Genomic DNA, 576,716 nt, shown 5'->3' with positions numbered 1-576,716 from the left:
TGAATATGCAGCATAATATTTAGAGAAATGGCTCAACAATGCATTTATGTGACGATATGCTGCAATCTTTAGACAGTATTGTGTTTTTAATAAGGGTTTCTTTTGGTGTATTTTTATGTATTTATTCATGTATGTACACATTTTGTTTTGAAGCAACTTACACTGGTTTTTTGTATGTCTTTTCTTCCACTTTATGATTTACAGCCCTGAAGAAGTTCCGCTTGACGGAACGAAACGCGTTGGTTGGTTTCTTAAATGGACTATTAAAAGAACCTTGAACTTTTTTGCAATTACGATTCAGCGTCTTCTCATTTGGGACAGTCTTTGACTACGCATTCTATCACCCACGTTCGGTGGAGATTTAAACTCTTAAGCGGTGCTTTTCAAGCTTGATAAAACTATCCAATACTTACCATATGTATGTATGTATGTATTGCGATCTTATATAGCGCGAGACTGTCACCCAAAGGGTATCCTGGCGCTTTGACAAAACATAGCTGGCACACACTTACAGGGATTACACTACGCTTGGGAATAGATAAGTTTTCAGATTTCTCTTAAAAGATGGAAATTTGCTTTGGCTCCTCAATGATAACGGAAGAGAATTCCAGAGCTTAGCCGCAGAAAAGCTGAAAGAGCGACCTCCCATCCTTGACCTCAGAAATCTGGGAACCGTTACCAGACATGCCGAGGAAGATCGCAAAATTAGGGGAGTAGCATACCAAGAAAAAAGATTCTGGAGCAAAACAGGTCCCTGTCCGTGCAAGGCTTTAAAAACTAAACACGATGCCTTGAAATGGTTTGCGTTGTAATGGTATGTGTAGTAAAGGTAGTATGCGTTTTAATGGAATGCGTTGTAAAGGTAGTTTTAAAAAATGTGTTGTAATGGCATGCATTGTAATGGAATGCGTTGTAATAGATGTTGAGTTATAAAAAATGCGTTGTAAAGGTATGTGTTGTAAAAGTATGCGTTGTAACGTCATACATTCGATGAGGAGAATGGCAACATGGTCAGTTTAGTATCTGCTGTAGGTGTCTAGCAGTGGACTTTAAGACTTTGATTGGATGAGGTTTAGTGTGATGCCTTTAGAATGGTTTGGATTATTGTAGAGTTGGTTTCTTTCCAGTGAGTTGAGAAGTGTGTAGGAGGCTTCCTCAGTGCCTTTTGTTTGGAGTTGCCAGGGAAGTTAAAGTCTCCAAAGAAGGTGGAGTGAGTGTATTGTATGGGGGCAGAAGTGATGAGATCTGAGATCAGACGACAGGAGCCTGTTTTGGAGGTTAAGAGAGGAAAGTAGCCGGAGATGAGCTCAAAAGACGTATGTGTGTTGCTAAGAGTGGAGTGTCAGGGTGTCCTGTGTTTGACTGCAACCCACCTTCTTGTTTTAAGCATGAGGTCTATGTGTTGAATGTTCTAACCATCAGGAATAAGTACATCCAAGATGTGTGTGTATGAGGGTGAGAACCAGATTTCAGTGATGAATAATTTGTGATGAGACATCAATGTCTGGATCATCTCTCCACTGGAGGATAGGATCTTAGATGAATACATGCCATAAAAGTCCATCTCAATGACTTATATGAAACTAATTAACAACATGATTGACCCCCTCCTCCGGCTCTGAGCCATCTGGGAACAAGATGTAGCAGAGATGAAGGAGGAAGAATGGTTAGAGGCACTAGCTTTCATCAGGGAGATTACTATCTCCTCCAGGTTGAGACTTGTGCAGCTCAAAATACTCCATAGAAATTACCATGTGGGCCCGTTGTTGGTAAAGATGGGCTATAGGACTGATTCAGGGCAGGGTGCATGAGACGATGAGGGCAAGAAGGCACCTTTGTGAATGTAATCTGGGAATGTACACATACCCAAAGCTAATGGCCTGGGATGACAAAGTGCTTGGAAGAAGTGGTGGGAAACAAAATAGAATATAGTATAAAGATGTGCCTCCTGAATATATGGGGTCCAACTGACTTAAACAGTAAGGAGAGAATGTGGGTAGAAATGGGACGGATCATTGCCAAGCTTTACATTGCAAATCTGTGGGGAGCCCAGGAGGCACCGACATTTACAGAATGGAAAAGACACATGGACTGGTGTATGGTGATGGTGATGGAAAAGACAATATATGAATCCAGAGGCTGTCCTAAAAAGTGGTCACAGATTTGGGAGAAATGGAATGAGTTCAGGGGAGGACTCTGTGAGCCTCGCAGTTGAGACTGGAGCGAGATCCGGGGTAGCTTAGGTATAAGTTGACCAAACATGGAATCGACAAGGCGCACAAATGAGCTATGGTAGTGATAAAGTGTATAGATAAAAATGCACCCTTGAGCGCTTATGTTTGCATAATTATTGCAATGTGGAAACTTGTCATCACTACAAAGAATTTCTCTTTTTCTTAAATGTCTGGATCATGTATAACTGCAGAGCGTGCAATGACTCTGTCATGTTATGAGAGGGGTGTGTGTTCTATTGATTGGAATGTGTATGAACTTGAAGACAGAGTGAGTTTGGTCTAGGTGTCGGAGTGGGAATGGTGTGAAATGTGATATTTGCGAGGTACACCAAAAAGCTAGTTTACCTGGAGCAGAGATTCTGACATTAAGTTCTTCTAGGACCGAACCTGTGAAGTCCATTTCTGTGTCGGTGCTGGGGATGCCCGGGCACTCAAATGCCCTAAACATTTGGATGGCGAAGGAGCAGAGGAAGGAAATGACATATGGACGCCATTGATGTAGAGGTGGATGATGTCTCTTCCTGTAGAGAAAGCTGATGGGGAATTTGGAGCTGGCTTCCTGTTGGGATGGATGCTGGGGACAAAAAGTCTGGTTGCCTAGCTCCTACTTGTTGATGGTTTTTGGTGGGTAAACAATGATGTCACTTCCTGCAGAGACAGATGCTGGGAAATGCAGTGATGTCATTATCTATAGAGATAGGTGTTTTTCTTCATATTCTCATTGCTCTTGCCCACCCCATTTCTTGTATAGCTCACCAAGATGCCAACTGCAGGTATTTAAACAGATGCCAACTGAGGTATTTGACCTCCGAAATAGTGTCCCAACTAACCAAACAGGGACCAACCCGAAGTTGACCCCAGACACTAATGCCTATTTTCTTGTCCCAGATTTGAGCAAAGTCAGGATAATAGTGAGTGCCCATTAGTTATCTCATATTAATCCATAATTCTAAACTATCTCTGAGCACTTTCAAATTAAGTTTCCTAAAACATTTCTGTACACCAAATATATATATATGGGACTTTCTCCTGCACCACATCCATTAACATTCCCTAGAATATTTTACCCCAACAGTATTTATCAGGCTTCATAAGCAGCAGTCTTCGATATTTGAATTAGAAAGTGTAGCAGTATGGTTGAAGATCAGAAAGATCTAATCTCCCCGCTCATTTGTCTAGTTTCCTCCTTTGTTTCTTCTAAGAAAGGATTATGCATTTAGATACCCTGATAAAACTGCCATATGCATGACTATTTACCTTTAAAAAATGTTATAAGGATGGCATTGAATAGAAAAGTTAAGTTGGGAGGGATCAACTTTTTATCAAGTTGACAATGCTATAAATTGATTCTTCCACTTAATCAATAACCCTTCTACTCTACTATCTCTTTGCCCATCTTAGCTTAGTTCCTCACTCGTATCTCTTCCAATTCAGGTGTTATAACAATGGCATGATATTTTAACCCCTTGAAGTTGGACATTTTCTCATTATTTATCTTCCATGTTATGGTCTCCATTTTGGATTCATTAGTTTGATATCCAGAAAGTTTACCAAATTCTTAAAGAATTTTTTCAACTTGTGTATACAACCTGAATAGATCCCCCTATACACAATGATGTTGTCTACATATAGTGCATTCTTTGCTGTCAGGCCCTAATGATCAAATTAAATAATATACTTATCACACCTAATTAACTGGGCAAGCTGCTCCATATAAACATAAAAATTAACAGGGATAGAGGACATCCTTGTTTTTCCCCCCTGGCAATATTACATTTCATAGTTAGTGACCATTTACCAGGATTCTGGCATTTGGTGAGTTAAATAATCTCCTTATTGTATGAATAATTTTTGATTTTAGCTCGAATATTATCTAAACTTCTCAGAGGAATAGCAATTAACCCTATTAAAGACCTTTGTGGTATCAAATATAGCTATTGCTAGAGTTTGCTGTTTACTATAGCCATATCTATTGATCAAATGTCACGATTCGCTCTCTATGTTCTTGTGTCTACCACCAGGGGCCTGAACTGTGGGACTCTCTAGTGTTCTAATATGCTTACCGACACTCCCCTGCATGCATATCTTGACTTCCAGCCATTTGGACACTATTTGGGAATTGACATCCATTCCCAATCCATGCCGGGTTTTGTGAAAGCCAGCCTGCTTAGACTTAAAGCCAGCCTACTCATGCCTGAAACTCCATTACCCAGAATTCCCTGCTCACTGCTTTGTCTCCACCCCTGCAGGCCAAGGATGGGTGGAGTAATTCAGCTCACATGTGGCTGGCTGCTGCTAGCCTGCTCACACCAGCTGCATGTGATTACTGTGAGCTCTTTTAAGCCCCAGCTCCTTTCAGGCAAAGGTTGGTCATTGTAGCTGATCACCAGTGAGACCAATCCTTGGTTCCAGAGTTCCCTGAGCTTTTGCTATTCTTGTTTCCAGTGTTTCCTGAGCTTTAATTATGCCTTGTTCCTGACCTGCTGCTGTTTTCCCTGTTCCTGAATTAGTACTGCCTGCAGTGCTACTTTGACCCCTGAGCCTTATTATTTCCTTGTTCCTGAACTGCAGCAGTTTCCCTTCTCTTGAATTAGCACTGCTTGCAGTGCTACCTTGTTTCCAGAGTTCCTGAGCTATAGCTATTCCCTGTACCTGAATTAGCACTGCCTGCAGTGCTCTTGTTTCCTGAGTTCCTGAGCTACAGTTATTCTTTGTTCTTGGGATTATCTATTTCTTGTTCCTGCCCCAGCACTGCCTTCTCTGCTTCTTTGTTTTCTTGATTCCCTAACCTGCACTATTCTAGTATACCCTTGTAGCCTCCCCTTCTGTATATCCGTTTACAGTCCCTGCCTTGCTTCCCATTTCCTTGGTTCCAGTTCTAGTCTGCTGCCTTTCTATTCTGCTGTCTTACTTCTGTTACCTTGAATGTTTGTTACCTGCTTTCTGCCGAGTGTGCACTGTCATTTCCTTCTTTCCTGTTAAGCACTCCTCTGTGCTAGCTCCTTGTCTATTGTGCTTATGTTTAGTTCTACCCCTTTGCTGTTACTGCTTTGCATGTTCCTGTTTGATCACCAGGATCCGTGGGCTCAGCTGACTACCTAGGTGGTGTTTCTTGTTCACTGTGAGTTTTGTCTTTGAGTTACATTTATAACATCACTATAGGTATAAGCTTCACAGACTCTGCCTTTGCATGACTATCCTACATGTGGGTATTTGCAGTCAGTATCTGTAACAGCAATTGCGGGTAAGAAACTTACTGAGCTTCAGTCTTACCATGTGGAACCCCTGAGTGCTTTACCCCACACCCCCTTTATTGTTAATGTTGTATTATATATATGTCTTGCACGTCCATCCTGGGTGTAGTTAGTCTGAATGCTAAATTGCCTTGTGAGTGCCCTTCCTTTCTGAGTCTTACCCATCTTGTTCACTTGTACAGGCTTCCCCTTTGGATCCCTCTTTCTCCTCTGACTCCCTGTATGATCCTGGGCAACACTGTACTCCTCCTTTCTGTGTATGTCTTCTACCCAGTTCCCAGTCCTTGTCCAAGTCCCTGACTGTGTTCCCCACATAGTCCCGGACAGTCCCTGACATCAAACTGCTAATACTGCCATAACTATTGATAAAACTGCTAAGTGCTTTAGCTCACCTAACTGATCCAGCGGGATAAAAGTGGAGATGATCGCAGAAAGTCTTTTCATAAGAATGCCAGTAAAAATCTGATAGTTACAATTTATCAGAAATATCGCCCTGTACAAGTCATTGTTTTGTGTGTCTTTATTTGGTTTCAAAAAATAACACAATCATGGCTTCATTGCAAGATTTTCTGTATGATGCTTGATCTAAACATGATTTTCCAAATCGTAACGATTAAATCTAACAAACTTTTAAAAGTCACCAGAAATTTGATCAGGCTCTGCTGCTTTCCCATTTCTCAGTCTTTTAATTTTACTATAATTTCTTATTGAGAGATTACACTTGCCAATGCTGAGTTTTGTTCTTGTGAGAGCACCTCTCTTCAGCCGTCAGTCTTTGTCTTCCATGCCGGAAGTAACCCACCTCTCGTCCCATACTGAAAATGTTGCAGCCTACATTTTGCCAACAATGTAGATTTTGTTTTCCAATAATGCTTTATGTTTAATCGGTGTCTTCTCCAATTCTTGTCTGTCTATTTATCGCTTTGTATAGTGCTTGCAACTCTTCCACTGTTTCTGACTGGATATCTTCTAAAGCATTCATCTTAAACTTCAGCCTCTTCTCTTCTTTTTTCTTCTTTGAGGCTCTTTGGCACTTGTTGTATGCTATTTTACTGATGGTCTACCTCATATAGGACTTGCATGCATCCCAAACTATATCCAGGTCAAACCAATCCTGAATAGTGTTGATTAACTTCTGCAACATGTCTGTGTCTAGTAACAATGTACATCAAGGGTCCATTTGTTTTTTAATCTTCTGGGATTTCTAAATGTAATACTATAACTGAGTAGTCTGAGTAATACGTTGGTTTGTGTTGTACATCTTTCACTCTGTTAACTAATAATTGGTACAGTAGGAAATAGTCTAACCTTGAATAATTGCCATATTTTTACTGTAAAAGGTGTAGCCCCTCAGTATACCCAGTCTTACATGCCATATATCACACAGTCCAAAGTCCCTCATTATGTTCGCTATCACAGCACAGACCTTTGGGGTGTTGATATGCTGTTTTTTTATTACTCTATCTCGTTTATTATTTACCAGGGCACTGAAGCCACCTCGGATCAGAATATATGAAGAAACTTCAAGTAAATGTGCTAACATGCTGTACGGGGGTGCAGGATCATCACAATGTGTACCATGCAATTCCAGTCTGAGCTCACAACAATCCACCAATGATCCGTCTTCCCATAGTGTCCATTATATAGTCTGTAACTCAAATCCCGCAGTGATTCCTTATAACTAGGGCTACACCTTTACAGATGTCTATCTGATCTGCACATACCACCTCTTGTATCCACTTGTATTTAATAAATAGGGTCAGTTTTAATTTGCAATTCCTTATATGTATATTCTTTGCAAAAAAAAAAAAAAAATTAAAGAGGGTAAGAGTGAAGAATACCCAATCAACCCAGGAGTTTCACTTGGTTTTTTCCTCAAAAATAGAGGACTTAAGAAAGTGTGTAGTTGGCAATCTGTTTTTTCATTACTTATAACTTATGGTCCAGCCGACTGCACGCCCTAGGACCTGGCTCCCCCATTTTCTCTTCTTTCCAATTACAGCAGCTGGGGGGGGGGGATAGGAGGGTACTTAATCTAGCTACCTCTTTGGATACTAAGTCAACTTTTACCATTAAGGGTTTAATCAAAAGTTCCATTTTGGTGGTCAACATATTAACAAGGAGCTCTATGTGGTCGCCATTTAAGGTGTTCATATCTGCCTCATTTTATAGTAGCATTAGTAAGCTCTTTAGTAAGCTCAGGTTGTTTAGGTGGAGAAATAACTTTCTTAGTTCTTCTATGCCCTCCCCGCTTGTTGATCAGCCTTCTGCATGCCCTCAGTGGTCTGTGGGCTGGTGATGGCACCGCTGTAGGAGTCAAGGGGATGTGAGATGTTGATGGCAGCGGGCTGTCCAATAAAGCCATATTGGCTGGGAGATTAGCAGAAATAGAAACAGTATCTGAGTCCATCTCCATCTCCACTGAAGGCGAGGCAACCTGAATAGCCCCAATGGTGTCATCAAGGTTATCTGAGGTAGAAGGTACGTTTGTAGGTGAGGCAGGGGGGCTGATCCTATTAAGTGAGTGGCGTCGGTCAGAGATGATCTTACTGACCACCTTGATCATATAGTTATCCATGGTGCGGGATATTGTTTTTACGGAGTGCGGTTTAGCCATTTCTGCTGTATAAACAGGCAATGTAAACACAGTATATTAAACACTCACAATGATGATCAGAGTCCTGGATCCCAACAGGAAGGATAAGGGTCCGTGGACCAGCCCAGCCGTTTCCAGCCCCGGATGGCCACAGATGGCCCGCCCTCTGCCCGGGCTCAGCCCGGCGCTGCCCGCGCGCGTCCCACGACGCGGTTGGTGCTCCGCGCTGTTAAGCGCTTGCGGGCCCTGCAGGAGCGTCACAGGAGCGTCGGGGTGCCAAGGCTGCTGGGGAGTGTAGTTCAGCTGTGGCCGTTCCCCTCACGGCAATGATATGCTGTATGCTGGCCGTTCCCCTCACGGCTGATGGTCCTGGGCGTCGGCCGTTCCCCTCACGGCAAGACAGGTAAAGCAGAGTGAGGTCCCATTAATGCGTTAGAGGTGACCCAGTGATAACATTCTGAAGAGGTAGGTCTACCATCCATATCCTGACCAATGGGTGAAGGTGTGTGCCAGAGTCAGAATTTGAAGGACAAAAGTATTGAGTAGCCAAAACACTAAGGTAAGAATATCTACAACCAGAATATGACATATATATTTATTTCTATTATATCTATATTTATATATCTATATCTACATCTATATATAGATATATAGATATTTTATTATTGGTTGGTTCGATTAAAGAGGGACTTTTACGTAGCCCATTAGATAAAATGCACGAACAATAAAACTTTAATTGAACCAGATAATGATTTCCCGAAAGTGCTGTTTACCATTTTTAGTGGATAGCGTACAAAAGTTAATCCTTAGTTTATTATCACTAGTCACTCGTGTTGGATTTCACCCAGCTGGACCCACACCACGGAAGCGAGGATGGCCCCAATCCTCTACCCCTATTCGGGCCGCCACACGCCCATATATATCACAGCGTTACAGCGGACCGAACAAAGGGAGAAGGTAGGAAAAACAAAAAAGAAAGAGAAAACGCCAAGGCTCTTTCTATGTCTCAGCTAGGCAGACTCAGTTATCATCGGTATAGGTCTTCTAACCTGCAGCATAATAGAAAAGAAACAAGAGAGAACACATACAGTCACTTCAATTCCCAGTGTCCTGTTACCTGAATCCTCCTATACCCTATAAAGCCCAACACATCCCAATTCCTCTCCTTACCTTATTGACATAGAAGAATCATTCCAAAGGGAGTCTTGTGGTTGGCTTGTCCACACAAAAGGGAATGCAACAGACTCCTTTAAGCCCAGCGTTATTTTGAAAGAGGGGAAAAATCATAATACTGATAAAAAAAACCCTTGAAAAGCTATTAACAGCGGAAACGCTGTATTTGCATAGCGTTTTATCCTGTTTGTGGCCACAACTAAAGCGCGTTCACTGACAACGCCAGAAGCAAATACTGCTTCAAAAAATAGTCCAAAACCATTCACATAACGATGTGACTTGGTACATCAAATCCCGGAAACCGGCTTTGCCGAGGGGCACCTATTAAGGAACCTATTCCCAAACACCACAACAGTAGAATTGTCCCAATCCCTACCAGGACGTCTTCATAAATAAGTCTTTCGAAGCAATCTCCGACGGAGACCGCTGGCAGGTAGGCGTCCGCCGAACTCCGACTCCTCAAGGCAGAACGAAGCCTCGTTCTGCTCGGCAGGCTTCAGAGCGTCAAGACACTGAACGCGAAGAAAGAACACCCAAGGGAGATAAACGCTAACTCCCCGTAACTCACTCTGGCCAGTAACACAAAAACCCAGCCAGGCTAGAAACCAAGCGTCTATCACTGGCGCTGGATCCCAGATAAGGAAGTCTGAGGAAAGGGGCGGAGACTACCAAAAGAAAAGAAACAGAAAGAGGACACCGGGAACACCATACACTCACAGGCACAGAAGGAAGAAACCTGTCTATTTCCTAACAACTCGGAGTAGTCCTCACACTTTGTAATTGATACACAAAGACTTCTATTAATTAACCCAGTCAGACATGAGGAGTACAAGCCCATAATTGTAAAATCAATTGAGTTGAAGATTGCATAGGAAGTCTTTTTTCCCTGTGAAGTAGGAAACAAGAAGAGCCTTTTACTTTTGTTGGTTGCACTTTGTCACTTTAAAAATGAAAGTCATTCTAAACTTGATAGTGTGAGCAAGTAGTGATGAGAGTGGATACGAGTTGATCCTGTAATTACCAATCAATAAAAACATCCTACTGACCTGTGGACCCCAAATTGTTCTTGTGGAGGTTTTGTAGATTATATATCCTCAAGGGATGTATGACGTTACAACGCATGCTTTTACAACGCATGCCCTTACAACGCATGCCTTTGCAACGCATAGTGCTTTGGGGCGCTGGATAGTGAATAGTTTAATTTACTATTCCAACTCCAGTCCCCGTGGATAGTAGGGAAGGTGTTGGATAGTACATTAAACCTATTCCCTATCCTAGAGCGCCCCCCAGCGCAATGCGTTGTAATGGTTTGCGTTGTAAAAGTTGCGTCATAATGGTAGTGCGTTGTAAAAGTTTCGTTGTAAAGGTTGTTTACCATCCTCAAGGGACATATATGTGAAGTGACGCATAGTAAACCTGTATTCGTCTATATTACCTTGTCCACATTGTGGCAGTCATCAGTTCTGACACAATATTTGTCTCTTCAATAATAAAAGCTCGATATTCAGGCAGGAACCCATGGATAAAGATCTGATGTAATGTCTAAAGTATTAAGAGAATGGCTGTTGTTGACAAAGAAGCATTGAACCGTGTGTGCAAAGAGTGAATGATAAACATACTGATTTTATAAGTAGGTTCAGTCCTACGTCATCAAAGAGTCAGACAGGGGACAGATGAACCATGTGGATCTGACCTGGTTATTGAAGGCGCGACAACAACAACTGCTTTGTGCTATCCAAGGAGAGGATACCACTCATCCTTTGTCACCAACAACCTGAGGCGCCCAGAGCTCATGTTGTTTAAGGATTGCAGGACGTTGCCATGAGGATACGTCCCTTCTCTTCTGGCTGCAGTGAAACCCATTTACAGCTGCAAACATGAATGTTCATATATTTCATAATACAATAGTTGCATTTTGTTTCTGGCTGCAAACTTCAAATGTTTTTCTGATGTTACAAAACAGCATTGACTGCTGCAACATAGTACACGTTACAACTCAACAAATCCATGTGCACAATTAAGCGCCAGCCATGCAGTTTATTAAGCACCAGCCGTGCAGTTTATTAAGCACCAGCCTTACAGTTTATTAAGCACCAGCCGTGCAGTTAATTTTATCAAGTACTGGACATACAGATTGAGTTTATTTGCCTTTTCAGTAAGAAGTGAGCTGAACTGATCACACAGTTGAAAGACAATATTTGATCTATTAAATGAATATTTCATCCGTCCAAGCCTCTTTGATTTCCCAGGCACTGTTTGAGCTTGGGCATTAAGTTCTGCAGCCGTACATTTGAGGTTCCGTGACAATTGTAAGTGGTGTTTTCGACTCGCACGAATATGGTCGAGTCTGGTATCTATGAACCGCAAATGACGAGTTTAGTGGGTGTACGCAGTTTCGCTGCGCTAACCTAAACCGTTCGTTTGTTACGTGGGTATTACTATCTGTACCCACGGGTTCCATCTTAGATACGGCATCCATTTTGTCTCTTGCCCTCAAGTAGCCAGCGAACGGACGATGTCCGCTTCGCGACCCTGGGACTCCCAAGATATTTGCGGAAGACACATGTTCTTTGTAAGTGTCTTTATGATGAGGGGGATGATACTGTAAGGCAGATGGCCCCGCTCGAGGCTCATCTCGCCGTGCCGGTTTATTGTCTCAGCCGTGCATCTCTTTAGGCACGTCCCTTTGATGCCTGTATCTCGTGTTTCTCGATACCTCCCCTTTTTACACCCTTTCCGATCTCCCCACTGTCTCCGTCTTCCCCTACACCTGTCCCTGTTCCTATTTTGATCTGTTTTATTGCCGATTGGAATGCACTAATGTTGGGAAGATGGGTTTTTACAGTTGGGAACCGCCAAATGTTTCCGCACTTATGTTCCGGGCCTTGTGTGTATTAAAGTGACCAAAGCGACCCCTCTGGGGGATAATTGTGGGAACCGGGTCATAAACTTTTGTGTTCAATGCAACTCTATGGGAAAATCATGTATAAAAGGAGCGATCCGCAGGACCAATTTGAAGCAGTCACTCTGAACTACACTGGTTGTACTTCCGTGGTTTCTGTGTTTCCCTGCAGCAAATAAACCTTGAATCTTTGACGCCGAAGGAAGTGTCCCATGTCTCTGTGATTCGTACGCCGAAGCAGGTTACCCACGAAGGTTTCAGGTGTTATGCCCTGGCACCGCTGGGTTCTAAATAACCCAGTCCTTCACATTGCATCTACTGGATCTGCAGTACGCTTTGCACTGAATAATAAAGACATGCGGATGAAACCTACCTCTCCTGTAGCATCATAGTAACTCATGGAGAATTTATGAAGGTCGAGGAATAGTGCCCTACTTAACCATACAGGTCTTACACGACAAGAAACTCTTCAAGAGTTGACATATTTATATATTTTGCTGAAATCATTCTAGGACAATTTATGGTCTATAATGTTTTAACATTTACTGAGCTCAGGAGCGAGTCAGTTAAAAAGAAGATTCTACAGGGGACCTATTTAGACCTTTGAGACAAGGAATATGGGAGAATGCAAACTTTGCAAACTACAGCCTACATTTGCTGTAGGCCTCTCACGGAAGTAGCTTATGTTAGACACAGTTTTATTAATATGCTGTAATAGAACATCAACTCTATTTTAATAAGTTGTTTATCACCCTAGAAATGATTCTCACTACAAAGTTTTACTGGCATAATTTTAAAAGCATATAGGTACATGCATCAATGTAGGCATTTGCGATTCCTTAATTGCGATTATTGAGGAATCGCAATTAAGGAATACCAAAAGCCTATGCATGTAGGAATGGCTATCAAATTTGCGATTACCAAACATTTCTTAATTGCGACTCGCAAATTGCGAGTCGCAATTAAGGAATGCTATTTAAAGGTTTTGTTGGGGGTGCGCGTAATAAGAGAGAGTCCAAAAAGAATGATATTTGTTTGCAAAAATTGTCTTCTTTATTCAAGTTTTTTTGCCAAAAAGTTCCGCATTTGTTAACATACATCAGCCAACGCGTTTCTCTCCCTCAAGGGGAGCTTCCTCAGGGCAATTACATTTGTAACGTTCCTTCAAAAGTGAGAATATTTAGAATATTTTGGAAATGTGACCAAGCGATTTGTCCTGTGCCCAGGATGAAGTGATGTTGGTTAGCCGCGGTCTTGGCTTAGAAATAAGGACCACGTAGAGATGTTTATTCAATCTCAGGTAGCGGTTCTGTGAGTTGCTGGCGGCATAAAAGATTTCGGAAAGTTGGTCCTTGGTATCAAAGGAGCCAACAAGATGCCGCCTCGTAGTTATTCCTTAAGTAAACGTGTGTTGTCCTGGCCCGGTCCCATGTATACGAACCGAGTTTCCAGGTCACGAATCGTCCGAACGGCAAAGCAACGTGTAGTAGCGTTTCGGTTCCGTATGTAACGCTACTACACTCTGTTGCACCCCCTGAAATTGATCAGTGCACACATGTTGCACACACACATGCTTCAAGGGCATGTGTGTGTGAAAACTACGACTTTGAAAAATGCACTTTAGTGCATTTTTTAAAGTTTTTCCAAATTACCATCAAGTTCAATTTGATGGGAATTTGCGCCCCCTAGTAGCGAAATCGCAATTTGCTATTCCATCATGCATTGCATTTAGGGAATCGCAATTTGCAATTCCTTAAATGCAATCGCAATTTAAGAAATCTTAATTTTAAATTGCGAGAGGCTGACACGTTGATGCATCGGGCGCAAACGGGCGATTTTGCGTGCGCAAATGGACGATTTTTGCAAATTGCAGTTTGCACTCGTAAATATGGTTGATTCATGTGCCTGATAGTTCTTCATAGGCAATATTCTCACATACAGACATACACAACTTCCATGATTGAGGCACAAGTGTCCAATGTAGTGACATAAAGACTCCAAGGTCCGAGTCGTCCCGCTCCATTTTAAGTAGGCTCCATCGCCATCTTTTAGATAATGGAGGTCGCCATCTTTAGACAATGGAGGTCGCTGTTTAGTATTTAAAAGTGTCTATTCTTCTTAGTACAGTGTGTGTCTGTGTGTGTTTAATGTTGTGAATAACAAAATAGGTTTGTTTCTGTTAACAAGGTGCCCCTGAGCCCCTTATGGGATTGTTAGTAACCGAAAAGCAATAACTATACTTCAACAATGTATTGGGTAGGGTTCTGCAGTGCTACAATAACCTGTCTGTCACATTCAGCACTGGTGCATTGAACTAAGTGAATTTGTGTCTTCTGGGGGTGGGAAAGCAAACCTTGTATAACTATGCCAAAGTCGTAGTTTAGGCAATAGTAGGTCCAAGAAGGTGAATCCCTGCTGAATTTTTAGTATACCCCCTAAATATACATAGAAATCATCTAAACAGAGCTCATCAAGTTTGGGGTGAGTCTTAAATATGGCAAAGATTAGGCCCTCCAGGCATATGTTGACTACCCTTTAAATGAATATATCTTACATTTGCCATTGAAATAGTGTTTAATTTTAGCCGGTGGCTGCAGGTGGCCTCCACTGACACTTATTTTTCCTCATCAGACTTTCACCCAGAACAAGAGAGAGAAAAGCACACAAAGGAGAAAGAAGGAGGAAGACAAAGCCAGAAAAACAGCGATAAAGGGGTAATCAGGGATAAAAAAAGAACCTGAAAGAGTGAGATGAAAAGTAAGGATGAAAGAGGTATGAGGTGGAATAAACTATGCACCTCGGTATTCAACACCCTGATATTCTTAACTCATGCCACAGGCTTCTGGGCATAACTGTGGGCACCAGAAATTATAATTTTCCTACTTAAGCACTGCATAGAATGCTTTATAACACAGAAGACATGGTTTAGTTACTGCAGCAATAAGTACATATGATCAATTTTGCTTCTGAAGTCAACAAAGAGCAATAATACATTAAAGAGAGTAGACCACAGGGTAGAAATTAAACATTTACGTGCAGGATCTAAAGAAAACATAACAAACAAAAAAGAATAAAAGTATACCATGGGTAAAAATGACGAAGGGGTCTAAATTTTCTCCAAGCGGCCTAAATCATATGAGTCTGTTAAGAGAAACAAGCAACAATAATTAAAAACAAACCATAATTGATATAAACAAAAGTCTGTCAATAACTCATAAATAGCCGCCCCAAGTTAACATGGTGAACTATTAGCCATGGTAACTGTACACATTTGCAAAATACTTTAATCATACCTTTACCAAAATAAATACCTTAAATTATTTACATTTCTAACTCATCTCATTCTACCTTGCGCTAACGCTGGACAAAGGGTGATACTGTGTTTGCAGTGGCAACATGGAACTGTGAGTACTTTTTAGGTTGAAGCCTACCAGAGAGCACAACTGTTTGGTTTGCTAAAGCAATCTTGATAACATTACAAAAGGATCCCTGGGAATGCATTTTGACTGTTGCTTACCACTGGCTTTGTATTTTGGAACTAAAATTTTCTGGCTTTCTATTTGCTGACTTTATTTGATTTAGGCTGTTCAGCTTGAGTACGTCCCTCCCAAGGAACAAAGCCTACATCTCCTTGAATTCTTCTGAGTGCTTCTTTCTGTACACAGGCTAGTAAATATGTATTCAAAGACAGTGGTCAAATGTCAGGCTTTTTCATCTGAGGGAGCTCTGTGTTTACTTTTCTTTCTCTGACTTCAAATTGAGAGGATTAATGTGATAATCTTGCTGAATACTAAGTGTCGGAAAGGTTTTTTTCTAGCACACAATAGCATTTAAGTGAACTGTGCAAGTATTTCAGAATATATCAAAATTAGGAAAGCACAAATGAAGCACATTTCTTGTTAATTCTACAGTGTGTTGGAAACAAATACTTTCATATGATCAAAACAAATCAATGCACTAGGTGATTCCATTTCCACATGTTATCGTTTGTGCACTGTATAGTTTCATTAGTGAAATTGTATGTATGTGCAGATGTAATGATCATATCAATTGAAAATGTGTTGTCTGTAATGGGAGAGTATACCACACCATGCATACGCCACTCAAGGCCACTCCATGCTACTCTGCACCACTCCATGCCACTGCACTCTACTCTGCACCACTCCACTTTTCACCACTCCATGTCACTGCACTCTGCGCAACTGCCCTCTACTCTTCTCTGCAACATACCACTCTTCGCCATTCCACTCTAGGCCGCTCTCCTCTCCTCTGCACCACTCTACTCTGTGCCAATGTACTCTACACCTCTCTAATGTACATCACTGCACACTTTTCCACTGCACTCTACACCACTCCGGTCTAGGCCACTCCACTCTACTCTCTTCTGCACTGCCAATGCACATGTGTGCCAATGCACTCTACTCTCTATCACCCCACTCTATGTCCCTTCACTCTACACCAATCCACTGTATCATACTTAAATCTACTCTACACCACTGCACTGTACACCACTTTACTCCACGTCATTTCCTTCAATGACACTCTCCTCTACCCTGTACCACTCCACTCTACGCCACTTCACTCTACTTTGAAACGATCTACTCTACGCCACTGCACTCTACTCCACTGCACTCTATGCTGCTGCACTCTATGCCACTTCAATCTAAACCACTGTATTCTACGCCACTGCACTCTACGTCAATACACTCTATGCCACTGCTCTCTATGCTACTCTATGCTGTGCCACTGCACTCTACTCAAATGCACTCTATGCCAACACACTCGATGGCACTCTACACCACTGTACTCTAGAACACTCTACTCTGCAACGCTACACTCTCAGGCACTAAACTCTATGCCACTCTACTCTGTACCACTGCACTCTACGCCACTATACTCTGCATCCCTGCACTCTATGCCACTGCACTCTGCTGCACTCCACTCTATGACACTGCACTCTACTCCACTCTACGCCACTATACTCAACTCTGCACCACTCTACACCACTGCACTGGATGTCACTCTCATCTGCACCACTCTACGCAACTGCATACTATACCACTTTAATCTACACCACTCCTCTACTCTGAACCACTTTACTGTGTACCACTACCACTATAATCAACGCCACTGCATTCCACAGCGCTGCATTGTTTGCCGATTAATTCTGTTTCGCTGTTCTCTACACCACCGTACTGTGAGCCACTATCCTCTGCAAAACTCTATGTCAATGCACTCTACACTTGTCCGCTCTACTCTAATCTATGCCACATTACTATATGCCATTCTACACCACTACACTCTACTATACTTTGCACCACTGCACTCTACACCACTTTACTCTACGCACTGTACGCTACGTCAATGCACTCTACGCCACTGCTCTATATGTCACTGCAGTCTATGCCACTGCAATCTACTCTGTGCCACTGTACTTAATGCCAATGCACTCTACGCCATTCTACTCTACACCACTCAACTCTATGCCACTGCACTGTGCTACAGCACACTCTATGCCACTCTATATTACTGAACTCTTGGACACACTACTCAGTAACACTGCCTTCTACGCCACTGAACTTGGCATCACTCTACTCTGCACTACTGCACTCTACGCCATTGCACTCTACGCCACTCTACTCGGCATCACCACACTCTATGCCACTGCACTCTGCTGCACTCCACTCTGTCACTGTACTCTACTCCACTTCACTCTGCACCACTGTACTCTACTCCACTCTGCTCCACTCCACTCTGTGCCACTGCACTCTACACCACTCTACTCTAAACCACTGTACTCTACTCCACTGCACTATACATCAATGCACTCTACTCCACTGCTCTCTATGCACTCTATGTTATGCCACCACTCTACTCTGCACTACTGCACTCTATGCCAATGAACTCTACGACACTCTACTCTGCATCACCACACTCTATGCCACTGCACACTGCTGCACTTCACTGTGTCACTGCACTGTATTCCACTCCACGCTATGCCACTATACTCTTCTCTGCACCACTCCGATCTGCAACACTGTACTCTACTATTTACCACTGCACTCTTATTATTATTATTATTATTATTATTTATTTTTATAAAGCGCATAGTCACCCGGAGGTATCCCAGCGCTAGAGAACCCTAAAAAAGTAAAACTGAGGACCGAGGCTGAGTTCACGGGGAGGGCAAAGGAACTAGGGAAAAAGATGTGTCTTTAACAATTTCCTGAAACGCAGATATTGAGGTTCAAGACGTAGGTCACGAGGAAGAGAGTTCCAAAGACGGGCCGCTTGTACCGAGAAACGTCTTCCTCCTGAACGGACTTTCCTAAATCTTGGGATGTTGATGAGATTTTCTGCGTTGGAACGGAGGGATCTAGTGGCTATGTAAGGGGTGATAAAATTGCGAAGGACTGGGGGGCCTTGGTTGTTCAAAGTTTTGTGCACAAGACACAAGGCTTTAAATTTGATTCTCTCCCTTATGGGGAGCCAATGAAGGAGTTTGAGAGCGGGTTTGGCCGATGATCTGGCCGGGGTGTTGGTAAGAATCCGGGCAGCAGTGTTTTGAATTCTCTGCAATTTATTCAGAGTCGCTCCCGGTGCGCCCAAATAAATCGCATTACTATAGTCCAGTCTTGATATAATAAGACCTTGGACTAGTAATTTTTGTGATTTAGGAGGAAGAAGGGGCAGGACTTTCCTCAAGGATTTTAGAAGACCAAAGCAGGTCCCTACGACCTTCTTTGCTTGCGGGGCGAATGAGAGTTCAGAATCTATCCATACACCCAGACTTTTCACCTCTGTCTTTGGGTCTGGGGGAGGACCTAGACAGGTTGGCCACATGTCCAGGGGAAGTGAGGTTCCTTTTGGGCCGAGTAAAAGGACCTCAGTTTTTGTCCCGTTTAGTTTTAGGGCTGATCTATTCATCCAGTGATGGACCTGCGTGAGGCAGTTGAAGAGATCAGCTTTCTGTTGTTTGGGATGGGACAGGGACACCACTAATTGTGTGTCGTCAGCATAGCTGATGACACTCACTCCGAAAGGGGTGATAACCTCCTCCAATGTGGACATATAGATATTAAATAATGTGGGGCTCAGGGAGGAGCCCTGAGGCACACCACATTGGAGGGGCATTTCGGAGGAGCGGGCGTTCTTCTCCCAGATCTGATAAGATCATTGTGCCAAGAAGGATGAAAGCCAGGATAAGGCTGTACCTTCCAGTCCCACTCTTGCCAGTCTTTCGATGAGGAGTTGGTGGTCAACGGTATCGAACGCTGCGCTAAGGTCGAGGAGGATCACTGCCACTGATCCTCCCCCGTCCAATAGCGTTCTGGCTTCCTCTACCGCCGCCAGGAGGGCGATGTCCGTGCCCTGTCCTGGTCGGAAGCCCGTCTGGGAATTTTTCAGTTTGTTATTGGCCTCTAGGAACTGCGAGAGTTTCCTGTTGACAAGTTTTTCCGCGATCTTACTAACTCCTGGGAGTAAGGAAATGGGCCTGTAGTTCGCCAGGTTCTCAGGGTCAAGAGTGGGTTTCTTCAGTAAGGCTTTTACCACCGCCTTCTTCCAGCTCGGGGGCACAACTCCCTGTTGGAGTGAAGTATTAATCAGATGGGTGAGGGAGGGGATGATAGAAGGGGCTACCTCTTTAAGGATCCGAAGAGGAGCAGGATCTCTGGGGGAACCGCTCTTCATGGAGTTGAGCGTCATCCGTACTTCGTCTGTCGTGACCTGGCCCCACGTGGACAGACTAGTAGAAGATGTCGAACATGGGAGAGCAATTTCTCCCCTCGGGCTCGAGGGAGGAATTGAATCTAGGATTAGTCGGATTTTGTCCTGGAAGAAGTTAGCCAATTGTTGGCATTTCTCCTGGTCGGCTTTGGGGTCGGAAGGAGATCCCAGTCCTTGTTCTGGAGGTTTTGAGAGCTCTTTAAGGATAGCGTATGCTTCCTTCCCGGAGCATCCCGCTTTCTCTATTCTCTCCTGAAAAAACACGCTTTTGGTTTTGCGGATAGCGGTTTTATAGGTTAGAAGAGAAATAGAGTAGATGTTTTTATTGGCTCCTGATTTATCGCGTCTCCATGAGCGTTCGGTTTTTTTACACTCTTGCCGTAGGGCTTTAAGCTCTGGAGTGTACCATGAAGCAGGGGATATCCTTTTAGGCTGTTTAAAGGTAGTGATTTTTGGAAGTATAGTGTCGAGAGACGACGTGATCCAATCACTGAATTGTTTGTCGGCCGTATTAGAATCAGAGGAAAGCTCGGGAGTGGAATCTGCAAGAGAAAGGGCCCATTTCTCAGATGACAGTTTGTGCCATTGCCGGTCGGTAACCTGGGTTTTAGGGGTTAGGTGACTAGGTATGGGAGTTTCCCAGGAAAAAGGGACCAGGAAATGGTCTGTCCATGGAAGGGTCACAGGAGGATTGGTGGTCATCGTTGCTATATTGGTAAAGATAGGGTCCAATAGATGGCCCTTCTCATGGGTAGGCTCGTTGTTCACTAGACATACCTTTAGAGATGTAAGGTCGTGTCTGATGTCCGAGGCTACTCGATCCATCGGGTCTAGGAAGTGGAGATTCAAATCACCTAATATAAGGAAGTTGGAGGTGGAAGAGGCTAGTTGGGAAATAGATTCGAATATGGAGTTGATAAAATTGCCTGGAGCCCCAGGGGGACGATAGGTCAGAAGCCCTGCCAAGGTGAGGGCTGGAGAGATTTGGATGGAGAACTGGCCGCACTCACAGTCCTCGATATTGTTAAAAAGGGTTCCAAAGACAACCGGTAACCAAAGACCCCTTTATGTTGCCCGGCGGTATCGCCTCTATGACCCACCAATATTAATCAATGAAGAAGCAGGCGCTGGAGACTGGAAGGCGGGAAACGAGGATTTTATTCTCTCGGGAGGAGAACACATCAATTCAGACAGCAAGTATCGTCACGAGGTGCTCTAACCACATCTCTGAGGCCTGGCCTCTTATACTGGAGTTTACGACCTTTATTACACATAACACATTCTCGCAATACTTTAGTACTAGAAAGAACATCCTCGGAATCTCCCCTTCAGACCCGTTCCCACATACATTTACAGTCGGATTCCCCACCCCGGTCACAACAGGTGATAGTTGTCACACAGCAGGGCATTCCGCCGATTCACGGAATGCATGGGGTTGATCGGATCTCATGGGGTGGGGGCTTTGATCGGTTCGGGGGTCTTTTGATGGGGAGGGGAGGCTTCCTACTGTACGGGGTAATAAACAGTATCCGCAGAGCCAGGTGGCGGCCTGGGAACAGGGAAGACAAACGGGGATACAGGAAAAGGGGGTTTGCATCAAAAGGGTTTGAGGCCATGAAAGGAATGAGGGGAGGTGTCGCGCTGGGAACAGGATGGGATTCAGTAGTGAAACTGCGCTGGAGAGGGGTTTATGACCCAAGACATGAGAGAGCGGGGGTTGTCAGTGTGCGGGGGAATGCTTGTGAGGTTAAGAGAGAGAGAGAGAGACGCGCTGGCTATCAGCGAGGGGCAGGGAGGCCATGGCATTCAAAATGGCTGCCGCTTACGCGCACGACTGGGCTCGAAAAGGGGGCAAGATGGCGCAGATAATGTTCACCAAGATTGTATTCATTTTTCACAGTCCTCCCTTTAACATTTCCAAGACATCTTGCTGGCCTATTTCCTATCTACACCTATATGCAGCAATCACAAGTAAGGGAGAGGGGACTTAGGCAAAGGAACTGCGCATATACATCATTTTATAAACATCACATTGAAAAATCTCATCATCTAGTAAGCGGGTTCATTGTTAAGTTGGTCGCAGGAAAAATCATCATAATGCAATATCAGACTAGAATTACACAGTGAGGGCGTCGGGTACAGATCATAGAATAAGAACTGGTGAGTTATCATATAAGTAAGTCCTTTGTATACGGCGGGTGCATAGTCAGTCCAATGGCGATTGGGAGAGAAAGGAGATACAGAAAAAAATGTCAGAGTTCTCGTTGTCCTTTGTCGTCTTCTGTCAGCACTGTTGAGCATCTGGATTACCTATCAACATAAATGTTCATGTGGATTGAGTCGTTGGAGGTCTGCGGGCAGGGGTACTTTTTGTTTTGTTTCGCCAGACCCCATAGGAGCAATGCGTTACGGTTTTGGAACAGGTGCACTTTCTTTTGTAGCGCAGAGCATTGATTTGCAATAAAAATGCGATTGTTCCAGAATTGTGAGATCTGTTCGTGTCTTGAGTCTCTGTGATGGGCATTTCCTGTTGCTTCCATCATCTTCAGGGTGTTTGGTAGCGGGCAGAACCACAGACTTTGTTTATCTTTTCTTCGGGGGCGACCCTTGGTGGAGTTCTAGGTCACCGTTCTGGGGTTTAACATAGTTCGTGGTCTATTTAGTCGGAGCTCCCTCCCTTCTGACGCAGGGAGTACTCTTCTCTGGGTAGCTCAGTAGGATTTGAAGGAACTTGGGAGTTCGGATGGAAAGGTGCGGGTGTAAACAGTCCTTATGGTAGGTCGGAGGAGGAGGGGATGGAGCAAGGCCAAGTCGGGAACAGATCAGGGGGAGGTGGAGAGTTTTCGACAGGCGAGTCCGTAACCATGTTCAGAGAGCGGGGGCTTTTGGCACACGTTGATCATATAGCAGGGGCTTCAGGTCAGCCCTTTCCTTAGCTTTGTCTGAAACCATGCCCCGTCCGGCGTCTCCTTACTGCTGTGGTCTCGCCTCGGCCTCCGTCGCTGATGTTCCACAATCCGCTGTCGGGCCGCGTGCTCCCACATCCGGTCTCTTTCTCCTCCGACAGTGATACCCTTAAATGAGTTTTGAAAAGACAGTCTTTAGAGATATTGCAGAAGAAGGTAATTACATAAGTCTAATTCTCTCCCAACACCAAGCAACTGGGGTAAGCACTCGCTACATTGGAGATTCTTGCGGCTAGCGTATAAGCAATTGATGATGGGTTTGCTGGATTCCTTACAACTTCCTTTTGTGGCTAATTCTTTGGCGCTTTGATGGTTATTACGTTCATTTGTAATAGGTACGAGGTCTGGTACTCATTTATTGCATAAGTCTATTATAGTTGATGTCAGTTCTTCTGGTAGAGACCTATTTCCCTAGTACGAGTCTTGCAAGGCTAGGCTGGTCTTCAGGGCTTTGTATTTTACGAAAAAGTGTAACGTGCTATTCACCATAGTCTGATAGGCATCCTTCTGAGGGGTGAACATAGGCTAAACAAGTCTGCATTACATAAAAACATTTTATTATCAACCAGGCTTACTGTAACAAGTTCTTTCGACTTTCAATTTAATTTTCAACTTTGCACACATCCTTCTAACTTTCTATATAAGTCCTCGCAACCTAGTTACTATAAATACTCGGGAGGGGTGGTTTGCAATAATTATTAAACTTATCCTCCGGGAAGGAGGGATCTTATGGAAAACGATGAGGAACACAGCGAATCGGAGCAAGGGGCATTCTTCAAGTCCTCGTTCAGGGTGGCTGATACCAAACTGGGGGCATTTTGGGTAGATGGGGGTGTCTCGGTCATTTCTTATAGCTTGGGGTACGGGGACAATTTGCAATGGGGATGGTTGCATTACTACAGACACATTTTATCATAGAAACCACTGACAAATAGGTCCCTGAGAGTGGGTCAAATTTAGAGAACCTTTGTCGTCTTACCTGTCCCTTTCCTATCGGCCAATTTAAATTTCATCCATATTTTAGTAGAAAAGGAGAGGTAGTAACGTGGTACCGATACAATTTTATTTAGGACAAATTTGTGCAAATACTTGTGGTATTTGGGGCCAATTAGGAGGTGCACCAGGTTCGCCAATTAGGTGCCAGTTGCTAGGAAGAGGGAAAGCGTGGAGGGGTGGAAGAGTGAGCGAGAGAGAGAGAGAGAGAGAGAGAGAGAGAGAGAGAGAGAGACAATAGGCCAAGCAGTACACGTGTGGCATGGGGAATGACCGTGTATTGTTTGGGCTATTTAGTGCGTTACCTAACGTTTTAGACGTTTCGGGTCTGAGTTAGGAGGTAGAAGGCATGCAGTTTTGGGACAGAAGAGAGTTAGGTCAGGTAAAAAGGCCGTGAAAGCGTCCTTGTTGCGCCATTTCGCAGCGCTAGTCCGTCTTCATGCATCGGGCGTGACGTGGTTCCAGGTCCCTTATGATACTCTGATCGGGATTCTAACATAATCTGCAGAGGGAAAAAGGGGGAAAAAAGGGAAGGTAGGGGGACAACATTCGAACACATCAAATGTATGGGCACGAAAGTCCTTTACTTACCACATACTCGTACTTATCTCTTCGGGATATAATCCCTTAGGGTTCTGGTTTCCTAAGGTCCTGGGGGCAGGCAATGTGATAGGTTGTTCATGGGAAGGTTCGAGGGTGGCATTAAGGATCGTGTGTAGGGAAACGTTTAAAAAAAGAATCAGAGGTGCCTAGCGTGAGGTACCCGGGTTTGTAGATGTATCCGGCCTTCGGGATCCCTAAATCATTCCCAAAGCTGTGATGTTCTAAGGCATATCAGTTCGTCGTTCAACCCTGTACCTTAGTACCTTCGATCACCATATCTTTGTAACAATTTATCAATCACCCCGCTTTACTTTACCCATTCTCAGAAGTCGAGGTCCTTCTTCATACGTTAGTTCCTGGGCTTAGTCGCATATTTTGGAGGCAACGTATCACACCTTTGAGTCGATCATTAATCCAGGGCCGAACAACCATTTCTTCAGATAACCTTAAAAAGAGGAGCAGAACGGTTGCGCACAGAAAAACCCTCCCACCGATACCCACATTTACAAAAGTATGCGATGCTTATTCATAGTTGTTAAAACCTTTATTTGCAGAATTATTCAGTACGTGAAATGTGAGAGCGCAATTCATATTTTGGCCTGATATGTCGTCGATGGGAGCACATACAGTAGGGGGTTATTTTGTAGCACAAGAACATGTAAAAAAACCTTAATTTAATTATTTGCAAGTAACCAAAAATCATTTCATTGCGTGACGAGGGAATCAGGGGCATTTCAGTTCATAAATGGAAACACAGTCGAGCTCATCGTAATCACATTTCCTAGATATATATACCGTGGGTATGTATCATAAGCGACGTTATGTATCAGTTACAACAAATATCAAAAATAGATTGTTCATTGAAATCAACATTTTACGGAACCCTTCTTAAATGTTCGCCAAGTGAACCCTCCTCCCTTTAACATCGAGTGCGCGATGGTTCGTACATATATATATATATATATATATCTTAGTACATCAAGTTTCATTAGCTAAGGAACACCACGAGGCATTCGTTAGTTTCCATTGATACCAGCGCCATTTTGGGCGAGGCCGGTTTAGTCCGGAAGTAGCATCAGGGGCAAAATATCCCCGACAATTGGCGGTTGGACCAGAGTCCCTTTCGGCAGTTCAAAAGAAAGCTGTGCTAACAGAGGGGCTGGTGGTGTGGACTGTCAATCAAGAGAGGGAGGGAGTAGAGTCTTTCTTACCGGGTCATGTTGATGTTCAGCCGGAACTTACTCAAGTTCGTTAGCCCATAATGTTCCTGGGTGGTTCAGACGGAAGCTGATGCAGACACGAGAGCACCGCCATCTTGTTGCTGTGCCGTGGTTATTTCATTTGAGATCAATGCAACTGTTCCTCACCGGAAGCCTGAAGGGGTCGAGGGCCCTTGGGACTTTGGTAGAATCTTCAAAGTCGAGGGGATGTTTGTCGATGGTGGGGGCTTACGCCCAGGTGGGCAAGTGCCCGAGTTGCAACTTTGGACAAAAGTTATTCCAGCGGCCTAGACCCGCCTTTTCGAGGGCCCAGACGCCATTTTGAGATCCTTGTGGCAGCCACCTTTGCCGTATCCGTCAGGAGTGGAAGAAACTTCTCGTGATGGCGAAGGACAGAGCATCATGCTGCTGGAGCTGGACATTTTGGTTCGGGGCGCCAGGGTGCAGCAGTGGAGCCTTCGTCTGGGGAGGTGAGAAAGGCTCGTCTGTGCCGCCTTCCTCTCCCGGCGCATCCTACGCCGTCCCTTGGAATCAGGGGCGCACATGATGACCACCCTACACCCCTGATTCCGACTCTTGGGGGACCACTGTACGTCCGGTGCTCCGTAAATATGCCCGTCGGACATTGTATGTCCTGTTCTGAGAAAGTATACCAGTCGGGCATTGTATGTCCTGTGCTGTGCAAGTATACCAGGCGGGCATTGTATGTCCTGTGTTACGGAAATATACCAGCCGGACATTATATTTCCTGTGCAGCGCAGGTATATGGCCGTCGCCCGGCTGGAGGACATCGGCGCCGGACCAGGGCAGGGAAGCCTCCTACCTGTGGAGGTGGAAGAGGCTCGTCCGCGTCGCCTCTTCCTCCCTGCCCACCCTGCATCCGTTCGGCGGAGGAATTCGTGATGGCCGGACCAGAAGATACGAGGGAGGGGGTCATTTGCAGCCGCCCCCTCCCTACCTGTGGCCCGGGGGACGCCATCCCTGGAAGGGCGGTATGGGAAGACCATTTCATTGCCTGCTTGGCGGAGCCTCCAGGACCTTCTCGCCAGCGATCTCCTTTTGGCTCATGGCTGCTGGCAGGCCCCGCCCCACACGTGCTATGTGTTTCGGATGGGCGGGACCATCGAACTGTTACATTGGAGGACTTCCGGAGTGAGCATAACACGTTTTGTATTTTTCCTATCAGTAAAGTTTGTTTTAGAGAGTTCTACTAGTTATTCTATTTACCGTTGGTTGTGTGTTTTCTTTACCGTAATTAAATCCTAAGTTTATATAATAGACGCTTGGCTTCCTTGAGTCTTTTCTTTAACGGGGGGTTGTTTACACTGACCTGCAGTTGTGTTTGTTTTTCAGAGCGGGGGAGCAACAGAGAGCAATCAGTCCCAGAACTCTAACATGTCGTTAAAATTGGCCTGACGAAATCTGTGCCACCGAGCATAATCAAACGGGGTGGTCCTGTCTGTTCTGTCTGCACTAGTCTGATTGGTTTTTATCTCACGTCTTTTTCCTTTCTGTCGGTCCGTCCTTTCTGTCAACCCTCCATTCTTACCTATGCTTTGCAGAGTCGGGCATTGGGCTTTCCAGTGTCCAAGACATTTACAGAAAGCACATTGGTTTTGTTTTAAATCCGTCCGTCCTGTGCGTAATGTCGGGGGATTACCTTCGGGTCGTTGTGTTCCGGGGTTGGCTTGTCGGCACATCCCTTTACACCGTTCGCTTTTCATGTCTACTCCTCGGGGCAGTGCCATCGCTGGCCCTTCCCTTTGCCTACTAGACGTTTGGAGGGTTATCCGTCGTGTCCCCTCACCTTTTCTGAGTTCGTCGCCTTCCCTTCGTTGCGTGGCTTCTTTGCGCCACATACCGAGGCTATCGAGCATAATAGGTGTTGTTTCATTCCTACGAAGGGCTATTTCTACTGTTTCTATTTTGTCGAGATCAAAGGATCCTCTCAGTGGCCACTGTCTTTCTCGATCCCTTTTTGTATAATTATGCCAGAGCTCACTATAGACTATAGCAATTAATCCATGCTTCATGAACATGTCCTTATTAGGGGTGCCTTCCAGCGGAGCCGGATGGTTCATCTCTAATAAGCGGTCCGGGTTAAACAGGCTACTAACCAGTGGGGAGAAGACAGGCATGACGGATCGCAATGGGATAATAGTCAGCACTACCTATCTTATCACTGCGCGCAAAGACTAGACAGAATATTTCTATTCTACGTTGTTTGCACGTAGTGAATACCTCATGAACCAATTCTGAGCAATCAATCAACGTTAGGTCAAAAATAAAAAATCAATATGGTCAATGGGGAGAATAAGTAGGCTCGCAAAGGTTCGCGTCACCTACCCTTTCACTATCTGTAAAGAGGGGACCTATTCTTCCCTGTTTTCAGACAGAGAATCTCCAGAAAACAATCTATAACAGTTAATCAATGGGGCGAAGGGGCAATTGTTCAGTGGGGGAGAAAAATAGGTCCGACGGGTGCGTACCTATCCTTCGCTGTTTATAAAGGGAGAGCCTGTTGTTTCTCCGTTTGTAGACAGTGAATCTCCAATAAATTAACAAAGAGTAATACTAGTATTTTCACAACAATTATCAATTTCTTTCAATTATCTATCACTTTCGCAATTCGTCGTGTTTACACGACCTTACCCGGACCGCATGGACAGTTTCTCGTCTTCCGAATCCAGCGCCCGATCGTCCTCTTCTCTCCGTACTTCTCGTGGCACTCCTGATGGTTCCCAGTCAGGACCGCAGATCACTCGAGAGAGGTCTGTTCGGAACCAGTGAAGTTCGGATGATCGGCTGTCAGACGAGGGTCTATCGGACAGGGTACCTTCCGATCGTTGCAGTCGTTCACTCTGTCGTCAGGACCTCTCCCACTGGATCCACGAGTCGCTGATGGGCCCCACGTTTGGGACGCCAATTGTTAAAAAGGGTTCCAAAGACAACCGGTAACCAAAGACCCCTTTATGTTGCCCGGCGGTATCGCCTCTATGACCCACCAATATTAATCAATGAAGAAGCAGGCGCTGGAGACTGGAAGGCGGGAAACGAGGATTTTATTCTCTCCGGAGGAGAACACATCAATTCAGACAGCAAGTATCGTCACGAGGTGCTCTAACCACATCTCTGAGGCCTGGCCTCTTATACTGGAGTTTACGACCTTTATTACACATAACACATTCTCGCAATACTTTAGTACTAGAAAGAACATCCTCGGAATCTCCCCTTCAGACCCGTTCCCACATACATTTACAGTCGGATTCCCCACCCCGGTCACAACAGGTGATAGTTGTCACACAGCAGGGCATTCCGCCGATTCACGGAATGCATGGGGTTGATCGGATCTCATGGGGTGGGGGCTTTGATCGGTTCGGGGGTCTTTTGATGGGGAGGGGAGGCTTCCTACTGTACGGGGTAATAAACAGTATCCGCAGAGCCAGGTGGCGGCCTGGGAACAGGGAAGACAAACGGGGATACAGGAAAAGGGGGTTTGCATCAAAAGGGTTTGAGGCCATGAAAGGAATGAGGGGAGGTGTCGCGCTGGGAACAGGATGGGATTCAGTAGTGAAACTGCGCTGGAGAGGGGTTTATGACCCAAGACATGAGAGAGCGGGGGTTGTCAGTGTGCGGGGGAATGCTTGTGAGGTTAAGAGAGAGAGAGAGAGACGCGCTGGCTATCAGCGAGGGGCAGGGAGGCCATGGCATTCAAAATGGCTGCCGCTTACGCGCACGACTGGGCTCGAAAAGGGGGCAAGATGGCGCAGATAATGTTCACCAAGATTGTATTCATTTTTCACAATATCAGCGTTAGTCATCCTACAGATGAATTGTTCTCTGTGAATTATGGCTACCCCGCCTCCTCTCCCTTTAGGTCTATTTAAAGCTTGACAGAGATAACCTGTGGGGAGGGCTGTGACGACGTCCGGGTCGGTGTAGTCAGATAGCCATGTCTCCGTTAAGAACAGCAGGTCAAGATCCTGATTCTGAATTAAGAGATTTACTTCGGTGGCGTGTTTAGGGAGGGAGCGGCAGTTGAGGAGTCCTGATTTTAAAGCAGGTATGGTAGATTTAGGGGGGGGAGTCGGATTGCAGTGTGGGCAAGTCGAGAAGGCCTTACCTGCAGTGACCGTGTGGTAGCAGGCCAGGATGGTTTTAGGACGTAGGGCGCATAATGTATCAGCTGTATACATCACTCGATCCTGAGGGTCATCAGGCAGAGTAACGGGGCCAAGGGCCGTCCGGGTCCGGACGGGCCCAGACGGGCTTGCCTTTGGCGCGCCTTCGGCGCGCTGACGGCGCGCCCGCTGCGCCCGTCCGCTGCGCGTCCGGTGATTGCACATTTTTATGGGGCTGAGGAGGGGCGGGTGGGCGTGGCCTCAGGTGGGCGTGGCCTTGCTTCCTCGCCGTAAATGGCGGCGGGAAATTGTTTCCGTGGGTTTGATCGTTGCAGCGAAGGGGTCGCTGTTTAAGCGTGACTCTAGCCCGCTCTGACTGCTTGCCGGGTGAGTGCGCTTTTTAAAAATTCAGTTTTTGGCGTAGTGACACAGAAATAAACAACAGTGACAAATTTTAAAAAATTCGGCAGTCTCCCGGCTTCCGCCTCAGGAGTTTTCAAGGTTCTACGCAACAGTACTCTATGCCACTGCCCTACTCTGTGCCACTCTACTCTGCACCACTGCACTCTATGCTACTGCACTCCATTGTGCACCACTATAACCTACGCCACTGCATTCTACGATGCTGCATTGTATGCCACTGAGGTCTGCAACACCCTACGCCAATGCACTATACACTGGTCCACTATACTCTGTAACAGTAAAGTGAACAGCTTCCCTTGGGTAAGTAACTGTATAGGGATGCCCAAATATTGGTCTTGGACACAAGGCTTCACTAAGCAAAAGCATAAACAATAAGAGTTTTGTATATAAAATATAGGAATTTTATTCAAACATACAATAAAAACATATTAAAAATCATTGTTCTTACATAAAAAAGACCCTTTGCATCAATTAAAAAAACAACTCATTCACAATTTATACACGTAAACAAATGTTTGTACTGAAATCTAACAGATGATAAAAAACCTTCTATGTATCAAAGAAAAAAATGAGAAGAGAGAGACACACTAAGACATCAACAGTTTGTCATTCGAAAATGCACATCATAGCCCTCATTTAAACTCAATCCAAGACTTGGCTTTTTCTCTTGTTCTTGGGGTGAGTTGGGTAGTTGGATTGTGCAACAGTAAGCGTCAACGCGTTTCGATGGCTTTTGTTTATTCGTGTACCATCTTTTTCAAGACTATTAGATTGTTTGTCTCTCCCATAGTGGCACTGGATGGTTGCCTCTACGAATGGATCCTGTAGGTAAATATATTCGTGTCAATATTTGGCATCACTCAACTATGCACTACTCTAATCCATACCAATGCATTCTATGATGCTGCATTGTATGCTGCTGCATTCTATGCCACTGTACTCTACGCCACTGCAGTCTAAGACACTGTACTCTACGCCACTGCAGTCTAAGACACTGCACTCTATGCCACTATACTCTGCAACACTCTCTGTCAATGCATTCTACACCAGTCCGCTCTACTCTACTCTACGTCACTCCACTGTACACCACTCCACAACACACCCCTGCATTCTACTCTGGACCACTTCACTTTATGCCACTTTATTCTACGCACTGCATTCTACGCCACTGCATTCTATGTCACTGTAGTCTAAGGCACTACATTCCACTCTGCTCCACTGTACTCCACACCCCTCTACTCTACACCACTGCACTGTATGCTAATGCACTCTATGCCACTCAACACCCCTGAACTCTATGACACCCTATCTGCAAAACTGCAGTGTATTACATTGAACTCTACAGCACTCTGTTCTGCACTACTGCTTTCCATGCCAACACGCTCTTCGCCACTCTACTCTGCATCTCTGCCCTCTAAACAACTGCACTGTCCAGACTCAATTCTATGCCACTGCACTCTTTGGCACTTTACTCTACTCTGCTCCACTCCACGCCACTCTCCTCTGCACCACTCTACACCACTGCACTGTACTCTATACCACTGTACTCTGCACCACTCTACTCTGCCACTATGCACTTTACACCCCTGCACTCTACAATGCAACACTCTAATTTACGCCACTGCATTCTACAACACAACATTGTATGCTGTTGAATTCTATATGGCAGAGCTCTAAACCACTGCTCTCTATGCTTACTATACTCTTTTACACTCCACACCAATGCACTCTACACCAGTCCGCTGTACTCTACGTGACTCCACTGTATGCCACTCTATGTGACTCCACTCTGTGCAACTCCAATACACGGCTCTCTATGCTACTTCATACTACCACACTCTACTCCATTCTTCGTCATTCCTCTGTACGGCACTCCATGCCTCTCTACTGCATGCTGATAACATTTAGCAGCCACGCTGGTGCAAAACATGGCTAAAACTTATTGGCAAAGTCAATAGCTCTTCCATAGACCAGACCTATTGGCTTTACAACTGCTTGTTCGATTAAAATGCGCCATTTAATGGTCATATCCTAATTTCGCACCTGCACGAAAATGAGCTGCAACAACACAGCTGCTCACAGGTGTCACATTAGAAAGTTGGCCAATTTTTATTGCCACCTTAAAGTTGCATCACTCTTATAATACAGTGATAGGACATGTGCATATCATGGTTCCAAACAAGCATACTGCAATAACGCAATAGATCAAACTTCATGCTGAAACGTAGGGTTCCACTGAGAGTCTGATGTGAAAACCAGGTGCAAAGAAAAGTCACAAATTACATTTGCATGTTCTAATCTGCGTGTTTTTACAGCTCAATTTACACTTCTCAGCGAATAAAGAAGAACAACTCGTGCAAGCAATATTTGGGCCTATTTATCCTCTTGATTTAGCTTTTCTTGCTAGCTTCAGCCTGATTATATGATTAGATCACCATGAAAAAGCTGTTGATTAATACAAACATGAAACCTCATCGAGTGTAAATTGTGCTCATTCATTAATCTTCGTAGTGCAAATATATCCCCTTTGCAGTTTGCACCCTTTTTGCACTAAATGAACCTATTAATGATATTGTATTGTATTTTGGATTTGTAGTATTTCTAAAGCGCATTAGAGCAAACGGTATCAGAGCGCTATATATGAGGAGGGACTGACAATACAGTGGATCACAACAACAGGCCAATCGCCTACACATAGGTGCATGGCACAAATGAAAGTCTAGTAAGTGGAAGACCCATTTGTCATCAATAGTCAGCTTTCTAAGAAACTCATTCAGACTAGAGTGGAGGTCAGCTAAGCTGCTATGCCGGCGGTGGCCATGTTCTGCAGACCCAGCAGTGGCTGGCCCACCATATCGCAACTTCCCAGCCTGTTCCGTGCAGGCAGTGGCCGCGCCTCTGCAGACCCAGCAAGGAACAGCCCACCATATCGCGACTTCCCAGCCTGTTCCATGCAGGCGTGGTCATGTCTCTGCAGACCCAGCAGGGGCTGGTCCACCATATCGCGACTCCCCTGCCTGTTCTGTGCAGGCAGTGGCCACGCCTCTGCAGACCCAGCAAGGAACAGCCCACCATATCGCAACTTCCCTGCCTGTTCCATGCTGGCAGTGGCCACGCCTCTGCAAACCCAGCAGGTGCAGGCCCACCGGATCGCGACTTCCCAGCCTGTTCCATGCCAGCAGTGGTCACGCCTCTGCAGACCCAGTAGGGGCCAGCCTCCATGTCGCGACTTCCCAGCCTGTTCCATGCCGGCAGTGGCCACGCTCTGCAAACCCAGCAGGGGCCGGCCCACCGGATCGCGACTTCCCAGCCTGTTCCATGGGTAATGTTTTCCAAAATTGCTGCTGCTGTCATGGTGGGCATTTTGCTTTAAAACATGTTAAATACATGTCCCCGATAAGCTGGGAGTTTCCCCCCATCTCATGGGGGACACTGATTGTTTTTTTCGTAGAGATAACCATGCTGAGAATGACAGCCGCAGGCAGGATAAAAGCATTGGTAAAGGCAACAGGTCTGGGTTGGCTTATGCATCCTGAGAAAAAAATATTTAAAAAGCTTAGGGCTGTGTAAGAACGAACAACAACTGTTTTCTTTGTACAATACATCTATGAAATGATACATTTAGTATGTGATAATTCTTCCCTTTAGCATGTAAAATAGTCCTAAATGCATTACAAATATGGGTGGAATGATTCACCATAAGAGACAATAGAATAGGGTGAGAGAGGGGGGGAGAGTACACTCGGTTGAGCGGAGCCCTGGCCCACTCTATGTGTATTTTAGACAATTGGTAACAAAAAGTCTTGAAGACAACTGTGCTCTCAAGCCAGACCGAAAAAGATGGCGGACATGACCTCAGAAGCCCTGGCCTATGTTGGGTGGCCCTTTTGATGTCTTATCACCCACCCAATGCCCGGGGCGCACTAAGGGCGGGTGCTTCCGACAGCTCATACAGCAGCTTCTCTGCTCTCTGAGACACAGCGGATTTCCTCACTCCCAAGGAGGAGGAGGCCGGGGCCAGGATTTGGGGGGAAGCAAAGTCTTCTGCTTTTAGCAGAATTGTTTCCATGCAGCTCTAAATGAGCCCTTATCTGTCTGTATTTTATGGCTTTTGCACACATATACTTCTGTATACGTCACGGCCGCTGACTGCATTTCTACCGATTTGTTCAATTGCACGTTGTTTTCTGCTGCTTTGTGTGCTATCTTGTTTTTTTTAATATTTAATGGCATGGTATATCACTCTTTTAATGGCATGGTATATCACTCTTTTAATGGCATGGTATATCACTCGTATTCTAATCCTAGATGATGGGCCAGCAGATGTCACGTCTCCATTCTGGCACTGACGTCCAGGAATCTGCACATAGCCCCATAAGCTGACGTCTGACTGATTGCAAAGGTTCAAAGGGGTTTTTCTTTCGAGACTCATGACAGTCAGTCCGTTCTGATTGCTCGCTCGTGCTCTGCAGCTGGTTCGCTGCCGTGGAATTCCACGGCTCCATCGCTAATGCTTCCAGGCACCGGCCTCCTCATTGGCTCTCTTTACCTTGTAAGGATGTCCTTGGCCACGGGTGCTGGAGCGTGATGTCTGCTTGTTTGGCAATGTGTCAGTCTTCTACCTAAATCTGCAATCCATCATCAGTGATGGGGAAGGCACGAGGATGTGTACCCAGTCAGTAATTGGGCACTAGTAGATTTCTCTTAAGCGCAGATGCACTAATGCATTTTTGGAGTCGCAAAGTGTCTGAATAACAAAATCGTACACTTTCAGCTAGATTCATCAAAGTCCCGATTTGCGAGTCCTTAATAGCAATTATTAAGGAATCGCTATTAAGGACTTGCAAATCAGGATTCACGTAGAAATCGCAAAAAAAATTGTGATTCCTACTGCCTCTTTATTTGCGATTAGCAATTTGCTAATCGCAAATAAGGAAGCGATTTCAAGGGTGCAGGGGTGTCCAAAGGACACCCTGTAGCACCCCCGAAATGTGAATTTACACTGATGTTGTGCACACACATTTCCAAAGAACATGTGTGTGTGTAACATGCAACTTAGAAAAATGCATTTAAAAGCATTTTTCTAAGTTTTCGCTATTTACCACGAGGTTTGACTTCGTGGTAAATAGCGCTCCTAAATTGCGAGTTCACAATTTTTAAATGTTTCATGAATAGCATTTAAGGAATCTCTAATAGAGATTCCTTAAATGCTAATCCTCGTAAATTTGCGAATTCTTTACTAGCGATTTTTGCATTTGGGATGATGAATCCCAAATGCAAAATTGCACTCGCAAAGGGCCAGATTCTCAGAATCTGGCCCTTTTGCGAGCGCATTTCGCTTGATGAATCTGGCTGTTTGTGACAACGAAATGGCTTTTTGGTATGTACAAAAATGTGAAACGGTAATATCTTATTGAATCGCAGTTTGGGTTTGCGGCTACATACCATATCGGTATTTGGAAGGGACATGTTTAGGGCATCCCATCCAAACTGTGATTCGGAATTGGATGTATTAATGTTTTGCGACCAATATCTGGTCACAAATTATCAATATTTTCCCAACTACACAAATGTAATGGTAGCCCATTAGCATGCTGGAAGGGGCCCCGAAGGGTCCCTTTTGTAAATATTGACAACTTTTTTTTTTTAAGTAGGCAGTGGTCCTACAAACTGTTGCCTAATCTTAAAAATGTTTGTTGAAAGTTGTTTTTTTTCTAAATGCATCCTGTTTTCCTTTAAGGAAAACAGCCTCTGTTTACATTTTTATAAAAATTGCTTTATTTAAAAGCAATCACAGACATGGTAATCTGCTAATCTTAGCAGGCCTCCAACCCTGTCATTTCAGCGAATCGTAATGGGTTGCATTGTGCAACCTACCTCATTAATATTCATGAGACAGGTCAAGTTGCGATCCACTTCGATTTAGTATTTTGCAAACCGAACTATTGTACATAGGTCTGTTTGTAAAATACTACACCGGTCGCAAAAAAACTGGTTGAAAATTACGACAGCAGAGTAATTCAGGGAGCTAAGCGGTACAAGGCTATAAATGGATATGATGTCAGTTGAAGGGATGTTTTTTAAACTTCTTCTGAAACTGAAGAAGAAGGATGGCCTGCCAGATTTCATCTACATGGGTTTCCAGAATCTTGCCGCGTAGCAGGACGAGACTGGCTGCCACAGGCGGACAGTGTAGTCCTCTGGGCATTTGAGTAATTCTGTCAAATTCGCAAAGCAATTTGATGGAAGGATGCTCTTCAGTGGGGCCAGGATTGCCTCTAGGATTACGCTGTCCAGATAGGACAGTACCAGAGATGGAACATCATCCCTGAAGTTGGTTCTTGGAAGGAAACACTTCACCTTGGGGAGCAGAGGCAGCCAGGGCCAGGCATTTTTTGTTTTGTGTGCAATGTGGATCTTAGATTTGAGGTTAAAGTCAATGTGGAAGACCAGAGAATTTACAGAGTAGACAACCACGGGGGAGAACTATTCAAATTCCTCCCAAAAGCCATGCATGTACTGTTTATTGTTGACTGTCATTGGTAATGAGAAGAAATGAAGTGCCGCATTTAGGGTTTGGCGGGTTGAAGTGAACACTGTACGCTGGGGGCCTCCCACTCTGCCAACCCTGAAGTTTCTGGTCAGCATTTAGAGTCAAGGGAAGATCTGGCTTACCGCTGGCAGAGCCTTCATTCGCCGTCTGCTATAGAACCACTGGGTCGCAGAGGCACTTGTCCTGCCACTGTGGCCGTGTAGCTGTGACTTGGTACTTTATGGGGTGTGGCACTGGAGGAAACAGGTGGCAGTAGTCATGTTGCACCTGCCCATCCTCTGGCCCTTGTGGCCAGAGTTCTTGTCGCTTGCTGTGATATCTTGCTGCCGCTAAGGTCGGCTAAAGTTGCCCCTATTTACAGGTAATAAGTGGGCCTCCGTGTGTCATGGTAAATATGTTAGGTGAATGTAAATGTGGCAATATGAGGCTGCCTTCTGGTCCCTGGTATTTCACAGATGTATTTAACTGTTGGCGGGGAGTGGTGGGGAACATTCCGCTACATTAAGCGGTCTGATGGCCAACCCAAACTAATGGGTTCCTTGGGTTGTCTATGGAAGCAGAGTCCCTGGTCACGATAGGATGCTTGGTAAGTTGGTACACCTTTTCATCGTACAAGCTGACGGAGCTCAAGGTACCTGCACCTAGAGGTGCTACCTACTAATATTACCAATATCATTTTGCATGAAATTGCCTGCATGCATGCAGGGATGTGTACGCAACTTCTACAGAGTTTTGCGGATCATAGTGGAAGGTCCTCCAGTGGCCTCCAGAAAGTTTTCAAACCTTCCACAAGGATTTCCTTGGAATATTTTCAGCCAATGGTGCATACGTTCGCGTTATATAAAACTTTATAAATAAATATATAAATAAAGTGGGCCAGTTAGGTTTTTACACCAATACTTGAGTCTATGTATTCTCTATTTGTTCCTGTTGGTGTTTCTCTCCTGTTTCTCTTCCTTCCATTCTCTTTAATTTATTTTCCTCTTCTCCACCCTCTCTGCCACTTTCTTCGTCACCCAGTCTACCTTCTACATATTGTATCTTCCTCTACTCCCTATTTATCTCATTCCCCCTTTCTCTGCTTCTTTTTCCCTCCATTTCAGTTTCCCGCATGTGCCTCCCTTGCCTCCTTCTTCATATCTCCACCTATCGCCCTGTCTTCCACTTCTTCACTGTGTCCAACTGTGTCTCTCTTCTTCACCGTTGTACTCCCTATCTGCCCTATACCCCTGATTCAATTTCCTTTTTCTACCTTTCCCATATGTCTACCTCTTTTTCCTCGTGCCCTCCTTCTCTATCCATACCTCATCTTCTGTCGCTCTGCTTTATTCCTTCATCCTTCCACTTTCCCATTCCCACTATTATTGTAAGTTCATCCCATCACCTCTCAAACATTTCCTTTCATGAAGTAAAAGATGCATTTCTATACATAGAAATTACACATGAACTGTTTCTGTGTTCACGTAACTTGAGGTAGAATTCTTTGGAGCGGTGCTTGTGCTTGTTTTTATAATCCAGCCTGGCAGAGGGTGCCAGGGAGCCATGTTGATGGTCTTTGCCAAGGTCAAGGTATTCAAGACCATCACAGAGGCCTGTTAGGAGACTTTTACATGATGACTCTGCTGTCTCTGTTGGAAGTGCTTTGGCAATCATTTTTCTCCTTGTTTAGCCCGATGTGCTTCTCTTTTTTTGCCCGCTATGAGTGACTCCGCTTGGTGTGTGCCCGGAGCGGAGTTGTGTGTGTAATTGTTGGTTTCAGCTTACCTTACACTTTTCCTCGCCTATATCCTGGCCTTTTTTATTGTACCCTCCCTTTGTTAGTGTTTGCTTTTCGCCTTAGCTGGGTGGTCCATTACTATTGCTACTACTATGAGTGGAGATGCACTGTGCTTTCTTTGCAAGCTCTAGATTCAGGGTGCCAAGATGTGTAGAGTGGTGGGCACCTACACAGATGCAGCTGCAGCGCAGCAGGGTAGTGACACAGATGTGTGCATCTGCACAGCAGATGCATGTAGGTGGAGCGCAGGAAATGGCGAAATTATCTTAATTATGGAGGTACCGTTTTTTTTTAATTTAGAGGTGTGTAGTGAAGTGGTGTTGTAGGGTAGGAAATAAAAAAGATTACATTTATGTAATAATGAATGTTTTTGATGAAAAATAATGTCTATTCAAAAAAGTTATTTGTAAATAATTTTTAATTTTTCCATCTTTTTAACATTAAAATATGTTTCTATCTTTTGTAAGTTTTTTATATTTTTAAATGTTTTTTTGTTTTGTTTTTTAAAATCTTTTGTGTTGTAGTTGATATTTCGTTTTTGATCTTGAACTGACTCCAATGGGAATATTTTTGACATCGATATTTATGACTCAATATTTGTGTATGGGGATATTTTGGGCATTGATATTCTATCAGTGAACTGTCCTGGTTCAGTCAATGCACTGGACGGAATGAAGATTGTATTTGTTCCTCAATGTAAGCTTTAAAAGAACCTCATAAGAGCCAGCTGCCCTCCTCCACCGTAGCCCCATGGAGTGATTCCAGCAGTGCAAGTCTTAACTTTACAAATTGAATTTAACTAAAATGATGCTATTCACTCCTCCACTCACTGCACCATTTCCACACAGCTGTCTGGTACTTACGTGTACATGTAAGGATGGATTGTGGCAATCTCCCTACGCGTGGGCCTCCAGGGTGCCTGACACAGAATGCACTGTTCTTTCCTTACATACATGGGATCAGGAGCCACCATAGTTTGCTAGTCTCCTCTCCAGGATATGTGGTTGGTAGTAGAGATCTCTACAGTGCCTGCATCTTTACACCAGATCAAGACGGACATTGACAGTCCTAACCAACACTCACGCTGACCGCACTGGTTGGCCCAGACATGTGTCGCCTTCAGTTAACACAGAGGAGACAGCATGCGGCTCTCTACAAAACAGCCCACTGATACGACAAAGTAACCATTGGCAACCACTTCTCTACCCGGGGACACCCTGCCGCAGGAGCATACGCAAAGTGGAAAGTGCTAATCCTAAACTGAGGACTATCAAATAACCTAATACAGCTGCACATGTCCAGAGACTGCTGGTGAGCTTTGAGGAGCTATGATTTGCGTTATTTAAGATTTTAGTGCTGGCAGATATATAATTGCATGACTCTCACCCGCAATGAGTGACACCTTTGCAGAGCTGCACTACACCTTCCCCTAAAGGCTGCTTGTGGTGACCTAGATCCACAGTTCTAATAAAGAACTAGAGCACTGACCTAGCTCACAGAACATATCTGTAGTGGGAGAAATGGTGTGGGAGAAGGCAACTGTAGAATAATTCACTTTCCTGTGCAGAAGGCTGAATGTGTACATGAAAATGGCTCTCCGCTTTGCTGGTATAAGCTCCTGAAATATAGAAGTCCTCAAAAATATTCATTTCAATGTCTTTGTATTTTATATTTTTTAATGTTCCCAGTCTGTGAAAATTGTGTAGTCTTTGACAGTTTCACTATCTTGAGAAATAGTTGCTTTGTTTTTCTGTCTATTTTACAATGTTACTCACTTTACAATATGCTTTAATAATTACCCTTGGGCGCACTCTATAATAAGGGAACATTTTCATAGAGAATAAATATATATTTGTAAACATACTTTATCATTTCCTTATATTTAACTCACAATTAAAATGATTCTGATTCAAGGACATGTTCATGGAGGGAGATGGAGCTACTGACTAAATAAAACAACTTATTGGGAGGATCTCTTTAGCAAAAGGAGCACAAATCTATTAACTTTAAATATTAGTTCTTCCTGCAGACAGCTTCCTCCACCTCTAAATTTAGCTTCAATCAAATAAACAATTAAGGCAGTATTATGCAATGGAGGATGGGTAATCTGAGAAGCAGACCTCGAAAGGGGATAGATCTTAATTTTGGATCTCTATTATTAGCTATATTTAGGCTTTTTCTTTAAAAATATATCATAGGACATGTCCAAGATGCAGCAGCGGTCTGTGCAGGTAACAGTGGTGGATACAAAAACAACAATTGATGGACAGAATGCAGAACTATGTCATACATGCACCCCAGTAAAGAGATCTGGGCCTAAATCCATAATTTGTTTGCTCTCCATGCCATTCAGTTTAAACCCAGCCATATGCAAATCAGTCTTGACCCTGCACCCAATGGGAACAGTCCAGCCCGAACTGCCAGGCCTGGTCCTCCCTGGACTGGAAGCAAGCATCTTAGGACCGGTTTTGGAGTTTTACCCCTCAACAACCAGGATAGCTTTACTCCAGTGGCATGGAGAACACGGGACCCATGTCTGCGCATACTCGTCCCACTCGGGGTGACAAATGCAAAAACAACAATTGATGGACAGAATGCAGAACAATGTCATACATTCACCCAAGTACAGAGATCTGGGCCTAAATCCATCGTTTTATGCTCTCCATGCCATTCCAGTTTGAACCCAGCCATTTGCAAATTATCTAACCTGGGGTGGCATGGTGGGAAAAAGAATGATGGATTCAACCCAGATCATTTGACTGGGGGTGAATGTTTTGATTTGTTTTGCATTCCGCCCATCAACTGTGTGTTTTTTGCTTTCTTGCCCTAAGTGCACTGAGTATGGCCAGACGTTAGTCCCGGGCTCACTGTACCACTGGATTTAAGCTATCCATGAAACGAGCCGCTGGAGCACCCAGGACACTCTCCTTGTGCAGAGGGGCACCCCTCACTGGGGAGGAAAGATGCACTGCCCTCTTCTATGCAAAACAGGCAGAGAGTGGCAAGGTTGGGGCAACTGGGAGCCCTTGAGTTCGAAGAGGGGAGTGCTGGGCCCCTAGCCAGACATGGCCCCCCACGGATCACAGCTCATAGGCTCATAATTACAGGGGAAATAAGTGTCTGACCCCCACCCATGCTGAGCTTCACACATTCCACCTAAGGTGGAGGCGGATCACCACAGGCAGTTAATTTTTAGTTTTTTTTAACCTTTATCCCCAGAGTCCCGGCACATTTCATGGGGGGGGGGGGGGGGCGTGTCCCACTCCCTGGGTCGATTTTGGCGCTGTGCACCCCATCCACCAAGGCCTGGTGCATTTTCTTTGGGGGAGGGTGTACATGGCCCCCCTTCCAGGCAGTTTTTGGCCCCAGGGAATCCATCCCCTGGGGCTCACCACTGTATATATGTGGAAAACATGAAGCCCCCTCCACGGGCCGACTTCGGCCCCGGGGACCCCATCCCGCGCCTTAAGGGAACAATACCTTGTGCACTCGCCATGCACTGCTTTATATGTTACATCACTAGTGAAATCTTCTATCACATCATTGACAATATCACTGCAACATTTGCAGTGAAATTATTGATGAGAAAACTGTGCATGGTGGAGGCACTAGTTATAGTTACCTTAGGGCAGTGGTTCCCAAACTTTTGACTCCTGAGGACCCCCATTGAGTCACCACTGGAAGCCGGGGACCCCCAAGCAATTTGTATGATTTACATTTCAAACATTAAAACAGTCATTCAAAAACAATAAACCCACATGTGCACACAAAACAAATACTCAAATTACTAAGGATGTTTTGTATTTTATATTGAAACAATTTGCAAAAAACAAGAAGGTTAGTGCTGCATCTCCATAACTAACTTTTAAATGGTTGGTTTTATTTCTCAGTATGAGGCTCCTGCCAGGACCAGACTGGAAACCCAGGCTGGCTAATGTTTTCAGATCAGTCCCCATACAGTGCACAACAAATGCAGTGAGGGAGCCTGACCACTGCAAAGGGTACTTTGGGAGGCTCTCCCCCCAAGAAAATGTAGGAAACAATGGTGCAATCTACAACAAATGTATCATTATATATTGAATTGTATCATCTTTTAAAGAATAGTTAATGATTACCTTACTATGCACCAGGAAACGACAATCTTTGTTGAGGTTCTTCAATGAGTCCCTTATTATCACCCTCCAATAGTGACTCTCATCTCTCCATAGCACCTCTGACACATGTATTTCATTTGTTTTATAGCATCTCTCATACCATTGAAGGATGTCAGAGCACCTTACATCACACACATAGAGGGGCAGATTTACAAGCCCCTTGCACCAGGGGTGCGTCACAAAAAGTGGCGCACCGGTGGCGTATTTTAGTGCCCCATATTTCCAAGGCAGGAAAAGCCACCCTGCGTGACTTTTCCTGGGCTTGTAAATATGGCCCATTTGCACACAGCACTTTGCTTGAAAGAGGCATTCCATGGGTGTTGCTGCGGGTGTTCCCACACAACACCCATGAAACCAGACACATTTCCAAATTTACTATAATTCGTAAATCTGGAAAGGTGTCTGAATACTATGCCTCCCCAGGGGAGGTGTAGGAAGGCGCAACGTGGTAAAATGTATTATTTCTTCTAGTTTTTTTTTCTTTCTATGCGTGTTGCATTCTGCAGCACACATAGAAAGAGGGGTATTAAGATAGAATATCAACGGGAAAATATCGACTAGCATTAATATCGTGGTAAGAATATCGAAAGAAAAAAATATCGTCTTAGTAAATATCGTTGTAAAAAATATCGTTTTGTTAGAATGACATAAATATCGTCAAACAAAAATATCGATGAATAGAATATCGTTGACTAAAAAATCGTTGTATATAATATCGACAAAAAAATAAAATCATTGTATATAATACAGAAAAAAATATATAATGTGTTTAAAAAAAAAAAAAAAAAAATTATGTTTTTAAAAAAACTTAGAAAAATAATTTTAGTAATAATTTAAAAAAAAAAATTTTTTTTTACAAAAGATTTGTTAAAATTTTAGTAGCGGGTTATTGGTATTATAGGGGATAAGGGTGGGTAGTAATTTAAAATTTAATATAAAAAATGATTAAAATAGGAATTTAATCAGAATTCGAAATTTAAAATTTCAAAATAGAATTTATCACGAAATTTTATTTGTAATCATTAATTAATAACTCAAAATTAAATTTTAGTAGTGGGTCATTGGTATTTTAGGGGCTAAGGGTGGGTAGTAATTAGAAAAAAAAATAAAATAAAAAGTTACATAATAAAATAATCGAAAATAATTCAGAAATATAAATTTAACAATAAAATTTAGAATTATTTACGATTTTTTTTTGTAATGATAGTGTAAAATTTCATAATAATATTTTAGTAGCGGGTTATTGGTATAATAGGGGATAAGGGTGGGTAGTAAATTAGACAATATGTATTAAAAAATATAGAAAATTAAGAACAATTTAGAAATTTAATCAGAATTCGAAATTTAGAAATCAAAATTTGAAATTGTCACGAAATTTTATTTGAAATATGTATATTGTTTACTATCCTGCACATTCCCTGATATAAGTTTGATTGGAGTTAGAATAGTAATTCTTTTTAATTTTAATGTCCAGCACATTCTCTGAGTTTAGTTATGTTTGGAGTTAGAATAGTAATTTATTATGGTTTACTATCCAGCACTTTCCCTGACTTATGTTGGATTGGAGTTAGAATAGTAAATTATTATGGTTTATTATCCAGCACTTTCCCTGACTTATGTTGGATTGGAGTTAGAATAGTAATTTATTATGGTTTACTATCCAGCACTTTCCCTGACTTATGTTGGATTGGAGTTAGAATAGTAAATTATTATGGTTTACTATCCAGCACATTCCCTGAGTTAAGTTATGTTTGGAGTTAGAATAGTAATTTATTATGGTTTACTATCCAGCACATTCCCTGAGTTAAGTTATGTTTGGAGTTAGAATAGTAATTTATTATGGTTGATTATCCAGCACTTTCCCTGACTTATGTTGGATTGGAGTTAGAATAGTAATTTATTATGGTTTACTATCCAGCATTTTCCCTGACTTATGTTGGATTGGAGTTAGAATAGTAATTTATTATGGTTTACTATCCAGCATTTTCCCAGACTTATGTTGGATTGGAGTTAGAATAGTAAATTATTATGGTTGATTATCCAGCACTTTCCCTGACTTATGTTGGATTGGAGTTAGAATAGTAATTTTTTATGGTTTACTATCCAGCACTTTCCCTGACTTATGTTGGATTGGAGTTAGAATAGTAAATTATTATGGTTTATTATCCAGCACTTTCCCTGACTTATGTTGGATTGGAGTTAGAATAGTAAATTATTATGGTTGATTATCCAGCACTTTCCCTGACTTATGTTGGATTGGAGTTACAATAGTAAATTATTATGGTTGATTATCCAGCACTTTCCCTGACTTATGTTGGATTGGAGTTAGAATAGTAAATTATTATGGTTTATTATCCAGCACTTTCCCTGAGTTATGTTGGATTGGAGTTAGAATAGTATTTTATTATGGTTTACTATCCAGCACATTCCCTGAGTTAAGTTATGTTTGGAGTTAGAATAGTAATTTATTATGGTTTACTATCCAGCACTTTCCTTGACTTATGTTGGATTGGAGTTAGAATAGTAAATTATTATGGTTTATTATCCAGCACTTTCCCTGAGTTATGTTGGATTGGAGTTAGAATAGTATTTTATTATGGTTTACTATCCAGCACAATTATTAATATTTTTTATTCAGCAGTATCTATTTATTATTTTTAATAAGAATAATATATGTTATGTAGTAATATTCATTTCATAAATATACATTAAAAACATTTTTATAACATTTTTACATTAATATGACGAGTCTAAATTAAGAAACACATTTTTAAAAAAATATTTTTATTGAGAGTTTAATTTGGTATTGTAAAGATATTACAATTTTTCAAAAAACATTTTACATAATTTTTGGTCACAAATTATATAGCATTTCTTAACATAAATACTGTTTGTATTATACATAAATTATTCTATTAAATTTTAATAATTATTATTAAAATTTAATATATTACATATTTATTATGGCATTGTTTTTATCAAGATATGTACATAACATAATTTTACATTTTGTAATATCTGAGAAAAATATTTAACAATGAAATACATTTTTGGAATAATAACCAATTAATACATAACTCTTTTAAACATATTAATGTTTCTTTTACAATATTCATATGTTTTGTAACAAGAAAAAAATATTTATTAATACATATTGCATATATTATGCTATTTAATACAATTTATTTTTTAGTTAAAGGCTATTTTGTCCTATTTTAGTTTTTATTATGCAGCCATTTTATTTTTGGAACTTCACTTTTTATTCTATCAACATCGTTGTTTGGGTCATTTTAGAAAACGGAAGCTCGCGGTTGGGAGCTGTTTCTTGTTGGTGAAGGTAAGTTTGTTTCACTTTACTTTTAAAGATATTTAACTTAAGTTTAGTGATAGTTGTAGTGTGTACGTGTCGATATGTGTAGTACTTTACATATTATGTGCGAATTACGTGTTATTTAGCGTCGTTATGGAGAACGTACTTTGTGAGGTAGTTTGAACAAAAGTAACGTTTACTGTTGTATCAATGGATGATTTAATATTGTTTTTATGTGTTATATGTTATGTGTAGGCTATGCGTATTTCCAATGTTTTGAGGTTTGTTTTTTTTTCGATAATTTACAGGTCTTCGTTTTGGTGAGCAGATGGACTGTGACGTTTTTTTTAAAGCAGGTACATATTTTTGAAAATGTCCTCCATTTTCGGGGTCTCTACTTTTTTTATTCGTGAAGATTTATCACCTTTTTCATGGTTTCAAATTCGAGAGGATTGCAACGGGAGTATTATCAAACAGTTGTATTTTTTGCATTTTGTTGGCATTTTTCGATATTGGATATGGATAGCTTTTGGTATTATTCCTGTGGAAATCATCACCATGGAACATTTTCTATAGCAGCAGAACCGTAAGTAAAAGTGATATTTACTTTTGGGTTGCATTGTGGTATAGTCTACTGTTTAGTTAAATGTTATATTATTATGTCTTGTAAAAATATATTATTGATCATTTTACATGACATAATATTACGACATTTAACTACATATCTTTAATTAAAATTTGCTCACTTTTTGGGAATGTATATTTAAAGAATTGATTTAGCTATTAGATCTAAGTATGCTAGACCTTCTATACTTGGGTACATTCTAGTTTTTTGCTGCAGATATTCGTACATGTTTAATGTTTGTTTACTTAGTTTAGGGCCAATTTTTGAAAGTGATTGCTCTATTCTGAGTTCTTGGTAGCTTTGCTCTTTTTTAATGCTTTGGATCAGTTTGTGAAGTGTTGGTTGACTTCTTCCTAAAGTGGCTTGGAAGGCATTATGCCATCCTTCAACTGCGTTATTAGTTTTAGCTTTCTGGGCTATTGTACTAGCATAGACATTCCACCATGGAATTTGAAATTTAGGTTGTCTACGGTGGCCTGAACGATGTAATCTTCCAACCCAGGTATCTTCAAAGTAGTCTAAGAAGGGAGTTAGCATTTTTTCATTGGTGCGGTAGAAAGGGCTGTCAATTAATAAATTGTAGTAGTTAGCTACTTCTGTTGTTGGTACATATGCTAATGCAATCAACTTCTTTATTTGATAAGCAAAGTTACTGTTTGTACAATATTCAATGCTTAAAGTTGATTTTTGTAAGTGCCTCCATATGCTTTGGTTGTAGTGATAATAACAACCTTGTATGGAGGTATGGGGATATATTTTAAGGATAGCTTGAATCATGGCCATTTCAAAGTCAATTACAATTCTTTGAGGATAGTAATTATCAGTTAATTCTTTGATCGTTGTTAAAATTTCAATGTAGGTAGTATTTGTTTTGTTTGGCAGCAGAGTATAAATTAGAGGGATATTAGTATCTTGGTATTCCCCATGAATGGTGTAAAGTTGATAGAAAGGTTTGGGACAAACTTTAAAAGTCCCGTCCATCATCCATGTTTCACATGATTTAAGCTTTTGCAAATTACTATTAGTAGCAAAAAGTAAAATTCTTTTGTCATGACTGTTGTTGTCATACATTAAGAATTTTTCCTCATTATGTGTAATGGTATATTCTGGATATATTTTTATATCCTGAAAACTTTCTGGTGTTGGTGGAGTTGGATCAGAAGCACGTTTAGTTTTAGCAATTAATCTCTTTAAGTTGGGAATAGAAGGTAGCTGTCCTGTTACATGTTCAGGCACTTTGCTTAAAACATTTTTCAAAATGCTAGTGCTTGTTTCTTGTGATCCTGTACTAGCATCTTTCAATGTTTCTAGTGCTTCTCTCACTTCCACTTCAGTTACATTTGGTGGGTGGTTATGCTCACGTACATTTACCACATTGTTATCAACAGTTGTTGCTCTACCATAGCATGCATTTGAGTAATATTTACTACATTTCCAATGGGTCTTATTAGCTTTCACTTTTTCTTGGGTGTAGGTGTAACCCATGTAGCTCAGCATTAGTTTTCCTTTTTGCGAAGTAATGAAAGTAGCTCCAGTTGCCATGTCTAAGGTAGATCTGTGGAAATATATATATGTCTTTTTTAGAACATTGAACACCATTTTAGAGGTGTGTATAAGACTAGGCAAAAGTGTGAACATATACTTACTATGTGGATTCACTGGTAAACCTTTTATTCTTATTTCTTTTTCAGAATTGTCTCCCTTTTAAGTTCTGTAGTAGTGTTAAAGAATAATAGAAAGAAATACTTTAGTGTAATAGGTGTATCATTTTACTTTCTGAATTGTTATACATATACTGACTATACTTACTTGATGTAGTAGAGGATGTTGGTAGTGTAGTTGTAGATAAGCAAATAATTTTGTAGAGTCTGTGGAAAAATTTATCATTGTGTTACTTGTAGTATTTGGATGATAATAGTTGGATACATATTATTTACATAGTACATTTACTTAGCAAGTTTAAAAATTTTTTATCAGCTATCTAAATAGACATGGATAAGGTAGTTTATAAATGTTTTTACATCTAACTGTATTGTCGTTGTTGATAAGTTCAACATGTTTAGTTTTCACTCTAAAGATCAACAGTTTTAAAAATAGGGACTTTATCTACTTATAGTAACTTCGAAGGAAAAATGGTATTTAACTTACTTGAAGTGTAGTGTGATGTATTGTAGTTGTAGTCGTTTGTTTGTATTCTCTTCTCTCAGCAAGGTAACCGTTTTTCTCCAAGGTTGGGCCAAAAATGGTAAATTACGTTAAGTGTGTCATTGTATTTATATTAGTGAGTTAATTAATGGTACTTTTTGATTGGTTCAATTAGTGAAAATTCAAATTTATTGGTTGAGAACTTTATTTGGCATGGGAAAACCGTTATTTTCGTAAGACTATGTTGTTTCACTGTTTGTTTGTAAAAGAATGTATTACAAAGTGTTATAAGTTACATTTTAGTGTAATATTTAAATCGTTTATATGTTGAAAATAAAGAAATGTTTATCATATTTAGGCCATCGGAGTGTAATATAGTATAAGTAAAAGTAAAAAAAGTTTCCCTATATAAATATTTTATGTTACAAATAAGTAATAGGAAAACAAAAAAAAAATATGTGTTCATAGTTTTGTGGAAAAAATAGCAAAAGAAAAGAGTAAAATCAAGAATAGTGTATTTCGAGTTCTAAACAAAAAGACGATATTTTTTGTATTTTTTTAGAGCACATAGGTCGTCGATGTTAGTGTAGTCGATATATATGTCAAAGGTAATGTTATTTAAAATAAAGTCGATAATGTAGTAGTCGATATTTAAGTAGTCGATATTACTGTGAACGATATTAGGGTTGTCGATAAAAAAATATCGATATTTGTGTGATTTCTAGTTTAAGTATAGGATGACGATATTTATGTAAGCGATGTTTTAGTGACGATATTTTTATCAGACGATATTTATGTTAACGATATTTGAACATGGAACCAGAAAGAGGATATCACCTCTGGTGATTGTTTATGTGCAGGAAGGTGTCCCTTCCTGCACATAAACAATCAGTAAAACAATTACGTTTTGCAAGTTCTATGTGTGCTAATGCAGCACACTTAGAAGTTGAAAGACGCCATTGCTGATTGTTTATGTGCAGGAAGGGAACCCCTCCTGTATATAAACCATCTCCTCACAATGCAGGCATCCTTGCACCAGGTTGCAAATGTGCCTGTGCAGGCTCATCGGGAGCAGTTTGTGCGCCAGCGCAGGGGGAAGTACAGAGATGCGACATATTGTTGTAAATATGTTGCATCCCTGTGCTTTGAAAGTGCCTCAGTGCGGCGCAGCCAAATGGCTTGCGGCACACACTGAGTCGCTTTCCTTGTAAATCTGCCCCCTAGAGACAATGATTCATACGTGTAAGTCAGTATATAGAAAATGTTACATAAGGCAAATGCGACTACAAGGTGTAGGATTCACATGTCATTCATACCGGTAGGCATTTTTAAAGACTGCTTGGTCTTGAGAAGCATAAAGTCAGGATTCAGAACATAACACAGTGGTTAGCATTGACCTTAACAATAAAAATGTATTTCCACCCAAATAAATCTTTTTAGCAGCAACTTGATAATGAAAGACTTGGAAAAAAACATATGTTTCTAACTTGTACCATGCAGTTTGCAAGCAGCTATTTGATGACAGTTTATATGTCACTGTGCTAGATTACGATTATCACTTATGAACTGCACAGTAACAAAAGCATCTCTGTGACAAAAGCAGTAACCCAGTAACCTATGCACATAAAAAACTGTTTTTAAAATGTATGGTACATGTTCTTTGCAGTAGGCATATTAACCCTCTGTGCTACATTAGATAAGTTAAAGCTGCCACTTGACAAAACTCTCATCTCTCTCCAGCAGGTACATTAATCACTGATGTTATCTTGACACTTTTATTGTTGCTGGAAAACTGCTAAATCTACAAGGAACTTTGTGCTTTTAAAATTACTGCCTGAGGACCCCCTGGGAATGTGTCACGGACCCCTGGGGGTCCGCGGACCACAGTTTGGGAAACACTGCCTTAGGGCATGAGGTATAGTTCCTTGAGATAACTATAACTGCTAGATTTTCTATCATTTTGTGTGTGTAAAATCCAAGCCTAAATATACGATCCCTGTAAACGTTGGGTTTTTTTCAGTTAATATTATATATGATCTATTTCGTCTTCTTTTTAAGGATGACCTTTGAGTGCTTATCTGTGATGTGATTGTTAAGGTAATTTGAGTTGCCCCCATTGATGCCAATTGTGGGGTTCTTGGTTGCTCGTTTTCTGGTTCAGGGAGGACCTGGCCTGGAGGTTCAGGTTGGACTGTTCCCATTGGAGCAGGGGCAGGACTGATTTGCATATGGCTGGGTCCAAACTGAGGTGGCGTGGTGTGCAAAATAACGATGGCCTAGGATGTGACCCAGAGTAAATACCAGTGGCTGAGATTAATTCACGCATTCCATCCATCACTTCTGTCTATACTTCTGTGTGATGCCTTAAGTCGGATGGAAATGCCCAGACAAGGGACCCATAGACACTGTGCCACTGGTAGCAAGCTATACCCATCTAAGCAGCCCTAGTATGAGCGAAACCAGTCCTGGGTTGCTTGTGTTCCGGTTCAGGAAAGACCTGGCCTGGCAGTTTGGGCTGGACTGTTCCCGATTCAAGACAGATTTTCATGGTATGCAAAATGATGATGGACAAAAGAATCAAAAATTTGCTAGCATTCGCGACAAGAATTTTCAATTCTATTAAGGACACGGAGGCGAGGATTATGCTTCTCAAACTTTACTGCATCAACACAGCAGCCAATGAAAATATAATATTTTCTCAAATAAACAATAAATTACTACATTTCCCATGAACACCATGGTTATAGGCACGCCCCCACAGTCCATAAGAACCCCTTGCGTGCACATCACTTCCTCTTTCTTTGAGGCGATAAGTCCATAACGTGAACTAAACAAATCCTCCAACGTGGAAGAAGAACTTCAGATAATCATCCTGACGTCCATCATCTTTCAGTCCGATTTTTTCTCAGCTCCTGAAATAAAGGAAATAACACCACCGTAACCACTGTCAAATGGGTGGGCAAGCGTATGATACACAATACATAAAGCCGGGTGGGATAATCCTCGCCTCCGTGTCCTTAATAGAATTGAAAATTCTTGTCGCGAATGCTAGCAAATTTTTGATTCTATTACAGGACCGGAGGCTTCAGATTATGCTTGGTTTAACGCTGAGTAAATACAACAGAAGTAATGTCACCCACCGGCTTATAATAAAAGGTTTTAAATGTCGATTCAGACGACCAATCTGCACAACGCATGATATCTTGAATACTAGAACCTAAACCATATGATTTAGACGCCATAGCGCCTCTCACAGAATGAGCACCAAATAGCTGTGTATCTACACCGGCTTCTTTCATCACATCACGAAGCCATCTCGCTATTGTGGCTGCTACCACAGGCTTAAAGGGCTTTTGAATAGCAATTAACAATTGATTACAACCCTGCGGCCGCAAGGCCTTAGTACACTCCTCGTAACATTTTAAGCATTGAACCACACATAATTTTTCATTTGCAGGAAAAGCATTGTATGAAATATTTCTCGATAAAGTTTTTGTGCGACCTGTAATATGAAAAGAAACCCCTTCCGGGGAAAACACTCTACCTGTAACGTCGAGTGCTCTCACATCAGAAGACCGTCTGCAAGATGATAAACACAGTAACATAGCCAATTTCGCCGACAATTGCTTCCTAGAAAGAAGAGCATTGACCGGCCACTTGTTGAACAAATCCAGAACCAAGGATACATCCCACAACCCGGTATACTTGGGTTTGGGAGGATTGGCAACTCTGATGCCCTTCAACAGTTTGCATACCATCGGATGCATACCTACCGGCTTCCCGTCAATCTGCCTATGCCCCGCCGAAATTGCCGAACGGAAATTATTCACTGACCTGTACGCTAGACCGCCGTCTGCCTTTTCTGTGAGAAAGTTCAAAATGTGGGACAACTCTGCCCCCACGGGATCCAGATGTCGTCCCATGCACCAATCCACCCAGCCCTTCCAGGCCGAGGAATAACGCTTCCTGGTGGAAGGCGCCCATGCCTGTCTGATGAATTCGGCAGCCTTTCCCGAAATTCCCGGCAACTGCCACTGTTCCCTGAAAGCCTCCATGCCATCAGCGATAGCCTGCCCTGTACCAGTAACGGATGTTGTCCCCGTTGAGGGCCCTGCAATAACCAACTCGAGTCCGGGAGCATCCTCGGACTGTCGCAGCTCCACTGCAGAAGCTTGGGAAACTAAGTTTGTGACGTCCACCACGGCGTCACCATGACTATTTCCGCCTTCTGCCTGATCACCTGTGTCATCACCCTGGGAATCAACAGGAAGGGGGGAAAGGCATATTGAGTCCTCTGGGACCAATCCTGAAGAAAGGCGTCCGTCGCCGTCGCCAACGGATCCGGTCTCCAGCTGAAGAACCGGTGAAGCTGAAACGTAAGCCTGGAGGCAAACAGGTCCGTCTGAAACGGTCCCCACGTCTCCTGAAGCCATTGAAAGACACGAGGGAGCAGCTTCCAATCGCTGTAGTCCCTCAAGTGTCTGGAATTCCAGTCCGCTACCCGATTGGCCTGGCCCGGAATGTATTCTGCCACCACTGAAATTTGATTCTGGAGGCAGTAGTGCCAAAGTCCTTGGCTATCTGAACAAGCATGGATGATCTCGTGCCGCCCAACTTGTTGATATACCTCACCGCCGACACATTGTCCAAGCGGAGGAGGATGCAACAAGATGTCTGCCTCGGGGATAACGTGCGAATCGCAAACGATCCCTCTAGCAGTTCCAAACAGTTTATGTGCATCTCGAGCTCTTGAGCTGACCATCTGCCGCCTGTAGAAACTTCTCCACAGCGCGCGCCCCAGCCCCACCTGCTGGCGTCTGACTCGATCACTACCTCTGGTTGGGATCCGAAGATCGCCCTGCCGTTCCAGGCGTCCACGTGACTGAGCCACCATTGTAGCTCTGTCCGCACCTCCTCTGATAGAGGAACCGAATCGGTATATGAAAGACCTCTTTGCAGGTGTTGGATCTTGAGGCATTGGAGTGCTCTGTAGTGCAACGGCCCCGGAAATATGGCCTGTATGGACGATGCCTGTATACCCACAACTCTGGCCAGCGTCCTGAGAGTCACCACTTGCCTGTCTAGCAATTTCCTTATTTCCTGTTTCAAGTCCCGCAACTTGGCCTGAGGCAGACGTAGTTGCGAGGTTTGGGAATCGATCATGAATCCCAAGAAGTCTATAGCTTGCGTGGGGGACATCACTGATTTTTTTAAATTGATTACAAACCCCAAACTTTGGAGCAAGGCTGTAGTCATGGTCAGATGTCGTAGAAGACTAACCTGGTCTTGTGCCATGATCAAGATGTCGTCTAGATATATAATCAGTCGTATCCCCCGTTCCCTGAGGAATGCCACCACCGGCTTCATCACCTTTGTGAAGCACCATGGAGCCGAGGAAAGACCGAAGGGAAGAGCCGAGTATTCGTAACACTGGCTGTCCCACATAAATTGTAGAAACCTGCGATGAGGAGGGAAAATTGGTATAGACAGATATGCATCCTTGAGGTCTAGGCGTACGAACCAATCTCCTTCTTGCAGCAAGTCTGCCAAGAGGTGAATACCCTCTATTTTGAAATGGTTGTACGTCAAGTATTGGTTGAACTCCCTGAGGTTTAGCACCAACCTGTTGCCGCCCCCTTTCTTCTGTGCCAAGGGCCCCACGACGTCCAACATCTTGTCTTGGCAGCCCGCCAAGCCCTGTCTAGTCCCCTTTTGGGGTCCTTAGAGAACTTCCTCAAGAAGGTAAGCATACTCGCGTCAATCTCGGGAGTGTCTGCCACTCCGTCCGGGAGCTCAGGGCGTGGACATTCTGACCGCAAGCGGTTACGAACTTCTCTACCAAAACCCTTCCGGAGGTTCTCGTGCAAATACTCAGAGACCGCCGGTGGCGGGATCCAATCCGAAGACCGGGGATGGACTATCTCTGAAGGGTCAAAGTTGAATGTCTTAATCCTATCCTCTGCCGGCTTAGGATCTACTCTGGCTTTCTTAGGGGGAGGAGGGAGCTCCTCCGAGGTATCCGTATCGGTCCCTGTGTCCGTATTAGTAGTGGTAGTGTCAGTGTCCACAGGGATAGGGCGTTTAGCCTTGGCCTTGCCACCCACATACTGGGAATCATATGACTCTTTCGGCGGCAGAGAGGCCAATGATTGAGCGTGCGGCCATTGAGTGTTGTCTGCTGAGCCTGCCGCGGAAGAAGTGGCTGCCTGCTTCTGCTTCTTCTTCCCTCCATAACCGTGACGTTTAGCAAAACCTTCCAGTTGCTTGCGAATGGGTCGTAGAGCCACCGCAAGTGCCTGCTGCACCGTCTGTGGGACTTTCGTCTCCATAGCCTTATTTACTGAAGCCTGGACCGAGGCATCCAATGCCTCTACAATATTGTCCTCAAGGGCAGCCTCCTGCTGTCCATCCATAATTTCCTCCCCATCATTGTATTCCTCATCTGGATATTTTACCCAACCTTCCATGTCGAAGGCACACACACTGCAGGGCAGTCTAGAATAACACTGGGTGTAATGGGGGTAATGGGGGGGGTCAGCCCAAGCACACAGATAAACAAATTGGAACGTTTCCCAAACCCCCTCAGCAATGCTGTAGTCAGAAGGATCAAAGACCCTGGCCCTTGTAATCCCTGGAGCGTGTGCACACTCTGGGCCAATGTTTTATACAGCCAGCCGATCTATTAGGCAGGCGCTCACACAGGGGGTCCTGCCGGAATGCTGAACGCGCGAAGAATGCGTTCTTAGAAAGCCGAGGAGTCGGAGCGAGGCGCGCCGCCCAAACGCTACCAAAAACCTACTAAAAGATAGCCCAAATTGGCAGCGTTTGGGGCGCGCGCGTCGACCGAGAGCCACCCGGCCTGAGCGTCAGGGCTGACAAGGGAAGCCTCTGCGCGCCTCTAGGCTGCCGGTACCGGGCTCTGTGAACAGCGCGGCGGCCCCCCTGCCGGTCAAGGACCGTAAGAAACAGCGCACCTGAAGCGCGAGGTCGAGCGGGCAGAACCCGATCGGTGGCAACAAAGGAACGTGGTTCACAACAACAACAAAGAGCTAAGTGCAATAGTGCTCGCTGGCTTCACCAACAGCGCGCAAGAGCAAATATCTAATCACTTAAGCAAACACATTAAATACAGCATAAAAACACATTAAATGGAGCGACTCGCCCCAAGCAATCAAACGCCCTTAAGCGGGACAATAAGCAATATTAACCCCACAGGGAAGAACCCAAACACAAGCAGAGTGAGGGGACCCAAGGGGAGGTGCACTTAACTCTGGCTTGAGCAGCAAAGAAAGAGGAAGTGATGTGCACGCAAGGGGTTCTTATGGACTGTGGGGGCGTGCCTATAACCATGGTGTTCATGGGAAATGTAGTAATTTATTGTTTATTTGAGAAAATAATATATTTTCATTGGCTGCTGTGTTGATGCAGTAAAGTTTGAGAAGCATAATCTGAAGCCTCCGGTCCTGTAATAGAATTATCAGTGGCTGCATTTAATTCAAGCATTCCACCTATCACTTTTTTGTATACTTATGTGCAAGGTCATGAGCAGTGCACGGAAGGGCATGTTTGTGCAACCAACTGTAAATCGGGCCCATAGGCCCCAACTTTAACTCAGTTGAAGTACCGGCCCACTTGAAGCCCTGCAGTTGGCATCAAATACCTGTTTCATCCAGGATGCCTGCCATGTAGTTTGCACATTTAGATTTGTTGAGATCTGCAGTGTTCTAAAGGTAAATGTAGCAAAGGGTTTAATTACAACAGCCATAAGGGACATTATTTGGACCGTTTTGATTCTTGTGCTTATTACTGTGGGGGTCGAAACAGCCTCGTGCCACTAGAAACGGAGAAGACCCCAGGTCTGTAGAGTGACCAGTGATGATCATGCGGATGGATACAGAGAGCAACGCATGTCCCCAAAGTGATCAGTATAATAATCAGGCGGATGGTTACAGAGAAGTAATCTAGTCCCGAAGGTTGACCAGTGATAATTATGCGGAAGGATACAGAGATGGAAACAGATCGCCATGGTGACTGGTGCTGAGCTAGTTTCAGCCCTGCACAGCTGGCAGGCCGTCGTTTCTTGTACCTGGAGGAAACCTGAACTCTTAATGACTTTTAGGCAAGGTGGAAATAATCACATAATTAGCCTAAGCAATCATTTCCTGAACAAGCTAAATTGCATAATTATTATATGTACAGTTGAATAATTTGTTGCAATTGTTATCTGTCAATTGCGAGATAGCACGCCAGTCCCAGCTCACATATCCCTGAAATAGCAAAGTGGTAACAGGCGGTAGAAGGTATCCTTCCGCAATTCAATAACTTGTACTTCAGTCGCTGGTGTTTGAACTTACACTGAATGTATGTTTGTATATGTGTTGGTGAGACTGGAGTTGAACCTGCAGGGCAGCTGGTGAATGAGCAATGCCTGCTCGAGTGCAGTCAGTGGAGAAAGGTACCACTACAGAAGCACGGTTAATAATAATTAACTAAATGCCCACCACAACATTGATTTCTTTCCACTGTAGCCCAACTTCGTTCTCCTCCAAGAAGTGACTGCAATGCACTAGGGCACCTTGAACGAAGTCCTGTGGAACAGCTCAAGGCGGCTGTTGGCCAAGGAGGTCCAACCAGACAGCGAATACAGGGGACAAGAAGGCAAACACACAGATATTGGGATTAAAATTGAGGCTCTGGGGATGGAAAGACCAACTGATGTCCCCTTGCCCTTTGCATGGCCACAAGAATCTGGAGCAGTATCAACATTCACACATAAAGCCCCTCATTATGAGATGACTAGATTTAGGAGATAATAGGACTATATTTAGGACATCTACACGTATCTCCAGGTCTGCAGCCCACCATTTTGGGGTTTTCTTCCAAGAATGGGGAATAACCAAGTGGTCCAGGCTATCCCAAGTCCTTTTCTGCAGAGTCCAGAAATGTGAGCAGATAGATTTGGGAGAGTGTGGAACGGGGTATGGCATGCTTCCGCCAGGGTATTGCAGGGGGTCAGGTGGGGGTTGTGCTTTGCCTCTTTCAGCAGAAGCTTTAAATGGTGCAAATCTGCACCTAATAAATCAGTGTCAGTGTTCCTGAACTTGACCCTCCTGGGTATGGGAACACCAAGACACTGATAGTGTGGCAGAGCAGTGTGCCAATGGGCACTGGTACGCTAGACTGATAATGGGAGACAAAGTAAATAATGTGTTTGTGCGGTTCTACTCTGACATTTCCTTCACCACGTGGGCTTTGGTCATCACACAAAACACCAACTTCTGCATCTAGAACATGGAGCAGATACCACAAGATCAGTGATAGAATGTAGGCTTGACTACCCTAACATAGTCTATGACAGCACCCCATAAAACAAATGACATGACAGAGGATCTCATACCACACACCAAAACTGTCTGACTAAGAAGAAATCTGACCACATCGCCCAGGTCTGAAAGAAATCACCATCTGTAAATATCCCAGAAAGACATGCAGGAGGGTTGGGACTGGGGTGGAGTGATGATGTGGCACCCTAGGATTGGCTATGGATGCCTGGCATCTGGGACTGTCCACCCCAACTTAAAAACCCTTGCAAGGAAGAGTCTCTTGAGAAGGCATTGCACATGGGGGTGATGACAGCAAAAATGCCCAGCTGGGAGGAGAAGCCACCTGATGCCACTGCAAGGATGGACTGATGGATTTTATCGTTAACTGGCCGCCAGCACTACACTGGGTCTCTCCAGGGCTAGTGGTCCTGGGCCCCTTGTGCCCGCTGAGGAATAGTTGGGGGAATTGACCTGCAGTGGGAGTCTGGATATTTCCACTGAGCCTTCTGCGGAGTGGCCCTTGGCTCCACTGATCCAGGTGCTCTTCAAGTAGCCAGGAGGCTATGGGACCTGTGGAGTGTAGCAGGGAGGGTGTTCTGCGTGCTGGCTGTCGAGGGGGCTGTAGAAGATGCCCCCCAAGCAGGAGAGAGCATCAGGTGCCCAGGAAGGGGACAGGTGTAGCAATGGAGCAGGGAAATCAGCCTCTCAAATGAAAATCACATTTAGAGGCCAAGAGGCCCAAAGAAATGCCCCTGGTAGCTGAAGCATGCCACCATGAGCAAAGTGACACAAAATAAAGGAAATCGGCCTGACAGGGTGAACAAAACAGCATCTAAAGTCTGGTCCACAAACGGGGCCGAGCTGGAAAATGAACACATAGCACTCTACCAGTTCTACCAGTTCTAAAACTTCCACTGGGTGGGGGGGCGGGCAAGCCCCCTGGGGCCGGCACAACCTCATTGGTATATTTTAACTAGGGAGGAAGCATGTGTGGGACCCTCTCTAGAGCCACCATTAGCCCCACAATCCCAACCTCTGAGGCCGATGCATGGAAATTGACCCAGCCCCCCCATGCCCCAGGACACAGCTGGTGGTGTGTTATCCCCACTCCCCGTGCCCGAGTTTGGGGGGAGCTGGGCATACATTGCCTACAGCGCCTACCCACACAGAGCAGGCAGGCAAGATGAGATGGTGGCTCCTTCATTGGCACCAGGAGCAGTATTGGCCAGGCGTGGGGCCTGTAAGACACCACAGGAGTGGGCCCCCCCTACTGCCTCAGGGAAAAGGCAGCCAGTGCCCCATAGACCCGGGCACCCGGTAATTAACAGAAAGGGACATATGGCGTGAGGTCGCATCACAAAACCATAAGAAAACTACATTTTCACTTGTGGTGCAAAGCCACTTACTTTGGATGTACGCTGCAGGGTGAGAGATAAGCATATAAACATCCAGGTGCTGACAATTTGTATATTCTTCTTCTCTGGCACCCCGGATAAGGGCAAGGGCACCACCAATAGTCATGTAGTGTGTTTGGGGGCACTGCCAGAAGTGCATTAGCCCTGCCCCAGGAAGTGTGCCCCTAAAATTGCTTTAAGTCTGCTAGAGAATCAGGAGGATGTTCCTAGGGGACTGTGCTTTTATACATGGGCTCTGGAGTTTGGGGACCCCTGTTGGTGCATTTGAAAGCTGCAGGAGCAGAAAGGTTATAGTGAAAGAAAGAATCTTGCGCCCATTGAATTGTTTTAAATATGCTTTAATGAAAATATTGCCACTGTAATCCCTATTTATTTCAGTGGTGCTGTGTTGGTTAATTATGCCATTTTCCTACTTGTGCCCATGTGGTCACACCCTGACAAAGCCGGTAGGCCTGCCTTTTTTACAATAACACTGACCTGTATAGTGTCTTGTATAGGCAGGGTATTGTGGTTATAGGTTCAAGACCCATTACTGGTTTACCACGTTGTGATAGTGTCAACAAATGAATTTACCTCTACCTGAAGGTACATATGTGTAAATTATTGCATAGATTTAGTTGTGTGAGTGCACTTAAATACTTTTTCTAATTAAGATATAAAAACTAACTGGACAATGATTTATTGAGTCTTTTTTTACCAGTGAGCTACCCAGCCCCTTACCACCACCCCCCTGGGAAGGTCTTGGACTACCTGTCAAAAGTGAAGAGCTACAATGGGGTGCTTTGTTATCAGAAAAGAGGAAGTTGCATAACCTATTACTTGTGAATGACTTTCATCCTTTAAAACTAATAACTCACTTTGTTACATTGGTTGCAAGTGCTGGGATCAATAGTATCAAGTTCTGCAATGCACTAATTACATTTGATGCATTCAGGTTTGGCATACATTACTTATAAATTAATGCACAAATCTCTGCGAGCGGCTCAAAGGTCTGATTGAGTAGACCCAATCAGTGGGAAAGGAAAGCCCCTGCACATCTATTCCGTGTGAAGACATTTGTTGGTGGATCTATTTAGTGTGTTGAATTACACAGGTTTTCATTTTGAAATGATGTAAAAGTGAATTGGGTTTTTTCAGAGTGTTTCCATTAAAGGGACCCAGGCCACAGTTTCCCTTGAAACCCAACATTACACACAGTGGACCTGAATAAGGAGGGTGCTTCTGTATACGTTCAGGGATTGGGAAACATTCCCACACCATAGCTTGGGAAGAAAGTTGGTAGGCCCTGTTTCTTTGATTGTAGAAGATGATTGAGGGCCTTGTGAAAATTAGCATAGCTGTCTTGGGCAATGCATATTTCACATGAAGAAGCACCCACTGAGTCATTCTTTTTGTAGAGATTTTCCCGCCATTGATGCAGACCAAAAAACTCTAGCAAGATGGGGTCGGGTAGTACCAGGAAGTAGTGGCACTGATCAGGCCAGGTTCCACACTCTGGATATACTTGTCTTAGGACATACCCATCATCACATCATGCGATCATCCCATCCAGCTAGACACCTCGTAGTAAGTAATTTTCCAGGCGGGTTCGATACTTACTGCCTCTGGCTCAATGACCTTGATTCCCAGGCCTTCTCCGGTGAGAAAGAACATCATCCCACATTATCAGCGCTACATGTTCAAATTATCCTCTCCTCCCTAAGCCGAACTCCTAAAATAAAGGCGTTATTCTAAAAAACAACGATTAATTTCTCCACCTGCAACAGAAATGTGAGAAAGAAAAGGTTCTGCAGACACATGAACCCCTACAAATTGAAGAGCACAATCACACTCTATCAGTCCCCTTATGGGTTCCCTCCTGCAGGGTGGAGTGCTCCCTGAGAAAAATTACCATGGTGCGGGAGTGAGAAAAAGATGTGGTTTTCAGGGTCTCAATGGGTTACTCTTGGAGGGAGGAGGTGTACAAGGGTGGCCCTTAGTGGAGGTGGCCCAGTAAGGGAGTGGTTCCCAAGGTAGGAGATGTAGTGGTAGACAAGGATATAGTTGATGGGTACTGAGTTTCCCAGTTTTCCCAGGTGGGCTAGTGATAGACCCTGAGGAGATCTGTGAGGGGTGGCGGACTACATAAATTCCTGGTATAGTTAATGGTGGACCCTGTTGTCATTGTAAGGTAGGTGACTGCCGAAGTACAGTGGGTGATGACATCATTGAGACTGTTTAGTGGAACCTGAGGTGGTGGCTGTGCCGATGCCCAGCTGGTGCCTACTTAGGTAGGTCCTGTGGGATCAGAGTCTATACACAAGGGGCAGAGGCCCTTTAAAAGGAGGATGTGTAGGAGGTGTGTGAGCCCACAGAGAAACAACAAGATGGCCGGTGTAGCCTGCTCCATCATGAGCGGATCCTGAGCATCAGTCTTGGTTGGTGTTAGACACTTCTGTTAGGGATTGTTGCTCTGAGGTATTGGAAGGACAGGCTTAGGTAGGCTCCGCCTTAACAGACTCCTGCCTTGTGCACGTACGTTGCACCACCTTTGGGCTACATAGCCCTAAGGCTCCCCAGGAAGTACAGGTTTTCCAGGTATGAGCTCAGCTGGTGGGCTGACCCTTCAGCTTAGTAAAATGGAAGGCAATAGATTTTGCCTCTAGGGTGACATGTCCAATTTCACTGATATTAGTGGTCCCTACTTGATCTCTAGCCTCACTGCTTGGAGGCCGGGGAGTTGCCCGAAGTAGGTGGGTGTCATGTGAGGCCGACCAAGGTTTTATGGGCACTCTAATTGACCCTATAGAGCTTGAGAATCATTGTGTTGGGAACATGGACCCTCTTCTTGTTTCCCACTGTGATCAGATTCTCAGTCTCTGGAGCAGTAATTTTGCCCCAAAAATTGGTGTGTTAAGTCCTCTATTCCTTGAAGAGTCCATCTGTCTGAGTGACAGCTATCTCAATTCCCATGAAAGACCATTTTACAGTCTTGAGGTTTTTTTTTTATTTCTCTGTGCCATGTTCCTCATAAGCCAGTTCTACACCATTTTGCACACCAGGAGTACAGCTCTATGGAAGGTGATCTTTCTATAACCCACTGCCAATATGTGTGCCCTATTAGGCTTAACCACTGGAAAAAAGAGTATTCTTATATGTCATGTTTGGTTTCTGGCTTTAAAGGGTATTACGCTTCAACTGTGATTCACTCCTGAGATGAAGTACACGCATGCACAGGTTCGCCTTCGTACCACCTAATTCTCTTTTTATATAATGCAATAGCTCGTTTAAGACCTTCTTCCTCTCTGTAGAGTGCATTCCTTGCAAAGGTTGGAGGCCTGTCATCTTCAGCAAAGATGCAATCATAGGTCTTAATTGGATACGACCAAAAAAATTACTTTTTACACTCTGCCTGCATCTATTTGGAACTCTGCTGTAAATTTTAACTCTGATGTATTTAAATGGCCGTCCAGGGTCTCACCTTGAATAAATTAATTAGTTGGTGTAATGGCCAAAAGTTCCTGGATATCTGGCACACTATTGTAGTGTCTTGAGACCCTCATGGTTGAGTAGTGCGCTTTACAAATCCCTGATTTATTGATTGATTGTGACTTAAGCATGCTATGGAGAAGCAGCACATCCCATGGTCCATTCAGCAGGAGCCCTGTCCTATCCTTCTCTGGGACAGGCTTCTGTTTATTGTGGCTACTTTCATTTCTTCAAGTGAGTCTTTTGGCCCCTCATCATGGCTGCCGTTTGTCAGATGTTTTGTGTCTGGAGCACTCTTCCCATCCCGTTCATCAGTTGGTTGCTCCTCCTCTCCTTGAAATATCTGACACAGTGCTGGCAATCTCCTGTTTCTTGTGGAAACTTGAACAGCGATCATCAGAAACAAGAATCCTATCTGGCGACTTCAGATTTCTGTGGTCCCTCAATTGACAGCCTGTCCCTGATCCCTGTTGATAGAAAGTCCGGAATTGATTATGTGCTAATCAATTTCAAGATTTTTCCAATTCTGATTTTTCTTGGGGTCATGATTCCATGGTCCTGGGGTTCCCTCCATCTTTGCATTTGGCTTGCGATACAGTTTTGGTGGCTGTGAACCCCCAATATCTCTGACCAATGAAGTATATATTTCCAATATGTTTTAGGCAACTCTAGTTCTCTCCACCTTTGATGTGTTTAAGGGCAACATTAGTCCATGTTCTTCCTATAGTTGATGTGCAACCTCAAGTAACAGTAACAGGGTAGTCCAAAATGTCGTAGTGTATATGTTAGCAATGTCGCTTCCCCATATTGTACACTCTTGGATAGTCAGCACCACACCTACAGGTAGGCACATGGCCAGTCTTCTATGCATCTCTTGTGGGGCATTATATGTTCATACCATGTCCACTTGAATGATCTCGTGAGCGATCTAGAACAGTATTTTAGCTCAGTTATATGGACATTGTCCCATCACTATGTTAATACTTTGTGGATTAATCATGGGCACCGGTGCACTCTGTGATACAGCCCTATTCATACTGTGTCAAAGGTCTGTAACATGTGCTTAAGGTGCATATATAGGGCTATTAATTTATTTAGCATCACTTTGACCTGTGCTGCAGTGAAGCTTTTGTGTTGTGAATGAAGAGTATATCACACTAACACTGACCAAGTCACCCCCATTATCATCAATAGTCTCTTTCTAACAGGTCCCCTTACATACTGCCAATCTACATTAAGACATTCAATATATTCTTGAAAGGTAATAATCATGTATTATTGCTTGCATGGTGTATGCCTCTATGGGGCTTTCATTGGCTCGACCTACTGCCTCGGATTCTACCCATGACTTACAGGTGAGTGTTATATTCAGAACTAGCAGACACCAATAACATACATTACATCATAACTTGAAGGGACCCTTCAGTGGGCCTCACATAATAGCCCTGAAGGGTGGCGGCCACTATTTGCAATGGATTCAGATGCAACTGATTAATCAGGAATACCTTTGATTGTAAACCTGAATGACCCACTTGGGGAAGTATCGGGCTCCTCTCCTATCACAGCAAGGCAACTTCACTGGGATTAAACAGTTGACTCAATATTGTTCCTGTGTGGTTATTTTGAAGGTTTGACCCTTAATGGCTATAAATTAAGTTCGCTTTTCGGACCCTACATTCAGTGGCCCCCAATGTCGGCCCCTGCGTTTTCTGCCCACGGCCGCAGGTAAGAGTGTGGGAATGGGGGCTGCCGCCCCTGAAAGTAATGCCCCCTTGCTACACCACTGCCTAAGTTGTACACCATTGATGCGTGCTGAAGATTTCAGTCACAACCAGCAAATTTCTCTTGGTCCAAGATTAGAAAATGTAATCCTATCAGTTGTACGGAGCAGAGAAAAGGGGCAGATGCCCCTTGTCCTCTCCCTCAATTACTACCTGAAGAAGGATCCCTACTTGGGATACACAATTACTCCTTTCAGGTACTCAGCTGGTCGTTGATGAGTTCCTGCTTTGTTCGAGCACAGACAAAAACATGAATTTATGTACTAAATTCTCTCATTATATGTCAGCCTCCAACATAATATACGCAGCAACATGGTAATGTAAGCCACAAACATATTGGCCATTTTAAACATGAAGAAAGTAAGCAGAATGGAGAAACTGAGTATCATATTCATTTGGCTATATTTCTTACACTAAATAGTCCTAATTGCAAGTAGGCGGAGAATCTGACATTAGGAGAGATGAGATGAGATACAGAGGGCTTGCATCTGAAACCAAGGATGAATATAGCCTGTGCTGACACAGCCCACACATCTTCTGAGCAGGCTGTGTATGGGGACATGCCATGTGTCTAATGATGTAGCTCCCTGGGAAGATTAGTCCTTTCTACCCAAAGACAGACAATCATCATTTGCTTGTAACAGCTGTCACAAGGATGAGTGAGAAGGTGGTCCTATGATCATGATTTGTGGTGAAGACAGTATAAGGAATAGTAGTAACGCTAGGAGTTTGACGGTGGACTACCGACATCGTCATGGGTTTACCAAGTACATTGGGGGTGCAGCGTAGCGCATTTTGTGAATGAGTAGCTGTGACTATACATTTTATATTTGTGTCACTGAAGTGGAGGCCTACTTGCCCACCTGTGTTAAGTTCGAAGTTATGAAACAAACCCTATCACTAACATGCCAAGTGTATGTTATGAGTAAGTTTGTATGTGTCCTGTTTGGTACATGCATTATGTCTATGAGAAAGCATGAGTGATGGAGGTCTGTGAATTCCATTTTGGAAGCCCCTTCCCCTCTTCTGGGCAAATGATGGTGGTGAGGTTGTTTTCCCACACAGTGGAAATGTGTTGCTGACATTCCTGAAGCTAGACAGAGGAGACCTAAACGCTGAAGTTGGGAAAGAGGAAATAAGGCTCCTTTAAAATTTCAATTAGGTACTCTTGGTTAGAGGGGCTGCTCAGTAGTCTTGAGGGATACTGTCATTTGGTAAATGGTGGGCGTAAAGCGTGGGTCTGTAGTCGCTGTTGTGTAGGGTGAGAATGGTCCTTTAGGTGAAATCTACCTTCCCTAATCACTGTTCAGTGTGGTTGTTGATAGTCCGGAGCAGAAAGCTCACAACTCTCTGTGCCTCTGATGTGGGTACTCCAGGCTGAAGACTATCCTGCAGTGAAAAACATTACGCAAAGGTTGTGTCTGGTGAACAGCCTGGAGAGGACACTTGAAAGAAGAACCACTCCAAACCAGTTCTGAAAGTGAAGACAGAGAATCCACATCCCATGCCTTCTTTCACTCTATAAAAATAGGAACCACTGATCTTCTTGTTGTTCCAGTTCCAAGTTCCCTATCACAAAGAAGGGAAGTGCTCCTCATAGCACTCGGAGGACTGCTGTGCAGAGCTTATGTCTGCCTGACAGCCGGCTTCTCAGACATGAGGAGACATCATCTGGAGACTTGCAAGAAAGAAAGAAGCCGTACTCTGACCCGAAGAGCCTAGAAGCCAACTTGCGTGCAGAGACAGGAAATAAGCCAGCCAGTTCTATGAGAGATATGACTGCCCAGGAAGACCCCCGAAGCAGCTTGACCTGATGGTGTGAGGGTCTGTCTGAGAAGGAAGGCTGAGGAGAGTGATCAGCGTGGTAAGGAGAATGTGAATGTAGTTTCTCAGGACTAACAGTTCCGGTCATGTTCCAAAGGCCTGTGCTACTGCATTAACACAGTGTGCTTGAGTGGACTGTGATGATGTATCAATTAGGGGTGTGCGGAGTTTGCGAAATTGACTTTCGCAAAGTATCGCGAAATTGCTCAAAATCTCCGAGAGCACGCAAAACTTTCACGAAAAACTCGTCGGCGAATGCAGGGACATGGTAAGTCGCTACTGCGCCCGCGAGAACGAAAATACTTCCATTTCACAGCAGATTGCAAAAGTTTTGACATTTTTGCGCAAAAATGTCAAAATATCGCAAATTCCACGAGCGGAACGGAATTTACCGCCCAGGCCTAGTATCAATGAAGTGTGCCCAAGCCGACTGTGCTGCATCATCAACAAAGGCGTGCCAAACAGACTGTGTCACTGGAACAACAAACTGTATCTGAGTAGACTGTGCCGCTGCCAAAATACACTTTTCATACAGCGTCATTTTTGTGACCCATCCACCAAAATCTAAATCCGGCCCTGAGTTTAGTAGCTTTCGAGAGCCTGCGCATTAGAGTGGTTTGCTCTCAAGGGTTAGTTGGTGCGAAAGCTCACTTTTTCCAACAAGTACACTGAAATGTTTCAGACTGGGAACTCAGGAGTTGTTTGTGTGCAAGTGTATATCTAACTTAGATTTCTCTTGTGAGTACGTGTTATGCCAGTTACTCATTAGCATTGTGTACACCAGTGCATACTTTCCTTAATTTTTTCTCACAAGTCAATCAACACAAATTACACTTCTATGCAAAATATTTGTGAACAAGATTTTCATTCTAAAGCTCAACTCACTTTGAACTTCATAACCTGTGTGTATTTTTCGTAGTTTTTAACGAGCATTGTCATTAGTTTACCAGAAAAAAACTTTGCAAACGTTGCACACCCCTATGCATAATCTCAATACACTCCAAAAGCTGAAACGAAAAAAAGCTTGTATTCATTTTTTCCATTTCACTGGCATTACCTTCACCCAAAATCCAGAACTGCCTTTCAAAGCATTGTTTTTTCACTAGTTTAATGTATTTATTTGCAAACATGAAACCCACAGGTTAGAGTCATAGTGTAAATCGCAGCTATCATGCTCTGAATGAAGGCGTCTGGGTGTCTGTCCTCAGCTGTAAGCCCCAGGGGTCTAGAGGAAGAGGAGCAGACATTAGCCGGGAGTTTTGTCTGGCATGTTTGTGCTGCAATTAATAATTGTCATTCTCCATGAAGCTCAGTGAGGCAACTCAACTCTTAAAACGCTGCTGGTGATGGGAATTCACTGCAGGCCAGGGACTTGGAAACGTCCCGCTGGGCCACGCAGGGTGCGCGCGCACGCCGCAGGATACGGAGCTGTTGTTCCCATGTCAAGAGGCGTCAGTCGGCTACAGTAAGTTTGTTGTGTGGATATATGATCAGTGGGAAGTGAAGGCCATTGTCAGACCGTTCATGCTCCAATGGAGACATGCCTTTGCTAATGTGTCTGGAGGCCATAAGATGACAGGCATGTGGGCTTGTGTATGAATAGAGAGGGCTGATGGGACTAGCAAAGATCTAAAGAACATGGCGGCAGATAAAGATCTCCCAGTCGCAGGCTACCCTCCTTTTCACTGATCTCTGCAATGCGCACAGTCCTCATGTAGGAATCACAGGAGCCTCGAGTAGGTTAAAGCATTTATTAAACTTCTGCACACGTCACCCCTCATACGCCCCCCAAACCGTTCTATCCCAACCGCCAGCCTCAACGTTCTAAAGATTGCGCATGGGGTTCCACATGCACAGGAAGTCAATGAAGGAGCAACGGGTAAGAGAAAGACTGATAAGGGGAGATGGCAAATCATCAGCATCAATTCTAATTTCATTTCTATAGCACTTGCTATCCCTGATGAGATGTCGGAGCACTTTAACGGTGAGTAGCAAGCTACTCTGGAACCCAAAAAGGATTAGTGGTGAATTAGTATAGGGAGATATGAAATTCATTTGAGCAGCGTGCGTCTGAATTTGTTTTTTTGGAATTGAAAAAGGTAGTGGAGGGATAGACGAGGGAAGAGGTTGCATTTTTTAGTGCTTGGTACCCCTGATGAAGTGTCGAAGCACTTTTCTGTGGGTAGCACGCTGATCCGGACCCAAACAGGATTAGTGCGGAATTAGTATAGGGAAATATGAAATTAATGTGAGTGTTGGACATGTTATTCTGTTAAATAGATTGAAAAGGATAGTGGAGGGATAGAAGAGGATAGGGTCTAGAAAGTGATTTTTGTTTGGAGCTTATAGCAGTCGGAGGAGGTTTGGGATGAGTAAAGGTTAGTCTGAGGGGGGAAGAGTCAGAGGTAACGGTTTAGAAAGGCTTGTTTGAGAGATATGAATAGTAAAAGAGGTATGAGATGATGCAAGGAGGGGTAGAGGAAGGAAGAGTCTAGAAAGGGGCATTTTGGGGATCACAGCAGTAGAATGGGGTTTAGGATGAGTCAGAGAGTGGAGGTAGAGGAAATATTGAGGGAGCAATGTTTATACAAAGCAAACACATATGTAGGTACACATTTGTAGTTCAAATGAATGCTACATACAGAAGGATGTAGTGTATATTTATGTTTGAGTACGATGGTTGTGTGGGGAAGAGCCAACTCTTGAGTATCTTCTGAAGGTAAGGTAGTTATCTGTGGATCTTGTCTTTGGGGGTAAAGAGTTCCATAGTTTGGCTGATTAAACAGAGAGGGATGTTCCACCGATGTTTTTTTATGGTGGGATTTTGAGGCGAGGTGCCAATCTAGAGCAGAGGTTCCTTTTTTGAAAGTATTTGGTGATTTTATTCCAAGAAAGGTGAAAAGATGAAAAGAGGTTCTGGTAACCGGTAACCAATGTAGGGCCTTCAAGCCAGGGGAAATGTGTGCTTGTTGCTTTATATGTAAAAGTAGTCTGGCAGCCGAGCTCTGAATCCATTGTAGTTTTTTCATAGTTGTTAAAGATGATCCATGGTGGAGGCTATTGGCATAATCGAGTTTAGACCAATCAAGAGAGATAGTAGCCTGGACCCTGTGTGGGAATCCAAGGTGGGGGAAGATACATCGCAGAGTTTTTATAGTACCGAACCTTGAATTTGCTACTTTGTCCACTTGGGCATTCATTGATAGCTTGGAGTTCACTGTAATTCAGATGTTTCTTACTTCCTTAGATACTTTAGGCGGTGTGCCCAGATCATCAGGCCAGGTGGTGAGTGGGTCATAATTTTTCCAATCGCCACATGTGAGTATTTCCATTTTGGAAGCATTCAATTTGAGATGGCTCCATGTCATCCACTAGATCCACGGCTTTGAGAAAGCGTTCATAGGCTCACCAAGTCTGGTTACTTCTATATATTTCGATATTATTTTCTTCAGGTTTAGGTTTATTGGGACTCATCACAAAGGCATTTTGGAGTGCATGGAGTAGTACTCTTGCAGTACTCTTAAATGTCTGAGGTTGTCCGCAAAACAAATAAAGAGAATATTCATATGCAATTGGTACAAATAGAATGGACTGTGTCCTCTGTACATCTTTTCTAATAGAGAGGTTGAGGTTTCGGGCCGAATCGCAAAGGAATGTAAGATCATGTGAAAGAGCATTATACATTACTACTTCCTGTATTCTTGCCTTTATGAATGTGCCCTGTTTTTAAATAATTTGAAATATTTCATAAAATCAATCATTTGCAGAAAAATCAATCAACTAAGTAAGACTGTCTTATTTTAGGGTTGTTATTAGTGACTAAGCACTATTAATTACTCACTTTGCATCCATGGGCAAAGGAACATAATCAAGGCATGGGCAATTAACAGCTATTAAAGTCTGACATCATGTGTGCAATCAATAATGCTATTACTGTGACACCCCCAACACAGACAAATAAACACTCTCACTGTCTGCCTGCTTCATGTCCCAGCCACTTATCCCAGAGTTCAGGAAAACAGCAGCAGTAAGTGTAAGCAATATAAACTTGGTTGCTTATATAGCAAATATCTTGCTACCAAGGCATATATTAGTTGTTAATGGCCCTCTAGATTACACCAAACATGATCTCCCAAATAACACTTTCTAGACTCCATCACTCATATTACCCTACAGTAATCTGCCACTAATTCTTTTTGGGGTCCAGAGTAGAATGCAACACGTCGAAAAATGCTTTGACGCCTTCTCATTGGGAGTAAGTGCTATATAAATGCAATTACAATTACAATATTTTTTTCCATTGAGCTGTACCTCCTCCATGTATGATTGTTGGAGCAATAGGATAGAGAGTGTGTGAGAACTTTGCGGGATGAGTTGATAGGGGGTTGTAAAAATGGAACAAGAGGACAATTGTATCTGCTTATTTCTCTTGCCAGTGTACAGATTTGGAGGTTTTTAGGATTTGGTTATCCGATCAACGTCAGGGGGACAAAGGGCCAGAAACAGAGAATTTGGCTATGAGTAGAGGGAGATAATGTGCCTAGAGCAAGGGCAAGGTTGCAGGTCTGTCTTCCCTGCACACTTCCCTGACCAGCTCTATGCCGTGGATTCCTGTGAAGTTGTTGACCTCCATGTGGCAATGGATGTAGTTAGGTGGAAGAGGAAGGAATTGGCTATTATTCAAGGGGACCGCAGACGTAGAAGAGAAGTGTTCACCATGGCCTATTACCTGATTGCACATGCCATTTGATGACAAAGAACATTGTACATGACAGAACTCAACATAAAATAAAATACTTCTAAACATAAAAAGAGTCAGAAATTTGAAGTCAACTTAAAAGGGTTTAGTTACATTAACTTACAGCTTCCCTAGTGTGAACAGTGAACCCATCATAGAAGGCTGGTGCAAGCAGTTGACTTGCCATGCATGCAGAAGTCATTAGCCTAGGCACACCTTCCAGAAAATGTTGATTTGGATAAATAGAATAAGAATGAATGGACATGTTCTCCCACCAGCAGACATTCTAGCACTATTATGATTTTTTTGTTCAGTAAATCTGTGAATTGTGACAGGGTAGGCTACATGTCAGAGAGGAGGGATGCCACTGAATAAGTTGGTGCAGTAATAATTTGGTCCATTCGGGTAGACTCTCACTTCTTGCAATTGGTTTTCCGATCCTGAAAGGTAATTCATTCTAAAAGCAAGGGTAAGAGCATTCCATGAGGTTAACTGAAGGTGATCCCCACTCCATTTCATGGGAGCCCAAGGTAATGTTTTCAACAGTGGCGATTTTTGACATGCGTGTTGGGCACATTGCATGTGCATTCTACTGCCCATGTGTTAACATGTTGCCGTACAGAAAGCTTTTTGAGCGTCGTTAGGTAACTTTGTGACCAAAGCTAAAGAGGAATTTCATCCTTTGCTAATTTATCTCTATTGGTTTGCCCCCTGAATATCAATTCAACAATATCTATGGGACATTTTCAAGGACAGAATATAGAAAAAAATATATATCAACCGTTAGCTAAATTTTGATTTTCTTTAATTACTCCACATATATATACCTACATGTGTGGAGTTTGGAATAGTAAGTCTATACTTCCCTATATGCACTTACCTTTCAATATTGTGGCCTTTGTTATCCTGTCCTTGCTCTTAGTGTGCCACAATATTGATATTGGTGATATTCAGTGGGACAATTTTCTCTCTTTGCCAAGAGGACCTGCCTTTCCTTCTCAATGTATGTGCTACAGCACCAATCAAGTGGGTGCCCACAGAGAAACTTTATTTACGCATATTATTTATGCATGCTACTGAGAACTATTTCCTCCTCACTTTGGCTCTGTAAAACCATTTTTTTGCCAGACACACTACAGGCAAGAAAGCGATTTTTGCTACTTTCCAGTCAATTCAAAATGCGTGACATGCCTCTGGTTCAGGTCTTTTCATTCACTACGTGTGTCTTCGATTTATCCTATGGAAATCTCCGCATGGATTAGGTTTTCCTCACATGAGGCTTTCATTGACAGTTCGGTTCAAAAACTTTATTTGGCAAGTTAAAACAGCCATAAAAGTACATTTGCTTAAAATAATCCCAAAAATTGACATCTCAATAAAATGAATCCATTTTATATCCATTAGATGAAAACCATGCAAAGAAAGTTTAAGATCAAGGGCTAGCTAATACAAAAGGCTTTTCCTTACATGAATAGCTTTCAGAATAAAAAGGGCCACACTGTAACACACAAAGGGTTCGCATAGTGCAATCACATTTTCATAGGTGCTTTATATGATTTGATATTACGTCTAACAAAAAATAGGTTCTATGTAAAAACTCCTAAAATACTTGTAAAATTTACAAAACAATAGAAAGTGCATCATGCTTTGCTGATTTCGTCCGTCACATGAACATAGGGTCTGATCAGAAGGACAAGACTTCATGGTTGGGAAAGCTTCTAGCTGGTGCACAATGCCACATCTCAGGCTTACCCAGACAAAATGGTGTTGAATACTTGTTACACAACTTAAGATAGTTGTACCTCCCTCCTCTATCTCATATGACATGTATAGAATGACTGACAGTTATTTGAATGCTATTTTCTCCTTCTTTGAAAACGACAGAACATGTTTTCTACACAGAATGCTATTTGGATGCTATTTGCTCCAATTGGCAGTGCTGTTGTTTAATGTCCAGTATCCCTTTAGTCATCAGATGCTCTGTCAAACTCTTTACCCTGATGATGACTTCCATCATTAGGGCAGTAAGTTTTGAAGCGTTGTCATAAAAGCAAGTGGATTTTTAGTGCATGTCTATTTCAGGTGTAGTGAAATGGCTCGCAAGCTGCCTGGGAGGTAAGACGCGCTGGGCGCGAATAGAGATAGATGTGCAGGCCCCCTGGTGGTCAGAAGCCTGCACTGCGCATAAAGAGCCTGTTGAGCAACCAAGAAGAAGTGGAATACATTCCTGCCTAGAACAATGCTGGGCCGATTTACCCGCTGAAAAGCGGCCCCCACCTAAAATCCCCGACTACATGTCATATAATACCAATAATAGTCATCACACATTAGAGTTTTAAGAGAGAAGAGATCATTCTTATCTCTAGGCTGTGGAGCAGGGCTACAGAGTGTCGACAGGAGCTGTTGAACGGTGGGAGTTGCACTGTTCGGTGGATTACTGTTTGTTGTTTTTCCCAAGGACTGATTGGAAATGAAGTTGTGTTACATAATCTTTGAATGGCTGCTGTTGAATAAAAGCAAGGAAAGAAAAGCCCAATCCTTGCCTCCGGTCCTGACTTGTTTGTCCCCACTTGTACATAGCATCTACTTGCATTCTCATTTTTCTTCAACTTTTGCACAAACATTTTTCTGAGCACTGTGCCATAAAACTCCATTGCTTTGAGGCATGATATGTAATATCAATTGACTGCAAACTATTTATTTCAATTATTATTGGTATTATTAATTTTATACTACACTACAAGACCTTCCTGCACATAAACAATCTTCCCCTCAACGCAGGCACAGAGCACCATGGTGCAAGGGTGCCTGCGTTTGCACTAGACTTCTAAATACAGCACCATATTGTTGTAAATATGATGCAGCCCTGCATTTCTAAAGTAAGGGAGTATGATGTTAAGCCAAGGAGGCTAACTCCACGTTCCGCCACTTTTTTAGTAAATATGCCCCAATGTTTCTCTGCAATATTCATAAGAGATATTAACTCAAACAATCAACACATTGTTATCAGTTGTCAACAGTAATCATAACATTGGAGCATAGACAATAGCCATATACCAAACGTATGTATTCCTTCCAACTACAGCAAGGCTTCCATTGTCTTCCTTGACCTTACAATAATGACTTTTGATAGTCCATACTCAAACTTTCCCGTATTTAGGAATTCCCTTTGACTGTACTGGACAGTGGGGCAGTGCAGTAAAAAACAGAAATTTACTATTTGCCAAGTCAATAATGGCCCTTAAACTGTTTAGTAAAAGGCTGGGGAATAAACCAATTAAGGCGCTCTTGTGTATATACATAGCTAGCTGTGTTGCAGTTGCAACCTACGGTGCGGGTATCTGGGGGGATGCTAACGTCACAACTCTACAGTTAACCAAAAATGGCTTTCTTAGATATCTTTTATCCATACCCGAGAGTATGTCCACATTCAACTGTCACACTGAACTGGGTTTACCCTACCTAGAAGATATCATCAAAGTACAACCGGTCCTTCTGTGGCATAGGGTGTGGCCCACCGAAGAATGTCATCTCAATCGCCTAATTTTGGGAGACGTCTTGAAATTGGATTGTGTCCATCGGGTGAAATGGCTTAGATACATTAAGTCATTTTTTGTTAACATTGATCATCCTGAGTATTTTGACGACCCTCTATCAATGTATCAGATCCCAAGAAAAGAGCTGAAAAAGTTATGCATAACTTATTTAGTGCAATGTAGGGAGAAAACGGAGCTTACAAAAAAATCTGTGATCTCTCACCAATTGATACTCACCTCGCAGGTTATTCAACCTTATTTAACCTTGCAGATGAGGGATCATGACAGGTTCCTAATTATCAGTTTTAGATTTGGTATCCTTTTTAGGCTCCTGAGTTTTCCTACTACGAACAACTGGACAAGTGGCATCTGTAAATGTCCTTGTGATGATCTGTCCACCCAATCTGATATTCACATTTTATTTTTTTGTAAATTTTATTTTGTACCAAGGAAAAGGTGGATTATGCCCAATTTAAGGTATCTAAATTTAAGGCAACGTCGGCCTGCCTTTCTAGCAATTCAAAAGTTAGATGACATATTCTCTGTGGCGTCTGTATCTCCCTTTCTTAAAAATGTTTTTTATTCATGTAAAACCATTATTATCTGATCTTATGATTATTTGAGCCATGGTATTTTAACGTATGTAATATTTACTATTAACTGTGTAATAATTGTTGTTATATTTGTTGTCATTTTATGAACTTTTATGGTTATCTATGACAATATAACCAAATAAAGTCTTTTTGATTTGATTTGATAGTCTCCTTGGCACAGCATTGTTCCCTAAACCGATGGAACACAAAAAGATTTAGTACTATTCCTAAACCCATCCTAAAGCACTCAGGGATAGACTCCCATATGGTAAAGTTCCTCTCTATTTGGAGGAATTGTAAATTGATTCAGGACTACTTCTGAGAGTCTGAAGCACTCAGTAACAACTCTTGGCCAGAGTTTACACAAAAAAATTACTCAGGAGAGCATAAAAAAGAGCCTGGTAGTCACAACGGAAATATTTGTTAATTCCCAGGAAAAAGAGAGAAACCAACAGAAATGTATTGTGTCACTACTTTTTGCTCACCTAGTAATACACTGGTTAGAATCAGTAAAAATGCTGGACACCAATTCAGTTGTCTGCTTTGATCAATAGTCTCCCTTTATTTTCATCCAAGAAAGGGAGAAATTTGAGGAACCACTTAGTTCATGCAAGTGTTTAGAAAAATAAAGCAAACAACTTAGATGGACTGTGGGGACACAATAAAATCTATCTATATATATATAAAAACGAAAGTATGTCTGTTTGTCCTTTATGCATTACTATACCATTCATCCGATTGCCATGAAACTTTGGGAAGTTGTTAAGTACACTCCCGCGAAGGTTTCTGGCAAAAAAAAACCCCCAAAAAACCATTTGTTAAAAGTTGTTGAGTACAATCCCGCGAAGGTTTCTGGCAAAAAAAAAAAGAAACATTTGTTAAATATCGCCCCCCCAGGGCCCTCATAATCTTTCCAATACTAAACATTTACAGTTTACGGTGCAACTCGCTTTTGCAATGACCCTCAACAAAGCACAAGGACAATCGCTGCAAGTGTGTGGACTAGATTTGGAGAATCCGTGCTTCTCACATGGACAACTGTATGTGGCCAGCTCATGCGTCGGAAAACTTTCGGATTTATTCGTGTACGCACCAGACGGAAAAACAAAAAATACCGTATATGTACAAGCACTCGAATAAATAAACAGAATTAAAACAACACTTTAAAATGTTTTCCATATTAAAATGAATATGTTTCAATAAAAATGACACAATGTAAATTGAATGTTATCATAACAAGTTTCCTTAAATTTCCTTTCTTCTGAGATCGCAGCAACGTGCGACGGGTAAGCTAGTACTTTATAAGTACCAATATAGTAACTGTTTAATGTTCAGATTCCCTGAGAATAGCAAGCAATTTACACACTGCACTATTAGACTTGCCCTCAAACATTTCTCTAATTGAAAATCTGGCAATGTTACTTATACCATGAGGTGTTATTTATACCATGACACTCGATCTTTATTGGTGAAACCACATCATCAGCATCATAATTAAACTTTATTTGATTTTTGATAAAATCATAAAAGTGTACGTCTCATTAAGTAACAACAGTGTATTTAAAAAGGCATACAATCTGTTAAAAATGCATTAAATAGAAATTTAGTAAAAAAACGTACATCCATACATAAACATGGATACTTAAAAATATACAAATACTAAAATTACCATCATTAAGAAGAATTAGGTCTTGGAATTCAATACTTAATAAGCTTACAGATAGAACGCTACAAAGAACATGTGATATTAAAAAAGCACAATTTAGGTATTGCTTTCAACTGTAAGAAGAGATATGCAGGTCTAATTTGTCTGAAATGTTCAGAAATAGGAAGGAGGGTGATGTACTTATGTCGAAGATTCGAAAATGTATGGCAAACAAGTAATACATGCATGGTGTCACATATCAAGATGTTATCACAGGCGCAGACAAGCAAATTGGATGGTTTATACCAGCCCCCCTTCAGAAACAAAAGCTAGTGAAAAATGTCCAACCTATGAAATGTCAGAAGGTGACATTGCCTGTTTAGCATGTTCAGAAGGAGGTAGGGCTCTATCCCATTGACAGATTTGACCAGGAAATACTTGCGCATGGTCTGCTTTATTAACCCTTTTGTTGCTGCCGTTGGCCAACGGCTGTCGCGAGCACTTTCTTGGTAGTGCTGCGCACGTCCATTGGCTGATGCGGCCCCGCCCAAATAGTTGAACGCCCGCACTGAGGAAAAATTATCACCGCGGTAAACGGGTTAAAGCAGAATTCTCCAGTTCAGAAGCCACCCTTTTGAAAAAAGCATGTTTAGCCTATGCAGGATCACTTTTCACTATGTCCCTGGGCTTGGTAGACAGACTTTGTCATCCTAGCTCATGAAAAGATTTTGTAACTTATTGTGGCCATAGGATTTAGTCTACATTATCTAAAAGCTAACAATCCTGGAGTATAAATCTATTAAAATGTAACTCCTCCTTATGCCAAACTGAATACCACAATAAAAGGGAACGAACACAGATAAAATCTGCAACAAAGTACATGCCCAATTCTTCGTGAATAATTTCAATGGGACTTCCTTGACCAAAGGCCAATAGGTTTCTCAAAAACTTGTTGTCTGTTACCTGGACGCATTCAATATTAGCATACTCCCAGATTTCAAAGCCATTGGAACTCATTTAGCCTTGTATATATCTAATAGGATTTTTGAGGGGCTCATACCTAATGTGTCAGGCAAAACCGGATAGCCCAAGATGGCTCTTTGTAAAATCCTTCCATTTTTTCTGAGTAGGGGTTTCCAGCTAAGACCCGAATTGAGTAACTCAGATAAGAAAAATGTTCCACTCTGGTTAAAACCTGGCCCTATGCTGAGAGATTAAATGATTTTGTGTTCTTGAGGCTTGCCACCATAAAATGTGATTTCTTAAAATTTGTGGATAAATCCAAGCTATTCATAAAATAGACATGTGTATCTAAAAGTCGTTGGAGGCTCATAGCTGTATGAGCAATTAAAACGGCATTGTCGGCATATAAAAGTACTGGAATAGCTCTTCCACTAACCTTTGGGACATCGGAACCAATACCAATGCGCACCTCTTCCAGCCGATTTATGTACATGATAAATTAAAAAGGGACCAGAATGCAGCCCTATCGAACACCTTGTTTAAGTTTAAAGGGCTGGGAGAATTTCCCCTCAGATCCACATCTAATAGCCCTGTTAGGCCACTATGTAGGTCTCTCATAAAAGAAACAAGTGCCTGGTACACCCCAAGAACCCTGGCTCAATCCAGTCCTCAGCTCAGTTAATACAGTCGAAGGCTGCCAAAACATTTCTCTAATTGCAAATCTGGCAATGTTATTTATGCCATGCGGTGTCTTCAACACTAGGGGGTCGATTCTGATTCTGGAAAAAACGCTCCGAATAGCCGTACGAATCGTACCCTGCAACGTCCCCCGACGGTACGACGAAGTACGAATCGTACCAGGAGCTGGACTCCGTACGAATCGTACAGAGACCGCACAAATCAAATCCCCGTATGAATCTCCCTCGGAACCCGCTGGACGGTTCGTGGCTGGTTTTTCCAACCCAGCAAGTACGATTCGTGTTGGGTACGCACCGTACGACCCTTTTTCTACGGGAGATGAAAACAGCCGTAAAAGCATAGTTCGCCCCGAAACAGGTACGGAACGCCCCCCCCCCCCGGGTACGGTGCATACACCTCATGATCGCAGGGGTACGGTGTGTACCCCTGCGATCATGGGTTGTACAGTCCGTACCCCATGTTCGCTGGGTGTACGGTGCATACACCCTGCGATCGCAGGGGTACGGTGCATAGACCCCCTGATCGCAGGGGTACGCACCGTACCCCGCGATCATGAGGTGTTTGGACCATGCAGTGTGTATGTGATTGTGTGCTTTTCCGTACGAATCGCCCTTACCTGACGTGGACCGTATGAATCGCGTCCTCATACCCCGGCCTGGATCATACTCGTCGGGTCGTACGGCATGTTTACGATTTGTACGGAGAGGGCTCCGGATACGAATCGTATGGGCGTTTTTTTTTTCAGGATCGGAATCGACCCCTAGATCTACACAGAAAATGAAGAGTAGGCAGTAACAGCATAAGAAAAGAATTACATGTTAAAGCATCACTGGCCCACTGGCTACCCGCTTTGTAGAACTGACTCACTCAGAGAATGATAATCATTTGCAAGTTATTGAACTTGTGGTTAAACCAGCCAGATGTGATGATTTACAATTGTTACTGAACAATGGTGAATGCAGATGGATTCTTAACTATGGCAGCATTACAAATGCAATAAATGAAGAGAAGAGTACAACGTTATTATGTTTTCCTTATTATTGTTGCTGACAGTATCCACAGTCTGTGTTTAGTATACCAGAACTCACAATCCATTCAGTGTCTCTGTGTCTACATTGTAAACATTGATATTATAAGGCATTCAAATTTATTATGTACACAGTTAGTTGCATTCTGAGTTATTCATGTGTATGACAGCTAGTTAGATAATGCAGCAGATTTCTGATACGTTATGAATTGCTTAATGCATTATTTTCATGCCTTGAACAGTAATTTTGCTCCTCACTTTTAGTTACTTTCCATATGATTTATACACATCACTGTTGGTTAAGTATTGGTAAAGCATAAGTGTGCATCTTGACTGTTACTTTTCTTTGGTCTTAACTCAATGTTCATGTGTTGGCATCTATACATTTATTTTAATTTCTGAGGTTGCCTCTGCTTCCTTTTTTTGGCTGCATGTTATAGGTAAAAGGAAGGTTGTGATTTTGGGTGCTGGAGTGGCCTCTAAAGTCTTCTTTTTCTTCCAATGGCTCTTTCATAGTTTGGGATCACTGTCATTTGGTCAGCTGTAGTGGCAGGCGGAGGGGGGCAGATGGGACACACACACACACACACACGCACACGTACACATAAATCTCAAAGCAATGTATTCAAACATGCACGCACACAAACACATCCACTCACAACACTCTTCACCAAACATTCATACATACCTACACACAAACACATCCATTCACAACACTCTTCACCAAACATTCATACATACATGCACACAAACACATCCATTCACAACACTCTTCACAAACATTCTACATACATGCACACACGCACCAAACAGTTTAAAAGAAAAACAAACACTTACCTGCAGCCAGCTCTGCCTCGGAGGTTCCAGGAGGTTTTTACGACTGCTGCCTTCCCTCATTGGCCGACCTAAGGTCAGCCAATGAGGGAAGGCAGCAGTTCCAATGTCATCACAGAGCGGTAGGGGGTCAGTGAGACTGCTGACCCCACCCCACTCTGTGATGAAGACGGACTGTGCACACACGTACACATACACACTCACAGCCATCCATTCACATGTGCACACACAAACACATTCATTCACAATACTTATTACCAAACACCCATACACGCATGCATGCACCAAACATTCATTTAAGAAAAAACACACAGACTTACTTGCAGCTCTTCCTCGGAGGTCCCAGGAGGCTTGGGACTGCTGCCTTCCGTCATAGGCTGATTGTGCTGCCTTCCCTCGTTCACTGACCATAGGTCAGCCAATGAGGGAAGGCAGCAGTCCCAACGTCATCACAGAGTGGAATGAGGTCAGTGAGACTGCTGTCCCCACCCCACTCTGTTATGAAGTGTCACTGATTGACACTCAACCCTGGGTGCTTCAGAGCTTAAAACGGAAGCACCCAGGTGTGAGGCAATCAGTAACGCCGCCCCTCGTCACTGAGGGGAGGGCCCCAGGGACCTTTGCTGAGCTGAGGACGTCACGCCCACAGGAGCTGGGACTTCCTCGCCCAGCAAAGTTCGGGTCAGGCAGCCAGGAGCCTGCGTTAAATGCGCATGTCTGGCTCCTGGCTGCCTCACCTGAAAGTGAACAGTGTCTGTCAGGCTGAACTTTGTTCAGCCTGACAGACATTGTTCATGTGGGGTGAAAGGTGGAGGGGCGTGGGCCCTCAGCCCCAATGGACCAGCTACTCCTGGCCAGCTAGCCCAAGGGATATTTTCGGGAAGCATGATTTGATCCAACTGTTCTAGGATGAACTGTCGAACTGAGGAGGCTTCTTTTAAGTATTGAATTGTGTTTTTTTTTCTATCTCTGTGATTGCGTGAGGATGGTCGTGCTCTCCTACATTTCCAATGTCTTCCATAATTGGGATGGCACTTCCATAGAAACTATTTGAATAATACTTATTGCACTACCAGTCTGTGTTTATGCTAAGTGTTCTCTTTTCAATAAATGGTATCCATATGGGTTAATAAAGTTTATATTTTGAGGTGTTGCATAACATGGTTTAGTTCACATTTTGGGATTCGTAAACAAAATACAATTAATATAAAATTATTTAGTGGAATGTTTGGATATTTTGTATATGGTATGTTTAATGTATTTCTATTATTTTGAATAACATTTACATTTCCGACTTGTAGGATCTTTATCGTTTGGATTTTTCTCATTTTAAAATTTCGATTAAATGTAGAAAAAAGTTGATGTATTTGTAGTGAAAAGATAATTAAAGGCATTTTTTAAGTTCTATATTCAGATATAAGTTGATTTAAGTGGTTCTTAGGATTTTGTATAATAAATGTATTGCTTAATGTTTACTAAATACATGCACACTTGTTTCAGTTAGGCTTATTCTTCCTTCTGTTATGCAGTGAAACATTCTGTCTTCTCTCCTGTGGCTGGCACCTCAACAACTTTGATTGTTTGGCCTCTCTTCTATTTGTATCCCTGAAAAATGAATTGTGGTTTTCCTTTTGTTAACTATTCTGCTTTTGCATGTGATTAGTTCAGCAATTATTTTGATTGTTTTGGGATAATGGGTTGTTATTTGTATAGTATGTTTTAAATAAAGGAAAGAATAAAAGCACCACTCAAATGTGAGCCTTTACTCATTCAGACTCCGAAGCCACTCATTGAAAAGGCTACATCCTTAACTTCATCATCAAAGGCAAAGGGACTGTACAAAGCCAAGACCATTTTCTCAGTAATGCCTGGTTCAACTGCCCATACCTCTCTTTTGTCTTTCAAAGAAGTCCTTTCACCTAGGAAATCACTAAAATCAGAAATAACCTAAATCACATACAAATATTGTCCCTACAGTTTTTAAGGCAATGTGGTCTTTTGAAATTCTACACTATATTCACATCCTGTCTCCTTTTTCCAAGAATTATGAACGTCAATGATTCTTCTTACACTCCCTTTGACTAAGTTAAAAGAGCAAAGAAAACTCCCCCATTGGTGCTCTAAACAAGTCAATATGTAAAGGCAAACTCTGAGACTCGCAGAGCAAAAATGAGGAAAGCAAGCCTTAACACCTTTAAATTCAGCTACCAAATGTTTCTGCATACAGCTAAGGAACATACCCTATAGACTTGATAATGTATGGAATTGACCTAAGAACCCTTTCAACATACCATAGTAGAACCCTATCAACTTGAATCCAGATGCAGTGAACAGGGGCGGCTCTAGGCTCATGGTGGCCCTGGGCAGGGAGCGTAGGTAGAGGGCCCCGGAAGAGGAGATCCGGGCGGGGCGGAGCGTGGAGGCCAGTGAAGAGGGGGTCAGGGTGTTTGGAAGTGGAACAGAGCCGGAGGCCGCCAAATCCCTGCCAGGGTCCGCCACGCAAATATGTATCCATCCTCAGAGGATTATTATATTAAGGATATATATTGGCGTGGTGGCCCCTGGGGTTTGGTGGCCCTGTGCAGGTGCACAGCTTGCACATGCCTAAGGCCACCCCTGCAGTGAATTTACAAGCTCTGCCTGCAACGAGATCACAACTCTCAAGAAACAAATCACCACAATGCCAATTACAGAAGGAAATCTCAAAACATTTACCATCAGGAACTTCTCACTAACTTGAGACACCTTTGATCCTATCCCCACTCAAATTTAAATACTGAAGAACAAGCAACTGCAGAAAAGTGCAAAGACAAGGGCACTAATGCTTCTAAAATGCGGCCCCTTGCCTTTGAAACAAACTACTCAGGCAAATGTTTTAAGCCTAATAAGTGATACAGTTCAAGGAAAAAGTCAAGACAATTTTTTCCGCACCGAATGAATCATCATCTCTCTGACCCCAATTTTCTGCCCACGCACATAAATTTGTAGAGTTAATTAAATTTGTAGATTTATATCGCGCTGCAAATCATTTGTGAGGGGTTCCAGGCACTGTCCGTGGGCATCGGGAGATTGAGTGACTTTCCCAGAATCACAGGATGTTGAGCCGAGACACGAACTCGGATCCCTGGCTCCCAAATCGGCAGCTCTGGCTGCCGCACCACATCCTGCCCGCACATGCTATTGAATGTAACATCAACCTCCCGACATGGCATCAGGCAGTCTCCTCAAAACTTTAACCATAACCTGAGCCTTCCTAACCTTCTATCTTTTCTGTCGAGTCAGCATAGTTGGACATGCTCAGCGTAACCTAAACCAACCATCCAGCCACTATTCAAATTACAAGCCAAGGATATGGATTATGTTATTCCACCCCTAGAAAGCATATGGGCTTTACCTTGTGCACATGCATACACAATACACATAACCATAAACAGGGATATGCAGATGAACAGACAATTTTGTAGATGCATGATAAAACAAAAGAGTAGTCAGAGTTAGGCAGGCTACAACCAAACATCTTTGAATGCTCTACCAGCAGCATAGCTTCCAAATAAGTTCTAGTGGAGCTGGGGCTATCACCAAGCACAAAAGAACCCGCCTGGCAGCTTCAAATGCTGAGAGGTTAATAATAATGAATATAAGTAAGAATTTTCCACCCAAGCTGCACTGTTGTGAAATAATGACACAGAATGAAGTAGAATACTGATTTTGAAACCATATAAATATGTATTATGTATGTTTGTGATATTTGTATAGTGCGAACAGAGCCAAAAGGCAGAGGAGCATTATACAAAGTCCAAAGCAAAGATAGAGGGGCACATGCATCAAGCTAGGCAATTGTGATTCCTTAATAGCGATGATTAAGGAATCGCTATTAATGAATCGCAATTGCCTATGTATGTAGGTTTCGCTAAAATAATCGCTTCTGATTCATTAGAAATGAATGGGATTGCATTTGCAATTTGCGAGTACAAAATAGGTATTTGCAACTTGCGCATGCTATTTCAAGGCTACAAGGGGGCCAAAATGCCATCTTAATGCACCCCAAAAACAGGTAAGTATGAACTTGTGGTGCACACACATGCCTTGAGAGTATGTGTGTGCACCAAAATGCACTTTGAAAAATGCATTTCTTTGCATTTTTCAAAGGAATTGCAAATTACCATCAACATGAAGTTGATGGTAATTTGTGATTCCAAATGCATTCGCATTTCAGGTAATCACAAGAAATTGTGATTACATATTTTGCAAATGCATTTTGTTTGATGTATCGCAAATTGCATTTTACCGGTTGTTCCCGGTCCAGGGAAGACATGGCTTGGCAGTTCGGGCTGGACTATTTCCATGAGGCACAGGATCAGTCTGATTTGCATATGGCCATGTCTGAACTGGGGTGGCGGAGTGAGCTAAAGAAAGATGATGGATTAAACCCAGATCAGTTGACTGGAGGTGAGTGCTTGCAATGTTCAACACTCCGTCCAACATTGGATGGCCATCCAGTTCCATCTGTCAGTCGAGTTCCCCCTTCCAAAAGTCCTCTTCTTCTCTTCTAGGTTATTCTTTCTCCTGAGTGGGACCAGAGATCCTCAGAAAAGAAAGAAGGTCAGGCAAGTTTCTCTTCTATATCTTTCCTCAAGTCTCCTATACTTCCATATCTTCCTGCTAGTTAGTAATACTATCTTTTACTTTCTTATTATCTGGATACTATTCCTGTCATTTCCTATTTCCTTCTCTAAATGAATGCATTTTACTCCATCCCTCTTTCTTCTCCTCTTCATACCCTCCCTGCCCCTTTATTTCACTCTTGCAGGTTCATTGTCACCCCTACCTTTGTCACTGTATTTATGTGTTTCTCTACCCCTGCTTTCCTTTTTTATGTTTTTCTCTCTCTAGGTCTGAGTCTGATGAGGTAAAGCAGGTGCAAAAAATGAGGGTCCCACCTGAATCCATCAGCTCAAATAAATCAGTGGCCAGTAATAAAGGTGAATGTGCTTGCCTGTTGAATGAGATGATTAGCTTTCTAATCCTATGGTGAACATGAGAGACTTTAAATGAAATATCGTTGGGTTGAGTTAAATACTAATTTATTGAAATTTCAGTATGAAAGAAGAGGTAAAGGTTCCTCAAGACAAAATCCTAATCTAAATACTTTTTGTACTGTTTATTGCACCACACATAGAACGGATTTTTTATCGTGGCAAACACCATTCACAAAAATCAAACCCAACTCGAAAGGATGTTACTTCAGTTAAAAGCCCCAAATCAATTAGGTAAAGTCTAGAATAATGGCCATGGAAAACAAACCATTCACCATATTTTGGGTCCACTTGAAGGAAAACATCCCATCATCAGAGAATCTTCAGCTCCACCATCTGGGCCACCAAGCGGTGGTGCAAACTCTGCTGATGAATACGCCAGATGAGCTGTCGAAATGGTGCCTAAATTGGCAGTTATATGCTGGAAAACACACTCTCCCCCACCATTTGTGGGGTAGAAGATCTGCCACCACTTTGCAGTGTCTAAATCAGGAAACAAAATTCCAGCATCCAACATCGTAGATCCCTCCAAACTCAAAACAGTAGCTCTTCAACAGCAAAAAATGCCACTCTAAGTGAGAAATCACCAATGATTTGACAGAAAACTCAAAATCTAGTATATTTTCTACCACCGTTGGGCAAAAGATGTAGAAATAACACAAGGGAGGACAGAAGTGCTGCAGCCAATGCTATGAATCAGCCCCATTTGCTGCTTCCCAGTCCACTGTTCATGACCTCACTTACATTGTCATTGATAACATCACAACATCATCCATAGCATCAGTGCTTAATTTGAGCAGGTGCTTGCAGGTGCTCAGCACCGGCACCTAATCCTCAGCACCGGTGCCTATAGCACCAGTTAAGGACACACTAATTTGGAAGGCAGCCTGATTTTCCACAGAATCACAGGATGTTGAGCCACGTTTAGACTCGAACCCGGTTCCCCAGCTCTGAAATCTGCAGCTCTAGCCATTAGACAAAGTCCTCTGCAGAATAATAGGTGCCTGGGCTCTAGTTCGGAGGCAGTTTACATCAGCACATTTCTCCTGTTAGCGCTGCCTCATGAGGAGAGCCCCAGCACTTTTTCTTTTACAAATTAACCACTGAGCATCACTGGTGATATCACACATCGTCACACCATTGACTACATTTGGGAAGTGAGGTGAGGTTTGCCTGATCAGGATGCAACTTATATTTTGGTCAATTTCCAGACGTCTTTGGTTTGTTTAGGAAAAATAACGTTTTATGAGTAGACTAAACCATAACTTACAATTAACATTGTTTCTACAGTGAATTTCTGTTTTATTTTTCTTATGGTATACCCCAATTTTGTATCCAACCTCAGCAGCACAGGGCTTTTGCTTGCAAATAAGATGACGCATGGCCTTTGACCAGGTCCTTTAACCATCTTCTAATGCACCCAACTCCTGATGCGCACAATCAAGGGTCTGCAAAGCAGGAACAGACAGAAGGGCCTGGCTGAGGTCTTACTCTCAGCATCCCAGTTACACAGCAGCCTACTGTATAAGGTCTTCAGGAGTCTTGGTTGTCTTTGACTGTGTAAAATTTATGTTGGCCACAGCACCTGCATTCGGGCAGCGGAAGTGACTGACTAGGTTGTCGGAGGGGAGTCGCCGGCTAGAAAAGTGCACGGCGTGAAGGTAACCCCTGCCATTTCCGCCCATGTCACGTGAAAATCGAGTAGAATTTGTACAAGGCCCCAGTAAATAACTGTGAGTGCCATCACGGTCAATATCCGTGAGTCATTTATTTATTTGCTTCTTTTTTCACACACATTTCCTCATGGTTGGGTACACCTTAGCGCGTGCACACCGCTGGTGGATATTATTCATGGTCCTGACGAATGCTGAGCGACTTTTGCTCAAAAAGCTGAAACACGTTGACCAATTTTGACCAAATTTACATAGGACTAAGGGTTTTCTAATAAAGCAACCCATTTATAAGTCCCACCACCACTCGTTTTTACTAATGCGGGTTGGACTATTAATAAAGTAGTTGGCAGTCACAACTACGCATTTTTTAAAGAATGTTTTGCACACACTTAGCACAATTGGGTTTTTTCACTATAACAACACACAAAAGTACCAGCTCCGCTGTAAACAGGGGCGGAAGCAGACTGGGAGGACATTCGGTCCTTCCAGTGGGAACCCAGTGATGAAGCTTTTCACCACTAGGCTGGTGAGTGAGGGTTCTTTTTATAATTAACTTTTGTGTTATCCTTTTTACCAGGTTCAACTTTTTCCTTTTTCCCTTCCCTGGAGAATTCCTCTTGAGGTGGTTGTTACCGATCACTCTTCTGTTGTTGATTAATGGTCTCAGCACCTAGCCAATGAATACCGCACTAGACGAAGGAAACAAATGTTCCTTTTCTGAGTGGGATTTGTCAATTTTTCAACCTAATTGTTCTCTGAGGATTTAAGGCTCCTGGCCCATGTGGGCTCAATTCTTTAAGCCTCTTCAGCTCAATCTCAGGATTGTTGTTATTCTGTTAAGCATTGTTTGCTGTATTAAAGAACCACATTTCACAATGTAGTTGCAATGGAAAAATAGGCATATTTTGAACCCCCTCGTTCATTCATCCTCCACCCTCTCCCAACCAATGGATCTACACAACAGCTGACGTCCCAAAACGTAGCAGTCAGCTACGATATTTGGTTGGAATGTTTTCTGCTGATTCATTAAACATGCCAAAGTAATAAGTTAACCAAAAACACATTTCCAATGGTAACCGAGACATAACAATAGAGGTGGTATCATTGACCGTCGAGTATAATTCAATATAGATTCATTTTCATGCTTTTATATAGATTATGAAGGATTTGAGGACTTGTCTGTCATTAAAGGGGAGTACCTATGTCCACTAGGATTTACTGCTCGTAACAGCTAATTTGCAGGGATGCGCCAGTAATTGTAATCTGCCCCTTAGTGTGCAAACCCAGCTGACATTGCCAAATAAATAATAAACATTCACATAGCCGTGATTTTATGAACATTCAGGCAGCACTTCCACACTAAATGGAACCTTAATGTAAAGTAGTCCTGTAGCTGGTGACATAGATCTACAGTTCGCAGTAAATATTGAACACCTTCTTGCAGTAATTTTCCACTGCTTGAGCAACAGAGAGTAATGCAACCATGGCCTGATTTCCCACTTGCTTATGTGAAAACAGCTTTGTCCTTACATTTGGACACAGTTAAGTAAGTTTAAAGATGGCTTTACGCATATCATATCTAAGTGCATCCAACTGAAGGCTCTATTTAAAGAAGTATTGAAAAAGCCAATAGATCTTGCTCATTTTTTAAACAAGCTTTTTGAAAGAGCGTAAATCAGAATTGTTAATAAAAAACAAGCCAGACTTATCAGCTTTGCCAGTGCTTATTCAATTTGCATGCTCAGTACAACAAATAGGTGATTTGAACTCTTCACCTATCAAAGGTACAAGATGTAAATAAACGGAAACTCAGAGAAGCACATTATCCAAATCTGGTATTCGCATGAGCTCAGAATTTTGAAAAGCAGCCAATGGCACTAATCCTGGTGCAGGCTGCAGTCTCTTTGGCTGCCAGTAGAGGGGCCTCCAATCAGAAACAAGTCTTTGCTGTAGCAGGCTGCAGTCTCTTTGGCTACCAGTAGAGGGGCCTCCAATCAGAAACAAGTCTTTGCTGTAGCTGGCTGCGGTCTCTTTGGCTGCCAGTAGAGGGGCCTCCAATCAGAAACAAGCCTTTGCTGTAGCAGGCTGCGGTCTCTTTGGCTGCCAGTAGAGGGGCCTCCAATCAGAAACAAGCCTTTGCTGTAGCAGGCTGCAGTCTCTTTGGCTGCCAGTAGAGGGGCCTCCAATCAGAAACAAGTCTTTGCTGTAGCAGGTTGCAGTACCTTAGGCTGTTACTAAAGGTCACTAGAGTCAGACACAAGTTCTAATTCAATCAGGCTGTAGTACCTTTAACTCCTTCCATTCTCATGACGAGCTGAGCTCGTCATGAGCCACGGCGCTCCGGTGCTCATGACAAGCTCAGCTCGTCATGAGCCGTGAAACGCTTGCATGCGGGGATAACTCCCCTGTTGTGCTGAGCGTTCCATGGGAACGGGTGTAGTCATGACGAGCTGAGCTCGTCATGAGCATGCGGGCGCCGTGCCTCATGACGAGCTGAGCTCGTCATGAGCATGCGGGCGCTGTGCGCGCCCCCCTCCCCCCAGCACAGCGGGAAAATAACCCCTGCAGTGAAGGGGTTAAGCAGTTAGTGAAGGTCCAGCAGACATCCACTGCCGCCCTCTAAATCGCTTTATACCAAAGAATTCCTCTATAAAGTAGGAGATTTTGCCCCTAAAATAAAAATGTATTGCCAGGCAGTGAAAAGAGAGGAGGGGTGAGAAAGTGAAGAAGCTCAAGAAGGAAGGGAATGGATGGAGTGGGGGGGGGAGTAAGAACTCCAAAGAAACATGGATGGGGGAGTGAGGGTTGGAGGTGGGAAAAACCTTCAGAGCCAATGGCTGAAAATGGGTGACCCAAAGCCCACTCTCTCCATTCCACTTCTTGCATGTAGTGTATGAGGTGTTTCAGACAGCCAAAGCTGTTTGTAGTGACACCTAAAAATGATGAGTAAGATTCAAAATTTGCTTACTGGAGTGTTCTCCCTACACTTGACAAAAATCATTTTTCAGCCTTTTGCAATGATTCGATACTACAACAAGGTGTCGCCTTTGCCTCGCTATATGGATATGTCAGCCTACTTCACAAGAGTGAAGGAAGTGAAATCAGAACTATTCTCCCCAAGATTTCCATCCATATTTTAAACACATTTCCCACATTTTAGGAATGCAAAAAGAATCCTAGGAGTTTTTCTGTGAATCCTTGACTACTGAGGCTCCCAACAGTGCTCACGTGATACGTACTCTTAAGAATGTAGCATTAGAATTACAAAGGTAGAGCAACAAAAAAGGAGAGACAGGAAATCCAAAAGTAAAATGCTGGACTACAAAAAGTAGAATACACAAAATAAAAAGCAGCTCTCAAAAATGCACGGAATATAATTGAGGAAAGCAATCGGGTAGGGAAAGCTACAGGGCTAGGTTTAGGTTATGTTTTGAGGTTAGGTTAAGGGTAGGATGTGCTAAGGTTTGTTTGAGGGATCTTGTTAGATAAGGCCTACAGGTTACACCTAGTGTACAGATAGGACCACAGTTAAGATTGGGTTAAATGATAGGGGTATATTGATGGATTGGGTTTAGGTTAGAGTAACTTTGTTGGCTGCTTAAAGTTTAGTACTAGAGCCAGTGAATGTGTAGGGGAAGGCAATATGGTTAGGTTGGACTTTAGACTTCATTTTAAGCTTGGTGAAAGGGTTAGGTTCAGGGTTAGGGATAGCCTGAAAAACAGCTTAACAGTTTGAGTTGGAGTTAAGGGTTTTGGTTTAAGTTGGATGTTGGATGATGTTAGTGATGGTGAAAGGAACAGTGTAAGATGAAATTGTGGAGAGGGCTGGCAAGGTAAAGCCTTCAGTGCGTATCCTCCTATACTGTCGGTGTATGTCTGTGTACTTTATTAACAAACATAGTGGTAAAAATGCATTTTCTAACTCTACATTTTTGTATTTTCAATAGGCATAAGTTACCCACAACTTATTTTCCTTCATTTTCTTTTCCTTCTCATTTTTTGAAAACCTACTTTCTTTTATTTATTTTAACTTTTTACATTGATTGTGACTGATGTAGATTTTTGCATGAAGGAAGACAGGTGGATTTAAAAGTAGTTGCACAGTTAGCATAACATTTTCTTTTTTCTCAATGGGGATAAAGGTGTTTCTGTGGTTAATACATGATGAACAGTCTTCAAGTTTCTCGGTGGGTCTCGAAATAAGTCACAATTTGCACTTTACCTGATGTTGTGCCAACTCCTGGTACAAATGGCGACATACTGGCAGACCCTGTGGGTGGATTTTGGGCTGGCTTTCTATGTAATTAGGCAGGCACAATTAGCACTTTTGAAAATGCTGGAAATTGCTGAAATAAACAATTCAGTGTTTAATTGTGCCCTCATCTGAATAAGGCCCACAACCTGATTCACAAATGTACATTAAAATGTTATTTTCTATGAACCTGTCTGTCCCATATAAGTGCAGTAGATTTGCTAAGCATATGTATTTTCCCTCTATTGTGACACGATGTATGTTCCCTGGAGAGAAGTCCTGGTAAATAAAGTGAATATTCATAACATTGATCTGGTGGTATTCACAAACATATTTGAGAGAGCGCAATTTGAATAAAAAGTATATCCGAACCATATTCACAAGCATATCGCATAAACGTGGAATCTATAACGTGAAGTTAACACTTGTAGTATAAAGTTAGCCGATGTAACATGAGCAATAGGAAATGTATCTATTCTATAAAGTATTAGAATTAGAGAGGCCCGTATACATAGTGGGCTAATATAGAAATGTATAGAAATGCTTACGAACAGCAGAACGTGCAAAACTGAATATACGTGTGTAATCATGAAACAGAGAAAGCGGCGAGAAAATGTAAAGCGAAGAAATGTGCAGAGCATATATATATATAACTGTGTAGCGAACGAGAACATAACTTTATATTCTATGTAGAATGTATTCACTTAAGCAAACGATTTACTAAATGCGATTATATATAAATGTGTGTTAAAGGTTATACTGTGTAGAAAGCTTTTTGTAGGAATGTTAGAAGGGTTTAGGTCATATGTGATTTTAACCTAACTGACCAAGAGTTCGCAGGAGTGTAGTCCGCTGTTGTAATTTAGTGGGCTCACAGGAGTCGTGAATAGCCTTGATCTGAATGTGCGAGACAAGAGTCAAAGGTCTTGCTAGATTTAAGGTGACAATGCTGGACGAAGTTTATGGCCTAAACGTGATAAGAGACGCTTGGAATTTGAGTCTTGTTTAGAAATGACCGTTCACAGGACCAACTAAGGTTACGAATACAGTCGTAAAGAGTAGAGTTCTGCTGAGGTGATAGACTTTTGCTCCGAAAGTGCCAAATGAAATGTCAAATGAAGTCACCAGTAAGAAGACGAAGATGGCGTCTAAGGAGAAGGGTCAACTTAACGGACGACGCGAAGAGATGAAGCCATGGAAAGAGCAAAGAATGACATCATGGGGAAAGTACGTGGTGGGCGTCGAAGGGGCGTTCCACCCATACTGTGATTGTGTATTTTAGGGACAGTATCCCGGGGAGAAGATATAGCGAGAACAGCGAAGAGCTCATAGAGCAGATGACTTGAGCAGATGTCCTGAGAAGTCAGAGAGAAAGAGCAGAGCGCAAGAGAGCAGTAGGCCGAGGACCTTTAGAGAGCGGATGGGTAGGCAGAGAGGGTACTGCTTCTCGATAGAAATTACCATTAGGGGTTAAGAGAGTTTGAACTTCTTTGGAAGTCAAACTGCTGACACCTTTTTTAGGTAAGGAACTTGCGAAGTAGGGATGTCACCTAGTACAGAGTAGGGACAGAATTAACTTGTTTATTCTTTTTGTAGATGACGCAACAGGACCACATTGTGTCGATGTTTTAATCTGCTGATTCTTGAATTGACTCTAATTGTATTCTTTTGTATACTTATTGAAACTTATCCTGAGAGGATTGTATATGCACTTAATTCTGATTTTATATAAAACTTTTAAAACTTCATCAGTTGTAAGTGGTCCTTCAGAGTTGCGTCAGTTTATGGGGTCAATTTAACCTATGCGGGGTTTGTCTTTTACTCAATGACAGAAAACAATCGATCCAAATTGATGAATGAGATTAGTATCTGAGTGATCAAAAAGGGTATCAAAATCTCATTCCCCGCAGTTGGTAGCAGAGAAAGATGGTTTTCTTCTTGAGGAAGACAACCTAGGTCAGGTCTAGATTACCCCAAGGTCCCTAGTCATCGACGACCAGAAGAAGAATCCCTGCCGAAGACGGTGCTGACGGTGCGTCGAGAGAAAAGCAGCAGAGTCGGTCGAGAGTGAGTATAAGGGTCATGCGTTGTAAGATTGCGGTATTTTATGTTGTACTTGTGTTGTAATGTCAAGCGGAGTTGAATGCCTGTAGTGTGATTGAGGGAAGGTTGTGAGCGCGCGCAACCGGATAAAATCTTAAGTTCAAGGAGAGCTTAAGTGGTTCGGGTGTATCGAACACCCAGAGTAATTTGTCTACCATTGAAAGGGGGTCATGAGGTACCATTGATCGCCCGACGGACCGATGATAGGGGGAGCGTAAGAGTGAGTGTATGAGTAACGGACGCTGGTCGTACGTTTACTGTGTGTAAGTAACCTATCAGTAAAGGCGATCGTCTGACCGCGAGAGGAAAGACGTTTCGTCAGTTTAGGTGACAATTACAGTTAGAGTGTGGCCGTACAGTCAGAGAAAAGTGATCGCTTGGACGGAAGTAGTCATTTTTCAGCGTATGAATGAAAACGCATGCAAGATCGTGAGACGAGTTGAGAAAGGAGGGGAACTGCTGCAGAGGGAAAGAGTGACGTCAGCGTAGAGCCGCGCTGAGATTGGTCGGTCAGCGTAGAGTCGCGCTGGGATAGGCTGGTCAGCGAGAGCCGCGTAGGGATTGGTTGGTTTGTCATCGGGACGTAAATAAGGAAGAGAATAGAGGAAAATCGTAGATTATCGAAAATGAAGTGTTTTAAACGTTTAAGGGCGATCTTTAAGAGAGATAGAAGAAACTTGTATGCCGGAGAAGAAGCTCCACCAGAAGGCACACCAGCTTATCATATGGCAGTGAATGTAGGCTTACACTCGATATTATGGATCTCCGAGTGGAATAAGCTAACGGAAGGGAATAAGGAACTGACGTTTCCGAGATACGGGACGTTTAAGTTGGAAGTATTGAACCAACTGAAAGCGGTAATGCTTGCGACAAGACCTCTACCGAGGCCAACACAGTTCGAAGCCCTTAGTGCATGGTTTAGAGCAGCACACGAAAAGAGCTTAAAGAGACGCCAGGAAAGAGTGAGGCGATCGGTAAAAGCAGTGCAGGATGCTAAATGGGACGATGAAGCTAAAAAGTGGAGGGTGCAAAAGATAGAAGCAGACAAACTGTTCACAATGTTAGAAACTACGGGAGAAAAGAAACCTCTAGAAGAAGATGAGGATAGCGAGCCAGATGAGGATCTGATAGAGAGACTATTAACAGATAGACCACCTCCGTACAACAGAGAAGCCGAAAGTCCTGTATTACAGCAAGGAGACGGAGCTAGATGGGGGGAATATAAATCGCTCCCAGTAACAGAGTGGGATGCCAAGAAAGGTGAGGAAGTACCTCAATCTAGTCCCGAACAGAGAGTTGTGGGAAGATTCGTGGTCCAGAAGGTGCCAGAAACACAGCATGCAAGGTCGTATCAAATGCCCGACGCTTTACAAGTACCTGTTACCATAGGCCCTATAGTGTCAATCTACAACCCAGAGGGGGTCCAGCAGGAGGAACAGGCAAGATGGGACAGAGAAAGGGCAGAGATAGAGGGAAGGAATAATACGATCAATTCCCAGAGGCAGTTGCTAGGACCAATGAGTCGGAGTACCCCACTAGATTCCGCAACGGGTCCCTGGATAGAACAGGGGGGTCAAAGAGGACAGATGGATCTGAGGGGACCGAAACCGAAATCCCATAAGGAATTAAGGGAGTATTTGAGAGAATGGGACGCTGCCGAAGAGACTCAGAATAAAAGATTAGAAACAGAAACAGAATGGAGAGATCAGGATAACAGGATCCTCTCTCACTGCGGAGCTGGCGAAAGCAGCCCTGAGTGGGAGGGAGGGAGTCAAGGAAGCAAGGGAGATACTTGCCATACCACCAGTGGCAATAGGCAAATGTGCGACGACAGGAATGCAGGGTGTGGGGGAGTGCCTCGCGTCATCTTTAGTGAGGGGGAACGAAAGACGCAGGAGTACCGAAATAGTTTCAAGTGCACTCACCATGCCCCGGACAAAAATGTGCGACATTGGAATCAGGGGAATATGGAGAGTCGCGAAACGTCGCCATGCATCCGGTGATCACGAACGAGATCGCGGGAACATGGAGGACCGTGGAGGACCCTTCATTCTATTGAGCGACACCAGACAGCAAGGGATTTGCAGTGATACAGAACAGCACGGAGGATCCTATATTGTATCTAGAGAAACCAAGCCGAAAAGACGGAATGTAGTGATGGGGAATGGATTAACGTTCCACCATACCCCAAGGGAAGATGGAAAAGCTTGGGATCTAGAGAGGTGGGAACAAAGAGATGGAAGAAGAACTCCTCATAACTCACCTGTGCTTAGACGTAGGGCGCATAGTGGAGGTGAGAGGGGTGTAAGTGAACAACCTAGGACTGATGTACTGAGAGCTGAACTAAAAGCAAGACGGCTTGATGTAATGAGTTTAAAATCAGACTTGGATGAGATAATTGACGGCACAGTGGCAATAGAAAGGTTAGAGCTGTACGAACCGGATGAAATACTGTTTTTATCTAAAGATGTTACTCGGAAAGCAAGGGCAGCTCATGAAAAATTATCTGAATTGGCAGACAAGTATATGATAGACATGTCACGGACTAAAGCTTTACAGGCCAACCATAGGCTAAATTGCACGGATCAGGATCTAGATGAGCGTAGGACGATTGGACTAAGAGTACACATAAGGGAATTAATCATGTGTATCAGAATATGGAGAGATCTGGATAGATGGGAGGAAAAATGGTCCAAGAGGGGGTCCGTCAGAAGGAGTACACTTGCGAAGTCCCAAGATGGAGAGCTAATGCGAATGGAAGCTTTCCCTTTGCGAGAAATCGCGAACGGAAACTACGTCCATGTGCCCTGGAGTAGGGGGGATTTAGCGGCATTTACTAATTCTTTCCCCAAGTTAAGAGAGAACCCCGTGGAGTGGTACAAGCAGGTAGAAAGGTTCGTAAAGATCTCTAAGGTGCTGTGGATCGATTTGAACACCTTGTTTGATATCGTAGTTCCCGGAGATTTGTGGACGGCATGCAAGCTTAGTATTGAATGGCCCGCTTGTGAGCCTCCGAGAGATGCCAGGACAAATGGTCCATCAGATAGAGTCATGGAAAAGTACGAGAGAGTAATAGCATGGTTAACGGAGAAAGTGCCAGTGCAAGACATAGACTGGGTTAAGATAGATCGAACAACTCAGGAGCCTAAAGAGACAGTTCACGAGTTCTACGAGAGATTGCTGAAAGCATTCAAACAGTATAGCGGGTTGGATGTCATGGATCCTAAAGACATAGGACAGTTTGTGTCGAAGTTTGTTCTAGGATTGAGACCAGACATAAGCCTAATGATTCAACAGCATTTGATTTGTTGGCAGAACAAACCTTTAGATGAGATTCTGAGGTATGCGAGGTACTGTAGCGACAAAATAGATTCGAAGGCAAAGAAACTTAAAGAAAAGCTGATGTTGGTGCAGATGCAATCAGCTGGAAAGGGTGGACAACGGCAACAGGGAACAGGAACCCCAGTAAAGAAACAGAATAATCAAAGCAGAGATGAGGAAGAAAGACCGAGACCGAGAATAGATATCGCGACACTGAAAAAGACAACGAGGTGCCATCAGTGTAACGAGGTGGGACATTGGAGACGCGAGTGTCCCTATAATGTCGTGACGGGGGAGTTAGAACAGGAGGAGGATGAGGTTCAACCCAACATGGTAAAGGGAACAACAGTCCCGAAGGGAAAGTTTATCAAAGGGGGGAATCAGACTCCTCGGGCGCCATTCCCACAACCGCCTCGCATTACAAATGGAGGAAAAACCTATAGACAAATGCCATTGTTCGTAGGAGGAGAAGAATGCTACTACGTTGATCCTCTTACAGGGCAACGAGTGAATAGGGAGGAAGACTGTACTCTAGGAGCAGCCCTGGAGGTAGATCAGAGAGGACCATACGTAGAGGCTGAAGTAGCTGGATGTCCTACGACCTTTTTGGTAGACACGGGGGCCACTCGATCCACTTTGAGATCAGCGGTAGTCCCAGGTTTGCCAATGTCGGGAGAGACGATTCAGGTAGTAGGAGTCGCAAACAGGAGAATGACAAATCCTCTAACTGAACCAGTGTCAGTGAAGATAGGGAATTACAGTGATGAACATCAGTTTGTAATCTGTGATTCTAGCCCTGTGTGTCTGTTAGGAAGAGATCTGTTGTGTAAACTGAATTGCACAATATATTGCACACCTGAAGGAGTAGAAGTGCAGACCAACGATGAGGATGCCGACTTTAAAGTTGTAAACTTGCAGGAATGCGTGGAACTATATCCTACCCTAACGGTGGAGGAGCTTCCACAGGATTTGAGGGAGAAAGTGTCAGCTGAGGTGTGGGATTTTACTGGAGAAGAAATAGGATTGATCGAAGGGGTAAAGCCAGTAAAGATCATGGTAAGACCCAACGCCGAGTATCCGAGAATACCACAATATAAGGTGACACCGGAGACGATTGCAGGAATAAAGCCCGTGATCGAATCCATGATTAAACAGGGAATACTGAAGGAGATCGTGGGAAGTCCATGTAACTCCCCGATTATGGGTTTGCAGAAGCCTAGTGGAAAATACAGAATTGTGCAGGATCTACGAAAGATTAATAATATCGTTGTTTCATGTTGTCCAGTGGTACCGAATCCATCAGTGATATTGTTTCAGATACCGTTCCAAGCTGAATGGTTCACCGTGATAGACTTATGCCAGGCTTTCTTTTCGATTCCTTTAAATGAGGAGAGCCAGTATTTGTTCGCTTTTAAGCTGGAAGGTCGCGTTTTAACATGGTGTCGTATCCCTCAGGGGTATACAGAAAGCCCATCGATTTTTAACGAGCTGCTGAAGAAAAATCTTGAAAGTCTAGTACTGCCCAAGAACTCGGTTCTAGTCCAGTACATAGACGACCTCCTAGTTGCGTCAGAAACTGAGGAAGCTTGCAAAGTAGACACCATCACCTTGTTAAATCACTTGGCCGAGAACGGACACAAGGTGTCTCCAAGTAAATTGCAGTATTGTCTGACCGAAGTGCAATACTTGGGCCACAGGATTGAAAAGGGAAAACGGAAGGTGTCTCCAGACAGAATAGAGGCGATCATGAAAATGAACGCGCCTAAAACACAACGAGAAGTCAGGATGTTTCTAGGCATGGTTGGTTATTGTCGGCAGTGGATAGCCAACTTCTCACTGAAGGAAAAACCGTTATTACAACTGACGCACAAAGGAGTAAGTGATCCGGTACCATGGGACAAAGATTGTTTGATGGCGTTTTTGCAGCTGAGGGAGGACTTATGTCGTGCCCCGGCTTTAGGAATGCCTGATTACACAAAACCATTCTTGCTTTACTGCTGCGAAAGAGAGGGATGCGCTTTAGCAGTTTTGGCCCAGATACACGGAGATGCGCGTAGGCCAGTTGCATATTTTTCGGCTACATTAGATCCAGTAGCCGCAGCGTTGCCCGGATGTCTCAAATCCGTAGCTGCAACGGGTGTCAGCATTGAACGATGTGAAAGTGTGGTAATGGGACATCAGTTAGTGGTGTACGTACCGCATTCTGTAGAATTGTTAATGACCAGGACTAAGACTCAGCATCTGATGAATAGCAGGCTCACACGCTACGAGCAAGTCATATTGGCTGCCGAGAATGTGACCCTAAAAAGATGCTCCGTCTTGAATCCTGCAACTTTGATGCTACTTCCAAATGATATTGATGATGAAATTTGTACAGATCATGACTGCCTTGATGTGACTGAACTATGCACCAAACCGAGACCAGATATCGTAGATGAGCCATTGACTGACCCCGATGAAATATTCTTTGTTGATGGTTCATGCGTAAGAGACGATATTGGTCAGCTGAGAGCAGCATATGCAGTTTGTACTATTACCAGAGTTGTGGAAGCCGCTTGCCTGGAAGGAGTACATTCCGCTCAGGTAGCTGAAATTATTGCTTTGACCCGTGCCTGTTTAGCAGGTAACAAGATTCGAGTCACCATATACACCGATAGCCAGTATGGTTTCGGGGTAGTTCACGACTATGGGCAGTTATGGTCTCAAAGAGGTTACATGACCTCCTCGGGTTCTCCAATTAGTAATGGAGAATTCGTGAGATTATTGTTAGAGGCATTGCAAGGTCCGTCAGCCATAGCGGTCGTCAAATGTGCCGCGCACACGAAGAACGTAGACTTTGTGTCGCAAGGCAACCGTTATGCTGATGAGGTAGCACGTTACTGTGCAGAACAAGGTTATTCTCACACCAATGTAGAAGTGGGAGGAATACAGGAAAGAACTGAATTGACAATGTTGTTAGACACTGTAGATACATGGGATGAGTTGAAATGTGTTCAGGAAAATGCACCAGATGATGAGAAAAAGGGCTGGGAGACAGCTGGATGTACAAAAAGTGAAATTAACTTTTGGATCTCTGCAGATGGGAGAGCAGTTTTACCAAACGAACTTGTTAGTCCAATGGCAAGGAAATTGCATGGATCAGCACACATAGGTAGAGATGCTATGGTGAGAGTATTCAGACAAACGTGGTTTAATCCGAAGTTTAGAGTAGCGGCAGAAGCAGTATGTCAGCGTTGTGCGATCTGTCAGCAACTAAACGTAGGAAAGAGAACACCAGTCACACTGAGTCATATTGGGAGGTCTGGGGGGCCTTTCAACAGAATGCAGCTTGACTTCATTGAAATGCCTCAATGCAATAGACTCAGATACGTGTTAGTTATTGTCTGTATATTTTCTAGATGGGTTGAGGCTTACCCGACACGTAGGTGCGATACACTCACAGTAGCGAAATTGTTGCTTAGAGAGTTGATACCGAGGTTCGGGGTGCCATCCTCTTTGGAATCGGACAGAGGAACTCATTTCAATAGCGAAGTAGTGAAGATGCTATGCTCAGCTTTGAGTATTGATCAGAAGCTCCATTGTAATTATCGACCAGAAGCTTCAGGGATTGTAGAACAAATCAACAGTACAATCAAGTCCAGACTTGCCAAAGTTTGTTCATCGACATCCCTGAATTGGCCTGATGCACTTCCATTGGTTCTTATGAGCATACGTAGCACACCAGATAGGAAAACAGGTCTGTCTCCACACGAGGTGCTAATGGGAAGAGCTATGAGATTGCCATCGGTTCCGACTGCAGCGCTATTGAACATCACAGACGATTTGATCTTGGATTACTGCAAGGGACTATCTGATGCCATTAATTCTGTGTCCCTCCAGGTCCAGGCTGCAGAGGTTCCATCAGCACAAGACTTGTGCCATGACCTGTGTCCGGGGGACTGGGTCCTGGTGAAGAAGCACGTCAGGAAGAACTGTCTAGACGTGCGCTGGCGAGGACCGTTCCAAGTCATACTTGTTACGAACACTGCAGTAAAGTGTGGAGGTTTGCCCAACTGGATACACGCTTCACACACCCGAAGGGTGCCAACACCTCTGGAAGAAACAGCTCCTCTCTCGGATGAGAATCCAGCGGAAAGCGGAGAAGCCACAGAGGGGGAAACCCAAGCTGTAGAGGTGATCGAAGAAGCTGAGCCGGTGTCGGAGCAGGCCGACGATGGTCAGGACACCAGTGGGACCGAAGTCGTCTCAGAAGAAGAGAGTACATGGGAGTTCGAATCAGATAACGAACAGGTTGTGAGCGATCAAGAGACAAGTCCAAGAACGAGGAGCAGGAGGGCAAGGAGTGACGAAGCTAGTTGGCCGGAGAGAAGGAGAAGGCCAAGCTTAAAAGCAAATCAAGAAAGAACCCTTGTCCCGATCTCTGAAGAGTCGGATCAAGAAGAAGAAACTACAGACTCAGGCTCTGAGAGTCCGAGAAGATCGAGAAGGGTACGTGTGCCCTGCAGAAGGTACGCCACCCCAGAGTGGACTTATCTAGCAGATGTCTTGGGGACAGAAATCTGGGAGAGTGAAAGAAGTGAAAGTGATCGATCTCGATCCATTTGTGGCAGTGGAGATATGGATGTTGACGCCTGGACTCGAGACTGAGGGGTTACTGACTTTCACACTTCCCATACCCCCATACCTAAGTCGGATCAAAGATCTAGTGCTAAATCGATTACAGTTTCCGACTTTTGGTCATCAAATACCAGAACAAGAAGAAAAAGTCAATCGTTTTGAATTATTGGAACATGTTATTAAAGCTGCAGGTACGAGAATAATTGTAGATGCATAAAGACTTTTTGTGTTTAAGCTATAAAGAAGAAGATAACCTAGCGCCTAGTGGAAAGAAGAATAAAATTAGGGATTACATTTAGAGAACGGAGAAGGGTTAGGGTTGTCTGTTGTTGAAGATAAAAAGACATTGTTGTGAAAAGAGACTTTTCTTGATTTAGAGTACTTTACAGACTGAGAAAGCAAATAAAGCAAATTAAAGACTTGAAAAGAAACTTTTCTTCGCAAAAGAAAGAGCTACGCTGTTTGATAACATGGAGAACGGCAACCCAAACCGAAAAGCCAAATGCATAATAGGTACATTAATAGCAGTAGTAATTTTTCTTATTATTACAGTAGTTACCACATCGTACATGGTAGGACATGCAAGTGAAAAGGAGACAACAGATGTAAAGCCTGTAACGACTTTGGAACCTGCTCTTGTTGGGAAGAAGGAGGAGAGCAATGTCATCCGTGAAAAGGCGTTACTGGCAAATGAAGCTCGTAGGTTACACGTAGACGAGTCACAGGGAAATTTTAGGTCAAATGCATATGCCAAGCTATTGTATGAGTATATCGATGCCATGGAGGCCAAAGAATGCTATGTATGTATGCAATTGCCGGCTTCCGTAGATGAAGGCATCCGATATCATCATCTCCCACTGACTTATGGGATAACATGTAGTTTACTGCTCAGTATATTTTATGGTAGAGAAGGATTTGAGTACTACTTTTCAAATTATGATTCGGTACTGCCTGAAGTCCCGAATTATAAACAAATGAATAAGTGGGACTATTATAAAAAGGAAGATCGATTAGCCAAATTCTTTCTTCCTTGGGATACACTAGATACTTCATATGCACGCAGAAATAATCTGACTTGCAAGGTGTCAGAAGTAGAGAAAAAGTTCATAGGACAAGTAGATGACAGATACAGAAGGCAGAAGATTCTGAAAATGTCAGGACAGTGGAAAACAGATTGGACCGAAGAAGAGAAGGCACACAAGAAGAAAGGTAGCAATGGTCCAATAGCTTTGGATAGAACGCAGAAAGGAAAGTTATGTTTAACTCGAAGCAAGACGTATTATGAGAGTGTATTTGTAGGTGAAGTAGATTGCGAACATGCTTTTAGGTTAGAGTACTATACGAAAGATTTTATGAAAGGGATGCAAGCGATTCCAAATGTATATTTTGTATGTGGAAGAAATGCCTATGTAAAACTGCCTGACAATTGGTATGGTTCGTGTTACTTGGCAATTGTCTTCCCCAAAATATATCATGCAAAAGATTTAGCGATCATAGAAGGAAAGGCTTCGACAAGAGCGAAATGGGAAGTAGGAGATGCAGAAGTAGTTGGAGACATATTTGGAGCGATGTTTCCTATGTTAGGTTTGATACTTAACGATGTTAAGATCAGGAGACTAGCTACAGTTGTAGATAGATTATCTGCAAGTACTGCAAGGTCATTAATGTTAGTAGAAGGAGAGATGCAGTCAATTAGGGCAATGGTTCTTCAGAACCGACTTGCTTTAGATGTACTGCTAGCAAAAGAGGGCGGAGTTTGCAAGGCTTTGAAGGTCCAAGAATGTTGTACTTACATTCCAGACAATTCAAAACCACTTGAGAAAGTCATACAAAACATTACACAGATACATAAAGAAATTGAAGATTTATCAAAAACAAATGTTTAGGAAAAAGTAGGTCATGGAGTAGGAAAGGTTGGAAGTTGGTTTGCCAACCTTGGTAAAAGCATTGTGTGGTATATATTAAAACCTGTATTGATAGTATTGATTTGCATAATCACATTATTAGGGTTAGTGAAATTGTACAAATGGTATAGGTCGAACCGGTTACAAAGATCCATGAGAGAGCAAGAAAGGAGATTAGCTGCTTTGCAAGATCAACAGTACAAAAGCTTAAGAGCTCTCGAAACGATAAAAAGAGGGAATATTGTAACTAGTTCTGTGTAAGGGTGTTATTCAAATTGCATTTAGTGATGACTCCTAGAAGTCATCAAAGGGGGGAACTGAGAGAGCGCAATTTGAATAAAAAGTATATCCGAACCATATTCACAAGCATATCGCATAAACGTGGAATCTATAACGTGAAGTTAACACTTGTAGTATAAAGTTAGCCGATGTAACATGAGCAATAGGAAATGTATCTATTCTATAAAGTATTAGAATTAGAGAGGCCCGTATACATAGTGGGCTAATATAGAAATGTATAGAAATGCTTACGAACAGCAGAACGTGCAAAACTGAATATACGTGTGAAATCATGAAACAGAGAAAGCGGCGAGAAAATGTAAAGCGAAGAAATGTGCAGAGCATATATATATATAACTGTGTAGCGAACGAGAACATAACTTTATATTCTATGTAGAATGTATTCACTTAAGCAAACGATTTACTAAATGCGATTATATATAAATGTGTGTTAAAGGTTATACTGTGTAGAAAGCTTTTTGTAGGAATGTTAGAAGGGTTTAGGTCATATGTGATTTTAACCTAACTGACCAAGAGTTCGCAGGAGTGTAGTCCGCTGTATGTAATTTAGTGGGCTCACAGGAGTCGTGAATAGCCTTGATCTGAATGTGCGAGACAAGAGTCAAAGGTCTTGCTAGATTTAAGGTGACAATGCTGGACGAAGTTTATGGCCTAAACGTGATAAGAGACGCTTGGAATTTGAGTCTTGTTTAGAAATGACCGTTCACAGGACCAACTAAGGTTACGAATACAGTCGTAAAGAGTAGAGTTCTGCTGAGGTGATAGACTTTTGCTCCGAAAGTGTCAAATGAAATGTCAAATGAAGTCACCAGTAAGAAGACGAAGATGGCGTCTAAGGAGAAGGGTCAACTTAACGGACGACGCGAAGAGATGAAGCCATGGAAAGAGCAAAGAATGACATCATGGGGAAAGTACGTGGTGGGCGTCGAAGGGGCGTTCCACCCATACTGTGATTGTGTATTTTAGGGACAGTATCCCGGGGAGAAGATATAGCGAGAACAGCGAAGAGCTCATAGAGCAGATGACTTGAGCAGATGTCCTGAGAAGTCAGAGAGAAAGAGCAGAGCGCAAGAGAGCAGTAGGCCGAGGACCTTTAGAGAGCGGATGGGTAGGCAGAGAGGGTACTGCTTCTCGATAGAAATTACCATTAGGGGTTAAGAGAGTTTGAACTTCTTTGGAAGTCAAACTGCTGACACCTTTTTTAGGTAAGGAACTTGCGAAGTAGGGATGTCACCTAGTACAGAGTAGGGACAGAATTAACTTGTTTATTCTTTTTGTAGATGACGCAACAGGACCACATTGTGTCGATGTTTTAATCTGCTGATTCTTGAATTGACTCTAATTGTATTCTTTTGTATACTTATTGAAACTTATCCTGAGAGGATTGTATATGCACTTAATTCTGATTTTATATAAAACTTTTAAAACTTCATCAGTTGTAAGTGGTCCTTCAGAGTTGCGTCAGTTTATGGGGTCAATTTAACCTATGCGGGGTTTGTCTTTTACTCAATGACAGAAAACAATCGATCCAAATTGATGAATGAGATTAGTATCTGAGTGATCAAAAAGGGTATCAAAATCTCATTCCCCGCATATTCAATGCCCTGGCCATTCTTCTCTACACTTCTGAACTTATGGCTGAATGAAGCTGGCATGACCGGTGCCGGAAGTGTGGAAAATTCATGGAAACCCCTTTTTATAACGTGGAATGTAGGGGAGTGGATGACTTTATGTTCACTTTCATAAATCATCAGTTGCAAGACACTTCTTGTATAAAATGCTGTAACTGAAAAGTCTGAACGCGCAAAGTAGCAAACCATATGTGACCAGCTGCATCTAATGTGGCTTTCTTAAGTGTGCATGTTTCTAGTATGTGTTTAGGTCTCTCAGCAAATTTTTCTCCAAAGCCATAAAACCTTTCAGTTGTGGCCCATTTGTGTATGAGTTGGGGATTTTCTTTTGATTCAGCCAAAGCTACAGGAAAGCACTTGGTTCTGCTTCCTTTCCTCTACTTGATACAATACAGCAACTGGAATAACTTTAGCAGTATCAATGTAAATAATGTATAGTAATTTACTTTTTTTAATATATGCATTTTCAATAATAGTTGACATTTTACAGTGCATCAGGAACCAAAAGACTTTCAAACTTAATAGCCTTCCAGATTTCTTACCACATTCCACTTTCTTGCTAGCAGGCTGCTAACATTTTGTCAAATCAGTCTGTGGTCTTCATAACTTGTGAATCCTAAAACAAGCCTGAGGTACCATAGACAGAATCCCAAGAAGTTGGAAGTGTCCTGGTCAACTCAGAATTGCTTCATGTTTAGAAAACTCAATTCCCGTGGTTTCTTCTGATAATATCTTGCTTATATATTCTACACCTTTGCGCAATAATTCACGCTTCCCCAAGAGCCTGAGATATTATGCTTTCAGTATATGTAGCACTTTCAGTAAGCTGTTGTTAATTTTAGGATTTCTACCACATACAATGAAATCTTTAGGATATCATTGCATGAGGTTATTTATATGGATAGAGTGAGTTTAATTCCTGACAAGGCAGTCTTGAACATCCATCTCTCCCTCTGAAGGTTAACCCATTGGAAATAGGATAATGATAACATGTGTTATCTTCGGTTCTTAGTGGGAGTAGTGCAAAATCTATCAATACAGTTAAGGTACTTCAGTAACTCCAAAAGCTGACATTCTTCTACATGGTTTTATTTCTGCCACCAGAGCCCTGCACATATGGGGGCACATGCATCATTGTAAATTGCATTCGCAAATGGTGCGAATCGCAAAATCCGTCTGTTTGCGAATCCAAATTCAATTTTTGGGATGCATCGCCATTTTCTGTCCTTTTTCGCAATTTAAGAAATCGCCAAATTGCGATTTCTTAAATTGCGATTGCATTTAAGGAATCTCAAATTGAGATTCCTTAATTGCAATGCATCAAACTTAAAAAATTTGCGAATTCGTAAATAAGGGGAGCAAATTACCATGAAGTTGACCTTCATGGTAATTTGCGAAAACTTTGAAAAATGCACTAAAGCACATTTTTCAAAGTTCCATTTTACACACACACATGCCCTTGGGGCATGTGTGTGTGTAAGATGTACTTATAGGCAGATTTCAGGGGTGCAACAGGGTGTCCTTTGGACACCCCTGCACCCTTGAAATTGCATTCTCAATATTCGATTCTCCAATGGAAAATCGCAAATTAAGAATGTCTTCACATTCATTCCTATGGGCCTCTTGGCCCATAGGAATGAATGGGGAGGTATTCCTTAATTGCGATTCTCAATTACAGAATCGCAATTCAGGAATTTTAAGAAATCGCTATTTTTTTAGCAATTTCTTGATGCATTGCAGTTTGCAATTCCTTAATTGCGATTCCTTATTTTTCACAATTAAGGAATCGCAAAAAGCAATATTGATGCATGTGCCCCATACTTCATTGTTGTCTCTGCTCATCAGCCACTCAGACCTCTAAAGCTAAACGTCCAAACTGCTGTATACCAAATGTTAAGATGTTAAGCATTTCTGTTAGCAATGCTATTTAATAAAAAAAAACAATAATACTTCAGAAGTTGCTCTAGTTTTTTTATAAATCTTTAATGGTAAACATAATTTAAATAATTAACATTGCTCCCATATGTCACAGGATTGTCTTGGCAATTCAGTTCCATTTATTGTGCAAGATATTGCTAATTTGAAAGGTAAAAGCTCAAATCCTTATTTAAATTCTGCTTTTTTATAATTTTAGCTAACCTCCCTTCAGACCAAACAAATCAACATGTGTTTTCGGAGAAAAATTCAAACCTTTATTAAGTGTATTTAATTGATTTTCATTCATTGAATATGAAATGTAATATATTCGGTTTTATGGTTTTCCATTCGGATCAGGTTTTCCCTCCTCCGTTCTTCTTTTGGACGTTTTTCAATACTCGTTTTTTTGTGATACTGTGTTCTTCATCCTCGTCTATAATTTTGTGTTTCCTTATTGTGTCTTTGTCTGACAATCTCATTCTCTTTACTTAATCAAAAAAAGAAAATCTGTTTATTAAATTATTAGTAATATAATTAGGTTCCTATTCAGAGAAAGGTCGCTAAGTGGTGAATTTAGAATGAAAACAGTTCACTGAAAACTGCCAAAGTTTTTTTCTGCTTATTATTTCAGCCTTTTATTGCAGAATCATACTTTCCAACCTAAGAATATAATCTAATAATTGTATAATCCTTCTCCTCTTTTAATGTCTTGCTTCTCTTTTTATTTATTAAATCCCCTTTTATAGAGAGAAACAATGTATTAGCTTTGATTCACAATATTTATTTTTGTGCCATGATAAGATCGCAAGACTCTGGTTCTAAGGTCAATAATTCAGCTATAAGTACTCAAGTTCTGCTCACAGCCCTTTTTTTAACCTGTTAAGTGCGTTTGTCGACCAATGGCCATCGCGAGCACTACCTCGGTAGTGCTGTGCATTTCCGTTGGCCGACGCGGCCCGCCTACTCAATGGAACGCTCCGCGGGGGAATTTGCGCTGCGGTAACATGATTAATATCCATTGAGGGCCCGATTCACAAAGGGCCTCGCACTCATGGCAGAAGCCTCGCAGTCATGGCAGGAGGGGCCCACACTTATGTCAGGGGTCCCGTTCTGGTGGCGGGACCTCTGTACTGCAGTTACCGATTGCAGAGATCCCACTGCAAGTGCGGGCCCCAGCCACGCCCATTGTGGACCAGCCCTGGTGTGTTTAACATCTCTTCCTCAAATAGAGAGTAACTCTATGTGTTGAGCCATGTGATCTAAAGGCTTCAGCTGCCGCTTTCTGTAACTAATGCATGAGAACCCAGATTACAGAAAACTTTCAGAAAAATTAGCACAGCACCCAAAGATGCTGCACTGCGTTGTGTAAGAGGGGGAGTGCAGGAAAGTCTTTCAACAAAGATATGGCTCTCTGCTCCTCTCTCCCTAGCACTGGCGCACAATTATGCTGCTGAGCGCCACATACACTCCTTTGCTGCGTAGTGCAAAGGTATCTGTGTCACATAGGTTTTGTGCTGGAAGGTACCTTTCTAGTACAAAATTATATGCCTAGACAAACTTTAAAACTTTTCCATCTTTGCATGTGTACTGTACAGCACACATGCAAAGTGGGAAAAGGTTGGAGAAATAAAAACATTCCCCTTTTTAATGCATGTTTTCAAATGATGCTTTTTGACACAAACCCTGTCTCTTATTGTTCATTGAAAAGGTTTTTCGTAAAAAAAACAGGAGGGGTTGCATGGGAATGCCAATGTTCCACCCATGGAATGCCCACTTGATGTAGAGCAACGCAAAGCAGCGCAAAGTTTCCAGCGCAAAACAAGTTTTGAGCTGGAATCTAAATCTGAAAAAAAGCATTTTGCACAGGTTTGCGTCACTTCCCTGACGCAAACACAAAGGGAAATGTTTGTTAATGCAGGTTTCAGGGTGTTATCTCTGGTACAGCAGATATCAAAATCATATTATTGAGGGACTTGGCTCACTCTGCAGTGGCGGTCGGTAAGATTAGGAGGGACAGGGCGGACTGTACACACACACACACACGTACACATACACACTCACAGCCATCCATTCACATGCGCGCACACAAAGACATTCATTCACAATACTTATTACCAAACATTCATACACGCATGAATGCACCAAACATTAATTTAAGAAAAAACAGACACACTTACTTGCAGCTCTTCCTCTGAGGTCCCAGGAGGCTTGGGACTGCTGCCTTCCCTTATAGGCTGATTGTGCTGCCTTCCCTCGTTCGCTGTCCATAGGTCAGCCAATGAGGGAAGGCAGCAGTCCCAACGTCATCACAGAGTGGAATGAGGTCAGTGAGACTACTGACCCCACCCCAGTCTGTGATGCAGTGTCACTGATTGACACTCGACTCTGGGCACTTCAGGGCAAACCTCCTTTTGCTCATAGATGCAGTTGCCATTAGCACTATTCGAGTCGTTCAATCAAATGTGCCAACACTCATACTAAAGACATGCAACACACATCAAGTGTGCGCTAGGCCATGCATTGTGGTTTTGTGCCGGCATGCATGCCTAGTATAGTTGGCGATTTAGTGGCATGCTCAATCTCATGTCAAAATTTTGTAATTTTATGCAAGAAGAAGGTAGCTAGGCCACTGTAGATTGTGAATGTGTTCTTTACAAAACGTGGCAGCTAGCGTGAATTGTTAATGCATAACAATAACTTGTTTTGATTGAATGACTCGGAGAGTGCTAATGGCAACTGCACCTATGAGCAAAAGGAGGTTGAATCAAAATAAGAGCAAGTTGCATCCACCTCTCCTTTGTATATGTTGTATGTCCTCTTTATTTCTCCTTCTTTTGTCTTACAGGTTTTAAAATAAACCAGTGGGTCCTTAAGTACGGTCACACCACTGCATGCACAGCACACCTTAGCGTGTGCACTGCAAAAAATACACCTGGCTTATTTTTGCCACCACTTCACTATTTCACACTGTTTGGTCCTGAAGAAAGCCTCCCCAATATTTTTCTGAGGCTGAAACATGTCGACCAATATGATAATGAAGACCAATTAATAGTCTTCTCTTTATCCCTCTTCTTTTTAACCACATCTTGGGCCCCTGGGAATAAAAAATTGGTCAGGAAGGAATCCCAGAGATATTTTTAATTTCACCACCTTTTGAGCACCACGTACACCAAAACAAAAAAAAACCCGCTCCACTGTAACTCAGGTGTTCAAAACATCTGGGTTGCATTCTGCTACCCATTTGGGAACCCAATGATGACGCATGCCACCAACTAAGTTGGTGGGTGAGGGTTCTTCTTACAAACCTAAGTGGTTCCTGGCACTCCAACATTTAGATTAGAGTCGTCTTCGCTTTCCGATCTACTAGTGGGTCCGTCCATGTTGGTTGTGAATATTAATCAGGGACAAGTCCTTGCTCTCTCCTTTGTTTCTTACGACTTTCATGCTACGTCAACCGAATCCTGTGGTGCATTTAGGTACTTTCGAGTGAGTGCACAAAACCTTAAAAGGGAATCACACCGAAGATGTATACTCCTTCTGTGCAAGAGTTTCCTGCTCACTTTGCAAGTGTGCCTCTCACCATGTGGCCATAGGATGACGCATGAAACCACGTGTCACCTGGCAGTGCCGTGTGAGCTGGCAGGCCAGATTGTGGCTTGTGAAAGCCGCATTGTGTTTCGCCCTACAGGAGCATTTCACACAGTGCCAAGAATTGGCCAGGTGGCATGGCAGGCGCTGTGCTGGCAATAACATATCTGGCCTCCTGTCCCTGTTCTTCGGCCTCTACTTGTATTTTCACTTTATAAACCAGCACACCTGGAGAGTGACGTCTACTCTCTAATGACTGTTTTGATACCGTCATTTTCTTTTATCACTTCACAGTACATACGTTTGTATTTCATACAAATGTTGAAACGATTTGGTAATTGTGCTTTCATCTCCCTCTATATCCTTAAATGGTGCAATCAAGTATTTGCCCGTAATGTGATGCAATTAGGTTAAGTGCGCGAAACTGAATTTAAAAGCTGGGAATTAGGGGGCTGACGTCTTCAACTTACGTTGTTTCTGGAGGAAAGCGCGAGTGAAAATGTGACTTTTTTGATGTGAGATTTGAAAAGGGCGACGGTAATGGACTGGAACCGATGAGGATTGAAAAGTAGATGTCTGTTAATGAGGAGAGTTTAGGAAAGAAACAAGAAACTGTGCCAAAAGTGGATCTGTGTGAAACTGGAGCTCAAACTTGTGTAACTGAAGGGCAGGCCTAGCTCGGCTTCGAATCTCATGTTGCTACGTTATGTTGTGTTATGTAATGTTGTACTGTGTTATGCTACGTTACGTTATGCTATCTAGCTGATCATAATAGTCCAAGGTTGGGCAACTGCTATCCGAACAGTGGAATTGGGTAACGTTCAGGGTTTTAGGGCTTCAAGAATTTATATAGTTTTGAACTTTTTCCTCTAATTCCTTATTTGGAAAAAAATTCTTAAGCAAACGGCAGATGTACAATTGTTGTTTTTGCATCATTTTAAGTGAAATGGTCTTTATTTTTATGCAAAAGAAGTGAGTTCACATTTAAAAGAAAGACTCATTGCACATCTTTCCATAGTGTATTAGAGTTACGCTTTTCAACCTTGCACCCCCACGTGTCCACATGGGCCACCTAAAAAGCACTGGCTGTAGGACACCAGACACCAGACACAAGTTAGTGACGGGCAATCACAGTACTATGCAGCATAGAACACCCAAACAAGAAGTGGAGAAGTGTGGCTCACTGGTTAGAGCAGGCAGACCCTGAAGCAGAGGTCAGACCTGGGACCAGGGTTCAATTCCCGGCTCGGCAGGGTCTTGAGCTCAAATGTCCATGGACTCGATAATTCTCGCTTCGGTGCCTGACCTAATAATGGGTTCACACTCTGCAACTCTGGGCATTAAGCTTGCTTAATCTCCACAACGGCCCCCCGCGGCGGGATGCCTGGCTTTCACCTTGGGGATGCCCTGTAGGGGCTATCTCACAGGGTTCCCAAGGCAAGCGTGGAGATACCCCTTCGGGGGTCGATTCAGGCGCTATATAAGAAACATAATATTAATAATAATAATAATAATAATAATGCCAGCAATTCATTGTCATACATCAGGCTTCAATGCATCTGAAATAGACATGGTGCCCTTACACCTGCTGGTGTCACCTTATTATCCATTGTGGCGCCTCACAGAGACTGTGCCAGACTGGGGAAGGGGTGAAGACCAGCAAGCAACCGAGCAGCACACAAGCTGCTCCTCACTTATGGGATAGCACAGTTTTTGAGTGTCTGGTCCCTCTAAAGGATACTGACCGTGACCTTGTGCAGGAAAGGCTAAGGACTGAACACAGCTGATGCTCTCAGTAGGCTGGTGCTGCCGTTCTGATGGCATCAACATAAATCAGCTTCATTTGACTTAATTTTCATTCCGGGTCAAAATCTTCCTGTAATACGGCCTGACATCAAAACCTACATATCCTTCGTCACTCAAGCAATACATAGGTGCAAAGTGGGTTCACTGCAAGCGAACTGTCCCCTCAGGGCTGATAGTAAAAGACCATCATTTTGTGAGTGTTTGAAGTATAAATAATTGTGCATTCAGCACGATTTCTCTACTTAAAGATTACAACATCAAGAAATTCGAGACTAGTGCTTCACTGCAGGGATTACTTTGCTCGTTAGTTTAGCACTAGCAGAAAAGCTGGTGATACCACTCCACCTTTAAATGTGGAAAACATGCAGAATAACCCCCTTTTAAAACTAAGGCCATATTTATCAAGATTAGTAATTGCAATTTCCAAATTGCAAATTTTAGCGAATCACAATTTGGAGATCGCAATTCCTAATCCTTGAATGTATCAATTTGCAGTTAGCAATTCCTAGTGGGTCACATTCAACCTACCTCATGACTATTAATGAGTCAGGTGCCAACTTGTAACCCACTAGGTGTCGGTGCCATCACAGGGATGGTGGCCTGCGTGGGTCAGAAAACCACCATGTCTGTGATAGTTTTTTCAATAAAGCAAACCTTTTTAAAAAATGCAGCACATTTCCCTTAAAGAAAACGAGACAGAGTTTACAAAGAAAACTTATTTTCTTTTTCTTGTGCTTGTTTAAGAAGATCTCGTGGTACTGTGGACCACTGCCTCCTCTTAAAGAAACCCCCTTCGTGTTTGCAAATGGGCGGCCACTACATGTTTGTAGTAAATAAATTATTGTTTTGTGACCGCAATTCAGTCGCAAAACATTCATAGATATGATTCCAGTTCGCTTTTTGGAAGGTACACCGTGGCCCCTTCCGAAGAGCGAATCAATATTTGGTCTCAAACCCTAATTGCGAATCAGTGACGTTACAGAATCGCAGATTGGGATTCATACATACATATTTTTTGTGGTCGTAAACAGGCTGATTCTATAAATCGGCCTGTTTGCAAACACAAAAAAAAGTAATACATCTGGCCCTATATACAGAGTGACAACACAGTAACATCATGATTATCAGGTGCCGTTAACACAATTACTGAAATTGCGATCTTACCAAAAATGGCGCTTACAGAATACAGAAATATCCTGGAGCATTGTCTAACCCATTGACTGCGGCGCAAATTACGCTGCCGTGCGGGCATTACAATCAGTGGGCGGGGTTTGGACGGCCCCCGGCCATCCCCTGCATATGCCCACCGTCACATGGGACGGTCCCTGGCCGTCCTCAGCATGGAATGGGTTAACGGAATATGTTGTTTTGGCTCCTCTGCTTGTGCAAATGAACGCTGGCTGTCTTGAGACTCTGGAGAGCCATCAGTTAAAAGACAACAGAAGGAGAGAGGCATAGAGAGAGAGAGCACGCGCGAGAGAGAGAGAGAGAGAGAGAGAAAGAGAGGAAGAGAGAGAGAGAGAGAGAGAGAGATAGAGAGAGAGAGAGAGAGAGAGAGAGAGAGTGAGAGAGAGAGAGAGCAAGAGAGAGACAGAGAAAGAGAGAGAGAGAGAGAGAGAGAGTGAGAAAGACAGAGAGCAAAAGAGAGAGAGAGAGAGAGAGAGTGAGAGAGAGAGAGAGAGAGAGAGAGCAAGAGAGAGAGAGCAGGAGCACATGATGGGTTGCTGGCAGCCAGCTTGAGTAAGCACCTCTCATCTCTCACGCAGATTACTGACTCACCTTACATTCCAGTCTCCATCGACAACCCTTCTTCTCCTTGAAGCATCTTTCTTTAAATACCGACATGTCAGACTCGAAGAGAAATGGCTCTGCCTGGCAGTGATCACCTGCCAATAGTGTTTGCAAAGGACAACGGATGACTAACTAAAGAGGCATCAAAAGGTCCTAAAGAAGACTGAGTGTCTGCCATGTTCAGTCCTACACCCTCTCACTGTGGTTTTAGAAAGCATGAATCCATTAATATTTGGGTTATAGCAAATATGAAAAGCAGATTTAAGCCTGGTTCTCCAAATTCTTCAATATTTAGAAAAATTGGTACATATTAATAATTCATTGAGCGCCAGGACACCGTACGGTAACAGTGCGCTTTACAAGTGTTAAAAATAAAATTAAGAATAAAATAAATTATGATTTCTCACACCTACTAAATATTTTTCTCAGACCCAGCTGTGGCAAAAATCTCCATTCTCATTAGCTACACTAATTAATCTCACTGGTGAAACCTATCGACTTGGTAAATATTTTTTTTCCGTAGTTGCAGCAGTTATCTGGGAAGAAAAAAAACACATTCACAGATAGGTGCAGTGTGCATGCATGGTTGCCATATGTGAATGAATTTGCATAACTCCACTGTCCGCCGCATTGGATGCATGTGCCTGCCCACTCTCATGCAGCAGCCCTGCAATGGTTAAAAACATTTTAACATGGCTGCCCTCTGAAACAGCAGTGGTAGACATTTATAGCGCAAAGGGTCTGCGGAAGCAAGTGGCGGCAGGGGTGTCTCATTTTAATAAAGAAATCGGAGCAGGAAAGGAGTGAGTAGAAATCTACTGTGAGAGGGGACAGATATTTCCTCATGCGCTGCAATGCAGGATATGACATCAGCAGTGGAAAAACACAAGTCATCCAATCAAAACATGATAAGACCAAAATACTCATTGGGTGAAACAAACATAAATCTAGTGAGGAAAGTCATTGAACTAGGATAAGGGAGCTGAGATAGACATGAAAACCCTTGAAGCAAAGGGTGGACATACAGCCCACTGCAATCTGTATAGGAAACAGATTTTTGTTTGCCAAAGCTGTTTGTAGGGACTGACTTTAACCTACTGACATTGAATCTCACTGAAAGCTGTCTTTACTCACTGGAATATGTCATATCATATCATTGGGCACATGTACCACCTTGTGAGACTGATTGCTGTCTCCAGGATGTATGTTTTACTGTAAAATGTCTGCTAATGGTTCATTCCTGTAGAATTTAGCCCATTCCTCTTAGGACAGTCCTAGCTAGACCACATTCAGGGGTCTGCAGAGCAGACGGGGAATACTGGTCCCCAACTATGGTGGGTGAGGTTGTTTGCCACTTGTGTCATAGATCCGTCCTACTAGGTTTCTGCAAACTGGGCCACACTTGATTGTCTTGGTACCAAGGTCAAGCAGTTACCCGCTTCTGAGGGAGGTAGTGAGGGGGCAAGAACTCATAACTCAACAACCAGCCAACAGAAACAATAACTTAATGTTCAACCCAATGCTTTTATTCACATAGCATAACTAAATACTACACAATGCAACTGGAATAGTGAATACAGGTGGCACCTCTGTTTACATGCCACTCGAGTACTTCCTCCCACCCAGGTGACCCGATCAATTATAGCCTCCAATAATGCGTGGAAGATGCATGAATTATGAAGAGGAGATTATACTACTGAACATTGAAACAAAGTATTGAAAGCATGGTGCATAAAGGGAAGCATAGATTTACTATTCATAACTCCACATCTATGTACCTGTAAGATATTGATAGAGCGCACAGGTCACCCGACTATAATTTTTCCATACTCACCTGGGCCCATAAATCAATAACTCAATAATTTAGTCAGGTAACCTTTTGCTCTACTACCAGTCTATTTTACCTACAAGGTCCTATACCATTGACTTTCCAATCCTTGTCGCTGGTACCTGTAACCTATTGGATCAGGGAGTTAGCATAATAGGAAAAATAACATTTGCACTCATATAATAACCACAGACTCGGGAAAGTTTTAAACTCTTTATCTAAATTTTCTTAAATGGTCATGATCCAAAGATTAAACACCACAAGACTCTCAATAATGAAAATCAAAACCAGAATGTAACTATGCAAAAGATGTATTAAACTGATTTCGACCATTTAGCAATAATGGAAGGTAAAGAAAAGGGAACACGCTATATAATCAAACGATTTGAGCATTTTATACTTTGGGAGGGTAAGAAAAGGAACACGCTAAGTAATCAAAACAATTTTAGCAATTTCCAAAGGGAAGGTAAGAAAGGGAACACGTTAATCAAGATGATTTGAGCATTTGTTCAAAGGGAGGGTAAGATAGGGAACATGCTATTCAAGATTTTACTAAATATTTTAACCATAGGGCGGGTAAGAAAAGGGAACATGTACATATATATGTGATCAAAACTTTCACGTATAGGAAGGGTAAAGAGAAGAAACAAAATATACTTTGACAAACCCACACAGATTTATATTTACCTAAAAAGGTGTGAAGACCAACTCTGGCCACGGGTCAGTTGAAAGACAGAAACCCCAAAAGTTGCAGTTACCAGTAGGCCAGCAGGTGCAGATCAGAATCAGGACAGGAAAACCAGATTTGGATCAGGACAGGACCACCAAAGGTTAAGACCAGCACCCGCAGTTCAGTTGCAATGCCTGCGCTACTCCCTCTCAGCAGCTAACAGCCTGAACCCCGATTGGGTTATCGAACTCACCAACAAAGTACTTCGCCAGCACCTCAGCTTCCTGGAACCCCGATTGGGTTATTTATTCTTCTGCCAGAGACCTCCGCAGCCCTCTGCTCTTAGTCACCTATTGAGTGCGTTGGGTCATGTGACAGGTCAGCTATTCGGACAAATCGGACAAATTAACTAACTAAGCCTACCCTAGTAATACTATTTTCCAGGTCAGTGTACCACCCTCAATGTTGCAAGTGTTAGGATCCCCAATTTTGATTGGTCAAAGAGTGAGGAGAGGTCATCACACTACACCAAATTCTGATACTTCAGTGTTGAATATTAATTTTACACTCCCGCCCATCAATTTATTTTCACATGACACTTTTATTCCACCTAACAATGAATGTTCTACTGGTAAATACATTGTATTAACATTGGTATCATTTGGTCTTCCTCTCGTGGGGTCATTAGTTGATCTTCCCAGGTGCATCTTGGCTGAGACTGTCCTTGGCTCAGATTCAATGACAAATGACTTCAGCTCCCTCTGGAGTTTTGACATGCGCAGATTGATTTTCAAGATGGAGTAATAACACCTCCCAGGCCCAAAGATTACGATACATGAAAAGTAGAAGAGAAACAATTTTAGAACACAGAATAAATGAATACACTGTATGCCATGCAGCTCTACTCTAAACCCATTATTTTATTTCTAACTATAGCATTAGGATTAGGCAAAACAAACAGCTTAGCAAAAGCAGCAACGCAAGCTTCTTGCATGTGAAAACACAGAGCAGCCATATTAATACTAGTGCGCAGAAGCGACAGATTCCCTCCAAAGCAAAGAATACATCATGTCACGTGAGTATGACAGACACATGCGCAGTAGAAACCCTCGCGTAGCAGCAGCCATCTTAGATGCAAGCAAATTACAGTTAGTAAAAGGCATAAGCAAGCTTCTCTCGGACACCCACAATTTTATGTAAAATGTGGTATTAGTAAAACAAACATGTTGATTAATTCATTAACGTTATTCGAAGTTCATGAATACAACCAAGTCGCTTCACGTGCGAATCCTTGCTCCATCAATATATGTCAGAGTATGTTCATAGATGTAGAGTTAGGCACAGCAAATCTAGACATTTGTTGATGTTTTAAAATATTTTGTCCTCAATATTGTGTCCCATCAATATTCTGGGGTCTCTGCCCAGGGTGCACAATGACACAGGTGCACATTACGTTAACCTCACTGTACAGATTCAGATGTGCAGTCAGCTCTCTTGTTATTACCCCTTTTATTGATCAGGACTTAAAATTCTCAAGTCCTGGTGCTCGAGTCTTGGGCAGAAGTTGCAGTCTCTCTCATCTGATGTCAGGTTGAGGCCTGCGTTTCCTGCTTCATGGTTCTGCAGCAGTCGTGAGGCGAAAAGAGGTGTAGCCTGTGTTTTTGGAATGTGCTGCTGCGTCCCTTTGGAATAGGTTTTGCCAGATGAATGGAACATGGCAGGCCTTTTCATAGCAGTAACTACCCCGTTGGCAGTTATGGACCTGCATTGACTGAAGGCAGGTTGGGTCCTACAGCAAGGCAGTTGCAGCCCCTAATTGACCGATTGGTCAGCGAGGAGGTGCCCCTGGCAGTCACAGCCTTCCCAGGCCAAGTGAAGCAATATGCAATCCTTAGCAATATGATGGTGTTGCTTCTAAGGCTGTTGGTGGTGGCAGCACCAATTGTGGCCTCAGCGGCTACCGAGCAGACCCAGTGCTTGTTGAATTTGTGCAGTTCTCAGCAGGAGCCATGGAGAGACACTAGAAGATCCACTCACAACACATATTACTCTTGGATTTGCTCACTCATGCAGTTCACTTTCTCTGACTGTTCCACGGGGTGGGAACACATTGGGCTTCTGTTCCTTGGCAGCCTCTCCACCTGCAGGGCCAGACAGACTCCTCCCCACCCTGTAAGCAGGATGACAGTCAGGCTTCTAGGCAGTAGACAGACTCTCAGCTTCTCCTGCAGACAGTTCAGACTTCAGGTGATGTCCCCTGATCTCCAGCAGACTGGATGTTACGCAGAAACCAGGTCAGACCACATAAAAGTCCATCAAGAATTTTGTGGAGCACTACCTTCATTTGTCATAAACAACTTAGAACTGGAACCAAGTAATGTGATCCGGATCTCACTGTATACACATTTTGCAGACAGGGAAAGGTGATCTTCTGATTCATGCATCAGAATTGGTTTAGTCTGAAAACCACCTCCTCCATTTATGTATTTAGTGGTGGAAGTGGCGAGAGAAAATATAACATACATATATATGTATATATATATATATATCCGTTCCAACTCCTACTTCTCGGCCAAGGTACCGAGTCCTCGATGTAGGTACAGACCACAACACTGCGATATAGATTCAATTCAAGGGTGGTTTATTGTTCTTCTGTCCCCAGCATATGCGTTTCGGCTGCAACAAGGCAGCCTTGATCACATGACTTGAAAGAACCAATAAGTGCACTTATATACCGTGAATGTCCCCAATGAGACTTAAGTACAACATAAACATGGAAGAAATACTACGTAAACGGAGCTAACATTTACAATCCCATTAATAATGTATAATGGTCCATGGGCAAAAGGCAAATTCATTTCATAATGATATGTTTCCATATATACACTTGAAAAGGCAAATTAATATATTTACATTTGAAAAGGCAAATTAATATATTTACACGCTATATACAAATAAATATATCATTTTATACTAATGCCTGTGGAATAAAGTGCAGTGCCCATCATATTCACGATTCTCTCCAAGTTACGTATATACATATTCCTAAGTTGCAGGAAGTCATAATTAGGGAACGTGCAAAATATGCTGTTTGGAAAGTGCAAAATAGTGATAAAGTGCAAAATTGTGCTAGTTAAAACCGAGTAATATACTCAAATGTCTATAGGGAGTGCATTGGAGGTGGCACGTTAATTAGATCTCTATTAATGAAGAGTTACATGCCACCCGCTAACAGTAGTAAATGTAATTAACAATCACAGTAACGCCAAAAAGCCATAATCAGACAACACATTTGACGTGGCACAACGGGAACATCATGGCATAGTGCCCAATGTCTGATGAAAAAGCTCGCCACGGAGGGTGCGGGGCCAAACGGGTATAAATATTTAGGTTACAGTGACTATTCTGGCATAGTGCCCTTTTCACTGTTCTGTGGACAGCTTGAAATAGTTGGGATGAAGATAGGGGTGCCCAAAGATAGTTAAACAGAATAGCAGTCCAGTTCCCTTGGTGTTGTGTATGGCAAAGTTCTTCTACCCCTGGCTCTGTCCAAACGGATACAAGTTCGTGGGTGCTATGACAGAGTTACTAACATAGCTCACTATGTTGTTACCACTAGAGGAAGCAATAAAGGTCCTCCCCCGTGTTTAATCCGTTTGGGATTCTGGTATCGAGTAATACGATGTACTTACTCTCAAGCTGCCTTAATACTTTCTCCCTGTTTCCCCCTCTGATGTTTCTCGGCACCGCATCAATGATAAAATATCTTAGTTCATTTAGGTTCTTATTATGGACCAGTTCAAAGTGCCGGGCTACCGGATAATTACCATCCGAATTGACCACAGCCCGTAGGTGCTGCAGAATGCGGTTAAAAGCCTGCAGTTTTGTGCTGCCGACGTACCTGAGGCCACAGGTACATTGGAGCACGTATACCGCAAAGTCCGTGCGGCAGGTGAAATGATCCCTGATCTTGATAGGAGTAGGGTCAAAAGCAGAGCAATACTCACTGGTATTTATACCAAATTTGCAGGCCCTGCAAGATATACATTTAAAAAAACCGCATTTGTTGGAGATTCGATGAGGTTTTATTATTACCTCCGGACTGGATTTAACCAACATATCCCTCATAGATGGAGCTCTTCTAAACACCACCCCTGGTTCAGATGGTATAAGGGGGGCTAGAGTGATATCTGTCTTCAAAAGGGGCCAATGCTTTTTCAAAATTCCTCTCACTTTCTTATGATCTTCATTAAAAGTGGTTATCAGACTGATGTTGTTAGTCTGGGTCTCAACCTCACTATCAACCGGACTAGGAGTAACATCCACATTAATGGATGCTAGATAATTGTCCCTGTCCAGTTGGTTGGCTCTGTCTTTAGCTTCCAATAAAAGGGCTACCTCATACCCTCTGGCACAGAATCTTTCCAACGCCTCATTCTGACATCTTTCCAAATCTGATGGGGTACTGCAGATTCTCCTCATCCTAAGAAACTCCCCATACGGGATGCTTCTGATCAAATGGTTGGGATGGGAGCTGCTTGCGTGCAGTATAGCGTTGCCTGCTGTAGCTTTCCTGTGCAGGCGAGTGTGTAATTTACCATTCTCAATGTAAATCTCCACATCAAGAAATTGGATGAGGTGTGTGCTGATCTGGGAGGTGAAACCTAAATTCAGGTCATTAACATTAATCATATTGACGAATTCATTAGCTGACTCCAACGACCCTCTCCAAATCATACATATATCGTCAATGAATCGCCAAAAATGTACCAAGCAATTAGGAAAACAATCAGCGAGGGTTTGCCTGAGGACATGCTCCTCCCACCACCCCACATGCAAACATGCGTAGGTGGGAGAGAAGCATGCCCCCATAGCCACCCCTCTCAGCTGCTGGTAAACCTCCCGATTATACAGAAAGTAATTATTGTTCAGACATAATTCAAGCATGCTCATTAACATATTACTATGTTGACTGTAAGATATGCTACGCTTGTTTAAATAGTATCTTACTGCATTTAAACCGTCCTTGTGTGAGATGCTAGTATATAGTGAATTAATGTCCAAAGCAATCAAAATAAAGTCATTTTCCCACTTGATGCCGTTAATTTTAGAAAGGAAATGGCCAGTGTCTTTTATGAAAGATGGTAAATTTTCCACATACTCGTGCAGGAATTGGTCGACATATCTTGAAAATAGACTCCAATAAACTCCCTTGGGCGGAGATAATAGGACGCCCTGGGACCGGTGATGTTTGTTTGTGAATTTTAGGAATTAAATAAAAGAAAGGAGTGATAGGGAAATCATTTTTCAAAAAGGCGTGCTCTTGCTTGCTCAATAAACCAAGATGCTTCCATTGGTTCAATTCTTTGTAGGTCTTCTCTTTCAAGCTCTTGATATCATTGAAGCTACCTTTTCTGTAGCAGGTGGTATCTTGTAAGTGTTTTTCAGCTTCCGCCATGTACAAGTCCCTTGGCCAGATGACAGTGTTGCCACCCTTGTCGGATTTATTGATTATTAGGTTTGAATCACTCCTTAACTTCTTCATTAGTCTTTGGTATTGTCTTTCCATGTATTTGATTCTTTTCTTTCTACGTGCAGTGCTCATTCCTAATCCTTTCAGATCCTCCACAACTATGTCGCAGAAAGCATCAATGTTGTCTTTCGGCATGATTGGACAGAAAGTGGACGGAGGCTTGAAGGATGTCACACATGGTTGATTCATTGAGATCCCAGCCCTGGATAAATTTTCCTGGGTGGAGCCAAGTTCAAACTCCACATTTAGTGCCAGTTCATTTGCCACTTTCAGAGCGTTCGCATCAGAGATCTGAAACACTTTTGAAGGTTGGATTAGGTTAGAGATGTTTGTGGCCCGAACCTGAGCATTGTTTAGTTTAAAATGTTTCCTCAGTTTTAATTTGCGGATGAATTTGAAAACATCTATGCGTGTCTGCACGTAGTTAAAAGAATTTTTTGGACAATAAGACAGGCCCAAAGAGAGGAGTTGCATCTCTGCTTTGGATAAGGTGGTATCGGACAGGTTGATGACAGTATTGTCCTGTGCTGCTGTTATGTTAGCGGTTATGTTTGGCATCTGATTATGGGTCTTTGTTAGGTCAACTAGGGTAGGGTTGGACACAGCCATTACCATTTCTTCCCTTGCCCTCTGCCTCTCTTTGCAAAGCCTCTGCCTTTTGAGTTTTCTCCTTGCGCTGCGCTTTTTGTTTGCTTTTCTTCGTTGAGTTTCCGCTGTTGGCGGGTTTGCGGTCGCAGCGTTTTGTGTCTGTCCTCCACGAGAAAACCCAATTCCTCAGATGGTGTATATTGAGTAGGAACCACCCCTCGATTAGTGCCTCCTGCTGCTCCTTCATCTGAATCATAACTGCTACTTCTAGAGCTCATTTCTGGTTCTGATGTCTCCAATCTTTGCTCCTTACCACCTGTTGCCTCAACATTTTTTGCTGCCAGTGCTTGTCTTTTTACGTTATTACGCGCAAACGTAAAGATCCTACCAGTTTCGTAGTCATTTTTATCTCGTGCAAACTTATATTGCTTGCGCTGACTAATTGTTTCCTGGTGTTTTACCAGCCTGGCGTCTATCTCCTCTCTTTGTTTTTTAATGAATTCCTTGTCGTCTTCCGTTTCCAACTCCTTATTTAATTCCTCTATTTGCTTAATAATTTCTATGCGGTCAATCTCTGCATATTTTATAAGCAAACAAACCATGTTCATTGAGGCGTCTAAATTCATCGTGGCCCACTCTTTCAACAGGAGGGGATTGGGGTTCTCAAAAGATGGCGCTGTGAGTATCCTCAATCCCCTGGGCACCCGCCCCACCATCTTTGTATTTTTGCAATGAACGATGCTCCCACCATTTGGTGGTTTCAGTTCTCAAAAGTTTCTCCAAGCGTTTCATTTTGCTTTTTAAATCCGTCGTTTTTTCATTTGCCTTAGCGTTGTCATTTTTGGCTTTCAGCGCCGGCAAATTGACAAACATTTCTTCTCCCGGTTCCTTAAAGCCTCTGCTGGTAAGGACATTCTACTTCGAGCAATAAACCAAATGCCTTATACCGGGGGGCGGAAATACGATCCCCGGCAGTCTCTCAGTTCTATATATATATATGTATATATATATATATATATATATATATATATATATATATATATATATATATATATATATATATATATATATATATATATATATATATATATATATATATATATATATATATATAGATATATTCACTGAAAAAACCATAGGTTTCACACCAGGTATAGTTAGGAATTAGCACTTAAAAAACCTATTAAATTCACAGCAGTTATAGTTAGCTGGACTCACTATAACTTGCGCGCCTGCAATGCACTGCTGATGACGTCACATATTACATCACTCATGACATGGTCAGTGACATCACTCATGACATCACTAATGACACCATCCAGTGAATGCGTGTCTTTCTGAAATATCAATATGTTTTATATATGTATTTGTAAAGGTCGATGGACGAATAAATGTTTAAATAAGTGTGTAAATGGATGTTTATTTTTAATAAAATATTGATTGGTTAACTGACTTATGAAGTGTATCTTAGTGAATACATATATTAGCGAGTAATTTTTAAATATTTTAAATATATGTATCGGTGTTTCACTTTGTGTATAAGTGACTGCATGGGTTGGTGACTGACCCACTGTTTGTATGTGTTTTGAAGACAGCATATGTGCAGGACTGTATGGGTGGACGAGTGTGTATATGTGTGTGTTAGTGAGTGAATGCCTGCCTCACTAGTGTCTTTATGAGTAACTACATATGTTTTAATCTAGTATATGTGAGTATTGATGTATATAAGTGAGTATTTGTGAGAGTGAGAGATTGAAAGAGTTCCTGTTTAAATAAGTATGTGTTTCTATAAGTGATTGTTTAAGAGAGTAAGTATGTGTACGTTTCCTTAAAAGTAATGTGCTAGTGTGTGTATAGTTGTATATGCAAATAAATGGATGCTCAATAGTTTATTTGCATGTGAGAGTATGTGTGTGAGTAACTTTTGGATGACTGTCGGTGTGTAACAGGATGTATATGTGTATCACTACATATGATGAGTGAGTATATGTATGAGTGACTATATAGAACTGTTGCTGAATGAGTGGATGTGTATATAGATGGTGGAATTACTGAATTGGTTGTTGTATCTGGTATGGGTATCTCCATTTTTTTGAAATTGTTAGTTTCTATTTTTGAATATGTGTTTCAAGGGTTACATTACACTGAAAGGAGGTCTGTCAGTCTGTCACAAGGATGGTGTCATCAGTGATGTCATGAGTGATGTCACTGACCATGTCATGAGTGATGTAATATGTGACGTCATCAGCAGTGCATTGCAGGCACGCAAGTTATAGTGAGTCCAACTAACTATAACGTGGGAATTTCAATGGTTTTATTTCAGTAAAATTTCCATATATATATATATATATCCACAACGCTTTCTTTACAGAAAGAAATGGGTCACACCTCAGCACTTTTGTTGCAAAAAGTCAAAGTAGTTTATTCCATCAGATTAACAAGGACAATCAAACACACCAACGCGGTTTGTTTTCCCCTGAGAACGGAGCAGACACAAATGCGTTTCTCTACAATTCAGTTTATTTACCTTTGGCCATAACTCGTTTCGGCAGCCTGGACTGCCTTGATCACATGACATGTTCCCATTGTGCTTTTCGTTTTACGTACAACATTTTCATGGACAGAGAAGCAAGGCTTTGGTTAATTATCACTGCCTCCGTTTTTTTAAATAAAGTACAATTCACATTTTTAGCTGCATACAATGCAAGAATTATATGTCACAATTTTTACACTTGCTATATCATTGCAGTTACCAAAAGCATTATATCTTCATTAGTTCCCAGGCCTATTGCCTCTAAAATTCTTGGCAATTCATTCATGTGTAAAAAGATATAAAATTGACAGATTTTTCCTACTGATAATTGGAAGGCAAGTGCCTACATTAGATTTCATGATTTTTACACCTATCATTACTATTACCATAATCACTGTATCTTCATAAATTCACAGGCGAGTGCCTTTATATGGATTTTGCTACTGAGTTAAGCATATTTTCACTCATATTGTGTAAAAACTAAGGTTAAGAAAAAGAAAACATTGAAAAAAAGATAAAAAGATTATATCAAGAGACAGAATCAAAGCCACGAGAAATCTACTCTCCTATTCTCATCATATGTTTATAGAGAGGAATGTAATTCCTCATCATAATTTAACCCTTTAGGTATTTTGCAATTCAATCCTATAATATACCTTGTTTCCAGCTCTTTTAGTGCTCTTGTGCGATGGCTGTCTCTGTTACTTGCGGGTACCACATCGATTACAAAATACATTATTTGTTCAGGGTCTTTCTTGTGGAATACTTCCCAGTCGTGGGCCACTGGGTAAATGCGATCACCATGTGTGGTTGCCCTCATGTGTTGCAGGACTGTCCTATGAGCTGGCAGTATGGTGCTACATACATATCTTAGATTGCACATGCAGGTTAGCACACACACAGCAAAATACATTTTACAGTTATAGGCTCCCTTGATTTTCACCTCCCTTTCGCTAAATTGTGTCTGGTATGTCGTGGTGTTTTGACCTATGCTGCACATGCCCTGCAACGTGAGCATTTCCTATATATATATATATGTGTGTGTGTGTGTGTGCGTGTTGTGTGTGTGTGTGTGTGTGCATGTGTGTGTATAGCCAACCAAACTCGACTCGCTAAATCCCAAGCCACTTCTTACGGTGAGCTGCGCGGCTGGGTAGCAAACCCCTAAACATCCAACCAATCCTGTTACCGATGCAGAAGTGTAATACACCCCGCTCAGTAAAAACAGTACCGCTGTTTAAAATGTGTTAAAGCGTGCTTTATTTAATTTCTTAACTGTTTTTTTTAAGTCTGTGTCCATTTTTAAAACCTCCCACAACTTCCTCAATCTCCCAAGCTTGATTATGATAGGAAGTTATGAACCTAATCGGCTGTTCCTCTTTATGTATGTCTGTTTTGGGGACTAATAACTCAAATTGTTTATATTTAGCAACCTTGATAACCGCCTCCTTGATGGTCTCTTAACTGTAACCTCTTTCAGAGAATCTTTTAATTGAGATATTCCTTTCTTGTACAAATCCCTCATCGGAACAACAATTACGCTTGGCTCTTAAAAGTTCTCTAAAAGAGATACTTTAGATTTTTCGGATGACAACTTCCTGCATGCAGTAAACTATTGCCTGCAGTTTCTTTTCGGAACAACTGTCTCGTGAGTTTGTTATCCCTGACCTATAATCTCAAGTCTAAAAAATCTATTGTTGTTTTGTGTATTTGGCATGTAAATGTCAGGTTAAGTGAATTATCATTGAGGATATTGATGAAATCGTGGGCCTGTTCCTGGTCTCCCTTCCATATGCAAAAAATATCATCACATGAGGTGATTTCTTTAAAAAGAAACAGAAGTGGTGAACAACCTAACCTGTGATCAAGTCAAGGAGCAGATGGCTCCAAAACGCGTTGGGTCCTCATTGCTGTTAGAAATGAAAAAGCACGATTTAACACGTTTGAACACATTTGAGCCTCGTTACTGTTTTTACTGAGCGGGAGTGATTTACGCTTTTGCATCAGTAACAGACTTAGTTGGAAATATGTGTGTATGTATATATAGATATGTGTGTGTGTGTATATTTGCATGTGTGTGTAAATATATAATCTAAATATCGCACAACGAGCTATCCTACAAGGAATTGAGCAGGAGAGGGATGAAAGTACATTCAAACCTACCTCTACTTTCGTGCCACAATCGCCATGGGACGCCGTGGATGTATTCACAGAGGCAATGAAGAATGACCTCTTAAAATACAGGAAAGCAGAACATCGCACCTCTAGGAACAATAACATCACTGAACGCCAGGGATCGGCGTTGATGGACCTGATGAATGATAAAACTCTGGTGATCAAGCCCTCCGACAAAGGGGGGAATGTGGTCATAATTGGCAGAGACCAATATAAAGAAGAAGCACTGAGGCAATTGGCAGCTGAAAAATTCTATATGAAATGTACAACTGCAATATACCAACAAAGTATCACACAATATAAGATACTGATACAAAAGTGGTACAGCCTTCAGATGCTGGGAAAAGATGAACATCTCTTCTTAAGGATCAACAATCCTATGACACCTACCTTCTACCACCTCCCCGAACTACATAAAAATATGGACTGTCCCCCTGGCCGCCCTATTATTTCATCCATCGTCAGTTTGACGGAGGACATGTCGCATTTTGTAGACAATGTACTGTTTCCTTTGGTGATGAAACTTAAATCTTATATACAGGACACCAAAGACTTTTTGATCAAAATCCAGGAGTTAACATGGAACCCTGGATATCTGCTGATGGTGCTGTACATTACCAGCTTATATACATGCATAGAACATGGGCAAGGCCTGGAGGCAGTCAGACAGTTACTTGAACAGCGCCAGATGAGATTTGCTAAACACAATGAAATGATCGTCGAATTCATAGAGTTTTGTCTGACTCACAATATTTTCCTTTTCGAGGACCAACTTTACATCCAAAAGTCCGGGTCAGCGATGGGCACCTGCTTCGCCCCCAGCTATGCAAACTTGTTCGTTGGCTGGTGGGAGGAGCGGGTGCCCAGGAGCTGCACAGTGGGGCAAGACACAAGGGAGGTTGTATGCTGGCATCGTTACATTGACGATTTATTTATCGTCTGGAACGGTGGAACCAACACAGCAGAAGAATTTATTAAGGTATTGAACGCCAGTGACCTTAATCTGCACTTCTCGGGTTCAGTTAGTCCGGTGGAAGCGGATTATTTGGACCTGAGAGTGTTTGTCGAGGGAAATCATCTGCATACCACTCTATATAGGAAAGAAACTGCTGGCAATTCGACACTCTATGCCAGCAGTAGTCATCCTCCCCAGCTCATAAATAGCATTCCCTATGGAGAACTCCTTAGGGTCCGAAGGAATTGCTCAAGGAATTCTGATTTTGAGGCAGCTGCCTCAGAATGTTTAGCGAGCTTTGCCATCAGGGGATATGAATCACTATTGAATAACACACTTAAGAAGGTTAGAAGGATACGAAGAGCCACACTCCTGACCACAGGTAAACAAGCTGGAGGCCGAGAGAAAAAAGCTGCGGCGAATGAAGGGAAGTTCAGATTAATTACCCCTTACTCATCAGGTGCCAATGATTTAAGAACAATGCTCAACAGGAACTGGCACATATTACAGACAGACAGCATACTTAAGGAAGACCTACCAGCCCATCCTCTACTAACGTTCAGTAGAGCTAGATCACTGGGTGACATGTTGGTCTCCAGTCATCTGGAGAAACCAACACTGAGAACGAATACCTTGAAACATATGAAGGGATTTTTTCCTTGTGGGCACTGCAAGGCCTGCGCCGGGAGCAGAAGAGTGCTATCGTACACCATACCCGACGCAGGAAAGGTGGTGCCCATCAAGAAATTCATAACCTGCAGTTTCCAGTTTGTAGTGTATTGCTTGCTCTGCCCATGTGGCCTCCGCTACATCGGCAGCACAATCAAAGAACTCAAACTGAGGATACTAGAACATCTGCGGGCAATCAAAAAGGTGGATACCGCATACCCGGTTGCCCGGCATTTTGCCGAAGAACATGGCAAAGATCGCAACAAACTCCAATTCTTTGAATTGGACATTGTCCCACCCAATGCTAGAGGAGGCGATCGGCTGAGAAGACTTGGCAGGCTAGAATCAAGGTATATCATAGACCTCTCTACTAAACACCCAAGAGGACTCAACAGTGGAGAGGAAATGTCATTCCACCTAGGAAAGTGATATAAGAACAACTATATAACTAGTAGGGTTTGGTCTTCTCTTCTAAACATAGGATAGGAAACCCCCCCCGTAATGCCACCAACATATACATTAATTGCATAACTTCCCATGTCCTGGGACAGGGACTTGTTGGGCGGCATAACATACATAGGACTATAGATCTGATATTTGGAGGGGACAGATAATACCGCCTGTCCTTTGAAATAAGGGAATAGGGTAATTCATGCTTCCCTTTGCTGTCTCATATGAATACTATGGTGTGTGAATATGTGAACTATGCATACCGTTTCTCTCTCTTTGCTTTGTCTGATTTTTTGCCCTGTATTCATTTATCATCTATGCAGTTATTACAGGGCCTATGAGATACTTTTGTACAGACAAAGCTATCTGAAGTTTTTTGAACTATATCTCAATCAGTGACACTTGTAAAGCGCGCTACATACCCGTAGGGTCTCAAGGCGCTGGGGGGGGTGGAGGGGGGGGTGCCGCTACTGCTCGAACAGCCAGGTCTTCAGCTTCTTCCTGAAGGAGAGGTGGTCTTGGGTCAGGCGCAGGTCGGTCGGGAGGGAGTTTCAGGTCTTGGCGGCCAGGTAGGAGAAGGACCTTCCTCCTGTAGTCGCTCTTCGGATGCGGGGGACGGCGGCGAGGGCGTGGTTGGCTGATCGGAGGTGGCGTTTGGGAGCGTAGAAGTTGACTCGGCTGTTGAGGTAGCTCGGGCCTTGGTCGTGTAGGGCTTTGTGTGCGTGGGTGAGGAGGCGGAAGGTGATTCTTTTGTTGACGGGGAGCCAGTGAAGGTCTCTCAGATGTCCGGAGATGTGGCTGGTTCGTGGGATGTCGAGGATGAGTCTGGCTGAGGCGTTCTGGATCCGCTGGAGTCTCTTCTGGAGCTTGGCGGTGGTACCGGCGTAGAGGGCGTTGCCGTAGTCCAGTCGGCTGGTGACGAGGGCCTGGGTGACGGTCTTCCTGGTCTCGGTGGGGATCCACCAGAAGATCTTCCGTAGCATGCGTAGGATGTTGAAGCACGCCGAGGAGACGTTGTTGACTTGCCTGGTCATGGAGAGGGAGGAGTCCAGGAGGAAGCCCAGGTTGCGTGCATGGTCTGTCGGTTTGGGTGCGGTGCCCAGGGTGGGAGGCCACCAGGAGTCGTCCCAGGCGGAGGGTGAGGAGCCCAGGATGAGGACCTCCGTCTTGTCCGAGTTCAGTTTCAGGCGGCTGGTCGTCATCCACTCGGCTACCTCTTTCATCCCTTCGTGCAGGTTGGATCTGGCGGCGGCGGGGTCGTTGGTCAGGGAGAGGATCAGTTGGGTGTCGTCGGCGTAGGAGATTATGCTGAGGTTGTGTTTGCGTACGATGGCCGCGAGGGGGCTCATGTAGACGTTGAAGAGGGTGGGGCTCAGAGATGATCCTTGAGGGACGCCGCAGGTGACTTCGGAGGCCTCTGACTTGTACGGTGGTAGGCGGACTCTCTGTGTTCTTCCGTCGAGGAAGGAGATGATCCAGTCCAGCGCCTTGTCCTGGATTCCGATGTTGCTGAGGCGCCGTACTAGGGTGCGGTGGCAGACCGTGTCGAATGCCGCAGAGAGGTCTAGGAGGATGAGGGCCGCTGTTTCTCCATTGTCCATCAGGGCTCGGATGTCATCGGTGGCGGCGATGAGGGCGGTCTCGGTGCTGTGATTGGCTCGGAAGCCGGACTGTGAGGGGTCGAGGGATCCGTTCGTCTCGAGGAAGGCGGCCATCTGCTTGTTGACGGTCTTCTCGATGACTTTGGCTGGAAACGGGAGGAGCGAGATGGGGCGGTAATTCTTGAGGTCGGTGGGGTCCGCTGTTGGTTTCTTGAGTAGAGCGCTGAGTTCGGCGTGTTTCCAGCTCTCAGGGAAGATGGTGGTGTCGAAGGATGTGTTGATGATGTCTCGCAGGTGGGGTGCGATGACAGCGTTGGCCTTGTTGAAGACGTGGTGAGGGCAGGGGTCGGTCGGTGATCCGGAGTGGATGGAGTTCATCGTGCGGATGGTGTCTTCGGTGCTGATCGGGGTCCAGGCGTGGAGGGTGGTGGTGGGGGGTGGTTGTTCGGTCATGGTGTGCGTTGGTTGGTTGTTGAAGCTGTTATGTATGTCCGCGATCTTGTTGTGGAAGTATGAGGCGAGGGAGTTGCAGAGGTCTTGCGATGGGGTGATGTCGTTGTTTCCTGCGCTGGGGTTGGAAAGCTCTTTCACGATGTTGAAGAGTTCCTTGCAGTTGTGTGCGTTGTTGTCCAACCGGTCCTTGAATGCTGTTTTCTTGGCGGCGCGGATCAGCTGGTGGTGTTTCCGGGTGGCAAGTTTGAAGGAGGTCCTGTTGTCCGGTGTCGGTTCCCTTCTCCAGACTTTCTCGAGGGCTCTGCAGTTCTTCTTGGAGCTCTTGAGTTCGTCGGTGAACCATGGGGCCTTCTTGCTGCCGGGTCTGCTAGGCGGGGTCCTCAGTGGGGCGAGTTCGTCCGCGCAGTTGCTGATCCACTTCGTGAGGTTGTCGGCGGCTTGGCTGGGGTTCGCTGAGCTGGCAGGAGGGTGCTGGTTCAGGGAGGTGGCGAGCTGGTCTGCTGTGATCTTGTTCCAGCTTCTGCGGGCTGCCTGTTGCTGGTGTTGGTGGGTCGTCGTTCTCTTGAAGGTGAAGTGGACGCAGCTGTGGTCCGTCCATTGAAGCTCTGTGGCGTGGCTGAAGTCTATGTCTGTGCTGGATGAGAAGACTGCGTCGAGTGTGTGTCCGGCGAGGTGGGTGGGGGTGGACACCAGTTGCTTGAGTCCCAGGTTGGCGAGGTTGTCGAGCAGGGTGCTGGTGTTGCGGTCGTTGTTGTTCTCCAGATGGAAGTTGAGGTCTCCCAGGAGGATGTAGTCGGCGAAGGGGAGGGCATGCGGGCTGACGAAGTCGGCGATGTCCTCGCTGAATTGTGTGCGTGGTCCAGGGGGTCGGTAGATCAGGGTGCCTCTGAGGGTGGTGTTCGGGTTGGTGTGGATCTGGAAATGCAGGTGTTCGGCGCTGGTCAGGGTGTTGTCGGTGCTGGTCGTGAGACGGATGGTGTTCCTGTGGATGATGGCGATGCCTCCTCCCATCTGGTTGGCGTTTCGGTCCCTCCGGACGATCTTGTAGCCCTCTGGGATAGCGATGGCGATGTCGGGAGCTGAAGAGGCGTTCATCCAGGTCTCTGTGAGGAAGGCGACGTCAGGGGCTGTGGCGTCTAGAAGGTTCCAGAGTTCGATGGCGTGTCTGTGGACGGAGCGGGTGTTGAGCAGGATGCATTTGAGGTGGGTGCTGCTGGTGTTCGACTTGGTGGGTGCTGGTGCGAGGCTGGTCCGGATGCAGGTGAACTTGCAGGCGTGGCAGCTGAAAGGTCCGTGGGTACGTCGTGGAGTGGCTTGATGGCATTCTGGGAGTCGGCTGGTGTTGAGAGCGGTGAGGGTGGCGGCGGAGTACGTCAGGCGGGTCGGTCGGGGTCTTCGGGGGCCAGGGGTCCTGGCGCTGGTCGCGATCCGGTCGCGGACGGGCGACCGGATCGCGACCGGATCGCGATATCTTAGGCAAAAAAGTTTTTTGAACTATATCTTAGGCAAAAAAGTTTTTGGAAACAGTTTTTTTAACTATATCTTTGGCACATAAGAGAATCACATATGTTTTAATTCACTTTTTGCACTAGAATAGATTGTAACTCATCAATTGAATCAATGCTAGCTGACCTAATAACATGTTTTGGACTTTTCAAATTTTGAACTGACCATAATTGAGTCTTCTGAATTTTGATGATTTATGTTGTGATATACTTTTTGATGAACTTTTTGATGAACTATGGTGTTATTCTCAGTAGATGTATAATACATGAATCACGATAAGACACTTTGTACATAGGACACTAGCCGATCCACGTCTTAACTTAATGTCATATTTTAGTGACAACATATAAAGAATATACCCTCTCAACGGTTATAACATCACTCCAAGATGGCGCCCACAGTGGTGCAGGAGGGTTGAGTCCTATGTTGATGTCTCTGAATGATTGATTGTAAAGAAGCTTTATTAACCTCCTGCTCTCATGATATGAATGACACATTGACGAAGGCTCACGCCGAAACGCGTCTGTGCTCTTTCTTTCCCCGCAATAAACCCCCGTGAAATCCTCAAACTCCTTGAGTGCTGCATCTTTTCTTACTGAGTTGAGAAAGTTCGAGCGCCATATATATATATATATATAGATATATATATATATAACAATATAACACACAAAAGTCCCAGCAGTGCGAGACCAACCTTCACAGCGGCGCTGAACCAGGAAACAGACTCCATAGGCAAGACTGAGTGATTAAGGGTGTTTAATTACAGCATCAGATGTCCAAATGACGCGTTTCCGCCGCCAGACATGTGGCCTTGATCACATAGCGCTGGCCTGTTGCCGGCCAGCACCCACGCACTCACCTCCACGGACTAAATCCTCCTCGGGGACCTGAATTTCCACCTCGAGAACAACAACGACGCCAACTCCGCCACTCTGATCGAAAACCTCGCCAACCTCGGCCTCAGACAACTCGTCACCGCACCCACCCACGCCGCAGGCCACACGCTGGATGCCGTCTTCTCCACAAACACCCACGTCGCCTTCCACCACACCTCCGAACCCCACTGGACCGACCACCGCTGCATCCATTTCACCTTCAAAAAACCAACCACGCACCATCGCATCCAACAGCCGCCGCGCCGCTGCTGGAACAAAGTCACCGAAGACCAGCTGACCACCACCCTCGCCAGAGCCCACCCATCGACCCCACCTGCCCTGATGCCACAGCCCGCAACCTCAAACAATGGATCGACGACTGCGCCAACACCCTCACCCCACTCAAGAGACCATCCAACAGCCACGCCAGCAGGAGAGCCACCTCGTTCACCGACAAGCTCCTGACCTCCAAACACGCCTGCCGTAAGCTGAAGAAGAAATGGCTCCACAAATGAACACCAGAAAACCATGCAGCCCACAAGGACGCCACCCGCAGACATCACCACCTCATCAAACTAGCCAAGAGATCCTCCTTCAAAGACCGCCTGGAGAACAACGCACACAACAGCAAAGAGCTCTTCCGCATCGTGAAAGAACTCTCCAATCTCAACGCCAGCGCCAACGACATCCCACCCTCACAGGAACGGTGCGACTCACTGGCCATATTCTTCCACAGCAAGATGGTTGACATCCACGACAGCTTCAACTCCACGACCGCACCAACGATGCACGATGCCACCACCCCGGGATCACCAACAGCGCCAACCACCTGACCTCCTGGACCAACTCTAACGACGACGAGACACGCATGATCATGAACTCCATCCACTCAGGATCTCTGTCAGACCCATGCCCACACCACGTATTCAACAAAGCAGACGCGGCCATCGCACCCCAACTACGGAAGATCATCAACATCTCATTCGAGAAAGCAACATTTCCGGAAAGCTGGAAGCACGCCGAAATCAACGCCCTACTCAAAAAACCCAAGGTGGACCCCAAGGACCTTAAGAACTTCTGACCCATCTCCCTGCTCCCGTTCCCGGCAAAGGTCATCGAGAAAATCGTTAACATTCAACTGACCCGCCACCTCGAGGACAACAACATCCTGGACCAGTCCCAATCCGGATTCCGACGTAACCACAGCACTGAGACAGCCCTCATTGCCGCCACAGACGACATCAGACGCCAACTGGACAACGGCAAAACATCAGCCCTCATCCTCCTGGGCCTGTCAGCCGCTTTCGACACGGTCTGCGACTGCACCCTAAAGACACGCCTCCAAGAAGCCTGAATCTGAGAGAAGGCCCTAAATTTGGACCACGTCCTTCCTCTCAGGCAGAACCCAGAGCGCCCGCCACCCACCTTTTCGGTCAGAAGCCACCAACATCATCTTCGGCATCCCCCAGGGCTCATCCCTCAGCCCGACACTGTTCAACATCTACATGGCCCACCTCGCACAAGTGGCCCGCCATCACAACCTCAACATCATCTCCTACGTCGACGACACCAAGCTCATTCTCTCCCTCACCAAGGAGCCCCACACCGCCAAAACCAACATCCACGAGGGCATGAAGGCCATCGCCGACTGGATGAGGAGCAGCCATCTGAAACTGAACTCGGACAAGACGGAGGTCCTCATCCTCGGATCCACCCCCTCAGCCTGGGACGACTCCTGGTGGCCTACCGCCCTAGGGACTGCACAGACACCAACCGACCACGCACGCCACCTAGGATTTATCCTCGACTCCTCCCTCTCCATGTCCAAACAAGTCAACGCCGTCTCCTCCTCCTGCTACAACACCCTATGCTTGCTTTGCCGGATCTACAAATGGATTCCGCCCGAAACAAGAACAGTGATACAGGCCCTCGTCAGCAGCAGACTGGACTACGGCAACGCACTCTACATAGGTATCCCAGCCAAACACCTACGACCAGTACAACGCATCCAAAACGCCTACGCCGACTAATTATCAACACCCCCTGCCCCAGCCACATCACCCCCTACCTGGGAGACCTACACGGGCTCCCCGTCAACAAGAGGATCACCTTCAAGCTCCTCACCCATGCACACAAAGCACTTCACAACCCCGGACCTGTGGAAAAAGGTAGGGCCGATGACCTTTTTCAGAGTTGCCCGGCGTGAACCGCCTCTTTCTACCATTCAAATTACCAAACAAAGAGGCAGGCGCTGGAGACTGGAAGGCAGGAAACAGAAGTTTTATTCCGACGGAGCAGAACACATCAAATCAGACAACAGGGTATCTTCTCGAGGTGCTCTAACCGCATCTCTGAGGCCTGGCCTCTTATACACAGGTTTATGATCTTTATTGCACGTGGCACATTCTTGCAAATGCTTTGAAGAATGGAAGGACATCCTCGGAATCCCCGCTTCAGGCCCGTTCCCACACACATTTACAGTTGAAGTCCCCACCCCGGTCACAACAGGTGATGATTATCGCGCAGCTGGACATTCCGACGATTCACGGAATGTATGTGGTTGATCGGATCTCATGGGGTGGGGGCTTTGATCAACTCGTGGATCCTTTGATGGGAGAAGCTTCCTACTGTATAGGGGGCAATAAACAGTATCCGCAGGGCCAGGTGGCGGCCTGGGAACGAGTAAGACAAACGGGCTCAGAGGAAAGGGGGTTTTATCAAAGGACCCGGGATCATGAAAGGAATGAAGGGAGGTGCCGCGCTGGGAACAGGATGGGGTTCCGAGGCAGAGTTGTGCTGAAGAGTGGTTTATGGCCCAAGGCATGTGAGAGCGGGGGCTGTCAGCGCGCGGGGGATGCCTGCGAGGTCAGGAAAGAGAGAGAGAGAGACGCGCTGGCTGTCGGCGATGGGCAGAGAGGCCATGGCATTTAAAATGGCTGCCGCTTACGCGCACAAATGGGCTCGAAATGGGGCAAGATGGCGCCGATAATGTTGACACTGCAGTCTAGGTTTTAACAGTCCTCCCTTTTCAACATATCTAGCCAGCTTGTCTACTCAATGTCAATCTGCATTAAATTCCTAACCTCGGCATCATATAGTGCCCCCTAATGCTTTCCTTTCCAAAGTCCACAGTCTTAGGGCAAATACAATTCGCACATAACGAACTCAGAGGCGGCAGGCATTGAATTCCTAAGCATAACCCACATATTACAACTACAGGAATCAGGATAATGGTAAACAGTCTCCAGCCCCAGTTCTTAACAGGACTCCAGAACCATCCACCAAGCGACCATTCTTCCTGCTCCTGGTGAACTTCTGAGGAGAGTCTGTGGAGGTGTTCGATGGCCTTGTACACTGAGGGTGAATTGTCCGGTATATATGTACAGCAGCTGGACCCAATAATGCGGCATGCTCCACCACGATCCGCTAGAACCAAATCTAGAACAAGGCGGTTCTGGAGAGCCACCAGGCGGACCGCTTGAAGCTCGGCTGTGTTGTTTGCAAGGATACCAGCTGTGATGTTCATTGTTGTCTCGACTGCCTGAGTCAGATGTCGGATGGCACGGCTGTTTGCCATCGGGCCCCAGAGTGGAACAAGTCCCTTCATTGCATCAAGGAACTGTGCTCCTGTAGAGTCGGCTTGTTCAATGTCCTTGGCTCGTTTTTGTCTATGATGATTCGCTGGAGCCACATAAGTCGGAGGGAGGATGAAGCAGATGAAACAAGTGCCCCCCCAGCCTTTGGGGAGCCAGGTGTAAGCCTTTTTGCCGCAAACAAAGTACATGTTTGGAGAGGATACGAAGGAAGGTGGATCGGTAGAGTCCAAAGTTCTGGTGAAGCGGCAAGCACTGCGGCCCACCAGCTGTGTCCCAAGCCCTTCTATGCACATATGGCCTGTGACGTTGATGACAGATAGAGCCACAGTTAGAGTGGCAGCTGTTCGCTTCCGTAGGTAGGAGAAGGTGGGTCTGGTTGGATTGTTGAACACCTGCATTTCAATTCGTTCTTTAGCAGGGATGTCCATGTGGATAGAGTCGTTGGAGGTCCGCGGGCAGAAATGTGTCTTTGTTTTGTTTCGCCAGACCTCATAAAAGAAATGCGTCATGGTTTTGCTGGAGGTGGCATTGTCCTTATAACTCTCTTGCAGGACGATCAGCCAAGCAAGGCAGGAGCCGTGAATTGAGAAGGGTGAAGGGATGAAAGGTATTGAATGTCCAGTGGTGTGGGGTAGCAACCCACAGATCCAGCAGTTGGTGGCATTGGTGGCAAGATTGTGCTGGTGCAGCAGCTGCACAAAGGAGTTGTTCCAAAACTCCTTTCGCCTTTCTCTGAGTTGGGGAGAGAGAGAGATCAAATAATGTTCCTTCAAGGTAGTAGGCTGCGCAGTGGTTAGGAATGTTTCATGAGCAGGTGCATTTTCTTCCACAATCCAGAGCGTGGTCATGAGGAGAAAGCAGAAAAGGATTGTGATGAAAAGTGCAATTGTCTTTGAACTATGGATTCTGTCTGTCTTTGGGTCCCTGTAGTGGATTTTCGGATGTCCGGTTGCTTCCATCACCTTCTTATCGGGCGCTTCCATCACCTTCTTATCGGACGCTTCCATCATCTTCAAGGGAGCTCGGTAGCAGGCAGAACCAAAGACCTCGTCTGGCTTTCTCTCCTGACAGCCCTTGTTGTGCTAGGCCGCCGATCTGAGAATTATGACTTAGTCAATGGTCTGCTTAGCCGAAACTCTCTCCTTTCGTCGCAGGTTATACCCTTCTTTGGATGGCACGGTAGGGTCAGGAATCTTTGCAAGTTCGAGTGTCTCTGTGTCTGGGTAGCAATTCAGCGATGGTCGGTCTTTGTTCAGGAGCTCTTCCTGGGTGGTCACGTCTTCGGTTGTCATCAGAGTCGGGGGAATCCTCTTACAATGGTGCACATGCACCCAGGTCCGCTTTCCTTCCACTCGAACAGCTGTTCGGGTGGTCAGTAGGACTTGCCAGGGGCCCGTCCACCGGGGTTCCAGACTCTTGGCACGCTGGAAGTTCTTGATTAAGACGTAATCCCCGGGTTGCAGGTTGTGTCCGGGACCCCTGGAAGCGTCAGGGATGGCATGCAGCACCTGTTGGTGAATGACAGAGAGAGTTTCAGTCAATTTATACAAGATATCAGACATTAGGACGTCTGGGACGTCATGAATGGAAGTCGGTTTTGGTGCAGACCAGACGCTCATGGGTCGGCCGAAAACGACCTCGTAAGGTGTCAAATGGTGTTTGGTAGGGGGGGAACGCATTGATAGCAATGCCAGTGGGAGAGCGTCTGGCCATTTCAGTCCTGTGGGAGCCACTATCTTGGCTAGCTTTAGTTTTAGTGTGGCATTGTGTCGCTCAACAAGTCCAGCAGACTGGGGGTGGAAGACTGCGTGGAACTTCTGCTTGATACCCAGCCCCTTTAAAATGAGCTGGATAACTTTGGCTACGAAGTGGGGGCCATTGTCGCTCCATAAAATTCGACAAAGGCCGTAGCGAGGGAAAAATTCCTTTAACAGTACCTTTGCAGTGGCCATAGCAGTGTTATCACGGGTTGGGTATGCCTCCACCCATTTGCTGAATGCACACACCACTACAAGTACAAATTTCAGGCCTTGGCATCTGTCTAGTTGGATGTAGTCCATCTGCAGGACTTCAAACGGGTGGTTGGGAACCCCAAACCCCCCCCGGGGTACCGCAGTTCCTTTCCCGGGGTTATGTTGTAGGCATATCAAGCATTGTTGGACCAGACGTTTGGCGGAGTCTGTGATTTTGTCGTTGTGCCAAACTCTGGAGACAAGTTCCATCATGGGGGCTGATCCTATGTGAGCGGGGGAGTGTGCCATAGTCAGTATGGGAATCAGGTATGAGTCAGGTAGCAACCATTTGTTCGTGTCTTTCGTCCGCCAGCAGCCTTCATCGTCCTTCAGTCCCACCCGTGCCCATTCAGTTAATTCGTGTTGTGTGCTAGCCATTTGAATGTCCCTAATAGTGTCCCTAGCGTCGGTCCATTTCTCTGCTTGTGACCTGGTCACGTACATGCGTGTCGTCGTCCTATTTTCAGCTGTGGTTCGAGCAGTGATATCGGCTAGTGCATTTCCCTGTCCAATAATGTCTGTCACTTTCTTGTGTGCCTGGCATTTGATGACCGCAAGTCTTTTGGGGAGAAGGACAGCTTCGATCAGGGCGGAAACTAGATCTCCATGTAAGATGGCAGTGCCGTGTGAGGTCAAGAATCCCCTTTCCTTCCAAAGGAGCCCAAAATGGTGAACCACCCCGAAGGCATACTGGCTGTCGGTGTAAATGTTCGCTGTGGTTCCTGCTGCTAGGATGCATGCTCGTGTCAGGGTGATCAGTTCCGCTGCCTGTGCAGATCGTTGCGTGATGCGGGCTGTCTCTACTATAGTTCGGGCCGTGGTGACTGCATAGGCAGCTGAAGTGGTGCTATTGGAGAGTTTGATGCAAGAGCCGTCCACCCACAGCTCTCCGTCAGGGTCAGGAAAAGCTGTGTCTCTGAGGTCAACCCTACTTCTAGTCTGTTCGTCCGTGAGGGTCACACAGTCATGTACAGGGGGCACGCTGGGATCGTTTTCCGGTAGGGGCAACAAAGTTGCTGGGTTCAGTGTGGTGCATCTTTTCAGGGTGATGTGGGGTGCGAGCAGAGTCAGTTCGTATCCAGTCAGTCGTGCACTCGTCAGGTGTTGCGTCTTGGTTTGGTTCAGGAGGGTGTCAACTGCATGGGGTACTAGTACCGTGAGGGAATTCGAGAGCACGATCCCCTCACTCTGTTGGATAGAGATAGCAGCGGCAGCTACAGCTCGAAGGCAGGCAGGCAAGGCTCTGGCTACGGGGTCAAGAGTGGAAGAGAAGTAAGCGCACGGTCGTTGCTTTGGGCCAATGGACTGGGTCAGGACAGATAAAGCACACCCCTCCCTTTCGTGTGTGTAGAGGGAGAAGGGCTTTGTGTAATCGGGGGTACCTAGGACAGGGGCTGAACAAAGGGCACCTCGTAGCTCTATGAAGGAGGATTGGCATTCAGGGGTCCAAGGGAGGGGGTAGGGGACATCTTTAGCTAGCAGAGAAAGCAGCGGTTTCACAATGAGGCTGAAGTTTGGCAACCACTGCCGACAGAAGGAGGTGAGGCCTAGTAGGAAGCGGACCTGTTTCTGGGTCTTAGGGACAGGAGTTTCAAGAATGGTTTGGATCCGGTCGGGAGTAAGTTTCCTTCTGTCTTTGGACAAAAGGTGACCTAAGTAAGTGACCTGGGGTTGGCAGAATTGCAAATTCTTCTTGGAGACCTTGTGGCCATTTTCCGCAAGGAAGTGCAGGAGTTGAATGGTGGCTGTGACTGCTAGTGGAGTGGTGTCGGCCGCCAAAAGGATGTCATCAACGTATTGTATTAACACCACTCCATCGGGTAACTGGACCTGATCCAGTTGTCTCTTGAGGGCCTGGCTGTAGATGCTGGGGCTTTCTGTGTAGCCGTGGGGTGCTCGACATAACCTATATGAGCGGGCTTTTAGGGTGAAGCCGAAGAGATATCGGCTGTCTGGGTGGATGGGGATAGAGAAAAATGCGTTTTTGAGGTCAATGACAGTGAAGGTGGTGGCAGTAGAAGGAATCAAAGTCAGGATAGTGGTGATGTCTGAGACCAAGGGGTACTGGGGTACAACCACTTTGTTGATCTCTCGAAGGTCAATGATGAAGCAGTATGCTTTCTCATCTCCCTCTCCTTGTTTCTTGATGATGGGCAAGATAGGGCTGTTGCAAACGTTGCTAACCACTTCCTCTACCACTCCTGCGTCTATCAGTGACTGAATAATCTTTACCAATGCCTTCTCGCCCTCGGGCGATATCCGATATTGTGGAAGTTTTGGGAGTATTGCGTCCGGTCGAACAGTGATGTGCACTGGGTCAATCATCATGTGTCCTACGTCCGAATCTGTCTTAGCCCACAGATACGGAGGCAGAGTGTCAAGTAGGGACGAGTCAGTGTCGGTGATGGAAAACATGCGTCGGGAAGGGCAATGTCTAAGCAGCATGGGGTTGTCGTACAGGAAGACTCGAACTCCGTCTTGGGAACATCTAATAGTCGCTCGGAAATGCTTCAGTAAGTCAAGTCCCATAATGGCGTCAGGAGTATTGGCAGAAAGCAAAAACGTCGTGTCAGTCGTGTTGTTCTCTAAGTCAAAGGAGATCGGTGTGGACAAAGGGTTAGTGGAGGGCGTTCCATCGAAGCCTATCGATGTCACAAGTGAGCCAGACAAGGGTGCCCTTGGAATCAGTCGTTTAGATAATGCACTACGTGTCGCGCCAGTGTCTTCCAGAAATGGAGACTTTGTACCCAGGACCTTAGCAGTGATATAAGGACCTTGCTGGTCAACATAGAGCTCGACTGGATCCCTCCCTTTCCCTTGGCAGTCCTATGCGAAGTCGCGGGCATTGTCGCAGTAAGACTGCTGGTACTGGTTCTGTCTGGGTTGGTCAAATGTACTTGTTCTGTTTGATCTATCGTTAGTCGTGTCATTTGCGGGCCCCCGTTGCTGTCCTCTATTTCTCGGTCCACCCGCTACGTCCTTGGGGTCCCTATTTCTGTTCATCTCCAAAAGAACCGGGCACTGGGATTTCCAATGGCCGAATCCTTTACAGAAGGCACACTGGTCCTCGCTAATGTCTGTACGTCCAATGTGGGGTGTCGAGGTGCGGTCTTTAGGAGGTACGTTCCTAGGGGCATTTGTCTGATAGTTTCCTTTGTATTGCTCTCGTCCTATAGTCACCCCTTGCAACTGTGCGATCATCACCCTCTCTTTTAAGTCTTTTTTCTTTTTCTCTGTTGCTCTATCGTTTTCATTTTTCTGGTGCTCGTAATATTGGGCCATCTGAAGGATAGCCGCAGGTTTGGAGGCCGCCCAACTACTCTCACTGGCCTGCAGTTTCTGAGAGACCTCCGGCGACAAACCCTTAACATAATTCTAGACAAACAGATGGTGTCCGGGTGCAGTGGTCATGTCCTGGCCGCTGTAATCAGAGAACACTGCTTCAAACCGGGAGAAGTATTCCGATATGTCTTCCTGGGGTTTCTGACGACAAGCCGTTACGATCGACCAGTCCACTTTCTTTTCTGGGATCAGTTTTTTCAGTTTCTGTACAATTTTGTCTGGGAGGTCTAAAATGGATTTCAAAGGCTTCTGTCCAGGTTCTCGTTGCCTATCTATGCCATCGAGTTGTGACCAGGTATGTCCGAACAGCTCAAGGTGGTCGACTTTCCGGATTTGCTTCCACACATCAGCTGGCAGACATAACCCGAAAAACAAGTCGATGTCAGCCAAGGTCATGATCGTTGAACCTAGGGCCGTACCTAATTCAGTATAGAAGGCAGTGGGGTTTTTACGTAAATCGGGCAGAGATTTCCGGAACGTCAGAATATCTTGCCGATCCCATGGCTGGTAGACCCAGTTATACACTACCCTCCCTCTTGCATCTTGGTGGTTGACGTCATCGTGTGTTCCTAGACCTCGTGGAGGAACCCAGTAGGGGGCAGCCTCTCTTATTGGCATCATGGTGCTAGCTCGCTCAGTTTGTGGTTCGGTTGCTGCGGGTGTCGTGGGTTTAGCTTCCGATTCCTGTTCAGTGAGGTGGCGGAAAACCTCAAGCGTACGCGTAAGGAGGTCCGTCACATCACACTCGCCCTCATCCCCGATATCGACCTTTCTATACAGAGTCGTTAGGCTCTCGGGACCTTTGTCTCGATATCGATCCTCATACGCATTCAGGACATGATAACACAGTCGAACGGCAAAATGTCGTCTGTGGCTCCCTGCATATGAGTTGAACATATCCATGATGTGTTCTTCACTTTCCTTTCTTTCTACGAGTGTCCTCACTATCTTGTCAATCCCTGCTCGCTCATCCTTGCCTAATCGGTTTGTTCTTGCGGAATCAGCCTTTCGGGTCTCTGGGTCATCTAACACTGTCGCTTGTGCTGTATCTAGTACAAGTGGTTCGGCCGGCGCGGAGGTCCAAGGGAACCGAAACTCTAGTACCATTCCCGTCTGTGCTTGGGGATAGCGGGTGTTGTGCTAAGGTTTGGGAAGGGGCATATGGAGGGGGCATGTAGATGATCGGAGGACCTAACAAAAGATCATCGTTGGCTCGCTGTTTCAAGGGCAATTCAGGATAGAGCGCAGAGGGCGTTCTAACCGGACACTGGCTTGATGTCTCTACCTCTAGTTTCTGTTTGGCTTCTTCTCTTTCCTTAATCTCTTCTTCTAATTTTTTTGCAGCTAGGTGGGCTGCCTTTCGCAGCTCTTTTCCCAACCTACTCTCAGTTCTCTTTTTACGCTGTTCGGCTTCTTTGCGCCACATGCCGAGACTATCAAGCATAGTGGGCGTCGTCTTGTGTTTCCCAAGGGCTGTTTCTAGCGCGCTTATTTTATCCTCATCGAAGGATCCTATCAGTGGCCACTGACTTTCCCGATCCTTCTTCGTATATTAATGCCACAGCTTGCTATAAGCTATAGCGATCAATCCATGCTTCATGAACATGTCCTTATTAGGGGTGCCCTCCAGTGGAGCCGGATGGATCATCTCTAATAAGCGGTCCGGGCTACACAGGCTACCAATCAGTGGGGAGAAGATAGGCATGACGGATTACAAATGTAAATGTAAATGTAAATGTATAGGCATTTATATAGAGCGCTACTTACCCGGAGGGTCCCAAGGCGCTTCGACCGCTGCGAAACCCTTCTTGGCTTCCCTGAGAGATGGTCCCTTAATGGGTATCTCCAGGGTGAGACCAGGCATCCCCGGCGGTCTGGTGGGGCCGTTAGTGAAGATGAGGCAAGCTAATGCCCAGAGTTGCCGAGTGTGATCGCTGATCAGAGTGGGCACCGAGGCGAGAGAATTATCGAGTCCGCTGACCCTGGTCCAGAAACCTGCCGCGCCGGGGATCGAACCCTGGTCCCGGGCCGTCCTCTGCTCTCGGGTATGCCGCCTCTAACCAGTGAGCCACACTACTTCACTGGGACAACGGGGACAAAGGTCTGTACTACCTATCTTATCACTGCGTGCAAAGACTAGACAGATTATTTCTATTCTTCGTTGTTTGCAGGCGGTGAATACCTCAAAAGAACCAATATCAAACAGTCAATGTTCGGTCAATCAAACAATCAATGGGGAGAATAAGTAGGCACGACGGGTTACAACGGGGACAAAAGTCTGCGTTACCTACCCTTTCACTACCTGCAAAGAGAGAACCTGTTCTTCCCTGTTTGCAGACAGAGAATCTCCAGAAAACAATCCGCGAACAACAGTTCGGGCCAAACAATCAATCAGTGGGGGAGGACGATAGGCACGACGGATTACAACGGGGACAAAAGTCTGCGTTACCTATCCTTCACTGCTTGCAAAGAGAGAGCCTGTTGTTTCTCCGTTTGCAGACAGTGAATCTCCAAACAAACCAACAAAAGAGTAATACTAGTATTTTCCAAACAATCAAACAATCATTTCGCAATTTGTCGTGTTTACACGACCTTACCCGGACCGCATGGACAGTTTCTTGTCTTCCGAATCCAGCGCCCGATCGTCCTCTATTCTTCGTGATCTTCGCGGCACTCCTGATGGTTCCCAGTCAGGACCGTAGATCACTCGAGAGAAGTCTGTTCGGAACCAGTGAAGTTCGGATGATCGGCTGTCAGACGAGGGTCTATCGGACAGGAGCTCTCCCGATCGTTGCAGTCGTTCACTCTGTCGTCAGGACCTCTCCCACTGGATCCACGAGTCGCTGATGGGCCCCACGTTTGGGACGCCAATTGTGGAAAAAGGTAGGGCCGATGACCTTTTTCAGAGTTGCCCGGCGTTAACCGCCTCTTTCTACCATTCAAATTACCAAACAAAGAGGCAGGCGCTGGAGACTGGAAGGCAGGAAACAGAAGTTTTATTCCGACGGAGCAGAACACATCAAATCAGACAACAGGGTATCTTCTCGAGGTGCTCTAACCGCATCTCTGAGGCCTGGCCTCTTATACACAGGTTTATGATCTTTATTGCACGTGGCACATTCTTGCAAATGCTTTGAAGTATGGAAGGACATCCTCGGAATCCCCGCTTCAGGCCCGTTCCCACACACATTTACAGTTGAAGTCCCCACCCCGGTCACAACAGGTGATGATTATCGCGCAGCTGGACATTCCGCCGATTCACGGAATGTATGTGGTTGATCGGATCTCATGGGGTGGGGGCTTTGATCAACTCGTGGATCCTTTGATGGGAGAAGCTTCCTACTGTATAGGGGCAATAAACAGTATCCGCAGGGCCAGGTGGCGGCCTGGGAACGAGTAAGATAAACGGGCACAGAGGAAAGGGGGTTTTATCAAAGGACCCGGGATCATGAAAGGAATGAAGGGAGGTGCCGCGCTGGGAACAGGATGGGGTTCCGAGGCAGAGTTGTGCTGAAGAGGGGTTTATGGCCCAAGGCATGTGATAGCGGGGGCTGTCAGCGCGCGGGGGATGCCTGCGAGGTCAGGAAAGCGAGAGAGAGAGACGCACTGGCTGTCGGCGATGGGCAGAGAGGCCATGGCATTTAAAATGGCTGCCGCTTACGTGCACAAATGGGCTCGAAATGGGGCAAGATGGCGCCGATAATGTTAACACTGCAGTCTAGGTTTTAACAGACCAGCCTACCTGAACAGCAGACTCAGCTTCTACACCCCCACCCGCCAGCTACACTCCGCCAGCCTCGCACTCGCAGATGTCCCCCGCATCCAACGCTCGACTGCCGGCGGCAGATCCTTCTCTTACCTCGCCGCCAAAACCTGGAACACCCTCCCGCCCACCTACGCCAGACCCAAGACCTACTCGCCTTCAGAAGACTCCTCAAGACCTGGCTCTTCGAGCAGTAGCGGCAACGCACCTCCCCTCAGCGCCTTGAGACCCTTACGGGTATGTAGCACGCTTTACAAGTACCTTGATTAATTGATTGATTCATTCATTGATGGGTAGTTATAGTTAGGAGACAGTTTACATAGGAAAAGTGTTTTTTGGTTTGCAAATAACTTTGGCTCCATTTGACAAATCTTCACAAAATGTTCACTACTAGTAAACACCTGAGTTCAGCAGTTTCGGGGTGATTCATCAAGCAGGGGTAGAGTAAAGGGGAAGTCCAAAAACATGTTTCCCCCATTCAATTTCCATTCAGGATTTTCGACACAACTGCAGCCCATACTACTGTACGCCAAATTTGGCTGAAAGCTAGCTCTTGGTCCAGAAAGAGTCCTTTGTATGATTTGTTGCAAATCCATTCAGTAGTTTTTTGAGATATTAATGGAAAAAGAAAAATAGATATCGAGTGACGAGGATGCTCTGAGAACCACTCGCGGTGCCCCGCTAATCCACATGCCAGCAGCAATGCTGTGTTTGGCGGGACGAAACCAGAGTAGAAAAGTTGTGCCTGCCATTTTAAATACCGGGACATGATCCCGGGATATGAAAATAGATGTACAAGGTATTAGAAGGGGTCAGGGTAGAGATACCCACTCAGACACACACTCACAGACCCACACAGACTCACACAGACATACTCGGTCACACACAGCCACTAATAGACCCACTCAGACATTTACACACCCACTTACAGACCTACTCAAACACTTGCACACCCACTCACAAACCCACACAGATACTCATACACCCACTCAGACACTCGTAGACCCATTCAGACAATTGCACACCCAGTCACAGACCCATTCAGACACCCCCACCCCATTCACAGACTCACACAGATGATTGCACTCCCACTCACAGACCCACTCAGACACTCTCACACCCACTCACAAATCCATCGACACCCACTCACCGATCGACACAGACACTTAAACACCCACTGATAGGTCCACTCACTCACAGACCCACTCAGACACTCAAACACCCACTCATAGACCCTCTAAGACACTCACAGATCCACACACCCACTCATAGTTCCACTCACACACTCACTCACAAATTCACTCAGATACTCACACACCCAGTCATGTATCAACTCTGATACTCAAACACCCACTCATAGACCAACTGAGACACTTGCACACCCACTCACCTACCCACAGATTCCCACACCCACTCACAGGCCTACTCAGACACTCGCACACCCAGTCACACCTAACTCAGACACATGCACACCCACTGAGAGCCCCACTGACTCACAGACCCATTGAGATAGTCATGCATCCACTCACAGACCCACTAACACTTACACACCCACTCACAGAAACACACAGACACTCCACACCCACTCACTGACCCACTTAGATACACACTCCCACTCACAGACCCACACAGACACTCCCACAGCCACTCACAGACTTACTCAGACACTCATACACCCAGTCATATCCCCACTCTGACACATACACACCCACTGTGAGATCCACTCAGAAACTCACGCACCAACTCACAGACCCAATGAGACACTCATGCACCCACTCACAGATCCACTCAGGCACTTAAACACCCATTCTCAGACCCATTCACTCACACACCCACTCACAGACACTCACACACCAGACACAGATCCACACAGACAATCACACATCCATTGACAGACTCACTCAAACACTCATACACCCACTGACGGATCTACTCATAAACTCTCACACCCACTCACAGACCCACTCAGACACTAACACACAGTGATAGATCTCATGCAGACCGGCAAATCAACCATGAAGTTACACAGTGGCTGAGCTGAGCGTCACAGGGGATTCACGGATCCATGGAAAAAAACTGCAAAATTTGGCTTCTTCGCAGGAAACATGGAAAGAGTTAAACAAGTACTGACCATTTAGAAGCGGTTTAACAAAATGAAAGATGAAAGGAATGCTGTGATTTGGTAACTAAAGCAGCATAAAAAAGAGCCCATGGTCAATGGTTGCCATTTTAGATGCTTTTCTACTGAGCGAGGAGGTGGTTTGCAGGAGGTCTGACTAGAGATTTGGAATGAAAACAAGTGTTACCAGCCATAGAAATAAAACTGAGAGAACAGCAAAGAGCCTTTACAATTATTTTAATTAGGTTGTAGTAGATAAAAGTCTATTTAGATTTTAAAAAATAATGAGCGTATGTAAGCTGAAATAAATGTGTCCATTCTAGACACTATACTAGGAAAGAAAATAGAAGGATTCTTAGATTAGATTAGCAACTAGAAATACACTGAGTAGGAAAGGAGACAGAGGAATTGGTATACTTAATGAATGTTAAATTGATTATGCCAGCATGAATGAATGTGTTTGGAATTTGATGTGGGTGCTTGCTTTTAGTATGTAATTTTATAGTATGTAATTTGCACATGCTCACACAGCCAGGCAAGCACCTACAGACCCAGTTACACTCCCACTTGCACCTATGTACCCATCACTCACATATCCAGACAGTGACTGCAACACCTAGTCACACACTCATAAAACCATTCACACATGCATGTATTCACCTGTACGTCCAAGTTTGAGTTCTAGTTCACCCTTAGAGCCTGGAAGGACATAAACAGAATGCAATCTGCACCACTGTAAGAATTTTAAGAGTACTTCAGCACTGTTGAGAAGGTAGAATCCTGATTGCAGTTGATCTTAGAATCAGCGCCCCTAAGTGTAGTGGCTCAGAGAGGGAGGGAAAGGAGCAGAGAAATAACTGTGCAAAGGCTCCAGAGGAGAGAGGCGATCCCCCACAGAGAGTTCCCTATTGGATTCAATACAGGAAGTAGTGTCAGATCCCAAACCCAGTCCCACGAGGAGAGCAAGAACAAACAGGCTGAGAAGGTCCTAAGGCTGCAGCTTGTCAGGTTGATGCTGAGAGAGTCTTGGAGGAGAAAAGGGTATTGTTAGTTTATGAAGTGACTTTCAAGAAGTTGGACATTGAAGGCTGAATAACTGTTATGGTCTAGAAAAAATGGTGGGAGAAAAACAACTGTGTCTAGTGCTGAAGTAAGAGGCCATATACCCAGAGACTTCTTGTGTGACTGTAAGGAGGTGAGTAATATAAACAGGTTGTTTCAGACTTATGAAGTAGCTCTAGAGGTACAGAGAATCTCTGAGCAGGATTTGGGAGGATTGGGGAGCTGGCCTTTAGAGTCATATTCCTGGTGATGGAAGGGGCGCCCTACTGTCCCTAGGGAAGGGGAAGAGGTTGAGCTATCAAATCATGGATGAGGCCCTTATTAGTAAGTATGAATTCACCCCAGAAGAGTGCACGTTGAAGTATAATTTCAAATCTGTGCTTAAAGTATCTGCAAACATTTGACAGATGTGTACAGAAGATTTCTCCTGGCATCTTGCATTTTATGTCTTTAGTGTTGCAGTTTTTTATGTGAAAAAGTCATGTAAGTTATCCTATATATATTCTACACAGCTCAGAGTTAGAAACTAAGTTTTGGGGGGTTTGGCACAATAGTTATGATTGTTTTCCCCCACTGTTCATTGATGATTCTTTCAAAAGTACATCACTTTTCGTGTATGAGTATAGAACCTGAGAACAGTAAAAACGGGAAAATGCACTCACAGAGGATATTTTTTATGGTGACAAGAATGTGGCATCCCGCTCAGTAAGTGGGCATCTCACCTATATTTTTTAAGGGAGGTGGGATTAAAATGACTGCAGCTGATGGTGGTTCTCCTAAGGCTGCTGTACAGGTGGACTATCCTGCTGCACCTAGTTTATCCCACATCATTTAGTTGTGGCCCCTTTCTGGAATTGTTTTTAAGTGCCTCCATATGGAAGTTGTCCCATGTAAATAAATATTTTTTGTAGTGCACCTTCAAGTATTGCAGTTCAGAAATGTATCTGTAACCCTTTCCCCTTGACTGTATTTTAAGTTCTTCAAAACATCACTTTGTGTTGTGCTTCCTGAAGTACTTGTGCACAAAAGTGTATTCGCAAAGTTAAATAATTTATGTTATGTTAATTTGTTAATTGTCTGGTTTAAATTATTGTGTAATGTTTCATTCAAATGTATTTGTAAAGTTATAAAATTGTATATTAGTAATTTAACATGTGGGTCAGAAGCACACCCATATAGGTACTCATACATGAACTCACACACCTACAGATTCATTTACACAGGTACCGACATACCCACTCATACACTCATACAGCCACTCAAAATCCCATACAGTTAGTCACACTGTCATTTACACGTTCAAACTGCTACATAGATGGACTCATACACCCGTACAGCATTCACACACCCACTCATACAGTCACTCACCCCACACAGCAATAGAGGGACTCATATGCCCAGTTATGCACTGATACACCCAAACACATACACCAATACATCTATTCTCATATCCAGTCATACACAGATAAAACCACACACAGACTGACACATCCATGCACAGACCAATGCAGCCACTGACATACCCGGCACCCACCCATACAGCCACTGAGAGACCCAGTATCACACTGATACAACCTCTGACACACCCAGAAACACACAGATATATCCACTGACATACCCAGACATGAGCTGATACAACTACTGATACACCAAGCCACATTCCAATTCAGAATCTGGCACATGCCTTTACAGCCAATGACACACCAGTCACATATTGATACAGTCACTTAGACAGTCAGCCAAACACTGATACAGCTTCTCAAACACCCTTACACATAAAGGTACAGCCAGTGACACACCCGACCACACCAAGGCATACACCGATGCATAGACTGACACACCCAGCCAAACACTAATGCAGCCAATAACACACCAAGGCATACACAGATGCATACACCGACACAACCAGGCATTCACTGGTGCACACACTGGCACACCCAAGCATACTCTAATAAAAGAGAGAGGGACCCAATACCAAAGGGATAGAGTACCAGCAACTGAGTTTATGTCAAAAAGAAATTCCCTTTGGGCACCTTAATGTAAGCACCAACTAATACAGACCAAATAAACATCAATTATTCAGACATAAAGCCCTATCACTCTGAGCAATGCAGTAGGTCACACAAATTCTGTAAGAACAAATACATTCAGTATGCACAGTTTATTTATGTATTTAAGAACAATTAAAAAACACATAAAAAGTATCTAAAACATGGGGAAAACAGACAATATACAGAGGAACAAATCATATATGTTAATTCATCCAATCCTTTTCCTAAAGCTAAGAAGGGAGGTACAAATAAGGTATATTCAGCAACAGTCAGAATACTCTTTGGTCAATGTGTATTGTACTTCTCCCTTAGTTTCTCAACGCGTTTCGACGAACAGTTAACATATAGCCGCCTTCATCAGGAAAATATTAGCTGTATTCCCAAAGTTTCTGAAATTAAAATAAAATATGCCTTAGATTTAATACACCCTATGACATACTCTAATAATATCCCTGTACATAAAGCTGAAATCAGCTGAAAAAACAGAATTAATGCCACACAGCTATTGCTCCAAAAAAGACATACATCACATAGTAATATACATTTCAAACAATGACATATAGCATTACATCAACATAATTCATACAGACAGTCTAAGAAATATATATGTAAAAAAACTTTTTGCCCAAGGTCCACAAGAATGGATCCTATTCACATTTGTCAATAGGGACCTACTCCTCATAGTTGTGTACACCTGCCACTAATAGTTATGCATAGCATGGTCACGTGATTATTACAATTTATATTCATAAAAACATTTTCATGTAATTTATAAAAAGATCAGATCAACCACCTCCATACACAGGTGTATTTCAATTTTAAATTTCTAACATTTCATTTATATTTACATTTCCTACAAGTCAAGCAGGCATATTAGACTATTGATCCGTATGATTCAAAATGGTTCATGCTGGCTAGTGAATACGGCCAAGAACAAACAAACAAACATCTTCTTGGAATCCCAATATAGAGGCCGGTAGTGCCCAATATATTAAGCTCCCAATAACCACTGTCAGTCACTAACCTTAAAAGAAAGCCTGCCTTCTAGGTGGGGGAGTAACGCCTCCTTCCTCCTGAACAAAATCGTATATTCTAAAGCTGACAGTGTCTATATGGACCACAGCTTGATCACTGTAATGCATAGTGAGAAAGGACAAAGATATATATTTTTATGCCAAATTCAGGAAGGATAAACAAGGCTATCCATGGCTATGCTTTCTTTAAATCTAGTCTTGAAATTATTTATTGTCTGCAAAGGCGGTGCTAGTATAAAATGGCCAGGCAGGACAGACCTTAATAGTAAACTTTTAATGTCACACATGCCGCCTAATTATCCTGTAATTATTTATTGTCAGCCCAAGTGGTACTATTATATAGTGGCCAGGCAGGACAAACTCTAATAGTATACTTTATTGTCACACATGCCGCTTTATTTGCAAATGCATAGATGTAATACTTACAACCCTTTTGTTTCTTGATATCATTCATACGGGTCAGATAGTTCTTTATGAGCAGTTTAAAAAAACGAACCCTGCAAGACAAATATATCTCTGTGTCTGTCTTTCGCCTAAATAGCCTGCATTATCTCATTATTCCAGCTGTATTAATATAGCTTTGGGTTATGTACTCACTTTAAAAATCCGTTATTTTTTAGTTCAAATTGCACGCGGTAAAAAAATGAGGACGCAGGCACATGTAAGAAATCCATACACTTTTCAATACTCGTAGCGCAGTAAGGGATTGAAAATAAATTAAAAGGTGTCCATTAGATTCGCTATTCTCAGAGCCAGAGGGCTCTGCATGTATCCCAATAGGGAAGCCATAGCTATACTTACAATTTCCTTTTTTATGTAGCGCACTAAGGACCTGAGAGCTATATCCAGTCTCTTCAGTCTCTTTGTATGTCCAGCCTCTGTGAAAAAAGGATTCACCGGCTTAGATTAAATGAATGGACAATATCTAGGTTCCTTACTGCCACTATCTGACAAGCGAACATACCTAAAGTTAAAGTGCAACGGGCGTCCCGTGTGCAGTTCCGGTCGTCTTAAATGAGAAACACGGTGTGGGGCAGCTACGTACTATATATACTCCAAATTACGCGCCATCTCTTTACCACAAAGTGGCGTGGCTTGTAGTAAACAGCAACGACGGGCGATATTGCTAAACATAGAAGTAGGACCGCAAGTCCTATACAACTAGGAAGGAATATGCTATCAATGGACATAGAAATGGTGCCACAAGTCCTTTACGTCTTGGAGGAACTACAATGTCAATGTACATAGAAATAATGCCACAAGTAAGCGGGGCACGTAGCCATTACCAGCCTAAGTGTACTCAAAGACAATCGGTATAATAAAACCGCCGATAATGTCTTGAATGGCATATAGTGTTTTAATAATAAAGGGCTCCACCCGCAAAACGATATGAGTGCTGCTAGCTAGCAAACAGGCCTATGAATCAACAGAAACCCATGCATTCTTAGACCCTCTGCAGAGCATATGTATTAATTTAAAAACTTCCTCTCCAACAATTATTCAGATCCATAGCCCAATAAAGAACTTAACATTGGATCCGGGCTCACTTTATTTGAGCAATGTTCAACACAACGGGTGTGTATAGACTGCAGCCCGTCAGATGATAGTAATGGTATTCTGAGGATAAGGACAGCAACCCGACATCAATATTACATCTGTTCGACTAGTAGTAACCTATACAGTATAAAGGAATAGGGGAATTCATGACTAGACCCCACAAGGGCTCTCAATTGGGTCTTATATCTCGTTGGAACATTATCTTAAACCCAATGTTCAATGTAATGAAAAATGTCCTTGCAGCCATAGATTCTACATGGCTGGATCACATGAGATTGGACAATGTTGCAGGGGATCCATACTGAGAAGAGATTTACTTTCCACCAATTATTCGTTCCCATTCTTCACAGGAATTGAGTCCATTTCGCACTCTAAAGAAGGGGTCGCACTCCGACTCCACCCACCAGCAGGTGTACCCCAGGAGCATCATGGTAGATGCAGTCTTTGATATCGTGTGCGCTAATTCGATGAAAAGTGTGTTATAGCAAGGTTGCAGCACCAACTCTGGACACCGGTGTTTCAGAATTGTTGTTCCTCGTCATCAAAGTGTAGGTTTTTCGGGGGTTAGCTGTGCAGGCTGCCAAGTGTTCTCAGGTTGATACCTCTCAAGGCGCGGGTACGGGATCCGAGCTCGTCAGAGTTGGTGCTGCAAAATTGCTTAAACACACAAACTTTTGAAATAACGCACTCGCTACAATACTGCATCTACTGTGATGCTACTGGGGTTCACCCGCTGGTGGGTGGAGTCGGAGTGCGACCCATGACTTTCAGTTAAATGGCTCCCTCGAGCTAGGAGCTGACGAGCTCGGATCCCGCACCCACGCGCCGTGAGAGGTATCAACCTGAGAACACTTGGCAGCCTGCACAGCAAACCCCTGACCGACCTACACTCTGCTGACGAGGAACAACAATTCCCAAACACCGGTGTCCAGAGTTGGTGCTGCAAAATTGCTTAAACACACAAACTTTTGAAATAACGCACTCGCTACAAAACTGCATCTACTGTGATGCTCCTGGGGTTCACCCACTGGTGGGTGGAGTCGGAGTGCGACCCATGACTTTCAGTTAAATGGCTCCCTCGAGCTAGGAGCAGACGAGCTCGGATCCCGCACCCACGCGCTGTGAGAGGTATCAACCTGAGAACACTTGGCAGCCTGCACAGCAAACCCCTGACCGACCTACACTCTGCTGACGAGGAACAACAATTCCGAAACACCGGTGTCCAGAGTTGGTGCTGCAAAATTGCTTAAACACATGAACTTTTGAAATAACGCACCCGCTACAAAACTGCATCTACTGTGATGCTCCTGGGGTTCACCCGCTGGTGGGTGGAGTCGGAGTGCGACCCATGACTTTCAGTTAAATGGCTCCCTCGAGCTAGGAGCTGACGAGCTCGGATCCCGCACCCACGCGCCGTGAGAGGTATCAACCTGAGAACACTTGGCAGCCTGCACAGCAAACCTATGACCGACCTACACTCTGCTGATGAGGAACAACAATTCCGAAACACCGGTGTCCAGAGTTGGTGCTGCAAAATTGCTTAAACACACGAACTTGTGAAATAACGCACCCACTACAAAACTGCATCTACTGTGATGCTCCTGGGGTTCACCCGCTGGTGGGTGGAGTCGGAGTGCGACCCATGACTTTCAGTTAAATGGCTCCCTCGAGCTAGGAGCTGACAAGCTCGGATCCCGCACCCAAGCGCCATGAGAGGTATCAACCTGAGAACACTTGGCAGCCTGCACAGCAAACCCTTGACCGACCTACACTCTGCTGACGAGGAACAACAATTCCGAAACACCGGTGTCCAGAGTTGGTGCTGCAAAATTGCTTAAACACACAAACTTTTGAAATAACGCACTCGCTACAAAACTGCATCTACTGTGATACTCCTGGGGTTCACCCGCTGGAGGGTGGAGTCGGAGTGCGACACATGACTTTCAGTTAAATGGCTCCCTCGAGCTAGGAGCTGACGAGCTCGGATCCCGCACCCACGCGCCGTGTTGGTATCAACCTGAGAACACTTGGCAGCCTGCACAGCAAACCCCTGACCGACCTACACTCTGCTGATGAGGAACAACAATTCCGAAACACCGGTGTCCAAGGTTGGTGCTGCAAAATTGCTTAAACACACAAACTTTTGAAATAACGCACTCCCTACAAAACTGCATCTACTGTGATGCTCCTGGGGTTCACCCGCTGGTGGGTGGAGTCGGAGTGCGACCCATGACTTTCAGTTAAATGGCTCCCTCGAGCTAGGAGCTGATGAGCTCGGATCCCGCACCCACGCGCCGTGAGAGATATCAACCTGAGAACACTTGGCAGCCTGCACAGCAAACCCCTGACCGACCTACACTCTGCTGACGAGGAACAACAGTTCCGAAACACCGGTGTCCAGAGTTGGTGCTGCAAAATTGCTTAAACACATGAACTTTTGAAATAACGCACTCGCTACAAAACTGCATCTACTGTGATGCTCCTGGGGTTCACCCGCTGGTAGGTGGAGTCGGAGTGCGACCCATGACTTTCAGTTAAATGGCTCCCTCGAGCTAGGAGCTGACGAGCTCGGATCCCGCACCCACGCGCCGTGAGAGATATGAACCTGAGAACACTTGGCAGCCTGCACAGCAAACCCCTGAACGACCTACACTCTGCTGACGAGGAACAACAATTCCGAAACACCGGTGTCCAGAGTTGGTGCTGCAAAATTGCTTAAACACACAAACTTTTGAAATAACGCACTCGCTACAAAACTGCATCTACTGTGATGCTCCTGGGGTTCACCTGCTGGTGGGTGGAGTCTGAGTGCAACCCATGACTTTCAGTTAAATGGCTCCCTCGAGCTAGGAGCTGACGAGCTCGGATCCCGCACCCACGCGCCGTGAGAGGTATCAACCTGAGAACACTTGGCAGCCTGCACAGCAAACCCCTGACCGACCTACACTCTGCTGACGAGGAACAACAATTCCGAAACACCGGTGTCCAGAGTTTGTGCTGCAAAATTGCTTAAAAAAACAAACTTTTGAAATAACGCACTCGCTACAAAACTGCATCTACTGTGATGCTCCTGGGGTTCACCCGCTGGTGGGTGGAGTCGGAGTGCGACCCATGACTTTCAGTTAAATGGCTCCCTCAAGCTAGGAGCTGACGAGCTCGGATCCCGCACCAATGCGCCGTGAGAGGTATCAACCTGAGAACACTTGGCAGCCTGCACAGCAAACCCCTGACCGACCTACACTCTGCTGACAAGGAACAACAATTCCGAAACACCGGTGTCCAGAGTTGGTGCTGCAAAATTGCTTAAACACACGAACTTTTGAAATAACGCACTCGCTACAAAACTGCATCTACTGTGATGCTCTTGGGGTTCTCCCGCTGGTGGGTGGAGTCGGAGTGCGACCCATGGCTTTCAGTTAAATGGCTCCCTCGAGCTAGGAGCTGACGAGCTCGGATCCCGCACCCACGCGCCGTGAGAGGTATCAACCTGAGAACACTTGGCAGCCTGCACAGCAAACCCTTGACCGACCTACACTCTGCTGACGAGGAACAACAATTCCGAAACACCGGTGTCCAGAGTTGGTGCTGCAAAATTGCTTAAACACACGAACTTTTGAAATAACGCACTCTCTACAAAACTGCATCTACTGTGATGCTCCTGGGGTTCACCCGCTGGTGGGTGGAGTCGGAGTGCGACTCATGACTTTCAGTTAAATGGCTCCCTCGAGCTAGGAGCTGACGAGCTCGGATCCCGCACCCACGCGCCGTGAGAGGTATCAACCTGAGAACACTTGGCAGCCTGCACAGCAAACCCCTGACCGACCTACACTCTGCTGACGAGGAACAACAATTCCGAAACACCGGTGTCCAGAGTTGGTGCTGCAAAATTGCTTAAACACACAAACTTTTGAAATAACGCACTCGCTACAAAACTGCATCTACTGTGATGCTCCTGGGGTTCACCCGCTGGTGGGTGGAGTCGGAGTGCGACCCATGACTTTCAGTTAAATGGCTCCCTCGAGCTAGGAGCTGACGAGCTCGGATACCGCACCCACGCGCCGTGAGAGATATGAGCCTGAGAACACTTGGCAGCCTGCACAGCAAACCCCTGACCGACCTACACTCTGCTGACGAGGAACAACAATTCCGAAACACCGGTGTCCAGAGTTGGTGCTGCAAAATTGCTTAAACACACGAACTTTTGAAATAACGCACTCGCTACAAAACTGCATCTACTGTGATGCTCCTGGGGTTCACCCTCTGGTGGGTGGAGTCTGAGTGCGACCCATGACTTTCAGTTAAATGGCTCCCTCAAGCTAGGAGCTGACGAGCTCGGATCCCGCACCCACGCGCCGTGAGAGGTATCAACCCGAGAACACTTGGCAGCCTGCACAGCAAACCCCTGACTGACCTACACTCTGCTGATGAGGAACAACAATTCCGAAACACCGGTGTCCAGAGTTTGTGCTGCAAAATTGCTTAAACACACGAACTTTTGAAATAACGCACTCGCTACAAAACTGCATCTACTGTGATGCTCCTGGGGTTCACCTGCTGGTGGGTGGAGTCGGAGTGCGACTCATGACTTTCAGTTAAATGGCTCCCTCAAGCTAGGAGCTGACGAGCTCGGATCCCGCACCCACACGCCGTGAGAGGTATCAACCTGAGAACACTTGGCAGCCTGCACAGCAAACCCCTGACCGACCTACACTCTGCTGACGAGGAACAACAATTCCGAAACACCGGTGTCCAGAGTTGGTGCTGCAAAATTGCTTAAACACACGAACTTTTGAAATAACGCACTCGCTACAAAACTGCATCTACTGTGATGCTCCTGGGGTTCACCCGCTGGTGGGTGGAGTCGGAGTGCGACCCATTACTTTCAGTTAAATGGCTCCCTCGAGCTAGGAGCTGACGAGCTCGGATCCCGCACCCACGCGCCGTGAGAGGTATCAACCTGAGAACACTTGGCAGCCTGCACAGCAAACCCCTGACCGACCTACAGTCTGCTGACGAGGAACAAAAATTCCGAAACACCGGTGTCCAGAGTTGGTGCTGCAAAATTGCTTAAACACACGAACTTTTAAAATAACGCGCTCGCTACAAAACTGCATCTACTGTGATGCTCCTGGGGTTCACCCGCTGGTGGGTGGAGTCGGAGTGCGACCCATGACTTTCAGTTAAATGGCTCCCTCGAGCTAGGAGCTGACGAGCTCGGATCCTGCACCCACGCGCCGTGAGAGGTATCAACCTGAGAACACTTGGCAGCCTGCACAGCAAACCCCTGACCGACCTACACTCTGCTGACGAGGAACAACAATTCCGAAACACCGGTGTCCAGAGTTGGTGCTGCAAAATTGCTTAAACACACGAACTTTTGAAATAACGCACTCGCTACAAAACTGCATCTACTGTGATGCTCCTGTGGTTCACCCGCTGGTGGGTGGAGTCGGAGTGCGACCCATGACTTTCAGTTAAATGGCTCCTTCGAGCTAGGAGCTGACGAGCTCGGATCCCGCACCCACGCGCCGTGAGGGGTATCAACCTGAGAACACTTGGCAGCCTGCACAGCAAACCCCTGACCGACCTACACTCTGCTGACGAGGAACAACAATTCCGAAACACCGGTGTCCAGAGTTGGTGCTGCAAAATTGCTTAAACACACGAACTTTTGAAATAACGCACTCGCTACAAAACTGCATCTACTGTGATGCTCCTGGGGTTCTCCCGCTGGTGGGTGGAGTCGGAGTGCGACCCATGGCTTTCAGTTAAATGGCTCCCTCGAGCTAGGAGCTGACGAGCTCGGATCCCGCACCCACGCGCCGTGAGAGGTATCAACCTGAGAACACTTGGCAGCCTGCACAGCAAACCCTTGACCGACCTACACTCTGCTGACGAGGAACAACAATTCCGAAACACCGGTGTCCAGAGTTGGTGCTGCAAAATTGCTTAAACACACAAACTTTTGAAATAACGCACTCTCTACAAAACTGCATCTACTGTGATGCTCCTGGGGTTCACCTGCTGGTGGGTGGAGTCGGAGTGCGACCCATGACTTTCAGTTAAATGGCTCCCTCGAGCTAGGAGCTGACGAGCTCGGATCCCGCACCCACGCGCCGTGAGAGGTATCAACCTGAGAACACTTGGCAGCCTGCACAGCAAACCCCTGACCGACCTACACTCTGCTGACGAGGAACAACAATTCCGAAACACCGGTGTCCAGAGTTGGTGCTGCAAAATTGCTTAAACACACGAACTTTTGAAATAACGCACTCGCTACAAAACTGCATCTACTGTGATGCTCCTGGGGTTCACCCTCTGGTGGGTGGAGTCTGAGTGCGACCCATGACTTTCAGTTAAATGGCTCCCTCAAGCTAGGAGCTGACGAGCTCGGATCCCGCACCCACGCGCCGTGAGAGGTATCAACCCGAGAACACTTGGCAGCCTGCACAGCAAACCCCTGACCGACCTACACTCTGCTGATGAGGAACAACAATTCCGAAACACCGGTGTCCAGAGTTGGTGCTGCAAAATTGCTTAAACACACGAACATTTGAAATAACGCACTCGCTACAAAACTGCATCTACTGTGATGCTCCTGGGGTTCACCCGCTGGTGGGTGGAGTCGGAGTGCGACCCATTACTTTCAGTTAAATGGCTCCCTCGAGCTAGGAGCTGACGAGCTCGGATCCCGCACCCACGCGCCGTTAGAGGTATCAACCTGAGAACACTTGGCAGCCTGCACAGCAAACCCCTGACCGACCTACAGTCTGCTGACGAGGAACAACAATTCCGAAACACCGGTGTCCAGAGTTGGTGCTGCAAAATTGCTTAAACACACGAACTTTTGAAATAACGCACTCGCTACAAAACTGCATCTACTGTGATGCTCCTGGGGTTCACCCGCTGGTGGGTGGAGTCGGAGTGCGACCCATTTCTTTCAGTTAAATGGCTCCCTCGAGCTAGGAGCTGACAAGCTCGGATCCCTCACCCACGTGCCGTGAGAGGTATCAACCTGAGAACACTTGGCAGCCTGCACAGCAAACCCCTGACCGACCTACAGTCTGCTGACGAGGAACAACAATTCCGAAACACCGGTGTCCAGAGTTGGTGCTGCAAAATTGCTTAAACACACAAACTTTTAAAATAACGCGCTCGCTACAAAACTGCATCTACTGTGATGCTCCTGGGGTTCACCCGCTGGTGGGTGGAGTCGGAGTGCGACCCATGACTTTCAGTTAAATGGCTCCCTCGAGCTAGGAGCTGACGAGCTCGGATCCTGCACCCACGCGCCGTGAGAGGTATCAACCTGAGAACACTTGGCAGCCTGCACAGCAAACCCCTGACCGACCTACACTCTGCTGACGAGGAACAACAATTCCGAAACACCGGTGTCCAGAGTTGGTGCTGCAAAATTGCTTAAACACACGAACTTTTGAAATAACGCACTCGCTACAAAACTGCATCTACTGTGATGCTCCTGTGGTTCACCCGCTGGTGGGTGGAGTCGGAGTGCGACCCATGACTTTCAGTTAAATGGCTCCTTCGAGCTAGGAGCTGACGAGCTCGGATCCCGCACCCACGCGCCGTGAGAGGTATCAACCTGAGAACACTTGGCAGCCTGCACAGCAAACCCCTGACCGACCTACACTCTGCTGACGAGGAACAACAAGTCCGAAACACCGGTGTCCAGAGTTGGTGCTGCAAAATTGCTTAAACACACGAACTTTTGAAATAAAGCACTCGCTACAAAACTGCATCTACTGTGATGCTACTGGGGTTCACCCGCTGGTGGGTGGAGTCGGAGTGCGACCCATGACTTCCATTTCGCACTGTGTTCAGATACGAAATGTACCACTGCTCTCATTGTTTACGAACACTAACAACATTCCAAGCATACACCAAAACAGACATTGCCAAACCCAGTAATACAACAATGCAGAGAATAATATTAATATTATTAATCCACACAGGACCTCATCCCCAGCCAACTAGATAATGGCAATCCTCTCTACATAGGATTCGCCTCACATCTACAGAGACTTCAGACCATAATGAACACGGCAGCTAGAATTGTCCTTGACCTCCCCCAACAAACACATATCACACCATACCTCAGGCAACTCCACTGGCTCAACTTACAGAGATGCTAATCCAAGCTGCTAACCCATGCACATATGACTCGACACAACCAAGGACCCACCTACATTAACCACCACCCGAACCTCCACCAACCATCAAGAGCACTACGCTATGCCTCCTTTTAACTTTCCCACACTCCCCACATCCTCCGAAGGAGAAGTCCAGGTCGCTCCTTTTCCTACATTGCAGCAGAGACCTGGAACAGCCTCCCCATACAGCTCAGGACTATCACCTCACTTCCACAATTGGAAAGGGCCCTCAAGACCTAGTTGTTCAAATGAGCCTTTTTAGAACCTCAAGCGCCTGGATACCCTAACCTGTGTATAGCAGCACTATATAAATCTTGATTGAATGATTTATTAATGACGCAAAATCCATACACAAGCACAGAGATGGCTATTATGACATACATTACAACTTCTAAGAGAAAAATTACGATCTAGATGGCCAGATAACTCCCTCACAAATGTGACGGATATCCCATCTGCAAAATTACAATTCCATTTTATCCTATGGAACCTGTAATATGGAGGACAGGATAGCCATCACGCATGAGACAGAGTATCTCATCCGCCAAGATCGTGATCAGGCCCTAGCTTAGTATAATGTATATTTCGTACCAATAAGTAAGCCATTCCCATATGTGCCATTCTAAAACCGCTCATTGATCGCACTGTGGCGGAAGATGTTCGCATCATGTATACTCCCAGGATATTTTGCTAGCACATTGATGAACATTCCTTGATGGTCCATTATGGCCTTGACATTGATGGAGTACATGTGCTTGCAGTCTCTCTACAGGTGGGATGTTGCAGCTGGGGGCACCAATTGCACATGTGTGCAATCAATTGCACCAAGAACATGAGGATATCCAGCTATGGAGTAGAATCCTTGCTTGATATCCAGCTGTTGTTGTGCAGTTTTGGGAAAGAGAAGGTACTGGGGTTTGAGTTTGATAATGGAATCCAAAACAGATGGGAAAAATGCAGAAAATGCTCCCTGTGAAATTCCTGCCAAGCTTGCTGTTGTGACTTGTGAGGAACATGATGCCAGCATGTGGAGGACAGCTACCAATTTGGCACATGGTGGGATGTTATTGGGCCTTGTAGTTGGTGGCTGGAGACTAGGTCCAATCGACTCCAGAATTTCCATGATGGACTTCCTTTGGAGTTTATGGAACTGTATGTCCTCCTCCTCCCTGAGGTGAATGAGGGATATGCGCTGCCAGAATACACGTTCCCTCCTTCTACACTGCCTATGTGGTGGTGGTCTCCCCGCTACTCCAAGTTGCCGTATGACGACCTCAGTGGTGCAGTTGAGCTTGCCAAAAGGTTTTGTGATGTTGATGTTTTCATACTACAGCCACCGCGTCATTTCCTTTGCTGTTTTGCCCAGATGAAGCATTTCTGGTGTATTTCTAGCTTTTACATTGTGCTACCGTACGATGCATGATGCGGTGCTACTCCCATAAGTACCCCTCCATTACAGTTGAGTCAGATTTTGTGGGGGAATGCCTACATTCCAAATATTAAATAATTTGTCACACAACTGCATTCAGCGCAACTCTTGACCAACGCATAACTTAAAAATGACTCATTTTTGGAGATGTGTTGTTTTTACAATATGACTTACTGTTTGCGCTGCCCTTGCGTCACAAAACATGATGCAAGGCCGACTCAAGACACTCATAGGTATGCAGCCTTGGCCTGCAACATAAGTTGTTTTGACCACCTCTTTAGTTGTTACAGTTCTCACCTACAGTTCCATTCCCACACCCTTGTTGTTTTTTCCCTTTGTCAGCTCCCTTCGTCTCTCTACTCCTGCTTCCTTGTACTGACCCCTGTATTTGTTTCAAGATAGATCTTGCTATTTTGACTCGGCTGCTGATTTTTTACCTTGCTCCAGTTATGCCTTGTGATTTGGGTTGGTCGACTAGGAGCCTTTATTTGACCTGGCTTCAGATTTTCCTTTTGGCTGCTAGGATTCAGCTTTCCAGTGGAATGGAGTGCTACTCCCCTTTAGTTGTCATGAATGTTTCCATGTTTGACCTCTCACTAGGTAAGCTGCCTTGAGTATTTCTGTAGTCCTTACTGTTATTTGTTACTCACTGTCTTTTATTTTCTCTATTGACAGTGAGTCGAATAGTGTCTCTGTGATGCTCTATCATATGCATCCCTGACAATCCAAACCAGGGGGCATATCACCAACAGTTAGCAATATTTATAGCTAACTGAGCTACGCCCAATATTATCGCTGAGATAACGTCCTATTACCAATGTTTATCTCAAAAGCGATAATATTGCAGGCGTTAGCGTGAATATCACTGGAAAACCAGCTGTGCTCACGCATTAGCGTGCACATGCTGTTAGCCACCATGTTATCCACCTCCCATTGGATAACATGGCTAAGAACTGGTATTTGCAGGCATTAGCATTTGGCGATATTCGCGTTTAGGCGAATATTTCCATTGCTTCGCCTTTCTTGGTAATAGGCGATAGCGATGTTAGCAACTGCTGTCAGTCGCTAACGGGTTGGGTACGCCCACTTTGCATGTCATTAGCGATAAATATCGATGACATGCAGAGCGGGCCCCAAACCGCTCGCTATCGCCTACAAGCTGTCGCTAACTGGTGTTAGCGACAGCTTGGTAATAGGGCGATGGAATTATTGTCGCTTAACGGCCGAAGCGGAGATAATTCAATATCGCCACCCTTGGTAATATGCCCCCAGGTCTTTTAACAATAATTCTGCTGGAGACAAGAGTTCTCTTTCTCACTAATCCCACATCCCCTCTCTCCATTTTTTAAAAATATGGTGTTTTCTGCTTTCCTTAATGCCGCTATAGGGAGTAGGAACACCTATAATGGAAAAGGGTAGGATTAACCTCACTCTCTTTCCGCCTGAGTTGCAAGGGTCATGAAACACGCTTTCAGAAAGTGTTTAATCACATCATCCATGCACAGCCACCAATATTGAGTCCCCGGATTACTCTTTTCATGTTATTTATTTATTTGAAATGTTTTATATAGCACTGGCTAGACCCGGAGGTATCAGAGCGCTTTACATGAGGAAGAACATTGTTTCAGAACATAGTTACACAGTTACATCAGTTGTGCCAGTCCCTGCAGTCCAGTCATTGCCACAGCCTCTCTTTGCTGGGTCCGGGGAGCAGTAGGGCAGTACTTCTTCTGTCTTCGTCCAGTAGTGATCAGAAGACTGTGGGTATGAGGTGCCATTTTTATGCCATCTTCTTGTTTAGATATGCTAACTATTGTTACTAACATCATGTATGCTGGTTCTTTGTATATAGAGACAGTCCTTTATCAGAGTGTTGAGGATTAACACCGTGTGATACTTGACGTAAGCCAAGAGAAAGTGGTGTCACTGAAGACCTTGGAACGTTATTCGTTTCTCTCTTGCTTAGCATCCCATTCCACTTTCCTGCTGGTTTTTGTTTTTGCTTTGGTTCAGTCAGTCCTACATTCTGGGGATTGGATGGATTGTCGTCACAACCTGTCGCATATCACCTACAAAGACACACAGCTTGTGTTTTACAGGGATGACATCTTCCTTAAGTTTAATGAGATATGTGGAACCTTTGAAATATCCAAATTCCTTTCTAAATAGTCATAAATGAATCTAAAGTTGTTAAAAGATTCTTCTCTTGGGTGGGAATAAAGATGCAGAAATTAAGCATATTAGTACCTAGCCTCAAGGTTATTCCAAGATTTCGTTGATACCTCCAAACAAGCAAGTGTTGTCCGTTATGTGCCATATATATGTCCACTGAAATCTGTCTATCCTTCAGATGAGAAAATTAAAAATTCAATCATATTTATGAGATTCCTTCTATATGAAAAAGGTTTGGCATCAGACTCCTCCATATTTGTATTATTTCAATTAGAATAGAAAAAACTAGTCAGTGGTCAGTAAACACAGTTCATGGAGTTTTGCACACTCTGCAATATGCACTTAGAGCACGGTGTTTCAGAAAACAGTAAGTTGGTGAGTGCGAGTGAGAAAATCGAGCACTAGACCGCCTCCTGGCGAAATTTCTCAATGTGTGCAGTCACGGCAGGTCGCTACCGCTCGTGTTGAGAAAGCTGCCGCTCACGTTGAGAAACCTGCCGCTCGAGTACAAAATCTACTCCAGCTGCAGAAAGAAGCAGCGCCCTCTGGCATACAAGATGGTGCTCTTTGCGCTGCTTTTATAGCAGCGGACAAACTCCGCACTAAGTGAAAGTTGTTCAATAACCACTATATAGTTGCTAAATAAATTATACCAAAGTTGCTAAATAAATTACACCACGCTTCCGATTTGTTAATAGTTTTACCAGGAATTTCAAAAAAATAATGGAGTTTGAATTTGCCTGCTTGAGGTGTTCTAGAAGAAATAGTAAGAATAGTATATAAATGTGAAGTATAAAGGCAAAGAAGTGAATACCCCAGAAGCAATGTAGATGGAGCTTGGATTTCAAAAAGAATCTAGAAGGTGTGAGAATAAGGACTTTCTCTGTAGGAGTTGCAGCGTGTACTGAGAGAAAACTGTTGCTGTGGCACAACTTCTTTTTTTTTTTTTTTTTATTGACTGCACAAGCAAACATTCATTACAGAAATAAAACATTTTCAAAGAATAAAAAATATAGTACATGTGTTTCCTTGAAGACTTAATCAAATAGCGAATAGGCAAAGGATTTACAGGATATCAAAGACAAGTACGTCAGTTTCGTTTTGAGGCGCATCATATAGGCTCGCAGCCAGCTTTTAAACCAAAAATTAATCAATTAAATAAGGATTCCCAAATGTTAATAGCCGGGTTCACTAAACACCATAGTCAGATCAGTGCTAACCAGTAGAGATCCTGCACAGAAGAGCGGTATATCCAGGTCCTTGAATAATAAAGTGAAGAAAATAGGAGCTATTCACAGATCTAATACAACAAAGTAGAAGTCCTTCATTCGAGAGTAGGGAACAAATACCCCATGTTTTATCCACTTTCTTCAAGGAACGTTTCCCTCGAATTTTTGCGGATGAAAATTCCATATCATATATCTCATTTATCAAAAGCCACCATTCGGTTACCAATGGAGGTTTCTCTGAGATCCAAGCCCTAGCAATTATCAATCTGGCACAGGAAGTTAAAATAAACATTAAATCCTTATAGATAGCAGTATTTGGTAGTATTCCCAAAAGTATCATCTCGGCAGAAAGTTTACCGAATATCATTTTATTCAGTTTCAGCCCTTTTTCTATTTCGTCCCAGAATGTTTTCAGAGCAGGGCATGAGAAAATTATATGTACTAAATCAGCTGCTAATAGGTCGCATTTTGGGCATTTTGTACGTTCGGGTAGTATATTGTTCCCTGACCACTTAGAAAAGGGAAGCGGCGTGTAGTATAGCTGCATACAGTCTTGTAAGATTGGAGTTTTAAGCTAGAAGAGTGAGTTAACCTCATGCGCGCTAGCGGAATTCCGCTCCTGCGCTGAGATTTTCAAAACTGCACTTTACGTGACGAGCTGGGCTCGTCATCAGCGTGCGAGGAGGCTACGCCATGACGAGCCCAGCTCGTCATCAGCGTGGAAGGGGTTAAAGAATTGTTGTTATGGAGAAAAGTGGAGATATTATGCGGGGAGATGGGCATTCCTAAATTAGTGGTCCATTTCTGTGCGAGTTTAATGCAATCATCAGGTTTAGATTGACAGAGACATTTGTACCCCAAGCTGATTATATCTTTGTTTGTTTCCCCGTAAATACAAGTCCATATTTCTGAGTCTAAAGTTTCCTTTAATTTAATTTTATTCACGAGGAAATCACGTATCTGTATGTACTTGAATAATGCATTTTCGGGTAGTTTAAAAAGTATTCTTAAGGTAATGTAGATGGAGCTTGGATTTCAAAAAGAATCTAGATGGTGTGAGAATAAGGACTTTCTCTGTAGGAGTTGGAGCTTGTACTGAGAGAAAACTGTTGCTGTGGCACAACTTTTTGAGGAGATTGCGTCAAGCATAGCATTCAGGGAGAGGATAACTATGCAGTCTATAATGGTGGGCATGTAGAACTTTATTTTCCTAAACTTGACACAACTAGGCCCAAACTAGGCCTTGTCTCCCTCTTGTCTCTTGCAACTATAATGTTTGTTTTCATTCCCCTGTTCACCACACAATCAAAATGTGCACTCATGATGCTTTGTATTGCCATGCTGTACTCAACGAAACAGGGACAAAGGCTTATGCTACTTTCAAGGCTCTGCCTGCTAGTAGCTATTCCCTTGAAGGCCTTCTATTGTTTTGTAGTTAGTTTGCATTGTCACATCCAAAGACATCAGGTTATAATAGGGCACATAAATATTCAAGTTATGGGCTAGTGTTAGAATTGCGGAATTAGATGACGTTGTATAATTCTGTATTGTGACTTGTCAATTCATTGATTTGGTTGCCCGATGCTGACTTTGCAATTTCCATTCACTTCTTTTGTAAATTTGCCTTTAAAGGTTGTTGTAATGTAGGGCAGAGAAGAGTCCTCGGACCACATCATTGGGGGGCGGAACCTTTGCCAGTTTACTTCATGATTTGGACTAAGAATATTTTTGCCTTTACTTAATGTTACTTACTGCTACACTTGACTAAGCTTTATGCTAATTCTCTACCCTGATTTCTTATGCAACCACTTTTCTCCTTCTGTATTGCACCTTCATGGATTTCATTTTATTTCTGACTCATGAGGGTTTATTTCCTTGAAATGTTACTTTATTGACCTTGTGTTGGCTGCTGCTTAGGGGGACACATTGCCTCATACATGCTTGAGATTTAACAGCATCAACAGGTTTGAGGCCTGCGATTTGCCTGAGTTTATTTCTAGGTCTGCAGAGAACGCAGTTCAGTGTGCCAGCATTCAATATTTTTGGAAGTCCTGCGGGCAGGGTGGGTTTGTTATCTTCCACAATAGAAGATCCAGTGTAATCTGCCAATGATCTGGCTGCAACAATTGCTGCAGCTGCCAATCTTCAGCTTCCTAAGGCTCAATAGACTGTGCTGGAGTTGTTCATTTCCATAGTATTTAATTGCTCATTTTCATTAATGCTGGGTCCAGTGCTGTTTCATTTAGTACTGATAAGCTCCATTTCACTTTAACAATAGTTTGCACCCCTCCCATTCTCACCACCAGTAAGTTCATAACCCGTGGTTACCGTACAACGACATCTCCAACAGTTAACCTACTATCAGGCACATGCATCAATGTAGGCTTTTGTGATTATTAAGGAATCACAATTAAGGAATTGCAAAAGCTTTTGCTTATAGGAATCGCTAGAAAATTAGCGATTCCCTAACATTCCTTAATTGCGAGTCGCAAATTGCGAGTCGCAATTAAGGAATGCCTTCCCACTCATTCCTATGGGCCTACAGGACCATGGGAATGAATGGGAGATTGTATGCGCAATTTGCGAGTGCCAATAGGTACTCGCAAATTGTACATGCAATTTCAAGGGTGCAAGGGTGTCAAACGGACACCCTGTTGCACCCCTGAAATTGATCTGTGCACACATGTTACACACACACATGCCTCAAGGGCTTGTGTGTGTGTAACCTACAACTTTGAAAAATGCACTTTAGTGCATATTTCAAAGTTTTTGCAAATTACCATCAAGTACAAATTAATGGTAATTTGCGCCCCCTATTAGCAAAATCGCAATTTGCAATTCCGTCATGCACTGCATTTAAGGAATCGCAATTTGCAGTTCCTTAAATGCACTTGCAATTTAAGAAATGTCAATAATTTGCGATGTATTAAATTGTGAGAGGCTGACAGGTTGATGCAATGCAGAAGCCCTTTTTGCAGGCGCAAACGGACGATTTTTGCGATTTGCACTGTTTGCGCTCGCAAAAATGGTTGATGCATGTGCCTGTAAATTCAGTAACTCCTCTTAGAACCTTCAGTCTGTCTGGGTCTTGTTGGACCATTTCACTTGTATCATTGATCATAAATACAACTGATATTAATTTCAAGGGACCTTCTGGTTCAAACATGTAAAGACATCATGTCAGTAACATCTGATAGGATTATATCCAATTGTGGGATAAAATTAAACAAATGTAATATGCATGATCTATCATGGAAAAGAGTAGTTCTGGCAATCTCAAATATATGTTTAATGCTTAATAATTAGGATATGACCCACCCATAGCTCGTCAATGATCAAAACGTCATCACTTTAGATGCTCTTGACTTTTCCCCCCAAACTAAATGTAGCATTATTGTTACTTTAACCAGTTCTTGCACTGTATGATCTCACTGCTTAAACACATAAATGTTACATTATTTAGAGGGTAACCGAGCACTTATTGCTTCCATGTGTCAAAAATGCATTTTTAGCAGACGAGAATGTTTTTACTGCAATGAACTTTGAAATTAAACATTTGATCATACTTTGTCCACCCTTATTCTTGTATCAGGGATGTGGAACTCTCATCAGCCAGCGCCCAGGACATATTGTTTGTGGTCCCAGGAAACATGCTGTCAGGTTTACTTTGTTTAATGGATAAGGTAGGCCCAACCCCCTGAAGCACAAACCCCTTCGGCTGACAGTGTACAGCTCAGATCTGTATAAGGATTGTCTGTCACTAAAGAAAGATGTTTATTTAGATGCATAAATGGTTCTAAATTGCATAAATGATTCAATAATGCAAAAGCTTTACATTCAGGGCCAGTACTAAAAGTGAATGTTTGAAAATGTAACGATTTGAGAATACTTTTAATGCTCTCTGATTATATGCAGAAGCCTGAACCGAAGATTGATATTTTTTGCTTTCAGTATAAAATCTACATGCAAAAAAAACTGCAATCTGAAAAAAGCACTTTGCTAAAAGCATTTCAAAACTTGTGAATTAAATGAGATACCAACTAATTAAAGGCCTATTGTGCAATTGCCTACCAAGCACTGATCTCTCTTTGGATTGCATGGCACACTTCTCTTTCCTCTGACTCTTGTTCAGCCAATAACTAATCCTCCAAAAGGAACAATAGATTCATGTGTATAGCTGTTTTTATTGGGAGATGTCTGGGAAGGCTGTATGGGGCAGCTCACCTATGTATAGGGCCTTCTCCTACACCAGAACATGCCAATTGTTTTTACCCCTCCCATGGGGCCGAGTGGGAGTTTACCCACTAGACATTGAAGAAAATACCCCCCAAAAAAACAGGTGGGAACAGCTTGCTCAGTCATCCAGCCCCACTCCTACCCCTAAGGGGCCCAATAGTATTTCTGCTCCCACCTGGAGCAGAAAGTCAACTGTACACCAGTTGTTTGACCATTTTTCACTAGCCTATATATATAAAAAACATAGTATGTCAGTTTGTCTTTTATGCATTACTATACATTCATCCGATTGGCATGAAACTTTGGGAGTTGTTGAGTACACTCCCGCGAAAGTTTCTGGCTAAAAAAAAAAGAAAAAAAATTGTTAAAAGTTGTTCAGTACACTCCCGCGAAGGTTTCTGGCAAAAAAAAAGAAAAATGTGTTAAATATCGGCCCCCTGGCCACCCAGGGCCCTCATAATCTTTCCAATACTGAAGATTTACACTTTCTGGTGCGACTCGCTTTTGCAATGGCCATCAACAAAGCACAAGGACAATCGCTGCAAGTGTGTGGACTAGATTTGGAGAATCCGTGCTTCTCATATGGGCAAATGTACGTGGCCACCTCACGTGTCGGAAAACCTTCTGATTTATTCGTCTATGCACCAGACGGAAAAACTAAAAATATTGTGTATCCACAAACACTCCAATAAAAAAACAGAATTAAAACAACACTTTGAAAGGTTTTCCATATTAAAATGAATATGTTTCAATAAACATAACACAATGTAAATTGAATATTATCATAACAAGTTTCCTTAAATTTCCTTTCTTCTGAGATCGCAGCAACGCTTCCTTGTACTGACCCCTGTATTTGTTTCAAGATAGATCTTGCTATTTTGACTCGGCTGCTGATTTTTTACCTTGCTCCAGTTATGCCTTGTGATTTGGGTTGGTCGACTAGGAGCCTTTATTTGACCTGGCTTCAGATTTTCCTTTTGGCTGCTAGGATTCAGCTTTCCAGTGGAATGGAGTGCTACTCCCCTTTAGTTGTCATGAATGTTTCCATGTTTGACCTCTCACTAGGTAAGCTGCCTTGAGTATTTCTGTAGTCCTTACTGTTATTTGTTACTCACTGTCTTTTATTTTCTCTATTGACAGTGAGTCGAATAGTGTCTCTGTGATGCTGTATCATATGCATCCCTGACAATCCAAACCAGGGGGCATATCACCAACAGTTAGCAATATTTATAGCTAACTGAGCTACGCCCAATATTATCGCTGAGATAACGTCCTATTACCAATGTTTATCTCAAAAGCGATAATATTGCAGGCGTTAGCGTGAATATCACTGGAAAACCAGCTGTGCTCACGCATTAGCGTGCACATGCTGTTAGCCACCATGTTATCCACCTCCCATTGGATAACATGGCTAAGAACTGGTATTTGCAGGCATTAGCATTTGGCGATATTCGCGTTTAGGCGAATATTTCCATTGCTTCGCCTTTCTTGGTAATAGGCGATAGCGATGTTAGCAACTGCTGTCAGTCGCTAACGGGTTGGGTACGCCCACTTTGCATGTCATTAGCGATAAATATCGATGACATGCAGAGCGGGCCCCAAACCGCTCGCTATCGCCTACAAGCTGTCGCTAACTGGTGTTAGCGACAGCTTGGTAATAGGGCGATGGAATTATTGTCGCTTAACGGCCGAAGCGGAGATAATTCAATATCGCCACCCTTGGTAATATGCCCCCAGGTCTTTTAACAATAATTCTGCTGGAGACAAGAGTTCTCTTTCTCACTAATCCCACATCCCCTCTCTCCATTTTTTAAAAATATGGTGTTTTCTGCTTTCCTTAATGCCGCTATAGGGAGTAGGAACACCTATAATGGAAAAGGGTAGGATTAACCTCACTCTCTTTCCGCCTGAGTTGCAAGGGTCATGAAACACGCTTTCAGAAAGTGTTTAATCACATCATCCATGCACAGCCACCAATATTGAGTCCCCGGATTACTCTTTTCATGTTATTTATTTATTTGAAATGTTTTATATAGCACTGGCTAGACCCGGAGGTATCAGAGCGCTTTACATGAGGAAGAACATTGTTTCAGAACATAGTTACACAGTTACATCAGTTGTGCCAGTCCCTGCAGTCCAGTCATTGCCACAGCCTCTCTTTGCTGGGTCCGGGGAGCAGTAGGGCAGTACTTCTTCTGTCTTCGTCCAGTAGTGATCAGAAGACTGTGGGTATGAGGTGCCATTTTTATGCCATCTTCTTGTTTAGATATGCTAACTATTGTTACTAACATCATGTATGCTGGTTCTTTGTATATAGAGACAGTCCTTTATCAGAGTGTTGAGGATTAACACCGTGTGATACTTGACGTAAGCCAAGAGAAAGTGGTGTCACTGAAGACCTTGGAACGTTATTCGTTTCTCTCTTGCTTAGCATCCCATTCCACTTTCCTGCTGGTTTTTGTTTTTGCTTTGGTTCAGTCAGTCCTACATTCTGGGGATTGGATGGATTGTCGTCACAACCTGTCACATATCACCTACAAAGACACACAGCTTGTGTTTTACAGGGATGACATCTTCCTTAAGTTTAATGAGATATGTGGAACCTTTGAAATATCCAAATTCCTTTCTAAATAGTCATAAATGAATCTAAAGTTGTTAAAAGATTCTTCTCTTGGGTGGGAATAAAGATGCAGAAATTAAGCATATTAGTACCTAGCCTCAAGGTTATTCCAAGATTTCGTTGATACCTCCAAACAAGCAAGTGTTGTCCGTTATGTGCCATATATATGTCCACTGAAATCTGTCTATCCTTCAGATGAGAAAATTAAAAATTCAATCATATTTATGAGATTCCTTCTATATGAAAAAGGTTTGGCATCAGACTCCTCCATATTTGTATTATTTCAATTAGAATAGAAAAAACTAGTCAGTGGTCAGTAAACACAGTTCATGGAGTTTTGCACACTCTGCAATCTGCACTTAGAGCACGGTGTTTCAGAAAACAGTAAGTTGGTGAGTGCGAGTGAGAAAATCGAGCACTAGACCGCCTCCTGGCGAAATTTCTCAATGTGTGCAGTCACGGCAGGTCGCTACCGCTCGTGTTGAGAAAGCTGCCGCTCACGTTGAGAAACCTGCAGCTCGAGTACAAAATCTACTCCAGCTGCAGAAAGAAGCAGCGCCCTCTGGCATACAAGATGGTGCTCTTTGCGCTGCTTTTATAGCAGCGGACAAACTCCGCACTAAGTGAAAGTTGTTCAATAACCACTATATAGTTGCTAAATAAATTATACCAAAGTTGCTAAATAAATTACACCACGCTTCCGATTTGTTAATAGTTTTACCAGGAATTTCAAAAAAATAATGGAGTTTGAATTTGCCTGCTTGAGGTGTTCTAGAAGAAATAGTAAGAATAGTATATAAATGTGAAGTATAAAGGCAAAGAAGTGAATACCCCAGAAGCAATGTAGATGGAGCTTGGATTTCAAAAAGAATCTAGAAGGTGTGAGAATAAGGACTTTCTCTGTAGGAGTTGCAGCGTGTACTGAGAGAAAACTGTTGCTGTGGCACAACTTCTTTTTTTTTTTTTTTTTTTATTGACTGCACAAGCAAACATTCATTACAGAAATAAAACATTTTCAAAGAATAAAAAATATAGTACATGTGTTTCCTTGAAGACTTAATCAAATAGCGAATAGGCAAAGGATTTACAGGATATCAAAGACAAGTACGTCAGTTTCGTTTTGAGGCGCATCATATAGGCTCGCAGCCAGCTTTTAAACCAAAAATTAATCAATTAAATAAGGATTCCCAAATGTTAATAGCCGGGTTCACTAAACACCATAGTCAGATCAGTGCTAACCAGTAGAGATCCTGCACAGAAGAGCGGTATTTCCAGGTCCTTGAATAATAAAGTGAAGAAAATAGGAGCTATTCACAGATCTAATACAACAAAGTAGAAGTCCTTCATTCGAGAGTAGGGAACAAATACCCCATGTTTTATCCACTTTCTTCAAGGAACGTTTCCCTCGAATTTTTGCGGATGAAAATTCCATATCATATATCTCATTTATCAAAAGCCACCATTCGGTTACCAATGGAGGTTTCTCTGAGATCCAAGCCCTAGCAATTATCAATCTGGCACAGGAAGTTAAAATAAACATTAAATCCTTATAGATAGCAGTATTTGGTAGTATTCCCAAAAGTATCATCTCGGCAGAAAGTTTACCGAATATCATTTTATTCAGTTTCAGCCCTTTTTCTATTTCGTCCCAGAATGTTTTCAGAGCAGGGCATGAGAAAATTATATGTACTAAATCAGCTGCTCATAGGTCGCATTTTGGGCATTTTGTACGTTCGGGTAGCATATTGTTCCCTGACCACTTAGAAAAGGGAAGCGGCGTGTAGTATAGCTGCATACAGTCTTGTAAGATTGGAGTTTTAAGCTAGAAGAGTGAGTTAACCTCATGCGCGCTAGCGGAATTCCGCTCCTGCGCTGAGATTTTCAAAACTGCACTTTACGTGACGAGCTGGGCTCGTCATCAGCGTGCGAGGAGGCTACGCCATGACGAGCCCAGCTCGTCATCAGCGTGGAAGGGGTTAAAGAATTGTTGTTATGGAGAAAAGTGGAGATATTATGCGGGGAGATGGGCATTCCTAAATTAGTGGTCCATTTCTGTGCGAGTTTAATGCAATCATCAGGTTTAGATTGACAGAGACATTTGTACCCCAAGCTGATTATATCTTTGTTTGTTTCCCCGTAAATACAAGTCCATATTTCTGAGTCTAAAGTTTCCTTTAATTTCATTTTATTCACGAGGAAATCACGTATCTGTATGTACTTGAATAATGCATTTTCGGGTAGTTTAAAAAGTATTCTTAAGGTAATGTAGATGGAGCTTGGATTTCAAAAAGAATCTAGATGGTGTGAGAATAAGGACTTTCTCTGTAGGAGTTGGAGCTTGTACTGAGAGAAAACTGTTGCTGTGGCACAACTTTTTGAGGAGATTGCGTCAAGCATAGCATTCAGGGAGAGGATAACTATGCAGTCTATAATGGTGGGCATGTAGAACTTTATTTTCCTAAACTTGACACAACTAGGCCCAAACTAGGCCTTGTCTCCCTCTTGTCTCTTGCAACTATAATGTTTGTTTTCATTCCCCTGTTCACCACACAATCAAAATGTGCACTCATGATGCTTTGTATTGCCATGCTGTACTCAACGAAACAGGGACAAAGGCTTATGCTACTTTCAAGGCTCTGCCTGCTAGTAGCTATTCCCTTGAAGGCCTTCTATTGTTTTGTAGTTAGTTTGCATTGTCACATCCAAAGACATCAGGTTAGAATAGGGCACATAAATATTCAAGTTATGGGCTAGTGTTAGAATTGCGGAATTAGATGACGTTGTATAATTCTGTATTGTGACTTGTCAATTCATTGATTTGGTTGCCCGATGCTGACTTTGCAATTTCCATTCACTTCTTTTGTAAATTTGCCTTTAAAGGTTGTTGTAATGTAGGGCAGAGAAGAGTCCTCGGACCACATCATTGGGGGGCGGAACCTTTGCCAGTTTACTTCATGATTTGGACTAAGAATATTTTTGCCTTTACTTAATGTTACTTACTGCTACACTTGACTAAGCTTTATGCTAATTCTCTACCCTGATTTCTTATGCAACCACTTTTCTCCTTCTGTATTGCACCTTCATGGATTTCATTTTATTTCTGACTCATGAGGGTTTATTTCCTTGAAATGTTACTTTATTGACCTTGTGTTGGCTGCTGCTTAGGGGGACACATTGCCTCATACATGCTTGAGATTTAACAGCATCAACAGGTTTGAGGCCTGCGATTTGCCTGAGTTTATTTCTAGGTCTGCAGAGAACGCAGTTCAGTGTGCCAGCATTCAATATTTTTGGAAGTCCTGCGGGCAGGGTGGGTTTGTTATCTTCCACAATAGAAGATCCAGTGTAATCTGCCAATGATCTGGCTGCAACAATTGCTGCAGCTGCCAATCTTCAGCTTCCTAAGGCTCAATAGACTGTGCTGGAGTTGTTCATTTCCATAGTATTTAATTGCTCATTTTCATTAATGCTGGGTCCAGTGCTGTTTCATTTAGTACTGATAAGCTCCATTTCACTTTAACAATAGTTTGCACCCCTCCCATTCTCACCACCAGTAAGTTCATAACCCGTGGTTACCGTACAACGACATCTCCAACAGTTAACCTACTATCAGGCACATGCATCAATGTAGGCTTTTGTGATTATTAAGGAATCACAATTAAGGAATTGCAAAAGCTTTTGCTTATAGGAATCGCTAGAAAATTAGCGATTCCCTAACATTCCTTAATTGCGAGTCGCAAATTGCGAGTCGCAATTAAGGAATGCCTTCCCACTCATTCCTATGGGCCTACAGGACCATGGGAATGAATGGGAGATTGTATGCGCAATTTGCGAGTGCCAATAGGTACTCGCAAATTGTACATGCAATTTCAAGGGTGCAAGGGTGTCAAACGGACACCCTGTTGCACCCCTGAAATTGATCTGTGCACACATGTTACACACACACATGCCTCAAGGGCTTGTGTGTGTGTAACCTACAACTTTGAAAAATGCACTTTAGTGCATATTTCAAAGTTTTTGCAAATTACCATCAAGTACAAATTAATGGTAATTTGCGCCCCCTATTAGCAAAATCGCAATTTGCAATTCCGTCATGCACTGCATTTAAGGAATCGCAATTTGCAGTTCCTTAAATGCACTTGCAATTTAAGAAATGTCAATAATTTGCGATGTATTAAATTGTGAGAGGCTGACAGGTTGATGCAATGCAGAAGCCCTTTTTGCAGGCGCAAACGGCCGATTTTTGCGATTTGCACTGTTTGCGCTCGCAAAAATGGTTGATGCATGTGCCTGTAAATTCAGTAACTCCTCTTAGAACCTTCAGTCTGTCTGGGTCTTGTTGGACCATTTCACTTGTATCATTGATCATAAATACAACTGATATTAATTTCAAGGGACCTTCTGGTTCAAACATGTAAAGACATCATGTCAGTAACATCTGATAGGATTATATCCAATTGTGGGATAAAATTAAACAAATGTAATATGCATGATCTATCATGGAAAAGAGTAGCTCTGGCAATCTCAAATATATGTTTAATGCTTAATAATTAGGATATGACCCACCCATAGCTCGTCAATGATCAAAACGTCATCACTTTAGATGCTCTTGACTTTTCCCCCCAAACTAAATGTAGCATTATTGTTACTTTAACCAGTTCTTGCACTGTATGATCTCACTGCTTAAACACATAAATGTTACATTATTTAGAGGGTAACCAAGCACTTATTGCTTCCATGTGTCAAAAATGCATTTTTAGCAGACGAGAATGTTTTTACTGCAATGAACTTTGAAATTAAACATTTGATCATACTTTGTCCACCCTTATTCTTGTATCAGGGATGTGGAACTCTCATCAGCCAGCGCCCAGGACATATTGTTTGTGGTCCCAGGAAACATGCTGTCAGGTTTACTTTGTTTAATGGATAAGGTAGGCCCAACCCCCTGAAGCACAAACCCCTTCGGCTGACAGTGTACAGCTCAGATCTGTATAAGGATTGTCTGTCACTAAAGAAAGATGTTTATTTAGATGCATAAATGGTTCTAAATTGCATAAATGATTCAATAATGCAAAAGCTTTACATTCAGGGCCAGTACTAAAAGTGAATGTTTGAAAATGTAACGATTTGAGAATACTTTTAATGCTCTCTGATTATATGCAGAAGCCTGAACCGAAGATTGATATTTTTTGCTTTCAGTATAAAATCTACATGCAAAAAAAACTGCAATCTGAAAAAAGCACTTTGCTAAAAGCATTTCAAAACTTGTGAATTAAATGAGATACCAACTAATTAAAGGCCTATTGTGCAATTGCCTACCAAGCACTGATCTCTCTTTGGATTGCATGGCACACTTCTCTTTCCTCTGACTCTTGTTCAGCCAATAACTAATCCTCCAAAAGGAACAATAGATTCATGTGTATAGCTGTTTTTATTGGGAGATGTCTGGGAAGGCTGTATGGGGCAGCTCACCTATGTATAGGGCCTTCTCCTACACCAGAACATGCCAATTGTTTTTACCCCTCCCATGGGGCCGAGTGGGAGTTTACCCACTAGACATTGAAGAAAATACCCCCCAAAAAAACAGGTGGGAACAGCTTGCTCAGTCATCCAGCCCCACTCCTACCCCTAAGGGGCCCAATAGTATTTCTGCTCCCACCTGGAGCAGAAAGTCAACTGTACACCAGTTGTTTGACCATTTTTCACTAGCCTATATATATAAAAAACATAGTATGTCAGTTTGTCTTTTATGCATTACTATACCATTCATCCGATTGGCATGAAACTTTGGGAGTTGTTGAGTACACTCCCGCGAAAGTTTCTGGCTAAAAAAAAAAGAAAAAAAATTGTTAAAAGTTGTTCAGTACACTCCCGCGAAGGTTTCTGGCAAAAAAAAAGAAAAATGTGTTAAATATCGGCCCCCTGGCCACCCAGGGCCCTCATAATCTTTCCAATACTGAAGATTTACACTTTCTGGTGCGACTCGCTTTTGCAATGGCCATCAACAAAGCACAAGGACAATCGCTGCAAGTGTGTGGACTAGATTTGGAGAATCCGTGCTTCTCATATGGGCAAATGTACGTGGCCACCTCACGTGTCGGAAAACCTTCTGATTTATTCGTCTATGCACCAGACGGAAAAACTAAAAATATTGTGTATCCACAAACACTCCAATAAAAAAACAGAATTAAAACAACACTTTGAAAGGTTTTCCATATTAAAATGAATATGTTTCAATAAACATAACACAATGTAAATTGAATATTATCATAACAAGTTTCCTTAAATTTCCTTTCTTCTGAGATCGCAGCAACGCGCGATGGGTAAGCTAGTGTGGTATAAATTAAATGTAGCTTCTTCAGCTGATGTCTTCTATCTGCTATGCTCCTGATTCTTGTCTCATGACGGCGATGAAGATTATATGCAGCGCTTTAGCTCTGCCCTCTTTGTACGTCCCTGTAAGGGCACAATTATGCAGATGTTATGATCCACAATGATGCATAACTCTATCTCCCCCAAATTTACCCTCTAAGCACTTTTCATATGAGGAATAGCTGTCAATTAGTGATGTAGAGCTTCCCTGCCCAGCTGGGCCACTCATTCCAGAAGTATCAGTAACCTTAAATTACAAAGTAAAAGTGGGTAGTAACTTTTCCAATGCGGCGTGAACTCTTTGAACATTAGCAACTGATTTACTGGGCTGTAAAGATATCATCTACTCCAAACATCAGATTGATTTTTAATATCTTAAAATGTATAATAAATTGCAATATGCTGTGTTCAGATCAACACGTATACACAACGTTATTCTACACAACCCATATACCAAATGTTGCTTTTAGCCATGGGGAATTTAATTAAACAACATCCAAGCTTGCCCACATGTTTGAGATTAACACATCTCTTGAACTTCTACACTTAACACTTTAGAGTTTATAATTTATAATTTCTGTATTTAACACCTTGGCTGCTAATGGTTTTCCCCTCCTGTGCTGAGAGGCTTTGAAAGTCCATTGATCATGACGAGCTCAGCTCGTCCTCAGCACAGCTCAACCGTGCCTCATGACGAGCTGAGCTCGTCATGAGCATGGAAGGGGTTAAAATATTTATTTTGGTAATTTTTAAAGATTAATATGCACGTTACCCCCTTTAATGTGTTGGATAAACCGTTTATGTGCCTTACATTATCTCAGCTGCACAGTAGAAGTGAATGGATCATCCACCACATTGCGGAAGAAAATCCTTCGGGTGTGAACACTATTATTTTTATCTTAAAAATAAGGCTGGGACCAAAGAGAAGAGCTTCTCTCACATTCTAGTATTATTTTCCTTTGATCTGTGTGATGTGCAGCGGATATTGACGTCACACTAGTTGAAAGTGAAACCACTTTGTGTTTGAGAGTCATATCTCAGACCCCCAAGCACTGATCCAAGCGGTAGGGGTACCAGTGGAAAGTGTTTCCAGCGGTACCTCCCTCAAAATAGATCCTTGTTTGTATACCACAATAGGACTGAAATTCTCAAGCAAGCAAGGATTGCAAGGCTCAAGCAAGGATCCACCCACTGTACTGCCCCCCAATCATCCCAGGTAGGAGGCAGCCCACTAGACATGAGAGATAACACTTTCTTTTAGAAAAACAGAAGTGGTGGTGTGGGCCACCCAAGCATCAGACATTGACTCCACCTTTTACTGGACGCAGAAGTTTTCTGCCACCCAAAATCTTCACCCCAGGATGCCTATTAGACACCACGTAAAATTTGTTGACAGGAATCCTCTAACAACTCCTTCCTCCTCCTCACTAACATTCTATAGTCAGCTCCACATGAGGATTCTACATTGGAGAACGGGACATTACAAGGGTAATAAACAATGGGGGGAATAAACGTGGAACAGAAAAGAAGTGGAAATACCATGTAGTTTACAACACATCTCCCTATGTCAGAAAAAAACTATTTATGAAGAAAACAGTTCTCTATATCAGAATTTTTTTTTTACAAAAAAAGCGCAATTAGGAGAAAGCACGATACATATTGAATTGGATAAAGGGTAATCCAAATTATAAGAGGAAAAAACTTAATACATGAAAAGTACAGTTCTGAAAATGCATCATCCATGCCGAATTGGAGAGAAGTTAACCCATTTTGTAATCTGACTGCCAACAAGGAGGACAACGGATCCTGGCTTCTTTGGGTCCAGTATTATCTGTGGAAGCTTCCCCTCCTCCAATGTCCTCCTCAGTTATGGGAATGAGGGCCTTAGGACACCCGGCTACATTGCTGTAATGGCTGGATTTTCTGTTCAGATGGGATCAGCCCCAGGGGCCCCTATGACCCAGCCGAAACGTACTCACCTTCCCTCCTCAGATCGTATTCACAATGGATAAATGTACAAATATATATACAGATCGCACCTAAGGATGGGGAATGACAATATACACATATGGATCTTCTATAATATCTTATTCACACCAGTGGGTCTCGCGGCCGCTCTGACCCAGACCGTTCTACCCTAGGGCAGATATGACACACAATCCGGTGCGTCTACACACGGGCCTGCAGAACCCAATGCTCCCTTTTCCAAACTGTTTGCAATCCTGCAAAACTACACGCTAGTTCGACCCCCTAGCGCTCTCACTTATTCAAGCCACAATCCTGTGGGTATCGGCACTGGTAATCCTCACCAGTGTTCTCACAAACGCTGCATATCAACGACGACCACATTCCTATGAACAGTTATCAGGATAATATTTCAGTTACCTACTCGGGATAAAACTATAATAATGACTTTGAACACGGTTCCAAATTATATGGTGTACTTTCTGCTCTTGGCATCAAAGGTCCACTCACTCCCTCTTTGTTCGATCACCATTTACCTGATCGGGATTTCACATCCGTTCACATAAACAACTTCGACTAGGAGATATGTTTACCATTATTGAACAGGAACACAAGGCACACGATAATTCCATAAGAATTAGGGTATTTATTAACAATAGACACGAATCACATTACTATGCAACATAACTTCTGCAAAGAAAAGGTAAAGATTAGAGTGCACGTTCTATTAGAGCTGGTCGGACGTCACCTGATTAATATGAAGTCTGGGCTCGGCAGTCATCTAGGTTCCCTTCTCGTCTCTGTGTCCTGGCTCGCCTTGCAGTCACACCTCAGCCATCACAAGTACACGTCTGCACCGCTAGGCTCAACCTCGTCTGCTTCCTTCCAGGGCACTGGAACCTTGCTGGTTATTAGCTACCGTATCTCTCACTCTCTGTATCAGTGCGCTCCGCGCTAATTCTCCTTCAGTCTTTCTCAGAGAGTTTCGGTCTTAAATCTTGCTAGGACTTCAAAGATGGCGACTGTCCGCCGTGAGATAATTAATAGCAGAGATGCTAACGGCTAGATGCCGCCTACGGACTAACTGACAAACTGACTAACACCTTCGCTAATATCAAAGCCCGTTCCTTCATGGAAATTCACGGCCAGTAACCTGCCGCCCACCAAATTCTTGTACCTCCCCGTACCAACGACACTTTCCCAGCCGGCCGGCCTGAAGTTGTGTCTTCGGAGTGGAGAAAAATACATTCCTTCGATAAGGGTCAGCCTGAACCGGTTCTCTCCAAGCGAACAACAGCTTGAAACTAAAACACTACATTTGACCTAGAAAGCCTTCTCGAGCTACCGGGCAGAAAGCAAAATGGAGTCTGTCTCGTTTAAGGCCTACGGAGCCCACAATATGCATAGCTCCAAGGAAAATATCCCAGCATGTTAGCAAATGAGCAAATCATGACTAATACTTATATATCTATCCCCTAACTTAAATTCATAAGCCCTACTTTAAGGAAAATGACACGAAAATGCCCTAATATATGTAAGACAGGGGCCCTGTCTATAGTCCTAATCCCTATGCTATGGGGGTGATAGGCTGGAGTCACTCTCCATCATTCTCCCTCTCCAAAAAGCCAGCAAAAGGGCAGCCATTACATTACACCCCTTGACTCCAGTCTATTAACCACAAACTAAATGGAGCTAACATCAGTAGAAGAATAATATGAAACAAAATTAACTGATCTACGACCCTTACTAAGTCAAAAAAATTGGAGCAAGGAAGGGATGCACTGAATAAAGCAACAAATAGCTATCAAGACACAAATAGCGACAATAACCCCCCCTAAAATCTGTCGTAAAGAATGCAAGTCAGGCAGCCAATTAAAAAGCCAGTCAAAGAAACCCTGCTCTATATGTTGTCTAATTTCTGCAGTCAAGTCGTGGAGTTTGTCAATATGGGATTGGATAGCTTTAGAATGGTCAGACAAATTAAAACAGCACAGACCTTCAAAATCAGAACATTCATGTCCATGTTTCAGCAGGAGATAATCAATGGCGGCCCTGTTTTGCAAAATAGCTCTACGTTCACCTTGGGCATCTAATAAGAGGTCAGATAAAACAGTGGATGTTTGGTTAATAGACTTAACCATCCAGCAGGCCATTTTGCCGATTGTTTTGGCATTATAAACGGCCAATGCAGGCACTCCAATAATAGAAAAAGCTAAACCAAGGTATTCTGATCTAGAATAGAGGTGAACAGAGGAATCACAATCTTCATGCAATGACATTGAATCACGTACAATACGGGAATGTGAAGTAGGATGTGAGGAAAACATTAGCAAACTCAATCTAGTGATGGCACATGGGCCACCAGAAATATTCGCAGGAATATAGGGCCAAGATGAATTCCCGCAGGAAAATAGCCATCCAGCTGGCAGTAACATTGAACGATAATGGCTAGTGGCTACTAATAATCGTTTACAAGTCATATTGTTTTTTACTGAAAGACATGAAGTCGGAAGTCTCTTTGAACATAGCAATCGTTGATGAGGTGAAAAAGAAGTAGCGCCCTGGAGCTTTAGCTTCAAGCACTCAGTAATAGCCTTAGGGTCACAAGTCATAATGAAACATAGGTCTCCAGGAGTAATATTAAAAGTAGTAATACGGGAATGAATAGCAACATCAAGGTCTGGAAGAGCAGTACATAAGGGGCAGAATTCATGAGCCGCAAAGTCGCCCAAGATAACATTAGGTCGGGCATTTGAAATATTAAAGATGTGTCGCAAAGTCTCGGTAGATGCAGGGACAGCAACCAAACAGGTCGCTAAAATGTCAGTGACAGATTTCATTGGGGTAAGACAAAAATGCGGAGAGTTCGTCACCCGCTTTGCGAGTGTAATCCAGAAGTTGGCAGACGAAGCCCACGCAGACCGCGGGGCTCGGATTATCCCATCAACCGGCGTCGGTGGATCCTCTCCTCTCCCGGCGTAGCAGGCCAAAAGGAGTCCAGCGCCGACACATCCTGCAGCAGCAGTCCAGAGAATGATCTGAAAGAATATAAACACAGACCTTAATCATTCTCGTAAGTAACATTTATCAGCTGGGACAGCTTCCCAGCCATCTTTCCCTGGCTTCATCACCAAAACGGTGTTGTCATGACCGGTCGCAATGATATCAGCCTGTTCAGGAGGATTTTTAGGCGATTGCACCCATATCTTAGCTCCAGGAAGATCAGACGATCCGAAGCCTTTTTGTCCTCGCACAGTTAGCAACGTTGGGGCAGAGCCTTTTTTGATCTCACCACTGAAGACAGGCATAATCAGTAACTGAGCAACGCGGTCAGACTTCTTTATAAACAGATCCGTCTCACTGCTATTAAGCAGGAGAACCTTAATCTCTCCCTGATAATCACTGTCAATTACTCCTCCGAGCACTTGTAAACCTTTCAGGGCCAGGCCAGATCTAGGGGCAATTAATCCAAAGCTACCGGCAGGTATACAGACACCAATGCCAGTTTCAACAATTATTCGATCCTTTCCTGGAAATTTAGCATCATTTAAAGCATGCAGGTCGAGGCCTGCGGAACCTGGGGTCGCTCTACATGGAGCCAAAGCACCGGGGGTAATTTCCCAATACATGACAGTGTTCGATACAGAATTAGGTTTCGCATCAACATTTGGAGGAAACAAACGCATTAAAGGAGATTCAGCATGTAACAAAGGGCGATTATTTAAAATCAATAAAGCTTGAAGTAAGACATCTCTCCACTGGCTGTAACGGTCATCAGTCAACTTGCGCAACTGTTCTTTCAACAAGCCATTCATCCTCTCAATCAGTCCTGAAGCCTAAGGGTAATATGGAATATGAAACACCCAATCAATATTATTTTCCGCACAGAATTCCTGCACCAATCTTCCACGAAAGTGGGATGCATTATCAGATTGAATTTGGTATGGGACACCATAGTACAAAGTAATCAGCTCCAGGGTCTTAATGGTATTCACTTGGGTAGCGTTCTTACAAGGGAAAGCGACCAAAAGGCCACTATAAGTGTCAACCACCGTACAAATATATTGACAATTTCTGCTCATAGGGAGCGGACCAATATAGTCAATCTGCCAAATTTGGGCGGGCAATTTACCTCGATGTAAGTGTCCTCGAACAATCTGAGGCACCTCTTTTTTCCTAGAATGCTGACAAATGGGACAATGTAGAATGACATCTTTTATTAAAGAAAAAGGAATATGAATTCCTCTATCGGCAGCCCACCTGCTAGTGGCTTTCTCTCCAAAATGTCCTGCTTTCTGATGGGCCCACTTCGCCAATCCCGCCAAATCAGAATCCTGCATGTCCACCACTGCCTCAGCAATTTTAGACTTTTCATCTGCAATGTTATGGAAAAATTTGTCAAGGGAGTCAATTGGAGTGTGAGCATCCACGTGAAAGATTGTTACAGTACTCTGCGGGAGCAACTCCCAAATTTCTTGCCACAATTCTTTACCCCACAATTCCTTGGAATGCAATTCCCAATTATGAGAATGCCATGTTGGTAACCATACCGCCAGTCCATTCGCAGTGGACCAGGAATCAGTGAAAATATGACATGTGCCAGGTAGTTCCTGTTTCAAAACTTGGTAAACTGCATAGAGTTCAGCATATTGGCTACTCTTACCATCTCCAGTTGTGCTCAACAATTTCTGCGTGATCGGGTTGAATGAAACAGCTTTCCAATGTCTCTTGTCACCAATGAACTTCGCTGAACCATCCGTAAACCACACATGTTTTCTATCCTCCACGGACAGATCATCAAATGATTTACCCCACTTCACGGGAGACTCCTGCACCACGGGAACCGAACACTCACTTTCCGTCTCATTGGAGGGCGCCTGCGCCACTCGCTCATGTAAAACCGCCACACCTTTCGGACCCACACGTGCCCTGTCCTGAATGTACCATTTCCATTTAATCACACTAGCCTCCTGAGCATGTCCAATTCGATGGGACTTCGGTGAACTCAAAACCCATTGCATAATGGGAATTTCAGGCCTTAAAATCACAGCATGGCCTAGGGTCAATTGCTCGGTATCCAACAGAGCCCAATAACAAGCAAGCAACTGTTTTTCAAAAGGAGAGTAACGCTCACCAGCCTCGGGTAATTTTTTGGTCCAAAAACCTAATGGCACTTTTTGTCTGCCCTGCTTTTGCCACAAACTCCAATTGGCATACAGGCCTTCCACGGACACATTCAAATCCACATCACCTTCACTCACGGGCCACAAATCCAAAGCATACTGAATAGCTTCCTTAGCCAAATTAAAGGCAGTCTGTTGAGGTTCACCCCATTCAAACGCATTCTTTTTACGGGTGACTCGATACAGTGGAGCCAAGATTTGACTCAAATGGGGAATATGCTGACGCCAAAATCCAAACAAACCAATAAAGCATTGAGCCTCTTTCCTGTTTCTGGGGACAGCAAAATCAAGTATTTTCCGTTTAACCTGTGGAATCACCTCTCTGTGACCCTCATGCCAATTAATTCCTAAGAATTTCACATTTTGGGATGGAGTTTGTAATTTGTCGGGATTAATTTCCCAGCCTTTCGCTCGCAAACAATCAATGATCTGATCTAAATGGGACTGTACCTGGTCTTGTGTTTCACCTTGAATCAAAATGTCGTCAATATAATGACAAACCTGAACTTGTGGATTCGTGGGCACTTCAGACAAATGCTCCGCCACCAGCCGGTGACAGATCGTAGGACTATGTACATAGCCCTGAGGAAGACTCCGGAACGTCATTTGACGTCCATTCCATGTAAAACTGAATTGTTCCTGACATTCGGGAGCAATCGGGATTGAAAAGAATGCATTAGCAATGTCAATAGAAGCATACCATGTACCTGGATGCTTTTGAATTCTTTGAATCAGCGTGACAATGTCAGGCACTGCAACAGTCAATTTAGGTGTGTTTTTATTCAATTCTCGATAATCAACAGTCATGCGCCAAGAATTGTCGCTTTTGCGCACGGGCCAAACGGGATTATTCCAAGCAGATGTGACCGGAGTAATGACTCCCGCGTCAACCAAATCCTGAATAGTAGCAGTAATCTCTTCATGACCACCTGGGATACGATACTGCTTCTGACAAACCACCTTTGTGGCTAAAGGTATTTTAATAGGTGGCATGCGTAAACGGCCAACCCGTACGGGTCTGGTCGAAATGTACTGTCTGGTACCAAATTGATAACAACCATCATCCAGATGCAAAGTCATTCCTTTCAAAATATCAATTCCAATTATGAATTCCAAAAGTGGCACAACCAACACAGAGTATTCTCTACGAGGAATTCTACCAATTTTAATTTCGAGTGCAGTTTGAACTGCGGGTGTCTCTTTACCACCCAGACCAGTAATTGTAAAGGATTGTCCATGAAATTTTTTCGACTTACCATGAATTAAAGTGGCCTCCGCCCCAGTATCTACTAATGCTCGGGCCCTTTGGATATTACGATGTTTCCAAAAAATCTCAATATCTACATAGGGTCTGAAATCTCTGTGAGCCCACTTGCGTACCGGAGCTTGACCTATTTCCTAGTCATTTTTCCTGCGGTCTGTCAACCAAGACAAATCAGGATAAATGCTTTCAGTTTTCTTTGGTATTAGAATGTCTTGTTCATATCCGTCTCCAGTACGAAACGGATTAGTGTCATGTTCAAAAAGTTGTGAGTTACGATCAGAGAGTCTGTTACGATCCTCTCTCTTTCTCATATCAGGGGAATAACTCCTTTCATTTTGTCGTCTGTTGGAAACACGATCATCACTTCCCCTCTCACGATCATCCTCTCTCCCCCTCCCATCATTACGACGAGGGGATCCATCACGTTCATAACGCCGATCATCACGGCGATCAGAATTCACACGTCGCCTCTCATCACCACTGTCATCCGAACCACGGTCATAGTCATTCTTTCGCACACGACGGGCACCCTCTTTCCGATCCAAACCACGCTTACGAAACATGTCCCATAAGCGATTATTAGGCTCACCATCAATGTCTTCCCTTTTGACACCATCATTAATGAGGGCAAGAAACATGTCACGTCTCGAGAACTTATAGTCCCCACCAGTACGACCCTCAGGTCGAGATTGTCTTTCAGGTTTAAACCATTCACCCAGCTCACCAAGCTGACAAACAGACTCAAGCACAACAGACAAAGGATTGCCAGTTTGGTTAATCAATAATGTCATCATAACATGCTTGTAAGCAACAGGAGAAGAACGGATAATGCGATTGCGCACAGAAGATGTTAAAAGACCATCCAATAACTTATCAGCAGTACTAAGAAAGATAGAAGTTTTCATGACTTCCTCCTTTAGACGTTGCGACGCATCGCGCAAAGTGTACCACGGTTTCTCATCAGTGGGCCAATCAGATTCAGTTGGATATTTATGATTACAGCCGTCAGACGCAAGCTGGAGCAAAGAAATTTGACCAGCACCATTATAATTCAATACAATCAAGAGCTATACCACCCGGGTTACCAGGGGCCTGTTGTCGAAAAATAGGGTGAGCAGAAACTGCAGGAAGAGCTTCCGAGGAAGCTCGCATCTTAGATTTAGTAGCACAATCAGGGCAAGCAACGTCATCCGTACGGGAAGAACGAGCACGGTCACTGTAAGGACCTAAATCAGTAGATGAAGCAGATTTACAATCACGTCCGGAGCGAGAAGACTCGCGCTTGTCACCCTCCTCTGCTGAGGAGTCGGAAGTATGAGAATCCCAGATATTACCGTCCCACTCATCGGGGTTCCAATCCATTCCCGCCTTTGCTACAACCATACGCACTTTACGTGTAGATACACGTCCACGACGATGTTTATACTTATATCGTGCAATACGGACCGCAGCTCTTTCAGCAATGGTCTGATATGTTTCAAGTTTGTCGGCAAGCAATTTATTTTGACAACGCAACAAAGTATGTGCATTTTGCAACTCAACACACTGTCCTTCCATATCTTTAAACTGCTTTTGTAGCTGAGCAAACCTCTCATGCAATATCCTGTATGCATTAAGAACAATCCAACCTCTGCGTCCTAAAATAGGAAGCTCATCACCCTTCACTACTGGCGCTTTCTGCAAGCACGACACCACATCGGCAGGCTCCGCCTGCTCCAAGCATGAAGACCAATTTTCACTCAAACCAGTAGAATCAGCCCACTCGCGGGCCAAGGCCTCGTAAGGGGTACATTCCCAGCCGGGAATCTGAATCGGTAATTTGAAAACCGACGATGATTTTTTCGCAAACATAATGACACCAAAAAAGTTATATACACAATTATAAACAAAATTTTATACGTACAAGCCGAGCGCAAACCAATCAAGATGAACACAACACAATGCACACAGGCTTCGTAAACAGTTCGTGACGCCAGATGTAATGGCTGGATTTTCTGTTCAGATGGGATCAGCCCCAGGGGCCCCTATGACCCAGCCAAAACGTACTCACCTTCCCTCCTCAGATCGTATTCACAATGGATAAATGTACAAATATATATACAGATCGCACCTAAGGATGGGGAATGACAATATACACATATGGATCTTCTATAATATCTTATTCACACCAGTGGGTCTCGCGGCCGCTCTGACCCAGACCGTTCTACCCTAGGGCAGATATGACACACAATCCGGTGCGTCTACACACGGGCCTGCAGAACCCAATGCTCCCTTTTCCAAACTGTTTGCAATCCTGCAAAACTACACGCTAGTTCGACCCCCTAGCGCTCTCACTTATTCAAGCCACAATCCTGTGGGTATCGGCACTGGTAATCCTCCCCAGTGTTCTCACTAACGCCGCATATCAACGACGACCACATTCCTATGAACAGTTATCAGGATAATATTTCAGTTACCTACTCGGGATAAAACTATAATAATGACTTTGAACACGGTTCCAAATTATATGGTGTACTTTCTGCTCTTGGCATCAAAGGTCCACTCACTCCCTCTTTGTTCGATCACCATTTACCTGATCGGGATTTCACATCCGTTCACATAAACAACTTCCGACTAGGAGATATGTTTACCATTATTGAACAGGAACACAAGGCACACGATAATTCCATAAGAATTAGGGTATTTATTAACAATAGACACGAATCACATTACTATGCAACATAACTTCTGCAAAGAAAAGGTAAAGATTAGAGTGCACGTTCTATTAGAGCTGGTCGGATGTCACCTGATTAATATGAAGTCTGGGCTCGGCAGTCATCTAGGTTCCCTTCTCGTCTCTGTGTCCTGGCTCGCCTTGCAGTCACACCTCAGCCGTCACAAGTACACGTCTGCACCGCTAGGCTCAACCTCGTCTGCTTCCTTCCAGGGCACTGGAACCTTGCTGGTTATTAGCTACCGTATCTCTCACTCTCTGTATCAGTGCGCTCCGCGCTAATTCTCCTTCAGTCTTTCTCAGAGAGTTTCGGTCTTAAATCTTGCTAGGACTTCAAAGATGGCGACTGTCCGCCGTGAGATAATTAATAGCAGAGATGCTAACGGCTAGATGCCGCCTACGGACTAACTGACAAACTGACTAACACCTTCGCTAATATCAAAGCCCGTTCCTTCATGGAAATTCACGGCCAGTAACCTGCCGCCCACCAAATTCTTGTACCTCCCCGTACCAACAACACTTTCCCAGCCGGCCGGCCTGAAGTTGTGTCTTCGGAGTGGAGAAAAATACATTCCTTCGATAAGGGTCAGCCTGAACCGGTTCTCTCCAAGCGAACAACAGCTTGAAACTAAAACACTACATTTGACCTAGAAAGCCTTCTCGAGCTACCGGGCAGAAAGCAAAATGGAGTCTGTCTCGTTTAAGGCCTACGGAGCCCACAATATGCATAGCTCCAAGGAAAATATCCCAGCATGTTAGCAAATGAGCAAATCATGACTAATACTTATATATCTATCCCCTAACTTAAATTCATAAGCCCTACTTTAAGGAAAATGACACGAAAATGCCCTAATATATGTAAGACAGGGGCCCTGTCTATAGTCCTAATCCCTATGCTATGGGGGTGATAGGCTGGAGTCACTCTCCATCATTCTCCCTCTCCAAAAAGCCAGCAAAAGGGCAGCCATTACAATTGCCCATATTCCAAGTACGACCATCCACCATCAACCCAGAATTACTTTTAACACACTTAATCCTTTCTGGTTTGGAGAAGGATGATAGTTTGGAATGTGTGGTGTAAGATCTTTTAATAACAACCTATTTTCCTTTGCACAAGTCACATTTCATATCTCCCCATTTGGTGTCAGTCTTATAATCAATTTGGTGTTTTTCTATCTTTTCTTTGACTGGGCCCCTATCCACCCAGACAGGACTTCCACCATTAAGCCAATTGGGTGTAAGTGCTGATCCAGAATTACTACCTTTGAGGAAAACAAAAGATGATACACCTTACACAACATTAGGAGTGGTATGATATGACCACAACATTTTCCTTATGGCTCTCTCAACTAGTTCCCCTGACATTAGGGCTAATCTTATTGTGTCTTTGATTATCCTATTTACCCTTTCCACCAGACCATTGGCTTTAGGACAATAAAGGTGTGTACTCACAAGGCAAATGGATACGTTTTTTTAAAATGGTGTAATTTATTCAGTAGCAAAATGCACACTGCTCTCTATCACTATAGTATTGAGAATGCCCTCTTTGGAGAATGTATCTGATTGAATTCAGTCAATGAGGAGGTGTTAATGTTGTTCACTGTCTTAGTAGAAAATCAATGGCAATGTAATTATCAACACAAATATGAATTTATTGTGAACATTGCACATATTCATAGGTCCTATCATATCTAGACCCACTATATCCCAGGGTTCAGAGGGTACCTAAACAAGGAGAAAAGGTGCTTTACATGTGACTTTGGTCGTGTCGCTAAAACTACACGCCAAGCAATCCTTCACCTTCTCTTCTACCATAAAATCCATGTATGGAATTAATAGTCGTTCCTGATTCTCTTTTGGTCATACTCCGCCCAGGGTGACCTTTGTGGGCAATCTCAATGAAATGTTCCCTCATCTTCATAGGTGGTACTATTTTGTTGGTTCTCAAAACTCTGTTACCAACTATGGATAACTCATCTTTTACATTCCAAAATGGTTGGAAGTTATCTGGTGTTGTGTGTTTCTTGCATGGCTCATTGTCATTTCCCAATGCTAGCCTAACTGTGCACATTGTAGGCCATTTTTATTTTGCATAAGTTCCTGCATAGCGTGCTTGTATTTGTGACACATTGTATTTTCACACAGAACCTGCATATGTTTTAGTGATTTATTCTTTTCCTGGGATTTAGTCTAAACACACTTGACCAGGTCATACAACAATTACCCTTGTTATTCTCTCTGGTCAAGCACTAGCACTTAGACATAACAAGAAAATGCAGCTGCTGTTTGTAAGCACACGTCTTGTTATGTAACTAATATAAGGTTTTCAGAAAAAACACACTGAATGAATGTCCTAAAGCAAGAGTGCTGCTGTCAGCTGTGATATTGAACATCTATCTATACGTGCTAAGGAACAAGGCCCACCACTAATCCCTGAGATCGTCTTTAGCGTCAGTGGAAGAGGGGGGGTTTAGACTAGTCTGTCTTATAACAATGCAGGGATCTTTATAATATATGGTTTCTTAACAATGCTAATGATGGGGAGAGGATGTAGCGCAAGTCACCCGACTAGGATCTTACCAATAAGCACCTGGGCCCATACTTCAAAAGGACATCAATTTCATTACCTCAAACAGGTGACACATGCTCTATTATCAGTTTGTGCTTATACTAATTCCTATACCAGTAACTTACCAATCCTTGTCACTAAATACCTAAACACAATGAATCAGGGAGTTAGATAAGGAAAAGGCACTCAAAAAATATTGTAACATTTGCATTTATATAATAACCACAGACTCAGGGTAGGTTCAAACTCTTTATCTAATCATCATCATCAAAAGTCATAAGCCACAGGTTAAATGCAATCAAACTATCAATAACCAAGATCAGAAACAGCGTATAGCTATGTATAAGATAGATTATGCCAACCATTTAGCAAACTTGAAATGAAGGGAAAATGGAAACAAGGAACATGCTAAATTTAGGAAACAGACTTTCACAACTTGATTAAAGGAGGGTAAAGAAAGGGAACATACTAAACCCAAAGACTTTTATAATTCATTGGCAGTTTGAAAAGGAGAACACAACTTGTGTAATTCGAATTTTCAGATTTTAGCTCAATAACTATAGGGAAGGTAAGATTTGGAACATACTATAAATTCAGTTTATCTCCTTATAGGGAGGGTGATAATAAAGAACATATTCTAATATAGAAACATTTGGCATTTACTAAAGGTGGGTTGAAAAGTGGAGCACACTAGTAAGCAATAAACTACATGACAGTCTCATTTACCAAGGGATGGGAAAGAAAAGGAACATATGAAATCAAAGCTTTGCAAATTACAGGGAGGGTAAAGAAAAGGACGCAATTTAGAAAGACAATTACCCACACAGATATATATTTACCTAGAATAATGTGAAGACCAACCCTGGCCACGGGTCAGTTGGAAAGGACAGGAGAAACCCCAAAGACTTCAGTCCCAGTAGGCAAGCAGGTGCAGCTCATGGACAATCAGGACAGGATAACCCCAGAATTTGGATCAGGACCGGATCACCAAAGGTTAAGACCAGCACCCGCAGTTTCGGTTGCAAGGCCTGCGCTACTCCCTCTCTGCAAGGAATCTGCCAAAACCCCGATTGGGTTACAGCTTTCACCATCAAAGTGCTTCTCCAGCACTTTCACTTCCCAAAACCCCGATGGGGTTCTCGAACCTCCTGACAGAGTGCTCCACAGCCCTCTGCTCTTAGTCACCTATTGAGTACGTTGGGTCAGTGACAGGTCAGCTATTCAGACAAGCCAGACAATTTCTCTAGCTAAACCTACGCTAATTATACTGTTTTTCAGGTCAGTGTACCACCCCCCAATGTTGCAAGTGTAAGGATCTCCAATTTTGGTTGGACAAAGGAGGAGGACAGGTCATCACACCACCTAAATTTTAGACTTTCTCCGTCTCTTTATTCAATTTCCGTCTATGCCCCTTAAATTTCAGGTTCTCATGGCATCTTCAATCCTCCAAACAATGGATGTTCTATTTACGAATACAATGTATTTGTCTAGAGTTCAATAGGGCAGCTTCCCAGGAGCATCTTCTAGTCAGTCAGTTCCTTGGCAATAGTCCTAAGGTCACTGCTCCAGGGACTGGTGATTCTCGCGCAGCCTCAGTTTAAACCAAGATGGAGTTCAGCATTACACCACAGGCCAAGTTTCAGAGTGTAACATGAAATAAAAAGAGAAACTGTTTTAGAGTACAGAATACATGATTATTCTGTATACCATGAATTTCTACACTCTACCCATTACTTTATAATAAATTATAGCATTAGGATTAAGCAGAACAAACAACTTAGCAAAAGCAGTAATGCAAGCCTCTCGCAAGTGAGAACACAGAACAGCCATTTTAGCACTAGTGCGCAGATGTGACAGGGTTCCCTCCAAAGCTGCGAGTGCGTCATGTCACGTGAGTATGAAAGACGCATGCGCAGTGGAAATTCCTGCGTAGCAGCAGCCATATTAGATGCAAGCGTATTAGGATTAGAAAACACATAAGCAAGCTTCTCTCGGATACCCCATGTAAGTGTAAGATGTGCGAAATTAGTAGAACAAACAGGTTGGTTACTTCGTTATTGTTATTCGAGGTTCATGAGTGCGAGCAAGCCGCTTCATATGCGAATTCTTGCTCCATCAGCTAGAGCGATTGATGTCGATGCTGGGGAACCGGGTTCAGGTCTCGGCAACGACACTCAACATCCTCTGATTCTAGGCAAATCACTTAGGGCCAGATGTCTGACCAATTTTAGCATGCAATCAAAAGCAGTTATATGTACTCAATGAAATACAATGTTATCTTTCCTAAATAGACTTGTTAAGACATTTAATATTGATTTGGTTCAGTGCATACTATTTGAAGTAAACTCGACACATAAAGGAATTTAGTTTTTTGATAAGCACCCCAGGTTGCCATCAAAAACCAATGATACAGTGACAGCAGAGGAGCGTTGTGGAGGTCTGGACCCAATGCCGGCCACAATGAGGCTACCACTCACCGCTGGCACTAGCTGCAGTCAGCCTCGACCCTATACCACTGACCCTTTCTGGGCCTTCTATCTCATAAGACTGAAAATTGAGTCACAGAGACCTTGAGGGGAACAAAATCTGCTGTGACTGAAGCACCAAAGGTGCTGGACCACGTGGACTTTGAACTGCCAGAGTGGACCTTCTAAGACTTGTATACTCTAGCAGGCCTAGCCTGGATGTTGCCTCACTTAAATGGGGAATAACCTGAAGTCCATAGCTGGAAGAGTGTGATGTTGGTACCCATGCGGACTGTGCTAGAATCCAGACCTTACGAAGAGTATGTTATAATTTAGTGTGTCAGAAAATATAGCATGGTATGGTATAGTTGCGCTTTAGAAATCCCTTTTTCATTTCATTTCATGTTTTAAGCATGAGTTGCCTGTATCCTACTATATGATACCGGGGTTCATATTACAGTAGGGGCCGCTAAGCTTGTGTGACCCCCTCTATAGTACTGATAGCATTTACATTATCCTGAGAAGGCATCACCCTATACAATTGAGGCAAACACTTTGCTTCTGCACCTGACCATATTATGAACACATGTGCAGAGGTCACTCTGAGGTGCACTGAGTCTGCGCTACAAAAAAGGTAATACACAGTCAGCATATCCCTTGAAGGCAGCCCTGTGGAGAGGTTTAAGGGGATCCCAGAGACCGCCCACCAGACATCCCTCTTTGTTAATGAGGTGGCCTCCTTCACAGAGAAAGACTGACCAGCTGCTTTAAAGAGCAGGTCCGCCTTTCAGTAATGCACTGCCCCATGGCAGCACCAGTTTGTGGCTGCTCTGGGGTGGCGCTTTATGTGTAGTAGGGTGCTTTGTCCCTGTAAGCACTTGCTGCACCCAGTTAAAGGTTTGCCGGGTGCTAACAGGGACAGTGAGCCCTATCTATATTACAGACCTGAGACTGAGGCCTAACAATATAGAGGCTGAGGGGTCTCTGAGGACTCAGGGCCAGACCCGAGTCCCCACCGCATGTGGGCTGAAGGTAGCAGTGCTTAATTCTTGCTCTTTGCAGAAACATCATCTTGAAGTTTTTTCCTTACTGCAAGAGGGAGATATAGACAACCTGGCACTCACAGAAACTTGGTTGGGGGATACGTCTACCCCTGATATCGTGGCAACCCTGCCAATGGAATTTGATGCGGTGTGGCACAATAGATCAGGGGACTACAGGGGAGGCGGGGGGGCGTTCCTTTTTAATAAGAGCCTCATGGTTACACAAATATTGGCAGAAAGCTGTGATAATGCGGATGTTTTGGGGATAAAAATCTCCTTGAAATCCTCCTGCATTGTACTTATGGTAGTGTATTGGCCCTCTAGATCTACCCCGGGTTTCAATGACTTTTTTCTGGAGCTTACCACTGACCTATGTTCCAGATATAAATGTCTCCTAGTAGATGGCCCACCCACTTGTCCGTCGGTTCCTCCGGCTGCCTTCTGAGCCAAGGGGAAGGTACAGGACAACGCGGCATGACCAGCTTTAAGAGAGGGGTGCGGACCAGAGAGGAGACAAGGAGGGAAACTCCTCCTTATGCTTGATTGGCTGTTTGTAAGAAACGGAACCGGAAACTGAAGGTTTGCACTAGCTAGTCCCGTAAGTGTAAGGGCCTGTTTAGCTCCCGACGGACAGGTGGGTGGGCCATCTCGCTTGGAGCTATGCGGTCTCGTAATCCTGTTATGGAGGGTGGGGTATGTAGATATCTCGATGCGGAGTACCGTCTTTATTTACAACTTTGTGCAAGGTAGACCGCTCTTGCCAGTTGGGAGAAGCTTCTTTTAATTAGGGGCTTTTTGTATTTTGAAGCCTATAATCTCCCTGGGCATTATTTGTATACCTTAAAAGTGGAGGCACAAACCTTGGCTCCACATTTTTTGAGGAACAAGGCAATTTGTCACTTTTAACACAATGCTTATATTACAGCAGCATAATTCTCAGTGCCTCAGTCCCTGATAAGATTCACAAAATGGAACTACTGAGTTCTATCGATTGTCAGCCTTTTTGGCTTGCATAAATTGCTATCCTTTCTATATGTTCACCACACACCAGAGTTTATTCCAAGAGATGGTTCATTTAAAGAAATTATTAACATGACATATGTAAATTGGGTGTTATTTTCCCTTCCCATTTCTTTAGAGCGGGCCTCTCAACCTGAGCGAGCGCCAGGCGAGGTGAGGCCATCCCCATACAACTTTTGGGTGAGTCGTTTAAGTAAAATGTAGAATGAAAACTGACCGTAGGCTACTATATATCTACATATGTATATGTATTGCTTTCTCATTTTTTTGTGCTTTAACACACTTGTTTTTTGTTACAGGAGAGAATTCTTCTAACCATGACTTTATTATCCTACCATATAGTATTCAACATACGGTAGGTCATTTTCTTTGCATGGTTAATTTTGCTTTTCTCTGGACGAATGTAGATTATTCTGTCCTCACTGTTGCCGTAGTGTAATATTAACAGATCCTGAAGAAAGCCATGATTGGCTGAAACATGTCGACCATTTAGTTCCACCTACTGATAGTAGTATTTGTTGACACGCTATCTACACTCTGTTTTTAATCTTGCCATTATGGTGACCCCCCCAATAAAGTCTACGTTTTGGCACCATAATAGGCAATCTTAAACATCACTCTTTATTATTCACTTTTTACACATTTTTTGAGCACTGCAACTTCCTCCACTCAGCACTAGTACCACAACTTGTTGTCTCTCTATCACTGATGGATCTGACACTAGGATCCCTCACGATACTCATAGTGAGGTACCTAGTAGATACCAGTTTTACAGAAAAAATCCCAGATGATGAGACTCCGCCAATGGGTGGGCTGATGGGTATTTTCTCTTCTCTTTTCTCTCCTTACACTGACCAGTCTTTCACGCACTACACTTGAGAAAGCATCCCTTGTGTGTTTTTGCTGATCCTTAAGGTACCCAGTGTATGTGTATTTCCCCTGCAGTGAACTGAGAAAAAACCCAAAATAAAACAAAATGTTCTTTTGAAAAACCTGAAGAAATGTGCTGTGCTAGAAAGTGCATGTTTTATTTTTTCTAAACATGTCACAAGCAAAAGGTTTACTATGCTAAGCTCATCATCTTACCAGATTTCATGAAAAGCAGAATTACAAAAAACATTCGGGCACACGTAGGAAGCCTTTTTCCCGTTCGCAAACGGGCCGATTCTCCGAATCGACCCGTTTGCGAACGGGAAAAAGCCTTTTGGGATGTATCATGTCTCAAGGCCCTCGCACAATATGGAATCACAAAATTGGCGATTCCCTATTCTGCAAATGCATTTAAGGAATCGCAAATTGCGATTCCTTAAATGCAATTCTGAAAGTACCCAAGTTTTGCCTTTAGAAATCGCAAATTACCACCAACTTCAAGTTCCTTTGAAACATTCATTTTTTTGCATTTTTCAAAGTGTCATGTGCCATGTGGCACACATACATGCCCTTAGGGCATGCATGTGTGCCATATGTGCACACAGGCTTACTTTAGGGATACAACAAGGTGTCCTTTTGACACCATTGCACCCTTGAAATCGCATTCATCATCATCATCATCAATCTTTATTTCGATCTACACGATAATAAAAGATTTACAACAATTAATAATCCAATTAAAAAAGATTGAGGTAACACTACAACATTAGTCTAAAAAGTTACATTATTATTACAAAAAGGATTCATTTCTGAGATAGTTCTAGCCAACAGTAAAATGAACAGTTATCAAGTGTCTCCAGCCACCTGCAACAGGCGGGTGCGAACGTGCCACATTGCTGTTAGGTATTTTGCCATGGCAAAAACGATCGGCGGAGATAGTTCAGTCTTTAAAAGTCTGTACACAGGAGAAAACGTAAAAGTTTTTAAGAAGGGGGACAAGCCAGTATTTTCTAATGTTCCGATAGGCTTCACAGAAAAGAACCACATGCAGATCATTCTCCTTGTGATAGGCGCAAGCTGGGCATTCCTCTGTAGAGGTCCTACAGGACCATGATTTAGTGAATAACATGAGAGGAAGTGTCCCATACCTCCACTGTAAAAATAACTTCCTTGTTAAAACAGGAGTCATGCCATCCAAAACGCATTCCAGGTTGTAAGAGTCTTTGTTTTTGATAAAAAGATTTGTTAGGGATCCATCACAGGTGGTGTCCAGGGCTAGAAAAAGCATATAGTCATAATAAACTTTGGACAGCACTTTTCGTGGGATCCTGCGACTTGCTCCTTCCGGGTCAGACCATAATTCGGGTAGTCCCAGGCTCTCACAGGTTCTCTTTATATAGCTTAGCCAGGGCACGTTGGTGGCGTTTGGTAGGGATATAAATTCCTGTAGCTCAGATCTGTAAGTAATCAGATCTTGGCTACTCCAGAGTCGTCGCCAATAAGTTAGTGGTTTGAGGCCGGGTTCTTCTGCTATTGGCCTCAAACCTAGGTCCAGTCTCAGGGGCAGGAGTGGGGTGCTAGATGGGAGAGCTACCAGCTGCCTGATAAATTTGTTTCTGTTATCATCAGGTTCTGGGATGAAATGTGCCCCCACAGCTCCCCCCCATAGGTGACTGCACCCCGCGCCTGGGATTTGTATATTTGGATGGCAGGGTCAAGTGGTCGATATGATGATTTACTCGCAATCCTGGAAATGCCACCCGCTATCTGGACTAATTTCATATTGGCGTTAGTCCGGTGTGCTCCCCACGTCATGTTTTGGTTGAGGGTTACCCCCAAATACTCAAATGTGAAGACCCTCTCCAAGCGCACAGAACCTAGCAAGGGATTGGGGCGTTTAGAAGGTGTGGGGTTTAGGATCATACATTTTGTTTTCTGTGGATTGATCTCTAGACCCCTTTCGGTGCAGAATTCAAGAAACCCGTCCAGTACTCACTGTATTCCCATGGGGGATTTGGACAGCAGCAGGGTGTCATCCGCAAACATTATAGCGGGCACCCTGCTGCCGTTCAGTTTAGGAGCGTCAATATTGGTAATCCTTGTCAGGTGGGCGATTACCCCGTTCACAAAGAGGCAGAACAGGGTCGGTGCGAGCACACAACCCTGTCTCACCCCTCTTCGAACGGGGAATCTTTCCGTTAAGTTGCCAGTTCTCCCACATCTGACACGAGCAAGATTGTTCTGATGTAATTTTATCAGGATGGAAAGGATGTCTCGAGGAACACCTAGCTCAGCCAATACACTCCATAGCTTAGATCTTGGCACCAAATCGAAAGCGGCACGCAAGTCCACGAAAACCGTGTACAAGGTGCCGCCCTCGATCCGTGCAGTCCTCCAATAAATGAGATTCAAGCGGAATATCTGGTCGGTTGTGGACACCCCCCTTCTAAATCCCGCCTGGTATGGGCTAAAGGTATCCGTTTCCTCGAGCCAGTTCTGTAGCCGATTTAATATTAGGCTGCCGAAAAGCTTCTGTGACACATGAATGAGACTAATTGGTCTGTAGTTGGCTGGGAGCAGAGGCGAGCCCTTTTTAAATATAGGGACCACCTCTGCGCGCAGCCAAGTACCGGGAATCTCCATGCCCTTGAGGACAGCATTGAAGACTATGAAAAGGTAGGGTGCGCAATAGCTGCCCGTACTTCTTTTTCTGTAAAGGGCTCACACTCTGCCCCATTATTTAAAATACGGGGGTTGGAACTCGGATCCTCCTCCTCTGCTGCATATAGGGACTGATAATGTTCTTGCCATACACTCGGGGCAATGTTTGGTTCTATGGCCAACGGAGGCTCTTCTGATCCAGTCTTAACTACCCGCCAACATTTACGCGAATCCCTGGTGGCAAGTGCACCCGCGAGTTCCTCCCAATGGTGTTGATCCCATTTGATCTTAGCGTTTGCGACCATTTACTCGTATGCCCGTCTTCTGGCCTGTATCTCCTCTCTACTTTTCCCCGCCTTAATGCCGAGTAGGAGTTCTCTTTTGGCAACCCGGCATGAGGCGTTATACCAGGTCTTATGATGTGTTCCACCACCTCTGCCAGTGCCCTTGGCGAAAAGATCTAGATCCATTGTTGCTATTAGCTCCTCATGTGTCGGCCATAACTGGTTTCGGGTTTTTTCGTTGCTAGGTTTCTCCCTAAGTATATTAACTTTTTCCAATACTGGAACAATTCTGGCATAAAGCCTGGAAAGCTTTTCTCGACTTGTGGCCAATTTTTCCCATCTGACTCTCCTTCTGTTATTCTCGAGGAGGAGCCCTGACTTGGGCCTTGCCTCCCCCAGCCCTTTACCCACCTTACAAGGGAGGTCATAATCCAGTTCAAGGGCGTTATGGTCACTGTCTAGTCTGTCTATCACCCTGAAGTCAATAATACATGACCAAGATGACTGTTGGACTAGGACGTAATCCAATCTTGCATCCTCCTCCAGGGAGGGTCCATCGAGAAGGCCTCGTAAGGGCTCAAAATATGAGTTCAGGTCCCCTCCCACCAGAAAAGGGAACTCATTGGAGATTTCACTCAAAAATACAGAAAGTTCCTCGATGGTGGTAAACTCTCGTGCAATGGCTACCGGTCTAGAATAGACATTTATTACTACAAGTTTGCAGAAGTTCGGCCATTCCAACAAGACAGCTAGAATATCCTCTGAAGCTAGGGGAAGGCGTGTTGCCTGGCAACCCAAATGGGAAGCTACCCAAGTTGCGAGCCCTCCTGAAGGATGGCCCCTCCCCCCCATTTCGCAGGAATAGAGAATACTGCAAAACCCTGACGGGTTTGCTCCTGTCTTGCCCATGTTTCCTGGAAGAGGCATATGCTTTTAGAATCAATAAAAGAGACCCATTCCCGAGAGTCCATCTTGTTGGCCAACCCGGCTACATTCCAGGATATCAGCTTCACAGGTAAGGCCCTTGTAATTGGGGACATAGTACCAGAGGGTTGATTCTCAGATGAGCCCGACATTACTATATGTTTATTAATCAATGCACCCTGCCCATCCCCTGAATTCCTGCCCTCTCCCGATGACTCACCGTGGGTAGATGTAAACTTTAGATGATGCAGGGGCACTCGAACTTTGGCTGTACCTACCCTAGAGGCCGAAGTTTGCCCACTAGGATTGAAACATTCCTCGTTACCCTCTCTGTGATGGTTGTGAGGGTGCTCCCTGCCCATTAACTTGGGCTGTCAATCCACCATTTCAAGGCTGCTATACCTATTGAAAGTTGGAAAATATGCTGGAAAATATGCTTGGTGTTGATTTCTGTAAGGGCGAGGTACTCCTCTCTCTCTTCCCCCCATACGCCACCCCTCCTGCGGCTGACCTCCCACCCTTCCTCGTCGCTAAGTGATGGCAGATAATCTTGGACTTGTCTCCCAAGGTAATAAGGGTCCTCCCTCCCAACGCAGCTACTCTCCCACCCTCCCTCCATTTCCGTAGGATGCCCCCATCTCTGTTCTTCAGTTGTATAGATCCGCGATGGGTAGAAGAATGAGAGGGGGAGGGACTGGATGTTATTCCCATGATCTTTGGATGCCCAACCACAAATATAGGAGACTGTCCTGGGGTCTCTGAAGCTAGTCAGGACGCAATCTCCACTAATTGATTTCCTCAAGTTTCCCACCCATGGGACCCGTCTTACCATAAGGACCTCAGTAGTAATGCCTCGCAGCAGGGGTCTATATGTGGACAACCAGCTAATCACCTTATTTTTTAGAGAGGCAGTCGACTCTTTGGCAGCAGGATTTAACTCTGGTACCCCCACCAAGATTACAGTATAGGGACTCGCCTCCGGTGGTAAGTTCCCTACTCTTGCTTTATATGTATTAGTTTGAGTGTCATTTGCAGGTAGCGCCTCTTTCAGCGACTTGTTTGAGAGAATAACGTTGTCCTTTGGGTGAGTAATTGTATTTGGGACTGGAAGTGGTTGTGTTTGCATATCTACGGGTGATTTTTGCATAGATACATTAACCGGGGGGAGGGAGGTCGTAGATTGGTGGGGCTTGGATTGTCTGGATTGGAGGGTTTCTATGCCATTTGGCTTTGTCATAGTCGTAGTCGTGGGTGTGGGGCCCTTCTTTGTCTTTGGTCCCGCTGCCCCTCTACCTGATTTACTCTCTATTTTCAGGCTGTCTGCTAACTGCACCGTGGATTTTTCGATGATGACCAGCCTGGCTTCGATCTTAAATAGGCGTGCTTCTAGGGGGCTTAAAAGGGACCTCAAGAGAGAGCCTATGTCTGCGAGTGTAATATCCTCACAGGACGTCTCCAATAAGTTCGCATTATCGTGTACTGGTGAGTCAATGGTAGGAATGACCGTGGGTAGGGCCTCTGCACTGTCCAGATATAACTGGCCCAGTCTGCTCTCCCCGGGTCTGTCAAGAACTGGTGTGGGGTTGAGTTTTGGCGTTTTTACTTTCCGCCCCCCTTTATTATGCCCCCCTCTTTTCCCTTTCTAGACTGCTCCTTCCCTCACCCCCGTAAGTGTTTACTATCCCTATTAGTAATACTAACTGTGTCAGATAGTTGGCCAGAAGTGGAGTGTGGGATTTGATTGGTTTGGGCCGTTGGTAAGGTCAGTAGGCTCATGTCCACAAGATCACTTAGGTCCTTGGCACTATTGTTTATCAGGGAGTTTGTTAGGTCTAAGTTCACAAAGGACTGGTTTATACCAGATACCCCGTTAGTGGGCTCTATGTGCTCAAGCCTACACTCAGGGGTCTTAGCCAATGCCAATGGTCCCATTGACGATCTTCTCACCCAGTCAATTTCCTGTGAGATGCGTCCCTCCAACACTTTAACAAAGTAGTTGTCGATTTTACCTTTGGCGTCTCCAGCCACAGCCAGCGTTGTTTTGCTCCTTGTTTCCCTGGAACACATTTCTCTGTTCATGGTGTCCGTATTTTGGAGAAGAGGGAGATTGGGGTGAGCCGGGCAGGGAGGGGGGCCGGTCCCGGTCTCGACCGTTCTCGAACGGCCTCAAACGGCCCGCCCTTTGCCCGGGCTTAGCCCGTGCGCGTTCTGCGTGCGCGGAGAGGAAGTAGCTTAAATAGCGGTTAGGCGTTGGCGGGAAGAGGACCAGCTGTGGCTGATGAAGTGCCGCAATGCAGGCTGGTCCTCGCAGTCCCGTGGAGCGCCTCCGATGTTGATGTTCAGCTCCCAAGTGTCAGCTCACCTCCCCTCAAAGCAGCAACAAGACAGGCAGAGTTCACCTCTACAAGCGGCGCCCGCGAAGCGGGGGCCGCTAGAGGTAGCAGAAAAGCAGGCAAATGTCACGGTCAGAAAAGCCGAGTCTCACTCCCAGGCTTAATGGGCACCAGTCAATAGGGGCGATGCAGGGGGATTTAACCAGGCAGACGGGCGTTAGCGGGAAGAGGACCAGCTGCGGCTGATGAAGCGCCGCAATGCAGGCTGGTCCTCGCAGTCCCGTGGAGCGCCTCCGATGTTGATGTTCAGCTCCCAAGTGTCAGCTCACCTCCCCTCAAAGCAGCAACAAGACGGGCAGAGTTCACCTCTACGAGCGGCGCCCGCGAAGCGGGGGCCGCGAGAGGTAGCAGAAAAGCAGGCAAATGTCACAGTCAGAAAAGCTGAGTCTCACTCCCAGGCTTAAATTCACAATTTGCGAGTACCTAATGGGTACTCGCAAATTGCAAATGTCTTCCCATTCACTCCTATGGGCCTATAGGCTCATAGGAATGAATGGGAAGATATTCCTTATTTGCGAATCGCAATTTGCAATTCGCAATTAAGGAATACGTAGGAATCGCAATTAATATTGTGAATCCTACATATAGTGCCTTTTGGGAGTCCTTAATAGTGAATCGCTAAAATTGGCTACTAAGGACTCGCAAAACAGTTTCTTGATACATATGCCCCATTATGTTTACCACAATGTTTGCATTTCTCTAAGTAGAATCCAGGTTTTTCTGTTTTTGGATGGTTTTTATCTGTTTTATGGTGGAAGCAAGATTGAAACCCCTGAGTAAAACCAGAAAGCTACATATTTCTAAAAAATTGACAAATTTTCAAATTCAATGAGAGAATATTTATATAGATCTGTCATGAATTTCCCAAAGAAACCAAGGGGCTTATTTACAAGCCTCTTGTGCCCCCGGTGTACCGCGTGAAAAGTGACGCACCGACTGCGCAAGGGGCTTGTAAATAAGTCCCCAACTGTTTAAAATAAAAAAATTATCAAAATAAGTAGAAAAAAATAGCAAAGGGTGACAGCATTTTCATCTGTCACTTTTTATGACCGTGGGTGTTGACAGAAGTAATTTCCTGCTATATCCATCAGACCCTTCTTTTTGCAGGTATATGCAATCTTTGGTAGGTGTCTAAAACACATGATATACAGAGCCAATAACTGAGGTGCATCTTATAACAACCATGCAGCAATTCATGTGGAAAAATCTAATCAATGCATAATGAAAGGATACTTGTGCATTTTTGAGGTGTGCCCAGATACTGAGTTTAGGAATAGAGGTTATTTGCTTGTCAGAACCTCTTTCAGAGGGCCACGGGGTAAGCAGAAGCTACTGGGTCCAACGGCTACGTCTGTGGCCGTTTATTCCTGATGTTTTGGTGCTCAGCCTACCGACGGCACTAAGCAATTAGGGCAAGTGCCACTACAGCACTTGTCTCTCAATGGTAGCATGAGTTGAGCAGTACCAGACTTATCAGCAATTGGGTAGATGCAAGGAGTACACAGGTTAATCAACACAACAGACATACCTCAGTAAATTAATGTCCAGCCAAATACTCACTTTTTATAAAAAATAGTATTTATACACACACAAAGCAAAATGTGACACACACTAAATTATAAAAAATAAATAAACACAACAAATTTATAGTAGGGTCAGAGGCCAGAGTTTACCGACTCTGCAGGATATATAGCCCCAGTTCTAAATAATCAGAAAATACAAAAAATACCCTGCGGTCTACATACAAAAGAACAAAGAATAACTGACGACTACCAAGACTGACCAAAAATACGCAAAATTTGTACGGATTCCCATCACTCACCGGTCCCGGTGACATGCTTCATCACCTGGGTCTCCTTTAATAGGGCTAACACTCCAAACTAGTGATGGAGGAGCCCAAGGATGTTTTCAAAGTATTAGTTAATACAGATGCGAGTAAGTGTGATGTAAAGAGTGTATGGGAAAAAGAGTGCAGTGCAAAAAATGTGATGCGCGTATAAAATTGAAGCGGAATCAGATTATAACTTTATTTGTGTCTGATCCGAACAAGCATTAAAAACAGTGCAAAAAGGCCGGATTCAATAGATAACCGTCCATTCATAAGAATTGGTCAACATGTATCAGCACAAACAGGTAGAAATAAACCTAGTCCTTTCGTCAGGACCTCTTAAATATAAAATGCTACTGCAATTCAAAAAACACAGTGATGTGGATTAAATAATAAACATAAAGGATACGCTGTGAGTATGTCTTCTAACAATCAACATTCCTCTTGCCTCTTGGGAAGATCTATAAGAGATATAAGAGGTACATAATACAGTCTTGGATCACAGTATTAGTTGTCTTTTGAAAATCTATGTGGCTGTAATTTGCCATCAGATGAACTCCAAATAGTGAATTAAACACACTCCAATGAGCCTTACCTCAAGGGTATGGAGGAATAACCTCACCCCACCTGGCAACAGCTCAGGGAGAAGGAGGCACCACTCTATGGAGGAGACAAAAAATACCAATCCTGACTTTGTATGGTCCATCGACTCCTCTTAACATTAAAAACACAACCACAGTGCCCACATAAATAGTGAGAACCCTCATCGCTCATAAAACCTATCTCTCCTTATGTTCAACGCATCAACCACTGAATAGTGTTGTGGTGATGTGTAGCGTCAGCATAACGTCACAATGCACCATAATCGGTGTACATAGGCACTTGCTAACTCTCCTTCAGCCATATATTTAGGATTTAGGCAGTAATACATTGAACGCCTATTTGACTCACAAAAGATGCCTATGAAGTAGCCATAATTCATCTACACGTATGCCTGCCTGGCTATGAGAGCACGGGCAAAACATCAGCACAGCAAGGGGAGTTAAGATAAGCAGAACCAGGGGTGTTTACGAAAAGCCAAAAGCTTTTCAGAACCAGCAATGTGAATGGGCAAGGTGTTCCAAAGTTTGGCCACATTGAGAAAAAAGAGTGCCCCCCCCCCATCTGGTTCTGCTAATCGTGGCCACCACCACATTCCTCTTGTAGGCGGAACGGAGCAGCCAATTGGGCACATGCCACTGAAAAATCGACTGTAAGAAACTCTGACTCATTTTATGCAATGTCAAAAAGGCCATGCAGAGAACTGTGAAAATCACTTGTTTTCTGACTGGAAGCCAGTGGAGAGTCTGAAGACCTTTGGTAGCCGTAAGATGTCAAGAAATGTCCAAAACAAGCTGCACCACCGCCTTCTGAGTGACTTGAAATTTGTTGATGGAAGCTTTGTTGATGTCAAGATAAAGAGCGTTGCAATAATCCAGGCGGGAAGAAGCCAAAGCTCAAGCCACAGTTCTGCTGGAACAAATGGAAAGCCCCTTTTCAATGATCTGATAATATGAAAGCATGTGCTGGTATTGAGATTCAGCTGTAGGTTAAATGTCAAAGAATTACTGAAAATAACCCCTAGGTTCTTGGCTGACTTGACTGGAGTAGGGAGAAGGCCAAAAGACTCCGACCACCACAGCTCAGACCAAATGGACTGCTCGGCTCCAAAAACTGGAGCCTCTGTTTTTTGGGAGTTCAGCTGAAGAACATTTTCTTTCATCCAATTGCTAATTCTGGCCATACAGTTCTTAAATCTGTCTGCCACCAAAGGTACACTGTCCATTATCAACACAATCATTTGAGTGTCTTCTGCACAGGACAGCTCCTGAAAGCCAAAGAGCTGATGCTCCAAGGCCTGCCTACTTTGGAATGCAAAGTAAATGTAAATGTAAATGTGGGATACTCGTAAAGCGCACTGTTACTCTAACCGAGTGTCCTGTTGCTATATAGACCGCTGGGGAACCCGTCCTGGCTTTCCCTGTGAGATGTTCCCTCCTGGGTATCTCCAAGGTGAAACCAGGCATCCCGGCATCTGTGGAGGGCCGTTGTGGAGATGAGGTAAGCTTAATGCCCAGAGTTGCTGAGTGTGTTCCCTGGTTAGAGTAGGCAATGAGGTGAGAATTATCGAGTCCGTTGACCCTGGTCCAAGACCCTGCCGCATCGGGAATTGAACCCTGATCCCAGGCCGTTCTCCGCTTAAAGGTCTGCCGCCTCTAACCAGTGAGCCACACCACTCCACTCCACTCCAAGAACATGAGTGTCAGATATAACATTCAACAAACACAACAAAACTTACTCAAGGCAAGGCTGAAGGGGACACCGGAAATCACCTACAGAGGGGATATGCTAAAGAGGATGTTTGAGTGAGTCTTGGATATTCTTATATACTTATATTGATCTAGAAGCATCACTACTTTAAAAATCAAGAAAAAAGAGAGATGGAAAGTAGGGATTGTGGGGAGAATTAATTTTTGTGTTTAACAAGGCAAATTAGTTGGCTGCCTCCGGCATGGGATTTACCTCCTGTTGTGAGGACTGTGGTGAGCAGAATGGACGATTTGATCATTTATAAATCTGTCGTACATTACATGGGGAGAAAAGACTACAATCGTGTATGAGGCACCCCGGAGTACCGGGTACAGCTGCAATTTGGAGATTTACCATGCAGGGCAGAAATTGTGCCCAGTCAGAGGGAATATCCATAAGCCGCAGTGACAAGCCACATCTGGCTTGAGAGAAGGCAATGATGGAATTATGGCAGGCATTTATTTTGAACCCTTTACACTTGCCATAATGACACATATTACAACTCTTGATACATTCCCACAGAGGGATCTCAGTTGTGCAGACTTCCAATTGGATATTATCTCAACACAGCTGCAAGCACTGGCATTCAATTTCTTACCAACAATCCCCACAGCCTGTCTGTCACAGATGGCCAGCGGGATATCGTAGCCCGCTAACCATTACAGGCAATGGGCGGCTGCGATAAATACACATTTCTGAGGGAAAATCAAATGTCACTGAACGGCTCATTCCACGCGTTATAAATGGACCCCAGAAGGCAGCACATTCACACAGTGAGAAACAGTGAAAGATAGTGTTGAGAGTCCATGCACTGCTGGAGCGCGGAAGGAAAATAGCTCTGACAAGAGATGGGGGAGAAAAGTGTTTATGGAGACCAAGGGAGGGGGTGAAAAACATGGAGGTGGATTAAATAGGGTGGGCTCATTGATCCTCTGTATACTAAAACACAGTGTGGTTTACAGAATGTTTGCAATGCATGTGTGTGAGATAGACCTACATGTACTGTATTTGGGATATTTTTTATTTGTGTTGGCCATTCTGAAAATCTTACTTGGATTTAGTATCAGCTAAGACTAGGAGTTCACTAGGCTTGACTAGACCTACACTGGGCTACCAATCAACTACTAGCCAGGTTATAATGACTACAGAACCAGAAAAAAGTGTCTGCTCGAAGCCCACCCTGAGAAATTTGCACTGGCTTCCAGTAGAAGCCATGGTCAAACTCAGTTTTATTTGCTCTGAACACTAGGCCAGCTAGAACAAATGCCCAGAATATACGAAGAAAGTAACCTCTCAGTGCACCCCAGTCAAAATTCACACATATTCATACACTCACCTGATCCATCAACGATTACTCAAGTGGATGAACCACAAAGGCAGATCCCTGGGAGTCAAGGCCCAGAAAACCCTCAATCAGAGCCCAGTCACTTCTGACATTGGAAACTCTTACACACAGAACTGTTCAGACTTGTTCCTAACTGAGCATTTAACACAATAAGAGTATGATTAAAGAACATCAAAAACACAGAAATCTCACTACCCAAAAGCAATATATATATACATAGGCGGCCCGCCCTAGCATAGAGCTTTATCCCATTCCAGAGCTCCAACAGTCTTTCTTCTTTCTGCCACCTTGGGGGCTACTGTTACAAAACACAAGGGAACCCAATACGCAATAGGTCAGGGGCCTTGTGCACGTTATTATTTCTTAAGACAGTGGCCCCTAGAAAATATAGATTAAAATGTCAACTGATATAGACCCAATCACTGCTATGTTCTCTGTCCAGCCGGACAGTTTTTAATGTACAATATACTAGTAAGACAGAAATCCATCAAAAAATCAAGTGGGACACAACCTGTGTCCTACTAACAAAATCATACAAAACAACATTAAGGGAAGTGTTCGGATAAGGAAAGCGTGTCTGCATTTACATTAGATACAGGTACTACAGACAGAATATTGTGGGCATACCATTACAAATTCAACATTGCACTTTTATCAATGTATATGGTGTACAATTTGTCGACAACATTTCAATCCCTATTATAAGCACTGGGAACATCTTCAGGACATTTGAGGTGACATGCCTGTAAACTATTGCGCTAAATACTGTGGCAGATAAGCCGTTGGTATTAGGCAAATATTGAGGATGCCATCAGGCGTGGTAGGTTTGCGCCTAGGATGGCTGCATGGGGTGTGAAATTGTGGGGAAGCACACCCGCAAGGAACTGATCAATTTAGCAAGTTTCCAGGGTTTGATGCTGTCGTCAGGTGTGCTTAAATTGCGCCTAGGACGTCAAAGAAGAGGAAGGGGTGGGAGCACACTGCTGACCTCCCAGCACAGTTCGCCCCTTAGCATTATGGTACATGTAGTTTGTAGTGCAAGCTTACTTGGTATTTTGCTGGAGTGTTCCACCAAAGTTGGTGCAGGACGTCAGAGAAGAGCACAATCGCTACCATGACCGTGAGATTGTGTGAAGGGGCACCTATTGTTAGAGAATGCCGGAATTACATCGGAGCGACGTTCGCGATCTCCGTGAGACCGAAGTCCGAGGCGTCTCGTTCCAGTTTGAGCGCACGTTCCCGGTGGAGAGCATGAGCAAGTCCTCAGTGCAGTCGAGATCGGCTACAGCATCCCTATCGACTCTTTTGGACATGGTTATGATACATAGGTTGGCAGAGAGGGGGGTAAATCACAAATTCCTCTCACTTGCGATGGTGAATAGGCACACTATTAATGCTATGAGTCAGCCAGAAACCAGAGAAAATTATAAACCCTGGAGATTTTTTGACACTCAGAGCTCTAGATATATCCAGGGTGGTGACGCTATGTTTTCTTCCATCGCTACAATAGAATGGAATCTCTTAATTAGGATTGCGCAAAATGTAAATTATGTTGTAGTTATTGTATTACTTTTGGTGATTTCATAATATTATTTAATATGAAACTACCAAAAGTAATGCTAATCTGCCTGTTTGCATAATTATAAGTAATTTGGCACAAAAATCTTACTGCAGGGGCACAGAAACGACACATTTGGCAAACAAAACTGTTGATGTTCTTTTGTATTTAACACTACTTCCTTAGTACAAAATGCATCCTCGGGTCCATTTTGGACCCCATCTGCCACTGGTATTGGTAAATTGGTACAAACAGAACTATTTGTTGCATTCATAATGCTAGTGTACTCCTCTAATAAATGTGAGTATACATTCTCCCTAAAATTAGCTATAGACCTATCTCTATGTGTAACTTCATGTCTTTTATATCATTCAGTGTATTGGTTACCACTCAATTTATAGTGAAACATATCTAACTGGAGAGATGGGCCAATTAAAATCATTATTATCTTTGGCAACGAGAATGTACACAAGAATTGCAGCCACTTTAACTGCTCTTCATCATCCTTCTACTAAGCAAAAATGTTAAAAACAAAATCAACTTGAAAGGTACAAAATTCAATTTTGTATTTTGGGAAGAAAGATCATTGGGAAGGCCCGCTAATAGATTTTGATAAAGGGCCTCAATGCGGGCCTTCCTCAGGATCAGGTTCATGAGTGTGTTTTTAACAAGCGCAGCAGGGGAATTTTGAAGGAGGTTGCCTATATAGCTGCGTAACTTTAAGTATTTAAATAATTTGCGCATGTTCAAACCAAACTTATCTTTTAAAGGTAAAAAAGAAGCCATATTGCCCTCATAAACTAAATCCCCCAAAGTAAGAATACCGTGGGATCTCCACCTAAATGTAACTAAGTCCTGAAAAATAGAGGGTAATAACCTAGCGGCTGCCAGGGGTGTGTAAAAATTAATGTTAGGGATCAGCCATTTCCGTCGCACCTTCCTCCAGACAGAATACATTGCTATAACCACCTTAAACTTAGTTTTTTTGTAATAGCTCGGCTCTAGGACCGAGGAAAGAATCCCCTTAGCCTCCTCCCCTATGTCAATCTCGAATATAGAAGGGCTAGGTGATGGTGGGAGTGGGGCTCGCAGACCAAAGAGTGGCTGGCCTAGATGTTGGAGTAGCACAGCCCAATTACACAACAACAAATTGGGAACTGCCCACCCACCCTTGTCCAATGGCAGATACATCTATTTGGCAGCCCTCCTGGAAGGCGATAGCTCCACAAAAACTATTACAACATCTTTGTGCACTGTTAAGACTGGCCTGGGGAAATTCCAAAGGGATAGTTCTAAAGATGTACAAAAATGTTGGCAAGATCAGCATTTTTAGTACGTTCCTCCTGCCAAATAAAGACAGAGTGGAATTAGCAGTATCTATTATAGGTAAGATGTTCATTTCAGGTAGCTGCTCTACTGCAGCCATAATTTTGACGCCCAAATAGTTTGTACTTTGGACGACTGGCGCATCTGAAGGGCCCATAGTAGATGACTGGATGACCTGAGTTTTCTGAACATTGTGTTTATACCCTGAAATACGGCCAAAATATTCGCGAGATTCTTAATAGCCGAAAAAGAAGATGACACATTACTGGTTAAAACAATAATGTTGTCTGCATACGCCAGAACTTTAAATTCAAACAAATTGACCCTAACAGGTAAAATATTAAGAGAAAGCCCTATTTTATTTATGAATAGATCAATGTAAAGGGCAAGTAACAGGGGCGAACAGGGACAACCCTGTCGTGTGCCCCTGTTATTATCAAATGGGCGTGATTGCAAACCTGAAATGGACAGAATTGCTTGGGGGGCAATATAAAGGGACTGTAATGCATATATAAAGTTAGAACAAAACCCCTTCCAATGGAGAACTTTCCACAGAAATCCACAAGCAACCCTGTCAAACGCCTTTTCGGCGTCCAACAGGATTGCGCCAAGGGGAGATCGCGTAGCTTGGGCTCAATCCAGAAGGATAATAGATTAGGAAAAGTTGGTACCGATATTGCATTTGCTTTTGATCTCTCAAATTCAGTTTTAATTTCAGGGAGCCTCAGCTCCCAAAGCTATATGGCCCTGTTTGATCTGTACTACACCCCCGCTAAAATATCTAAATGGGTAGGTGGTGGGGATCAGGGTTGCCCAAGATGTGGCTTACTGGCAGCCAATGACATACATATGTTTTTTTCATGTATCAATTTGGGTGTATTCCTTCAAGATGTACAATCATTCATTAACAGTTCTCTAAAAATCTCGGTGGGACTCTCCTCCGAGTTGGTAATAACGGGTTCTGAAACACAAACTGATAGACCATCTCATGAATCTGCCTTTCTCTGTATTGCAATGTCATTATTTCGTTTATGCATAACTTCTGAAGGGATTAACCCGCCCCCCCCACCTTTTTGAATTGGAGAGCAAGGATCTTAGCTATCCATAATTTGGAATCAGCTGTGTTTTTGAGAAGCGGTAGGTGGAGGCATGAGAGGGGCCTGAAAATATGGGCGCCATTTAGGTATTGGTTGAATAATTCATTTTATGCATCCCTGACCTATGTCTGCTTTTTTTGTCACTATGATCTTTATTGTACGTGAATTATGTATTACTTCTTCTTGTGTTATAATTGCCATGATCAAATTGTCTGTTTCCTTTTGGTTTTTTTCTATGCTATCAAGATGATAATAAAAATAAATGTAAAAAAAAAGGGAGTGACCTCTGAAATACAAGAAAAAAAGAGGAATGAATATCAGAGGAAATACCTCCCTTTCAACATTAAGACATTTGCCTCAGGGGAAGGCAGCATGTATTCAATAAAAAGGCATGTGGGGTAAAAAGGGAAAAAAAATGAAAGGTACAAAATTAGGAATCAAACTTAAATTCATTCGAATGTTCAGTTCATTGACAAAATAAAAAAAATTAAAAACCCTATCTTCAGCAGGATACCTAAGGTACAAATCAAAACAAACTCTGATTGTGAAGTCTCTCATGTGTAGTGTTCATCACAAATTTCAGTTCAAAATTAATTCAACACCTTTCCCTTTTTTTAATAGTTCTGGATGTTTTTTCCTTAAGGGTGGACTACTGCAATTTGTAAAATTATTGACTTACACGTCTGATTCTTCATCTGTAGAGGCTGAGTATAAATTAGTACACACAGGAGATGCATGATTTTTGTTTGGCTCTCTCTATCTTGTTGGTCTTTTGGGTGCAGGTGATTCCTTTTCAGTGTTTTCAAAGTCCACTTCAGTTGTCTCTGGCTCTTCTTCGGTTGTCTCTGGCTCTTCTCCAGTTGTCTCTGACGTTAGAGTCTTCAAGTGCAATCTTTTGTTTCTTCTCACACATTCAGGCAAATGTTGTCTCATCTGCAGATTCTGCTGTGACTATTGCTAAATCTTCATCACTTGCAACTGGATTTGCACTTTCGTCTGCATCAGCAGCTTGACTCACTCTGAATTGCTTTCCTTTTGGGGTTCTTGAGACTTAAATTCTCAGCTTCACATTATTAGGCACCTGCAGCCTACCTGCTTTGCAGCTGATAGAATGACTCAGTCTTTCTCTTCTTTAACAGGAATCTGAGGCACAACGGAGTGGACAATCCACAACAAGAAACCCCAGGAGCTGTCCAGTGCTGAAATCTTAGCAGAAACAAAGCTCAGCAGCTGGACGGAGCTGTCCACTGCTGAATCTTCGAGCATAACACAAGGAGTCTCTTCATGTAAGAGCAACTCCACAAAAGGCAAGATATTCTTTTTGGGTGTGAATTAAATAGTTCCGCACCCACAATGGCTGCCACTGTTGTGAGATTTAGACAGTTTTGCTGGAGGGTTTTAGTTGTGCATTTGCCGCCTTGAATGTGCATACCACCCTCCAACTCCCTACACTTTTAAAATTGCCTATCTCGCTGCAAGTGTCTTGCTACATTCCTTGGGCATTATAACTTAGTGAAAATTTGGACGACATTGTTTTTTGGAGCATTTCCTGGACAACTAATCCCTCTATAAGCTTTCTGGGTTGCCATAAGAACAGGCCTAACAGAAATGTGCAGGGCGAAAATGAGAGGGATGGCCTCAAGTCACACCACTCTGTATTTCCCTGGTTGTCTTGTCTAGTCATAGTATTTTTAATATGATTTTTTCTGATGGAACACACTCTATCAGAGAAAGAATGACTCTCCTGTGGCACAAATACTTACCTACCACTCAGTAATTTTTTGGGGATGTGCACACAATCCTTCTATATGTGCTTAAATAATTCTATCATTATACAGAAATAATGCTCCTGAGTGCAGTAAGTGACCATGAGGTATTTGAATATTTTTTTATGTACTGTTCAAAACATTATGCAAATCCTATTGCTCCTTTAGCCAATATAATTGGACGTTGTTGTCTACTATGCACCATTCTTGTCACAATGTTTCTCAAAGGTTATTGGCTGGAACACCCTCCCTCGCACACAAACAACCTCTATCAAGTCAGGCTAGCTTACTTCTAGGGCTCCTTATCAAGTCCAATCGTGGCCTTTCTCCTGAAAGGGACCACCTGTGACCACTATGATCTGTCTGACTTTGTTATCCCAGAGCTTGTTCGTTGTTATCCTTATCCTTGTATCTTGCAATCTATGGTGGCCAGTGTACCAGAGGTTTGCCACCATAGGTCATTATTTATTTATTTTATTTATTTTGTGTCTTTTATAGAGCGCACAGCTACCCCAACGGGGTGTCCCGGCGCTATGTGATTGTGGATCTCAAGAAGAGACCAGAGATGGGCGCTTAACAGCAGAACAGGAAGGCTTTCAGAGCGCGATGAAATTCTTGTTCAGTCTTGCTCATGCGTAGTTTAAGAGGCAACCTATTCCATCGCTGGGCCGCACCTAGTTCAAAGGTTCTTCCTCCAGAGCGAGATTTTTTGAATCTCGGAATGACCAATAAGCCCTTGGAATTGGAGCATAGAGAGCGGGAATTACAATAAGGACGAAGAATTGATCTGAGGTGGGCAGATCCGTTACCCTGGGTGGAGCGATAGGCGAGTGTCATTGCCTTGAACTCGATTCGTTTGCTCATGGGGAGCCAATGCAAGTCATGAAGGTAGGAGGAGATGGGGTGTCTCCGAGGGAGACCATCTATCAATCGAGCAGCAGCATTTTGGGTGGTTTGAAGTTTATGACAGAGGCCAGCTGAAAGTCCTAAGTAAAGTCCATTAGCGTAGTCCAAATGAGAGATGATCAACGCATGGACTATTGTCTTTCTATGGGCACTTGGAAGGTAATTAATCAGTTTTTTAAAGATTTTAATCTTGGAAAAACAGGTAGCTACGACTGATTGGACTTGACAGTTCAGGGATAGCTGATGGTCATCCTAATATTATCAAAACCTAACAGGGAAACTCTGAAGACAGCTGAGCATGAAGAATCGCAGAGGTCAGAGAGCATCCTTCGCCTACTTTCACCAACTGAGTCGAGGCTGTCAGGTAGTGGGTAAATGCAATAATTCTTCATTTAACTATTGTGAAATGGTGACTACAAAATCCTTGGGATCCCTCCAGTCTTGCATCAGGGGCACAGGCAAGCACACCCCTTGGGCCCGTTTTGTAGACAGAGTGCACTGTCCTTGCTTGTGCCATAGCAGATCATTAACTAGGTGTACCGGGTGCAAACAGGGACGGTGGGCCCTATTGCATATGATGCACAACGCCTGGGTAGCCACAAACTCGACCTGCCGTGGAGGCAGCACATTCATGAAAGGTGGACCAGCTATATGGAACAACTGATCTTTCTTTCCCTGTGCAGGCAGCAACATAGTCTTTTTAAGAAAGGGGGATTCCTGGGAGATCCATGGGACTCACTTTGACCAATCCACAGGAATGCATTTGGGGGCTGCACTCACTGAGCATCACCTTTTTGTAGTACATAATCAGTGTGCCTCATGATGGCCTCTGCTTCCGTGTCCATGATATGGACACAGAGGCAAAGTGTTTCCCACATTTCGATGGGGTCCCACCTGCAGGCAAAAGAGGGAATGCCCTATTAAGTTAGCATCAATGCTATCAGTAGTACAGAATGGGTCTCACAAGAGTTTGCAGCCTCTTCTGTATTACAACAGGGCCGGGGAGGCAGAAAACAGGCACACATACCTTTTGCCCCCTACCCCCAACAAATGTGCATCACTTTTTTGCTGTACACAATCAGTGTGCCTTATGACAGTCTATGCTTCCGCATCCATAAAATAGTTTGGTGCAGAGGTAAAATGTCCCAAATATTTTTTACGGAGTTTTACATAGCGCAAACTTGATTCGAAGGTATCGGGTATTAGAGCGTTTTACATAGCACCAGGTGTGTTACATGAGGACATATTCATTTTTGATAGATAGGAGAACATTAAGTAATTTGCCCAGAATCACAGGATGTTCAGCGTCATTGCCGAGACTCGAACCCGGTTCCCCAGATTCAAGGTCGACCGCCCTAGCCATTAGGCCAACTCCTCTCCCCATATGTAAGGTGTCATGCCCCCATGGGCCACATGGCTTTTTCCAGACATCACAAATGGATACAAATGAGGGAATGCCCTCTTGAGATAGCATAAGCACCCTCAGTATTACAGAGGGGTCGCACAAGAGTCTGTGGCCTTTCCAGGCCTGGGGGGGGGGGGTGGGGGGGGGCACTGAAAATGGGTGCACATGCCCGTTGTCACTAGCCCTATTCCCCAGGCACTTTCTGTGTCATATATTGGGACCCAGGGACATTATGCTCCTGGGCTTTGGTACTTTGGAATGCAAGTACATGCCTGTCAGCTGCAACATTCAGCAAAAACAACACAACTTACTTGCGGCCCAGCTGAAGGGAGTACCAGTGAACCACCAACAGAGGAAATATACGCTCAACAGGATGCGTGAATGAGGCTTGGAAATTTTAATATTGACCCAGAAGCATCTCATTTTATTAAAAAAAAATAAAGAGAGCTGCAAATTAGAGAGTGTGGGGTGTGGGTAGAATGATTGTACGCTTTTATCAAGGCAAGTGAGTTGTCTGCCTCCAGCATTTTATTCACCTCATGTTCTAAGGACTGTGATGGGGAAAACCGTTAAGTTGGTGATTTAAAAAGCTGTTGCACAAGACAGGTGGAGGAAAGACTACAATGTTGTTTGAGGCTCCCTGACATATCGGGTACAGCTGCAAATATGAAATGTAATATATAGGGCTGAAATTGTGCCCAGTCAGCGTGAATACCAGTGAGCAACAGAGATGTGCCATTTCCTGCTTGAGAGGTGACAATGATAAAGCGATTTCTAGCATTTATTTTGACCCCTTGCAATTGCCATAATGTCAGATATTACAGATCTTCATACATTTCCGCATATGGGTCTCAGTTGTGCAGACATCCATTTGGATTTTATCACAACGCAGCTGCAAGCACCGGCTTTCAATCGCTTGCCACACAGCACAGCCTGTCTGTCACAGATGGCCCGCGAGATATCATACCCCGCTATTCATTACAGGCAATGCGCAACTGTGATAAATACACGTTTCTGTGGGAAAATCGAATGTCATCGAGCGGCTCTTTCCAGGCATTATAAATGGATCCCAGAACGCTACACAATGAGAGACCGTGAAAGATAGTGTGGAAAGTCCATGCAGTGCTGGAGCGCGGAAGGACAAAAGCTCTGACAAGCGATGGGGAAGAAGTGCTTGTGGATACCAAAGGGGGAGGAGGTAAATTAAATAGGATGGGCCCTTTGACCCTCTGTATACTAAAATACAGTGAGGTTTTGAGGATATGTGCAATGAATGTGTGTAAGGGTTTGAAATGAAATGAAATGAAATTGGGTTTATAAAGCGCATGGCTGCTCTGAAGCGTCCCAGCGCTGACTAACTAGTAACAGAAAACTCTCAAAGAAAAAAAGGGAATTATGCAATTTTAGGAAAAAGAAAAGTTTTAAGGGATTTTCTGAATTTCAGATAGGAGGGTTCCATCCGGATATCCCTGGGGAGAGCGTTCCAGTGTTTTGCCGCGTTCAAAGAGAACCAGCGGCCTCCGGTGCGGGCTTTCCTCACTCTGGGAATGGTAGCCAGATTTTCCCTGTCAGACCGAAGGGCCCGCGCCGATTTGTAGGGACAAATCAGGTTTCTCAAAGCCGGAGGACCTTTACCTTGCAGTGTCTTGTGAGTGATGCAAAGTGATTTAAAAACAATTCGTTCCTGAATGGGGAGCCAGTGAAGGGCTCTCAGCAATGGTTTAGCTGAGGCCCTTCTTGGCGGAAGGAAGATGTACATAGACTGTATTTGAGATAATTTTCATATTTGTTGGCCATTCTAAAAATCCTAATGGGATTTGCATTCCCTTAAGACTAGGAGTTCACTAGGCTTGACTAGAACTACACCGGGCTCCCCAAAAAATACAAAGTTATGTAACACATGTTAAATGTTAGAAGGAACAACATGGTTACTTTAACGCTTTTGCACTTATTATTCAGAAATCAGTGAGTGCTTTTGCCTGAAAAGTTAAGGACACGACTACAGGGCCCTGAAGAGACCTGTTTCAATGTCCATTACTTATATCCTTACAAAACGTAAGCATTATGGTTTAAAAAGACCGTATTCGCAAACACAGAGCCACGGTATGCCTTTTATTTTCCAATCCACCCATCAATCAGGTATTGCAGTACATCCAGGAAAGGGACACTTCCCTACCCAGAGAAATAATGTTGTTCAAAAAAAGACGAGATAACAAAACTAGTGCTTCACTGGCAACCTCTGGAAAGTGGCGCTAATATGTTTTGGTTGTGAATAAAATCGATCTGGCCACTTTGTGACCCACTTCGTCTTGCTTTATTTAGTTATTTTTGTTTCTCGCCATCCTGAGGCTGCACTTTGGAACAGAAAAATGTCCACCAAAGACATTTCTAGAAAAAGTTTTTTTCTTTTTTGGATCAATTCCACGGAGGAACAAATAAAGGAAAGGAGAGGAAAGAGAGAGTAATGGCTACAAGGTCCATAGAAGGGGGCCTCCCCATACCTGGACCTTGCAGCCTGCTCCTGTGCTTCGCGGCCCAGGGAAGGGGGGGCCCCCCTGGTCCTCGAATCAGTTACGCACTCCCCTACCACCAGCAGGCAGTTCTACATTCATTTGAAATTCACATGGGTGATGCAAAGGTTAACAAACGCCAGTTGATCTGGCGGCTCCCTCCTCCCCTCACCCGCCTCTCCTTACCTGTGTTTGGCTGGTCCTGGAAAAAGGGGCCTTTGGTCACCTAGTAACAAAATGCCTTGAATGACCGGTACTTAACAGAGGCTTCAATCTGTTTGTTCCTTCCTCCCACCCGTGTACCCCTGGAATGCCACCACACCCTGACTAGCAAGGTCAAGACATCTCGCATTTGTAATGTGATTGTGTGGGGCAGGGGGCCCTGGAGGAGTAGGTGGGCTAACTGTAAAAGTGTGGCCTTTCATAGTGAAGTGGGGCCCCCTGTTTTTTCGCTGAGTGCGAGGCCCTAGGCAGCTGCCGACACTGCCCATGCCTAGCGCCGGCCCTGGCTGCAGGGGCTATTGTTTCGCCACTGAGATAATGTATTTCTTACAAAACTGCACCTACTCAGGAAGGGGGTTGTCCCTTGGAGGCTATGAACCGCCAATTCCGTGGACAATTGGCCGCACCAGAGCAAAACATTTGGCCCACATCTGTGCAGCTCACAGGCTACCTACTTTACCATGATCTCCAGCAGTATAGCGTAACCTAACCCCACCCCTACCTTTGTCCCTCACATTATCAAACTCACTCTTCTGTTGCTTTGATGTAATTGCTGAGAATGCTGCATGCAGGGTTGGGAGCTCCTTTTCTTATAGGGCCGCATAGGTTAACATAATATAATGTGTATTTGTAAAGCGCACGTTCATCCAAGGGTATCTCGGCGCTGAATAACAGATGTTTATAGTTACCCAACGGTACTCATTTTATTGACCTCAGAAGGATAAAAGTTGACCCACTGGGATTTAAACCTGTGACCATGAGGTCGAATACAGACCCCTGCAGTGGACACATTATTCCACTAAGCCAGTAGACCCAGATGCTGGGTGTGTTCTGTTCTTCCGTTTAACCCTCCATTGCTACTGGATCCCAGTTTGTTGACCTGTTGTTCATCCCATGCAGGCCATGCAGTGTCTGCTGGAGTGTACTGGATGCCTCCAGAGCAGGAGCGCAGTGAACCCCCGATTTAGCAGCGGCAGCGGGGATGGGGTTCTTTATCTCCTCTTCTGTCTGCGACTCCGCAGATAAAAGCTCATCATTGACGCTATAAAGGACTACAGAGTCAATACAAGAGCAAGGAGGAACGAAAGAAGGGAAAATAGAAAAGGGAAAGAGGGAAATACTAGAGAATGGAAGGGAGGATGAAAGGAAGGCAGGGTGGATGGGTTAGTGGGTGGGTGGATGAATGAGTGGGTAGATGGATGATTGGATGAATGAGTGGGTAGATGGATGAGCAGGTGAAAGAGTGAATGGATAGGCGGAAGGATGGTAGAGTAAAGAAATACATGGATAGGTGGGTGGAGAGGTGAAAGGATGGCATAGTAAAGTGATAAATAGGTGAATGAAAAAGTGGAAAGATGACAGAGTAGAGCAGTGTAAAGGGATGGATGGATGAGTGACAGTATCCAGTGTCCAACTTCCCCATCCCTAGCGGTATTGAGGCACAAATAGTATACAGCAGTCTTGTGTCTACAGTTGGATAGTCCTTGCTAGGGCTCACCCTCTTGTTGACCTTTCACCAATCAAGACTGCATTTATCATTATCTAAGTCCTGAGAAATCATTATGCCTTTAGTTACTTTCTTGTGGTCCAAGTCACGGAGTCTGGTGGTACGTTGTGCCAGAATGGTTCTGGGCATGTCTGACACTTTCAGTTTGTACCATATTTATGTTGTCCAGGTTGCCTGAATTAAATGGGACTGATTGTACTTTGCATTCTGGGTAAAATAAGTAGAGTTGTTGCTCATCTTTCTGATGACTTTGAGCTGAATGATGTTCTGTGGCGGGTTCTCCATCTTGTCCAGGGCAAGGATTTTTTGGCACCATTGGAAGAGTGGGGTTTTTGCCCCCCATTCCTGACTGTGATGTGGTATAAGGACATTGTAATGTCCACCTGGTGCTCCATGCTCTTACACTTCAGGTGACTGCCTACATGTACCTTCATACTACACCAGTTCCGCTATGCTTGGACGCATCAGAGCTGTGGACTCCCAGGGCTGTTCCTTAGAATAGAGATCTGGGTTTTGTTACCTTCCCGACCTTATGGCCCTATTGGCTCAGGCTCTGGAGGTGTCTGTGGACCCAAGCTGCAATGTTATGGTTATAGAGGTCTGTCAGAGGGACAAATGAGAGGGTACTTACAAGTACCATGATATCACCTCCAGTAAATATCACTCTTGCATGCAAACTGGGAGATGGGAATTAATAGATTATATCTGCACGCCCCATCAAAAATACTTGTTCCCGCTTTTATTGGACCATTGTACTACTTTGAACTTTTCTAGTTCTCTAGGATTTCTTGGTTGTCTGGGCGCCATATGTCTTATAACTGTTTTTTGTCTGAGTCATGCTTTTGTAAAGTACTTCACAATAAGAGTGTGTTTACTCCCCTGTCTGGACTCTTTGAGGAACCAACTGTTCCTGGGACACATGCTCCATAGAAAGAAGCTTAGGTTGTGTTTTTTTTTACGTCCCATGAGTTTTGCTTATCCGTTGTCCCTCGCCAGGGTCTACGTTGGAAATGGATGTTGCTTCCAGGGATGTGACATCGGTGGTAAATGTTCTCACCTCTTTCCTTCCACCTGTAAGTGTTTCTTTCACTTCTGAGATTTCTTTGATCACTTTAGTGATGTATTGAATGGGGTTGCCCATTAACATGTGCAATGTTTTATTACTGTGTAGTCTTGGACCTAGTACGCTCAAGTTGTATCCAGGACCCTGTCCATGAGATGGCCGTTTATCTTTCCATCTTGGGTTTTCCCTTTTGGCTAGTGGTTTTTAGGCCTGGGTGGTGAACTTCGCTCAGTTTGTGGAGTTTGCAGAGTTTTCTGCACTTCGCACTCCGCGGAATTCGCGGAGTGCAGAAAACTCCGCTTTACAATGTGCAGCAGAGTTTTCATCCCTGCTCGCGTTAGCGTTCGCGAGTGCGAGCTGCCACTCAGGTAGAATTTCCACACGAGCGGCAGGAATAAAAGCACAAACTGCACTTTGCAGAGTTTTTTTGTAACTTTGCAGAGTTTCGCGTAGCAAAACTCCATGAACTACGCCCAGGCCTGGTGGTTTTATTCTTTTAAAGCTTCCGGTGACCTCAGAGGTTCTATGTATTATGGGAGATTCACCTTCCGTACTCTCTGAGATGTCCTGCTTCCTTCCTCATCCTTGTGTTCAAGCAGAGATTCATAAATTCAACTCTTGGTAATTTATATACTGGCTCTATTTCTGCTTTGCCACTGGTTTGCACTTCATGATTTTTGGTTCTTAAACTAGGTAAGACCGATTTTCCTGTGTGAGGCTAAGACTCTTCAGCGTGTCTCCTTGTTAATGAGATTAATGTGCTATAATTGGTGACAGGCCAATGAAAATGGCCAGAATATTTTTTCAAAAGGAGACAAAATCTGGAAATGACAAGACATCAGTAGACATGATGGCAATTTAGTTGCAACATACTTGAATGTTCAAAAAGTAATCAAATATGAATTGTAGGGTCTCCATAGTCTTTCTTTCTTTGCCTTCATGTCAAGATTTTTGTCCCCCTCACATGTTGTTCTTTATCTCCTCGCTGTATTTTAATACTGTGGTATCTGAACACCCCATGCCTTGCTGAATATCCCTTTTGAGTGTTTGTTACCCCTAAGTGGATATCCATAGTAGATAAAAAAACTCTTCCTCCGGGTGACATTGTGACACTGTCGGGGTGCTCCCCTTGCAGAATCACAATGCAGGTGCTCCACTGTTCAGCACAGCCTGCATCTCACTTTAGCTGTCATTATAACCAAACTTGAGCCAGTCCCAGCCCTGTTCCTCACCTATGTTCAATCAATCAGTAGATTTGTAGATCACTTCTTGTGGCCAGTGACGGTATCAAGGCACTGAATGTTGAAAGCTACCATGACAACCACACCTCCTTGGTCCTGCTGACTCCTCATTCTTTTCTGGAACTTTTGCAGAAAATCAATGTGGCTGTTAAGTCAGGCCTGTTTATTTACTCCTGCTGTTCCACTGGGGGAACATCCTTTACAACGCAACTTTTACCACGCAGAGCCTTTACGATGCAACTATTACAACGCATGCCATTACAACGCATTGCTCTGTGGGGCGCTCTAGGATAGGGAATAGATTTAATTTACTATCCATCACCTTCCCTACTAGCCACGGGGACTGGAGTTGGAATAGTAAATTAAACTATTCACTATCCAGCACCCCTCAACACTATGCGTTGTAAAAGCATACGTTGTAAAACTTGCGATGTAAAGGCATGCGTGGTAAAAGCATGCGTTGTAATGTCATACATCTGTTCCCGTGAGTAGTGTATCCCACTGTTTTTTAATTCAATTATCCTTTCCTTTGAAGCGTCGTCTGTATTTCATTCTCGACGTCTTGAACTTCGATTAGGCCTTCATCAAAGAGTAAGCAGCTGAATTAGGACCTCCTGATGACCAGTTTTGTGCCTCTAACTTACCGAGTACATTCCCTGGGTTTGATTGCTGCATTACACGCACCGTTAAATTTGTTGTTTTCCTATGCAACGTTCACATAGAAATCGATTGTTGTCCTATTACCTCTAATCATGTAGCTTGGCAGGGTGATTGGAAAACGCTTGACAACCACTGGACCAAGATTGCATTGTGCAAAACTGCAAAATAATTACGTTTTGTATTCAATTAATTCAAAGATACAAAATAATCAGTATGTTTTGACAATGTATAAAGCATGCAATAAGTTTTTAGGGGCACATGCATCATTGTAGGAATTTGCATTTACTAAATTGCGAAAATTAAGGAATCGCAATTTAGGAATTGCAAAATCCTATGCATCAAGAAATCCTAATTTTTTTTAGGATTTTTTAATTTTCTGAATTTACAATTCCTTAATTGCGAATCACAATTAAGGAATGGCATTACATTGATTCCTATGGGCCTAGAGGCCCATAGGAATCAATGCCGTTTTGCATTTCTATTTTTTGGAATTCGCAATTTGTTGATGCATTGCAAGGGTGCAGAGGGGGGTCCAAAGGACCCCCCCCCTGCACTTCTGAAATGTATTTTAAAGTGCATGTTTCACACACACATGTCCTAAGGACATGTGTGTCTGTAACATGACACTTTCCAAAATGCATTTTTGTGCTTTTTTAAAGAATTTCGCAAATTGACACGAGGGCCAACCTCGTGTTAATTTGCACTTCCTATTTCAAAATTTGCATTAAAAAAAAATGATGCATTGCATTTAAGGAATCGCACAAATGCGATTCCTTAAATGCATTTGCATTTTTAGGAAATGCAAAAAAAAGCGAATTTTGAAAATTTGTTTCATGCATCACAAAAACGTATTTAGGAAGCGCAAACGGCCGAATTTACCGATTCGCACCGTTTGCACTTCCTAAATAGGTTGATGCATGTGCCCCTTAATGTTTAAAAAATCTGCGAATATTTTAAAACATTCAAAAATTCCTGTGAAATATAGAAATCTGTGTTTTCCACTGTGCTTTTTCCAGATGTTATGTTGTAATTTTTAATCACTAGTGGATGTTCTGCTGGATGGGTCCAAACAGTTGTTATTGCAACTATGCTGTTCCGCCAGCAGAGCCTTTCCCGGCCTTGCTATCTATTTTTCCTCAGTATTTCACTTGAAGTAATGCAACAGTGACCAATGCGTTGACTTTTAGTTTTCCGGTGGTGCTTCCTGGCCCCTGTCTATCTAGTTAGTCTCACCTGCCCTTGTGAAATTGTCTCCAAAAATGACGTAGCACTTCCTCATGAACTAAAAGTAATAGCTGGGAGTGGAAGATGGATGAGGTGGTACTCTTTTTATGTCCTTACCAGATATTTTTATCACCTTGGGAGTTCCTTACTACAGTTCTTCAAGGGGCCATCTGTTGAAAAGAAAATAACTGTTCCCCTTGCCCAGTCCCGCATCACCAACAATGAGCATCAACGCATGTTACTATGTTGATGACGCCTGCAGGAGTTTTGAGCTATTATGACATCATTCACAGGATGGCCCCTGTAATACGTGTCCATTCAAGAATCCGGGTTAAAGTTTCAATTTTACGCGGCAGTGCTTACTTGTGTAAATAGGATCCCTAGGTTAAGCCTGGAGGTTCATATGTTGACCAAGACTGGAAAGTATCAAGGTTCTTGGCAGTTACATGTTTTCTGTTTGAAGCGGAACGTGTCCAGTAAAATGTGTTATTTTGAGTAATATCCTATAAAACCTTAATACACACATTAAAATATACATGCTAATTCAAAGACAAAGCACAATATGTGCATAGCCCACCACATACATTTCAAACAGTATGTGCACAGAGAAAGTCCCCCTTTTAATTCAATGTCAATTCAGTTCAAATTAAGAGTAAATAATTTCTTTTTGTGCACTGTTGCACACAGTTGATACAACCATCACATTTATATAGTATAATCCATGTGACAGTTTAAAAACGCTCTCTATAAGAACTTATTTATTTATTTATTTATTTATTTACGCAATTTTTTTAGCGCAACAATTACCCTGGGGTGTCTCGGTGCTGTGGAGCTACTGGGGTCAGCCATCCTCTTACTGGTTAAACAACCATGTTTTTAAGAGCCTGCGGAAGCTCATCAGATTCGGGGCGGTTTTGATGGGAAGTGGCAAAAGATTCCAAAGTTTTGGAGTGGCCACAAGAAAGGCCCTTTTCTGAGTATGGCAGTCTGATGAACCACCAAACCCATGATGGCGGTGCAGATACCGCCACACCGGTAGTCCAACCATCCTTTTACAAGTTGGGCGGTCGGACCGCCATGGGACCGCTGCTGCGGCCAGGGACCATGATCCATAGCAGTCTTGCAGCAGTCTGGCACCACCAAGCATATTAGGAGTTCCCTCACCGCCACAGTTTTCATGGCAGTAAGCCTGCCATGAAAAGTGTAGTGGTGAGGAAACAAAGGGGGCCTTACAAGACTCCTTGCTGCCTCTGTGCCAGGGGATGCATGCAAGGGGGCACATGGTGTGCCCCCCCTGTATGCATGCACCCACAGTCCCTGCAGGACATGGGCTTGACAGTCCATGTCCTGCAGAAACGTGCAATGGCGTCCCCACTGCTGTGCCTTGCTAAGGCTCACATATGATCACAAAAATGCAAAAATATATACTGAATTGTAGTGAGGTTTTAAAACTAACAAGTAATGAAGGTAGTTGTTAGTAGGTGTTATAAATGTAATATGAATGTCAGAATGTCTAGGTGGTCTGAAGCCACCAACAACGAAAATTGTTGAAATTTACTCAATAGCCTTTCAGACATTTCTTTCCTTTTTTTGAACACCCGTGGGTCCATGCTACCTGACAGTGATTAGGAAAGTGCAATTTTTTGGAAGCTTTGTTCCTTCTTAACATTTCCAAGAAATTATATAGGTTTGGATGATGTTTGCCAATTGATTTGTTGAAGGAATTGTGCCATCCTTCTATGGCATTGTGAGTTTTTTGCACCACCCTCCAACGGGTGGTATAGAGGTTCCACCATTCAATGGAAAACCTGGGCTTCCTCCTGCGATTGAAGCGTAGAACTCATCTACACTGCTGGGTGCTACAAAGCATAACACAGTCGATTTTCTCAACCCATGCTGCAGTTTACTGCTTGTCAAGTTATCCTCAGCTAAGGATGTTTTTTGCTGTTGTTGTTTTTACCAATAGACCTATGAAAAGTGAAACGAAACCATCCTTGAATTTGGTTATCAGGGGACAGTTTTGTGGCAGTATTAATAATTGTCAACTCAAAATCAATGATAACTTTTCAAGGACTTCTGTTCATTGCTTTGGATTTGATCACTGTTAAAAACTCAATGTAAGTTGAGGATTGCTTGTCCGGGAGTAAGACATACACTAACGGAACACTTGGGTTATTTATCATGATTACTGTAAATTTGGGAGAATGGATGGGGTGTTGACTTAAATGTTCCATCCATCATCCAAATTTGACTATTCTCCATGGTAACTAGGTTAAAGGGTGTGCTAAAAGTTAAGGGGGCGATTACGATGTCTAGCAGACTTGCTGTCCCGCCACCCTCATTAGGATGCGACCGAACACTGTTCGGTCACTTTCTGACATTCCCCTATGAAAGCATGCATTATGGCCATAAACCGTCCGTAATACATGCTCCCATCGGGAAAAGGGAGGTATTGTTCATCCCTGAACCCCACAGGGTGCAGGGATCAACAGGGGACCAATACAGACTAATGGGGTAACCCAATCACTGTCAAAGGACCTGGGTATAATACAGTATAAACAACAAATGGTCCCAAACTTGCTTGGGAACACTAAGGAGGATACCTTCAAAAGTCAAATACTTGGTTGCTTGAATATTCAGCACATGGTAATTAATATATAACCATAGGAAAAATTTTAAATTACGCGCCAGGGGAAAGGGAGAGACACCCACTGATTGTTTAGTAGAAAACTTTGTTTTATATATTCTCATATAGACAAAGGAGGTAAAGACATTACTGAATATATACAAAATGGAAGGTTAATCAAGGAAAGGGGTGCAGAGAAATAGTGCTCATGTGTGAAGTAGATGGGAAGAAGAGACTTCGACGTGAAAGTAATTAAATGAAAGTCGCCGACGTTCATTGTCGAAATTGGGACAGCAGCAAAGGAGATGCAGCCAAGATTCCCTCTTGTAGTGGCACAGTCTGCAAGTTTTGAGTTCCCCTCTTCGAGACCATACAGGGTTGTCCTCGTATTGATATGGCAATAATTCTTGTGAATATATATTGATGTAAAAAATCTATGTGCATTGATGAAAGAAACAGCTAGGCAAAAAGTCCTGTGCCTAACCTGACTGTGCTGCTTTGTACAAAACCAAAAAAATTAATCCAAAAGAGGTTAAAATGGAAAAAAGCTGATTCGTGGTCGCTATACAGACAATCAGCAGCAGCAACTGATTATCTTTCTATTGTTTTACTGACTTAATTTAAGTTTGAAACTGATCTGCTGCAAAAATCCATAAGTGCAGACAATGGTGTTCAATAGTCATACATGAATCAGGAAAGTTGGAACTACATTTTATTTTTTAGAGTTTTATATAGCACAAACTAGACCAGAGAAATCGGGTATCAGAGCACTCTACATGAGGACCAGCTTCGTTACAGATGGACACATTCATTTTTGTTAGGCACCGGGAAATAAGGTGATTTGCCCGGAATCACAGGATGTTGAGCATCTTTGCCGAGACTCAAACCGGGTTCCTCAGCTTCGAGGTCAACCGCTCTAGCCGTAAGGCTACATCCTCTCCCCATTTATGCAGTGATATCGATACTCTATGTGCATTGATGAAAGAAACAGCTAGGCAAAAAGTCCTGTGCCTAACCTGACTGTGCTGCTTTGTACAAAACCAAAAAATTCATCCAAAAGAGGTTAAAAATGGAAAAAGCTGATTCGTGGCAGCTATACAGACAATCATCAGCAGCAACTGATTATCTTTCTCTTGTTTTACTGATCTAATTTAATTTTAAAACTGATCTGCAGCGAGAATCCATAGGTGCAGACAATGGTGTTCAATAGTCATACATGAATCAGGAAAGTTGGAACTACATTTTTTTTTTAGAGTTTTATATAGCACAAACTAGACCCAAGAAATCGGGTATCAGAGCACTCTACCAGTTCCGTTACAGATGGACACATTCATTTTTGTTAGGCACAGGGAAATAAGGTGATTTGCCCAGAATCACAGGATGTGGAGCATCGTTGCCGAGACTCAAACCTGGGGGCATATTATCAAGGGATTTATCTCCGCTTTTTTGGCTTTAAAAGCCAAGAAAGCGGAGATAAAATTATCTCCCTATTACCTAGCTGCCGCTAACACCAGTTAGCGACAGCTAGTAGGAGATAGCGACCTTCTTGGGTCCCGCTTTGCATGTCAGAGAAATTTATCACTAATGACATGCAAAGTGGGCGTGCCAAGATGTTAGCGACTGGAAACAGTCACTAACATCGCTATCTCCTATTACCAACTTTTGGAGATATTCGCACTAAGCGCGAATATCTCCAAAAGCTAACACCTGCCCTGAGCAGATATTAGCCATGTTATCCAATGGGAGGTGGATAACATCGCTAAGAGCATTCGCTCGGTAATGCATGAATATCGCGGACTTTACAGCGATATTCATGTATTTCGGCCGATTTTTATCGTTTCAGAGATAAACCTTGCTAATAGCAAGGTTTTTCTGCGATAAAAATCGTCGCAGCTCGGGGATAAATTTTTATCGCTAACCAAGCAATAGCGATATTTATCGCTATTGCTTGGTAATATGCCCCCTGATTCCTCAGCTTTGAGGTCGACCGCTCTAGCGGTAAGGCTACATCCTCTCCCCATTTATGCAGTGATATCGATACTCGCCATCTGTAAATGAAGGTAATGCCAGAATGTGATTCAAGATTGAAACTGTACCAGCCAACAATGAGTCTGGCATCAAAGTTGAAATTGAAGATGCAGCAGTAGGGATTCGATCACTCTGTGAAGTGCCGCACGATACGTCCGAAACTGGTGAGAGTCGCACTCCCACACATGTCGATTGCAGTGCATATCACCACAAGTGAAGACTCAAAGGAGGCAGCTTTGGTGATGAGCAATCACATTGCACAATGTATGTGTGCACCTATGCATATGGTATTTCTATAGCGCAAACATAGGTAACAAGCCTTGACAAAGCCAATAGGTCTCTGCAGTCCGAGAGTTTTTGGTGTAGTCAATGTCAATGGGCCCGATTCACAGAATGAACTTAAGACTCAATCCTAAACTTACTACTATTTTGGTATTCACAGAATGCACTTACTACTTTTAGCATTCACAGAATGAACGTACTACTTTTGGTATTCACAGAAGTTACAATTTTGTCTTAAGTCTGTCTTAAGACAAACTTGAGACAACATCCTAACTTCTGTGGATACCAAAAGCAGTAAATTCATTCTGTGAATGCCAAAAGTAGTAAGTGCATTCTGTGAATACTAAAATAGTAGTAAGTTTAGGATTGAGTCTTAAATTCATTCTGTGAATCGGGCCCATTGTCTTTTAGTCATGCTAAATAGTGCTTATATAGCGCTTTCTATCTCTGATGAGGCATTGAAGCCCTTTTTAGTGAATAGCAGGCTACACCGGAACCCAAAGTGGAATAGTGACGGATTAATATCGGAAAAATAAGATTTTAATTTGAGTGGTGAACATGCAAGTTTGTTGGTTAGATTGAATAGGATAAAGGGGAGTATTGGAGGGATAGAAGATGGAAGAGTCTAGAAAGTGATATTTGAGATATCGCAGTAGTAAATTCAAGTTTGGGATTAATCACACAGTGGAGATAGAGGATTTATTAAAAGAGGTACAGCATGAGAACTAAAGTAGTGAATTGGCGAGAGTTGAAGGTTTTTTTTCACCACAGTGGGACTAATGTGTAAAAATATCGATACATAACTACCTTATAAAGGTATTTATGCTGCATTCCGCAGCACACATAGAAAGAGGAATATGCTTCTCTGGATTTTTTTTGTGCAAGAAGGTGCCCCTTCCTGCACTAAAACAATTCTGCATGCAACTGAGGCACCCTTGCACCATTGTTCAAGAGTGCCTGCGTTGGCGCTAGGCACCCAAAAGGGCACCAGCTCAGGGACAGGAGGAATGCACAGTATTATTTTAAATATGAATGAATGAATGAATGAATTTGGATTTGTAAAGCGCAACTAAACCCGAAGGCATCAAGGCGCTGAAAGATGGTATGGCAGTATGAACAGGTGATGTGCAGATCATAGGTAGGCTTCTCAGAAAGCCAGGTCTTAAGGGATTTACGGAAGAGGGGGTTAGAGGCAAGTTCCTTGAGGTCATCAGGGAGCGTGTTCCATATTTTGGGTGCGAGGGAGCGGAAGGCATATATATAGTGCATTCCTGCCCTTTACCTGTCACGCAGTGCATCAAAGCGACTAGCTGTCTTGTATGACATTCTCATACATATGGCCCTGAGTTTGTGGACCTTCAGTTTCACAAGTATGTTTTGAACACTGGGAACTATGGAAAAGAGGCTTTTGGCACAAAAAGCAGTATATTTGGAAATGCAATTCACATGACACTTGCAATGTGGAATACAATACGTTATTTCACTGTCAAAGTGCAAATTAATTTGAAAATGAAACACTGAAAAATCTATAAAACAAGCCATGTAAACATCTTCTTAAGGCTAATATTTCGAAGGTCAAGGAGTCAGAACAGGTAATGAAGTCAATGATGTTTCAGCCTTTCCTTGTGCCTAGGCCCTGTGGTCTTAAGTGAGCCTAACTAGGGAAACATCATGAAAGTGGACAGTTTTTTCTTAGTTTAACTTGTGTTTGTGAGGCTTCGGAGTAAAGTGACTGTACTGAGTGAAGGTTCGAAGGTGAGCAATGCCACATAGTTCTACCCCAAAAAGGCACTGAAAGTGTGAAACTTTAAGTAACCAGCGATGAAAAAGTATAAGCTGCTCAACTTTTGTGGATATGGTAAGTGTGAACAATCTAAACTTTAGAAATCAAATAAAGACATGTTTAATTATCATTAAAGTGTGCAGGTGAACCAAGCTTATTCGATGTGGTCGCACGTAGATGGCAGTCCAACAAAACAGTTACAGGATATTTTATTCCTTTTAGCAACACATTTGACCCTCCTCTTCCCCCCCAAGTCCCTCCTCCACACTAATTTCTTCAAGATGTTGATTCCTATTCTTTCTTGTAACACTTGGACCACTCTACAGAGAATTAATCTGATGTTTGACATTTTCTTTCCAAGGCCCACAGAGCACCTTAAGTATCTGGTAGAATGGTTTCACTGCACTCGATTACCCAGTCCTTAGTTCCATCCCTCTCATAGCACCCTAGTGTATCCGTTAGATTGCTTTCTCTGCACTTGATTACGCTGTCCTTAGTCGCATCTTTCTGTTAGTGGCCTGGAGTATCTGGTATATGGCTTTCTATGCTCTCGGTTACACCGTTGTTAGTTGCATCGCTTTAATAGTACGCTAGATCATCTATCCTATAGATTGCTTCCCTCGCATAGCACCACAGAGAACCCCATAGACTGCTTTCTCTGCACTTGATTACGCTGTCCTTAGTCGCATCTTTCTGTTAGTGGCCTGGAGAATCTGGTATATGGCTTTCTATGCTCTCGGTTACATCGTTGTTAGTTGCTTCGCTCTAATAGTACCCTAGTTTGTCTATCCTATAGATTGCTTCCCTCGCATAGCACCACAGAGAACCCCATAGATTGCTTTCTCTGCACTTGATTACGTTGTCCTTAGTTGCATCTTTCTGTTAGTGGCCTGGAGTATCTGGTATATGGCTTTCTATGCTCTTGGTTACACCGTTGTTAGTTGCCTTGCTCTAATAGTACCCTAGATTGTCTATCCTATAGATTGCTTCCCTCGCATAGCACCCCAGAGAACCCCAGAGATTGCTTTCTCCACACTCGGTGGCACACTTCATAGTTGCATCCTTCTCATAGTGCCAAAGAGTATCTGCCAAATTCCATTCTCCACACTTGATTACACAATCCTTGGTCACATCCCTCTCATAGCACTCTAACTTATCTGGTAGATTGTGTGTCCTCAACTAATCACACAGTCCATAGTAGCATCACTTTCATTGCGCCCTGGATAATTTGTTAGATTGCTTTCTCTGCACTCGATTATATAGTCAGTAGTTGCATCCCTCTCATGGTGCCCTAGAATATCTGGTAGATTGGTTTGCTATACTCGGTTAGATAGTCCGTAGTTCGCTATGATAGACTCGCAAAATGCAATATATGTAGATTTCTGCAAATATTTTGTGATTCCTACATATTCCTTAATAGCGAGTCGCAAATTGTCATTCACTATTAAGGAAGGCCTTCATATTCATTCCTATGGGCCTATAGGCCCGTAGGAATGAATGGGAAATGCCTGCTCAATTTAGGAGTACCCAATAGGTACTCGCAAATTGTGCATGCAATTTCAAGAATGCCAAAAGGACACCCTGTTGCGCCCCTGAAATATGCATGTGTGCACAAGTTGCAGACATACATGCCCTAAGGGCATGTATGTGCGCCACTTAGAAAAATGCAAAATTGTGCATTTTTCTAAGGATTTGCAATTTACCACTAACTTGAAGTTGGTGGTAAATTGCGATTCCTGAAATCAGGGTCGCAATTTAAAAAACGCTTCCTGCATTGCATTTAGAGAATCGCAAATTGCGATTCTCTAAATGCATTTGCAAAAAAGTTAATCACAAAAATTGCGATTCCCAATTTTGTAATTGCCTTTTGGGATTATACATCCCAAAAGGCTTTTTTCCATTCGCAAACCGCAAATCAGCCCATTTGCAAACGGGAAAAGGCTTTATACACCTGGCTCTAACTGGTAGATAGTGTCTCCTCAACTGATTACACTGTCCATAGTAGCATCACTCTCATTGCACCCTAGATTGTTTGATTGATTACTTTCTCGGCACTCGATTATATAGTCTGTAGCTGCATTTATCTCATGGTGCCCTAGGATATCCGGTAGATTGCTTCTCTGTGCTCGGTTAGACAGTCTGTAGTCGCATCCCTCTCATAGCATCCTGGAGTATCTAGTAGATTGCTTTCTCCGCTCTCGATTACAGAGTCTTTAGTCGCATCCATCTCATAGCGCCCTAGAGTATCTGACAGATTGCTTTCTCTACATTCGATTACACAGTCCGTAATTGTATCCCTCGTATTCCTAGAAATTCTCCTCAATTATTCCAGGTCACTTGTTTGAAACAATATTGCAGCAGAAGCTCCAGTGAGCCAAAAGAGGGTCTTGCTTCGCAGAGTCTACCATGGCTCACAACGAAAGATTTTGGGAATATTTGAAAGGGTGTTGCTTATTCTGTTTTCTAGTAGGGCAGTGTTTTCCCATGTCATTGCATTTTTCAAACCTACAGTTTTTTTCAGGTGTCATCTATCTCTGGCACTTGTAATTGCACGAGAACGACTTGTATCAAAAGCTATAGCCGCCATTTTGAAAAGAGCTGGTAGTGACCTGTGGGGGAGGAGGTCGCTGGGTAATTTGAAAGTGTTATTCAAAGGGGGAGTTTCATGGTAGCAGGTCCAACCTGTTGTTGCACGCCTCCATTTTCCTTTTTCCCCTTTGAACTCTGTCCTCTGTCGCAGGTGACTTTGGCTTGTTTGTGCAGACAGCCACAGTGGACTGAGCAACTTTTGTTTATCGAGGCTGACCGATGAACTCATTGCAGTTTGAGAACTCAAAACAGACCATTACTGGAGGTCTACCTTTGCTAACTTGAAGACTCCACTGTGGCAACCAACTTTAAATTATGTTGGGGTAATCATGTTTTTCAGGGTGCTCCATCCTGTATTCTTGGTGGTAATAATTTCTTGCATGTGTTTGGGCTGAAGTTCCTAATCTAAAAGGGGTAAAATACAGCAGAGGGCCTCTATCCAAATGTGTGGAAGCCCCAAAGCTCTGGAGCAATTTAGGATTAGAGATGAGGTTTGCTTTCTCTTAGGGATTCTCACCAAGGGCCCTATATATCCAGCTCCCTTAACTCAGGTCCAGTACAGCGTGTATTCATACCCAGCTCTTTTTGAAAATATTGTTGAAAAAAACTAAGATTCCTATGCTCTTCAATTTCTTGACTGTGCTTTTCCTTCTCACATTCAGGAATTCTTCCTATTGAACTCCTGAGGTCAACTTGTGTGGGAAGGAAGGTGGGGATGTAGCAAGATTAAGGCGAATACGAAAGGGAGCAGGATAGTAAAGGAAAGCACAGGATGAAGCACTGAACGGGGGAGGTCAGGGGAGAAAAAGGAAAGGGGATTGGTGAAGGAGCAAAGAGGAGAGCAGGGAAAAGGCGAGAAATGATAGATAATGAGAGGAGTCAAGGGGGAGCGCAAAGATCACAAATGGCTCCTCAAGGATAGAGGTGCTTTGGGAGTGTGTGGACGGCGGCATCCTATAGGCAGGAACTATTAGTTTAGGTCAGATAGGGTGATGCAGGCAAGCACCAGGAAGAGGCAGCGAGCCGCAAAAGGGAAGATTAGGGAAAGTAATGCCATTACCACCTCTCTTAATGGAAGTGTCACACTACAGGATACAAATGAGTGTGCCGAAGTGAGGCTTTCTTTAACAAATTGCACACAGGAAAATTACAGAACTCAATATTGGTGTTGTCCCACACCTCCTAGAACATCAGGTGTATCTCATTCATCAGAGGCATGCTGTCACTAGCACTGATGACCTGGGCTCACGTACATCTATCCAGGGGTCAACAAGTAAGATGGGGAACTGTTGCAGCCAGTGCGGGAATCCACAGTGATGTCCATGTGTTAAATTCGATGATGTGCCAATGTTTGTCGCATGCGGCTTGCAAGGCTTCCCTTCCTTCTCTGTTTCATCAGCTATCAAAAGGTTTAGAACAAACACTGGAAACTGATCCAGGCTTACTTATCATGAATGTCTGTGGACTTCACAATCTCCACAGACTAAATCATTAGCCCTGGATTACACTAGATATGCATTGCCTGGGATATGCTTTCACTTAAGCCCAACATTTAGTCCACAGTGGTAAACGTGGAAGTTCTGATCTTCCGAGCCTTCTGAGCCTCTTCCAAGACAGAGAGCTCTCTAAACAGGGGGGTATATTTACAAGGAAACTGTTGGAGCGCAGCGTTAAGCCAAGAAGGCTAACGCCGCACTCGGACAGTTTCCAAACACAGGGAGGCATCGTATTCACAAGAATATGGTGCACCCCTGCCTTTCCCCTAGGGCTGGCTCTAAATGTAGCTGCCTAGAGCCAACACAGGCGGTCCGGCACCATTGGACAAAGGCCTCCCCACACAAAGGGAGCAATTACCAGTGCTTCACTCAGCTCCTGAGGAAGAAAGGGGTGGGGATGAAGGATCTGAATCAATCAATCAGCTGTACCGGGGACGGGCCAGTCCAAGCCCACTAAACAAAGGAGGGAGCCCAGACCTCGGGAGCCAACACAGGAGGCAGCCCCCCTTTGAGGATTTAGTGGGAAAGGTCCCGGCAGTGATGTCAGTGAGGGGCAGAGCTGAGGCCTCCAGAGGAGATGTGACTAGTCGCTCCTGGATGACGCCACCTTGAACTGTCCCAGCATGCTATGCAGGAGGGTTGGGACAGAGTTGGAGAGGTGACGTGGCAGCCTAGGATTGGTCAGGTGTACCTGGCTTCTAGAACCTTGCATCCCCTTTAAAAACTCTTGCACATGGGGGAGACTGTTCCTTGGTTTGTGTTTCTATGCTCTTCACTGCTGGAACCTCTGTCTGCCATGGACAACTGGAAAGAGGAAACCTTGGATGCCCAAAAAGAACTAAGGACTCTGCCCTAGGTGATCCCAGGACCAGAGGGTCTTTCCAAGGCTGGCCCCTTAAATCCCCTGAGGACCAGTTGTGGGAAAGTCCTGGACTTCTGCGTCCAGAGACAAAGACCATGAGGAAGGTAGGAATGGGGAGCAAGCAGAACCAGCTCCCTGTAGATTATACAACTTTGGAGGTGAGGAGGTCTGCTGAAACTGCTACCAGTGGCTAGAGCTCACCACCAGGAGACAAATAAGTCCGAAATCACCCAAATCATCCCAACAGGGCCTGAGTTATGGTATTCTGAATATTGGTGACCATTGACCTTTTCACTGAATGGAGCCCATTGGGCTCCGCTGCCTTTCCTGATATTACCCCCGGTGGGCCCAGGGCTGGGGGTCAGCGCAAACTGTTGACCCTTCATTTTTCCAGAGACGGGCATACGTGGAGCCCCCTCCCCAGACTCTCCAATGGCACAGGACCCCTCCCTTGGGCCTTATATGCAAGAAATGGGACTGGTACCCCATCCCGATCCCCAATAGTGCTGAGAATGAGGGAGCGCTGTTGCGCTTCTACGAGTGGGAGAGATGGAGGCATGACACGCGGAAGTTGTGCCCGCACAGGGAGCTTGCCGAGCAGTCAGGGGTGGGTTCTCTCGGCTGCCCCTAATGGTTTGGAAGTTTTGAGGTGCCCAAGTGGGACCAGTCACACCCAACCAAAAACAATTATTTTCATAGGTCTCTGCAAGGGTGAGCCACACAATGCCCTGCGGGGCTCCCTAATTTGCAGTTTTGCACATTCTTCTCTCCTTGTGGTGGCCCAGGATGGCCGAGCCCTCACCAACATTAAATAGAGAGCTTGAGTGGGGGGGCTACAGAAGTGCAGCAGCACCCCTCCAAGGTGTTATAAAATTACTGACCCTACCTTGTTGTGATCATGGAATTCTTGGCCTTCTGGGACTTTTCACACAATTTTAACCGCTTCCGTGCGGCAGGAATTCCAGCCCTGTGCTGGACATTCCAATCGCGGGCGTGGTCGTGACGGAACCTTTCCATCATCCGCACAGCCCAACCGTGACTCATGACAGAATGGTTCCGTCACAAGCATGGAAGGGGTTAAAGCACTTCCAAGGCTGAAGCTTCTGCTCTACAACTGGAAAAGCAGCGCACTCTAGGGGCTTGTTCTATGGCTGCACTTATTGTGGCCTGAAGATATATCTACAGAGTTCTCTAGGTGTTGAATCTATGATGGCATTTTATGTTATCAGAAATTCATGCCCTATAGGCTAAGGGTGGCTTTATGATAGCCTTTTCCTGGGGTGAAAATATATAAAATGCCTACAGACCCATTATGCACATTTTTTTACATTGCTTTATTGATACAATAGTGAATACTGATCAAGGTTGATGTGTTTTATTAATAATAATACATTAATTTACATATGATTTTTAGTGATGATTGCATTTACGTACAAAATAATGTTTTTAACATGTGGTTTGTTGATCTTGAACCTTTGATCAATCCAACAGACTAACCTTATGTGTTTGTATGACCCTTTAGGTAGGTCAAAGGTAATTATGCAATGTCATCTATGGTATTTTCCATCTGCCTATGATATATGTTTGTGAATATCGTGTAGTATTAAGTAGTGTGTGTGCAATAAATATACTTTTTATTGCTAGCCCACACTACCTCCCCTGAGTATGCCATGCACTGCTCCACTTCAATTCCCTGAGCAAAGTACCACAATGGGGCACTTGGCTCCCAGTAAAGGGACCTTGTTGACCTATTACTTGTGCAGGCCACACAACTAATAGCCAATTCCATACACACATCTACTGGCCTTCCCCACACAAGTATGCCTTTCCTTACAATTTCAATGACCATTAAAATGCACTCCTGCTCGGTGGCCCAAACACCTTGCTTGACATGCTGCGGTGCTTATCTCTCCACTTGAAGACTTTGACTGGACGAAATCTTAATAATACCAGCATAATTTGCAGAATTTCGGGCTTTTTTCCTTGCACTCATAATACAAAATTCCTGAAATTACACTACTTTGTGTAATTATGTGCCATTTGTGGGAAAACTTAACTATGAATAGGGCTGTTCGTGGTAAATATTTACCATGAACAGAAAGAGAGTGGCTGTTTTTTTCTGTACTTTTGTTTAAATGCATCCTTTGACATGAGGAAGCATTTCATGCTAAATTATAGCACAAAATCACAGATTTGTATTTTACATAATTACATGTAATTTCGCAAAATTTTGCAAAATTATGATAACAATTTGCGTAATTACGCAAAAGCATATTACTCGATTTCTGAACACCACTACCTCTGACCTAAAAAAACTGGTCTCTTGACCAATTAACTCACAGACCATAATCTTTATGTAACTATATCACCTAACATGTGAAATAACCCCACAACCTAGAATGATCATCAACTTTTATCGTACGTTGCCCGTCGTACCCTTTACAGGACATGTTCCAACATGAAAACTCTGGGCAAACTGTAGTAAAAGCCTACCCTGGGCAGGCTTATGGTTGTGTTCTCTGTTAAATGGCTGCTAGATCCCCTGATGACTGTTAATACATTCTACCAAAGCCTGAGTGGCAATACTAAAAAAGTTGTTCCTCCAAATCCCCTGAAAACGAAAAATACGATTAGAAGGCGTGTTGGCTGAACTCGAATTTAAAATTACAAAAACACAGAAGTGGAACCATGGAACGGCAGCCGAGACAGCACAGAATATATAAGACACTCATCAAACAAGCTGAGGGATAGCCCGATTCATAGCGCATTTCAGATGCTCCAAGACAAACTAAGGAACTCTTCCAAATCATCTCTGTATTTGATAACTGAGGGCCCGATTCACAAAAGTAATCTGAGACAAAATCCTAACTTTATGACTTTCGGTATTCACAGAGGGCATTTAGGAGTAGTAAAGTTAGGATTTTGTCTCAGTTAAACTTAAGTTTTGGTCTTAAGAAAGCAAGTACAAGGCAGTTCACATTCAGTAAGTGCTCACAAAGCTGTCTCTCCAGATTATGGGACATAAGGCCTTAGATTTACCAAGGGCTGTGAGGACACCTATTCATTCCCACCCCTGGCAATTTTGCACAGACCTTTTTCATGGAAAACAAACCGATGCAATGTTTTTAAAGCTTCTGCAAAGAATCAGTAAAACCCCTCCAAAGATTTTTGCACCCGGGCTAAAGTGGCGAAAAAGGTTTATGAAACTTATGCAGCACAAGCATTGTTTATAAATCACAAATGTTCTAACGATTTTAACCCCCCCAAAAACTTTAGCCATGAATAACGCTTTAATGAAACAAGTAAAGTGGTTTTGCACTATATTTACTACCTTTGTCTTTAAAAAAAGAACAAACCGGTTTTCACACAGAGACAGATATTTCACATAAGACACGTGGATGAAATGTATTTATCCACTTCCACTTATGCAAACGGTAAAACATTGCGTGCACTTAATTGTTCTTTAAACAACATATTAGTTTCTCAATTCTGTATTAGAAGAGCGGGAGACAAGGTGCACGTGAATTTGCACTGCTGTATTGTTGCACCAGGGAAACGTGCCTGGGACACGACTTCCCAGCATTATCTGTGGCAGCAGCTACCTCCCTTAATGGCCGGCTCGTGTTGCTATGCTCAGGTATGTAAGTAGTCATGGAAACGTATGCAGCGTGGATAAGTAAATACAATAAAGACGATTTATGTGTGAACTCTCCGGGTCCTCTTAGCTTTTGAAATCCAAGGTCTGGCAAATTGTAGCATTACAATTACTCCATCTAAAAATATATTGCTGGAGACTTTACAATATATTAAGGAAATGCATGTTTTATTGGCTGGAAATGCTACAACCTACTGCAGATGGCTTTTAGCTCGAAGTGTTAATAGCTTTCAGATCTCCCAGCTGATAACCACTTCAATGAAGGCTCAAGAGGGGGTCTGTATTCTTTCAGCTGTATTAGAAGCAGTAACTGTGTATAAATACATCTTCAGGTTGTCCTCACTCTTATACACGTGTGTCAAGATATTTTGCAGCATAGAATCTGTTAGGGTCCCTTTGTCGTCTTGTATTCAGAACTGAGAAAGTGAATTTGCCTGCATAGGTGCCTGAAAGCTTGTGGGCCATATTATCAAGCCCCAGCGATAATTATCGCTAAGCGCACTTAGCGCTAGGATAATTATCGCCGGGTACCGTGGATTTTTATCACTGAGATAGCGTGCTATTAGCAACGCTTATCTCAGAAGTGACAAAAATCCTCGCGCTAACTGCCAAATGAGAGATTATCGCTGGAAAACTAACGATAATCTCTCTAAATTTGGCATTAGCTTGATGATAGGGGCTCAAAAACCTAGCCATGATATCCACCTTCCATAGGATATCATGGATAAGTCAGGAAAATACCAGGTGTAAAAAAAGCAGCGCTAACCGCGGTTAGTGCTGCTTTTTTTTTATCACTAACAGGGTTAGCGATACCCTTGATAATAGGAGAAATGTTGCTTGACAACATTTCTCCTATTATTTTTCTCTGGAACGCCCCCTTTGCATCTCATTAGAGATGCAAGGGGAAGCGTAGAGAAAAAGGGTGCTAACATGCGAATTTGCATGTTAGCACCCTGTTGCTGATAGGGAGATAATTTTATCTCCGCTTTCTTGGCTTTTAAAGCCAAAAAAGCAGAGATAAATCCCTTGATAATATGCCCCGTGTGTTTGCTACAAAAATGCAAATGCTCGTGTGTGTCTTAACAGGCGCAGTTGCATTTTATTAATTAATTGCAATGTGTTCTTTGTACCTGCTTGATGACCACTAAAACCTTAGAAATGTTGCACATTTACACTTTCTGGGAATACTTTATTGTTTGATTAATAAAAATCATTACAATGGTGAACATGCATCACTAATAAAAAAGGTATATCAAATAATTGCTAAAATATTTACACATAGTTCAAAAGACAGGCGTTATCTAAGCCCTGTGTTTTCGCTTACATTATTTCCTCTTAGTTTTTTGTAGAATCCACCCAAATGCGTCCGTTTACTCCATTTGTACCATCACAACGAATAGGAAAAGGAAAGTGTGTCTGTATTTTTTCATAATAGTAAAATATTAACTTCATCGAGACAATATGACTTTTTAAGAAGCGATTAAGAAACAGTTAAGAACCGTGGTTGTCCTTTCTAATTTGGCATCTGCTGAGGCCACAGGGCAAGACATTAGTCATTTAAGAGTTTGTAAAAAACTGTAGTTATTGTACTCCAAGTTGTACACTGCCCATCTGCACTGAACAGAGCAAGCAGAGCCTGGCGTCCTTCTGGGATTGCCACAGGCATGCCAGCATTTCAGAAAGAGTAGAGTCGGCTCCTGTTAGTGTTCACTCTCTCTCTCTCTCTCTCCAGTCTCTCCTTCTCTCTCTCTCTCTCTCTCTCCAGTCTCTCCTTCTCTCTCTCTCTCTCTCCAGTCTCTCCAGTCTCTCCTTCTCTCTCTCTCTCTCTCCAGCCTCTCCTTCTCTCTCTCTCTCTCTCTCTCTCTCTCTCTCTCTCTCTCCAGTCTCTCCTTCTCTCTCTCTCTCTCCAGTCTCTCCTTCTCTCTCTCTCTCTCTCTCCAGTCTCTCCTTCTCTCTCTCTCTCTCTCTCTCTCTCTCTCTCTCTCTCTCCAGTCTCTCCTTCTCTCTCTCTCTCTCTCTCCAGTCTCTCCTTCTCTCTCTCTCTCTCTCTCTCTCTCTCTCTCTCTCTCTCTCCAGTCTCTCCTTCTCTCTCTCTCTCTCTCTCCAGTCTCTCCTTCTCTCTCTCTCTCTCTCTCTCTCTCTCTCTCTCTCCAGTCTCTCCTTCTCTCTCTCTCCAGTCTCTCCTTCTCTCTCTCTCTCTCTCTCTCTCTCTCCAGTCTCTCCTTCTCTCTTTCTCTCTTTCTCTCTCTCTTCTCTCTCTCTCTCTCTCTCTCTCTCTCCAGTCTCTCCTTCTCTCTTTCTCTCTTTCTCTCTCTCTTCTCTCTCTCTCTCTCTCTCTCCAGTCTCTCCTTCTCTCTCTCTCTCTCTCTCCAGTCTCTCCTCTCTCTCTCTCTCTCTCTCTCTCTCTCTCTCTCCAGTCTCTCCTTCTCTCTCTCTCCAGTCTCTCCTCTCTCTCTCTCTCTCTCTCTCTCTCTCTCCAGTCTCTCCTTCTCTCTTTCTCTCCTTCTCTCTCTCTCCAGTCTCTCCTCTCTCTCTCTCTCTCTCTCTCTCTCTCTCTCTCTCTCTCTCTCTCTCTCCAGTCTCTCCTTCTCTCTTCTCTCTTTCTCTCTCTCCTCTCTTTCTCTCTCTCTCTCTCTCCAGTCTCTCCTTTTCTCTCTCTCTCTCTCTCTCTCTCTCTCTCTCTCTCTCTCTCTCTCTCTCTCTCCAGTCTCTCCTTCTCTCTCTCTCTCTCTCTCCAGTCTCTCCTTCTCTCTCTCTCTCTCTCTCTCTCTCTCTCTCCAGTCTCTCCTTCTCTCTTTCTCTCTTTCTCTCTCTCTTCTCTCTCTCTCTCTCTCTCTCCAGTCTCTCCTTCTCTCTCTCTCTCTCTCTCCAGTCTCTCCTTCTCTCTCTCTCTCTCTCTCTCTCTCCAGTCTCTCCTTCTCTCTCTCTCTCTCTCTCCAGTCTCTCCTTCTCTCTTTCTCTCTTTCTCTCTCTCTTCTCTCTCTCTCTCTCTCTCTCTCCAGTCTCTCCTTCTCTCTCTCTCTCCAGTCTCTCCTTCTCTCTCTCTCTCCAGTCTCTCCTTCTATCTCTCTCTCTCTCTCTCTCTCCAGTCTCTCCTTCTCTCTCTCTCTCTCTCTCTCCAGTCTCTCCTTCTCTCTTTCTCTCTTTCTCTCTCGCTTCTCTCTCTCTCTCTCTCTCCAGTCTCTCCTTCTCTCTCTCTCTCCAGTCTCTCCTTCTCTCTCTCTCTCTTTCTCTCTCTCTCTCCAGTCTCTCCTTCTCTCTCGCTCGCTCTCTCTCTCTCTCTCTCTCTCTCTCTCTCTCCAGTCTCTCCTTCTCTCTCTCTCTCTCTCGCTCTCTCTCTCCAGTCTCTCCTTCTCTCTCTCTCTCTCTCTCTCTCTCTCTCTCTCTCTCTCTCTCTCTCTCTCTCTCTCTCCAGTCTCTCCTTCTCTCTCTCTCTCTCTCTCTCTCTCTCTCTCCTCTCTCCTTCTCTCTCTCTCTCTCTCTCTCCAGTCTCTCCTTTCTCTCTCTCTCTCTCTCTCTCTCTCTCTCTCTCTCTCTCTCTCTCTCTCCAGTCTCTCCTTCTCTCTCTCTCTCTCTCTCTCCAGTCTCTCCTCTCTCTCTCTCTCTCTCTCTCTCTCTCTCCAGTCTCTCCTTCTCTCTCGCTCTCTCTCTCTCCAGTCTCTCCTCTCTCTCTCTCTCTCTCTCTCTCTCTCTCTCTCTCTCTCTCCAGTCTCTCCTTCTCTCTTTCTCTCTTTCTTTCTCTCCTCTCTTTCTCTCTCTCTCTCTCTCTCCAGTCTCTCCTTTTCTCTCTCTCTCTCTCTCTCTCTCTCTCTCTCTCTCTCTCCAGTCTCTCATTCTCTCTCTCTCTCTCTCTCTCTCTCTCTCTCTCTCTCTCTCTCTCCAGTCTCTCCTTCTCTCTCTCTCTCTCTCTCTCCAGTCTCTCCTCTCTCTCTCTCTCTCTCTCTCTCTCTCTCTCTCTCCAGTCTCTCCTTCTCTCTTTCTCTCTTTCTCTCTCTCCTCTCTCTCTCTCTCTCTCTCTCTCTCTTTCTCTCTGCACCCATTCCTTCTTAGAGGAGAAGATTCTGCCTCTTCTTTTTAGTTATTATTAGTTTTACTTCTCTAACATGTTCCCAGTTCCATTTACTTCTCTTGAAAAAAACTAAGGGCCAGATGTATCAAACAGTTTCACCCATTCTGTGCCTATGGGAAAATGTGTGCATACATCTTATGATCGCAAAATGTATGGATTTTATCATTTCCATGCTGCAACTGATCCAGGGCAGAGCTCTGTAAAGTCAATTGGCTTTTTTTTTCTTTTAATACTTGCTGGCTATTTTGCAATATTCACATTAAACCTCTGTTCATGGCGACTGCATTACGGTATGATTTCAGTGGGTTTATGATTGTATGGTTAACTATGGTTTAGTCCTCTGTCGTTCATTGGGGGACCCGAGTATTGTTTTTTTTATGTGGTTGTGTGCTCAGCGTTAGTCACCATGACAATGTCCGGTCTTGGCGGATCCTGTGGAACCGGGTGGTTACTTTATACAAGGTCTAATGGCACACCCTGACACCTATATATGTCACTCCTGGAATGTTTGGGTCCTGGGCTCTATCCAGAAGAGACATAGACTGTTTGCACAACTGAATAGGCGGAAGGTGAATGTGGCGTTTCTACAAGAGACTCATTTAAATCATGATGAGGCAGTAAAGTTAAACAAGAAATGGAGAGAGCAGCTATACTTTACATCATACTCGGCCTTCGCTAGGGGAGCTGCGATATGGTTGAGGAATGGCACTCCCTTTAAGCTGATAGAACAAAAAATAGATAAAGACGGAAGATATGTGTTGCTCCATGGGTTGCTTGATTGGGAGCACATTGTATTGGGCATTGTCTACACTCCGAACACGGGTCAGGAAAAGTTTTGGAGGGTCTTGAACACCATGCTGGCCGGCTGGGAGGGATATCCATGGGTGATAGGGGGTGATTTTAATGCGGTGTTAGACATCGGATTAGACAGGTCACACCCACCACTGCCTAATGCACCCCGGAAGAAAATTGCAATGGTACTGAGAAACTGGGAAAGAGGATGGGAAATACTGGACGTGTGGAGGGAAAAACACTGCGGGATTAGGGAATACTCATTCTACTCCCCAGTGCACAAATTACATACTCGCATTGATCGGATATTCTGCTCGGCCTTGTTATTGAGCGCAGTCAGGGATTCCGCTCACTTAGGGAAAACATTATTGGACCATTGCCCGGTGGAGATGGTACTGCAATGGGGCAAAATTCCGACCTTAGTACCGACATGGAGGCTACAACCACACCTGTTAGAAGACTCAGTTTTCAAGACGACACTGGTTACTGCTATCAATAACTATTTCTCTGAAAATGCAAACACGGCCTCCACTAGGCAGATTGAATGGGATGCATTCAAGACTGTGCTGCGAGGGGTGGCGATCAGTGCAAGGGTGGGATTGAGGCACACTCAGGTTACTCAGTTTACCGACGTAGAGAATACACTAGGAAGACTAGAACAGAGGGCTGCATTGGATGAAACACATAGGGAGTAGCTACGAGCAGCTAATATACGCTATGCTGAATTGCTGGAAGATCTGAGACTGGTGGATAGTAGACTACATGCACAGAAGCAACATACGATTGCTGACAGGGCGGGATCGTTACTGGCTAAGATCATCAAAGATGCCCCACCAGTTGTCCCCATACTGGAGATTAAAACCATACAGGGTGAAATGGTAAACACACAACTCGACATAAATGAAGCCTTTAGGGAATACTACGAAACTTTATACTCTAGACCGGATAGTGTGAGTGGGTTGGCGCTGGAGGACTTCTTCGATGGGCTGCACCTCCCACAATTACTATAGGTGCACAAAGAGGAGCTGCGACTCCCGGTGACTGTGACGGAAATTAAAAAAGCAATATGTAGCTTACCCCGGAATAAATCACCTTTCGGAGATGGACTGCAGGTGGAATTTTATGCCGCGTTTGCAGATCTGCTGGTACCCCACTTACAAAGATTATACCACTCATACTTAGAGAAAGACACCCTTCCACTTACCACGCTGCAGGCTACGGTGGTTTCACTGTTGAAACCAGGAAGGGATAGCACAGACATGGCAGGGTATAGGCCCCTCTCATTACTAAATGTAGATTAAAAGATACTGAGTAAAATACTGGCGGATCGGATTAGTCAATGCATACCTCACTTAATACACAACGACCAGAGTGGATTTATCCCAGGCAGGAGTACAGCCCTCAATATAAGACGGTTGCACCAGGTGATGGCTCACACTCGCAGATGAGCTGATGCAGTGAGCTGCATTCCATTAGATTTACGCCAGCCCTTCGACTCCATACAGTGGGAATATATGTTTTATGCACTTGCCAAATATGGGATCCCGGAAGAATACATTAAAAGGGTGACACTACTATACACAGACCCTACAGCCAGGGCAAGAATGGGTAGACATATTTCAAGACAGTATGTGGTTGCAAGAGGCACCAAGCAGGGATTCCTGCTGTCACCTCTGCTGTTTATTCTGGCGTTAGAACCCCTACTATTAAAACTGCGCACTACTGCGGGCCATAAGGGAATAGTAATAGAACCCACCATACATATAGTATCTGCATAAGCAGACGATCTAATACTGTATTTCAGGGACTTGGATACTGGCTGTGAACCTGTGCCATTGATTTTTGCAGCATTCCAAAGGTTGTCTGGCCTGTCGATCAATGCAAACAAATCCTATGCCTATTATTTTACGGATGCAACACGTACTGGTGCGCTGGTTTTTGGGGATTGGTCATTCCAGATCGTGCCTGGTACTTTCAAGTATCTGGACATTAATATATACAGAGATATTGAGGATCTCCTGGAAGGTAACCTGGACAGAGCTATTGCCTCACTACGATCCCAAATAAAGTTCTGGGTCACCCTGCCTATATCTACGGCAGGAAAAGTAGCTATTGCCAAAATGGTGGTGCTCCCTAGACTGTTGTATTTTTTCACCAATCTACCTGTGCTGGTGCCCTTCAAGACGTTTAAAATTCTCTCTTCTATGCTCATTGAACTGATATGGGATAGGGGCAGACGACGTATAGGACTTGCAAAATTGTACCTAGACACTAAACAAGGGGGAATGGGGGTCCCGACCTGAAGGCCTATTGTTACGTGAGTCAATTGCAATGGCTAGCGTACTGGCTTGCAGGGCGAAACTTGCAAGAAATAGACATGACACATTCCGACTGGCACAGGGGTGCCATACATATACTCATGCTACCTACTAGCAAAATCCCACCGTCGACACCACATCTTTTGAAGATTGCATTACTCTACTGGAGGCACTCCCTTAGATGCACTAGGGTGGTGACCCCGTATGCCTCCAATATACCCCTGCTCGGGATCCCCACACCAATGGGCAGAATCACTAAGAGAAGAATAGAAGCGTGGGAAGAGGTAGGAGTTACTACGGTGGGCGATTTCTTCAGAGAGGGTACTATGATGCCACATGATGGATTTATGCTGGAACATGGAGAACCGGACACACTGTTCCTCCTACACGCCAGTCTATCTCATTACATACATGCTACATGGGCACCTGGGGGGGTGGAACCAGCAACGCATTTGTTGATCACAACACAGCACTTGATGGGTAATGGCAGGCACATCACAAGATGGCTATACAAAGGCATTCGCACGTTGGCAGCGGTGTCCCTCCGGACGCTACGCGATAAGTGGGAGATGGACATAGGACGAGCATTGAGTGATAAGGAATGGAGTGTACTAGTGGAATACCCTAGGAAGGTGTCGAGAAATCCAAAAGTTAAGTTCATACAACTCATGATCCTGCACAGACAATATTTTACGCCGTACAGGCTGAAGAGCATGTTCCCAGACTCATCGGATGTGTGTCCCCGATGTCAAACACAAGCAGCGGATTTAATACACATGTTGTAGAACTGCCCAAGTTTACAACATTATTGGGGGACAGTCTGTGAGATACTGACAAACTTAGCTCCAGTGAGGAATAATGACGGGCCGGAATATTGCATATTGGGACTGGGCTCTAAAGGGAAGAAGGGTAGTCCGGTCTTAAAATTTAACAACCTGGCACTTATCCTAGCCAAACGTAATATTACAATGCAATGGAAAGCTACTAGGGCGCCGGCATTGAAGACTTGGTATGAGGAATTGCTGAAATGGGGCAGGGCAGAGGGAGCGGAACTGAAGCGGGAAGAACAGCGCGGATTACGTAGGACGCCTATATCAATGGAGTGGAATTTGCTGATGGAGGAGCTAGGCGCTTTGGACATACTAGAATATTGTACTTAGAGTATATGATGTAAAAACTAGTGTCAGGCAGTAGGGTGGAGGAATTTGAACGCAGGGTCATACGCAGGGGTGCTGCCGAAGACCAGTAAACTAGTATATGCATGTAGCCAGAAGGTACCGCGCTGACATGGACTGTGTATGTGACTCTGCAGTCTCTTATTCACTGAGCCTGTGGGGGAGGGGGAGGGCGGGGAAGTTGGTATGTTTTTGTTGTTTTTTTCTAAAACATTGAAGGTTATGCTAAATAGGGACACAGTACTGGCTGGATGGGAAGCCAGGTTCTAGGATGTCTATTGTCAAAGTAGCATGTACACTAGATATACACAAAGGGGGTTATTTATTTTCTTTTAAATGTAACAAACTGAGAAAAAGAAACTACCTAGGTATGCCTTCAGAGGCACAAATGTTGCAACGTGACAACTGCTGTATAATAATTTTTTACCAAGATATGGCTTGAACTGCTGCGGCATGAATATGTGGAATGCTACACCCAAAACTGGACTGTGTCATAATCTTCTAATAAAACTATGTTTAAAAAAAAATTCACATTAGGCCTCTCTGTGTGCAGTCAAAAAGTGCTGTATTTTTTTACAGAGTAAAGGAATTGCAATAAAATTAGGGTTGGGAGGAACTCGTCCAAGAGATTCCACAGAGGTCTGCGGCCGGGCGGAAAATGCTGCAATTTAGCTCTGGTAGCACATTCCAAGCTGAAAAATCATAGCAACCACCACCATGAGGTGGTGCACAAGCACTTGGCCATTCTGTTTTGCCTGCTCTTGCCTAGCTTTCACCTGTCTAACTTTCCAATTCCAACCAACGCAATCCACCCCATCTGATGACCCATCTGAGCACATCCACCTTTTCTTTACTTCATTGGATTACTGTCTGACTTTCCCAGTGTGTATTTATTTTTCTGCATGAGTTTCCTGTACTTTTTTGTTTTCCTTTCCTGACCTGCCCCTATGTACTCCTGTTTACCTTCCCATCCTAGTCCAACTCCTGACTCCGTCCTGTGACCGTCCTGATGGCAGAAGGAGGCAGAGCCACCCACATGCTCTGTGCAGGGGTTCAACTCTATCCCCTCTTTAGTGAGGCAGAGGTGTCATCTTTTGGGTGAAGCGCAACCCCCCCATATTGGCAGCATGCGGCAGGCCTGGTAAGGGGTTGTGTGCTGCGGGAGCATCTAGTGCTCAGTGGGCGAGTACGGAGCTCTACGCTCTGCACCCCTGGCGTCCTTTGCACCCAGCAGCAGCTGTTTCACATCTGGGCAAATGTCCTCAACCTTGAACAGGACCGGCTTGACATGTTAGGAGTCGAAGTTAGGGGGCTTGGCGAGCAATGTTTTTGTTTTCTAAAAATGTGAATATTTTTTCATTTTCAAGCAGCTTGATCACATGTAAGCTAAGTTTACGTGATGATATATATATATGCATATATGTCCAAAATGCATTGTATGTTCCTCACAGGAAAACAACACACTGTGACCTAAAACTGCTTACAAGCGTGATACATTTCTTAGGCAAGAAAACTCTATGCGTTTTGGAGCGCAAAGCTCCTTGCTCACATAGACACACATATATATATATACAAGTGAGCAAGCGGCTGTGTGCTGCGAAACGCGTCTTGGCATAAGGGAAATAAAACAACCTTGAAGCACTTACTTTGGGTCTGTGTCCGCCTCTTGCTGTGGTCTTGAGCGGGCGCAGACCTCCTCTCCACAAATGAATCAAATAACAATTATAAACGCCATTACACCATTATAGTGCCAGCAGTGCAGAAATGTATTCTGTTGGTGTCAGAGCAAGTTCCCTCCCTGACGCGTTTCGCTCCGCAGACGGAGCTTGGTCACATGACGCGTCAGGAGTAGGCAGAGCAATTTTATGGAAAATAAAGGCCCATGCGCCTAAAGAAACAGGACGCAAGGGTGAATAATGAAACAAACCAAGCATGAAACTGGATATTTCAAATAAGTCCAGTGGCGAGATGACACAACAAAAGAAATTATAGCATAGGGCTCTAGAATACATGAGTGAAACAATCATATACAATCTTAAATATAGTAATAGAATCTATTGATAGTGTTGCCTAAAAAATTCTAAAAAAAGCATTGAAACATTGTTCCCAATAAAGTGCTAGAGTGCTAAATCACTATTGCATATAATTTTGCACATATTAGTAATGTGATCAAATCAATTGCCAGTGCATGAAACGATTGTAATGAAATATATCACTCTCATTCAATTTCAAATCTTTCTTGGTCATCTATGTCATGCCTATTTCACAATCCCTGGTTATATAAAGTGCAAGTGCAAAAACGTGAAAGAAAAATCATATTAAAAATAAACAATAAGTTAAAATTCAGACGGTTGGAAACCCTTCTAGAACCTATGACATGGCATTTGCTAAATTACATAAAGTAACCTCATGATTATGAAATCATTATTCAATTCATTTTGAAACAGACAATGTTAACCTCAAAAAACAGATAATTCAGTGGATCAACGTACTTATAGAAAATGGTGTAATTCATCGAAAGCATTCAAACCATTAGGTGATCTTGTGTCGAGCAACAGAATAAAATATGCTTCTTTTTGCCTAAGTAGTTTTTCTCGGTTGCCACCTCGTCCAGGATTGGGGACTGAGCACAATAAGGTGTACCTCAGATCTTTTCGTTTTTTATCATGTACTGCCTTAAAGTAACGAGCCACCGGGTAATTCATGTCAGAGTTCACTATTGCCCGTATACGCTGCAATATTCGCTGATTAGCTGGCAACTTTGTACTTCCAATATACGAAAGTGAGCATGTGCAGGTAAGTTGGTATATCACAAATTCACTGCGACAAGTAAGATGTTCTTTTATTTGTATTGGTTTCTCACTAAAAGCTGATGTATATTGGGTGCCATTAACAGCAAAAGTGCACGCCCGGCACGATGTGCATCTAAAAAAACCTGGTTTGGTAAGCCAGGAAGTTTTAGGGGGGAGCTCAGGTTGTGTTTTATCAAGAGCATCTTTCATGGAGGGGGCCCTGCTGAAAGTGATGGCCGGTGACTTGGGTAAAATGGGGCCTAGGATAACATCCGTTAACACAATCGGCCACTCTGTCTTGATGATTTTTCTTAATTTGCGTACCTGGGAACAAAAGGTGGTGATGAATCGAACAGACCCCTCAGAAGAGCAGTCTGAGATGGTGTTAGATTTTGGGGTCAAAAGTTCGTCCCTCGAGCGTCTTAATGCTTTCGAGAGGGCGCGGTTTAAAAGGTCTTGTTTATACCCGCGCCGCAAGAATCTTTGCATGGAGTCAGCTAGACATTGATTGGTTGTATCAAGATTGCTACAGATTCTTTTAATGCGAATGAATTCGCCTAGCGTAATGCTGTTAATTGTGTGTGGAGGGTGGGCACTGCGGGCATGAAGGATGGAATTTCCTGCAGTGCTTTTTCTGTGTAGTTTAGTGTGAATCTGACCGTGGTCAATGTACACTTGGACATCTAAGAATTCTGCAGAGTTAGATGTTATATTGGCAGTAAATTTAAGGTTCCTGTTATTATTATTGATGTCATTGACAAAGAGTGCTGCCTGTTCGTGCGTTTCCTTCCAGATTATAAAAATATCATCTATAAACCTCCAATAGTAGGCAAGATGTTTAAGCCAATGACTATGGGTTCCACGAAGAACGTGCTCCTCCCACCAGCCAACACGAAGACATGAATAACTGGGGGAGAAGCACGAACCCATGGCAACACCATGCTCTTGGTGGTAGATATCTCTGTCAAATTGGAAAAAGTTGTTGAATAGACAAATACGTATCATGTCCAACAACATGGAATTGTGTTCCCTCAGAGTTGCTTCTCTTGTGTCAAGGAAATACTGGACAGCTTCTAAACCATGCAGGTGATTAATGCTGGTGTAAAGTGACTCGATGTCCATAACCAGGAAACAAAAATCAGAACACCAAGTGACTTGACTAATTTTAACTAAAAAATCAGTAGTGTCTTTGAGGTAAGAGGGGAGTGAAGTCATGTGGGGTTGCAGGAAGAAATCCACGTATTTAGAAAGATTTTCATTAATACTACCTTGTGCAGAAATAATAGGACGACCTGGGACTGGAAAGATACATTTGTGAATTTCGGGTAAAAGATAGAAAAGAGGGGTGATGGGATGTGTTGCGCTTAAAAATTTGGTTTCTTCTTTAGTAAGAAGGCCCTGCCTTTGCCAATGGCTGATGTTTTTTCTAGTGTTATCATAAGTTTTGTTTTTAACATGGCAAATTTGGTAGTTTTGGTGTAACAGAGGGGGTCTCCTAACTGGTGACCTGCCTCTTGTAGGTAATCAGTTTTAGCCCACAAAACAGTATTTCCCCCCTTGTCCGCATTCTTAACTATCACATTGGTGTTACATTGTATTTTCTTGATGAGCATTGTATATTGTGAATTGTTAAAGTCCATTTGTTTTTTCTTTCCTAAAACAGTTCTGCTCAAAGTTTTTAATTCAGTGATAACTCTATCACTGAATACATCCAGGGCGTCCTTAGGCATTAAAGGTAGAAACGTGGATTTTCCCCGAAAAGGACTTGGTGATGTTTTATTCACTGTAATAACTTGACTGACTGTGAGAGATTGCTGAGAGCTGTCCTCATGAGCTAATGAAATCAAAGTCTGAAGACCTGTTAGATTTTTAACCCGCAATGGCTGTTGTTCAGATGTTACAACGGGCATTTCAGTGTCTTTATTCGATGTTTCCGGATGAATTAGAAAATACTTCATCAATTTGATTTTTCTAATAAATTTAACACCATCAATCCGTGACTGAGTATATGAAAAGTCATTAGGAGGACAGTAAGAAAGACTTAGAGAAAGAAGTTGTTCCTCTGCCTTTGAAAGAACCAAATCGGTCAGATTAATTACAGTATTATCTTGAGTAGTGGTTATTTGTTCCAATTCCTGCGAGTGTTTCCTCGCCCTCCACCGCGCTTTGGTATTGCGCCTCCTGCTGCGGCGTTTTTGACTGCCGCTTTACCTGTTGGTTGAGGATTGTTCCGTGAGCGCAGAGAGTACCTCCGGTCCTCGCTGACAAAATTTAGTTTGTCCGCCAATGTGAAATTGGTTAAGTCAGGGGGACCTGCTGCAGTGGTTGTTAGACTCTCTTCAGACCCACTGTAAGATGCCACTGATAAATTGTGCTCATTAGTGGGGGCAGAGTTTGCATTTACCGTTTGATCACCTGTTGTACCAGGTTTTTGTTAGACCGACATTGCTTTGCGTTTGTATGAATCGTATTTCCTCGCAAAGGTGAAAATACGCCCAGTCGCATAATCTTGCTGATCTCGTGCGAACTTTTGAATCTTTCGCTCTTGGATGGTTTGTTCCAATTTGGTCAGTCTCTGGTCAATTTCTTTGCGAGTTTTGTTGATCAATTCGGTTTCACCTGTGGCTTCCAAAAGTCCATTCACCCGATCTATTTCAATCAGAAAAGCTTCTCTATCTGATTGGGCATATTTGATTAAAATATGTAACATATTTTTGAACGATTGCAGATTATTTTCTGCCCATTCTTGTAGCATCTTTGGGTCAGGGTTTTCGTATGTGGGTACAATTAATACTCTCAAGCCCCTTGGAACATGGTTGACTTCAAGGTATTTCTCAAGGGACTTCTTCTCCCACCGCTTGGATAACTCACTGCGGAGTAACTTCTCTAATGTTTTCAACAAATCCCTCACATTGCTGTTAGTCGGAGTAATACGACTTTTTTGTGATGTTGTAATGTTAGCGGGTAGGTTCTCATAAAGGGCTTCCGCCGCTGTTTCCCTACTCCTGAGCGCGTCGCTGGAAATCATGTTAGAACACAAGTAAACGGCTCTTGTTAATAGTATCGCCGATAGACTGCTGGATGGCTTAGTTGTACAGAGTAAATGTCTTTTGGAGATTTCCCAAATCTCGCTTTAAATTCCGTAGATAGTAGTCAAAATTGTGCACCAGGTGCCTTACCGGACTTCGCCTCGAGGATCCAAGGAGATCAGCCGACCTCTCCGATTCCGAAGCACCTCGCCGGGCCAGGACACCGATGACAATCAAATGACGGGTTCTCGAACTGCGGGGGGCACTGCAAGAAAAACTCCACTGAGTAGAAGTTGATAATGCCGGAGCGTTGCTGGTTGAAGAAAACGCCGTGCCTCAAAGGATGGGAGGGTCCACGAAACCGGAAGCAACCAAATCCCGGCAATGGAAATCACGAAAATCCCGACCGCCTCTTGCTGCGGTCTTGAGCGGGCGCAGACCTCCACTCCACAAATGAATCAAATAACAATTATAAATGCCATTACACCATTATAGTGCCAGCAGTGCAGAAATGTATTCTGTTGGTGTCGGAGCAAGTGCACTCCCTGACGCGTTTCGCTCCGCAGACGAGCTTGGTCACATGACGCGTCAGAAGTAGGCAGAGCAATTTTATGGAAAATAAAAGCCCATGCGCCTAAAGAAACAGGACGCAAGGGTGAATAATGAAACAAGCCAAGCATGAAAGTGGATATTTCAAATAAGTCCAGTGGCGAGATGAGCCCTGAATAAAAGAATGCTTTTACCTACCTGTTGTTTGGGCTCCTTCGTTCGTGGCAAAACTTGTGTGTTTGATTTGGAACGGCCGATTGCCTGGCCGCGAAGGAGCCCCGCTGCGTGTGAGCAGACCTGGATGCCGTCATATGCCGACATCGTACCAGGACAGGAGCGATATTCAGGACATCTATGTGCCTGCGCTGGTTAAGGAGGAGTACAGCAAACCCACTGTGGTAATACTTCTGGATTAAAGACTACCTGCAAGGCAGCTCACTTGAGGATTACTAGGATACACTGCAAGTACCAGGAGACTGTGAGGCGGCATGCGCCGCGATGTGGCCCCACCCACTGGGGCGTGGTATTTACGAACATTGAAGTGCATCAAACGCCGAGGCAGGTTTAGTCCCATTGGCCTGTGACAAAGGGAAGAGTCCCGAAACGCGTCGGCTTTCTAATTAACTGCTTTCATCCCACCGACCTGTGCTGGCAGCCCTGAATAAAAGAATGCTTTTACCTACCTGTGGTTTGGGCTCCTTCGTTCGTGGCAAAACTTGTGTGTTTGATTTGGAACAGCCGATTGCCTGGCCGTGAAGGAACCCCGCTGCGTGTGAGAAGACCTGGATGTCGTCATATGCCAACATCGTACCAGGAGAGGAGCGATATTCAGGACATCTACGTGCCTGCGCTGGTTAAGGAGGAGTACAGCAAACCCACTGTGGTAATACTTATGGATTAAAGACTACCTGCAAGGCAGCTCACTTGAGGATTACTAGGATACACTGCAAGTACCAGGAGGCTGTGAGGCGGCATGCGCCGCGATGTGGCCCCGCCCACTGGGGCGTGGTATTTACGAACATTAAAGTGCATCAAACGCCGAGGCAGGTTTAGTCCCATTGGCCTGTGACAAAGGGAAGAGTCCCGAAACGTGTCGGCTTTCTAATGAACTGCTTTCATCCCACCGACCTGTGCTGGCAGCTCTGAATAAAAGAATGCTTTTACCTACCTGTTGTTTGGGCTCCTTCGTTCGTGGCAAAACTTGTGTGTTTGATTTGGAACGGCCGATTGCCTGGCCGTGAAGGAGCCCCGCTGCGTGTGAGCAGACCTGGATGCCGTCATATGCCAACATCGTACCAGGACAGGAACGATATTCAGGACATCTATGTGCCTGCGTTGGTTAAGGAGGAGTACAGCAAACCCACTGTGGTAATACTTATGGATTAAAGACTACCTGCAAGGCAGCTCACTTGAGGATTACTAGGATACACTGCAAGTACCAGGAGGCTGTGAGGCGGCATGCGCCGCGATGTGGCCCCACCCACTGGGGCGTGGTATTTACGAACATTAAAGTGCATCAAACGCCGAAGCAGGTTTAGTCCCATTGGCCTGCGACAAAGGGAAGAGTCCCGAAACGCGTCGGCTTTCTAATGAACTACTTTCATCCCACCGACCTGTGCTGGAAGCCCTGAATAAAAGAATGCTTTTACCTACCTGTTGTTTGGACTCCTTCGTTCGTGGCAAAACTTGTGTGTTTGATTTGGAACGGCCGATTGCCTGGCCGTGAAGGAGTCCCGCTGTGTGTGAGCAGACCTGGATGCCGTCATATGCCGACATCGTACCAGGGCAGGAGCAATATTCAGGACATCTATGTGCCTGCGCTGGTTAAGGAGGAGTACAGCAAACCCACTGTGGTAATACTTATGGATTAAAGACTACCTGCAAGGCAGCTCACTTGAGGATTACTAGGATACACTGCAAGTACCAGGAGGCTGTGAGGCGGCATGCGCCGCGATGTGGCCCAGCCCACTGGGGCGTGGTATTTACGAACATTAAAGTGCATCGAATGCCGAGGCAGGTTTTGTCCGATTGGCCTGTGACAAAGGGAAGAGTCCCGAAACGCGTCGGCTTTCTAATGAACTGCTTTCATCCCACAGACCTGTGCTGGCAGCCCTGAATAAAAGAATGCTTTTACCTACCTGTTGTTTTGGCTCCTTTGTTCGGGCAAAACTTGTGTGTTTGATTTGGAACGGCCGATTGCCTGGCCGCGAAGGAGCCCCGCTGCGTGTGAGCAGACCTGGATGCCGTCATATGCCGACATCGTACCAGGAGAGGAGCGATATTCAGGACATCTACGTGCCTGCGCTGGTTAAGGAGGAGTACAGCAAACCCACTGTGGTAATACTTCTGGATTAAAGACTACCTGCAAGGCAGCTCACTTGAGGATTACTAGGATACACTGCAAGTACCAGGAGACTGTGAGGCGGCATGCGCCGCGATGTGGCCCCACCCACTGGGGCGTGGTATTTACGAACATTGAAGTGCATCAAACGCCGAGGCAGGTTTAGTCCCATTGGCCTGTGACAAAGGGAAGAGTCCCGAAACGCGTCGGCTTTCTAATTAACTGCTTTCATCCCACCGACCTGTGCTGGCAGCCCTGAATAAAAGAATGCTTTTACCTACCTGTTGTTTGGGCTCCTTCGTTCGTGGCAAAACTTGTGTGTTTGATTTGGAACAGCCGATTGCCTGGCCGTGAAGGAACCCCGCTGCATGTGAGCAGACCTGGATGTCGTCATATGCTGACATCGTACCAGGAGAGGAGCGATATTCAGGACATCTACGTGCCTGCGCTGGTTAAGGAGGAGTACAGCAAACCCACTGTGGTAATACTTATGGATTAAAGACTACCTGCAAGGCAGCTCACTTGAGGATTACTAGGATACACTGCAAGTACCAGGAGGCTGTGAGGCGGCATGCGCCGCGATGTGGCCCCGCCCACTGGGGCGTGGTATTTACGAACATTAAAGTGCATCAAACGCCGAGGCAGGTTTAGTCCCATTGGCCTGTGACAAAGGGAAGAGTCCCGAAACGTGTCGGCTTTCTAATGAACTGCTTTCATCCCACCGACCTGTGCTGGCAGCCCTGAATAAAAGAATGCTTTTACCTACCTGTTGTTTGGACTCCTTCGTTCGTGGCAAAACTTGTGTGTTTGATTTGGAACGGCCGATTGCCTGGCCGTGAAGGAGTCCCGCTGTGTGTGAGCCGACCTGGATGCCGTCATATGCCGACATCGTACCAGGGCAGGAGCGATATTCAGGACATCTATGTGCCTGCGCTGGTTAAGGAGGAGTACAGCAAACCCACTGTGGTAATACTTATGGATTAAAGACTACCTGCAAGGCAGCTCACTTGAGGATTACTAGGATACACTGCAAGTACCAGGAGACTGTGAGGCGGCATGCGCCGCGATGTGGCCCAGCCCACTGGGGCGTGGTATTTACGAACATTAAAGTGCATCGAATGCCGAGGCAGGTTTTGTCCCATTGGCCTGTGACAAAGGGAAGAGTCCCGAAACGCGTCGGCTTTCTAATGAACTGCTTTCATCCCACAGACCTGTGCTGGCAGCCCTGAATAAAAGAATGCTTTTACCTACCTGTTGTTTTGGCTCCTTTGTTCGTGGCAAAACTTGTGTGTTTGATTTGGAACGGCCGATTGCCTGGCCATGAAGGAGCCCCGCTGCGTGTGAGCAGACTTGGATGCCGTCATATGCTGACATCGTACCAGGACAGGAGCGATATTCCGGACATCTATGTGCCTGCGCTGGTTAACGAGGAGTACAGCAAACCCACTGTGGTAATACTTATGGATTAAAGACTACCTGCAAGGCAGCTCACTTGAGGATTACTAGGATACACTGCAAGTACCAGGAGGCTGTGAGGCGGCAAGCGCCGCGATGTGGCCCCACCCACTGTGGCGTGGTATTTACGAACATTAAAGTGCATCAAACGCCGAGGCAGGTTTAGTCCCATTGGCATGTGACAAAGGAAAGAGTCCCGAAACGCGTCGGCTTTCTAATGAACTGCTTTCATCCCACCGACCTGTGCTGGCAGCCCTGAATAAAAGAATGCTTTTACCTACCTGTTGTTTGGGCTCCTTCGTTTTTGGCAAAACTTGTGTGTTTGATTTGGAATGGCCGATTGCCTGGCCGTGAAGGAGCCCCGCTGCGTGTGAGCAGACCTGGATGCCGTCATATGCCGACATCGTACCAGGACAGGAGCGATATTCAGGACATCTATGTGCCTGTGCTGGTTAAGGAGGAGTAAAGCAAACCCACTGTGGTAATGCTTATGGATTAAAGACTACCTGCAAGGCAGCTCACTTGAGGATTACTAGGATACACTGCAAGTACCAGGAGGCTGTGAGGCGGCATGCGCCGCAATGTGGCCCCACCCACTGGGGCGTGGCATTTACGAACATTAAAGTGCATCAAACGCCGAGGCAGGTTTAGTCCCATTGGCCTGTGACAAAGGAAAGAGCCCCGAAACGTGTCGGCTTTCTAATGAACTGCTTTCATCCCACCGACCGGTGCTGGCAGCCCTGAATAAAAGAATGCTTTTACCTACCTGTTGTTTGGGCTCCTTCGTTCGTGGCAAAACTTGTGTGTTTGATTTGGAACAGCCGATATATATGTATGTATAGCTTGAAAAAAACAAATATGCTTTTGTATATGCAGTAAGCCCTACAACATAGGTAGGTTTAGCACAGTTTAGCATAGGATTAGCACACTGCCAAATTCAGAGTGTCTCTGGTGCTGTAGGATATTCTATAGAGAAGCTGGTTCCCACCTAAACCTAGGAACTACCCAAAGTTAGCTGCTTCTTTTTTGCATAAGTTATGCGCCACTCTATGCCAGAAGGGGTATTGTTTTGACTTATGCTCCCTTGTGTCTGGACAAAGTTAAACCTCTCTGAAGAGATATAACGATAGTGAAACACATGTCAGACGTTGCTTATATTCATTCCAGGTTGGCTTGGATGGTATTGTACCAGTCCATAGCTGTAATACTGTGCCTGGAGTGATAAAAGGCTTTTGCCATTTTACAGGAAACGTGGATGGCACTGTGCCAAATCTAAGCTTAACTACTTTGCTGTAGAATGAGACTTTGACCCTTTCTATCTCGGTGTGGAGGGCAATGTGCTAATCCTATGCTTAAAAGCTTTGATAGAAAAGCAGACATTTGAGGTGAGCAAATTCAGAGTGTCACTGGTGTTGTAACGTGCTCTATATAGGAGCTGCACTCCACATAAATTTGAGAACCACCCAGAGTTATCTGCTTCTTCTTTACATAGGTTATGCACCACTCTATGCCTGAAAAAGTATTGTTTTGATATATATGGATTATGAGCAACCAATGAGATGAAGGGTAGACTCACAAAAAGAACGATTGTTTGAACATTCATGGACTATGGCATTAAGAAAGACAGCGTATCGTCGAATAGCGTCTGCCTGAAATAAGTGAATGAAAATTAACCTGCTGAGTGTTCCTGTTCCTTTTTGTGAAATGTTTGGTGGAGAAACTATGTCCGTGCAGCCACTGAGTTCAGCTGTTTAATGTGGCTTTGGTAAAAAAAAATTAGACGTATAAGGTCAGATGTAGGTAACTCATTTTTACCAATTCTAAAATACCGAATTTTACCGATTCGGTATTTTAGAAATGGGAAATGAGATGTAGGAAAAAAATCGGTAAAAAATACCGATTCGGTAAAAATCGGAATCCCGAGTCGGTATTTTCCGAATCGGTATTTACCGAATCGGCAAATACCGAATTGGCAAATCCCATTCATTCCTATGGGCCTGGATGCCCATAGGAATGAATGGGATTCACCGAATCGGTATTTACCGAATCGGAATTTACCGAATCGGTAAATACCGACTCGGGGATACAAAAAAGCAAGCAGTTGAGCTACCAACCAATCAGGTGCCTCCACCCCACCCCTCAGCCAACCAACATAGCAAGCAACCAATCCTGTGCATCCACTCCACCCCACAACCAGGAAGTGGCCACACCCATGCAGGTGCAGAGTAACCGATCACCCAGGAGAGCAGTTACACACTGACAGGCTGTTTTGAAGCTGAGCAGTGCAGGACTTACAAATGGAATCCCAGGACTCCCAGAAGGAAGGTGCAAAGAGGAAGATGAAGTTCAGCACAGGTGAACTCCAGGTGCTGGTGGAGGAGGTTGTAAAGCACTACTCCAAGATTTTTGGAAAGCAGTCTCTGCAGGTAGCAGAGGCTGTGAAGAGGAACACCTGGCTGGGGATCCAGTCCAAAGTGAACGCAATTGGAGTGACAACCAGGGAAGTGGACGATCTGAAGAAGAGATGGTACTATCTGAGGATCATTACCAAAAAGAAATTGGCGGCAAGAAGGAACGAGGCCAATGCTACTGGTGGAGGAAAGAACAGGGCACCTGCTCTCACGGATCTTGAAGAGCTCGTGGAGTCCACACTGGAGCCTGAGTTCGTTGTAGGAATTGGTGATGCAGACAGCTCAGCCCGAGCTGCATCAAAGAAAGGTAAGGGACATGTCCATCATTCCTCACCCCCTGCCTGTCTCCCTCCCCCAATGTGGCTGTGTGTTGAGGTACTCCAGTACAGGCTTCTCCATTCACCTGCAATGCATGATGGTAGTTGTAGTTTTAAGAATTCACATCAGAGCAGGCAACATGAAAGAATGTCAGGCATGCCACACAATACAATTAGAGACAGGGGAGGACCAGGAAATAGTGCAAATGATATGTGATTTATTATAGGAATACATGGTGAAAGCACCACTAATCCCCTGTCCATATCTGTCCACAGGAGAGGCTTCGCGCATGACAATGCAGGAGAGGGAGAAGAGGCCACCCCAAAGGGAGAGGAGTGAGGAAGAAGCCAGGGATGCTGTGCCCAGCACAACAACCCCTCCAGCACCCTGCACACAAGCATCTCCCACAGCAGAAGCAGCCACCATGCAATTGCCATCCTCTCCTCTGCTCCTTGACTCACCACAACATGAGCCACAACAACTTGCCACACCAGCAGACTCAGAGGTGTCAGAAATATTCAGGCCCAGGAGGCATGACGTTCCCCCGCTGAGAATCTTACAAACATCCTCTGATGAGGAAAGGGAGGGTGAGATACCAACAGAGTCAATGGCAGTAAATACAGCTGGTCTTCCATCCACTCCTGTCACTGTTTCCGGAGGCACAAGACGCCGTAGGGTCAGGGAGGCAAGCTTCACTGGCCATGATGACGTTGTCTTCTGTGGCCTCGAGACAACAATGGTCAAGGTGCAGCACCTGCAGGCGAAAGCAATTAGTGCAGTGCACAGACAAATGCGCCATATGAACAAAAACTTTGACACCATGAACCGGAGAATAACATCAATGGCGGACAGCATGAGGGACATGGCCGATGGGGTCAGGGACATGTCACAGTGTGTGATGTCACTTTGTGATGAACTCCACGAGGACCGCGCACAAAGGCGCAGGGAGAGGCAGTGCATGCAACAGCAGACAAGGGCCATGCACCGTCTTGCAACAGCGACTTCACTGCTGTGTCGCCGTTCTGTTGCTATGCAGGAAGGGCTGGTGCACTGCTGCAGAGACCTCACAAGGGGGATTGGGCGAGTCACTACAGCAATGGAAGTGCTGCTGACTAACCAGGAGGTGAAGGTTTAGGGGACACAGATAACACCAGTAGCAGGAGCAGCACCCCTATCCCGGAAATCCGGAGGAGCAGCAGACGCCAGACTACAGGCGCTGGCACAGCAGACAATGATCATGCCCAACCACAGGCATCACGCAGAGCAGTGCATGGGCGCAGGCAGTAAGGCTGCCAAATTTGAATGGACATGTGAGGGTGAGGTAACCCCTGTCCGCCCAGTTGTGCTAGGCACACTTAGGATGTAACAAATATATCTTCAGACATTTACCGTAGTGCCAAATAAACTACGTTTATTGCATTTAAACCCTTGCTGTGTCTCTCTACTTAATCAAAAATAGTTGTGTGTGATCTCTGCCCGTCTCTGTCTGTCATCTGTTGGTGTTGGTACTCCTACTGTGTTGGCTGCTGGTAGTGCCTGGTCTTCATAGTCGCTCAATTCCACCTCGGTGCCCTTCTTAGTAGCGAGGTTGTGCAACATAGCACAAGTTGCAATGATCTTACAGCATATGACTGGTGAGTACTGCTGTGCCCCTCCACTTTTGCGGAGGCAGCGGAACCTGGTCTTCAGAAGGCCAAAGGTGCGCTCCACAATGTTCCGGGTTGATTTATGTGCCACATTGTATCGTCCCTGGCTGGGGGTCGTGGGGTTGAGGTAGGGTGTCAGGACGAAGGAACAGAGGGCATATGCACTATCCCCTAATGTGAAAATAGAAAACAATTACTCACAGGCACATACGTCTGCATTATCTATCAAGGGAGTGTCACACAGTAATTTACATAGCAGGTATCCTTTGCTAAATTCCCCTGCTGTCAGGCGGGTGTAGATCCCACTGTTTTGGAAGATGTAGGAGTCGTGGGTGCTTCCCGGGTACCTGGCCACTATGTCTGTGATCATGTACTTGGCATCACAGATTACTTATACATTTATTGTGTGAGATGACTTCCGGTTTCTGTAAATGTGCTCAGTGGCAGCAGGTGGGCATATTGGGATGTGGGTTCCATCAATGCAGCCAATCATGTGTGGAAAATTTGCCATTAGGTAAAAGTCAGTCTTGGTTGTGAGCAGGTCCGCATCAGTGTCTGGGAAGTGGATGTAATGCTCCATTCTTTGCATCATGGCATCCAGGAAGTTCCTGAAGAAACGGGACAGGCAGCTCTGGGACACCCCACCTACCGCAGCAACAACACTCTGGTAACTCCCAGATGCAAGCAGGTGTATTCTACAGAGCACCTGCACATGGGGTGGGATGGCGCGCGCCCTTGGTGTTGGGTGCTCCAGGAGTAGGTACAGGTCCCTAATCAGGTCCAGGATAGTTTGGGGGTGTAGCCTGTACCTTTACGTCATCCCCACACCCACTTCTCCTCCACATCACCCAGCACACTCGCCACCCAAAGAAATTGGACAGTTTCATAATTTAATGGAGGGAGCAACCACCAGGTTCCATCTGCCAAAGACAGTGAACCAAATAGACTTCTTCCTGTATGACTTCAAAGAGGAAACAAGAACATCTATGTGCTCTATTCCCATAATATATTACATCTGGCAGGAGGGAGTGAAAATTTTGAAAACGCCTGTTAGCATATCTCCTGTGCTTCCTCGGATCGATAAAAAATTCAGGACTTCAGAGGTATCCCCATCTTCCCTCAAGGGTCACCCAAGACCAGATTCAGTCATTTCGCAGACATCACAGAGAAGATCTAAGAATCCAACTACTCCCATCACAACTCTGCCTGATAAGGAGAGATACATATTGGACATTATGGGGAAACATTTCTCAAGCATGGCAGCAGTCATAGTTAGAGAAGCTAACGTATTGGCAATAATTGGCCAGTATGACCATCAGATGTGGTCTGAAATGGCCTCTATGTTAAACCTGTTTCCAGGAGACAGAAGGCAAGAAGCCGAGAAAATTCTACTGGAGGGAGAGTGCGCAAAATCAGAAACCATCGACTGTGCGATGGACATAGCTAAACGGGTTTTTGCCAGCTAGCGGGTGCTGCAGTGTTACGGTGCCAAGGGTGGTTTAAAGCCACCACCTTCAGGCCAGAGGTACAAACAAAGATACCGGATATGGCTTTTGACCGGGACTCTTTGTTTGGTAAACACACAGATGAGGCGCTTTTGGCAATATAGACTGATACACCCACGACAAAAGCATTAGGCACCATGCAGAACAGGAAAGTGTCATTTAGAGGAGTCAGAGGGTGCCGCTTCACCGCATACAGTGGTGGTTTTCGATGGATCCAACAATACCAGGCCTACCATGCATAATACAGACAAAGCTACCAATGCCTGAATACCTTCAGTCATCAATGGCTGGTTTCTCTCAGCAGTGGGGCCCATAGGAGAACACCTACCCAAGGCCGGGTTGCTGGCAGAAAGCAATGAACGAGACCGGGTACCAGCTTCACATTCCCTTCATCCTGTGGGTTTGAGAATTTCCAATTATTTCCAAAAGTGAAAGGATATAACAACGGACCAATCAGTATTGTATATAGTCGCCTTTGGCCATACCCCGCAGTTCACAGAGAGACCACCCCTACTCCGGCCAGGGGAGCCCCTCCCCCTCACTTATTACACAAAGAGGCCAAGGTAATGCTTTCCAAGGAGCAATTGAACAGGTCAGTTTACTGCAAAGGGGACACGGTTTCTACTCTAGTTTTTCTTACTTAAAAAGAAATCAGAGGAGTGAAGACTAATAATGAACCTCAGAAATATAATATTGTTTCTGGGCTCCAAGGTAGACACAGTCCGATGCAAGGCCTTCCTGTCAGGTGAACGACAAATCCATCTGCAGCAGTTAGCACTGGCCATCTCAAGAAAACGGTCCGTTTCCATAAGGAAGTACAAATCGCTCCTAGGCATGTGCTCATCGGCAATACACATTGTCCCATTGGCCAGGCTTAAGATACGTCCTCTTCAGGAGTAGCTTCAACATCTGTGGCTGCAAATATTGTGATCCTTCCAGGACATGCTACATACACCCTTGTCATGAAGGAAGCCCTGCAATAGTGGTATCACAGGCCAAATCTCTAGAAAGGTCTTACCTTTCTCCAACTGATACCAGACTTCATTCTAACAATGGACGCCTCTATGGAGGGCTGGGCAGGACTCTTGCATGATCTACAAATTCAGGGCAAGTGGTCCAGCTCTCAAAAACTGAAACACATCAACAGTCTAGAGCTCAAAGACATATTTCTGTCCCTGCAAGCTTTCTTACCAAGGATCGCTGGTTCCTCCGTCCTGGTTCATACAGACAGTACGACCAGCATGTACTACATGAACAAACAAGGAGGAACCAAATCCATCATGCTATTGCAGTATGTGCGAGAATGGTGGGATTGGACAATGGAACATGGTATTGCTCACAAGGCGGAACATGTCCCTGGGCTACACAACACAGTGGCAGATGCCATCGGCAGAGCAACAGACAGTTGCCACGAATGGGAACTGGATCAACTGCAAGTGGGCAGGGTGTTTGCGCTGTGGGTAAGACCAGTGCTAGACCTCTTTGCCACAAGGGTCGGCACCAAATAGCAATCCTATGCCAGCAGGTTCCCTCTCTCAGGGGCATGGAGAATGTCCTTTCGATACACTGGTCAGGGATATACACCTACTCCTTTCCCCCCATCATATTGATTCCAAAGGTACTTACCAAAATGAAAGTGGAGCACTGCCGCATAAAACTCTTAGCTCTCAGGTGGCCCAGGCAACATTGGTTCCCAGAACCTCTCCATCTCTTAGAGTCCAAACCCATACACCTGCAGCCATCACCATCTCTCCTGACCAGGAACAAGGATGAGCTATGTCATGCAGAACCTGCATCGCTTCACTTGCATGCTTGGCTCCTGAGTTCTTGCCGTTCAGGGAAAAGACTATCTCTCAGGAATGCAGGGACATCCTCGCAAGGTCTAGAGCTGAAAGTACTAATAAAACGTACAGGCTGAAACGGATATGGTTCTGCTTCTGGTACCAGCGAAACAATTTACATTAATTTCAAGCCTCCTCCGAACAGATTTTGCCATAACTCGTCTAATTAGCAAAATCAGGCCTTACATTTGCTTCAAAGCACACCATGCCTCCATCTCTCAGTACAGAAGGGCCTCTCGAGCGCCTTCTCTATGTTGGAGTAGTCTGGCAAAACAATTTATGAAGGTCTTTTCCAAGCTTTCCCTCCAGTGCGGGCACCCCCTCTGGAATGGAAACTCAACATGGTTCTAGCACAATTGATGAAACAGCCATTTGAGCTGAATCGTAGTGCTGAATTGAAATTCTTGACATGAAAGTATGTTCTCCTCCTGGCTCTCACCTCAGCAAGGAGGATTAGTGAAATACAGGCATTCACCATCAAAAAGCATTTTTTTCAGTTCATAGAGGACTTTGTGATTCTCAGAACGAATCCTACCTTTTCCCTAAAGTTCCATCTCAGTTTCATCTCAATGAGCCAGTTATACTCCGATCTTTCTTTCCGACTCCATCTACACCAGTGGAGCAGGTATTGCGTGCGCTTGATGTTAACCAATGCCTTCAATTCTACCTGCAAAGAACAAAAGACATTTGAAAGACTGATCAGTTGCTTGTGGCTCGATCAGTTGCTTGTGGCTTACGGCTAAGGCAAAGAATGAGGATTTATCGAATGTTATGATTTAAACACAAGATGTCTGTGGAGAACAGCGTTTAATTACTAGGAATGTATACCATTACAAAATGGCGCACGCAATAAGCGGGTCGCCATCCCTCGTTTGTTTCATTGACGAATGTATGTCGTTTAAAATATGGCAGCTCTCAGTGCGAAATGTGAAACACTGACTAAGGATTCCATCTAGAAACGCGTTTGTTTTGCTGAAATAAAATCACTGCTGTAACTAAAAGCCCCAAGCAAGGAACCTCTCTCATCTATACGATGGGCCATGGCCATGGCCCATCGTATAGATGAGAGAGGTTCCTTGCCGATCCACGGCTATATTACAGAGTAATTCCCTTTGTTTTATAATTTGCGAGGTTTACTCTTAAATGAATATGAATATTAGTAATAATAATGTGGAGTACTAATGTTTAATGACAGCTATGCCACTGTAGAATGACATGCATTAGCAACATGGCGCTCACGCGTCAGTCCTCTCTCTATGCTCACCATCTAGAGTTGTGTGTGTATTTTGAAATAAAATGGCGCCTAGACGCGCGTTGCGGTGTAACAAACATTGAGGAAGGAAGCGTGGCTTCCGAAACGCGTCTGTGCAAGTAAAGGTTGCTTCTAATCGAGGATTCCCGTGTGTGCTGTCCTTATTCCCACCCGGGACCGGGAGGAGTAGAGCTTTCGTATTTGAAGCGCGAGGCTCCGACGCGCTTGGAACAGCACCCGCCGTAAGAGTGCCCCGTACCTTGGAGCAGCGAGCAAGGATTTAATACACGTGGAGCACCGCCACCGCTCGAGGAGAAAAACCGAGTAAGGAGCGCATCACCCTGAAGTTCTTGAAAACCGCTACACGGGCAGAAAGCACTCAGCGCAACCCGACAGAACCTGGGTAAGCTGAGATATATTCTGCTCGTTTTATTGAATTTTAAAGTACACTCCGAACAACGAGAGTGTGTGGCTTCGGCGAAGGGAATCTCAATTGATTTAAAACCACAGCAACAACCAGGGCAACCCGGGAGCGGGGGGCTCGACATTACAAAATAACAGCATGTTTAACATCTCGCAACGTCACGACTTAGCGACGGGAATGTTTAAAAATAAAAATCCTGACGTTACCACTCAACCAGTGACGAAAACAACTGAAGCTCCCAGTCCATTAGCCACCAGTTTGGAAAACTGGAAAAACTATATGAGCGTGAGCTACGCAAGTGGTGGGAAGGCACATCACTTCAAGGATACATAGAAGTTAAAAGAGTGCCAAGAGGTTTGCGGATATTTACAATCCCCGCTTATGAGCACCCGGACCCACTGCTTCTTGAAACCTGGGCAGCACACATTGCTAAATCCTGCGAAGGGATGTTAGAAATCCTAGTTCAATTCGCTTGGAGCGACAGAGAGAAGGTCCTTAAAGAAATTGAGACTATTGAAACAGAGCTAGCATCCAATGATGACAAAGCACAGCAGGACCAGCTAAGAGCCCAGATGAAGAAACAACTGGAAAAGTATGAGCTGAAAATACGCACTCGGAAACAAGAGAAATTTGATAGAGACGAAAGGGACTATGCTATGGGCCGAGTCCTCACGTTCTCTAAGAAGTACGATCAGACACGGAAGGATTTGATAAGCAGGAACAAAGCTGCCGGTGCGGCTGCACCGATGAATGTGGATACATCGGAGTCTGAGGTTACAGAGGGAGAACAATCTGAAGACGAAACCAGAACCCTGCAACACACCGAGGATACCCCTTTTCAACAGGAGGTTCAAGTGATCCGATTGAACTGGTTGAGGGGAGGGAAGAACAAACCCCCAGAAGACGGAGAAAAACCAGAAGGGGCGGTCGGAAGAGGCAGAGGAAGAGGGAGAGCGGCAAATGCGGAGGCTCCAGCACGCAAGACAAGAGCCAAAAGGGGATCAAGATGGTAGGATCCGAAGAAAAGACAGACCATCTCACAATCATTAACCTCTCCGCAAGGACGCTTTCACCCTCAGAAGAGTCAGTTTTCAAACTGGGACTAACCTTCTGCCCTGACAGTAACCTTGAATACACCCAGACCAGAATTGATCTGTTTCAATTCATTAGAAGACTTCGCCTGCACAAATTTTTCAAAACCAAACCAACTACAGATGAAGCGAAACTAATTCGATCACGATACAAAGATACTGATCTGTTGAAAGTGAGTGACCTAACCTCTTTGGAACTGCTTGAAGAATTACGATTGGAGAACACAGCAGGGACAACATCAATACCAATGGACAGCCTAACTCAGAGATTAAGGGCTGTGGACATTGAACAAGAGGCTCCTATTAGTGGTCTTAAACTCAAGTCGAAATTTGTGCCTTCCACACAAACAGACATGATAGATACTTTCTCAGAGTTAGTGATCAGTGATCTAAGAAAAATGCGCATGCATAAAAAACCATCGGGACGTAGAAATAACTTAACTGAAAAACAGCGGACCGCATTAAAAACATTGGCCGAGGATACTTCAATAGTCTGTAAACCTTCAGACAAAGGCGGTAATGTGGTCATCCTGTCACGTGAGGATTACGTCCTAGAAGCCATGCGACAATTGCAGGACGAGTCTTGTTATGAATTGACTACAAAACAGAGATATCAGTCCAGTATTGAAGAACTGCATGGATTGCTCAAAAAATGGCATGACAAACAGATGCTTGAGACTGAAGAATATTTCTTTTTGAAAACAACACATCCAATTACCCCCACCTTTTATTACTTGCCCAAAGTACATAAGAGGATGGACAAACCACCAGGGCGCCCTATTATTTCATCCATGGGCAGCCTTACCGAAAATCTATCGAAGTTTCTGGATCACTTTTTGTTTGAAATAGTTTCGGGTTTAAAGTCATACATCCGAGACACTGCCGATTTCATTGAAAAGATTGAATCAGTCGACTGGCATCCAGGGTATTGCCTGTTGACTCTTGACATTACTAGTCTCTACACGAGCATTGAGCATGCAGAAGGGATGAAGGCGATTGAGTATTTTTTAGGGAAGAGACCCTTGAAATATGCCCAGCACAACGCTATGCTGATGGAGTTAATTGCATTCTGTCTCCATAATAACATCTTCTTATTCCAAGATGCCTTGTTTAGACAGCTCTCCGGTACAGCCATGGGTTCCTGCTTCGCCCCCAGCTATGCGAATTTATTTGTGGACTGGTGGGAGGAGCAGGAGGCCTGGGGCCCTGAGAAAGAGCAGTGGTCTAATTGTATTGTCTCATGGTATCGTTACATAGACGATTTGTGTATAGTGTGGAATGGCTCAGTAGAGACAGCCTGGCAATATATCAAAGTGTTGAATGAGAATGATTGCAACCTGATTTTCACCGGCCAGGCTAGTACCAGTGAGGCAGTGTACTTGGATTTAAAAGTTGAGGTGATTGACAATAACATCAAAACTTCCCTCTACAGAAAGCCAACGGCAGGAAACAGCACGCTACATGTGTCAAGTAATCATCCCCACAAACTTATCAAAAGCATACCGTATGGCGGGCTTCTACGGTTGAAACGTAATTGTTCTACCAATGAAGACTTTGAGCTGGCGGCCAAGGAAAGTAACGAGAGATTTGAGGCCAGGGGGTATAGCAAGCAACTGTTACAGAATACCTTAGACAGGGTAAGGATACCACCAAGACAGACCCTATTTGTCAAAAAGAATAAACCCTTAGCCAATACAGAAAAATTTAGAATGATTACACCGTACTCTCAAGATTGTCAACAACTTAGAAGAATCTTGAAAAGGCATTGGCATATATTGAAAAGTGACAATATTATAGGGAGTGACATACCTGCAAACCCCCTAATCACTTTCAAAAGGGCACGTTCTTTGAGGGACACTTTGGTACATAGCCATTTGTCACCTATCCCCACACGAACAGGAAAATTAAAAGATGCGAAAGGTTTCTTTCCCTGTGGCCGGTGCAAGGCCTGTGCCAACAGCAAAAGGGTTTACTCCTATGAGATTGTGGGGTGTAGAACCAAAAAAAAAATCAAGCAATTCCTTACCGCACTTCACCATTTGAAGTCTATTGCCTTCTCTGTCCTTGTGGGCTCAAGTACATAGGCAGCACCATAAACCCCGTAAAATTGCGCATTTTAGAACACATGCGGGCCATAGTTAACAGAGATTTTATATACCCTGTCGCAAGACATTTTTCCATTAAGCATAAGAGCGACAGGAGTCTGTTACAGTATTTTTGCCTGGACGCAATTTCTGATAATATCAGGGGAGGAGATAAACTACAAAAACTTCGTAGGTTAGAATCCCGATATATTATAGACGGCCAAACAAAGGCCCCTCTAGGACTGAACTGTGGGGAGGAATTAACTGTACACCTAGGAAGTTAAAAGATAGAACAAAAGTGATTGCATGCAGTGTATTCATGATGGTCATAAATGTAATAATAACAAGCGAAATGAGAATGTTGCCTGCCATGCGTATCTCTCTGTGACTGATGGTGCTTTCGTGTCAAAGAATCAATTGAAGAGGATAATTGTTCAGATGAATATTGCACAAAGTATACTTTTTTTGGTATTTTCAGGATTATTGTTAAGTATTTTGCAACATTTTAATATTTTGGAATTGATCATACAACATAGATGTGTAAAACTGAGATACGGGGTTTTGGAGACTAAAATGGCAACCTCTTGGTTGCCACAAGCCGATCCACGGCGAGATTCCACTCCATGGCCCATCGTATAGATGAGAGAGGTTCCTTGCCGATCCACGGCTATATTACAGAGTAATTCCCTGTGTTTTATAATTTGCGAGGTTTACTCTTAAATGAATATGAATATTAGTAATAATAATGTGGAGTACTAATGTTTAATGACAGCTATGCCACTGTAGAATGACATGCATTAGCAACATGGCGCTCACGCGTCAGTCCTCTCTCTATGCTCACCATCTAGAGTTGTGTGTGTATTTTGAAATAAAATGGCACCTAGACGCGCGTTGCGGTGTAACAAACATTGAGGAAGGAAGCGTGGCTTCCGAAACGAGGATTCCTGTGTGTGCTGTCCTTATTCCCACCCGGGACCGGGAGGGGTAGAGCTTTCGTATTTGAAGCGCGAGGCTCCGACGCGCTTGGAACTGCACCCGCCGTAAGAGTGCCCCGTACCTTGGGGCAGCGAGCAAGGATATATATATATTTCAAAAATGTATTTATACAGTTATCAATGTCCAAGGGCCTTTTTTTCGTTTCTGACAAGAGATTCCCCGCCCTTAAACTTGCAATTGCAAACACCTTTCCTGTCGCAGATTGAACACTCCTACTGCATACAAAGTAACCAATCAAATGTTTCCATCATTGGTGAATGTGCCCTTTAAATTTCTTGCACCTCTCTCAGTGCGCCATGTGACCAAGGCCTCTGTGTAGGCCGAAACGTTATGCTGCCGTGGTGTGCTGATGAATAAAAGAAACTCACTGCACTCTGGGTTTTCCGTGTTCTTTCCTGTGTGGTGGTCGATTATTGGAGCCTGTCGCAGTGAAAAGGGCAAGTGCGGAAATATATATATATATATATATATATAATCTCCACATGACGCACCCTTTTTGGAGAAGCCAGACTTGCAGGTAGGTATTATTTTGCTTTTATTCTGCAGGAAAAACAGCCCAGTGAAGGAAACAAAGTCCAGATAAATCAATGTGCCTGACGCGTTTCAAGCTTTTACAGCATTTCTTCACAGGCATCCTATTAAGCATTGCGTGGAGCACTGTTTTTTTGTAATCCTTAAACACTTGTCCCAGTGGGCGTTGGCTCACCCAGAGCCTTCTGGGATTAGTAGTGCCAATAACATTTCAGTAAGCTGCTCCTACACAATGTCAGTGTTCAAAAGTAAATCAAATACCCCAGTGGGTTTGGAAATTGTCACTCATGCTCTGCGCTGCATATTTCAAACCTGCAACACGACCTTCCTGCCCTTAGCGCTGTGTGCCACATAGCTTCAGCGAGGTCCACTTGTCAGTAGCAGGGCTCCTCCACGACCGAGGTCGGTGTAAAACAAAATTTCTACACGTAGAACCTAGTTTTCAAACTGATCAGAGAAGTATTGTTTACGTCTACAGATTTGGGTTCAACCGGCTGTCCAACAAACGCTGTCAGGTGCCATTGTATAACAGATGGGTTGGGGATAATAGCAATACGTGCGCTGCTCTTGAGATTAAGGCACGCTTTTTTAAGTTTTGCTCATGACTGATACCCACTGAGTTAATCCATAAAAACACGATAAACAGTGGATAAATAGAAAGGCTATATAAGCATTGACTACAACTCCCACAGTGCCCTGGAAGGTTGCATCATTCTGCTTTCATTCAAAATCACCCGGTTTCCGGTAGCAGATACCGCTGAAGTCTCCTCGCGGACGAAACCCGAATAACCGTCGATTGTAGCCCGCTCCGGAAGGTAAGAACTGAGCCAGTCTATGCCCTACGCTCTCCAGCAGATAAAAGTTGTCTCTCTCACGAATAAAAAATTAGCAGGGAATCGAGCACAGTGTGCGCAAAATGAATTGCTTTTGCAAACACGACCCGCCATATAAGCTTAATCGGCTTTTAAGTGTGTCCGTGGAGCAAAATCTTTAGCAAACCCCATTTCTTTCTAAATATCACAAAGGATCTGTCCTGTTCCATCGCCCGTAGTACCCAACCACAATTGGTGAATTAAAGTTTGCTTTTCAAATAGGCAGCATTCACCAACTTAAACTGTGGTTTTGTTTACATTCTTAGAAAAAGGTGAAACGAGCTGGCTTTTCAACATTAAAAGAACCCGTGGACAATAAGCATCTACAAACGGGAACTACCCTTTCGTCAGTTGCAGTTTGTGCTAAACGTGAAATTCAAACAAAATGCCTTTTGATACTAATAGGCGACTTATGTTGGTTCAGTACATTTAGGAGTCCGGTTCCAAAACTTATGACCTGGGACTGACTTTCTCCCAACCTGCCACAAGTAAGAACAATTTATTATTATTGTTTATGGACATTGGACTGATGACAGTGATGAAGCGGACTTTGAGAATAAGTTTTGAATTAAAGCACGCTGAATTAAAACTCCCATAATTTTTAATTTACTAATGAGTGTTGCATGTTTTTGTACTGACTCAACCTAGAATAATGTGCACTTACATAAGCAAGCAGGTTTAATTATTTGTGCTCTTGTCATGTTTGTCATTTCGTTTTAAATAATACATTTACTTTGTCTTTCGTTTTGTCAATCATTAATTTGCGGCTGATTCAAATAATAGCATGTGCATTCTTTTAAATGTGCTTTTGTTTATGTTGTGTCTTTTTATGTGACTGTGCTATGTTTGTCTTTTGTATGCAAAGCTAGGTAATATAGACTAATGGGTTAATATTAGCAAAGGGGGTGGGTAACAGAATAATTATCATTTCCTGAATTAATTATTGTCTTGTGTTTCCTTGCATACTAGAGTCATGCTAAAAGAGGCCTGTGTCCTATTTCTGAAATGGATGTCCGAAGTCCTGTCAAAGTTGGGCCTTGCACAGCAGCGTTTAGAAAGGAAAATATTTTCTTCAATATTTCTTTGAAAGTCGCTCGTAAAAGCAAGGCTGTGTGGAAGCATTGAATAAACCTTTGATTAAGCTTTCATGGTCAAGGACAGGATGTGCAGCGGCGGAAAGGCTTGGACAGAGGAAGCAACAGATGACTTTACCTAATGTTGCAAGTCACGGAAGAGCCCGTGACACTCTTAGTCTATGAACAATGCCGCTCTTGAGGAAACCTCGTTTCTGCTAGGCGAAAGGCAAATGACTTTATCGGACAACATTTCTTGTCCAATCATGCTTCGTGTCACTCGGATATTTGTATTCTTTTAAGTTAGTTTTAGATAGGAAAAAGGTATAAAAATTGCCCCCTTGAAAAGAGCACTGCTCGCTCGTTCCTGTGCTCCAGAGATGCTGTTGGACTTTCATCTCACGTAAGATCCATTTGAAACTTTACTTTTTCCCTTTAGGTTTTCTTTAGTTAAAGTTAGGGAAATAGGGTTTAGGGAATTTTCCTAAATGCTGATTTTGATTTGAGCTGACAGTCAAATGTGCCTTTCTAATAAATAATTTTGCTTAATAAAATTGCTAATAAAGAATTTAAGCTTTAAAATGCATTTTGCTCTATAATAAAGTTAATAAAATAGATTTTGAAATGACAAGCTGGTCTTGTTTGTTTCCTTAAGTTACCATTAGTTAATCCATTGCCTATGATTCAGACTTAATTAAATGTATATAAAGTGTTTCTAATTAATTAGGTCATATGATTCAGTTGGTCAATTCATGTCTCAGTCATTTATGGGCCTAGTGTTAAGTTTACGAATTATGGTGAGTATCATGGTGTAGAGTTGTTCATTTGAGACTGGATTTCCTTTGGCCCGCTGGATCAACAGCAAGAATGGTGGACTGATGACTGATTCAGTGTGATTGATCTGTCAGGAGCGTCGAATTGCCTGTGAGTTTGTATGAACACTTTAGAGATCGGCTGATCTTTCAGCTCAAATAGAGGTAAGAGGACACCCACTTTGAGGCATTTTGATATAAGGGTACGATTGTTGAATATGGTCACGAATTAAAACTTGGAAATGTCTTTTGCTTTGATTTTTCCAGCTCTGGTCCTGATGGGAACCCCGTTTCCAAAGGGGTTCGAAACTGGTCGACCACTTTTGTATGGCCAAAAAAGATTGCAAATGGTTGTAAAGATTCTAAAAATCCTGTAATTCAGTGAATATTTGTGTTTGACCATTATGTTGATGAAATATTTCTTCGTATTTTGTGTGGAATTGTTCAAATTTGGAAAGGTTGTAAGCAGGGTTTGAGTGTTCTGGGATGGGAGGATAGTGCATTGTTTGCTTGGATTGAGAAGTGTGATAGTCAATGGTTGGTGAGAGGGTACACAAGAGGAGGCTGTATGAATGAAAGAATATTTTTGGAGAGAGTCTGTGGGTAAAGGAAGTATGATTGTTTTTCTAAATCTTTGAAGCAATTTACTTTGGGGTCGGGTTTTTATTGATGTAAATTTTGAGAAGAAAAAAAGTATTGAGTACATCCAATGGAAAAAGCGGTTGTGCGTGATATTGTTTCTTTTTCGATACACCTTTGGAAAGATAAGAGTTGTGCATTAGCATTGGCACTTTGTTGGTTTTTATATAGAATTGATTCAGCCGTGCTGACTTTGAGCCAGAACCCCCTTTTGGTTTGTGCAATAACCACAGCAGCACCTTTCCGAATGAGCACTTTATCCCACTGGTCAATCATTAGACATAACATCTACTGATGTCACCTCCTCCTATCTAGCCCATGTGGGCATTATAATACAAAAACCCATCCACATCAAAAAGCATTATAAACACTGAGAGGGAAAGTTCATTTATATACCTAAAACAATTAACCCCTTCCATGCTCATGACGAGCTCAGCTCGTCATGAGGCACAGTTGAGCTGTGCTGATGACGAGCTGAGCTCGTCATGAACAATGGGAAATGAGAAGATCCAGCACAGGGGAAAAATAACCACAGCAGCGATGTGGTTAATTAAACTGTGTTCAATAAAATCACTGACCTCTATTCATAAATACTGTTGTTTGTCGTATTGTCAATAGTGTGGCGATGTCATTTCTCCTAAATTGGCTGAACTGGCATTCTCACTCTATGATACGGTGTTCTTTTTCTTACTCCTCATACCTCAATTGTGCTTTCTACCTGTGTACACACACAGAAAAAGATAAACATAAGAAAAATTCTGAAGACAATGGATAAAATACTTATACAATAAAATCACAACTTTACTTAAAATCACCTGAAAAACCACATTACAATATTGATAAACAAACTTTAAAGAGATAAGATTAAAATAATTTTTTAAATTCCAGAAAAAAAGCTATAAAAAGCTTCTCCTATCAATTCTCAGATGGTGCTGTCTTATAACGCAATCTCAATCATCATTGAGATACGTACAATTTATACATACTCATGCTGCGTGTAATAAGTTGTATTTTACCCAAGATGAACAACAAATTCCTCACTAGAATTTAAGCCTGAGGGTGTCAGTGTTTCAAAATCTATATATATTTGGACTCAAAGATCCTAATTCGGCGCTCTCTATCACCTCCCTTTTCATGGAATTTAACTGAATCCAAAACCACAAAGTGAGTACTTTCTCATTTTGATTATGTATGTCCTTAAAATGACAAGCCACTGAGTAGTGTTCATCATTCTGCCTTATTGTTTGCTTGAGTAATGTTCATCATTCTGCCTTATTATTTGCTTGTTGGCTTTATGTATGGTGCTTCCTATGTAGTATTTGCCACAAGGGCATATAAGACAATAAATACTAAACTCTGTATTACAATCAAAGCTCCCGTAAATTGCAAATTCTCTCTTGCTATTGGGTACCTTAATTTTCGTGCAATTGGTGCTGTTTACACATACTTTACAACACATGCAACACATAAATCCACCTGTGCTTTCCGATTATGCTCCCTCATCCCTCGCGGGGTAACAAGGTCATGACTTAAATTATCCTTTAATGATCTACTTCTTCAGAATGTTATTTGAGGTGTCTCGTGTAAGTATCTGTTTTTAAAATGTACCAATTTTGATAGATGCTTGGTTCGAAAAAGTTGTTATGAATCTGAAATGGCTGTAAATTCATTCCAGTGGTCCTAGGTATAGGGTGGAGTAGATTAGATCTTTGAAAGATATATGCTTCAGCTATCCCTTGTTTGATTATTCTCTTGCTATAACCACGTTCCCTAAATCTTCCACTCATCACATTCTTTTCCCCTTCATATTCCTTCCAGTACTGTAATTTCTTTTGGCCCTGAACAACTCTCCATTAGGGCTACTGTGTCCACATTCACATCAAACATACATGTTGATACCTTGGAAGTATTTGAGAGAAGTATTACCAAAGAACTAAAGGGGATCAGATATAATTAAAGGGGCAATGCAAGAAGAAATCTCTCTGCTGACCAAGTAACTGACTTAAACAACTTAAAAAAAGATTCCTCCATAGTAATCAGGCAATCTGACAAAGGGGGTGGTAGTCTGGTCAAAGGATGAATATTTGGAGGAAGGCTTCCAACAATTGAATTATCAGCTGTGTTACAAAGCAGCAAATAAGAGCGAGGTGGTGGCCTCCAAACTGAAATACAATGAGATGTTGCAGGACTGTAAATATAGGGGTATTCATTACCCTTGCCACACATCTGGGTGGGCCACATGTGGGTAGGGTTTCCCCTATATTCTTTTACCCCATTGGTTAGGGAGTGTGTAGGAATCTTCTCCATCCAGTATCTGGTGGGAGGCATAAATGTGGCACCCACAAGGTACCATCCACAGAACACATTCTGGACCTGCAGAACAACAGAAGACGGCTGGACCTGCTATCAGTGACCTGAGATGAGCCCTGAAGAACTTGAGCTGCTCCCCCTTGTACTGAGGACAAATATGTGAACTCTAAGGGTCAGTTGGCTGACCTTCTGTGTGGCTATAGGGTGACAACAAGCTGCAAGAGGCCGTTTCCTGGAAATGTCCCTCTGATCAGTAGCAATTGGACCTGAAATGATCTGTTGCTGTCTCTAACTGCCTTCCTCTGAGGTCTTGGAGGCCTAAGAAGTGTACTGCTTTGGATGCTGGGGAATCGGAAGAACTTTTGGAAACTTTTCAAAATGTTTGCTCTGCAGCTTCATGGGGATAAAAAGTTACTGACTTGCAGTTCCACAGCATCAGATTTAATTTTATCTTCATCCTGCTCAAGGCTTCCATCACTTCAGAAAAAATGACTAAATTCCATTCTGCCCTGGGACTTAGAAATGGTTCAGGTTAGAAATCTCCAAAGCACTAGTTGTACCAACTTGCTTCAGGTATCCTTCCTTCAGTTCCACAGCGGCAACTACAATTCTATTGGCAGTCTGCTCAGGGAGGTTTTCTCTCTTAAAAAGTGACAAAGCACCTTTCTGCATTGGGATATAGACGAAATGTCATTGCTTTTCTTAAAGAAAGTGGCCAAGCCATTTCTGAAGGAAGACTTAAGAAACATTTTCAAACTTTTTGACTTCCAGACTTTCACCTGGATCAATCCAATTGTTGTATCTGACCAGGGCTGCATCGTAGCTGGCCTCAAATTATACCTAGGAGCAAGTTTACCACTTTCTTGGACTATCATTGGCACATTGGCCGTTTTGGTGCTGTTTTCCCTTAAATCTTTAAAAAGGCAAATCTCTGGTTCTCCTTATTGGATTTTTGTAATTGTGGTCATATTCTACTTATAAAATTGTTCTCTTTTATTTTAAAATTGTTTTTGCAGTGGCATTGTATGTTGAGTTACTTTTTCTATTATGTATGCACTGCTCAAATACTTAACACATTGCTTTTTATGGTTGTCTGACTGCTTTGTGATTTAGTTTGTGTGACGTCTAGCAGGTTGTGGCCTCAGGCTCTGAGGTGAACACTTGTCAACCCCAAATAATAAACTTATCTACAGAAAAGATAGTATAATACTACTCAGTTGCACAAACAGAAGTCTACTTGTATTAAGAGTTACAGACCTATTTGCATTGGAAAAAAGAAATAGTAGATAGAACTCTTTAGGCTGGAAATAAAGAATCTTGTATGTTCAGTAGCCAGTGTATCATTCAGAGTGGATGTTAGGTGCAGGGAGGGCCATATTTACGGTTGGAAGGACCATTCTCTCTCCTCAAAAAGTGGAGAGACTGGTGTTGACTAAAATTAATAAACTTTTCAGACCCATAAATTACAGGGCTCCACAATACAGGTTTCTCAGACTCCACAAGTGTCGCAAGTGATCTTCCTCCAGGTGGCCTTCCTGAATTTGATGATGAACTGGACTTTACAGATAAAAAAAAATAATTACACTAAGGTAATCTCTGGAATATAATAAGTCTTATTTTTTTATCTGCTGTACAGCTAATGTAAATACACTTAAATGGACCAGTATGCATGGTGACTGTGTGGTGAAAGGTGACAAAGAAAGAAAAAGAATTCAATTGTAGGGTCAGCCGTAGAATTTGCAGTGATCAATGAATGCTATGCCGGATCTGGTAGCCCAATGGACTAATGCATCCATTGCAGGGGCCTGTGTTCGACCTCATGGTCACAAGTTCAAATCCCTGCAGATCCACTCAGCCTTTCATCCATCTGAGGTCGATAAAATGAGTACCATTGAGTTGGGTAACAATGAAAATTTGTTATTCAGCGCCAAGAGACCTCTGGGTGAACGTGCGCTTTACAAATACACATTTTATGCTATGTAGATTTGCAATGGAGGCCTCCAGACCATTTGCTCAAAAATCAAGATGCCTTCTTCCAGTGCCTAACTGGGGCAATCAAATTTGCGGTTTAACAATGAATAAGGAAACAAAGAGTTTGCCAATTCAAGTAACTTTATTCAGTAGAGAAGACCCCGTCCTACTTGCAGTAAACAGGTTCCCTTGCATCTGCACCCTCTTTTAAATCAACCCCACATTCTTTCACCTGAACACCCCACACCAGATGACATAATGGAGTTCCGTGCACAGGCTGGCATAAGATTGCTAGGATACCGCTAACTAAGCAAGCATGCTTAGTTACCACACCAAACTTGCATTCCCATACGTAGCTGTAAGTGAAGATGTAAAGGACTGCATGGCTTATGCATGTCTCTTCCTTGGGATTAGCGATGTATGGATGTATACATGGACACGTAACTTGTATTAATGAATGCTAAACAAAGATTAATTTGATGGATGTGAGATGCTTAGCCTAGGTAAACTTGTTTTTTAATGACTGAATGATTATTTGATTAAGAATAAACACTGAAATTGTTACTTGTTTGTTGATTTGATAATTACACTCCAGCATCTCTAGGCTATTATAAAACATCTCAGTTTACCTAGACTAGAATAAGACTATATGTTTTAGCATTTTCTTGTTCAACAGGTCTGTCTACCTGTCTACTTTTGGAAGAAATAAAATTGTCTAGTACCATCAACAACATCTGGAAGACTGACCAAATATGTACTTTTATGGGAAATGAGAACTTTAAGGGGCCTAAACCTGTGGAGGGGCAAGTTATGTTTTTTAAATGGAAATTGATGGCACAATTTGCAAATCCTAAGTTATTGTGGACATGATGATGGACACTGCTAAACCTTCTTATTGTTTTGAGTGATCAATCATTCAGGGAATTTGCAGCTAGTTGCCTTGGATTGATGATATTAAATAAGCTTTTAGTTAATTGTATGGCAGCTTATGAGCTACACGCTGACTCATTGTGCACCAAGCTACCTTGATGTTCAAATATTATAATTTTCTTTTCTCATTCTGTTGACTTTCTCTTTATAAGGTACCACTGTGTCGCTCCTTCTTTGCTGCCTGCCCTGCTCCCAAGACAGACAAAATGCCAAAAGAATGCAGTTACTCAAATTATATGTAGTGTCCTTTTTCTTAACTTTTCTTAGCATTTTGTTTATTTGTGTGTATCTACTATCCTCTTTGCTAGTTTAGATTCCAGCCTAGATAACTATAACTTACGTGGGAGTCATTTGACTACTAAAGACTAACTTATTCTTGTCATCTTCCTTCCATGACAGATGTGTTGCGCTCATGGAGTTGCTGAATGCTGTGTTTGTCCCTCTCTAAAGTTTTCCCTAATTCCCCCTAGCGATCCAATCATCGAATACCTTACATTCTTCCCCCAAGTTGTAAGATATATTGTGACAATATCTAGTTCTACCATCAATAGATCCCACACTTGGTGGGACAGATGTGGTGTAAGCAACACTAAATTGTACCCCTGCATCAACAGCAAGTCTTCTGAAGAGGTTTCATGGAATATATCTCTACTCAGGTGAGAACTGGTAGGAGGAAGGGATTCAGACTTTTCAATATGCATAATGTTTGTGACATTATCACATCTCCCATATTCTCTAGGTTGTTGTCCTTAGTTATGAGTGGTGACTATCTGCAGTGGGAAGGGAAGTAAACTGATATTACTACTGACTGATGGGATGGTAGGTGCCTTTGTGACATCAAGTCATCATGATGCAGGGAGGCAAAGGTAATTCATCATTAGTTTTTCAACACTGATTCCAGGGGAATCTACTAAAGGCAAGCATTGGGGTTAGCCTGGTAAGGAAAATCAAATCAAGTATAGACTAGAGAGAGGCTAATAAGGGAGGACATTTGGGCAGTTTCTTTGTGATGAGTTTGGTTCACAGCTCGTTATCTGCTCTTATGGGAGGTAGGTGGAGCATCACATTACCTTGGGGGGTACAAAACAATTAGTAGTAATAATAATAATAATAATAACCTATCATTCTGCAAAACAAAGCGTGTATTTTATACAATAAAATAAACTCACCCCCTCCTCCTGCAACAGACCCACCCTCCCAAACTCCCAAAAAACACAAACCTCATCTAACCCCTCCTCAACTGTTCTCACCCACACCACCAACAGGCCCCACACATCCCTAAAGAAATGCCTCTTTAAACTGTTCAGCAATTAGTAATGCCCCAGGACCTCCTTGATCTCTTTCTCATCCAGGCCTTTTAAAGCATTCCGGAGGAGGACCTCTGTGGTTGAGGGGTATGGTGGGATGTTCTAAGGGACAGAAGTAGAGTTAACTGCCTGTGGTGGTGGCGATGGTGATGCCTTCAGCAGCCGATGGAAAGCCGCTGCAATGGCCTACGTCTTTTGTTGGCACACCAAGCAGCTATTTATTTTTATTTTATTTTTTATTTAAAACGTTTTTTATAGCTTGCAGGTTACATCGTTACAAAGGTTACACAGTCATAAAAGCATGGCAACACAGTTACATGTAAGGTCGAGATAAACAATAAACACATATACGTAAGGGAAAAGGCAGGCAAGTGGAGAGAATCAGGGGAGGGGGTAGGAGCAGGGGAAGTAGACAGTGAGTGAAGGAGGGAAAGAGGAGGGGAGGGTGAGAGACACAGCAAGGAATGAGGTGGGGAGGGCGAAGGGGACACAAACCGGTAGACGAGTAAAAGCTGCGTCCAAAGTCCAGTAAGCAGCAATCCTACGGGAAGTGGTATCATTTCCCCATCTCTGTTGCGAGAGGCTCCCTATATACAGTGGACTCTCTCAGAGGGGTCTCTGAGACTCCAAGGCCTACATACTGGATCCTTCCACAAAAAGGGGATAGGGAGTGCTTTGGCAAGGGGTGTCATACTATATCTCTTCTGTGAGTGGCTCCCTTTGCTATGTGGACTCTCTCAGCTGGTTCGCTGAGACTCCAGGGTATAAATATTGGATCTTTCCCCACCAAGGGGAGAAGGAGTGCTTAGTCAAAGGGCAACAAAGGGAAGGGGGCTAGACGGAGTAGCAGGCAAGGGGAGATATTCAGAGGAGAGGGGATAGGAGCAAGGGAAATAGACAAAGAAAGAAGGAGAACTAAATGGAAACAAACAGCGTCAGTTTAGGGAACCAACTGTTTCTCTCTGTGGCCATGAGTTTGCCCCATCTAAAGGTACAAACCTAGCACAGGCCATTTCAGAAGTTTTGCCATCCAGGACAAGAAGCACAAAGTTTGTAATTCTTCTATTTCTAGTGGTGGTAGACGAAGCCCAGAATGAGGTGTTAGCCACCGGGAAATTCAAAAATGGGTGCCAGTCCAAAGTCATTATTTAAAAGTTCAGAAAAATGGATACCCCGCAAAGGCAATTTGGAGCGTGCCACAGTGTCAAGATCAGCCATAAGAGACTTCTGACTATCGTCTCCGGCACCCGAAATCCTTTGTTGTCCTTTGTAATGGCCTTCAATACCTGTATGCCAGTCCTCTGTAGTACAGATGCGTGATAGTGCTGAGGGAGCCTTGTTACCTGTGCAGCTCCGATGGATGGGAAGGCGAAAAGGGAGTTGATATAAAGCCAGTGGTTCATTCGCACTCTAAACAGTTCCCTAATGCGCAGCTCTCTCACCGTTAACTGCACTCGCCAGCTGCTGATGCAGCCAGGTGTCACACCCCCAGTCTTACTTTCCCCAGGAGTCTGGAGCAGGGCCTCCAGTAGGGACAGCTGGAAACAGGAAATTCCTTGAGGTTCCCACTGCAAGCACCCATTTTTATCAACTCCACAGGGCACTGCTTACTGATGTGATGACCATGGAGAGGCGTTGGTGCATATAACGGATGCAGTTAGACCTGTAATATGTAGTTGATCCACACAGAGGACAAATAGTTTCCACAATGCACACTCTACAATTCAAAATTAATTTATTAATCGAAAAATAATTGTGAGCAGCAATGCAGACATGTACCAGCGGGCAAATTACTTTGCTCACACCAGAGTGCAATGATCTTTCTCTAACATCAGTGATGAACAGTGATAAAAGACTCCAAAGTGCAAGTGCTAAAGAGTATCAAAAACATTTCCATTCGAAAATATATTCACAATTGAAAATCAACATGAAAAAAAATCTATTCATTTTAAACCCATTTTTCATAATTATTTCAAAGACGTCAATCAATTTATGAAGTCTAAGTGGGCATACTAATATCAACTATGTCAATCGTAATGGCCATTCTGCTAAATGTAATGTATTACAAATTCATGATATGTAATTCCAAACTATTATGATCAAAAGTAGACACAATTGTACCATGAATTGCATTATTTCTGACCTCAATCAGCATGCCAATTATATCCAGTTTCCATTAGTGTATCAGATAATGAATAACCAAAATTTATTAAATGCCTGATTATATGGCCCCATTGGGTCAATTAAGGAAGACCTTCCTGGTTATCATCAGGGGGAATATTTATTTTTCATGCATTCTTTATCAGTGATAATATTGTGGAACCAAGGAATAAAATAGTGGCAAACATTAACAAAGTCAAATATGCACATCGCACATGCTTAGCATCCAAATAAGGAAAAGAACAACCTATTAAAATGGTCCTAGAAATATTGGGTTGTTAGTTGAGAGGGGTGACTACCATCTCAAGTAACAATCAAAATCCTTGCCAGTGTGGACCCAAAGTCATGAATCCCATAGCTGCTGCACCCGCCCCCGATTGCTGACCCCTTCTTAAGCTATTTGGGGCCAGTTCAAGCGTAGGGCTCCAAAACTTTGATCCACATAAGGTATCCATGCCAAATTTTCATACTTTTTTTCCAACATCCTAGAGGTTCTAAGGGTACCCAGGGTGTATTCATTCCCCTGGAGGGAACAGAGAAAATAGACAAAATATAGCAACATTTTGAGTTTTTTTGAAAAATAGGGGAAGAAGTGCACTAGATAATAGTTTCAGTTTTTTGGCCTAAAATTTGGCATCAATGAAAGGTTTGCTATAGTACATTCACCATCTTCTCAGCTTTCAGGAACATGCAGACCTGAATCAAAACATCTAATTCTGCAGCCCTTTTTGGCATTTTTATAAGAGGTAGCTAATTTTTACTATTTTTTGTGCCCCTGTACATTTTTATAACTACTTCCACTTTTTGGTGGAAACCAGAGCCATCTTAAGGTTTTTGGGTACCCGTGTCAGAAGTATTTTGGGGCCCCATGTTCAGAACAGTGATGAATTTATGATTCATTTTCAGCTCTTTCATGCCCTCTTTTTACGGGTCACTGACAGTGCAATTGCACACTGCTCCAAATTCAAAATGTGTTTACATTTAATATTTAGGAATAGTGACCTGTATTTTCAATATTGTAACACAGCAGCAGCTCACTAATGTTACTGCAAATATTCTCTGTAACCTATGAATATGTGCAGTCCTGTTTTGATCTAAAAGAATTTAACATAAATGCAACATTTCTCTGCAAAATGTCTGTAATAAACTCTCACACTTCACCCACTTTAAAAATAAATTAAAGGAAAAAAGTATTTAATCTGTTTAAGAATGATTCAAGGTCATCAGGACATGACTCTGCAGAACAGAGCTGTCTCGATTAGCCCCCCCCCCCCCGAAAGGCTGGGGCCCTAAGCAAAAGCCCACTTTGCTCATGCATTAAAACGTCTCTGGTGGAAACCAAAGTGAAACCCAGAGGTGACCCAGGAAAGCTATAGATTGCTGAAAAGTAGAAAATATTCAGCAAACGGTGATATGTGTAGCTCCCTCAAGGTTAACTGAGAGCCTATCCACTTGTGTGGTTAGTCTTGGTGCTTGCGACAGGAAGCGGGCCAAAACACAACATGAATGCATCACATTTCTTTCACTGAAAACTGATCCTTTTTTCTAATGTGGGTAGCTGTAGGTTTTGGTCCCTAGCTCAGCCAGCACCTAGGGAAACCTAGAAAACCTGTGCTTTTTTTAGAACTAGGCACCTAGGGGCATCCAGAGTGGGCTGACTTACGTGACTCTCACCAGATTTTTTTTACCCAAAATCCCTTGCAAATCTCAAAATTTGACTAGAAAACACATTTTCCTCACATTTCTGTGATGGGAAGTTCTAGAATCTTGGGGAAGCCACAAACTTCTTTCCACCCAGCATTGCTCCAAATCTCCCCATAAAAACGGTGTATCATTTGTGTGGCAGGCCTAGTGCCCGTGACAGAAAACAGCCCAAAACTAACATGGATGCATCTCATTTTTCCATTTAAAACGGACCCTTTTTTTGGCAGAGAGGTTAGCTACAGATTTTGGACCTCAGCTATGGCTGACATATTGGGCAAAATAGCACACCGACTCATTCTTTAAAACTAGACACCTAGTCGTACCCTGGGTGGGGTGACTTACGTAGCTCTCACCAGGATTTTTTTTACCCAGAATCCCTTCCAATCCTCAAACTTTGACTAAAAAAATCATTTTATTCATATTTTTGTGATGGAAAGTTCTGGAATCTGCAGGGAGTCACAAACATCCTTCCACCTGGCATTCCCCTAAGCCTCCCTATATAAATGGCACCTCACTTGTTCGGCTAGTGCTTGCGATGGGAAAGGCCCAAAACACAACATTAACGCATCGCATTTTTCCACTGAAAACTGGCCCCTTTTTCCAATGTTGGTAGCTGTAGATTATGGACCTTACTTAGGAAAAACTAGGCAACCTGTACATTTTTTAAAACTAGACACCTCGGGGTATCCAGAGTAGGCTGACTTGCATGACTGTCACCAGGTTTGTTTACACAGAATCCCTTGCAAACCTTAGACTTTAACAAAAAAACTGATTTTCCTGATGGAATCTGTGGGGAGCCACCAACTTCCATCCATCTGGCATTCCCCCAGGTCTCCCGATAAAAATGGTACCTCACTTGAGTGGCTAGGCCTAGTGCCCGCGGCAGGAAACGGCCCAAACGCAACATGGACACATCCCATTTTTCCACCGAAAGCTTACATTTTTTTTCCAATGTGGGTAGTTGAAGATTTTGGACTCTAGCTAAGCCAACACCTGGGGAACTATCATACCTGTACATTTTTTTAAACTAGACACCTAGGGGAAGTGCAGTTTAATCCTAAATAAAAGACAGAATCAAACAGGCATAATGCCTGCCATGACGTGTTTCACCCGACACAGCAAGCTTGAGCATATATATATATATATATATATATATATATATATTCCTCTCCTTCCTGCTTCTCCAGGCACGGCACGCAGGACACAAAGACCACCACACAGTTCATCCAGTACCACAGGTCAGTTTATTATCGCCCTAGTTCTCCCTCTGGCATGACGCGTTTCGGGTATGGACTACCCTTGATATATATATATATTTTATTTTTTTTTCACTGAGAAAACCATAGGTTTCCGGTCATATATAGTTATGAATTAGCATTTAAAAAACCATTGAAATTGGTCCTATATATAGTTAGTTGTACTAACTATATTTTGCGCACCCGCAATCCACTGCTGATGATGTCACATATTACATCATTCATGACCTGGTCAGTGACATCACTGATGACATCTCAAATGACATCACTGATGACATCACTGAAGACATCATCCAGTGAATGTGTGTTTCTGTAAAGTTTAAATATGTTTTACATATTGAAGAATGAGTGGATGTATAAGTGTCTGGATGAAAGATTTAGTAGGTACATGACTGAATGTATGAGTGAGTGATTAAATGTGTCTTACTGAATGCATGGGTTAGTGACTAAACTGTCTGAATGTGTGCATCAGTATGTCTGTTGTTGTGTACGCTACTGCATGTGTTGATCAGTAGCTATATGAGTGGCTATATGTATTATTGATTGGTTACCCGAGTATTTGTATGGGAGACTGAGTGTGTGTGTGGGTAGCTGGCATATATAAATGACTATACATAAGAGCCACTGATTGTGCGAGTGGCTGTATGGATCATTGTGTACTTGTATCAGTAATTGTATAACAAAGTAAGTATGTGTTAGTATAGGTTTGAATAAGTAAGGTGTTGCGTGTATAACTGTATAGTTGAGGAAATTTAAGTGTGATTGATTCTGGAGCGACCTCTGAACCTGTCACCAGGCAGGTCGCTCTCCTCACCACCGCACGGCCCCCTGTGTGCCCGGTCTCCTGCTGCCACTGCCGCCCCTGCTAGCCGCTGCTGACTATTCTACACCCCGGTGCCTGCTGACCCCCTACCCTGTGACTCCTGTTGGGCTCCTGTGCCCTCGCTGCCACCTCTTCCCGCCGCTTTTTACCGCCGCTTCTGCCCTGCTTTCCCCTCCTGTGCCCCCTGCCTTCTGTGCCCCCACCGCCACCTTCGTTCCGCATCTTTGCCGCCGTTTTTTCTCGCCGCTGTGTCCCTGTGGCCCCGCCCCCTGACCCTATTGGCCACCCCGCTCCCCCTCCCAGCTGCTCCACCCTCCCTCTGACCTACATTTGGAGGCCACGCAGCGACCGCGCAGATTGTGCGCCGAAGGCGCGCCAAAGGCAAGCCCCTCTGCGCCCGTCCATGCCTGGACCGCGCCCAGCGCCAGGACCCCTGGCCCCCGTCGACGCAGGACCACACAACGGACCTGGTAAACATCCTTTACAACATAACGGGTACAACGCGGTACTGTTACGACGCAGCTTTAACAACGAAAGTAGTTACAATGACTTTCGCTGGAGGGCGCTCTAGGATAGGGGATAGTTTAATTTACTGTCCAACACCTTCCCTACTATCCACGGGGACTGGTGTTGGAATAGTAAATTAAACTATTCACTATCAGCGCCCCCCAACGCAAGTCGTTGTAACGACGTGCGTTGTTAAAACTGCGTCGTAAAGGGACGCGTTGTAACGGTACGTGTTGTACCGTCATACATCCGACGGACCTACAACGCCGCCACCCTCAACGCACTCAATGCCGGCCGAACCCCCGCCTGCTACCGAGCCATCCCGAAACGCACCCACGGACCCTTCACCTGCCAAGCCTGCAAATTCACCTGCCTCCGGACCTGCACCACACCCGACAAGCCGAGCACCAGCAGCAACCCCCTCCAGTGCATCCTGTTCAACACCCTCTCCGTCCACAGACACGCCGTCGAACTCTGGAACCTGCTCGACACAACATCACCAGACGTCGCCTTCCTCACAGAAACCTGGATGAACGCCTCCTCAGCTCCTGAAATCGCCATAGCCATCCCGGACGGATACAAGATCACCCGGAAGGACCGCGTCAACCAGACTGGAGGAGGCATCGCCATCGTACACAAGAACACCATCCGCATCACGACAAACCCTGACAACACCTTCACCGCTGCCGAACACCTCCACTTCCAGATACATACCGACCCCAAAACCACCCTCAGAGGCGCCCTCATCTACAGACCCCCGGGACCACGCACCCAATTCAGCGAAGACATCGCCAACTTCATCAGCCCGCACGCCCTCCCCTCCGCTGACTACATCCTCCTAGGGGACTTAAACTTCCACCTGGAGAACAGCAAGGACAGCAACAACACCACCCTGCTGGACAACCTCGCTAACCTCTGACTCAAGCAACTGGTGAACACCCCCACCCACTAGGCCGGCCACACGCTTGACCCCGTCTTCTCCTCCAGCAAACACATCTCCTTCAGCCACTCCACTGGACTCCATTGGACTGACCACAACTGCATCCACTTCAGCTTCAGAAGAACCACGACCCACCACCACCCGCAACAGATTCCTCGCAGGAGCTGGAGCAAGATCACCGCCGAGCAGCTCGCCACCTCCCTTCGCCAGAACCCTCCCGCCAGCACAACGGACCCCAACGAAGCAGCCAACAACCTCACACAGTGGCTCACCAACTGGGCAGATGACCTTGCACCACTGAAGAACCCTCCCAGCAGACCCGGCAGCAAGACAGCCCCCTGGTTCACCGACAAACTCAAGATCTCCAAGAAGAACTGCCGCACCCTCGAGAAAGCCTGGCGCCACGACCAGACCACAGACAACATGACGGCTCTCAAGCACGCCACCCGCAAACACCACCAGCAGATCCGCACCACCAAGAAGACAGCATTCAAAGAACGGCTGGACAACAACGCCCACAACAGCAAGGAACTCTTCAGCATCGTCAAAGAGATCTCCAACCCCAGCGTCGGAAACAACATCACTCCCTCGCAAGACCTCTGCGACTCACTCGCCTCGTTCTTCCACCGCAAGATCGCCGATATACACAACAGCTTCGGCACACCAACCGCGCACCCAACCACCGAACCAACGCCCCCCACCACCACCATCTGCGCCTGGGCCCCGGTCAGCACCAAAGAGACCACACGCACGATGAACACCATCCACTCCGGATCACCAACCGACCCCTGCCCCCACCACATCTTCAACAAGGCCGACTCCATCATCGCGCCCCAACTCCGGGACATCATCAACACCTCCTTCAACACCGCCACTTTCCCGGAGATCTGGAACCACGCCGAGCTCAGCGCCCTCCTGAAGAAACCAACAGCGGACCCCACCGACCTCAAGAACTACCGCCCCATCTCGCTCCTTCCTTTTCCTGCCAAAGTCATTGAGAAGACCGTCAACAGACAGCTTGCTGCCTTCCTCGAGACGAACGGATCCCTCGACCCCTCGCAATCCGGTTTCTGAGCCAACCACAGCACCGAGACCGCCCTCATCGCAGCCACTGATGACATCAGAATCCTGCTCAACAACGGGGAAACAGCGGCCCTCATCCTCCTGGACCTCTCTGCAGCTTTTGACACTGTCTGCCACCGCACCCTAGTACAGCGCCTCAACAACATCGGAATCCAAGAGAAGGCACTGGAGTGGATCATCTTGTTCCTCGCTGGAAGAACCCAGAGAGTCCGCCTCCCCCCGTTCAGATCCGAGACCACCGAAGTCATCTGCGGCGTACCACAAGGATCATCACTCAGCCCAACCATTTTCAACGTCTACATGAGCCCTCTCGCAGCCATCGCACGCAAACACAACCTCAACATCATCTCCTACGCCGATGACACCCAGCTGATCCTCTCCCTCACCAACGACCCCGCCACCACCAGAACCAGCCTACACGAAGGGATGAAAGACGTCGCCGAATGGATGAAGATCAGCCGCCTGAAACTGAACTCAGACAAGACGGAAATCCTCATCCTGGGATCATCGCCCTCTGTCTGGGATGACTCCTGGTGGCCCCCTGCCCTGGGCACCACTCCCAAACCAACGGACCACACACGCAACCTGGGCTTCATCCTGGACTCCTCCCTCTCGATGACCAGACAAGTCAACACCGTCTCATCATCATGCTTCAACACCCTGCGCCTGCTCCGCAAGATCTTCCTTTGGATCCCCACCGAAACCGGGAAGACTATCACCCAGGCACTCGTCACCAGCCGGCTGGACTACAGAAATACCCTCTATGCCGGAACCACAGCCAAACTTCAGAAAAGTCTCCAGCGCATCCAGAACGCTGCCGCACGACTCGTCCTGGACATCCCCCGACACAGCCACATCTCCGGCCACCTGAGAGACCTGCACTGGCTCCCCGTCAGCAAGAGTATCACGTTCAGACTCCTCACCCACGCACACAAGGCCCTCCACGACCAGGGCCCCAAGTACCTCAACAACCGCCTGACCTTCTACGCGCCCACCCACCAGCTACGATCGTCCAGCCTCGCCCTCGCCGCCTTACCACGCATCCGCAAAGCCACAGCCGGGGGAAGATCCTTCTCCTACCTGGCAGCCAAGACATGGAACTCCCTCCCGATCCACCTCCGGCTGACCCAGGATCATCTCTCCTTCAGGAAGCTCCTCAAGACTTGGCTCTTCGAGCAGTAACGGACCCCTCCCATCCCAGCGCCTTGAGACCCTCCCGGGTGAGTAGCGTGCTATACAAATGCCCATGATTGATTGATTGATTGATTTGCATGACTGACTAGATGTGAGTAACTCCATGGATGAGTGGCAGAGTGTGAGTGTCTGTATAGGTGTTTGAGTGCAGATGATAGTGTTGTATTGATGAGTTTATTCAACACGCAAAAGGGGAGAGGGCCAAAATAGTTTATACTCCAATACCCCGAACCCCCTGAATAAACTGTAATCACATACAAAATGGGTATATAGAGTCCACCAACATTATAAGGGGAAGTTCCCAAATTAGAAAAAAACTGCCCTCACTCACATACCGAAGTATGTGACATGCTTCATCATAGGGCCTGCTACAGACGCCCTGGTGTAGCCACATCCAGGGCGGAGCATAAGGGAGGGGGAAAAATAATAAATTCCACGTTACAAGACGTACAACATGATAAGTAAATACGTACAACGGATAACATACATGAGTGATACTATGTGCAAAGGAACACCTCGTGGATCTGATGTGAGTGCGACGAAAATTAGTGCAGTAAGGACGTATGTTAAAACTGATTAGGGGTGCCAAAAGAAAGAAATACTTTATTAGAACCAATTATGGTACCCTTATCAGGATTAAAAATAAGAAAGGATGGGAAAAATGTCTTAATGAGAAAATGAGGTTCCTCAAGACTTCCCTCCTACCACTGCTTGAGTCAACATGTTTCGACCGCTTTCCTTCAGATCGGTTGCTCCCCCACGCTCCTTCTGACTTGCAGCTGCCACGCTCTGTCGCCTTAGCGGTATCGTTATTTCAGTAGCATTTACAGCTTTGTTTGGCTGATCCTCGCAGCCTTGTAGCGCTTTGCTCGCGTAGCGCCGCACTAATTTATTTAATTAATTGCACGACCTTGCTGAGGCTAGTAGAATTAATATCGCTACACTGAGGCTGGTGTGCTTACATTTCATTAGCCTGCACACTCAGCGCTGTTGAGCATTTGCTGCCCCTGTCTCTGTTCGCCTTTGACCCTCCATTTTGTTGTTTGTTTCCCCTGGTCCGCCCCTCCTCCCGCCACCGCCTCCCAGCTGCTGCCCCTCCCACGCTCCGCCCCCTACACTATCCATTTATGACCAATGTCCCAACGCGCAGCGTCCACGCGCTACGGCCGCGCCGAAGGTGCGCCAAAGGTAAGCCCGTCTACGCCCGTCCGCGCCTGGACCGCGCCCAGTTCCAGACCCCCTGGTCCACGCAACGCCCAGCCCTCCCGCATTACTTACGACGCCTCCACCCTCCTAGCCCTTAACCCCGGCCGACTCTCCAACTGCGCCCAAGCCGCTCCTGGACACACCCATGGACCCTTCACTTGCTACTCCTGCAAGTTCGACGGCACCAAGAAAAACTCCTCATCCACGATCACACAACCGAGATCTGACTCCAACCACCTTCAATGCATCCTGCTCAACACCCGCTCAGTCCACAGACACGCCATCGACCTCTGGAACCTTCTAGACACCATTTCTCCCGACGTCACCTTCCTAACAGAAACATGGATGAACGCCTCATCAGCTCCAGACATCACCATAGCCATCCCAGAAGGATACAAGATCATCCTTAAGGACCGCACCGACCAAACAGGAGGAGGCATCGCTATCATCCATAAGAACTCCATCCGCATCTCAACCAGCTCAGACGCCAACCTTGCCAGCGCAGAACACCTTCACTTCCAGATCAACACCGACCCCAAAACCACACTTAGAGGCACACTCCTCTACCGACCTCCAGGCCCCCGTGCACAATTCAGCGACGTTATCACTGACTTTATCACCCCACACGCCCTCCCTTCCGAAGAATACATTCTGCTGGGAGACCTCAACTTTCACCTGGAAAAGAGAAATGACAGCAACGCCACCTCCCTTCTGGACAATCTCGCCAACCTCGGACTCAAACAACTTGTCACTACGCCCACCCACATCGCTGGTCACACACTCGACCCTATCTTCACCTCCAGCAAACATGTCTCCTTCAGTCACACCACTACTCTCCATTGGACGGACCACAGCTGCGTCCACTTTACCTACAAAAAGACCACAACTCACAACCATCCTCAACCTACTATGCGAAGAAACTGGAACAAAATCACCATCGACCAGATCTCCTCAGCGCTTCTCCAAAACCCCCCTCCCCACTCCTCAAATCCCGACCAAGCAGCCATTAACCTCACCCAATGGCTATCCAACAGCGCCGACACCCTAGCACCGTTGAAAAAACGTCAAATCAAACTAGGCAGCAAAAACGCCTCCTGGTTCAACGATGATATTAAGAAATCCAAGAAACTCTGTCGCTCCCTCGAGAAGGCCTGGAAAAAAGACCCCAACACCAGCACCAGGGATGCCTTCAAAACCGCCACCCGCATACACCACCAACTAATCCGATCTGCCAAGAAAGCCGCATTCAAAGACCGACTAGACAACAACGCCCACAACAGCAAGGAATTATTCAACATCGTCAAAGAATTTACCAACCCCTCAGCCAACTCCAACGACATCACCCCCTCTCAAGCCCTCTGCGACTCCCTAGCTTCGTTCTTCCACAACAAAATCGCAGACATCCACAACAGCTTCGACAACCGACCAGGAGACCAACCCACCCAACCTTCTGCAGGACCTTCACCCCCCTTGAACATCCTTAATGACTGGAACCCAATCTCCACTGAGGACACCATCCGCCTGATGAACTCCATCCCCTCAGGATCCCCCACAGACCCCTGCCCTCACCACATCTTCAACAAAGCAGACTCCATCATAGCACCACACCTTCGAGACGTCATCAACTGCTCCCTCAACTCCGCCACCTTCCCGGAAAGCTGGAAACACGCAGAACTTAGCGCCCTTCTGAAAAAAACCCACAGCGGACCCCACCGAACTCAAAAACTATCGCCCCATCTCGCTCCTTCCATACCCAGCCAAAGTCATCGAGAAAGCTGTCAACAACCAGCTCGCCGCCTTCCTCGAAACCAACAAATCCCTCGACTCCTCACAGTCCGGCTTCCGAGCCAAACACAGCACGGAGACCGCCCTCATCGCAGCAACAGACGACATTCGAACTCTTCTGGACAATGGTGACACAGTCGCCCTCATCCTCCTCGACCTATCCGCAGCCTTCGACACAGTCTGCCATAGCACTCTATTACAGCACCTCAGAAACATCGGAATCCAAGGAAAAGCACTGGAATGGATCACCTCGTTCCTTACCGGAAGAACCCAGAGAGTCCGCCTCCCACCATTCAAGTCAGAGGCCACTGAAGTCATCTGCGGCGTGCCACAAGGATCTTCACTCAGCCCCACCCTCTTCAACGTATACATGAGCCCCCTCGCCGCCATTGCACGCCAACACAACCTCAACATCATCTCCTACGCTGATGATACTCAACTGATCCTATCACTCACCAAAGACCCTAACACCGCCAAAACCAACCTACATGAAGGAATGAAAGAAGTAGCCGAGTGGATGAAGCACAGCCGTCTGAAACTGAACTCAGACAAAACAGAAGTCCTTATCTTAGGTACCTCCCCCTCCGCCTGGGATGACTCTTGGTGGCCAGAGGCCCTTGGAAAAGCACCCATCCCGACGGACCACGCACGGAACCTGGGCGTCATCCTGGACTCCTCACTCTCTATGAACAGACAAGTAAACGCCGTTTCATCATCTTGCTTCAACATCCTTCGCATGCTCAAAAAAACATTTCGCTGGATCCCCACCGAAAACAGAAAAACGGTCACCCATGCACTGGTTACAAGCCGCCTGGACTACGGAAACACCCTATACGCCGGTATCACCGCAAAACTCCAGAATAAACTCCAACGCATCCAGAACGCATCAGCCAGACTCATACTAGACATCCCGCGTAAAGACCACATCTCTAGTCACCTGAAAAACCTCCACTGGCTCCCCATCAATAAGAGGATTACTTTCCGACTCCTAACCCACGCACACAAAGCACTTTACGAAATTGGACCCGAATGCCTCAACACACGACTTTCCTTCTACACCTCCTTCCGACAGCTACGATCCTCCAACCAAGCCCTTGCTACCGTACCTCGCATCAATAAAACCACCATGGGAGGCAGATCCTTTTCCTACCTCGCAGCTAAAACCTGGAACTCACTCCCCACGCACCTTCGTCTCACTCAGAACCATCTAGCATTCAGAAAACAACTTAAAACTTGGATATTCGACAAATAACTCCCCAACCTTCTTCAAGCGCCTTGAGACCCTCCGGGTATGTAGCGCGCTATATAAATCTTTTTGACTTGACTTGACTTGACTTTGTGCCCCGAAAGGTCACTCCGGTCTTCTTCAGGACTGTCACAGTCAAATCCACCGGTTACCCATGTCGTAGTTCGATCATTGGGTTTCCCAAATAGATGTAGGTCTCAAGGATCCGTACTCTTCTGGGTGTGTCTATAGTTCAGTGGAGGAAATGTCCCCAAATATTAAGGGAGAGCATTCACTGGAAAGGAGTAAAAGAAAATAGGAAGAAGAGAGTGAGAGCTGGTCCCTCCCAACACAAGGTTTAGTCTAAAAGAAAACTCAATTCCATCCTGAGATTAGTGGTATGCTCAGGTCTATCTCCACATTAGTGAGAGTTTCAACTGGATTCCACACACACACTCATTAGTATGTTATTTAAATGGGGGTGGTCATATTAAACCATCCACGAAATATACTTCAATTATTAATTATGAGGTATAGTTAATAGTAAGAACTAGGATCTAATAGCACATTCACAAGTCAATGTCCCAAGCCGGGACTCCATACATCCTCTGACAACCTATCTATGAGCTCCCATTATTTAAGGCAGATAGTGAAACATTATAAAAATTGAATTTCCAATGAAGTTAGTACATTAAATCAAGTAGACTCACCGAGTTTATGAAATTCACAAACTCAAACTGGTGGCCGCCCGGGAGGTTCTGCCCATGAACACAATCTACACGGGATAAAGTATAGAGTAAACATGGTGACTAACGATATCCATATGATCTCTAAAGACGGCGTTCAATACTCTTGGTATGGCGCCAGGATGATTCGCACCTCACCCCGATTGTCTTACCGTTCAGTCCGGCTAGACCCGCCTACATCTGTTCGGACGGAATGCCACCGCGTAGATGGAAGACGCGGTGTCCATTCCTCTAATTACCGATCGGTTCCGTTTCTGGTGTCTGGCGTCACCACCGTAGTGACGTTGCCACGTCAACGTGGTAGTATGAATGGACCTTCGGGAGTTGTAGTTTCAATTGCCCCGTAATGTCTCCCGCTACTCTACATTATAACCCATGACAATCGGATTGCTGAACCCAATTCGGGATGTCCCAGATGGAAACGATATGATTGTGGTGGGAAAAATATCTCACTTAACCGTTTCCCCCGGTGATGGGGTGTTTTTCATGTGGTGTGTTCTCGGCATAAGCAAATGTTAAACGCAGTGCCCCCACTGGAGTTGGTAAACAATCCTGATGCTGAATTGTCTTAGATTGAATTGATGAGTGACTGTATGTATGAGTGATTCTATGGCTAAATGATTGGATGTGTATATAGACCTAGCAATCAGTGTGTGCGTATGTAGTAACTGGTATTGGTGTGTCAATGGTTTCAAGAATGGTAGTCTGTGTTTAACACTGGGTGTATCAAAGGTTATATTAGAGTGTGAAGAGGTGCATCGTATTATCACATGAATGATATCATCAGTGATGTGATCAGTGATGTCAATTGAGATTTCATCAGTGATGTCATCAGTGATGTCATCAGTGATGTCACTGACCATGTCATGAATGATGTAATATGTAACATCATCAGCAGTGGATTGCGGGTGCGCGAAATATAGTTAGTACAACTAACTATATAGGATCAATTTCAATGTTTTTTTTAATGCTAATTCATAACTATATATGCCCTGAAACCTATGTTTTTTTTAGTGAATTTGCACGGTTTTTTAAATGCTAATACCTAACTATATATGACCTGAAACCTATGGTTTTTTCAGTGAATTTGCAAGGTTTTTTAAATGCTAATTCCTAACTATATATGACCTGAAACCTATGGTTTTTTAAGTGAATTTGCAAGGTTTTTAAACACTAATTCTATTAGCGGATAACGTTTAAATATGTTAATATCCTTGTGGGACCACCTGAGCAGCCCTAGGGGGTCAGGGTGTTTCTACCCTGCCCCCTTTTTGCATTCTTCACGTTTGTTTTTCTGCTTCTTTTGTGCCTCGGTCTACCTAGCACAAGATGAATGCCAATGCTTCCTGGTTAGAAGTGTTGACAGCTAATGAGCATGCTGCTTTCCTGTGAAAGGCATGCTGATTGGCTGCCACTGTCTGTCAACACTCCAAACCAGGAAGTGTTGGCAGCCATCTTGTGCCTCGGTAGAACCTAGGCACAAGAAAGCAGTGAGACAAAGGTGCACAATACGCAAAGGGGGCAGGGTAGAAGCACCCTGACCACCTAGGCCTGCTCAGGGGGTCCCACAAGGCCCCCCCCAGGCCCATTTTTTTTTCAGAAAATCGCGAGGGTACGCGCACTGTACGCGCACTGTATGCGTACGGTAAGCTTACTGTAAGCCTACTGTACTCTGTACGGTGTGCATACCCCCGCGATTTTCCGATTTTTTTTTTTCTGGGCCTGGGGTGGCCTTGTGGCACCCCCTGAGCAGGCCTAGGGGGTCAGGGTGCTTCTACCCTGCCCTCTTTTTGAGTTCTACACGTTTGTTTTTCTGCTTTCCTGTGCATCAGTCTACCGAGGGACAAGATGGCTGCCAACAATTTCTGTTTTAGAGTGTTGACAGACAGCGGCAGCCAATCAGCATGCAGCTCATACTCGGGAAGGTACAGAGTACAGTAAGCTTACAGTGCACTCACGGTGTCCCACCCATAGATATATAATTTGGGAAAATTCAATTTTCTCAACAACTACTGGAGCGATTTTCACCAAATATAAAAAAAGGCACTACTGCATACCAGTCCCTACCATTTTGCCAAGTTTGGTGTAATTCCATTCAGGCGTTCGGGCTGTAGCCGTGTCTAAAGGTCCTATAGAAAATTGCATTGGGCTACATTTCACATTCAATTTTTTCAAAAACTACTGGTGGGATTTACACCAAACATACAAAGGGCACTGCTGCATACCAGTCCCTACCATTTTGCCAAATCTGGTGTAATTCCGTTCAGCTGTTCGAGCTGTAGCCTTGTCAGAATGTCCTTAGGGAAATTAACATGGGCAAAACACGTTTTAGGACCCCCCTTTTTTCTCGGCCCCCGCTTGACGAATCCCCCCGAAACTTTCAGGGAAGGAGCGGAGCGCAGCGAGGCAAATTTAAGGAGAATACAGGCAGATCCCTCAATCGGCGCCAAATTTATTTCCAATAGAATGTTCGGAATTTCCTATGGTAACTAGGTCCTAACTATATATACCTACTGGCGACCGCCAGTAGGTAATATATATATATATTGGCAAACAAATGTAAAGTGTGTTGTAACAGCAAAAGAGCGCTTTCATATACTATTCAAGACACTGGCATGGTCAAGAAAATCAGCAAGTTCATCACTTGCAGTACACCATATGTGGTGTACTGTCTTGTTTGCCCCTGTGGGTTGCACTACATAGGTAGTACAGTGCACCCATTTAAAATACTAATACTGGAACACATGAGGGCAATACACAAGGTGGACCAAGCATATCCGGTCGCAAGACATTTTGCGGAGAAACACAAAAGCGATCGGAATCAGTTAATTTGTTTAGGACTTGACCAAGTTCCTAACAGTGTCAGAGGTGGGGATCGATTAAAGAAACTTCGAAGACTGGAATCGTGGTACATTATTGACCTCCATACCAAAACCCCATCGGGTATGAACAGTGGGGAGGATCTCATGGTACATACTGGAACATAAGTACTTGATAATGACATAACGATGATACTGCTAGGGATGCAGTGACTCTGACAGCTTTATATGTATATATAAAAAACAGTGTTTTGATGCAAATTTGGATGAAATAATGTTATCTTTTTGGATTTGATATTAATCTTTGATTTTGAATTCGAATTTCAAGTCAAGAGATGTGCCTTGATGGGCTCTATGAATTTGATAAGAGAGAAAAATGAAACAAGAGAAAAAGTAGGCAATGTAATATTGGTAAACAATTGCTTGCTATGTTAAACATGTAATGAAAGGAGAGAAAAAGTGTATAGAAATGTTTATACAAAAAACATGGTATGTTAATGGTTGAATTGTTTGAACACAGACCTGAATAACATAAAAGGGAGGATAATAGCGATACACGGCACAATTCTGTTCAGAAACTAAGTAATTTGAAACATAAAAATGAGAAGTTTAAAATCGTGGGATGATGATAAATTGCTTATGTCTCACGCAGTCGATTGTACTTGAGTAATGGAGTATACAAAATGTATGTGAAAACAAATAACATGCATAAGATCGATCATACTCATGATAACATATACTACTCCAAGATGGCGCTGGTTAATGTCAGTATGCTATAGTCCTTCCTTTATTGCGGGGTTAATGTTTTAAATACATGCCGATGTCTAGTGGCTACTGACATCGAGAAAGGCTGTGTGCCGAAATGCGAACGCGTCTGTCTGTTGTTTAAAAATAAAACAACCTTTGGAAATCAGCCCCGTGAGTGTGGATGATTCTTTGCAAGCTGGGAAGAATTTGGAGAACTATATATATATATATATATATATGTATTTCCGCTCCGTTGCACCAAAATCCGGGTCACTCGCAGGCGGGTGCCTCTCGTGGCGGCGCCCCACGTGATAAATCACAGCTCAGGTTTCTTTCGCGTCCAAGGAAAGAAATTCCGGCACTCACAGGGAAAGTGTTCAGTATGTTTTTAATCGCTCAGCAGACAAACGCGTTTTGGTATTCCTTCGTCAGTGAGACACTGACGAAGGAATACCGAAACGCGTTTGTCTGCTGAGCGATTAAAAACATACTGAACACTTTCCCTGTGAGTGCCGGAATTTCTTTCCTTGGACGCGAAAGAAACCTGAGCTGTGATATATATATGTATATATATATATATATATATATATATATATATATATATATATATATATATATATATATATATATATATATATATATATATATATATATTCACTGAAAAAACCATAGGTTTCACACCAGTTATAGTTACCTGGAAATTTTACTGTCATAAAACCAATGAAATTCCCACGTTATAGTTAGTTGGACTCACTATAACTTGCGCGTGTAATGCACTGCTGATGACATCACATATTACATCATTCATGACATGATCAGTGACATCCCTCATGACATCACTGATGACACCATCCAGTGAATGTGTGTCTTTCTGAAAAATAAATGTTTCATATATGTATATGTAAAGGTCGATGGAAGAATAAATGGTTAAATAAGTGTCTTAATGGATATTTTTTTTTTTTAAATGATTGGTTAACTGGCTTATTAAGTGTATCATAGTGAATACATATATTAGCGAGTATTGTTTCAATATTTAAATGTTTGTATCAGTGTTTCACTTTGTATATAAGTGGGTGCATGGGTTGGTGAGTAGCTACATGTGTGTTTCTATGGCTTATTAGATGTTTTTTTTAGTATCAGTATAAATGTCTGTATGATTTGGTGGAGTGTTACTTAGCACACTGATGCATCAATGACTGACTCACTGTTTGTATGTGTTTTGAAGACAGCATATGTGCCAGACTGTATGGGTGAGTGAGTGTGTATATGTATGTGTTAGTAAGTGAATGACTGTCTCACTACTGTCTTTATCAGTAACTACATATGTTTTAATCTAGTATATGTGAGTATTGGTGTATATAAGTGAGTATATGTGAGAGTGAGAGATTGAAAGAGTTCTTGTTTTAATAAGTATGTGTTTCTATAAGTGATTGTTTAAGAGAGTAAGTATGTGTAAGTTTCTTTAGAAGTAAGGTGGTAGTGTATGTATAGCTGTATATGCAAATAAATGGATGTTCAATAGTTTATTTGCATGTGTGAGTATGTGTGTGAGCAACTTTTGGAAGACTGTCGGTGTGTTAACGGATGTATAGGTGTCTCACTACATATGATGAGTGAGTATATGTATGAGTGACTATATAGAAGTGTTGGTGAGTGAGTGGACGTGTATATAAATGGTGGAATTACTGAATTGGTTGTTGTAACTGGTATAGGTATGTCCACTTTTTCTTAAATGTTAGTTTTTATTTTTCAAAATGTGTTTCAAGGGTTACTTTACAGTGAAAGTAGGTCAGTCTCTCTGTCACAAGGATGGTGTCATCAGTGATGTCATGAGTGATGTCACTGACCATGTCATGAGTGATGTAATATGTGTTGTCATCAGCAGTGCATTACACCCGCAAGTTATAGTGAGTCCACCTAACTATAACGTGGGAATTTCATTGGTTTTATGACAGTAAAATTTCCAGGTAACTATAACTGGTGTGAAACATATGATTTTTTTCAGTAAATTTGATAGGTTTTTTAAATGCTAATTCCTAACTATAGCTGGTGTGAAACCTATGGTTTTTTCAGTGAATTTCGAAGGTTTTTTAACTGCTAATTCCTACCTATAACTGGTGTGAAACCTTTGGTTTTTTCTGTGAATTTCATAGGTTTTTTAACTGCTAATTCTTAACTTTTTATAGGGCTTCATACCTATGTACTTTTTAGTGAATTTCTAAGGTTATTTTTTCGCAAATGTCTATAGCTGAGAAAGGTATGTTTTTCTAAAAATGAACCCTATATTGTATATTAATATAATATATTTTTCTTAAAGTATATTCATTTTTTTTTATTCGGTGCGCTCCCCCGCGAAATTTTTCAATTTCTTTTTTTTTTTGCCTATATGAGCGTCCTAAGCCCCCCTCAGAAAACCTAGAGTGTCAGGAAGTGACTACAGTGCCCCCTTCTACCCATTCCCAACGTTGTTTGTCATCCATCTTTTGTCTCGATTGTACCGAAAGACAAAATGGAGGACTCTCGTAACGCTGCCGGTGCGCGTACCGGAGCGCGCACCGGTAAGCGCTCCCTAAAAAAAGGTGGGAAAGTAATTTACAGAAAAACCACTGGAGACACTTTCATAAAATATAGAATAGGCCCTACTACATAGCAGTCCCTACCATTTGCCCAAATTTGGTGGAATTCCATTGAGACATTTAGGCTGCAGGCCTGTCTAAATAGCCTGAGGTAAATTACATGATCAAAACACATATGAGGTGTTAGAATTTACAACCAATTAAAAAGTTACTTTAATTTTCTACGATTATTTCCTGACATTTGATTGGTTATGTACATGAATATATATAAAAAAGAGAGGGAAACACAGCCATTTTGACTACTACTTCCTGAAGTACATTTGAAAAGAAATTACACTGACAACTTCAACTGCTTTCTCAAAGGTAAGTTGTTATTTTGTAAAGTGAAGTATGTTGTGCACTTTAAGTTAATTTGAGAAAAAATATTCTGTTAGTTATATACTATCCCACTGTAATAGATATAGATTGAGATAGGCTTCCCTGTTATAGTTATGGATTGAGTTAGGCTTCCCTTGTATTATTATAAATTTACTTAGGCTTTATCACATACACTTTTTTATATTTCAAATTCAAGCCTGATACCATACACTACCCAAAGATAGCTTCACTGTTAAAAAATCCAAACTGCCTGTCTGAACTTAAACACAACAGTGCTCTATCTCTACTGATATATTTATTTTTTATGCAATTTACAGCAACAAAATGGAAGGAGAACAGGATATTTCTTTTGAAATTGTTTTGGACAACAACACAGAAGAAAGAATTGCTGAGAATGATGACTTTGATTTTATGGATGAGTCTCTGGACCATGAATTAGTTCAGTGTGTGGAATAAGCATGGGCAAATTTTGCGAATCTGGCGTTCGCGAATTTAGCGAATTTGCGAACTCGCAATCCGCAAAATCCGCGAATTCCCGCGAATTTGCGGATTTTTTTTTTTGTGTGTTCGCAAGTGTTTCTGCCAGTTCGCGAGGATTTGGTACTAGTTCGCAATTGCGAACTTACTTGTCGGCTCGCAACGGTCGCGACTATGTTGTTTCTACGTCTGGTTCATCATCACAGCCTCCCAGCACCCTCTGTTTCACCACTGCCACCCTCTCTTTGACCCATGCCACCCTCTGTTACATCAATGCCACCCTCTGGTTCATCATCACTGTAGAAGATGGGGGGGAAAAGCAAGCACACCTGCCCTGCTTCAACTGACATGAATTAATTTGGGGTTAGTTTATTAACAACACCTGCCCTGCCCCAACTGACAATAATGAATTAGGGGCTAATTAATGTGTCACTGAATTTGAAGTTCCAGCCTGGCACCTGCTTGTCGGCTCCCTTAGCTGTAAATCAGGACCTTTTTGGCATACAGTTAAGGTCAGAGCAGGGTCACACAATAGTTGCAAGCAGGCAACCGAATTCTGGAGGGCCCCCTCAGGAAGCACAACAGGGAATCCTTACAAATCATGAGATTGACCTTTTGCACCTGCTCATTTGTTTTGCTTTTGCAAAAATCGTTTTTCGGTAATTTCGCGCTATTTGCGAAGCTCGGCGTCGTGCGAAACCGACCGCGGAAACCGCCAATTCGTGCGAATGAGCTTTATATTTTTTTGCGGCGTGTTATTTCGCGAGTTTTTTTGCAGTATTCGCGAGCCGCTTGCAGCGCAACACGCAAATTTACCCCAAGGTCGAGTACGGGCACGGCCATTTTGTTTGCGTGACGTATTTCCGTTTCCGCCCGCTATGTATAATCTCGCGAAGTAAGCGCATTGCGAGTACAAGTTCGCACGTGATCGCAAGGAAAATCGCGTGCGAACTTACTTTCGCGCTCGTGAACAGGCGGCCATCTTGTTTTTCATTCATTTCCTGTGTCTGGGCATGGTGTTTATCCTCTTGCTATCTTTGCCATCCTTTGCTTGTTTTCAGTTTTGTTTCGAACGATTTTGCTTCTTATCTATCCCTCTCTTTTCCTAGCTGTATATTTTTGTTTTTCTGCTATTTTTGTTTACTTTTAAACTACTTTTTTAAACTATTTTCTTTTCTTCTTCCCTATCCTATTCTTTCTTAATTTTCTACTTCCTACCTTACCTGCCCAGACCATGGTGAAGCCAGGCGCTGTGAAGCTGCCCAGGCACTTGAGGGCCGCAGCGGTGCGGGGAGGAGGAGTCCTGGACCCCGTGCCAGGACAGCATGCGGGCGATTGAGGGGGGAGCAGGTGACGCGACGGGAGATCTTCAGCCCGGAGGAAGTGGGCGCGCTGGTCTACTTCGTCCAGCGCCGCCTGCCCAGGACCATCGCGGGAGGCGGCAGGATCGCGGCCGGCTACAACATCCGGGAGCGCCGGAAGCGGTGGCAGAAGGTGTGCTGGCCATGTCCCAACTCTCCGGGGTCCAGCGCATCTACAGCCAGGCCACCCACCGCTGGACGGACCTCCTGGACCGGGAGCGCGACCTGCTGGACCAGCTCGGCTTGGAGATCCCCGGGCTTGGTGAGTAGTAGTAGCTATTTCATCACTCACTACTATGTTTTCTCCTGCTCTGTGTTATTGTATTGCAAATATTTGTTTTTTACATGGAGCAAGCCAATAATGCTGCTGACGATTACATTGTAGGTAAATTATATTTCAAAATCTTCTGTGCATTTCAGGTGCACTGCTCTCCTTCTCAGTGGCGTTGCTACTATGCTTATTTGTTTTCTATTTTGTGGTCTCATTGGCCTGAGTAACTATTATGTATGAGTGTACTTTACAGAACTGCGTAATGCTAGACACTAGGGGGCAGATTACATTTACAAGCCCCTTGCGCCACGTTTACGTTGCCTTGCGTGACACAACAGCAGCGTAAACGTGGCGCATCCCTGCGAGTCATTTACAGCGTGACCCATCTAGGGAGATGCGTCACGTTATAAAGCCATGGGCCTGTGCCACAATGGGTGCGTTCCTAGTACGCAGGGTGGGCGGTCCGGCGGCTGTGCGCCTCGCAAAAGTGCCTGCGTGAAATCTTCAAGATTTAATGCAGGCACTTCTGCGACGCTGCTACGTCAATTCAATTCCTTATGCCTGCTTGAAGCAGGCGTAAGGACTGACACAGCATGTTAAGTATTGGGTGGCACTGAGCATTACTGGAGTTGCATTGCTTTGGCGACGTGACTCCAGCGATGCGCTGCTCTTACGTGACGAGATGCGTCACGCAAGTGCCTACCCTTGCGCCAGGGCGCGCCGCATTGTAAATGAGGCGCATCTGCCGTGTCGCAAGGGTAGTTTTGCGTGACGCATTTGATCTGGCGCATCTCTGGAGATGCGCCAGAACGCGTAAGTAAGTATGCCCCTAAGGGGCAGAATTGCAATTACCGTCGCATCCCTGCAAAGTAGCAGGGATGCGCCAGTAATTGTGCGGCCTGCTACCACCACCAAACATGGTGCGCCGTATTTGCAATGCGGCGCACCATGGGCCCAAAACGTCACCAAAGCTTTACTGCTGGAGTTGCGTCGCAACGATAGCGCAGCTCCAGCAATGCTCTGGGGTACCCTATCTCCCCAATGCTGGGTCAAGCCGTACGTCTGCTTCAAGCAGGTGCAGGGTTTGTGTGACGCATCATTGTCCTAAAGGTGACTGATTGAAATTTTGTAGATTTCCCTCAGCCACTTTTAGGATGTGTTCCAGCGCAGGAATGCCCTCCCTTGCGCCGGAACGCCCCCTGATGGCGCAGGGCTTTATAACGGGATGCATCTCCCAAATGCGTCACGTTGTTATAATATTATACGCTGCACCATGGCGCCTCTTTTGTTTAGCTGCTGCGTCACAAAAGTCACGCAAGAACGGAGCAAAAGAGCCGCAAGGGGCTTAAATCTGCCCCTTCCTTTGTACCCCTGACAATAAGAAAAATAGTGGCGGTGGATTGATAGTTTGACTATTTAAATGACTGGTTATGGAGCAGGCAACTGTTAGTGTTGTCACTGATCTGACTGAAATCACAATGGAGTTTGTCTGTCACTTTGCGTCTTGCCTGCGGACTGCTGCCTGCCAGTCCTAGGTGAACCTTTCAGTACTTTGTTTAGTGAGCTACGTGACTTTCGAAGTCGCAGGTCCGCAAATCAATGAAAACTAACCCTAATCAATATAATTTCGCAGAAATATTTTGTTATTGTTGTTTTGAAATGTTTGATTTGGTTGACATTGACAAGCAACAATCATCCATGTTTTCTGTTCTTTCTTTCATGTTGTACGTCAGCTCCCCCCAGGGGCGAGGGGACACAGGAGCAGCAGGCGGCGGATGCTGTTGAACAGGGCCAGGATCGGGCAGGCGAGGGCTCCTTTGCTGGCCCCAGTAAGTTTTCATTTTAGACTAGTACCTATTTTTCCTAGCGTTCCTCATTTGATTTTTTCAAAATCGTCTTTGATCTTCTTGTAGACTGGATCTAAATTCTTATCCTGCCTCTACTATGACTCCCTGTGGTATTACTAGATTATTCCTATTAGTCTGTCTGTGTAGCTAACTAAGATTGCACGGTTGGCGAAACTCCCATTCTAGTCAGCAATAGCTCTATCAACTTAGTGCAGTCCTCTGGGATTGTCCATAATGTCTTTTGAAGTGTTCTATCTGCTTTGAAAATTCCCAACTATAAAATGTGAATGACCACCAAGAAAGAATAAGATACTACCTTTTGGTTTGGATAGGAGGACAATCCATACCACTACTGTTGCGGGGACAATTCTTCTGCAGAAACAGAACTATGGACAATAAATAGTGCATTGCTTATCAATTATAATAGGCGCTGTTAGAGTTTCCACATACCTCTGTGATAACAGACTTTGAACCCCCAATGTCCTTACTGACTGACTACATAGTGTGGCACAGTCATTTACCTCCCGAATTCATCGATGATTGATCCCCAATGATGATTATCCAACGTAGCTCAAGAGTACGGACTCGGAGTCAGAGTCAAGAAGTGTCAGAGGCACGGACTCATGCTTGCAAAAATTGCAAAACCTTTCGCTCAGTCACTCTAGTCTGGACCAAAAAACACAGTCTATTTAAGTTTAAAAGCTTTATTAAAAGTAAACACATTTATTAAAATGAAGTAATTATAAAAAAACTAAACGTTTAACTGAGAATGGAAAAGTGATTAGTGCTGACGAATAATTGAAGACATTTCTTGTGGTCGAGCCGAGCTCTCACCTGGTTTCAACTTGATCTTGTTGTTAGAAGTCCATCTTCTGTCTGTGTGGAGAAAAATGGTGCGTGTTAAAAAGCCAGCCTTCATCAGTTGTGCCAAAAAATGCAGCAAGACAACACCCTTCCCTGGAAAAAGGGACATTTTTTTTTACTTTAGAGTAGACCGTCACAAATTACATTGTTTTCACATGTCTTCATTCCTAGACCAAATACTAGTGAGTGGTTTATTCTAACATTCTTAAATGTTCTTTGTAGGTGGAACATCTGGTGGCGGGGCCAGCGCGGAGGTGGTGGTGCTCGACACGGAGGCGGAGGGCAATTCTTCAGGGGAGGAGATGGCGGCTCCAGTGCCGGCTGTGAGAGTTGAGACGGTGGTGGTGGCGGGCAGAGGTAAGCTCTTATATATTCCTTACTTATTGAGAATGAAGACGTGGCTGGGAAGGAAAGAATATGAGATGCATGGCTGGGTGAATGATGAAGCAATGATTGGTGGAAGGACAACAGCCTGGGTGGGTGACACAGAAACTGTATGTGTCCATAATATACCTGGATCATGCTACTATCTGACTCTTAGATAGCATATGTGTATCTAGAGCAGGGGTACTCATAGTACGGCCCGCGGGCCGGTGGCGGCCCGGCAAGCCTCCCTTGGTGGTGTGAAGACCTTGCAGACAATCACTGCTCCCCCGGCCCCCACAGAGCAGAGGCTTTGTTGTATTTTACCTGTTAGCGCCCCTGCATCTCCACTCTGACAATCACTGCTCCCCCGGCCCCCACAGAGCAGAGTGGAGATGCAGGGCCACAAAGAGGTGAAATAGAACAAAGCCTCTGCTCTGTGGGGCCGGGCAAGCAGTGATTGTCAGGGTGGAGATGCAGGGGCGCTACAACAAACAAAGCCTCAATAATATGTTAATGGTCTTTTAAAGACCTGTTAAGTACTTTAGTGTGGCTGTCTGTGTGTGCGCGTTGAGGAAGCTGTCTCAGCCCGGGCTGAAGGCTGACACAGACAGACACACACACAGTGAGATGACAGAGGGGGAGGGAGAGGGAGGGCAGGAGGGAGGGAGAGAGAGATGGAGAGGGAGGGCAGGAGGGAGAGCAGGAGGGAGAGAGATGTATGTAAATGCTGGGTCTGGTGGCTCAGTGGATGAAGGCATCTGCTGCAGGGACCTGTGTGCAACCTCATGGTCAAAAGTTTTCGTTTTGCTTTAGCCCCGCCCCCTCTGACTCCGCCCCCACCAGTGCGGCCCTCGGCCACAAACTACACTGTAAATTTAGCCCCTGAGAGAAAGTTTGTGAGTACCCATGATCTAGAGAGAGTAGACGGTCAGTGGATGAACTAAGTGTAACTTTGAAGAGCATGTAACACTGCACCCGCACGTCCGTTCCAGTGTAGGAAAGGCAAGGAAAAGAAGTTGTAATTTTGTCCAAATACTACCATCAATAGTAGCAGTAGTTTGTATTGCAAGCACAGCATAGATCCGGTTATTACGGTGGCCACTCCCTACCTCTCTTAATAAGTTTAGTAGTACTCAGTCATTCATGTGTGGATGTATCACTGGTCACTCAATAAAAAGCAAAGCACCTAAAGTCATCCCATATGTAAGCAAAAACATCCCATGTGAAGTGATAGATAATCAGATTATTTATCTTCTTCATTTTCCATTTCTAGTACTCATTTGCACTGTAGGGTGAAAGTTAAATTAATTAAGCAGTAGCCCTTGTAGCAGAGTATTCTCAGTGCCACCCGTAATAGAAAAGTAAGAGCTTCACCACCTGCATGTACTGGACCGGTACAGTAACGCAAGTCTAGGTCACTCATCATGGCGTGCGTCTCTTTTTCTCGGGTGCAAGTTCACTGCGCTGGCATTATGCCGGCTTGCAGAAGATAACGTACCAATTTTCCTAAACAAGAGACAAGAAGAAGAATAAGACTGGTGTACTTTCATAGTCGACTCCAATGGAAGTCCATAGTGCTCATAGAATTTGGTCCTTAAACTCCCACTAATGTTAGAGCAAGGATGAAGAAGTGGGAGGTTAGATAGATACTGGCCTCAATAGTTATGTAATGCGCTTCCAAGTTGCTAGTTGTACTGCAACACAAATTTCTGCTGAATGATTGAGTTAATCTTAAAGAGCATTGGTTACAGACTATGTCTTTCTTTCTTCATATAGATGCTCCTTCCAAACCAACAAGGAGGAAGGAGCTGGCTAGAGCGGCCCGACAACGGAGGATCGATGCCACTGTTGCAGAATATCGGCGGCTGGTGGCCCTGGAGGACGACGAAAGTGCGCAGTCGACCACGACCACAACGTCGGCTGCATCGGCCTCCGTGCCCCCACGGGCTGCCACCCAGCACAGTGCTCCAGCCAGACTGAGCCGGGCTGCCAAAGCCAAACGCCAACACCGAGCAGCAAGGACAACAGCTGCCTCTCACAGCCATTGCAACTGCAAGGCACGCCTGCGCCGCAGTACCCTGAGGGTGTCCCGCCTTCAGCAGGAGCTCCACCACTTTAGCAACGTGTTGGAGGGGCTCCGCTTAGAGCACGCCTTGCTCCGCGAGGAGTATGATGCCCTGGCCCAAAAAGTAAACAGCATCCACCCATAGTGTCCCTTGCCCCTTTTTTAGAGACTTTTGGGGGGTGGGAATCGGGAGTTGGGTTTGGGACTTTTAAAGGACAACCGTTGGGGTTAGGGAGGGTCTTGCGGGAGATTATTTTGTTAGGGCTATAAAAATATACTTTTTGAAACTTTATCTGACCATACCTGTTTTTACTGCTTGCCTGGTGGGTGGGGGTTTAACAGTAACTTTGTTTTCCTGAAAGTTTAGTTCCATTGTCTTCCTTTAAGTGTAAATGCCCAAACAAGAGTCCTAGGACTTTAGTAGTACTACCGTCAGTCTCTCGTCTCTCCTAATACTCCATTATACTCCCTCCCACCAAACGCTTATCTTACCTGTAATTTGTGTTTCAAAGTAGGGCTAGGCACAGGGCTGGCTCCACGGGAAATGGCGATTAAGGTTGGCAATCCTGGGCGGATGAAATTTCCTCATAGCGGTGGTACTAGTGGTGTGACACAGTGGCAGTTGCATGCCTATGAAAAAAAAGAAAATGAAATCTGGTTTGTCCTCCTGAGCAATACAACGGTACAATAGAGAATATAGCAGGTGACAGTACACTAGAACAGTGCCACATTGTAGCCTAACAAATGGTAAAGTATAACTACTAATTCGGTTGAAGTTCTTTGACATTAGCCATGGGTCTTTGTCAAGCAGAGTAAGAATATATCCTCGGATTTCTTCACCAGCCTGTTGCTATCACCTTATCCTCCCCAGCAAGAGTGTGGATTTATTGCTGTAATTTAGTCACACATCAATCAAAACCACACAGCCCAGGGGAAGAGGGTTAGGGTTTGAAAAATTGATGGGTACGGGGGTTTTTGGGAAAGGTTTTGGGAGACAAGAAAAAATAGCACAGCATGGACAAACAATTGTGAACATAAACAAATCTTTGGGTACAAACCTATCCATCAATCTTTGAAAGTGCATGCACTACTGCATGCATGTCAGTGAAAAGTAAGTAGTACTTTCGACAACTGTGGAAGAAAGAATGCGACAGTACAGGGCGTGTGTGGAAATATTGATAACTATATTCAACATAAAGTCTCTGTTGCCAGATACCTGAGAGCCTTGCTGGTCACTATAAATCCATTCACAACACTCAATGGGGTTGGTCTGGAAGGTATAGTAGATAGAAAAGGAAAAATTGCTCTTTTTCTAGGTGTCCCCTCACTCACCAGGGTTGCCCCTTGGTGACATGCTTCATCATTGGGGCCATCCCAGTCCTCTACGGGCTGGGGCGTGCTGCGACTTGCGAATTACGTAGGAGCACTTACAAATGACTATGTGTGGTGCAGATGTGATAGTGGAGTGGACTAAGTGATGTGTTAAGGGATCAATTTAGAAGCAGAGAGAGATCCAAGAAATGCAGTCACAGTCATAGAAAAAAACAATGGATACTGTATCTGTATGTTGTTGTAGTTGTCCTGTTGAAATTGGTAAGTAAGTTGCATGCAGAAAAAAATTCCTCTTATTAGCGGCACTCCTCCATTCCATCTGACGCTTCGTCCATCAATGTTGGTGAAAAGAAGACACCCTGTCCACTGCCTGCCTGGCGGATGCTGAATTGCGGCTCGCTAATGTGAAGCCTGACTCCATCCTTTTTTCCCCATTGCACAGACTGAAACCCGGCCTGTAATTATTCAACGAAAAACAGGAAGTGATATAATATTACAACACCACTGATAAATAAATATAAGGTATGTAGGCTGTGGAGTGCAAAAAGTCACACTTTGATTTTCCTAGTAGACAGTACAATATTTTTGAAAGTGCGTACTCTGTCTGAGTCACCTTTTGAAGGATAAATAAGTATGGGCAAATTAATGTAGCGGATCTTTCCCCTCAAGCTAGGTGTACTGTAAACTGTGTTTTAGAACAAAATTAGATCTTCCCAGCAGTGCTCCCACCCAGACCCTTACTAAAGCCAGTCGCAAAAATGTAGAAGACCCCCAATCAAATCTCAAAAAACGAAGCCTAGCAGAAAACTGGTGACAAAACGTACTTTGAAAGTAAAAGTAGGCCCAAATACCCCCTTACCCACCGTGGATTGTATTCAAACCACTTGCAAGCAACCAAGCAAAAGTATCCATAGCCAGCATCGCTACAAGACTCGAAAACCCCCCCACCCAAACACATGCAATAGAAATACTGCTAACCCTAACGAACCCTAAGTTAAGAATAGTGGCAAAGGCTTTCTTTAACTATGCCAAATCCCCCCTTTCCCACCATGGATTTTCTTCAAATGACTTGCAACCAAAATTATACATTCTCACGAGTGCTCTAAGACCCCAGAACTCAGTTGCAAAAATCTAGAACACCCCGAAACACATGCAATCCTGCTGCTAGGGCTAACCCTAACAAACCCTAAGTTACAAAAAGTGCCAAAAGGCTTTTCCGCGTGGGTTTTGTCCCAACCACTTCTACCCGGTATTAGACCTTCCCAGGAATGCCCCAAGACCCGCCAACCCACCCGCCAAAAAGCATAACACCCCCAAACAGGTCAAAAGCAAAATCTCATACTTACAATATTTCTTGGCCATCGGTCCAAACGCACTGTGTAGCTAGGCCATAACTCCGGTTTACCACCACGGATTTCCTGAAAAGCAAATGCAATCAAGATTAGAGTATCCCAGCAGTGCTCCCCAACCCCGAAACCCACCCACAAACAGCCGGAACCCCCCCAAAGAGCACCTCAAAGGCAAGCAAGTCAGCAAAAACACCAAAAAAATTCCGCCTCGGATTTGGTCCAAACCACTTTTATCCGGTATTAGAGCTTCGCAGCAATGGCCCCAGAGCCGTCAACCCAGGAGAAAACGAGTAGAAGACCCCCAAACAGCCAAAGAGCAAAAGTACAAAAATGGGAACTTAGTCATTTTTTTGCCAATTTCCCAAATCACTCCGCGCGCGCTCTGCAGCTAGGCCCTAACTCCCCTCTGCCACCATGGATTTGCTTCAAACCTCTTGCAAAGTAAAGTATCCATAGCCAGCAGTGCTCCCAGACCCCGAATCCCACCCACAAACACCAGGAAGCCCCCAAAACAGGCCCCCAAAAACGCTACATTGAGCAAAATGTCAGAAATAGCAAAAAAAATATCAGCGTGGATTTTGTCCCAACCACTTCTATCCGGTATTAGACCTTCCAAGGAATGCACCAAGACCCGCCAACCCACCCGCCAAAGAGCATAACACCCCCAAACAGGCCAAAAGCAAAATCTCATACTTACAATATTTCTCGGCCTTCGGTCCAAACGTGCTGTGTAGCTAGGCCATAAGTCCGGTTTACCACCACGGATTTCCTGAAAAGCAAATGCAATCAAGATTAGAGTGTCCCAGCAGTGCTCCCAGACCCCGAAACCCACCCACAAACACCAGGAAGCCCCCCAAACAGGCCCCCGAAAATGCTACATTGAGCAAAATGTCAGAAATAGCAACAAAAAAAATCAGCGTGGAATTTGTCCCAACCACTTCTATCCGGTATTAGACCTTCCCAGGAATGCCCCAAGACCCGCCAACCCACCCGCCAAAGAGCATAACACCCCCAAACAGGCCAAAAGCAAAATCTCATACTTACAATATTTCTCGGCCTTCGGTCCAAACGTGCTGTGTAGCTAGGCCATAAGTCCGGTTTATCACCACGGATTTCCTGAAAAGCAAATGCAATCAAGATTAGAGTGTCCCAGCAGTGCTCCCAGACCCCGAAACTCACCCACAAACAGCCGGAACCCCACCAAAGAGCACCTCAAAGGCAAGCAAGTCAGCAAAAACACCAAAACATTTACGCCTCGGATTTGGTCCAAACCACTTTTATCCGGTATTAGAGCTTCCCAGCAATGGCCCCAGAGCCGTCAACTCACCCGCAAAGAGGTAGAACAACACCCCCACAAGTGCTGAGTCTTTCTTCATTGGGCGTAAACCAGCCCTCTGCTTTGATGGAAATAGGAGTCTGGAGGAGGAGGATAGAGGAGCATGTTCTTCTGAACTTGTGAACCTGAGGAATGCAGACTGCGGCACCTTCAAATCAATAAGCAAACAAGTGAAGACAGTTCTGCTGATGGGCTTGTTTTTGTGATTAGGTGATTAAAGTTTGAATTATATTAACTGTGCACAACAAAGAAAGACAGACACACAGGAATAAAAGTGAATAAGGACGAAAAAGAAAGTTATTGATTCATTGTATCATTTTCAGGGCTCGGTGTCACGGTCCACGAATAAGAATAAGGCTTCGTCATCATACTCTGCGAATTCATGCAGGGTGAGCTCAGTGTCACCTGACAGAGAAGAAATTCCCTCATCTATGTTGCTGTCCACCTCGTCTTCATCCGGCGTGCTTTCTCGTACTCTGTAATCTGGTGGTATGAGGTGCTGATTCATCTTGATCATTGTTAACCTCTCCACATTTTTGGGCGAGAGGCGGCTCCGTTGGGAAGTTACAATGCCACCAGCAGCACTGAAAACACGTTCAGAAGACACGCTTGCGAGTGGGCAAGACAAGTAGTTTAAAGCCAGGTTGGAGAGCTGTGGCCAAAATTCTTTTTTCCCATGCCAATACGCCAATGGGTCAGCATTAACATAGACCTCTGTTGAGTCATTCAGATAGTCCTTCACCATCGACTCAAGGTGCTCCTCCAAGGTTCCTCCACTTTGCTTAGCTGTTGCTGTGACATTTTGAGAACCAAACCCAAGCCGAGCTAGCCAATCCTCTTCAGCCTCCAATTTTACTGTTGTGTCTGGTGGTGCAGATGATTGGGTTGCCGGTCTCTTTAACGGCTGAGAGGTCACTTGTGCCGCAGCCACAGGTGCAGAAGTGGATTGTTGTGACTGGGGATGGCATGCTGATGCTGATGTACTGCCTTTTCCTTCAATGTTCTGCCGTTCTCTTTCAAACCTCTTGGCTGAGGAGGCTAGCCACTGTTTGTACTTTGTAACATCTTCATCAGCAAAAGGAAAGAATGCTTGGCCTGCCAGCGCCTTTTTGTAGCGTGGATCCAGAATAGTAGCACAAATGTAATGCTGGTTTGAGTGGATCATTTTAAGACGTTCATCACCTTGTAGGCGCTCTAATAATTTCTCCGCCAGAACAAAAGGGTCTTGGTTTTTTTCATCTTTTTGAAACACAGAACACACCTCCTTCAGTTGGTGCTCCAGCATGTACAACAATGGGATAGCTTTTCCCAAATTACAGTCCTCCTTGCTGACTGCACGTGTAAAGAACTCAAAAGGACGAAGCATGCGTGTCAGGCTTTTAACTATGTCCCATTGCGCCGCACCCATCCTCAGGTCCTCCTTCTGAGCTGTACCCTGTGTTAAGAAATAGTGATCGAGTACCGTATACTGCTCATACAGACGCTCAAGCATGTAGAAGGTTGAGTTCCAACGTGTTGCCACCTCCTGGATGAGTGCTTTCACTGGCATTTGACGTTCATATAGCAGGCTCCTCAGATGCTTCCGGGCCTTTCAAAGAATGGCTGAAATGTTTGCACATTTTTCGGCAGGTGGCCACTACCCTGTACGCTGCACTGTCTTTATCACTCAAGAATTTTTTGACAACCAGGTTTATACAGTGCGCCAAACACGGCACTCTGAAATACTCACCCAGCTCTATGGCCTTAACTACATTGGCGCCATTATCCATGGAAACATAACCAACCTGGCGTTTTTTTGGGGACAGCCAGTCAAGGACCTTTGTGTTAAACACATCCAAAATGTTTTCTGCTGTGTGACGTTTCTCCAAACCAAACATGGCTAGTGTTGCATGTTTCCGAGCAGCTTTAAAAACTTGGTCCGGGTCAACACCTGCGTTTTAGCTTTGCTTTAACCCCTGAAAAAGAGACCCAGTGTGCAGTGATGCACATGTAATCAGCGCCTGCGCCACTGGTCTACATGTCTGTTGTCAGATGTATAGTGTGAACAGCACTCTTCTGCAAAGCTGCCCCAATCACCTCCAGAACATCTTCATGTAGTGCTGGAACCGCAACTCGGGCAAAATAGAACCGGCTAGGAACCTTCCATTTAGGGTAGAGCGCTGCCACTAATTCTAGAAAACCAACCCCTTCTACAAAAGAAAAAAGGAGAAGGTCCAGAGCTAGCATTTTAGCCAGCTTAGTGTTATACAGACGCGTCAGTGGGTGGTTGCGTTCATATTGCGCTTCTGTAAACAACATCTTTTTAATGTTGCCCTGGACCTAGGATTTACGGGATGATGATGATGATATCTTCGACCCAGTTACGCTCGCTGATGAACTTTTTCGCATTGGTGTATCACTCTCTCCCACACTCTTAGTGTGGTTCACATGGGGTGTGCTGCTGACAGGGGTACCGGGTGTAAGTGAAGTGTTTGACACGTCTTCTTCCTCCTCGTCATCATCAGATGAAACAGCATTACGTGCAATTCGGGCTTCCTTGATCGCCTGTAGGTGCGCAAACCATTTGACAGCGTGCTTTCTTTCAAGATGACCTCTCTGGCCTCCGGTACCATAGTTGGAACCAAACTTACCACGACTAACTCGAAGCTTACAAATGCTACAAATTGCTACGTTTTCATTTTTTGGGCAAACACTAAAGAAGTCCCAAACTGCAGACTTGAAATGTCTTTGGGGGCCGGAGGAGGCGGCGATACTGGTGGTGGTGGTCCCGCTGCTTATGCCAGATGAAGTGGAGGATGTGGATTGCCGAACTTCAGTACGTTTTGCACTTTCACCACCACTAATTGAGGTCGAGGTGGATGGAGGTCCCTTCTGGCGACTAAGAAATATGGAAGCGGTAGGTGTTGGTGTACTAGTTAACTCCAATGATCGTGGTGTTTCTTCCATTGCCTCCTCGTCGACATCATCATCACGCTTAGCAGCTTCTCGGGATAGGGTCAAAATGTCTCTTTGCTGCATGCCCCTGGGGCTGGAGTGACCTTTATGATGACTGGCTCGTCGTCGTGAGAGGCTTCATCAGCAGCAGTATCCGTCACTTCTTGTTGAGCCTCATCACACTCCATAGCTATGAGTTTTTCGACGACCTTCCTTTTACGCTTAGGTATCTTTGTCAGATCATGGTGTGCCTCACTCTCAGACTGCCGTGATGGTTCCCAATCTTCATCCAGATCATCAGAAGGAGGTGGGCTTGAAGAAGATGTAGACACCCCCCTTGATCTTTTCCTTGCTAGGGATGTGGAAGACAATGAATGATCATCAGGAGGAGTGGCGTCCTCAAATGATACCTCGGTTTGATTGTCAATTTCCTGATGTGCCCCTACTTCGGGAGGAACAACTATTGTGGGCACTTGTGACCCTCCATGCACCTCTGCTTGCGCATCTCCTTGCGCTGCCTCTCCTTCCACATGTACTTGGGCTTGTACTTGCACATGTTGTTGTTGTTGCGGCTGTGGTTGTTCAACACTTGTCAGATGAGTTACAACAACCTGTGTTGATTCAGGGACATTGCTGCTACTTTCTTGCGATGAGCCAACATCACTGGTCGATGGTGATTGAAGAAGTACACTGACTGCCTCTGAAGCACTCAAGGGCTTTGACTTAAGTTGGCGTGGTGGTGGAGGCACTGAGCCTAATGGAGCGGGGGTGCTGCTCCCAGCTTGGTCCCCAGCAGATCCCGCTGCTGCTGCAGGCGTACTTTTTTTTTTACTCCCAAAAAACGCGGCGGCCGGCACACCAGCCTCCTTGGTAACTTGCTTCTTCTGCTCCTTACTAGCAACTTTCTTGCAAGAGGAGCTACGGAGACCTTTTTTGGGGGCCATCTTCTTCAGAGCAGGTCAGAACAGCAGGCCGCAGTTGCACGAGTTGCAGAGTTGTCTGAGGCCAGACGTGACGTCGTGTGACGTTATGCTGCACACACACACTGCTGCAGGACTTCTTCCTGGCACTGGTGGTTCTCTTGAGTCTTGTGCACCTAAAAGCAATGGAAGACAGAGGAACATCAGTTCAGTTATACACCCCAAAAAAATCGAAAAAAAACAGAAAAATCAGCACAATCCCATGCCCTCCATGATGCTTAAATTCAAGACAACCCACAGAAAGACTAGGCACATGCACCACTCACTACCCCCTGGTGAAAAGGCCACAACAGGCCAAAAAAATGAAAATCACAGAAAAATCAGCACAATCCCAAGCCATCCAGCCCCTCCATGATGTTTAAATTCGAGACAACCCACAGAAAGACTAGGCCCATGCACCACTCACTACCCCTGGGCATAATGGATGAAAGCTAGGCAAAATGGGTGCAGGCCTGAGAACACTGCCTGCATTCAAAATGGCCCCCTCCCTCACAGCACATGGCCAGGGCCTGTAGCAGCACTCAAAATGGCCCCCAACCACATGGCCTGTCCACAACAGGCCAAAAAAACGAAAATCACAGAAAAATCAGCACAATCCCAAGCCATCCAGCCCCTCCATGATGTTTAAATTCAAGACAACCCACAGAAAGACTAGGCACATGCACCACTCACTACCCCCTGGTGAAAAGGCCACAACAGGTCAAAAAAACGAAAATCACAGAAACATCAGCACAATCCCAAGCCATCCAGCTCCTCCATGATGTTTAAATTCAAGAAGACAGCCCACAGAAAGACTAGGCCCATGCACCACTCACTACCCCTGGGCATAATGGATGAAAGCTAGGCAAAATGGGTGCAGGCCTGAGAACACTGCCTGCATTCAAAATGGCCCCCTCCCTCACAGCACATGGCCAGGGCCTGTAGCAGCACTCAAAATGGCCCCCAACCACATGGCCTGTCCACAACAGGCCAAAAAAACGAAAATCACAGAAAAATCAGCACAATCCCAAGCCATCCAGCCCCTCCATGATGTTTAAATTCAAGACAACCCACAGAAAGACTAGGCACATGTACCACTCACTACCCCTGGGCATAATGGATGAAAGCTAGGCAAAATGGGTGCAGGCCTGAGAACACTGCCTGCAGTCAAAATGGCCCCCTCCCTCACAGCACATGGCCAGGGCCTGTAGCAGCACTCAAAATGGCCCCCAACCACATGGTCTGTCCACAACAGGCCAGAAAAACGAAAATCACAGAAAAATCAGCACAATCCCAAGCCATCCAGCCCCTCCATGATGTTTAAATTCAAGACAACCCATAGAAAGACTAGGCCCATGCACCACTCACTACCCCGGGTGAAAAGGCCACAACAGGCCAAAAAAACGAAAATCACAGAAAAATCAGCACAATCCCAAGCCATCCAGCCCCTCCATGATGTTTAAATTCAAAACACCCCACAGAAAGACTCAGTGCACCCACCACTGAGTACCCCTGGGCAAAAGGCCCCAAAACAGCCCAAAAATCGAAAATTCCAAAATTGTAGTTGCAGCAACTGTAATGCCCCAAACAAACTTACTTGTGAAATTTCTAATCCAAAAGTGATCCAAAGAAAGTCAAAAAGGCCTCAAATCCAAATATCCAGCAGCATCCACAAAAAGTAATCCTTCCAGCTCCAGATCCAAATGAAAAGTGACCAGGAGATGGACAAAGCACTGGGAGGAGCCTGCTGGACAGGAACAGGAAGTTGAAGACTGTGGGGCACTTCCTTCCTCCCACCCCCCCCTCCCCAAAATGGACTCCTCGCAAAAAAAGTGCAGGCAAATGTCAACCTGAGGAGTTATTCAGATAAAAATCATCATTTCCAGAAGGTTTATGCTACTTGCTGGTGGATTTCTTGTGCAGAATTGCAAATTTTGTATTTTCGCGAGTGTGAGATTGTTGCTGCTCGCCGCATCTCCAAGCTCGCAATTGCGAAGTACCGCGATACGTGATCACGGCGTACTCGCGTTGACAAACTCTCGCTGTATAAGTTGGCAAGCCGCGATTACGTAATCGCGCTTGCAAAATTCCAGCGGGATCCCGCCGCAAGATCCAAAATGGTGCAGCACTCGCAAAATATCAAGAAAAATAACTCGGCAAACTATGAATGACGGGAAGTAAACGCCGCGCGCCGCAAAATTGTATCACCAAGAAAAAAAAAATCAGCTGCGTGCGAATTTGCGGATTTTGCGGGAAATTCGCAAATCTCGTGGATTGCGAATTTACCGAAAATCCGCGAGCGGAACGGATTTTACGCCCATGCTTAGTGTGGAATCAATGGAATCACAGAATGAAAATGAGGACATTCCAGACAATATATTGTTAGAAGTTTTATTACATTATGAAAAAGAATCAGAAGAATAAATTTATATTTAATAATCAAAAATTGTTCAAGCCATTATTCATTTTTATATGTAATTCATCAAGTAGTTCCAAAATGTTTAAAATATAAAGTGAGACTTATAGTATACTGTGCAACTTTTTTGTGTTACATAGTAAGTTTGCTCATAGTTACTTCCTTTCTCCCACTATATTATCTCCAATATGTATTTAACATCTCTTTATCATCTCCTGCCTCCATGTTGTTTCTGCTTTCCTGACATACTACGCTATGAATTCCATATACCACAATAACTTCTGTAACATGCAAGATATCTACAAAGGAGACGGTGTATATTAAATTATAGACTCTGCATTGGTACCTACATGTTGGTACTTAAATAAAAAAGAAATAAAAAAAAAAAAAAGAACAATTAATAAACATACAATTTTTAAAAGTCTGTCATTCTTTTTTCCCCATAGTACGCTTCCCGGTCCGCTCCCCGGTGTGCATACCGGGCGCTTCCCCCACGAAAATCGGAAAAAAAATTAATTTTTTTTTGGCCCCGCGGGGCCAAAAAAAAAGCCCCCACATCAAACCTAGGGGGTCAGGGAGGGTCTACTCTGCCCCCTTATGATCATTTCCCCCTTTGTTTTGGCCACCTCTCATGTCTCGATCCTACCGAGACACAAGATGGCGGCCGCTCCAGACTGTTTAGAATGTTTACAGACACCCGACAGCCAATCAGCTTTCCGTGCGAAAGTCGCGTGGCGCGCCCGGTGCGCTCCTCGGTGCGCGTACCGGGGCGCGCTTACAGATATATATATTTTTTTTAACCTAAATTACTCAAAATCCACTGGAGCACATATCTTGAGACATAGCAAAGGCACATCGGGCAACCAGTCCCTACAATTTTGCCAAGTTTGGTGTAAATCCATTCAGCCGTTCGGGCTAAAAGTGAGGTCGACCGCCCTATGGAAATTAACATGGGGAAAACGCGTTTTGGGACCCCCCTTTTATCTCGGCCCCGCTTGACGAATCCCCCCCAAACTTTCAGGGAAGGACCGGAGCTCGAAGAGGCCATTTTGAGGAAATTTTCTGTGATGACTTTGATATTTTCGGCTGCTGCTCGGTCGAGAGGCGGACCCCACCTGTGATCAGGGTCCAAGGTGGGCTTCACTCTAGAAGTTCGCTACGGAACGGAGTAAAGATCAGCGCCATTGCAGGTGGTGCTATCTGTGGCACGAATTTGCAGTTACAAAGCGCTCCCGGAAGGCTCCAAGCGCTGCCCTTCACCCCACTGGGGGAACAATTATGGTCATTGTGAGGTCTAAGAAGCAGCCCCACTGTGGGAAGAGGGTTAGTACACTACAAGGCACAGAATGCAGTGCAAGATTGGCCACGCCCACTTGGCAGGTGATTTGTATTTGAAGAGGTGTACGACCAGATACTGTTTCTCAGAACCTTCGAACCTTGCCTCTGATGAAAGGACAATTCCTGAAACGCGTCAGGCTCATATGTAAGAAGGTGGTTCTCGGAGCAGCTTGGGATGCGAGCTGTGAAATGGATGTAAAATAAAGAAATGTGCCTATTTACCTCCGTGTGGATCTGCTTCCAATGGGCTTCCTGTGATGACTTTGATATATATATATATATATGCATATATATATATATATACATATATATACATATGTAATGTTTTTTTTTAAAAAATCAGTGCCAGTGATAAAAATGTGCTTGGGGCTCTTTTTAGTGTGATACACACTAGTGAGCAAAGTAATCTGCATGTGTATACTCCTGTCAGTGTGGTTCAGTTTTCTGTTTGCTCTCTTCATATATCTGTTAATATTTATATTTTATTAAATGAAGAGATCTCATGTATTCGGGACCAATGCATATACATAGAAGCTCTGTGCAGGTGAAACTCCAATCTTCAGCCCAATCGCAAGTAACGTTGGGCGGATCGGCTTGGCAGGTCTGTCCAGTCCTCCAGAGGTCTTGAATTGGAAAGATTTAAAATTCCCAGGTTATCAGGGGTTATAGGAGAAGTCCAGCCAGACAAAGCCAAGGGTTCCAGGACCATATGGAACAGCACTTCGGGGTCAGAACTGATTCCAGCAGAGGCCAACAGCAGGGTCTAGGACAATTCCAGTTGGAACTGGTCAACTGGGTGGTTGCGGGAAAGGCCTCTCGTAGCTTGTATCCCTGTAGCTTGAACAGAAGGTCAGTCTTATGACTCTTGGGGTCCACTTCTTCGTCCTGGGGGCAAGTGGTAGCAGGTCAAGTCCACTTCTAATCTTCCTGAGATTTAGAAAGCATTCTGAACAGGGTGCCAGGGGGTCCACATTTTTGTCTGGCACTAGCATTTGGGTCCGAGTGAATCCTGGGCCCTCCCTAACCAATGGAGTAAAAGTTAACAGGACTAATCCTACCTACTTTTGCACTAGTTACTGTCTGCCCTACGGCAAACAACCCCACAGTACCCCCTCTGCCAACATTTAAAATGTTGAAAGCCACTGCCCTTGTGCACACTCAGAGATGTGGCTAGGGTAATGAGCAGCCCCTCCTCTGTGGTCACATCAGACCAGTTCTGGGGAAAGCTCCACTACAACTGAAATTGGTACCTGCCTGACGAGGAGAAAAAAGAATAGGCCTGCTCAGGTGTTGTATGACATCTGCCTGTGACAGAGGAGGCCTATTTGAAGTACATTAAGTGCCTGGGCAATGCCCAAATGGGCATCCTGCCAGAGGAACAAAAATACATCCATACCCAGGCCTTTGTCTCTGCTCTCTGAGAAATTTCCATTCCTCATTCAGGGCAATTCACTCAGACGTCTGCAGTTGGCGGATAATCCATATTAACCTCCAGAGGCTTTAGGCAGGGAAAATTTTCTAAAAGCTACTTTTCCTTAATATTTATCAAAAATCCGATTTCACCATTAAATTGTACTTTTGATATGTATTGAAAAGTTGTTGAATCACGTTTCTAATTGGTTGCTACTCTGAGAAAGCAGAATTATTATTTTCTACTGCTACCCAATGTTTCTCTAAGGTCCATCCATCTTTCACACAGTGAAAATAGTTTTTAGGTGCCAGTCACTCTAAGGACATGTTAACAATAAATTTCTTCATATACTTTTTTAAAATCCCTTACACCCTGCCTCATGGGCTACAAGACCTATTTAGGGGTTACTTATTAATACTTAAAAGGAATGTTTAGGCCTCTCAAAATGGATTTTTTTGACAGGTCGAATTGCAGTTCTTAAACTGTTCCAGTGAGGCTACAGTGATAGCACTGAAGCCATATTTGCACTGCCACTGTAGTAGAGGGCAAAATATGTGCTGTGGTCTACTAGTGATATTTAACTTTCAGGTCCTGGGTACATTTGGCACCATCTACCAGAGAATTATAGGCAACTTAAATATGCCAACTGGCTTGATACAATTTCAACCATGTTAAAATGGGGGGCACAGTCACTTAACTACTGATTAGCAGGGGTAAAGTGCACAGTTCTACAGTAGGAAAAAACAGATAGAGCAAAAATCTGGGAGTACATCACATAAAATATGGTCATTTCCTACAGTACTGTACTGAGGCTAATCATCAGACGTGTCCTGATAGTTCTTCGTCCAAACCAGACCATCAGGATACCAAGGCCAGAGGTACAAAGCAGATTTTCAGTTGCAAAACCTCTGCTTCAGGTTTTGCAACTGAAAAACTGCTTTTAGCAACATGCTAAACCCATTTTAGGAATCAATAACCCGAAAAATGGAAGGGTCCCAAAAACGTCTGGGAGTAGACAGTGGTCCAATGGATAACTGAAAACTGTAATACAAACAAAAAAAGTAACCTTATCCTTCTTTAAATGCAACCTGATCCCCTTTAAGGCAACAATTATGCCTCTGTTCAGCCTATCTTTTATAGCAATTTCCTCTTCAGTCTGGTCATATAGCATTACCCTCTGTCTGAAGATTTCTTCAATCCTGTCTACCTCTTGCTGCAAGTGCAGATAGAGTCTACCTGAATAACACTCTCTGTGGTGATTTCTTAGCCTGGAGAGTTCAGTGTTGTGGTTTTTTTTTCAATGTTGGTGCTAACAATAGGGAGGGGCATTTTACTTTTGTGCTAATTTGTATGATTTTGCATCACATTTGCAGGTAGTTTTTGTGCTGCTTTTCTCGGCTTTTTCGACAGGATCCACCCTGACAAAAATGTGACGCAGAACGATGCAAATTACTTTACATTGTACCACATGCATTGTTTTGCAACATGCTAACACTCTAGCAATAACATTTTGAAATCTGGCCCTAACACTGTAATGTTTGATAAACAACATATGTTACAAGTTTTGTCTTACAGTGAGGTATAACATACTGATTTGGGGGACTCAGCATCAAAATATGCATGTGACGGTTATTACTGGTCCACAATTTCACAGGGGTATGGCCTTTATCACACTCGGGGGCATATTTACAAGCCCCTATTGCCACCACAACATTACTTTTTCTGACGTTGTGGTGGCGATAGGGGGTTTGCCTTATTCACAAAGCAGCGTTAATCCACGTGGCTTAACGTCGTCTTGTGAATAAGGCCCCCTTTCATGCTATACTTAGCATGAAAGGGGTGGGCAATGGATGTTCCACCGCAACACCTAATGATTTTGACACTGCCCCATATTTACAGGAGAAAAACCACCACTGGGTCTGGGCTCCCAACATCACAGCTTGCCACAAGCTATAATGAACAAAAAGAGGTGCACGTGCCGCTACTCACTTAACCTAAAATATTTTCAAAACATCCAAACAAAACGCTATGTTTTGTGTTTTTATTTTCAATTTCTTTTATTTCCTTCAATGTTTAGTTTAATACTCTTTCAATTTGGTATTTCAATTTTCCAAATTTGCATTTTTTAAGACCTTATGTACCCAACATACAAGAACAATAAATTCCTATTTACAATAACAAAAAATACATTTCAAATCTACAGGTCAAAAAATCATCATTATGATGTTTTGAAAATATTTTAGGTTAAGTGAGTAGCGGCACGTGCACCTCTTTTTGTTCACCATATTTACAAAGGCAGCATAACTATGGGACAGCGCCAAAATTAAGACCAAGACAAACCTGGTTTAAGCAGGCGCTTTTGCTGTTTGTATGTGTGCTACGTTGTGCAGCACACATAGAAACAGCAAAAGGCCATTGATTGTTTATGTGCAGGAGCGAAGCACTGCTACAGCTCTTGTTACAGGGGGTCAATATTGCAGCATTGCTGCAAAACCGGCCGCCATGGGTCAAAACTGTCACCCACCCTTCCAGCCCACCGGTACAATGCCTGGTGCCCTCTATGGCCAGTCCGGCCCTGAGTGTATGTATATGTATATGTGTGTGTATATACATATTTATATATATGTGTGTATGTGTGTATTTATATATATATAACATAAACAAGAGGATGCAAGTATATGTATATACATAAACAAGAGGATGCAATGTAAGTCTGCAGAAGAATCTCCAAAGATTTACAGCCAGATTCATCAAAGGAAATTTGGCTCGCAAAGGGCCAGATTCTGAGAATCTGGCCCTTTGCGAGCGCTATTTTTGCATTCGGGATTGATCATCCCAAATGCAAAAATCGCAATTATAGAAATCGCTAAATTGCGATGAATTGCATTTTTATGGAATCTCAATTTGAGATTCCTTAAATGCAATTCATGAACCTTTTTAAAATTGCAAATTCGCAATCTGAGGCCGGTATTTACCGCGAAGTATAACTACGTGGTAAATAGCGAAAACATAGAAAAATGCACTAAAGTGCATTTTTCTAAGTTGTATGTTACACACACACATGTCCTTTGAACATGTGTGTGCGCAACACCTGTGTACATTACCATTTCAGGGGTGCTACAGGGTGCCCTTTGGACACCCTGGCACCCTTGAAATCGCATCCTTATTTGCGAATCGCTAATTGCTAATCGCAAATAAGGAATGACTCCCCATTCATTCCTATAGGCCTTTAGGCCCATAGGAATGAATGGGAAGTCATTCCTTATTTGTGAATCTCTATTAGCGAATCGCAAATAAGGAAGCTGTAGGAATCGCAATAAATATTGCGATTTCTACATGAATCCCGTTTTGCGAGTCTTTAATAGCGATTCCTTAATAATCGCTATTAAGGACTCGCAAAACATGACAATGATGAATCCGGGGGTTGTTCAATTTACACAGCAGTACTAAATGTCAGAATCTATGTTTATTACTAAACTTGTTCCAAATGACATGTCTTATTGGTACACGTTTATTTTTGCGGGCATGCTATACATACACATGTATATTCTTCTTATCTCATATTGTCATTCCATGGAGTGTTTCTGGCCAGTGCTGGGAAGCGTTCACCAAGGTTCTCTTTGAATTTCTGCTTCCCGAATGTGGTTGTCCTTGGAGCCTGGAGTGGCTCTTCTCTGTGCAGCCTCCAAATGTGCCAACCTCTGCCTTGATCCTCAGTGCCAAGAAATGTGCAGTGTGCCCGAGAGAGACAAGGCAGGGCCTTGGCCAGTGACTTGTCTACATTGCTTTGCATCTGATTTATTTTGCTCTGCTTCAAAGTGTACCCCAGGGTCGAATGACGCTTTGTTATTAAAAGATAATGTGGCTTTTAAAATGTCCTTTCTCCCCAGGCTTTACGATTTGTGAAGGGCATGTGACAGGCAAGTTCATTTTCCAGACCAGACCCCTAAGTGGCAGGTCTCAGAGTGTAATAAAAGTGGGAAGGAGTCAGACGACATGGGAGTGGCATAGGGAATTCATGAAAAATACATCACACATTGGTCTAATGTTAGCTTTATCACCAGGACACAAAGATGCCCCTGTGATTAATAATCATGTCTTGCCTGGCAGTGAGCTGTGGTGCCCTCTGCACTGCAAATCTCACACGTGCACTCTGCATGATAGCCTGCCATTGGCAGATTAACTTCGAAGGCAAAGTACAAAACTATAAATTACGTCCAAGAGAATTTTAATCTTCGTGCAATATCTCGGTGCAAAGGAGTGATGCTGAGAGTGTGGCTATCTACCAGAAAATCCACAGGCAAGAACTAAATAGAGGATTATTGCAGATTAGCCATCCTAGCAAAGTTTCTTAGTAGAATACCTAAAATGTTAACTATTTGGAATTAATCTGATAGATTGCACGTTTAACCTGGCCATTTTCTTCTAAACACCACATTGGTGAGTTTTAATAAGTTAGATTAACTGTGCAGCACTTTTTACCTTCAAAAATAACTCACTTTCGCTCTCTCTCTCTCTGTTCCTCCTTTCCTCATGTTATATAATTCTCCTCATATCTTAAAAAATGTGAGCTATTAATTCAAAGTGAGATGTGGTATCCCCACATATCACTGCATGTATTTTGTAAATATATTTTCCTTAAGTCTAACATGCAAATAACATACAGAAAGCAAACAGTATAGGCAATGACATTTGTTTTAAATGTTCTTTGACATGCATGGTAAACTTGACAAGAAATTAAATCACTAAGGGACTTATTTAGAGTTGAGTGGATATCCTGTTTGCTATATTGTCAGAAATGGGGTTATTCATTTGAAAAGGATGGTCACCCTACTAACTCAATGAACCCAATTTTGTTTAGGTCAAAATACAGTTTCAAGATGATATGTGCTCAACCTCTGGTAGCTATGGCACAAGAAGCGGGTAATCCCCAAATAAGTGTGTGCTAAATTCAAGCAGTACCAACATTTGTAAAGAACACCACCCAATGACATTTTTAAACCAATTTAGAAAATAGAGAAACATGTAATGAACAAAATGCAACCAATATCATCAAAATACATTAAGTGAGTGGGAGAAGTGAATATTAAAACTTTTAGGGCACAAAGAGCTACGAAAAAGTAAAGGACAAATCAAAAGTCACTGTTTGCGGTTGATCAAGCCCAAGGCACAATTTCAGGCCAAGTCTAATGGAACAGATGTTAGATACACCAATTGGGTCGTTACCTTTTGACTTAGTGTCTGAAATGGAAGTTCAAATCTTGAAGCAGAGCAAGATCCAAAGTTTTTGCTGGCGATGGTCCCTCGAAGTCATTATCTTCGAACTTCTGTGAAATCTGTTGCACCTGGTGCCGAAAGGTCTGAGTGGGAAAAAACCTTGATTTCATAGCTGTTGAGAGTACTTCACTGGTCAGATACAATTGCCACCTAGTCCCAGTCAAAAATTATACCTTTGGACTTGGCCACTTTTTTGGAAGTCCAAATCCTCCACTGGGGCAAGGCTGAAAGCCATAGCTGCGCAGGGTAGTAGGAGTCCAGAAACCTTCAAGATGTCCCACTGAACCAGTTTTCAGCCTAGCAAAAAGATCTGAACACGACTGTTAGACCTGTCTGCCCTTTGAGTAGTCCCTCCTATTTGTTTATTTATTTTTGTCCCCTTTTTGCCCCTCAATCCTTTTATTTTTGATGTCCACTGGACTTTTCAGGTGTTGACCTAGGGGTTAGGTGCTCTTTGCCCTCATAGTCTTTTTCCTGAGGCCTAGGTGCCTTTTCTGACTGAAACCACGGGTTACACAAAATGGTGGCTGCAACTGTCACCTGCTTGGCTACCTCAGGATAAAGGGCCATAGGAGAGCATGAGGATTTCCAGAAACTTCTGGACTCCTCTGGACATCCTGGGGTCAGCCTAAAAAAGGCGGAATGTTGGGCAGCCATTTTGTGTTGTGAAGAGGGGAGTCAGTTCAGTTGGAGTACAGGCTGTGAGAGGAGGAGGAGGAGGCTGGCGCAGTTTGGAGGACTTGACTACCTCGTGGGGCGGCTTTCTGCTTGCTGACGCTACCCCTCCCTTATTGACCTGACCCAGCAGGGATATCTACTCTTCATTCCCCTCAGGTTAAGAGGGATTGTTGCCCTTAGCAGAAGAACGGAACATTAACTGAAGACGGTCAGGAGAGGACACTTGAGACTGTCTTCTTCTGTCAGATTTTGAACCCCTTCCACCTGTGGAAATAGTCGGTAACGAATTTTCGACCCCTCTAGCGCCACCTGGTTTACCTGGAGCTCCGTGAACTGCCTGAAGCTGTTTCTTTCCCACCCTTGGCCAGGAATCCACTTGTGTGGCGAGGCTGTCTGCTGATCTGGGGTCTCTCACGTTTGGGCAGCTCTCTGCGGCGGACTTGTGAGGTGAGAAACGCTGTGCTGAGAACTGAAACTGACAGCGCCTTCGGGTCATAGTTCACAGGGGTGAGTCGGAAGCGCCGGAAGAGGAGTGTGTGAGCCGCCGCCCAGGAAGTGCAGTGCGACGTTAGACAGGAGGGGAGGAGTTGTCGGCAACTGAGCTCGGGCGTGATCTCTCCCAGGTGAAACCGGATAGGAGGGGAGGATCTCGGAGGCGCCGAAGAGAAATCATAGCGGCTCCTGTCAGGTAAACAGTCGGGACCCGGCTTCAGAGTGAGCCCGTCACCCGTCGGAAGCCCGCATCAGCTGGAGGGCGAGACCAGCCTAAGGGAACTTAATTCCGGGCCGGAGGGCCTGAAATGACTGCGAAGGAAAAGTAGTAAGCTGGGGCTATAGACAGGAGGGGAGGGAAAGCCGTCCGAAACCCCTACTCCGGGCATAGCAATTTCCAACTCCGACTAAGAGAATATACTGCAGGCTTTGGGTGACTTAAATTTGCTTAACTACGCCCCCGACAGGTCTTCCCGTTTTCTGAACTCGTTTCTGAGGCAAATCTTCCGCCTGGGAAGAGACTTTAATAGATAAAGAATCCTCAGGAAATAGCTAAGGGAGCCTCCAGCAGATTGAGGGGGGAGAACAAGGCTGATCTAGGAATACGCTCAGATTGATTGAAAGGAATGTCTTTGTGCAGGTTATCCAGGACCTAGAAGAATTACTGTGCATGCTGATAATCTAATGTGGTCATAGAGTGAACCAACAACTTACATGAGATAAAGGTTTAACCTGCCTGTCTCCATTTAGCCATTTAGCTGCTTGAACTCACATAACCAAGAGAATCAACTGTGGAATTTTCTACTGAACCCTTATTTCTTTATGTTTAAAAATACCATGAGTTATGGTGGGAAGTGTACAGTTTGATTTCTCCAATTTGCTGCTCTCTCATCATAAGCTGTGAAGTAATTGCTAGAAGATTGGTGGGCCAGAGTTGTCACTGAACTTTTATGTCTTTGGATAGAAAGCGTATATTAAATTGCAATGTATTGCTGAATTTCTATTGGTGTAAAGAGACAAAGGGAGAAATACTTGTGTAGAAAGATAACACTATCTGATGGAATAAGTGAACACAAAAGAACTTCTATAAAAGTGAACCGTATTTTTCTAAGCTGGTGTAGTGTTATTTTTGAATGGATGGACGCTAGGTTGCTGTAGGGGTGTGATGCAAGCTTAACACTTTTGCCTCTAGGATTGACTGTCTTACACTGGGCCAGGCTACCCTATGTGATCTTGAGACCCCAGGTCCAACAAAGACAAATCTGGATTTATCCTGACCAGGCCTCAGCACCTTGTTGCAGACCTCCAACGATGGAAAAAATGAGTAAGACGACTTTTTTAAAGCTACCTGAAATTAAACAAATTTTTTACAAAGTTCTGGGAAAGTTCCTCGTGGTCAGACCTGCAGCTCCCAGCTTCTCGGGCAAGCTTTATGCATCAGGTCTCTTTCCAGCCAGGCTTCCTGAAGGGCCCAGTCCTAGGTGGTCAGCTGGGCCTGCTTGTAATCAGGAGTTCATCTACTTTTTGTGTCATTAAAGCACTCAAATAGGAGGTCAACAACTTGGACCTTGGACAAAAGTTCCGGTGCCTGGGTGCCAGCAGGAGTTAGGAATCCTTGAGTCCTTCAGTGTGTCTTCAGCTTCAACAGGAGTCAGGAGTCTTCTTCCAGCAGGGCCTTCCTGTTCAGAAGGAGTCCTCCCAGGTCAAGGCCGGTTCTGAGAAGATGGTGGTTGAGGTGCCATATTTATCTTGTACACCAGCCAGTAACTGGAGAAATTCTATATTCTATTTTCTTGCATTCCTTCCACCTTCTTTTGCAGCACTTCCTCTTTGCCTAGCTGTAAATTGGACCCCATTTTTCAGTATGGCAAAACAGCTGTCAACAGGCAGGTCTATCTTCAACTCCTAAGCCCATAACCGATTCAGATGAGCCCTCCTCCCATCCAGCAGGGCAGGGTCAAAACTGGTCTTCTGTCCTACTGTGATTGGAGCCTGGCTCTCTGGGATGGTCCGGAGAATGAATCGGAGAAGTTCTCCCTGGATAGTGCTAAAGCTGCCCTTTGGTTTGCTAACTATTCCTGTCCACTCCCAGATAGCTAATCCCTGCTAAGTGGTCAGCGTTTTTTTCACCCATTGGCCCTTCCTGGGTTCAGAGGCAGGCCATTGTCCTCTGAGCCTGTGGCATTAACTCTCCCACAAAAGGGATATGCATTGCAGCTCTTGAGGTATGATGATTAGCAGAACTGATTTGACACAGGAATCTTAAAGTACATTTTTATACAGCCACTTTTCTGCTTATGTTATCAAATTCAGATTTCACCATTAAAACAGACTTTATAAATCAGCATGAAATAGCTTTGCAGCATTTTTTAAGCCCTTTCCTGAGCAGAACTAGGGAATCGAGGGGCCGATTCACAGAACTAACTGAAGACAAAATCCCATACTTACTACTTTTGGTATTCACAGAAGGCATTTAGTAGTAGTAAAGTTAAGATTTTGTCTTAAGTTTGATTTAAGACAAACTTAAGACAAACTTAAGGCAGACTTAAGACAGACTTAAGACAGACTTAAGACAGACGTAAGACAGACTTAAGACAAACTTAAGACAAAATCCTAACTTAAGTCTTAAGTCTGTCTGAAGTCTGTCTTAAATCTGTCTTAAGTCTGTCTTAAGTTTGTCTTAAGTCACACTTAAGACAACATCCTAACTTTACTACTACTAAATGCCTTCTGCGAATACCAAAAGTAGTAAGTTTAGGATTTTGTCTTAAGTTAGTTCTGTGAATCGGGCCCTAAGATTTTAATCCAAAGAATATTTACATCTAGCAAGGCTTACACAGTGAAATATCTTTTGAGGTTCATTTCACTAAGTGGGCACTTTAACCCCAATGTGTGGTGTGTTTTATTTTTATGGATTAGCACCCTGCCCTGTGGGCTTACAAGGTGACTTCAGAATGTAGAAAAAGACTTTTCCAACTTGGCAAAGGCATTTTTCCTTCCATGTGGCACTTCAGTCCAGCCAGAGTACAGTGGGGCTCCTAGCAGACATAAAATGGTGTTATATATGTAATAGGCACTGCAGCCCACATACTACATTTAACTTACCATACTATTGGTATATTTTAGACACTATTTATAATGGACTTATAGGGAAGGTAAATAGGCAAAATAGTGAGTTACAATGTACAGCACATGTTTTAGAGGGGAAGCACAGAGATTTTACTACTGTTTACCAGTGGTAAGGTGCATAGAGTTCTAACACCGAACAAATAGGATCCAGAAAAAGGAGAAAAGTAGTGGGTGACTTTCCAGAATATGGGAATTTGCTACACCTATTAAAAGAACATTGCCTTCGAAAGCATTCTAAATATGACAGACACTAAACTTGATATGAGTCATAGGTTTCCCACTCTCACTTTAAAAGGTGTTGTACAACTTTATCACAAGTATCAAAGTGCTTCTTTCAAGCATGATGAATAACCTCAGTTGTGTATTGAAAAGTTTGAAAAATGGTATTTAATGTCATTGGTAACCATGGATACGAAAGGAAAAGATAGAAAATTCACACACAAGACACATGTATGCATTGCCTGAATAAACAAAGAGGGCAATTCACAAATGCATTTCTGAGTATGGGAATTAGTATTCTAGTATTACTATTTTAAATACTTTTACTTAGCTTTGTGAATTGACTCAAAATGTCTAACTCTCTATTAGTATCGAGTGAAGAAGAGACACTATTTTCTATTCGTACTAATTGTACATGAATTTTCTTTTAATATTTGTATATTCCCATTTTATAACCATTTAATATGTTTTAGGTTCAATTAACAAAGGCATTAAAGAGTACATGATGTAGTACTGCAGGGCTTCAAATTCAAATACTCATAAATGCCTTTCTGAAGTGGCCGCTTAATATATTGCACATTTTTGTAATTTCTCATCAAAAAACTGTAATGAGCTGTACATATTTGTACGTACAAATACACCAAGATATTTTAATAGAATCTTTAACATGGAAGCCGGTCCGTTTGTGAGCATGAGGACATTACTCCTCATTTGCTGATGTGCCTGTTACTCTGAACAGATGAGTGAAGGAATAAAGGAGAGGTGGAGAGAGACAAAAGAGGAGGGAAGTAAAGAACTGAGCCTGAGTAGGGAGCAGATGAGGGTGAGAAGAAGGCTCAAGGTAGTGCTCAGGGAGGTTAGTGAGTGAGGGATCAACTTAAGGTAGACAGTGAATATAGTAGGGAGTTAAGGGGTGTAGCTGAGTAAGAGAGTATTGGAGTGAAATGAGGAAAGAGAGATAAGTGAAGGGAGTAAGCAAGGTGTAGGAAATGAAAGAATAAGGGAACATTTGAGGTCACACGGATAGTAGGCAATGGACGAGGGAGAGAACAAATCAGACATTTGAGGGAGCGAGGAATTGTGCAAGAAATAAGTATAAATAAATAGCAAGGGATTGACTAGGAAGGAGAGTGTGAGGGAAGAAGAGGGTAATGCCTTGAATAGGATAAGGGGTAAGTGAAGCACTCAGTAGCTGACTCCAGGTAAGTCCAATTATACAGTCCATCAGCTCCCTGTGACCAGCTGGGAGACCACGCTAAGCATGTATGCGACTAAGCTAGTCCCTTCTTGTGAAGAAACTTACATGCCAAGCACCCATCTATGTAGTTTTATCTACTGCAAGGTGTATGCTTTGATTGGCATGTTTAAACCGTAAAAACTAAAGGAGAAACACAAGTTTAGCTCAATGCAAGGAATTTTGGCGATGCAAGGAAAATTACATTTCAGCATTTGGGTGCTCCCTTGTAAAGGCCGTTTTTAGGCAATTTCTTGAAATTTGGCATCCTCAGACGGCCTTCTTTTGCACCACCCTAACACAGCTGCCTACAGTGGCCATATTGTAGCATCCGTCGTGCTAAACGTTACAAACGTGGGTGACAGGTTGGCCACAAGCCTGTGTGTGGCAGTGTGTCCGGCTTGCATTGCTATTGCAAAATATAATTATGATTCTCAACATTTCATCACTCCAAATAATCCTGAAAACAGCAATACAGTTGATTCAAAGGGCGCTGGAGTGCACTGGACACAGGCGGTTCAAATATAGTCACAAAGATTTACGGGTTTTTGTATCAAGGGTGTAAGTTTTAAATGATAAATATGCAACTGAGAGAGCCTTCAGTCTCACGGGTGAAAGGCGAGGAGAGCCTCCTGTCTATTGCTGCACTGTGTGTTAGATCCTTGGGCGCTGCTCACCTAGGTTTCCCATCAAGTGCAGCAGGGCGTAATTTGTAAATAATAAAATAGAGAAGTGACCCAAAGTCTGAGAAGTTCAGGAGCAGAAGAGTTTTTGTGTGTGTGCTCTACCTGGGTGGGGTTAAAGAGAAGGGCAGATAGGTGGGTGGGGCCCACAAGCTTTAGGGAGCTGAATCCTCCAAGCTCTGCTTAACCTGGAAATTGTGGTCCTTAATTCATGAGTCTAGTGTAAATGTAATGTATTTAGTAGTGTCTCAGCAAAGCATCTGTACAATGACCTTCGTCACGCACTTGTTTTTAAGTAATTAAACATCCACTAAGTTTACATAAGGCATCCCTCTACACTCGGGTCTCATAGTACTGAGACTTCTTCATCTCATTTGGCATGCGCTGATCCCACCATGTTCAAAGATTCTTAAAGCTCTCAGCATGCACTCTAAACTGATCTGTACCATAAACCCAATTTCCTCCAATATTCTGTTGGTGCTTATTTGTTTTCTGTTAGACTTGGATTTTTCAGCGGATTTACCCCCAGACTTTTTGCTTTTTGGGCTCCTGTTTTTGACCCTGTTTTTTTGTTGGTTTTAGAACTCTGGGCATTTTACCACTGCTGTTCAGTGCTAAAGTGCATATGCTCTCCTGGTAAGTTGTGCATATGGATTAGTGTTTCCATGATTGGTTGTTTGACTTACTACTAAGTCCCTAGTACAGTACACTGTGTATGCCCAGGGCCTGTAAATCAAATACTACTAGTGAGCCTGCAGCACTGGTTGTGCCACCCACACAAGCAGCCTTTCAAAGGGTTCTCATACCTGTCACTGCAGTGTCTGCCCACAGTCTTTACTGCCATGTATACCAGGCAATTGCACCCACTTGCCAGGCCCTAACCTTCCTTTTTCTTGCATGTGAGCCACCTCTAAGGTAGGCCTAGGCCCTGTGGGCAGGGCGCAGTGTATGTGAAAGGCTGGACATATACTGATGTGTGTAACATTTCCTGGTAGTTAACGACAGTAAATTTCGTTTTTCACAATTGAAAGGCTATCTTTCTTATAGGATAGAATGGGAGTTTATTTATAACATCTTATAAATATAACTTTCCATTGAGACAAGATAGGAAGCTAAAGTTTAATATTCCAGAACTCAGAATATAAAGATGCATCTTTTAGTAAAATGGTTTTTATGTTGTGTGTTTGAAAATACCACTTTTAGAAAGTGGGTATTTCTTGCTTAGCCATCCTGTAAACCTCTGCTGGGTTGTGGATTGACTTTCTTGCTTTGGAGTAACATGGGCTGAGATCTGCATTCACTGTAGACAGACACTGGGGGGGGGGTTGAAGTGTGTCCTGCCTTTCCTGGATGAGCCAGAGCTGGGCTAAATAGGCCTGGGCTGCATTCAGAGTAGGGGAGGAGTTTCACTAGCACCTGGATAGGCCTGGTCTGCATTTCGAGTGGTGGGAGGAGATTTACCTTGCACCTGAATAGGCCCTGTCTGCCTTGGACAATGCTGTCTCCACCTCCTGTCGGGAAGCTGGACAGAGAGGACAGAACTGGTTTGGGCTGACACAGGCTCTATGCCCCAAAGAACAAAAAGAAACAGAGTATATATATTGGGGGCCAGACCCCAGAACTTTAGATTACTGCTGAATTAAGGAACCTAGCATGAGGAATAGCTGGAAAAGCAGGCAAGAGGAACTGACAATTTGCTGCATTCTCTGCTGTGTTGGCCTGCTGCTTGCTGCTTCTGTCTTGGGCAGGGAAATGACTGGACTTTACTTTCATCATCCTGCTGTTAGAGTTTTCTCCAAGGCCTTGAAGTTGAGCTTGCCCCCTGTTGAAAGCCTCAGTGAGATAAAAGACTTCCAAGAACTTGCTTGGATCAAGTAACCTGCCAAGAAGAAGAGTTGGAAGAACTGTCAGGGGGAGTGCTGCCCCTTTGCTGTATTGTTGCTTTGCTGGGTGGGCCTGCAGTTGCTGCTTCTGCCTTGGGCAGTGAAAGGACAGGACTGAATTTTCTTTACTTGTTGCTGGGTATCTCCAAGGGCTTGAAATAGAGCTTGCCTCCAGTTCATGAAGTCTCAGGGACAGCAAAGACTTCACCTACCTCTGGCTTCTGCCTCTAGAACCGCGGTTTCAGTTGCCACAGAGGGGGAAAGCAACCATCACCGTCACGAACACCGCTGCGGACTCTGTGTCCTGAAGGCACCATAGAGGGCACTGCCACACTTCGTACCGCCACCCTGGTCTCACAGACGACTGCCGCCGCACCGAGCCACTGCTTGATCTGTGACGTGTGGGCACCCCAGTCCACACCACCTCACTTCACTCTGATGCCCTGGTCTCCCCGACAACGTAGCTGACCAGGACACATGTAACTTCACCATGGTTTGGAGGCACCATTCATAAGTTAAACAACACACCGTCCCCTCCCACACCACAGCCTGGCCCGACCGACGCCAGCTGCCATCAACCAGCACTGTCGCTTGCATCGTGACCTGCCAGCACCACCAGGAGCACCGCCTCACTCCAAACCGCAGCCCTGGTTTCACCGACGCTGCAGGACAACCATCACTGAGCCATAGCCTGCACCACGACTTGAGGGCACCACACGCCACACACCACACCGCTAAGCTTCACACCGCAACCGGGACGGCTGCCATGACAGGCCCGCACCGACGCAGTCGGCCGGAACCAAAGGTACTGTTTACAAGTCTGCTGACACTAAAGCTAATCTGCACCGACGTGGTCAGCCAGAACTATTGGATTCTGGTGTTTTCAGCACCGTACTAGCATCGGACGGAAATACTGGGCTACAAGGAACTGCATTTTAAAGTGTTTTCTGCAAAGTGTCTAGTTTTTTATTACTGTATGTGGCCCTTTTATTGTTTTTGGTCTTGTTTTCACAGATAAATATTGTTATTTTTCTAAAACTGGTGTGGTGTCCTCTTGTAGTGTTTTGACTGTATTACTGTTGATAATGTGCAAATACTTTACACACTACCTCTGAGATAAGCCTTACTGCCAGTGTGGAAATCGGAGAAATTACCTTTAGCATAAGCTGAAGCCATTTTGTATGTGGCATCTATAGTCAATGTATGGTTGGAAGATGAAATATGAACTCTTTACGGAACATTGAAGAACGAATGAATGTTATATTGAGAACTACTTTGGAAAAAGATACACCTTTAAGAACAAAATAAAATAATTTCGCTTGAAATACACTGTGTAAAAGCGTATTTATCGCTTGTGAGAGTCTACGGGGTGAGACCCTTTAGGGCAATATTGGTCATCCATTTTAGTTAGCCATGTGTTAGCCATGTGCTTCTTCCGTCCTCACTATTGCCTGCTTTTCTATTCTGCTTGAGTCATCAACTATAGTTAACTCTTTCAGTACTGAGCCAGAGCACTGCGCATGCTCAGAAAGGCCTGTAGCTGCTAGAATGCATATGTTTTAGACTATATCTGTCAGGCTGTTTTAAGTGATGTAGCAGAAATGTCTCCCCCCCCCCACTTTGTTAACCAAGCAATATTTGTATGCCCGTGTTAGTCAATAACTATTCCTTGTGTACGCCTGTACCTCCTCTTTGGTCTCCTTGCTTACTCTGCTGTAAATTGAGTATATAAGGCCCCAGGCCTCTGTATTCTATGGACTACCTCCTACAGTGGCCTGAGGGTACTGTATTGACTTAGTCCCACTCATGAGAGGTTAATAAATCTATTTCTTTGATACTACAGCTTCCGTGCCAATCTCTTCTTTGTTGGTTTAAGAACCAGTGGACAGATAAGGTTGAACCCCTGCACCAGTGAGCCCCTAAAAAGGCTCATTTTCCACACTCGTGCCAAGCTACCAAGGGGGTGAGCAGGGGTTATTTTATGAGTGTATCCCACTTATCTTGATTAGAAGGAAGGGCCCTTGTTTGGACGAAGGTGCAAACCCGTGCCAACTAGAAAGCCCCATTCCTAACAAGTGTTCATTTTCAGGATGGAAGGCTTTGTGTAAGGCCCAAAGTATGATGACCTCAGACTAAATATAAACCAAGTCAAATCACTTACAACAGACACAGTTCAACGTCAAGACCATGAAGGCTTATTAAAAATTAAAAAATGATTTAGGAAGGCAAACATATTTAGTATGTCAGTTCAAATCAACATGCCATTATATTTTCAAAATGCAAATAAATAGGAATCAGCATAGGACTCAATTGTTAGTTTATGAAGATACGGTTGAGCTCTGCCCCTATCTCCAGAAACATTAGAAGCAAGAAGAAGAACACATTTCATGATGTGGGGAAAACAAAACTGTAAAACTGCCTAAATTTAGAGCACTTTACAAACTTTTACAAAATGATGAAGGGCATATTTTTAACTTGAGCTGCACAGACGGAAAAAAATGAGAAACTATGTTAATTTGTAGTGTGCAGCAACTGCAAATGGATTAAAGATCTAGTGAGGTTAAATGTAAAAGCATTGGTATGTCAAATCCAGCTCAAATATATTATTTACAACTAATTTATGCTCACTAAACGTGCCTTATTTATTAATTTTAAATTTGCTTTTACAATTCACAGAGCTCCCGTGATATATCTCTCGACTGAACTACAGATTCTTAGAATAGCTCAGTATTGAGACATCTATAGGGCTCACGAAATGCAGTGAATGTGGAGAAGTGTGGCTCACTGGTTAGAGGAGGCAGACCTGGAAGCAGAGGTCAGCCTGGGACCAGAGTTTAATTCCCGGCTCGGCGGGGTCTTGAGTCCTAAAAATGTCCATTGACTCGACAATTCTCGCTCCGGTGCCTACTCGATTCACGGGTTCGCACTCTGCGACTCTGGGCAATAGCTTGCTTAATCTCCACAACGGCCCCTCGCGGCGGGATGCCTGGCTTTCACCTTGCGGATACCCTGCCGGGGTTATCTCACAGGGGAATACCAGGACGGGTTCCCTAAGCAAGCGCTTAGAAACCGCTCAGTGATTTGCGCTATATAAATTCCTGTACATTTACATTTACCTCCTCACAAATATACACAATGCAGTGATATCTCATTCTTGAGATGTTTACAAGGTTCTAACAAGGAACTTATATACTGACCTGCTCCAAAGACTGGTATCCCAGTACTGAGATATTTACTCATGATGTACGTCAATGCTGACCTCACCCTGCACTACACGTCTACTGCTGAGACATTTAGTGGACTCTCACAATTCCCTATATTTTAGTTTATCCCAGGCACTGGTATTCCACTTAACATATTTGCTTAGTTCTGACCAATCGCGTGTTAAGTTATCCCAGTACAGAGTCGTCAAGATTTCACAAACATACATCATGCACTGATATTCCTATCCTGGGATCTTCACTGGGCTGGATCTGCTCTCTGCACTAATATCCCAGTTCTGAGTCATTTAAAGGGTGTTCATGAAATTCCTACTATCTCAGTACTGACACCACTGTGCAATCTGTATGCTGCAGGGAAAATGTCAATAAGACAAATCAGGAGCTAGAGAGTCCCCACAAAGATCTATGTGTATGCTGAAAGTCAGCGTCTAATGCACAAATAAGGCTGCAGGGGAGCATCTTTGCTTCAGGTTGTCTTAGTAGGCTTTGGGGTCTTATAATAAGGGATGAATGGTCCTCATTGTGGGGTCTGCCTCTAGCATGAGTTCATTGAGTTTATGGGGCAATCTGCAACCTGTTGCCCTTGCCCCTGCCAACCATGATCAAGGGCTCAATCATATGGCCTGGAGCACCTAAGCACGGTGCCCTCTGTTTTTGCACTTCTCTCCACACTCTTTCCCAGGGTTAGTTGCCTTCACAATGGCAGCACCTGTCTAGGCTGTTCTAGTGCTCATGCAAGCATGGGCTAGTGTTGCATCTAGTCTCTTCAGAATTCATAATTCTCAATCTTTCCAGGTCCCAATGAGGCACCCAGAGCTTCCACCTGCGCTCTCCGCCTCGATGTATGTTCCTGCCATACCACATCCATCCACTTCTCCATCCATCCATCCAACCATCCACTTCTCCATCCATCCATCCATCCATCCACCCATCCACCCATCCACCCACTTCTCGCAGGGCCAGGGAGCACAGGATCAGAATCCTACTCCTCCCATCTCAGGGTTTTTAATGTCTCTGTGTTCAGACTCACTGGGGCAGGGGTGCTGGAACAATTTTCAGATGGGAGTGCTGCCAACAATTTTACATCTCTGAAGTCAAAGGGATTGTGGAAAATCCAAGCAGCACACAAAGAACAAGTACAGCGAGAGGTCCACACCTTTCAGCAGGATCGCGGTAAGAGTGTATTATGTAGCCAGTGGTGCATTTTGGAGCACACTACGCTAGTACATCACTAAAGCATGGTGTAATTGCACACATGCAGACAGCACATTTTCCATTGAAATGGCCACAAAACACACACTGACATGCAGTTTTGCTGAGCAAATTATATAGCACACAAATGATAATGGATGGAAGATGGGTTTCAGGAAATATTTATCATTTGCCTATCACCAAGTAAAGTGATCCTATTAAAATCTTTGATTCCATCTCACTTCTCAATTACCCAAAAAATGTGCTTCATTTGTGCTTTCTTCATGGCTTATATTTTGAAATATTTGTACAATGCATTTACAGGAATTTAGATGTTTTTGTGTGTTAGAAATAATGACAGCCTTTTCTTTCACACTCACTGTACCCCAGCAAGGTTGTCAGATAAATCACTTTACAAAGAATTCTAAATTTGCAGGGCCCAAAATAAAAGTAAACACCAATCTTCATGTTAAAAGAAGAAGAAGCAATGTGTCAGAAGACCTAGCCTGATATTTGACCTGTGTCTTTGACGCACATCAAATGAGACAAGATAATACCAAAATGTAAAGGCAGCTTCCAGCACCTATGCACCTTGAATAGACAATAGTGCAGATTATCAAGGAGCAGGTCATGGTTGCATCAGGATTATGGGAGGATTTACTAGGGCACCAGAAGAGCCCAAGTGAATATATCCTCAGAGCATCCCTTTGTTCCACCATCAAGCCTAAACATAACTTTAACCCAGCAGTAGCTATTATCCTAACACTAACCACATAGCAAACCATCACCTTCAGCCTAATACAAAGTCAACCACATGACAAACCCTAACCCAAGCCTGAACCCTAATCAAAACCTAACTTTACTTCTTACCTTTTCCCTAACTCTAACTCAGACATTTAGCCTAAATCCTTATGAAGGAGACGTTTCTCGGTGGCAGATATTTGCACCATTGTTGTCTTGCGATTACTTTCTTTTCCAATGAGGGATTTTCAGTGAGCCCTCTGTTTGATGTTAGAGAGATACACATATTTCCAGATGTATGTTACACTAATGTCTAAAAAAATCATTTGTGGAGCCCTTTAAAGGTGTACTTCACATACCCTTTACTGCCACTGCAACATACTTTGATCAAGCACAAAATATTGTTAGAGGTGCTGTTTTCGTAATCCTCGTAAACATGCCACAGTTGTTTTATTTAAGGATACACAATTGACATGCTATACAGAGCTTCCTAATCGAGCCAGAGAAAGTATATTTTAATGTGAGCGTATTACAGTTTGATACGGTAGAGGTGTTAGTCCGTGAAAATTGAGAAAGTGCAGTAAAATTAAAGATGGCTGACAAGTTGAAGTTGACGCGAAAGCGTAAGACCTCATGGAACTACGGAGACATTGAATGTTCAATCCTTGTACAGGACAGCGTTTTTCAGAACAATTCAACATTTGCGAACATACGTGACAATAATTTTCAATTCTATTAAGGACAAGGAGGCGAGGATTATGCTATCTCATTTCTTTATTAGAAATGCTCAGCAGCCAATAAAAAACTGTCAAACAATACAGTACCCATGAACAGCAGGGTAACAACCATAGAGACCATAGTATAAAAAGCCATGTAGATAGTCTCTCTTCCTCTTTCTTTGATGAGGAAAACAGTTCAAATCAAAACAGGAAATCCAAAACGTGGAACATCAGGAAAGAAGTAATCGGCCGCAGCAGAAGTCCAAGCTGAACGTGGATGCGGGCAACTGCTGATCACCGGAACCAGAAGTCCATCAAAAGGCAAGAGAAGCCAGGGGTAACAGAAAACCTCTACTTCGGGTCAGAACCTGAAAAGAGATATATAGCCGTAATACACAGCTAGTGCATATGTTGTCATTAGAAACAAGGAGGGGGTAGAAAAAACAAGGGATTTGAAGAAATCCTTATGCAAGTATCAGAATATGTTCACAGTAACAACATAAGCAGAAAAAACAATAACAACGGGTGGGATAATCCTCGCCTCCTTGTTCTTAATAGAATTGAAAATTCTTGTCACGTATGTTCGCAAATTTTGAATTCTATGTCAGGACAGGAGGCTCCGATTATGCTTGTTTAAAGCTGATCCACCACTACAGAAGCAATATGATCAATAGGCTTGTAATAAAACGTTTTGAACACTGAATCAGAAGACCAATCAGTGGCCTTCATAATGTCAAATAAGGTGACACCCATCGAGAATGCTTTAGAAGCCATCGCCCCACATGCTGAGTGTGCGCCAAAAATTGAAACATCAATGCCAGCCTCTGACATGAGCCATCTAACCCAGCGAGCTAATGTAGCTGGGGTAACAGGGCGAAAAGGCTTCTGCAAAGCAATCAACAATTGTCCTTGCATATCGGAACGGAAAGGAGCAGTACTTACTTCATAATTCTTGACACATTGAACAACGCAAAGGTTGGGATGAGTAGGAAAAGAAGGATAGGTAATCGAAGAAGTATTCGTTTTGGTACGTCTGGAAAGGAGAAATGTGACACCTTCTGGTGTAAAACTGCGACCTGCTAGATCCAAAGCGCGGACATCAGATACCCGTTTGCAGGAAACAAGGCATAATAACATAGTCAGTTTGGCTGACAGTTGTTTACGGGACAATAAAGAATTGGGAGGCCAAGCCTCTAAAAATCGCAACACAATGGAAACATCCTATAAAGAGACGTACTTAGGACATGGAGGTTTCACCAGACGGATACCCTTCAGCAACTTGGCAATCAGAGGATGTTCACCCGCAGGTTTACCAGCAATATGTATATGGCCCGCCGAAATGCCGGAACGGAAATTGTTGACAGTCCGATAAGCCAAACCGGAGAAAGCAAGAGAGGCCAAAAAATTCATGATCATGGCGACATCTGCTGAAGTAGGATCAACCTCCCGTTGAACACACCAGTCACACCATCGCTTCCAGGACCCCCTGTAGCGTTTGTGGGTATTAGGTGACCAGGCTTCACTGATAAACTTGGAAGCATCTCGAGAAAGGCCTGGGACCGTCCAGTGATCCCCGCAATTCGCCATGCCAGCAGAAGGAGATTGCCTGATAGAATCAGGGGATGCGGATTGCCGAGAGGATCCAGCAAGATATTCCTCTTTGGGGGACAGAAGGAGCGGTACTGCGCAACACATCTCCAGGAGAACCGGGAATCACGCTTGAGCCCTCCACAGAGTAGCAATCAGAATCAATTCTGACCGATAACGTTTTGTGTAAGCCAAGACTCTGGGAATCATCATGAACGGGGAAAAGGCATAGCACAGACCCGATGGCCAAGTCTGTAGAAAGGCATCCGTGGCCAGGGCTTCCGGATCCGGCCTCCAACTGAAGAACAGTGGGAGCTGAGCGTTGAGGTGAGAGGCGAACATGTCGATCTGGCACTGGCCCCAGATCCGGAGGAGAGAACGGAAAACGCGAAGATGAAGCCTCCAGTCGCTGAAGTCCCGAAGATGACACGAATTCCAATCCGCAATCTGATTGTTGCGGCCGGGGAGATATTCTGCAATAACAGTGATCTTCTGTTGCAGACAAAAATGCCAAAAATCTTTGGCTATCTCCACCAATATCCTGGACTTCGTGCCGCCCAACTTGTTGACATAGCGAACTGCCGAAATGTTGTCCATGCGGAGAAGTATGCAGCAATTGGACCAAAGGGGAGTGAAACTACGGATCGCAAATGACCCTGCCAGGAGTTCCAGGCAATGGATGTGGAGAGACAACTCCTGGGGAGACCATCGACCCCCATCGAGACGGGACCGCACCGGGCTCCCCAACCCCACAGGCTGGCATCGGACTCTATCACTAGTTCTGGCAATGCACCGAACAGGGCTCGTCCATTCCAGGCCTCCATGTGGTCTAACCACCATTGCATCTCCCCCCTCACTTTCTCTGAAAGAGGAATTAGATTGGAATAACGAAGGCCTTTCTGGAGAGGATGAATCTTCAAATGCTGAAGTGCTCTGTAATGCAGGGGACCCGGGAAGATTGCCTGAATGGAGGACGCCAACAGACCTACAACTCATGCTAACGATCCTTAATGACACAGTCTTTTTGGAAAGAACCGAAGTCAATTCCCTCTTGATGTACCGAATCTTCTGATTGGGTAAGAGAAGTTGACACGAAAGTGTATTGACCGTGAAGCCTAGAAATTCTATCTCCTGCGTTGGAGACAAGACTGATTTCTGAATGTTCACCAGAAATCCCAGAGATTGTAAGAGGTTGATAGACCTCTCCAGGTGAGTCAGTAGTTTGAGAGGACAGTCTGCCATAATCACAATGTCGTCCAAGTAAATAATCAGGCGAACACCCCGAGCGTGCAAGCATTCCACGACAGGTCTCAGAAGTTTCGTGAAGCACCAAGGTGCTGACGAGAGGCCGAACGGGAGAACCTTGTACTCGAACCAAGTCCCCTTCCAATGGAATTGAAGGAACCGAGGATGAGGACCAAAGATGGGAATCGACAAGTACGCGTCTTTGAGATCTAGACGAACCATCCAGTCGCCCTCTCGAAGAAGATCTCGCAACAGATGGATACCCTCCATCTTGAAATGCCTGTAAATGACCCTTCCGTTGAACTCCTTCAGATTGAGAACTAGGCGGGATCCGCCCCCTTTCTTCGTGACCAGAAACACCGTGCTGATGAACCCATTGGGATGACGGACAGTCCGAATTATCACCCCCTTTTTTTAGGAGTGAGTTTATTTCTGCAGAAATGAATTCCTGATCTAGAAGGGAAAAGCACAGAGGAGAGGGAGGGTGGGTCTGATGTTGGGGCTGGTAAAACTCTATTCTAAAACCTTGAACAGTTTCCAGTACTCAAGCATCGCTGGAGAGTAGACGCCAATTGTTTAGAAAAAATTGTATCCTGCCCCCCAGAACCATATCGCAAGCAGGAATCAGGCTCACCTGAAGTGTTGGAATCCTGGTAGCCACCTTGGTTTCCGCCGGAACGTCCTTTTTTATATTGCCCTCTCCCTTTGCGAGAGGGATAGAAATTCGATGGGGTATTGTAGCCGGTATCTTGACCACCGCCTCTTTGGGACTGGTACCCCCTCTGGGAAGGTTGTTGAGAGCCATGGTCGAACGAGGGTCCCCTGTGTCGTCCGGCCTTGGAAAAAAAAGGACGAAATGCTCATTGTAGCGAAGCCTGAGCCTTATCCAGGACACTGAAGGTGGCCACAAATTTCGTGAGTTCCTTCAAAAAGGGCTGGCCAAATAGCTGACCTTGAGCTGCAGGACCAGATTCTGAGGAGGAGAGCTCTGCCAACTTCGGATCCAGTTTAAGAAGTATAGAACGGTGTCTTTCACACAAAATGGCACAGTTGGTATTACCCAACTGGCAAATAGCCCTTTGTGTCCACTCAATAAGTTCATCCGGGTCCACAAGGGCTGAAGATTCCTTGGCCAGAAAACCAAGATCCAGGATTTTCGTGAGAGGACCCAATAAGTCAAACATCTTGTCTTGACAGGAATGCCAAGATCTGTTGAGACCCTTCTTCGGATCTTTGGCGTACTTCTTGAGGTAGGTGACCATCGTGGGGTCAACTTCTGGAGTGTCCACCAAATGGTCTGAGAGATCTGGCCGAGGGCATTCGGATTGAAGCCGAGCCCGAACATTCTTCTCAAAAGGTTGGCATATGTGCGTCTGGACATACTCTGCCACAGCAGGGTAGGGAAGCCAGAAAGTGGAGTGAGGATGAACAATATCCGAAGGGTCAAAAGTCAGCACGGGAGGATGCGTGGGGGCATCCACGAAATGTAACTTACACACCGTCTTTCTAGGGTGAGGATCATCATGATCAGAAGAAGTAGAAGAACGCGTGTCGTCGGTATCAGTAGGTGGAGGGGCGGCTGATGAAGCACCCCCGCGGTCTTGGATTTGTCAGAGGCCAAACTCTTAGCCAACTTCTGGAAGTCAGATTTATTAGGATTTACAGGGGATATAGAGGACTTACGTGAGGCAGGCAACCAGCCTTGCTGTTGCGCATATTGATTCAAGTGGGCTTCAAAGGGTTAATGGCACGCACAAGCGCTTTATTCACGGAATGTTGCACACCCTGGTTCAACTGGAGAAGTGTGGCTCACTGGTTAGAGCAGGCAGACCCTGAAGCAGAGGCCAGACCCGGGACCAGGGTTCAATTCCCGACGCGGCAGGGTCTTGAGCTCAAATGTCCACGGACTCGATAATTCTCGCTTCGGTGCCTGACCTAATCATGGGTTCATACTCTGCAACTCTGGGCATTAAGCTTGCTTAATCTCCACAACGGCCCCCCGCGGGGGATGCCTGGCTTTCACCTTGGGGATGCCCTGTAGGGGCTATCTCACAGGGAAAAATCCAGGACGGGTTCCCAAGGCAAGCGCTTCGAGACCCCTGGGTGATAAGCGCTATATAAATCCAATATACAATACAATACAATACAACTAAATCATGCTCCAAAGAGCCAGAGGCATCCTCATCATAGTAGGAGTCATCTTCGTCATAATATTCTTCCATGGCTACACAGCTTGTGACAGTAATGCCCACTAGATGACTGAAATTAATAGTGGCCAAAGGCACAATGCAGGGGGAGTGACAAAAACCCCTCAGCAAGCCAGCAGCACATGCAAAACCTGCACACAGTAATTATTTAAATGTGGAGGGAGGGCTTGCTGCCAAACAAAAAACGCACTCCAGGCAAAGCCTATGACTTATTATACAGCCCAATGCCAGTCTGGAAGCAAAAGGCGTAATGTGGGGTTAATTTCCCTGAGACAGTGGGCAATGGCGTAGCAAAACGACCTTCTGACACTCCCGGCGCCGTGTAAACACGGAAATGCAGCCGGAAAATGGCCAACGCGCATGCACGGTAACGGCCGCCTCGGGACAATGACAGAGGAGCTCGCACACCAAGCGCACGAGTCCCCAACACCCCGGTCTCCCACTCCACAAAGATGAGACACAGGCACCAAGCGCCCGGTCATAAAGGGAGGTGCGCCCACGCTCCCTGCACAAGCGCACACAAAGCAGCAAACAACACAGCAATGAGTACGAGCCGGTAAAGTGAAACAAAGCCCGTAAAAGACACGAAGAGAAGCGCTACTGAGAGTGCTAAGCAAACAACAGCATGTAACAGGCAAGCAATATATAAGAAAGCAAGCAATATATAATGAAGCAAGCAATAGCAAAAAGCAACAAGCACTTAACTGGCTGCGGAGCAGCAAAGAAAGAGGAAGAGAGACTATCTACATGGCTCTATGGTTGTTATTCTGGTGTTTATGGGTACTGTAGTTTTTTACTGTTTTTTATTGGCTGCTGAGCATTTCTAATAAAGAAATGAGATAGCATAATCCTCGCCTCCTGTCCTGACATAGAATGAGAGTTCTGTCTTCGTCTCACAAGCGCAAAAGATCAGCTTGTGATGCCGCTTTCGTCACAGCAGATGCAGAGAACACTCAAAGAACTGTCTCGAAGTAAGTTTCAAAAGATGCCCAGTTTTCATCCGACAGTGAAAAAGTCTCCAAAATGTCGTTAAGCAAGCAATATTTAAGTTTTAATAATATTTCAAAACGACATTTGCATAAAACGGATTTCTCAAAAGTTTAACTCAAAATATGAATCCCCAGAGTTTTGAAAAAAACAGCTAATAAGTAAAAAATATAGTAAAAGTCGCAGATTGGATAAAAATTGAAGCACTTAACAAGAATTAGTCATTAACATCACTCGATCTAGGCAGACTTGTCAGCAAGAAATAAACTTATAAGCCGATAGATATCAAGTACAGATGGCAATTGAGGTACTTGAAGGGCAACAGGAGTTTACTTAGAAATCAGAGCCTAACAATCTTCAGCGATGATAAGGTAGAAAATATAAGTGCTCAATTAATCAGAAAGTATTGTTCAGTTCAGTTGAATTGTCTGCAAACTTGCATAACGTCAACGAAACGTCAAAAGATGACAGTTGTGAAAGCTTGAATGGCAGTATTTATTTTGTCCAATGAGAACAAAATATCTTCAGTTAAAGTAATTTCACATACCGTTTTTCAGATGAAATCAAGGCAAGATGACACGAGGTTCTGTAGGATCATAAAGATTTTAAATGTGAAAGTTGGTGAGTCCGCGAGATATTTTCTTCTCCACTCGTCGTCGCCACATTTATGTTGTATCCAGTAGGAAGAAATCCAAGATAATCAGGATCAAATTGAAATAAGATTTATTCTTATAAGAAGAACAACACCAAAGATCCAACAGGTGTCTCTCTTGGTCAGCCTCCGCTCAATAACTGAAGACACAGGCTTCCATGAGACCAAGATTCTATGTTGCTAGGTGATAAACAATATGAAAGATGCATGTTTGACTGTACACAAGAAATGCACTTAAGAAATAACATGAAAGTAAAAATGAAGAATTACAACAATACTCTTATCTCAAGCATGCGTAAAAAAAGTGGGTTATGGGTAAAGCAAGAAACGCCTAAACTATTCTTGCATAATTTAAGTAGTTGTTGTGCAATTTACTTGAGAAGCGTGTGAGTAACTGTGATGCGGTGGTAAGTGTGATATGGTGGTAAGTGTGATGCGGTGGTAAGTGTGATGCGGTGGTAACTGTGATGCGGTGGTAACTGTGATGCGGTGGTAACTGTGATGTGGTGGTAAGTGTGATATGGTGGTAAGTGTGATGCAGTGGTAAGTGTGATATGGTGATAAGTGTGATGCAGAGGTAAGTGTGATGCGGAGGTAAGTGTGATGCGGTGGTAAGTGTGATGCGGTGGTAAGTGTGATGCGGTGGTAAGTGTGATGCGGTGGTAACTGTGATGCGGTGGTAACTGTGATGCGGTGGTACCTGTGATGCGGTGGTAACTGTGATGTGGTGGTAAGTGTGATATGGTGGTAAGTGTGATGCAGTGGTAAGTGTGATATGGTGATAAGTGTGATGCGGAGGTAAGTGTGATGCGGAGGTAAGTGTGATGCGGAGGTAAGTGTGATGCGGTGGTGTGTGATGCGGTGGTAAGTGTGATGCGGTGGTAAGTGTGATGCGGTGGTAAGTGTGATGCGGTGGTAAGTGTGATATGGTGGTAAATGTGATATGGTGGTAAATGTGATATGGTGGTAAATGTGATATGGTGGTAAATGTGATGCGGTGGTAAGTGAGATGCGGTGGTAAGTGTGACATGGTGCCAAGTATAATGTGATGGTAAATGTGAAATTATGGTAAGTAGGATGCGGTGGTAAATGTGATATGGTGGTAAGTGTGATGCGGTGGTGAGTGTGATACGGGGGTAAGTGTGAAATGGTGGTAAGTGTGATGCGGTGGTATGTGTGATGTGGTGGTATGTGTGATATGGTGGTATGAGTGATATGGTGGTAAGTGTGATGCAGTGGTAAGTGTGATGCGGTGGTAAGTGTTATGGTAAGTGTGATGCAGTGGTAAGTGTGATATGGTGCTAAGTGTGATATGATGGTAAGAGTGATATGGTGCTAAGTGTGATGTTGAGGTAAGTGTGAAATGATGGTAAGTGTGAAGCGGTGGTAAGTGTGATGCGGTGGTAAGTGATGCGGTGGTAAAAGTGACATGGTGCTAAATGTGATGCGGTGGTAAGTGTGACATGGTGCTAAGTGTGATGCGGTGGTAAATGTGATATGGTGGTAAGTGTGATGCAGTGGTAAATGTGATATGGTGGTAAGTGTGATGGGGTGGTAAGTGTGATGTGGTGGTAAGTGTGAAATGATGGTAAGTGTGATGCAGTGGTAAGTGTGATGCGGTGGTAAGTGTGATGCCTTGGTAAGTGTGACATGGTGCTAAGTGTGATGCGGTGGTAAGTGTGAACTGATGGTAAGTGTGATGCGGTGGTAAGTGTGATGCGGTGGTAAGTGTGATGCGGTGGTAAGTGTGATATGGTGGTAAGTGTGATGCGGTGGTAAGTGTGATATGGTGGTAAGTGTGATGCGGTGGTAAGATTGAAATGATGGTAAGTGAGAAGCAGTGGTAAGTGTGATGCGGTGGTAAGTGTGATGCTGTGGTAAGTGTGACATGGTGCTGTGTGATGCGGTGGTAAGTGTGAAATTATGGTAAGTGTGATGCGGTGGTAAGTGTGATATGGTGGTAAGTGTGATGCGGTGGTAAGTGTGATATGGTGCTAAGTGTGATGCGGTGGTAAGTGTGAAATGATGGTAAGTGTGATGCGGTGGTATGTGTTATATGGTGGTAAGTGTGATGCGGTGGTAAGTGTGATATGGTGCTAATTGTGATGAGGTGGTAAGTGTGAAATGATGGTAAGTGTGATGCGGTGGTAAGTGTGATATGGTGGTAAGTGTGATGCGGTGGTAAGTGTGATATGGTGGTAAGTGTGATGCGGTGGTAAGTGTGAAATTATGGTAAGTGTGATGCTGTGGCAAGTGTGATGCTGTGGCAAGTGTGATGCGGTGGTAAGTGTGATGCTGTGGTAAGTGTGATGCGGTGGTAAGTGTGATATGGTGGTAAGTGTGATGCAGTGGTAAGTGTGAAATGATGGTAAGTGTGATGCAGTGGTAAGTGTGATGCTGAGGTATGTGTGATGCAGTGGTAAGTGTGATATGGTGCTAAGTGTGATGCAGTGGTAAGTGTGAAATGATGGTAAGTGTGATGCTGTGGTAAGTGTGATATGGTGGTAAGTGTGATGCGGTGGTAAGTGTGATATGGTGGTAAGTGTGATGCGATGGTAAGTGTGAAATGATGGTAAGTGTGATGCAGTGGTAAGTGTGATGCAGTGGTAAGTGTGATGCAGTGGTAAGTGTGATGCAGTGGTAAGTGTGATGCAGTGGTAAATGTGATGCCGTGGTAAGTGTGATGCGGTGGTAAGTGTGATGCGGTGGTAAGTGTGATATGGTGGTAAGTGTGATGCGGTGGTAAGTGTGAAATGATGGTAAGTGTGATGCTGTGGTAAGTGTGATGCTGTGGTAAGTGTGATTCAGTGGTAAGTGTGATGCAGTGGTAAGTGTGATGCAGTGGTAAGTGTGATGCAGTGGTAAGTGTGATGCAGTGGTAAGTGTGATGCCGTGGTAAGTGTGATATGGTGGTAAGTGTGATGCGGTGGTAAGTGTGAAATTATGGTAAGTGTGATGCTGTGGCAAGTGTGATGCTGTAGCAAGTGTGATGCGGTGGTAAGTGTGATGCGGTGGTAAGTGTGATGCGGTGGTAAGTGTGATATGGTGGTAAGTGTGATGCGGTGGTAAGTGTGAAATGATGGTAAGTGTGATGCAGTGGTAAGTGTGATGCCGTGGTAAGTGTGATGCGGTGGTAAGTGTGATATGGTGCTAAGTTTGATGCAGTAGTAAGTGTGAAATGATGGTAAGTGTGATGCTGTGGTAAGTGTGATGCTGTGGTAAGTGTGATATGGTGGTAAGTGTGATGCGGTGGTAAGTGTGATATGGTGGTAAGTGTGATGCGGTGGTAAGTGTGAAATGATGGTAAGTGTGATGCAGTGGTAAGTGTGATGCAGTGGTAAGTGTGATGCAGTGGTAAGTGTGATGCAGTGGTAAGTGTGATGCGGTGGTAAGTGTGATGCGGTGGTAAGTGTGATGCGGTGGTAAGTGTGATATGGTGGTAAGTGTGATGCGGTGGTAAGTGTGAAATGATGGTAAGTGTGATGCTGTGGTAAGTGTGATGCTGTGGTAAGTGTGATGCTGTGGTAAGTGTGATATTTTGGTAAGTGTGATATGGTGGTAAGTGTGATGCGGTGGTAAGTGTGATATGGTGGTAAGTGTGATGCGGTGGTAAGTGTGAAATGATGCTAAGTGTGATGCAGTGGTAAGTGTGATGCCGTGGTAAGTGTGATGCCGTGGTAAGTGTGACATGGTGCTTAGTGTGATGCGGTGGTAAGTGTGAAATGATGGTAAGTGTGATGCCGTGGTAAGTGTGATGCCGTGGTAAGTGTGATGCCGTGGTAAGTGTGACATGGTGCTAAGTGTGATGCGGTGGTAAGTGTGAAATGATGGTAAGTGTGATGCGGTGGTAAGTGTGATATGGTGGTAAGAGTGATGCGGTGGTAAGTGTGATATGGTGCTAAGTGTGATGCGGTGGTAAGTGTGAAATGATGGTAAGTGTGATGCGGTGATAAGTGTGATATGGTGGTAAGTGTGATGCGGTGGTAAGTGTGATATGGTGGTAAGTGTGTTGCGGTGGTCAGTGTGTTGCAGTGGCTGTTCCAAAGAATGGAAACCCTGACAAAATGGAACAGTGAGAGGACTGGTATAGCCACCCCAATGCGCATTTTGTGCCAGACTACAAAGACATAGGCAGGCACTCATAAAAGTATTAAAATGCCACTGTTTTGAAAATCTTGAACTTAAACCTAAAACAGCGGCTTTGTAATTGGTGTGATAGTTATCGAATCCTATAAAATCCGGCTTCCCCGGGTTGGGATTTATCAGGTGCAATAAACACTACCCAATTAGGAGTTTTTGTGGAATAATATGCAGACCTTGGCGCTTCTCAAAAGGCATAATTGAGATGTACGCGGTAAAGAAACACTGGATTCAGCTTTCTACATGACTATCAAGACAGACGTGTGGATACATGCACGAGTAGATCAGCTACAGATAGAAATACTTCACAATTAGCAAAATTTCATGACTTATTCACAAGAGTTGGGGAACATAGAGATACCATGGGCACGATTCACAAAAGTTTAGTGAGACTTACTTTTGTACAAAATTCAAGGAGTGAGCCATGAGTGAGGCATTTGTATTCATGACATAGGGCCTGATTAGGATGGCGGGGAGACCGCCACCGACTGACAGTCAGTGGTGGTCCCACGCCATCCGCAAGAGCCGGTCCAACTGCCGCATTACCATGCTGGTCGGGTCGGTAGTGGTTGGAAACACCGACCAACACGGTCTCGGCGGTCAAAAGCATTCCGACCACCTGGCGGACCGCCCTCCATCCCCAGAATGGATTACAGTATCCCTTTGTGTCCGGTCATTCTACAGCGTCAACCTGCAGTGAAACGGCTGGCGAAAACTGATTTACTGGGTCTGATACATGTGCCCCCTATATATCCCTTTAGCATGTGGATATGTAAATACCCTATTTTTGTATTGCGGCAGGGGCTGCGGAAGCATCCCAGCCGCCTTGGTGGTGGTCACATTGTAATGTGTGGGTAGGCTGTCTCTCAGTTGGTCCCCATTCCAAGATGATGGCGGATGGACTTAAGTATGTCCGCCATCGTAATGAGGCCCTTTCTCCTGAAATTCATGAGTGCTCCAAGAGTCCTACAAGACTGTCACATTTACTCATATACCAACCTTGTTGAATCAATCCCTGGGGCTTTGCCAGCACCCTTTTCTCTATACCTCCTTTATTTCCTTTCTCTTTTTGTGGCACCATACTTAACTCAAGGCAGACCTCTATCAACGAAAACACACTTGGGTTGATCTGCAACATCACTCACCGGATCACATCATAGAGCCAGTTTTCAAGGCCATGAACATATGGCTATGGCAACCATAACTAGATTTGCACCTGCCAGGTGTTCACAAAAGGAAACCTGGCAAGTGTAAATGCATTTACCCCAGTATACCTGTATGCCACTACTATTTACAATTACACAGGAGCAAAGTCCATGGCAGGGGTGCGGAGTGGGTGGATCCAGGCATGGTTTTCCTTTGGAATTTGAGGATATCCACAAAGGTGTGAGTTTTTTGTACATTTACAATGCCTCTTGGAGCCTTTCCCATCCTGCAGGTTTGCTCCAGCGTAGAGAAGGAGTACATTTTCACAGCACTATGACCGAAAATTTAAAAATAGTATTTAAACACAGACCTTTGGCCCCAAATCATCCCATACAGAAACTGGTTTCCCTCATCATGAATCACCCTTTTTCTTTTACATTTTAGTGCTGGAATTGTTCTTCCAGTAATCACTCACATAGGAGTGCACCTGTTTCTAAATGCTGTAGCACACAATTAAACTAATTGACAGTCTTGTACAAATGATGCAAGATGCTGTATTACTCACAGCTTTTGTGAACTGCTCATAGCGTCCTTTACTCATAGCAGGAAATGAGGAAGGGCACTCGCTATTTTTCTGTTTTTACTAAAAGAAGCCCAGGAGTAAATACTAAGGGCTCGAGTACGATGGTGGGCAGACACCCTATCGGGGCGTGGGACCGCCCAACAGGCTGTCGGCAGTCCCGCAGTAGGCATTAGGATGTGACCGCTACCACGGCGGTCGCAATGCCTATATTTTGCATTGCAGCGGTTGCTGCTGGCTGCAGCACTGCCCGTAATGCAAAAAAGGGACACTTTACATATCCTTGCACTACGTGGCAGGCAGCATGTGGTGCCTGCCACATGGTTCTGGGATATTTAGGGGGGTCAGGTCCCATGTCTGGGGTAAGGAGGGCCCTCTAGGGCCCCCCAATGTCTCTTTCTGCCAGCCTTTTCATGCTGGGTTCACCGCCATGAAAGGGCCGGCGGAAAGGACCATCGTAATCCCAACAGAGGTTCCTGGTAGGCACCGCCACCATTGTAGGGAATACGAGCCCCTCCGCCGCACCGGCGGGCTCAGGGACCCCATCGGATGCGTGGCGGTTGGTCTTACCATTCCGCAACACATCACTCACATCGTAGTGTGGTGGGCGGGTGATTCAGTCACTGATGGCAGTGAGACCGGCACGGACAGGCTGTCGGTGGCGGTCTCACCGTCATTATAATCAGTGCCTTTGTTCCATGGTGGAGGAATACTGAGCACATCTTAAAGAAATACAAATCTGACACCTGTTTTCTAGACTTTATTTTTATAATTTGCAAATACTTGTCCTCCTCCTGCCAACTAGACTTCAGGGGTCTTGTTCTGGTGTACAAGTACATTTTACAGGTGCTAGAGGGAGTTTTAGAGTGACACATGGGCATGATTTTAGTGACATCAAAGCAGTGCACACTCACTGTTCCAGGTAGGGTTATATCTTATCAGTGTTTAACCACAAAAACCTCAGGAAGGACCTGAGGAAGGGAACTAGAGGCACGGGGTGCTAGGAGAAGCAGCCTCTAAACTGTACTGTTTACCACAAAAGAGCCTCTCCTAGTGTATCTGACTTGTATGTGTATCACATGGGTCTGGACTTCACTTATGTTTTCTTTTCAACAGGCGTAAAACTCTTAGTCGCACAGACGGTGGTGAGTGAAATTGTTCACCCTACCAAGTGGAACCCTCACCAACAGAGCACGGTAAGGGTGGAGACCGTTTATGCATTATAGGCCCTGATGAATGCCACGGACCCCTTGGGGCCAGCAGGCAGAAACATGTTGACCACTTGTAGTACGGTGGGGAGGACAATAGAATCCCCATCACACGACCATTGTTTTTAAACACCATACAGATGCCGGTTATATTAAAAGAAGTATGACACCTGTAATGGTTTTTAAACTTCACTTTTTTGTAAGGGCCCCCACTTAGCTTTAGAAGTGCATCCCTGTCTTCAGGTGTATGCCCGCCCTCAATCAAACCAAGTTTTTAGAGGGCAAGGACTGGTCAATGATGAAGCATGGCACCAGGCAGTGTGTTGAGGTTCCGTGACGATTCGAACCCGTGTTTTCGACATTGTCGTAAACCTATAATTCCGGTACCAGTGAACCGCAAATGATCCATATAGTATATCCTGGTGTTTTCGCTACGCTATGAGCAAGAGCACTCTTGTTATGAGCACATTTCCGGTACACCTATGGCATCCATTTTGGAATATGGCATCCATCTTGTATTCTTGCCCTCACATAGTCAATGAACAAACAGTGACCTCTGATCAATTCATTTCGCTAAAGGACACGTGGGCTTTAGCCCGGCGATGCACCTTGTTAATGACAAGTAAACCTTAGTTCAGAAACGCTGTGGCTGCATGACTCGACAGAAGCTGCCTCCTCTGCCTGAGGTCAGTCCTGCTATACTGGTTCTCGTGCTCATTGGCCTGATCATGATTAGGCGGCCGAAGACAGTAGCCTTGCCCATTTACGACCCACAAACATCTCTTATCCTGCTTTCCTATCTCCTACACCTGGCTCTGCTCCTTTCCTTCTGGGCCTTTACTATGGGGAGGTAACGAAATTTACGATGAGGCGGTCCGGCTCTTGAATGAGAAGATGACATGGGATTATGATTGAACCGTGGGAACCCCTCATTTGTAATGTTTGACATCAGAAGTTCGTTGACTGTTCCTGTTTGACGCCAAATATTTATTGTTTAGGATACAAAGTTTAAGAAATGTACGAATAATGTGAAGAATGTTGCCTACAGCTAAAAATTGTGTATTTAAGGAGCAACCCACTTAGTACAAATCGAACAGGCTCCTAGAACCTGCCCGTGTGTAGTTTCTGTGACTTCTGTATCCCTGCAGTAATAAACCTTTGGTCTTTGACGCCACCATCGAGAAGCCTGTGTTTCTGTTTATTTGTGCACCGAGACAGGTAGAACTCAGGGTTCTTCGGGTGTTGTATCCCTGGCACCTCTGGACCTTATTTAGTCCAGAACTCCAATTGGCACCCAATGTGGGGCGACGTCAATTCGGTACCGGTCCAAAAGCCTGAAGATTTTGAGAAGCTTCGTGTGAAGATTCCAGAGGGAGGCGCCCCACTTCATCGATCCCGGTATATCGCAAAAGTGGCCCGACGTTCTCTTGCACGAGGGTTCCCGCTCAGACGGCTGCAGAGGACCGCTGCCTTGACTGTCGCCCTGTCTTGGACCCGAGGTGCAGACCTTAGTACGGCGAGACGTAGACGGGTTTCTCCTTGGTGACGTCTTCAGTGCCTCAGTTAAGTATTAAGTGGTTGCTAGTTGTTTTTGGTTACTTTGTAAGGAATTATCAATTGGTTGCTTCTGTTCGGATAATCCTTTCAGTTTTCTGACTTGACTTAGTTTTGTAGATTATCACTGGTTTTTACGATAATCTTTGGTTTGGTTTGGTTATCGATACATTTGTTCATTTGGTAGGCCTAAGTTCTAAGTTCAATTGCGCATCTTTGTTTGTGTTTGTTCTGTGTTCCGGTTTGTCGAAATGGTAAGTCGAAAAAACTGTATGTTTTCATGTTTTGGTTGCAACAGGGATTCCCGGTTGGAGGACTCATGTCCGGTTCCTCCGATTGAAACTCCTACTTACGAGCTCTATTGCAAGCACGGTGTGGGTCCTATATCTTATAATGAGGTGTGGGTCCGTTACACGAAAAAGGATGGTGTCCTTAGTTAGCCACTACATGGTAGTTTTGAACCTGAAATCCTTGATAATTTGGAAATAAAATTGTTTAAGAAGAAAGCCCGGCCGGCAATGTTTGATTCTTTCCGTTGTTGGCGAAAAGAATCCAAACAAAGAGAGCTTAAGAAATTGAAGAAAGATCAAAAAGAGCAAGGGTTGACCTTAATGCAGTCTGCTAGGCAGCTGCAACTCAATGAAACTGAGAAGACGATAGAGATATCTGATAGAGAACATAATTTGGCGATTGACAAGTGCTACCCTGCCTTGCCATCATGTGCTGCTAAGCCAGTAGAGGACCCTGAAAAGGATCCCCTTTTGTCTTATTTGTTGAGGTCACCTCCACCGTATGCTCAGGGTGCTACGGCTCCACCTTTGCCACATGTTTTGTTACCGGCTGCTGGACAGCCTGGGATACCTGCTCCTGTTCCCTTGAATCCAGTTCCTGCACTCCCTGTGGTTAACAACCTTCCTCCGGCACCCCCTCTTCCAGGGTTGCCCGCTCCTCTGCCTATGCCTGCTCCGCCTATACCTGTTGTTTCGCAAGTTGCTTTGCCTGCTACCCCTACTCTTACTCTTTCATCTGTTCCAACTACTACTCTACTCAAAACTTCTGCAAGCTTCATGTCTCCGCTTTCTGTTCGTCGGAAAATCACCGAATCTGTCACTAATATTCTATCTCCTTTTTACAAAACTCTAATTAAGACTCCTGCCTCTGAATCTACTCAGAGACGTAGTCAGCTTCCTAATATTGAAGACGAGGAATATTAGATTCTACAGCCCTTAGGTGGATTTCGAAAGTTGGAAGGTATGATGTGCAAGATGTATTAGATACATTTATGCAATGGAATGAACCGACACAGCGCTATGTGTTCGATGTAATGTGTTCCCTTTTGCGTGAGGATTGGGATGAGGACGACTCTGAATCAGTTCCGGATGATTTAATTCATGTTCAGCAAAAATTTGCTGCAGGTATGATAGTAGGACAGGACGTAAAAGAAGCGATGGAACTGATTTTAGGCTATAGGTCTGATCCTTCTCTCCGCTCACCAAGGGACCTAGAGTAACGTAGCACTAAACAAGGTCGTCAGTACCCGATGAGGGAGGTTCCGCCAATATGGCGCGAAGCCATTCAAGCTGATGCGGTCAATGGCATTGCAGCCGCTCCAGCACAGTTCCAGAGAGTGTGGATTCACATTCCGTGGAAACGAGCTGAAGTGTTAGCAGTAAAACAGGCTTTGCCAGATCCACGTAAGAATCCGGCCGGATATTATAAAGAGCTGACTCAGACGGTTCAAGCTTGTGTTATGAACTTAGCAGACATCGATATGCTATTTGGCAATGTAGTGCTGCAACCTATTTGGGCTAAAATTCGTAACGAAAATCATCAAGTTGCCCTAGGTGGTGATTGGGCAGCTATAGTAGCGGCAGATGGTCAACAAATTGGTGGTTCTAAGCCCGAACCTCTGATTGCTAATTTACCTGGCAGGATAATCAATTTAATGAAAACTTTGATGCCAGCATTGCGCGTTAATTGGGACAAATTGTCCGCATGCAAGCAGAAGAAAGACGAAAGTGTCTCCGACTTCTTCACTAGATTTGAAGAAACTTTCGTAGATCACAGTGGTCAGGATATGAGCACGGAGGGAGGCCAGAGATTGTTTGTCGATAAATTTGTGCATAATTTGTTACCAGAGCTTAGTAATAAATTAAAAGATTCTGAAAGTGTGTGGGCTGTCTCTATGACTGCGCAAATCCTTGCAACCGCTCAGTACTATGAAATTAGGGATAAAGAAGAGAAAGAAAAATCAGACAAGAAAACAAAAGATTTAAAAACTAAAGTCCTTTTGCAACAGGCATATCCGCCTCGCACGAATCAGACAAACTCACAGCAAGGACCATATCAGAGGACCGATTACGGTTACCAAAGACAGCAGGTACAATGGAATCAGTGTGCTTACTGCAAGAAGGAAGGTCATTATAAGAATGAGTGTCCAGTCCTAAATGCGCAAAATAGTGGTGTTCCAGCTCAGAGAGGTCGTGGTGGTTTTACGCAAACCCCTAGAGGCCGAGGACGAGGTACTATGCCTCCACAGACTAATGATCGTCCTTCTAATTATTTCGATCAGCGAAACGGACAATCTGTACAGCCTAGTAGATCTCAACAGTACCATGTTGAAGATTATTGTGAGGTTAGCGAGGAAATTCGACAAAATGAGTACTAGGACAGCCATGGACAAAGAGAGGGAGTAGTATCAGTTCCAGTAGATCAGAGTGGGCCTTATGTCGCAGTAGCTACATCAGGTGTGGTCGAACCGTTTCTGTTGGATACTGGTGCAGCAAAAAGTTCTATCATGCATGCGAAACTCCCTGGCGCACCTTTGTCTGGCTTAACGAACGTTTCAGTAGGTTTTTCAGGCGCCCCTGTTCACAATCCTGTTTCTGGTCCTTTGTCTATTTCTGTTGGGCCTTCTCAATTAAAAGCACCCCTTATTTTGACGACCGGTTGCAATGAAAATCTGCTTGGTTTAGATCTGTTAAAACGCCTGTATGCGACACTGTACTGTTCTCCTTCAGGAGTACAGCTTACGTTGGGTAAGAGAGTCGTCTCTCCAATGTACTTGTCAAAGGATGCGCTCCCACTGGAGCTGCGTTCTCTCCCTGATACTCTTCGGGCGACTGGTCCTAATGATGTAGGTCTTTTGGAAATTCCTCCTTATGTAGTAAGTTTGAAAGCAAATGTTAAATTCCCACGAATTCCACAATATAGGATCTCTAGCGAAGGTGAACGTGCGCTTTTATTGATAGTGCAAGATTTGATCCAGAAAGACGTAATAGAAGAAACTAGAGGAAATGTCTGTAACAGTCCTGTCCTGCCGATTCTGAAACGCACTGATCCTTCAAAACCTCCAGTCTACAGATTTGTGATTGACCTTAGAGAGGTTAACAAAATTGTGATTCCACAGTTTCCTGTGGTTCCAGACATTACTGCAATATTGACGTTAATTCCTGCTACAGCCACGTGGTTCTCAGTGATCGACTTGAAGAATGCCTTTTTCAGCATTCCGATAGCAGAGGAAAGCAGAGATATTTTCGGCTTCTCTCTAGGAGGTCGTAGTTTTAGGTTTAAACGCGCTCCACAAGGCTATTGTGAAAGCCCATCCATTTACAGTCAGGCATTAAAAAGTCAGTTAGGTACTTTTGTGCTTCCTCCTGGTTCTGCCTTGGTGCAATATGTAGATGACCTTCTAGTGGCTGCTGATGACGAGGAAACTTGCAAAACAGCTACAATTTCCCTACTGCATCATTTATCGGATTTACATCACAAGGTGTCACCTTCCAAACTGCAATATTGTTGCCAAGAAGTGACCTACTTAGGTCATCTCTTGTCAAAGGAGGGAAGAAGGTTGACCCCGGAGAGAATAAAAGCAATTACGCAGATGAATGTTCCTAGCACACAGAGAGAAGTGCGTGCGTTTTTAGGTATTACTTCATACTGCAGGCAATGGATCCCAAATTTTTCCCTCTTGGCAAAACCATTGGTGGCCTTGACTGGAAAAGGTGTTTCGAGTCCGGTGCCATGGTCTGACGAATGTCAGCAGAGTTTCTCTGAGTTACGAAATGCACTGTGTTCAGCTCCTGTGTTGGGTACACCTGACTACAGCAAGCCATTTACACTCTATGTTCATGAAAGAGAAGGTTGTGCGTTGAGGGTTTTGACGCAACGATTTGGCGATAAACAACGTCCTTGGGCGTATTTTTCATCAACATTAGACCCGGTAGCCAGAGCGTTGCCGAGTTGCTTAAGAGCTACAGCAGCAGCTGCAGTGTCCATTCGACAATCTGCTGGTCTGGTTATGAACAATATGCTAGTAGTCATGGTTCTACATGCCGTGGATACACTCATGAACCGAACGAAAACTCAGCACCTCACCAGTGCTAGATTATCAGGCTATGAGCTGACACTTCTAGCGAGTCACATTCAGATTAAAAGATGCAACGTACTGAATCCAGCAACACTATTGCCGACTAGCCAGGAGTCGAGTGATTCTGAACCCCATGACTGTTGTTTTAGAACCGAGGAGGAGACAAAAGGACGGATTGATCTTAAGGACACTCCGTTACTAAATCCAGATGGCATGTTATATGTTGACGGGTCTTGTTTTAAATTGGAGAATGGTGATGTGACAGCTGCCTACGCAGTCACGACTTTGAGTACGATTGTGGAGACTGCAAGAGTGAGTCAGAATTCTGCCCAAGCTGCAGAATTAATTGCATTGACTAGAGCGTGTGTTTTAGCTAAGGGAAAGAGAGTGAATGTGTTTACAGATAGTCAGTATGCGTTCGGCGTAGCGCATAGTTTTGGTCGACTGTGGAAGGAAAGAGGTTTTATTACGTCCCATGGGACTAAGATCCGGCATGGTCAGTTAGTCAATAACTTGTTGGAATCTCTAACCTTACCGACTGAAGTTGCGATTGTAAAATGCAGTGCTCATCGAGCGGTTACGGATGATGTTGGTCGTGGAAATGCTTTTGCTGATGAGATAGCTAAAAAGACAGCCAGAAATACGATGAGTGGGATGTACGTTGCGACGTCTGCGAGATGGATTGCTGAATCGGGAATGTGTGAGGACACAGTGGAAAGTGTGAAAGCAATTCAGAAAGAAGCGACTGAACAAGAAAAGATTGCATGGAAAGAGAAAATGGGTAAATTGGACTCGAGTGGATGTTGGATTGACTTGTCGGAGCATCAGCGTTGGATGTTGCCTGATGCGTATGTGCTTGCGGTGGTAACGATGGCGCATGGAGCAGTGCACATCAGTTCAAAAGGGATTTGTAAAATGTTGGCCCCAGTCTGGAGGAATGATGGAATCAGTAAGTGTGCAGAAAGAGTGGTTAGGAACTGCATGGTATGCCTGATGCATAATCCTGGTAAGGGAACACCCACACCCGCAGGACATTTCGCTCCTCCTTCTTGTCCCTTCGAAGTGATTCAGTTGGATTTCATCCAAATGGACTGATGTAATAACCTTAAATATGTCCTAGTGGTAGTCTGTGATTTTTCGAGGTGGATTGAAGCATATCCGTTAAAAGATAACTCTGCTTTGTCCACTGCTAAAATCCTCCTAAAAGAATACTTCCCCAGGTATGGAATGCCACGGATTGTATGGTCAGATAATGGGAGTGAGTTCGTAGGGAAAGTTATGCAGAGTGTGTGTGCAGGGTTAGGGATTAAACAAAAATTACATAGTGCAAACCATCCCCAGTCAGCAGGTTTAGTTGAAGGGTACAATGGTACCCTTAAACTAAAACTTGCTAAGATCCAAGCTTCCACGGGTTTGTCCTGGCCAGACGCACTGCCATTGGCTTTGTTATCCACTAGAGCGACTGTGCACTCTCGAGTAGGGCTTAGCCCATATGAGATTGTGTTCCGTCGCCCTGCAAATGTCTGGGGGGTACCGAGACCACGAGAATTTAAGCAGTTAGAGTACCCAATGTTAATTGATTACCTTTTTGACTTGACTGCTAAATTGAGTCTCATTCACCAACAGGTTTTCGATGCATTGCCAAAGCCTCCGGAAAGTCCAGGTCACCAGCTGAAACCCGGAGATTTCATCCTTATCCGGAACTTCGGACGGACCAGGAATCTCCAACCAAAATTTGTGGGTCCCTTTCAGGTGCTCTTGGCGACAAGGACTGCTGTACGTGTGGTTGGCCGAAAAAATTGGGTCCATGCCACTCACACTAAGCGTCTACCCCTTCCACTCCCTTATGACAATTGGGTTAGACAAGGAATTGGTGCCTCTGACACAGAACCTGTTCCTAGATATGTTCCCTTTAGTGATGCAGTACTGACAGCTGATTCACCGAACTCCGACTTCCCCCCTGAAGCTGTCTCTTTGATTACTGACCAGAACATTGCATCCAACGAACATTTGCCACCTGCGAATTCGAACATTGTTGCTCCTGCTGGAAATAGATTATTCCCGGATCAAACGAAGCCAGGAAAACTGAGATACAACCTTCGTTCTCATTCTAAGGACAAATAAAAGCAGGAAACTGCATTTTTCATATTTGATCTATTACATTACCCCCGGCCAGGAAGTTACTGAACATTTTTTTGTATTTCTCTGTTTACTTCTGTTGTTTCTGTTACCTTGCCGTCTGGGTCGCCGTAGGGTCGTGGCTTTGTGCCTAGTTGAATTTGCGGGGGCCAGACACAAGGTCGGTCTTTCTGTTGGTTTTGGGAACTCCCAGAGCTGATAGAGGCATTTTCAACTACGTAAAAAACATCAGTGGTCACGAGCGGTTGTAGAAGATGGAGCTTCCTGAGCTGCGTCGAGAGAATGTAATTTATGCTCGCAGGAATAGATTATACAAAATTTTACATAACAAATGCTTACTGATGCAATGTGCAATTACATTTTTGGTTGTTTTAATAACATTGGTGGGTGGAATTGCCTTTGGTATTAATTTAATTTTTGCACCGATCACGACTACAGTACCTCCCCATGTCCCTGTTTCTCCTACTGTTGTTTCTCTCCATTCCTTTCATTCGTTTCCTGAACATGAGCAAGCCCGACGCTCAGAATTTATAAATAACACTTTTGTACAGCTCTTGCACCAACACCAACTGGTAGTTAATACAACGGACTGCTGGGTGTGTGGTTTGATACCACATACCATGGATAAGGGCATCCCCTACCTGGTCTTGCCTTTTAGCTATAATGGATCATATCGGGCCTTTTAGACTGTATTTGTATATGCCCTTGAGACCTATCCCCGCGTCCTCCACGTTCCACCAAGTATAACTCCGCTAATAAAGCCTTGATAAAGGGAATAACTGACATGATTAAAGACGTCAATAACACCCCATTTATTCCTAAGGATGAGCTACGAGTTTATTTGAGTTGGAATGCTACGGAGTATAGCATTAGCATGGGTGAAAACAAGCGTAAGAGCTCCACTCCAGTTTGGGTCGTACCCCACCGAGGTCAAGTCTGTTTGCAAGGTAATGGGAGGAATCCAAGAGCTCGGCTAGGGAAGAGTGACTGTGTTGAAACTTATGTGTATCCATCAAACTCTTCCCCTGCCTTCCTAACTGCTAAGGGTACCTACTTCATCTGTCGAGATAGAGCATATACATGGTTGCCTGCTGACTTTTCAGGTTCATGTTATATTGCTCGACTGTTGCCTCCCACATACACAGCTGCCCCAAATTATCCCAAGACCAGAGTTGTAAGAGGTATTTTTGACAAGGAAGATACTGCTGGTCAGGAAGCAGGAGACTTCTTCAAAGGTTTCCTTCCGTTCTGGGGGCCTATGGCCAATAGTAGAAATCTACGTCAGCTAACACGGGTAGTTGAGTCTACTATTACAGAAACTGCTGGTGCCCTTAGTAACTTAACAGCTGAGCTCCAGGCGGATCGTCTCATGACATTACAGAATCGTATGGTTCTTGATGTGATACTTGCAGATCGAGGTGGGGTATGCAAAATGATCCAATCGAGCTGCTGTGTTTATATCCCTAATAATGCTCCAACAGTGTACGAAGCAATCTCTAAGCTACACAAGATCTCCGACTCTATTCATGTAGACAAGGGAAATTGATCATTAATGGAATGGCTTTGGACTCTGTTATCAGCGTGGGGATGGAAGGTTCTGATGGTCATCGGTATTGTCTTAGTGTTCCTGTTCTCGTGCTGTCTTGTTATCCAGTGTGGTCCTGCCTTGTGTAGCCTCTGTGCTGCAACCTGCTTTAGGAAACCGCCTGTGTTGGGAGACAAAGTACGAGAAAGAATAATGCTACAACAACATATCACTGACCTGATGAACATCGAGATAGACCCTGACATAGAGTGAGTAATTGCCTATGTAAGGGCAAAAGGAGGGTCTGAGGTTCCGTGACGATTCGAACCCGTGTTTTCGACATTGTCGTAAACCTATAATTCCGGTACCAGTGAACCGCAAATGATCCATATAGTATATCCTGGTGTTTTCGCTACGCTATGAGCAAGAGCACTCTTGTTATGAGCACATTTCCGGTACACCTATGGCATCCATTTTGGAATATGGCATCCATCTTGTATTCTTGCCCTCACATAGTCAATGAACAAACAGTGACCTCTGATCAATTCATTTCGCTAAAGGACACGTGGGCTTTAGCCCGGCGATGCACCTTGTTAATGACACGTAAACCTTAGTTCAGAAACGCTGTGGCTGCATGACTCGACAGAAGCTGCCTCCTCTGCCTGAGGTCAGTCCTGCTATACTGGTTCTCGTGCTCGTTGGCCTGATCATGATTAGGCGGCCGAAGTCAGTAGCCTTGCCCATTTACGACCCACAAACACCTCTTATCCTGCTTTCCTATCTCCTACACCTGGCTCTGCTCCTTTCCTTCTGGGCCTTTACTATGGGGAGGTAACGAAATTTACGATGAGGCGGTCCGGCTCTTGAATGAGAAGATGACATGGGATTATGATTGAACAGTGGGAACCCCTCATTTGTAATGTTTGACATCAGAACTTCGTTGACTGTTCCTGTTTGACGCCAAATATTTATTGTTTAGGATACAAAGTTTAAGAAATGTACGAATAATGTGACGAATGTTGCCTACAGCTAAAAATTGTGTATTTAAGGAGCAACCCACTTAGTACAAATCGAACAGGCTCCTAGAACCTGCCCGTGTGTAGTTTCTGTGACTTCTGTATCCCTGCAGTAATAAACCTTTGGTCTTTGACGCCACCATCGAGAAGCCCGTGTTTCTGTTTATTTGTGCACCGAGACAGGTAGAACTCAGGGTTCTTCGGGTGTTGTATCCCTGGCACCTCTGGACCTTATTTAGTCCAGAACTCCAGTGTGAGACCAGTCCTTCACTTTTTGTGAGATGCCTGCACTCACAAACTAACACTATTTCACTGTAACACTTAGGTCACTTCACTAGGACCGGCTTTCATGTCTTATCAGTGTCTATTTTACTAAACTTTGGTGTTCTTTTTAACTACAATCTTATGAACTGGTTTTAATTTACGTGATCCGGATATGACTTTTACGATCTATTCCTATTGTATTTTTGATATTTTGTAATGTTTTATGGGTGATGAAATATCTAAAATGAACTTGATGATGACTTTCCACATTATGCTACTGTTTGACCACTCCTGTGATTAATGCTCATGTACACGCGTGAATCTCCACTTCAGTCTTGTGACAAGAGGAGGGAAAGATGTATTTCCAAGCAACCTTTTCCTAGAATGCAGGATGAGTTCTTTGGAGTGAAAGACTGGCGCCGAAGACAGATGTCATTTTCAAAATGGCTTCAATTCCGGAGAATGGTGGCCACTCGGAAATTGGCATAAATTGTCTGGAATCATTAAACAACGGGGCTCACTGCAGGCAGCTGCTGATTACTGTTCATCTTCCAAGCTTCTGCCACTACTGGCTGCTGTTCATTCCAGGAATGATGCACTGATCTCCTAATGCATCAGTCACTAGCTCTCAGTGGCAAGAGCTTTCACTCGATGGCCTGCATGTGGCGCACATTTAAAGGGAACGAGCAATGCTGGGCTCTGCACAGAGACTGCATTCAGCAGTCATTTCAAAAGTAATCCCTTAGGGCCATATGTATCATAGTTCCGTTTTGCGATTCCTAAATAGCGATTTTTAAGGAATCGCTATTTAGGAATCGCAAAATGGTATGTATGAAGAAAATCGCTTTTTTTTTGCGATTCCTTAAGCTTCCTTAATTGCGAATTCGCATTTTGTGAATTTGCAATTAAGGAATGATTTCCAATGCATTCCTATGGGCCAGGAGGCCCAAAGGAATGATTTCCAAATAATTCTCAAATTGCGAATTCGCAATTTGCTAATCGCAATTTGAGAATTATTGCAAGGGTGCAGGGGTGTCTCAAGGACACCCTGCTGCACCCCTGTAAATTACATGTGTGTGCATATGGCGCACATACATGCCCAATGGGCATGTATGTGCATCATATGCCACCCTGACAAATGCACAATTGTGCATATTTACAAGAAATCGCAAATTACCACCAACTACAAGTTGGTGGTAATTTGCGATTTCTAAACCTCAAATCGCAATTCTTAAAAGCTTCATACATAGCATTTAAGGAATCGCAAAATTGCGATTCCTTAAATGCTATGGCAAATTAAGGAATCGCAAGTATTTGCGATTCCTTAAGATGCGAATGTTTCATACATTTCAAATCATGCAAAATAGCCTTTTGCGATTCGCAAAGGCCGAAATTCGGCGAATTTCGGCCTTTGCGATTCCCAAAAGGCTTGATACATATGGTTGAAACTCCCTAAAACTGCTGAGTAATAAAGTAATTTCAAAGCAAGTAATACTGACGAGGCTTGTATGACACCATCTCTTTATTCTGATTGCTTCTACAGAAGCCTTTTTCAAATGTAGAAGAAACAACAATGCCTGATTCTTACAAGTTTCCAACCTCACATGGGTAGATTGTGTTTCAAATACTTAATTTCGGCCAAGGGGCGTTAAAGTTTCACACACAAATTTTTTTTCAGTTGTCTATGCTCGTCGTATTATGTACACGTATTAAATACTTAGGGCCTCATCTATGAGGCTGTGCGTCACTTTTACGCCGCTGGTGCGTCACTATTTGTGACGCACCAGTGGCGTAAAAATGCGCCTTGTTGCGCCATATTCACAAAGTGGCGCATCTAGGTAGATGCGTCACTTTGTAAACCCCTGCACTACATTATACCTGCGCCAGGTATAATGTATGCAAGGGGGGCGTATTGACACAAGAAAGGGTCGTAGAAGTGACGCAGTGAAATCTATAAGACTTCACTGCGCCACTTCTAGGATGCAAATGCGTCAATATCTTACGCCTGCCTTACAGCAGGCGTAAGACTGACGCAGGCCCTTTCACATGGGTCTTGCCCCATGTGAAAGGACGCATTGCTGGAGTTGCGTCACTTTTGTGACACACTCCAGCAATGCGTCACTTTTGCGCCATTCAGATACGTAAGAAATACTGACGTATCTGTAACTCCTTGCGCAATGATGCGTCATAATGTAAATATGACGCATCATTGGTATCGCAAGGAGGGCGCAATGAAAAGTGACGCATCGCTGTTTTCACGCAGCGATGCGGCACTTTTCATAAATGAGGCCCCTTAGATATGAGCAAAATTTATCAAGCAATGTATGTAAAATCCACGATAAAATCATCATTATTCACAAATTAAAAACAATATTTACAGGTCACTAAGGACTTAGGTGCATCCCCGTGTTGTATATATATTTAATAACAGCTGGCAATCTATGTAATACAATTAAAATAGCAAATAGTTATAAAAAATCAAAGTGCTATTCCAGATATAGATCATTGTTCATTGCAGCGTCACAGTTTTAGTCCCAGTTTGTTTCTTACAGTCCCCACTGCAAACAGATATCACAATAGGGCAAATATTACATATGGTGTAATACTGATTGTCAACACCGTTAATGCATCTTGGTGCTCCCTGAATCCCAGAGTGTTGCACAGCATGTGTATCCATTTCTTCCTTGCCGGGTTATACGCTGTGCAAAAAAATTAGATGTGCGCTATGTTTTCAATTGGCCTTGAGGTGCATAAGGACATAAGGTGCTATCCCCCTTCGTCCCCCAATTTGCTGTGTAACTCCTGATCTGCAAAGTACCACATCTTAATTTTAGGTATAGAGTTCTGTCAAAGTGTGCCTGTACATGAACAAGGATTTCTTCAAACCTTGGGTTAGGTTTTACAGTGAGAAAATGGATTGTTAACCTTCCCAGACTTGGGTTACAATGAAGGGCAGTCAGGATGTGTGACCAATAGGTTCTTTTCAATATATTTTTACAGCTTGGTATTAGGTTATATGGATCAGTCCAGTGTAAACTGAGGCCTAATTCTTTGAGCCATTTCATAACTAATCTTAGCCAAGGAAAAGTGAGACAGCTATCAATGTCTAAGAGTTCTCTTGCAACCGCTCGATATACAGCTAGCTCTGGTGTTATCCACAAGCGTACCCAGTAAAGCAGTGGTCGAAGTGTTGCAATATGTCCCATGCGCTTTGTGTTTAGATCATGGAACATTGGAATAAGTGACATTGATGTTGGTAGACCCATTAATCTCCTCACAAACTTATTTTCCCCATTTGTTAATTGTGTGGTATCACCGATTCTCCAGAGTTCTGATCTGTACAGTGCTGCTGCCTGGAACTTGCATTTGTATATCTCAAGTGCCGGTGTAATGGATTTGCTTGCCGGTGAGCTGTATTTTTAAGGGCAAAAACAACAGTTCATGGACAGAATACAGAACAATGTCTTACATTTACCCCAGTACAGAGATCTGGACTTAATCCATCGTTTTTTTGCACTCCACACCACCCCAGTTCAGACATGGCCATATGCAAATCAGCCTTGACCCTGTGCCTCATGAGAACAGTCCAGCCCGAATTGCCAAGCCATGTCTTTCCTGGACCGGAATCAAGCATCCTAGGACCGGTTTCTGGCTATCAGCCGTCTTCAGCCAGGATAGCTTGACTCCACTGGTGTGGACAGTACATAAAAAAATATTCAAATACCTCATGGTCACTTACAGCACTCAGAAGCATTATTTCTGTTTAATGATAGAATTATTTAAGCACATATAGATAGATTGTGTGCACATCCCAAAAAATGACTGAGTGGTAGGTAAGTATTTATGCCACAGGAGAATCATTGTTTCTCTGATAGAGTGTGTTCCATCAGAAAAAATCATATTCAAAATAATTTTTAAGGGCAGCCCCGCCCCCTGGGCAAGTTGCAGCACTGAGTGGTTTACCTGCAATTTCCATGACAGCTTTGAGTCGAGCAACATACCCAAGTAAGTGAAATTTGGGACATATTCTAGTTTTTGGTTATTGATCTTAAAATGCTTTCTAAATCCTTTATGGGGATTTATGGCCATGTACTTAGTTTTTTTTTTTATAAATTCTTTTTATTTGTATTGAAAACCAAACATCGTCAACATGGTCATACAAGTGGACATCAGAGGCGTACATGAGATCACACATGGAGAACAATATTACAATAGTTGGCAAGGCATTATGACTGCAATGTATCGAACCATTAGGGATCGGCCTCAAGCTCCAAGCGCCTGGGCTGAGGAGGTTCGCAAATTCCACCTCTATATTCGTTCCATTTATCCCATACCTCCCTCCATTTCTTGGGACAGCCCCGGGCCACGTAAACTGTCTTCTCCTGCAACATACACCAGTCCATGTCGTGTTTCCATGCCGCCAACCGCGGAGGCGTGGCCGCCCCCCAAAGTCTCGCAATGTTGCGTTTAGCTATCATCTGACCAAGCGTGGCCCAGAGCCTGCCCCTAGCTGGCAAGTCAGTCGGTTCTCAAATGTTCAAGACACATCGCTTCACCTCTGCACGCAGCTCCACCCGCCACACGTCCTGCATACAACGCATCACCTTCACCCACTAGGCTTGCAGTGCTGGGTATTCCCATAGCATGTGAAAGAATATGCCCACCCCCCACCCCCGCACCCCTTCCTACATCCGTCCACTCCTGCCCATCTGTTTCAGCCTTGTGTTCGATATGTACACTCTGTGCAGTATTTTGAGTTGAATGAGCCGTAATCTAGACAAAATAGCCACCTCCCTTGGGGAAGCCAGTGCACTCCTCCACTCCTCCTCGTCTATCTCCAGACCATCAGCCTCCCACCTACTTTTGAGTCCCAGGAGTAGATCAGGAAGGTTGTTTATCAGTTTCTTGTAGGTGAGGGAGATTGCGTGCTCTGGTAGCAGACCGTCCAGCAGTCTGCCTCAAGGGGGGATGCCTGTGGGGGCATCGTGCCTCGCGGGATGTTTGTTTCCAGCGAGTGGCAGACTTGGAGGTATCGGAAGTGTTCAGTATCCGCAAGCTCGTACGTCGCCTGCAGGGAGGAGAAGGATTTGACTCCGCCGGACTCCCACAGGTCCCCTATTAGGAAGATGCCTATAAGGTCCCAACTCCAGAACTTCTTTGTATGGCCCAGGTGTACTTAGTTTTACTAGTATTTATTTCTAAGCCTTTTGAGTTGCAGTATCTATTAAAAGCATTCAGCACGTTTTGCAGGCCCCTGGGTGTCTGCAAGATTAAAATAGCATTGTCTGCATATAGCAGCACTGGAACCAAGTTCCCACTCAGCTTAGGAGGGTCGTGTTCAGTTTTGTGTAAGTAACCAACCACATCATTATTATAGAGTGAGAACAGGGTGGGGGCAAGGACACACTCCTGTCTCTCTCCTCCATCGATTAGGATAGGTTTCGTGAGCTCCCCATTCATGCCCCAGAGGACTCTTGCATAGTTGTTATGGTGTAGCCTTACTATCTGTGTTCGTAGAGTTAAGGGGGCTTCCTGTTTTTTTAGCGAGTCCCACAGTAAACATCTGGGTATGAGGTCGAAGGCTGATCTTAAGTCTACGAATGCCACGCAAAAGTGGCCCTCCTTTACCTTGACATATTTTCAGATGATAGATAATTATCTAAAGATTTGGTCCACCCTGCTTGTTCGAACTCTGAATCCTGCCTGGTACTGGGACATCATATAGTTGGTCTCTATCCATTCATTAAGCCTATTCAGTAATTGCACGGCAAAGATTTTTTGGAGCACATCTATTAGGCTAATTTGCCTGTACTTCTCAAGCATCTGCTTGCAACCTGTTTAATGTTTAGGGACATTCCCCTCCACCCCCCCACCCCTTTTCCATGTTGCAGGTAAAGGTGCACCTGCTGCTATGGTGTTGCTAATTAGGTTAACATATGGGAGCCAGACATTCTTGTTGTGCTTGAACAGACCTCCAGAGAGTCTGTCTAGTCCTGGGGCCTTTCCCTGCTTAATAGTACCTATTGTATGTTCAGTTTCTTCCAATGTCAAAATGATAGCTTCTCTATCTTCCTCATTGCTAGCAGGCTCCCTATATTCAGCCGAAGTGGACTGAAACTTGAATACGAGTTGGTGAAGTGCTCTGTCCCAGCTGCCGGTTCCAAGTAATGCTCTGCGCGCTCTGCTTGGTCCTTGCCCTACGAAGCAATTATATTCCAGAATTCTGACATTTTATTGGTTTTTGAAGCATGGAGGAGGTCCAGTCAGCTATTCTCCTCTCAGTTCATTCTTGAAGCAGCCAACATCTTCCTGTGGCTGTCCCCAGCCTCTCTTACTGAGTCTGCACTTTCCTGTTTTAAGTTCTCAAGTAGACATTTCTTGGCTTTCCTACAATCTGATGTGTACCAGGGATTTGTATTTGTATTACTACTGGATTTCTGTTTCTTTCTCGTGTCTCTGGTGAGAAGGGGCTCTAACTGTGCCACTAGCGATTGTGCATTATTGTTACTGATGTTCCTCTTGTCTCCACGTGAGGGTCCACTACAGCTACAAATGAATTATAGATACCAGTCATCAGCTCAATATTTTCTGTGATCCGGGGCCATTTAATGACTCTACAGTTATTCCCTATCAAGGGCTGTATTTTTGGTGGGCAAACGGCCAACGGATCATCCCTTGGTGTGTAGCCTGCTATATACAGGCAAAGTGGACAGTGGTTACTGTCCTCTCTTGCCTATTTTAAAACCCAACTATGTGTACTGTGCATGATATAATCTATTCTTGACTGCGAGCTACCTTGTTTGAAAGTATATAAGGAGGGGTTGTCGTTCTCATTATGTCACCCTTCCATTGCAAGCCCTCAAATGATGTTCAATAGTCAGCTGCATTATCTGAATTGCAACGTCTGTACATGGCTTTTGTGGTCCTGCCTCTAGCTGGGGTAGTCCCCTTGTGGGTCATATTGCGATCTTAGAGCACCTTTCTGAGTTATTTGTTACCAGGTTTTAAGCTGTGGTCTACCTGGGTGTGTTATCTGGTTTGCGCCATTACATAAAGTGTTTGGCCTATGCACTCTATCTCTTTGGTAAATGGGCAGCTGCCCCCTTCCTATAACCCTCTGGGGTATGGGATTTGCGAGATTCTGGTTCTCATAATTGTGTGTCCCACTATCTTTTGCGGTACGGATAACTGGTGGTTTAGCTATTTGTGCTTATTGCCCCTTACCTCTCTCATGTGGATCGGTAGGATGTGTTACCTAAGTGGCATCTGGTTGGTTCTTCAGGGAGATTTGTGGATTTTAAGTTTCCTACCTCGTTTTTAGTGAATTAACTTCCTCAACTAGGGCTTGTATCACCGTAGATTCATCCAGGCACCTACACCCTTGCTTGCTTAGTGATTGAGCAGCTTCTTTGAGTACTATGGGCTCTTTATATGTGCAACTAGAGTGAGTGACTGTTCCCTCCATGGGGGCCCTGCCAGGGTTTTCTTCGCTTTGGCTAGCAGCGTGTATCTATTTGTAAGAGTGATGCCTACAGTATCTGCATTACCGATGCCTTCTGTCACTGCTTTCCCTTGGACTATGGTTTGGTAACTTCTGTGTTAGAGTGGTGGGTGTGGTTTGCGGGTTGGGCATTGTTAGTACTTGGATAAAGGGGCATTGCTGACTAGTTGAATGCACTATAGCGTCACTTTGGGGTAATAGTGTTGGTTGTTTGAATGCTGCCTGCTTTGCATAAAAGGATGCAATCTTACATTTAGGGGGTGCCTTGTGTTTTTAACTGCTCCTTCAAGCATAGTCTCTACCTCTTCTGTTCAGTTATCTATCTTGGCTATGGTACAATTGCCACCTGTTCTTTCTTTTAATTTTGGTGTTTTTTCCCTTTCTCAAGGGTGCCTCTGAGGCTTTCCTCTTACCCATGGTCAAGCTGTTCAGTGCCCACAGGTTTTGTGACTTTTCTCTCTATGTGTGATCAGGGGAGAGGGTCCTTGCATGAGAAACTTCAATGTGGATAGGCGGTGGCAGAACAGTAAGAGGTAGGAGTTTGGGAGGAGAGTATACTGTGTCTTATATCTCTTCGGGATCGATATCGGCATTGGTGTATTGCTCAGCCTGTTCGACTCGACCCAGTCCGACCCAGTCCAACCCTTCTAATTTAGTTCAATTTCCTTGTGCTATCCCGCGTGGCACAGTACCTTATTTAATGTCTTTATCAGTCATTTAGTTTAGGTGATATTGATGCTGGAAGGCAGATTCTGCTCAGCGACCATGGTCCTGCAAAATGTCAAGGCCAAGAAGGGGGGGGGGGGGAATAGATGATGGTAGCCGAGCCTCCTCCGGGCTCAGATGTGCGCAGACGGCGGGCCCGCCTTGCGCCAGGCTTAGCCTGGCCACGGGTCATGCATGCCCGGGTACGTCCCGCGCTGTGTGAGTCTGTAGGCCCTCTTAAGTACCTCCGAGTGCAAACGGGAGGGCAGAGGTCACGGTGGCAGTTCATGCCGCAAAGGATACTGGGGATAGGAGTCCGCTGGATGGATTCTGGTCTCCTGCACTGCTAGAGTCTGTAACCCCTCCTAAGCTCCTCAGACACGAAAGGGGGGGCAGAGGTCGTGGCGGTGGCTGTTGAGGATTGGAGTCCCCTGGCTGATTCGGACGTTTTGGAATACACTAAGGTTTTACAGGGAACATCTGGAATCTACCCACAGTCACTGGTCTCTGCCTGGGTGTACTACTGTAAAACTTTAGTGACCCACAGTTACATACTTGACTACATACAAGCACATCTTAGTGAGAAACACAACTAAAATGAACAATTACACTCACTGTTATTGTTCTCAATGGGGCAATTTTTGTCCTCATAGGGAAACTCCTTTCTTCGGGTGAGGGGGGGTTTCTTCCCATGTGGATCTTAATTTACTTCTGTTCTTAACAGGGCTAAATCTCCAACCCTTTTCAGGTTGGGAAGAGGTTGTAAAATGGTGTGTCACTAGTAGCAAACATGTAAATTAAAGGGTGTTCTCAATGCACAGCTGGATGCCTTAAGAATAATAAATCTGATATTGTATTTATTGCTATTTGTATTATGTTTTTTGTACTTAGAAATCTGAGAAGTTAACATTTCATAGTATTTTACTGTGTGACCATAATTTGATTGATTGTTTAATTCATTTTTTGACTTACTGTTTATTTATTGACATGTACTTCTTATATACAAAAAAATAAATAAGCGTGTTCTCAAACTTAAAAATACAGTTCCTCCTTGACACGCTAATGTCCTCCTTGCTGGAGGAGACTTACTCACAGGGAAAGCTCTGAGGAGCTCCTGTTATCCTGTTACGAATGCAAACCTGACTAAAATAAATTACACAAGTGTTCATGCACTTGTGACAAAGGCAGTTTGCCCCTGTTAGACCTACATGCATGAATAGCATTGTGAATCAAGCACATTGTGTTCACAGGGGTCAATTTCTGTGTAGGGGGGTGAGGGGGGGCGGGGGAGGGGGAGTCCCCAGCATGGTGATGGACGTGCACTCCTGCTCTGAGTACCCCAGCTGCATGGACATCTGGACTGGTGGTACTGATTTTCAGTAATTGGCAAACACGTATCATGTGTGTGCCTTGACCTAGGCCTGTCTAATGGCAACGTGGGTTTGTTACACTGGGAGGGGTGCATCAAGCGCTATCCTCAGAGTGGTAGAGGGCTACTGCCCTTACTAGGATTTGAGTGACATCAGCACAGTGGTGGCAACTTAATTGTTTTGTGTTTAGTAAGGATCAGTAGTGTGAACAGGCCTTATTACCTGCATAAATAGAGTGCTGCCCACTTATGTACATTTCTGCTGTTGTATTCTTTACTTACCCCTGGCCTACATGACAACTTTTTGTAGAGCCAAGGCCAGCATTTGATACGTGTGTGTGCATACTGGGATGTGTGTGTGCCTTTGCATGGTACAGAGGCCTGCCAGTTCCATTTTGGAAGCCTAGGATCTAGAAAGGCTAGTAGAGGTGAGGATTGCAACACCAATGTGGGTTGTTGACATTCCTGAGGGCTGGGTGGGGGGGGACACACCCACACTGTAGGAGGTGGATCAGAGAATCCTCTGTGTACATCAAAGATTGCTTAGATTCTAAGAAGAGTTACTGATCAGTGAGATCGAGGCTCAATGGGTCTAATAAGGTTGCCACTGAAAGACCAGAGGGGAAGGATTAGGCCTTTGAACCTTTATGAGACATATTTCAGTGGAGACTGACAGTCAGGTGCGAGTCAATCAAAATTGGAGCTGCTCCTGCTGTGGTAGACTGTCCACTTGGCAATCATTAGGACAGAGGAGATGGCTCTTCAAAGGAATCAACACCCACAGCATGAACTTTAACCCCTTCCCTGCTCATGACGAGCTCAGCTCGTCATGCAGTACACTGGTCGTGTGCTTATGACGAGCTGAGCTCGTCATGAACAATGGTATTATAAGCTCAGCACCCAGCGGGAATTGCCTTAGTAGTCAAGGTGTTAAAGGACTAGACACTAAACAACATCTGTGGCTGGGTCTATGAGGTGGGAGTATGAGTCCTACAAGCTCTTCCACAGCACTGTTTATCAGCGTAGACAAGATCACGACGACTTCAAGCTGCTACAACCAAGGTCTGACTGTCTCCTTGCTGAGTGAGCAGTCATCACTCAGGAAGCTAAGAACACTAGCCCTGTGCATAGATTTGCATCCTTCTGCCTGCCAAAACCTGTGTGCCCTGTGAGAGAGCCTGGAGGGAGCTAGGCCCAACAGGGAACATGGCCACAGGATCCCAGTAAGCAAAAAGAGACACACTGGGCTAATCTGGACTTTTCTGGTGAGAGAAACATTTGTCCAGTTGCAGAACTGGGCAACCTCTGTCGGATCACCTTGATGTTGCCGGTCATCACACAGCGTAACCAACATTGTTGGAGCCATCGCCATCTCCCATGCCCCCGACACCCTTATGCCAAGAGGGGGCCACTAAGATCGTTGCAGTGGTCTTCCATTTCTGAAGAGACCTCTAGACTATCAGAGGGACCCACGATCAAGAACAAAAGCCATGCAGCATCACCACCACTGCCTTATCACCTTACCTACATTAACCACAAAGCAGAAACCACCTGCTGCACCCAGAATCCAACGCCGAATGCGACCACCTCGGTGCACCGCTCCCGTTGACTCAGGAAGATGCAGTGCAACTTGCTCATCGACGGAGGATGGAAGGATGTGCTCTGGTTCTTGAACAATTCTTCTGGATGTGGCTGGGAAGGACTGGAGAAGGCCTAGTAGGTCTTAGAATATTTGCATGAATTTGGCACAGTAGAGCTCAGTAGAAGCTGAACGTTTATGATCAAAGTGAGACTTTGTTGTGTATTGCTAGTGCGGGCAGCAGTTGTGGGTTTGGCTCAAAAAAATCACTAGGAACACGTTTATTAGCATGTAGGAGGGAGGAAGGGGACCTGTGGGACACTACCTAGGAGAGTGCAAGTGCACTCGCACTGAAAGACTTTGGTGTGCATTATTAATTATGCTCTTTTATACTTTATGTATTAGAATCTAGAGAAACAGGACAATCTAAAAAGTGAGTAAGTATGAAGGTAAAACCTTGAATCAGGGCTATAAATCTACTCCAGCATTGGAGTTTCCTTGGGCAGCATATAATCCTGCTTTGTTCCTCTCAGAGCTTTTGATGGCAAAATTGAAGGCTTATTCATGAGCTTGACAATAAAGTATCAGACTTTGAGGCACCCTTGCCGGATTCTGCTTCCCATCTTGCCCCTCTGGAGAACCAGAGGCTCCAGAAACACTTCTAAGTCCCAAGGTAAAAACCTCGACCAATATGAACCATCTGGCCTATTTAACCTCTACTCCATCGCAGTCAGATTGAAATGTGCCAAATTCCTGGTGAATCATAAAATGTGACCTTTGATTACAGCTTTGTGTTTTCTTGTTGCTTTTTTGCCATAAAACTTTTAAAATGGACTTATCCAGTTCCTCCTAGCTAATTTGAAGCATTTCTGAGTATTCTTAATTAAATGATTCAAGATTTTTTCTTTATTGAATATTTCTTTATATTTCTTTTGTTGTGTTCTTGACTTTAGAATTGTTCGGTAGAGCTTGAACACAACACACCCTTCTCTCGAAGTTGACTGCTATGGATTTTTGTGCTACCAGTGGTGGAGAAGAGATTCCCTTAGATTTGTGCTGTAACCTATCCAGGATGTGCTCATTAAATTGGGTGGGGTCCCACACTCCCAGGTGAATAACCCAATTTCTGATAGGTGCAATATGTTTATAAGTAGCTTTTTTTCTTTTGCTGATTAAAGTGTATCCCTTTGGCCTAGGGAGATCATGTTGAATTAAAAATATGTCAAAGGAAGGCCCAGGATATTCATTTACATATGTCACCCAACTACCAAATGAACGTGGATTACACCATTGTTAAAGTTTCCATACTTACTTTGTCTTCCCAGGATTTGCCCAACACTTAAACTACATCCCAAATATGAAATATTTTATAACACTTTATGACCCCACTCATTTTTCATCCTATTTGCACCACTGTTGATGAGAGCTATGAATCACTGATTTGATGCAGTGACATACAGAGCATTGAAGTGATTGAACGTTATATAATAAATGATGTAAAGACCACATAGTGAATGCTGCCTTCATAGATTATTTTTAGGAAAATTGTGAACATCTAAAATAGCACTTTAAATAGGACAATCCATCTCACACTTGTTAACAAGGGACTTTTGTGGAACTATCTGTGTGTATTTTAGAATATATATATTCACATATACATATGTATGTTTGATAAACGCCTCTTGATCCTTATGTAAAGCAAGACGATGCGAACCCAGTATTCGGTGATTTAATATGTTATTCTGTGCCCTGCACCGCCGCCATTACGCGTTTCAGCCGTCCAGGGGCCTTGATCACATGACACGTTCAGAGTACGGTCGCAGCAATTTAAAGTGACAGTGCTAGGTTACGAGACTGTTCAACATCATAGATATGAAAAAAAGCGCAATGTTAATCGACACTCTCCAGATTTGGTTACCACATTGTTAAATTCATGATGGTAATGTGCAAAAGACGCAAATAACAATATGACTATCTTATGAATCTCCAATCAAACAAGTGAATAAATAAATATTAAAAAGTAACATACATAAAATACTAATTAATTTACCAGTTAAAAAATACAACAGGGACATTATACCCTGTTGTGAAGGATAAAATGCATGTTAAAAAGTTAAAACCAATGTAAACTTTTTTTCTTGATAATTATAGCAGCATAATCCTCTCTATATTAGTTTCATAAAACACATTTTGTTACCAGCCATTCTCAAGCGGGGAGAAAGGAAAATATGTATAAGTATATATATGTTGAATTCTGTCTTTGATCTTAGAAAGCTTAAACTTTGGTTAGTTGTTAGTCATAGTGCAAAGTTGCTAGGAGATGGACCTCACTGTTTAAGGCGCTTTGAGACTGGAGTTCTACTAAAAGGACTGTGTTATCCTTTTTAATGCTGTGTTAATGTCTATTGTACAAGTACCCTGTGGATAGCTGTTGCTTAGAAACAAAACCAGATGCAATAATGTAGGAGTGGCCTAGTAACATGTCTGAATGCAACTAAGATAAAGTAATCCAAAAGTCTATTGATTTGATTGCATTCACTCCATCCCAGTATCTGGCGACAAAGACAGCATGGCTCCTTTCTTGGAAGGGACTACATTTGATGGCATGAAAACCCCTAACAACAGCATGGTAAAGCATTCCCCTGGGGGAGAAGAGGCAATGTCTCATTTGGACTGCTGAAAGGCAAGATTGCATTTAGAAGCAAGCATTGAGTTACAAGGTCTGGCCTTGGTAAACTACTGCAGTGGTTCTTCTGTTTTTATTGCAAGTATGTGCCACAAAAAGAAAGTAAATGAACATGCTGCTACCTAAATGAGTGTGGAAAACAAACAGAGTGTCCAGACAGACAGCTACTACCAATCTAATGAAAAATTAAGACCTTAGGCTAAACGTTATGAGGTCTATGTGATTTATTTCACTTGACTTATACCTTTTTAAAACAAGATTCTACTATTTAGTCATGTCATGAAATGGGCAACAGAGCATTTAAGTGCACATTAAATAACCATGTAAAGCAAACTTGAACTCATTACAAAACAATCCATTTGTGAAAGAGCATAATACAGAAAAAGTTTTTTGAAACATAAAATAAACATACATAAAAGTTGATAACAACTGCAAATTAACCATTCCTTGTTTTACGAAAAGCACTAGGCGGACACTATCATGTTTTGGCAACAAGGTCTTTGCCTCTTGTCCTGCCTGCGACACGAGAAATAGGGTTACACAATATAAAAGGTTGTTGTCTAGGCGGGGAACACCTATTTACATGAATTCCCTCAAGGCACACCCTGTAGTAGGTTAACCCATTCCCTGGAGCCAACGCGTTTCGAACCCCAACTTGCTGGGGGGGTTCTCCTCAGGACTAGGACTTGGTCTTGGAATCTGCTTGTGGCACCGAATAAATCAGGAATGTTGCAGTGCCATGGAAAGTATTCCTCGGAATATAATGAGGCGGCTTCACTTATCACGTCAAAAGCTAGGATTCCGTTAATAGCCCGTATGCTTTTGCGCAAGCCCGTATGCGTCACATTCAATCAAATCTTATCTTCTGTATCCATTCAGTCCACAGATTAGCTGCCTGGGACTTCAAAAGATCGAATTTTTTTATAGTTTGGATGCCTGTGGATCTTTTGTTCGGAGCTTGTAGATTGCTTAGGACGCCACACCAATTCCCCTGTAAATGAGGCCACTACATGCTAGAAATAACATTTATGAAAAATAATAATAAATCATTGATGTGGACTTTATACTAGCGCTTTTTTTCTGAAAACAAAAATGGCAAGCCTTTCAGTTGTGCTAGTATTATAATAATGTTATTATTTGTGAAGGAGACAATAGAATATAGAAGGGCCTTACCAAGCCATCAAATCACAGCATCTAAAATGTTACAATGGCACTTACACACTTTATAACAACAACTTTATGAAGGAAACGTAAAATAAGGCACCCGAAGTGCAGGAAAAATAATGCAGGAAAAATAAATAGGGTTGTTTAGTGCCATAAAACCAATTTCAAAGGAGACATTTTGAACCAGTTTTGTCACTAAATAGAAAATAAATATTTGTCGGTGGATAGAACAATGTGCACAAGCTTGATGTAGTCACTGAAATTGGACAGAGCAAATGGGTAAGGTAGACAGACAGTGCTTATTTTGAGCCGGTGACTTTCGGTGGTCAGCACTGGCACTTAATTGTCAGCACCACACTTATGACAGTCTGCCACATGGTGGCGCTGCTCATATAATTTAGAGATGAGGAGAACAACGGTTGTTTATGAATACAATATACATTAAAAAATACTAAATACCTGTCTCCACAGCCATTCCTTTGGCTTTGGGACCAGGAATAATCTGAACTGTCGCACTTGCAGGCGAGGGAGATGGTTAGTAGTTGTTTTGGTACCATCATTGGCAGCGATGATGGGACCATTGGCGGTGCCAGCTGCTGTGGTCTCCTAGTCAGGACCCTGACGCTTATTATTTAACAAATTGAGCACTGACCCACTAACCCAATTTGTATGTTGTGGGGGAGGGCTAAATGTAAATGACAGTTTCATATGCCAGTAGATGAATCCTGCTGACTAAAACCCCTTCGATGTATGTGTATTATGAATGTGTTTTTTGGAAAAACAATAGACTGGCGAGAAAGCTAAAGATGCCTCCAATGATAGACCTAAAAAACGTTGCACAAGCACCAGTCAATTTTGTCTCACTTAAAAAGTAGGCTAGACGCTTAGACAGTTAATTACATTGGTTCCTTGGAACTTGTTTGTATTCAAAGCCAGTTCCAGGCTATTTTGTAAATAAGCAATTAAGTAATTAACTATAACGATCTACATTTCTAAATATGCAGTGGCAATTATATAGGAATGGCAGTTCAGCAAAAACATGGGTTATAACTCAGACCCTTTTAATTCAGATAAATTGTTAAACATTAATCTTGCTTTGATGATTGCATATTGCTTCAATACACTTTTCTCCATCATACCGACTTGTGTCTCAACCACAAAAATTAATCAGGATTCTTTGCAGATGTAAAAGTCTTATGGACATAACAAACTGCATTTGAGGTAGGAATAGGATTTGAGGAACTTTCCCATTGTAGACCTCATTAAAACTCACAGAACCCCCACCTATATTGTCCATTTTATGCCGAGGTAAATTTAGGGTTATGGGGGACATTGGTGTTTGCAGTGGAAGGGCAATGAGGCTATTGGATACAAATGGTGAATATCCAAACGGCTTAAATCGGTAGGTATTCACAGACATTCTCAATTAATTGTTCCAGAGTACTTCCTTGCATACAATTAGACAATTTCAGGGAATGTAGTGGAACAAAAATGTTTCCACTTGAATTAAAAAGAAGAAAAATAACTATGCAAATAAAGGAGTAAGTGTAGAGTGCCTGGAGATCTCAGATACCGAATTGTGTAGCCTTCTGGGGTGTGTTCTTGGGGTTATCGAAGAAATAAATATCAATGCAAATCATAGGTGGAAGTCTGACCTTCAAATAGGGTATCATTGTGATGTCGGATGGTCGGACACTGACTGCTTTTGCGGCGGTCAGGAAGCCACCGACATGCATCTGGGCTGTTGGTCTGCTCTATTAGCATGTGACTGCTGGGCTGGCTGTCAACGTACACGGTGGGGGCATGCTGCTGCCATCGTAAAGGACCCCGGCACATGCCAACGCCATGAAGGCACATCCTGCACACCTGTGCACCTTGTGCCATGCACCATGTCATGCATGGCAGACAGTGTTGCCCGGTGGGACACTACATGTGCCCACAGGGCAACTTTACAGTGGCCCACAATGGACGGAGGCCCTGTTTGGGGCCCCTAATATCCCTTTCTGACAACCTTTACATGGCAGCATTCTCACAATGAAAAGGCTATCGGAAAGAGATATCGTAATCCCAATGTCGGTGCAGCTCCAGCACCTCTGCCATTGTCAGACCCTGCTCCGACTGCCGCCCTGTTGGGATCTCTGATTGTGGCAGAGGCGACGGTTGTTCGTCTGACCAAATAGGGTCTGACTGCCAGCCTTGTAATGCAGCTCTCAGACAGATGGGCTGTCAGTATTTAGACTGCCACCAATGGCCTGTCGGTGTGCGATCCAACCGTCATTGTAATGAGGCCCATAGTGTTTTCATTAGTCGCCTGACCAAATATTAGTATGCCCCGTTCCTAATGTGCGATGTGATTCCACTTGTTGTGTGATCAAGATTTCACTGCTGAGATACTGCAGGGGTCACCAATCTTTTCTGTAATAGGAGCTACTTATGTTTTATGAAAATACTACAGAGCTACTAATATTATTAGAGATGTTATAGTGCTCCCATAATTCAACATTATATTATGGCCACCATATGCAAGATAACATGCACCCATTCTATTCATAACATAACTACCCATTCTATTCCTCTACAAAAGCAACAACCCACTACTAAAATATAAATTACCAACAAAAAATACTTTTAGGTATGCTGTAAAATTGTAAAACAAAAAAATAAAAAAAAACAAGTGCAAAATAAAACAGTTTATAAATTGATACAATTACATAATTAGTTAACAATTAAAAATAATTAGGATTAAAATGCAATGATTTGTACTTTAATTAATTTCCTGTCCTATTTTCCTTCAAAGCCTCCAGCATGTTACTAAAATAGAATTAACTAACAAAAATGAAAACATTGAAATTGACAGTTGAACTAGAAAAATAAAAAAATCCAACTATTGAAAATTAAAACGATGTAAATAATTCATAATCCATTAAATATTGTATAAATAATTAGAAATGAAGTAGAATAAATATAAAATTATGAATAACTGAAAGCAATGTCCCACCATTTCCCCCACAAAAAACAACAACCCGCTACTACAATTTAAATTACTGACTTAATTAAAAATATAAATTACCAATTTTAAATGACAAACTAGAGTACATAAAAGCAATTATACTAACAAAACTACCAACTAAAATTACCATTTGAGCTAATATATATTAAATTACAGAAAAATAATAGTTTTTACAACTATATTTAAGCAAACAATATGAAATAAAACAATATTATTTAAAACTACAACTTTCTACGAGCATAGACGTTGTTACTTGCTGCTGGCCACCACGCCTGTTCATGTTATTTTGATCTACTTCGACGATTACAGATGATTATTGGCATGTAACTAATGTATGTCATTGAACTATATTCCACTGAGAGTGTGATACATTTAAAACCATCAAATGTTTGCTTCTTGAGGCCTGAAGAAGTCTCGACAGAGACGAAACGCGTTTGCTTAAAGAGAATCGTTTCTGTACTACTTTGATTTTAATTGTTAGGATTAATAATAAGGAACTCTTCTTGATTACAATTGGATCTTGGACCTGCTTTTTGCATCATTTTCTCCGGACTTACTGAATTTGAAAAGAGCTATGATATTTCTTGATGGGTGCTAATTCCAATTTTGTCTCATTGTTATGTGGGTTCTTACCCAATTGAAAGTAAAGAGGAGTGTACTTCCTGGTTTTTTGAGCACGACCAACATACTATAAAGCCATTTGTATTAACAGGTGCAGTATTTTGCCTCAACCCTCCTGTGTTTTTATTATTTAAAACTAATGTACACAAATAAAAACAATATTCTTGATGGTGATATTCTGTGATCTGAGGTTTCTGTACTAGCTATATTTTTGATACAATATGTATGTATCACAAAATTGAAACTTCTATATTGAGTCCAAACACTTAGCAATAGGAGAAGAATATCGTTACCACATTATTAAGGGCACAAATATTGAAAGGTAAGTGCACAGAGGGAGGAAAGGAGTTGATATTCTTAACTCCACATCTACGTACCCTGAAGTTTTATATATCACTAAGGCACAATATATGTTAATAGGTATAGAATATGTAAAGAAACTTACCTTTTGATATTTTGTCCTTCAATATTGTGGTAACAATATTCTGGCCATTCGATATTTGGGATTCGATATTCCAAGTCTGAACTCATTTTGACATTACAGAAAGTGACATCACATGATCAGTCATAAGTCATTTTAAATTTGAATGTTTTGAAACATTCATTGATTACTGGCACAAAGTCTGGGTGAACAAAACATGTTTTAATGACAGAAAGTCAAAATGACATTAAAGACATGAAAGCAAATATTTACTCACCATGGCTTGCTATAATTGAACTAGCAGCAAGTTTCAACATAGAAGAAATTAAAAATGTCAGCATGCCTGAATACAAACTTATAAAACCAATCATGGATCAAGGTACAGCACCAATATACATATATTCAATGGTTGAGATAACAAAGTCCTACTTCCAGACATGTAGAAAATTCACCTGAGACACAACATGTGTAATACCAGGTACAGTAAATATCCAATTATTGTGGAAGTCATCCACGTATACATCACACAGGTGGAAGTATTGTAGTAATGGACCTAGAAGAAATAGAAAATCTCATAATACTAAAATGTACAGTAAGTAGTTTTATAGTAAAAACAAAATTGATGTGGGACAAAATACTCCTTTCAATATCTTTAATACAATTAGCACTTTAAGGCATAACTATAAAATCTGCATTTTATCTCTAGACTGGATACTCCTAATATGTTTCTCTAAAACATATACTACATATTAGAAATAGCATGATGTGTATATTTACTGTAAAACGTTTTGAATGTGGTTACTCTAGACCAGCCTACAGCTTTGAGGATGTTCTTGACTATTGTGCTTGACCAATAATATATCACTATTTTTCAATGAGGTTCAAAAATGAAGTATCTATCTTAGCCAATGACACAATAAATGTAATCTCAGTAAAGAGAGAAAGCAAGGCTTCTGTAAAGATAACAGAAGTTGACAAAAGGATGTTGGGGCATATAATTTAGATTGAGAAGAAACAGAATGATATTTCACACATTTTATCAACTTTCTGGTTCATCTAGAAATTTGGAAACACACCACAGTGGGAGTGAAGTAACTAACTGTTAAGTTGTGAGCTCGAATATTAGCAACGTTTTTTAAAGAAATCACCATAATAAAGTAGCAAGTTTGGAAAAAGAGTTTTTAATGAATGTGGATCAAAGTCACCCCAAAACAAAAATAGTTTGTCTTACAAGGAAGAGTATTTAGGATGAGGAAAAATGGAAAGCCTGGGATTATTTAATAGTCAATATACTAAATGATGTTTACCAGTAGGTTTGCCATTAACACAGTTATGATTAATAGATATGACAGCTCTATTAACATTGACTGTACGGTGTGATATGCTTGCAGAAGCTATAGATGCAAAATAATTGGCAAATTATGAGACACCTACCCAAATGGGACTGGAATATCTGTCTCCATACACTAGATGGTCCAGGAAGAACATGCTAATGTATGGTTCTGGCAATTTCTGAAGTCCAAGCCATGCAGGAAAAATTATCTAGTAGAATGCAGTCATTGGGCCATTCCATTGATGCCTGACACCTTACTAGTAATTACAATTACAGATACCTATGGGATCAAGGCGTGCAACTGATTTGATAGATCATTGAGAAGGAACATTTGGAAGGACTATGAGTAAGTCCATTGCCATGTCTATGAAATCGGGAACTAAACTTGAAATTGTCAGGCGGGAGTAAGGTTGATCAGTGATATATTACTGAGTCTGATGTGGACTAGATGCCTCACTATCCTACTGAATAGAGGGAATGCATAATTGAGGTTGAAACACCGTTCTTGGTGAAAGTCACTTTTTATAGGAGCCATTGGCTCTGGATTCCAGCTCTTGAAGAGAGGATGTTGGCTATTCAGATAAGAGGGAAAGAGATCCATCTGAAAGGAACCCCGCAATACAAAAATAACTTTCCAAACTCGAACTTGGAGATGCCAATCCCTGTAATCCACTGGACGAGTGACAAGCCTTTACTACCTTGTGAATGCGATAGTCTGCACATACTGAGACAATGTAATCTAGACAAAATTCAGAAAACTATTTCATTATATCTGCAAGAACATTTGATATTGTGCTGCCTAAATAAATCGTTGATAGAAGGAACCACTGTGATATCTTCCATACAAAGAAGGATGTATATATATATTATTTCTATAGTGCAAATCTAGCCAAAAAGTGGTGGAAATGTGGTACGTGGTCAAAGGCAAAGTTAAAGTTGCTGAGTAATAGGAGAAGACGATGAGTTGTGGCTGTTTAAAGCATTGTCATGCAGCAATGAACATTGTTTTCCATGAAGGTTTGTATTGCAAAGAAGCCTGCAAGCAGTTCTAAACTATATCTAGATAAAGCTCCCTTTTAGATTATTTTCCTCAGTGGAGAATTGCTGTGGTTAATCTCCATCCTAATAAACTTGTATATGAGTAGTGGCAGTGGCATGCTTCACCTAAAGATGTTCCTGATACACACTGTATCAGGACGTGCTTCTAACCTCAACCCTTCATGTTGAAGCATGCCACTGTAATCACTAGTGGGTCGAAGTTCTTTTATAAAGGGAAAACTTTTTCTGGGAGGGATTTAGAGAGTTCTCATTGTTGTATAAGTGGTTGTCTCTCTTGTGATTTTCTCCTGGCATTGGGAAGCTGAATCAACCCACAGATATAGCTTTGCACCTCCCTCTCATTGATTTCGCTTGGCTAGCAGTGCAAAAGCTGTGGGAGTTTTTATCTAAAACTCTCAACCCCTCCACCTATTACAGAGTTAGAACAGTTAACTTATCAACATGTCCAAGTTGGCACACAATTTTTCCCCTACTCTTTTTCTATAACTACCTCCAAAGTGGTGCTTGGACAATATTCAGAGTGGGGGTGCTGACATCAATGTTAAATCATCAAAGTCATCAGGGGCGGCTGGTGGATTCTAAAAGTGAAGGGGCAAAGAATAAGCAAGCAACCAAGTAGGAATTAAAGGAAGGTCTTGGAGAGTTTTCTAGTTGTGTGAAAATTTAGGGAAAAAAGTTTAATTCTGAAGTTTAATAAATTTTACTGCAAAAGTTGAAGAAAAGTCTCATGTTGTGCATATTACAGCTGTCTCTTATACTTCAAAGCTTAATAATTCATGCCACTGGTCTCTCGACTGCCATCTCCAACTATGCGCCCCTCAAACCCACCTTAACACCAGTGGCTAGCCCTGTCCATTGCCCTATACATGCTGGTACTCTGTTGCTTGTGCCCTAGGCCACAGTGGTCAGCAATGAACCTGCTAAACTGGAAATTCCCATCCCCCTTTATATTACAATGACTTGTGTCCAAGGACATATAAGAAATCCTGCACTGGCTTCTGCCTGGAAGGGATGAAGTGCATTTGAAAGAAAGTTGAAATGCTGGCATAGACTTGCATTCACACAGATAGATGGTATAAAGCCCTGCTGTATTATCGGAACTGGCTGCCCACCCACCGCTGCCATGGCATACAGCGCCTGCCCTTGAATCAACGTCAGCCTCATTTTAATGGAAAACAGAAAAACATTAACAGCAAAGTAGATTAAGAACAGTTGGCTCATAAATGATAGTTGTCCTACAACAAACACCGTCATTTGTTATATTCTGTGTTTCCTTTCAGGAAACGATTTAGTAAATAAAATGGTGCGGCTTCAAAGAATCTTATCATTGACTACTATTTTTCCCAGAAGACTAAAGAACCCATGTAACATTTAAACAAAGATGTTATCAAAGGAGGCATATGACAAGTAAAGTTTCACTCACCAAACATCTGTGGAACTATGAAAAGCTTATTAAATGAAATGGTGAAGGGAGGCTGCACTAATAGTGACCCTGCCCCAGCCCCCTGCCACTGTCTGAGATAGTCGGAGGAAGGGGGCTGATCTGGGTTGCGATACTTCTGCTCTTCCAGCAGTTCTACATTTCAGCTCAAACATCTGCCCTGGGAAAACAAATTTTAGAATCTAACAGGCAGAAAGAGAAGTTATCACTTTCTAAGCAACATGAGTGAGAAAAGCAGCTTCTCTTAAGCATACCGCTGCATACCGAGCTCTTCTATCCACCATCCACAAGCTCCAGATCATCCACAATTGTGCTGCCAGCTTGCTTTTCCAGATCCCCTGCAGGCAATCAGCTAAACCAGCCCCCTTCACTGGCTCCCTATCAGGGCAAGGAATCTGTTTGAAGCCATGTGCCTGGCACACAAGGCCTTCTGGAGGTGTGGCCCAGCTATTTCCCAATCCCTGGTCACACCCTATCATCCGGCCAGGAAACTCTGCTCCATCTTCTCCTTCTCTGCCGCTACGCATAGAATACCTAGAGCTAGAAGGGGCGGGCGCTCCTTCTCTTTCAATGCTGCCAACTCCTGGAATTCCCTCCCTCTCCATCTGAGGAAGCAGCCAAACCTGTTGGCATTTCGAAAACTCTTGAAAACTCATCTTTTCAACATCCCCCTTTAACACTTGCTCCCCGGCCCACTTGATCCGTCCGCAGCGCTGGGAGGCCTCAGGGTAGCCATGTGCTATACAATTTCTACTTCATACTTCATTCATGTGTTCTCCATTCCAGGAGACCTGTCTTCAAGAGCCAGAATGAGAGGCCTGACCCCTGCCCCAAACTGGCCCCCTCATCACCACCCACTCCCACACTGATATCATAGGAGCCCTGCCCCCTTCCATTTCTTTGTCTGAAGGTTTGCTAACCATGCTCTGGGCCACAGCAATAGCGCCCCTGGGGCATACCTATGATGTACTACTGAAACAGGCCATGCCCACCGCTGCTGACGTCACTGCCCTAACTTGGACCCTGAGGGCAAGGATATACTCAACGATCACTTCAGTAGTCTCCATCTTCCCTCCCTCTAAATAAACACAGTCTCAGCTGTTTCACTGCGAGTAGCCTGCTGCCCTTAGCATTGAACTGCTTGGAGTGCCTTCTCCTCCCTCCATGAATGGCAGGGCAACGCCTCCTACTTTCATTAACAAAAGCTGCCCTTGATAGTCACAGTGACTATGAAAAATCTAAACGTCACACAAAGAACACGTATAGCAAATGAGCCCCGCCCATTCTGCATCAGCATTGTAAAGTTGTAATGTTTAGCTTGTGGTGCATTTTGGAGCACACTCTCGCAAATATGTTACTAAAGCATGGTGTAGTAGCGCACAGTCTTTTACAGACAGCAAATGTTCCATTGAAATGGCCACCAACTTTGCAGAGACATGTAGTCTCACTGATAAAACTATAGAGGGCACAAATGATAGTTCATGTGTGGGGTTTCAGCTATTATTTATCATTTGTGCAACACAGAGTAACATGTGTGGATTTGTTCTAATCAAATCAAAAAAACTTTGTTTGCCTCACACTCCAGAAATACAAAAAATGTATTTAGCGTGTGCTTTCTAAGGGGTTATCTGTTTTGAAATATTTGTACAGTTCATGTTCATTTACAGGTACTTACATTGCGTTGTGAAAAGCAGACTTCCCATAGCCTTTCCTTTCACACCCCACCTGTGCCAGTCAAGATTGTCGAATAATTCATCGTTTTAATTTACAAAATCCTATAACATTGCAGTCAGAGAAAAAAGTGGAAACTTTACTCTCCATGTGAAAAGCACAGGCAGTGATTTGTCAGAAAACCAGAGACTGTGACCTCTGTTGCTCAACACACAGCAAATGTGGCAAGATAGAAGCACAAGTTTAAGGCATCTTTATTGCTCATTCAACTTCTGTAACTCTGAATCTGATCTCCCCATCTAAATATGGAAACAAATCTTGGATTGGCACATATAGAAGAGGATGTTGATATAGCACAGACTTTGGCAAAGATGGAGAATTGGGATTCCATAAGTGACTTAAAAAGAACTCTGATCAAAACCGTACTACATGAGTAATGATGATCCTGGATGATCTAACATTCAGAAAAGATTGGCCGCTCATCGCATGACACTGCACGAGGGACTAGCTAGTCTTAATTATAAAAACTGCAAAAAGATGGTCAGGCAGATTTCGGATAAAAATACAAACAATTGAGAATCGGTTAAAAAACATAGGGGGTCATTAGGATGACTGGCAGACTTTGTCCGCCCGCTATCCTATCGGAATTCGGGACCACCCGCCATAAGGGCGGGAGTCCCGTGGGGGGTATTAGGATGCGCCCGCCACAGTGGCGGGCGCATCCTGCATTGTTAACATTGTGGTGAGCAGTGCTCTCAGCGCGGGCCGCACAATGCTAAAAATGCACATTTGCATTTACGTTAACAAAGCGGCAGGCACTGCGCGGTGTCTGCCGCTTTGGTAATGTAAATGCAGGGGGGTACCACAGATACCCCCTGTGTGCACCCCCCACCTGTCCTTCACTCCGGGGGCCCGCAGGGGTCCCCAGAAGTGAAGACCGCATGCCTTTCCGTGACAGCATCACCGCCACGAAAAGGCATCTGTTTTGGGCAATGCTAATATGGCTGGCGGTGTCTAATACACAACGCCACCATAAACCTTTCCGCCCCGGCCGCAAGGCGACCGGGGCGGAAAAGCGGCAGACGGTTTTTCCGTCCGCCGCTGTCACCCCCGCCATGCTAATATGGCGGGGGTGATTAAGGGTAGGATGGCGGGCGGATCGCCCCCGCCAGGCCGGTGGTGGCTACCGCCAGCCTGGCCGGGGTGGTCTGCCCGCCATCCTAATGGGCCCCTTAGACAGGATCTCAACCTTCAAAAACAGTTAGAGGAAATCAGTAACAAAGTAACTGACTACTAAGATTATCTTCCACAATCTAAAATACAAAAATAACAGAAGGACATGAAACACTTCTCCCATGAGAAAGTGTATCCCTATTCAAAAGCAGATTACATAGTACAAGGGTTGGAACAGCAAGAGACCAAAACAGACAAACAATATTCTACTCACTGATTCAAACTCATGTACATGGGACAGTGAGGGAGAGGTGCATACAAGGTCTGATTAGAGGAACAAGGAAGGGCCTAGCCAGGGAATGGCAGAATCCTGGACAAAAGCAGCAGCTTAAAGAGAGGGTGAGAAAGAGGCTGCCTGTGAAGGAGGCAGATAGAAGAATTAGGACAGACACAGGCCAGCTTTAGGCAGTTCTGTTCTTTTAGACAGCAGTGCTGGAAATACAGTGGTCTACTAAAAAAGGACAATACAGGTGTATATTTGCTCACAAGTTTGTTTCCTACTAGACTTAGGTGTAACTCAACCCTTTTTGTTATTCACTGGGGTGTACATTTACACCTAGATTTAGAATGACATGTCTCCACCCCCTTAAATCAGGAGGCGGAGGATCCTAGAACAGGATTTATCAATGTAAAGTAACTTCCTACAAGTAACTTTGCTCATGTAGGTGGAGACCTCCATTACCAAGGCAGAGCTCTCCCAATGGGAAAGTAGAAAGAACATTCTTAAAGTTTAATGTTCTTTCAAAAGAAAGTAAAAGAAAGTACAGAAATATTGTAATGTATAATATAAATGTATAACATTTAAATAAATAAATGTTTTACCTAGAACTTATAACTCTACCAAGGGGTTCCGTAGGAGTCCCTTGATCTTTACCCGCATTCAGTTAGTTTAAGAGCACAGGAGGCAGAGAGAGAGTAGCCACATGTGCATTTCTGGCCAGTCCGGCTCCTCTCTCCCTACCTCCCAAGGATCATGGCTTCCCAGAGACCGTGGAAGGTTTATGGGACTCTAATGGCTCTTCATTGCAGCCCAGTGGCACTCGGTATTGGTGAGCAAAAAAACAATGGACTTATGGCCAGATCTCTGTACTGGGGTGAATGTATGACCTTGTTCTGCATTCTGTCCATCAATTGTTCTTTTTGCACTCTGTATTGGAGCGCACCATTGAACCTGCAGTCCAATCAAACTAAGGCCTTGTCGTGAGCGTACTCAGCATAATTATGCAATGGTGGGCATCCATTTACAGAATAATCACTCATTTCACTCTCAACTTCCAGATTTACCATGGAAAGTGTAGACAGATTGCCCCCCCCCCCCTCACACTGGACAAAAATTTGCAAACTTAATATATCACGATCAGCAATGAATGCAACCAATGGCTATAATGTGGGAAGATCAACATTTTAATGGCACTCGACCAGTTACCGAGGAAGTGCTGAGCTTTTGTTCCTCTTCTATGTATAGATGGTATACATTCTGTACAACAGATGAAGCACCTGTGTAATTATTCTGTTTTCATAGATACATCTGTTCTGTTTGCCTTTCCTAGAGGTTGGTGCTGGATACAGTAAACTGCAGCCAATACTACCATTTAAATAATTTTAATTCACCCAAAATGTACAGCAGTTTAAACCATAGAAATGCACTACGTGGCCAGGTAAACAGAGGGAGTACTGGGCTCTGTATCCACTGTTCCCCTGATGTCGTTTCCTGGAGATTGCGTTTACATTAAGAGGTATGATCTGTGAGACCAGCCCTTCAGGCACTGCCTGATTGCCATATAGGCTTGTCCTTCACTGTTTGGATCAAGACATTACATGTAAATAAAACTGCACTGTGATGCATGCCTGCATGTGTATAGCGATGCCTGCTCGCAAGTACGTCATCACATTGCAGGTTTTTTTTGTGGGGGGGGGGGGATCCTGATGTTGTTCCACATCCGAAAACAAGCATTTTTTTCTTGTTTTTCCATTTTACCGATGTACAAAAGCATCAACAAAAAACACTGGCAAAGATAAAAATCAGGTAAGGATAGTAAGAGGCGAGACCAATTGACTTTGCCAATGCTTGTTTGCATACTCCATACTCCTTCAGCTCTCTTCCAGTTGTGTTGCGGAGGTGGTAGTTGGAGCGTGAAAAATGCGGAGTCACTGGGAGCAGATCAGTCAATGTGCATGCGGCGCCTTTGTGGCGGTGAAACAACCACATACATGGAAACTGCATTTTCAAGTGCATGGTGTTGCTTCTGTTATTTTCTACACATCTCAATCTCAAGGCTTTGTTGTATGGGCCTTATGTACCTTTTGAAAATAAAAAAATGTGAGTGTTTTCTAGGTGGTGATGCATAGGTAAAATACGGCCAAGCCATGGCGGTCTGCAGTGCTTAATTTTAGCCTGTGGTTACGGAGCACTCATTATACCATATCAGACTTTGACCCAAAGCAAGAGAGAGTAAAACACACAAGGGAGAAAGAAGAAGGAAGAGAAAGACGGGAAAATTGAAACAAAGAATGAAAGCAATGATGAAAAAGAACCTGAAAGAGTGAGATAAAAGCACAGGGATATGGCGGGGATTAAAAAGAATGAAGTGGAATCAAGACTAGGGGGGATATTTAAACACAATGTCAGAACGCCGTGCTTCAACATTTTTTAAACCCAGTGATGCGCAATATTTAGAACAATACCACACACCACTGTGTTTTCCCTAGCGCTGGTGCTAATAAAGCTGCCTAGCACCAGCGCAGGCACCCTTGTGGCACGGTGCAAGGGTGCCTGGGCTGCAGAGGTGATTGTTCATGTGGAGGAAGGGGACAGTTGTATGTTGGAACAACAACTTCCTCAACGACGACTCCCTAAACCACACAGTCTGTAGTATGACCGCGTCTCAACCACGATACTTTTACCATGCATTCTTTTACCACGAATTTTCATGGTAAAGGAATGCCTGGTAAACCCACCCCCTAAAATATAAACCGAACCCCTCCCACTCCCTAAAAGCTACCCTGTAACCTAAAAACTAACACAAACCCCCAACCTCCTAAAAACTAACACTAACTCCTCCCCCACTCCCGTAAAACTCACACAAACCCCTGCCACCCTCTAAAAACTAACATGAACCCCTCCCACCCTCTAAAAACTAACACAAAGCCCTCCCACCCCCTAAAAATTACCACAAACTCCCAACCCCTAAAAACTAACACAAACTCCGCACCCTCGAAAAACTAACACAAACCCCCAAACCCCTTAAAATCTACTCTGAACCCCTCCCACCCCCTAAAAACAAACACCAAACCCCCCTCTCCACCTCCAAACCCCTCTTACCAGTCCAGTTCCTTCGACGGTCCTCTAAACTCCACCCATCCCGAACACTAGCCCGACTTAGTTTGAACCACGCACATGCATGGTTCAGGCTAAGTCGTTGTTCAGGAAAGTCAATGTTTGGCTTTCGCGACTCCTGAACTCATTGTTCCAGAGTTGTTGTTTAGGATGTTCCCTGGAAGGGACACCTTCCTGCACATAAACAATCTTGAAAGGCAATTTGCTCTTTCTTCTGCAGCAGACATGGAAAGGGCAAAATATGTGGAGAAATAAACAAATTCTCTTCGTATCACCAGTCTAAGAGAAGGGATTCGCTGATCTTCATTTTTGGCGCTGCCTCATCCTTGTAAATCTGTGGCAGCGCCAAGAACCAATCAGTGGTGCTGCGGAATGCCCACAGCAACACCCATTGCACGACCCTTTCACACTAAGTAAGCGTGCAAAGGGGCATTATTTACAAGGCAGCGTTAAGCCATGTTCAGTTGCTTAACGTTGCTCTGTAACTTTTAGTGACGTTCTAGTGGCGATATCCCCTTGTGAATATGCCCCAAGGAGTACTTGGTATTTTGAACCCCGACATTCCACAGCGCAAAAGTTTCAGCCCCAACACTTATTCTTTTACAACTGAGCCCTGGTCATCTGTAGCAAAACCCAGGACAATCCTGGCTTGTCAGTGGTCACAAAAAAACAGTTCCAGGCATTCCCGTGAAATGCTGAAAGATAAATCTATACCTTCCCATCGACACTGATACAAGTGAGACCAACTGTGCTAGATAATAGAGTAAAAATATCAAGGTTCATACACCGTAGTAGAATACAGGGCCACAGGAGCACAGCCTTTTGAAGGTACTGCAGACATCTGGGAAAGTTTCAGCAATTTGCAAACAATGAAGGCTGCCTGCTGCTGCAGACACTGGATTACTGTGCAGTACAATGAATCAAGGAGACCTGAATGTACACAATGGGGGCTGCCCCTTCAGGAGCACCACACAGGAAGAACTTTAAAATATCTTCCTTTCAGGTCTCTGCAACTATTTTGAAACGAGGGGCACTGAAGGCAACAGGAATCAATTTGCAGTGACAGAGACAAAATATGAAAGAGTTTAATTCCTGTAAAGCTGCAACTGCAGAACAATCCAAGACTGTAAAAAAATAATCAATTACCCTCGAGCTTAGTGTGCTACCAAAACCCAAAAGAGAAATGTAAAGGTTTAAATGGCGTCTCCTTTATGCAAAGAAAACATTGCGCAAACAATTTTTATCTTGAGGCGAAAGCAGCGTCCTCCACCACCGGTCGGCTCTCTTCCAGCGGAACCAGGAAACTGCACTAACCAATCCTGGCACTGCTTTCACAGCATGAGAGCAGCACCAGGATTGGATAGAGCAGGGTCTCAGCGCGCCAAAGAGCAGTACATGCCTGCACTTTCTCTACCTCAGCTGTCTAAGACAGCTTGGTTAGAGAACTTCAAAATGTGCACGTTTGGCTGGTCGGCCCACAACAGCAGGCCAAAGAGACATGCGCATTTAAAAGCGCACAGCTCCCTGCCGCCACCCGGCAGCACTGGTCCCGCCCCTCCCTGTCACTCATTTCAGGACAGGGCGATTGCTGAAAAACAAAATGGTAATAAATAAACGTTATCACCATTTTCAGCTCTTGCGTGTGGGGCAACGCTCTTCCGCTCCAACGGAGGACCTGCCCGTGTTCAAAGGTGCTTATGTGTATTCAGTGGCAACACAAGGGTGCCCTGGGTCCTAATGCGATCAAGGAATACATTTCCCCATCTCCTAGATTACTAGTAAAAACAAAACAGCAGGAGATGTATACATTACAGTCTCCAGACCTCTTGTGTTATCCGGTGCCACTGCACCTGCTGCACTATTGATGCCACTTATGACCATCAAGACAGATTTAGGAGAGGGTGGGTAAACATTGCCACATGCTATAAATGCCAAAAGGTTGTCTATTGCATTATAGTATGCTGTGTCATCTGCCTTCCTAATCATTCCCGAAATTGTCAAGGGACGTTGCATAGATCCAGACTGAGTTGGACATGTCCTCCTCAGGGGCGTAGTTTAGTGGGTTGAGAATCTCAAATTTCACAACTAAATAAGCAGAAGACCACATGGTGAATGGGTGAGATGACCAGGGTTCGGGATGGACTCTTCCTATCAGAACCAGGGTCAGTATTCAGGGCTGGACTGGAAACCGAAACCGGCCCTGGCAAACTGATTGGCAGGGCCTCGGCTGAGCTGTTTGATAGGGCCGGTTTGGACCGATTTTGTTCCAGGTGGCTGATATTGTTGGCCCCCGGTAACAAAATCTCCCCCCCCCCCCAGGGGCCCAAAACCAGCCCCCACCCTGGTGGCCCACGGGGGAAACATCCGATGCCCTCCTACGGCCAGTCCGGCCCTGTCAGTAACAAATTTCATTAGGTCGGCTTCTGTTCTGGGGCTGAATTAGAGTTTTGTGAGCAGGTTCTCCAGTTCAACGGCAACGAGTACCCAATCCACCAAACTCAAGGTCTGCCCTCCTGATTTTAAGTCAGGTAGATAAGTCTTAGGCAGAAGGAGTAAAATGTATGCCATTGGTATAAAACTTCCTCCAGTGGCCCAACGGAGTAGGTGCCTTCGGAGTTAAGTGATCCGACCATCTGCCATTATTAGAGAGGTCAGGCCAATGGCTTTTTTACTTGTCCATCTCAGTCAGGTGAGAGATAGTTAAAAAATGTAAATGGCTTCCACACCATAGAAAAACCTCCTATGATGTGAGCCACGTTAATGGCGGAACCTCGCTTGCTATAATCCTGGCTAATGTCAGAGCATTAATACCTTGCTTAGAAGGAACTCTCATTACATAGATTTCCAAATTGTCCAGCTGTAAAGAGTGAGGGAACATTTAGAGAACAGGATCAGGACAAAATGACCTACATCTCTATGATAAGTCAGAGAAAGTCAAGAAAACAACACCACTAAAGTCCTCACAAAATTCCTACTGAAGGTGCTGGGCCTGATACCAGAAATAAGATTGAACATCCAGCGCGACAATAGACTGGAGCGTAGAAGATCCCATGCTTCATATGTTAAAGCAGACTCAATTATTGTCTATTAGAATACATATATGTCACTCTGGTACTACAACTGCAAGAAAAAGAAATAAACTGATCTGGAAGAATTAAAAAAAAAAAATTATCACCCAAGACCTAGTAAAAGTGACTGCTGAAAGACAAAGGACATTTTTGGATTCCACAGACAACAATAAAAAAATGATAAGGCATTCTTCACCATGAAAATGCTAAGTAAGTAACATCTAAAGATATACCTGCAATCTCTGTAGAATCAGACCAATATGTAGAGATACATTCAAACGTTACAAAAAGTATGACCAGGGAAATGGTAATAAATAAGCAAGAAGAATACAGCAATAAAGCAATACTCCAGAACATCGCCAAGTCTAATAAGACACACTTCTCAATCCACCAGTTTCAAGTTCATTTTGTTTAAAATGGCACCCCAACAGGAAGGGGGCATGCAAGGTACCTCTGTTGGTTGGAAATGAGACAGACAAACAACATTTAGCTTAATTTATTTTGTGGAATGGCAAAGAGGTGCACCTTCGAAAAGATACTGACCGATATGAGCAAAACGAATTGAAACATCATATTGATTTGAGAAACGTATTGTAAGTAGAACAATTCCACAGAAACTCCCAGGTATGACGTTTGGTCATGTGACATGAAAAGGAAACAAACGTGGAAATATTCTTTCATCAAGCATCCTGGGTATAGCAACCGAATGAAGATGAGTAAAAGCTGACTTTGAAAGAAGTGAGCAGAAAATGACCATCATTGACATGAATGAGCATTAACTATGGAGGAAACAGTATAGCTACAGTCTCAATCCATATCAGACTGCACTATTCTAAGTAAAGAGGCCACTTTGGTGAAAATAGGTTCAGGTGGAGGCCACATATATTATTACCCTATTACATCATGCACCCACCACATTCTCACTCAGCTTTTAACCCCTTCCATGCTGATGACGGAATCGCTCCGTCATCAGCTACAGTTGAGCTGTGCTGATGACGGAGCGGTTCCGTCATGGCCCGGCCGCCGCGCCTGCGCGGCGCTGATTTCGCGCCTGCGCGGGCGTTCTAAAGAGCGGGGCGGGTCATGACGGAACCGCTCCGTCACCAGCACAGCTCAACTGTAGCTGGTGACGGAGCGGTTCTGTCACCAGCATGCGGCGGCCGCGCGGCCGCCCCGCCCCTTTAGCGCTGCGGCGGAATAGCCGCCGCAGCGAAGGGGTTAAATTGGCTCAACCAAGCATAAAAGACAGAAATTAAACTCCAGAAAAAGCATGAGTTCCAGGAACTGGATCACTGACTGCCTTCACGAATGGTCTCTTTAAACAAATCTGGAACAGACTTTAATGCTACCTGGGACACCTGCAAGACCACATTGTGAGACGAGATTATGAACTAAGGCTTCAAAAGAGAACAATTGGCACCATCTCTAGAATGCTGATAACAAGCATTAAAAACTTCTAATGCACTCTAGCAATATCTCACTATGAAACCACCGTATGTTCTGATGCAAGCACTGTACTGGATTAATAGAATTTGTAATTTTGCTCCCCAACACACTCTAGCCTGAATTAAAACAAATATGTGTGGGGACAGAAACAAATGTAGAAAAGTTCTGACTAAATACCTAAAAGGAAGAAAAGAAAATCAGAAGGTTATACCTACAAGAGATGAAAATAATAAACCCATTCTGAAGGACAAATACATCGCGAGGGTTTTTCTCAAGACTAAAAAAAGGTGTATACCAGTGAGCAAAAAGTATCTGAAAGAGATACTTAGAAGAATCTCAAAGCATTACTGCAGAAAAACATTGAATACAACATAAAGACAACTACATAAAGCCCCTTTAAGTTCAGAGGAATTAAAGAAAGCATTGATGGTCATGAAAGGTAAGGCACCAGGACTAGATGGTTTCTCTTTTGAGTTTATGTAGCCTTTCAAGAGACCCTTGCTGCTAGGTTGTTGGTCTTCTTCTCCAATAGTACTTGCCTTTAGATGCTAGCTTCACGGTAAAGCCCAAGAAAGACAATGACACAAAAATACATGTCATTCGCATTCATTAACATTGACAGAAAAACAATAAACCTCAACACCAGTAAACATAGATCAGACAGGTTTTGTGAAAGGTAGATTTGCTTAATCCAAAACCAGGATTTTTAAAAATTGCTCTTTAGTAGCATTTTTGATTCAGACGTGCACTGCAGAGGCCATTCCTATAATCAACATGGCTGGCAATGGTGACAGAATGAACAGGTTCCTTTTTAAACATAAATCCAAGGCGAGTTAGTTAATGAATATAGTGGCCTTGCCGGAAAGTCACAGGACATATGTAGTGCAGTGGCGTTAGGTCTGCAAAAGGCTGGAATGCTTTGTGTGCAATTCCAAAGTCTTACTTTGAATACTCCCCCTGAAAAACTCTCGAGCTTGATTCAAAGTTTGGGCTGCAGTTTTCTACAGAATTTGTTTGGTGCACTGGTCACTCTGGGGGTGGTTTTTGATAAGGTTATTATGTTTGGTATTGTGTGTGTGTGTGTTGGAAATGACCATCTTTGCATGGCATTCCCCCAGACTGTTTTTCTTCAATGCCCTTGTTTTGCTGAACCTGTTTTTGTTGGCACTAGCACTATGTGCACTTTACCCTGGCTAACCAGTGGTAAAGTGCTTGTGCTCTCCCCATTAAACATGGTAAAATTGGAAGCAGCTCTGTTGTCACATTTAATTTACTCATAGGTTCCTAGTACATGGTAGTACATGTACCGAGGCCTGTAAATTAGATGCTGCAAATGGGCTGCAGCACTCTTTGCGCCACCCACCAAAGTACCAAAACGGGTCAGGTCTGCCACTGCACCCTGCAGTGCAGCTTTACACTGCCATTTTGACCTGTCAAAATAAACCTTTTGCCAGGCCTAAACCTTCCTTTTGAACACTTATAAGTAAACCTTAAGGATCCCAGAAATGCCACCAAGGGTCAGTTGACTGACCTCCTCTTTGAGCTAGAGGGAAAAAACTAGCTTCCAAAGGCCTCCCCTTCAACTGCTCAGCTCACCAGCACCAACTGGACTTGCTTGGGCCCTGCTGCTGGCCTCTGCTAGAGTGAGCCCTGACCCCCCAAGAAGTTCCTTCCCAGGTCCTGTACCCTTGGCTGGTGTCAGAGTGTAATCTAATCTTCCAAACTGCAAACTGCAAGAATGGACATGAAGTGAAAATCCAGAGGTTCTAGGTTCTTTGCAACCATGAGCAAGCACCCGCATCTCTCCCGCCAACATTGAGCTCCGATGGTGACCTGCTCTTCAAGTCGACAACAATCTCCTTGTGGCTCCCGCCAACATGAAGCTCTGTCTGAAGCTTCTCGTGTAAAACTGGACTGTGTGAGAGGGTAAACTTTCCACTGGGATTAACATGGTCCTTGTGTCCAACTCACGCTCCATTGGAGTTGGCATGAACTTGTGAATTCGAGCCAAATATTTTATTTATTTATTTATTTTATTCGATTTATATAGCGCGTTATAACCCAGGGGTCTCTAATCGCTTTGTCAGGTACGCACAGCAGACATTCAGAGGGTCATTTGGGAATTTACAGCTCCATCCAAGCTTGTTTGAAAAGCACAGTTTTTAACTTCTTCCAGAAGCACAGCAGGTTGGTTTCTTTCCGTAGTTCCACTGGTAGCTTATTCCAGGCTGCTGGAAGGGTGTTAGAGATAGCGCGGCCACCAACTGTGGCCAGCCTGAAACGTGGTTGGGTGAGAAGAGTAGCTTCCGACGATCTTAACATCCTACCAGGCCTATAGGACGTCAGGCGGGTCTTCAGATACCCTGGCGCCTTTCCGTACAAAGATTTATGTGCAATGAAGAGCCCTTTGAACAATACCCTCTGCCTCACTGGCAACCAGTGCAGCTCACGCATGAGGGGGGATGAATGCGTATTCCTTGGTTTCTTAAAAATTAGCCTTGCAGCGTCATTCATGACAACTTGCAACTTGTCCAGAAGTTTTTGAGGCAGGCCTATATATAGCGAATTGCCATAATCCAGCCTCGCTAGAATCATAGCCGAGACCGCACGCCTCGGAGTTGAGAAAGACAGTAGTGAAGAGATTTTTCTTAGTTGTCGGAGAAGGCCAACACAGGTTCCCACCATCGCCATGACTTGTTTCTGCATGGATAACTTGCCATCCACATGGATGCCCAGACTTTTTACTGCCACCGCTGGTACTGGGGGTGTCCCTAGTTCTCTTGGCCAAAAACCATCATTCCAAGGGTTGCCTGCGATAGTAATTGGCAACACCTCGGTCTTATCAGGATTGATTTTTAGCGAATTCATGGACATCCAATTGGCTGTGTGCTTAAGAATATTTTGTAATCTCGCAAACGCCCCTGGCTCGTCCTCCATTTGGATGACAATTTGGGTGTCGTCAGCGTAATTGTAAACCTGGCAGTCCATCTGATTAAGCAGTAAGATCAGAGGCTGTAAATAAATATTGAATAAAAAGGGTGAAAGGGCGGACCCCTGCGGCACTCCACAGGTAATCGATGTTGTAGTTTAGAGCAAATCTCCGAGCTGTACTCTCTGCGTCCTCCCTTGCAAAAAGGAAGCGAACCAGGCATGTGCTGTGCCCTGAATGCCGAAGTCCCTCAACCGCGCCAAAAGTTGTTTATGACACACTGTATCAAATGCAGCGGAGAGGTCTAACAGCACCAAGGCACCTGGAATTTTTCTATCTGCCCTGTTCCTCAACTCATCCAGAATGGACAGCATCACTAGCTCTGTGCTATGATTAGCACGAAACCCAGCCTGATTCGGTTCCAACAAGGCATTCCTCTCCAGATGGTCAGTGAGATCAGAAAGTACGTGTTGCTCAACTACTTTGGCCAAGAATGGTATTTGGGAAATTGGCCTGAAATTTTTCAAGCATCTCACATCAGCCCCCGTTTTTTTTAGCAGTGGGATCAACCGGGCCTCCTTAAAGGCCAACGGAACTTGTCCTAGTTGTAAAGATGCGTTGAGGAGAGTCAAAACCTCTTCCTCTATTCCCGGCATTGCCAGTTTGAACACTTCTGGTGGACATGGGTCAGCCTGGGAGCCCGACTTAACCCGCCCCAGGAGCAGTGTCAGTCTATCCTTCGTAATCAAGGGTAAAGTGGTTAGTGGAATGTCCACTGGCTTCTTGACTGGGGTAGGCTGTGGGGGGCAATCAAACATGGGGGTGAGAGCAATTTCGATATGAGGTCTGTGATCTTACTAGAAAAGAAATCTTGGAATTTTTGACAGTCCTCTTGTGTGAACACCGGACTCTGCTCCTTAGTTTTCCTGAGTTCCGTTAGAACTCTAAAGATTTCTTTTTGAGGATCCTTAGCTGTCACAATCCTCTCCTCATAAAATTCAGCCTTCCTAGATGTAATCGCCTTTTTATAGCTCGCTAGTTCCTGTATATAAGAACTCCGGGCATTTATATTATAGGCTTTGCGCCAAGCTCTCTCCACTTTACGTAAAGCCCTCTTCTTCTCCCTAAGAGATTCATTGTACCAGGGGGCCCCGGGTCCTCTATCCACTAGATTCATCCTTCGTGCTGGCGCCACATGATCAGTGGCCTTTCTAAGTCTATCAGTTAGTTCCTTGCAGATGGCGTCCGGATTGTCTTCCGGGGAGTTAGAAGGCGGATTGGCTAGAAGATGAGCTACCATTTTATGTCCATCAATATTTTTCCGCTTTCTTACAACCCTCCATCCATCTGCGGGCTTCACTTTCTGCATGTCCAACAAGATATCACCCCTCACTAAATGGTGATCCGACCATACACATGGCTGACCAACTGTAGGTCCCTGCACAGGAATTGACGTCCAAACCAGGTCAAGAGTGTGACCTTTAACATGTGTCGGACCCTTCACTTGTTGGACTAGCCCCAGAGACGACATAGCCTCATCTATCTGGTGGGCCTGCCCTTCTTTCTGGATTTTTTCCCAGTGGAAATTAAAGTCCCCCATAATGACCACGTTATTGTACCTTAAGCGTACATCCTGGACTAGCCTCAAAAATAACTCTGGGAAATCTGGCGACGCCCACGGGGGATGGTACGCTACCAAAAAGATCATGCAATCTGTCCCCAAACTCAGCTTGACACCCAACACCTCAGCGCCGCCCATACTCTCCGCCAGAATTCTTTCGCTTCGCATACGATTTGCATAGAATAGGGCCACCCCGCCCCCTCTCTTACCGTCTGCTCTATTGTGGTATAGAACCGAAAAGTTAGCCGGTAGCGAAGCCACTAGGTCAGGCAGTGAGGAATCCTCAAGCCACGTCTCTGTTACTCCCAGCAGATCCAAGTCCCCATCCTCCAATAGTGAGAACACTCCCAAGTTGTGTTTCTGAAGGGAATGGGTGTTTAGGAGGCCGTAGTGCAGGACCCTGGCTTTATGCACATGATTCCGACCTGCCCTTATCACAGGAGCCCTCAGCAGCCCTTCCCAGTGGAGTAAGGCCACACACCCCTCGCTAGGAGGTATATTGCCCAGGTTGCCCTCCAGTAACTCACCTCTACTGTAAATAAGACGCGGGCCAGGGGTCGTGGCCCCGGGTCCCGCTTGGGCACAGATGGGCTCGCCTCTGGTGAGCCTCCGGCGCGCCCATGGCGCGCTCGCTGCGCGCATACGCTGCGCGCTTGCATGTGGCAGGTTTAAATAGCGTCCTATCGGCCTAGCGCGTCAGGCAGCAACTAGCCTGCTGACCAAGATGTCGCCCACAGCCGGCACTTCCTCCCCCAAGATGGCTCCCACCCGAAGAAGCAGCTAACGACCCGCTATAGCAGCGGTGCAGTTAAGTTTTAAATGCAGGTATGTCCTAACTCAATTCCCCATTAAAACAGGTAGAAGCAGCAAAGCGGCTCTAAATGCCGAAAATTAAAATTACACAAGCGTGATTAAAGCGCAGTATGTACGCGCAAGTGCACCAGAAATGCAGCCTTTAAAAACACAGGTGAGCCTTCTGAAAACGCCGCGCCTACCTTACATCCAGCGTGACCATATAATCAAGAGTGACATTGCCTCTAGATTAAGCCTGACTGCTTTGTTCCAAGCTACCAGAGGGTTAAACACAGGTTTATTTAGTGACTTTTGTGCTTCACGCTGACAAGTATTGTGTTTATTACTTGAGTACTCTTACCTCTCTCAACTAATATCCCAATTTCTTACAGTGTGTTTATGAATATTACCTTGACTTACTGAAATATTTAGGGGGTGTTTCTTTAAAAGTAGTGTTTGAGCATTTTTGCTCTGTATTTGGTTGGAAACTCATGAGAATACTCCAGACAATCCAGAACGCAGCAGCCAGACTAATCCTCATTCTGCCCAAAAGGACCCACATCTCTTAGCACCTGAAAGCCCTCCATTGGCTCCCCATCCAGAACAGACGCCATTTTCAAGCTCCTGACCCATGCCTACAAACCGGTCCATGACCAAGGACCGCATACATGAACCATCGCCTGACCTTTCACCAGCCACCCAGACACCTCGGCTCTACTCACCTGGCCCTCGCACAGACACATCGCATCCGCCGCTGCCACACCAGAGGACGATCCTTCTCCCACGTTCAGACAGCACCCTCATTGGCGGACTTCAGGAAGGAACTTAAGGCCTGGGTCTTAAACTGAGACCCACAGCTCAGCACCAGGATACCCTCATGAGTGATATGCTGCACAATATAAGGATTGATTGATTGTTCGTATTTACCCCATCGCAAGTCAAATGAGTAAAAGTACATTTATCTCATCTTGGGCTCTTTTTTTCATGTTCCAATTACTTCTCAATTTTTTTTGTTAGTTCTTTTTTTGTAACAATTTCATGTTTGCTGTGAGATTTGATCTCCATCTTTATTTTTGGCTCTTTGTTACATTTTGCCAACAAAGTTTCAGTCTTTCACTCTACATTTTTGTGGATATTGAAGTTCCGTTTTTTATTCCTGACCGGTTGAGTTGTTGGCACTGCACAACATGCATGTTCTATAGGTTATGCAGTCTCACTCATGCCAAGCAGCCAAAGGCAAGAAAAGAATACTCTCATTGAATCCAGCATTCCTTTTTGTGCACTGGAATTTATGTTTCACCATCAGACTTTGGACAGAGCAAGAGATAGAAATGTAGAAAAGGGAGCTAAGAGGAAGAAGAGAAAGGTAGGAAAGCAACTAGTCAGGAAAGCAGATTGAAATAAATAGATATGAAGTGTCAGGGGCCATATGTACTATCGTATTGGTCGCATAAAGCAATTGTAAACTGCTGACTCACTTTTAGCAATCAGTAATTTATTTTGCTAGCTGACCCATAGGTCAGTTCGTAAAATAAGGATATAGAGGGGATCATAAAATAATAATTATTCATGAGTCTGGTCGCAAATTGTGAATCCCTCCTATTGGATACCTTCCTAGCCATAGTGGCCTGCAAGCAACAGCATCATCAACTGTGTGAAAGTTTTTCAAATTGATTATATCTTTTCAAAGCAAGAAGAGTTTATTAATGGAAGCAGAGCTGCTTTCAAGAAAGTTTTTTCATTTAGAAAAATGTAAGTGAGGGCACTAAAGCTGCCACTATAATTCCCATAGTGAAAGGGGTCCAATGCCAAATCAGTTACCACCTCAACTTGGGAGCCTGTAAGTGGTAACCGAAATTCCAGTCACAAACTATTGATACTTTGCTTATTAATTTACAATTTAGAAGGAATGACTCAAGATGCTACTTCCAAATTACAAATCAGTAATCATTTCTAAACTGCTTAGTGATCCAGAAAACCCTTTCCAATTTGCTAAACAGGTTTAGTACTTTAGCAAAATCTTTTTTCTGGTAGCAACCTTCTGATTTAGCGAAAACAACAATTGATGGACAGAATGCAGAACAATGTCACACATTCACCCCAGTACAGAGATCTGGGCCTAAATCCATCGTTTTTTTGCTCACCATGCCATTCCAGTTTGGACCCAGCCATACGCAAATCAGTCTTGACCCTGCGCCCAATGGTAACAGTCCAGACCGAATTGCCAGGCCAGGTCCTCCCTGGACAGGAAACAAGCCTCCTAGGATCAGAATCGGGCTTTCAGCCCTCATCAACCAGGATAGCTTGACTCCAGTGGCATGGAGAGCACGGGACCGATGTCTGGGCATACCCGTCCCACTTGGGTGACAAATGCAAAAACACAATTGATCGACAGATGCAGAACAATGTCATACATCCACCACAGTACAGAGATCTGGGACTAAATACATCGTTTTTTTGCTCACCATGCCATTTGAGTTTGTACCCAGCCATATGCAAATCAGTCTTGACCCTGTGCCCTATGGGAACAGTCCAGCCCGAACTGCCAGGCCAGGTCCTCAGGGACTGAAAACAAGCATCCTCGGACCGGTTTTGGGCTTTCAGCCCTCATCAACCAGGATAGCTTGACTCCAGTGGCATGGAGAGCACAGGACCCAAGTCTGGGCATACCCGTCCCACTTGGGTGACAAATGCAAAAACAACAATTGATCGACAGATGAAGAACAATGTCATACATTCACCCCAGTACAGAGATCTGGGACTAAATTCATCGTTTTTTTGCTCACCATGCCATTCCAGTTTGGACCCAGCTATATGCAAATCAGTCTTGACCTTGCACCCTATGGGAACATTCCAGCCCGAACTGCCAGGCCAGGTCCTCCTGGACTGGAAACAAGCATCCTAGGACAGTTTTTGGTGTTTGAGCCCTCATCAGCCAGGATAGCTAGACTCCAGTTCCATGGAGAGCACGGTACCCGCGTCTGGGCATACCCGTCCCACTCGGCTGACAAATACAAAAAAAACAATTGATCGACAGAATACAGAACAATGTCATACATTCACCCCAGTACAGAGATCTGGGCCTAAATCCATCGTTTTTTAGATCACCGTGCCATTCCAGTTTGGACCCGTCCATTATCTCCTTATGTTTGCTTTGTTCGCCCTAAGTTGGCAGGGTATGCCCAGACGTGGGACCCTTGCTCACTTTGCCACTGGATTCAAGCTAGCCTGGCTGATGAAGGCTGTTAGCCCGCAACCGGTCCCAGGATGCTTGTTTCCAGTCCAGGGAAGACATGGCTTGGCAGTTCGGGCTGGACTGTTCCCATGAGGCACAGGGTCAAGCCTGATTTGCATATACCTGTGTCTGAACTGGGGTGGCGAAGTGAGCTAAAGAACGATGATGGGTTCAACCCAGATCTGAGACTGTCAAAGACTGTTCGACTCCCTCGCCCAGTACTGTAGCATCAATATGCTAGAGATAAATGTTACTAAAACCAAAGCAATGATAATATCTTCCACGAGGATGTATGACGTTTCAACGCGAAATTTTACAACGCACACCGTTACAACGCATTTTTTACAATGCAGGATCCATTACATCGCATGCCTTTACAACGCATGACATTACATAGCAAATGCCATTACAAGGCATGCAATTACAACGTAAGTATAGGTAAGTATATTATTATTTTTTTAAATGTAATTAATTTAAATTTAATTAATTAAATAAATGAAACTATTTTTAAATAATTATTTTGTACATAAATTACTTTAAGTTTATTTTTAAAAGTACTAATATTAATAAAGAACTATTATTAATAAATAATAAAATTATTAAAATTAATTTTTTTAATTAAATTAAAAGATTTATTTTAAAACTAAACCATAAAAATACCCCTGTACCCCAAAACCCAAACCCAGCCCTGAAACCTAAAAATACCCCTGTACCCCAAAACCCAAACCCAGCCCTGAAACCTAAAAATACCCCTGTACCCCAAAACCCAAACCCAGCCCTAAAACCTAAAAATACCCCTGTACCCCAAAACCCAAACCCAGCCCTGAAACCTAAAAATACCCCTGTACCCCAAAACCCAAACCCAGCCCTGAAACCTAAAAATACCCCTGTAACCCAAACCCAACCCTGAAACCTAAAAATACCCCTGTACCTCAAAACCCAAACCCAGCCCTGAAACCTAAAAATACCCCTGTACCCCAAAATCCAAACCCAGCCCTGAAACCTAAAAATACCCCTGTACCCCAAAACCCAAACCCAGCCCTGAAACCTAAAAATACCCCTGTACCCCAAAACCCAAACCCAACCCTGAAACCTAAAAATACCCCTGTACCCCAAAACCAAAACCCAGCCCTGAAACCTAAAAATACCCCTGTACCCCAAAACCCAAACCCAGCCCTGAAAACTAAAAATACCCCTGTACCCCAAAACCCAAACCCAGCCCTGAAACCTAAAAATACCCCTGTACCCCAAAACCCAAACCCAGCCCTGAAACCTAAAAATACCCCTGTACCCCAAAACCCAAACCCAGCCCTGAAACCTAAAAACACCCCTGTACCTGAAAACCCAAACCCAGCCCTGAAACCTAAAAATACCCCTGTACCCCAAAACCCAAAACCAACCCTGAAACCTAAAAATACCCCTGTACCCCAAAACCCAAACCCAGCCCTGAAACCTAAAAATACCCAAACACCCCAAAACATATACCTCAGTACCCCAAAACATATACTCCTATACTCATACTTATTTTTTTAAATTACTTAAATTAATATATTTAATTTATAATATAAAAAAACATAAATTCATATATTTATTTATTTTTAATATTAATTAAATTAATTAAATAATGTTAAAAAAATATTTTAAAAATTATATACTTACCTATACTTACGTTGTAATAGCATGCGTTGTAATAGCATCTGCTATGTAATGTCATGCGTTGTAAAGGCATGCGATGTAATGGATCCAGCGTTGTAAAAGTTCCGTTGTAATAGAAGTGCGTTGTAAAAGTTGCGTTGTAACGGCTGTTTCCCCTTCCATGAAAATAAAAAAGTCTATGTGGTTTATTGAGACTGTCATCGCATATAAGTATCTGGGCGTCTGGATTGATCACAAAGGGCGTTCTTCTGTCCATACAACTGAGATGCAGGCAGTTGCTCGTAGCCTGAAGTGGGCTTTCATAAGAACGAAGAATACTCTGCACTCTCAGGACTTGGTCCCACTGATAAAATTGATTACCGCAAAATTCCTTCCCACAATCTCTTTTGGAGCAATAATTTTTAAAGATAAAACGAATAACTGGCTAGACAGAGCGCAATCATCATGTTCCCGCAGGGTCTTTCGATTGCCAAACTCGACCTCCCACGCCCAAATTCGGAAAGAATTCTCTTTATCATCTATGCGATGGATTATGAGCGCAAGGTACATCACCTACTGCCTAAAGGCGAAACAAGCTAGCCCCCTCACCTTAAAGAGCTGCATATGGTCTGTGCTTAGTAACCCCAAAACATTGTGGAATAAATATCTGACATTCTGCCTCGACTCCCTCGAAAGCAACAGATATATGGTCAACTTACTTGCCTATCGAGGTGAAATCGAAGCTTCTAAGCAAACAAGCAAAAATCTTATCAAACGACCTTGACGCGCAACAGGTACTCCAGCTCTTCCATGGCTCCTGGGCCTCCAAACTATATGCCTCGAAAACTTTACCGTCTTATCTTGCATCCTCTATGAAACCATATACAAAACTCCAACTAATGAGATTCCGTTTCGGTTTAATTCCGCTGAAGGCATATAAGTTTGGCCAAGGATATAAGAAAGAAGCTTCCTCCCAATGCCGCTTTTGTAACCAGGAGGAGGAAAACCTCATCCACATCTTGTGTATCTGTCATCGCCTAAGAGCCCAAAGAATTTTCTGGTTGAGACCAATTTGGCTTCCCCTTAGTATCAGGACATGTCAAGAAGCACTGGACGTTTGTATGAGGGGGGACTCACCTCAGATGGCGACACGTTTTGTAAAGTTTACTACAGAAATTAACTCTTTGATCTTACCATCTGACCAAGTTTGAGCTATCCTCTCCAAGTGACATTCCCATTGCTCTTTTTACCATCAATCTCACTGACTTTTTAAAAGACTTGAATACTCCTTTTCTACGACAGTCAATTTTGAATGTGCATTGCAATGATTTTAATTAATTGTGCTAATACACTTTTACTTACTTTACCAGATATGTGACTGGGGGTGAGTGTCTGAAAAGTTTCAGCGCTCTGTCCATCATCTCCTTGTGTTTGCTATCTGAGTTAGCGAAGCGTCGGCTTTGCGACCATTTGAACGTTTGTACATCTAGCCCCTTTTCCCGTTTCTGCTAGGTAGAACATCACATGCAACACATAAAGTACAATTCGGCATATTTCTGACAAGAATATAATTCACAAAGGTTTCAGGACTGCTCCCTGGAACTTGCAACAATTGTAGATTCAAGGATAGGCACAAGATTTTTTGGGAGAATTCCTTGATATTCCTATCTGTAGCCATAAAGCATGCATAAGTGTAACAAGTGAACATTCCTGCAACCGTGTATGCTGCACACTTGCATTGACACTTGGTACGTTTTCGTTCTGTTTCTGCAGAGGGAGATATTATTCCTGGAGTAGTAACACTTTAATTACTTCCCCAGGAGTTTTGGGAAGCTCCCTTCCAATTCCCACTCTTAACGGTGAAGGGCCTCATATATGGTTTGGCCAAACAGCAATTGTACTGCTAGAACGGTGGAGGCTCGCCTCTGCTACCCCAACTGTAGCTGCTCTGCTGAATCAAGTGTCGGCTGCCCTTTCTGCAGGCGTTATTCCTACAAACTTATCCCACCTCCATGAACAAAAACAATGAAGGAATGTTAATGAGATTTATTTAGCGCGCAAATGCCCGGAGGTGTCTTGGCGCTATGAACGTAGTAAGCCCAGCTTAGTTTCTAATTCTGGAATAGCCAGGTTTTAGCCCTTTCCTGAAGGTGGTGAAGGAGCTTGCACTTCTGAGCTCAATTGGCTTCATATTCCAGAGTTTTGCGGTGCCATAGGAGAAACTTCGGCTGCCCCAAAATACAGACCGAATTCTCTGCACTTTCATCAGTCTAGCTCCTGCCGACCTAGCCAACAACAGAGCTGTATTTTGAACTGTCTGAAGCTTTTTTAGACATTGCTTCTGTATGCTCTGGTAGAGCCCATTGCAATAATACAGTTTTGACTGGATTAGTGTTGTTACCACCGTCTTTCTAGAGCCTAAGGGAATGTATGGTAGGATCTTCTTTAATTTCTTGATAAGAAAGTGGGAAGCAAAGACAATGGCATTTGTCTGGTATGAGAGTGCTAGTTTGTTATCAATCCACACTCCCGGATTTTTTGCCTTTTGTGCTGGTTTTGGTCATCATGCCATGCAGACATGGCAGACTCTTCAGCAATTACATTTCGCCAAGTCGTAGGTGGATGACACTGTTTACATGGCGATGTAGGACAGGAGGCGCCCTCGCGGGATTGGGATTGGACCATCCATCTTGAACAGGGCAGACATGCAACAGCACTCTCAGCTGTAGTGGAGCCAGATAATGTTTCTTCTGGATAGAAGAGCCGAGACAGCTCTGTTGGAGGGAAACCCATGTTCCCCTGCCCTCAAATTCAGGTGGAGGAGGCGAAAAGAGGGGGGTGGGAAGTGGTGCCTGCCAAATGTTTGGCATATATTTAATTTCAGTGCTTCTCCAAGTGACCCACTCGAATGGAGTAAATCTGACTCATTATCTTGACCTCTGAATGAGGTTTGGGAACCAATAAGAACGAGCACATCAGCCACTCTGGGCTTTTAACCTATTTTTTCCATCTTCTATATAATTATTTTACTCCTGCAGTTAACAGAAAAAAAATCTGCAACTGCATCTGGGATTAAAGAGTCTCCTTGCCAAATGTTTGTGAGCACCCACACAACCTCACAGGTCCTAAGTGTGTCTGAATCATCCAGTAAATCCGATTAAAGGCAGGAATTAAGGATTTGCAAATATGTAACACGAATTTATAATCATAAATGAAGGGCTTTGGACAAAAGTTCAAGATGGTCACACACATGCCTTTGTGAGTCGAGCCCATGGTGTTTTCATTGGACAAAATGAGTTTTGCAGTGATTTGTTTCACAGTGTTTAGCTGGCAATGGTGGCTACAACCAGCATGGGTAAAACAGAACATTCCAGTGTGTGCCCTGAACTGCACCGAGCTCAGGGATGCTGGGAATGTAAGCATCAGCGCTGAATACCCCCTTGAAAGATAATCCTTTGCATCAATGAGCACAAAGCGTTGTTCCTTTCAGCATGTGCTCTGTTGAGTAAATATCACAGAGGTTGCCATGGAAAGCCTGATGGACCACTTCAGAGACGAACATTATTTGCAAGGCTTATTGCATCCGGTTGCATCAATTACCCACTGAGTAACAAAGGAGGAGGTGATTGCAGGTTGGAAGTGCCTGCATCTCTATGGCAGTGGTATGTTAAGTGCTACTTTGTCTGATTGAGAATGGGAGGCGGTCACACTTTGCGTCCTCTGCGCAGACCTCATTGCTCTTGCCCGGGTTTAATGGTCCCCATTAGATTGCAAGGTGTAATTTAGGCTTGCTTTGACTGCGGGGATGCAGCTAACCCTGCTATGGGCATGTACATTGGTATCAGATCATAATGATGTTCTTTCTAGTTCCAGGAAACTCTATCAGAACCTGCAGACCAGGAGGATTATGGAACTAATGCCTCTAACTCAAGCATCCCAACAGGACACCTGAATCAAGCAAAAAAGCACACAAGGCGCGTAAAGCAAGACTGCATCGCTCACAGAAGAAGGTGCAGGTGAACAGGGCCCAGCTATTTTTACATCCCTACCAGCCCATCTGGGCCTCAGTGCACAGACTGTACCAGGCTCGCTTAGTTTCTACTAATGAAGGATCATTTCCCAGCACTGAATGTGCTTAAACGTGCAGCTGAAATGTATTCTTAAATTAGTCTTTCTTTCTAGGAGTTTCACTCTAAATTAATGTCTGATTTGGGTAATTAAACTGCATGTCTTTGCAATAAACAGTCAAAGAATCGCTTCTGTGGGCTGTAGAGATTTTTTCATTTTATGATTGCCTGTCCTTGGACAAAACGGGCATTCCATGGACAGGACAGGCATTCCTTGGACAGGACAGGCATTCCTTGGACAGGACAGGCATTCCTTGGACAGGTCATGTATTCCTTGGACAGGACAGGCATTCCTTGGACAGGACAGGCATTCCTTGGACAGGACAGGCATTCCTTGGACAGGGCAGGCATTCCTTGGACAGGTCATGTATTCCTTGGACAGGACAGGCATTCCTTGGACAGCACAGGCATTCTTTGGACAGGACAGACATTCCTTGGACAGGACAGGCATTCCTTGGACAGGTCATGTATTCCTTGGACAGGTCATGTATTCCTTGGACAGGACAGGGATTCCTTGGACAGGACAGGCATTCCTTGGACAGGACATGTATTCCTTGGACAGGACAGGGATTCCTTGGACAGGACAGGCATTCCTTGGACAGGACAGGCATTCCTTGGACAGGTCATGTATTCCTTGGACAGGTCATGTATTCCTTGGACAGGACAGGGATTCCTTGGACAGGACAGGCATTCCTTGGACAGGACATGGATTCCTTGGACAGGACAGGGATTCCTTGGACAGGACAGGCATTCCTTGGACAGGACAGGCATTCCTTGGACAGGGTAGGCATTCCTTGGACAGGACAGGCATTCATTGGACAGGACAGGCATTCCTTGGACAGGACAGGCATTCCTTGGACAGGTCATGTATTCCTTGGACAGGACAGGGATTCCTTGGACAGGACAGGCATTCCTTGGACAGGACAGGCATTCCTTGGACAGGTCATGTTTTCCTTGGACAGGACAGGCATTCCTTGGACAGGACAGGCATTCATAAAATTAATAAAATGAATGTGATTTGATCCAAATATTCACGATCATTATCAAGCTGGGATCAACAAACATGCTGTGACTAATTCTCTGTTAATAAGACCCCACTTTTAAAAGGGGTTTATTTTATGGTGGAGAGATACCGTCCCTCCTCACCACAGCCACAGTAAACCCCACTTGCCTTCCTTCCTTCCGTCATCCCGATGCTAACTAACTCTCCTGCATCTTTCTCCATCCATTCCCTAAAGGATTTAAGGTCAGCGTTACAAATATTTGGCACATTGCAACGCAGCAAGACAACTTGCAGTACTTCATCAAAATGGCGAGGGCCGAAATGCACCATATCTACTAAAATAGGGCACACCCCTGCTCTCCCTCTGCGTTGGCACACGTGTGGCTGTCAAGCGCCAACGCAGGCACCCTTGCACCATGGTGCACGGGAGCCTGCATGACAGTCTGGATTGTTTTGATGCAGAAAGAGAGACCTTCCTGCACAAAAACAGTCCTCTGAGGCTTTTTCCTCATTCTATGTATGCGGGAACGGAGAAATAAACATAAAATTAAAATAAACATATTTCTCCTCATTACGTCTCCTCGGGGAAGGCGTACCGCTTGAAACATTCCAAGGTTTGCTTGTGTTAGTAAATCTGGAATTGTGCCAGAAGCCAAGGGTGGATGCGTGGGAACACCCACGCGCTAGGTGGAGAAGTGTGGCTCAATGATTAGAGCGGCAGACCCTGATGCTGAGGTCTAACCTGGGCCCAGGGTTCGATTCCCCGCCTCGGCGGGTCTTGGGCTCAAAATTCCACGGACCTGATAATTCTCGCTTCGGTGCCTATTCCAATCAGGGAGTCCCACTCTGCAACTCTGGGCAATAGCTTGCTTAATCTCCACAACAGCCCCCACAACGCTAAGGATGCCTGGCTTCACCCTGGGGGTGCCCAGGAGTGGACACCTCACAAGGATAAGCCAGGATGGGTTCCACAGCGGTATTTGTACAAGCGCCTTGAGACCCTTGCGGGGGAGTAGTGCGCTATACAAGTATCAATTTGCAATTTTACCCATGGAAGACCTTCCCACTGCAGAGTAACACAAGGCTGCAACTTGCGCTTGCTTTCATTACTCTAGGTATTCTATGCTGCGGAAAGCCACACACCAAATTCTTGCATTGCCCTTGCGTCACCTTGGGGGACACAAGGGCAATGCAAGCCCCTCATAAATCTGGCCCTTCGTGACCTGTTCGCTCTGGAGTCTGTCTGTAGCAAATCTGCCCTTTCTGTGTGGTCAAATCCTTTTGGTGGACCCTAGATTTTTGCTGGTTTTAAAACTCTGTGCACTTTACCCCCACTAACCTGTAGTAAAGTGCTGGTGCTCCTCTTTAAACATTGGTAAATTGGCTTATTCCTAATTGCCTATAAGGACATAGTTTATGGTGTAGAAAGTGCACCCAGGACGTGGAAGTTAAAATGCCACTTGTGGACTGCAACGCCTATTGCGCTATCCAGTACAGTGGCAGTGCAAACATGGCTTCAGTACTACCCTGTGTAGCCTTACTTCTGCAGTGTAGCCTGCAGTGCCATCTGTTCGATTAACCCTTTTGACAGGTTGTTTGACCTGTTTGACCTGTAGAATACCTTTTTTAACAACCCTTTTAAATATCAGTAAGTCATCCCTATGTAAGCCTTGTAGCCCACAAGGCAGGGAGCAATCTATTTAAAAGTAGCTAATGTAGAAGATTTACATTTTCAAGTCCCTACAGTGACAAGGCCCAAAAAGCAATTTTCACTCGGGCATACCTAGCTGTCCTCTGTAGAAAACCGGAGGGAAGATTATAATACTTATACTGCTTTCTTGGGTAAGGGACCAGCACAAAAAAAACTAAACAGCTATTTATAATAGCTATCAAAAATCCAATGAAATGGTGGCCAGACTTTTAATACATATTAAGGAAGCTGGAGGCATAACTCTCTGCCAACTCCTAGCCAGCAATTACCCTTGAATAGGTGTGGAAAACGTGTGAAAGGCCTCCCAGGAGCAATAAAATAACCTGACCTGAATGAGCATAGATGACTGCTCTGAGTTTGACAGATAATGCTTTGTGGGGGCTGTGGGACACCTTAAGCCAGCACAGTGTAAGAACCTGCTTGACATGTCTGTAGAACAACATATAACTCTTGGGACCCTGCTTTTGTCCCACCAGACTTCTGTCTATGGGCTTCTTGTAAGTACTGTACCTGCTTGAAACTGGATTTTAGTGTTAGATGTGGGAGGACATTAGAATTACAATAGTAAAATTCCCCCCACACACACAGCAAGCAGAGCTCAAGTTCAGTGTGGTTGACCACTTTCGTCCTTTGAACATGCCCTGATACATGGCATTTTGGGCCTGTTTGCAGGAAAGTTAACATGAACCACTGACAAGTAGATGGGTCAGGACCTGGGAACCTTTATCCCATTAGTTAGAGAAGGGCCAAGAGGCACCGCAGCCCACTAGCTAGAGTCAGGCATAAATGTAGCACTTCCGAACACCCACTTCAGAACACGGCTGGAGCTGAGGAGGAACAAAAGAGGACTGGACCTGCTGTCTGTGACCTTAGAGGAACACTGAAGGACTGTACCTGCTTCCTCTTGTACCCAGGACAAAGAAGTTTTCTCCAAGAGTCATATGGCTGACCTCCTGTTCAAGCTGCAGAGATACTTCAAGCTCCTAGAGACCTTTCCTGCAACTGCCCAGCCAACCAGTGAAAACTGGGTCTGGACTGGGCTCTGCTGTTGACCTCGCCGGATACCTTGTGAGTCTCTAAGGGTCTCCCCGGTTAAGTCCTTGAGGCATTAGAGGTATGCTACCGTGGTTGATTGGGACTTAAAGGGTGAAAGAGATGTGGCGCTGCAGCCAGGGTGCCTGACTCCCGAACACGGGGTTCACGGTTCGATCCTCGGGGGCAGGTCAGCCCAGCACCATGTGACTCTGGGCAATAGCTCTTCCCGAGGGCCCTCAGCGCCGGGAAACCACTTCAGAGGTTGCTGTGTGCTTTACAAATTCAAGGTTATTAATATTATTATATTATCATTAAAGGGTAACATCTTTGACCAGTATGACTGCAACCACTGACTATCATTCTTGCTTTGTGCTTTTTTACACTATTTCTACTTAAAAATAAAAAGAAATGCAGATCTCCTTTCCCCGTTATTGGATTTTTGTCAATTTGTAGATTAGATTTTACTCTATTTTTCTGATTTGGTTTGAGATTTTTAATGTTTTGCACTTTGACTTGTTTTGGTAGTGCGTGAATACTTTACACATGGCCCTAACTTACGCAGGTCTGCGCTGTGCATGGCTAACAAGGGGTTGAGCTCAGGTTAATTTCGTAACTTTGAGGGTTCACCCTGACAAGGATTGTGATCATTACTGAGATGGGTAGTCACCAATCTCAATTATCAATCCAATTTTTACATTGTCCTTTTTCCTTGGCACCTGCAGATATCACGGTGTAAATAATTAGCACTCTGTTGTGCCACTATCGCCAAAATAGAAATAGGACTTACTGCCGCCTGTTTTCATAATGGGTAGTTTAAAAAAAAATGTTGCCTTCAAGTCAAGTTTCAGTTTTCAGTCTCTGGATGTTCTTTCATATAATTCAGTGAATAAAAGCCATTTGTCAACTTGGATATTTGATAACTGGGTCAAGGAGCGATGTTAATGGAGCAAAACAGTGATATGCAATCTACATGGTAGGTATAGTGTCAATAAGTAGGTTTATTGCATCATTTGATAAACATCAAAGGGACTGGCAAATGATTACATGTTGAAAAATGGTTAAGGTAGGAAAGATTACAGTTGATAATTAATTTGTCCTTTTCTTCACTAACAACAGAAGCTCAATCAACACTATTCTCAAGAAAGAACAAGCATTGGCAATACAAATAGGTCTCACCAGTGAAACATATTGACTTTGTCAATGCCTTTTTCTGTAAAATACAGCTGCTACAGATGAAAGCGCATCTGCAGTGGCCAACTTCGAGTGGGTTTGCAAAAACATAACAAATGCATTTACAGTTGCCTGCCATGGATATGCATGCAGCCATCACAGCCATCTTTGAATGCATTCTAATATTTTAACAAACTCATAAGAAGATGGCCACAGTGGATATTTGCCATCCACGGTGGGCATCTTTTCTTGCATTTAAAGGATTTGAACACACCCCTTTCTAAAGTGGCCGAAATGGAAGGACGTGTATCCATTGTGGTGATTTTAGAATGGCTTTCTTAAAATAATACAGACCTATTTTGTTGAGCCTCTGGCACATGTGCATGCATGCACACTCCCTGGCAGCAATCATCAAATGGGTAAAACCATTGATAAATGGGGAGAGGGTGAGGGATAGGTGCAACAAGAAGAGACAGGAAGCAATAGAAGATTGGGGGCATTTTGAAAAAAAAAACAAGTGGGCGGGGCAGGGAACCAATGGACAAGTTGGGGCCAGTGACTTGGAGGGGAAGCAACTCAAAAATTGAGTGTGATGGGGGCAAAGTCAAGGGGAAAGAAGCACATGGAGCAAGGACAGAAAAACACATGCACTCCTTGGAGTGCATAGGGGAAAGAAAAAAGAGTTCCCTGTATTCAAGCAGTGAAAAGATACAAGTCGACCACTCAGAACACTGTGAGACTGAAATGCTCCTGGACAGAACAAACACAAGAATAGGGAGGAAAGCCACGGAATCAAGAGAAGATAACTGAAATACACAACAATGACATTTTGGTTAATCTTGGTGGTGGATGCCAGTGATTAAAACGTCTTATTAAGATTAGATTCTGGGACGAAGTAGGTATTGCCAGAGCCCTGAGAGAGATGCAGGGTCTTCAAATCAGCACAGGTGGCCAGATTCACGAAAAGCCTCCGCACTCGTGGTAAAGGTTCCACTGTCTTGGTGGAATCTCCTCTACGAGAAACTGCAGTGTGGAGATCCCAACACGAGTGCAGAGATCCTGCCACGACTGTGGAGCTCTACCATGAGTGCAGAGATCCGGCCACAAAGGCGGAGTCTCCACCACGAGTGCGGATCCTCAGCACGAGTGTGGAAATCTCGCCACAGTGGCGAAGTCTTCGCCACGAGTGTGGAACGTCTGCACGAGTGCAGATATCCCACCACAATGGCAAGTGCAGAACCTCCTCAAAATGTGCCGTCCATCCAAAATTACATAGCCTAAATAATGACTGAGGTTGTTTATGTTGCTGTTTCAGAACCAAAGCTCCTGGTGAGATTATTTTAGATATGCGGATAACTGTCCTGTTTTTAAAAAAATAACAGGGGGTTCAGGGAACCCCTTTTTTTTTTTTTTTTTTTTTAGTTTGAAGTTTATTAAAGTATAAAGAAGCAAAGACAGAAAATGAAGAAACAATCATAAGTTATAGAAAACAAGAAATCTCTCTTACAAAAAAGTAGAACTGATTAAAATATTCATACAGAAAAATACAGCATAGAATAATATTCATGTGTACATGGGAATTGAGGAAGAACCAGCATAATAAAAACACATAAGTGGTATGGGAAAAACATTAAATATAATTAAGAAAATAAAATCACGGTGGTTTTTGAACTTCAACAGTGCGGATTTGAGAAGTAGGTGGGATTTTGACAACTCTGTTTAAATACTCGGTGAGGGGAAGCCATAAAAGATCACGTTTGATTGCAAGAGAAATGGGGGAAACTAAATTAGTGTCTAAACGATGATTAAAACAAACTGCATTCCACCAAGCATTAAAGGAAACGTCATTAGCCTGTTTCCAATGAGAAGTAATATGGTGTAAGGCAATGGCTATCAAAAGGTCAATTAATTTATGTTTGTGGGATGAATCGATAAAAATAGAAGAAAGAGAACCTAGAAAAATGTGAACAGGGGAGAAGGAAAAATGAAAATTGAAAATCTTTTGAAACTGGGACCAAACTAATTGCCAGAAACGAAAAATTGGAGGACAATTGAATATCATATGCATCAAATCAGCTGAAGAGCAAGGACAGGACCAACAAGTGGAGGGAGTGTCTGAGGAGAATGATGACAAAAGTAATGGAGTAAATAGTGTACGGTTATAAACAAAAAATAATGTTTGGGTGGTATTGGCAGCTCTGGAAGTGCTATGAATTTTTGACCAAATTTTATCCCATAAAGTGAAGGACCAAACCTGAGAAAAATCTTTTTCCCAAGCCAACTCAACTTTAGATTTGATACGTTCAGTGGAAGATTGAATAGACTTATAGAGAAAAGAAGCAGAAGGGGACTGATCAAGTGCATTGGAGACAGAAAGGTAAGCTGTAGGGATAGAGTTAGTAGCAGGAAGTGAAGAAAGGTACTGGGTAAGAGAAGGAATCAGTGATAAATATCGTGAACGAGAAGAGGAGGGCAACGAAAATTGTTGTTGAAGGTCTAAAAAAGGAAGAGGTTGATTACCGGAAAGAAGTTGAGAGATCCATTTTAAGCCAAGAGAATGCCAGGTTTTCCAATATAAAGAGCGATTACGAATTTTGAGGCATTTGTTATGCCAAATATGTTGAGTATGAATGGAAGAAGCAGAAGGATATGAGGATAGTAAGTAAGGTTGAAGAAGAGAGCGAGAACGAGAGATAATGGGGGAACGAAGAGATGTTACATTAGAAGAGAAGGAAAGAATCTCTCTAAAGTCAAAAGGATGAAGGAAAGAAGATTCTAACCGTAGCCAAAGAGGGGGATAATAAGGAAGATCAGAAGAGAGCCAACGCGAGGCTTGTTTTAATGAAAAAGCGTTATGGTAAGATTTAAAACTAGGAAATTTAACCCCTCCCAGGGATTTATCTTTTTTCAAAGCAGAAAGGGCTATTCGAGATTTCTTACCCTTCCACAAAAATGTTATCAAAATAGAATCTATCGATTTGAAGTAATGGTCTGGAATGCGGATGGGAATCATGGAGATGGAATAGAGTACGAGAGGTGCCAGCATCATTTTTATCGAGTCAAGACGACCCCACCAGGATAGGAAGAGAGGATTCCAGCGAGTGATAGCTGCAGTAAGTTTACTAGAAAGTGAATCGAAATTGAACTTAAGAGTGTCGGAGAGACGAGGAGCAAACCAGACACCTAGATACTTAATCTTAGAAGGCTGCCAGGAAAAGCCAGAAGTATCAAAAAGATGTTTTTGAGAGAGAGGGTTCAAGGGCAAGATTTCGCATTTATCAATATTAAGACGATAACCAGAAACATTAGAAAAGGAGGAGACTTGATTTAAAAAGTAAGGTAAAGTGGATTGGGGGTCCGAACAGTATAATAAAATATCATCAGCGTAGACAGATAATTTAACTTGTTGTTGGGCGCCATAACGGAAACCAGAAATGTTTTTATCAAGTCTAATCTTAGTTAAAAAGGGTTCTAAAGCTAAAACAAACAAAAGAGGGGATAAAGGGCACCCTTGACGTACACCCCTTTGAAGGGGAAAGTAATCAGACGTCATACCATTTGCAAAAATTGAAGCATGGGGGCTAGAATAAAGCAAGGAAATAAGAGAAATGAATTTAGGTGAGAAACCAAACCAACGAAGAGCTTGAAACATAAAATCCCATCCTATTCTATCGAAAGCCTTTTCGGCGTCAAGAGAGATGGCAGCAAACGGATAAGAAAGGGAGGGGGCCTTACTCAAAATATTAAAGAAAACACGAGAGTTATCTGAAGATAGACGCCCTTTAACAAAGCCCGATTGTTCTGGGCCAATAATATTTGGCAATAGGGGATCTAATCTAAGAGCTAATATTTTGGCGAAGATTTTATAATCTGTATTGACCAGGGAGATGGGGCGATAATTTTTACATAAGGTATGGTCTTTGTCTGGTTTGGGAATTAAACAAATTAAAGCTTCTTGAAAGGTACCCCGGAAAGATCCAGAATCAACAAAAGATTGAAATAACAGGAGTAGTTTAGGAAGGAGAAGGGAGGAAAAGTGATTGTAGAATTCAATAGTGAAACCGTCAGGCCTTGGAGCTTTACCACGACGGAGGACAGAAACAGCATGTGAAATTTCAGGAAGGGAGATATCTGAATCAAGTGATTGAAAATCTACATGAGAGGAGAGAGGGGAAGGAATATCTTGAAAATAAGTATGAAGATCATTGGGGTCAGGATTAGATTCAGGAGTGTATAAAGTTTGATAGAACGAAACCAATTGAGTTAATATATCCTTATCTTTACAGAGAGAAACTCCAGCTGGACCCTGTAAGGATTCAATTTTTGTCCTTTCTTTTCGTATTTTAAGATAGTTGACTAATAATTTGCCCATTTTGTTTTGACCTCCATAATAACGAGAGTTGCATTTAAGGAGAGAATTTGATGCAGCATTTGTGGTAAATTTATTAAAATCAAATTTGGCTGAGATAAGCTCGCGAAGGGAAGAGTCAGAGCTAGAATTATAATAAGCATATTCTAACTTCTTAATGTTATCTAAGAGTTGAGTTGACTTTGAAATCGATTGTTTTTTCTTCTGAGAAACAAAATCAATGACAAATCCCCTAACAGCTGCTTTAAATGAATCCCACACCAGGACAAATGTAGAATCAGGTGGATGATTAAGTGTAAAAAACTCAGTAGCAAAAGCCGTAAATTTAGTGCAGAAAACGGGGTCAAGGAGTAAAGAGTTATTAAATCTCCAACGTCCTGAATGGGGAGAGAAGGGAATAAGGTCGATATCAACAAAAACGGGAGCGTGGTCTGAAATTAAGATTGAGCCAATGTCTGAGTGAAGGGCAAGTTGGGCTAAAGGTTTGCTGAGAAAGAGGTAATCGATACGGGATTGGGAGTGATGGGTGGGGGAATAAAAAGTGTATTCTCTAAGGTCAGGGTTACAAAGTCTCCAAATGTCAACTAAAGCTTTATTTTGAATAGAGGCAGTAAATTGGGAGTGCATTTTGGAGGGAACAAACTTAACTTTAGAATTCCTATCTAAAATAGGGTCTAGGACTTGATTGCAATCACCACCGAAAATAACATATTGTTCATCTAACGTAACAAGTTTTTCAGAAATAGCAGGCCAAAACAATTTATCGACTCCTGTAGGTGCATAAACATTGAAAATAACTATAGGCATTTTATCTATGAGAAGATTTACAAGAACCCAACGACCATTAACATCACAGTCTTGAGATATAACAGAAACAGTTAACTTCTTATGACATAATATAATAGAACCATTTTTCTTACCCAAGGCAGGAGAGTGAAAAACATGACCTACCCAGCTACGTTTGAGTTTTACAGCCTCCTTTTCCGAAAGGTGAGATTCTTGGAGAAGGGCTACATCAGCTTTAAGCCTAGTCAAATGTGTTAGAACTCGTTGACGTTTAATGGGGTTATTTAACCCCTTAACATTCCAAGTAACTACTCTGAATAGAAATCAAAAAATAGGATGATATGGAAAGAAGATAAAGTATAAAAGTGAGTCGAGAAGATAAGAGAATAGTAGCAGGAAAGTAAAGATAGAGTGTGTAAGAGAAATAAATTAAGAGAGAATAATGAAAATACAGTAAAAAGGGAGAGAAAAGAGCAAAGAAAGAAGATAGTAAAAGAGAACAGTAGAAAAGACAGAACAATGTAAGAAGAACATAGAGACATACCAACAAATACAGAACGAAGAATGAGGGGTGACGACGCCAGAAGATGACGACACCGACAGCGGAACACACGCCACCGAACACCTGAGGAACCAGCAGAGGATGGAATTGAAGAGATGCATGAGTACACCGGGTTGAAGAAAAGGGGAAGAGGATCTGTAAGAAGACAAAAATAAATAAATTTAAGGTGGATATTAAAGAAACATACGAAATACAAAATGCAAAATACTAGGATATGATATAAATCAGAAGGAAAAAGGGAACAAGAATAAGATACGATAGGGTAACAAAAAGGCAAACATTGAAGTCATGCGTGATAAAACAAGCGTAGTTAAACAGCTCCTGCAGTGTCCATGACGTCGGCCTCCTGTTGGCGAAGAAACTCTTGAAGGACTTGTGGATCATCGAAAGTTGTTGTCTTGTCCTTATAGGTCACCTTGAAGAGACATGGGTGGAGCAATCCAAACCTGGCATTAAGAGCTCACAGTTGAGGTCTCAAATCAAGGAACTGTTTCCGACGATCAGCAGTCACTTTAGCCACATCCTGAGATAGATATAATCGGTGACCTTCCCATACAACTTGTTTTTTAGCTTTTGCTGCTGAGAGTACTTGAAGGAGGTCAGTATATTGTAAGAACAGCATGATGACTCCGCTGGGTTTGGTGGAGACTTTAGGATCCAATCAATGTACACGTTGAATGTTAAGTGCAGAGGAGGGAGGAAGGTCCAAAATTTTTGGTAGAAAGGTTTGGAAAAAGGCAGTTGGATTGGATCCTTCTGTGAGTTCAGGAAGTCCATAAAGGCGTAGGTTATTTCTACGATTACGATTTTCCAACTCCTCTGTCTGCCTTCTCAGGAGAGAGACATCTTTCTCTAGACTCGATATCTTAGCACATGAGGTCTGGAGGGACTCCGTTGTTTGTTCCACCAGAAGAACCCGTGATTCAAGAGTGGACCATTTGTCGTGGAGAAACTGCAAAGTCTTAGTAGTCTCAGCCATGAAGGGTTTAAGCGCACGAATTTCCTCAAGAATAAGATCCATGGATGCCGAATGTGACGAAGAGCCTGGGGAGGGAGGATCCTTTTTTAGTCGTTTTGTTGATGCAGGTTGTAGAAGTTTACTTGAAGGAATAGTTTTAGGTATTGCCCCAGGAGGTGTGTCTGGCTTATGGGAAACAGGATCATCCATGTTCTGAGTCGTGGAGTCAGAATCTGAGGAATGGCGAGTTTTGAGCGTAGAAGCAGTAAGTTTAAGGGTACGCAATTTCCCCATGAAAACAGGAGAGAAAATAATAGCGCCACCACAGAGCACAGGAGAGAAATTGTATCAATAGTGTGCAAGGAATAAACACTGCGTCACGGCACTAGTAAATGCGTACAGAAATTGCGCCCAACAAAGCTGAAGATGCATCGGAATAATTCAGATGAGAACTGCGTAAAAAACTGCTCAGGAGAACTTTCATAGAAGGTGTGCGCAAATAGAACATCGCAGTAAGCAGTGAGCAGTGTATAGAGGTGTTGGGGCAGCAACATCAAGGACACGCAGTATATCCAGCATGATAATACAGTAATTGAACCAATGTTTGTTAGGAAGAGTACTGCATAATCACTGCGCAAAAGGAAGTTCTGTGGTATACCAAAAAGCGCAGCGCATATAGAATGCGGTCAAAAAAGGCGCCAACCAAGAAGATAAATCATGAGGTGATGAGGCAGAGTTAGTGAAAACAGCGCGTGCCCTTCAAAACATTAGAAGAAGAAAATTGCAGCTGGAGATGCATTCTGCAATAAGTTGAGGCTGTTGAGGAGGAGAGCATACATTAAAAGTCTTTGAGAAGGGGGAATGAGGCGTACATTCGGCAAATACCGCTCGTGGAGGAATCGCGGTAAAAAGAAAATGGCGGCCGCCGGAATAGCGGACCGCGTCACTGCAGACAGGAACGCATGTCGGCGGAATTTAGAGACAGGGCATAGATCCTCCTGCTCACCTCACATTCCGACACCAGATTCTGTGCGTGGTTGTCGTATTCCTCCGGTGTACGCGGAGAAAATTGCTGGCGCCTGTGTCCAGTCAGCGGAGCTCCGTCGTCAAGCCGCCATCTTGTGCGGCGCTCAAGCCACGCCCCCGTTCAGGGAACCCCTTGACAGTGCAATAATGCTCGTTTAATGTTTAAAATGTTGAGCTACGGTCATGGTTTTTAATAACAGTGTTTGACATCTATGCATGTCGTTGTATGACATATTAGATTCGTGATTACAGAAACCGAATGTTTTGACACTTAAAATGTATAGCCTTATACAGCCACATTATAGCTGATACACTGTCACTCTCCTTACCATTTTCAAAGGAGCAATCTGTCAGATCTGGTTTAAATAGCACCAATAGCACTTCCAGGGCCGGACTGGGAACAGAAACCGGCCCTGGCAAACTGCTCAGCTGGGCCCCCTGTGTGAGGGGGAGTGCAGCCGAGCAGTTTGCGATGGCCGGTTTCGGCCGATTTTGTTACAGGGGGCCGATATTGCCGACCCCCAGTAACAAAAACGGCCTCCAGGGTCCCAAAACCGGCCCCCACCCTAGCGGCCTACCGGGGAAATGCCTGGTGCCTGCTATGGCCAGTACGGCCCTGAGCACTTCATCATATGGTTTTCTAGGCTTCCACATTTCCATGGGCCAGATTTACAAAATGGGGCTGTTTGAGACTGCAAAAAAAAAAAAAAAAAAAGGTGTTGGTATGTACAAAAGCTATTTTGCGAGTCGGTGACTTGCAAACTAGTGTTTGCGAGTCCCTATTAGGAAGGGGCCAAAGGCATCTCTTCCTGATAGCGAGTCAGAATGGTATGAACCATTGTTTTCCGACTGCAACTCGCAGTTTACCACCTACTTGAAGTAGGTGGTAAGCCACTTGCAAACGGGAAGGGGGTCCAATGGGACCCCTTCTCCTTTGTGAACGTCTATCTCGCCCCACTGGCCGACGTTGTGGAGTCCTGCGGAGTCAGGGTGGTCTCTTATGCTGATGACACTCAGCTGATGTTTTCCTTTAGAGACCACTCGGACTCCACGTTCACCAACTTCCGCCAGTGTCTTGACAACATCAGTGTCTGGATGACTAACAACCACCTAAGACTTAATGCAGATAAGACAGAGGTGCTGTTTTTCAACCAGAAAAATCCCATCCCTTCCTCACGGTGGTGGCCCACGGCACTTGATCCCGCTCCCTCTCCCGTTCACTCTGCCCGCAACCTGGGATTTCAGTTCGACGACTCTCTCTCATGCAAAACTCAGGTTAATAAAGTTACATCTGCCTGTTTCCTGAAGCTGCGCATGATCAAAAAGATACTTCCCTATCTCCCCCTGGACTCCCGCCGAACGGTTACCCATGCTCTCATTACGTCTCACCTGGACTATGCCAACAGCCTCTATGCTGGTGCCCCTCAATATCTGATCGACCGGCTTCAGATTGTCCAGAACGCGGCTGCCAGACTGATTGGAAACATCCCCTACCGTCAGTCAGTCACCGCCTATCGCAAAGAGCTCCACTGGCTTCCCGTTGCCAGCCGCATCCAGTTCAAGATCCTTACCCTTGCTTACCGAGCTGTCAATGACCTCGGACCCAACTACCTGAAAAAACGAGTATCAATATCTCACTCCATCAGATCCCTGAGATCCAACGACCTCCGCCTTCTGATCTCTCCCCGTTTTAGACTCACCAGAATGGGCGGCAGAGGATTCAGTGTTATCGCGGCCAAATTGTGGAACGCTCTGCCAATCGATCTTAGATTCTGCCCTTCTGAATCCATTTTTCGGGCTAGACTCAAAACTTGGCTATTTTCTGGACTTTGATACTCACACTGCTGACTTTCTCCCTGCTTTTTTCCCCCTGAGGTTCAGGTTCTAGAGCCGGGACACCCCCTCGGGGGTAGCTGCGCGCTCTACAAACGACATAAATAAATAAATAAATAAAAATGGATGCAAAAAAAAAATTTAAAAGCAGGCAGTGGTTCCACGGACCACTGCCTATTCTTAAAAAAATTAAACAAACATTTAATTTTTCTTTTTTAAATGCTGCATTAGAAAAAACGGCTTTCTTGAAAAAGCAGTCACAGACAATTTGCAGGCCACCATCCCTGTGAGTGCTGGCCATTCCTAATGGGTCGCAAATTGCGACCTGCCTCATAAATATTGATGAGGCAGGTCATTTGGAACGCCATTAGGAATCTTTATTTGAGGTTGGCAGTGAAAACAATGGTCTATGGTCTTTCAGACAATACCTTTCATAATTCTGCACGTTGTCAATAATATGCATTTGACTAGCAATTTGAGCCAGAATTGTTGATGAATTGTGTTGACACAGATACATAGGAGTTTTATTTTTTGTCTCCTAGTGAGTGAAGTGTAATTCCTTTGTGCTACTTATATGAATTTTCGAAATATATTAACATACTGTTCAATGTTAGTATAACCATAGAAGGATATTTTCATTATTATTTGTGTTAGACATTTAAAGCATCCCTAAAATTGTGGTTTCTTTAATAAAAAAATTTCAAACTGAAAACTTTACATTGATATGCTTGAACCTGTTTATTAGTTTTAATTTATGTGATTCATCATCTTAGTAGCACCTTGAGGTATATATATTACTCACTCTAACTTTGCTGTAAACATGGTGTGACAGCCCATATGTATTTTCTCGTTTTTCAAAATCTTCACACACTGTCATTTCGTACTGATTCATTATCATTCTGAGCACTATGATAAGCATGCAGCGCTTTTCTGCATATAAGGTATGCCTGTCCGGCATTTGCTTTTTCCTTTCTTTTTGCTTTTGTTAAGTATTTTTTCCTTCTTTTCCTCTGGCACTGGTGCCTTTAATCTTTTAGAGTTCGGGTTGTTCTTCCTGTCTTAGGTTAGAACATTTAAATGAGATAAAGATGTCTTTCTCAATCATTGTTATGTTGTATAAAGCATTGTATTAATTTGGTATTTGCATTTTTTCTCTTATCATTTATTATACTCACTATGATCTATTGCTCTTTATATTGTCACATATTTGTAATCATGTTTCCTGAATTGCTGTATTACGATTACAGCATCTTGTAATCAGTGGCGGCTCCTCTGCTAAGGCAGAGGAGCATCGCCCCACTGCTTTAAGCAGTGTCACTAAAGTAAAAAAAAATTATAAGAACCCTAAGTTATTATCGTTTAATTTTGTCCTTGTTGCGGCAGCTGTGTGGGTGAGTCTGGGCGGGGCTGCTCTGCTGACCGAGCAGGTGAGGGGAGGAGTGGTTTGCACTCCCTAAAGTGCACATAAATATTTGGTCGTCCCTCTGGGACCGGACAAACATCCATGCACACTTTGCATGTCTCCACCCAGACTGCATTACAGCCTAGGAGGAGTACATTCCCAGGCCCCCATTCCCTGCTGAGCGCCGAACTACAGCGCTCAGACCAATCACAACGCTGCTCTGCAATGCTGTGATTGACTCAGGGGAGCCTGGGTGCTTACCAATCACAACACTGCACCAGAGTGTTGTGATTGGCTCAGGGGACCCTGTTTGCTTCCTGGGTGCTCTGTTCCGGAGAAGACAATGGAGGGAGCGGAAAGACGTGCCAAGGAGGTACTATTTTTTTTATTCTTTACACCCTCTCCCGGCTCGCCCGTCACCCCCGATCTGTGCCAGCCGCCGCTGCTCGTAATATTATATTTTGACCCGCAAGAAGCAACAGGTGTCGTGAAACATGTGTTGGCCTATTAAATAAAATTCTCAGTTTATTGCTTATGCAGGACTGAAGGGATTTGTCCTGTAAGCTTTTTTTTAGGTCAGTGTTAAACCCTTAGAGAGCCTCCTTTCCAGTCCCCTGCCTTGCAATAAACTGCTTTACAAATAATTGGTTCACTTTTGTAATGGCACAGGGAGGAAAAAATGGAATAGTATAAAGGCATTTTAATTACCAGTAGATAAGATTAATTCATCCATTACTTTTTGGCCTCTAATTAAGTGGCCCACCTGAACTTCTTATGCAATAGGAGCTCAAGCTTGACCTTTAATATGACCCAAGAAGGTCAAACATCTCGAGTTGATTGTGTTCCTGTTTATAGGAGCAGTAGCCTAGCAGCCTGTGCTCCACTGCTCCTGTAGATTGAGCTCCAAGACTGATTTGAATATGGTTGGTCCCCTTCTGCAGTGGCGCAGATAAGTTAAAATCTTGTGTTAAACTGTGGGATAGAGAGGTCACAGATAGAGAGGTCACAGTCTCGATGTGAGCTAAAAGTGAGTTCAATCGAGGCTGAAACAACTCATTTCAAGTGCAGTAGAAGAGACTGCCACTGTCCTAGCAGGAATCATGCCCCTTTCTAAATTGGACATAATGCAAGTGATTACGGCATAACTCTTTCTACGAAATATGTGTGTTATTAAACTCATAAGTATAATTACTTTTCTCGCTTAGGTGACTCACCCCAGTTGCACTTGCACACTGCATTTTCACAACCCTGATTTTTTATTAAGATACTTTTGGGACATAAAAGGTGCCGCCCCCAAGTTATTCTTATGTCCTGATAAGACCCCTACATTAGTTTAGGGGTCGAAACGTGATCAACAATTTACTTGCAAATAAACTCAATGCCATTTCCAGAATCATCCAAAACACAGGCGATGTGTGGGCTGTTATAATGGGTAAAACGTTTTGAGTTGCATGTATATTAGCACACAATTCTTTGCTCACTGATTATTGCTCACCATGCATTGCAGCGTTGTGATTGGATTAGGAGAGTCTCCGTCATGTCTTCTCTTCCTGGCAAGTCTGGAACCTGGAAGCTTCCTGGTTCCAGACTTGCCAGAAAGAGAAGAAATGACAGAGAGACAGCAACCGCGGAAAAAGGTAAGAGATTTTTTTGTTGCTTTTTTATTTCCCAAAATCCCCATCCCGCCACCACCGTTCCCTGCCAGCTGCCACTGCTAATTAGAATCTGTAATTTGGTATTGCATATTTACTGTTCACAGTGATTACCCTGTGTATAATGTATAATTGTTTGATGAGATACATGTGATTCATTGTTCCTTAAATAATGATAAGCCCAGGTTCACATAGGTGTACGGTTACTCTTGTTGTTTGTAATCATTTTGTTACTTTTAGGCAACTTTCCACCGCAGAACAACTTTTGCTCTTGAAAATAAATAACCAGTCAAACTTTGTGCTGGTTTGGTGACTCTGCATTGATGCAAAATGAATACCAAAGTTTAAAGAGTGAAAACCTCATAATTTCCTAACAAGCATGCTCTCATGTTGCTCTACACTTTTTTAGTGTTTTGATTGGGATGTAGTGACCTCTGCTGTTCATCCCACAGCCCTGAGCCATCCGGACTCGAATTCTCTGCATAGTGTCAGTAGCTCCTGATGTTCTATCTCTCTATCCATTGCCTTGTCTCTCTGTTATTCACACCTGACATTACAACACCTTTCATACTGACCCCTCTCACCTGAAGATGCATTATGCTCCTCTCCAGGTGGTTACCAATAAGTGCATCGACATGCTCTGCAATCATTAAACAACATGCACCTCGTGTTCTAATTTTAACAATGTAACATTCTTTTTTTTATATAATTAGCAGGGGGACATGACTTTTCAAATACTTCTAAGCGCTCGAGTGACCTTCCCTTTCAAGATCCATTTCTGGTTTACTCACCAACCTCCTTGCTACCTGATCAACGCTTGTCCTGGAGATTAGCAGAGCCTCTTCTTTTATAAAAGCTTTCTACCTTGCTTCCTTTTCAATATTAGCAAAATGCAGGGTGGTACAGGAGATGGCCTTTGCTACCTTTGTTTTGGGCCCATCTGGAATGGAAAATAGGAATGCCCCTTTACCGCCTCAGGTTGCTGCTTGGAACGGGAAGCATAAAATGCACAGGTGCTGCTGAATGTGTCCTAGTGTCAGCAAATTACACCAGGACAAATTCAGCATATTTCACTGGGTCCAGTCCGGATCCACAGCACAACTCAATGATAGTTGTTGGATCCAGAGTCCAGCTAGATCCTTCTTATTTACTGGACTGGGCAGCAGCGAAGCAACACTTCAGTCCTCACCTCTCCATGTCCCCATGAAACAGCTCATGGGCCGCATCTCGATACCCGCTGCATAGAGGTCAATGTATTTGACTCAAGGCATTAAATGGAGATATAGAAATGCTGGTGCTCACTATCCAGGGTACCATGCTTTGGGCCAGGTTTGCATACCATTTGCAATGCAAACCAGACCAGACACAAATTATTACGCTGGAATGTACTGGATTTGCGTGGGATAGTTTCCCAAAGTAACAGAAAGTTGCACTGTGCACTGCTTTGTGTTACTTTGCATCAAGTGGGCATCCCATGGATGGTGCCTGGATGTTTGAAAGCATGTGCATGAAAATAATGAAACACTACTTTCAATACCATTGCAGGATGGCCAGGCGCTGCTATCTTTCATTTTATTTGTTATTGCAGGCATATGTCCACCTTGTTTAGGTGGTACAAAAGGGGGTTTTCCTTTGGTTTTTCAACTTGTTTAGGTGCAATCATTTTTTAACTCTTATTATTTTCGTTTATCCTGCATATGTTGTTGAGTTTGTATCATTTTTATTGTGAGTGTGTAAGTGGGTAAATGCAAGAATGAGTCAATAGAGCAGTACAAACATTAAAGGCAGGATCATACTATGGAATAAGGACTAAACAAATATCACCACATAGAAATATTGAAACCACCATATTGTAGTCCAAAATATTGAAAAAATGCATCGACCCTATGTGAAATACCAAAATATTTAAAAAACAAATATCATTAATACAAATATCAAAAACTAACAACATAAAGACTCAAAATATTGCAAACTGTAGTATTGACAGTCGTATGTTTATCATTACACATAATAACATTTAGACAACCCACAATATCAACATTAAAGTATGTCAATATACCTAGAAATACAACTTTAAAAATGTTACAAACACACTTTTAATACAATGATATACAAATGCAAGCTACTCATCAACCTTTACATTATGTAGAAAAAAATCAAATACACTAATCAAATCAAATAATCACATTTTCGAATTGCAATAACTCAACAAAAAGTATTGAATAATACAAATATGTATTAATTTTATAATTTAAAGAACTACCAAAAATTACAACTAAACATACAAAAATCATAATCATTTACACACAAAAAAATAATTTTCAAAACAAAACTCAAATAAAGCAACAATACAAAAAATAAGCAATTAAATCAATATTGAAAACAATGACATTTCAAACTACAATATTTTAATCTTTGATATTCTCATACAAACTAAAAAACTATATATTTACCCGCGATATTGCTTGGCACCATATGATGATACTGTGGGTATTCTGTCTTTGATATTTAGTACAGTCGATATTGTGACTTCGGTACTTGGGATACACGCATCCTAACAGCATAAAATGTACACGAGGATAGGATAACATGGGCTGCAGCAGTGCACCTCTCTCATACCCATCAGCATAGCCTGGAAATTAGCAATGCACCGTACTCCCACTGATATATGAGAAGTTCAAACACACTTGCATTTAAGAGTTCACTCATGGTCTCACCTTCTGGGTAGCAGAGCGCTTTAAAAATCTTATTAACATTAACATTAACCTACTAAAAATGGTGTTATTTTTAATTACTGATAGAGTGAAGTCATTCTGCTGAAACCGAATAAAGTTGATTGATTGATTGACAGAGTGACTTCATTCTGGCTTTTTGTTTTTACTGCCTTGCTCCAGTAAACCTGTCGGTCAGATAAAGTCAGGCTTGCCTTCATGTGTGCAGAGGTACAGGCATCTGTTGGTTAACCCTTTCACTGCGGCGGCTATTCCGTTGCAGTGCTAAGGGGCGAGGGGAGCCACGTGGCGCTCCCGCGCTGGTGGCGGAACCGCTCCGTCACGCCCCTCGGGTGAGCTGTGCTTGTGACGGAATGGTTCCCTCACGGCCCCGCCTGCTCAATAGAACGCGCCGCGCAGGCGCGAAATCAGCACCGCACAGGCGCGGCGAGCGGGCCGTGACGGAACCGGTCCGTCACCAGCACAGCCCACCCGAGGGGTGTGACGGAACGGTTCCGTCACAAGCGTGGGAGGGGTTAAGGAATAGGAGGGACTTTGAATAGATTAATGGATTTGCTACTGTTTGGTTCACTATTGACAATGGCTTCCCACCTACACTGACACAGTAGCCTATTTTCTGTGTTGTTTTAGAAGAATGGTCTTCACACTCTTTGATGCTGTGTCCCCCACACCCATAGGGCCTCTAGAATGGCAAAAATCTTTTCTGAAATGTCAAATACTGCAAGAAATATAAAGCAGTTATCATGGCTTGAGGGCACGCAACCAAAAAGTACATAGAAAACAGATTTGTGGCTTTACTTTTTACTTTTTCACACCAAGGGCCAGATTTGAAAACATTTTGTCCTGTGTTTGCATCACAACAGTGACGCAAACCAGCACAACATTTTTTTTTTGTTATTTACTTTCGGTGCAAAACTTATTTTGCACTGGAAAGTTGCCTTTGCATTACTTAGCATCAAGGGGGCCTTACGTGGGTGGTACATCAGTGTTCTCATGCAGCCATCCAAGCTTTTTTTGACACATAAGCCGCTCTACCAAGAATTTGAGACAGGGTTTTGCATCAAATATAAACGCAACTTAGCAAGCATGCGTTAAAAGTGAAAGTGTTTTCATTTCTCCTTTCTTTTCCGACTTTGCATGTGTGCCACACTGTACAGCACACACACAAAATAAGAACAGCTTTAAAAGTCGTCTAGGCATAGTATTTTGTACTGGAAGGGAACCCTTCCAGTACAAAACCTATGCTAGACTCATGCACACATGCTTGCACTATGGCGCAAAGGTGTGTGCGTGGCGCTCAGCAGCAACATTCTGCACCGGTGCTAGGGAGCGGGAGGAGAGTGCTATATTTCTGTAGATATGGTGCTCTCCTTATGCAATGCAGCGTACCATTTTTGGCTGCTGCACTGTGTTGCGTAATAATTTAGTAAATCCGGCACCTAATGTATGCAGGATAAAATATGACAAGCAAGTCAGACACTTCAAATAACATCACAGGGTAGAGGGACTTATTAAAAACCTTTTTGGTGTCCCTTTTCTCCTACAGTAATTTCCTTATTCAAGTAGAAAAACTGTAGGCAAAGGAGATGAAATGTGTGAAAGGATTCAAAGAATGTTTTTGAAAAATGAATGTTTATTGACTCCTTTAATTTTGCCACATCATCAGATTCAGTAGGCAACTGGCTCCCTTTCATTTCTGACACCTCGAGCAAGTAATGGCATTTAACAAAAAGCACTATGCATTCTGAAATTCTTTAGCCCATCCTCAAATTGATAAATGTGAACTACAAGCCCCAAAATGCAATGCATTGTAAGCTAAATTACCAGAGTGGCTGAGGCTGTTTCACAAGAAATGAGGCCATTTGGAAGCTATCAGCATATTTAACTAAAACTTGAGTTACAGTTAAGATTAATTATCCCCTCTGGAAACACACTCAAATAGATGATTGAGAAAACCTTATTGTCAGTCCAGTATCCTTAAAAGGGCTCACAGTGTGATCCTTATCAGGAATTGGGGAGAGAAGCATTACGGGTGATCTGATACATCACCCTTTGACACCTACTCCTGGCCAGGACAAGGCTTACAAAAGGGGTCAGTAATGGCCCATTAAAGGATGTCTCTCAGACACTCTGCTTTCTTTCACTAAGATCAAAATATTGTTTTCAGCATTATGATTTTGACATGTCACAAAATTGGTGCTACTGACGCCTCAACTTGTGAGATTCTTGTAACCATCTTTCATCCATCCATGCATTTACTCATTCATCTATTCATTGACCACCCATTCATCTAACCATCCCTCCATCCAGATACTCAACCAACCACTGAAGAATGCCCTCATCTAGCCATGCAGTATGTACCTCACTCGTTCATCCATTCATGCACACCATCATTTATCCAACTCTTGGCTCATTCTTATGTTCTTATGCTCACCCAGCAACAAAACAACACACACACTCTTCATTCAGGCAAGAAGCCCTTTGATTAGCCAGACTTATTGGCTTTGCCAAAGCTTGTTTATACTGGGTTGATGGTAAAGTTCTGTGCTAAGAGTGCAACAGCACACTCCCAGTGTTGAGTGCCCGTGCTTTATTTGTGAAAAACAATTAACCGCAGGGACCAAACTTTTTTTAGGAGTCTGCTCTGGCCAAATCACAGGGCTGCCAAAAACCACAACTTTATAATCTTGATTCCACCTCATGCCTCTTTCTTTCCCAACCTACACTTCCTGTCTCTTTATCTCATGAATACCAGGGCTGACTTGGCTTGATTCCACCTCATGCCTCTTTCTTTCCCACCCTACACTTCCTGTCTCTTTAACTCATGAATACCAGGGCTGACTTGGATTGATTCTACCTCATGCCTCTTTCTTTCCCACGCTACACTTCCTGTCTGTTTATCTCATGAATACCAGGGCTGCCTGGTCTTGATTCCACCTCATGCCTCTTTCTTTCCCACCCTACACTTCCTGTCTGTTTATCTCATGAATACCAGGGTTGCCTGGTCTTGATTCCACCTCATGCCTCTTTCTTTCCCACCCTACACTTCCTGTCTATCTCATGAATACCAGGGTTGCCTGGTCTTGATTCCACCTCATGCCTCTTTCTTTCCCACCCTACACTTCCTGTTTGTTTATCTCATGAATACCAGGGCTGCCTGGTCTTGATTCCACCTCATGCCTCTTTCTTTCCCACCCTACACTTCCTGTCTGTTTATCTCATGAATACCAGGGTTGCCTGGTCTTGATTCCACCTCATGCCTCTTTCTTTCCCACCCTACACTTCCTGTCTGTTTATCCCATGAATACCAGGGTTGCCTGGTCTTGATTCCACCTCATGCCTCTTTCTTTTCCACCCTACACTTCCTGTCTGTTTATCTCATGAATACCAGGGCTGCCTGATCTTAATTAACCTCATGCCTCTTTCTTTCCCACCCGACACTTCTGCCTCTATCTTGCTCTTTTTCATCCCTCCTTTCCTCTCTTTGTCACTTTTTTACATCTTTTTCTTTGCTTGTTCATTGTTGCCTTTCTCTCTCTTGAACTGGGTCAACATTTCAGGATGTAGAAAAAGCCCTAGTCCCCACAAATGAGTGCTGGTGCCCACCATCTGCAACCACCGGCACAAATTAAGCACTCATTGTTCAGCAATCATATCTCAACACTTCTGGAAGCTTCAAATGGCACTAATTAATCTGGCTAAGATATGAACAAATAGAGCTGCAGATAAGCTACATTTTACTCTGCAATTAGGCTCTGTCATGGATTTACGTTTATGAACAGAAATAAATCATCAGGATGGCTCACTACCATCATATCTATGTCAGGAAAAACCTTCTCTGAAGTCAATGACTCACCAGGTTAATTGCTTTTCCCCTGGGTAAGTCTCAAAAATATGATTTATATTCAACTGCTTGTCGTCTTATATTGTACTCTTCACGCTCGGTTGGTTACCATGTCAAATAATAAATGCTTAGCATTTACACGGACCACATTTCCGAAACGAAGACAATTCAGCCAATGTTTTATTAATGTCGTAATTACCAGCAAGCCCTAATTGCCTTCTCCAATCTTGCCTGTAATGTCTTATTGCGCCCAGGGCTGGCTTAGGTGGGGTTGAATGGTCAAATGTCTGTAGCATTCACATTGCATTTAAACCAAGCACTGCTCGTGCAATGCATCTTTCCCTCGTTTTAGATCTTGTTGGACAAGGCCCTTTTGAGGGGCTTTCCCTAAAATTGTATTTTTTTTCCTCTCGGTTTGTGCTGATTCTCTTTTCATGGCCCTAGGACTCTGGGCGCGTTCCCACTGTAATGCAGAGTGAAAGCGCGTGCACCATTCCTACACGTGCTTACCTGATTGGTTTAGATGCTGTACCTGTGGGTGCCCTGTAAAAAGGTACACCACATACCCAGGGCAGGTGCTGCACTGGTTAATGTTGAGACACAGCAATGATTGTGCCACCCACCAGATGAGCCTTTCAAACATGTATCAAGCCTGCTATTGCAGGCCTGTGGATGCGCAGTTGCACCTATGCTCAGGTTGGTGTTTCTAACTCATTAGCCAACCCTGAGTCGGCATTCCACTACCACTAGAGCACCCCTATGGTAAGCCCTGAGTGGTGGAGCAAGTGGTAGGTGAAAGGCAGGGCTGGTACACATGAGTGTTTCCCTACCTATGAGGCCTGCTCTTTCCATAGGGCAACACTGGGATTTTGCTGATTCTCTTTTAGTGGCCTTGGTCTCTGGGCACTTTACCGCTGTAAATGCAGTGGAAAGGTGTGCGCGCCCTTCCTACACTGGTTAAAAATTGGTGCTTACCTGATGTTTTTAAACCTGTTTCAAGCTTGCCCTTGCAGGCCTGTGGGTGCACGATTGCATCTATGAGGTTTTTAATCATGTGTGAAGGCTTAAATTGCAGCCCTGTGTGTGCCCAAATGCACTTATGCTCAGGTTTGCCTTTCTAAATCACTGGCCAATCCTGAGGGGACCTTTCACTACCACTAGATCTCCCCTGGGGTATGTCTTAATGGGTGAAGCAAGTGGTAGATGAAAGGCAGGGCAGGTACACATATGTGCTCCCTGCCCAGGTAGTGAAGAATATCCAAGTGTGTTTTCACTGCCTATGAGTATAGTTCTTCCCATCGGTTATCATGGGGGAATGGCTAAAATTACTTCAAGCTGCAATAGTGCAATGGTGGAGCAGCCTTCTAAGGTTTCCTGTCATTCATAATGACAGACCCTCTCCTGGGGTTAAAGAGAGACGTGTCATTAATAGCTTAGAAATGCCACTTCTTCGCCGAGTTGGCGATGCAGCGAGCGCAAGGTAAATAGTTGTATTTATTTATTTATTTACTTTGCTCGTGGCCGTCGTTGTCCAACTCTTCATCTTCCCAACCTGTCCCTCCCCCGCATCACCACCCCGCAGCACTCCCAATGCGAGCCGCCACTGCCAGAGATCCTGGAACTGCATGCAGCACACTGCTTGAGGAATCCGTTGTGCACAAAGAGGATTACTGCCATTGAAAGGGACTGTGCACCCTTCCTGAATAGTGGTTGGCCTGGATTGACTGTCTGCTGCCGTGTGGTGCCCTGAATTGTGCTCTCCAAGGGTGTGTTGGTTGCCCACATCATCTGCTGGATCTAAAGTGTTAGCACGGTGTGAGCCAGAAAATAAGTATTGTGCCTCAAGATCGGATTGCCTTGTCGGGAGCCCCAAAAGTACTGATCGTATCTAAGAAGTGTGGCTCCTGCATCATGGGGCCTCTCGTGCCTAAGAGTCTTGTTGGTGATGTGTAGATTCACCAATGCAGAATCCCACATGGCTCACTTATTCGATCTCTCTTTTTTGCCAAGCCGATTGCATGCTCATTGCCTGCGGTGTCTGATTCACAGGTTGAGATCCTCATAAATGAGGGGGGACCCAGAGTAGTGCCTCATTCTACCTCATGCAGCACAGCTGAACTTGGGCCTGTGTGTGTGACCGGCATTGTCTGGTGCGACCCATACCAACGCGCACCGGACGTTGTGCCTCATTTCCAGGGAGGTACGGAATTTGCAACTCTTCATTGTGTGACTGGAATTGTCTGGTGCGACCTGCATCAATGCACACCAGACGTTGTGCTTCATTTCCAGGGAGGTATGGAATTTGCAACTCTTCATTGTGTGACTGGAATTGTCTGGTGCGACCTGCATCAATGCACACCAGACGTTGTGCCTCATTTCCAGGGAGGTACGGAATTTGCAACTCTTCATTGTGTGACTGGAATTGTCTGGTGCGACCTGCATTAATGCACACCAGACGTTGTGCCTCATTTCCAGGGAGGTATGGAATTTGCAACTCTTCGTTGTTGGTGACTGGAATTGTCTAGTGTGACCTGTATCAACGCACACAACAAAAAGAGAGGTAGGGAGAATAAGGAACCACTCTTGGTCCCCGGTCAAGTTTTTGCAAACAAGAAAAGAGTGTTCTATGGTACACAAAGAACCACACTTGGAGCAAAGAAAAATGTCACTGGCCTCACTCAGGTCAGTTAAGAAAGCTCTCACTCACCAACCTGGTTGATGACATGCTTCATCATCGGGCCCCACTGAAGAGGCCGAATGCCTCTCCAGCGTGTTGCGACGCCAGGTCTACTGCGGAGCGTTTTTTTTTGTGAGTTTAGGCGTGAAGCATACATATGTGTACCATAGCACACTCTGTATCAACGCACAACAGATGTTATGCCTCATTTCCAGGTAAGTACAGATTTTGCAGTTCTTCATTGTGTCTGACCTGAATTGTCTGGTGTGATTCGTATCAATGCGCACCACACGTTGTACTTCATTTCCAGGGAGCAGCAGAGGAGCAGGTAGCAGGTTTGTTTTTCCATTGTGCCCAGGTTGCTGGGGGCTACCTTGTGCATCATATGTCTGATGGGTTCCTTTTTTCTTCCGAGAGGCTCCCCTGCTTCATTCCCTATTCATCAATTATTCCTTTTGTGCCCTCAGTGCGGCGGACCGACTGCCCTCTCCTCACCCGGCCTCAACGACTTAGTGTTGCTAAGCAGTATCGCCTGGATGAGGACTGGGTTTTTCAGAGTAGTTGACTGGTCTAAAGAACGCTTCAGAGAGGGATCAGAAGCGAGTCAAGAGACTGCGTGACACCCCGTGCTTCGCAGAACTGAGCTGGTGCTAGAAGACACAGTGTGGAATCCTTTGATTTTACAACTATTGCCTTCAGCCTGCTTCTGCTTAATATACCATGAGTGAACTTCCTGAGTGGTGGCCAAACCCCCATTTTCAACTGCCACATAATTGGCCCTGCTACCTACCCCCACAATCTTCCCTTTGGGGGTTGGTAGCAGGGCTAACAGTGACTCTGGCTGGCTGCGATTGGTCTAGTATCAGGGTGATGTTTTTTTTTAAACTCCAGCCCGTGGGTGTAGGTAGTCAGTGTTAGCTAAACAGTGAAGGAGGGCTTGGGCCACGGGGTCTGTATGTGCATTATCAACCTACATGACGGATATCAGTTGCACCACATTACAGTGCTATGTGCGTGTGTGTGAGTGCACTCCATACAGACCTGCCTGATATCCATGGCAACGCGTATCAGTGTGGAGTGAGTGTGTGGGATGGACTGCCTGGTATTAATTACAGTGTATGGCAGTGTTCCTTTACATGTTGATTCCCTGCCAAAAGAATAGTACGTTTGGCATTGGTTTTACCCACGTGGCCTTGGCTCACGTTGCTGTTTAAAAGTATTGTAATTATTTGTGTGCATACATTTCTGATATTGTTGTGATCTGGGGTGCACTCTATAACTGTGCGGTTTATTGGGTTATAATAGTTGCCACGGTGGGCCTCATTCTGACAATGTTTCACACTGCATAAGGGTGTTGGGGGTAAATTAGGATTTTTCCTAAGTGTGAATATTACTGATGTCATTTTTACAATGTTGGGCCTAGTCCTGCTAGTGATATTTTCAAATGTGCTCTATGCCCATAAATACATGATGTTCATGTTTTGCTAATTAATGTGTGTTGAATACAAACTTTATTTACGCACACCTTGTGTGAACTCTCTTTTGTGACACTCAGTATATTTATTGTGTGAGAGTTCTGTGCCAATGCTTTACACATTCCCTCTGTGAAAAGTCTGACTGCTCAGTGCCCAGCTACCCAAGGGTAAGCACGGGTTATACAGTGAGTGTAATCACCCACCCTTGACGGGAGTGGTATGTTCTGTCTAGCGTTGGGCACCGCCTCAGCCAACCAGGAAGTGCCAGTTCCAACAGATCTGCGCTGAGAAGTGAGCCCTATATTTCTAGCCTCAGGTCATGCTTCAATGCAATAAATAAGGTAAAATGAGGGTGGCCTGGGGCAGTCCAGGATTCTATATATGCACAGAGGGATATATTGGTTATTGAAAGTGCACGTGTGAATTTTATGTCTGTGTGTGTGAACAAGTGTTCCTGTCAAGCACTGTTTAACTTTTGAAGTAGGCTTAACGAGAAATATACATTTTCCATCATGTGCTTCTACTCCCTCTGTGCAGAATTGCATACAGTACACAGAAGAGACACAAGCAAGTGTGTTTTTTAACATGCTTTGGGATGTCCCTGGGGGAAGCACCTTTTTATCCAAATGTAGGATTCTTTATACATTGGTATAAAATATTTGACTCTGAATACATGTCAATGAGATCTTGGTCCAAAAGTATATTCATTAAAGCAATTCAAATCTCACTTGAGTTGAGTCTCTTATGGAACTATGCCTGTGATGCAATGCACAATGATGGGGCCCACTTGTAGAATGGGATGAAGGGACCCTGAGTTTCCCATATCTCACAAATATTCATTGGCCTTGGCCTGAATGGTCTCCCCCCCCAAGGGTTGTGAGCCCCCTGAAAGGATGAGAGGCTCCCTGCACTGCAGGGGCTTCAGGGGCCCACGTTACACCCCTGAACTACGTATTCCACCATCAGAGACTGTGGCTGAAAAGTCTGAGAGCTACTAGCTAAAAGATACACATAGGAAGGCCCATGAAGCTGTTCATTAGTGCGCACTACTGGCTCCAAGGCCGGTGGATGGCACCTCTAATGCCCCTGACTGAGAGATGACCCTCCCCTTGACAAAGCACAGCAAGAGGGTTAGGAATTTCACAGGAAGTGATGCCTGAACTATAATGGAAATATAAGGGGGAGTGGCAACAGAGCTTAGCCGGGATACACCAACTCGTGGGGTGTTTTGAGAATGCTACCCTGCTGAAGAAATGGTCAGGGGCAGCTCGCCCTTATGGGCTTTGGAGTTCTCCTTCCTGCACAAAAACAATCATCCCTGCTACGCAGGCACCACTTCACCATGGTGCAAGGGTGCCTTTGAGGCAGGCAGTTGTGCCTCAGTGCATAGGAAAGCACAGGGATGCATCGTATTGCTGCAAACATGATGCATCCCAGTGCTTTCCTAATGATGCTTGGCGCAGCATGATGGCTTACAGCACCACACTGCATCATTTTCTAGTAAATATGCCCCTCATTTTCTCTTCCATTTTGCGTGTTCTGACAAGCAAGGAATTTCATAGTTTAGGGACCATATAGGCATACATCCGACCACCACTTCTCGCCTTCTTAACCTTAGGGGTCACCAGTTGACATGAGGCAGATCGCAAAGTCCTTTTGGGAATGTAGGGTTGCATCAGTGGTGTAACAACCGAGGAGCCTCATTGGGTACAGCTTGATGGGCCATGCTCCAGAGAAGTTTAGGCTGAATCCTCTGTTTGACAGGAGCCAGTGCAGGAAGGCCAGCGACTTTGACACAGAGTGGTGGTTTGGGATCTTTAACGAATGTGTGCCACTGCATTTTGTATCACCTGCATTTAGAGATTCCAAGATCGAGGTTATTGCCATAGACCAGGGCAGATTTACAATAACTGGCGCATCGCTGCATATCAGCAGGGATGCGCCAATTATTGTGCTTCACGGCAGACACCTCTTGCGCCACCATGGATGCGCCGTATTTACAATGCGGCGCACCATGGGGCAAGAATAGACAGATGCGTGACGCAGCTCCAGCAAGGCTCGAGGTGCCCCTATGCCTAACATGCTGCGTCAATCCTTACACCTACTTCAAGCAGGCTCAGGGTTTTGACGCAGCAGGGCCATAAAAGTGACTGAGTGAAATCTTGTAGATTTAATTTAGCCACTTTTAGGAGGCGTTCTTGCGCCGGAACTCCCCGTCTGCGACGGAACGCCCACATATGGCACAGGGCTTTACAACGTGACGCATCTCCCTAAATGCGTCACGTTGTAAATACCCCGCAGCATGGCGCTGGCTGTGCGCCGCCACTGCATCACAAAAGTGATGCAACGGCGGCGCAAATGTGGTGTACGGGGATTGTAATCTGCCCCCTAGTGCCTAAACCACGAGCCTTCGTGAGGGAAAGGTGAGAACTCTGGATGCCAAGACAATTATGCGCTGGTTTCCACACCTGTACATCTGAAGTGAGTTTGTTGAACAGTCAGATGCCCAGATTTCATGTTGCTGTTTTAGGAGTGGGGTGACTGCCGCAGGAATCAGACCAGCACATGGCAGACCAGTCATTAAAGTCATTGCCAACCACCATCACCTCTATTTGGAAACCTGTAGCTGTTTAAACCTCAACCTCAGCATTCAGTTTCATGCTTCAATGCTGCTTCAGTGCTGCCCAGAGGGTCCATGAGAACCAGGAGCTGACGCAGGACCTGCGGAGGCAGTGAGATAAGCTACACAGAATGTCCTTTCATGTTTCAAGCGTTGTGCTAGTCTGTGAGGTAAGAGAGACAGAGAGATAGTGTGTGTGAGTAGTATGTGCGTGCATGTGTGTGTGTGCGTGTGCATGTGCTTGTGTGAGAAAGAGAGAGTGAGGGACAAAGCGAGGAGTGAGAACAATAATGCAGAGTGATAGCGAGAGTTGTTTGAGTCAGAGAGTAAGTGAGAGGGAGCAAACAAGTGTGAGTGAGAATAAGTGCATGCAAATGAATGATTCAGAATGAGTGTATGAGAGTATAGGAGGGGTGAAAGTGAGTGTAACTGAAAGTGAATGAGTGAGTTCCAGTGATTGACAGAGAATGAGTGAGAGAAGAATGAGTGAGAGCGAGTGTAAGTGGGTGAGAATGAGTGGGAGTGGGGAAGTGAATGTAAGTGAGCTTGGGGAGTGATAGTGAGGAGTTATATATGTGAGTCTGACAAAGGCACTAGAACACTAATGCTAATTCTTGGCTTACACAACCGCTCATGGCACAATGCTTGAGATGGCGTATTGTCAGTGGCGTAACAAGAGGGTGCGGACTGCCCCGGGCGGCACGAGTTGTGAGGGCAGCCGCCTCTGCCCTTCCCCTCCCCCGCTCTTACCTTCAGCCATTGCGGGGGCGGTGGCGCAGCCGCAAAAATCACCAGCAACCCCCCCCCCACACTCTTCAGACAGCCGCATGGGGTGGCAAACTTAGGGGGCCACCACAGGCGGCTGCAGGTCTAGCTATGCCACTTAAGAATATACTTAGCATACTGGGCATTTGAGGCAAAATAATGGCATTCACTTATTTGGCTGGACACCCATGGCATAGTGCTGACCCTGGCAAACCACAGGTAATTCCTGGTTTAGCAGACATCCTTGCCAACAAACTGACACTGGCATTCTACAGGTAATGTTTGGCTTACAGGGCAACCATGGAAGATTGCCAATGCTGGCACACTGCAGGAATTTCTTGGTGCATAAAGCCCTGGTACAATAATGCTGGCACAGACACCTTGGTGGTAGTTCTTGGTCTATGAGAAGACAATTATGGCAAATGGGAGGGGTGTAACCAGGGCAAACTGCTCACCATGACATAGTTGAGGTAATTTCTGGCATAAGGCCCACCCATGGTATATGAACATAATCAATGACAATTTTTGGGTATTGGCATATTGCTTAAAACTCTTCACATAATGGGGCATCCATTGCATATGAGCCACAGGAATGACAAAATGCTGGCCCTATGCTTTGAACTATGTGCCACTATTTCACATTTAAAAAAAGTGGAATCAATTCTTTGGGAGGCTCAAGGTCAATTGGATTGGTCGCCAAAGAAAGGGCTTGCATATTTAACAACTTCCCTTTCAGAGCCTATGGCTTATTAGCACATTTATATGGAGTTGTGTTTTAAAATGCTCTCTTTTTGTCAATGTTTTTCAAACCTTTCTTGGGGAAGCTCACTCTCTTCCCACAAATCCAGGTATAAGTCAGTCTTGCTCATTGGAATTCAGGAGAGATATTACACCCACAACTTTCAAAGACAACCATCTGGCTGTGGAAATGATTGTAGGCCAACTTAGGGAAATACAAGGATTATTGCACTAAATGCTTTAAATAAACTGATATATTTATAGCTTTCTCTTGGAAAGCAGTTTGTGCTCATGAACTTGGAAGAAGCTTTGCTGAAGATAAAACTACTGCCTCCCTGTGCAAGAAGGGGAAGACGTGTTCACACTTGTGTTGTGTTGTCTTGTTTTTTTCCTTCTTCCTCATACATCATAGGAAAACAGTAAACAACCATTACATGGCATTCATTACAACGCACGCTTTTACCCTGCATGTTGTTGCAACAAAAATGGCTTGTTGTAGGGGGTAGAAGGTGTTGGATTTAACTCCAACACCTTCCCTACTGTTGCACAGACTGGAGTTGGAATAGTAAATTATACTATTCCAATGTCCAGCGCACCCCGGCCTGCAAATCGGGGTAAAGGCATGCGTTGTAACGTCATACAACTTAAGAAAACAGATTCAAGGGTAAAGCAAGACCACCTAGCCTGTACCTCATAAAAGCATTTCTCCTGGGGAATATAGTAATCATTGGACAAAGGTGGGAGGGGGAAGTAACCTTTCTGTCTACTCTCCTAATCAAATGTCAAAAATCTGTCAAAAGTCTAGGCCTTTCCTATATGAACTATTTGTTTTTCAGATCTGTCTTCTGGCTAGTAGAATCTTGTAAAATGAAGCTTTTTACTTTTCAGTCTAATCGAATCAATCTTTATTCGGTCAAAGTCATAAATGAAACACACATAAAAGGTAATACAAGCTGAAATTGCATCCATATAAAAGTACCCCAACAAAGAGAAAATCATTTTAGATGATATATACAGCATGCCAGCATCATAACATAAACATTCATAGCGTTTTCTGATATTAAAAGGCCTTTTTACGAAATTTAAAATAGCAATACAAATCTCTGATGAACCAAGGCGCTGTAAAAAAGCAAGCCTCCCCTTGTACGGTCTCAAATTGCTGTTACGTAAAATATAGGACAAAAAAAGGAACGGGTGTGGAGTACAAAGTGCAAAAGTGGATAAGGTGACTTGTGCTTTGCTTGGCGGCGTCATCACGGTTCCAAGGAGGTAGGTTTTGCTGTGGTCCTTTTTAAAGGAAAAAGTCAACCTAAAGTTCAATGTGCCTAGTCTAAAAAGAGTAAGATAAAATCAATCAACGGGAACCACGGTAAATAGGGTTCCATATTCCTGTTTATGAAACCTACACATATCTTACTATAGACTCCTTTTTCTGGTCCATCTCCAAACACTTGTTCGAACAGAAGTCTTAGCACAGCTGCTTGACTACTTCTTGATGTTTGGGCACAATCTTAAGTGGGTCGCTATTTAGGTCTAAGAGACCTCAGGTCTGAAAGTTTACGTCAAATACGTGAGCTAAGGGATCTTGTCTGCCGTATAGAGAGACAGGCAGTCGGAAATGTAGGTTCTTACGAGACCCGCCTCCGCAGATACGCAGCTCCTCATCCAGAGTAACAGCAAGCCCAGTTTGGTCCTCCAGATATGATAGCCCTAGCTCCTCATGACATATGAAAGGGCCAGTTCCACCAGCAGCTGTCAACAATCTGCTAGTAAAGTGATTTTCCGCTAAAGTTAATAACGAAGTCCAACTAAACAATGAGCTAAAAGTATTTCCCAATTAATTAAAAGATATTAGTCTTTGCAAAATGTGTATCCCCCATCACAAAGCGCTTCAATTTCTGCTTGGGCGGCCACAGGTCATAATGTACGACTTTGAATGGTTGACCTGCAAGTCCAACTCAACCATGTAAGTATAAAACACATCTAATCCGGCCTGAAGGCCATTAGCGGTATGGGCAAGGATTGATTGTGTTCCCATATGCTGCATATCTTTCCCTTGATCCACTAGATGTTTATTTATCCCATTTATAGAGAGCAGAAAAAGAACGGGGCCCAAAATGCACACCTGTATGATGCCCCTGGTTGAATTAATATGATGGGAACATTCCCCGGAGGGCCCATAACAGACCTGTATTGATAGGCCCTGATGTAGGCGCCTAATAAGTAACAGAAGCTCTTTTTTCAACACTCATCTTACCCATTAAATCCCTTAACTATGAGCTGTTCATTGAATCATACACGCTTGATAGGTCTATAAAAGCCAGGTGTAAAGATGCCCCTTTTACTCTAACATATTTTTCTGCAATAAGATAGAGGTTGAGGCGCTGATGGACCGTGCTAACCCCTGGTCTCAAACCATATTGGACCTCAGTTAGGGCGTTAGTTTCCACAGCCCAACTATCCAGAAGGGAAACAGTACATGCCCCAAGTTCCTTTCAATGGAGTCCAATAATGAATTGGGTCTAAAACAGGATGGAAGGCATCTGTCACCTTTTTAAAACTAGGGACCTCTACAGCTGTTTTCCAAGAACCTAGGGCGTGCCTTGACAGATCTATAAACGTTTGTTAATAGCGGACCCGTATATTTATGTTTGATTTCAAAATGGCCATCGAGACACCATCAGGGGGTGGCGCCTTCCCGGGGACACCTGCAACTTAGAAATACTCATATTAACGGATTTCAGAGGATCGCTGGCAGAGAGTTGTGTATAGTAAAGCAAAGTAATGTGCCTGGATCACCCATGCAAGCCTGCCGACCTGCAATACTGTTGAGAATGCGGCCATGGAAACTCTCTTCTTTAATGTTGGAGAATCTGTTTTCAATTATTGCCTCGCTTCTAGTTTATGTGCTGGAGAGACAAGGAGCTCCCAGTCGCTGTGCTAGCTGGCCGCCATATGACCTCTATTTCTTTGGTTAGTATAGAGAATAGGCAGGTACTCACATCAGACCAGAAATATCTTAATGCTGAAAAGGTTAAAAACATATAGGGCCCGATTCACAGAACTAACTTGAGACAAAATCCTAAACTTACTACTTTTGGTATTCACAGAAGGCATTTAGTAGTAGTAAAGTTAGGATTTTGTCTTAAGTTTGACTTAAGGCAAACTTAAGACAGACTTAAGACATACTTAAGACATACTTAAGACAGACTTAAGACAAACTTAAGACAGACTTAAGACAAACTTAAGGTAGACTTAAGACAGACTTAAGTTAGGATTTTGGCTTTAAAGATCCAATCAAGTCTTAATGAAAGAGCTTATGCTTGGTGGACACCTCTGTGCTATGCCTCCAGTCACCCTCATCAATGTTAATAGCCTGGATACATCACCTCTTCAGATTATTCCTGCACCATCACACGCCACCCACCCATTATGGCCGACAAAAGCTGTTCAATACTCAATAACCGTACTTCAAAATCATTCCACACTCAAATCAGACCCCAGAACCATGACAACTGCAATCCAATCCACAATCTTAATACCCTGCTGGACTCTATTATCCGCAAGGTAATATCCAACAGTGAGCTTCATGCCTCCAGAAGCTCTGGTAATATCACACTTACCTCTACAACCCGGCACTTCCAAGAACTCATCAAGTGCAACAATCGCATTAACGAAAAATGGCTTATAACCCTGTTCCAAGGCAACCTTTACAATGCCCTGGGTGCAGAAACCTTGTCATCACAGCCAAAGATGCCTACTGCAAATAAACCATTGCCGAATCCCCCAAAAAGATGCAGAGCCCTCTTTAAGTATGCTAAAATGGTTTGACATTGTTCAACATTCTGTCCATCAATTGTTTTTTTTACATTTGTCACCCTGAGTGGGACGGGTATGCCCAGACGTGGGTCCTGTGCTTTACATGCCACTGGAGTCAAGCTAGCCTGGCAGATGAGGAGTGAATCCCCAAATCTAGTCCCAGGATGTTTGATTCTGGTCCAGGAAGGACCTGGCGTGGCAGTTCGGGCTAGATTGTTCCCATTGGGCGCAAGGTCAAGACTGATTTGCATATGGCTGGGTTCAAACTGGAATGGCATGGTGAGCAAAAAAACGATGGATTTAGGCCCAAATCTCTGTACTGGGGTGAATGTTTGACATTTTTCAGCATTCTGTCCATCAATTGTTCTCTTTGCATTAGATTGCAAAGTGCCAGTTGTGAGAGCAAAGTCCCATTTATACTTCTGAAATATCAGTATTCTGGATCCCACTGAGTTTAAATGTGTTGGCGGGAGCACCAGTAATTGTAAGTGTGTGGGCGGTTAGCAGCTTTTGAATTAGATCAATAAATTTGGCAAATCTTGCCAGCTCTGCGGGGATTTCCAGGCTAAAAAGAACCTCTTTTGCTTCCCTACACGAACATTGCTTCATATTTTAAGAATAGTGGCTTCATTGAAGTGCAGCGTGCGTTAGAAGGACCGGGCATCAGATGGTCCAAGGATTCCTCCTTTAAATGGCATTGTGTATAAATAGCGCCATGAAACCTATGGGTGTACGCGCACTTTAGAAATAGTTATTAACATAACATAACATAACATGTGTCAGTATTAACAAGTGACTTCCAGCAGCTGTTCAGATCTTTGATTGGGAGAGCCATGAGTCTTAAGAAGAGGATCTGCTAGAGCATTGACTTTCTTAATGCACAGTTTAAGTGTGGCTAGCAGGGCTTTACTTTGTGCAGGATGTTACTGTTGGACTCTTCTATGGATTTAAAGTCTTCCTGTTGAGATAAAAGCCTGACTTGTTTTTTTCAGTGCAGTTTTTAAAGCTGTTGGGTGATTTGTAAAGTTCTCTATGTCCAAATTTAAATTAGAGTAAGCTGCAGTCAGATAATCTGACATGGGGTTCTTCCTTTTTGTAAAAACTTCCTTCAAGATCATTTTCATTGTGTTTGGGGGTGAAGCGCAGGCTCTGTAGTAGCCAATGGCTGCCCAGTTCTGAAGAGATTGTTTGTTCAGACCAAACTCAAGGCTTACTAAAGGATTGCAGTCATATGAAGGGATCTGGACGATGCGTTTACAGGCACAGCATAGCGCCGGCTCCATGATGCCCACTAACGTCACGGGAAGGCTATTTGACCATGGTAAATGGAGGGCAAAAGTTTTGTTCATATTGCCTTCCGTATGGCTTTAGAGGTTGTGTTGGGCTGTGTTCAGTAGAGCGCAGTTTACACAAGGCATAGGTCAGTGCTTTGCCCTTCTCTTCCATGATGGTAATGTGCAACTTATGCTTGCCTTTGCTCATATACCACACACCCAGGTAATTGTAATTGGGAGCACTCTTTAATTTCAAATTTCCCAATCTCCACTGCGACTTGTGCTTGTTAGGGTAGCGCCCAAATATGACAACCTTTGTCTTGTTGCGGTTTGCCACATCCAGGGCCCTCGGCATTCCAACTTTCGTATGATTTATTAGTATCATATCGACGCGTACTGCATCATGACTAAAAGATCTTGGACAATTTTAGGCGCTAACGGATTTACCGCTTTTAAGGATTTTCCTAGGTCAGCGGTGATTTAAGGGAAACAGTGGGAACAAATGCGGCTTAGCCACTCATGTCCGACCAACGCAAGCATAACCACATTTGCCTTAACCACACATATACCATAACAACGCATATGCATGGTTAAGGTAATGCACTGTGGAGTTGCCGAGCAGATGGGCTGAAGAGGAAGGACGATTGGCAATTGGGAGAGGACGTGGTAAGGTAAATGGGGCTGAGGCTGGGTCTTGGGGGGTAGTTTTTTGGGGTGGGGGTTGGTTTTAGGACTCAGGAGTAACCCTGGGCATAGTTTGTGTAGTAGCGCTAAGTGTAGCTACGCAAAGTACACTACGCACGCTACGCAAACTGAGTAGTGCGGTAGGGAAAATGCTGTTTGCACTGATTGCATAGTGGCGGATGCTTGTCCGCACTGTGCTATCATTGCAAACGGCATCTTGCACAGAGCAAGGGGTCGTTTTCTGCCACTCGAGTAGATTTGTACTCGAGCGGCAGCTTTCTCAACGTGGACTGGTAGTTTCTCATCTAGCATATGCGACCACTCGCAATGAGAAACCTGACCTCCCCGCTTTGAGTATCTTGCCGGGAGGTTTATTTTCCACGCTCCCGATCGCCAACTTGATGTTGCTGATCGCGAACGAGTAGAAAGTCTCGCCGGGATGTTGATTTTGCTCGCTTGCGGTTGGCCACTTGACGTTGAGGACCGCAAGGAAGCAAAAAATGCCTGCTATGCTATGCTACGCGTTTTTGCACTGTGCTACGTGCAATTTGCGTAGTGCGTAGTAGTGCAAACTACGCACGCTCCGCAAGCGTAGCATAATACTATGCCCAAGGTTACTCAGGAGGGGGTCTGGGTTGTTTGTAGGGCAGGGAGCAGCTTTAGGGCTCAGGTCAGGGGGAGGGGGCTTGGGTTGGGGTACTTAGCAGCTGTAGGGGACAGTTTTTAGGGCTCAGGGTGGGGGAAAAGGGACCGTTTACAGGGAAGGGGCAGTTTTAGGCCTCAGGGCAGGAGGGCTGAGTAGGGGTACTTCAGGGATGTAGGGACCAGCATATTGGGCTCACGGCAGGGGTCGTTTTTGGGACGTGGGTTTAATTATTAGGGCTCAGGGAAGGAGGAAAGGGGACAGTTTACAGGGCAGGGTATGATCTTTAGCATGCATGTCCCTGTACCGTGAAATTGTGTGGTAAAGCATCCATGGTAAAGTCGTGGTCTTGGCAGCGACCACGTGGTACAGGTATGCTTTGTACCATCTTACAACGCGGTGTACAGATTGAAGATCATGTGCACAATGACACATCCTTGTTTTAGGCCTTGATCAGTGTATACTTTGCCGGCTGCAGTGTTTGGCGTAGGTTTAATTTGCACCCATGTTTTGGAATAGAGTGGAATTATGGCATCTAGCAGCTTTTTCAGAATTCCCCAGCTGTTTTATTTGTTCCAGAGGATATTCCTATCCACGCCATCCAAAGCTGCAGAATAATCGACGAAGGATGCAAAACGCGGGGGATTATTTGGCTGGAGAGTCAGCTCCACCAAGGTTGCTAAAGCCTTGATGTTATGTGTAGTCGAAGCCGTCTCTGAAGCCTGATTGATAAAAAGGCAAGATAGCCCCTTCTCTGACCCAGTTGTCTAAGTCATTTAGTAATAGGCTTGCAAAAGCCTTGGCTTCAGTATCCAACAACGCAATCATTCTGTAATTTGTTGGGTCTGAATTTTCACCCTTTTAATGTATAGGTTTGAGCACGGATCCTCTCCAAGTGTCGTAGACTGTGTAAGGTACAATACAGCTCTGGCAAAGAGATGACAGAAGAGAGGACCAAAATGCATAGTCCTCCTTGAATAGATAACCAGGCAGCCCATTTGGACCCGGGCCCCATCCTTCCTTATGTGCTTGAGAGCTACAGTCCCTGTGCATTAGGCTTGTTTGAGGGCTGATTGTGTTCTAGTCCCATGTTTTTGACTTGCATTTGGTTGAGCATTGCATTATCCAGTGGCTCCAGATTATTAATGTCACTGACTCCGATGGAAGGCATGCAGACTAGTGCTTGGATGTTCTTGATCCAGAAGTGTGCAGGGACACCGTTGCATCTGTCCTGAGAGTGACCCTTTAAGTTGTTAATATGCAGCCAGAATTCAGCCCGATTGCTTTGCTGCAAGAGGCTGTGTACAAGTAGCTATGCAACTCTTGTTGTTTTTGTGCTGCCATACAACCCTATTGTGTAGCTTTCTAGCTACAGCGCCTTTGTTACGGAGTTCCTCACTCCCATTTCATTTATATAGGTGAGGGGCATGCCTCAAAGTTCTTTTGCTCTCTTTCGCCTCTGCACTGACACCTTGTTAGAAGCAGCTCTCCTTTACCATGGTGACTTGATGGACACAGGTTGTTCTTCCTTGGAGTTGTTGGTACAAAGCCGCTGCTGTTACAGGCCATTACGAGAACCTGTCAGCTCCTGAACAATTAATGTTCTCCACTTGCAAGTTGCTTTTCCAATTTGCCAGGCTTGAGGTGTTTATTTTGTTCCATTTCACTCTTCTTAGAAGATTGTAAATGTCTTCCTCAGTGGGAGAGCCTAGCGTGTTCAGTGTGTAGGGGCTGAGTGACTGCAGAGATATCAATGCAGATAATGGGGGATGGTCACTGGAATGCTATCTGCTTAATTGAAATGTCCAAGAGTTAGTCTGAGAGGACATTACTCATAAACACATAGGACCTCATTTATGAGGCTGTGCGTCACTTTTACGCCCCCGGTGCGTCAGCAGCGTAAAAAACATGCCTTGTTGCACCATATTTACAAAGTGACGCATCTAGGTAGAGGCGTCACTTTGTAAAACCCCTGCACCGCATTATACCTGCGCCAGGTATAATGTATGCAGGGGGGCGTTCCGGCGCAAGAATGGGTCGTAGAAGTGACGCCGTGAAATCTATGAGATTTCACTGCGTCACTTCCAGGACACTGTTGCGTCAAAATCTTGCTTCTGAGTCACAGCAGGCGTACGACTGACGCAGGCCCTTTCACATGGGGCTTGCCCCATGTGAAAGGACGCATTGCTGGAGTTGCGTCACTATTGTGACACACTCCAGCAATGCGTCACTTTTGCGCTTACAGATACGTCAGAAATACTGACGTATCTGTAACACCTTGCGACATAAGCGTCATACATTAAATATGACGCATCAGGTATGTCGCAAGGAGTGCGCACTGAGAAGTTACGCATTGCTGCTTTCACACAGCGATGCGTCATTTCTCATAAATGAGGCCCATAGTCTATACCTTATTGTATTTCTTGGGCATTTTTGCCAATGAGAATCTTTCTGTGCTGACTTCAGTTGATGTGTTTTAAGAAATGTGTTTAGAATAATGCCTGCGGAATCAACAGGACATTTGCACTCATGTTTGGCCCTTATATTGCGTGTATTAAAGTAGCCAGAGATGATTATCTCACTGGTGGAATAGGCGTGGATTAGTTCTTCCAGAATACCCATGAGATCTCTCCTCTTGTCTAACCTCAGGCTATCTTTGCTGTTGAAATTCACATTTATTAGCAATATCATTGTGGTGCCCCGGCAACTTCAAACCAGTCTATATTACAGCCTGTGCCATAATCGTGGTTAGATTCAGGGCCAGACTGGCCATAGTGGCCACCGGGTGTTTCCCTGGTGGGCTGCCAGGGTGGGGGCCAGTTTTTGGCCCCTGCTGGCCATTTTTGTTACTGGGTCCTGCAATATCGGCCACCGGTATCAAAATCGGCCCTTACAAACAGCTCGGCCGAGCAGTTTGCCAGGGCCGGTTTCTGGTTCCCAGTCCCGCGCTGGTTAGGTTGATTGTTACTGTTGTTATAACCAACGGCAAGTTAACATAGATAGATAGGCCTCCAGAAGGTCTGCCAAACAGGTTGGCCTTTTTGGCAAGAAGCTGGAATTCTGTAAAGCCCGCGATTAGTAACGGGGACAGTGACCAGGTTTCTTGCAGGCAAAGCTGATCACCTCCTGCAGAAATTCTAGCCCTTCAATGTTGTTTGTGGTATTCTAGGGCACGAAAACGTTCCAATGGTATAATTAATAGAGGTTTTGCTGATGGTTTATTATGGCTAGAGCGGTCAAACTTGAAGCTGGGGAACCAGGTTTGAGTCTCGGCAACGTCGCTCAACATCCTGTGATTCTGGACAAATCACTGAATCTCCCCGTGCCTAACAAAAATGAATGTGTCCTTCTGTAATGAAACTGGTTCTGATGTAAAACGGTCTGATACCCGATTTCTCGGGTCTAGTTCGCGCTATATAAAACTCTAAAGAAAAAAAAAAGGTATCTACTAGTTTGCTCCCTGAGTGCTAGTTCTGAGTTGGGTTCTACCCTGCCAGGTTAGCAGCAATCCAGTCCCAGTCACTTGTGTGAGGTGAGACTAGCAAGTCTGCAGTTATGCTGCGCCATGTTATTGGTTTCTTTGGGGAGAAGGAACACCAGATTCTCAAATTAGGAAAGCAGTTACTGGATGGTGCAGACGAAATTCATCTTAATATGAACCTCCCTTGCTGTTGTGCCACCCTTGTGCTGGAACTTCTCGTCAGCATATACGAAAACCTTTCATGTTGGGGAGCCTGAACCAGGATCCTCCAATTTGTGAATTGGGCCATTTCTACCAGTATCTTTTGGGCTACACCACAGTTTTTGCAGGTGGCTATTGTGGATTCCATTGATGTGTAGCTAATCGAGGACCTGAATCTTACCCGTGGCAGGTCATCTGATGCGTAGTGTGCCAACTCTGGGATGTGTAGTACGTTATACTAGTTGGCCGGAGTAGCTAAACATTCTCAAAACATTTATACAATTTAAAACACAAAACGGAAAAATGATCACCAAAGATTCTCCGAATGAGAATTTAATTTCTTGGTAATTCAAAACACTATATGAAATTACTATTCAAAGCATTAGTAATAAAGAAATTATTGGTAGTGCTCATTAGTGTAAGAGAAAGGACGGGAAAGTGAATTGGCAAGTGGAGGACAGGGTAAAGGTGTTTGTGACACAATATACAATACACACTATGTACAAATAGACCTTCACAGCCTAATAACGGTCAAATAGTTCATGTATATACATTACTCATGGGTACCATACAACTTATAACATTTAGTACTATGAGCATGTGGAAAACAGTGGGACGGTCTACATTTCGACCCCAGTGACGAGGAGGGTGAGTGGTGGCCTCATAGCGGGGTCTTCATCAGGACAAAGGAGCACCTAGTGAAAGGACAAACAAGAATGGGTATCTAGATCTAGACTCAATGGTGATCATATTTAGTAGGTGGTAGAATTGGGACCTACTTGGAAAAAGAGAAGACGGTGTGCATTCAGGTCATAGTAGGGCTCACACGGGGCTCCTGGATTACTAAAAAAGAGACCAAAAACGAGAGGAAGCTACCCCTATATGTTTTACAGGGAGGGGGTATATGCAAACTTTAGAAAGACCAAGGGCCAGATGTAGGTAAGTAACATTTACCGATTCTTAATTACCGAAAATTACCGAATTTTACCGATTCGGTAATTAAGAATCGGTAAATGTGAGGGGTGGGTATGTAGGGAATCCAGATGTTCCCTTTTACTGAATCGGTAAAAGTCGGTATTTACCGATTCGGTAAATACCGAATCGGTAAAGCCTATTGATTCCTATGGGCTTCAAAGCCCATAGGAATCAATAGGCTTTACCGATTCGGTATTTACCGAATCGGTAAATACCGAATTTCACAAGGGTGCAGGGGGTGTCACTTTGACACCCCCTGGTACCCCCTAAACAGGATTGGGTGCCATGTGGCAGGCATATAAGCCCTAGGGGCAGGTCTGCCTGCCACATGGCATAGGTGTGCATGCACACATGTGCATGCACACCGGAATCGGTATTTTACCATGAAGTTGGATTTCATGGTAAAATACCGATTCGTTAAGGTCTTTGGGACTCAGAAGAGTCCCACCTACATATGGAATTTACAGAATCGGTAAAATTACCGATTCGGTATTTTACCGAATCGGTAATTTTACCGATTCTGTAAATGTAGATTTACCTACATGTGGCCTTGGATTTAGGCCCCTACATTCCGATTGGCCATTTACCGGTCGGTAAATGGCCTGAAACGGCCACCTACATCGGGCCCCTAGTCCCTGTTGTGTTCTATTCTACAATCAATAATTTTTTTAAAGAAAAAAATATCACTAGTTCCATGTTACAACAGGCTCGCTAGCACTTGGGCAAAGAAGGCAAGTAGTCTTAGACATCAATCTTAGGGTCACTGTACATATTACAATCACTTTTGGAACTTTTGTTAAAAACGTTATATTCATAAAAATGAACCTTGTGCCTGGGGCCTCCCTAATGGTTACAATCTAATAAAAAATTAAAAAACACTTGAATACAGTCCATACAGAAAATCCTTTCAAAATTTAAAAACAGTAATTAAAAAACAGTCTGGTAACTGGATATAAACCTGATGGTAACCATGGAGAATGACATAATGTAGGCACACCAGGTGAGATGCGTCATGTCAAGTGGGTTAGGAGAGCCGGTTTATCTGCTCTTTATGTTATAGGTCAAGTGAAGGAAGGCATCTAAATTGTCTATTCGGTATGTAGGCCAGCCATCTGTGCATATGTCGCATCCTGTTCATTCAAACCATCAGGTTTATATCCACGCCTTGTGAAACAGCCACTTCTTCATCCCGAAGTAGGATATGTTTATGGTATCACCTCAGGATGTGCTACAACAATTCTCCATATTGTTATCTTTACTGTCCACAATTATGGAATTGCCCATAGAAGTTGCTATTGTGTTGTAATATGCCAGGCCATATTGTTATATTGACTGTGCACAATTATGGAGCAGCCCGCAGAGTTTTCTAATGTATTGTAATATACAAAGTCTTTTTAACACACCAGCTTGCGCATTAGCTCTCTATCCCAGTTCATATGACCTAGTCCAACTGGGGTGCCCACATTATGTCATTACCCATGGTTACCATCATGTTTACATCTAGATTTGTCAACAACACCAAAAGCCTTATAGAATTTGCTATTGTGTTGTAATATGCGAGGCCATATTGTTATCTTGACTGTCCACAATTATGAATTACCCGCAGAATTTTCTAATGTATTGTACTATGCGAGGTCTTTTGAACACACCAGCTCATGCTTGAACCAATGCGATGTATTTTCCCAATGGATTCTGTCTTCTATGTACCTGATCGCTATACATCTTTAGAGTATTTTGCAATTTAAATGTTTTAGAACAATGTTAACTACACGGTGGAATATTCAGCAACTGTCTAATAATATTGCCTAAGTACATCTTACGATGAACAGCACTCCTATGCCGCTTTAAACCCTAGGCAACGCCTACTATTGACCCATTGCTGACTGTCAAGGCGAGCCCCCAGGAAGCACGAAGCTCCTGCACCACCAGTGCACGTACGCCGTGACTTCCCTTTCTTTAATCACCCTGAGCATTCCTGCGTGAGCCCTTCACTTGGAGCTACATGCCGCAAAAAAGGAGGTGAGAGCTTAATGCCGGACCCCGGGGGAAGCACAGTCGCAGACTAGTCTTCCCCCGGGGTCTTTCGCGCAGGATAGGACAGGCAGGGGAAGGGGAGGAGTTAGGGGGTGGGTATATAGGCGCAGGGGAGGAAGGGAACTTCCTTTTACTGCACCTGGCACCATCGGGAGGGAGAAAGAAAGGGAGAGTCTGCTCAGTTTAGGGTCAGCGTTTTAGTGTAGGCCGGGGGTGATTTTCTAATTTGCCCACGTCGCGTGGCTGCCTGACGGTAGCGGGTGCAGTGCTCACGCCGGCCGCGTGTGAAAAGGCGATGTCAGGAGTTACGGCGGAAGAGGTGCGGGCGGCCCTGTTGCTGCTGACACGCGCCGGGAGAGAAGATCTCCTGCAGCCAGGTGTGTTGGGCCAGTCCTGGGTTGGGTGCACCAGGACCACGTGCGCGGCCTCGACGAGGGTCGCGGCAGCGGTCATTGCGTGTCAGGAGGATGAGGCTGCAGGGGGGGACCGGCGACTGGGCGAGGGGGGGCGGAGCACCGAGGGACTCGGCACGGGGCGGGAAACGCAAAAGCCTGCCCCCGCGAGTCTTTCCCCCGCTCCAGTTTTTGCCCGGGGCTTCTTGGAATGTGAAGGGGGGCGCGGAGCCCCTGATAGAGCTGTCTAATAATGAGACGGTAGAGGTGGGGGAGGGGGCAGGGCCGGGCACCCGGTTTTCTGCTGCGGCTGATGACCCTTCTGGGGCAGAGGGGGCGGTCTAGGCCTTTGAGGAGGGGGAACATGTGGAAGACCTGGCCTTGGGGTTGGTCAAGGCTGGGGGCCCAGGGTCAAGGGTCAAGGGGCAATGGCATGATGCCCCCATCGACCTGTCTACGAGTTCCAGGGTGCCCACCCCTGCCCCTGAGGGGCGGGAGTCGGCTGGGAGGCCTGTGGAGGAGGGGGTGTTTTCTGTGCCTGGGTTTCTGGGTGTTGAGGGGGGGGGGGTGGGCCCCGGGTCCTGTGCAAGGGGGTTGTTTCCCGCCCGGGGTGGGTTTCATGGGCTATTGCCCGCCCCCACCCCGCAGATTTGGGGCGCCATGTCGTGGGAGGACAGGAACAGGGAGCAGAGGATCCGGGATCAAATTCGGGAGGTCAGGTGGGCGGAGCAGACCAGGGCCAGAGTGGGGGCAGTGTGGGGGTCTGAGATTGAGGGGCCGCCTACCCCTACCTCTGAGGAGGAACAGGAGGCAGAGTTAGAAGAGGCGCAGAGGCGAGTCAGGGCCAAGAAGGTAGTGGAGGAGCCCCCCAAGAGAGTGATGGCTGGTGTAGGCACGGCCAGGACGGCTCTGAGGCCCGGTGGTGCTGGGGCCCGCTCAGGCTGGAGTGACCTGAGGGGCGGGAGGGGATCCAAGCCGGCGGCTGTCGGCAGAGCCCGGGGGTGCCTGGTGGGGCGCAAGACGGCTCCAAAATGCAGGACAGAAGCAGCAGGGCAGTCTGCGGCGGCTGTCCCTCCACCGAGGGCTCGGGCTCCTGCGGCACGTGTGGAGACTGGCATGCGTGCGCATGGGGGTGTGCAGAAAGGTGTGAAGAGAGCTGTGAAAGAGGTGGAGAGTGCGCGGGTGGATCTGGAACTGGTGCTTGAGTTGGATTACGGAGTGGAGAGTGATGAGCTGGAAGAAGGGGAGGTGCGGGATGATGCAGAAGGCTTAGGGGGGCGCTGCGGACAACGGCGACATTGGTGTTTTGCAGGCCCCAGTGGTGACGAAGACCAAGGCCGGGACGCCAGCGGTCCAGGTGACGGTGCCCAGAGGACGGCCCAGGGAACGGACCACGGCACTTACAGGTGAGGGATCATAGTGGGCAGCCTGGGATGACGGTCCCCGGGGGGTGTAAGAGGACTTGTAGGTCAGTGGGAGTTGGGGATGGTTCAGTACGGGAGTTAGAGGAGCCATCGGGCGGTCCACCTGAGGATGGTGAGAAGGTGGACGGTAAGTCGGTGACGACGGGGGTGCAGACGGACAAAGGGGATGGTAAAGAGGAGAAAGGAGTGAAGGGACCAAAGAAACTGCCGTATATGGGTTTGGCTATGCCATTGGGCTTGCATCTCTCAGAGAAACTCAGGGCACTGATCTGGAGGCATGAATTTGTGGATGTATTTAAACTACTGCATAGAGAGGTGCAGGCTAAGGAGGGTTCCAAAGAGGAAGAGTGGGAGCTGACGAGGCGCCCTAGGGTGCCAGTAACGATGGAGAACTGGACATCGGCATTCTTGATTTATGCCAGCATTTACTGCGAGAAGTATTTGGACAGGGCAATTGCGCTTTTCAAATACATGGACATCATTCGCAAGGCTCAGATGCAGTTCAGGGGTTTTGCCTGGCTGAGTTATGATGAGGAGTTTAGAGCCAGGGTCAGTGCGAATCCTGAGAAGAGTTGGGGGGAAGTTGATCAGGAACTCTGGGTGCAGTGGATGGCGTCCACGCACTCCACTGCGTCCACACACACGGCCAGCGGCTTGCCGATTGTGTATCGGTTCTTTCCGCCGCGTCCCGCCCAAAGCGGGGAGGGTGGAGGTACAGTGCCCAACACCATCATCTCGGGGCAACAGTCCAAGCCAGGGGGATTTTCCACGGGGGCCTGTTGGAGCTACAATAGGGGGTATTGTTCCAGAGATCCCTGTAAGTTCAAGCATGAGTGCTCGAAATGCGGCGGGAAACATGCCCTTACTCAGTGCCTCACCCTCGCTACGCCCTCTGAACAGTGGAGGAACGCCAAAGGGCGGGGCCACCCTGGACAGAAGGGCGCCTACACCGGTTAGGGTGGAGGCGATGGCCCCGTGTCCCTCATGTTACCCGGATCAGGAGGCGGCGGCGCGGCTTTTCTGGGGTTTCACAGAGGGTTTTAGAGTGGGCTACCAAGGTCCTAGGGAGCGCCATTGGGCTGACAATTTGAGATCTGCTAAAGAATTGCCTAGTGTGGTGTCTGCTAAATTGAGGAAGGAGGTTGAGGAAGGAAGGGTGGCTGGCCCGTTTACTGACTGGCCTTTGGATGATCTGATCATCTCTCCATTGGGGGTGGTGCCAAAGAAAGAGGAGGGTGAGTTCAGAATGATACACCACCTATCATGGCCGGATGGCCAGTCTGTGAACGACTTTATTGCAGAGGAGGATTCCAGAGTGCTCTATGCGTCGGTGGACGACGTGATCCATCTGGTGAGGGTGTGTGGGGCGGGGGCTGAATTGGCGAAATGCGACATCAAGTCGGCCTTCCGTTTACTGCCTATTCATCCGGCGGATTTTTCGCTCTTGGGAATGCAGTTTGGGGGGGCCATCTACGTGGACAAGGTTTTGCCCATGGGGTGCGCCATCTCCTGCGCTCTTTTCGAGCTATTCAGCAGTTTCCTGCAGTGGGTCATAGTGCGAGTCAGTGGGTGCCGTGAGGTCACTCACTACTTGGATGATTTCCTCTTCCTGGGGAGGGCAGATTCCGGGGATTGCGGCAGGGCCCTGTCGCGATTCCAAGGGATGGCCCTTCAGTTTGGTGTGCCGCTGGCACCGGAGAAGACGGCTGGTCCCAGCTGTTGCCTGACGTTTCTGGGGATCGAGCTGGACTTTGTGCAGTGGCTGGCGCGCCTCCCTGCGGCCAAAGTGGCGGAGATACTGGCATTTTTGGAATGGGCAGTTGGGGAAAAGCGGATTCGTTTGCGAGCGGTTCAGAAACTTCTGGGTTTCCTTAACTTTGCGTGTAGGGTAGTGCGTGCAGGGCGGACATTCTGTAGGCGGCTCGGCATGGCCATGTCGGGGGCAGTACTTCCACATCACAGAGTCAGGATTTCCATGGGGGTGAGGGCCGACTTGAGGACCTGGACTGCATTCCTGCAAGACTTTAACGGTGTGTTCCTAGACTTTGATGAGGAGAGGGCGGTCTGGCAATGCCAAATTTACTCTGATGCAGCTGGGTCAGCGGGGTTTGGTGTTTTCTGGGACGGAAGGTGGTGTGCGGAGAGTTGGCCGGCTCCATGGCTCAAACAAGGGAGAAGCATTGCTTTCTTAGAATTCTTCCCTTTACTGGTGGCACTGGAGGTATGGGGGGAGGAATTTCGAAGCAGGTCGGTGCTCTTCCATGTGGACAACATGACGGTTGTGGAGCTGGTGAATCATCAGAGGGCAAGGGACCTGAGAGTGTTGCGGCAGTTGCGGAGGTTCATGTTGGCTTGTCTGTGGTTGAATGTGGTGTTTCGGGCGAAGCATGTCCCTGGGGCGAATAATGACATTGCGGATGCTTTGTCTCGTTCGCAGTGGCAGCGGTTTCGGCACCTGGCACCGGGAGCGGATACATACAAGACCGAGCTGCCGGCCGGCATCTGGGCCTTGGGGGAGTGAGGATGATTGGCCTTGTCGAAGGTTCTGTTGCAGAGACCACGAGGAGGACGTATCGTTTGGCATGGTCCGAATTTAGTGCTTTCATGGGTTGGAATCTGGATTGTGTCGTGGGTGTGTCGTGGGTGTTGAGTCTGAGGTGGTACAAGGGCTGAGACGATTTGTGCTGGACTGTATTGACAGGGGTTTGACTGCGGCTACGATTTCTGGTAAATTGGCAGGGATATCCTTTTACTGTGCCTTGTTTCTGGGTTTTGATCCGACTAAAGATGTGATCGTGAGCAGGATGTTGCGGGGTTGGGGCAGGGAATACAGGAGTGGGGGGGGGGGGGCTGCGGGAAGCGGTTACTTTTGAGTTGTTGGTCCGGCTGGTTGGGGTGTTGCCGGAATGTTGTTACGACCTGGTTGAGGTTGGCCTTTTTCGTTTGTGTATGGTGTGGATGTTTTTCGGGGCGTTCAGGGTGTCTGAGTTGCTGGGTACAAGGAGAATGGATGGCAGGTTGTTCGAGGAGATTCGAATGGATGGAGGTCGCTTGGTTATTTGGTTGCGGTGCTCGAAGACTGATCGGTTGGGCAGGGGTAAGTGGGTGTGGCTGAATGAGACAGAGGGTGGGGCGGTATGCCCGGTGGGTGAATGGAGGACTTTCCTGAGGACGGTGAGTATGGCGCGTGGGGAAATATTTTGTCATGCGTCAGGCGCAAGAATGACGGCGGGCCAATTATTGGCGGTGTTGCGCAAGACTTTGCGACAATTGGGTCTGGATGCGTCTGGTTTCGGGACTCACTCCTTCAGGATTGGGGCTGCGACAGCTGCGGCCAGGTTGGGGTGGTCCTGGGATAGGATTGGGCGGTGGAAGTCACGCTGTTGTGAGAAGTATGTGAGGAAATGAGATGGTCCCAGGTAGGCTGTTGGTTGATTCATGGTTTTGCTGTTCTTGTTCTAATATCTTTTTCTTCGTAGGTTGCGTGGGTGGATCGGGAAATAAGACGGTGACATGGATTGTTGGGCACTCCTTCGTGCATTGGGCGTCCAAATATGCGGAGCAACAGGTTTACGGCCGTAACCTGGGACTGAAAGGACACTTGCACGAGGTACAATGGTGAGGCAAAGGTGGCATGCGATGGGGGGCACTACTGCCCTGGCTCGCGAAGATGATCCCGCAAAGAGGATGCCCTGATTTGTTGATAATACATCTGGGAGAAAATGACTTGGTGCAGCTGTCAGGTTTGGCGCTTTTACAGCTTATGCAAAGGGACCTGGAGGTGCTGAAGTCTAGGCTTGCAGGGACCTGCATTGCCTGGACAGAGTTGGTCCCCAGGAAAGTGTGGAGAGGGGCAATGAAGCATGGGGCGATCAAAAAGGCACGAAGGAAGCTCAATAGGGCAATGAGACTATACTGTGGTGACAAGGACATCAAAGTGATTGCACACGGAGGGATTCGTCTGGAGGAACCTTTACTTTTTAGGGACAACGGAGTACACTTGTCACAGCTGGGCAATGCGTATTACATGATGGAGATGAGAGATGTAGTGAGCAAGTTATGGAATGAGGCCATCTGGTGTTGCAGGGAGTGAGTGCAGGTGTGCTTGGTGCGGGCTGACGGACCCGGGTAGGAGGGGTGGGGCAGGGAACCGCCCTACAGGGTGTTCCCTGGTTGGCAGTACTTTGAAGGGACAGGGGGGTCAAGAGCGGGCACACCCATCCCTTGGGGGGGGGAGTTCGAATGGCGGATAGAGGCATGACTGGAAGGAGGCAAGGAGCGGGCTGGATGACAAGTGATTGAGGGGCAGGAATAAAGTATGGTATGGAGCTAGTAGGGGTTTGTGATGAGGTGGAACGGGTGAAACGAATGAGAGGGGAGTGTGAGTGGGGGATTGATGTTATATCCTGTTGATGTTTATTCTTATGTATAGATTACGCAGCCTGGTCTAATAAAATGGCCTTTTACGCTGACACACTGCGTGGTCTACTTGTTGCGCGATGCTGGGCCCCGGGGGAAGCACAGTCGCAGACTAGTCTTCCCCCGGGGTCTTTCGCGCAGGATAGGACAGGCAGGGGAAAGGGAGGAGTTAGGGGGTGGGTATATAGGCGCAGGGGAGGAAGGGAACTTCCTCTTCCTGCGCCTGGCACCATCGGGAGGGAGAAAGAAAGGCCACCCACCCACCCGGCAGTTGGAGGTGTGGTTTTGGGTCGGTCTATGGCATTGCCAGTTTAGGCCAGAGCTGCTTTAGGCGGTACTTTGAAGGGACAGGGGGGGTCAAGAGCGGGCACACCCATCCCTGGGGGGGGAGTTCGAATGGCGGATAGAGGCATGACTGGAAGGACGCAAGGAGCGGGCTGGATGACAAGTGATTGAGGGGCAGGAATAAACTAAGTATGGTATGGAGCTTGTAGGGGTTTGTGATGAGGTGGAACGGGTGAAACGAATGAGAGGGGAGTGTGAGTGGGGGTTTGATGTTATATCCTGTTGATGTTTATTGTTATGTATAGATTACGCAGCCTGGTCTAATAAAACGGCCTTTTACGCTGACACACTGCGTGGTCTATTTATTGCGCGACTCTGCTTAATCCGGAATCGGCCCGCAACCCGAGCAGCGATTTAAGTTTTCGAATAACGCGATCACATACACGCGTTCACAAATGGCAGCTTTAACTATCCTAGGCACTTTATCGTTCCGCATCTTGTCACATAGTGATTTGAGTCTTTATGTAACACGATCACCAACGCACGCTTTACAGGGCAACAGCAGCTTTTCCTAGTTACAATCAGGGTTCACGTTTTTAAGAGCGGCCCCGCCTGTCCCTTCTTGCCGAGACATGTTGATACCTGTGGATGAGCGCTCGTGTATGTTTCACCTTTCTGCCATATCCACCGGGGGAGCAGGTATACATGCCTCACGCTGATAACCCTCTGTTACAGCTTACCCTCAAGCACTATGCCATGCCGATTTTTTGGATTCATACCCCTGCCTCCCACCATAGGATTATCTTGATATTTGCACTATAATGTATTGTAGCTTGAGCCCACTGCTCTGACCCGCCCGATATCCCTTTCTTTTTAGATTTCTTTTGACTTGATTTATTTTCATGGACAACGGGAGATTGACACTCCTTCGGTCCTAACATAAGTGAGTATTTCACCACTTGGTTTGTCCCTACTACGGGGATAACACGCTTGGGCATGTATAACATTTACATGTCTCTCTTTTTTAGTAATCCAGGAGCCCCGTGTGAGCCCTACTATGACCTGAACGCACACAGTCTTCTCCCAATTCTACCACCTACTAAATATGATCACCATTGAGTCTAGATCCAGATACCCATTCTTGTTTGTCCTTTCACTAGGTGATCCTTTGTCCTGATGAAGACCCCGCTGTGAGGCCACCACTCACCCTCCTCGTCACTGGGGTCGAAACGTAGACAGTCCCACTGTTTTCCACATGCTCATAGTACTAAATGTTATAAGTTGTATGGTACCTATGAGTAATGTATATACATGAACTATTTGACCATTATTAGGCTGTGAAGGTCTATTTGTACATAGTGTGTATTGTATATTGTGTCACAAACACCTTTACCCTGTCCTCCACTTGCCAATTCACTTTCACTACCCCGTCCTTTCTCTTACACTCATGAGCACTACCAATAATTTCTTTATTACTAATGCTTTGAGTAGTAATTGCATATAGTGTTTTGAATTTCCAAGAAATTAAATTCTCATTCGGATAATCTTTGGTGATCATTTTTCAGTTTTGTGTTTTAAATTGTATAAATGTTTTGAGAATGTTTAGCTACTCCGACCAACTAGTATAACGTACTGCTCTTTTGACCCAGGCTGGGTAGTTTTTACTTGGGCAAACCCCATAAAAACTCAAAACTCTGGGATGTGTGGCAGGATTTGCAGGATATTTGATCTATTTAGGGCATCAATGCAGCCACGGGAAGTGTACTCTGGTGTAAAGGCTGCAATATTGTTTTCTGAGTATCAATTTATGGCTTCTCTAATATGAGTTAGACACATATTCGTGGCCAACGATATTCTGTTTGGGTCAGATGGACTCGTATGCACTTTGGACGGGTTGTCCCTCCTCGGGGAGTTGTACAATGGGGGCTCTATCCTAGCCTCTGTGGCTTCCAAGATGTGTGATCTTGTGGATTCCCTGACCCCGGAGAGAGATGAAACATGAGCCCTTGCCTCTGTAATTTCTGGGGAAGTGGATCCTGCATGTAGCATATTCAGAGATGATGTTGCTGCTCATCCTATTTCTTCTGCGCTTTCTGGGGTGCTTGGTCTTATATTTTGCTTGTGCATGGGTATTGTTTGTGCAGACATCTTGTTTTGGAAAATTGGAAACAGCTTCTGGGCGGTATGTGAAGCCGGTTGAGTCTTGGGTCTGTCTCAGCCGTTGATTCTGCATGAGTCTGGTCAAAGAGGCTGAGGGTATACGGAATTCTGTTGAAAGGACGGTGGTGCTGATTTTTGTTGTTTTTTGAGTGTTTCTTCAAGTGCTTCTTTGCTCTTCTAGATGATGGTTTGGCAGTAGCTTTGATTTCAGCGGAAGTACTCATGAGTACTGTAGCCGAGAGGTTTGGATGACTAAAAGACGTGTGATGGTTTTCTATTTGATTGCAGGTTCCCAGTGAGGTTGGGTGCTTTGTGGTGATGCGGTTATGAGTGTTGCCATAGTTGGCAGATTCCGATGTTGGGTCAGGGATATCTTGCAGATTGCTCTTGCACCCTGCATGAGGGGCCAACTGGTTTAGGGGCTTCACTTATCCAGGTGTGCTGTCGCTCAGAGGAGGGGCAGATGTCTACTTCTGTCCCCACAAGCTGATGTCCAGCACCCGACAGACCCCAAAGAAGTGGGGGATTCCAAGGACCCGAGAAACTGTTTACAGTGCCTTGCTGTTATGCACAGTTTCACTTCCACAAAGTGTGTTGCACATATCTCTTGTTTGGATGCCTGTAAGCTACCAATGAGGGAACCAAATGAGAGAATACCTCTTAGTGAATAAGGGACATATTGTCACTGTTGTAGCTGGGTGGCCTTGGGAATGATAAGTGCCCTCCTTATTTGCTTCGCAATACCCAGACCCACAATACACAAGTACACACTGGAGTACTGTACGGGCAGTAAGATCATATGTAGTCTATCATTTTATAGCCTCTGGCCACGCCTGGCCAGAAGATGTGTAAGGTGTGCATCCGGATGAGGGCTCACACGGAGGAGCCCCGGGTGGCTCACTACAACTTTTCCCAACTTGGTCATAAATTGTCATTGTTGGATTTTGAATACAAACTCTCTGAGTCACTTACTCAGCTGAGGATTCAGCTAGAAAGTTATACTGCTGGTGTTGTGAGAGGTCCGGCATCTTCTCTGCAACTCAAATAGTTTGGGTGCCTTCGGTCCCTCTGTTCTCTCCATCTCTTCTGGCTCTCGTGACTAGGGATAGTCTCACTGGGGTCTTCAGCTTCAGGCAAGCTGTTATTCCTCTTTGTCCTCTGCTTCTTCTACTGCTGATGCCGTGGCCTTGCTCACCATTTTTGACTCATGCGCACATTGCTCTGTGTGCACCAAGCTTGAACTCTCTGGGAGTCATAGGACAGTGGTACCCATCCTGCGAGTGTTGGGACAGTGTCTCACTGGGGATCATTGAACGGTGCTTGTTGGGTGGCACAGTGTGGGGTTCTGCAATACACGCAGAGGAACTTCTGAAGGCTTAGTTCAGGGTTTTCTCTCTCAGCTATGGAAGTCCTTAGCACATTATTTAAAGTGTGCATGAGTCTTTCAGCTTCGCTGTTTGCCTGCGGCCATTGAGCAGTGATACAGCGGTTATGTATGCTCTGGTGATTGAGGTGATCTTTGAACTCTAACCCCTGGAAGGGCGGTCCTTAATCAGTTTTGATCTTGGTTGACAAACCAAACATTGTGAACATCTTTCCTAGAACAGGTGAAACATATGCAAAGACAGTTGGGCCGATCACCTCAACAATGGGGTGTTTGGAATAGCTGTTTATCATGACCATAGTCAAGGCTTATTCTGGACCACGGGGCACTTCTTGGTTCCTCCGAGATGACGGACACCAGTGTTTTTTGAGGGTTTGTGAGTTGGCACATAAGGCACTGTCACACTATTTCGTCCACCTTAGACTCAAGATCGGGAACAACACTTTTTTTCACATGCAGGATTTCATCCGCATGGTTCCTTGGTGCCCGCTGTAAGCCAACAGTTTTACTTGACGTTGTAGCCCAGATGGGATAAGAAGTGGGTGCCCCCTTAGTGAGATGCTGTCTTGAGTTGTGGTGAACATGTCTTGCTCTCTTCACATTTTGATTAGCCTCTCCAAGTCTTGACCTGTCCAATTGCTGGCATCTCGTAGGATGTTTTGCCAGAAGCCCTTCTGCACGGCTGCTCTCACTCTTATTGGCACTGCTTCCCCCTTAATAGCTTCCTAGATGTCGCTGAGGCTAAGGGCACTCAGTCAGACATTTTGGGAAAACATGTTGATAAAATCTTCCACTGCATCAATATTGTTAGTTCTATGGTTGTCTGCTTGAGGAGGGTAATGGGAGAGTGTAGGAAAGTAGGATCTGTGTTCATGGATACCCCTACTTTTTGCCTGGTGTTTTTACCTAGCCTGCTGGGATCCTGCTAATCAGGACCCCAGCAACTGTGCTCTCTCTCCTAAAATGGTTCTGTTGAGTACTTTGGTACATCCCCAATTGGCTACTGGTGTACCCTTGTAAGTCCCTAGTATATGGTACTGAGGCACTCAGGGCTTAGGAACACCAAGGGTCTCTCATGGGTTGCAACATATATAGTGCCACCCATGAGACACCACTCAAACTGGGACAGCAGGTCTGCCATTGTAGCTTGTGTGAGAGGGTGCTTGCAGCCCTCAGGACTGATATAAGTGTCCTTATATCTGAGGTCACTGAGCTTAAAACCTATATGACACCCATCTGGTAGGCCCATCTGGTAGGCTGCAGGCAGGATGCCTGGTTACAAGTGTGAGGATGCCCCTGCATGAGCAGGACACCCCTACAAACCCCGGAGTCAATTCTCCAGACTTTGTAAGTGCGGTCGGCCATTTTAAGGTATATAGTGTACATCAGTCATTATGAGATGTCTAACTATATAATTACTGCACCAAACCCAGTCATGTTTGGTATCAAACATGTTGGAATCATACCCCAACACCGATTCTAGTGTTGGTAGTATGACCCCTTGTACTAGGGGGCTCCTTTGAGGATCCTCCTGTACTCCCGGTAACAGCCTTTCATGGTCTTCCAGCAAGCCAGTGCTGCAGCCAACCACAGACATGATTCTTTCCTCCAGCTGCTGAGCCAAGCTCGAGCAGGGGAAGGTAGAACAATAGGTTGCCTGTCACAGGGAGGTGTGATCACCTCACAGTCAGGACTTAGTGAATTGGTCTGGGGGGGGGGTGCTTGCCAGCGCCATAAGACTGCTTTGAAGGGCACAGATGATGCCCTCCTTGCATACTCCAGTTTGAGCCAGTTCAGGGACCTTTGGTTCCTACTCTGGAGCGAAACTGGACAAAGGACAGGGGAGTATCCTCCTCTCTCGACCATACCTCCTCTGGGAGGAGCCCCGGGTCGTTCCAACCCTTACCTTAGGGTATTTGATGGGATACCCTGTGGGTGGGTCTTCAGATTCGTTGTTGGGTCAGACTCAAGCCTGAAACTACATCACTCTTTAACCATCTGGACACTTAGAGTTCGACTGGAACCCAGACTGCAACTGGGGAGACTCCTGCTGATCCTGGTCTCGCTGTTCTTCAAGTCTTCTGCTTAATATGTGTCTGTGCTTCATGCAGGTTCTCTAAAAGACCTGGTGGCATCAAGGACACCTGAAGAAATCTACCTTGGAGTGAAGGAGTCACTCTTGTTCCTGTGTCCTTACCGTCACTAACATCACTGCCGGAGGAAGGTGCCGGCGAGAGGCACACGGAGTGCTTGGCATTTGGTGTTCCGGGGCTAGTTCAGGGTGAGTTCGGGGGTAAAGCAAAAGTAACACCGAAGTCGGAGTATTGCTGTGCGGCTGCTTGCCTCCCATACCCAGCTTAACTCAACTGCTTGTGTGCATGGTCCATTGGCCCAGAAGCTGAGGTGGTCGCTGAGGCAGAGAGAGTGTGGCGTGCTGCCTCTCTGCACGCCTTGACCATGGTCACGCCTGCAGCTACATCTACACTGGAATCCACCACTAACCGACCCCCCCCCGTTCACCTGCCTTGCCTCTCCGCCACCCCTCTCTGCTTTTGCAGCCCCTCAGAGATGCGTGAGGGTTGATCGCTATAGCCTTCCCCTCTCCCGGCAGCCCGAGGTGAATAGTGGGGTTGGCATGCGCAGAGGCTGTACTCAGCCATCGCAGAGTGTGGGCCTGGCCTCCTGTGGAAGCGGCCCAGCCAGGCCTGGGTGTGGCTTGCAGGGGGATTCGATGTGTTCCCGCTTGCCTGCCCCGCTAGAATCAACAATAGTCAACAGCATCGATAACAACCATTAAATAAAGAGGAACCCGGAAAAGACATCCCCTCCTGGGAGTCTGGCGAACTTGAGAGTACCCCGGCTCACCCTTTCAGAAGCGGGTGGAAAAGTGTGCAAAAGTAGAATTTCTACCCGAAGCAGGGGGTAGCAGAAGTTTCCATCCGAACGAAATCTGCATGGACAACAGTCCAAGCATAGGCAGCTGCCTGCTCGACTGCGATGTACGATGAGTGAAAGTAGGGGTGCTGAGCAATAGCGATTATATATATATATATTTTGATAGTTGCTCCTTACTTAAACTCCTAATGCGCCCCTGGATATCTTCACCTGAGGCTTGGCCCACCTAGGGGAGTCGATTCCCTCATAAGAGGGGGTCAAGGCGGTCAAGGCCCCAAATAGAGACTCAATCAATCAATCAATCAATACATTTGTAGAGCGCATGACTCACCTGTGAGGGTCTCAAGACACTGGGGGGGCAGGGGTGCTGCTACTGCTCGAACAGCCAGGTCTTGAGGAGTCCCCAGAAGGCCAGCAGGTCCTGGGTCTGTCATAGGCAGATGGGGAGGGTGTTCCAGGTTTTAGCGGCGAGGTGGGAGAACGATCTGCCGCCGGCGATAGCTCAGCAGATGTGGGGTACGGTGGCGAGGTCAGCAGAGCGAAGCTGGCAGTTTGGGGATAGAAGGTGAGTCGTTCGTTAAGGTACGCTGGTCCGGTGTTGTGGAGAGCTTTGTAAGAGTGGGTGAGGAGCTTGAATGTGATCTTCTTGTTGACAGAGAGCCAGTGAAGGTCTTTCAGGTGGGCTGAGATGTGGCTGTGGCGGGGGATGTCGAGGATGAGGCATGCAGAGGCGTTCTGCATGCGTTTTAGTCGTTACTAGAGTTTGGCTTATGTTCCTGCGTAGAGAGCATTGCCGTAGTCTAGTCTGCTGCTGACGAGGGCCTGAGTGTCCTTCTAGTACCGGTGGAGATCCATCTGTAGATCTTGCGGAGCATGCGGAGGGTGTTGAAGCAGGAGGAGGAGACAGCGTTCACTTGCTCAGTCATTGACAGAGCGGAGTCCAGGATAACACCCACGTTGCGTGCGTGGTTAGTGGGCATTGGTGCTAACCCCAGGGCGGGCGGCCACCATGAGTCGTCCCAGGCTGAGGGGGTAGATTCGATGATGAGGACCTCCGTCTTGTCTGAGTTCAGTTTCAGGTGGCTGATCGACATCCATTCGGCGATGGCCTTCATTCCTTTGTGGAGGTTGGATTTGTTGGTGATGGGAGCCTTAGTGGGGGAGAGGATCAGCTGGGTTTCATTGGCATATGAGACAATGTTGAGGTCATGTGATCTGGTGATGTTGGCGAGCAGTGCCATGTAGATGTTGAAGAGTGTCGGGCTGAGGGATGATCCTTGGTGTACGCCGCAGATGATCTTGGTGTCTTTAGAGCAGAAAGGGGGAGGCGGACACTCTGGGTTCTGCCGGTGAGGAAGGAGGTGATCCAGTCCAGTGCTTTGTTGCGGATCCCTGCGTTGTGGAGGTGTGTGCAGAGGGTGTGGTGGCAGACGGTGTCGAAGGCAGCTGAGAGGTCCAGGAGCATGTGGGCTGCAGTTTCTCTGTTTCCCATCATGGCCCTGAAGTCGTCGGTCGTGGTGATGAGGGCTGTTTCGGTGCTGTGGTTGCTGCAAAATCTGGATTGGGATGGGTCCAGGATGTTGTTCTTTTCAAGGAAGGAGGTCAGTTGCCTGTTGACGATCTTCTCGATGTCTTTCACCGAGAATGGGAGGAGGGAGATGGGCCGGAAGTTTGTGAGGTCCTTGGGGTCAGCTTTGGGATTCTTCAGTAGGGCGCTGATCTCTGCATGCTTCCAGCTCTCCAGGAAGGAGGAAGTCTCGAAGGAGCTGTTGATGATCTTGCGGAGATGGGGTGCGATGGTGGAACTTGCTTTATTGAAGATGTGATACGGGCAAGGATCGGATGGCGAGCCGGAGTGGATGGTGTTCATGTTTTTGATGGTGTCTTCGTCATTACCGTGGTTCCAGGAGAGCAGGGGGATGATGTTGATGTGGCTGGGGAGCGGTGGGTCTGAGGTGACTGTGTCTGTCGCGGGGCCTGGTTGCTGAAGCTGTCGTGGATGTCTGCGATCTTGCAGTGGAGAAGGTGGCTAGGGAGTCGCAGAGGTCTTGTGAAGGCGGGATGTCGTTGGAGTTGGAGCTGGAGCTGGGGTTGGAGAGTTCTTTCACGATGTTGGAGAGCTCTTTGCTGTTGTGTGGGATCAGGAGGGCAAACCCTTTTTTTCCAGGGGTTGAAACTATCACAATAGACTATTCACCAACGCCGAGCCAACGCCATGGCAAAAGGAAAGGATTTAAAACTAAGACACAGGGATCAGGCTTAAAACAATCCACTGCACCAAGGTCCACCCATGAAGGACTACACATATGCCTAGTTACCTGTGCCACAATTAACCTTAACAAGAAGGCCACAGCGACACAGTGGCCCCCGGATACTCTAAGGACGTAGCTTGTGTACCCTCCACCAGGCCATTAACAATTATATCTACACCTTCACCTACACTGAAGGATAGCAAGGATAGCAATTACACCAGCGGCATCTGCAAGGGTGGTATCCCAGAACTAGTCAAGAAGATATCAACAGCTGATTACTTGCACAAAAAATCCTCTCAGCCAGCCCAGCCACATACCCCTGAGTGAAACTGGAAACGGGATATAATTGGAGCTCAAGTGGCAACATCAAGCTTCCCGGCTGATATATTATCTCTATTAACACCGTCCTTCAGAGCCAACAGCAGATATAACCAGGTGTTAGGAGATAGTATCATAATAGAAACCCCTCGGAAAGTCCTCCTGATAGAATGTTGGCTAAAATCGAAATATTCTCAGATGGGGAAGGGACAGCTTGGTCCAGCCATGGCATTAAAACTTTGGGAGATCTTTAGGGACCTGATGGTTTATTAGGGTTTTCATCACTTAAATTAATATATAATTTGAACGATAGGATGTATTTTAAAGACATGCAAATTCAAGACTTTCTAGTTCGAAGAATGAACATTAAAGAAGTCCGACACTCGGATATTCTACAATGCTTATATTCAGATAGGACTAAGTCACTTATCAGTAAAAGCTATTGTCTTTTGAACCTGGCAAAGGTAGATGATTGTGTTAAGCTAGCATCCAAATGGTCCGACCGGCTAGGATTAAGTATAACTCCCAAGCAGATATCTATTTCCTTTACCCAACTCAACCGAGTAGTACAGTCTTCTAGTATGAGATTGCAGTCTTACAGAACTATTTGCCAACTATACTACACTCCCTAAAGAATCTCAAGTTGGGTACTAGATAATCGCTCAAATGAACGTACCAGCTGTCCCAAATGTAAATTAGAAGCTGCTGATATTGTCCATATGCTTTTCTCGTGTCCGGCGTTATCAGAGTTCTGGAAGAGTGTCGTAGAAATATTAGATAGAAAACATATTATATCACCACCCCTTTCAGCTCATTTGATTTTATTAGATCTGCAGGAAACAAATAGTCCAAATAAAGATTTGAACTCCATTCTATATGCTTGCGCAAGATTAACTTTAGCTAGGGCATGGATATCTCCAGATCTTACGCACGTTATGGAGTGGTGGGCTCTGGTAAATGAAATACACACTATGGAGATAGCACTAGCAAGACTAAGGGGCCCTAACCCTTTGAGGAAAAAAGAGGGAGTATGGGACATCCTATTCGGGGGAGAGTAACTTCATACGTATTTGGCCTCAGATACTAAATTAAGGCCCATTCAAACGCAGATCTGTTATTGTTTATTTTCTTTACCTCTGTGTTTATATCTCTGTTTGGTTTCTCTTTATGCCTATGTATATTTTTGTTTTCTTTGGTATAATCATGTTATGAATTGTAAAAGTATTTATTTTACTCTGTCTCTTGTGATATCAATAAAAATGGTAAAAAAAAAAAGAAGCAACTCAGCAGCAAAAGCCACAACCTCTACTACACCAAACTTCCATGCAGAGTGCAAGGATTATGGAAAAACAGAGAGCAAGGATTCTGTAAAACCTAATATCATCTACCACCAAAAATCACAGTGAGCAAATCAACTTATTGGCTTCAATAAATGCCACCTTAGCCACCACATTGACATGGTGGTTAGACAAATTGGAACTGCAGTTTGATTTAATCCAAGCTTTGTCGACCTCAATATTTAAAATGGAGGAAAAAGTCAACTCCTTGGAAGAGAGGTTAAAAAACTTTAATTCTACTGGAGGCACAGAAACTTTGTGTTCTTTGTGTGTCTACCACCAGATTGGGGAGAAACTATGCACCTTGCTAGAGCCCCTAAATGTAATAATGATAGACATAAAACCGTCCTACAATTACAAGCAAGAGGCAGCTGTAGGAGACCTGCCCTAAAACCCACAGACAAGGGAACAGGGCAAACTGAGCCAAGAGTGGCCCACATACTAGAGCCTTTCAACAAGGTAATAACATTAGCTTTCTTGCAGCTGGGCGTAATAGCATCAAAGTAAGGTATGTTAAACTCCTTATCCACCACAGTGGGAAACATGAATAAGGGTGCCCCCCAAACCTCCATAGAGCTGAAATTGGACTCAGAATCAAATGAAAACACACTTCAAGGACTTTTTAAAGAAATAACGACTCCCAAGGAATATCAATGGTCTGTCGCCTTAGCAAAGAGAGCAAGAAAAATACAAAAAAAGTCTAGAAGTAAAGCCGAGAAAGAATGCCTGTCAATTTTACACTTATATAATCAAATCATCCTAGATAATAATTAACTCAGCATATACCCAATGTATAAAGGCAGACCAATAGAGAAGATCGGACTAACATCAATGCAACCAATTGCATCCCCATCTCAAGCAATCTTGTCTTCAGCACTCACTCTAGTCAAGTTAGATACAAATCCCATCATCGCCCAAAGAGCAGTAATATCACCCAATGTGCCAGGAACATACTCACAGGGGATGCAGCAACTATCCACGTAGGACCAGACGGAAGATCTGTGCAAAGAAAGAGGAAACAAGGAGAACCAAAATGAGTACAACCGACGGCACCCGCTTCGCAAGGTGCCCTGACATCAGTACTCTCTTCATTGAAGCATAACACAAATTCAATTTTTACCAAAAACACATTAGTACCATCAACTGCGCCGGATATCCACACCCAGAGGATGCAGCAATTACCCGGGCGGGTGCCGATGTAAGTCCTGCAGGATGATAATCCTCCGTAAATACAAAGGATGAGTCACAAGTAAAATTGATCAGGCCTCACAGGACCAGAATAACCACCTTCAAATGCTCCACCATCACCCAAACTTGTAATGAAGGCCAACTTAGTGAATGACCGGGCGAGGACAGACCAACAAAGTTGTTGCTCATTCCATACTACCCATCAGAGGGGAGCCAAGATGTCCTGGATCACTTCAACTTATTAAGACTGTTTAAGGGAGTTCCCATCCAGTTACAAATTAAGTGAGAAGACAATTCAATCCACCCCGGAGTGCAGCAATGGCAGGGAAGCAACAGTCTTAACATTAAAAACTATTTTTTTGGCAGAAGCAATATTGGAATGTAAGCCTATCCTTGAGGAATGGGGAATAGGAATTTCTAAAGTCCCAGCCCCAAAATACCTGGCTCCATTAAAACAGTCAAACGACTTGCCCAATTCTAAAGCTCCCCCTATAGCATGGGGACTGGGCACTCGTTTTGTCACTCGTGTTCTTCAGGACACATACATATAGCTCACTCCTACTCCCCAACAAGGGGCCTCTTTAGGAAAGTCGCAACAAGACGAACCGGGGATAATATACAACTGACTGGAGAAGGGTTCCACTTGTCCTGCCCAGGGAGGCAACAAATCCTAGTATTAAGGAATGCCCAGCTAGAATGCAACAATCTATAAAGCTCCAGACATGGAATGTTGCCAGCTATCAAGATCAATACTCTTAAAATCAGAAATCGCAAAATCATTGCTAATGGCATCTGATGTTCTATGCCTTCAAGAAACATGAACATTAACCCCACTCACAATTCCAGCTTTCTTTGGGGTTGATCAAGCAGCGGTAAAAATCCACATTTTTGGAAGGACATTGGGGGTCTGTCGATTTATCTTAGCCTCAGACTGAAATTAAAAGTAAATAAATACCAGTTCAGGATGAGATGTTTCAAGTGCTCATACTAAAGAGACTTAACACAACAGCCTCCCGAATTGGGATCCTTTTGATTAATGTCTATTTTAACAGTTTTAGTCCAGTGTGAGCAAAAAGGCTGAGTCTGCTAAGTGATAACCTGAATTGAATGCTTTGTGACTTTATGAATCATGAAATACTAATTTGTGGGGACTTCAACTTGCGGCAACTAGGATCAACCCCTGCTAGTGGCCCACCTAAAAATTCCCTAAGCGTTCGGCTTCATAAAAACCTAAGTAAACATGGAGTAAAGTCTATCCAGTGCATAGCTGAAAACTCCAAAGCATCAATTCAGTTCTTCAAAACTTTGAAGGGCATAAGTACAATTGACTATGGGGCAGATGTATCAAACAATGTTTTTGTCGCAAATGCTGCGATTCACAAAAAAACAGCGTTTGTGAGAAAAAGATCAGAAAATGCGATGTATTATTTAAATTGCATTGCAAAATTAAGGAATCGCAAATTTTGCGATTCCTTAAATTTGCGTCAGCATTTAAGGAATCGCAAATTGCGATTCCTTAAATGCTATGTATGAAGCTCCCAAGTTGTGTGACTTCCAATTAAGAAATCGCAAATTACCACCAACTTGAAGTTGGTGGTAAATTGCGAATTCCTCCACAAATGCACTTTTTACCATTTGTGGAGGTGCCATGTGTTGCACATACATGCCCTTAGGGCATGTATGTGCGCCATATGCGCACACATGTAAATTTCAGGGGTGCATCAGGGTGTCCTTATGACATCCTTGCACCCTTAAAATTATTCTCAATTTGCGATTCTTAAATTGCGAATCGCAAATTGAGAATAACTTCCCATTCATTCCTATGGGCCTCCTGGCCCATAGAAATGAACGGGAAATTATTCCTTAATTGCGAATTCGCAATTTGCTATTCGCAAATAAGGAATATGAAGAAATCGCTAAAAAAAAATCGATTTTTTTAGATACATACCATTTTGCAATTCTCAAATAGCGATTCTCAAAAAATCGCTATATGAGAATTGCAAATAGGTATTTTGATACATCTACCCCTATGTCTTTGCTTCAGAAAAAGTTGTGGACCACCTTGTGAGTTTTGAAGTACTGTCCTTATACGAGAGTGACTATCTTCCATTCAGTACAATGTTCAACCTCAGCTTGTCCAAGCGTGAAGGCCACAAGACAGTGGGCAACTCTCACCACGATGAATCTGCATTTTTAATCCGGAGAATAAAATGAAGCCGCGTCTCTTTGCAGAAACTAACAGCATGGAAATTACTACCAGCCAGTCCCTGGTGGCTCAAAGCGGTGAACATCTGTTTACCCACTGGGACTCACAGGGACATCCATAAATCACTGAACTCTCCCCCTGGTAATGGCAGCCCCTTGCCAAAAACTTCTAACAAAAACCAATTCATTCAGATTAGTTCATGGAAAATTCATAGGCTGATGAAAGTAGGTCATAAAACCCAAAACCGATAACATAAAGCTGCATTGCAACAGGAACTGTGGGGTTTAAGAAAACAACATAAGTAATTGGTAAGACTGGTAAGAAACAAGCAGAGGGACAAGGAGTGTCTATATTTATATAAACTATATTGTTGTATACATATAATTGGGTGAGGGTATAGGTGTCTGACATGGTGCTAACCAGCAAGATCTATACGAACCATGGGCTAAAGCAAGGATACATCTTTTTTTTTTTTTTTCTTTTTTTCACTATTCTTTCTTTTTTCTTTTTTCTTTTTTTTAGTTTTTTTTGCGAAGATCGGACCACTTAACCTCTGGCATAATCATTGGACTATTATTTATCACACCAAATTTTTAACGCAGACCACAATTTAACAGACTTCTCTCCTCCACAAAGTATATCAAATTTACTCACCGCCATGATGTTTTTAAGACATTCTGAAAAATTTGGGGGAAGTTCCGACTTCCACTCCTTACAGATCTCTCTTCTGGCAATGACAACAACATAAAAAATAAACTGTGATATATAACTGTTAATGTCATAATCAGTTTGAAGACCAAAGAAAATTAATCTAGGAGTACATGTGAATGGAAATAACAGTACCTCTTCCAAAAAACAACAGACTTGTCTCCAGTAGTTAACTATTTCAGGACAATCCAGAAACATATGAATGTCGTTAGCTTCTGGAAGCTTACATCTAGGACAAGTATATTGTACTGTTGACATTTTAGAAAGTTTAGCCGGAGTTCAATAGACGCTATACATTGTAAACAGATGGTTTCTTCTCAAGTTTGAAGGTTTTATAATATTTTGAGACATTGTAAAGGAATCTATCCAAGCTTTCACTAAACTATCTGGATTCTGAACTATGGTAGACTCCCATATTTTAATAATTTCTGTTTCAAGGTTATCCTTACTTCCCACTAAAATTTTATACCATACGGCGGTCTCACCCTTCCTCCCTGTATTTCTATTTATTAGTTCCAACAGGGGGCTCTCCTCTTCTGTATTCCACTTTTGGCTCCCCCACCAAGCAGACAGTTGGTAAAACTTGAACCTCGTGAGGGTACCCCCGGTTAAGCTCGCTAGGGATTCCCAACTTAATAGTGTCGACGCATTACAAAGGTCCCCCCATTTCTCGAGACCAGCTCTCCTCAATGGAAGGGCTAATTGATCTGTTAAGCACTCCGGAGTACCGGGGGAATCCCAAATTGGAGCTTGAGAGTGGTAATAAGGAATACCTAGTATTTTACAGATCTGTTGCCAATTGTCTAGGGCAGCCCTTAATAGTTTTAGTCGAATTTCTTTTTAAAAAATTAGGTCGCCAAACTTAAACAAAAAGAAATCTGCACTATGTGGAAGATCTAGTAACATAGTCTGAAAAAGTCTACTATGTGAGGTGTGGTCCTGTTTATTGGCTAGAATTCTAAATTTTTTGAATTGGAAGGCATAGCAGTAGAAAAGTAAGTCTGGAAGTGCCAAACCACCAAGCTTTAATCCTCTCATCAGCTTCTTCCAGGCTATTCTGGGAGATTTTGTAGCCCAAATAAAAGAGCCTATCCTTACTTGCAAGTTGAGAATATCTTTCTTGTTAAAAATTAAGGGAATGGTGTTGAAGAGAAACGTTACTTTTGGCAAGATTAACATTTTAACTAAATTCACCCTGCCATAGATGTTTAAAGGCAGGGCGGCCCACCTAGTCAGGAGTTTTTTCACCTCTTTTATTACAGTTGACCAACTGGTCTTAGGGATATCTTCCAGATTTTGAGTGAGTTGAATCCCAAGATATCTGATTTTAATTTTTGCTTCAGGGATAGGGACAGGATTATTCCAGCACATTATATCAGTTTTATCCCTGTTAATGCCATATCCTGATACAGTACCAAAATCCTCTGCCAACTCAAATAATCTTGGTATTGCTTCTACTGGGTTCGATGTATAAAGGAGAAGATCATCTGCATATAAGGCTGTCTTAAGCATTAAATCTCCAATTTTAAATGGTTTAATTACTGGGTCCTGTCTTAAGGTGCAAACAAAAGGTTCAATATAAATATCGAACAAAAGAGGAGACAAGGGACAGCCCTGCCTTGTCCCTCTGAAAATGTTCAACCAGTCAGACAGGCTACCATTTACGAAGATTTTAGCTCTCGGGCCTCTGTATAAAGTTTCGATTCCCTTAACAAAAATCTCCGGAAAGCCAAATTTTATCATTGATTTCCATAAGAAGAGCCAGTTAACTTGATCAAATGCTTTAGCAGCATCTATTGCCACAATAGTAAGCGGTATCTTCTTCTCAATAGCAGTATCAATGGCTCCGGTTACTTGAAAGGTGAGCTCATTTAGTTGACGGCCTGGTATGAATCCCCTCTGGTCAGGGTGGATAATTGTTTTAATAACTTTGGCCAGCCTGGACGCCAAGATACCCTAGTAGATTTTTAGATCAGAATTCTAAAGTGAAATAGGATGGTATGACTCTATCTTTTCTGGATCTTTGTTCGGTTTGGCTATCAAAGAAATTGTAGCATCTAGCCAAGAAGATGGAATTTGTTCTCCATAGATGAATATTTTATTAAAAAGTCTCTGTAATGGAGGTAAAATTTCTTCTGCGATGTCTTTATAAACCTCAATCGGAAGTCCATCAGAACCGGAAGCCTTATTTCTAGCCATCTTTTTCAATTGTGATCTAATCTCTCCCACTGTTATCTCCTTTACCAGAGAGGCCCTATCTACGTTACTCAACTGAGGCAATTCTCTCGAAGTCCACCAATTCTCGAGATCTTCCACAGACCGATTGGTCCTCTCTTGGTACAGTTCTTCATAAAAGGTTCTGGCTTCCCTTTTGATCTCAATGTCTTCGGTTAAGGTTACTCCTGTCCCACGCTGTGTCAACGATTTAATATTATTCCTGGTTCTCTCCGACCTGGCCTTCCAAGCTAATAACGCCCCACATTTCTCTCCATACTCAAAATTGTGTAACTTACTAACTTCCCATTTATCCTTAAGTGTCTTTTCAGTTCTTATTCTGAAATTTATTTGCAATTCCAATATTTCCTTCTCAAGTTTTGGGATACTGGCTCTATCATCCAAAGCAGCAGAGTGGAGTTGCTGTTCGTTTATTTTAATTAAGTTGAGCTCCTGAATATCCCTTTCTTTTTTAAGCTTTCTGTTTAGAATCATTTGGGAACTATATACTCCTCTAATATAAGACTTAAATGTGTCCCATACCATATATTCAGGGGCGGTATTATCATTGAACCTAAAGAATTCTATAGAATTTTCTCTAATTTTATCCCTAAACTCTTCATTTAATAAGATGGTCCTATCGAGTGTCCACCTATAATCTAGGGTTTGTTTTTAAAGTTTATTTTTAACTCAACTACAGAATGATCTGATAGACCAACTGGTATGTAAGAAATAGAAGAAATAACTGCTAAAAAAGACTGGTCTAATAGAAAGAAATCTATTCTTGAGAACTGACGATACTTTTTGCTATAAAAGGAATATTCTCTTTTGGCACCATACTTAACTCTCCAGGCGTCACATAGTGCATAGTCCTTCATTATATTTTTTAAAGCAAGAAGGGATTTTTTTGGAGGATTATATTTAGTTTTTGAAGTGCGATCTATTTGGGGATCTAGGAGTAGATTGAAGTCCCCCCCAATATGACTGGAATTGTATACTGTAGCATATACTTTTCTAACTTTAGTAAAAAACATTCATTGTCTTCATTAGGACCGTAATATACCCCACATAAGATTTTAACATTACCAATTGTGAGCACTGCAGCCAACCACCTACCTGACTGATCAGTACTCCAATCATGAACTCTAATCCCTTTATTAGCGCTTATTAAAAGAGCTACCCCTCTAGTGACACCGGTCTGTTTTGAGCACAATATCTTCTGAACCCATTTATATCTTACAAATATTTTCTTACATTCCTCTGCTTCTAAGTGTGTTTCCTGTAAAAGAAATATACTTGCTCCAGTATTTTTTTTAAAGCTGCAAATGTTTTGTTGTTTCTTACGACTTCCCAATCCATTCAAATTCCAGGAAAGGATGTTACTACAACTAGACGAATTCATCATATAATAGAACTACCCCATCGCCTACCAATAGTTGTGACTTGTAGTTACATTCAAATAGAAAAGAATAAAAATTTATGGCATTTGAGGACATTTTTATAAGTTTTTTTCCCCCACCCCTAGATACCCCCCAACCCACCCCCCAAGGAACCCTTCCCTCCTGTTTGGCGTGTATACGCCTTAGGAGGCCCTTAACCTTTGACACCCCCACTTATGTGCAATTAATCCTTGGTCTTTTTTTTTTTTTTTTTATAGAGTGATTACTTTTTTTTTTTTTAATTTATAGTTCTCTCAAGCCTCAGTTCCCCCCTGCTTTTTTTTTTTTTTTTTTTTTAACTGCTCACCCCATTTTTTTTTTTCCGTCACCCTCTTTTTTTTAATGTATTTATTTGTTGTTACCCCCCTCTTGTTACTCCTCTTGTTATTTAACCCTTCTTTAAAGAATTAATTTCTAGAAAAAGAAGTGGGCATCTAGCCTTTCATTTTGGCTAATATATCGTCCACTTCTTCTGGGAAATGACAAGTAAACATTTTATTGTTCCACATTATTTTGAGGAGGGATGGGAATTTCATTTGTACCTGTGCCCCCATTGAACGCAATTCAGGCATCCTAGAGCCAAGTTCCCGCTGTCTTTGAGCGGTTTTCCCACCAATATCTGATCTTATCTGATAGGGGTTGGCTCGAAAATGTAAAGAGGTACGTGACAAACATCTACTGAGGATCAGTTCTTTAACACTATAAGTCTGAAAATATACCAGAATCTTCCTGGGAGCTTTACGATCCGGGTGCAACCTGAATGTACTCGCTGAATCTCAGCTTCCAAATTAATATCAGGTCGGTCCTTTAAGATATCCTCCCGAAACAATCTGCATACGAACCCCTTAATATCTTCCACTTCTACTCCTTCAGGAATTTTAAGGATCCTCAGATTATTGCGTCGACTTTGGGTTTCCAACCTTTCCAAGTCCATTGTTAGCGTACGATTTTGGGTTTTTAAAGCTTTTATGTCCTTAGTGTTTCCTTTGGAAGTCTCTGAGAGGGCTGTCACCTTACCCTCGAGTACACTCGTTCTAGCGCTAATACCTTCGATTTTAGCCTCCAAAAGATCAAATCTGTCATGCAACCCCCTTTGATTCTTCTCGGAGATCTCAAATTTTCCCAGTAAGTCTTCCCTCAAAGTATACAGCAGAGAACCAAGACTATTCTCTTCCTTTTCTACATCATATCCTCCACATGCCCCATCAGGATGGGGGGTTGGGCCCTGTTTTCCCAAGTCTAAGCTGTGAGTAGGTAACGCAGGTAGAGGTGTATTAGCAACATTGCTTACAGATATTACTGTAGGATTTAAAGGATTTAAAGCGACTGACTCTTTCAGAGAGGGGGGAGCAAATTGCACATTGTGTGTGTCATCATTCCGTGAAATACCAGCGTCTGAGACTGAATTCTGGTTCGGGGATTCCTGAACAACCTCCTCCGGCCCGCCCCCTACATGAGCTGAGTCCAAAATAGCGTACTTATTACTTAACGGAAATGTAGTGAGGAGCGAGGGGGCTGATGCTGTAGTAGAATTAGAGGTTTCGTCCATTATGGGCACCTTGACTGCATTTGTGCCTGTGTCCACCCCCACTATTCCTGTAGCCTCCTTAGAGTTCAAGGCCTGTTCCATTATCTTAAAGTAACTTTTTAATGAGGGAGTCCCTCTAGGCACTTACGTTTGTTTTACCCCTTTAGATGATCTACCTCCCTTTGCTCCCCCTTTTTTGTTTTGTTTAAGAGGGGAAATAGGTACTGGGCCTCTACTCTCAGAATCAACAGAGTTCAGAACTCCTTTCTTCCTGAGTTCTTGTTTTGAGCGTAACTGGTATCTACTTTTTATTTCACCTCGTTTCTCTTTGCCTTTTAAAGTGGTGTCCTGTTTTACAATTTGCTCTGTGTTCTGTACTCTGTGCTCTGTGCAATGATCAACCAAGGTGGTCCCCTCTGCAGTATCCCCTTTCTTGGTAAAATCTATCACACTATCACTCTCGTTTTGGGGGACTATTGTAGGACTGTCAGCCTCCATACAGTCACCTCCTTTAAATGTCACTATGCCGTTTTCTGGCACAACAGAAAAAATGCCACGGCACACTGGAGCATTCACTGGGTTCAGAAATGCTAATTTCGACCGCAGCCATAAATCGGCAGCGAAACGGCTTACCCGGGGCTTGCTGACTTCAACTCCTACTCCTGAAAGCAAACAGTCACCGCCGCAGACCTGCTTCTGCAGCTTAGAACCTTCGGCGTTTGTAATCCGCTGCAGCTGCCCAGTTTCCTGCTCGATCACGTAACACCGCTCACGCATTCCGACAAGCCAAGCGCAGGGTCCTAGTGCTCCCGTGCTACCGCAGTTCCCAATCACCAACTCCTGACGACAAACGGGGAAAAACGAGGGAAAAAACTCAGCGGCATACACAAGAGCGGTAATAACTAAAGAAACTGCCTCACCAATATTTTAACCGCTGTCATCCACAATTTTGAGTTACAAGACCGGCAAAAAACTCGTAACGGGGGTGTTTAGTCGCAGGAGCCTCGCAGCAGCCGTTAGCCTGCCGCCGCCATGTTCCTTCTCGCCCAAAGCAAGGATACATCTTACCTCGAATGCAATTTAATATATGCACATCAGACATGTCGATGGCCCTAAATCATGTCAATTTAATCCCTCCAAAAACAGTAGAAGTCAATATTACAGGATTGCAGTATGCGGACGACATCGTTTTGCTTGACCACTGCAAATAAGGATCAGAGAACCCTAAGTGCCCTTCGCACATACGTGGCAAATAAGATGAATGTAAATGACTCTAAAACAAAGGCGATATCCTTCGGGAGGATGCTCAAGAAATCAAATTGATATTGGTCCCTCAGCCCCTAAGTATAACAGGAGCAAAATCCTATAACTATCTGGGCATTCAGCTTTTGGCAAACGGTGACATCAAAACATATCTGAGCCACCTCAAGGACAAGGTTTCACTCATTACCCCACTTCAGCTCCAAAACAAAATTTGGTCAGGGCCGTCTTACTTTCCTCAATCACTTCCCGGACTTTCAGGGAGAGGTATCACACCGCTTTGGATGGCAGTCTCCCTCCTCTGGAGCCTCTTCTACAGGCTCCTCCATGGCATATGGGTGCAAAATGGTTACTTTTTCTGCAATTGGAGCACGTGTGAATTTATTTAGAGCAGTCGTTCTAGGAGTGTTCCTCACGGCCATAGAAGCCCAGCGAGGCTTTATCGATGGAGGCCCACGTACCTTGGACATGTCAGTTCTACCTTTTGTTCAGGAAGCGTCGGCTCACTCCGTCATAATGGAGTGGTCTTTTACGGTTCATGGGTGATGGCGATGTCCATCTTATTGGCTTGTGCAGCAGACAGGTCTTGAGACTGTGCCAGGACCAGGATATCGTCCAGACTGATGTGTGGTTGCCTCAGGATGAGGCCTCTCAGAGTCTTATTGCGACACTCCTGGATTATCTGTGCTCCTATTTCCTTTAGTTGGTCATCTGCGGTACATGTGCTGGCAAGTTCATGCAGCCATGCATAGAGCGCATCTATTGACTCTCCTTCCCGTTGGCAGGCCTGTCAGAGTTTGAACCACTCCTAATCGGGGTTTAATTGTGGGTCGAGGTCAGCCTTGAGCACTCTTACCATAACATCATAGTCTGTGGCAGGGCCGGTGTTAGGTAGATGTTGAAACAGTGTGTAGATTTCTTTCCCCATGTAATGAAGCAGGAGGGAATGTTTGATGGCCCTCGCCTGTCTCATGTAGGAACAAAATATTTTCCAGCCTTCCTATCTAGGCTTTCCAGGGAGGATGAAGAACCGGGGTTTAACCCAGCGGCGTCAGGGGCACGCCTAAGATCTTCGAGTTCACCTGTCTTGGTATACAGAGACACGGAATACTTCTGGATGGCATCAGACCCCAAGTTTATTAGCTGCAGCTAGTAACAGTAATCCTAGAAATACATCACGGTGTAAATTCTCAGGAGACTGCTCATTTTACTAAGGCGAGACGTCTCCTTTTATACCCAATATTCACATTATAAATGTACACCCACTTGTGACAAAATTCTAGCCAATAAGGTAAATTTTCAAACAAAGTATCACATAACAAAAACTCAATTTACAGTATCCCAACCCAAAAGTTAATTATTAGGAATGTCTCAAATTCAATCTCCACAAGCCGGACAAACCTATAATTGAAAGCATAACCCATGTAATGAAGAAACATAAAAAAGAAACAGTAACAGATGCTGAACAAGATAAGGCATGTGCAAGGAAACTAAAAGTTAACAATGTCCTGAACATTGATTGGCAATCTCAGACAAAGATCGATCAGGGAAATTGGCTTTGCGAGGTCAGTTTCAGGTGAAGAGGTCAGTTTCTTACAGTTCATTTCAGAGTCAAAAAGAAACCTAGTTATTGTATACATGAACTAAGAAGGCCAGGCCACTTTGTTCGCCAGGCTACCTTCACAGGCCTACGTGAGGGCAACACAAAATGGTGGCACAGAACAAAATGGAGTCAGACTCGAGAATTACAAAACCTCAAGGAGAGGCCCTTGCAGGTTCAGTAAGCTTGCTAAATGACTGTAGGACTCTAACAAGTGCATGGTGCTGAGTAAAACTGTCTCTGGGGTTGCACCACCGGGGCATGGCATTTGTATCATCTGCCATGGCAGTGACCGCAATGGGTGATCAAGTATGTTTCAGTTCTCCCAGGGTCGTTGCGCCCTACAGTCCGCGTCCAGAGTTCCCCTATATCCTTCAATGCAGCATCTGTCTGAGTCGAGAGGGAGAGTATTTCTGATTGCTCCTAATCGAAGGTGAGTTGGAGGCTTGCAGGGCTAGCTGGTGCAGGGAATGATGCACAGCTGAAGGCCAGACAGGAGGTCAGGCAAACAGTGTCTGGGAGAGGTGAGGGCTAAGCTGCAGTGAACGGCATGCGCAACCGGCACTTAGGGCTGAGGCAGGAGGAAGAGCGGCCACCAGAAAGGTGCACAACTCACAGTTCTGCCATGGGGACTTTGCACAACGTGCATCAGCTGGTCAGAGCATAATGAATGGTGCGGCGTTGGACACCGTCCCAGCAGCAGGAATCAAGGCCTCACTCAGAGTCAGGGTACCCAGCCGATGTCGGGGACTAGGCAGCGGTCTGGGTGGCAGCTGACGGTCCTGCCGCAGAGCGGGCGGCAGCAGCTGCATGCAAGCGGAGGAGGGGCAAGCAAAAGCCACAACCACCCTTGTCGCCAGCGCACCCCAAACCCACAAAACACAAGTGAACACTGGACTACTGTACGGGCAGTAAGACCACGTGCCATATGCGCCCCTTTATTTTATAGCCTCTGGCCAAGCCTGGCCAGAGGATGTGGAAGATGTGCATCCGGGTGAGGGCTCACTCGGGGGAGCCTGGGGGGCTCACTACATCTGTGACGTCCACTTTAACAAGCACATACTTTTTGTGCACAGGGGCGGCCTTAGGCATGTGCAAGCTGTGCACCTGCACAGGGCCGCCAAACCCCAGGGGCCGCCACGCCAATATATATCCATAATATAATAATCCTCTGAGGATGGATACATATTTGCGTGGCGGCCCCTGGCAGGGATTTGGCGGCCTCCGGCTCTGTTCCACTTCCAAACACCCTGACTCCCTGGACGTTTTATTAAAACACCTTCCTGAAGTCCGGGGTCTCCGCCCCGCCCAAGACCCCCTCTTCCGGGGCCCCCTACCTGCGCTCCCTGCCCAGGGCCACCACGAGCCTAGAGCCGCCCCTGTTGTGCAAAACGACAAGTGACAAAGGTCCCCATTTCTGAATGCCTCTCTCTTGTCTCACTCCACCAAATACCTTTGCAAATTGGTTGCCATTTTCTCAAACCATTGGCGCACGCGCTGATTTTCTCAGCCCAGTCCTGTATCTTCTTTTTTACCGTGTTATTGTTTTTTTTTTCTCTAAAGATTGTAACATGGGGGCAGATTTATGTTAACTGGCGCATCCCCAGGGATGCGCCAGTGAACATGCGCCACAGTGCGCCCCAGCTACGCCACCCATGGTGCGCCGCATTTATGATGCGGCGCACCATGGAGCAAAAACGGCACAGATGCGTCACGCATCTGTGCCGTAAAAGTGACGCATTGCTGGAGTTGCGTCGCAAGCGCGACGCAGCTCCAGCAATGCTCTGGGGGGGCCTATTCTTTCAATGCTGCCTCAAGCCTTACGCCTGCTTCAAGCAGGCGCAGGGTTTTGACGCAGCATTGCCCTGAAAGTGACTGAGTGAAATCTCATAGATTTCACTCAGCCACTTTCAGGAGGCGTTCCTGCGCAGGAACGCCCCCCCCCTGCGCAGGAACGCCTCCTCATGGCGCAGTGCTGTACAACGTGACGCATCTCCTAGATGCGTCACGTTGTAAATAGGGCGCAGGGATGCGCCACGTTTCCGCGCCGTTGCGTCACGCAACGGCGGCATAAACGTGGCGCAAGCCCTTCATAAATCTGCCCCATGGTTTATATTGGGGATTCATGAACTTGTAAGACGTCTTTATTTTCCTTTTATATGGAAGATGCTTACATTTTGTAATAGCTGTGAACCTGCAAACTCTAACAGCCCTTGGACCTTTGTGCTTTAATGTTCAGGTGGGAAATAATAACGTCAGATCAAAATATGTTGCTTTTTTAATCACACCAAAGCCACTTATGCCACCTGTTGACCTTTTGAAAACAGTCCCCTTTTTTCTCTTCATTGCATACATCCCCCTCACTTACGGACACGCCGGCTGGCTGTTTGTCAGAACACTGCAGACGCCGGGAGCTAAGGTAGCAGTTCCCTAGGTAACAGAAGGCGACATCTCAGATTAGATATTGGAATGCCAGGTTTACAAAGAGAAAACTGCGTGGGCTGATGTCAGTGCGTTTTACAATAAAAACCAACAGCACAATTAATTTGTATAACGACATTGAGAGTCACCAAGATTTCATAAGATCTGCAGAGCTAAACTCTTAATTTGTTCTGCGTGGAATATGCAGAAGAGAAAATTTCTATTATATAGTTGATACTTCCCCCACGCCATGCAATTGAGATGTTTTCGCATTTTCCGTCCAAATTTCATACACTGCATTCCTCAGAACGCTGCATCATAGCTGTCAATTAGTCACATTTCGTGGGTGGCACCCACAGGCAGTCATGGCCTATAAGTCAACAGCATTGTGCATGCTGTGTCTTTGAGGTGATATCTGCAATATTAAAACCAAAACGACAAGTCCCAGAATGCAAATTGTATGCAGTTCTAGTTGAAAATGCAGAACTTGGTGATGCCACTTGGCAGCTATGATGCATTACACACCTCCATCAGTAGTTGCATCAGGGTAAACACACACAGGCACAGACTGGTCTTTGAATTATAGTTTTTAATAGAATCGGTCGTCTATAGAAAATGGTGCAATATTCGAAGAGCCCACAATCATGACTGATAAATGCGTGCCCCAAAGAGTGCCAGAAGATAAATTTCATTTTGTACACATTCATCACAAACATTTTTTATGACTTGGGGTCTGTGAGACAATTAAAGGTCTTTGCAAGCAGAACTACATAGGGATTCTGTTCTTTGAGGAAAAATGTTTTAAGGCTTGACACAGCCAAAACCTTACGAGTACATACACAGCGAGTTGGCTTTGGGTCTCAGTCCCTTCGGCCAGTGTTTGTTTGAAGGGCCTTTCACATTGCGGATAGTTAGTCACAAAGTTAAGTTTGCAGTGGTGATTGAAAAAGTAAATAATTTATCTCCAGCATTGAATTATCACTCCCTGTATCTTTCCTCAATCGGGACTGCTGCCAGTGTGCACCCACCTCCCCACCACCACCGGAAGTCCTGGTGTGCTGCCTGAGTAACATGGCCTCAGCTCAGTTGTCCATATGCTTCTTTCTCCTACTGGGAAAATCCGATTGGGTTCTGAGTTAATTCCATCATGTGAGATGACCTCTGAATCGGGAGGTGACTTGAGGTCATAGCCCGGAAGCAGAGTGCCACGCCATCTTGCATCCTCCGGGCACAGAATCAGCTCCCTCCTTGTTTCAGAGAGCTCTATGGCATACCCACAATCCCTTGCACAGTAGCTGAACTCCCATGGTTCTTTGCCAGTACATGCATGCCCACATTCTTCAGCTTAAGAATACACTCACCTTCCACTCTGAATGCAATTCAATCGCTTAAACCTTTTAAGCATCAAATAGTTGTCAAAAAAGTATGGTCCTGTTTTATATTGCATTTTGGTTGCCTTTTGTGGAGTGACTCTGGTATTTGATATTTCTTTTACTACTCTACTCACACTTCAGTGAATTAACACTTCTGTTTGGTTCGATTCACCTGCGTGGTTTAAGGTTCAGGTACCCTCCCGCTGGCTTGGTTTCCCTCTGAGCCGGTGTGGTTCAAGCTCAGATCTCCATTCTCTAGCTCTCGGTCAATGCTACATCTGTGAGACCTCTGCTACCAGTTGTCGGCTGCTTTCCTACCCTGCTGCCAATGTTAGTTGGAGCTTCGATTTATTTATTGATAATATTTTTTTTTTTATCAAGCGCACTAACACTGGTATCTAGAATCACCTAGAGAAATAGACAAACCCTAGCCACAGGTCCTACAAATCTAGTTTAATAAAGGTGAATAGAATAGGTCATAGGATCACTTTTTAGTTGATGTTTACATCTGAGCCGGTTAGGTTAATTCCGTAAGAATACCGGTAGGGAGTTCAATGGTGAGACACCCTGGGCACAAAAGAAGAGTCCACCCCATTGTTTAGGATGCTTGTTTACGGTCCAGGGAGGGCCTGGCTTGGCAGTTCGGGCTGGACTGTTCCCATGAGGGACAGGGTCAAGACGGATTTGCATATGGCCAGCTCTAAACTGGGGTGGCAGATGTGAGTCCCTTGCTCATTGCACCATCAGGATTCAAGCAAGCCGGGCCGATGACGGCTGTAATGCCAGAAACCGGTCCCCGGAAGCTTGTTTCCTTCCCAGTGAAAGAATTGGCTTTGTAGTTTGGTTTGCCCTGTTCCCATGATGCACTGGGACAGGGACAGACTAATTTGCATGTAGCCAGGTTCTGAGCTGGGATGGTGCAGTGAGCTAAAAAACGGTGATGGATCAAGCCCTGATCTGTTGACTGGGTAGGAGTATTCTGCTTAATTCAGAAACTCTGTCCATCACCACCCCCTTTTCTGAATCGTTTTGTCCACCATAAGCGTGGAAGGGTATACTCAGATGTGAGTCCCTTGCTCATTGCACCATCAGGATTCAAGCAAGCCGGGCCGATGACGGCTGTAATGCCAGAAACCGGTCCCCGGAAGCTTGTTTCCTTTCCAGTGAAATAATTGGCTTGGTAGTTTTGTTTGCCCTGTTCCCATGATGCACTGGGACAGGGACAGACTAATTTGCATGTAGCCAGGTTCTGAGCTGGGATGGTGCAGTGAGCTAAAAAACGGTGATGGATCAAACCCTGATCTGTTGACTGGGTAGGAGTATTCTGCTTAATTCAGAAACTCTGTCCATCACCACCCCCTTTTCTGAATCGTTTTGTCCACCATAAGCGTGGAAGGGTATACTCAGATGTGAGTCCCTTGCTCATTGCACCATCAGGATTCAAGCAAGCCGGGCCGATGACGGCTGTAATGCCAGAAACCGGTCCCCGGAAGCTTGTTTCCTTCCCAGTGAAAGAATTGGCTTGGTAGTTTGGTTTGCCCTGTTCCCATGATGCACTGGGACAGGGACAGACTAATTTGCATGTAGCCAGGTTCTGAGCTGGGATGGTGCAGTGAGCTAAAAAACGGTGATGGATCAAGCCCTGATCTGTTGACTGGGTAGGAGTATTCTGCTTAATTCAGAAACTCTGTCCATCACCACCCCCTTTTCTGAATCGTTTTGTCCACCATAAGCGTGGAAGGGTATACTCAGATGTGAGTCCCTTGCTCATTGCATCATCAGGATTCAAGCAAGCCGGGCCGATGACGGCTGTAATGCCAGAAACCGGTCCCCGGAAGCTTGTTTCCTTCCCAGTGAAAGAATTGGCTTGGTAGTTTGGTTTGCCCTGTTCCCATGATGCACTGGGACAGGGACAGACTAATTTGCATGTAGCCAGGTTCTGAGCTGGGATGGTGCAGTGAGCTAAAAAACGGTGATGGATCAAGCCCTGATCTGTTGACTGGGTAGGAGTATTCTGCTTAATTCAGAAACTCTGTCCATCACCACCCCCTTTTCTGAATCGTTTTGTCCACCATAAGCGTGGAAGGGTATACTCAGATGTGAGTCCCTTGCTCATTGCACCATCAGGATTCAAGCAAGCCGGGCCGATGACGGCTGTAATGCCAGAAACCGGTCCCCGGAAGCTTGTTTCCTTCCCAGTGAAAGAATTGGCTTGGTAGTTTGGTTTGCCCTGTTCCCATGATGCACTGGGACAGGGACAGACTAATTTGCATGTAGCCAGGTTCTGAGCTGGGATGGTGCAGTGAGCTAAAAAACGGTGATGGATCAAGCCCTGATCTGTTGACTGGGTAGGAGTATTCTGCTTAATTCAGAAACTCTGTCCATCACCACCCCCTTTTCTGAATCATTTTGTCCACCATAAGCGTGGAAGGGTATACTCAGATGTGAGTCCCTTGCTCATTGCACCATCAGGATTCAAGCAAGCCGGGCCGATGACAGCTGTAATGCCAGAAACCGGTCCCCGGAAGCTTGTTTCCTTCCCAGTGAAAGAATTGGCTTGGTAGTTTGGTTTGCCCTGTTCCCATGATGCACTGGGACTGGGACAGACTAATTTGCATGTAGCCAGGTTCTGAGCTGGGATGGTGCAGTGAGTTAAAAAACGGTGATGGATCAAGCCCTGATCTGTTGACTGGGTAGGAGTATTCTGCTTAATTCAGAAACTCTGTCCATCACCACCCCCTTTTCTGAATCGTTTTGTCCACCATAAGCGTGGAAGGGTATACTCAGATCTGAGTCCCTTGCTCATTGCACCATCAGGATTCAAGCAAGCCGGGCCGATGACGGCTGTAATGCCAGAAACCGGTCCCCGGAAGCTTGTTTCCTTCCCAGTGAAAGAATTGGCTTGGTAGTTTGGTTTGCCCTGTTCCCATGATGCACTGGGACAGGGACAGACTAATTTGCATGTAGCCAGGTTCTGAGCTGGGATGGTGCAGTGAGCTAAAAAACGGTGATGGATCAAGCCCTGATCTGTTGACTGGGTAGGAGTATTCTGCTTAATTCAGAAACTCTGTCCATCACCACCCCCTTTTCTGAATCGTTTTGTCCACCATAAGCGTGGAAGGGTATACTCAGATGTGAGTCCCTTGCTCATTGCACCATCAGGATTCAAGCAAGCCGGGCCGATGACGGCTGTAATGCCAGAAACCGGTCCCCGGAAGCTTGTTTCCTTCCCAGTGAAAGAATTGGCTTGGTAGTTTGGTTTGCCCTGTTCCCATGATGCACTGGGACAGGGACAGACTAATTTGCATGTAGCCAGGTTCTGAGCTGGGATGGTGCAGTGAGCTAAAAAACGGTGATGGATCAAGCCCTGATCTGTTGACTGGGTAGGAGTATTCTGCTTAATTCAGAAACTCTGTCCATCACCACCCCCTTTTCTGAATCATTTTGTCCACCATAAGCGTGGAAGGGTATACTCAGATGTGAGTCCCTTGCTCATTGCACCATCAGTATTCAAGCAAGCCGGGCCGATGACAGCTGTAATGCCAGAAACCGGTCCCCGGAAGCTTGTTTCCTTCCCAGTGAAAGAATTGGCTTGGTAGTTTGGTTTGCCCTGTTCCCATGATGCACTGGGACAGGGACAGACTAATTTGCATGTAGCCAGGTTCTGAGCTGGGATGGTGCAGTGAGTTAAAAAACGGTGATGGATCAAGCCCTGATCTGTTGACTGGGTAGGAGTATTCTGCTTAATTCAGAAACTCTGTCCATCACCACCCCCTTTTCTGAATCGTTTTGTCCACCATAAGCGTGGAAGGGTATACTCAGATCTGAGTCCCTTGCTCATTGCACCATCAGGATTCAAGCAAGCCGGGCCGATGACGGCTGTAATGCCAGAAACCGGTCCCCGGAAGCTTGTTTCCTTCCCAGTGAAAGAATTGGCTTGGTAGTTTGGTTTGCCCTGTTCCCATGATGCACTGGGACAGGGACAGACTAATTTGCATGTAGCCAGGTTCTGAGCTGGGATGGTGCAGTGAGCTAAAAAACGGTGATGGATCAAGCCCTGATCTGTTGACTGGGTAGGAGTATTCTGCTTCATACAGAAACTCTGTCCATCACCACCCCCTTTTCTGAATCGTTTTGTCCACCATAAGCGTGGAAGGGTATACTCAGATGTGAGTCCCTTGCTCATTGCACCATCAGGATTCAAGCAAGCCGGGGCGATGACGGCTGTAATGCCAGAAACCGGTCCCCGGAAGCTTGTTTCCTTCCCAGTGAAAGAATTGGCTTGGTAGTTTGGTTTGCCCTGTTCCCATGATGCACTGGGACTGGGACAAACTAATTTGCATGTAGCCAGGTTCTGAGCTGGGATGGTGCAGTGAGCTAAAAAACGGTGATGGATCAAGCCCTGATCTGTTGACTGGGTAGGAGTATTCTGCTTAATTCAGAAACTCTGTCCATCACCACCCCCCTTTTCTGAATCGTTTTGTCCACCATAAGCGTGGAAGGGTATACTCAGATGTGAGTCCCTTGCTCATTGCACCATCAGGATTCAAGCAAGCCGGGCCGATGACGGCTGTGATGCCAGAAACCAGTCCCCAGAAGCTTGTTTCCTTCCCAGTGAAAGAATTGGCTTGGTAGTTTGGTTTGCCCTGTTCCCATGATGCACTGGGACAGGGACAGACTAATTTGCATGTAGCCAGGTTCTGAGCTGGGATGGTGTAGTGAGCTAAAAAACGGTGATGGATCAAGCCCTGATCTGTTGACTGGGTAGGAGTATTCTGCTTAATTCAGAAACTCTGTCCATCACCACCCCCTTTTCTGAATCGTTTTGTCCACCATAAGCGTGGAAGGGTATACTCAGATGTGAATCCCTTGCTCATTGCACCATCAGGATTCAAGCAAGCCGGGCCAATGACGGCTGTAATGCCAGAAACTGGTCCCCGGAAGCTTGTTTCCTTCCCAGTGAAAGAATTGGCTTGGTAGTTTGGTTTGCCCTGTTCCCATGATGCACTGGGACAGGGACAGACTAATTTGCATGTAGCCAGGTTCTGAGCTGGGATGGTGCAGTGAGCTAAAAAACAGTGATGGATCAAGCCCTGATCTGTTGACTGGGTAGGAGTATTCTGCTTAATTCAGAAACTCTGTCCATCACCACCCCCTTTTCTGAATCGTTTTGTCCACCATAAGCGTGGAAGGGTATACTCAGATGTGAGTCCCTTGCTCATTGCACCATCAGGATTCAAGCAAGCCGGGCCGATGACGGCTGTAATGCCAGAAACCGGTCCCCGGAAGCTTGTTTGCTTCCCAGTGAAAGAATTGGCTTGGTAGTTTGGTTTGCCCTGTTCCCATGATGCACTGGGACAGGGACAGACTAATTTGCATGTAGCCAGGTTCTGAGCTGGGATGGTGCAGTGAGCTAAAAAACGGTGATGGATCAAGCCCTGATCTGTTGACTGGGTAGGAGTATTCTGCTTAATTCAGAAACTCTGTCCATCACTACCCCCTTTTCTGAATCGTTTTGTCCACCATAAGCGTGGAAGGGTATACTCAGATGTGAGTCCCTTGCTCATTGCACCATCAGGATTCAAGCAAGCCGGGCCGATGACGGCTGTAATGCCAGAAACCGGTCCCCGGAAGCTTGTTTCCTTTCCAGTGAAAGAATTGGCTTGGTAGTTTGGTTTGCCCTGTTCCCATGATACACTGGGACAGGGACAGACTAATTTGCATGTAGCCAGGTTCTGAGCTGGGATGATGCAGTGAGCTAAAAAACGGTGATGGATCAAGCCCTGATCTGTTGACTGGGTAGGAGTATTCTGCTTAATACAGAAACTCTGTCCATCACCACCCCCTTTTCTGAATCGTTTTGTCCACCATAAGCATGGAAGGGTATACTCAGATGTGAGTCCCTTGCTCATTGCACCATCAGGATTCAAGCAAGCCGGGGCGATGACGGCTGTAATGCCAGAAACCGGTCCCCGGAAGCTTGTTTCCTTCCCAGTGAAAGAATTGGCTTGGTAGTTTGGTTTGCCCTGTTCCCATGATGCACTGGGACTGGGACAAACTAATTTGCATGTAGCCAGGTTCTGAGCTGGGATGGTGCAGTGAGCTAAAAAACGGTGATGGATCAAGCCCTGATCTGTTGACTGGGTAGGAGTATTCTGCTTAATTCAGAAACTCTGTCCATCACCACCCCCCTTTTCTGAATCGTTTTGTCCACCATAAGCGTGGAAGGGTATACTCAGATGTGAGTCCCTTGCTCATTGCACCATCAGGATTCAAGCAAGCCGGGCCGATGACGGCTGTAATCCCAGAAACCGGTCCCCGGAAGCTTGTTTCCTTCCCAGTGAAAGAATTGGCTTGGTAGTTTGGTTTGCCCTGTTCCCATGATGCACTGGGACAGGGACAAACTAATTTGCATGTAGCCAGGTTCTGAGCTGGGATGGTGCAGTGAGCTAAAAAACGGTGATGGATCAAGCCCTGATCTGTTGACTGGGTAGGAGTATTCTGCTTAATTCAGAAACTCTGTCCATCACCACCCCCTTTTCTGAATCGTTTTGTCCACCATAAGCGTGGAAGGGTATACTCAGATGTGAATCCCTTGCTCATTGCACCATCAGGATTCAAGCAAGCCGGGCCGATGACGGCTGTAATGCCAGAAACCGGTCCCCGGAAGCTTGTTTCCTTCCCAGTGAAAGAATTGGCTTGGTAGTTTGGTTTGCCCTGTTCCCATGATGCACTGGGACAGGGACAGACTAATTTGCATGTAGCCAAGTTCTGAGCTGGGATGGTGCAGTGAGCTAAAAAACAGTGATGGATCAAGCCCTGATCTGTTGACTGGGTAGGAGTATTCTGCTTAATTCAGAAACTCTGTCCATCACCACCCCCTTTTCTGAATCGTTTTGTCCACCATAAGCGTGGAAGAGTATACTCAGATGTGAGTCCCTTGCTCATTGCACCATCAGGATTCAAGCAAGCCGGGACGATGACGGCTGTAATGCTAGAAACCGGTCCCCGGAAGCTTGTTTGCTTCCCAGTGAAAGAATTGGCTTGGTAGTTTGGTTTGCCCTGTTCCCATGATGCACTGGGACAGGAACAGACTAATTTGCATGTAGCCAGGTTCTGAGCTGGGATGGTGCAGTGAGCTAAAAAACGGTGATGGATCAAGCCCTGATCTGTTGACTGGGTAGGAGTATTCTGCTTAATTCAGAAACTCTGCCCATCACCACCCCCTTTTCTGAATTGTTTATGGTCCAGGGAGGGCCTGGCTTGGCAGTTCGGGCTGGACTGTTCCCATGAGGGACAGGGTCAAGACGGATTTTCATATGGCCAGCTCTAAACTGGGGTGGCATGGTGAGCAGAAGAATGATGGATTTAACCCAGATCTCTTGACTGGGGGTGAATGTTATGATTTGTTCTGCATTCCGTGCATCAATTGTGTGTCTTTAGCTTTCTGTCCCTAAGTGTGCCAGGTATGCCCAGACGTGGGTCCTGGGCTAACTGTGCCACTGGAATCAAGCTAATCTGGCTGATGAGGGGTGAAACCATGAAACCGGTCCTAGGATGGTTGTTTCCAGTCCAGGAAGGACCTGGCTTGGCAGTTCGGGCTGGACTGTTCCCATGAGGGACAGGGTCAAGACTGATTTGCATATGGCCAGCTCTAAACTGGGGTGGTGTGGTGAGCAAAAAAATGATGGATTTAACCACAATCTCTTGACTGGGGGAGAATGTTTTGATTTGTTCTGCATTCCGTCTTGTGTGTCCTTTGCTCTCTCACCCCATTGTCACAGCTTAACCAAAGGCGACACATATAAGCAGGATAAAAGATCTCAGAGAGAGACATAAGCACAGATTTACATAAAAGTCAGGGAACGCAGCAGTCAAAAATGCTGCTCTTCCTGGAGCGACCCTTTACCCTGCTCCAGGCAGGTCACTCCCCATGTCGCAACAGCACCACCTGGCAGGTCGTAGGTCTGCTGCTCTGTATTGCTCATTTTTGCTTAACTGTTCTGTACTGCTAGTTCTGCTATACTGTGCGCTTTTCCCCTCCTTCGGTTTGTGCACTGTTAACTCTGTGCCCTGTGCCCTCTTTTGCCTCTGCTCTCTAGCCGCTCCTGACTCACTTTTTTCCCCGCCTCTGTGGCCCCTGCGGCCCACCCCCGCTCGCCCATTTGTCCACTCCCTCCTCCCTGCTGCTCTTTCCTCCCACCCACCCTTCTTATGGCGGCCGCTGCACTGCTACGCAGTGGGCGCGCCACTGGCATGCCACTGACCAGCCCATCTGTGCCCATCTGTGCCTGGACCACGCCCAGTGCCAGAACCCCTGTCCCCCACGTACCCCACAATGCCATCTCCGATACAAGGCCAGCACCCTCCTCGCACTCAACAGCGGACGATCACACACCTACTTCCTGGCAACCCCGAAGTGCACCCAAGGACCCTTCACCTTGCGGAATTGCAGTTTCACCAGCATCCGCCCTGCCAAGTCACCCACAGAGAATGAACAGAACCACTTCAGATGCATTCTTCTCAACACCCGCTCCGCCCGCAAACACGCGGCGAATTCTGGGACCTACTCGACTCAACCTCCCCAGACGTCGCCTTCCTGACGGAGACCTGGCTGAACCCCTCCTCGGCACCCGACATCGCCATAGCCATCCCGGAAGGTTACAAGATCACCCGCAGGGACAGCACCAACGGAGCAGGAGAAGGAATCGCCATCATCCACAGGAACACTCTCTGAGTCTCGACCAACACCGACAACACCCTCAGCACCGCCGAATACCTGCACTTCCAGATTCACACCTACCCCAACACCACCCTCAGAGGAATTCTCATCTACAGACCCCCCCGTCGAACCCCGACCACAGTTCAGTGACTCCATCGCCGACTTCGTCAGCACGCACGCCCTTGCCTCCACAGACTACATCCTCCTCCGGAACCTGACCTTCCACCTCGAGAACAACAACGACACCAACTCCACCACCTTGATTGACAACCTCACCAACCTCGGACTCAGACAACTTGTCACAACACCCACCCACTCCGCCGGCCACTGGCTTGACCCCATCTTCTCCACAAGCCCCCACGTCTCCTTCAAACAAACCACTGAACTCCACTGGACTGACCATCGCTGCATCCACTTCACCTTCCAGAAACCCACAATGCACCAACGCACCCAACAGATGCCTCGCCGATACTAGAGGAAAGTCACTGAAGACCAGCTAACCACCACACTTGCCCAGAGCCCACCCGCCGCACCACTGACCCCAACACCGCCGCCCGCAACCTCAGACACTGGATCGGCAACTGCGCCAACACCCTCGCCCCATTCAAGAAACCCTCCAACAGTCACACCAGCAAGAAAGCCAGCTGGTTCACTGAAGACCTCCAGGCCTCCAAGCAAACCTGCTGAAAGCTGGAGAAAAACTGGCTCAGTGAACGAACACCGGACAGCTACGCAGCCCACAAGAATGCCACCCGCAGTCACCATCACCTCATCAGATCCGCCAAAAGGGCTTCTTTCAAAGACCGCCTAGACAACAATGCACACAACAGCAAAGAGCTCTTCAGCATCATGAAGGAACTCTTCAACCCGAGCTCCAACACCAACGACATCCCACCCTCACAAGACCTGTGCGACTCGCTGGCCACCTTCTTCCATCGCAAGATCGCAGATATCCACGACAGCTCAATGCCACGACTGCCCCGACCCCGCTCCCACAACCCCCACCGGCACCAACCACCTGCTCTCCTGGACAAACATCAACGACGACAACATCATCAAGATCATGGACACCGTCCACTCCAGATCTCCGTCAGACCCCTGCCCACACCACATCTTCAACAAAGCCAGCACCACCATCGCACTCCATCTCCGGAAAGTCATCAAGATCTCCTTCGAGACAGCGACCTTCCCAGAGAGCTGGAAGCACGCCGAGATCAACGCCTTACTCAAGTAACCCAAGGCGGACCCCAAGGACCTCAAGAACTTCCAGCCCATCTCCCTGCTCCTGTTCCCGGCGAATATCATCGAGAAGACCGTCAACAAACAACTGAGCCACTACCACAAGGAGAACAGCATACTGGACCCGTCCCAGTCTGAGTTCCACATCAACCACAGCACCGAAACCACCCTCATCGCCGCCACCGATGACATCAGGACCCTGCTAGACAACAGAGAAACCGCGGCCCTCATTCTCCTGGACCTGTCAGCCGCCTTCGACACAGTCTGCCACCGCACACTACGAACATGACTCCACGACACCTGGATCCAAGAGAAGGCCCTGGACTGGACCACCTCCTTCCTCTCTAGCAGAACACAGAGCGTCCGCCCCCCCTTAAACTCCGAAGCCACCAAGATCATCTGCGGCGAACCACAGGGCTCATCCCTCAGCCACACACTGTTTAACATCTACATGGCGCCGCTCGCCCACGTCGCCCTACTGCACGACCTCAACATCATCTCTTACGCTGATGACAACCAGCTGATCCTCTCCCTCACCAAAGACCCCAACACTGCCAAAACTAACATCCATGAAGGAATGAAGGCGGTCGCAGAATGGATGAGGAATAGCCGACTGAAGCTGAACTCGGACAAGACGGAGGTCCTCATCCTCGGATCCACCCCTTCGGCCTGGGATGACTCCTGGTGGCCGACCACACTGGGAACAGCTCCAAAACCCACCGACCACGCACGCAACCTAGGGGTCATTCTCGACTCCAACCTCTCCATGACTGAGCAGGTCAACGCCGTCTCCTCCTCCTGCTTCAACACCCTCCGCATGCTCCGCAATATCTACAAGTGGATTCCCACCAAAATAAGAAGAACGGTCACCCAGGCCCTCGTCAGCAGCAGGTTTGACTACAGAAACACCCTCTATGCTCTATGCAGGAGCCTCAGCCAAACTCCTGAAGCGGCTTTAACACATCCAGAACACTTCTGCATGCCTGATCCTCGACATCCCTTGCCACAGCCACATCACATCCCACCTGAGAGACCTGCACTGGCTTCCCGTCAACAAGAGCATAACCTTCAAGCTCCTCACCCACGCACACAAGGCAACACCGGACCCCCATACCTCAACAGACAACTCAGCTTCTAAACCCCCACCCGCCAGCTCCGCTCCGCCTACCTCGCCTTTGCCACAGTCCCCCGCATCCGAAGAGCGACCTACGGCGGTAGATCGTTCTCCCACCTCACCGCCAAGACCTGGAACACCCTCCCCATCCACCTACGGCAAACTCAAGACCTGCTGACCTTCATAAGACTCCTCAAGACCTAGCTTTTCGAGCAGTAGCAGCATTCCCCACCCCCCAGCGCCTTGAGACCCTCATGGGTAAGTAGTGCGCTTTGCAAATGCTATGGTTGATTGATTGATTGCATGAGTGACAGGGAGGGAGAAAGAGAGCACCAGATCTACAGAGATATCGCTCTCTCCTCCCCTCTGCCTAGTGCCAGTGCTAGTTTCAGCTGCTATGTGCAAGGCACACACCTTAGCGCCATAGTGCTAGTGCACGTGACTGAGTTTACCATAGGTTTTGTACAGGAACATATTTGCCAACTCACACGTTGCCACCGTGTGACCCACGATATCGGCTCCCATCGCACGGTCTCCAGGTGAGGAGTCGCTATCACTGTGGCAGAAAAAGCAAGCTGAAAACCACTGTAAATAGTGGTTCCAAAGCTTTGAACTGCCGATGTCCATTAAGGGATGTGACAACACCCCAGGACATCGGCACCAGCTGTTTTTTGGCAGGGGGTTGAGGGGGCTTGTGGGCGGGTGGGGTTTAAAAGTGCCTTGTAGGTACTTCTCAGCATGAGGCTCCACCCCCTTCAAGGCCCGCCTCCTCCTCACACAGTGAGATTGTTCTTTAAGTTTGCAGGTACGCAGGAAGCAACCCTTCTTGTACAAGATACTATATATAGACATACTTTAAAACTTTCTTGCTTTGCTTGTGTGTTGCCCAGTGCAGCACGCATGCGAAGTCGACAAAGAAAGGATAAATAAAATACATTTCTCCTCTTAACGCCCTCTTTTAAATGGTGTTAACTTTTGGCACAAATGCCTGTATACTATTGTTTGTAGATAGTGTTTTGCGTCAAAAGGAATGGGTGGTAGAATGGGAAAGCCCATGTGTCACCCTTGTAATGCCCCCTTGGTGTTAAGTAACACAACGCAGTACTTTGCATTACTTTCTGGGTACTTTCCAGCATAAAACAAGTTTTGCACTCGAAAGTGAATTAGAACAAAAAAACATTTTGAGATAGTTAGCACCACTTTTTTTTATGCTAACCCAGCGCAAAATATTTGTAAATCTACCCCATAGTTAATACTTGACAAGTTTGTCAGCTAGAAATGTTGGGCCCATTCTATAGTCAATGGATAATATGTACATAAATCAAGCACATCCTTTTAACCAATGGAGTCAGTGGAGTTACCTGAGTAGTCAGAGACGTGATCTTGAGTTTGAGCATAATATGACAACAGTTTTTTTAATTTCTGCAGTCTGTGCATGTGTGTTTTTTGGAGGCCTAGGTAGACAGAGCTGCTGTAGTCTATCCCTGATTGAATGAACGTGATGGCCAAGACAACTGTATGGGAAAATTGACCATAAGATTCACAAATGGAAAGAACATGATTTGGTCAGAGATGCAATTTGAGGCAGGACCCATAGAAAGATCAACGCCTAGGAGAAGACCTGGGTTCCCAACCAACCTTGATGCAGGCCCCAGGGTCTAGGCCACAGAGCCCTCTTCTATTGATTGGTCTTGCTTGACAATGACAAGTGACTATGCAACTGAAAGTACTGCGCGATGCAACAATACTATGCAATGCAACAGTATTATACAGTGCAATAGCAGACAGAAATACTAAAAATAGCAATACTATCCGGCAATGCAAAAATCTATAAAATTGAATACAATACAATGCTATGCACCTATACATCACAATGCAAAACTATACACTGCAAAGTGCTAAATAATGAGCAATAGTTTTCAATACAATAATATTGAGTTCAAAGTAATATGCTATGCAACAATGCTATGCAATGCAAACACAGAACAAACCAGAGCATTGCTAAACAGTTAAATATAATGCAATGTGATACGCTTCGCCAGCCCTGTTGTAATGTTTTAGCTAACATAATGTTTGTAATTGTTACCATTTTTATACTATCACAACTGTTATCTTAGGGCCAGATTGCAAGACTGGTGTAACTTGTCTGCATTCACACCTCTTTTCATACACCCATGCACTCACTTAACCATACACTCACTTACCCATGCACCCACTGACCTATTCATTATCTCAGCACTCTGATACTCATGCACAAACACATCTGTTCACTCCCTCATACATGCACCCACTCACCCAATAATTATCTCAGGTCACTGATACTCATTCATGAACACATCCATTCACTCACCCATATTATAATTAGCACACACTTACCTTAATTAATGCACTGAAATGTTCACTCATAAAGTTATGAATCCTTAAAGAAGTACTCTAAGTTATATGATAGCAAGCCCTGTTGTCTTCGAAATTAGGGGACTAAAGGTACATTTACACTTTTGTGTAAGTTTACATCTGTTTTGGAATTCCACAAACCCTGACTTAAAAATGAGTTTAGGAGTATGGAGGCTCCATATTCGGGATGGAAAACTCTGCACTTGTGCGCAGAGTTCTTCCACCAACTAAATAATTATCATTACTAACTTCCAAATAAACTAAACTCTGAGAAAAAGCTGAATAATACTCCACCCAAAAATACTATCCCAACTAAAAAAAAAATATATACTCCACAAAACTGCTGGATAACAAACCATAATAATGTACCGTTCCACATAAAATTTTACTCAATAAAAGTGCTGGATAGTAAACTATAATAATTTCATATTCCAACTCCAAATCCAAGTAAACTCAGGGAAACCACTGGATAATAAATCAAAATAATTTACTATTCCAACTCCAAATCCAACTAAACTCAGGGAAAGTGCATGATAGCAAATCAAAATAATATACTATTCCAACTCCAAATCTACGCCAACTCAGGGAAAGTTCTGGATAATAAATAAAAATAATTTACTATTCCAACTCCAAATACAAGTAAACTCGGGGAAAGTGCTGGATAGTAAACCATACTAATTTATTATTCCAACTCCAAATCCAAGTAAACTCAGGGAAAGTGCTGCATCGTAAACCATCATAATGTATTATTCTAACTCCAAATCCAACTAAACTCAGGAAAAGTGCTGCATAATAAACCATGATAATTTACTATTCCAACTCCAAATACAGATAAACTCAGGGAAAGTGCTGGATAATAAATCAAAATAATGTGCTATTCCAACTCCAAATGCAACTAAACTTAAGGAGAGTACTGAATAACCCCCCCCCCCATATTTTCATTTTTCTAACTCCCAAAAATGTATTATTAACAAAACTTTTTTTTTAAAAGTAATACTATTTTTAAATGAAATAATTGATATTTTTGACTAATTAAAACATTTTTAAAAAAATGTTATTAAAAAGTAAAATGTGAAAAAACACTCGTCACAACAAAAATAAATATTTAAAACTACACTGTAAATTACAGATAAACATACTTCTTTCATAATCCAATATTAAACCCTTTGTAAATTAATTTTACACTAAAAATATAAAAAAACAAAATTGTAGTTCTAATATTAAATTCTAAAACAATAACTATTAATTCAATGTTCAAATCCATTGTTCATATTTATTAAAATGTACAAAATAGTTTCACACAATTTTCATCAAAAATTTCGCAACCCAAAACATTTCAAAATTAAAAAAAAAACATTTCATATTTAAAACTTTTTTATTATTAATTATGTTTTTCTTAATTTATTGATTTGCATTCATGTTTTAACCAACATTCTTAAATTTCTCACCACCCATATCCCCTATAAACCCAATATCCCACTCCTAAAATTTAATAAAATTCAAAAAATAATTTATTATCCCCACCATGTTTTTAATTTACACCCCACCTATATACCCTATAAACACAACATCCTGCTCCTAAAATATATACAAATTTGAAAATATTGTAATTTTTCTGCAAACATTTTAAATTATTACCCACCCATATCCCAATAAACCCAATATCCCGCTCCTAAAGAATATTTTAAAACCCCAAAAATACAAATATTTCAACATAAAAAAATTATAAAATTACTGGTACCAATTGACAAAAAAAATAGAACATTAGAAAAAATAACAATTGACATTATTTACATCGATATTTATGCCATCGATATTTACTAATTCGATATTTCTAGATAACAATAAAATCTATATTTTTAACAGTAAGAAAAGTTACCCCGATATTTTGCACCATCGATATTCTTGACTCGATATTCTTGCAATTCGATATTTTGCCGTCGATATTCTGTCTCTGCACCTAGCAGAGCACAGGGCAGATTTTACAATTCATCCTGCGACATGGAAATGCCAAAGAAAACTGTCAGGAATTGCTAACATTCTTTCACTGGGTGGCCCTAGAATTTCTTGCTCCATCCCTAGCATGAGGAAAAACCAATCTGGCCATGAGAGCCTGGAGGAAACCTGATCTCCATAAGGGAGTGGTGATGTCAAAGACCAGAGTTCCTCCAAGTAGAGGATGGCAGCTCCCATCTTGGTTCAAGGGACTTCTGTAAGGTTTGCAGTAAACTAAGAGAGGAAGTGCTGGAAATAGTGTGGTGAGGACACTGTGAGAAAGAAGTCAAGATTAGGGGGCTCATTAGGATGACAAGTTGACTTTGTCCGCCCGCCATCCTGTTGTGGAAAGGGACCACCCGCCATAAGGGCGGGGGTCCCGTTGGTGGCATTAGGATGCGCCCGCAACAGTGGCGGGCGCATCCAGCATTCCTACCATTGTGGTGGGGGGTGCACTCTGCATCACCCGCCACAATGGCAGGAAGGCATGCTGTGCACTTCCATGCACAGCATGGCAGGCACCGAGCGGTGCCTGCCATGTTGTCAATGGAACTGCTGGGGGGTACCATAGGTACCCCCCATGTGCACCACCCACTCCCCCGGAGTCCGCCCACTCCCCCGGAGTGGGCGGATCCCACTCAGGGGGAGTGGGATCCGCCCACTCCCCCGGAGTCCAGGGTGGATCGGCCTGGCGGGGGCGATCCACCCACCATCTTAATGAGCCCCTAGGTGTAGATAATTCTCCAATCACTGGCTAATGCATAGGGTAAGGCTGGCACCACCTCATCTACTCAAAACGTTCCTGCACCTAGAAAGGAAATATTGGAGGAAAGAAAGCTCTGCCTGAAAGTTGTAAGCAGGAAGGCCCAAGGACTCCTGACTCCGGCTGGAACACAGCGATCCGAATGGCCCTCTAGAGAGTCAAGTGGTTGGACCTATCTGCCGCCTACAGGTACATAAAGAGAAGAAGGACCCTGGAGTCCCAGATTAGCCAGCTAGCCAATGAAGACTTGTGTCATAGCCATTCATAGCCCATCCATACATTGGAAGTGGTATGGCCAAAAAGCGCATCAAGTCATCTTGATGCGCTGCACGAGAGGAAAATGGCATGAATGCACCGTATTCAACATACTATGGAGCATCCTCCCTTTTACCAGGGCTGGTGCACAATGTTATTTATTTATTTATTTATTTATGTGTTTTACAGAGCACAAACGTGACCCGTTAGGGTATCAGAGCGCTTTACAGGGGAACGTAGCAATAAACAAACAGGCTTTGAATCAACCAGTAACAGATCAAGTAGTAGGGGGGCCGGGTGCAGGATACATAAGGGAAAGAAGGGCACTTATTTACAGTTTACATAACCAAGTACTCAAGACGAGATAACATATTTACAGATTATGTTTACAAATGTTCAGGATAAGGCTCCAAGTTTCAGAGAGGGAAATCTTCTGATGTCAGGTGAGAGAGAGTTCCATATTCTTGTGCTACTTAGTGCCAAAGGAGGCACTCTTACACTCTGTACGGAATCTGTGGAGACTGCGTGGCAACTGTAGTGTTTGCCACCTTACAAGAACAACAAAGACCCTAGAACTGGAACGAGAAAAACTTGGACATTACATAAACATACCAACTGTAACTCAATGAATGCCTTCTATCTGATCATATGAACCTGCGGATTAAAAAACTTGGGTATGACCTCAAGGAGAATAAAAACCTGATCACTGAACACCTTAGCAACATAAGATGCAAAAGAAACACAACCAAGCTGATAGATCAATTTCTAACCAAAGGACACATACCCAATGACATGACCTGGGTTGGAGAACTGCGTCGAAAACATTGAAAAACGTCTATTTGAGAAGGAGCAACGTTGGATCTATCGTATGTGAACTCATAAAACAGGATTGAACGACAATATCCCTTGGAATACTATCCTGCAAATCTCACAGGAATTAAGATGACATACGTTTCGAAATAAACTGACAAGAGTTTAAACCATGTGAAATATGAAAATATCTGGACTCCCATTTAAAGGAATATCTATCAAAGTCCAGCTTCCATATTATGCAAGTAAATACACAAACTTCCTCCTGCAAAGAAATACCCACAGAGGAACTAATGGATCAGGAGCAGAAAGGATACACTATAAGCAATATTTTGAGTGCACAGAGGTATATAATAAGTAATATACAAATATGAACAAAAACATACTGATTGCTGAGAATGCACTTGGATTATCACAAAGACAACTTTGAAATGCATTAAACTCAATTTTGGGACAAGAATATTGCCCACGCACTGCAGGTTCAGAACTACAAGTAGTGAGGAACAGAGGGAGGCATACCGCCCTGGTCTCCATGGCTACCAGGATTGTAAACATCAACACAGTCCCTTCATGGGACACGTTGACGTAATAACAATGTTAACCTCTGAACAAAAGCCTCCCGGCTGTACGCTCATATGCGCACCGTGACTCAAAGATGGCAGGGGCCAATCCCTGACCTCACGGGGACATGATTGAGTATGGGTCGTAGTAGATAGAAAAAATAGGGGACACTACAACTATCCAATGAGCGCCACCCACAATAACCCGCTCACTAGAAAACCTGGGACACCGCACAAGATGCAGGACTCACAAGGATGTGCAGATACACTGGAGGGTGAAACACCTTGAGGAAGTAAGTGGAGACTTTGACAATGGGGGGAGCCTGACTAAAGGCACTGAAATAAGGATACATACTAGTACCCTTGAACCTTACAATTAATAACCAATATATCATAATTACAAAGGGTGACAACAGGGCCCACACCCTTGAAGCATCCCATGTAGTAAAAAACTACTAAACTGAGAGTTAGCGACCCATTAGGATGGCGGGCGGATCGCCCCCGCCAGGCCGGCGAAAGCCACTGCCGGCCTGGCAGGGGCGATCCGCCAGCCATCCGTGCCGGAATGACCCCCGCCATATTAGTATGGCTTGGGGGTCGGCGGCGGACGTAAAGACTGCCTGCCGCTTTTCTGCCCCGGTCGCTTAGCGACCGGGCCGGAAAAGGGTTTATATGGTGGCAGTGTCTATCAGACACCACCAGCCATATTATGATGGGCAATTTTCAATGCGGAGTCTGCTTTGGGGGCCCGTTGCGGGCCCCCAAGTACTCCGAGGGGGGGTGGGGGTGCACATGCAGTTCCATGCACAGCATGGCAGGCACCGCGCGGTGCCTGCCATGTTGTGCATGGAAGTGCACAACATGCCTCCCTAACTTCTTGGCGGGCAGTGCTGAGTGCACCGCCCGTCACAATGTTATGGATGCAGGATGCGCCCGCCACTGTGGCGGGTGCATCCTAATATGGCGGGTGGTCCCTTTACACGACGGGATGGCGGGCGGACCCTTAGTCTCTACTTTCATTAAAATCTTATTTTTCACTGCATATGAATGAATTGACACACACGCATGCGCCGGAGAAAAAGCTGTTGGCTGATTTTTTAATACTAAAAATGCCCATGTGACACAAATATGGATCAAGGCTATAACCAGTGCTTAATTTGAGACAGTGCTTTCCGGTGCTCAGAACTGGCACTTAATTGGTTCCCGGTGCTCAGCACTGGCACCTAACTGTTCTAAGTATGGTGTTGACAGTCTACCACATGGTGGCGTTGCTCATCTATTTTAGAGATGAGCAGAACAACGGTTGTTTAGGAGTACAATATACATTAACATAGTGCTAATACCTGCCTCCCGAGCAATTCCTTTAGCTTTGGGGACCTGGAATAATCTGAACTGTCGCATTTACATGCAAGAGAGATGGTCAGTAGTTTTTTTGACAGTGATGACAAGGGCGATGTGTGGGGCAAGCCTCAGTCACCTACTAGTCAGAGCCCTGGCAAATTAAACACTGGCTATAACATGACATTAGGATTCACTTATAGTACTGCTTGAGAAGAAAATTGGCAGCCACATGTGCAGATGTGCATAGCACCTTCGGCTGTGTTTTTTAGGAATCAATCCTACTAACAAAAAAGCATTTAAAGGGATATACTATTTTATCCAGAACCGGAATGATAAAACTGTCTGTCTTTGTAATGTCTTGTTTGTCCAGAGCATGCATGTGTTTTACTGTATGGGCACATTGTCATTTTATAATTTTTGCCAAAGTTGTTAAACTTAAAATATCTGGTAAAATAGTGGCAAATTGACACAGATGGGAGCCAGGGTTAGCAAAGGCAATGCATAACTTATTTATTTCTTTGAAAGTTTTAGAGAGCGTGGACAAGATCCTTGCGGGTATTAGAGCGCTTTACAGTAAATGAGTTTAGTTATGTCATACATAAAAGATATGAAGGACGAAGATACATAAACATAATAGTGAAAACAAAAAACAAATCAAACCGGATGCAGAGCAGGAGAGGCCTGATGAGTCATGATAGTACAATAAGGATAAGTAAGTCAAATATATAACACATCAACTGAGCAGACAAAGAGCAAAGCAATGAAGTACGTAGCAAGGGAGGACTGTGGAAGCATGGTAATGTCCATTATCTTGGTTAGATTGACAAGTTTGCTGAAGGGTATGGAAGTTCTCGCAGAAACATGATTCTTTGTTTAAGTGAATTTTGCCATAAGGATGCTTTTTACCTCCAGTTTGAAGGATGAGGTGGAGGGGTTCAGTCTTGTTTTCGGGGGAAGGGCATTCCAAATCCTGGGTGCCATTCCTGAAAAGGATCGTTTATAAGTTTTTCTATTGCTAATTTTTTGTGGCTTCAGGAGGAGATTTTCCGCACTTCTTGTGGACCTTATCCCACCTGATTTTGTGAGCATTTGTGTGAGATAGCTTGGTGCATTGTGATGTAAGGCCTTATGGGTCATGCATGGTATTTTCAGGTGAACTCTGGCTTCAAAGGGAAGCCAGTTTAGAGATTTTAGGTCAGGGGAGATGTGGGTCCTTCTTTTCGAGCCAGTGATGAGTCTCTCGCTGCAGCATTGGTAGAGGCTTTTAGGGGAGCTGTAGTGGCTTTGGGGAGACCGCATAGCGAGACACTACCATAGTCCAGCCGAGGTAGGACTAGAGCTTGAACTGCAATCTTGAAGTCATTGGCAGGTAGGAAGGGTTTCAGCTTCCTTAGTGTATTAATCTGAAAGTTTGCTCCCTTCATTAAATTACTAATGTGTTTCTGCATATTGATGTTGCAATCCAGAGTTATACCCACTGATTTCACTAAACCCACAGTGGTTGGTTGGACGTTGAATATTGTAAGGTGTTTGATCCAATCGTGCATTATGGGGAATTTGGCGGGTGGGGCAATTAGGAGGAATTCAGTTTTTAAAGCATTCAATTTGAGGTGATTCTCAGCCAACCATGTTTGGGTGGTCTTAAGAGTGGTGTTAAGCAAGTTAATGTCGTCAAGGGTGTTGATCTTAAGGTACAGTTGGGTATCATCAACGTACATGTGAAATTGCACGTTGGACGGTTATAGCAGATTGATGAGTGGCTCCATGAATAAATTAAAAATTGTTGGGGATAGCGAGGAACCTTGTGGGACTCCTAGCGTAACTGGAACCGGTTTGGACAGGGTGTTATTGATCTTGAATTTTTGAGTCCGGTTTTGCAGAAAAGAGGTAAACCAGTTAAGAACTGATCCTGAAAGACCCATTCTGTGATTCAAGAGATCTATCAAGTTCTGGTGTTTGACCGTATTGAACGCTGAGGAGAGGTCTAATAGGATAAGCAGGCATGTTTCGTTTTGATCATCAAGTGTTTGTAGTGCATCATCAACGATGTGTGTCATGGCTGATTCCGTGCTGTGATTTGCAAGGAAGCCGTATCGGTGTTTGTTAAGAAGGTTGAAGTGATCAAAATGTTTTGTCAGTTGGTGGTGAACAAATTTTTCCAGAAGTTTGGCCAGGGTGGGAATATTGGAGATAGGACAGTAGTTGTTTAGGTCCTTGGGGTCAGCTGTGGGTTTCTTAAGGATGGGAGACACCTGCCCCACCTTTAGGGAGTCAGGGATGCAACTTTGAAGAAGTGAACTGTTGATGATTTTGGTCCAGAGAGGTAGAAGCAATGGGGTGAGTTCTTTAACCGAATTTGCAGGGAGAGGGTCGGTGAGGTGATTGTCAGGCTTCAGGACATTGAGAAATGTTCTTATAGGGTCTTTAGAATAGGTGTAAAAGGATGACCATGCCGCGTTGGTTCTTAAAACAAACTTAGAATGGATTTGTTGTGTTGCACTTGGGGGTAGAGGGGAGGTTTTGGTGAGAGGGCAGGAGTGAGAAATTTGCTCATTGAGAAGATCTTTCTTGATGTTCTCAGTCTTTAGATGAAAGTAGTTAGAAAAATCTTCACACATGGGTTGTGGGTTAGTTAGTTCTTGTGGACGTTGAGGAGGGTACTTAGATTGAATTTTGATTAATTCAAAAAGTTTTTGGGGACGATTTCTTGCCTGGTCAAGTTGGTGGCTGAAGAAGTCTGCTTTGGTACGCTTGACCTTTCGATAGTAAGCATTTCTCTTTCTTTTTAGAGTCATGAGAAGCTTGGCAGATGGGACCGACCTCGAGTTGTGTTCAGCAGTTCTGAGAAAACGTCTATCCTCATTAAGAGGACCGTTGAACCATGGTTTAGAGTCTTTAGTGGAAACTCTCTTTAGTTGCAGAAGAGCAAATTCGTTAATTATCGAGGTCATAGAGTTGAGGTTGTGGTTGGTGAGATCATGTACGTTGGAAGACCCAACAGGGGGTAGAAGTAGATTGTGGCTTGAAGCTGGTAACGTGTTAGGGTTGAGCTTTTTCCAGTCCCTTCTCCATAGTTTAGGTTTTGTGGATTGGACCGAGTTAAGTTTGACTGTTTCCTTGATAAAGAAGGTGATGATGTGATGGTCTGACCAGTCACAGTGGAGGATCGACTCCAAGTGAGTGGAATCACTCTCAGGGATTATTAAGTCTAGAGTTGCGCCTTTATCGTGTGGCTTGGCTCTGTTATAGATCTACCTGCATGACAATAATGTTGTTTTCTCTAAACTCTATTCTTAGAGGATGGATTGCAAGAGGTCACGGTGATTATCTCCACAATGAATCGAGTTTGTAAGTACAAACCTTAATCGTGCGTGCCATAGCCATGCCATGCCATGGTCCTGAGGAAAGCCACATTAACCCATAGAGGCATGAATACAGATGGCTGAAACATGTTGACCACAGAAAGGATAAGTGCGATCTACCAATATCCCACAACTATACACCACTGTTTTTAACATTGACCGGAACCTCCATTATTAAGAAATTTACCATTGGTGATAGGAGTTCCAGAGACAATTTTAACACCACTCTTCACCATCACACGCACAGTCACCGATCACAAAAAAACCAGCTCCGCTGTAATCAGGCGTTGTAGCACACCCTGGAAGCATCCGGTGACCAGGGTGGGAATCCAATGATGAAGCATGTCACCAACTGGGTTGGTGAGTGAGGGTTCTTTTAAAACACCCGGCGGGTTCCAAGGCACTTCAGACCTAAAGAACATTAGGAACTGGTCACAGGAATGACAGCAAAATAGGTAGCAGACTTGTTCTTGTTTGGTTGTATTAGTTATTGGTTGGGAAGGCAGACCAGTTTTCACTTATCCTTCGCGCTCTCACTTTTCTTTATGCAACCTTTATTGCACCTGATTGATAGAAGTGCTTACAAAAACAAGCTTTTATCCATGGATTGTTATTTACCTAACTACTTCTAATCAGGCCCTAGGTGCTTAGAAGCCTGACCTGAGAACCTGAGGTCTGTATGAGTTACCAGGAGGAACTTTCTCAGCAGTTGCAGAAAAGTGGGACATTTTTTCTGCTTACAGAGGACCAGGACAAGAGACTGAGGCTTCCTCAGTGATGTCACACAGTAGGCGGGCAAAGAAACTAAATCCTCCTCACTTACAGCTTTTTGCCTATGGTGACCAGATGTCCTGGTTTAGTGCAGCAGGCCTGGTTTTTCAAGGACTGTCCCAGCACTTTTTACTAATTTAAAAATATATCCTAGTTTTCGGGAGAGGTTTGGGTGATTATGCACATAAATTAAAATGTCGTTCATGATAACCTCAACACTGCCTCTCCTATTACACCATGGACAGAAGTGTCTTTCTTTAAAGAGTTGTTGGCTGTGCTGCATTGCCTCATGCACACAACAGGGCAGGCTTTAATAAAAAAGGAGTGAATCAGTGTCAATGAATTCGCTCATCTAATGCCTGCGATCCCCAGCCTGCTCCAGGGACTCATCGCAGCCTGTGGGTAGGAGTGTTTTCTTCAGACAGATGTCACCTAAAAGAGTTTTGCACAATTTGTTGAAACAAGATGGGAAAAGTGTCTCAAAGGTGTTCTTTTTGATTCCCAGTGTGGTGTACACATAGGGCCCCATTAGGATAGCAGAAGGAAAATCACCCCGATCGCCATGGAGGCGGAAAACAACGGTCAAATTAGGATCAACCGCCAAAAAAGACCGACCGCAGCAGTAGCGGGCTAACAAAAACCGCCCGACGCGGGCGGTGACTTCAAAAACAGACCGCGGCAGTCGTAAACGCAGTGGAAAAGCTACAACCCGCCGCAAGCAAAGCAGAGACACCGCACGGGAAATTAGGATATCCCCGATGCTCCTGCAGTATGATTCACTGTTTCCGACTGCCGCGGTCGCACACAGGAGTGAGTGGGAGAGACAGCGGAAGAGCTGCAGCATAGCCACCGCAGCGGACGGTACATGAAAAACATGGCGGACGATGCCAAAACACCACAACTATGCCTAACTGAGCACAAATCAAAGTAGCCATGCCCTACAAATTCACAAAGCACATACCAATGATAAAACAAATGCCAAAAACTATTTGCAAATCCCAGACAACACCCACAACACACCTCACAGCAAAAGCCCATTTGGACACACCCACACAGCTGAGTATAAAACCAGCCCCTTTACTGGCCACAATCCTTTGCAACACTCCAGAAGAGAAGGGCATACACCACATCTGACAGGAGAGGCAAAACAACACAACACACACACCACCAATACCACCACTACCACCACCACTACCACCATCACTACCACCATCCCACCAGCACCAACAATCTCCCAGCACACAACACACCTCACACATCAACACCACACCCACCACACACACCCCTGCACCGACAAACACTGCAAACACCACGCACCATGGCAGCACAGAAAATGCCAAAATTCACAGAGCGTTAGTTGACAGTCATGGTCAATGAGATAGTGAGAGTGGAACCGCAACTGTTTGGTAGCCTGGTCCAACAGACACCATTAGCCACAAGGACACAAATGTGGGAAAGGATAGTCCAAAGGGTCAATGTAGTAGGGACCACCCCGCGATCCAAGAAGGAGATCATGAAGCTGTGTCATGATCTGAAGAGGGTTGTCAAGGAGAGGAGGAGCAAGAGCTGGGAGCTGGCGAACCGGACTGGCAGTGGCCCTCCCCTCCCCTCCCACAGAAAACATTCACACCCTGGGGTGGTGGTGGTGGTGAGGTGGCAGCGGTGGAGGCTGGTAAGTACAAACAAATGACAACCAACACACCGATAAGTACTGCCTTGCACAACCCAAACACCATTGCATTGTACACGTTCACCTAACAGGTAGCTAGCCTGTTTGGGGGTGGGAGGCCTGCACTCCACTCTCACCATGCCCCCTGTCCCACACCAGAGCAGGATAGAGGCCTCTCCCACCCAGGAGCATGTGTCAGCCATTGCACTGTTCTCCCTCACCTAACAGGTAGGTAGCCATCTTGTTTGGAGGCTTGTTTGGGGGTGGGAGGCCTGTACCACGACTCCCACCATGGCCCCTGTTCCATACTCCAGCAGCATGGAGGCCTCCCCCACCCAGGAGCGTGTGTCAGCCATTGCACTGTTCTCCCTCACCTAACAGGTAGGTAGCTATCTTGCTTGTGAGACCTGTTTGGGGGTGGGAGGCCTACACTATCACTCCCACCTTGCCCCCTGTCCCATACCTGAGCAGGATAGAGGCCTCCCCACCCAGGAGCATGTGTCAGCCATTGCACTGTTCTCCCTCACCTAACAGGTAGGTAGCCATCTTGCTTTTGAGGCCTGTTTGTGGGAGGGAGGCTTGCATGATTAATTGATGTTCCTCTGCACCATGTAATAACGCCCAGTATTGTATTTAACAATAATAGTGAAGTTGTCTCAATTTTGTAGTGTACAGTCAGCGATTGACATGCAGCTAACAGAATACTTGCACATTGCCCAACACTGTCCATTCCCCATCTAATCCACTTATTGTGTGATTTGTGGTATGTAGTGTGTGTGTTTTGTTCGTGAGTGATGATGTTGTGCACTCATGTTGTGTTTGTACTCCCATTGCCTTTCCACAGTTTGGCTGGCAGGGTATATCTGCTTCTGTTGGGGTTGTGTGTGTGTATGTGTGTTCCTGTAGTGTGTGTTTGTAGTTTTGGGCAGGCATCTGTTCAGGCTACCCTGTGTGTGTTCTGTTTGTGGCTACACCCAGGGTGTGTGTTTGTTTGTGTAAGTATGTGCTGGGAAGTATTGTCAGCCTTCAGTGTGTGAGGCACTGGTGTTGTGTGTTCCTTGTCAGCTACTCATGCAGGGGCTGTCTCACTGGTTGTTTGTTGTGTGGTGCAGGGTGTGGAATGTGCTTGCTTGTTGCTGTGCTTGTTTTTTGTTTCTGAGCATGGGGGTGCACAGGATGGGCACCTGGCCAGTGACTTGCTGGTGTGTGTTGATGTGTGGTTGGGGTTGGTGTGTCCCTGTGGTGTTTGTGCCCTGTCCCACTCCCCAGTAAGATGGAGGCCTCCCCCCCACCACCCAGGAGCACATAGAAGCCATTGCATTGTACATCAAACAAACTTACATGTAGCTAGCCATCTTGCTTGTGGGGCCTGTTTGGGGGGTGGGAGGCCTGTACTACCACTCCCACCATGCCCCCGGTCCCACACCTGAGCTGGATAGAGGCCTCCCCCACCCAGGAGCATGTGTCAGCCATTGCACTGTTCTCCCTCACCTAACAGGTAGGTAGCCATCTTGCTTTTGAGGCCTGTTTGTGGGAGGGAGGCTTGCACTCCTACTTCTACTATGGCCCCTGTTCCACTCCCCAGTAAGATGGAGGCCTCTCCTCCCCACCACGCAGGAGCACATGGAAGCCATTGCATTGTACATCAAACAAACTTATAGGTAGGTAGCCATCTTGCTTGGGAGGCCTGTTTGTGTGAGGGAGGCCTGCACTCCTACTTCTACTATGGCCCCTGTCCCACTCCCCAGTAAGATGGAGGCCTCCCCCCCCCCACCACCCAGGAGCACATGGAAGCCATTGCAATGTTCACCAAACATACTTACAGGTAGGTAGCCATCTTCACTGGTCTGGCTGTTTGTGGTTGAGACCTGCATCACTACACACTGCACCAATTGCATTCAATGCATCGATACATGACATGTATGATTAATTGATGTTCCTCTGCACCATGTAATAACGCCGAGTATTGTATTTAACAAAAATAGTGAAGTTGTCTCAATTTTGTAGTGTACAGTCAGCGATTGACATGCAGCTAACAGAATACTTGCACATTGCCCAACACTGTCCATTCCCCATCTAATCCACAGGTGATGAAGATCTCGCTGCTGAGGACAACAACGACCAGCAGAGCCAGTCTCCACCCGCGGTACATGGTCTCTGGGATGCTGACTCCCAGGACAGTTTGGCCGGCCCATCTGGTGTGCCAAGGATCAACAGGTCCCAGGACCCCATCCTCCCCACCACCACATCTGCTGCACCAACAGCACAGCAGACCCCTGCAGTCTCGGCCTGTGCCTCCACCGCTGCCACCTCAGCCACCACCACCACCACCAGCACCCTCCCTGTCCCAGGGGATGACCAGGACACACCACCAACTATGGAGGGCAGGGAGAGTGTGCGTGGACCCACCTTGGCGAGGCAACAGGTCTGTGGCAGCAGGGCAGGTGGGAGGGCCAGGGTCACCCCCAGATCTCAGGAGGTTGTCACACCATCCCTGGACCACTTTACCAGAGTCATCGGTGCATATGAACAGGTCCAGTGACAAATTGGCCGGTCTGACGAACTATTACGTGAGCTCATCCTGCTGATGAGGTCCATCGACACACGCATTGGTCAAATGGTGGACCTCATGACCCAGCAAGTGGCGTTGCTGAGGGACAGGCCTACGTCCCAAACAACACCTCCACCCCCCTCTGTTGTGCTGTAGGAGGACGGTGCACCATCCTCCCGTGCGCCAACAGAGAGGGGTGAGTCCTCAGACACCGCCGGCGATGCAGCAGCCCCCCCCCCCCGCCAAAGCGATCAAGGGGGCATCCAAAGAAGAGCCTGGGAGTCTCTGGAGGCAAACCACCAACCACACGCCAGTCACGGAGCCAGCCCTGATAGCAACCCCCCTCACATGTCCACTTTGCAAATAAAATACCTTATGCACTAGAATTTGTGCTGTTTTGTTTTTAGTGCAATATTTACAGTTTTGAAAATGTCCAGGATGTATCCGAAAGATGTACAGTATGTAGGTCAGGATAATTTTGAAGCACCTATGGAAATAAAACAACAGAACAACAGTCACTGGCGTCAGTGTGGCATCACAGACATAACACTACACAAAACATGCACATAAGTCTACAGGCATACAACACAATGTGCAGCAAGTGTCAACAAACAGAGTGCTGCATACGTTCACATATGCAATGTCACTGACACCTTTCCACACACAGGTAACTCAACATGTGCCTGTCTGTACCATCCGCCCATAGCCCTTCACAACAAAAACAATCACCCCAGACATTGTACAAGTCGTACCCCTTCACCCACCTTCAAGTGAAGTAGCGGGTGATGAGCTGTTGACGCATGTCAACTCCTTCCTCCTCTCCACTGTCCTCATCACTGGACTCAGGTCCTTGGGCAGGCGGGGGCCTTGGTTCCTCACCATCATCCAGGAGCAGGGAAATACCCTTGTGAATGGCCATGTTGTGCGGCATACAGCATGCCACAACGATCTTCCAGACCTTCCCAGGCGAGTATGCCAGCGCACCTCCAGTCCTGTCAAGGCAGCGGAATCTTGACTTGAGCAGGCCGAAAGTCCGCTCAATGACACGTCGGGTCCTGCCATGGGCCTCATTGTACCTGACGTCAGCCGGGGTCCTGGGATTCCTTAGTGGGCTCAGCAGCCATGGACGACTGGGATATGCAGAGTCACCTGTGAATGACAAACACACATTGCAATGTTGCACAGGCAGAGGGCTGGAGGTCACACACACACACACAGCACGCCATATCACTAGGCATACTCACCCACAATCCAAGCACGCTCGGGAAGGAGATTAGCCATCATCCAGGGCACCATGGTGTTCCTCATGACGTACGAATCATGGGCTGAGCCTGGGAATCTTGTACACACATGTGATATGGTCATGTCCGCAAGGCACACCACCTACACATTTATCGAATGATAATGTTTGCGATTCCTAAAAATTTACTCAGTCGCCTGTGGTGGCACCAGACCGGCATGGGTGCAATCGATGGCACCAACAACATGGGGGATGTGACCAAGGGGATAGAAGTCACCCTTCACACCGGTCAATTCTGCTCCCCTGGGAAAATGTATGTATCGATCCTTATATATCATCATGGCTGCTAGAACATCCCTCAGCACCATGCTGAACATGGGTTGCGACATCCCTGCTGCGCCGGCCACGGTCTCCTGCAAGTAATCAGTTGCAAAAAAGTAGAGTGCTGCCATCACTTTGTATGTGGGTGTGAATGCTGTTGGGTAGTGGTGACGAGGCTGCAGGTGGGGCTCCAACACATCACAAAGGGTCTTCATGGTTGGTCTGTCCAGGCGGAATTTGTGATTGATCGCTATATCCTCCATGTCCTCCAGCACTATCAGGTGACGTATGAGATTTGGCCTCCTCCTAGTTGAGATGTAAATGGACACATGTCAATGACAACCATCATGAGGTGGCCTCAGCACATACCGTTAAGGATGTCACGCAAAACCACAAAATGCCATGAGAGATGCGTGGCACACAAAGTTACATGGGTGGACATTTGAGACACACAGAGGACACACCTCTCCATTTGCAATACACAAGTGCCGCAAACAACACATAGATCAATGGGAATGCACACATACTGAACCCCACATTGCACATGTGCACGCCTCGTACCGTACCATCCACAAAAGTGTGTAAGATGACCATGCCTGTCTCATACCCATCTGCTGTACCTGTCACACCTCAATGCCTCATGTGAACCTGGCACACATCAAGAGCCCAATGTTCACAGTAGCTGGTAAACCTGTGTGCATGAGCTGATATGGTAGCACAAGTAAGTAACAACACCATACAGTGAGACAAGCCTTGCCAAGGTCAGCACTGACCCAAAACACATTGATTTGTCACATCATTGACAACAGCTAAACACTGTCAAGCATCATCAACCATCAAATGCATAAGTGACATTGCAGGGAACACAAATGTGGGACCACCTGTGCATTATATAGAATAATGGCATTGTGTGCACAATGATGTGCCCTTAGACATGTTGCTGCTGTGTACTGATGCCGAGTTCACAATCGAATTTGACATTGCATGTGGCCAAAATCGCGGTTACTACCACCTGGCCATGGCGGTGGGCATGCTGCGCCACCCAAATGGCGGTTGCTACTGCCTGGCCACGGCTGTGTGACACCAGCAGCACCCCCTTCACAAGTGCAGTAGACATTGGCATGGAGACATGTGTAGATGGCGTTGGACATGCTACGCCACCCAAATGGTGGCTGCTACCGCCTAGCCACGGCGGTGTGACACTAGCAGCACCCCTTCACAAGTGCGGTAGACATTGGCATGGAGACATGGATAGATGGCGGTGGGCATGCTGCGCCACCCAAATGGCGGTTGCTATCGCCTGGCCATGGTGGTGTGACACCAGCAGCACCCCCTTCACAAGTGCGGTAGACATTGGCATGGAGACATGTGTAGATGGCGGTGGGCATGCTGTGCCACCCAAATGGCGGTTGCTACCGCCTGGCCATGGCGGTGCATCACCACCATGGAGCATTGCCTACAGCCAATGGGAGCGATGATTGCGGTGGCGTGATGCACTTTTGAAAATCGCGGAACGCGTGCTCGCAACCATGGAGGAGGTAATTGGATGGGTTTGAATGAGGCACACCTGGACAACCAATTATTGCAGCTTTGAATCTTACAAACGACCCCAGGGGGCTATAAATCTGTGGGAGGGAGCCTCACATTTTCACTGCTCACAGAGCCTGGGACCCTCTTATGCTGCTGCCTCAAGTGCATGCTACCTGGGACCCTCTCCTGCTGCTGCCTGGGACCCTCTCCTGCTGCTGCCTGGGACCCTCTCCTGCTGCTGTCTCAAGTGCCTGCTGCCTGGGACCCTCTCCTGCTGCTGCCTGGGACCCTCTCCTGCTGCTGCCTGGGACCCTCTCCTGCTGCTGCCTCAAGTGCCTGCTGCCTGGGACCCCTCACCACTCACTTCAACCACAGGTGTTCCATGTCCACAGGGATGGCAAGAACAGAGAAGATCCGTGCCAGTCCATTCACAAGCGAGGAGCTGGAGGTCCCAGTGAACGAGGTGCTGGCACAGTACGCAAGGCTGTATGGTGGCCCCAATGTAGTGGTAAGTTATCATTGAGGGAGCTGTTGGGCAGGGGGGGTGTCAGACATGCATGGGACTGGTGATGTCTGCGACCCACTGATGGCGTTCAGTGCAGTCATCCTGCATGTGTGTGTGATTAGCATGTAGCCTCTACGCCCTCATGTATGCATGCAATCATATCTGGGCCATGCAGAGTGCCCTTGTGAGGTGTCCCCCGGTTTGGGATGTAGGGAGATTACAATAGGTCCTGAGTCTGTGTATTGCCACTGTTCTGATAGATGTTGGTGCATGACACTATGTAACTGGTCATTTACCCTACTTTCCTCCCATACCTGCAGCTCAAGGTACACCAGCGTAAGGCCGTGTAGAGGGCCATTGCTACAAAGGTTCAAGCCCTGGGGGTATCCAACAGACGACGCACCCTCTGCCACACGAGGTGGGACGACATCAGCCGGCTGGCAAAGAATGTGGCAGAAATGACCTTGGGGCAGCAACCTCGCACTGGGCATTTGGCACGGCGCAACTTAACACCACTGATGGTCCGCATATTGGCAGTGACTAATCCAGAGCTGGATGCACATCTGAAGGAGCATCGCCAGCAAGGCAGGGGTGAGTATTTGGGAAGGGTGAATTTGGCTGGGAGCGGATGCAAGTGTACAGGGCATGTGGCAGCGGTGACCCATGTGATGTTCGTGGGTTGGTGCTGGGCTGTGTCATGTGACTGGCTACAGGGATGTGTGCTAGTGTCAGGCATTGTGCCAAACAGCCCTTACAAAGCTGATCCTCCCTACTGTGCTTTATCATAGCCAGGTGTGTTTGGATCCACATGGTCATTCAGCATTGGGATAGTGTGGGGAATCTATTAGGGGGTGAACAGCAGGGTCCACTATCTGAGTGTGACTTCATGTATTCCTATTTTGCATGCACCATGATCGTTGAGGGCCACATGTCTGACAACAAGGTGCCCCAGAGTACCACATGGTGCTTGGTATGGCCTACTTGGCATTGTGGACTGTCATGTCCTAATAGGTGTGTGTGTTGTCCCCTCCTGTTCCCTGAAGGTCTGTCAGTGGCATGATAGGCGTGGGCATGGCAAGTTGTGTGTCTGGTACACTTCATCCACGGGCAAGGTGTTGTGCTGTGTGGCCTCAACATGGCTCAGTCATGGCAGATATTCAGTGTTACAGGCACTGTTGTGGTCTATGTAGTGTGTTGATGCAATGTGATTGCAGAGTGTGGTGGTCACCATGTTGATTTGGGCATCCCCTGTACTGCATTGATTGGATTGCTTTGTCCTGATGATGACAGTAACACTACCCTGCATCTCTCTCTCATGCAGAATCGCCAGGGGACACGGAGCAATGGAAGCCGGAAACCAGTGGTGGCGAGAGTAGCACCACAGCTGCACCGGAGGCCAGTGACACAGAGCTCACCAGCGCATCTGAAGGGGACCATAGTATGCAGGCAGAATCTGTGGCTGAGACACAGAGTACTACATCATCTGATGCCAGCGGTGATGCATCCATGTTGGCAGGCACAGGGGATGGGGAGTCTGCAACATCATCTACCAAACAGCGGCCAGTGCCGAGCCTCCCATCCACTTCATCTGGTGCTGCCCATGTCCGTGTTAAGAGGGGCTGAGTTCCATTCACACCTGGCACCACTGAGCCTGCACCTGTCCCCCCTGCTGCCCTCAGTGCTGAGTCTGTAGAGCTCCTGCGCCAGCTTTGTGTGGGCCAGGCCGCCCTGCTCAATGCCTTCAGTGACCATAACAAGAAATTAGGCCAGGTGGTTGCCTACATTGAAGGCATACACTCTGCCATGGGTGGGCTACACTGTACAGTCCAGGCTTTGTCATCCGCAGTGACGTCTGCCCTCCAACAAGCACATGCTCCCATTCCTGCTCAAGTGCCTTTGTCCACCCCCCAGTCAGTGGCCACATCAGACGACAGTGACTACGGTTCGCATGCGTCACAGACACAATACAGCACAAGGAGCACACAGCAGACAACCCAAAAGATCCCGCCCACAGACACCATCCCCACAGAAGAGCAGAGCCACCCCAGAATGCAAGGACAAGAGCCTGCCAGGGAAGAGCAAGGCCGTAAAAGCAATGATGCTGAATTCAGGCTCACATGCCTCAGAGGCATCACCAGCAAAGGACTCTCCTGTCCCTAAAACATCACGCAGAGCTAGGCGTGCAGTGTCTGTGCCCACTGGGGAGGTGTTGTATAGCAAGGGTACACCTAGGAAGGGCACAAGGCCGCATCCCCCCACCACATCAACTCCAATTTCAAGCCCAGTGAAGCAGGTGAAGGAGGGCACTGTAGGGGCCACCCCTGGCAAAGAGGCAAAGGAGGGCACTGTAGGTGCCACCACTGGCAAAGAGGCAAAGGATGGCACTGTAGGGGCCACCCCTGGAAAAGAGGCAAAGGAGGGCACTGTAGGTGGGACACCTGGCAAACAGGCAAAGGAGGGCACTGTAGGTGCCACCCCTAGAAAAGAGGCAAAGGAGGGCATTGTAAGTGGGACACCTGGCAAACAGGCAAAGGAGGGCACTATAGGGGCCACCCTTGGCAAAGAGGCAAAGGAGGGCACTGTAGGTGGGACACCTGGCAAACAGGGGAAGGTGATCCAGAGGCGTAGCCAGACAAAGCGTTCCGCAGGATCCAGCACATCACCAGAGGTAGTGCCAGTGTCTGCACCTGATGCGGGACAGTTGGTGTGTGTGCCTGTTGTGTCATCACCACTTCCCATTAACCCGAAGACAGGGAAGCCCTTTCGTATTCCCAAAAAGTGGAAGGGCACCCCTCAAACCGCTCGCACCCACACTGTGTCACAGGACTGCATGACTCCACCTCCATGTGCCACTATACCACCTGGTCCAAACAGCCCTCCAGCTTGCCAAACAACTGATAGCCCTACATCACCTGGGCCTCTGTCTCCCCATTCAAGTGTTCCAGCTGTCCTCTACACACAGCCAGCTCCAAGTCCCCCTGACAGCCAAATGTGAGTGGCAGTCCCCCTCATACACCTGTCTCTCATATAGGTGTGCTAGTCCTGCCCATTGTTTGCCACCTGGGTGTGTTGCTGGTCATGGAAGGGTACGGTCAAACACACTCACTGTACTTGCTGTGCCCCCTGGCTTGGACACTGGCCCTGATGCTCTGCTGTGTTGTACTCTCCCCTGTGCCATGGACACTGGCCCTGTTGTTCTGCTGTGTTGGAGCCTCTCCTGTGCCATGAACACTGGCCCTGTTGCTCTGCTGTGTTGTACTCTCCCCTGTGCCCTGGACACTGGCCCTGTTGCTCTGCTGTGTTGTACACTCACCTGTGCCATGGACACCGACCCTGTTGTCTGCTGTGTTGTACTCTCACCTGTGCCAAGGACACTGGCCCTGTTGCACTGCTGTGTTGTACTCTCCCCTGGGGAAACATCCTTTACAACGCAACTTTTACCACGCAGTGAGTTTACAACGCAGGTTTTTCAACGCAAGTCATTACAGGGAATTGCGCTGGGGGCGCTGTAGGATAGGTAATAGTTTAATTTACTATCCAACACCTTCCGTACTATCCATGGGGACTGGAGTTGGAATAGTAAATTAAACTATTCACTATCCAGCACCCCCTAACGCAAGTCGTTGTAACAACTTGCGTTGAAAAACCTGCGTTGTAAAGGCATGCGTGGTAAAGGCATGCATTGTAACAACGTACATCCCTTCCCTGTGCCATGGACACTGGCCCTGTTGCTCTGCTGTGTTGTACTCTCCCCTGTGCAGCCTCTCATGTACCTGCTGTGCTACCAGCCCTGGACACTGGCCCTGTTGCTCTGCTGTGTTGGAGTCCCCCCTGTGCCATGGACACTGGCCCTGTTGCTCTGCTGTGTTGTACTCTCACGTGTGCCATGGACACTGCTTCTGTTGCTCTGCTGTGTTGTACTCTCCCCTGTGCAGCCTCTCATGTACCTGCTGTGCCACCTGCCATGAAAAATGGCCTTCCTCTGTAGGTTGCCTGTGCAGATTATCTTGCATATGATCAGCGTGTTGTGCCTTGCTCTTGTCTTCTGGTGTTCTACTGTCACATCTGTGCAATATGTGAATAAAGACAGTTACTCCTGTCGTCTGTTTTGTCAGTGTCCTTGCTGATGAAAGTTATTTTGGTGTGTGCATTTGGTTACCTGTGTCACATGCTCTATGTGTCACTTCAACATTGCCAAGATCTTTGCCCGCATTACATTTTTATCCAGGGGTTACAGGGTCTTCATGCCATTCAGACACTGATACCAGTGTTATCTGTGTTGGCTCTTTTACCTGTCATGCAGTTCTCTTGTTAGTGGTATGCTATTGTTGGCTACATTGTTGCCATGTCAGGTTGGGGTACACTGCCAGCACAGGGTGTGATGATGTGCACAGGTCTGAATGCAGGCTGGGTAATGTCATGATGTATGTGTGTTATTCCTGTATATGTGCCCAGCTGTGTATGTGTATGGTCATTTTGTGTTGGCCCCTTAGTCCTGGTCCCCTGGCATACATGAGACGTGTGCTCTTGGGTGGTGAGGAGGTTTGCTGTATGAAGGGTGTGACTTTGTTGTGGGTGTGGATGTGTGTGTGCCCCTGGATTGTGATAGCCACACATGTGTCACCCAGGAGTTGTGTGCCTGTTTGGATTGTCCTGCCCTGTGTATATGATTGTATGCACTTGTGTGAGTTGTCTGTTGTGCACTGTGCAGTGTGTTGGTGTGTCCATGCAGTTCTGTGTGATTCCTCCTTGTTGTTTTGGTCACTTATTAGTGTGAAAAGTGTGTGACTTGCAAATCAGTGTTGTGTTTGTTTGATCATCAATGTGTCTTGAGTGTGTTTGTGTAGACTGTGTGGCCCTGCTGCTCCTCACTGGCATTGTGTTTGTGTTTCTCATGCATTGCAGGCACATGGTGCCTTTTCTCCTCCTGTATGGCATGGTGTGTGTGGTGTGATGCCAGTGCTCTGGTGTAGATGGTTGTGCTCTTGTATCCCAGAGTGGTGCATCCTGTTGTTGTGTTGGATGTCTGTGTGTTGGCTGTGGTGTTGCTTCACTTCCTGGGTTTGCTGTTGCTTTTGTGCTGTGCTGATTTGTGGTGTGTGTTGAGGTTGTGTCAGTCATGTCTGTGTGTGGCTGTTGTGCTTGTTGTGCACACACTGCTTGTTGTGCATACCATGCTGTGTGTATGTGGGCTTGACATTGCCTGATGTGCATCCCCTGATGTCCTGTGGTGTTTTTTGATTTGTGCTTTCATGTGCATGTGTGGTTGGTTTGATGTGGAAGTGTAGTTCTGTGCAGGTGCACTTATTGTGTGATTTGTGGTATGTAGTGTGTGTTTTGTTCGTGAGTGATGATGTTGTGCACTCATGTTGTGTTTGTACTCCCATTGCCTTTCCACAGTTTGGCTGGCAGGGTATATCTGCTTCTGTTGGGGTTGTGTGTGTGTATGTGTGTTCCTGTAGTGTGTGTTTGTAGTTTTGGGCAGGCATCTGTTCAGGCTACCCTGTGTGTGTGTTCTGTTTGTGGCTACACCCAGGGTGTGTGTTTGTTTGTGTAAGTATGTGCTGGGAAGTATTGTCAGCCTTCAGTGTGTGAGGCACTGGTGTTGTGTGTTCCTTGTCAGCTACTCATGCAGGGGCTGTCTCACTGGTTGTTTGTTGTGTGGTGCAGGGTGTGGAATGTGCTTGCTTGTTGCTGTGCTTGTTTTTTGTTTCTGTGCATGGGGGTGCACAGGATGGGCACCTGGCCAGTGACTTGCTGGTGTGTGTTGATGTGTGGTTGGGGTTGGTGTGTCCCTGTGGTGTTTGTGCCCTGCCCATATATTGTAGTGGCCCTGCCTTCTGCATTGTGCGAATGTGTTGACCGCGGCGGTGACGTGCCAGGGAGCAGGATGTTGCTGCTAGTTCGCGGTCGATGTGTGTCCCGGATGCAGAGGGGTGACTTGTTGGCAGGTGAGTAATGTGCGGGTGCCCTTGTGGATGTGTTGTGACCCCCAGCAGGTTGTCTGTGGTGGAATTGGACCCCGTGTCAGCCCGTGTGTTGTGTGTTGTATTTGTGTATTTGCGTACCTGCTGCGGTGTCCGCGGTGGCCCATTTGATGGTAGTGCTGTAGCAGGTACATGACCGGATGCATAGGTAGAGCTGGGTTCATGGCGTTCATGACCGGGTGGTGAGGACCAGGCCTGTGCTATGGTGCTCCGCTGTCGAGTTTCCGCCGTCTCAGGTTATGCAGTGTCTCCGCTGCGGTGCGTCTGCCTGTTTGGGCCATCCTAATTTGTGGAGCGGGGCGGACGTCATTCCGCATGAGTATCCATTGGCTCCTACCGCCGCCGTCGCGGGCGCACTCTGATGGCGGTGCGCCATCAGAGTGAGTACCGCTGCTCGCGGGCGGAAAATGGCGTTTTTCGGCCCCGCCAACATCGCGGTGGTGCCACCGCCCGACATCCTAATGGACCTTCAAAATTCCCTTCATAGGCCCTTGGGCATCGCTTTATTGTTTTCTACTCCCTCCAACAGATAGAAATTGAAGATTGTGTAGTTATTTTCTGGACCATGTAGTCTTCATTTATGATAATAAATACAGTACTTCAAGTCCCAATGTTCAAAGAAAACTTGAATGAAAGAGTTGCAGATGTGGGACAGGATAGACAACTTGCTTTCTTTGGCTTGTCAAATTTTATTCAAATTGAACAAACTACATAATCTATAAAATGCTGGTACTTTTAGTCTTTCTTTGATGTAGTGTTTTTTAATAGGTTTGATAAGTGCTAGATGGTAATGCTTCACCATCCAAGGTCAGTGATATAATTTAGCTATGTTGTGTGTTTGTGGCCATCCCAGTTGTTGGTTCTGAAAATCTGATCACCCTACTTTTGCCGCTCTGAAAACTGCTGGACTTCACAGTAAAGAAATTTGGCCTTGTGTCCAACCTTGCCTCGCTGGTGGATTTTTGGAAATCAAAAAAAGTGGCTCCACTTTAAGGAAAAACTTTGGACTGGGGATCAAAATAGATATATCCTAGCCGAGAAGCAGTTTTGGTGGCTCCAGAAATCAGCTTTGTACCAAACTGAACTTTTGGCACAAAGACCAGTGGATTCAGTGGGAGCTGAATTGTGATCTAATCCACCCTCACCGGATTTAGCTTGGATCTTGCCCCACTGTAAAACTTTGAGATCCAAAAATCAGATGTAATTCCAAGGTCAAACCTTTGACTGGTGCAACGCGCTTCATGTAGACAACCTCTGCTCCATTAAGGTTGAACTAAAAAAACACTTTTTACATTGACGATTTACAATTTCCACATGACTTTTGCCTTGAATTTTTTTTATTCATATAGCTGGTTCACCTTGTCCTTTTTTTATCATATTGGTGTATTTTTCGGGAACCATTTTTTTCTCTAGTTTTCAACATTGGTTTGTAAGTTTTATCTTGTTGATTACATGACTTTAAAATTGTTGGTACTACATTAGCTTAACATGTAAGTAAGTACAACTTTATTGCATGATTAATTAAAATCCTTGCAAAAAAATAACACATTTAAATGAAGCCACATATACAAATACTTCAATAAAAGAAACCTAAACATGAGCTTAACATGTGTTTTTTGGAGAAAGGACAGCTGATTTGTCACAGCTTCCAGGGACCGAGCAGCGCTTGTGGAGACCTAACCAGTATGAGTTTAATAAGTTGGTAAGGCTACTCCTTTACCAAATTATTAACACACTTTCTGACAGCAGGGCCCTGAAGGATCCAGACCCCAAAGGGTTGAGGGGAATACTACAACACCACAAGAAATACCAGTGTCCTTGAAGAACAGATGGTCATCAACTCATTTTTTCTGCATGGAGGATAAGGAAGCATTAGACTCACCCAACATAGAGGGACATTCAGTGCTCTAGGCAATATAGAATTTTTGCTTCTTGAGGAGCTCCCAAAAAGGCAATTTGTTCAGATATATGCAGTAGAATGGAACATGACTAGGTGGCACCCTGAGATTAATGTCATACGGAACCTTGTGGAGCACTGGCGGCTATAGACCTGTAGTGAAGGGAATGTCCTTCTGCATGGTACGAGACGTGTACTGCTGCCCAGGCTGACTGAACTGCAAGTGAATCCGATATCCTGACTCTATTTGGCCTCAGCTCACACAACATCCTTTGAATTCATTGCAGGCCTAGACGCAGTGGCAGCTACTACCGAACAGGGATGGTGAGGTGGTGAGGCAGGGAGGGGAGAAGGATAAAATAGCAAGACAGCCCCTTCTCCTCCGTCCTCTTCTTATTCCTGGCCCGAGTCCCAGAAGCACACAGGCTCCCAGACTTCCCTAGCCAATCATGACGCTGCCTTACAGCAGCATTCTGATTGGTCTGAGCACCATGATTCTGCGCTTAGACAAGGAGTGGGAGGTTGTGCATGTGCTTAACCCAGGCTGTACAATACAGCCGGTGGAGAACATACGAAGTACGCATTACTGTTTGGCCGGCCCAAGACGGCTGCCCAAACCGTCATGCGCACTTAAAGAGTGCCGCCGCTCCTCTCAATGCAGGGGCCTGGCCAGCCCAGCCCTACCCACATGAAATCAATGAAGCCAATGCAGTAGGAAAAATAAAATGCTAATAATGTTGCATTATTATCTTTTGATTTTTCCCTTTTAAGCTGCTCAGAGAGCAGTGGGGTGATGCTCCTCTGCCTTGGTGGAGGAGCCGCCGCTGCCTAGACGTGCTATTGAGATTGATCTCAGGGCCTGGCTCATCAGCACACCCTGCTCTGACATTCCTCTGTGAAGAATGTATGATGTTACAACGCATACATTTACAACGCATGCCTTTACAATGCAGTTTATACATCGCAACATCCTTTACAAAGCACTCCATTACATCACATGACACTACATCGCATTTTTAGAAACTACCATGACAAAACATTCCATTACATCGCATTATACCTTTACAACGCATACCATTACAATGTATACCATTACATTGCATTTAAGATAAGTATTGGATAGTATAGTGGTACAAATTACTATTCTAACTCCAGGGGGTGCAACAGTAGGGTAAGTGTTGGATAGTGTAGGGGTACAAATTACTATTCTAACTCCAGGGGGTGCAACAGTAGAGTAAGTGTTGGATAGTGTAGGGGTTAAAATTACTATTCTAACTCCAGGGGGTGCAACAGTAGGGTGAGTTTTGGATAGTGTAGGGGTACTATGCGTTGTAATGATATGCGTTGTAATGGTATGCTTTGTAATGCCTGCGCTGTATTGACATGCGATGTAGTGTCATGCGTTGTAATGGTATGCGTTGTAATGCCTGCGTTGTAGTGACATGCGTTGTAAAGGACGTTGCGATGTAACAACTGCGTTGTAAGTGTAGTGTGATGTAGTGGTTGCGTTGTAAAGGATGTTTCCCCTCTGAGAATATCAAATGTGCATACCCATATGGTGTATGGTGGCAGGACTCCATATTGTTTGTGAGAGTTTATATATGCTCCTATCCATTTTGGATTGCCTGTGGTCTGACATTCATTTACTGTGGCTAGCCAGTTGACAACACTGGTTACTGAGGTGCGAAAGTTATATTAAGTTTTGGGTGGGGTGCAATTTATAATTTAAAGTTAAAGCTATAACTTTAGAATTTCTATGGTTTGTGTAGTTTGTTTGTTTTGCATGGAAATTATAAATTAATTTTTACTAACTAGAACTAATCTTAAACCTTCAGGTGTTTTCATTGCACACGTCACCATTTGTAATATTGAGTTAAGCAGCTGATTTGAATAAACTGGGGAACCATGTGTGTGTTTTGTTTGGATTGTGGAAAAGAACACATATTTTTCTGAAAAACAAATACACTTAGAAGCATTCTTAGAGAAGTATCTGAAACAACACTCCAATAGCCTGGCAGTCGTTTGTCTTACAGAGGGGGATATGATGCTCTTGTCTCTTGCACATGTTGTATGACATGGAGTGGAAGTGGTCTTGCCCTGAACTACTGATCATTCTGTTAGGCGAAAAGTAATGAGTGCAGGACACAGCCCAGGAGGATTTCAATTCTCCAAAATGACATGTGGAGTGGAGTGACAGTACTCATCATTTGGTCCACAATGACATCACAAGACTAAGCCTTTGTCCCACCTGCTGCCTCTCAAAAGTCTCCTGTTTGCCTTTGGGAGTCTGGGGATGAGTAATGAGAAGAATCTACTAAGAGTAAACTAGGCTCCAAGATCACAGCTTGATGTGTGTTCCTGCTGCTATCTTTATGAACCCTGAAACAAAGGGTATCAATGGATGTCATTAGTATAGCAAAGAGCAATATAGGTGAAGCAGCTGCTACCCCTTGCAGTCCCTAATTGACATCTATGGGTAATGCATTAAATTAAGAAACTGTGCCCCCTCACATGGGTGTTTGGTTGTCACTGATACCCACCAAGCAATTTTTCTATACAAACTAAAAGTTGAAATATTGAATGCAAGTGAAAGCAATCTGATCCTTGGACATAATGTTATATTATGTGTGTTTGTAAAGCGCACTATCACTCACAAAGGTATCCAACAGATAGAAAGTCGATTAACCAGGCTGTTCATATTAACATTTTTAAACAGAATTTCAGCAAATATACTTCCTTAGCTGCAAACAATATGCTAATGATGTAGCTAAATCCCTAAATCCTTTAACAGAAAATATGCTTCATAAATATTCCATTTACTACAGAAACCCCCCAGCCTGTCCTGTTCCAGCAGTTATATCCCTGAGGCTAGTAGCTAGGAAATTGCTTTTCGGAAACTTCACAAAGCCCATAAGAACAATATGCTGATGCTCACACCTTGGGTGGGAGGAGGGGATACAATGCCTTCCCTCTGAGAAGAGTAGGTTTCACCTGCAGCAGTCAAACTCCTACTGCCCCCTCTTTCTGGGTTGCTACCTGTTGCTTAGGAAATATGGACTTCTACTCAAGATGCATATCCACTGTGGCCCTTTCAGAGTGGTCTGCCTTAATTGTGTGAAGAGTCGACAAATACCACTGACAAGGAGAAAGATACATCTTTCTCTGATTGGAAGAAGAGATTAGAGGCAAAAAAGCAGAACATTGGTTGGCTCAGGTCCCTCACCACCAAAGTTGAATGAATATGCAATCCCTCCTTAGCTGCACATTGTCTGAATAATGATGAGACACCGCATATCCATGTTGAGCAGGCTTAGTGTCAGGAATTGATATTTGCTGGAAACTGTCCTCCTCAGGCGGGGGCCTTGTGGCAGTGACATCTGGCAGACAAGGACTGGCCTGCTGGAGATGAACAATCCCTCATCACTGGAAGCTCAAAATTACTAATGATCTGCTTACCTGTGCAGAGCAGAGATACTTTGGAGCTATGAGAATTATGCAGCAAAGCAAGACCCAACTACAATATAAAGCAAAGACCAGCATTAACTATCAAGAGGAAGAGAGCACATTACCAGCAAATCAGCACCAGTCCTCTCCTTGCAATATGGTAGGTGTAGTTATGTTTTTGAATTACTCACACCTTTCCTCCTGGGAGTAATTAAAAAAATTCAATGAACTGCACCTACAAGAACGCAATGGGAGAACTGGTGCAGAATTGCTGGCAGAGTCTTCCGGAGTTGCTGGCAATCATAGTGAGGGCAAAACCTGTTCCACAACTGGTTCACAGGGGGAGTTTCCCTTTCATTTCCATAGGACACACATCAGGGGTGTGTCCAGAGCTCTGCACGAGGGAAGAAAGTTTCTGCCATATTGGCTTTAGCTCGAGAGGGGCACTGTGGGATAGTTTACAGTAAAAAAACACAGGAACTACTGAAAAAGTGGGTAGGGGCACCCCTGGGAACTTTTACCCCATTGTTTAGCGAGTGACCAGGAGTTTCCGCCACCCACAGTCTGACACTGGGCATAAAAGAGGGCATCTCAGTGTCTTCTTAGATCTCTGCTGGAACTGAGGAAGACAGAAGAAGGACTGCACCTGCTGAACCTCTTTGGACCTCAGAAAAGGGGCTGTACCTTCTGTAACCTGTGGAGGGAAACCCCAATGACTGGGCCTGCACCCACATGAACCCAGGACAGAAGAGTGGCTCCAAGGGCAAGTTTGCTAGCCTCACGTTAAGCTATAGAGGCACAAAAGGTTCAAGAAGCCCACCTTCCCGAAGAGACCAGTGGGCCAGTTCTGACTGTACTTGCCCTGGACCCTGCTGGTGTCTTCCCCAGGAATGAACCCTGCCCCCTCCCCCCCAAGTGGTGTCCCTGAGTCTTACCTTGTGAGGTTTACCACTTGCATACTCATTTACCACAATCTCCAAAAGTGTTTCCTCCTTTTAGCCTATTGACCTCTGACCACTTCCATAAATCCTTTCTCCTCCCATGCCCTCGGGCTTGTTCCTCTATATGGTCACAGAACTCCTCAGTGATTTACAATATCCTTATTATGTACAGCGGGGGGTACATTATCCTGTATATAAATTCTGCAGTACAACACTTCAAAAAAAGAATGTTAGTTATGTCGTAGCCCCGTGCATGAATAACCAGTTCTTTAAGGTCAATGGAATGTTCCACTAAAAAAACAAATGCTCCACTAAAAAAAACGTAGTTAAGCACATCACACGTATTAACGTGATGTGCACGTAGTTGAGCGTGAGCGGGTGTCTGACCCTATTCCCGAACTATGACACAGCGGAAAAGCGACGGGAACACATTAATTGAATAATCAAACTGTTCAGTGGCAAAATGCCCGGAGGGAAAATGTATTTTTCTTGCGGAGTAATCCCTCTGAAAGTATTGGCAATGGCTTTTATGCAGTTACACATAATGAAAAATGCGGCGCCTGTCTCAAAGGCCAAAATAATTTATCCCATCTGTAGTGGAAGGGACTCAGTGACAGAAGCGTTTAATTGTGTTTTTCTATTAGAACGCCAGTGCCAGCTCGATGCAGGGCCCAGGCAGCCTGAAAAGGTGCGACGAGGTCACAGGAGTTAATAGTTTCCAGTCTATAATATAGTGCAAGGGTGTCCAGCGTAGGTCCAGGAGGGCGGGATTCGGGCCAGATTAGTAGAATATCCATTTAAAATGAATGTATAAACAAGGAATCAAAATTGCACTCATTTACGTGCAAAAAGAAAAAAGATTCTTGTAGATGCCAGGGCCCTTATTTATGAGGCCTTGCGTCAGTTTTACGCCGCCGGTGCGTCACTTTTTGTGACGCACCAGCGGCGTAAAATATGCGCCTTGTTGCGCCATATTTAAAAAGTGACGCATTTAGGTAGATGCGTCACTTTTTAAACCCCTGCGCCACATTATACCTGCGTCAGGTATAATGTATGCAGAGGGGGCGTTCCCCCGCAAAAAGCCTCCTAATAGTGACGCAGTGAAATCTAAGAGATTTCACTGCGTCACTTTTAGGATGCTGTTGCGTCAAAATCTTGCGCCTGCCTCACAGCAGGCGTAAGACTGACGCAAGCCCTTTCACATGGGGCTTTCCCCATGTGAAAGGACGCATTGCTGGAGTTGCGTCACTTTTGTGACACACTCCAGCAATGCGTCACTTTTGCTCTTACAGATACGTCAGAAATACTGACGTATCTGTAAGTCCTTGCGACATGATGCGTCATACATTAAATATGACGCATCATTGGTGTCACAAGGAGTGCGCACTGAGAAGTGACGCATCGCTGTTTTCACGCAGCGATGCTTCACTTTTCATAAATGAGGCCCCAGGGTTGGATTGGTAACGCAAGCACTCCGGAAATGGCCGAAGGGCTGGTAGCCGAGTTCCAGCTGTGGGCTGATCTTTTGGGCAGCCTGGGGGCTGTCTGTGCTGTTCGGATGCCGCCAGCGGCCAAGTGGGGGCCTGCGTGGCCTTTTGTAGGCAGATGGGTGGAGGTATCATTCCCTTTCCATCGCTGAGCCAGCCCTTTAATGTATGCTGATTGAGTGGGGGCAGGGGGCCTGAGCAGAAGTGGTCTTACTTGCTTTCATGTGTGGCTCACCAGCGTGAACTAATCTGTGCATTCTTTTAAAATCTAAGTGAAGGTAATAAAACCTGCCTACCACCCCCTTTCTTTTCATAAAACTTCGCTGAAGCAGTGTTTTGCGGAAAGGCAATACGCAAATGTGGGCCACTTTTTTTTGGGTGTGCCCGGGCCGATTTTTCATCCCAATCCAACCCTGATAGACAGTGACTGCATATGACATTTTGGCAATTCTAAATGTGTTAGGGGGCGGAGCTTGCCGGCAACGATGGCGGACGCGTAAACCCAGAGCTCCGCGCCGCCGCCAGTAAAATCCGTAATTTATCCTGATTTTCGCAGAGTCTTCTGCAACATTATTGATACCGCTGGTGCTTACTGTCCCCCGGGAGGCGTTGGGGGCTGGGCTGCGCTCCTGAGCGCTGCTCCGGGCCGCTTTCACCCTAGAGGATCCGGGCTGTCAACCAGGCCCCCGGACTCGAGTGAATCAGGCGCCGCGCGGCGTGCTTCGACGTGCGGCCTGAAGCGACTGCCTAGGTCCGACAGACTTCGGACGCCGGACTCCGGTCCGAAAGACTGTGGCGATATAAACAATCGTGAGGCCCTCGACACCTGGGGCGGACCTGGAGGTCAACAGCCGAAAGGGAGTAACAATCGACCTCCTACATCGGGCTCCTGGCACATCACCAGCCATTTTGGAACTTACGCGGCCTGGAAGCCTTGAGGTGCGGTACCAGTCCAGCAGGGTGCAGGAGGAGAGCAGACATTTTGCGCCATATAAAAAGCAGCTCCGGGAACTTGGACTGGATTATGCCATGCTCTACCCTGCAAAGCTTAGGATAAACCGGCAGGGTCACTCCCATTTGTTCACGGACCCAAAAGCACTACAGCAGGTCCTGAAAGGGTGGGCCAAGGACCATCGAAGAGACAATGGTAACCGCCCGGAGGCAGAGGCCGTCGGGAGTCAACTCGACGAACAGGAGTAAGGCAGGATACCAGCATACTGAGCGGGTCATCCTGGGCCCCCCCCGACTTAGTGAAGGTGCTTTGACTCATGCTTGAGCCTGACAATTGGGCTGAACATACCTGCACCTCAGCCCAGGCGACCAGTTATCTTAAGCGGTCTGGAGACGTGGCGCCTCCACAACAGACTTACGGTGAGACTGTTCTGATGCACATATCTACATGTGCCAGGTCTTGGGGGCTGGTGGCTAAACTTTGATACCCGTCGAGGAGTGTGCGTGCGCCGCTGTTGGGGACGGCTGTGCCCCCGTGCTCCAGCCTGGGGTGACTATTTAGTGCTGTAAAGACACTTTTTGAACTTTCTAGATCCTTATGTCGGCGGTGCGCGAGGCGGCTCTCAGGCTCGTTTGGAAACCACTTGGTTACTGTTTGCCTGGCGACCTCGGCCCCTGCGCTCTATGCTTTTCCTGCCCCACAGTGGGGCTTCACTTGTTGTATAACGGGGTAGGGTGGGGGGACCTGAGGGTCTAATCATGCAAGGCCGAATTGGGGTTGGTCTGCTGTGGGTGAGGGGTTGGACTTGTTTGAGAGGGAATTGTTTCGTTATTTTTGGGGATCTGATCTATCTGGCTCTATACTCTGTGAATGTGATAGGCACTGACGTATGCTTGCTCCATTTATGCCCAACGGTATTGTGTTATGGCTGACTCCACCTCAGACAGCGGCACATCACACACACCTAGACTTAAGGCACTTACTTGGAATGTCCAAGGCCTAAATGACCACCGCAAAGTCAGGAAAGTCCTCAGTTATCTACAGCGCCAACATATAGACATTGCCCTGCTCCAGGAGATGCATCTCCCTACACACAGTCACATTCTCAGAAGCAGGGGTCTTGAGGGTAATATCTCTGTAGCGGGGTTCACCTCCAACTCCAGAGGGATTTTGACATGGGTACACCCTAAGTCCAAATTGCAGATACAAACCCTGGAGACAGACGCCGAAGGCAGATTCGTAATATCTAGATGCCACGTCCCTGCCATAGACTTCACTGTTGTCAACACCTATGGCCCCAACTTTGATTCACCGGAATTCTATAAGACTCTTGCTGCCAACACCAAACACTATGACCAGAGAAGCATGCTGCTGTGGGGGGGGAGACTTCAACCTCAACATGAACCCGACTCTTGATAGATCGTCCGGACCTGCTCGCAGACCTACGGCTGCTGCTCTAGAGCTGCAGAGTGCTATGATCTGCCTGGGATTGGCGGACGTATGGCGTCCTCGCAATCCTCAGCGGGGGGGGGGACCAAATATTCAGTCAGTCAAGCGGTGTGACTTCTAACACCGTCTTCTCCCAGGCTTTGAATGGGCCAGGTCTATGGCAACCCAATGGCAGCCCTGGAGGCCCCTGGGCAGTGATCCAGCACGGTTGACCACCTCCTCTTCCCGGCTTCCTTGGCATCTTGCCTTCAGAGGTTATCACTGAAGCGGTCAGCATTTGTGGAAACCTGTGTGGGGTTGACCCCGTTGCAGCGCAGTCAACCTAGTGGTGTGATGTTAATGTGATTTTTGCCCCGGCAGCATGGGCCACTCCTTACACTCTTCTTCGTTCTACCTGCTGCACCCTAGCCCCCAATCCCTGCAACTACGATCGATCTCTGGAGACCCACCGAGTCTGCCCCTCTCTTATGGTATTTTTTTAAGCAGAGCCCTACGTGTAGCCAAGGTATGTTGGAGCGGGTTTGTTCAGCAGGCAAATAGGGGCATCCAGGTGAACATTTAGGTGAGGTGAGCACTAGGAGTGGCGTCACAACTGCTAGGGGGCTGGTGCGTGGGTCTTTATGGGTGGTGATGAGGAGCGCAGATAGGAACAGTATAGGAATTAGGATAAAACAAAGAAGACAAGGAGGGTGGATATAGGGGCCCCCACCCCCAGACTGCAAGCAAGTCTCACCGACCTAACATTAGCCAACTTTTCTCGCAGCGGGGCTCATATGCCTGTGCACTTGCCACAGCCACACTGACCTCACGTCAGCCAGGAACCAGCCATTACAACGCAGCTGTTTCCTTACATACAGTTACATCGCATGCGTTACCACGCATGCAATGTAACAACGCGTTGTCACTACTAAGCATTTTTTTTTGTATCGCGTGTGCTTTTGCCACGCATGCCTTTGCAACGACTTTCGTTGTGGAGGCATGCGTGGTGGGGGCGCATGTGCTGTAGAAAAGTATTGGCAATTCACCTAGTTGTGAGGAGACGGAGGTTCGTCCGTTTCCTGGCGATGACGTGCACGCCCCCTCAAACCCAACGTGCAGCAGGAACCAGGAGGGGAGAGAGGAACCACGAGGAGAAAGAGGTAAGGGGGAAGGGGCCTGGGGTGAGGAATACTTTTTTGGGGTAAAAAGGGGTAGGGGTGGGGGTGTGAGTGTAGTGTAGGGTACTGTTTTAGGGTAGGGATGGGGGTCATGCAAGGTAGTGTTTTAGTGTAGGAAGAGGACTGAGGGTCGGTGGAGGGTCGTGCAGGGGGTAGTGTTTTAGGGTTTATGGTAGTGTCGGTGGGGTTTCATACAGGGTAGTGTTTTAGTGTAGGGAGAGGACTGGGGCTCGGGAGGGTCATGCAGGGTGTAGTGTTTTAAGGTTTAGTGTAGGGTTGGGGGTCGTGCAGGGTAGTGTTTTAGTGTAGGGAGAGGACTGGTGGTCGGGGGAGGGTCGTGCAGGGGGTAGTGCTTTAGGGTTTAGGGTAGTGTCGGGGTCATTCAGGGTAGTGTTTTAAGGTAGAGAGAAGACTGGGGGTCGGAGGAGGGTTGTGCAGGGATACTAAATTAGGGTTTAGGGTAGGGCAGGGTAGTGTAACTTACCTTGGGTACATTTATCAGGGGCATGCCTTTACCACGCATGCCTTTGCCTTGTAATGGCATGCGTGGTGGGGGCGTATTCGTGGTAAAGGTATGCGATGTAATGGTAGTTTGTGGTAGATGACAACACGTGGTGATGCCCGCGTTGTAATGACACGTGTGGTATTAGTGCGTGTTGTAACGTGTCATATTCACGTCAGCCACCTCCGCTCACTGCATGGAGGTATCACCGCATACTCCTTTGTGCTTTCCTGCGGCTGCCTGGGTTTTTCTCTTTGAATTCTGGGTCTTTTAGACCTGTTTTATTATGGAATGGGCGGGTCTACAGGTCCCAGAATTCGGAAAGACTGGAGCAGCACATCACGCATGGACCTCTGAAGCTTGACAGGGCAGCAGTCGTTAGGTTGTGTTTGAGACAAACGCAGGGAGGGTGTCTAGTTACTTGTGTTTTAGCATCAGAGTGAATCATTAAATGATGATGCACCATAGCTGATGCTGCTTGGAGTAGACAAGGAGCGATGAGGTTCCTTTAGGTGTGCCAGTAGTGTACCATATACAGATCTGGTGCTCAGAAGTGTATAAATGACAATCAGCTGCTCGGCACCTCACAAGGAAAGACCCACTCTCCAGATGAGGACACAAAAGAGATTTGGATCAGGCTCAAAGAAAAAACTAAGGGGCATATTATCAAGGAGGTTTATCTCCGCTTTTTAGGCTTTAAAAGCCAAGAAAGCGGAGATAAAATTATCTCCCTATTACCTAGCTGTCGCTAACACCAGTTAGTGACAGCTAGTAGAAGATAGCGACCATCTTGGGCCCCGCTTTGCATGTCAGTGATATTTATCACTAATGACATGCAAAGTGGGCGTGCCAAGATGTTAGCGACTGAAAACAGTCGCTAACATCGCTATCTCCTATTACCAACTTTTGGAGATATTCGCGCTAAGCGCGAATATCTCCAAAAGCTAACACCTACCCTGAGCAGTTCTTAGCCATGTTATCCAATGGGAGGTAGATAACATGGCTAAGAGCATTATCTCGGTAACGCATGAATATTGCTGACTTTTCAGCGATATTCATGCATTGCTGCGATTTTTATCGCATTTGCGATAAACCTTGGTAATACCAAGGTTTATTTGCGGTAAAAATCGCCGCAGCTCAGCAGTAAATTTTTGTCTCCTCTCTAACCAAGCAATAGCGATAATTATCGCTATTGCTTGGTAATATGCCCCTAAATTATATAAGATTAAGCAAAGACACACAGAACAAAAACAAAAGCAAATGAAAGCCTCTCTCAGCCTCTACATCTGCTTCACACACGTTTCCTTTTCTGGAGTTTGAAAAATGAGTCATACCAGCTTTATTTAGACACAGCCTTTGAAAGCCAATAGCAGTGATTTTACACTTTGTTTAAAGAATGTCCTTTATCTCTTTTCACATTAGCCGATACTTCTAAAGAACTTTGATGATGATCATTCAGTTTTTTTCCTGACTCAAGAAATTGATGTCTATTTTATTTTTGGTCTACGGGCTTTGACTTCTGGAATTCCCCATGTTAATAAACTTGCCTCAGGCATAGAAATAGCCTCCATGCCTTAGATCCCTTGCCCTAGGTCCAGGCTAGCTGACAGTCGATCGATGGTTTCGTAATGCATTATCTGCACCCACGGCCTGTGCCTATTGACTCACTATATAAATTAAGTCTATTTGTAAAAAGATAAAATAAAAAGTCTAAATGTGTTAACAAATCTATATAAATAAACATGTAACTGTTCGTTTGTTCAAAATCTCAAACCTTCGAAAGTTCTTCACCGATTGCTTTGAAATTTTGACACAATGTTGCATTCGAATACGCGTGTGTTTTTATATACACAACGTTGGATTTAAATACGCTCGTGTCGAATACAGGCGTGTTATTAATCGAAAGCACAAACAGACATAAAAATGTCAAGTTCAGACAGTGTACGGCATTTTCAATTGGTATTTTAAAGAGGTTATGTTATGTTAATGATACTTAATGATACTTATATATAGCGCACAAATACCACTGGTCTCTTGGTGCTTAGTCCCTTGTTATTTCAAAAGTAGGATCAAATTGTTATTTCCAAACAATAAAACAAAAATATATAAACGAAAATCCAAGTAACATTTATGAATCAGAGAGATTAGGCAACAACTCCCATGTCTTATAAGGAAAGTCCATTATAAACTGGGATTCCCTAATACCAAATTCCTTTTAAGATGTTATCATTGATGTCAGTGGTGTCATCAATGTCATTTGAGATGTCATCAGTAAAGCCTTAAATAATATAATGTAACATGTCAATAGTGATGTCATATGTAAGAACTGTGTAACAGGGGTGCAAGATATGGTTATTTCACTTAATAATAGCTGATAATATTCAGTGTTTTTTAGATTTTGTTTTGCAACCATAACTTCACTTAACCCCTTAGGAGCTTGGACTTCCCGATACTCATCCCCCACACCAACCACTGCTGAGCACTTGAACAAAAAATTAAGCCTTCAAAATGTTTTCCATAAAAGACGCCCAGGCCAAACCCACGTCCTTTATATTTGACATGGTGGGGATTCTACAGGTAAGATACCCTGGTTTCTTGGACTCATGGGAGGAAAACAGAGACACAATGTAGCAAAAAAAAATCTTTTTTTTTTTTTTAGAAAAACTGCAATATGTGCTGTGCAAGAAAGTTTTAGTTTTTTCCCTAAGAATTGCATGAATTTAGGTTTACCAGACTAAGTTTACCCTCTTTGCAACTTTCAGGAACAATTCAGAATTTTCCAACAGTTTTTGCAATTTTCTAATATAGTAATTTCGTTCTATTTTTGTGATTTCTATCTACTTGCAGTTTGTGGATGAAACATTTGTGGAAAGCCACCTGGAGCCTGGAAAGCTAGGCATTTCTGAACAGCAGACACAATTAGAATCCAACAGGGTTTATTTGTGTAGATCACTCAAGTTTTTCCAAAGGAACGCATTTTAAAAATCAAAAACTAATAAAAATAAGTAGAAAAATAGAAATAAGAGACAATTATTTCATATGTAACTTTTTTATGCCAACATCCGTCAGGTGTTTTTGACCACAGAGATGTATGGTGTTTTTTGTTTGTATAAAAATATATAATTAGCCAGATGCATCAACTGAGCTGCAACTTACAATTTTTTCTCATTGTGTATGACCATGCATTAATTCATATAGTAAAATCTAATGAATGAAAAATGGGTTGGCAGGAAACCTTTCCATTTTTTTAAATGTGACTAAGATAATTAATTTAGGAAAAATGTGTTATATGTACAACTCAGAACTTGATTTTGCCTAAGATAATCAGGGGTGGGGATAAGGCCTAATGCCTGGACTGGCCAGCCCACAACTCTTTTCTTGTTTTTTATTAATATAAAGGGCTCTGGGGTCAAATGAGCTTTCATACCCCACACACACCTCCGTGGAGGACACATTATGGATAAATGTCCAGTCTGTCCTGCGGGTAGGGGCAAAAGGGCCATTGGGTATTTTAGGGGTGATGGTATGGAACAATATCTAGCAATATAAATATAAAAGGCTGTGGTATCTCCAGAAGCAGTCAGCCTCTGGAGAGGGCAGCTTAGGTTTAAACATAGAGTGAACAGATTTTGCAAAACAAAAACCGGGATATTCTACGAAAATAGAAGATGGACTACAATTTTGAATCAACCGTGGGGCACCAAATGTCCTAAATGACAGGGCCAATGAACAAAGAAACACAGAGAACCGAACACTAAGTAAATAAATGTAAGTCAACTTTTGAACCCAGTATCAAAACCTGCTACCTAGTCCTTACTTGGAACACATAAAACGTGCTTTTCTCTGTTTTCAGATGTTCCTCTCTGAAACCGGTACATGTGCTAAATTTGCTGAAATCTCCTGGGACAGGTCATGAAAACCCAGGACTGACCCAGGTCCTAAGGGGGTGCAGGGACAGAAGGACTGCTGGGGTCTTTAGGATGGGAGTGTGGTCCAATGCCAGAACAGCCTGGACACCTTATTCTTTTCATTTAATCACTCTCCCCTGGGAGACAGAAAGACAGAATGTGGTGATTTTTTAGAGGAAGCACTTGGTCCGTTTTGGGGCTTGCCCCCCTTCCCACTGTACTTGGAGGTTAGTGGGTTGATCCCTACTTGGGGGCCACTCTACCGAGGCAATCTGTGAGCAGGGATCCACTATGGAGATGTATCATTAGAGAGGTGACATTCTCCCCTTTCCAACAGAACCTCTCCCATGGTGACCGGGGCCCATGGGACTGAGATATGCGCCCATCACAGTGAAAGGAGCTGGAGCTTGAAGACTCTGTCTGCTTTCACTTACACTTGGTGACGTCAGTGTGCATGGCACCCTGCTTATCACAGAGGCTGAAAAGAAAACATCTGGGCTGAGAGGGAGGCTCCTCTCCAGAGCTCTAGATTTAACTGCAAACAGAAAATCCTGTTGGTGCTGCATTTTCTGCAAGACTTTTCTGTCTTTAGTGGGAGGGCAAGAAATTCGTGTCGAGCGGAAGATGTGAACAACTCAACGTTCTCACTGTAAGGCAGAGGTACTCCTAGTATTGATGATCTAAAGCGCTATCTTTCTTGCACTGTTCCACATTGGCAAACATTTGTTTTCTTCTGAAGGGGGATTGAGAGGACACTCCTGATTGGTTGTCAATGTTGATATCTCCCTGACACCTGTTTCTCTGGTCTGATTGCCGGATCCACTCTAATGCCTGGGTCATTCCCAGAGAGGGAGCTGCAAGCTTCTCCACTGGAGGTAAGTGCAGGAACTATCAAGTGGCTTCTGATGAGTAGAGCATCTGGGGGAGGGTAAAGCAGAGACAGAATAGCTCTACTCTGTCCTTCCAGGTCTGACAGTGACCAGATCCTGTCCTTTTTAGGTTTCGCTGGGGGACGGAGCTGTAAGCTCCGCCTCCAGAGAAATCTGTAGTTTCTAGTATGGGTGCCCTGAACACGCCCCTCAGCTTCATTGGCTAGCTCCATAAATGGAGGCTAGCCATTGGAACAGAGAGGCGTCCGTCATGGCCGGACCAGATTCGGGGGCGTTCCCGAGAATCTTTGGCTTTTGGCTACGTCATGCTACGTCAGCCAAAAGCCGGGAACGCCCCCGAATCTGGTCCGGCCGGGCCGTGCTTGCCCCGTGTTCTCACCGCTGCGGCCCGGGGGCCTGAAAGTGATCAGAAGCTGAAGCGAGAGAAACGAAGGGGCCGCGACCTGATTGGTCCTCTGTTGACAGGAGGCGCGCTCTGATTGGCCGTTTGCAGTAGGCCTGTCCCGAGAGCCGCGCTCTGATTCGATGCCTTGCCCGCAGAAGCTGGGCGTGTATGGAGGCTCGACGCAGGAGCCGCGACCGGATTGGGCCGCAGCAGTGGAGCCGCCCCAGCGAGGATCCGGAAGCCGAGTCAGCCGTTCGACCCCGTCCTCGCCGAGGGAATCTCCGAAGTGCCGGGTAATCACCGCCGGGTCCGGGGAGAAGAGGAGGAAGCGTGATGGCAGCTGGACTGCAGGGCCCCCGTGAGCGGAGGGAGCCCTGCAGCGAGAGGAGCGGCCTTCAGAAGCGAGCGGAGGGGGCGCGAAGCACATTGCCGGTGCCTGCCCCCCCCGTGAGGCTCCCCGACTGGAGGGAGAGCCCCGAGTGAAGAGAGAGCCGCCGGCCGGTGAGTGAGCCGACGAAAGGGAGGGGCGCCGGGACACATTGCCGGTGTCCGCCCCTCCCCCGCAGTAGCGCGAGCTCGCGTTCCTTGGGTGTGTGAAGCCACGAGGGCTTCAAGGGCGGCCCCGGTTGGCAGTGGGTCGCCCCAACGTGCACAGAGCCCGGAGAGGCTCCCCGCCCCATTTTTTTGTATTTAGAGCCCTGAGAGGCTCTGGGGGGCATTTGGTGAAGTAAATGGAGAGTCAGGGCGGCCCCGGATGGCAGTGGGTCGCCCCAACGCTGAAGAGAGCCTGTTGAGGCTCAGAGGGGCCATTTTTCAGGACGTCGAGCCCCAGAGGGGGGCTCCAACGACCCCATATTTATAGCTGGTGAATGCTTTTCCCTCGCAGCTGAGGTAAGGGGAAAAATGCTTTTATATATATGTATGTTGTGTGCGTGCTGGCAGTTTTAAGTGTGTTTATGTAAGAGTGTAAATGAGTAGGCAGAGTGTGTGTTTGTATATGTATAAATATGTATGTGTAAGTGAAGGTCAAGTGGAATGTAAAGGCACTTCCGCTACCCCAGGCATTTTGGTGAATTGACCTTGGAGCCGCATCTTAAGCGGACTGCAGGCCACAGGGACTAGGTGACGCAAGCAATGCTGGAGAGCGGTCAGCAACCCGGAGAGTGACGTCAGCAGAACGCAATCCACCCAACGAGTCCCCATCATGGGGTGTGCCCTTAATTGACCCATCAGGCGTAGATAAACGTGCGAGTGTGTGCTCTGAGACCCCTATGTATGGTGAGGTGAGCTGGGCGCCTCGCGTCCTTTTGACCTTTCTTCTTTCTTACTCCTGGCCTCTTTCATCCCTTCCCTTTTATTTCTGCCCTCTCTCTTGCTCTCCCACTCTTTTCTGCCCTCCCACTACTTCTTACACTTTCTCATTCCTACACTACCTCTGTATCCTGTCCTCTCCTCTTTGCATATGCCCTCTCAACATGCGCTATCACTGCACACAGCCTCTCTACACACGGCCTCTCTGCACATGCCTCTCTCCATATGATCTCTCTGCACAGGTCCATGTGTAGAGAGGGCAAGTGAAGAGAAGGCATGAGTAAAGAGGGCGTGTGCAGAGAGGGTGTTTTCCGGACAGGGCAAGTACAGAGAGATCAAGTGCAAATAGTGCATGTTTAAAAGGGCATGTGTAGAGGCTATAAGTTGACCAGTGCTTATGATGAGAAAGTGAGTGCAGGTGACAACAAATCTGCAAACTCCAATGGTGTTCCTTATGTGATGAGAACACATCTGCAAACTGCTATGGTGTTGCTTTCCTGAGGCACTGTCAACTTTTTCACACATTTTTTCCTCTTTCTGTCTACATTACTACACTAATACCTGCCCCCTCTCTCCCTTCTACCCTCTCTCTTTCTTGCCCTACATCCTTCCTTCTCACTCCCTCCCTTTCCCTCTCTCCCACTCTCTCCCTTTCCACCTCTCTTCTGATCTCTTTCACTTTACTGTCCTCAATCTCTTTTATCTCTCTCCTTTGTTTCAATCTCACTTCCTTTCGCCCTCCCTCTACATCTCTCACACTCCTGCCTTTCACTCTCCATCTACATCCACATTTTCTCTACACTTTCTATCCCGCACTCCTTATCTTTTCTTTCAACACTCTCTCGCTTCTGCCCTCCTTCCTGCTCTATTCTTTCCTGACCTCCCTATCTCTTCTGCCTTCTCTCACTCTATTACCTCTGCCCTTCTCTCTACTGTTATCCCTCTCTCTCTTCTGCCTTCTTAGTCTCTACTGCCCTCCCTTTCCACCTCTCTCTTCTGCTCTCTTTCACCTTCTTGTCCTCCATCTCTCTTCTCCTTCTCCTTCCCGCACTCCCTGTAACCTGCTGCCCTCTCCTTTCTGCCTTTCTCACACCCTCCTACCGTCCCTCATGCCCTCACACTCATTTATGCCCTTTCTCTCTCTCTTCTGCCTCTATTCCTTCCTTCCTGCCCTCCCTCTCTATCCTGCCCTCGCTTCCTTTTGACCTTTCTTCTTTCTTACTCCTGGCCTCTTTCATCCCTTCCCTTTTATTTCTGCCCTCTCTCTTGCTCTCCCACTCTTTTCTGCCCTCCCACTACTTCTTGCACTTTCTTATTCCTGCACTACCTCTGTATCCTGTCCTCTCCTCTTTGCATATGCCCTCTCAACATGCGCTATCACTGCACACAGCCTCTCTACACACGGCCTCTCTGCACATGCCTCTCTCCATATGATCTCTCTGCACAGGTCCATGTGTAGAGAGGGCAAGTGAAGAGAAGGCATGAGTAAAGAGGGCGTGTGCAGAGAGGGTGTTTTCCATACAGGGCAAGTACAGAGAGATCAAGTGCAAATAGTGCATGTTTAAAAGGGCATGTGTAGAGGCTATAAGTTGACCAGTGCTTATGATGAGAAAGTGAGTGCAGGTGACAACAAATCTGCAAACTCCAATGGTGTTCCTTATGTGATGAGAACAAATCTGCACACTCCAATGGTGTTGCTTTCCTGAGGCACTGTCAACTTTTTCACACATGTTTTTCCTCTTTCTGTCTACATTACTACACTAATACCTGCCCCCTCTCTCCCTTCTACCCTCTCTCTTTCTTGCCCTACATCCTTCCTTCTCACTCCCTCCCTTTCCCTCTCTCCCACTCTCTCCCTTTCCACCTCTCTTCTGCTCTTTCACTTTATTGTCCTCAATCTCTTTTTTCTCTCTCCTTTGTTTCAATCTCACTTCCTTTCACCCTCCCTCTACATCTCTCACACTCCTGCCTTTCACTCTCCATCTACATTTTCTACTCACTTTCTATCCCGCACTCCTTATCTTTTCTTTCAACACTCTCTCGCTTCTGCCCTCCTTCCTGCTCTATTCTTTCCTGCCCTCCCTATCTCTTCTGCCTTCTCTCACTCTATTACCTCTGCCCTTCTCTCTTCTGTTATCTCTCTCTTCTGCCTTCTTAGTCTCTACTGCCCTCCCTTTTCCACCTCTTTCTTTCACCTTCCTGTCCTCCATCTCCCTCTCTCTCCTCCTCTAGCCCTCCTTCTCCTTTCCGCCCTCCCTCTCTTACCTGCCGCCCTCTCCTTTCTGCCTTTCTCACACTTTCCTACCTTCCCTCATGCCCTCACACTCCTTTATGCCCTCCCTCTCTCCTGCGTCTATTCCTTCCCTCCTGCCCTCCCTCTCTATCCTGCACTCGCTTCCTTTTGAGCTTTCTTACTCCTGGCCTCTTTCATCCCTTCCCTCTCTCTGCAAATAATTGCATTATAAATGCACTCCAGATTTCTGTGTAAAGTAAAACACATCAACGTTTTACACATAATTCAATGAAGATACAAAACACCATTTATCAAAAGCTCAAACTTTAACAAAGGGAGTGCAGAGTAGGGAGTGCATAGAGCAGGGGGAGTGCAGAGTGCATAGAGTGCAGAGTGCGTGCAGAGTGCATAGAGGGTGCAAAGTGCATAGGCAGTGCAGAGTACATAGGGAATGCAGACTCCAGAGAGAGTGCATAAAGAGTGCATACAAAGTGCATAGGGAATGTATACAAAGTGCAGAGTGCATAGGGAATGCAGAGTGCATAGGGAGTGCATACACAGTGCAGAGTGCATAAGGAGTGCAGAGTGCATAGAGAGTGCAGAGAGAGAGTGCATAAAAAGTGCAGAATGTATAAAGAGTGCAGAGAGAGTGCAGAGTGCATAAGGAGTGCAAAGTGCAGAGAGAGTACATAGGGAGTGCAGAGTGTATAGAGAGTGCAAAGTGCATAGGAAGTGCAGAGTGCATAAGGAATGCAGAGAGTGCATAGGGAGTGCAGATTGCATAAGAAGGCTCTCTCTTCACTCGGGGCTCTCCCTCCAGTCGGGGAGCCTCACGGGGGGGGGCAGGCACCGGCAATGTGCTTCGCGCCCCCTCCGCTCGCTTCTGAAGGCCGCTCCTCTCGCTGCAGGGCTCCCTCCGCTCACGGGGGCCCTGCAGTCCAGCTGCCATCACTCTTCCTCCTCTTCTCCCCGGGCCCGGCGGTGATTACCCGGCACTTCGGAGATTCCCTCGGCGAGGACGGGGTCGAACGGCTGACTCGGCTTCCGGATCCTCGCTGGGGCGGCTCCACTGCTGCGGCCCAATCCGGTCGCGGCTCCTGCGTCGAGCCTCCATACACGCCCAGCTTCTGCGGGCAAGGCATCGAATCAGAGCGCGGCTCTCGGGACAGGCATACTGCAAATGGCCAATCAGAGCGCGCCTCCTGTCAACAGAGGACCAATCAGGTCGCGGCCCCTTCGTTTCTCTCGCTTCAGCTTCTGATCACTTTCAGGCCCCCGGGCCGCAGCGGTGAGAACACTGGGCAATGCCGGGTGGGCACCGGCTCTTCAGTTAGTTAACAATCGAGGTGGCCACTCGATCGGGCCATAACAGGACAGCGAGGAGGGGGGAGGGGGGACGGCGGGAGGAGGGACACAAGGCAGGACAGCAGCAAGCACGGCCCGGCCGGACCAGATTAGGGGGCGTTCCCGGCTTTTGGCTGACGTAGCATGACGTAGCCAAAAGCCAAAGATTCTCGGGAACGCCCCCGAATCTGGTCCGGCCATGACGGACGCCTCTCTGTTCCAATGGCTAGCCTCCATTTATGGAGTTAGCCAATGAAACAGAGGGGCGTATTCAAGGTACCCTTACTAGAAACTACAGATTTCAAGGGCGGCCCCGGTTGGCAGTGGGTCGCCCCAACGTGCACAGAGCCCGGAGAGGCTCCCCGCCCCATTTTTTTGTATTTAGAGCCCTGAGAGGCTCTGGGGGGCATTTGGTGAAGTAAATGGAGAGTCAGGGCGGCCCCGGATGGCAGTGGGTCGCCCCAACGCTGAAGAGAGCCTGTTGAGGCTCAGAGGGGCCATTTTTCAGGACGTCGAGCCCCAGAGGGGGGCTCCAACGACCCCATATTTATAGCTGGTGAATGCTTTTCCCTCGCAGCTGAGGTAAGGAGAAAAATGCTTTTATATATATGTATGTTGTGTGCGTGCTGGCAGTTTTAAGTGTGTTTATGTAAGAGTGTAAATGAGTAGGCAGAGTGTGTGTTTGTATATGTATAAATATGTATGTGTAAGTGAAGGTCAAGTGGAATGTAAAGGCACTTCCGCTACCCCAGGCATTTTGGTGAATTGACCTTGGAGCCGCATCTTAAGCGGACTGCAGGCCACAGGGACTAGGTGACGCAAGCAATGCTGGAGAGCGGTCAGCAACCCGGAGAGTGACGTCAGCAGAACGCAATCCACCCAACGAGTCCCCATCATGGGGTGTGCCCTTACTTGATCCATCAGGCGTAGATAAACGTGCGAGTGTGTGCTCTGAGACCCCTATGTATGGTGAGGTGAGCTGGGCGCCTCGCGTCCTTTTGACCTTTCTTCTTTCTTACTCCTGGCCTCTTTCATCCCTTCCCTTTTATTTCTGCCCTCTCTCTTGCTCTCCCACTCTTTTCTGCCCTCCCACTACTTCTAACACTTTCTCATTCCTACACTACCTCTGTATCCTGTCCTCTCCTCTTTGCATATGCCCTCTCAACATGCGCTATCACTGCACACAGCCTCTCTACACACGGCCTCTCTGCACATGCCTCTCTCCATATGATCTCTCTGCACAGGTCCATGTGTAGAGAGGGCAAGTGAAGAGAAGGCATGAGTAAAGAGGGCGTGTGCAGAGAGAGTGTTTTCCGGACAGGGCAAGTACAGAGAGATCAAGTGCAAATAGTGCATGTTTAAAAGGGCATGTGTAGAGGCTATAAGTTGACCAGTGCTTATGATGAGAAAGTGAGTGCAGGTGACAACAAATCTGCAAACTCCAATGGTGTTCCTTATGTGATGAGAACAAATCTGCACACTCCAATGGTGTTGCTTTCCTGAGGCACTGTCAACTTTTTCACACATTTTTTTCCTCTTTCTGTCTACATTACTACACTAATACCTGCCCCCTCTCTCCCTTCTACCCTCTCTTTCTTGCCCTACATCCTTCCTTCTCACGCCCTCCCTTTCCCTCTCTCCCACTCTCTCCCTTTCCACCTCTCTTCTGCTCTTTCACTTTATTGTCCTCAATCTCTTTTTTCTCTCTCCTTTGTTTCAATCTCACTTCCTTTCACCCTCCCTCTACATCTCTCACACTCCTGCCTTTCACTCTCCATCTACATTTTCTCCTCACTTTCTATCCCGCACTCCTTATCTTTTCTTTCAACACTCTCTCGCTTCTGCCCTCCTTCCTACTCTATTCTTTCCTGCCCTCCCTATCTCTTCTGCCTTCTCTCACTCTATTACCTCTGCCCTTCTCTCTTCTGTTATCTCTCTCTTCTGCCTTCTTAGTCTCTACTGCCCTCCCTTTTCCACCTCTTTCTTTCACCTTCCTGTCCTCCATCTCCCTCTCTCTCCTCCTCTAGCCCTCCTTCTCCTTTCCGCCCTCCCTCTCTTACCTGCCGCCCTCTCCTTTCTGCCTTTCTCACACTTTCCTACCTTCCCTCATGCCCTCACACTCCTTTATGCCCTCCCTCTCTCCTGCGTCTATTCCTTCCCTCCTGCCCTCCCTCTCTATCCTGCACTCGCTTCCTTTTGAGCTTTCTTACTCCTGGCCTCTTTCATCCCTTCCCTCTCTCTGCAAATAATTGCATTATACATGCACTCCAGATTTCTGTGTAAAGTAAAACACATCAACGTTTTACACATAATTCAATGAAGATACAAAACACCATTTATCAAAAGCTCAAACTTTAACAAAGGGAGTGCAGAGTAGGGAGTGCATAGAGCAGGGGGAGTGCAGAGTGCATAGAGTGCAGAGTGCGTGCAGAGTGCATAGAGGGTGCAAAGTGCATAGGCAGTGCAGAGTACATAGGGAATGCAGAGTCCAGAGAGAGTGCATAAAGAGTGCATACAAAGTGCATAGGGAATGTATACAAAGTGCAGAGTGCATAGGGAATGCAGAGTGCATAGGGAGTGCATACACAGTGCAGAGTGCATAAGGAGTGCAGAGTGCATAGAGAGTGCAGAGAGAGAGTGCATAAAAAGTGCAGAATGTATAAAGAGTGCAGAGAGAGTGCAGAGTGCATAAGGAGTGCAAAGTGCAGAGAGAGTACATAGGGAGTGCAGAGTGTATAGAGAGTGCAAAGTGCATAGGAAGTGCAGAGTGCATAAGGAATGCAGAGAGTGCATAGGGAGTGCAGATTGCATAAGAAGGCTCTCTCTTCACTCGGGGCTCTCCCTCCAGTCGGGGAGCCTCACGGGGGGGGGGCAGGCACCGGCAATGTGCTTCGCGCCCCCTCCGCTCGCTTCTGAAGGCCGCTCCTCTCGCTGCAGGGCTCCCTCCGCTCACGGGGGCCCTGCAGTCCAGCTGCCATCACTCTTCCTCCTCTTCTCCCCGGGCCCGGCGGTGATTACCCGGCACTTCGGAGATTCCCTCGGCGAGGACGGGGTCGAACGGCTGACTCGGCTTCCGGATCCTCGCTGGGGCGGCTCCACTGCTGCGGCCCAATCCGGTCGCGGCTCCTGCGTCGAGCCTCCATACACGCCCAGCTTCTGCGGGAAAGGCATCGAATCAGAGCGCGGCTCTCGGGACAGGCATACTGCAAACGGCCAATCAGAGCGCGCCTCCTGTCAACAGAGGACCAATCAGGTCGCGGCCCCTTCGTTTCTCTCGCTTCAGCTTCTGATCACTTTCAGGCCCCCGGGCCGCAGCGGTGAGAACACTGGGCAATGCCGGGTGGGCACCGGCTCTTCAGTTAGTTAACAATCGAGGTGGCCACTCGATCGGGCCATAACAGGACAGCGAGGAGGGGGGAGGGGGGACGGCGGGAGGAGGGACACAAGGCAGGACAGCAGCAAGCACGGCCCGGCCGGACCAGATTAGGGGGCGTTCCCGGCTTTTGGCTGACGTAGCATGACGTAGCCAAAAGCCAAAGATTCTCGGGAACGCCCCCGAATCTGGTCCGGCCATGACGGACGCCTCTCTGTTCCAATGGCTAGCCTCCATTTATGGAGCTAGCCAATGAAACAGAGGGGCGTATTCAAGGTACCCTTACTAGAAACTACAGATTTCAAGGGCGGCCCCGGTTGGCAGTGGGTCGCCCCAACGTGCACAGAGCCCGGAGAGGCTCCCCGCCCCATTTTTTTGTATTTAGAGCCCTGAGAGGCTCTGGGGGGCATTTGGTGAAGTAAATGGAGAGTCAGGGCGGCCCCGGATGGCAGTGGGTCGCCCCAACGCTGAAGAGAGCCTGTTGAGGCTCAGAGGGGCCATTTTTCAGGACGTCGAGCCCCAGAGGGGGGCTCCAACGACCCCATATTTATAGCTGGTGAATGCTTTTCCCTCGCAGCTGAGGTAAGGGGAAAAATGCTTTTATATATATGTATGTTGTGTGCGTGCTGGCAGTTTTAAGTGTGTTTATGTAAGAGTGTAAATGAGTAGGCAGAGTGTGTGTTTGTATATGTATAAATATGTATGTGTAAGTGAAGGTCAAGTGGAATGTAAAGGCACTTCCGCTACCCCAGGCATTTTGGTGAATTGACCTTGGAGCCGCATCTTAAGCGGACTGCAGGCCACAGGGACTAGGTGACGCAAGCAATGCTGGAGAGCGGTCAGCAACCCGGAGAGTGACGTCAGCAGAACGCAATCCACCCAACGAGTCCCCATCATGGGGTGTGCCCTTACTTGACCCATCAGGCGTAGATAAACGTGCGAGTGTGTGCTCTGAGACCCCTATGTATGGTGAGGTGAGCTGGGCGCCTCGCGTCCTTTTGACCTTTCTTCTTTCTTACTCCTGGCCTCTTTCATCCCTTCCCTTTTATTTCTGCCCTCTCTCTTGCTCTCCCACTCTTTTCTGCCCTCCCACTACTTCTTACACTTTCTCATTCCTACACTACCTCTGTATCCTGTCCTCTCCTCTTTGCATATGCCCTCTCAACATGCGCTATCACTGCACACAGCCTCTCTACACACGGCCTCTCTGCACATGCCTCTCTCCATATGATCTCTCTGCACAGGTCCATGTGTAGAGAGGGCAAGTGAAGAGAAGGCATGAGTAAAGAGGGCGTGTGCAGAGAGGGTGTTTTCCGGACAGGGCAAGTACAGAGAGATCAAGTGCAAATAGTGCATGTTTAAAAGGGCATGTGTAGAGGCTATAAGTTGACCAGTGCTTATGATGAGAAAGTGAGTGCAGGTGACAACAAATCTGCAAACTCCAATGGTGTTCCTTATGTGATGAGAACAAATCTGCACACTCCAATGGTGTTGCTTTCCTGAGGCACTGTCAACTTTTTCACACATTTATTTCCTCTTTCTGTCTACATTACTACACTAATACCTGCTCCTCTCTCCCTTCTACCCTCTCTTTCTTGCCCTACATCCTTCCTTCTCACTCCCTCCCTTTCCACCTCTCTTCTGCTCTTTCACTTTATTGTCCTCAATCTCTTTTTTCTCTCTCCTTTGTTTCAATCTCACTTCCTTTCACCCTCCCTCTACATCTCTCACACTCCTGCCTTTCACTCTCCATCTACATTTTCTCCTCACTTTCTATCCCGCACTCCTTATCTTTTCTTTCAACACTCTCTCGCTTCTGCCCTCCTTCCTGCTCTATTCTTTCCTGCCCTCCCTATCTCTTCTGCCTTCTCTCACTCTATTACCTCTGCCCTTCTCTCTTCTGTTATCTCGCTCTTCTGCCTTCTTAGTCTCTACTGCCCTCCCTTTTCCACCTCTTTCTTTCACCTTCCTGTCCTCCATCTCCCTCTCTCTCCTCCTCTAGCCCTCCTTCTCCTTTCCGCCCTCCCTCTCTTACCTGCCGCCCTCTCCTTTCTGCCTTTCTCACACTTTCCTACCTTCCCTCATGCCCTCACACTCCTTTATGCCCTCCCTCTCTCCTGCGTCTATTCCTTCCCTCCTGCCCTCCCTCTCTATCCTGCACTCGCTTCCTTTTGAGCTTTCTTACTCCTGGCCTCTTTCATCCCTTCCCTCTCTCTGCAAATAATTGCATTATACATGCACTCCAGATTTCTGTGTAAAGTAAAACACATCAACGTTTTACACATAATTCAATGAAGATACAAAACACCATTTATCAAAAGCTCAAACTTTAACAAAGGGAGTGCAGAGTAGGGAGTGCATAGAGCAGGGGGAGTGCAGAGTGCATAGAGTGCAGAGTGCGTGCAGAGTGCATAGAGGGTGCAAAGTGCATAGGCAGTGCAGAGTACATAGGGAATGCAGAGTCCAGAGAGAGTGCATAAAGAGTGCATACAAAGTGCATAGGGAATGTATACAAAGTGCAGAGTGCATAGGGAATGCAGAGTGCATAGGGAGTGCATACACAGTGCACAGTGCATAAGGAGTGCAGAGTGCATAGAGAGTGCAGAGAGAGAGTGCATAAAAAGTGCAGAATGTATAAAGAGTGCAGAGAGAGTGCAGAGTGCATAAGGAGTGCAAAGTGCATAGAGAGTGCATAGGTAATGCAGAGTGCATAGGGAGTGCATAGACAGTGCAAAGTGCAGAGAGAGTACATAGGGAGTGCAGAGTGTATAGAGAGTGCAAAGTGCATAGGAAGTGCAGAGTGCATAAGGAATGCAGAGAGTGCATAGGGAGTGCAGAGTGCATAAGAAGTGCAGAGTGCACAGTGCATAGACAGTGCACAGTGCATAGGTAATGCAGAATGCATACAGAGTGCATAGGGAGTGCAGAGTGCATAGGGAGTGCAGAGTGCATAGGGAGTGCAGAGTGCATAGGGAGTGCAGAGTGCATAGACAGTGCAGAGTGCATAGGGAGTGCACTCTGCACTCTTTAGGCACTCTGCACTCTCTATGCACTCTGCACTCTCTATGCAAAGTGCTGCATAGGGAGTGCATAGGGAGTGCAGAGTGCATAGGAAGTGTGGAGTGCATACAAAGTGCACAGTGCATACAGAGTGCTGCATAAAAAGTGCAGAGTGCATAGGGAGTGCATAGGAAGTGGAGCGTGCAGGGTGCATATAGAGTACAGAGTGCATACAGAGTGCTGCATAGGGAGTGCAGAGTGCACAGGGAGTGCATATGAAATGCAGAGTGCATAAGAAATGCAGAGTGCATAAAGAGTACTAGGGAGTGCTAGAGAGTGCCAAATGACTGCAAAAAAAAAGGTAATGGCAATGTAAATGACAATGCCATTTACTTATCTGTTTTCGAAACAAAAACATAAATACAAATTTTGGCATATACAATGCCAATAACTCTAACTTTTCCAAAGGCGAAACCATTGCATTGTAAATGCTTGTTCCTGATTCCTTCTCCTTTCCTAGCAGATCAAGCAGTGGTGTCCATGGTCGGAAGGAGACACCATCACCACAAGGAGGCTGAACGTAGGTAAGTCCTTAACCCATTGAAGCTAAGGGCCAAATGACCAGAGTCAAGTAAACACCATGGATTGTGATAAATCAAGCTTTTTGAAGTTCACAAAGTGTGCATTCTAGGAGCTCTATACAATGCAGGAAAAGTATGCCAGAAAGGTATTAGGTAAAATGTAAGTGTACTCGTAATATTTTTAGTCTATGTTAAACTGATCTAACAGGGCATTATGGATTTTGCGTTGACAGACAGCGTATACTGTTGCCATAGTGGAAGCAAAATGAAGTGGAGAATTAGGGATAATGCATAGTGATAACTTTTGAGAAATTGCAAAGTGTGCGAGCTGACGATTACAGAAAACTGAAGTGGAGAAGCTAAAGAAATTCAGCAATTTACCTGTGCTATTTGAGACATAATGAAATATTGTAATGGGAAATGTCATGTTCATTGTGTTTTACCCCATTTATTTGTCATTTTGAACCCTGTAATTGTCAATTCTGCCATGAACGGAGCTACAACCACAAGTACCTTAATAAAGTGGTGCTCCTTGAATGTCCCTGGACAACTCCTGCTACTGTGGTTCTGGCTGCCTGACAGAGGCTGACACTAATAATAACAGCATATTAAAAACTAGAAACAGAAAGTACAGTCCACCATGACGGAGCTAGGTCATCTGTGGAGATGCTGAGCACAGTAGTTTATTCGATATTTCAAAGTCAGTGTCATACATCTTACAAAGCTGCACTGGCTTCTAACAGCACTGATACAGGACCCTTAAAACATAAAATATACACTTGGATCACAGAATGGCAAAGCCTGCCAGTGGATTTGCTTATAGGGCTGTTTTGGAGTTTTCAGAGTTTGCACATTGGGCGAATTGTGTACGCAGGACACAGTAGGCTAAAACATGCATTATGGAAATGTGTAAAGTGCCATAACTAAAGCATTTACCTTCCAAGATTTTACAGAATTACTTCCCGAATCTTCTGTATAATACAGCCTCTGCTAAATAACCGGCCAATCTCAAATCTGTAAAGTTGCCCAGTTATCCTACACATTTTCATCAGTGTTATAAAACTGAACTATTTAAAAGCAACTTATTCTCTATATTTACCAGGTAATCCTCAAGAAAAACTCTAAACCAACTCCACATTGTATTTATTTAATCCTAACAAGGTTTGACGAAATACGTAGGTAATAAAAAAAAACATGCTTTGCAATCCCCATCTCAATTCACTTTCCATCAATAAAACGATTACTGTGGGGTCACATCAAATGTTAAAAATACTATTTTCTGAAACAAGTGACAATTGTAGCTTGCTTTCCTTCAACATCATTGCCAAAATATTGTCATTGTCAACACTGACACACCTGAGTGCTGTTTGTGCATTTTAGAGCTCCAACGTCATTCCTTTAGATACAATTATAAATATTTCCATTTTTTACCACATTTTATGACCCAGTGCCTTGGAAAATTCCCATTTTAGCAGTATTTCTTGAGAACTGCTTACATCTATTGTATTCTGATTTTTAAATTCATTCACGTTTTGGTGGAGTCTGTAGCCTATTTTGGGCTCTAAAATGCACAATTTGGGGGATATTTACTAAGGTTTTACGATGTGTTCGCGCCACATAAGGGACGCTAATCAGCACAAAATCTTTTTTTTTGTGCGATTTACTTTCCAGCGCTAAACTTGTTTAACGATGGAATTAACATGAAAGTAATGCAAAGCAGCACTTAACGCAAAGGGGGCATACCATAGGTGGAGCATGGGCATTCCCAAGCAACCACCCAAGGTTTCTGACGCTAAACCCAATTTTCTAAACAAGGTAAACTGGGTTTAGTGTCAGAAAACTGCGCCCTTTTAAAGTAGGCGCAAGGAAGGAGAAACGCTTTCATTCCTCCTTCCTTTTCTGAATTTTCATGTCTGCTGCACTGTACAGCACACACACAAAGAAGGAAAAGGCTTGAAGTGAGTCTCAGCATAGTATTTTATACTGGAAAGGTACAATTCCAGTACAAAGCGTATGCTATACTCACAGAGACACCCTTGCACCCTGGCACAAAGGTGTCTCCGTTGCACAAGGCAGCTAGGGAGAGGGGAGGAGATTGCCTTATTTTAGTAAACTTGGCGCTCTCCTCCTCTCTCTCCTTTTCACGCAGTGCAGCCCAGCATTTACTGCTGCTTCACCGCGCTGTGTGAAAAAATTGTTAATCTGCCGTTGTCTCTATTCTAAATGTTTCCCAAATGCAGTTAATGACAGCTCATATGTAGGGGTTAATATTGTATTATGTTCATTAAAGTGCTGGTTCCTGTTTCAATTCTTTTAACAACACATTGATGCTCGTGTGTTCCAGTAAGGGTTGGAGGATGTTCATCATTTGGACTAACACATTAATGCTGCTCACTGCTTTAAAAAAAATTGGAGACCTCTGCTGCAAGAGCGGACTGCTCTTTCAGTGAGATTCTCAGATTTTTGTTTTAAATATATGTTGAGGCCTCATAACCAAAACTACCCATATTTCACTTTAACCTTTTTGACTGAATTTCTGGAGTTTTTGTTTAATCATTTGCCACATCCAACTATCCCTTGCCTTTAATATTGTATTTATGGACAATCCCCACTGCTTACAGCCTCTGAACAGGCCCTGTGCCTAACCCTCCAAACGGGACCAAAGGCTATCCACTAAGAGCTCTTCATTGTATTTTTAATGGAAATACTGACCTACCCAGTTCCTACCCATAACTACGCACAGGAGGTCTTGCCACCCGTTTAAGATATCTAGGTCTCCAACCAGTAGCTTGTGAGCTAGTGTAGTTCTCCAGCTACCACTGACTACCGGTGTGCAGCCCAGCTTATTGAATTAGAAAGCTTTTGCTTGGTTGAATTAATATACATATAAAAAAATGGAGATTATACAACAGTAATAATATGAGTAGCTCTCAATGCGTTTCAAGGAACATACGTAGCTCTCAGTACAGAAAAGGTTGGAGACCCACCATGAGGCCAAAGGCCCAAGTGGCTCATAAACGTCACCTGAACTTCAAGATGGCACAAGAGGACCATATTACACGTTACTCATTCTTTTTCGTATTACCTGATTAAGTAATTAATTTTGGCACACTTTTGAAAGATTTGGAGCATTGAAGCGTCAACCTTAGTTTCAATGTTAGTATTCATTGTTAGACTGAGACTGCAGATATGTCTGACACTGTTTTGAAAAATACATTTTTTGTTGGGGAAATAGGTAACACCCTAATATTTAAAAATAGCTTCCACATCAAATTTTAAATATAAAGCTGCACTGTAAGGAAATTAAAAGACGTGTATTCTAAAAAGTGTTTTTCATCTTGTGGTATAATGGCAGAATAGGTTTAACAAGACTGAAATGGAAAAATATAGTGCAGTTTTGGACAATGTATTTAGCAGCTTGCTAACAGGATTCTGCATTTATCAAAGTTTATTTTCACACACTTTTATCGTTTTTATTTGCTCAGAGAAGCTACGCTTCCTGCACATAAAGTCACCTCTGTGAATTGCGGAAAGTTATTGGCAGTGAAGACCTCACTTCTATGAAATGAAAGATTTCAAAGCATTGGCAACCATTCAATAAAAGGGTTTACCCATGCATACATATGGGTCTACATATGGGTAACTCTGTCATATTGTAGCTAGGCATTCTGGTGACATTACACAAGAGCAATCACCATTTTTTAGTTATGGATATATATATATATATATATATATATATATATATATATATATATATATATATATATATATATATATATATATATATATATATATATATATATATATATATATATACATATATATATATATGCCAGTCACCTCGTAACAAATTATACCACGCTCTCAGGCACTCAATAAGCGTCAGACATCAGCAGGTTCCAAGGGTGTTTAATGACCCCTTACAACATGTTTCGGCTTCCGGGAAGCCTTGTTCACGTAAGGTTTGTGCAACGTGTTGTGCAGTGTAAATACTGAAACAGTAACAACATAGACAAAGGACACAGGTCGCAGGTCACAGACCCAAAATTGGGTTCGGCCATGTTGGAATGGTTAAACTACGTTGTTAATACGTCTTAACAACCATAATAAATGCGCATTTGGTGAACACAATACAAAGAGTCCAGATTATGACTAGCATCTCTTGTCTACACATTGTGACAAGACACGAGCGGTATAGGTCAGCGCTCACATATTTAGGCCAGGCAAATTCATGGAGGAAATCAGCATGCATGATATTTGAGTTAATGTACAAGGTCCAATAAAAAATAGCGCGGACAGTCACTAGGTGAAATACCAGGAGACACAAGTGTGGACTAGTAGGCAACGTAGTTAAACCACGTTGTTAATACATCTTAACAACCACAATGCATGCGCATATAGTAAACACAGATAGAAGAGTCCAGATAAAGACAAATAACAAGCATCTAATTGTCTAAACATTGTGACAAGACACCTAGTGACTGTCCTCGCCTTATTATTGGACCAGGTATTCTAACTCTATTATTATGCATATGGATTTCTCCATGAATTTGCCTGGCCATAATACGTGAGCGCTCACTCAACCAGCTCGTGTCTTGTCACAATGTTTAGACAATTAGATGCTTGTTATTTGTCTTTATCTGGACTCTTCTATCTGTGTTTACTATATGCGCATGCATTGTGGTTGTTAAGATGTATTAACAACGTGGTTTAACTACGTTGCCTACTAGTCCACACTTGTGTCTCCTGGTATTTCACCTAGTGACTGTCCGCGCTATTTTTTATTGGACCTTGTACATTAACTCAAATATCATGCATGCTGATTTCCTCCATGAATTTGCCTGGCCTAAATATGTGAGCGCTGACCTATACCGCTCGTGTCTTGTCACAATGTGTAGACAATGAGATGCTAGTCATAATCTGGACTCTTTGTATTGTGTTCACCAAATGCGCATTTATTATGGTTGTTAAGACGTATTAACAACGTAGTTTAACCATTCCAACATGGCCGAACCCAATTTTGGGTCTGTGACCTGCGACCTGTGTCCTTTGTCTATGTTGTTACTGTTTCAGTATTTACACTGCACAACACGTTGCACAAACCTTACGTGAACAAGGCTTCCCGTAAGCCGAAACATGTTGTAAGGGGTCATTAAACACCCTTGGAACCTGCTGATGTCTGACGCTTATTGAGTGCCTGAGAGCGTGGTATAATTTGTTACGAGGTGACTGGCAATCGAATTTACCGGCAGGCTCTACCGGCGCCCACGCCACTTCCCGCGGGGCCGACCGCAACCTTTGGAGCAACCGAGGAGTGTGAATAATTTCCAGGTTGCACACGGCCCGGCCAGCGACGCAACACGAACTTTCGTGGAGTCAACTTTCGGAGAAGGGGATCGAGAATACTTTGGATTATTGGATGGGGTAAGTGCGCTGCAGCGGCGTTCTGTGTCCGTCCTTTTGGGGCAGGCTGGTCGGGTGGCGTTGCTTACGCGATTCGCCAGCTCTAGGGGGTTAACGGCATAGCGCCACCTGCATGCGCATTTCGGACTGCTGATTACTTGCCCCCAACGTACCGTTACCCGCATTGAGTGCTTGGCTGCACCGCGGCTGTCTCTCCCCAGTTCGAGCACAGGACTCGGCGCTCCAGCGTATACCGGCAGGAAGAACTTCTCATTCCAGAGAAGGGACACTCAATACGCGCTCAGCAGCAGGCATATCTGAACTCCCAAGGGGGCGCAATACAATGGAAGAGGAAGACGAGAGAAGAGCGGCTGCTCAACTTCTGTTCAAAAGGAAGAAGGCTGTTACGAGCGCGTCAGCCACAACTAAAGCTGATCCTCCCCAGACAATTAAAGAGAAAATCGGCAAGCTCGAAAAACTCAAGAGGGGAGAGATCTCTAAATGGTGGGAGGCAATCTCACTGCAGAACTACGTCGACCAAGAGATGGTCCCCAGAGGATTACGAATCTTCACAACCCCTACCTATGAGGCCCCCAACCCTGAGATGCTTGCTGAATGGTCGGAAAACTCGGCAAGCAGTTCCAGGCGTATGCTGGAAATACTGATCAAATACGCCTGGATAGACAGGGATGTGCTATTAAAGCAAATAACAGACTTGATGGAAGACATTAAGAAACACGCAGATGACAATACAATAACCAAACTGGTTGACGAAATGAAAGACCGCCTCAAGAAATATGAGGAGGATATCAAAGCCCGTAAAGAGAGGAAGCTAGACCGCGACTACAAAGACTACGATACAGGCCGCATCCTCACTTTCAGCCGAAAATATGACCACCTTTATGAGACGGAAGAAAATGCAGCACAACCTACAGCACAAGGAGGAGAGGAAAATTCTCTAACACTGAGTGAACCAGAATCAGATGTCTCCAACATCTCTATTGAAGACACCAGCAAGGCAATAAAACCAACACGCAAAACGAATTTTTTAGAGGAGTACCGCCACCTGCGCCGGAGCGGGCGGACGAGCCAGGAGACTCCGGCAACTTCGATGAGCCCAACCAGGGGAAGAGGACGCCCACGAGGACGAGGAGGCGCCGGAACCGGGGGAAGAGGCTCTTCCAGAGGTGGAAGAAGAGGCAACACAAAGAGCAACGTGGGATACATGAAAACCCGCTCTGGAAGAGGACAATGATGGAAGCGTCAATGGTAAACAAAACTATCATTAATCTTTCTAAAAGAGCCATAACTGACAATGAAAAAACAGTGCTAGGACTTGGCTTATCTTTTTGCCCCTCTAATTCTTTCAATTTCTGCGAAACGAGAATAGATCTATTCAAATACATTCGCAAGTTAAAATTAAAAAAATGGCACAAATTGAGACATCGTCCTCAACACAATGACAATGTGAATGATAGAAGGGACTTGGATACCTTCCTCATAAGTGACATTGATGCCATTGTCAACATAGCAGAATTAGATCATAGCCATGTGACTAATAACAATGAGTCCAGCCCAGAGGAACTGTCTAGACCTGAGTTGACCAACACACAGCTCCTATGTGAGGCAGGCTTTACGATTGACAGCTGCTCAGCCTCTGCATTCAAACCCAAGTCGACTTTTATCCCTATCATGGCACATGACGCCATCGACACATTTCATGAGTGTGTCAGCAAGCAGCTTAGCACTCACAGATCTAAGAATAAAAAACAACTTTGGAGACAAGACAATCTATCGAAAGACCAAAGAAAAGCCCTTAGCTCTCTGACAGGTGACCAGTCCATCGTTATACGCCCCGCTGACAAGGGGGGCAACATTGTGATCTTAGACAGAGAACAATACACGATGGAAGCCCACAGACAATTATCTGATGCAAATTATTATGCTTCCAGTAATTATGAAGCATACAATATCAGTGTTATTACAATATGGGAATTGTTGGAACGCTGGAAGGACAAGGGAATAATTGAATGGGAAGAATACAGGTTTCTGAGAAATAACAACCCTACCTTGCCTGTCCTATATCTCCTTCCCAAGGTTCACAAGTGTAGAGAAAACCCTCCCGGGAGACCCATTGTCTCCTCCAGAGGCAGTGTGACAGAACATGTGTCTAAATACATCGACCATTATCTGCAAGAGTGGGTGTGTAGTCTTAACAGCCATGTCAAAGACACCAAAGATTTTTTGACTAAACTTAAGATCCTTACATGGAATGAAGACTTTTTGCTAATTACCATGGATGTCCAGGCTCTCTATACCATTATTAACCATCAACAAGGTATAGAGGCCTGTGATCATTTCCTCAAGAACCGTCCCCTGCGCTTCAAGGAGCATAACAAAATGCTCCTTGAAATGTTGACATTCTGTCTAGCTAACAATTACTTCCTGTTTGATGGTAAGATCTACAGGCAGGAGACGGGGACGGCGATGGGTTCAAGCTTTGCGCCGAGCTTCGCGAATCTCTTTATGGGCCAATGGGAACAAGAGATATTTGCGGACCCATCATACAGCGAAGAGATCAGCCATGTCATCACCTGGTGGAGATACATTGACGATCTCTTCCTGGTATGGCATGGCACTGAGGAACAAGCCTCCGGCTTCATTGACCGTCTCAATCTGAATGACAAAAACATCAGACTGACGAGCAATATAAGTAAGGAGAAGGCAGAATATCTGGATGTCAGAATTGACATTGTCAGCAATCAGATTCAAACATCACTTTTCAGAAAGGAAACTGCAGGCAACAGTATTCTCCATGCCCTGAGCAGCCACCCTGAACCTCTGAAATGGAGCATCCCCTACGGGGAATTGTTGAGGGCAAGGAGAAATTGTAACACTGATGCCAGCTACCAACAAGTGGCAAAGGATATGCTAGACAGATTTAAGCAGCGTGACTATCCGGCCTGGGTACTCAAAAAAGCCAAACAAAAAGCTGACAGCATAAAACATTGTGATACTCTGAACAATGCCGTCAAAGAGGATAGTACACCTGCTGACAGTGTCACACGCCTTATTCTTACCTATAATAGGGAATCTAAGCAGGTCCAAAAAATAATCAACAAAAACTGGCACATCCTGCAAAGTGATAGCACAATTGGTAATCTGATTCCGGACAGACCCAGCATCACTTACAGAAAGAGTCAAAACCTTAGAGACATCTGTGTCCGCAGTGACATCACTGACTACTCCAAAAATCAGGGCATTGACCTCAAGGGATTTTTTCCATGCGGCCATTGCAAAGCCTGTAAAAACAGTACCTTGGTTAAAGGAGTGGAATACAATGGCATAAAGAAAGAGATAACCCAATTCTTGACTTGTACCACCATGTTTGTCATCTATGTAATTGTCTGTCCATGCGAACTCTGGTATATCGGCAGTACCACCGCCCATGCTAAGAAACGCATCCTAGAGCACTATCGTGCCATCATCCACAAGGATGCGAAATACCCGGTGGCACGCCACTTCAGTGAATTTCACTTCGCTGATCCCACCCGTTTGAGATTTTTCATCCTAGAACAAATAGAGAGGAATCCCAGGGGTGGGAATCGTGTCTTAAAAATGAGACAGAGGGAATCTAGACACATAATCAATTTCCAAACCAAGACCCCGGGAGGGCTCAACCATGATGAAGAGCTTGCAGTTCATCTTAAAAATGATTATGTATAACCTGTTTGTATATGCTCTGTGTTACCCTCTTCCTAGCGCCTACCATCAAGTTTTTTGACGTATTGCATACGCTGTTTTTCATGTTAGATGTTAACATCTGTCTTTTTAATTCACAGGAACCTCACTGAGAATGAGACCCTTCACTGCACCTGCACCGGTTATCTTCCCAACACGTTCCTGATATAAGATAAGAGCACGCCATCACTGGCTTCACTTTCTAATATAGACTTTGATCAGGTCGCCTGACTATTCTATGGCAAGCGTTGCCTACTGTTGCACACTGTAGGCACTTTATGACTCCTGGTATTTCACCTAGTGACTGTCCTCGCCTTATTATTGGACCAGGTATTCTAACTCTATTATTATGCATATGGATTTCTCCATGAATTTGCCTGGCCATAATACGTGAGCGCTCACTCAACCAGCTCGTGTCTTGTCACAATGTTTAGACAATTAGATGCTTGTTATTTGTCTTTATCTGGACTCTTCTATCTGTGTTTACTATATGCGCATGCATTGTGGTTGTTAAGATGTATTAACAACGTGGTTTAACTACGTTGCCTACTAGTCCACACTTGTGTCTCCTGGTATTTCACCTAGTGACTGTCCGCGCTATTTTTTATTGGACCTTGTACATTAACTCAAATATCATGCATGCTGATTTCCTCCATGAATTTGCCTGGCCTAAATATGTGAGCGCTGACCTATACCGCTCGTGTCTTGTCACAATGTGTAGACAATGAGATGCTAGTCATAATCTGGACTCTTTGTATTGTGTTCACCAAATGCGCATTTATTATGGTTGTTAAGACGTATTAACAACGTAGTTTAACCATTCCAACATGGCCGAACCCAATTTTGGGTCTGTGACCTGCGACCTGTGTCCTTTGTCTATGTTGTTACTGTTTCAGTATTTACACTGCACAACACGTTGCACAAACCTTACGTGAACAAGGCTTCCCGTAAGCCGAAACATGTTGTAAGGGGTCATTAAACACCCTTGGAACCTGCTGATGTCTGACGCTTATTGAGTGCCTGAGAGCGTGGTATAATTTGTTACGAGGTGACTGGCAATCGAATTTACCGGCAGGCTCTACCGGCGCCCACGCCACTTCCCGCGGGGCCGACCGCAACCTTTGGAGCAACCGAGGAGTGTGAATATATATATATATATATATATATATACATATATATATATATATATATATATATATTTGCGCAGTTTCCGTATCAAAAGACACAAAACCACAATCCCAGTGGTAAAGAAGATACGGACACGGTCCTCAGTTAAGTGCTTAAATTTTATTTTCGGTGCTCAAGCGTCACGACGCGTTTCGGTCCCACCTTGGACCTTGATCACATGACACAGTGTAATCGATCACATGGGTTTAAATGCTCTGTTGGCGATGCTGACATCAACACAGTACCATAGACATAAAAAAGTTCCAATGGAACAGAACCACAATTCATATCATTGTTTGTTGCAATATGTCAGTTTAAAAACGGTACATAAAACCCTGGCTTTAAAAAAGCGTGATAAAGTGCAATAATGTATATAAACACGGTTAAAAAACTTGATTGACCTTGTTTGAAAAAGTGCTCGTGCAAGTGCAAAAGACAGGATAAAATTAGTAGGTGCGCACTGATGTTCACAAGAGTTTTAACGATTTTGAGCCCAAAATTGGTTGCATCTGATGCGCAAATAAAGTCACACATGTCGGTATAAATACCCGAGCCATAACATTTTTGTGTGATAAACACATATGTCACAAGTTTTTAAATGTCGGTATAAATACCCGAACCATGACATCTAGCGTAGTAAACACATATGTGACTAGGGTTATTTACAATAGAGTTTCAAAAGAATAAAAGAAGTTCAATTGCAGGATTTTGGAGCCCCAATAAAATAAGATTATAAGAAGTTCAGTTGCATGGATATTCGTTGTTGGTAGCCAGGGGTTGATTTAGAGAGGTTAGACTCATCAAGTAAATTACATAATGTACATTTGTGTATCATACCAGTGATCTCGTAGTTGTAATACTCATATGTTGGCTAATTCGGTTGCAGAAAATGAGCGGGTGCCTACAGGAAAATGCTATATGGATTTTCATAGGGTCCACTAATACTGATATGTATGCTGTTGTTTGTTATTAGGTTAAAATACATCATAAAATCCCAAATTACATATCAATATAAATAAGAATAAAAATATGGTTAATAAATAGGATAAAACAGCATGCATAATGTGTGGGCAGTCTGCAACGTTAAATGTTAGCCTCAAGGGAATAAATGAATGAGAGAACACTGTACCAAAATTAACAAAGGATGAGTTACCAACAATTATAATCAACTATACAGCTTTGCTGATGTATCAGATACAACTATAGGCAGGCTTACAAGCAGGTCGGCAGATCTTCAGTCATATTAAGACCCGTGGGCTGTTTGGTATTAAGCTCGAGAATGTATCTTGTTTCTAACTGACGCACTTTTTCTTCACGGTTACCACCCCTTCTGCTGGCTGGTACCGAGTCAATAACAAAGAAACTAAGTTCCCGGCTGTTGGAATTGTGTACGGATTTAAAATGCCTGGCCACCGGGTATGTGTTATCTTGGTTGGTTATAGCCCTGAGGTGTTGCAAAATACGTTTATGTACTTGGAGTTTAGTACTCCCCACGTACATAAGTTTGCAGGGGCAAGATAGCACATATACTGCAAATTCTGTTTTGCAGGTCAAGAGCTGTTTTATCTTGTGTTTTTGGTGGTCAAAAGGCGAAATATAGAATTTCGTATTAATACCCTGTTTGCAAGCCTTGCATACTTTACAGTTGTAGAATCCACTGTGGGTTTTAAGCCAGTCTGTGGATTCTATCACTTCTGGACTGGTCTTTATGAGTTCATCCCTCATGGAACGGCCTCTACTATAGGTGATAGATGGACGCATCGGTAGAGTACCACCGATGACCGGGTCGCATAGTACTAGGGGCCAGTATTTCCTGATTATAGACTCAATTTTTTTGTGTTGTTGGCTATACTGTAGTATTATTCTAAAGGGGGTACCCCTATTGGAGTTTGTACCTACATTGGCTTGAACACTATTGGGTCTATAAGGAATAATTTGCGTGTTTGTACTTGTCTGTAATAGGGATGAACGTTCCTTGACCATAGATTTAGTGATGGCAGTATTGATGAGTTCATCACTGTAGCCTCGTTCCCTGAATCTAATGGCACTTTCAGTCTGTGCTAGTGTAGTTCTCCAGCTACCACTGACTACCTGTGTGCAGCCCAGCTTATTAAATTAGAAAGCTTTTGCTTGGTTGAATTAATATACATATAAAAAAATGGAGATTATACAACAGTAATAATATGAGTAGCTCTCAATGCGTTTCATTGAACATACGTAGCTCTCAG

Source organism: Lissotriton vulgaris, chromosome 8 (assembly GCF_964263255.1).
Source record: "Lissotriton vulgaris chromosome 8, aLisVul1.2, whole genome shotgun sequence".
Lineage (NCBI taxonomy): Eukaryota > Metazoa > Chordata > Amphibia > Caudata > Salamandridae > Lissotriton > Lissotriton vulgaris.
This window is presented reverse-complemented; position numbering follows the sequence as displayed.